A 561,434-nucleotide genomic window follows, 5' to 3' on the forward strand; every position below is an offset into this window, starting at 1 on the left:
GCCCTCCTGGTTTCCACTGCGGCTGCCGTAATTCCAGACATCACATGAATGGCTTTTCGACTCCAGCTCCCAAATACCTCTCCCGAAACTGCAATGGTCCTAGTCCACATTGTCGCCATCTTGCTCCCAGACAATTGTAGGAGTTTCCCGTAGTCCCCAGCTGCGGAAACCCAGATATTACTGTCATTTTCACATTAAACATTTCAAGTGTCCTTATTACCCTCGAAAGAAAATCCAAACTCTTTAACTTGGTTTACAAGGCCCTTCAGGATCCGGCCCAACCTACCCGCTACTTTCATCGCTCCGTATCTCAGCTTCCCAGGTGGCTCAGTGGCAAAGAATCCATCTGCCAATGCAGGAGACACAGGAGATACAGGTTCGATCCTTGGGTCTGGAAGATCCCTTGGAGCAGGAAATGGCAACCCTTTCCAGTATTCTTGTCTGGAAAACTCTATGGACAGAGGAGCCTGGCAAGTTACAGTCCATGGGGTCACAAAGAGTCAGACATGACTGAGCACACACACACAGGTTAATACTCCAGCCAAACCAAATGCTATAGGGTAAATGGTTGTATCCCCCCACCTCAAACTCTTATGTTTAAACCTGATCCCCAGTGTGATGGTATTTGGAGATGGGACCTTGCTGCTGCTGTTGCTGCTAAGTCGCTTCAGTCGTGTCCGACTCTGTGCGACCACATAGACGGCAGCCCACCAGGCTCCCCCGTCCCTGGGATTCTCCAGGCGGGAACACTGGAGTGGGTTGCCATTTCCTTCTCCAACATGAAAGTGAAAAGTGCAAGTGAAGTCGCTCAGTCGTGTCTGACCCTTAGCGACCCCATGGACTGTAGCCTACCAGGCTCCTCCGTCCATGGGATTTTCTAGGCAAGAGTTCTGGAGTGGGGTGCCATCGCCTTCTCCGATGGGACCTTAGGGAGGTGATTTGTTATGAAGGTGAAGCCCTCAGGAATGGGATTAGCACCCTTATAGAAGAGGCCCCAGAGAGCTCCCAGTCCCTTCTCGTGAGGACACAATGAGAAGATGGCCAACTGAGAACCAAGAAGAGGGGCCTCACCACATATCAAGTATGCTAGCAACTTGGCCTTGAACACCCAGCAACCAGATCTGTGAGAGATAGTTGTCAGTGGTGTGTAAGCTCCCTAATCTAGGATACTCTGTTATAGTAGCCCCTACAGACCAAGACCGAGGATGAGCTGGCTGGATGGCATCACTGACTCGATGGACACGAGTCTGAGTGAACTCCGGGAGTTGGTGATGGACAGGGAGGCCTGGCGTGCTGCGATTCACGGGGTCGCAAAGAGTCGGACTCGACTGAGCGACTGAACTGGACTGAACTGAACAGACCAAGACACCAAACCCATCTGTGCTCTACAGCTCCTGGTCCTTGCTTATGCTTATTCCTCACCTAAAATATTCTTTCCTGTTCATCTAACACTTAACATTTCCCAGTAATTCATTCAACAAATATCTGCTGAGTGCCTACTCTGCACCATGAACTAGCCTAGGCACTAAGGATAAGGATACTGTAGGGAACAAAAGAAAGCATCTAAATTTATGACCTTATATTTTGGTTGAGGGAGACAGACACAAAGCATAAACAAGTAGCCATGTAGCGTGTGTCAGATGGTAATAAGAGCATTAAAGGAAAATAAAGCTAGAGAGGGGGACAGGGTATACAAGAGGCTGGCCTAACTTTTTAAGTAATGTGGGTTTGACAGTCCTCACCCAGAAGATGACATTCAAGCTCAGCTGGGATATTCCTTCTTCCTAGAAGCCTTCTTGAAATTTTCCAAGTCCAGGTTAAGTGCCATATTTATGAACTTCCACATGATCTCTATTTCCCCATTATAATACTTCACAGGTCATGGAGTATTTTTCTGTTTATTTGTGAGTGTCAATTGTAAACTTGGGGGCACAGGGAATTGTAGATGTTCATGCTGTTAGCTGAACCAACAAATGAAGTGACCACCTACATCATTTATAAGATAATTTATATAACGTTTATGGTAGTAGTGCTCTGTTAGGCACTCCTGCACACTTGGCCTCATGTGAGACAGGCAGGTGGCATTGTCCCCTTTTAACAGACTCTCCGAAAAGTTACATTTCTTGCCCAGGGTGTCACAATGAGAGGAAATTCGAGCTCAATCCCACCCCTCACATCTCCAGAACCAATGTGCTTTCCAGAAAAATCCCACTGCCTTCCTGAAGCATGTTCTGTAAAAACACCAGCCACTGACCCAAGCACACTTGGCCTGCTCAGCCAGCGTCTATCTATTCACTTTTTATCACGAAAAGACCTTGGCTCTTTCCCGGGGTTCCCATATTCCCACCTCCTAGGAAGCTTTCACCAAATGCTAAAGCCATTGTGTAAACCCAGAGGTAAATCTTCAGGAATTCCTTGATGGAGCCGCTGCACGGTCTGCCTGCCTTTCCACACTATTTTCCCAAATGTTTACTGTAAGCATACTCCTCCGAGCACACTTCTAGCAGATCCAATTCAGACAACCACAGAGTGCGGATCCACTGAAATACTCTCATTGCTGGCACTTTTGAGCTGATGTTGCCTCTGCGATGTGTTAATTAAAACATGTGGGGTTCATAAAAGCTGCAGGCAGAATCGCAGACGGGAGTCATTTAGCAATAATGAACACCCTCCCACCCCAGCCTCCCCACCCGGCTTGCTGACAAAGTGTCACTCCGTTTGGACAAGAGGAACTGAGAAGGGGGCTGACTGGGCAAAAAAGTCAGTGTTTGGCAAAATCTCTGCTCCTTAGAGCTGTCCCTTGTCAAAGAAGCACAGGGGAGGGAAGTGAACCCAAGCTCCCCTCACTTCAGAGAAGTGATTTAAGCGGCAGGCGGGGTTGAACAGTTCTTGGTAGTTTTCCACTTGCTGCTCACAAGTCCTGACCCTCTTTGGTTCTTTGTCACTTGGCCCCATAAAAACACCCACTTCAGGGAACTTGAACACTTGCTCACACCACCCACCGCCCCACTGGCATGTGGGGAGAGGGTTAGAAGTTCACATACTCTCATGCCTTTGTTTTCTTGTGTGGTTCTCTGCACAAGCACCTCTAAACAAGCCAAGTGGTTGTCATTGTTGCCACATGATTTTGTACCGGTGGCTTCCTTTCATCCTCCCATCCTCCAGGCAGGTGGACAGCAGGAGAGTTAACTATTTAATGAACAGTTTATAAAATGAGTGGGCACAGACAACAAAGCGAGCCTGGATGCTCTGAAATGGGCCACTTGGTAATCAGAGGGCTTCTTTCCACCTGCAAGACTGCTTTGCAGTTGAATAGACATGGCACAGAATAAGCACTCTTATCTTTCTTGGGGAAATAACTGTGTTTTCTCAGGGAGCTGGAAAATTCTCCCGTAAGTATAAACATTTAGAGGGAGAAAAAAGAGATAAACTCCCTAATTCTAGTAACTAGGGGTAACCTATTGGATCATATGTTCTTGCCTCCATCACTGTTTATGTCTAAGGTCTGTGCAGCCCGAATTCTGCCCACATTAGCTTTCAAGAAGGAAGAAGCAATCCTTCCATTCCTTTCCCTGCTTCCGACTCAGAGCGTTCAAACAGCTGGACGCCTTTGAAAAAAATGACTGTAATCATGACAGAAACATACTACTTGCCACACAGAACTGAGAAAGAAAGACATTTCCTACGATCGCTTTTCCTTTGCATTTCTGAAAAGTGAGGGAAATTATCATTTTAAAAAAAAGGCCATAAAACTGTCTCAGCATCCCCTCCACATAGATGAGAGAAGACAGCCAGGAAGAGAAATTACAGAATGAGAAAACAGCACTGTTCTGATCTTTCACGGCTTCTTTTCAGAAGTGGATCTTTCCAGAAACATCTAATAAAAAGCCAAATGTTTTTAAGCTATGAGTGACTTTTCAGAAAGGTGCCCCATGGCCTCAATTATATGACCAACAAAAATGAATAAGATAAATCCAAATGGAAGCAAGAACTTGATCCAAATGAATCAGTTTCTTTCTCAGCTAGAGATTCGTCTAAAGGATTGTGTTGAACCATTGCTCTTGATGATTGTGGACTGACGTTTCTGGAAATAAAAGTGTCCTGACCATATGGGAGACAGACAGTGTGGTCAGAAGAGTTCCTTGGAGTTTGTACTCAGTTCAAATACAGAGTCGTTTCCTAACTGTGTCCTCTTGAGCAAATCTCTTGGCTCCTCTAACCTGAGTTTCCTCATCTACAAAACGGAAGTAAAAATAAATACAGCCCCATCCATCATAGGTTCTCAAAAAGATGAAAAGATAAGACAAAGAGCTTCAAGATACTGACTTCTTAAGATGGCACCTGGTATCTCTTACGCAGTTGTTAAAAGAAAACCTCCATTATTATTACCATCTGGAAGAGTCGCAAAGATGATTAACTGCTGCTGGTACAGCTGGCTTCGCCTCCTGGGCACAAGAACTTGAAGCTAAAGCAAATCGATGGAGGTTTTCCCGTATAGAAGGACGTTTAATGTAGACTCAAAACCAGACTGAATCATATTCGCAAAATCAGCCAACAAACGTCCATCGTGTCCGGTCCCATGGGGAGGTTCTCAGGGATGAGAAGAGGACTAAATTTTGTCCTCCCAAAACTCATATGTTGGATACTGAGTGAAGTAAGTCAGAGAAAGAGAACTATCATATGATATCCCTTATATGTGAAAGTTTCTCAGTCGTGTGTGACTCTTTGTGACCCCATGGACTGTGAAATTCTCCAGGCCAGAGTACTGAAGTGGGTAGCTGTTCCCTTCTCCAGGGGATCTTCCCAGCCCAGGGATCAAACCCAGGTCTCCTGTATTGCAGACTGATTCTTTGCCAGCTGAGCCACAGGGGAAGCCCAGATTCCCTTATAGGCAGAGTCTAAAAAGAAATTATACAAATGAACATATTTACAAAGCAGAAACAGACTCACAGCCTTAGAGAACAAATTTATGGTTACCAGAGGGGAAGGTTGGTGGGAAGGGATAGTTAGGGAGTTTGGGATCAATATATACACATTGCTGTATTTAAAATGGATAACCAACAAGGACCTACTGTATAGCACAGGAAACTCTGCTCAATGTTATGTGTCAGCCTGGATAGGAGGGTAGTTTGAGAGAGAATGGATACACGTATATGTATAGCTGAGTCCCTCTGCTGTCCACTTGAAATTCACAACATTGTTAATTGGCTATACTCCAATGCAAAATAAAAATATTTTTAATTTACATTTTAAAAAATTCATATGTTGGATGTCCAAACCCCCAAGTGATTGTTTTAGGAGCTAAGTAAACGTTACATGAGTTCACAAAGGTGGGGTCCTAGTCAAATAGGATTAGTGGCCTTCTCAGAAGAAGGTGCCCCAAATGGTGCCCCAAATGCAGCCAGCAAAGAAAAGCCATGCAAGGACAGAGCAAGAGGGTGGCCATGCGCAAGTGATGAAGACAGCTCTTTCCAGGATCTGAACCAGCCGGCAAGTTAATCTTGGACTTCCCAGCCTCCAGAACTGATAATGAATGTTGTTGTTCAAACCACCCAGTCTGCAGTACTCTATGTTTTTTATGGGAACTAGAAATAACTAAGAGAGAAAGATGTCATTTCTTCTTTCCCCACCAGCAATAAATTGAAAATGTGCCTTAATGAATACAGAATGCCTCCTTTCTCAAATAGTTCTGTCCTACTCTTGAAGGATGGCCAGTGTGCATAAAATTTATAATGGTTTTATCTAATTTTAGAAGATAAATACATCAAATCCCATACTTTAGGTGAAGTAACTTTCACATGGGGAAGAATATTCACCTCCCACTGGAGAGCTATGATGTACACAATCGTCAACTGGAGAATATACTTTGTTGCACGATTTAAAACTCTTGGCATGGCTGAGCAAGAAAGCCGCTCCCGACGACTTTTGTAAGAAACCTCCTTCAAGCTTGGAGGCTTAGTTCTCTGCTGACACACATTTCTGCAACCGATTCACATGTCTGAAAACAGATGTTATCATCAGTTATGGAAATTATAGTTTCCCCAAGGGAGCGGGCAGTGTACCAAGAGATGAAAATATAGATAGAGGATGAGTAAATTCTAAAATGTTCTAGTAATTTCTGCAGAAACAAGTTAGGTGGCCTCCAGCTTTACTCTGAGCAAAATGTTGCACAGTCCTTTGAACCCTCAATGGGTGGCTGGTGCCAGATAGTGGCAAAGGTTCTGGGCTGGGAGCCAGGAAATTCCAGTTCAAATCCACTAGTTCGAAGACTATTCATTGAGGACCTAGTACACATTATGGTAGAGTGGAAGGGAACAGAGACAAAACAAAACTACCAGGTCAAGTGCTGGCCCTGCCCTTGACCTTGGGGGAGGTGGTCGCTCTTCCTGTGCCTTCGTTTCCCACAGTTGATGGGATAAACTAAGAACAGTACCTGCATATCTCCAGAGGCCCCGTGTGTGTTTGCTGCCATCATCACTGCCATTTGGGCCGGGGTCCATCCCAGGTTCTGGCCTTGGCACCCCCTTTCCAATACTTCACAGCTCTGTGTGACTTTTCATGAAACGTTTCGTCGGCCAGTGCTTCAGTTTCCTCATTCTTAGATTGGAGAAGGCAGTGCAGAGGAAGTGAAATAAACTATGCAAAATGCATGGTATAAAATGATTGTAAGGTTAATACTGGAAGGAAATCCAAAAAGAGGAGATGTACATGCACATAGAGCCAATTCACTTTGCTGTACAGCAGAAAGTAACACAACATTGTTTTAAGTATACTCCAATGAGGGCTTCCCAGGCGGCACTAGGGGGTAAAGAATCCACCTGCCAATGCAGGATATGCAAGAGACGCAGCTTTGATCCCTAGGTTGGGAAGATCCCTTGGAGTAGGAAATGGCACCCAACTCTAGTATTCTGGCCTGGAAAGTTCCATGGACAGAGGAACCTGGCAGCCTACAGTCCATGAGGCAGAAAAGAGTCAGACACGACTGGACACTAATACTGCAATAAAAATTAATTAATAAAAATAAGGTTAATATTCTTTTTCCATTCCCTTCCATCTCCCCGACTCTCCCATCACCACTGAATTATTCACCGCAGAGAGTCCTTCTCAGACCCAGGCTACAGACACACCCTGTTGATGCCCGTGGGTGAGAGAGGGCATTGTGATTTCTTTTGTGAGCTTTGTCTCTTTGATCATCTATATCAGGGTCTTACACACACAGCACACGGTTGAATAGAAATAATTGTCTAAATCAGGGGTCTGCAAACTTTTTCTGTAAAGGGCCAGACAGTAAATATCTTTGGCTTTGTGGGACACGTGGTCTCTGTCACAACTATTCAACTTGTGGAACGTGTGAAAGCAGGCTTAGACAATCTATAAACAAATGAACACAGTTGTGTTCTAATAAAACTTTATTTACCAAAGCAGGCAGTGGGCCAGATTTGGCCTGTGAGCTGTACTTTGCTACCCCTGATCTGGACTCATCCATTCAACAGATACTCTGTGCCTCATACATGAAAGATACTGTCCCAGGTGCTGGGGATACTGCTGAAAATGAAATAATGTCCTTGCCCTGGTCATATAAAGGTGTTTATTCTTGTCCATTTCTCACACTGAGGAGACCAAGTGAAGACACTTTTCCCAAAAAGGAATAATCGTCTGTGTGAGAGGCTACTAGAAGTGTGAATGACCTGAGGACTGAGCAGTGATCATCTGATTCAACAGGAAGAAGCCATCGGGTGACGAGAGCTTGTTCCTGGAACAGTGGAGACGGAAGCCTGGTGAGTGAAATCCAAAGGGACAGGAGGCGAGGAAGTGAGGACAGGGCAGAAGTGGGCTGTACACGGAAGCACAGGAGCGGGCTGGAGGGCACCGGGGACGCGGGCTCAGGGAGGATGTTCTCTTTCTGGTTTGTGCTGGGTCTTCATCGCAGCATCTAGGCTTCTCATTGCGATGCCTGCTCTAGCCGCAGTACCCAGGTTTAGCTGCTCTGGGGCATGCGGGATCTTAGTTCCCAGACCAGGGAACAAACCTACATCCCTTGCATTGGAAGGCAGATTCTCAACTACTGGACCACAGGGAAGTCATATGTTGTTTCAAGACAAGAAACTTTGGGCACGTTTGCACAGAGCAAGATGCAAAAGTCATGTCTGACTCTTTGTGACCCCACAGACTGTAGCCCGCCAGGCTCCTCTGTCCATGGGGATTCTCCAGACAAGAATACTGCAAGACGTTGCCATGCCCTCCTCCAGGGGATCTTCCCAACCCAGGGATCACACCCGTGTCTCTTGGCATTGGCATGTGGATTCTTTACCATTCGACCACCAGGAAAGCCCTGAGGGAGATAAAAACATTCAAGACAGCCATCTCAGAGGGTAGGAGAGTGTATGGATCAGTGACAAGGAACCAGCTTGCCAGGCAGCACTGAGGTCTCTCCAGAAGAGTGGCCAGCCAGCAGAACTATTGACCCTCGTGGGAAGAATCGTCCCACTAGGACCCTTGCCAGACCACTGGTCGGCCTGCAGAGCGTACCCCTTCAGGGTGGATGTCTACTTCTGGTGCCAGGAATCGCAGGCTGCTCCCTCTGCTTGACTGTCCATGACTGTCCTGTGTTGAGTGGGGGTTATTTCCCAGAGGGATCTGTAGGCATCAAGCCCTAGAAGTAGGTAAGAGTGGATAACAGTCTGGGGTAAGGTCTGGGAATATCCACTTTGCATCATGTGAATTTGATTTCGCCCAGGACAATGAAATCCAGAAGTTGTGCAATACTCAGAGTGTCCAAGACAACACTCAAATCCTGCTCTATTTTTTTTTAATTCTTGCATATCTGAGGTGGCAGGCAACTCCAGTCTTGTACTACCATCTATTCTGCCCTTCATAGTCCTTAATATGCACCAGACATTGTGCTAATAGTCATTAAGATATGTTCTTCCAAGTCATCCTTAAAACAATACTGTGGTCAGAAGTGCTACTGAGTCCATTTCACAGATGAAGTATGCAAAGTTGAATATACTCAAAGGCACATGGCAGAACACGTAACCAGGTCAGGCAGACCTCAAAGTCTGTGCTCTCAACCACAAGCATCAACTGAAAATACCTCCATTCAGTTAGATGTGGGATTTGACTGCAAGTAGCAGAAACTCCCAAAATATCAACTTAAACAAATTAGGGTTATTTTTTTCCCCTCACGTAAAAATTAAAATTCAGTGGTAAATAGTGCAGGACTGGTGTGGAAGCAGTACAACACCCCCTAAGAGTGACACTTCTCCTATCTTGCTGTGTGCCTATCCTCGGGTTGTGGACTTTGCACTCATGGTCACCTCATGGCTACAGGGTGGCAACTCCCCTTTCAGCACTGCATCAGCATTCCAAGCAGAAGAAAGAGACGGATGGAGGACCGAAGGTGTATGTCCATTTATTCCCTCCCACTTTACCTTTTTTTCTGTCTTCCTTTATAGAGTTTACCTGGAAGCCCCACCCCACAACATCTGCCTACCTCACGCTGGCTGCAACTGTCCCCAGCCGTCTCTGGCTGAAAGTGTAGACTCTTAGCTGAGCCCAACCCTAAAGAAAGATGGGGCTCTGCTGCCACTTCCATTGTTTCTCCAGCAAACCCCCTTTGCCAGCATTGGTGAGGCACTATGCATTTTTTAAGATTAAAAAAGCCACGTAGTATCACTGGAATGTTTCTACAAGTGTGCAGGGTGGTTATGTCACAGAGAAGCTCTTACTTACCACCTGAAGGAAATACTGAACTTCTTCAGAATGACTAATTGGCCCCCATGAGGAACAAGGTACCAAGAACAGCCCGACTGTCAAAATTCATCCACTGATTTCCCAAAGCATGCCCCAAGGGTCTGGATCTTCACAAAGGGGACAGGCACAATTCTTCCAGGCTCACTGCACCAACCCCTTAAGAGCTAGAAGAATTTCCTTCTCTTTCTTCTTGGAAAGAAGACTCCTCCCCTTTGAAAAAGAGACTAAGAGGAATTTATGCTTCCAAGGAAACAAGATGCTCTTAAATCAGTTCCATGTGTATCTGGAGGGTTGATGCTAATGTGTTTAAGGCTTGATGATAGCATCTTGCAATTTGTGTGGTCCCTTTATTACAATTGATGAGCCAATGTTGGTACATCATTATTAACTGAATTTCATAGTTTACATGAGGGCTCATTCTTTATCTGTACTTTCTATGTGTTTGGACAAATGTATAATGATATGTATTCACCATTGTAGTACCATACAAAGTAATCTTTTCACTGCCCTAAAAATCCTCTTGTGAGCCACCTTTTTATCCCACACTTCCCCCAGCCCTTGAATTGACTTATTTACTGTCTCCATAGTCTTCCCTTCTCCTGAATGTCATACCATTGGAATCAAATAGAATGTAGCTTTTTCAAATTGGCTTCTTTTACTTAGTGATACGCATTTAGGGTTCCTCTATGTCTTGTCATGGTTTGATAGCTCTTTTCCTCTAACTGTGGAATAATATTCTATTGTCTGGATATACCACACTATTTATCCATTCATCTACTGAAGGACTTCTTGGTTGATTCCACGTTGGGGCGATTAATGAATAAAGCTGCTATAAACCTACCTGTGCAGGTTATTTGTGTTGACATAAGTTTCTAATTCCTTGGAGTAAGTATGAAAAAGTGGTACTGTTGGATTGTATGTTAAGAGCATGTTTAATTTTGTAAGAAACTGTCAAACTGACTGCCCAAGTGGCTGTACCATTTCACATTCCCATCAGCAAGCAATGAGTGTTCATTTTGCTCCAAATCCTCCCCAGCACTTGCTGTTGTCAGTGTCTTGAATTTTAACCACTTCAGTATTTTTAAATTCATTCATTCAATAAATACTTAATGTGCACCTACTGAGTGTCATACATTAGAGAGAGTCCTTTCTTCAGATGCTCAGAGCTCAAAACACCTTTAGCTTTAAGGCTGAAAGTTTGGGAAAGTCCTGCATCTTTTTGACCAATGGTTTCTAAGCTTTATCTGGCATCTGAATCACTTAGAGGGCTTGTTAAAACATAGACTGTAATGGGCAGGGACAGGAGGCAAGGCATACATCCAGGGTGTCTGATTCAGTAGGTCTTGGATGGGACCCAAGAATTTATGCTTCTAACAAGTTCCTAGAGGCTGCTGATGCTATTGGTCCAGAAGCCACACCTTGAGATCACTAATCTAGATGCTTCTTGAGTTAAAGAAAAACATCACGTGAGACAACCACAACCTCCATAGTAAACTCTATTTTAAGACTTTGAGGACACACCTGGTCCCAGTGAAAGTTCATGACATCTATGCTTCACCTGCCCGTGAAAGTTCTCAAGATTCTCTGAAGCACCTTAGTTTAAATACTGTTTTCCTTCCAGAACAGGAAACATTTGATAGGCTCATCATCACTGTCAGGGGAAGCAGCTCTGTGCTGGAAAACCCTAGCATGAAGATTCCTTCTGGAACATCAAGCATACATTGACATCGGAGGCTATGTTAATGCATTCTGATAAGCATAAATCACAGAGATGGAGGTGAGAGAAAGTGGCAACAGCTGTCTCGTCCCCCTGGTGCTGTTTTGTGCTGAGCCCCCATATGCCAGGTGACCCCAAGACCTCTGTCATTGATGGTTCACATCTCAAAAACGTGTCATCTGCAGGACAGACCTGACTGGGACCCCAGAAGTCAGCCCATTCTGCAGCCACTTCTTGGGCTCTGCCTTTACAGCCTGTTTTACTCACAGCCTCATCTGCATCTCTGTCCTAAGAATCAGCGTCACACTCAAGGTGATGCTGCCTCCAGAGGGAATCCAGTTTCCATTGTCATTCTGCTTGCCAGCATTTGTTGTTCCTGACTGTGCCAGACACTGTGCCAGGCACTCCACATGCCTTCTGCTGAATCTTCCCAAAGGCCTCCAAATGTGGGTCCTATTGGCATCACCATCCCCAGTTTACAGACGAAGAAACCAAGGTGCAGTACCGTGAAGACACAGGCTCCAGGCCACATAGCTAATAAGTGACAGAACCAGAATTTAAACTCAGCTCAGGCTGATATAACAGACTATAATGGAGAATGGCAGATATGAGCCAAGCTATTAAGATATGGACCTAGAAGATAGGACGTAAAGTCTAGAATCAAGAACAGAGACGTCTGTGAAACGGATATCCAACTGGAAATCACCTTTCACCTTCCAGTTGCTGTGGAGCTCTATGCATACCCATGGACAGCACTTCTCTTGGGCCATGCAGTAATAGAATTATTTGCACATCATTCGTCTCTTCTGCTCTGGAGTCTTGTCCAAAGACGGCACTGGGAAAGGTATATGCTTAAGAAATGGGTGGATGGATGAAGAGTGGTCAAACTGAGCACATCTAGCACTCAGACCTTGGTTTCTAAAGCTGTTCTCCAATATAAGGCTCCAGGGCTCCTTAGAGAAACGGCTGACTGCAGGACGGGAGCAGGGAATGTACAAGAGGAGCCTAACCTGGGGTGCAGTACCAGAAAGCAAGTCTGAGCAAACAAGGGGGGGGAGTCCCTGAAAAAAGAGAAACGGGAATAATGGATTTCTTGACAGAAGAGAAGCCATTTTTGCCTTAAGCCATTTTGTGATCTAAGCTGGCCTTGAAGTGCTTGCCCTTGAAGAGGTCTCAGTAGTTACTAATTGTAGAGGAACAAAAGAATATAGAAAGAAAACTACTGGCTTCAGGCAAGAGAAGTAACCACAGCAAAGATAAAGTATCAGTTGTAAAGACTCTCCAGCTTCCCAAGGGGCCCAGTGGTAAAGAATCCGCCTGCCAGTGCAGGAGACGGGATGCAATCCCCGTGTCAGGAAGATCCATGGAGGAGGAAATGGCTACCCACTGAAGTATTCTTGAAAGTCCCATGAACAAACGAGCCTGGCGGGCTATAGTCCATGGGGTTGCAAAAATGGTCGAACTTGACTCAGCAACTAAATAACAACAAAAACTCCCAGTTCTGTTTCAATGCTAAATATTAGCCTGAAGGCTCAACCACCAGATCAGCTGGAATTTAAGGGATGATGGTGTTGGCCTTTTCTGACCCTCACGACTTCAACCCACTAAAGCTTGAACTCTGTCAACAACCCAAGCCTGTTCATGAATATGCATATACCCTTAGCTTAAATGGAGAAGGGAATGGCTACCCACTCCAGTTTTCTTGCCTGGGGAATCCCATGGACAGAGAAGCCTGGAGGGTTACAGTCCATGGGGTTGCAAAGAGTCGGACTCAACTGAGCGACTAACACTTAGCTTAAAACCTTCCCAGTTTTCTGTTCAGGGAGACACTGCTTTGGGAAAGATCTTCAGTGTTTTCCTTACTTACTGCAAGTAATAATAAACCCTTCTTTCTCCTGATCTTTGGCTTGGTTGTGTTTTTTGGCTGAACAACCACCAAGAGGCGAACTCAGTTTTGGGGTAACAGGGCGGGGAGGGGATCAGTACAGAAAAAGGAAAGCATTTAAAGTTCACAACATGAATATTTTCCCATAAAGGATTCATGTTATAGATGGATTGTTGCTCTATTAATTGCTATATTTTCCTGACCATATTACTTCAGTATAGCTAAATAGTATAAATCAGTACAACTATCCAAAGGCATGCACCTTTCCTTGGAAAGAACCAGTATGGCTTAATAAAGAACCTCCATCCCAGATTCACAATCCCTGAGCAGAGGAGGATCTCTGAAAGTTGTGGTCCTTTGCTTAGAGGCCCTAGTTACATTTTTAACCTCTATCAGAACCACCACATTGCCCCAGGCAGCCACAACAGGTAGATGATGCCAAGCACCATGGTTATTCTGTGCAGTGGGTAAAGGTCTGCACTTGCTTTGTCTGTACTGATGATCATGGTATATCACATTCAAGCAAATAAATGATTCAGAAGGAAAGTTGCCCTACTGTGGTTGGTCAGGATGCTGGTCAGAGTTCCAACAATTCAGTGAATTCCATGTTTGACAGCAAGGAGTCAGTCCTGCCTTATTCCCAGCAGAGTGATGTGTCCATCCACTCCTCCTTCCCCTGTATGGATCACATGGAAACGAACCTCTGTCGATTGGGTTTTCCAGGCTTCCTGGCTGAAGAACAGCATTGGAAAGAGACTGAGGAGAAGAGGAAGGGAGAACCCAGGGGGCCACCCTCTTTCTCTCTTTGCTTCGCGGGCTGTCTCAGCAGCAGCTGCATCTCCAGCTCGGCTCCAGCTCCCACCAGACACGCCCACCATGGGTACTGGGTGACTCAGCTCCTAACTCTGCTAACAGCCCTCCTTCCTCTGAGTCCCCAGCCTAGGGGACTGGGGGCCTCCTGCTCTTGCTGATTTTTGGATTCCTTCACTTCCTTTTGCTTGGCTTCTCGGAACTTTCATCATCTGTGCAACCAATTTCCTGTATTAAATATCCTCTATTTTAAATAGTTAGAGTGGGACTTCACTGTTTGTGCAGTGGTTAAGAATCTGCCTGCTAATGCAAGGGGACACGGGTTCGATCCTGGTCCGGGAGGATCCCATATGCCGCAGGGCAGCTAAGCCTGTGTCCCACAACTACTGAGCCCATACCCTAGAGCCTGCTAAGCCTCAACTGCTGAGCCCACGTGCTGCAACCACTGAAGCCCGAGCACCCCAGAGCCTGTGCTGTGCAACAAGAGCAGCCACTGCCATGGAAAGGCCGTGAACCCTAACTAGAGAGTAGCTATAGCTCGTAGCAGCCAGAGAAAGTCCACACGCAGCAACAAAGACCCAGCACGGCCATAAATAAGTTAAACTTTTAATAAATAAATTTTTAAAAGACTCAGAGTAGATTCTGATTTCCTGATTAAACTTTGCAATGTCTAAGACCTGATATTTTTCATTTTAATCCAGATCAAGTAAAGGAAACACATATATTTTGAGATCACTTTTCATCAGCCCTGGACACTTCATATCATTTATTTCATAAGTGTTTATTCGAACAAGGTGGATCCCCATCACTGTGATGGAGTAATAAGAGGACCTGAGAGAAGGGTCCAGAGAAGCATGGCTGGACTTTATAGAACCTCCTGGCCCAACAACTTCAGCAAAATCAATGTATCTCCTCTAAAACTAATAAATTTGTGGGCTATACACTTTCAAGGGCTTCTCTGGAGGCTCGGACAGTAAAAAATCCGCCTGCAATGCAGGAGACCCAGGTTCAATCCCTGGGTCAGGAAGATGCCCTGGAGGAGGGCATGGCAACCCACTCCAGTATTCTTGCCTGGAGAATCCCCATGGACAGCAGAGCCTGGCGGGCTCCTGAGCAGCTAAGCACGGCACAGCACACACTTTCAGGACTCTCCAAAGTCACACAGTGAAGAAAGCAACATTCTTCTTTGCTTGCAAGGTTGTCCAGGACACCACCTTGGTATTTCTAGGTTAACTAGACAAACTACAAAGAGTTTCTTTGATGGCTAAAAGATTCCTCCGTTCATAAGAAGAAAGATGTAGTTTGGGCCTAATGTTGATGTTTTCATTTTGTCTCATTGACTCCATGTGGCTGGTCCCTAGATGCCGTGGTCTAGGGTCTGTTAGAGAACTAGAGTGGTTTTGCAGTAATTAAGGACTATTTGTTTGAAGAGCCACTTGTTACTTTGTAGGTTGTCATTTGTTTCCATTGCTGTCTAACGCAATAGGCCTTGCCTAAGGTAACCAGACTTTGCCAAAGCCTTTGATGGTGGATCACAATAAACTGTGGAATATTCTGAGAGAGATGGGAATACCAGACCATGTGGCCTGCCTCTTGAGAAATCTATATGCAGGTCAGGAAGCAACAGTTAGAACTGGACATGGAATAACAGACTGGTTCCAAATAGGAAAAGGAGTATGTCAAGGCTGTATATTGTCATCCTGCTTATTTAACTTATATGCAGAGTACATCATGAGAAACGCTGGGCTGGAAGAAGCATAAGGTGGAATCAAGATTGCTGGGAGAAATACTAATAAACTCAGATATGCCGATGACACCACCCTTATGGCAGAAAGTGAAGAGGAACTAAAAAGCCTCTTGATGAAAGTGAAAGAAAGAGAGTGAAAAAGTTGGCTTAAAGTTCAACATTCAGAAAACAAAGATCATGGCATCTGGTCCCATCACTTCATGGGAAATAGATGGGGAAACAGTGGAAACAGTGTCAGACTTTATTTTGGGGGGCTCCAAAATCACTGCAGATGGTGATTGCAGCCATGACATTAAAAGACACTTACTCCTTGAAAGGAAAGTTATGACCAACCTAGATAGCACATTCAAAAGCAGAGACATTACTTTGCCAACAAAGGTCCGTCTAGTCAAGTCTATGGTTTTTCCAGTGGTCATGTATGTATGTGAGAGTTGGACTGTGAAGAAAGCTGAGCATCGAAGAATTGATGCTTTTGAACTGTGGTGTTGGAGAAGACTCTTGAGGGTCCCTTGGACTGCAAGGAGATCCAACCAGTCCATTCTAAAGGAGATCAGTCCTGACTGTTCATTGGAAGGACTGATGCTAAAACTGAAACTCCAGTACTTTGGCCACCTGCTGTGAAGAGTTGACTCATTGGAAAAGACTCTGATACTGGGAGGGATTGGGGGCAGGAGGAGAAGGGGACGACCGAGGATGAGATGGCTGGATGACATCACCGACTCGATGGACATGAGTTTGAGTAAACTCCGGGCGTTGGTGATGGACAGGGAGGCCTGGCGTGCTGCGATTCATGGGGTCGCAGAGTTGGACACAACTGAGCGACTGAACTGAACTGAACTGAAAGGTAACCACATAGCTTAAAACTAAATTTTTCCTAACATAAGCAGTGCAGATAGGGCTTCCCCGTGGCACAGTGGTAAAGAATGCCTGCCAATGTAAGAGGCACAAGAGATGCTGGTTCAACCCCTGGGTAAGGAAGATCCTCTGGAGGAGGAAATGGCAACCCACTCCAGTATTCTTGCCTAGGAAATCCTATGGATAGAAGAACCTGGCAGATTACAATCCATGAAGTCACAGAGAGTTGGACACAACTGAGCAACTAAGCACAACACACACACACACAAGCAATTCAGATCATTCAAACTTTATCAAAAAATGTTCGACTCCCTGCTGTATTGATCTAACATGAGCATCCTTTCAGCAACCAAACGTCATTCTAGATTCAGGTATAGTGCAAATTCCAAAAAGCATGCTTTCTGAGGAGCAAGCAGCTCAGACTCTTGGATGATTATACGTGCAAGGATCTGCATATGAATACACAGGCCTGTATCCCTCCTATCGTTAAGCTCCTGAACAGTAAGTTTCACTAAATTGCTTTTTTATCACTTGAAAACTGCTTGCTTCAGAAAAATGAGAAACTCAACAAGACAGTTTTATTGTTTTTCTCTTGCTTTTATCAACATGTTGCAATCACATATACTGAAGGACAAATTCTTTCCTGAAGACACACAGAAACAACTTCTTAGAAACACTGTATCTGGGCAGATGGTGACCCATAACCGAGAAAGGACAAGATACACCTGTTAGTCAGCAAACACAAGACTCAGAAGGATCCCTGTCTTTCGTGGTTCAAAATTTCCCGTCAACAGACACACAAGTTCAAAATGAAACCAATCTCGTTCTCTTTACATCCCCAGCTCACAAACTTCGGGGTATATCAGGATTGCCTGTGGGTTGGCACAGTGCAAATTTTTGGCTCCAGTTCTCACATACTCGGTAGTTAGGAGCCCTCAAATCTAACTGAAACAGATCCCCAGGTTCTGATGCAGGAGGATCTCAATAACATGCTTTGAGAAATGCTGAATGAGGTACCACTCGGAAGACACAGCCCCAAAGCCTGAACATAATGCATTTTTACCTTAAAGTCAATTTCAATTTTAATTGACAGGTGCCGCCAGCTATTCATGCATTCTCAGTCACTAAGTCAGGTCCCACTCTTTGCAATCCCACGGATGGTAGCCCACCAGGCTCTTCTGTCCATGGGATTTCCCAGGCAAGAATACTGGAGTGGGTTGCCATTTCCTTCTCTGGGGATCCCCCTGACCAGGGATCCAACCCATGTCTCCTACATTGGCAGGCGGATTCTTTACCACTGTGCCACCTGGGAAGCCCCTGCCACCAGCTATGCTGTAGTTGAATTAGCTGATGAGGACAGGTATGCTAGGAATCGGACAAAACCTTCTTCACTTGGTTCAAACACAGGATCCTTTCTCTTGTCTTAAACTCTTGTGGGGACACCAGAGGTACACCGTGTACTTTCACCCCATGTGCTCTCTCCCAGGGGGGAGAGGTCATTTGAAGAGCAAACCACTTACCCTCCTCAACCGGATTTCCGTGGGAGACTCAGCAAGTATTTTTTTAGAGCACGGCTCTCTGCCCAGACCTGGAGGTCCTCTCCTAATCAGTGCCTGGACAAGGTCTGACAGCCTGGGCCAAATTTGGAACAGGTTTCTGAAAGCCAATATTGGAGTGTCTGTGATTGAGACCTGCCAAATCGTGTGTCAGGAATGTCTAGTTCCTTCCCCGTGAAGAGTGACAGTATTTAATGAAGAAACACAGTTCTGAAAATTGAGACATTCCCTGCATTATCCATATTCATTAAAACTGGAACAAAGCCCCAGGAGACACAGACATCTCCTGTCATTGACACCTCACATTTTCCAGTGGTTATTTAATATAAATGCCACGGAAGCTATTCTACAAGGACATACCACATGGCAGCATCTGCCAGGCTGCTGTTCCCTTTCTTCTTGTCCAACCTGATACTGGCAGGTGTCAGGAAGGGGGGGGGGGTGCAAATTAAATGAAAACTTTAAGAGCAAGATTCTGGCTGGGACATCTATAGCACGGATTACCCAGGGGATAGGCATTTTATTTTGCTAAATGAAACAGCTAGTTTATGTCTTCCCTGGATCATTTTCTAACCTAACTGCAGTAAAAACATTCTCAGAAAGAAAGACTTACTTGTCTGCTTGCCCTTTATATCGCCACTGGTCATCCCACTCGTGGAACTTGGGCAGCTGGGTCTGCTCGTGGCCCAGGCCAGCGAACTCCTCCAGAAGGTGACTGACACCAGCATTTCACTGTATCACAGTCAACCCAGAAGCCCTCAGCAGTGCCATACGTAAGGGTAGATGGCGTTCCAAGCCCATCTTTCATGGAAGGACATGGCTTATTTCTGCGGCTCCTCTAGACAAGGAATCACAGCTAACCCAAGATGGGCAAATTCTACAGACTGGGTTTTTTGCTTGCTGGTTTGAGGCTTTATTTTTGCTGTTAGGCATCTAGCAGTTTTCCTCTGAAAGAATCCATGAAAAGATGTTTTCTCTATATAGCACAGAGAACTATACTCAGTATCCTATGATAAAGAACACTTTGAAAAGAATGTATATATATGTATAACTGAATCACTGTACTGTACAGCAGACGTTAACACAACATTGTAAATCAACTATGAAAGTGAAAGTGTGAGTTGCTCAGCCATTTCCCACCCTTTGCGACCCCATGGACTGTAGCCCACCAGGCCCCTCTGTCCGTGGAATTCTCCAGACAAGAATACTGGAGTGGGTTGCCATGCCCTTCTCCAGGGGGCCTTCCCGACCCAGGCATTGAACCCGGGTCTCCAGCATTGCAGGCAGATTCTTAACCGTCTGCACCACCAACTATATTTCATTAAGAAATAAACAAAAAGAAACAAAAGCAAACAACAAAACAAAATGAACAAAAAATAAAGGTGGTGCTCCAAGAACCACAGGGCGTCCCCTGCATCTGGTTTGCGGTGGGAACACTCAGGCGTCCTTCTCAGGATAGAAGCAAGGGAGCGGGCATGGCCAGTGTCTGCCTCTGCCTGAGCCCTTCTACTTTCCTGCTTCTTCCTCTGACAGCAGCTGAGTGGCAAAAAGAGACAAACCCTAGAAAGCGCTTGCATCCCAGCCCTTCAACCCACGTGACTGTTGGCCAGTTTCTGAGCTGTTCGGAGCCACGGGGCCTCAACTGATAAGATCAGTGCAGGTAATCCTTCAAAGGATTGGGGAATGAATACAGTGAGCTAGGGAATTTAAAAAAGGGACTGAAAGGCTGGGTCTTTCTGTTTGATCTTTTTTCCATGAGAAGGGGGAAAGAATCGAGGGTGGGAGGAAACCGTGGTTGTTCATGGGGTCCTTGGAAAATCTCCTCCTTGCTGACACATTGGGGTGTCTCCATTCCAAGCACACAGCTGTAGTGATGCTTCAGTCGTGTCTCTGCCGAGGCCTGCCCGTCTAGCTCCAAGGGCACTGCACACAGTGTCCAGGGGGGCTTTCCATACAGCCTCTTTGATGACGATGATGAAGAAACCCTTTCCTGCCTGGAGGAACACGGTAATGCTTCTCACTAAAGGTGATCTAACATTCACAGGAACATTCTTCATGTGTATGTTGAGTGTAAATGGAAAACAACCTTTAAAACAGTCATTTTAGAGTTACATAGCTGAGGCTTTAAGGAGTCTTCATGTCTGAAATTATACAAATGTTTATGTGTACTCTGAATAGAATGAAATTTCCAAAGAGAAATCCTACAGCTGTACTTCCAATGAAAATATCATGTGAGCCTTGTGTGTGTAGGTGTGTGTTAGTTGCCCAATCTTTGCGACCCCATGGACTATAGCCCACCAGGCTTCTCTGTCCATCAGATTCTCCAGGCAAGAAAACTGGAATGGGTAGCCATGCCTTCCTCCAGGGGAACTTCCCAACCCAGGGATCAAACTCAGGTCTCCTGCACCGCAGGCTGACTCCTTACCATCTGAGCCACGAGGGTAACCTAACGTGAGCCAAACAGGTAGTTTAAAATTTTCTAGTAACCATGTTAAATAAGTAATTCAATCAATTATATTTCCTTTAACCCAATAATCCAATGTATTATCATTTGAACATGTCACCAATACAAAAAAAAATTGTTAGTGAGATGTTACTTATTTCTCTCTTTTTTTCTTTTTACAACAGTTCACATCCTCATGTGCATCTATCTCAGTTCAGACTAGGTCTATTTCAGGTGCTCTGCAGTCAGATGTGGCTCTCATACTGGACAGGGCATCTCTGTACCTTTTTTCAGCTTTTCCCATCCCATTGCTAACAGGGAGCATCACAACACAGCAGTCAACAGCAAAAGATTATCACTGAAAACTCCAAAACTGAATTCTTGGTGGTCCCAGTAACAATTTACATTTCTCCTTATGAGCTCAAAAGGGCTTTCAGATAAATGATCTCATCAGATCCTCATAACATGAGCCTCATAACATGAGCCTCATAACATGAACCAGAAAGATGTCATTTCCTCATATTACAGCTGAGAAAACTAAAGCCTTAAAAATATTAAATAATTGGCCCAAACTCAAACTGCTAGAGGTTGGTGAGTTAGGAACTTGGACTGACTCTTGGGATTTGAAATCCCTAGGTCTGGCTGGGAAGGAGGCAGCTACCTCCCTCTGTCATCACACTTCTGTGGAAGGGGCATCTGTTTGCATCCCCGACCTAAACATAAGGTCCAAGAAGGCAGGAACTGATAGAGTCTGTCCACAGAGCCTGGCATGAAGCAGGCACACAGATAATATACCTGAATTAAATCCAACTGAACCAAAAGACTCATCCACACCAGACCCCTCATAGACATCACCCAAATCACCCCATCTCTGGGAATTTTGGTGGAGCCCCAACCACAGAAACCACCTACATGCTAAGGTCCTGAATTGTCTTTGTTCACCCTTTGATGCCCCTGTATTTCCCAACACACAAAACATGGGGATTTTTTGTTTTTCTGGGCTTCATGTGGCTCTGTTTTAATTCTCACTTTGTACTTTTAAATGGGAATTTACATCTCTAGTGGAAAACACACCTTGAAAGTAGATTCAAAGTTCCTTAAAAAACTAAAAATAGAAAAAACTACCATATGACTCAGCAATCCTACCCTGGGTATATCCCCAGAGAAAACTATTCCTCGAAAAGATACATGCACCCAACGTTCACTGCAGCACTATTAACAGCAGCCAAGACGTGGGAGCAATCCGCACGTCCACTGACAGAGGAATGGATAAAGACGGGGCCCATATATGCGATGGAATATTACTCAGCCGTAAAAAGAAATGAAGTAATGCCACTTGCGGCAACATGGATGGATCTAACGACTCCCACACTAAATGACATAAGTTTGGAAAAGACATATCATATGATGCCATTTATGTGTGGAATCTAAAAAATTATACCAATGAACTGACTTACAAAACAGAAACAGATTCACAGATTTTGAAAACAAATTTAGGATTACCAAAGAGGAAAGGCTGGAGGGAGGGATGAATTAGAAGGCTGGATTACCATATACACACTACTAATATAAAATAGATAACCAACAGGAGCCTATTGTATAGCACAGGGAACTCTATTCAATTCCCTGTAACAACATATATGGGAAAAGAATCTGAAAACGAATTGATATATGTATACATATAACTGAACCACTTTGCTATACACCCGAAACTACCACAAAATTGTGAATCCACTTCAATAGAATTTTTTTTAATTTTAAGAAAGGAGATTAAGTCTGACTTATGATTTGGATGCCAATCTCTACCCACCCAAGACCACCTGGAGGAGCCCAGGGACCACCCATGAGCCTAGTAAGGCACAGCACAAGGGAAACACCTCATTGCCCCTCACAGTGCCAGCTGAGCTGGGCTGAATCACGCACATTCAGGAGAGTGGTAAAACCCCTGACAAGCACTGTCAGAGGATAGCTTGAAACCTTGGTGGAGACATGAGTCTGTTCCCAGCAGCCTCTGGCACAATCTCCGGCTGGCCCCTGGCTCACTTCTCTGCCTCTGTCAGCACCAGCCCCCTTCAGTGAAGGTCCCTTGCCTGACTGTGCTGCAGCCTGGCATTTTGGGTGACTGTGCCAGGGTTTCACGGAGACCCTGGGCCAGGTGCTGAGAGCTGCTATCTTCCCCGAGGTGTTAGGATGTCAGAAGGCGGCAGAGATCCAGAACTGACCCTGTCTGCTCTACGCCTTCATCAGCTGCTTCTTGCCAGCTTGCCACTGGGCATGAGAGAGGAACTTAGAGGAGGAGGGTACAAGCAAAAGCTTATTCTGAACTTTGTGTGTGCTCCTTAAGTCAGACAGGCTAGCATTCCATAGCTCAGGACCTCACATGCGCCCCTACAAATGCAAACTGGGATCCAACTGAATCCCATACTATTTCTGTCAAATGAGTCTTATTTTCGTAACGCTTCTCCATGAACTAGTTTCTCTGGAAAACACCCAAAATCATGTTCACATTTTGGTTGAAATAATAATTTTCAAAAGCTTTGTTAAATGAGCAAACCAAGCGAAGTACACTGAAAGAGTGTGATTAATTCCATCAATATCTGAGTACCTGTTTTACCTGAATGTCAAAAGTTGCAGACACTAGAGAGACTGAGGTGATTAAACCACAGAGTCTCTTGTGAAGGTTATAACCTAGTGGGGGAGGGCAGACAAAAAATAAGAAAACAAATCAATAAGATCACTGTTATAATCACTGTTATAATGGTTATACAGGCAATGAAGAGCACAAAACAGGGTAATGGGGCATAGGACCACGCTGGGATGGGGAAGACCACTTAGAACAGTGGTCTGATAAAGGTTTTCAGAGAAGGTGACACTCCAGCCGTGGAATGAACGACTAGGAACAGACAGCCACATGAAGGTCTGGGGAGGAGTGTGTTGCACAGAAGGAATAGCCAGAGCAGGAGTGAGCTTGGAGCCCTGGGGGAGGCCAGCGTGGCCAGAGTGGGGTGAGCAATGGAGAAAATGGTGAAGAATGGTGTTGGGGGCTCACTGGGGGCCCCATGATGACAAGTACAGATTCTACTATGAGCAGCAAGCAAAGTCATTGGAAGGCACCACAGGGGAGCAATGCAAGCACAATCAGGCTTCCTGAGACCCGCCCCAGCTGCCACTGGGGATGGATGGTGGAAGGGGCCAGAAGGAGAACAGAGAGTGGGGGGCCAAGCCCGAGATGGCAGGGAGAACACAGCAGGAGTTGGCCCTCCTACTGATGTGAATGTCATGTTTCTGCATGACATTAGTCTGCTATCAAATAATCATTCTCATTCTCTCCATCCCTACAGAGGGCACAATTAGTGTCTTCTAGAGCCTGATGGAAACAGTGACAGACTTTATTTTCTTGGGCTCCAAAATCACTGTGGATGGTGACCGGAGCCATGAAATTAAAAGACGCTTGCTCCTTGGAAGAAAAGCAATAGCAAACCTAGATGGCATATTAAAAAGCAGACACATTACTTTGCTGATAAAGGCCCATATAGTCAAAGCTATGGTTTTTCCAGTAGTCATATATGAATGTGAGAGTTAGACTATAAGGAAAGCTGAGCACCAAAGAATTGATGCCTTTGAATTGTGGTGCTGGAGAAGACTCTTGACAGTCCCTTGGACAGCAAAAAGATCAAGCCAGTCAATCCTAAAGGAAATCAACCCTGAATATTCATCAAAAGGACTGAAGCTGAAGCCAAAAACTCCAGTACTTTGCCCACCTGATGGGAAGAGCTGACTTATTGGAAAAGACCCTGATGTTGTGAAAGATTGAAAGCAGGAGGAGAAGGGGACGACAGAGGATGAGATGGTTGGATGGGATCACCAACTTGATGCACATGAATTTCAGCAAAGTCCAGGAGTTGGTGAAGGACAGGGAAGCCTGGTGTGCTGCAGTCCATGAGGTCTCAAAGAGTCAACACAACTGAGCGACTGAACAAGGACAACAATGGTTACCCTGGTCTGATACCCTGAGCTGATACCCTCATCATGGGGTAGAGAGTCAGTCTTTCCATAGGAACAGTACAGTTGCTTCCATGTGAGTAAGAGCAACAGAAAGACATCTTTGTCTTTCTTTGATGTGGGGAATTCATAAGATGCTGGAAGCCACAAAGGGCCTTATTTCCTGATTAGATACTAAGACACATCCTGGGTGGAGTTCAGTTTGGTGAGACTGTGAAGCCCTCACTCTCTGCAGGAATCAGACTGTGACACTTGCTCTCCACGGTCCCCTGGATTTTCAGCTTACCAATCAATTCACTCTGAAGATTCTGCACTTCCCAGCCTTCATAATCACATGAGCCAAGTCTTTATAATGAGTCTTTTAAAAGTTCCTTACAATAAATATAAATATATACACATACAAATCATAAAAGATTTAGATAAATCTTATACTACATAAGATATATACACGTATCCTATAAAATAGTATGTTAGTCGCTCAGTCATGTCTCACTCTTTGTGACCCCCATGGACTGTAGCCTGCCAGGCTCCTCTATTCATTGCGATTTCCCAGGCAATAATGCTGGAGTGGCATGTTTATACTTGATCTTAACTTGTATAAATCTTATACTTTCTTAATATGTATATGATGTACATATATATGTATATAATGATAATGTATATAATTAAATATATAATAGGATAGGGCATATATCCTTTCTCTGGCCTGACAAATAGAACATGGTTGAAGAGTATCCTCCTGAGGTTCCCATTCCTGCCATAATGGAGAAGTCATACAAACCATTACCTGTCTCATTCAGAGTCAACTGAATGGAGATAGGAAACCTCAAATCTAGGAAACAAAAGAAAAACCAGGGACAGCAGCCAGTGTCATTCTAGGAGGATAAAGTAGGAAAAACAGTTTGAGTTCTGCTCTTTCCTACAATCGCCTTGGAGCAATCAATAGCTGCTCTCCCCCTTCAGAAATTAATAGCAATAGCCCAGATTGCTGGTCTAGGAGCAAAATTGGAGGAAAAAAAAAAAAAACCAGCTCAAAAGTCCTGTTCCTGTGAAGCATTTCTGAACACAAGTGAAAGCTGAGTAGACTGTGCATTCCCTGCTCTCCCAACCCAGGACTGGGATGATCATCTCTGAGTTCTTTTCAGGGCTGCCTCTACCTCAGAATCTGAAGGGGAAGACTGGGGCTCAAGAATTGCTTCGTGGATTATACCAAATATGAGTGTCCTATCTGGGGCTTTCTTTTGGACTCCCCCCTTTTCTTTTCCTGTTCATGAGAACAAAGTGATAAAAAACAAAAATAGGGGGAAATATAAGGTATGAATGGAGAAAGCAATGGCACCCCACTCCAGTACTCCTGCCTGGGAAATCCCATGGGCAGAGGAGCCTGGGAGGCTGCAATCTATGGGGTCACGAAGAGTCGGACACGACTGAGCAACTTCACTTTCACTTTTTACTTTTCATGCATTGAAGAAAGAAATGGCAACCCACTCCTGTGTTCTTGCCTAGAGAATCCCAGGGATGGGGGAGCCTGATGGGCTACTGTCTATGGGGTCGCACAGAGTCGAACACGACTGAAGTGACTTAGCAGCAGCAGCATAAGGTATGAAAATTAAATAACGGGAATAAATAACACAGTAAGTCTTCTACGTGGTTAAATGGATACACTGGAGAATGAATTAGTGAGTTGGAATATCAGATGAGATGTCTCCAGAAAAAAAAATAGGGGAAGATTCAGAAATAGAAAGTATAAAAGAATAATTAAGAAATTTGTAGAAGCACCAGTATCCAGAAAATAGGAGTCATGGAATAGAAGAAAAAAAACAATAGAAATGGAGAGAAGAAAATATTTGAGGAATCAGAATTAAAGAAGATAAATGACTTCAAACTGAAAGGGTAAATAGAATTCCAAAAGGAGAGAGAAGGAAAATCCAACACTTACACACGCTAGAATGAAATTTAAGAAAATCACACTTGAAGAAAAAATTCTGAAAAAGAGCACTCTCCAAAAGAGCACGTCAACTGCAAATGAAAAAGAATAAAATGGACATCACATTTTTTAAACACAACGTTAAATGAGAAAAGATAATAGAGTATCAGTTTTAAAGCATTGGGAAAGATACTTTGAACTAGAATTCCATTCCTGTCAAGGTTGTCATTCAAATATAAGAATGTAATAAAAATATTATCCAACATACAGGCTTGAGGAAATCTGCCATGCTAAGAGTCACATTAAAACTTTTTGAAGATGTTATACCCAGGAAAAACACATCCAGAAGAAACTGCGAGAACTATGTGAAAGAAAAGGGATCACAAACCTTGGGATTTTTGTTGTTGTGGATATTAACATGGGGAAAATGTTCAAAGGATATGAAAGCATGTTTAAGCTATATAAAAGATACAGATATGAAAATGTCTAAATAACAGAAGCAGAAATCTACTTTTAATCTTTTTACTGAACTTAAAATGAAGAAGACAGATACATCAAATAAATAAATATAAATAGTCTAAATTTTCCAATTAAAAAACATAAATTTTTAGATAAGATTTTAAAAACAAAATTCACATATGTACTATTTGTGAGATATACCTAAAGCATTAAAACATGCAAAAGTTAAAAATTAAGGAATTTTTAAACGGTAGCAGACATATACTAGATAAAACATACTTCAAGAGAAAAGGCATAATTAGGACTTGAGGATCACCTCAGGTAGTGATGAAAGAGTTCTCCAAGAACAAGAAGACACAGCAATTCAAAATATGATTGCATCTAATTAGCTTCAAAATATAAAGAGAAAGAATAGAAATTCAAGGGAAAATGGGCAAATCCACTTCATCAGAGAGGGAGATTTCAACTATAGACAGGTCTCAATTATTTAAAGTTGGGCAGACTAAAATCAACAACACAATTAACAAGCTTGACCTAATAACCACAAACAGAATTCTGTACCCAATAATTAGAAAATGTACAGCCTTCTCACACATGCATGAAACATTTTTTTTTCATCTTCCAGTAATCAATGAAGGATTCAGTTGAGTTCACAGAAACTCAGGGAAAAACTACATTTCCTAGCTTCACTACATATGGTCACGTGACTAACAGCAAGTGGGATATGATGGAAGTGAGCTGTGCGACTTCCCCACGAGGCCTTTAAATGGCATCCTACTGCCTGGCTGAAGAACCAACCAAGAGGTGTCTTAGATCAGGCAAAGGGAGCAAAGCAATAAGACAGAAGGATCCTGGGTTCCCAGACACTGAGGGCTGCTAGGCTGCTTATACTCGGGATACTTCGTGAGAAAGAAAATTCGATCAAGTTGAAATCTCCTCTTGCCATGGGACGAGGTCCTTCCAGTTTAGTCTCCCTCGGGACCTCTAGCACAGAGTATGTGTTGGAGCTGGCACATCTAAAGCAAAGCACACCAAACTCACTCCAGAAAGAGAAGACATTGATACGCACGGTAGACAGGAAACCGGTCTTTGTCTTGCAGCAAAAACTTTAGATGCTGGTGGAGATTTTGAAGGGGGATCTCCACATGAGATCAGAATCTTTCACCAGTCAGTTCTGGGACACCATCAGATAAGCAGGGCCCGGCGAGAGGAGTCCTGCCCACCCTCATTCCCACAGAGAGGAAGGGCAGAGAAACAAAGAGGAACCAAGGGGGAAAACACGTGAAGGAAGTGACAGCGACTGGTACGGGAGGGCAGCCGTTACAAGGCAGGCTCGTTATGCCAAAACCATATTTGTTTTGAGGTTGGATTGGAGGAAGGAGTGCTCCTTTGTAAAATAATAATAATAGTTTCTGAATGCAACAGGAAAACTGGGAGGCGGGTGGTAAGCGTAGGCCACGGTGAAAAAATAAACCCCTTCATCACAAATCGCTGAAGACGGGTGAACACAGGACTAAAGAGAACTGAAGATGGCGAACGACTCTGAGGAGAAAAACTCTCTGTGGTGACGTTGACAGACTTGGAGTCACGTGATAGGGGGCAGCTCAAGCTTAAAGTCCCGGCAGAGAGCCCCAGGCCTCTCCGCGGTCACGGGGGCGGTCGTACCAGGAACTCTAGAAGCACAGGTCAACTCGTGAGGTTGAAAAGTAGCCATCTTTGATGGTTGTGCTGTCTTTTCTTTCCAAGGATTTCCTTAGCTGGCTAACATGTTGCACCCACCACTGGAAAGGGGCGAGGCTGGACATAAGCCTGCCCCCAGATTCAGGGGCAGGGTGTGTGCAGCAAAATCCCAGCAGCTGGAGGCATCGTAAGTGCCTTCTCCTCTCCATTCTGGAAGCCCTTCCTACCACCTAGACCTTCTCTACCTTGTCCTCTTCTTCCTCACCCGAATTCACCCAGCCCCTTCCAGAACACTCTTTCAGAGCCCTCTTCTGAACCCCCATGCTCCACACCATAAAGCCACTGAAATCCTACTGTGGCTGGGAAGGCAGCCATGGAAAGTCCAGAGCCGCACTACCTCCCCAGGGCTATTTGCAAGTTAAAATAGAACCCTATAGAACACCTCTTGAGAGTCCCTTGGACAACAAGGAGATCCAACCTGTCCATCCTAAAGGAAATTCATTGGAAGGACTGATGCTGAAGCTGAAACTCCAATCCTTTGGCCACCTGATGCAAAGAACTGACTCATTGGGAAAGACCCTGATGCTGGGAAAGATTGAAGACGGGAGGAGAAGGGAGCAACAGAGAATGAGATGGTTGGATAGCATCATCAACTTAATGGACATGAGTTTGGGTAAATTCCGGAAGTTGGTAATGGACAGGGAAGCCTGGCCTGCTGCAGTTCATAGGGTCACAAAGAGTTGGACACTTAGAGTCACTAAGTCAGACTTAGTAACTGAACTGATCTGATGGAACACCCGTGGGTGTGCATACCAGCCAAGTCACTTCACTCGTGTCAGACTCTGTGTGACCCTATGGACTGTAGCCCACCAGGCTCCTCTGTCCATGAGATGCTCCAGGCCAGAATACTGGAGCAGGTTGCCATTTCCTCCTCAGGGGGATGTTCCCTAACCAGGGGTCCAACCCAAGTCTCTTGCATTGGCAGGCGGGTTCTTTTACCACTAGCACCACCTGAGAAGTCCCATAGAACACCCATGAGCCTCCAAGTTGGTACCTCAACCCTGGTGAGGTAGCTGAATCCAGGTGAGGTATCTGAATCCCTGTGGAGCTTTACAAAATATAGATTTTGGATGGCCACTCTCATCTGGGTAAACAGAATATCCAGAAAAGGCGGTGGAGTGGGAATGTGCAGTTTTCAGTCATTTACCTAAGGGACTCTGATGTCTGCCAAGGCTGAGAGCCAGGGCTGGAGGCGGCATCAGACAGACTTTGATACTGTGTAGCTCCAGCTTCACTGACTCAGATCTAGAAGGTTAAAGAGATGGAAGATGTACCTACAGAGAGATTTCCAACTGTTGTTCTTGCCTATGAAGGGCCTCAATTGGCTTGCTAATAGACATTCTCTGTTTAAGGATATGATCCTGAACACAGACGTTATCAACTCCAAATGTCATTTTCGTTGAGTTACTTGCTGAACTCGACTGTTACCCCCATCATGTCTTCAATTAAATTAAAACCAGATTTCCCACGAAGGCTCTCCACATGGCCCTCTCCTGCTTAAAAACCTTCTTCTTGTGTCCCTGTCCCCTAACAGAGTTCTTCCATTCCCTCTTCCGGAATCTCTCCTCACTGTCCTACCACAAGCTCCCCTTCATCCTTTAGGATGGACACCTACACCTCCATCTTCCCTCTCTAGGAAGCCTTCTATGTCTTTTCCAGCAAGGTTTGCATCTTCTTCCTCCAAGCCTGCCTCTACCAGACTCAGATATATTGTCCTGGGATATCTACACCTCCATCCTCCCAAACTTTGAACTCTACAAGTGCTGGAAATGGGGCTTGATCATCACTGTGTCCCCAGTGTCTTGCACAAAGCCTGTGTGTAGTAAATGGTCAATAATAAATGCTGGAGGAATTAAATGAAAGTACAAATGAAAAGTTGACTCGTTGGAAAAGACTCTGATACTGGGAGGGATTGGGGGCAGGAGGAGAAGGGGACGACCCAGGATGAGATGGCTGGATGGCATCACAGACTAGATGGACATGAGTCTGAGTGAACTCCGGGAGTTGGTGATGGACAGGGAGGCCTGGCGTGCTGCGATTCATGGGGTCGCAAAGAGTCGGACACGACTGAGCAACTGAACTGAACTGAACCGAACAAATGAAAAAAGCCCACTTGAAGCTCACATACACAGTGCTGGCTCTCTCTTCCATCTTCCTCAAAATTTCATTCTTTTGGCGTGGAATAACCTGAAAACCACACTCCTACCATGAGGGCAATGATGGTGTCTCCTCTATTCTCCCCTGTATCCTCGGTGCCTAGGACCAGGCTTGGCATATTGTAGATGCTCAAGAGCTCTCTGTTAACTAGGAGTCAGTCCTTCAAACCTATTGCTCTAAATCCACCTCCTCTACCCAACTCACGGCACCCCCTCCCAGCACTGTCCCCAACAGTACCTGCCTCTTATTGCCACATCTTCATGGTGTGAGAGTCAAACAAACCCATGCCTGAGTAAACTGAACATTTCAGAAGCTTCCTGACCCAAAGTAGATATGATCTGATGATCCACTCACCACTCAAGCAAAGACAAAAGTAAGTGTCAGAATGAAAAGCCACCTTTTGTAAACCTCCATCCATTCTACCATTCTGTCTCCATCTAAAATTATGGTACAAATATACTGATTTGGAGCTCGGGTAAAATTTTTTCCAAGGTGATGCAATCCAGAAATAATTGATTATGTACTCATTTTCCCCTAGGTACAAAAGAGAAAAAAAGAGTCTGTTGTGCAGACTTTATAAGTAACTATTAGTTATTATTAATAGTCAGGTAACTATTTGAGTAGGTAGAAGAACAGAGTATTCTGCTCCATTAAACATGGTGGTGGATTGAAAATTGCTGTTTACACCATTCATTCCCTAAGTTTCCAAGAGTTAGAACATAATGAAATACACTTCCCAGTAAAAACCTATTGAACGTGAGCTGATCTTTCTTCTTTGGCTTCTGGACCTATGTGATCCCAGGATCACTGAGTGGCCTTATCTTTTTACAAAAGGTACAGAAGTCCTGTGGTTAAAGGACCCATTTGAAAGGGTGCTGTGTGCGTTGGCTGGGCACTCGCTGCCCCTTCCACATGCACTGGGTCTGTCTGTGCCTTGGCACTCACCTGGTAACAGCTTCACGTCAAAAAACTCCAGTGACTCCTTGTACTGGCCTGTTTGCTAATGAAATCAGCCACTGACCTCCCGCTCTGGCTCTTGAACTCCCAGGCTACATCTTCTTGCATATTCTAAGGGGAAGCTCAGTTGTTTTACCTTATACTACTTTTTCGGTTTTCTCCTCCTGACATTTATATTTCTTAAGGTTAGTGCTACAAAGGACTTTGGGTACACCCAACAAGCCATAGCTTTTATGAAACAGTGCTAGAAGGCCACATACCACAGGATAAAACAGCAAGAAAAACCTTATGCTTTGAGTTTAGCGTAATCCCTTTTATTAAAACACCTGCATTTTGATGGCTGTCACTGTGAGGTGAGAAAGATGAGTTGACCACCTGCGTCAGAGACACTGGTGAAAAATCTGGAAGACAGATCTAACGAGACCTTGTTGTTAAGCCTGGAGTCCGTAACAGATGAGTCATTGCATGGCTTTCCTGATATTTCTAATAATAACATCAATAATGGTAATAATAACGGCTACCATGTTATGAGGTAGGTGTTATTATTCCCCTTTTACAGGTGAGAAAACTGAGGCTTACACTGTAAAAAGCCAGGATCGAGAGCTCATAAGTAAGGTTGCTGAGACTCTGACCCGTCTGCGTGATGCTAAAGCTCATTCTCTTCGCTACTGTGTAACGAGAGGTCAATGCCATCCCCGTCTTGTGCGTGTGTGCGTGCACACACACGTCCCATCGTTAGAGAGAGTCTGTGATTATTTTGATTACCCGGCGTCCCTGCATTTGGGGGATCCTTCATCCTGTGGATGCATCTGGGGGGAGGCAAGGTCAAGAATGTCCTTGTACAGAAGCTGAACACATGAACTACTCTCATTCCTGCTAAAGTTGCCGTTAGGACTCAAGCACGCGGCCCAGGCTCAGCCCATCTGGGATCTGACTCAGGAGTGATGGTGGGGAGAAGCAGGGACCACAGGAAGCCATCCCAGTGAAGCCACAGAGGGCTCCATGCCAAGGGCCAAGGGCCAGTGCTCAGGGTGTCCGTGTGGGGACCTGGCTACGGTCTCAACTTCCTTCTGTCCTGTCCGCCGTCTTCTGTTTTGCTTTATGAGCTTGGTTTGCAATCAGAGTGGGTACACAAACAAAGACCAAGCATCTCACCACTGAGGGTATCAGTGCCAACCAAGTATTTCATGAGGATGCCTGGAGGTGGAGAGAGGCTGAACAGGCAGCGAGCCCCTCCAGCCTCCACCCCACGACTCCTTAACTCCACACATGGCCAAAAGTGGGAATAGAGCTAGACAGCCTTTCCAAGCAGGACAGCCCCCTTAATAGTCTGCTCTAGCTGCCATAGACTAGACAGGTTTAACAACAGACCTTTACTGTCTCACAGCTCTGGAGGCTGGAAGTCCAAGATCAAGGTGCTGGGAGGGTTGGTTTGTGGATGTGTTCCACATTTTCTGGCTGTGTTCTCATACGGTCATTCCTCTGTGCCTTTTTGTGTCTTATCTCCTCTTTTCATAGGACACAAGTCTGATTGGATTAGGGCCCCGCCCTTTATGGCCTTATTTTAACTTAATCACCTTTTGAAAGTCCTCCATCTCCAAATATAGTTACATTCTGAGCTACTGGGCCTCCTTAGGGACTCCACATAAAGATTTGGACAGGGAACATGATTCAGTCCATTGCAGTGTCAAATAATTTCGTTTGTCATCATTACACTTTTGTGTTTGTGTGTTAGTCGCTCAGAGGTGTCCGACTCTTTGTGACCCCACAGACAATAGCCCAGTCTTTGCAGGTGGTGCTAGTGGTAAAGAATCCACCTACCAATGCAGGAGACGTAAGTTCAATCCCTGGGTTGGGAAGATCTCCTGGAGGAGGGCATGGCAACCCACTCCAGTATTCTTGCCTGGAGAATCCCATGGAGAGAAGAGCCTGGAGGGCTATAGTTCATGGCGTCACAAAGACTCGGGCACGACTGAAGCGACTTAGCACACAGACTGTAACCCACCAGGCTCCCCTGTTCAGTTGTGTCTGACTCTTTGCAACACCATGGACTGTAGCCCACCAGGCTCCTCCATCCATGGGATTCTCCAGGCAAGAGTACTGGAGTGGGTTGCCATTTCCTTCTCCAGGGGATCTTCCCCACCCACAGATCAAACCCGCGTCTCTTAAGTGTGTGTGGTGTGATGTGTGTGTAGGGGTGTGTGTGGAGTGATGTGTGTGTGTGTAGGGGTATGTGTGTGGTGTGATATGTGTTTAGAGGGTGTGTGTGTGGTGTGATGTGTGTGTAGGGTGTGTGTGTGTGGTGTGATGTGTGTGTAGGGGTGTGTGTGGTGTGGTGTGTGTGTAGGGGTGTGTGTGGTGTGATGCGGGTGTGTGGTATGGTGTGTGTGTAGGGGTGTGTGTGGTGTGATGTGTGTGTAGGGGTGTGTGTGGTGTGATGCGGGTGTGTGGTGTGGTGTGTGTGTAGGGGTGTGTGTGGTATGGTGTGTGTGTAGGGGTGTGTGTGGTGTGGTGTGTGTGTAGGGGTGTGTGTGGTGTGATGCGGGTGTGTGGTATGGTGTGTGTGTAGGGGTGTGTGTGGTGTGATGTGTGTGTAGGGGTGTGTGTGGTGTGATGCGGGTGTGTGGTGTGGTGTGTGTGTAGGGGTGTGTGTGGTATGGTGTGTGTGTAGGGGTGTGTGTGGTGTGATGCGGGTGTGTGGTATGGTGTGTGTGTAGGGGTGGGTGTGGTGTGATGTGTGTGTAGGGGTGTGTGTGGTGTGATGCGGGTGTGTGGTGTGGTGTGTGTGTAGGGGTGTGTGTGGTGTGGTGTGTGTGTAGGGGTGTGTGTGGTGTGATGCGGGTATGTGGTATGGTGTGTGTATAGGGTGTGTGTGTAGGGTGTGTTCTGGGGGAGCAGGAGCAGGGAGGCGCCCTGGGAGCAGGACACACTTGGAGGAACCACAGGCTCCCCTCCAGCCCCTCCTCCCACGCACCCCTTCCCCCGGGCCCAAGGCTCCTTCTCTTCCCCTTCCCGTCAGCCCAGCTCAGGGAAGGGAAGAGGGAGCAGGAAGACACACCAGTCCGTCCAAGATGCCCCTCCATTTCTTCCTCCTCTCCTCCTGCCCCAGAGACCCTGTGCCCAGCCTCAGCCTGGAGAACAGAGGTGAGTGGACACTTTCTTAGCAAGCAGTTCAGTTCTGGGCCCTGCAGCACAAAATAGACCTCTGTTTTCTTCTTTGGCTGGGAAAAAATGTTGGCAGGACAAAAGCACACACACACACACACACACAGTAAAAGCAGAAGATGCCACTGACCCTTCCGCTGTTGATGTCCCTTGCCTCCCCAGATGAGTTATCTCCAGATATAAAGTACTGTGCGCACCAGGCCTCCGGCACAGCCTGGGAGACGGGAACAGACTCACGGGGACAAGAAGCGCATACACTGGGGGGCCGTGAGTGACACCGGCGACGTGTCCGCTGCCTTTGGAAGCCTGAGTGCCACACAGACACCCCCTACACCCTCCAGAGGTGAGACCAAGGCCAAAAGCCAGGCCCGGAGGCTGAGTCCTGAACACACAGCCGGACTCTCACCAGAGCCGCGGAGTAGGGGCCCACGGAAATTATGCGGCCTCATGTGCCCAGCGGGGCGGCTCATGCGCCTGCATATTTTGGACCTTTCCCGGGCAGGTGTGGATGGTTTGCGCAGAGTGACTGGGGTGCGGCAGGGCCAGGGGCAACTTTGTTTTTTGCAAATATCATTTCCGTAATAGCTTGGGAAGAACTGAAAACCAAAGTGGAATGCATCCAGGCACCAGAAACACTCTCCTGCTGCATTCCCTGGGCTGAGACCATTCTCTCCTCCGACATACTGCCTCCTCAAACTTCCTCCTGCAGCTGCTTCCAGCCAGGCCTCCCTTCACTTCCAGAATGTCCTTTCAAAGGACATCCCAGCAGGAACATACAGCAGGCTGTTTCGTCATCCAAGACAAAAAAGGCACGGTCAGAGATGGCTCCAAGGACTTCACTGGTGGTCCAGTGGTTCAGACTCCATGCTTCCAATGCAGGGGGCACAGGTTGGATCCCTGGTCCAGGAACTAAGACCCTACAAGGCCATTTTGTGCAGCCAAAAAGAGTAAAAGACATGGCTCCAATCCATCCAGGAAATGTAAAGTCTGCCCTGTGAGAGGATTCTTTCCATCGACTCCCTCATGGTGCCCTCACGTAAGAGGAGAAGTGGAGAGGTGATAGGTTCACACTGTCAGGCCAAGGGATCCTTTGACCCCACATTCTTTGCACCCCTCTAGAACACTGAGCATAAATAATACATTTACCTACATAACTCAACCCATTTGGTTGTATATCAATGTTATTGTGAGTTCCATGTGAGTTATTAGGAGTTCATGGTGTGTGTCTGAATCTAAACTGAGATGCCTTGGGAGGGAGGTGGGAGTGGGGTTCAGGATGGGGAACACATGTACACCCATGGCTGATTCATGTCAATGTATGGCGAAAATCACTACACTATTGTAAAGTAATTAACCTCTAATTAAATAAATAAAAATTTTTAAATTTAATAAAGTAAAAAATAAATAAACTGAAATGCCTTTTCTGTTTCCCTAAGAGACAGTAGAATGTTCTTTGAGGATCAAAGAGCTGTAAGAGCCAGCCCACGGTGCACTGGAAGAATAAGGGGCTGGAGAATAAGGGCAGGAGAAGAAAGGGTTCAGGACCAGAGGTAGCCTGAAGGGGCCAGCAGACCCATTACAGCAGAGTAAGGAGTTGTCGGAGATTGGAACTGGGAGTGAACAGATCCCCTAAGCTTGACTCTTCAGCCAGCAGGGCCAAGCAGCCAGGAAGAGGGACTTGATTAAGATCAAGTCCAAGACCAGGGGACTACCCCATGCTGACAGGCCTGTCCTCTGCCCCCATGAGTACTGCAGAGGCTCTAGTCGGCTGCACCCATATCCCCACTCGAGAGTCAGCTCTCTGGTCCTGGAAGAGCTGCATGAATGATAGCCATGAGTGACCTACCAGGAGAGGTCCCCGAGGAGACCAGAGTGGGGGTACCACTGGCTACCCCCAGGGCCTCCAATCACAGCAGGAAAGGCAGAGAACAACAAGCAGCTGGCTTGTCCAGGAGTCATTATTGTATTTAACAAACCAGGTGTTCAGACATTATCCAGGAGAAACTGAAATCCTGATACACGCTGATGGAAGTGCAAGATGGTGCAGCCACTGTGAAGAACAGGCTGGCAGTTCCACCACAAATTAAACATATATATATGCCAGCTGCTCGGTCCTGTCCAACTCTTCGTGGCCCCAAGGACTGCAGCTTGCCTGCCTCTATCCATGGGATTTTCCAGGCAAGAACATTGGAGTGGTTGCCATTTCCTCTTCCAGGGGGTTTTCCCAACCCAGGGATCGAACCCGTGTCTCTTGTGTCTCCTGCATTTGCAGGCAGGTTCTTTACCACTAGCGCTACCTGGGAGGCCCCAAAGGAAGGATGCCTACCAACATTGTTTCTGCCCTTATGAGAAGCCCATGTGACCCACTCCTAGGTGTGGACCCAAAAGAACTTGAAAGCAAGTGTTCCAACAAAAATGTACACAGGAATGCTTGTAGGAGCAGTACTCATAAGAGCCAAACGGTAGAACAATCCAAAGGTCCAACAGCGAATGAACGGATAAGCAAAATGAGGCATATTTACAGTATTATTCAGCCATACAAAACGAAACACACACGCTGCAGCGTGAGTGAGTCTTGGAACCATTATGCGACGTAAAAAAGCCAGACACAAAAGGTCACATGTTGGGCCCATCCATTTAAAGGAAATGTCCAGAATAGGTAAATCCATAGATACAGAAAGCAGATTTCTGATTGCCAGGGGCAGGGGGTGCGGCTGAGCAGAAATGGAGAGTTACTGCTTGGCAGAAACAAGGCTTCTGTTCGGGATGACGAAATATTCTGGAACTAGAATGTACTTAATGCCACTACATTGTACACTTTGAAATGGTTAAAAAGGTAAAGTTTCTGTTATCTCTATTTTACTACAACTGGAGAGAAAAAGGGAGGCTGGAGAAAAAACAAGTTATCTGGCAATTTTTCGAGTTTGCAAAATTTGATTTATTGGAAAGAAACTTGATCCACGACAGATGAGATGCTAAGTGTCAGGCTTTCAGTCACGCTACGATGGCAGGTTTGCTTCATCTGGAAACAACACTTTGCGGAGTGCGTGCTGAGTCCAGGGCTCAGATTTCCGCTCATCCTCGTGGTGACACCGAGAGAGAGATGGGCCCGTGGTCATTTCCTCCCTGCAAGAGGAGCTGAGATCCAAGGGCAGCAGAAACAGTGACTTGCTGAAGGTCACACAGCCTCGGGGGGACAGCCCCTAGTCTCTGGGTCCAGGGCTCCTTCCCCCCCAGTCTCCTCGCTGCCTTTTCCTGTGGCATCTCAGGCCTGAGACTTGAAATTCCTGGCAGAGAACCTCTACTTGAAACTCAAGAAGCTCTACAGTGGGTTGCCTGAGCTCACTATGACATCAGAGACGTTTGTGTTCTTCTCCTGCCCAAATTCTGCCCAGGGGGAGGCAGCCACTCCATCCAAAGGCATGAAGGTCATAAAACCAATAAAGGACTTTTTTTTTTCTTTTTTCTTCCCCAAGATCATCAGTATCCTGGCTGTGTCCTTTTTTTTTTTTCGCTTTTGATTTTTGGCTGCGCTGGGTCTTCATTGCTGTGCATGGGCTTTCTTTAATTGCGGGGAAATTTTTCTAGTTTCTGGGAGTGGGCTTCTCCTTGAGGAGGCTTGTCTTGTTGCAGAGAATGGGCTGTAGGGCTTGCTGGCTTCAGGAGCTGTGGTGCATGGTCTTAGATGCCCCGCAGCACGTGGGATCTTCCTGGACCAGGGATAGAACCAGGGTCATCTGTACTGGCAGGTGGATTCTTAACCACTGGACCACCAGGGAAGTGCTGGCTGTGTCCTTTTAAAAAACATCTCAAGAACTCAGGCATGCTTCCATTAACCCACGTGACCTCTGTGTGTGCAAGTGTTGTAGGTAGAACGGTGCGTCCCAAAAGGTGAGTTGAAGTTCTCACCCCGGTGCCTGCAAGTGTGGCCTTGTTTGGTAATCAGGTCTTTGAAGATGTGATCAAGTTGGAGGTCACGCTGGATAAGAAGGGGCCTAATCCAATGACTTGTGTCCTTCTAAGAACATGGTGACACCGAGACACAGGGAAGAAGGTGTGTGAGAACAGAACCAGAGACTGGAGCGAGGCAATTATAAGCCAAAGGATGCTTAAGATGGGGTGTCAGAAGCCACAGAGAAGCAAGCTGGATCCTCCTGCAGACCTGCCGACGCCTCCATTTCAGACTTACATGTTCCGAAATGATGAGAGGACAGATATTAAAGTTATGCTGTTTGTGGTCATTTGTTACAGCAGCCTACAGAGGAAAACAAGGCTAGATGTCAGCCATTTCACGTGACAGTGTTAAGTCACTCAGTCATGTCTGGCTCTTTGTGACCCCATGGATGGTAGTCCATTAAGCTCCTCTGTCCATGGGATTTTCCAGGCAAGAATACTACAGTGGGTAGCCATGCCCTTCTCCAGGAGTTCTTCCTGACCCAGGGATCGAACCTGGGTCTCCTGCACTGCAGGCGGACTCTTTACCATCTGAGTGCCTCTCGTGGACACTCTGGCCTCAGCCATCCAGGAAATGCTAAGTAGGCCTGAATGCAGGAGGTGAGCACCCCTGGCTTGCTGGTCCCCTGGACTCGCAGGGGCAGTGGCTGACCCTTGACCATGTTCTTAGAAGGACACAAGTCATTGGATTAGGCCACTTCTTGTCCAGTGTGACCTCCAACTTGATCACATCTTCAAAGACCTGATTTCCAAACAAGGCCACACTTGCAGGCACTGGGGTGAGAACTTCAACACACCTTTTGGGACACACCGTTCTACCCATGACACTAGCACACACAGAGGTCACGTGGGTTGATCGAAGCATGCCTGAGTTTTTGAGATGTTTTTTAAAAGGACACAGCCCCTGCCCCTCTTCTCTGTCTTCCCTCTCTCACTCACTCCCTAGGCCAACAAAGTAGCCTCAGATGATACATCAATCAATGGGCACAGCCGGGTACCTAGAAAACTTTATTGGTGAAAACTGTCATTTGAATTTCATACAATTTTCCTGTGTCAAACAGTTGATTCTTTTCAACATTTTTTTTTCTAACATTCAAAAATGTAAAAACTGCTCTTAGCTAGCCCTTGGTACAAAAAGAGGCAGCAGGCTGGATCTGGCTCATGGGTGGTAGTTTGCTGACCCCTGACCTAGACAACCTCATTGGGTCCCATGTGATTTGGGAGATTGCACATGCCTCAGGGCAACTAAGCCCGTGTACCACAACTACTGAGCCGGCAAGCTCTGAAGCGGAACAAGAGTAGCCACTGCAAAGGAGAAGCTAAATATGTATCAGTTCAGTTCAGTTCAGTCGCTCAGTCATGCCCGACTCTTTGTGACCCCATGGACCTCAGCACGCCAGGCCTCCCTGTCCATTACCAACTCCCGGAATTTACTCAAATTCATGTCCATTGAGTTGGTGATGCCATCCAGCCATCTCATCCTCTGTCGTCCCCTTCTCCTCCTGCCTTCAATCTTTGCCAGCATCAGGGTCTTTTCCAATGAGTCAGCCCTTTGCATCAGGTGGCCAGAGTATTGGAGTTTCAGCTTCAACATCAGTGCTTCCAATGAACAACGTACAAATCGAATCCCTATCTTTTACCCAGCCTTCTCTCTGAGGTTTAAAGGCCTCAATCCATGCCCTCGTGAATGTCTACTATGCAGCAGACTTCCCAAATGTAACATTCTAGATGCAACTTTTTATTTCCCTCCCCACTTTAAATTTATCTCATCCCTCTGTCCCCATCTCAGTTAATGGGGTTACCACTGCCTATCAGGCCAAAACTCTGTAGTCATCTTTGACTCCTTTCTTTTTCTCAAACTCCATGTTCAATCCATCTGCAAAAACTGTCAACTCTGTACTGCCTTCACAGTATACCCGTATCTGACAACTTCTCCCCACCTTCTCTGTTCTCATCCTTATCCAAGCTATCAGCACCTCGCAATTCACCTCTGGAGTCTCCTAACATCTGTTTGCCACACGGCAGCCAATGAGATCCTTTTGAACTTGAGCATCCTGTTCACCTACCCTGAATCCTGCCTCTCATCCTCCCAATGCTCCCTGCCGCCCTTAGAATAAAATCCAACACCTGAAGATCAAAGCCACAATGAGATACCACCTCATACTACTTAGGAGGGCGAAAGATCATCTACACGTTTTTCTAGATTCCAAGTATGTGCATTAATATATGATATTTGTTTTTCTCTCTCTGACTTACTTCCCTCTGTGTGACAGTTTCTAGGTCCATCCACATCTCTACAAATGACTCAATTTTGTTCCTTTTTATAGCTGAGTAATATTCCATTGTCTATACTACCACATCTTCTTAATCAGTTCCCCTGTTGATGGACATTTAGGTTGCTTCCATGCTCTGGCTACCACAAATGTTTGCAAAACAAAACTAGAGACACAGACATAGAGAACAAACATATTGACACCAAAGGGGGCAAGGGGAGGTGGGATGAACTGGGAGGCTGGGATTGACATATATACTCTGCTGACACTATGCGTGAAATAGGTAAGTAATGAGAACCTACTGTATAGCTCAGGGAACCTTACTCAGTGCTCCTTTTTCATGCTTTCATCAGTTGGCAATGCAGTAACAGTAGGGAAAAAAAAAAAAAAAACAATTCTCCCCAAGAGTAAAACCACAATGACTCATGCCTTGTTAAACCTAGATGTCATGGGGGAGGGGAGGAAATGCAGAGGAAAAGGGAAATTTACTGATTCTTGGAAAAGAAGTTTCAACTCAAAACTGCCTTGTTCACAGTAACATCACTCATCATGACAAGCTGCTGTGTTTTTCATGAGGGCGGAAGATGTGATTCTTCAGGCGAATCAGATGGTATGAGGATGGTGGAATCCCCTCTCCTCAATGAAAATAGAATAAACTCTATTTTCAGGGCGGCCAGGAGTGGGTCTCAAGGGAGGGATACAGAGGGTGAGGCTGTTCTGGGAGCAGTGCCTGGGACGGGACATAGAGTGTCCCCACCTAGGAGGGTGGGGGACTCCTGGGGCTGGAGCCTTTGCCACGAGCGCCCAGCCGACTCTGTCCATTGAGGTGAAACAGGAAGTGGGCGGGCAGACCAGGCACTCGGCTTGGTTTGGGAGGAGGGCAGCGGGGACTTCCACAGCAAGGCTGTAGGAAATTTACCAAGTGGAACCTGGGGAGGGAAAGAGTGCATGAGCTTTCCCCAAGAAAAGCCCGGAGGCACTTAGGCCAAAAATAGGTGAGCGTGTGTGTGTGTGTGTGTGTGTGTACATGTGTTAGTGTGTGTGATTGTGTGTGTGTGTGCATGTGTCAGAGTGTATATGTGTGCGTGTATGTGCGTGTGAGTGTGAATGTGTGTGCATGTGTGAGAGTGTGTGTGCGTGCATGTGTGAGAGTGTGTGTGCGTGCATGTGTGAGTATGTGTGTGCATGTGAGTGTGTGTGTGCATGTGAGACTGTGTGTGCGTGTGAGAGGGTATGTGTATATGCATCTGAGTGTGTGTGCATGTGTGAGTGTGTGTATGCATGTGAGTGTGTACAAGAGTGTGTGTGCGTGCATGTGTGTGTGGGCACATGTGTGAGAATGTGTGTGCGTGTGTGTGTGTGAGTTGGGGGGGGCCCGTGTATGTCAAGTTCTGGTCATTTACGAAGCAGGCTCTGTGGCTCTCGCCTCCTTAATCCTCCCACGCCTAGCCCTACCCCCGGCCCCCCACCTCCGCCTCTTGGATGTTCCACATGTCTGAGCATGCCTGGCAGCGTGTGAGGTGACATTCCACACGCCCACCTGCCGCACCCCCACCTGCCGCACCCCCTCCCAGAAGCTAATCTGCGTGTACCAAGCTGTCGAAGTGTCAACCTGAAAGGAACGGAAAGTTAGGCTGACAAGCTGGGCTGAAGGCTGAAAACAACAACCGTCATCAGCGGGCGGGAGGGGCTGTTGTGTTTACAGTCTACTCTGATCCCTGCCACCGGAATGTATCCCCATGGGAGGTAGCCAGAGGAAGACAAGTGAACATCACAGGAGTTGTTTTACCCCAAATATTAAAAAGCCAACTCAAGCAACTGAGGGGCCCACCACTGGCACCCCACCCCCAGCACTGTTGCACGGAGAGCCCAGCCCCGCAGTTTCCTGAGAACCGCAGCGGATGCAGAGTTGCTCTGGCCCTCCGAGCAAAATAAGCAAGAGAGGCATTGGTTGTGTGGGGAAGTGGCAATGATCTGTGGGAGGCAACTTCCACTGAAGGCAAAAATGAGGTGATTCACCCAGCTCTTAGCAGGAGAGGAAGACCACACAGAACACTGCTGAAAGGTGGACGGGTTACTTTCATGAACCCTTGCTGTGGTCCTTCTGGGCACACCCAGGAGAAAACTGGAACTGGTTATATTCAAAGGCAACCAGCCATACAAGAAAACGTGACACCATGAGTGAAAGCCAACCGACAAGAGAAACACGAAGATTTCAGATACTTGAACTACTAGACACAGACTCAGTCAATTCTGTCTAAGAAATAATCAACAATTTTAGCAAAAAAACTGAAAACAATAAAAAACGATCCTTCTCCAGGGGATCTTCCTAACCCAGGGACTGAACCCAGGTCTCCTGCATGCCGGGGAGATTCTTTGCCATCTAAGCCACCAGGGAAGCCCAAAAAGAATCACAATTGATATTAAAAAGAACTTCTAGTAGTGAAAAATACATTAGTTAGAATTAAAGATTAGAGGATGATTTTTTATGATTTTTGTAATGATTACTCACCTGAGGATATTAATGGGCACATTTTTTAGCTTTTATTTTTTGGCCACACCAAGCAGCATGCAGAATCTTAGTTCCCTGACCAGGGATTGAACCCAAGTCCCTTGCAGAGGACCAGAGAGTCTTAACCACTGGACCAGCCAGGAAGTCCCCTAGTGGATGATTTTAACGACACTTTTAGACACAACTGCAGAGAGAATTTGTTTCCCAAAACTAAAGCAGAAAAAGCTATCAAAATTATGTTCTGGAAAGACATAATGATTAAAAAGTTCAGGTCAGTTCAGTTGCTCTGTCATGTCCAACCCTTTGCAATCCCATGGACTGCAGCACACTAGGCCTCCCTGTCCATCACCAACTCCCGGAGCTTACTCAAGCTCATGCCCATTGAGTCAGTGATGCCATCCAACCATCTCATCCTCTGTCGTCCCCTTCTTCTCCAGCCTTCAATCTTTCCCAGCATCATGGTCTTTTCCAATGAGTCAGCTCTTCGTCTCAGGTGCCCAAAGTATTGGAGTTTCAGCTTCAGCATCAGTCCTTCCAATGAATATTCAGGACTGATCTCCTTTAGGATGGACTGATTGGATCTCTTTGCAGTCCAAGGGACTCTCAAGAGTCTTCTCCAACACCACAGTTCAAAAGCATCAATTCTTTGCTGCTCAGCTTTCTCTATGGTCCAACTCTCACATCCATACGTGACTACTGGAAAAACCATAGCTTTGACTAGATAGACCTTCGTTGGCAAAGTAATGTTTCTGCTTTTTAATATGCTGTCTAGATTGGTCATAACTTTTCTTCCAAAGAGTAAGTATCTTTTAATTTCATGGCTGCAATCACCATCTGCAGTGATTTTGGAGCCAAAAAAAAATAAGTCAGTCACTGTTTCCACTGTCAGGTATTCCCACCTCTTGAAGAATTTCCCACAGTTTGTTGTGATCCACACAGTCAAAGGCTTTGGCATAGTCAATAAAGCAGAAATAGATGTTTTATGGAACTTTATTGCTTTTTTGATGATCCAGTGGATGTTGGCAATTTGATCTCTGGTTCCTCTGCCTTTTCTAAAACCAGCTTGAACATCTGAAAGTTCATACTGTTGAAGCCTGGTTTGCAGAATTACTTTACTAGCATGTGAGATGAGTGCAATTGTGCAGTAGTTTGAGAATTCTTTGGCATTGCCTTTCTTTGGGATTGGAATGAAAACTGATCTTTTCCAGTCCTGTGGCCACTGCTGAGTTTTCCAAATTTGTTGGCACATTGAGTGCAACACTTTCACAGCATCATCTTTGAGCATTTGAAATACCTCAAATGGAATTCCATCACATCCACTAGCTTTGTTCGTAGTGATGTTTCCAAAGGTCCACTTGACTTTGCATTCCAGGATGTCTGGCTCTAGGTGAGTGATCATACCACTATGATTATCTGGGTCATGAACATCTTTTTTGTATAGTTCTTCTGTGTATTCTGAGGTTACTGCTAAGTTCTCCAAATTTGTTGCCATGTTGTCTCAAGGCGAGAATGCTGAAGTGGTTTGCCATTCCTTCTCCAGTGGACCACGTTTTGTCAGAACTCTCCACCATGAACCATCTGTCTTGGATGACCCTACACAGCATGGTTCACCATTTCATTGAGTTAGACAAGGCTAACTGGGAGAAATATCAATAACCTCAGATATGCAAATGATACTACCTTTATGGCAGAAAGTGAAGAAGAACTAAAGAGCCTCTTGATGAAAGTGAAAGAGGAGAGTGAAGAGTTGGCTTAAAGCTCAACATTCAGAAAACTAAGATCATGACATCTGGTCCCATCACTTCATGGCAAATAGATGGAGAAATAGTGGGAACAGTGGCAGACTTTATTCTTTTAGCCTTCAAAATCACTGCAGATGGTGACTGCAGCCATGAAATTAAAAGATGCTTACTCCTGGGAAGAAAAGTTATGACCAGCCTAGACAGCATATTAAAAAGCGGAGACATTACTTTGCCAACAAAGGTCTGTCTAGTCAAAGCTATGGTTATCCCTGTAGTCACGTATGGATGTGAGAGTTGGACTGTAAAGAAAGCTGAGCACCGAAGAATTGATGCTTCTGAACTGTGGTGTTGGAGAAGACTCTTAAGAGTCTGTTGAACTGCAAGGAGATCCAACCAGTCCATCCTAAAGGAAATCTGTCCTGAATATTCATTGGAAGGACTGATGCTGAAGCTGAAACTCCAATACTTTGACCACCTAATGCGAAGAACTGACTCATTGGAAAAGACCCTGATGGTGGCGAAGATTGAAGGCAGGAGGAGAAGGGGACAACAAATGATGAGATGGTTGGATGGCATCACCAACTCAATGGACATGAGTTTGAGCAAGCTCCAGAAGTTGGTGATAGACAGGGAAGCCTGGCGTGCTGCAGTCCATGGGGACACAGAGTCTGACACGACTGAGCAACTGAACTGAACTGAACTCTGTGTATTCTTGCCACCTTTTCTTAATATCTTCTGCTTCTGTTAGGTCCATATCATTTCTGTTTTATTGTGCCCATCTTTGCATGAAATATTCCCTTGGTAAATCTCATTTTCTTGAAGAGATCTCTAGTCTTTCACTGTGAGTAGATTTAATAAACATCAGTTGGAGTAAAAAGAGAGAAAGACACAGAAAGAAATATTTAAATATAGGCTGATAGATGATTATCCCAAATTGATGACACTCACCCACAGAATCAAGGCCAACGAACTCCCATCAGGACAATAAAAAAGATACCCTTATATGCGGAAAAGAGAAAAAGAGAGGGGAAAAGAATATCTTAAAGCAGCCTGAGATAAAAGGAGCTTGCCTTTAAAGAAGTCATCCATAATTCCATAATTGCACTACTGTAACACAACCACTGCCAGCAGTTAAATGTATTCCCCTCCACTAACCTAAGGAAGAGAAAAACCATTAAAAGAAGCACATGTAAAAGTGTTCATTGCTTAGTCGTGACCCCACTCTTTATGACTCATGGACTGTTAGCCTACCAGGCTCCTCTGTCCATGGGATTCTCCAGGCAAGAATACTGGTGTGGGTAGCCATTCCCTTCTCCAGGGCATCTCCCCAGTCCAGGGATTGAAGCTGGGTCTCCTGCATTGCAGGCAGATTCTTTACCATCTGAGCCATCAGGATAAACATTCAACTGACTCCTCAAAACACAATGAAAGCTAGAACTATGCAACGACGCAACGATGCAACGATGTCTTTGATTTACCAAGAGAAAAACCTAAATCCTCTACCTGTGGGAAATATCCCTCAAGATTTAAAGTGAAATTCAGACATTTGGGGATAAGAAAAAAATGCAAAAAAGCATTCACCGTCTGAAGGGAAAAGGAAAATAACTCCACATGGAAGGTTTAACGTGCAAGAAAAAATGAGAATTAAAGAATGATGAATACTTTCACATGAAAAAGTGACTGGACTGTCATCAAATCAGAAGTGTACTCGCAACAACCTAAGCTTGGGTTCCATAGCATGAGAGTCATTGACTTCGAGGAGCCTTGCGAGCCTGTGTGCATGTTTAGTTGCTTCATTCTTGCTCCACTCTTTGCAGCCTCACAGACTGTAGTCCGGCAGGCTCCTCTGTCCATGTGATTTTCCTCGCAAGAGCACTGGAGTGGGTTACCATGCCCTCCTCCAGGGCATCTTCCTGACTCAGGGATCGAACCCGCATCTGCCGCATCTCCGGCATTGCAGGTGGATTATTTTTCAGTGAGCCACCAGGGAAACCCCAAGGAGCCTCGGGCAGACCTCAAAGATCAGGCCAGCAGCCATCCTCAGCTGAAGGTGAGCCAGCAGGACCCATCTGGCAACTTGATCAGGAGAGGCATGTCATGTCCAGCAAGATTCAGAGAAAGTAAAGTGGGTGAGCCAGAAATGGAAAGTCACAGGGACCTTTGCCATGGTAGGTGCTGGTTTGCAGCAACACTGATTCTCTCATGACACTCTTCAGTGCGCCCCAGGGTGAGAAACTTCAAGGGTCTGTTTATTCAGGCCTGGTTAATGATCACCCAGTCTCCCCAGTAATCAATGAAAAAAACTACACCCAGCATAAGAGGAAAAATCTGTATGGCCATGTAAGTTGGAGGGGACTTCCCCACTGCGTGTGATGCAGGAGACGCCAGTTTGATCCCTGGGTCAGGAGGATCCCCTGGAGGAGGGCACGGCAGCCCCCTCCAGTGTTCTTGTCTGGAGAATCCCATGGACAGAGGGGCCTGGCGGGCCGCAGTCCATGGGGCCACAAAGAGTCGGACGCGACTGAGCAGGCACACGAGCTGGAGATGACACTGGCTCGGAGTGGAGCTGTGGCCACACAGGAGGAATATGAAACGCGTTTTGGAGGCATAGGAGATCTGGGGCGGGGACCAAGGACCACTCAAAAAACTTAAGAGACTGGGGGGTGCCTTTGACTGAGACAAGAAAGACATAGTAAAGTGCACTTTGTAGAATTTCGGGACAAGAGTCAGGAGAAAGCAGGTTCAAATTTTCCATTTTAGACTTTTACACTGATAACACCTGTGAGACCTCCAAGTGGAAGACATCACTTTTGTGACTGGAGCCCAGAGGAGGGGTGCAGGCTACAGATATAAACCTTGGAATTATTAGCACATTATAGATGGTATTTCAGGCCAGGGGTATGGAGAAAATTCATCTAACAAAAATGTGTACAAATTTAAAATACACATAATTTTTAGAAAGAAAATAAAAATCATCCCTCATCCATGAACAGATATCATCTATTAATGATCTAACCACCTAATTATAAATTTATAGAATTTTGTATTGTCCACATATAAGTATATGTATCACCAGGAAGATAATGTTATTGATATTTAATTGGCCTTGGCCACAGTTTCCTTATACCCGTGGCCACCTCTTCTTTCCTAAAACCTTTATGAGGAGCAGTCAAGCCATCTGATGCCCATTGTCTCAGCAAAGGGATGTGATAATAGACTGTCTTCTAGTTTTTAAGTTTCCAAGGGCATCCCTGGCGGCTCAGATGGTAAAGAATCTGCCTGCAGTGCAGGAGACCCGGGTTCAGTCCCTAAGTCAGAAAGATCCCCTGGAGAAGGCAATGGCTACCCACTCCAGGATTCTTGCCTGGAGAACTCCATGGACAGAGGAGCCTGGTGGGCTGTGGTCCATGGGTTTGTAAAGAGTTGGATACAGCTAAGCAACTCACACAAGGGACATGGAAAGGACCAAGATCACTGTTGGGTGACAGGTTGCAGAGTGCCCAGAGAACACGTGTCCAGCTTCAGTGAAGTTCCCCTGGAGTGAGAGGAGAGGGAGGGCCACTGGGAAGCAATGGGCCTCAAGGGCTGGTGGGTCCAAATGAGAAGGACCCTCTATCCCCACCCCAGGGCAAGTGCTGGCCTGACCTCCATGTGGATCTGATAGCAGGGGAGTCCTGTGCCTCTTTGCTCAGGTAGCACCCAGCGGGCAGGGTCTAGACCCCAAAGAGAGAAAAGCTGCCAGGTGAAGGGGCTTGGCCCCACCGTAAGGGAGAAGCAGGGGCAGGTTACTGTGCAGCCAAGTGTGGATGGGAACGCAGAGCTTATGGACCTCACAGAGCTTCTGGCAGGGGAGGGGTCCTTGGCAACCTGCGTGGACCAGTGACCAAGGACAACTCCATGGACTTTCAGCAAGGACTGAAGGGACCCCCAGTCGTGTCTTGGCACATCAAAGCCCCTTGGGACATATATAACCCCAGGGAAAACCTGGAACCCTAAGATGACGTGGAATCATGGGGGTTCAAGACAGGAGTTAAATTCTGCTAGGGAAGAATTTCTAAAAGTCGTACTTCCTGTGCTACATCAGTAACCTACTGGAGGTGGGCTCTGCAGAGAGGTTGGAGGTTCTGTAAGAGCAGGTAAAAGTGGAAGAAACCCCGTCCATTCCTGTTCATGGTATAGCATCATATCCCCAGGGTGATGGGGTTTGGGAAGGGCGGCAGGGAGGAAGGGAAGGACAGAAGGAGGGAGGGAGGCAAGAGAGTGGAGGGAGTGCGAGGAGAGAGCTAAGACAGAGGGCGAGCCCTCTCAGTACCTGCGACACAGATGGTGAGCCTGGGGACAACGCCAATTACGCCCGCTTCACCCATCACTGGCACAGCACCTCACTCAGTATTCAGTTCAGTTCAGTCACTCAGTCATGTCCGACTCTTTGCGACCCCATGGACTGCAGCACACCAGGCCTCCCTGTCCCTCACCAACTCCTGGAGTTTACTCAAACTCATGTCCATCGTGTTGATGATACCATCCAGCCATCTCATACTCTGCTGTCCCCTTCTCCTCCCGCCTTCAATCTTTCCCAGCATTAGGGTCTTTTTCAATGAGCCAGTTCTTTGCATCAGATGCCCAAAGTATTGGAGTTTCAGCTTCAGCATCAGTCCTTCCAATGAATATTCAGGACTGATTTCCTTTAGGATGGACTAAGCCTCTAATAAACGTTTGTGGAATGACTGAATGGTAGGAACACAATAAATATTTGTCAAATAAACACACATATTGTATATGTGAGATACAGAATTTGTTGAAGCAACTTGTTCATGAGATTGTTGGGGAATAAAAATAGAAGAAAAAAATTGATCTCATCTAAATCCACCATCCCCCAAAATCAAGACATTAAATCTTTCAGTACTCCCTCCTGCTGTGTTCTGGATCAAGGTGAAGTCAGAACATCAAGCCGTGATTGTTTTTCTGAAAAAGTTTTCCTTCTCTTGCAATGAGCATTTGTAGTTGTAGCCATTAGCCTCCTAGAGGCAGGAGTCTCATGCCCAGGTCCCTGCTGTCAGCATGAAGGGCTGGATCCCATGCACTTTGTCGACACCTGTGCCTTGGGCCTGCAGCCTCCCAGCCCAGTGGTCCTTATGGCAGAGGCTGACCCAACCCCAGCCACAGGTGGACCCCATTGTGGTCCTCACACTGGCACTGCCATCCCTCCATCAGCAGTCCCGGCTTCTCTTTCTCATCTGAGTGGTTGATCTTAGAGATGGCTTTCAGCTTAAATGTTTGGTGATTCTCAGCTTCTTTGGTTAAAGCAGCTGATTGTTATTGGGGATTGATTCCAAACCTGTGTGTCAGCACTGAAGCCGTCATATGAAGAAGCCTGGACCTCCCCAGGATGGGAATCCCAGGTGTGAAGAATGTTCTCCTGTCTGGCCAACGAGCCAGGCCTAAGAGAGACCTGGAGTAACAGAGAAGTTTGGCTTTAGAGTAGAAAATGACGTAAGGCAAAGGCTAACAGGGTTTTGCCAAGAGAAAGCACTGGTCACAGCAAACACCCTCTTCCAAGAACACAAGAGAGGACTCTATGCATGGCCATCACCAGATGGCCAACACCAAAATCAGATTGATTATATTCTTTGCAGCCAAAGATCTAGAAGCTGTATATAGTCAGCAAAAAACAAGACCAGGAGCTGACTGTGGCTCAGATCATGAACTCCTTATTGTCAAATTCAGACTTAAATAGAAGAAAGTAGGGGGAAACACTAGACCATTCAGATGTGACCTAGATCAAATCCCTTGTGATTATACAGTGGAAGTGACAAATAGATTCAAGGGATTAGATCTGATAGGCAGAGTGCCTAAAGAGCTATGGATGGAGGTTCATGACACTGTACAGGAGACGGTAATCAGAATCATCCCCAAGAAAAAGAAATGCAAAAAGGCAAAATAGTTGTCTGAAGAGGCCTTTCAAATAGCTGAGAAGAGAAGCTAAAGGCAAAGGAGAAAAGGAAAGAGATATCCATCTGAATTCAGAGTTCCAGAGAATAGCAAGGAGAGATAAGAAAGCCTTCTTAAGTGAACAATGCAAAGAAATAGAGGAAAACAATAGAATGGGAAAGACTAGAGATCTCTTCAAGAAAATTGGAGATACCAGGGGAACATTTCATGCAAAGATGGACTTAACAGAGGACAGAAATGGTATGGACCTAACAGGAGCAGAAGAGATCAAGAAGAGGTGGCAAGAATACATAGAAGAACTGTACAAAAAAGTCTTAACGATGGTGTGATCACTCACATAGAGCCAGACATCCTGGAGTATGAAGTCAAATGGGCCTGAGGAAGCATTACTACTAACAAAGCTAGTGGGGGTGATGGAATTCCAGCTGAGTTATTTCAAATCCTAAAAGATGATGCTGTTAAAGTGCTACACTCATTATACCTTCAACTTTGCAAAACTCAGCAATGGCCACAGGACTGGAAAAGGTCAGTTTTCATCCCAGTCCCAAAGAAAGGCAATGCCAAAGAATGTTCAAGCTACCATACAGTTGCACTCATTTCGCATGCTAGCAAAATAATGCTCAAAATCCTTCAAGCTAGACTTCAACAGTATGTGAACTGAGAACTTCCAGATATTCAAGCTGGATTTAGAAAAGGCAGAGATCAAATTGCCAATATACATTGAATCATAAAAAAAAGCAAGAGAATTCCAGAAAAACATCGACTTCTGCTTTATTGACTATGCTAAAGCCTTTAACTGTATGGATCACAATAAACTGTGGAAAATTCTTCAAGAGATGGGAATACCAGACCACCTTACCTGCCTCCTGAGAAGCCTGTATGTGGGTCAAGAAGCAACAGTTAGAACTGGACATGGAATAACAGACTGGTTCCAAATTCAGAAAGGAGTATGTCAAGGCTGTATATTTAACTTATATTTAAGTTATTTCATATGTTGTTATATTAAATAATATATTATTTATATAATATATTAAACTGCTTATTTAACTTATATGCAGAGTACATCATGAGAGATGCCTGGCTGGACGAAGCTCAAGCTGGAATCAAGATTGCCAGAAGAAATATCAATAACCTCAGATATGCAGATGATACCACCCTAGTGGCAGAAAGTGAAGAGGAACTAAAGAGCCTCTTTATGAAAGTGAAAGAGAAGAATGAAAAAGTTGGCTTAAAACTCAACATTCAAAAAAAGAAGAGCATGGCATCCAGTCCCATCATTCCATGGCTCATAGATGGGGAAACAATGGAAACAGTGACAGACTTTCTTTTCTTGGGCTCCAAAATCACTGCAGGTGGTGACTGTAGCCATGAAATTAAAAGACGCTTGCTCCTTCGAAGAAAAGCTATGACAAACCTAGACAGCGTGTTAAAAAGCAGAGACATCACTTTGCTGACAAAGGTCGATGTAGTCAAAGCTCTGGTTTTTTCAGCAGTCATGTATGGATGTGAGAAATGGACCATCAAGAAGGCTGAGCATCAAAAAATTGACGCTTTTCAACTCTGGTGCTGGAGGAGACTCTTGAAAGTCCCTTGGACAGCAAAGAGATCAAACCAGTCAATCCTCAAGGAAATCAACTCTGAATATTCATTGGAAGGACTGATACTGAAGCTGAATCTTCAATACTTTGGCCACCTGATGCAAAGAGCCAACTCACTGGAAAAGACCCTGATGCTGGGAAAGATTGAGGGCAGGAGGAGAAGGGAGCAACAGAGGATGAGATGGTTGGATGGCATCACCAACTCAATGGCCATGAGTTTGAGCAAACTCAGGGAGATAGTGTAGGATAGGGAAGCCTAGTGTGCTGCAGTCCATGGAGTCGCAAAGAGTTGGACATGACTTAGCAACTGAACGACAATGAAAAACCAATACAAAATAAAAAATGTTGCAGAAAGAAAAATGTCACATCTGATTATTATCACGTTGAGCTTAGAAGCAGAAAAAAATTGCATTTGTGGGTTAAAAAAAAAAAAGAATTCGCCTAAAGCCGAAATGCAATGAGAAGTTTATAAATGTAGGTTTTAAACAGGTGATGGATAAGATGTGATTTATACTCTAAGACCAGGTACTCCTGAGGAGAGGAAGCATCCGAGGCAAGTTAGAGCAGAGGTGAGTTCTGTGTTTTTCCCTGTGGTGCTGGTAACAAAGAAGGAAAGGATTGGGTCAAGCTGGCAGGCATTTCAGAGCTGTCATGGACCAGACCTGCTGCTGGTTGAGAGGTGGCTCCTGAGTGATCAGGGAGCCGCCCAGGTGCCCTCTCCACTCGGCCTCTCGGGCTCAGCATTTCCGGTTCCGGCCAGCCTGTCTTCTTTCCTCATCCTCATTCCTCCAGGCTTGGACCTGGCCACTCCCCGCCTTCTGACACCTGACTTTGAACAATCCTTTTCCTGTATTTGTCTCTTTTCCCTCGTCACGCCAACACCCAGTTCTGCTAGAAGCGTTGGTGTGTGTCTCATCTCCAGGTGGGCCGAAGTTCTCAGAGGGTCCTTCCCCTTGTGTTCTACGTCACCTCTGACGATGCCCACGTGGGCATCTCCCGCTTGGACCCCACCCCCTGACTCTAAAATTCATATCTCCAGCTGCCCCTTCACTGCCTCTGTTGGAGCAGCAAAGGGGCATCTCAGACAAAGCTTGTTCAAGACTGAGCTCCTCAGATGCCCCCAAACCGCTCTTCCCCACTCACTTCTCCTCTTGGTGGATGGCGTCTTTCTTCTCATTATTCAGGCCAAGGAGCTTGAAGTCAGCTTTGTTCCCTTCCGATGCTTCTCCTTTCGGGCTCTGCTCTCCAAAGGCATCCTCAGCCTGATCGCTTCCCACCATCTCCCCGTCCCTCCCTGCTTCAAGCTACCTGCATCTGCCACGTGGATAATGGCCGTGGCCTCCGATGGAATCCTTCTGAGTCTTCTCTCTGATGTCACCTGGTGCTGCCCCGCTGCCTCCTCTCCCGCCATATGCTCTTCCTTTGCCACAGGGAGCTTGCTCCCCCAATCAGAGCCTCTGTTTGCTGTTCCCTTTGCCTGGAAGTCTTTCCCTTATGTATCTGCTTGGAGCATCTTTTGTCTCCTTACACAAATCCCCCTTCTTGGTGAGATCTTTCCTGATCATCCTAATGAAAATAGAAAATAACCTCCTTCCCTGATCCCTGACTTCCCCCTACCCGACTTTCCTGACCTATGTCCCCCATAGCACAGATGACCTTCTACTATGCTATATGTTTTTATTTAGGGGAAACTTACTAGTTTCATTTTGCTATCTTTTTTATGTATTGTCTCCCTCTTCTTGCTGGAATGTAACTCCACAAGGGCAGGAGTGTTTGTTTATGTTGTCACCCTTGTGTCCCCGGCTCCTGAAACACTTCCAGCAGAGCCAGCTTGTGTGCAGCCATGTTGGCCTTGTGCTCAGAGGGCCCTGCACTTGGTTTAATGCTCTGCTGTTCCTATCTTGAAATCCTTAATACATTCTGAATAAACCCTCCCCCCTATTTTTATTTCACGTGAAAATTATACTGCCAGGCATACAGTAGGCACTCCATAGACAATTCATCCTTCGGCCAGGTGGAGTCCCTTTTTAACTCATCTCTGAAGACTGAGAGGCAGTGCTCCACCAAGAAGGACTTTATTTATAAACAATAAGAATGTGTTTGTTTATTCCTGACCTCACCACACGGCACGTGAGATCTTAGTTCCCTGACCAGAGATTGAATCCGTGTTCCCCATAGTGGATGTGTGGAGTCTTAGCCACTGGACCCACAGGGAAGTCCCCACCAAGAAGAACTTTTAAACCTCAGGAAGCAAGTGGTGAGGCCCTGGGATAGGTAGGGACCCCGAAGCCCTGAAGTTACCCCCGAATGTGTCCACACACATGAGGACTGGCCCCAGAGCAAAGAGATGGAAAAATAGTCTTACTTGGGGCCAGAGTCTAGAAAGCTGTGAAAAGCTAGAGAAATCCATTTTGAGTAACACCTTTAAAGAAGAAGAGAAAATGAAAGTGGTTAATCATAGGATGAGCTTTGTTAGACAAAAATGGCAATTCAGGTAGAAAGACACATTTACAGACTCTGAAGTATGCACAGCTGACATCTCATGGGGGCGGGGGTCTGGTGATTAAGTCAGAAGCTACCATCTGCATCCTTGGGAACTTACAAGCTAAAAATGGGGACTAGACTTTATTTATGAAATATACAGAAAACCATTCTACAGGAGCCAGATGAAAAGATGGCAGTTCCAAATAGTTCATGCTGGTATTTGTCTTTGTGGTTTCATCTGAAAACGGAGTAAGCCTGAAATTCTCAGAATTTATAAAATTTATGAAATACACAATAATATGATATAGACTGTAAGTGTGAAAATAATCAATGAATATATAAACATATCCTCTGCTGCTGCTGCTAAGTCACTACAGTCGTGTCCGACTCTGTGCGACCCCATGGACTGTAGCCCACCAGGCCTCTCTGTCCATGTGATTTCCCAGATAAGAATACTGGAGTGGGTTGCCGTTTCCTTCTCCAGGGGGTCTTCCTGACCCAGGGACTGAACCCATGTCTCCTGCATTGGCAGCATATCAGCATATCAGGGAAGCCCTTATAACTACAATAAATAGTAATAAGTACCATATATAATATTATGTAAGAATAAAGATTGAGAAATACATATAAAGATATAAGTATTAAAATTGTGCTCTTGCTTTTTGCACTCAGACCCACTTCCCTATGGTATTAGGAGGCTTTAATTGGCAAATAAGAGAAAGCAAACCCCATCCAGCTTAGGACAAAGGGGGATTTTACTTATTAATGTAGTATTTCTGCTCAGGGAAGAGCAGGGTTGGGAGTTTGTCTACCACCCCTTGGCCCCCGACGGAGAAGGCAATGGCACCCCACTCCAGTACTCTTGCCTGGAAAATCCCATGGACAGAGGAGCCTGGAAGGCTGCAGTCCATGGGGTCGCTGAGGGGCGGACATGACTGAGCGACTTCACTTTCACTTTTCACTTTCACGCCTGGTGAAGGAAATGGCAACCCACTCCAGTGTTCTCGCCTGGAGAATCCCAGGGATGGGGGAGCCTGGTGGGCTGCCGTCTATGGAGTTGCACAGAGTCGGACACAACTGACACGACTTACCAGCAGCAGCAGCCTTGGCCCCAGAAGCTTGGCCCTCCCAGACATCATTCTTTCCAGCTCTGGCTGCAGATCCTGGGTCTTCGGCCAGAGAAACATGATGCCTCCCTCCCAGGTCTTCATGGCCTGAGGCCCAGAGGGGCAAAGGAAGCATCTCTCTCTCCCAGCAGGGACATGTGAATTGTGGAAGAGCTGGACGGCTCTTCTTGGCCACATGTCCTTCCCTTGCCCTTCTAGGTTGGCAGGAGCCGGGGAAGCCCCTGATTGGCCCAAACTGCATCATTGTCGCCACCTCCTTGGGGGCACTGAGGCTCAGAACCACACCAGCTTGGGGAGCAACAGCTTCTCAAAGGAACAGGGAAGGCGGGCAGCAATCATAATCTCAGCCCTTTTCTCACCATGCTAACAAGAGACATTTTCTCTCCATAAATGATGCAAAGCACCGCTTTTTAAAGAACATTTATGAAACCTTTTCTCCTGGATATTTCCATAAACCAGGTGTTTTGCATTCCAGTCAAAGACTTGGATGAAAAATTCCCCAACCTAAAGATCAGCTTATTTCTTATTTTGGAAGCAGTTAATAAAATGTGGGCTCTGACAGTAAACTGAAAAACTTCTGCACAGCAAAGGAAACCATCAAAATAAGAAGACAACCTACTGAATAGGAGAAGATATTTGCAAATCTTATATCTGATCAGGGCCTAATATCTGAAATATATAAGGAACTCATACAGATCGATAGCAAGCAATCTGATTTTAGAAATGGGCAGAGGATATGAATAGACATTTTTTTCACAGACAATATACAGATGACTGAGACAGAGAAGAAAAGATGCTCAATATCAGTAATCATCAGGGAAATGCAAATCAAAACCACAATGAGTGGTCATCTCACACCTGTTAGAATGGTTATTATAGTATTTTAAAAAGACAAGAAACAACAAATGTTGTCCAGGGTATGGAGAAAGGGGACACTCTCGCACTGTTGGCGGAAGTATAGATCGGTGCAGACACTAGGGAAGATAATACAGAGGTTCCATATTGTCTTAAAATTAAAATTTAAAATTAAAATAAAAAATAGAACTACCATATGATCCAGCAATTCCACTCCTGGGTATTTACCTGAAGAGAATGAAAACACTAATATGAAAAGCTATATGCACGCCCATGTTCACTGCAGCATTATTTACAATAGCCAAGACATGCAAACAAACTAAGTATCCACCAACAGATGAGTGCATATAGAAAACACTCACATATATACAATCCCATATTTTCTCTATATGTACATAATTAATTATCCGGTTCAGTTCACTTCAGTCTCTCAGTCGTGTCCAACTCTTTGCGACCCCATGAATCGCAGCACGCTAGGCCTCCCTGTCCATCACCATCTCCCGGAGTTCACTCAGACTCACGTCCATCGAGTCCGTGATGCCATCCAGCCACCTCATCCTCTGTCGTCCCCTTCTCCTCCTGCCCCCAATCCCTCCAAGCATCAAAGTCTTTTCCAATGAGTTAACACTTCGCATGAGGTGGCCAAAGTATTGGAGTTTCAGCTTTAGCATCATTCCTTCCAAAGAAATCCCAGGGCTGATCTCCTTATTACTCAGCCATAAAAAAGAGTGAATATTGCCATTGAGGGCATTATGGTGAATGAAATAAGTCAGACAGAGAAAGGCAGATATCCCATGATCTCACTTATATGTGGAATCTAAAAAAAACAACGGAACTCATATATACAAAGAGAAGATTGGTAGTTGCCAGAGGCAGGGAGGGGAGGTCATTGGGTGAAATGGCTGAAGGGGATCAAAAGGTACAAAGTTCCAGTTTTAAAATAAGTCATGGTGATGGACATAATGTGCAGCATGGTGACTATAGTCAACAACCTTGTATTACATAGTTGAAAGATGTTAAGACAGTAGATCTTAGAAGTTTTCATCACAAGGAAAAAGGTTTCTAACTATAGATGGTGATAGATGTTAACTAGACTTATTAAGGTGGTCATTCTGCGATATATAAAAATATTGAATCATTATGTTGTACACCTGAAACAAGTATAATGTTACATGTTAAACAGATCTCAATTAAAAATGGAACAACACAAACAACAAAACATGGGCTCTGAAGTCAGACAAACCTAGATTTAAGTCTTGTTTCTGCTGTGGAGTGTAGCGACTTAGGAACATTACTTAGGTTGTGTTGGCCTCACTTTCCTTGTCTGTAAAGTGGGGTAAATTCACACCCCTCTTCTTGCCTGGAGAATCCCAGGGACGGAGGAGCCTGGTGGGCTGCCGTCTATGGGGTCGAACAGAGTCGGACACGACTGAAGCAACTTAGCAGCAGCAGCAGCAGTTTTATGATAAAGATTAGATAAGATTACATGTGTTAGGAAATATCACAGGGTCTCAGTAGATGTTCTTTTATCTTCCCCTTCAAGTATTAAATGGGCAGTTCTTTACCCCCTTGGGAAGTCTGAAAAAAAGTTGATTTCTTTCCCATGTAACAGTCAGCAGTTCAGGGCTGTTTGGTCAGCTTACTTCCTCGATGGCAACTGGACCATATCTGTGTTCTACGGAGCCTGCTCCAATGCCTGTCATCTCCTTCTAGCAAAGGAAAGGTAGAAAGGACTGGGAATGGAGAGGGGATCATCCTTCCAATTCTTTCAGGGCCAGGTCAAGAAATGACTCCCCTCACTTCTGCCAACATTTCCCTAGTCACATGACCAAGCCCCACTGCAAAGGAGCCTGGGAAACACAGTCTTTAGCCAGACGGCCATGTTGCCAGGTACAATGTTACAGCGTGAAAGGATAGAAGAACCGAAATTGAGGGACCATCAGCTGCCTACCAGAGCCTCTCAGGACCTCATTAAAAAGGCAGGCGTGATCGTTACCTTTGAGAGGGCTTTTGCTGGATTCCCGCAGCTGCAGGGCATGACACAAAGCCAAACTCCCCACGAACCAGGAGGGAATTTAGGAAATGATTCAAGCTCCCTGGGTGACTCATATATTGAACATCCTGGAGAGAAAAGTAGCCATACACCCATTTGAGGCTTGGGGTTTAGTTTATAATAATAATAATGACTTTGGCACAGAAAACTTCCTGAGGGTTAATGAATGACTGGCTTCGATTAATAGCCCAAATCGCTGCCTGAAGTCTATCAACTCCTTCCAGCTTCATTTAATCTACAGGAAATTCTTTGTACACCCAGCTATTACTGCTTAAATCTCACAAAATAAAAATGAATGGATGCTTCATTGGAACTTGGGGGAGGGGGGAAAACTTGGTCCCCATTGTGTGTGGCCTCCAGGCTATTATTACTTTTTTTCAGGCAAATTTCCTGCATTTTTTTTTTCATTCTCTTTCTGGCTTCCATTTGCTTCAGTGGCAGCAACAGCAGCAGCAGCTGGCCCTCTAGATTAGCTTTAATCCCCTTGCTATTTATAGAACACTCTGTAAACCTCATCATACTTGTGATTCCCTATTTAAATGTGTCTTCCTCACTAGACTGGGAGCTCCATGAGGTCAGAGGTAAAAAGTAGACTCTGGACTCAGCACGGCCTGGCCACAGCCCGGCTCAGTGACCACCTGTTGAATTTAACTAAACAGAGTAGTTACTGAATTTTGAACAACTTGCCACCAGTCCCAGTGCATGCCTCCAAGCCAACCTGGGAATCTCTGCCTTTAGCTGGATTTAAGATAGCGCACTTACAGCCCATCAAAATTTAATCAGAGTTTCCCAAAATAACAACTTGAAACAAGCAAGTTTGTAGAATCGCTGTAGAAAATGATGTCTAATGCCATCAAGCTGTCAACTGTGAAGAGAAACCAGGGCCATGCTCACGTAACTGGTGGTCCTTTCTGCCTGTAGGGACGCCCACTTCCCTGGCCTCCAATTCGCTTCCATTAGATGTCATTGACAAAATAAGTGTGTTTCCCGCGGCAAAGTCCTCTGGTTCAGGGAATTAGAGTTAGGGGTGCTGCTAGATTTCCTCTACCATGGTATTTAAACTCCTACCTTCCTTTTTAAAAAAAAAAAAAAAAAGGTTTATTTATTCATGGCTGTGCTGGGTCCTTGTTGCTGTGCATGGGATTTCTCTAGCTGTGGAGAGCAGGAGCTACTGTTTAGTCCCAGCGCTTAGGCCTCTCGTTGCAGTGGCTTCTCTTGCGGAGCACAGACTCTGGGTTCATCGGCTTCAGTAGCCGCAGGTCTCGGGCTCTGGAGCTGTGGTGCACAGGCTTAGCTGCTCAAGTGGGATCTTCCCAGACCAGGGATTGAACCTGTGTCCGTTGCATTGACGGGTAGATTCTCAACCACTGGACCACCAGGAAAGCCCCCAAACTCCTACAGTATTGTCTGGCACACAGTTGGCATCCATAAGGACCTGCTAAGTGAGAGAAGAAGGCCCCAAGCAAAGCTCTCCCCAGCACATCTTGCCATTGCCGCTTGGTGAGCCAAGCAAATGCAGTGGTATGGGCAGGACCTCGTCTCAGCGGAGGATGGCCCCCCAGGTCATCCATAAGCTACCTTGATTCCACACTGGTCCCTCAGAGTGAGCTTCAGATAGCTCTCCACCTCAATCTTCTAATTAAAATAAGTCGGGACTTCCCTAGTGGTTCAGTGGTTAAAACCCCTCAGTCACAATGCAGGGGGCCCAAGTTGGATCCCTGTTCAGGGAACTAGAGCCCACATGCTCTAGGACCTGGCACAACCGAGCTCAACAACAACAGCAAAGCCAAGCGAGCCCCAGCTGCGGAAAAGCCCTGGCAACAGAGGGGGTGTTGGTGGCTTTAAAAGCAGCAGTGGAGACTGAGCCAAAGAAACAGGAAGCCTGGCACAGCCAGCGGGGGAGGTTAGGTGGGAATAGGATTAAGGTTTAGAAAATGCCTGTTTCCTTCTGTTGTCCTCTCAAGAGCTGATAAGGGGATTTCAGAGTTTTTGAGGTGGAGGGAGCCTTGGAAAAGAATGAGGGTGCTTAATCAACTAAAGAGACTTTCCCAACTCACCTTTCTCAGTGTTTGTTACACGGTATGTTTCCCCAAGGTAAAGGTGCCAAAAATAGAAATCAAAGCCCATCACATTATGCTTTGACACACTGTCATCTTCTGGCTAGGGGTCTTTGACTTTTGTTTTTCTCTTCAATCCAGGACACAAAGTGTGCTGTGATCTCTCAGATAATACCATGATATTGTGTCCAAATAATACGCATCCTAGACAGAGAAACCTGGAGTGGTATAGTCCACGGGTTACAAAGAGTTGGACACAACTGAGCGACTGAACAACAACAACATGCATCCAAATAGACATTATTTGTACATAAACATGTAGATTATTAAAGCTAAGTGAGGTCAAAATTGCTGTATCAAAGAGAGTAGCAGGTTGTGACGTTTTCACTTGTAAAGATCATTGATAGCTCAGCAAGACTTTCCTGATAAATTGCTTTCTCAGAAGATGAACCAAGGACAGATAGTTGCAATTCTTCCTTGGAGAGCTTTCAGAAAGAAAGAGACACTTTCCCTATTCCTTCTAGTAAGTAATGGAGACATTCCTTTACCTCTCTGGGCCTCAGAGTCCTTGTTAAGTGAAATGAGATAACTTTCTCAGTCTACCCTTCCTGGGTTTTCAGAAGAGCTAAAAATGAAAGAGAAAATTCGACAAGGTCAGGTGAACAGGCGTCAAGGCTGGACTCTGGCACAAAGGTGGCCAGCATCTGTTCATGGATGTGCTTGCCTTCTCACCTCCTTCAGGAAAGGCAAATGTTGAAATTCGGGGCCTCCCGTATTGCAGCCCTGGCTGCAGTTCCATACTACTCACATTGTTATTTAGCAGGACTCTCAAGGATCTTTGCTTTCTTGCAAACCTTACTTTAAGTCCACTGCTGGAGGTAAGCAGATGGGATTGAGAAGGCCATCACTTTATATCACAATACGAGGACTGCAATGTGGGCAGAGAAAAACACAGCCCAAACCTGAGCTTAAGGACACTTTTTAAAAGCTGCTGGTCCTAGTCACATTTTTATTTGGTGCCTCTCAATTTCCTATTGGCTATAGTTTGAGGAAAGAATGCAATTCGACGATATGCTCTCTTTCCGATGCTTCCCTCTCCTCCTGCTAGTGGTCTGTGTGCATGCACACACACACACACACACACACACACACACACACGCTCAGTTGCTCAGTCATGTCCAACTCTTTGCAAGTCCATGGACTGTAGCCCGCCAGGCTCCTCTGTCCATGGGAATTCTCCAGGCAAGAATACTGGAGTGGGTTGCCATTTCCTCCTCCAGGGGAACTTCCCAATCCAGGGATCGAACCTGTGTTTCCTGCATTGCAGGCAGATTCCTTACGGCTGGGCCACCGGGGGAGCCACACACACACACTTGCATGCTTACTTAATTTATCTGGTTTCCAATTATTGCACCTGAACTGCTGCAGTCTCAGAAGCAGCATGAAATAGCAGAAAGAATGTGAGGCTTAGAATCAAAAGGCCAGAGTGTGAATTCCAGCTCCACTTACCTGCTGGGTGGCTCAAAGTGACTCACAGTAAAGCTCCCTGTTTACTCATTTTGTTAGTTTCCTACTGCTGTACATCACCACAAATGTGGGCTTGAAATAAGATTCATTTGTCCTCTTAGAATTCTGGAGATCCGAAGTTCTGCAATTGACTTCACTGGGCTGAAGTGCTCTGTTGGCAGGCCCACGGTCCTTCCGGGGGCTCCAGCGGGGAGTCAGTTTCTTTGCTTCCTCCGGCTTCGAATGCCATATTTCCTGCATTTCGTGGTTTTGGGCTCCCTCCTCCATCTTCAAAGCCAGCAGCTTAACATCTTGCTTCAGTGGTCACATTTCTTTCTTTCCTGTCGAATCTCCCCCTTACCTACCTTTTTCTTCTTTCTTTCTGGCCATGCCCTGCGGTATGCGGGATCTTAGATCCCTGACCAGTGATCAAACCCGTGCCCCCTGCAGTGGAAGCCTGGAGTCTTAACAACTGGATCACCAGTGAAGTCCTTCCCTCCACCTTCCTTTCATAAGAAGATGTGTGATGGTATTTAGTGCCCATCTGGATAATCCAGGATGATAGCTTCAAGACCTTTAACTTGATCACATCTGCAACAGCTCTTTCTCCACATAAGGTGATGGTCACAGAGCCCAGGAATGAGGGCATGGACATCTTCAGGGGGCACTTCAGCCTTCTGTACTCATTTATTAAGACAGTAACGCCTACCCTAAAGGACACAGGAGTTTGTTTTTATTTAGTTTCCACTTTCAGCTGTGCTGGCTCTTGCTTGTGGCACTCAGGCTCTGGCCTGTGGTGTGTAGGCTTTCTCTAGATGTGGCGTGCAGGTTTCAGTTCCTCTGCACCATGTGGGGTCTTAGATCCCCATCCAGGAATTGAACCCGCATCCCCTGCATTGGAAGGTGGATTCTTAGCCACTGGACTAGGGAAGTGGGAAGTCCCGCTAGGGAAGTCCCAGGACACAAAACTTTAAAAAGGCAAACGCACCTAGTAGAGTTCAATAAATGCCATTTAGTCTGGAAGAGGGAGAGATTGCCTTCCCATTGGTCAGTCTCTACTGATGGACCCAATCAAGAATGACAGCGCCGCGAGGAGATCCACCAGTCCATCCTAAAGGAAATCAACCCTGAATATTCACTGGGAGGACTGACGCTGAAACTGAAGCTCCAATACTTTGGTGAGCTGATGCGAAGAGCCGACTCATTAGAAAAGACCCTGATGCTGGGAAAGATTGAAGGCGGAGGAAAAGGGGGCAACAGAAGATGAGATCGTTGGATGGCACTACTGACTCAACGGATCTGAGTTTCAGCAAACTCAGGGAGACAGCGAAAGACAGGGAAGCCTCGCATGCTGCAGTCCAGGGGGTCACAAAGAGTTGGATACAACTCAGTGACTGAACAACAACAATGTTAAAGGGAGCAAACGCATGAGGAAAAAAATATATTTTTCTAGGACAAGTATGTAAAGATATTAAAAAAAGAAAAGTTATTTTCACAAGCCCAGTTTATTTTCTAAACATTCAATGCTATTCTACTTACCATGGCAGTTACTATGACACTATTTTTAATGCCTCTCATCCCTATTTACTGACGTTTTGGTCTTTGTTATGGGTTTTTTTTTTTTTTTGGTTGTTTGCTTTGTTTCATTTGTTTGTAATTTGATTAACAGAAATATATTTAAATCTACAAAAAAAAAAAAAAAAAGGATCACAGAGCCAGGGCTGATGTGGACTAGGGAGTGATTAAGGGCTGAGTTGGCTGTAGATGCCAGTGATCTTGGCCACAGAATGACTCCAGGAGCAAAGTTCAGAGGAAGGCAGAGGACGCTTCAGGAAAGAGACCCAGGGGTTTCCCTAGTAGTCCAATGGTTAGGACTCGGGGCTCTCACTGCTGTCAGGTTGGGTTCAATCCATGGTCGGGGACCTAAGATCCCATCAGATCCCACAAGCCATCCCCCCTGGCAAAAGACACCTAGATGCTCATAATCATAGACATCAAGGCTTTCTGACCTTGTTTGACCTTGATGTGGATTCATTTCTCCCAAGTGGGAAGATTATTATTTTTACCGACTAGAGATCTAATAGTGTTTTCCTGGTGGCCCAGTGGTAAAGAATCCACCTGCAAAAGCAGGAGACACAGGAGACATGGGAAGATCCCCTGGAGAGGGAATGGGAACCCACTCCAATATTCTTGCCTGGAAAATCCTGTGGACAGAGGAGGCTGGCGGGCTACAGTCCGTGGGGGGCTCACCAAAGAGCTGGACACGACTGGGCACACACACTTGTAGCACCTAGTTACCCTATGATGCTGGGAGGTGTCAGGCTGAAAACCACCATCAAGAAGAGTCTTCATGCATTTGGGGCTCCAGCTCCAGCCACATCAGCAAACGTCTTCCTTTTCCTTGAGCTGGATGTTCACCAGGCAGTTATGATGTTATTATACAGGAAGAGAAGACACACAAACATCTTTTGTTCTGCAGAAGGCAGTGTGGTCATGTGCCCAGTGGGCTATTAATCCTTACTTAATCCTTCCCAAGAAAGCTTTATTATCCTGGGGAATGCAAGTACTGTTCAGCATCCGTAGGGCAGGGGGCAGGGCCAGTGGGTGCGGCCACTTCCCTGGAATTCTGTCACCCTCCTTCTGGCCTCTGGGGCAAAACTGCCAGTGCTCAGAGATGGAGATATGTTGGGAATTCCATGGGAACAGCCAGGAAGATGGGATCACAGCCTACTGTCAGGAAAGGGGGCAAGGCCTGGTGAGGAGCTCCCCTAGGGAACACGTGGGTCCTCCAGGTTCAGTCATGAGACGAGGAGTTGCCACTGGGCTCCCGCCTGCTGCACCTGTGAATTCTAATCACAAGAGCTTGATGTATTTATCGTTTGATGAATTGCCTGAGCCTGACTGATACTGTTTCAGTCTCTGTAAGGGAGAAGGGCTTCCCAGGTGTTATAAGTGGTAAAAAACCCACCTGCCAATGCAGGAGACCTTCAGAGACACAGGTTCAATCCCTGGGTCAGGAAGATCCCCTGGAGAAGGGAATGGTAACCCACACCAGTATTCTTGCCTGGAGAATCCCATGGACAGAGGAGCCTGGCAGGTTGCAGTCCATGGGGTCGCAAAGTCAACTGAAGCGACTTAGCAGGCACACACTTGAAGGAGTGAAATGAGGCCCCCATGTGGCTCTTATTCCCTTTCCAGGTGCTTCTCCAGATGTCCCTCTGTGGACCCTTCTAGTAACTCGGCAGGCAACTGAGATGCACCATCAGAGGTCTCATTCTTTGTTCTTCACCCCACAGGAATCAGACCCAGAGAGCTTGAGTAGTTTCTCAGAGTCACACAGACTCAGACTCAGACCCAGAGATGACTGTGACTTAGATCATGAACCCCTTATTGCCAGATTCAGACTTACATTGAAGAAAATAGGGAAAACCACTAGACCATTTAGGTATGACCTAAATCAAATCCCTGATGATTATACAGTGGAAGTGACAAATAAATCCAAGGGATTAGATTTGATAGACAGAGTGCCTGAAGAACTATGGACCTGTTGTACAGGAGGCAAGGATCAAAACCATCCCCAAGAAAAAGAAATGCAAAAAGGCAAAATGGTTATCTTAGGAGGCCTTACAAATAGCTGAGAAAAGAAGAGAAGCAAAAGGCACAGGAGAAAAGGAAAGCTATACCCATCTGAATGTAGAGTTCCAAAGAACAGCAAGGGGAGATAAGAAAGCCTTCCTCAATGATCAATGCAAAGAAATAAAGGAAAACAATAGAATGGGAAAGACTAGAGATCTCTTCAAGAAAATGAGAGATACCAAAGGAACATTTCATGCAAAGACAGGCACAATAAAGGACAGAAATGGTATGGACCTAACAGAAGCAGAAGATATTAAGAGGTGGCAAGAATATACAGAAGAACTGTATGAAAAAGATCTAATGACAAAGATAACCATGATGGTGTGATGACTCACCTAGAGCCAGACATCCTGGCATGTGAAGTCAAGTGGGCCTTAGGAAGCATCACTACAAACAAAGCTAGTGGACGTGATAGATTCCAGTTGAGCTATTTCAAATCCTGAAAGACGATGCTGTGAAAGTGCTGCACTCAATATGCCAGAAAGTTTGGAAAACTCAGCAGTGGCCACAGGACTGGAAAAGGTCAGTTTTCATTCCAATCCCAAAGAAAAGCAATGCCAAAGAATGCTCAAACTACCACACAATTGCACTCACCTCACATACTAGCAAAGTAATGCTCAAAATTCTCCAAGCCAAGCTTCAACAGTACATGAACCATGAACTTCCAGATGTTCAGGCTGGTTTTAGAAAAGGCAGAGGAACCAGAGATCAAATTGCCAACATCTGTTGAATCATAGAAAAAGCAAGAGAGTTCCAGAAAAACATCTACTTCTGCTTTATTGACTATGCCAAAGCCTTTGACTGTGTGGATCACAATAAAGTGTGGAAAATTCTTCAAGATATGGGAATACCAGACCACCTTACCTGCCTTCTGAGAAATCTGTATGCAGGTCAAGAAGCAACAGTTAGAACTGGACATGGAACAACAGACTGTTTCCAAATTGGGAAAGGAGTACATTGAGTCTGTATATTGTCACCCTGCTTACTTAACTTATATGCAGAGTACATCATGCAAAGTGCTGGGCTGGGTGAAGCACAAGCTGGAATCAAGAGTACCAGGAGAAATATCAATAACATCAGATACGCAGATGACACCACCCTTATGGCAGAAAGTGAAGAGGAACTAAAGAAGCTCTTGATGAAAATGAAAAACAGAATGAAAAACCTTGCTTGGAACCCAACATTAAAGAAACTAAGATCACAGCATCAGGTCCCACACTTCATGGCAAATAGATGGGGAAACAAAGGAAACAGTGACAGATTTTATTTTCTTGGGCTCCAAAATCACTGCAGATGGTTACTGCAGCCATGAAATTAAAGACACTTACTCCTTGGAAGAAAAGCTATGACCAACCTAGACGGCAAATTAAAAAACAGAGATATCACTTTGCTGACAAAAGTCTGTCTAGTCAAAGCTATGGTTTTTCCAGTAGTCAAGTATGGATGTGAAAGTTGGACCATAAAGAAGGTTGAGTGCCGAAGAACTGATTCTTTCGAACCGTGGTGTTAGAGAAGACTCTTGAGAGTCCCTGGGACTGCAAGGAGATCAACCTAGTCAATCCTAAAGGAAATCAACTCTGAATATTCATTGGAAGGACTGATGCTGAAGCTGGAACTCCAATACTTTGACCGCCTGATAAGCCGACTCATTGGAAAAGACCCTGATGCTGGGAAAGATTGAAGGCAGGAGGAGAAGGGGACGACAAAGGATGAGATGGTTGGATGGCATCACTGACTTGGACGTGAGTTTGAGCAAGCTCCAGGAGTTGGTGATGGACAGGGAGGCCTGGCGTGCTGCAATCCATGGGGTCGCAGAGTCAAAGAGAACTGAGTGACTGAACTGAACAGAACTGATCATTCCTAAAGGATATTTTCTCTAGATATAGAATTCTGGGCTAGCAATTCTTTAACCAGTTTACTATTCTACTGTTTCTGGCCTCTGTGGTTTCTGGTGACAAATCCTCAGTCATAGTTCCCCTGTATATATATACATGCAGGAGACATAAGAAATGTGGGTCGATCCCTGGGTCAGGAAGATCCCCTGGGGGCAGGACATGGCAACCCACTTAAGTAGTCTTGCCTGGGCAATCCCATGGACAGAGAAGACCATAGCATCACAAAGAGTCAGAGTCGATTGAAGCAACTTAGCACGCATGTACACAAGGGAGTGAAATGAGGCAACCATCACACTCGCTCCTTGTATGTATATATATTTATTCATGTATATATATATATTCACAACTCCTTACCAACGAGCCCCCGGGGAAACCCCATGCATGATATGCTACTTATTTCTGGATGCTTGCAAGAGTTTTCCATCATATTTTATTTTCAACTGTTTGATTACGATGTGTTTAGGCGTAATTCCCATTTTATCTTGTTTGAGGTCTATTGAGCTTCTTGCATCTACAAATATATATTTTCACCAAATTTAGGATATTTCAGTAATGAATTCTTCACCTATTTTGTTTCTACTTTAGTGTCCTTCCTCCCTTCTTCTGGTGCTCCAACAAGAACGTTAGAAATATTTATCATTGTTCCACAGGCTGCTGAGATTGTAAAATTTCTTTTTAATAATTTTTGTCTTCATCCTTCAGATTTAATATGTGTTTAATTTATCTTCGAGTTGACTGACTTTGCCATCTCCACTCTGCTACTGAATCCATTCAATGACTATTTTAATTTCAGATATTACTATTTTTGTCTCTAAAGTTTCTCTTGCACTCTTTTTAAGTGGTTTCTGTTATCTGCTGACCACTTCTACTTTCCATTTGAGGATGTTTACCTTATGGGCCTGGTTCTTAATAACTATTTACGATATATACTTAAAGTATTTGTCTGATGATTGGAACATCTGGGCCATCTCAGGATGAGCATCATTAATTGCCTTTTCCTTGGAGAAATGGTGTCATTTTCCTGGTTCTTTGTGTGTCAAGTAAGTTTGCACTGTATCCTGTACACTTTGAATGTTATGCTGTAAAACTCTCATCCTGTTTAAAACAAGCCAAACACTTGCACAGAACGCTGGCTTTTGTTCTGTTGTGTTTATTCTGTTTATCCAGGCAGCCAACCCATTTGGGTTCAGACCACAAGTGCTGTCTTGCCTTCTGTTTCCGGGGTCCCTTTGTCAGGTCAGTGGTCAAAACCTTTGCAGCACCGGACACTCTGCCAGTGTCTGCCCTGGACATTCACAACTCTGGGCCAAGCTCAAGGTTTGCATGGGTTCACACAAAGAATTATCCAGCTCACTCATCCTACTTCATAGCTCTCTCCCTTTTCTTGTCTTCTGGCCGGAAGATAAGATTTTTATCAGAATTTATGATCACAACTAGACTGCCTTCTGATCAAAGTTGGGACATGAAAGGAAGAAAAATGAGAAATTTACACCTGAATGAGTCATTCTTCAAGTTTTGTCTTCCCTCCCCAACCTAATTGCTGTTACCTGAGAGTCCTCTAGTAGTGACTCATTTTGTCTGGCGTTTCGGCTGTGATCAGTGGGAGAGATAGATTTAAGAGGGTACACTCCAGGAGGCGAATCTGCACCAGGAAAGGAAGCTGATGTTTCTTGCATTGAAGTTATTTTTAAAAGCACTTCAGATACTTTTGGGTATACCTAATATATCCTTCTCTCATCCCCTTTTCCTCCTTTCATGTCCAGAAAAACACCAGCCTGAACTTGGACTTCATTGCTCCCATGTGGTTCATGCTTTTAATATGTATAATGCAAAGATTGTGTAGTATAGTCTTACAACTTTTTAAACATTATGTAAAATGGCCTCATAACATAAATGCCTAGTATACAGTCAACTTCTATAAATGTTCCATAGCTGCTTGCTGCTGCTGCTGCTAATTCACTTCAGTCGTGTCTGACTCTGTGCGACCCCATAGATGGCAGCCCGCCAGGCTCCACTGTCCCTGGGATTCTCCAGGAAGGAACACTGGAGCGGGTTGCCATTTCCTTCTCCAATGCAGGAAAGTGAAAAGTGAAACTGAAGTCGCTCAGTCGTGTCCAACTCTTAGCAACCCCATGGACTGCAGCCTACCAGGCTCCTCCGTCCATGGGGTTTTCCAGGCAAGAGTACTGGAGTGGGTTGCCATTGCCTTCTCCCCGTAGTTGCTTAGAAAGAAGATAATATGCTCTATTGTTGAGTGTAGAATTACATGTATGATTATTGCTCAAGCTTGTTCATTGTATGGACTTTCAGGTGGTGCACCACCTGCCAGTGCAGGAGATTAAGAGACCCAGGTTTGATCCCTACGTAGGGAAGATCCCCTGGAGAAGGGAATGACTACCTGCTCCAGTATTCTTGCCTGGAGAATTTCATAGACAAAGGAGCCTAGTGGGCTACAGTCCATATGGTAAAGAGTCAGACAAGCCTGAAGTGACTTGGCACACACACAGGCTTTCATCGCATTGTTCAAATCTCCTAAAATCTTACTAATTTTCTGTCTTCCTGCTTTATCAATTACTATGGAAGATATGTTAAAATCTCCCACCATGACTATGAATTTGCCAATATTTCCTTGTAATTATGTAAGTTTCTGCAATATATATTTTAAGGTGACCTTGTTAGGTGCGATCCAGGGGGATATATCTTGTGTGTGTGTGTGTTAGTTGCTCAGTCGTGTCTGACTCTTTGAAACCCCCTGAACCCACCAGGCTCCTCTGTCCATGGGATTCTCCAGGCAAGAACACTGGAGAGGGTAGCCATGCTTTTCTTTAAATTTATTTCTTTATTATGTGTTTTCAGCAGCACTGGGTCTTTGTTGCTGCATGTACACCCGCTTTCTCTAGTTGCCGTACTCAGGGGTTACTCTCCAGCTGTGGTGCTCAGCTTCTCACTGCCTGTGGCTTCTCGTGTTGCAGAGCGTAAGCTCCAGGGCACATGGGCTCAGCGCTGTGGTGCACAGGCTCAGCCACTCTGCGACATGTGGAATCTTCCCAGATCAGGGATCGAACCCATGTCCCCTACATTGGCAGGTAGATTCTTTACCACTGAGCCACCAGGGAAGTCCCAGGGGGATTGATCTTAACCAATTGTTTCTTTTATCATGTGTAGTGAGTATTTTTCTCCCCAATAGTGCTTTTATACGTAAAGACTATTTTGTCTCATATTATTGTAGCTACACTAGCTTTCTCTTGATTTGTATTCTGTTGATATGTGTTTTCTCAGTATTTTATTTACTCTTGAATAATGTATTCTAAATGGGGAAACAGTGGAAACAGTGTCAGACTTTAATTTGGGGGGCTCCAAAATCACTGCAGATGGTGATTGCAGCCATGAAATTAAAAGACGCTTACTCCTTGGAAAAAAAGTTATGACCAACCTAGATAGTATATTCAAAAGCAGAGACATTACTTTGCCGACTAAGGTCCGTCTAGTCAAGGCTATGGTTTTTCCTGTGGTCATGTATGGATGTGAGAGTTGGACTGTGAAGAAGGCTGAGCGCCGAAGAATTGATGCTTTTGAACTGTGGTGTTGGAGAAGACTCTTGAGAGTCCCTGGGACTGCAAGGAGATCCAACCAGTCCATTCTGAAGGAGATCAGCCCTGGGATTTCTTTGGAAGGAATGATGCTAAAGCTGAAACTCCAGTACTTTGGCCACCTCATGCAAAGAGTTGACTCATTGGAAAAGACTCTGATGCTGGGAGGGATTTAGGGCAGGAGGAGAAGGGGACAACCAAGGATGAGATGGCTGGATGGCATCACGGACTCGATGGACATGAATCTGAGTGAACTCCGGGAGTTGGTGATGGACAGGGAGGCCTGGCGTGCTGCGATTCATGGGGTCGCAAAGAGTTGGACACGACTGAGCGACTGAACTGACTGAACTGAACTGAATGTATTCTACATATAATACTTACAATGATTACTCACATATTTAGGCTTATTACTATTGCTTTGTTTTGTACTTTTCCCCTTACCCTACCTTTTCTTTTTCTTTTCCCTTTTTCTCCTTCTATTGGGTTGTTGTTGCTGCTGCTGCTGCTAAGTCGCTCAGTCGTGTCCAACTTTGTGCGACCCCATACTCGGCAGCCCACCAGGCTCCCCCGTCCCTGGGATTCTCCAGGCAAGAACACTGGAGTGAGTTGCAATTTGCTTCTCCAATGCAGGAAAGTGAAAAGTGAAAGTGAAGTTGTTCAGTCGTATCCAGCTCTTTGCGACCCATGGACTGTAGCCTCAGGCCCCTCCGTCCTTGGGATTTTCCAGGCAAGAGTACTGGAAAATTTCCTTCTCCGTTGGGTTGTTGAGTTTTCTTGATTTTTCTTTCCATTTATGCTACAGACATATATTTTTAAAATTCTGCTCAGAACTTATTGGGCTTCTTGATCTCTTAGGATTCAAGTCTTTAATAAATTCTAAGAATTTTTTAGCCGTTATCACTTTGAGAATTGCTTCTTCTTCATGATCTATATTCTTTTTGAAAATCCCATTATACATGTATTGAAAATCTCTTCCTATCCTACTTGTCTCTTCAGCTCAGCTCAGCTCAGTCACTCAGTCGTGTCTGACTCTTTGCGACCCCATGAACAGCAGCATGCCAGGCCTCCCTGTCCATCAACAACTCCCAGAGTTTACTCAAATTCATGTCCATTGAGTTGACAATGCCATCCAATCATATCATCCTCTGTCGTCCCCTTCTCCAGCCCTCAATCTTTCCCAGCATCAGGGTCTTTTCCAAATGAGTCAGTTCTTCACATCAGGTGGCCAAAGTAGTGGAGCTTCAGTTTCAGCATCGTCCTTCTAATGAATATTCACGACTGATCTCCTTTAGGATAGACTGATCTTAACCTTTCATATTTCCCATCTCTTAGTCTCTCTGAGCTGCTTTCTGTGAGATATCCTCTACTCTACCTTCCAGCTTCCGAATTCTTCTTCAGGTTTGTGTGACTTGCCCACTGACTCTTTAATGACTATATACTTTTCATTTTTTGTTAGTCCTATTAGATTCCTTTTTCAGAACTGCTTCATGCTTTTTAATAATGTCTAATTCTCTTTATATATGTTTAATACCTTCTGTTAAGTCCTTACTCATTTTCAGTTCAGTTCAGTTCAGTTGCTTAGTCGTGTCCGACTCTTTGTGACCCCATGAATCGCAGCACGCCAGGCCTCCCTGTTCATCACCATCTCCCAGAGTTCACTCAGACTCACATCCATCGAGTCTGTGATGCCATCCGGCCATCTCATCCTCGGTCATCCCCTTCTCCTCCTGCCCTCAATCCCTCCCAGCATCAGGGCCTTTTCCAATGAGTCAACTCTTCTCATGAGGTGGCCAAAGTACTGGAGTTTCAGCTTTAGCATCATTCCTTCCAAAGAATTTATTTTATAATTTATTTGATGGTCCTATTAGCTTAAGTTGTTAGGATCTAATCTCACAGTGGTTATCTGCTGGCCCCAGTTCATGCTGGATTGCAGTCTTAGTCTGTGAAATCATATTTAGTATGCTTCTATTTTAGCAATCTAGAGCTCCCTTGATTGAGGGCATATTCTCTGAGGAGGTTTTTTATTTGCTTCTCACAGGCATTTCATGGATATCAGTACTGCTTGGGAACAGTTTTATATTAATTTCTCAGCTTGGGAATTCGCAGACCAAATGTACAGTGTACATTTAAACCCTGAACCTACATGAGGAATTTCCAGTAATATCAATAAAATATTCAACACCTAGGCATTAATGTAATGAAAGTTGTACAAGAGCTTTTCCATGTTCATACATTGGAAGATTCGAAATTATAAAGACATAAACACTCCACAATTTGATATAGTTAGAGTTTTCAAAGTAGTCATAATTTTTTTAAAATCCCAGAAGGTTTAGTGACTATTCATGGAAATCAAAAAGTTGATTCTAAACTGTACATGTCAATGCAAAGGATCAAGAAGAACCAAGACAAGCTTGAAGAAAAAGACTCTCTCTACCTGATATCAAGACTCATTATAAAGCTAGGTAACAATATACAATGTGATATTGTCACAAGGGTAAATAAACTGACTAGCGGAAGAGAATTCAGAAACTGACCTATATGTATATGGTCACTTGATTTATGGCAAAGATGACAATGCAGTCCAAGGGAGGAAAGAATACAATTTTTAATTAAATGTTGGACTCAACTGGGTAACTAGATGGGGAAAAGTAATATCAACCTATGTATACACAAAAAAATCTATACAAAAAATGAATTCCAGATGGATTGTAGATGTAAACATGAAAGAAAATAAAGCTTCTAAAAGAAAACATAGGAAATATCTTTGTTACTTTGGAGAAAAATAAGCACTTCTTAAATAGGTCATATAAAGCAAGTGCTATGAAGAAAAGTCTGATAATTGGACTTTATTATTAAAAAGCAGAGACATTACTTTACCAACAAAGGTCCATCTAGTCAAGGTTATGGTTTTCCCAGTAGTCATGTATGGATGTGAGGGATGGACTATAAAGAAAGCTGAGTGCTAAAGAATTGATGCTTTTGAGCTATGGTGTTGGAGAAGACTCTTGAGAGTCCCTTGGACTGCAAGGAGATGCAACAAGTCCGTCCTAAAGGAGAGCAGTCCTGGGTGTTCATTGGAAGGACTGACGCTGAAGTTGAAACTCCAGTACTTTGGCCACCTGATGTGAAGAGCTGACCCATTTGAAAAGACCCTGATGCTGGGAAAGATTGAGGGTGGGAGGAGAAGGGGATGACAGAGGATGAGATGGTTGGATGGCATCACCAACTTGATGGACATGGGTTTGGGTGAACTCTGGGAGTTGGTGATGGACAGGGAGGCCTGGCGCCTTGCAGTTCATGGGGTTGCAAAGAGTCAGACATAACTGAGCAACTGAACTGAACTAAAACTCAGGGACATCTGTTCATCAAAAAACATCACTAGGAGAGTGAAAAAGCAAGTCATGAGAAATGATACTTGCAATATATATACCTGACAAAGATCTATATTTGAAGTAGATAAAGAACAATAAATCAAGTAAGAAAGAACAGAAAAATTAACAAAATACTTGAACAGGCATTTCATAAAAGCATATACAAAACTGCCAAAATACTTATGAAAAAGTGTTCATTCTCATTAGTCATCATAGAATCACAAGTTTAACCAGAATGGCTCAAATGAGGCAGAGAGGAAAAGACAATATCAACTGTTGAGGAAAATACGGAGCAACTGGTATGCTCACGCACTGGTAATTTAAAATGGTCAACCACTTCGAAAAACTGTATAGAAGTGTCCTCCAAATGTGAGTTTATGAATGCCTAAGGTCCAATCATTTTTGTCTTTGTCCAGCAGAAATATCTTATGTTCTGTCAAAATTAATGTACTAGAATATTCAAAGTAGCAGTATTCGCAATATCCGCAAACTGGAAGCTAACACAAATGTCATGGATGAACCTTCAAACCCGAGTGCCAGATTACCAAAACCAGTGTCCCACCCCCGGGCTATCCCTGCTTCTGTCATGTGCTTGATGCTGTCGTTTGCTATTCCCTCTTCATTTGGCCACTGGGGGTTTCCTTTACTTCCTTATGAGCTCAGATCTTCACTTAAAAGGCTGTACCTGACAGCTCATCCAGAGCATTGGTGGATTTCCAACAGAAATGTCACCAGGCCACATAGATCATAACATGCCCTTTCCATGTCCCTACCAAGATACAAAGGCTTCCTGACACTGTTTTCACAGTCTACATGTGATGTTTGATTGTAAAGGAAGAGGAGAGGGAGAAAGCAAGAGAGAACATACTTTCACTTAACACAAAAGAGACTGGAGAGCTTAGTGGGGGAAGCACCTCTTCCTGCATGTCTTCTGCTAAGAGGCCCAGATGTAATACATTCTACATCCTTGCTGCCCTACCTCGCCAGACACCAACTGCTTGACAGCTCTCAGGACCCATCTCTGGTCCCATGAGGTTGGCAGCTATTAGTGGAGCCTCCCTCACTCAGATGAGCAACTATTCACCCCATCAGACCCCAGGGTCCTGTGGCCCAGGCTGGAATTGAGGCTGTCAAGCCCTGCAAAGAGGGTGGGCATGAGAACAGTCATGCCCCCCTTCTGCTCCACCTCCACGGTCGTGAAATCCCATTCAAGGTCACACTCTTGTGATGGAAGAACAGATTTAATAGCTGGGTGCAGCTTTCACTTCTTGTATCCTAAGTTTCAAGAGCCCATGAGGCCCTGGTGCTATGTCCCCAGGCCATCCAAAGGAAGAAAACTGTTGGCCAGTTGGGGAAAGAGTAGCTCCTCCCAGGGAGCTAGACTGGGTCCCAGAGGCCATGATTGTGAGCTTTCTGCAAACCACTTCTCTGTGGTTGAGTGGAAGTTGTTCAGTTGCTCAGTCATGTCCGACTCTTTGCGACCCATGAACTGCAGCGCTCGAGGCCTCCCTGTCCATCACCAACTCCCGGAGTCCACCCAAACCCATGTCCATTGAGTCAGTGATGCCATCTAACCATCTCATCCTCTGTTGTCCCCTTCTTCTCCTGCCTTTAATCTTTCCCAGCATCAGGGTCTTTTCTAATGAGTCGGCCCTTCACATCATGTGGCCAAATTATTGGAGCTTCAGCATCAAAGGCTTTCACACTTTGAGGTAGAATTGGGGCTTCTTACAATCCACTGTCACTTCTAACACATAGCAAAAGAAATCGTGTGGGTAAACAGCTTCTTTTCCAGAGAGATGCTTAGGCCAAAACAACAACAAATAAGGGTTACAAGTTCTGGAGTATTTTGTGTGCCAAGCACTGTCCCAGGCACTTTAAATGGATTACCTCATTTGTCTCAAAATAATCCAAAAGGTATGCATTATTATCTCCCACTTGTCCTGATGAGGAAACTGAGGCTCCAAGGGGTTAAATAAATAACTTGCTGGAAGTGACACAGTCAAGCAACAAAGCCCAGCGGGAAAGCGAGGAAGTCTGGCTCATGTTCCTTGACCAGACTTCTAGATGTAAATGCTTCATCATTGATCCTGGCCTCTATGTCACCTCTACTGCACAGAGTGTCCTGCCTTTGGAGGAACCTTTTCTACCTCTTCATGGTTTGGGGCTCCAAAACACCCTTGGGTGGGGATGGGAGGAGCAGAGACCCTCTCTGGTAGGACTCCCAAGAGCCCTTCCTCACCCATTTCCTCTGCCTGGCCACCAGGGCAGCCCTCCTCCGCATCCTCATAACCAGAGTCTCCCAGATGCACTGGCCTACCTGTCTCTTTTGAATTTACTTTGCTCATCAGTCTTCTCCCTCAACTCAGACCTGCTGTAAACCTAGATGGATCCCTTGTTCCTCTTCCCAGGCTCCAAAAAAGGACTGGCTGCCCCACGAACCATGGGACATGGCTCCCACAAGCTAGTGCTGGGGGTGGTCTGTTTGGCTCTTCCTTGGCTGGAAACACCAGATCAGGAAGGCCCAGCTTTCCTTCAAGGGGAGTAGTTTCTCTAAGTGAAGGGTTCGGATTCTCGAGGGTGAGAGGTGGAGTCTTTAAATGTAAAAAAAATGTAGAATTTTTGGTAATAACTGAGGAGGACTTGCTGGCACTAACCATCTTCAGTGGTTGTGGTTTAAAAGCTAAAATTAGAAAGTCACCTTCAGATAAGGCATCCCACATATTTCCTGTTTAAGAGATCAACCTCAGTGGGGCATTAGACATAGCTTTAGTGGCTTCAGAGCAGAGGGAACATAAAGTTTGCCAGAGCTGTTGGAGGAAAACCCAGCAAAGTCATCCTCCTAGGTTCCCAGGGAACACCCTTCAGTTTTATTAGACCTCTATCAAATTCTAGGTCTTGACCACCACCAAAATCTCGCAGTCAACCAAAGGTTCCTGCCAGCCAACATTATTTGGTTTTATAAGGAAGAACATTGGTCCAATGTAAGGTCCCCAAAACCAAGAGATAACTTTAAGGAAGGTGATAGACATCATAGTCAACCCAATCACCAAGAATCAACCTAGGCAATCGAGCTGGATCCTGTCCTGATTATCCACTGAAACAAGTAGGCAAAATAGAATTCTTTGTTGGGCTAAACCAGATGACACCTTAAATTCCTTTTTGACTGAGAATCATCTGTGATTCACTCAATCCTTGTAATTGTTGTGTTGTTCAGTCACCAAATCATGTCCTACTCTTTGCAAGCCCATGGACTGCAACACACTGGGCTCCTCTGTCCTCCACTATCTCCTGGAGTTTGCTCAAATTCATGTCCATTGAGTCGGTGATGCTATCCAGCCATCTCATCCTCTGTCGTCCCCTTCTCCTCCCGCCTTCAATCCTTCCCAGCATCAGGGTCTTTTCCAATGAATCAACTCTTCACATCAGGTGGTCGAAGTATTGGTGCTTTAGCTTCAGTATCAGTCCTTCCAATGAATATTCAGGGTTGATTTCCTTTAGGATTGACTAGTTTGATCTCGTTGCAGTTCAAAGGACTCTCAGTCCTTGTAATATCTGCCCCTTAATAAGCCCTGGGGGGCCAGGAATATTAATGCATTGACACACTCAACCCTCCCCAAAACCCAGTGAAGTGGTTTTTATTAACATCTTTTTCAGAAACGGGGAAAGAAACTTGCGGCTGCCAGAACTGGTTGGAGAAAAGAAAGGATTTCAATGTAGGTTTGTCTCACCCCAAAGCTGATACTCTTCCTGTCCATCCCTCTGCCTCTGGCATTTAATCATTTATTCAGCCTGCTGCCTCTCAAAAGGAAGTAAAGGATACAGATAGCTGGGGCCCAGGTGGAGACTCCACCCGGAAAAATGGGCACTTCCGGAGCAAAGCTGCCACTCGACGGGCTTTGTAATCGGTAGCCCCCAACGGTTAACCACAGGGCTGTCTCCCATGTCGAAAGAGGCTCCCTTTGTCCACACAGCTCTACAGGCAAACAGTAGCTTTATCACCCAGGAGATCACAGAACAGAGGGAGGTAGATATGGACAGAACAGGGTATAAATAAGATGCTGTATGGGCAGAGAGAGAAAAAAGAATGATTTAAAGACAGAACACACCAGGATATTTGACATGCAGGCTTTTAAATTATGCCTACACTCTCTCTGTGTAGAGCACACACAAATGAGCCTGTATTTTCAACTACGTCACATGCCTTGCTTTGCAACCAAAAACAATATTTGCGCTTCATGTACTGCATGGTGGTGTTTTATCCACAAAATCACCTGGCACAGGTCCTGTACTCTAGATGCAAATTAATGCTTTTGTGGGGGAGGGGTGGGAGGGACGGGGGTGGGGGTGGGGGCGTGTTCTGGAAGCCACACTGGCTAGCTGACATTGCTGGGCATGATGGATGCTGCCAGCACTGTTGCTTAGCAACCCAGTACCCTTCAAGAAAATCCAGCGGTCTCGCTGGCTCGAAGAAGCAAGCAGGGTTGGTTCAGCATAGCACTGGACATGGAAAGATAATAATGGCTCTGTTCCAGTTATTAATAATCATTGTTTCTGATTTCCTGTGTAGGTCAACATGCCTGAGGACACCCAGAGGCCTGCACTAGACTGGAGCTGAAAGAAGCCCAGGGGTTTTCAATGACTTCCAAGTCGGCTTCAGAGAGTAGTGGAATTTTACTGGCTGGTCCCATGCTGCTCCCTCAGTCCTGGTCTTTTCCACAACGTAAAGGCAGATCTCCACGCCGTGACTCACCAGCATACCTCCAGATAGTTGTTTGTCAGCCCTGTCATGAGTCATGCTTTCTTCAGCTTTCTTTTTTTCTCAAAACTGAAATGCTTGACATTTTAGAAGGGGCTGGGGGAAGGCTTCGGTATTTTTTTCCCTATAAGGCAGTCTGTGGCTTTGTGTGCAAGTGTGGGGGGTGTGGGGGGCAAGGTGAGTAATGGCTGCGAGAACAGGTAAACAGGAGTGAGGTTCTCCACAGCACCTGGAGAGCCAGCGAGAGAAGGATGCTGTCATCTGGAACGCCCCTGGGCTGTGTTCTAGCAGGAATGGTACCCTGGGCAGCAGCCTGCCCTCCACCCGTTCCTTTCCAGGAGCAGACTGCTCCCTGAATCCCAGACAAAGAGAACGGCTTCACTTAGTGCAGTGTAGATGACGGCATCACTCTAAGGCTGTTAGAAAAATCCTGCCCGAGTTCTAAGGAACATAGGAAATTGAGATTTTTCCGATGCAAAAGGCGAAGCTCAACTGCCACCTAGAAATTGTGCTGGACAGAACAGACAGCAAAATTCCAGGGTTCTGTTTCTGACATTCACTGGGAATGGGATGAACTTCCATTTATTTTGCATGGTCCAGCACAAGTCTCTTCTCCTCTGTGAAGCCCTCAACCTTGTAGATTTATTCACTTAGCACATCCCCCAGAGTGTGAGCACCTCAAGGTCAGGCAGTATTTTGTATGTATCGTGTCAGTCCAGCCCCACACCAAGATGTATACACAGTGTTCAGTGCATGCTTCTTGTCTGGAGGATAGATAACAAAAGAATTAATTAGCCAGTCCAATAACTAAATCCAGTTAACCTCTGGCAACCTTTATTTGTTCCCATGCTTAACAATACATGGTCTACTCACAGAAAAGAAATAACAGTCTAGGAGTAGCAAATGGAAGTATTTTGAACATTACATAACACCATGTTTATCATAATGCATCATTAGAAAAAAAATGATGATCAAAAGTGTCTCCACAGGTAGGAATCAGGTTCAATTCTACACCTGATCGATAAAGTAGGGAAGGAGAACATTCAAGTTAATACAAATACTTCTCCTATCAGGTTGGGGTAATGCCTGATATTGCTAAAGTATTTCCTTCTTTGGGTTAAGACATTGCAGATCCTTGTTTAAAATGTAAATGCTGGACTTTCCTAGCAGTCCAGTGGTTAAGGTCCACTGCAGGGGGCACAGGTTCGATCCCTGGTCAGGGAACTAAGATTCCACATGCCATGTGGCCAAAAAAAAGAGTAAATTCTCTCTTACAGCAATCACACATTAATCCATTATTAGCCTCAAGCGCTGTAGTGATACGTATTAAATCCACTTGCAGAGAGTAAAGGACATGAGACAGGAAGTTAGATTTTACTCTTCATTATGAAAATATTCAAACACACAAAACTAGAGGCAACAGTATAATAAGTCCTTTTGTGTTCATCAGCCAACTTGAACAACTGTCATCCTAAAACTGATCTTGGTTCATTCAGCTACTGCCCAAACTGAATTATTTAGAAAATCCAAAACCTCCTAGTCGTTCATTTACACATATTTCAGTATAGAGCTCTAAACACAACCTCCTTTCAACATAACCACAAAATCACTATTATACCCAAGGTAATAAAAATAATAATTCCTTGTGTGTGTACGTGTGTACTCAGCTGTGTCCAACTCTTTTGCAACCCCGTGGACTGTAGCCCACCAGGCTCTTCTGTCCATGGGATTATCCTGGCATGAATACTGGAGTGGGCTGCCATTCCCTCCTCCGGGGGATCTTCCTGATGCAAGGACTGAACTCATGTCTCCTGTGTCTCCTTCAGGCAGATTCTTTACCACTGAGCCACCTGGTAAGCCCTAATAATTCCCTAATATCATCAAATATCTGGTGAGTGATAAGTGCCCAGAAGTTTCCCTAATAGAACAGTTCGGTAAAAGTGACGCTACCTCAGAACATGGCAGGGACTGAACCTAGGGCTGGTCTTACCCGTGGGGAGGAGACACGAATTTCATTAGTTTCACTGTGTTGTTTTGTTTTTTAGTTTCACAATTGCCGAGAGCAATCCACACATGAGGAAAGACATGAATATGTAAACCAAAATATGAATTACTCTCCCTACTGGCCAATGGCATTCACCAGCTGTTATAAAAATGACAGAGTTAAGTTTCCCTAACCTGGCAGTAGTAGCATTTGATTACTTAATCCTCTTGTCAGCTTCACCTGATCATAGGTAAGTCAGAGGTACTTCTTGAGCCTCAGTTTCCTTGTACAATGGAGGTAATAATAGGACCTACCCCAGAGGACGCTTAAGAGCATTAAAGAACATAATGTATGTAAAGCACTTAGAAAAGCTCTTGGCACAGTAAACCTGTAATGAACATGAACCATTGTGTTGTTATTTCCCAGTCTCCTTGGAAACCAAAGCTTGGGCAAGCTGATGCTTGATGAGGAATAGCCTAATGGCCTTCTCCTGGCGGCCTTGTCTGCTTGACAAAATACTGCACCTGAAATATTTTAAGCTAGTGTTCCTCAAAGTGTGCTTTTTCAGACCACCTGCATCTAAATCACTCTGAACAAGTATTTAAAATGTGGATCACTATGCCCAGAGGTGGAGAAGGCAATGGCACCCCACTCCAGTACTCTTGCCTGGAAAACCCCATGGATGGGGGAGCCTGGTGGGCTGTAGTCCATGGGGTCGCTAAGAGTCGGACATGACTGAGCGAATTCCCTCTCACTTTTCACTTTCATGCATTGGAGAAGGAAATGGCAACCCACTCCAGTGTTCTTGCCTGGAGCATCCCAGGGATGGGGTAGCCTGGTGGGCTTCCGTCTATGGGGTCGCACAGAGTTGGACACGACTGAAGCGACTTAGCAGCAGCATGCCCAGAGGATGAGATGGTTGGATGGCATCACCAATTCAGTGGACATAAGTTTGAGCAAACTCTGGGAGATAGTAAAGGACAAGGGCACCTGGCGCGCTGCAGTCCTTGAGGTCGCAAAGAGTTGGACATGACTTAGTGACTGAACAACAAGACCCTAGGCAATTCTTAAAAGCACTAAAGTCTGAGAGGGTCTGCTTTCAATTTTTGGCTTCCCAGGTGGCGCTCGCTTGAGTCTGTGTAGAATGACTTTCCTAACCAGAGAGGAAATGCGGTGTCTGAAAGAACACGGGGGTAGCAGAAGGGACCTGAGACCAATAACTTGCCATATCTCCCTAATGGAGCCACAGAGGAACCCAAATGGGACCTGGAGAATGGGAAAATATTTTCCATTAGCCAACTGATGTATGATGTTGCTCACTTGTATTTTTATCCCAATTCCAAGAATCTAAATATAGACTTCCCATTTGGTGCTTCCAAAAGAAGACCACATGGTCTAATGATGTTTGTGACAAAGGACATCATTCATGAGAGTCTCATCCATTCATTCATTAACAAATATTTGTTAAGTGTCAATTATTTGCCAGGGACTGCGCTGGCATAAATCAGTAAAAAAAAAAAAAAAAAAAAAAAAAGGCAGTAACATCTCTTGCCTTCTTGAGCACATAGAGGGCTCCAAAGTAACCAAGGACAAAGAAGGGACAAGGAGAAACTTGAAGCTCACAGGAGCCTGGAGCTAGGAAAGGACCTTAATGGACTCAGTTCCTTCACTAAACTGGTGAGAAGACAAAGACTCGAAAAGATGGAAGAGCCCCGTGTCACCAAGTGAGGGGGGAGCTCCAAAGGCATTTGTTTCTTAGTTCGTAGAACTCTTTCTACCCTGTCTGTTTCACGCCTTCCTGCACCAAGAAAAGCAAAGGAGCAAAACAAATATTGAGTTGCCTTTTCCCCATGTCATTAGAGTGAGTCATTTGAATTGAAGGCGACAAAATGCTTCCCACTTAATGCAACACTTTTAAATGTCCATTTTTCATTCAATTTTAAAACAGCTTACAACACAGCATGCAGAGTGGGATCTCGTTCTTGTAAACAGTCTATCTGTGGTGCATATGTGTGCAGAGAAAAATGGCTGTACAAATCAATAGATACTCCTCAGGGGCTAGAATTAGGAACGCTTTTATATTTTCTCCTTTATATTCCTAGAACTTTCTCAGCATTTTCTAAATCTTCCACAATGAACACAAATTACTTCTGTAACGAATAAAAATGTTATTTCAACAATAATATTTGGTTCTGTTTTTAAGTCACAAGGTTTGCCTTTTGGGGACTAAACCGATTCTCATGAAAGGTTTCCAGAACCTTTTTGTCCAGAAAACAACTAAAAATTAAACTCAGTGTTGGTATCCCAACAGAAGAGACCAGGCATATATTGGTCACCTATTGACAGAACTCCTCTGGGCTATTCCTTGGATGTGTCTGGGCAAAGATTCAGTGTATGTAGTCTTGAATGCAATCAACTCTTCCACAAGTATTTCCTGAGCCCTCCCAAGTTCAAAGAACTGCACTGCGCCTTGTGCATAAAATGCATAATACGTGATTTCCGTCTTCAAGAAACTCAGGGTTTAGCTGAGGAATGAAGGCGTAACTGTGTACAAACTTTAGTAACAAAACATGAACAACAAAGCGATATTGGAAAGTACACTGTGTGTGTGTTGTTTTCTAACACACTTCTTTGTGAGTGTTTTTTTTTTAAATTTATCTATTTTTGGCCGTGCTGGGTCTCTGTTGCTGCGTGGTCTTTTCTACAGCTGTGTTTTTTCTCTAGAGCAGGGGCTGCTCCCTAGTTTCAGAGCAAGGACTTCTCATTGTGGTGGCTTCTCTTGTTGTGGAGCCAGACTCTAGGGCAGACGCTCAACAGCTGAGGCGCGTGGGCTCAGTCACTCTGCAGCATGTGGGATCTCCCCAGATCAGGGATCGAACCCACGTCTCCCGCATTGGCAGGAGGATTCTTTCCCACTGAGCCACCAGGGACTACCCTGTGTGTTGAACCAAGAGGGCAGTTTCTTTCAGAAGCCAGGTGTCAGAGAGAAGAAGGACAATGGGAGGCCGTGGTGGATTTTTAGCAGGGAAGTGGCATAAGATTTGTGTTTTGGGAATACTAAGGTCTGTGCAAGGCACAACCATTTTTGAACAGGGAGACTCAGGAGCGGGAAGAAAACAAAAGCAAAAGTGGTCAAGTGAAAAGAAGGCTGGGTTTGGGGTTTCAGCCTCTAACAAGGCAACCTTGAACGTGTCACGTTACTAGCTTCCTCACCTGCCAAGCGAGACAGCAGGACTAAACTCTCCAAGGTCCTTTGCAGCTGTCAACATTCTTTAGTTCCACCACCCAGGCAAGAATGATAAAGGCCCGAATGAGGGTGTTTCCGTGGTGAGGGCATGAACAGTTTTACTCCAGCAAATGCCTCACAAAGGGAGTGGCTAGTTCATCTTCAGCACAGACACCAGAGGACAAAAAAAAAAAAAACCAGATCAGATTTTTTACCCCCTTACCCTTGTTTTTAACCCCTTGGGAGGTTTGGCAACAAATTTTCTCTTTCTTCTTTTTTTAAAAAAAACTGAGATATAATTTATATACCAGGAAATTCACCATTTATTTTAAAGGATACAATGTAGTGGGCTTTAGTATATTCACAAAGTTGTGTGCAACTATTACCACTACCTAATTTCCAGGACATTTTTATCACCTGCAAAGAAGAAATCCGGAGACTTCCCTGGTGGTCCAGTGGTTAAGAATCCGCCTTGCCATGCAGGGGGCGTGGGTTCGATCCCTGATCAGGGAACTAAGAGCCCACATGCGGCGGGGCAGCTAAGCCCGCGACTACTGAACCAGCATGCTCTGGAGCCTGAGAGTCACAACAGGAAAGCCAGTTGCAAGCTGCAATGAAAGATCCCGCATGACACAGCTAAACTCCAAGGGCCGCAACTAAGACCCAACACAGCCAAAGAAAGAAAGAAAGAAGCCCTTCCCTGGAGGTCCAGTGGCTACGACTCTGCACTCCCATTGCACGGGGGTGGGTTCGATCCCTCGTCGGGGAACTGAGATCTGCACAGCACGCCTAAAAGGAAAGAAAGAAATCCCACATTCATCGGCAGCTACTCCCCATTTCCTCTCCCCCAGACCCTAAGAACCACCAATCTGCCTTCTGTCTCTGCAAATTTGCCTCTTCGTGGACATTTCACATAAATGGAATCATACCATCTGTGGCCTTACGTGTCTGGCTTCTTTCACTCAGCACGCTGTTCCCAAGGACTACCCATGTGGTCGTACATGTCAGTACGTCATTACCTTTTTAAAGCTGAACACTATTTTGTTGTCCGGAGATGCTACATTTTATCTATCTGTTCATTCACCAGCAGACATCTGGGTTGTTTCCACTTTTCAGCAGTGCACTGAATCATATATACCCTTGTTTATCAGAGGTAAAGTGGTTACATAGCTTCCACTATTTGAATTTTAAAAGAAGTGGAAATTTTGGGTGGAGGGAGCAGCGTCAATTCTGGATGGAGGCAAAACCCACTTAATCTGCGGTAACCTTTGCAGACACCTCTCTGACAAGCTTTTCCATAGATACTGCAGGGGTAAACAACATATTTGTATCTCCAAAGAGGGTGTGACTTCAAGCGAAAATTTTTGAGCAGCAAAGCCCATTCCATGGATTTAAAAATGCCACAGGATTAGGGGATAATCTTTAGCTTTCATGCTCTGCCAATGAGAAGGCATTGAGTTTGGACCTCTCCAGGCATGACAGAAGCCGAGTCTCAGCCTAGGTGCAACCTGCCCTTTGCTCTGTAAATAGCCAATCCAGACCCTTGCCTATCAGAGTTTCAACATAACTTTCCCTTTCCCAGAGTCCAAGCTTCCTCACTCTATCTTTATGAGCCGGAAAAACATGAACTGTCATTGAACCGTCAATGTTCATGTCACATCATAAGACCCAAGATATCTTTGTCTTTTCCTAGATCAAATTGAAATTTTAAAAGTCCAACAAAACATCTATCGGGTTGGCATGAGACCTCTGAGTTCAGGCCTTCATGAATGGGGTGGGGAGGGGGTTGGGGGGTGGGGGAGCAGCTGCACATTTTCTTCCTCTGGTCATTTAATATAATTCTTAAATTATCACATGGACCCCCTCCCCTCCCAAAAAATGGAGAGTCTTAAGGTTAACAGCTTTATCCTCAAGGGGAAAAAACAAAACAAAACAAAACATTTACTGAGCACCTACTTTGTGCCAGGAAGAGTGGTAAGTTCCACAGTCTCTTGTAATCCAGTTGAAAAGAGAAAACCATTAAAAAATGACCATAATTTGCCAGAGGCTGATGGGGACAGAGAATGGGGAGGTATTGCTGATGGGGATGGAGTTTCTTTTCTGACTGAGTGAAGATGTTCCTAGATCAGATACAGCAGTGATAGACGCGCAGAGGCAAAGCAGCCGCCCGCACTGCAAGAGACTCAGGAGACGCAGGTTCCATCTCTGCGTCTTCCTGAACACCCTGGAGAAGGAAATGGCAACCCACCCCAGTATTCTTGCCTAGGAAATCCCATGGACAGAGGAGCCTGGTGGGCTACAATCCACGGGGGCGCGAAAAGTCGGACACAACCGAACACGCGTCTGATCTGCGAATATACTAAAAATCACTCGGGTGTACATTTTAAAAGGGTACGTGAATTTTATGGTATTTAAACTATATCTCAATAAAATTTAAAACGGAGATAATAATAATGCCGCACCATTGCGTTACAAACAAGACTGAAAAAACCACGCCTAGGGGTAGCATAGAACATAGGTTTTTTTCTAAATGTGAGTTTCGCTACCAAGCAAAAACTAGTAAATTTCCCTGCATCCTTGTCAACTGCCCAAATTTCCCAAAGCCCTCCTCTAGCTGTTCCCAGTCCCCAGCTTTCCGTGGTTCAGTGGACACCCCCTGTCCACAGACTTTGGTAGAAGTTCTCTTAACTGCATTGCACCCGAGAATGTCTCGAGAGAACACTGCCTGACTTACAAAGTGATTTGGAAATATGCTGCTGGCTGTGCTTTACGCATTGAATCAAGTGTTTCTAACTTTGTCCTGGCTGGGACCATGAAGGGCACAGTTTTCAAAGGTTGAAGTTAATAATTTCACACCAGAAAATGATCAGCAGCCTGCCTGAGTCGCGATATTCCTGAGCCCCGGAGGCAGCCTCGCCTCTAGAGATGACACAGTGGCCACTGGTCGGCATTGAGGCTGGTTGATGTAGTAGTCAGAGTTGAGCCCAGGGTTTCTTGGAGACAAGCCGACTGACTGGCCACGTAATCACAGGTATGTTAATTCAGCTCTCTAAAACCTCAGTTTCCTCATCTGTAAAAGGGGATAGATAACCTATGGGTTTTTGAAAAGACTCAATAAAATGCCCCAGTTGGCGCTAGTGGTAAAGAACTCGCTTGCCAATGCAGGAGACAGATGAGACACTGGTTCGCTCCCTGGGTCGGGAAGATCCTCTGGAGGAGGGAATGGCAACCCACTCCAGTATTCTTGCCTGGAGAATCCAATGGACAGAGGAGTCTGGTCACAAAGACTTGGACACGACTGAAGTGACATAACACACACACATACACACACACACACAATAAAATGCTTAGACAAGTGCCTGCTGGGCATTCACCACTGATGAAGTGGTGACTGCTATCAGAGAGCTATTGCTTTTCGACTGATGTTCACCTCATCTGAGGACCCTCGAGGAGGCTGGCAAACTGGCTGGATATATTCTGACTGTCTTCCCTCTTAAACATGTCACATTCTAAAACAAGGCAGCTAAGGAGCATGGGTCCGTGGATACCCTGGGGGAACTCGGTCAACATTCCACAATGGAACCAACAAACCAGGTTTCCACATCCGCCATTTGGGCTTCGCTAATAGCTCAGTCAGTAAAGAATCTGCCTGCAACGCAGGAGACCCAGGTTCAATTCCTGGGTTGGGAAGATCCCCTGGAGAAGGGATAGGCTACCCACTCCGGTATTCTTGGGCTTCCCTTGTGGCTCAGCTGGTAAAGAATCCACCCAGGAGACCTGGGTTTGATTCCTGGGTTGGGAAGATCCCCTGAAGAAGGGAAAAGCTACCTACTCCAGGATACTCCAGTATTCTGGCCTGGAGAATCCCATGGACTAGTCCATGGGGTTGCAAAGAGTCAGACACGACTGAGCAACTTTCCCTCATTTCACTTAGACTTGAAGCTATTTAAGCTCAAGGGCCCACTCCTCCCAGGTTCTCAAAGGGTGGTACCAGAGAGTCTGTCAGAACCACACAGAGCATTTGTTTAACAAAGGCCGTTCCCAGGCTCTCCTTTCACCGGCGCCTCCCGGAAGGGAACCGGCCTGACAACAGCTCCTCGCAGCCTGTTCTGCATGCTGGATTTGAGAATGCTGAACTTCTGTTGTCCAAGTGCCTACAACTGTCAATTTAGCACACAGAAGGTGCTTAAGACATTCTTTCTTAATAAATAGAAAGTGAAAGAGTTAGTTGCTCAGTTGTGTCTGACTCTTTGTGACCCCCATGGACTGTAGCCCACTAGGCTCCTCTGTCCACAAATTCTCCAGGCAAGAATACTGGAGCGGGTTGCCATTCCCTTCTCCAGGGGATCTTCCCCACCCAGGGATCAAACCCGGGTCTCTAGCACTGCAGGCAGATTCTTTACCATCTGAGCCACCAGGGACACAATAACATTAAATAATATTAACAGAAAAAAGTTAAACGCTAAGCAGAAATCATGAATGAGTGAATGAGCGAGGCAGTCATGTGTAGCTAGCTTCTTCTCTTCTCACTACATCGTCCCTAATGGGGAACCAAGCAACGTTTACTGAAGGAATTTCCCCCCGGTTCAAAAGCAGTATATGATTGATGCTTAAAACTTAGAAAATAAGAAAAGCACCAAAGAAAAGACGAACAGTGATGACCATCTTAGGTATATTTGTGTGAGGCCTTCTGGCTTTTTAAAAAATAATTTTATGTAGTTAGTTATCTTTGGCTCTACTGGGTCTTCATTGGCGTGTGCAGGCTTTCTCCAGTTGCGATGCTCAGGCTTCTCGTTATGGTGGCTTCTCACCTTGGAGACCACAGGCTCTAGGCAGCTGTGGCCTGAGCATAGTTGCCACACCGCATGTGGGGTCTTCCTGGACCATGGATCACACTGGTGTCCCTTGCACTGCAAGGCAGGCTCTTAACCGCTGGACCACCAGGGAAGTCCCTTTATGGCTTTTTGTATGATGCATATCAGTGTGTGTTTACCAAAAATATCATCATGTTGTACACTGAATACTCTTTTCAGCCTGCTTTTTTTAACTTAGCAATGCATTATGAATATGTTCTCAGCTCAGGGATTCTTCCTCACCATAATTTTAAACGGCAGCAAGGTATTCTTTCAAACTGTGGTGCTGGAGAAGATGCTTGAGAGTCCCTTGAACTGCAAGGGGATCAAACCAGTCAGTACTAAAGGAGGTCAACCCTGAATATTAATTGGAAGGACTGATGCTGAAGCTGAAGCTCCAGTACTTTGGCCACCTGATGAGAAGAGCTGACTCATTGGAAAAGACCCTGATGTTGGGAAAGATTGAAGACAAGAGGAGAAGGGGACGACAGAGGATGAGATGGTTGGATGGCATCACTGACTTGATGAACATGAGTTTGAGCAAACTCCGGAAGATAGTGAAGGACAGGGAAGCCTGGCATGCTGCAGTCCATGGGGTGCAAAGAGTCGGACATGATTTAGCAACTGAACAATAAAATAATTTTAAATGGCAGCAAGGTATTCTATCTAGGCATACTACAGTTTATGTAATCCCTATGTAGTCATTGAACATTCCAGCTCAATAATTAATTTAAAATAAAATGTACATAAATACTCCAATCCACGTCTTCAGTGGACATCTGTACTTTTCTAAATTTCACAGCTGATTTCAATCAGCAGCCAAGACTGATGGCTACCACCATGAAAGGCTATTTCTAAGATGTTCTCTCAGGAAACCTCTGGAGTTGGAACACAAATAAGGAAAATTTCCATGCCTCAAGAATGTCAGCAAACCTGGCTTACAAGAACTTTGTTAATTCCAGGAGGCATAGCTCTGTCACAGATCATGAGAAGAAAGAACCTTTGTCTTCTTGTCATCATCAAAAGTGGACCAGTTTGACCCAGTGCCACTAAGAGGGTATCAGATTTATTTCTGGTAAACAACCACTTTGAGAACTATACAGTGATACTCTGCCAACTGGAATGATTTATTTTTATCATTTCTTTCCCTTTCGTTGCTTCGATTAGTTGCCAAGATGTGAAAGGAGGAGCTTGCTGCCTCTTAGGAGCTCAGATATAGAAGGGATTCCCGCAGATGTAAAGATCTAAAGATTAAAGAAAGCCCAGAGTTTATAAAAAATCATGTTGCAATTTACTTAATTTTATTTTTAGCCCAATACCCATACCAATGTCTTCTCCAATATGTATAACAAAAGTGAAAGTGAAGTCGCTCAGTAGTGTCCAACTCTTTGCGACCCCATGGACTGTAGCCTACCATGCTCCCCCGTCCATGGGATTTTTCCAGGCAAGAGTACTGGAGTGGGGTGCCATTGCCTTCTCCAGGGGATCTTCCCGACCCTGGGATCAAACCCCAGTCTCCCGCATTGCAGGCAGATAGATGCTTTATCTTCTGAGCCCCTGGGGAAGCCCCATGTATAACAAAGGGAAGGTCATTATTTAAAACGTTAAAACCTGGGAGTTCCTGGGTGGTCTAGTGGTTAGGATTCAGAGTTTTCACTGCTGTGGCCTGAGTTCAGTTCCTGGAAACAGATCCAGCAAGCCGCACAGCATGGCCAAAACTCTTTTAGAAATAAAAAGTGAAAAACTGATTCAAAGGGAACTGGCAAGCTTCTTGAAGGCAGAGTCGCTCTTGATTGCTTCATTCCCTGCAGCACCTATTCATATCTTGATCTCTAACATGCAGCTAATGTTTGTTAAATAAGTTAATGCCCGAAAGAATGAATGAGGGCGTGGCCCTCTCCAAGCCACACAGTATAAATGATCGGAACTATTCAGTGTTCCTGCAGATTGGCCTTAATCTCCAAAGACCACCCAGCAATAACTCCCCCATGGCTGATAACTCAAAAAATGTAGTGTTTTTATTTGCCTCACAATTCAAAGGACAGAATCAAAACCCCACACAAATACGTCACCAGTCTCCCCCCAGGAGGTACTGTCAATTGATATAATAATAATAATGCAAGATGCTGCAAATAAGAGTTTATTTGCAGCCTTATGAACTGCAATTCAGGGGGCTACCCCAGCAGCTTAATAGTAAAGAATCTACCTGTCAGTACAGGAGACATGGGTTCGAACCCTGATCCAGGAAGATCCCACGTGTCTCAGAGCAACTAACCCCATGCACCATAACTACTGGAGTCTGTGCTCTAGAGCCCGGGAGCCACCACTACTGAGCCCACGTGCTACAGTTCCTAAAGCCTGCTCACCCCAGAGCCCGCGCTGCCCGATAAGAGAAACCACTGCAAGAAGAAGCCCGTGCACCACAGCTGGAGACTGGCCCCCACCCTCTGCAAGTAGAGAAAGCCCAGGCAGCAACAAGGAGGACCCAGTACAGCCAAAAACAAAGAAAGAAATGCTTTTCTTTAAAAAATTACTGCAATTGAGGAGTCAGGGATTCAGGCTACTAAGAAAGTGTTTTGGGGAAAAGATAAAAGTTGCCTGGAGAGAATTACGATTGACTCTGATACAAATCAGGAAACATCTGTCCTTAAGGAATCACAGTCTGTTCTAGGTGGCTCAGATGGTAAAGAACCTGCCTGCAGTACAGGAGACCTGGGTTCGATCACTGGGTGGGGAAGATCCCCTGGAGGAGGGCATGGAAACCCACTCCAGTTCTTGCCTGGAGAATCCCCATGTAGCCTCCATGGGGTCGCAGAGAGTCAGACACGACTGAGTGACTAAGCTCAGCACAGGGGTCTGTAAGTAGACAGGCTGCCAGGAGCTTCGGGTAGATGTTCTGGATGACTCGATTAAGTCAAAGGTCAGATTCCATCCAGGGTGAGACGTCCACAGGCCACCCTCTTTGGTGGCCTCCCGTTCCATTTCAAAGATCTCTCTTAGCAATACCAACTCCATTTTGATCTTCCTTTCCCGGTACCCAATTAGCCAAATGAAAAGTCTCGGTATTCCTTATCACTTTTGGGGCACAAGGGCCATCTGCAAGGTCACACTAATTCATTTGCCACAGAGACAGTGGCAGCTGGGGAAAAAGCCTCCTTTAGTCTCAAGTCGCATCGTCCATGCCGTTCCCAGGCGCTCAGCTCCATGAGGCTGGCTGCAACCTCTGGGCTGACCACTGTTCTCCATTTTCCTTCACTAAAATGCATTGTCCCAAGCAGAGCTGCAGCCCAACTTACCAGGAGCCTCAAGGCAAGCATTCCTCCCTGTGTGCTTCTTTATTGATAAAAACAACAGAGTGGCTATTCTGCCACTAGGGCTCATCACCACTTTCTTGGGAGGTGCATCCCACTGTGGGATCTGGGATAATCCCATCTCTCCTACTGGGCATTCTGGAATCTGACTACATCACATACTGACCCGTGTTCTGGGAGGGCTTCTCCTCCTGTCTGTATACATTTCATTCCCTGATTTTATTTTTCCTTTTCCTATGTTTATTTTTCCTTTTACGATCATTGTGTTAATTGCTCAGTTGTGTCCAACTCTTTGCGACCCCATGGACTGCAGCCTGCCAGGTTCCTCTGTCCGTGGAATTCTCCAGGCAAGAATACTGGAGTGGGTTGCCATTTCCTTCTCCAGGGGATCTTCCTGACCCAGGAATCAAACCTGGGTCTCCTGCATTGCAGGCAGATTCTTTACCATCTGAGCTACAAGTAATTGTGGAGAAAAAAAATATATATACATACATATATAATCTTTTTCTTTATCATATAATTTCTTTTTCACACCAAACTCCTACAAAGCCTTCACTGTTCTCACATTTTTACTTGCACCAAATATACATACTGCTTTTTTCCTAAAAGGAAGCAGTACTCATTTCTTTCTTGTTTACCAGTGTATCCTGAGAGTTGACTTTTAAAACCATAAATCTGGCTTCTCTGTGACCTTCCAGATGAGGAGATAGGTTGAGACACACCAGCTGTGGCCCCTCCCTCTGCAGGCCAGCTCCTTTGAAAAGGGCCTGGTTTTGACAAGAACCATTTCCCAGCTTTCAGAAGCCATGATGAAGCTCTGCTCCGCTATTCTGGGCCAACACTCAAGAAGGAGATGAAAATAAGAATTAAAATTCCATAACGAAGAATGACCCAGCTTGGGACTTCCTGGAGGTCGTGTGTTGAGAATCTGCCTTCCAATGCAGGGGCTGCAGGTTCAATCCCTGGTCAGGGAACTAAGATTCCACATCCTTTGGGGACAACCAAGCCTGAATACCACACTGGAGAAGCCACAGCGAAGACTCAGTACAGCAACAAAAACACAAACAAACAAACAAAAAAGAATGACTCAGGTTTGTGCTCCTCCTGCCTCTGTAGAAAGACTATATAGAGAAACGATCTAGAGAAAGAGAGGAACCGCTCAAGTTCATGGCGCACTGCCTTGATGCTAACTTGGTCAAACCCGCCTCAGGCATTCAGTCACATGACCTGTATGATTCCTGCCCCCATTCTCCAGGTGAGGAAACTGAGGCACTGAGCTGGTGAGTGGCCAGGCAGTGGAGCTGCAGAGCCCGGCACCACCATCGCAGCCCCAGCAGATAACGACCAAACCACAGGGATCCAAGGGACCCCAGGGATACCTCCCCGCTCACCTCTATCCCCCATCCCCAGCTCCCCGTCCTCACCCACCACCACCCTAGTCCCCAGAGCCTCCCCCCACAGGATCACCAAACAGAAGCAAGCAGGGAGCTGCAGATCACTTCCTTACATCCGAAAGGCCCCCAACATACATTGTTTACTGTGGTCACTGGTCTCAATTTACAGGTGGCATTTTTATCTAATCAACAAAGAGAAGAATGTTTTGCATTGATCATTTGCTCATTCCTGTCGTCATTACCATCTCCCAGAACAGGGCACCCACTGAATGGTATAATCTGTCTCTGAACCGACCCAGACCCAGAAAGAAAAAGGGACTTTGATAAGAAGAGACTTAGGTGGGGCCGTCTTTGGTGGTCCCGTGGTTAGCACTCCACACTTCCCAGTGCAGGGGAAATGAGTTTGAGCCCTGGTCGGGGAACTAAGATCTCACATGCCACCCAGCACGGCCCAAAATATTAAATAAATAAATAATCTATTTATTTATTAAAAAAAAAAAAAAAGACAAAGATCCACTCTAGCCCAGAGGCGAAGTTCTCCTGGGTCTGCGATGGCAAATGCCAAACCTGCCTGGGGAACCATCCGGGCTGAGAAGGAACTAGGGCCAGCTGCAGAGAGCACTGGGGGATGGGGGGTCCCCAGAGGATCCTGAGACTGGCTCCCCCGCCAGGCTCTGAGACAAGAACAAGAAACTGTACCTGTCTAAGCCCCGAAACACAAGGAGCCCGGATTAACGCATCACTCAAAAGTCAGTTCATGAGTCAATCTCATAATACTCTGATTCATGCTTGCTTGTGTGAGCGGTGACACGGAGGTTTGAATGGCGAAAGCTCTAGAAAAAAAAGTGATGCCAAGGCCAGAGACGGAATTGACAACATGAGGAGATGGCGCCCCCCAGTGTCAAGATGATGCCTCGGAAACCTAGATCAGGCCGAGCAACACCCGTGACCTTGAGGTGATGCTTCAAGACAGGCGCAACCACCCGCTGGGCCCGGAGAGGCCCCGGGAAGATGCCTGTGGCCAGGGAGGGGGACCGCTTCCCACAGTACCTGGTTCTCCTCAGTCACCGTCCGGATCCCCGTTGTGTGCTGCGGACCCAAAGCAACCTTCTCCAAAGACTCGAAAATACCACCAGGCCATATTTACGATTGTTGGTTTGTTTTTATGGTTTTGCCATGCATTCACATGAGTCAGCAGTGGGTGCGCATGTGTTCCCCATCCTGACCCTCCCTCCCACCTCATTTCCTCTGTAATAGATGCATCGGATCCCAAGGATAAAAAGTTTAAAATCGTATGGCTGCAGCACCTGGGGTCTCATTGTCCACTTTCTGCAACACTTTTTCTTGCCCAAAGCCAAGTCAATTCCAGCCCAGGAGCCTCTGCCAATGGACAGGACTCCTCTCAGACCCCTGTTAACGCCATAGACATGCGTTGAGAGCTGCCAGAGGCACGTTCCCATTCTCAAGGTTTAAGTGGAAAAACAAGCTACATATGGAGTTCTAAATCGGGGCTGCCAACCTGGGCCCTCGAGACAGCAAGTGGCTCTGGTCTGCTGTAAAGGATCCATGTACAGTTCTCAAAATAAACTCGGAGGGGAAAAGAACTAAAAGAAAGAGAAAACTGATGCGAAGTTCAGTCCAAGATAAACATCCGAACGATGCAGACATTTCCTAGGTTCTTTCAGTGTAACAAATGCATGGGCACAATCTTAACACCCTTTGCTCCGAAGATACCATCCTTAGATACATTGTGTAAAACTGAAGAACATGCTCCCTGGGCCAGGGGAGGCTAGTTGAAGTTAACCTGGGGAAGAAAACGTAGAAATCCTTTGGTCTAACTTTGGAGCCGGGTCCTTCCTGGAACTCATCAACTTGAACTTCACCCTACAGGTCAGAAGCGGAGCATTGTCAGAAGCTAGAGTGGACGGGTCTCTCCTTCATGGGGCAAATCGTTAAGGGACAGGATCATGGCATCCCCCCTCTTTTTCCCTTCGGATTATGATAGCAACACATGCTCATTATAGAAAAACCAGAGAATGTAGTCTGGAATTTTTCCCTCGGTGTCATAAATGTTTCTATGCCACTAAACACTTTTTAAAAATCTCATGGTAATGGTTTTACAGTGTTCCATTTTAAAAACCATTCTCTTATGCTCAGACATTTGTTTCCAATTTTTTGTCATTTTAAACTGAGCGCAGTGAATGTGTTGCCTGTTAACCTTCATCCAGATTTCTGAGTTCTAGAAGGTTCTTTCTTGGGTCAAGGGGAAAAATCACTTCATTTTTTTTTACACATGTGCAATTGAGGGTCTCGGGACACCATGCTATTGTCTTTCATGCCAGCATACAGTGCCTTTGCAGAGAAAATAAAATGGTGAGAAATGTTTGTTTTGAATTGAAAGTCAGCATGAAACAAAAAAGCTGAGATTTGATGTCTAGGTTTCACTACCCCCTAGAGCCCCGGACTGTGACCTTGGGCAAGTCCCTTTAACTCCATCAGCCTCAGCTGTTAAAATAACGATCTTAAATTTAAGTTTGTACAGGAGGAAAGAGCCTAAAAGTAAAGCGCTAAGTCGTTTCCCTTCTTCTACGGGACAAAATTCTATTGTTCTTTCAAATTCTCTACTCTTGCACAGAAGAAGGTTTGACAGTGCCACAGCTGGGAAATTGCTGTCAGATGGTACCTGGTGGGGGCTTCCCGGGTGGCGCCAGTGGTAAAGAACCTGCCTGCCATTGCAGGAGATGGAAGAGACTCGAGTTTGATCCCTGGGTTAGGAAGATGCCCTAGAGGAGGGCATGGCAACCCACTCCAGTGTTCTTGCCCGGAGAATCCCATGGAGAGAGGAGCCTGGAGGGCTACAGTCCATAGGGTCGCAAAGCATCAGACACGACTGAAGTGACTTAGCACCCATGGTACCTGGTGAGAATTTGCTTCTGAGGCCCTAGTCGGTCACTGCTGGGCTTTGCCTGCTGTGAGAATTCAGCGGACAGCCAGGAATCTAAGAGCAGTGTAGGGCAGTTTGGCTGCAGAGGCATCATGTTCAGAGCTCTTTCTGTGTTTCTCCACTTGTCCTCATCACCAAGATGGAAGCGCACACACTGGCATCAACATCCCATGCCGAGGTTGGGACTTCCCTGGCAGTCCAGTGGTTGGGACTTCGAGCTTCCAATGCAGGGAGCGTGGGTTCAATCCCTGGTTGGGGAACTAAGATCCCACATGCTTCACATGGCAAAAAAAAAAAAAAAAATCCGATGCCCAGAAGTACATCCTGAGAGCCAGAGCTGCCATTTCCTAGATGAGCTGCCTAAATAGGATCCAGAGAGTTTCAGCACATATAAAGTAGGGGAGGGGTACCAGACTCCCTTATTCTTAGAGTTATCCTGAACCTCAAAATAAAAATGAAACTATACACGTGCAGCCACTTGATAAACCCTTACATTCAAATGACCACAAACTACTATTTTAGCAACATGCAAAGGGCTGAAGTGAGACGGGGTAAATGCAAAGGAGACAGAGGGAACCTCCCTGTTGCTATGCAACCTTATAGCTTGCTTATAATGAATTACCAATGCCATAACTTAGCGTTTTCCAAATATAGTTAGTCCCAGAACTTTTGACTTGAAGTACATCTAATAAGATCCACGTTAGAAAACACGGGCTTGGGGCTTGGTTCCAGGTAGAACATAAGACCTGCGAAGGCAAGCACCTTGTCCTGTACCCTGTTGTACCTCCAGGCATAGAAGAGCTGCCTGCACTTAATGCTGTTGCTGTTGTTGAGTCCCTCAGTCATATTCGACTCTTTGTGACCACATGGACTGTAGCCCACCGGGCTCCACTGTCCATGGGATTCTTCAGCAAGAATCCTGGAGTGGATTGCCATTTCCTTCTGAAGGGGATTTTCCTGACCTGGGAATCGAACTTGTGTCTCCTGCATGGGCAGGCAGATTCTTTACCACTGAGTCATAGGTGCTCAATAAAACGTTCTGCATAATGAATACACCTTCCCTTAGACTTATTTGAAAACAGCCTCCCAGAAGAATTTGCAGAGGGAAGTAAAACAAGGGTTTTTATGCACTACTGGTGAAAGTGCAAAGTGGTTAAAAGTTTTGAAAAGAGCATGCCCTCATTCATCAAAGACTTTTAAAATTACTTACTTCCTTATTCGGATGCATCAGGTCTTAGTTGCAGCATGCAGGATCTTTGGCCTGGGGGACTAGTTGAGGCATTCGAACTCTTAGCTGCTGCACATGGGATCTAATACCTTGATCAAATCCAGGACCTTTGCATCAAGAGTGCAGGGTCCTAGCCATTGGACCACGAGGAAATTCCCTCATCAACGACTTTTAAAGTGTTCATACCCTCTCACCAAGTTGTGCCATCTCTGGAAATCTACTTGGAAGTTATCCTAAGTATGAAGAAAAAAAAAAGTTTGTGTCTAAAGATGCTCAGGAGATGAAGTACTGTTTTAAAAGGGCGGGGGTGGGGGGGAAGGCAATCATCTGAATTATGTTCAAAAGTTATTGAATCACAGAATATCCGCTTGATGGGTGACTCTGCACATTAAAATTATGTTTATGAAAATCTTATAAGAAATACGATTATATCTTGCTGGAAGCATGTATTTATGAATCATATATAACTTAGTACACTTTTTTCTTGTATTAAGGAAAAAGGCAAGATACTAAATTATACAGATTGTGAGTCCGTATATGTGATAAAAACAAAAGCAAAAGAAAGAGCATTATTGAGTGCTAGTCGGTCAGAAAATTGTTCTATATCTTGTTCATTTTTCCTAACAGCCTGTAAGGTAGATTAGTAATACTCACAGATAACAACACTGAAACACAGAGAAATTATATAATTGAGTCAAGATCAGTGAAAGGACTGGGATTCTAGCCTGGGCAGTTCAGGCTACTCTCTGAAAAAATAATGGGAGACAACACACTAAAATATTGACAATGGCTGCCCTCAGGTGGTCCAAAAGAGGGCAATCACATGCCTTCTACTTTTCTGCATTTTAACAAGTTTTTTCTAATGATGAGAAAACTGCACTCATCATTAAAATTAAGGACTTTTAATGTAAATTAATGACAATAATTATATAATTATAATAACTATAATAGCTATATAATTCATATTTAATAATATATAACATAGTATATATTATATAATAGATATATAATTATAATAAGTATAATAAACCTGAGCAGAAAAACACCTTAATTGACCATAGGGCCCCATTACTGCAACCCGGAAACTCCAACCATGCTCCGACTGCAAACTCTCTTCCTTACAGAAAAGAAAAATGACCAGTCCAAGTTGGAGAGACCTGGGTTCGATCCCTGGGTCTGGAAGATCCCCTGGAGAAGGAAATGGCAACCCACTCCAGTACTCTTGCCTGGAGAATCCCATGGAGGGAGGAGCCGGGTGGGCTACAGTCCATGGGGTCGCAGAGTTGGACACGACTGAGCGACTTCACTTCACTTCAAGTTCGATGCATGAAACAGGGCACTCGAAGCCAGTGCGCCGGGACAATCCAGAGGGATGGGATGGGGAGGGAGGCGGGAGGGGGCGATCGGGATGGGGGACACGCGTACACCTACGGCTGACTCATGTCAATGTAGGGCAAAACCACCACAATATTTTAAAGTAATTAGCCTCCAAATAAAATAATTAATTTTAAAAATAGTGTTCTATTTATGGGGGAAATGGGTTGAAAATAGGTTGTTTTTATGAATGCAGAGAAACTAGCCAAAGCTAGTGTTGGGTTCTCAGTTTCAATGTCACACTTTACTCAAACACCAGTTCTACTTTTAGGTCTGCTGCTGCTGCTGCTGCTGAGTCTCTTCAGTCGTGTCCGACTCTGTGCGACCCCAGAGATGGCAGCCCACCAGGCTCCTCCGTCCCTGGGATTCTCCAGGCAAGAACACTGGAGTGGGTTGCCATTTCCTTCTCCAATGCATGAAAGTGAAATATGAAAGTGAAGTCGTTCAGTCGTGTCTGACTCCTAGCGACCCCACGGACTGCAGCCTCAGCTAATTACTCTGCCCTACCCAGAAGGAAGTATTTAATCACCAGAACCTCAGGCGTCCGCACAAACCAAGGGGGTCAATGTTGTACTCAGGAAGATGGGGTGGACTGGGGATCGCTGTCAGCAGGAGCAGTCACGGCCCAAGTATTAGGCGTGTAGGGTCCGCTGCCTGAGCCGCAAAGCTGCGTATACAGCATATAGAGAGTGCAAGGACCTGCACTTGATACACACTTTGGCCTGGTAGGAAGAAAGAGTAAACATGCTAATTATGCTAGTGATGAATGTGAAACAGAACAAATGCCACCCTACTTAACCAAATGGAAAGTTAAAACTAGGGGCAATAACTCTATTCTACACTAGGGGCCACGAGGTAACTCAACAATCTCCTTTCCAGGTGCTATCCGAGCCCTCTAGCCCCCACCCCCACCCGCTCTGAGGACCACTCGCTTCTGAGGACTACAACTCCCAGCCTGAGGGAGATCCCCGCGCATGCGGCCTGACGACCTACGCCTACATTTCCCAGCAGGCTGAGCGGCTACGCTGACGCACGCGTGCGCTCTCGGTCTCTCTCGCCGACTCGGGTTTGACCTACAGCCGCCAGGAGAAGATGGCCGCGCTAGCAGCGTCCGGGCTGTCTCAGCAGGTGAGAGGACGGAGGTCCTGAAAGCCAGCGGGAAGAGCCCTCCTGGAGTGACCAGCACTGGAGCCCCTAGTCCCACAGTTCCAGGCCACACCTGGGGAGCGTAGCGGCCATTCAAGGTCGTGCGGCCGGGAGAGTGGGGGCGACGCTGGGCGGCCCTGTTTCCCCCCGACCCCTCCTTTCCACCGGATGCGTGCGGGACACAGTGGACGCTGGACGCTCGTTTCTAACCTTGCCGTCCTCCGAGCACTGCCCCGGGAAGGAGCTGGTTGAGAGACCCAGGAGAAGGGGGATCTATCTTTGTCGTTGTGATTAAACAACTACTAGTATTACTGGGTCAACAGTAATAGTAAAGGATATTTGTAAAACATGTTTTACGTTTTTAATGAAGAAAATGAGGTTGGAAAGTTTAAATGACTCGTTTTTGACTGAGTAAGGGGTAGAACTGAGATTCGAACCCACAGAGTCACAGACAAACTTGTGCTCTTCATATTTCACGATGCTTTATGTATATATATCATGACACCTTGCACCTTCCGTAAGTTTTCCCTAGGTGTTATATAAAGTCCTTTAACCCGCTCAGCTGTATAGTACACTCTGGAATTATTTGAAGGTGACCTATACCCTTGCGGGTGCGTTTTAAACTCTAGATTCCAACTGTTGATAGACAAGATACCATTTTAACAGTGTCAAGGTTAGTATCTTAGTAGGCAAGATATTGGGGCCTGTTCTCACATAAAACTGCTGGAGTAGCCAGAGAATTCATCTTCAGATACCTTTTGGAGTCTTAAGGTATCTCTCTCGCAGATAATGCCTGGAATCGTCCCACTTGTTACTGAAATCATGCTCCGCGGTGGTAACATAAATGCTGAAAAATCTTGTCAGTTTTTGTTTTGTTTCGTTTTTAAGACTTACTTCCTGAAACTTGGGCTTCCCTGGTAGCTCAGTGGTAAAGAACCCGCCTGCCAATGCAGGAGACATGGGTTCCATCCCTGGGTGGGGAAGATCCCCTGGAAAAGGGAATGCCTACCCACTCCAATATTCTCACAGGGGGGAAATCCCAGGGACAGAGGAGCCTGGTGGGCTACAGTCCATGGGGTCACAGAAGAGTCACACACAACTGAGCAACTAAACATTTTCTCAAATTTAGTGTTTCCTCTCCCATACTCATGTGCCAGCCTCATAGTGGGAAGGCAGTTTTCCCACTCGGCCTGGAATGACTCTTCAGTGGGGAAATTTACTCCTGGGTGATGAAGAGCAGCTCAGCCTCATATAATCTGTGTGATGATATAAGGAAACGTAAGAAGTGAACCATTTACTTTTTTTTACTATCAGTAATCTCATTCAGTCTTTCTCTGTGTTCAAGGTGCGATGCTTCAGTACATCTGTGGTCAGGCCGTTTGCCAAGCTTGTGAGGGTATGTCAGCTTATTTTTCTGTAATTGTAAAGCAAATAAATGTATGTGGTTTCAGACAACCGTAGATTTAGGTGTGGATTTTGTACAGTTAACACATCTTTTTGCATGATTTGTGGTCCCCAGATATGCTGGGAAGTGGGGGAGCTAGGGAACAGAAGAGTGTTGAATGCCTGCCATGGAAAAGGCCCATGAAAAAACCTTTTAAGTTGGAGAATTTCTTACAGTAACAGTGAGGGGGTAGCCAGTCTTCCCATTTTACAAAAGAGGAGGGGTTATTCAGCTTAGTCTTTGAGACAGAAACTAAATCTTGCTAATTAAAAACCTAAGCTTTTCCAGTACAATCACACAGTACCACTAAGCATATGTAGTCATACATTGATGATAATGTAAAAAGCCTGTGATTCACTGTAAAAAATAATTCAAGCATCAGGCACTTAGTAAATTGCTAAAGGGCTCCATTAAACTGAACATTTATGTAAGGGAAATTTGCAGTATTGCTATGAAATGTATAAAATCGTGCTTGTATGTGTCTCATAAACACCTGTTTTCCAGCTCTAACGTGTTCAAAACTGCCTTCTATCCGTGTTTAACACCACCTAAACTTGGAACTAAGTAGTTACTGAATTCAAAGGAATCCTGTTTATCTCAAAATTAGCACGGTTGAATTTTCCGTAGAATGGAAAGGGACTTTAGACACCATGTTTTCTAAGCCCCTCATTTTAAGAAGAGGAACTGAAAGCTCATAGATGGAGTGACAAGGCCAAGGAAACATCCCTTATTGGTTTGAGAATTGTCATTCAGGGTAGCATTTTATAATAATTTTAAAATTATAAATATTTCTGCTTTTGATACCATGATATTGTCTTAACTGATTTTCCTTTTCTCTTTTTCCCTTACTCCACCATTGTTTTTTTTTTAAGCCACCTGTTCAGATATATGGCATCGAAGGTCGCTATGCCACAGCTCTTTATTCTGCTGCATCTAAACAGAATAAACTGGAGCAAGTAGAAAAGGAATTGTTGCGAGTAGGAGTAAGTAGCTTTCCTGTTCATCACTTATTAAGTTCTCATTGTATAGTTTTCCTTAGATCTTTGACTGTGCATCCTTAATGAAGTATATCCTAAGAGGAAAAGAATTGCAAACAAAGGAAAAGAAGACATTTCCCGTAATCATGTTGATAGTTATAATACTGGGTAAAATTGTTCTGAACCTATTTATAATAGGTACATGTAAGAATGTTAATGATAGGAACCGAGATTTGGGGCTCAAGAGAAGAAATAGAAAATCAGTGAAAATAGAAAATTTAAGAAACAACTGCCATTTCAAAGGAGGGTTAAAAATTACCTTGAGAATTTATGCTTGTATTACTTGGTATTTCCAAAATAGGCTTCAGGATATATTATGATCTTGTTTTACTGGGAATTTATTTTCCTTTTGAAGTCTTTTCCTCAGTATCAGTTGTTATTTTATTCCCAAGATGTGAGGGAAAGTGAGCAGAGCCCACTGGACAGCACATTAGCAAAGGTGCCCGAGGTGCAGGACGATAGCAGAACTGACGGAGGAAGCCCAGGAGACTGCAGGGGAAGCTGATTTTTATTTATTTTTGTAAACATGAAGAGTACATGAACTAACAGAAGCCTGCAGTGTGGCTTAAATAGGAGAATCACCACTGCAGGTTCCCTGGGTCGTCTAATAGTTAACAAGTTGCTCCGGGTTTTGTCGCTTCCCCTTCTTTTACTTTCTAGTCGCCACCCCGAGTTTGTTTTTGTTTGTTGTGCGTTTTTAGTCTTAGAAGGGGGAAAGCCCTCACAGACCAGCTGTATGGAGCAATATACTTGGGCGTTTTGTGCATTGTTTCATTTTGAGCTTTTGTGGGAGCTTCTGTCCTAATGCTCAGTAACTCTAGCTCTGAATCCCTCCCTCTGTCCAGTTATCCAGTGCGCTCGGTCTTCGTTGGTACCTGTTAGGATCCTCACAGACCCAGCAGCCTGACTTGGAGATACTTCTGGGCTGGGGTAGCTGGAGTCTTCAGGGTCGCCCAGGCTTTTGGGGAGATGATGGTTCCTGCCCTCTGCTGTCGCACACACCCCTCCTAAACCTGTGGTGTTCATAAGCGAGACAGTGCCAGGCTTGTGGGCCTTAGAATGGGGTTTAATTAAAACTGAAGTCCGTTAAGCTGTGGAGACATACAAAGGAGCCAACCTTAAGACTCTTTATGAAACAAAATCAGCCATTTTTCTGCACCAAGAGGAAAAGGTGATGCTGCCAAGGTGTCGCTAACGGTCCGTGGATGACGCAGCAGAAGCGGTTAGAGACCTGAAACCCGGATAGCTCCGACTTCAGAAAGCCTGTCATTTGTATAAGCCAGCAGTTTGTATGTGAAAACCTTGTTTGGGGGGGGTCACTCGAGTTGAAGTTATAACATTAGATGGCAGTGTAGGCACATAGCTAGGATCAGAGGCAGAAATTGTCCAGGAGCCCAGGAGAAGGGTTGATTGGAAGGTTAGTGGAGGTGTGTGCCCAAGAGATACCCACGTGGAAACAGCGGTTGGTTTGCTGGAGCTCTGGCTTGACGCTGAGGGGAGCAGACTGCTGGAAGCTGCCCGTGGTCCCGGGCCTGACGTTTGTGATGTAGTGTGACGGCGACAGTCGTCTCTCTCGTGGTTGTGGCACTCTGATTTGTTTGGCCGTTGTTCCTCCCTGGAAGCACCATAGTTCCCACCCAGCGCTGGGTTGATTTTCACGAGCTCTGGGCAGCTGGCCGGAATCCGGAACAGCCTTAGAGGGAGAGGCCCCTGAGGGAAAAGCCAAGGGGCCGCCTGCACTCCGTGCATCTTGTTAGGTCTGCGTTGTGTGTGGGCATCACTGGCATCCTCTTAGCAGGGGAAAAACCAGAGTAATACCCACAGTGGATAATTACAATATGCCGCAGATCCAGTCTCGTGGCTGCTTAGTTTTTTAAAAATTATCTCTCCTGAAAAGCAAAAATGAACTTCATTAGAATGGTCTTAAATATTTTCACAAAATACTGTATCCTGTGTAAAATTATCTGTGGTGCATTCCTAAAGGCAAAAATTTATTTGACTAAACTTTCCTAATTTTATTCATGAAATACATGATTCATCAGAAAGTGTGTGTACAGCAGCTGGGATCATTTATGTTCTAAAGAGTCTAAGAAATTATTTTTGGTCCTTTTAGCAAATCTTGAAGGAACCCAAAATGGCTGCTTCTCTTATGAATCCCTATGTAAAGCGTTCAGTTAAAGTGAAAAGCCTAAATGACATGACAGCAAAGGAGAAATTCTCTCCTCTCACGTCCAACCTGATCAGTAAGTATTAGTTCTTTCATTGAAGTCTCTAAAAATTCTGCTCCTGAAACTGTGATCCCTAGACAAGGAACACCACCAGCCTTTGGAAGTGTAGAATCTCATTGCCCCAACCTGCTAAATCAGAATCTGCATCTTAACTGGCTCCCCGAGTGAGTTGCTTGCACGGATAGTTGGGGGAGTACTGTCTGAAGGGTATTAAGATACAGGAATGTCTCAGTGCAGTTTCACCCCTTGGAGGAGGCCAGTGGGATTCCTACCAAGAAAGTGGTTTATAGCCAGTGGCTGTGTCTCTGTCCTTAAAGACATTTGCATTCTTTGGTACATTTTAATTGTTTTTCAAATCCCTTGATCACTCAGAATCCAAAGAAAATGTGTAGTGAATATAAGTATGTTAATTTGGGGATTCGTGGCATAAACCTGAAAATCAGATTTCAAGCTCTGATGAAGAAATCTATTGCAGATTCATTTAAGACACACACCCCTTTACAAATTTAAGTCCTTGTTGGTGCAGTCTTTTTTTTAAAAAAAAAATTGAATATTCTTTTTACATAACAGGTTGCAGCAGCTTCTCCAGCCACATCCTTAACTGACATTGAATATAGTATTTTAAGGCCACATCAGTTTGCGTTTGAGGTGCATATACTGCTTGTTGACTATGACTTAAGTGAAAAACGTTCACTTTCCCAGATTTGCTTGCTGAAAACGGTCGCTTGAATAATACCCCTGCGGTGATTTCTGCATTTTCTACCATGATGAGTGTCCACCGTGGAGAAGTACCATGCACAGTTACCACTGCGTCTGTAAGTAATGAGTTGTTGCCACTGCATTTGTCTTGACTTTCCATTTTGTAGAACAAAAAGAAAAAGGCTAAAATCAAGAAATCGGGGAGCCTGGCATGCTGCAGTCCATGGGGTTGCAGAGAGTCAGACACAACTGAGCAACTGAACTGAACTGACTTGTCAGTTGGGAGGTCTCTTCATTTATACCAGCTTCTGTGAACATGGCACCCCGCTCCAGTACTCTGGCCTGGAAAATCCCATGGACAGAGGAGCCTAATAGGCTACAGTCCATGGGGGTCACAAAGAGTTGGACACGACTGAGCAACTTCACTTCACTTCTGTGAACCTCTGCTTTGCAAGGCCCGGCAGGTGTCTCCCTGGTGCTTCCCTAACCAGCAGTTATTCATAAAGACTGTAGGTTGGGTTAAAATGTGTCAGGAAATACTGGTTTATATTCCAGTACAGGTTTGAAGTATTTTTTAAACATGATGCTAAGTAGTTTACTGAAATGTAATCTGTTAATCTTTTGTGGTGATGAAGCAGAGAGTGTAAGGCGAATGGGTCCCATTGGTCTTATGGACTTGCTGAAGTAGAGTATAATAATAGTCACCATTTATTGAAACACAATGTGCTGGGCACTTTATAAATTTTTTTCTTAATGTCAATGGTCTGCGTGAAGCAGAAGTGTTGTTACCCTTGTTTTACTAATGAGGAAACCGAGGCCCAGGGAAAGTAAGCTGCTTGCTGGAGGTCACAGAAGGTGGAGCTGGGATTTGAACCACAGTCCTGTCTCCTAGTAGTCCATGTTCCTTAAGTGGCACTACCTCCCTGGAATTAGTTTCATTGTTGTCCAGTGTACAGTGAAATACATTGTATTTCCATTGTATTCTCTTTGCATTGTAGTTCATTGTAGGAGAACAGTCTGTTGGGCTTAGTTACCTACCAAGCATGGTTGAGTTACTTGGGGTATGCAGCACCTGATCTTACCTAGATGAGTGTTTCTAGTGCTTAAGAGATTTTAACTCTCCAGAAGAGCATAACCGATGGTGCTCTTGTGAGGCAGGCTTTCACATGCCCGAGACCAGCACTGATGAGTGACTCTTGGGGTGTGACTCCAGAATGGGTCCCCAGATACCGAACACAGGAATTCACACGGCCTGTCTTGGTGAAATGTTCTCAGAGGGATATTTTTCTCTCCTCCTACTTTATCTGAATTTAAGGATGTTTGGTCCTTTTCTAGCCTTTAGATGAAGCCACTCTGACTGAATTGAAAACAGTCCTGAAGAGCTTCCTGAGTAAAGGCCAGGTTTTGAAATTGGAAGTTAAGGTAGGTTTTTAATTGTGTACAGTACGTTTCCTCGGGTTTGGCACTTAAAATGGAGTGGAAAGGGAGAGCAGATTGTGTAAAACTTTGCCTATAGTAGAACCTTTCTGTTTATTTTCAATATAGATGATTACTGAGTCCATTCACAATTTGGCTTCTTTTTCCAGATGTAATTATTACATGTTACAATTCCATAGCACATAGACTTTTCAGAGCACTTTTTTTATCTTGCTTTTTCATTAGTGAAATAGAGTATTTTCACATTTCCAACCTATTTTCTTTCCTAGATTGATCCATCAATCATGGGTGGAATGATCGTCCGTATTGGAGAGAAATACGTTGATATGTCTGCAAAAACCAAGATTCAGAAGCTGAGCAGAGCAATGCGGGAGATTCTGTAAAAGTGTTGATTTTCTGAAAGTGAGAATTCTTAAACTTGGAGCGACAATAAAATGCTTCCTGAACAGGATGTACTATGTTTATTGTCTTTTAAAGGGGAAATACAGGGAGCCTTATTTTTTATTTCTTTCTCTCAGGATCCCCTTAAAGGTTAAAATGCCCTTTGAAATTTAGTTTTTGTCAATTATTCTTAGAAATTGGAAGCTTATATATCCCTTAGGAAAAAACAGCCTTCATAGCAGGCACTATTAAGTGCTTCACTATCTCACCTCACCCCTCTGTCTCTGAGTCCAGAGCCTGGGCAGGGGCTGAGCCTGCAGGTGAAGTTAAGGTTGTCATCTCTTGAGTTTTTCGCTGTTGGTTTCATCTCAAGTCAGAGCTGGAAGTGGCCTCAGCCCATGCTGGTCAAACACCAGCCACTGCTCCTGCTCTGCCACTTCGTGCTGCTTACAGCCTCTGCAGCATGTGGGCTGTGCCCCCAAGGCCACGTGCCCGCCACGTGCCCAGGCTGCTTAGCCCTCCAAACAGGGCCGGTTTGTGCTCACCCGAGTATTATAACAGGTCCGTATGTCCAGCCTGTGCGTTCTGACTCGAGCCGAAAGTGATCCATCCTGCTCTCCACTCTCCATGTAATTCTAAGTTTAGAGGCGGTAATGTCTACAAAAGCTTCCAGAGAGATTCTGGCCAAAAACACATCTCTTCTGGAATCGAGAGAATCATTACTATCACTGCTATCACTGGGGCAGAGGTCCAGATGAGAGCCGTGCACTCAGCAGGCAGCAGGTTTCTCAGCTTGCTGGGCGCCACAGCCCCTGGAGTGTCCTCTGAGCCAAGGGTGGCCAGGAATGTCAGCCCAGGATAGAGTCAGGAGTTTTCCCCTCTTGGGAGCACCAGTTCCAGTACATTGATGGTTAGAAGTCACTGCTCTTGGGTCGAGTTTCTGCCCGTTGTGTGTGTGTGAGTCGCTCAATCATGTCCGACTGGTTGTGACCCCATGGACTAGCCCACCAGGCTCCTCAGTCCATGCAGTTTTCTAGGCAAGAATCCCGGAGTGGGTTGCCATTTCCTCCTCCAGGGCATCTTCCCCACCCAGGGATTGAACCCAGGTCTCTGGCATTGCAGGCGGATTCTTGACCATCTGATTGGCTCTGCCAGTTAAGGCCTTCCCAGCCAGATTGGGGGAGTCAAGCACACAGCAAACTTTCCTGCTTCTCTGGGGGTTAAGTCACCCTGAAATTGCCAGAAGTTAACATATCTAGAGACCAGCTGATACACGCTCAGTCACTCCATGTCAGGTCATAGGACATCCTGACGGGACTAGAAAGCGTTTCTCCCAGACTGAAGGTGGCCTCGCCAGGAGTAACAAGCACCCTGTAGAACCGTTCAGCAGGAGGTTCCATAAGGGGACATGATGCGCACCCGCAGTGTGCCCCCTGACTAGACTGTTCCACTCTCTGCAGCAGTAGGCATGAGGGTTCAGGACGCGTCTTAGAGCCATCTGGGGGTGCACCTGCGGGCCTCTGCTGTTCAACCCCTGAAGCCGCCTGCTTTTGCGGGTCAGCTTCCACCCCCATACGTGGAAGAAGCTGTAACGTCCCCTTGGTGAGGAGCTGCTGCAAGAATGAAGTGAGGTCATGACGAGCTCAGTACTGGGTCTCCCAGATGTAAAGATGTCGCTGAAGGGTGTTTGTTGGTCACTGGCCTGACAGCCTCTGACTTCTTTGGGCCATCTGACCCCAGGGATTGGCTGACTGGCTTCACACAGCACCTGACACGAAGTAGGCACTTGACCAAGTTCATCTAGAATCGCCTGCCAAAAATCTCCCATCTTCAAGGACCTGTTCAGAAATCCCGGTTTCTAATAGGGTGACTGACTCTATCAGTCCCCTAGGAAAAGCTCCCCAGTAAAATGCCCTTAATTTGGACCTAATGCCCCCAAACTGAAGGCTGCTCTGCAGTTTCCAAGGCTGCTCCATGTTATAGCTTATTTAAGCTTCAGATGGCTCAGACAGGAAAGAATCTGTATGCAAGGTAGGAGATGCGAGCTTGATTCCTGGGTTGGGAAGATCCCTTGGAGAAGAAAATGGCAATCCACTCCAATATTCTTGCCTGGAGAATCCCACGGACAGGAGCCTGGTGGGCTACAGTCCATGGAGATCGCCAAGAGTCAGACACAACTGAGTGACTTAACAGGCGTGTGGTCCAAACGAGACAGACCTCACTCTGCAAGTGAGGGAAGAGAGGGAGACTTGCTCAGGGTCCCCGCCCCCAGCCTCCCCTGTTTTGTGTTTGTTCTTGTTCCCGCTTGCCCCCGGCCACGCCCTGGCCCGTGGTGTCCCCGCACTGGAGCCAACAGGCAACGCCAACCTCAGGTGAATCTCTGGGCCCCTCGCACTTTGTCCCTTAGATACTCTCAATTCACCCTTTAAGCCAGGCCAGCTCTTCCCTGCGCTTGCCCTCCTACTGGCCTCAGAGGGAAGAGCGCTGTCCGGACAGCAGCCACCTCAGGTGCCCATTCCTCGGTCACCTCAAAGTGTTCGGACAGCGAACAGATTCCCTTTCCAGAGCCACCCGTAATGGGCAGAGGCAGGGCTGTGCCATCTAGGAAGTCCTCCAGGATACTGAGGGGCCCAGGGCCACCCCTGCACCTTGGGCGGGGACCAGTGTGCCCTCCACCTGGCTGTCGCAGTGCTGAAACGAACTTCCTCCTGCAAAGCAGCTCCATCGTCAGCGCGTGCAATGGACAGAGACACCACTGCGGGCCTCTCGGTCCTCTCCCAGGAGCCAGGAGGGCTAGGCTGGCCTGCAGCCCCAGGATCCAGTCACCTAGCTGTGGACATTTGCCACCTTCCCTGGCAATTCCTGATGCTGGAGCTACTAAGTTCCCGCAGATGAAAAGAGAGAAGTGTCCCTTCCCAACTGGCCTCACAAGGACCGGGCTCGCAGTTCCCTTTCCCTCTCGCTAGATGCAGACACAGTGGAAAGTGCAGCTTTTACCTCCCTACTTCAAGGTAAAAGTCAAATGATTGCAAGGCCCTGCCAGGCCAGACCTCGGACTTCTGGGCTGTTAACAAGAGGGAGAAGAAACCTCCCACTGATGCCACGGGAGGGTGGTCTCTAAAGGCTCAGCAGCTGCGCCTGTAACTCAGTCAACACTCCTGGTTCCCCAAGACCATCTGCCTTTCTTCCGGCTTGCCTCCTGACGGGCGTCGCACAAGGTTTGAAGACGTGTAACAAACCACAAGCTTTGAAGACGGGTAACAGCTGATGAAATATCTCTGCCAGTAATACTGCCCAATCCAGAATCCAACTCAACAAAATCCTTGTTGATTAAGTACATAGAAACGGGGGGAGGGAAGTGATGAAATGCTTCAAACACTGCCTTGTGTGGTCGTCAGAGATGAACCCAGAGATCTGTGTACAGTGATAGTCTTCATGGCACTTTTTTAAAATCTAGATAAAAATCTTAAAGCAGCCTCAACACACAATCATAAAAAAAAAAAAAACACACACACAATCATTCAGGATTCTTTTTAAAACTTAGTGTAAACTGGAATATATTCAAGCAATGGGATACTTAATGCAGCCCTTAAAAATCAAGATGTTCAAAAACAGATAGATGACAGATACAGCTGTATAGTGGAGAAGGAAATGGCAACCCACTCCATTCTTGCCTGGAGAATCCCATGGACAAAGGAGCCTGGCGGGCCACAGTCCATGGGGTCACAAAGAGTTGGACATGACTTAACAACTAAACAACAAAACAGTCTGCTCAGAAAGGAAGTGGGGCAGAAAGAACCCAAAGCAATCCATTGTAACAAGGTTGGTTTTTCTCCTTTTATTCATGAACTATGTGAATTTAAACCGTACAGGTCAAAATGACCAAAGAATTGTTTGGAAGAGATTGTTCTTTTTAGATTCCAGATACACAGAAATATCCATCTGTATTGATGTTGCTACTGGTTTAAAGAAAACAACACTCAGTTACCATAATCTTGATCAGTCAAATTTAACATTTCTTACATAATAAGGTGCCAAAGGATTGCTCAGAGAGCAAACCTAACCTCAGCTTCTTTTAAACAGAAAAGAAACCTAATGTCTTGGCCCTGCTTCATCAAACAAATACAGAATTCTACAATTTATAATAGTGTCTAGTAATTTTTGGAACTCCATTGACATTACACACCAAACAATATAGTCTCCCTTTGATGGGAAATTAAACAGTACCATTATTTGGCAACAGAAGTATATTACAGTCAACAGGGTGTCCGTCAAGGAGGTGGAGCGGCTCATCCCACGCTCCGAGCAGGGCTGTGAGGGGAGCGACATGCCCCCAGCACTGTGACCCACCCGCTGCTGGAGACACAAGGGGCTCGTCTCAGGACAGATACGTTCTTTTCTAAAAGGTGAAGGCTAACTGGAATGGTCACTGCTGAGCAGGACCCCACGTTCTCTGGCTTTTCTTGACCCCAGACTTTTTTGGAACAAGCAGGACCCAAGGAGTGATTGACTGGCTGACTCATCTCCACGTACAGCCCTCTTGCCACACCAGCCACGAAGACTTGGTACCAAGGAAGGAGGTCAGGACTTACTCTGTGTGGGTTGGTGGGAGCTTACCCACTTCTGCTGGCTAGCTTTAGATGGCCTTCCCAGGCTACCTTGAACAAAGAGGTCCCTAAACAGTTCCATGTTTGGAAATGAAGTCACTCACATCCACCCAGACAGTTCCTCAAGGTGATTTTCAGATCACTCCTATGATAACAGATTCCACGAAGCTCCTAGAAATCACAGCTCCCTGTGCCCCCTGAATCCTGATTTCCAGGAGGTCACTTACAGGCCAGCATTTGCCAATTTCAGGTGTATCAAAAAAGGACTTGGACTGTTGGTTGACAGCACTGGGAAGCATACAGCTCATTGAAAGAAATGTTGAAAACCTAAGGCACACATTCCCTATACGTCCTTTCGAACCAGGGCCCTCAGCGACCGACACACAGCGATCTGTATGCAACACCAGGGACTCGGCCGTTTTCACCGCTCCATCGTTCCCAGCCTGACGAGGGAGGCTGACCTCACAGGATTGTCTCCTCCTGAAAGAACCACTAAATGCACCTCTTGGGGGTTTGCATCTTGAGTTTCACAGGATTTTGCGTTGTATTCATCCTTAGGTAGCCTGTGGGGACATTTCTGATGGCAAAGGATACGAAGTCTGTGCCCGAGAAGCAGCCTGGACTTCTGACCCTTTTCTGGGACAGGGAAAAAGAAGAAGGCCTCTTGCCTTGAGGTCTCCATCATGGATACAAGCAGCTAGAAGGCTGCTTTGTGCTGCCTGTCTTGTGTGCTGGGATACAGCTTAACCCAGAAAGCCCCAAACTTCATCCTTCACCCCACACAGGAGAGCCACAGTGGGGATAGTGAGGATGCCTCCAGGAAAGGAAAATGCAAACACCAAAGGGATGCGTTGAATCTGTTCAGAAAGAGAACTGCAAAGGGTGACCCAGAAGTCAGGACATTCGGAACTTTCTAGAAGAATGGCTGGCTCCACCCAAGATTCCTGGCCCATCCTCCATAACCCGTGGAAGCTTCCAGAGCACATCACTCATATCTGATGGGAACCAGACTCTCAAGCCTCCTATCCTTCCTGACACAGCACCTTCCCAAACAAGTTACCTGTTTAATGAAATACAGGGGTCTCACCCAAGGTCCTGGCTGGAGGACACTCGTCATCTTATCGTAACACCACCCGTTGCATTCAACTTCACATTTTCTTTGCCCCTCCAGAATGACGTCTTTGAATGTCTGACATATGCAACTCTGGTTTTCTTTTTAATATATGAAATTTAGTTGGGTTGAACCCAAGTAATCTGATTAAGCACTCTCTACTCTCGGAATAGGTTTTTAAACTTTTTTCTATAGTTTTATGCACTTAAATTAGATTCCTAAAATACTCTCATATACATACAGAAAAATAATCTCTCAATGACAAATCACATTTTACAATAACAAGTTAATTATTTATAACTACAGAATCTGTGTTAGTTTATGCAACACTTAACAGCATAACCTCTTACACACCATATGTACATTGAGTCATAGACATTCCCATAAACTTACAGCAGAGATTTCTGGACAAACCACTGAAAGAGCGTAACTTCTTCACTTTACGTAGTGGAATTCTGCATTTTTCTTAGCTGCAAACTATACAAAATGCAGAAAACCAGGAGCTGAGGACTGCTTATCATACACGGGACATTCTGTTGCAGACTCTCATCTGTATACATGTATTTACACATATGCTGCCCACCTATAGATGTGAAGGTATACGCTGACGTAGCTAAGGCAACAGGACATGAATTATGAGATCGCCAACTTCTCTATCTAGGTAGGACTATGAAAGGGTAGAAGAAAGGGCCCAAAGGTACAGATCTCAGCCTTCTTGGGCTTCAGCAAAGATCTGAAGTTAGTTTTATAGTTTAAAGACACTTGGGCTATTGGCAATGTACGTTTTAAATGCATGTGTTAAAATAAATATCTTGCTAGAATATCTACTGTCCGATAGTGAATATTTACCAGAAAACATTTTAAGGATGTTGATTTGTAAAATGTACAACAAAATGTTCACTCGTGAAAACTAACACTGACACGATATTAATTAAATGCCTCTAGAAAACACTTTCTGAACTTTCAGTAGTCCGGACGATTGCAATACAAGTAGAAACAGCTATAATTTGTTATTTCATTCAAAATGACACAACCAAACCCATGCAAGATGAATTTGATATCTCTATTCAACTTTCTGTCAGTATTTTTACTTAGCAAACTTTATAATCCCAGACAGAATTGGGAAACATAGACAGGATTATTGCTCTGTGTAGGTAGACGTGAAACTGATTAGCAAAGGTCAAGCAAAGGTTTTGGAGTGTCCTGCTGAGCGCTAGAAAGTGCTAGTGAAAGAAAGTAAGAACCAGCATACTGCGGGAGGGGCGACTCCCGTGTCAGCTGCCTCCCTGGCAGCTGGTCTTCTAGAACCCGAGGCTACTCACACAGTGGGGTCTCTCCTCCCGTGAGCCCACTCATAGGCGGGATCCTATGGCAGACAGCCTAACTGGGAAGTCGCTGCGTCTCAGCAGCAGGTGCCTCCAGACACCTGTGTACCCAGCGCCCAGCCTGGGCAGGCTTCATTTTCTCTAGGAAGAGGAGATGGAGGAGCAGCGTCCAGCCCCAGGGAAGGGGCACCGGGCACCACCCACCCCCGCCAGCTCCCTGCTTCTTGTTGCCATCACTCAAATGGTCACTTGGAAGGCAGAGGCCAGAGGAGCCTGTCTGACCCACCAGCAAAGAGGAGAAAAGCCCCCGGTGGATGACTAACGACTAAAAGGAAGGGTTTTATTTCCAATCAGTGGGTTAAATGATAAAGACTTGGAGGCCTCTCAGCACCCGTGGCCCGCCCTGGACTGGGAGCCCAAAGACCAGGTTCATCTGTCAACTTGGGGCTTGAGTCCTACACCCTCTGACTGATCCAGATCATTTGTGCTTTTATAAGCAGACATTTTGAAAAGTGTTACCAGCCCAGTTCTCCACAACCTGCCAGGGAGACTTCGCAAAGTAAGAAGCAGAAGGTGAAGCCCCACCTGCTTCAGAAACCAACTGAAAAGACAGTGTGACCAGGGCTGGCTTCGTGGGCGGCTGATCTGTGCAGTCACAGGGGACCCTGTGCTTAGGAGGGCCCGCTCCTGGTTTCATTCTCTGCTGTCACCACCTTGAAGTTCTTCACAATCCTGAACAAGGGGCCTCACCATTTCATTTTGCACTCAGCCCACGAATTATGCACCAGGTCCTGACCTTGACTGCAGCAAAAGTCAGACCCCCCTGTTCACATATCCACTCACTCCCCCTGGCGCACGCGCAAGCGCACACACGCACACGCGCACACACGCACAGGCCATACAATGATCTGCATTGCCCCCCTCAGCTCCTTGACATCTGAAATCCCAAAAGTTATCGTTTCCACCTAGAAACTCTGCGATCCAGTCTAAGCAGAGGGGACCTGACTTCTCCAGCCCCTTCTTGGGGACGAGGTGCCTTCTCCCCATGGACCCGCCCCGGGTCGGCCCAGCAGTAGGGGGAACACCTCCAAACTTAACACCTGAGGCCCCTGCAGGGCTGAATCTCAAAGGGGCCTTCACCAAAGCAGATGCAGAAAAAGCATAAGGGCTGAGGACCCCTTATGACCCCAGCCCCGACAACACAGAAAGGCAAGGTGTCACTAGGTACCGCAGGAGTGCTGGCTTCGAATCCCAGGCTCGCCGCTAAGCTGCCTCCCCCACCACCATGCTCAGACCCAGCAAGTTCCTTGCGATTTGCACAAGAGCAATGCCCGGGGGGCTGCAGTAGGTGGAGCCAACGACCTGAGATCCGCCAGTGGGACCGGCTAGTTTCCAACGCGGGGGAGCGTGCCCCCTAGCGGTGACAGTGGGTAGAACGGCAGGGCTGGCTCTTCAACCAGACGCGGCAAAGCCGCCATCCCCCTGCCTCTGGTTCCTGCATCACCCTCTCTGCCCCAGGCCCCCATTCTGTTTAGACCGAGAAACAGGAGGAAATCAGGGCTTTGAGTATGAGAGGGAAAATGCAAAGGAACATAGCTTTAGAAACAGCCGCACAGGAATGTTATTCTTTTTCAGTGAAAAAAGTACAAAACCAGAGTTCCTAGAAGAAAAATACGCATTCTTTCCACTGCATAAAAAGAAACCCTGGTTACTGGGTAAGTTCTCAGTAAATATCAGAGAAAGAAGTGCTCAATTATTTTCAAAGCTGACCACATACGCCCACTTCTGAACAGGTTTATTTGGTGGGCTTTGAATCCTAAAATATTCACACATTTCTAATGATTTTAACAATATAGGCTGGTATAGAAAGTAGAACAAAATCCTTTTAAAAAATGACTCACAAAACACCCTGGCATATACTAGGGGCAAATTTACCCTGAAATCTGACAACCACACATAGTGTTGGAAAAAAATTATTATGTGGGTGTTATCTGGTTCCCCGAGGCCAGATTAAAGAGGGTTCCTTTCAGTGCAGGAACTAATTGAAACTGCATGTCACTGAAATAAATTTTGGAGGTGGAGGTGAGTTTTCACAAGCCCTGGGTGTTATTCAAATGACTTAAAATTAGATCTACCATGAGGCTGTGAAAGCCACAAAGGCAGACCCCCTCCTCACCACCTCCCAGCCCCTTGGATGGTGGTCAGACCCAGGAAAGGGGGCTCCCTGAATGAACAATGTATTATTAACATCATTGACTACCAAGAGGTCACAACCCAGGGGTAAGACTTACCAGCTGTTGGCATCTGGGTTTTAATACTCCCAAGATAGAGTGCTGTTAGAGGTTTTCTATCTTTCATGCAGAATGAATTTTCCAGGCTTATTAGGAATAGATTTTGGCTCCCAAAGGTAGCAGATTATGTACCTTAGTTGAGCCTGGAGACCTGCAAAGATATTCCTGGATCTGACACGATGCAAGGGGAGGAAGTGAAAGTTCTAGAATGCCACTTTCCTCTAGCTCAAAGAGATGGCTGCTTTCCAAGTGCAATAAACATCCCGACCACACTGACACAATGCTAAGCGGCCTCCATAAAACATGGCTCTGGTCACTGCCAGCTGAGTCTTGGCAGATGACCTGAGCCATTCCCTGCAGCCAGGAGAAGCCCCTGGGTGCAAAAAGAGGACAGTTTTAGTTTAACCAAATACCCTTCAGGGTGACTCAGACCACAGCGTCTGAGGGCTTCACCATGTCCCCAGTTCACCAATCACGCTTCTGCTGGGTAAGAATTAAGGTCCTAATCCTAAAAGGCAATCAAGAATATCCAGCCTCCTGTTGTCATTGCCTCACTTTCCCGTGCAGGAGGCTCTGAGCGTGTAGTGAGCGCACCTGGAGCAGCCAGAGCCCTCGCTAAGCTCACACTAACCTCGAGTCTGAAGTGACCCTGCCACCTGAGAGCACACAGGTGCCCATTTCCACATGCTAGTGTCCACTGTACAGCTCATCTCCAGCCCCAAAGAGAAGGGAAAATACAATGGATTGACAGAGAATGAAAATCTGCTTGCTGTTCCCAACGGAAATTCTTAAAACTGTTACATGCACGAAACAAACATTCTTTCTGTGAACCAAGAAAGCCCAACCAGCTAGGGAAAAAAACATCTGGAGTAGAGAGAGTATTTTTCTGCTCATCAAAGTACAGGCAGGTGGTGCTAGCGGTAAAGAATCTGCTGCAGTGCAGGAGACCCAGGCTCGATCCCTGGGTCAGGAAGATCCCCTGGAGAAGGGAATGGCAGCCCACTCCAGGATTCTTGCCTGGGAAATCCCCTGGACAGAGGAGCCTGGCGGGCTACAGTCCATGGGGTCACAAAGAGTCGGACACGACTGAGCGACTTTCACAGTATTGGCAAAACTCTAAAATAGACTCCCAGGTCTCCTTCCAGATAAAACCAGAAGCATCTCACTCACTCGCTTTGCTTTGCTGTCCAGCCCCACTGGATTCTAGAACACCCCTGCTCTGCTGGAGTCAGTGGCTTTATGCTGGCACCAGTCTACTCCTGGAGAGACAGGAGTTTGGGGTACCAGGTCACCAAGACAATGCAAGTGGTAGTTTACTCATTTTCAGATGGATTTTTTTCCCGTTAAATTCAATAGTACTAACCAGCTGAAATGAATTACTTTCCTAGACTTAGGCCATGCTTAAATTGTTCCAAACACAAAGAGCAGAAATAATTCCCCTTTTAACGTGAACATTCCTTGGAAGCATCGCTCTCTCCTCTGCCATCAGAGGTCAGGGACATGTAGGATGCCTGGCCCCAGTCTCTCAAGTACATCTGGAGACCCCAGCCTAGAAAGATCTGTGTGTGTGCATGTGTGAGTGTGTGTGCCTGAGGCCAGCCCTGGATCTGAATGAACCGCATCCTCAGGCTCTGGGGGGGTCACAACTGCTCTGGTTCCGGGAGACATGTTGCCCACCTCCCTGACAGAAAGACCCTGCCCCAGAGGGACTGGGAGAGCTGGCTGCCCAAGGGCTCCTGTCCTCAGGGCACGGCTCCGTTAGCAGTTCCCTTGCTGGGCTTAGACGAGGTCAGGGTGGCTCAGAGAAGGAGGAAACTCGGCATGTCTGGAGGGCTGGAGTCAATGCCAGGAGGCAGTGGCCAGGGGAAACCCTGTATGTGGAAAGCAAAGAGCTAGGACACGGAAGGTTGTTGGCAAGGGATGTTTCATCTCTATGAAACACAGCCCCGGCTGCCCAAAAAGGTAGATGCGAGGGACCAGTCTCAAAGAACTGGAGACTCCGTGCGTCATTCACATTCCTGAGTCACAGCTGGATCTGACAGCCAGCCTATCTCTTCCGTAAGGAGGATCAGTCACCTTACAAATCACCCTGGTGAATACAAGGGCACTCATCCAGAATCGCTGCCCTGGAGGAGCATCACAAGGGTGCTCAGTACAGTCACCTGGGAGAAAAGACTCACATATTGCTTCTTCATGCGACATTAATTCCGATAATGGGACTCTGCATGGGTGGGTGAGCTGGTGGACCTAAAAAGGCGAGATGTTTGTCACTGAGCGCATCACACCCACCCTACATGAACGGCGACGCCCAACATTCACACACAAAGAAAGCCAACGAAGAAAAGGAAGGAGGAAAGGATTGCAGTGGTGACCCGATATGACTCCATGTACACAGATACCCTTCTTTCTCTACCACAGTCACGCATCCTCTATAAAGACACTGAACAAACTGTATTGGGTACAGACATAGGAAAGTGTGACTGGCAGGTCTATTCATAGGTGTCATTTAAAACGGCTTCCTAACAGCATCGAAACATACATATACACTTAAAGTATCTGAACCATGCTTGCTGCTAGAAAGTGGTAAATGAATGCACGCTTGAAGTTTAACTTGGCCTCTAAGGTCTTCAGCTGAGAGTTACTAACTAAAGAGTAGATCTTCCGGTTTCAAAAAATACTATGTCTGTTGTTCTTGATACAAAAGTCTACACTATCTTTAATAAATAAATAATAAGGTGTATCTGAAAAGTATGAAATGTAAACTTTGTTGCCCTTTCTGACACATACATTTTAAAAATTGCTTGAATGATGACAGAGCTCTTATGGGAAAGAGTGACATGACATATTCAGTTCCCAGCAAAGTGGGTAGTTCACTATCTTTTTTTTTTTTTTTCTCCTCTTTTTTGGCCACACCACGTGGCATGCAGGGTCTGTTTCCCAACCAGGGCTGGAACCTGGACCCCCAGCAGTGGAAGGGCAGTCTTAACCACTGGAACCAGCAGGGAAGTGCCAATGCTATCTTCAGAACGCATTTCTACAATCCTAATTAAATTCTAAGGGCCTGCAATCAAGAACACCGTCTTACCCAGGAAAGCTAGATTCCAGGACTGAGAGAACATGCAATGAACATTTCATGAAAAAACGACAAACTGGGATTGTGGGAGCATTAACACGCAAACAAAGTACGATCCACGCTTGTCATGAGCAAATCAAGTTCTTATCTAGTCATCCAGCCTATCTCCTGGCATTTAAGGAGAAAAACTGAAAGAACTCAAACTGGCATTACTCAGCCACAAAAAGGAATGAAACTGTGGCTGTTTGCAGAGATGTGGATGGACCTAGAGACTGTCAGATAGAGTGAAGTCAGAGAGAGAAAAACAAGTATCACATATTAGCGTATGTATGTGGCATCTAGAAAGGTGGTATTGATGGTCTTATGTGATAAGGACACAGAGAACAGATGGGTGGATGCCGAGGGAGAAGGAGGCGGCGAGTGGGGCGTGGATTGGGAGACTGGGACTGCCATATATTTATACACTACCATGGATAAAATGGGTAACTAGTGAGAGCCTACTGTACACGAGGAGCTCCACTCAGAGCTCTGCAGCGACCTGAATGGGAAGGAAACCCAGAGAAGAGGGGACATACGAATATGCATGGACGACTGACTGCTATACAGCAGAGACGACACCACAGTGTAAACCAACTATACTCCACTAACAATTTAAAAAACAAAAAAGAACTCAAACCAAACTTGGCACGTGGTCATACGCTCCTGATTCTGACAACACGCCGTGTGTCCTTCCGTTACTGAGAGGTTGGCTGTGTACGGCGGGCTTTGGGAAGGAGTCTCAGGTCTCCTTCCCTGGAACCGAGGGGCTTGCCTGCTCCTAACGTCTCTCCCCCACCACAGTAATAGTTTTCCTCCACGGATTGTCAGTTTTCCTTTGCACACCTTGGGGACACATTTGGGAGGAACGTATCAAAGCCACGTGTGGAAATCGCCCATGACAAGCAGGCAGGAAGAGGCTCAGAGCTGGTCCCCAGCACCCACTCTTGTCCTGAAACACAGGACCTCCAAGCGGAAAGGGAATGTCCAGCAAGGCTGGAGATGGGGACCCAATAACATCGTCAACAGCCTTTCAGGTGAGCTACAGCGACCTAGTCCCGCAGAGTATAACTAGGTAGACAACCTCCCTTAACCCCCTTCCAGGGGTGCGGGAAACCAGGATCAGGCCACCTGGCAATAGCCAGGGATAGTTTCCATTGACAGCTACCAGTAAAAAAAACCTGGAGGAGGCTGGAGAAACCCTAACAACACGCCTGCCAGAATCTTCCATGGATTAGACCAGCATCTGATCAGAAGACCATCTCCCCAAGTGATCAGACCCAGGGCAGCATTTCTAATGAGGTCGCAGTGGGGAAATGAGATTCTGAAGCAATGACATGATCAGCGGGATCATTTCTAAACACACCAAGGACTAGGCATCCTGGAGGGCCTGCTTGGAGGCTGGTGGAGGTAAGAAGCAGGAGGGTCCCATGAGTTCTCCAAAAATACAGACATTGCATTTATGAACCTATTTTACAGTAACCAGACTCAAGCCTCAGGCCCAGGGACAGGCCAGACACCCCACCAAACGTCGTTGGGGGCGATGGGACTTCAAAGACCCTAGAAGCCATGATGAGCCCCGCAGTGAGGACAAAGGAAAACACAGTCCTGTTTCCTAACATGGGAAATGATTTAGTGGGGAGGATTGTCGAGAAGTAGTCCCAGAAACTTGGAGGGGCCTGTCTTCTCTGCCCTGTTGCCCTGTGGCTGAACACCAAACGCCGGTCCTCGAAAAGCCATGCTGTTTCCAGACAGGCAGCATCTGCTGCCTCGGGCTGGAGTTCTGCCAAGCACGCCCTGGGTGGGCTCCCTATGGCTCATCGAACAACTGCAAGTCTAAGCGGACCACGATCTCTCCCGTGGGAACTTCGTGCAGCAGGAGACACTTCGTAACTGGACCCTTGGAGCCCTGGTCCTTCTTGATGTCGGCCACGCGGATCTCCGTCCGGCCCAAAAAATCTGAAAGGACAGACACACAGACCCTCCTCAGAGAGGATTCTTTCTCATCAAGGCAGGTACCTGGCATATTGGGAGTGTCCCAAAGAGGTGTTACCCTCTCTCTTCTTCAAAAGGGAGTTAGTTTCTTGGAATCCAGGGACTACAGTGACAGCATCATTTTTAAATGGAGTGAAAACAAAAAGGTACTGGGCTGGGGATGAAGAAGAGTCTAGAAGAAACTCAAAATACAGATTTTTTTCCTTGCACCCAGTGGGCCCCTAAAGGGCCGGGAGCTTCCTGGGAGGCAATGCAAAACCAGATATCATATCCACTGCGCAATTTGCAATGTATATGAAATTTAAAGAAATCTCTCAGGAGAAAGTCAGCTGTTTCTTTCTTATCTCTTCACTTATTTATCTGGTGGGGAGGAGGTGATAGCACAGGAGCCGCAGGCTCCCAGCTGTGCTCCCAGGACAATTTAAACACCACCATTTTTGGGGGTGGGGCTACACCATGCAGCATGTGGGATCTTTGTTCTCCAACCAGGGATCAAATCTGAAGCCCAGAGTCTTAACCACTGGACCTCCAGGGAAGTCCTTCAACACCACTTTTCATCAAATACTGAGTGTCAGGGACTTCCTGGGTGGTTCTGTGGTTAGGGTGCAGAGCTTCCACTGTAGAAGGCACAGGTTGATCTTTTGTCTGAGAACTAAGATCCTGCATGCCACATGGCAGGATCAAAAAAAAAATTTTTTTTTATTTTTATTTTTGCTTTATTTTACTTTACAATACTGTATTGGTTTTGCCATGCATTGACATGAATCCACCACGGGTGTACATGCGTTCCCAAACATGAACCCCCCTCCCACCTCCCTCCCTATAACATCTCTCTGGGTCATCCCCGTGCACCAGCCCCAAGCATGCTGTATCCTGCATCGGACATAGACTGGCAATTCGATTCTTACATGATAGTATACATGTTAGAATGCCATTCTCCCAAATCATCCCACCCTCTCCCTCGCCCTCTGAGTCCAAAAGTCCGTTATACACATCTGTGTCTTTTTTGCTGTCTTGCATACAGGGTCGTCATTGCCATCTTTCTAAATTCCATATATATGTGTTAGTATACTGTATTGGTGTTTTTCTTTCTGGCTTACTTCACTCTGTATAATCGGCTCCAGTTTCATCCATCTCCTCAGAACTGATTCAAACGTATAAAAAATTATATATATATATATAGAGAGAGAGAGTCAGTAATGGACATGCGAATGTTTGAAATTTTTTTAATGCTATGCATTAAAATGATGGTACCAAATGGGCTTCCAGACAATTCCTTCCTTTTTTTCATTCAGCAAATCAACAATTGATAATATACTATGATCCAGGCACTCTTGTACAGGAAATAGCTTTTCTTTCAAGGTTTAAAACCTGGGAACTTTTTCTGGTAGATGATACCAGTGCATGTCGCCCCTTGTGCATTTCAGGAATAACCTCTGAAACAAGAGGTACACTAGGGTTTGCAACTGAAACTCTCGTGGCACTGCCATTGTGTCATGATATTTCAGTATTTAATAAAAAAAAATCCAACCTCGTCTTTATTCATCAGAATAAAAATTGTCAGTGAAGCACCATGGTTAAGAGTCCAGACTTGAGTCACACTGTTCTTAGTCAGTTCAGTTCAGTTGTTCAGTCACGTCTGACTCTTTGCGACACCGTGGACCACGGCATGCCAGGCCTCCCTGTCCATCACCAACTCCCAGAGTATAGTCAAACTCATGTCCATAGAGTCGGTGATGCCATCCAACCATCTCATCCTCTGTCTTTCCCTTCTCCTCCTGCCTTCAATCTTTCCCAGCATCAGGGTCTTTTCCAATGAGTCAGTTCTTCCCGTCAGGTGGCCAGAGTATTGGAGCTTCAGCTTCAACATCAGTCCTTCTAATGAACACCCAAGACTGATCTCCTTTAGGATGGACTGGTTGGATCTCCTTGCAGTCCAAGGGACTCTCAAGAGTCTTCTCCAACACCACAGTTCAAAAGCACCAGTTCTTCAACACTCAGTGTTCTTTATAGTCCAACTCTCACATCCATACATGACTACTGGAAAAACTATAGCTTTGACTAGACAGATATTTGTGGGCAAAGTAATGTCTCTGCTTTTTAATATGCTATTTAGGTTGGTCATAACTTTTCTTCTAAGGAGCAAGTGTCTTTTAATTTCATCCCTTCAGTGACCATCTGCAGCGATTTTGGAGCCCAAGAAAATAAAGTCTGCCACTGTTTGCATTGTTTCCCCATCTATTTGCCATGAAGTGATGGGACCAAAAGCCATGATCTTAGTTTTCTGAATGTTGAGTTTTAAGCCAACTTTTCACTCTCCTCTTTCACTTTCATCAAGAAGCTCTTTAGTTCTTCTTCACTTTCTGCCCTAAGGGTCATGTCATCTGCATATCTGAGGTTATTGACATTTCTCCCAATAATCTTGATTCTAGCTTGTGCTTCATCCAGACTGGAATTTTTTTCATAATGTACTCTGCATATAAGTTAAATAAGCAGGGTGGCAATATACAGCCTTGATGTACTCCTTTCCCTATTTGGAACCAGTCTGTTGTTCCTTGTCCAGTTCTAACTGTTGCTTCCTGACCTGTATACAGATTTCTCAGGAGGCAGGTCACATGGTCTAGTATTCCCATCTCTTGAAGAATTTCCCACAGTTTGTTGTGATCTACAAAGTCAAAGGCTTTGGCACAATCAATAAAGTAGAAATAGATGTTTTTCTGGAACTCTCTTGCCTTTTTGATGATCCAATGGATGTTGGCAATTTGATCCAACTGCCTTTTGTTCCTCTGCCTTTTCTAAATCCAGTTTGAACATCTGGAAATTCATGGTTCACATACTGTTGAAGCCTGGCTTCGAGAATTTTAGCATTACTTTGCTAGTGTGTGAGATGAGTGCAATTGTGCGGTAGTTTGAGCATTCTTTGGCATTGCCTTTCTTTGGGATTGGAATGAAAACTGACCTTTTCCAGTCCTGTGGCCACTGCTGAGTTTTCCAAATTTGCTGGCATAGTAAGTGCAGCACTTTCACAGCATCATCTTTTAGGATTTGAAATAGCTCACCTGGAATTCCATCACCTCCACTAGCTTTGTTTGTAGTGATGTTTCCCAAGGCCCACTTGACTTCGCATTCCAGGATGTCTGGCTCTAGGTTAGTGATCACACCATTGTGATTATCTGGGTCATGAAGATCTTTTTGTATAGCTCTTCTGTGTGTTCTTGCCACCTCTTCTTAATATCTTCTGCCTCTGTTAGGTCCAGACCATTTCTGTCCTTTATTGAGCCCATCTTTGCATGAAATCTTCCCTTGGTAGAGTGTTCTGGTCATGCTCTATCATTTAGCCAGCTATGTGACCATCTCTGGGCCATAATTATTAGTAACTAACTCACAATGAACTAATTCATATGAAAGTACTATAAAAGACAAAAGCCCCATGGAGCAATCTAAGCCTTGCACGGATCACGTCTGCACTGGACCCTCACTCCTAGCCCTCAGTTATCCTCCCTTGAATATAATCAAGGTGAGGCCATAATCTTTAAACTTACTCTCTTATTTTTATTGGATTGAGGAAGATAGAGGCAGGTGTCTTGGAATCGTTGGCCAGACCCCCCTTTTTTTTTCCAGCTTCAAGTAGAAACAGGAAGTTGATTGAAGCAATGATGGACCCAACATAATTTCATTCCTTTGATTAAGCTGAAATGTCACCCGAAGGGCATTGATTAATTCTGCCACATTGTTTGTGCACTAATACGCTTCTTGCTCAACTGGATAGTTTTATCCATTTTCACCAAAGCTTTTAGCCAAGGACTAAAGAATTAGGCTGAGGCTTTGAGGGTACAGCCCTCTCTCTCTGCAGTTATCTGCTTTAGGGAAGCATGGGACCATGTTCTTTGTCCTAGGGAAGCTGGACCACTCTAGACCAAGCACACTTTGTCCACCTCCTCTGAGATGATCTGGCATCAGTGAAGGCCTTTTCCCAGGGGAGGCCAACCTCATCTCTCCAGCAGGAAGCCCAGGAAATTCTGCACAGCAAGTTCTCAGGGAGAAAACACCTATCCATGAAAGCCAAGGGGCAGGGAAAGGGCAGAGTGCCCAGGGCCGCTGTCTACTCACCATCTGGCGAGAACTGGTCCCTCTCAAACACGGTGATGCACAGCACCTCCTGCTCCAGGTCTCTGATGAAGAACTGGCAGTTGGAATTCCACTTGGGATTCAGAGTGTCCTGGATCGTCTTGGTAATGTGACACTGGGACCCCATGGTCACCTCGCAGTACGGGTTACTCTTCCCTGGAGGGGACAGGGCCCGGCTCTTCTGGGTGCCTGTGGCAGGGTCACAGCCCTGGGGCACCTCTTCCCTCTACACCCCTCATTCCAACCCCCCCCCCCACCAAAGCCATGGTTAAGAGGCAGCATAAGACAGAGAATCCAGAGGAAAACACATAATCCAGCATCTTAGACTATATTAACACTTAAATATTCATCATACTTTATCACATAAGTGGGCTTCAAAACTAAATCTTCCCTGTCTCCTCACTTTAGCTTCAGTTCAGTTCAGTTCAGTCACTCAGTCGTGTCCGACTCTTTGCGACCCCATGAATCGCAGCACTCCAGGCCTTCCTGTCCATCGCCGTAGCTTAGATTGCGCCAAATCTGCAATCACCCCTTAGTATCTACAGGGATTGGGTCCTCAACCCCACAGATACAAAAATCCTTGGAGGCTCAAGTCCCTTATATAAAATGGTCTAGCATAAACCTGCCCATATCCTCCATTTACCTGAAATCATCCCCAGGTTATATATAATGCCTAATACAGTGTAGGGCTGTGCTAAGTCGCTCAGTCGTGTCCGACTCTGTGTGACACCATGGACTGTAGCCCACCAGGTCCCTCAATCCATGGGATTGTCCAGGAAGAAGACTGGAGTGGCCTGCCATGCTTAGTCTCCAGGAGATCTCCCTGAGCCAGGGTGCGAACCCATGTCTCTCAGTCTCCTGCACTGGCAGGCAGGTTCTTTACCAGCAGCACCACCTGGGAAGCCCATGGACAGCGGAGCCTGGAGGGCTACAGTCCCTGGGGTTGCAGAGAGTTGGACGTGATTGAGCAACTGAGCACACACACAGATAATTGCTTTACAATGTTATGTTAGTTTCTGCTGTACAGCAAAGTGAATCAGTTATTTGTATACATTTATCCCCTCTTTGGATTTCCTTCCCACTTAGCTTACCACAGAGCGTTGAGTCCTCCTGGCTTTAAAACAAATTGGCCCCTAATCCTAAATTTCCTTCCACACTGGGTTATTCCCATCCACTGTTTTGCCTTCCAGAGAGATCTGAGTGGCTGCCCTCTGACAACACAGTCAACCCCTCTATCTGTAGATTCCATACCTGCAGATTCAACCAATTGCAGAGCGAAAACTTTAGAAAAATGGAAATACAGTGAAATCACTATGTAAATAGTTGCTGGTGTGTGGCAAATTCAAGTTTTGCTGTTTTGGAATTTCAAAAATGTTTCCAAATATTTTTGTTCTGCAGTTAGTTGAATCTGCAGGTGTGGAATCTACAGATACAAGGGGGCTGACAGTGTTGTGAAAAGGCAGCCACTCAGATCTCTCTGGAAGGCAAAACAGTGGATGGGAATAACCAAGTCTGGAAGGAAATTTAGGATTAAGGACCAATTTGTTTTAAAGCCAGGTGGACTCAACCCTCTGTGGTAACCTAAATGGGAAGGAAAGCCAAAGGAGAGGGGATAAATACATTCATATAATCGATTCACTTTGCTGTACAGTAGAAACTAACATAACATTGTAAAGCAATTATCTGTGTGTGTGCTCAATCACGTCCAAGTCTTTGCAACCCCGTGGACTGTAGCCCTCCAGGCTCCTCTGTCCGTGGGATTTCCCAGGCAAGAATATTGGGTTACCATTTCCTTCTCCAGAGGATCTTCCTCACCCAGGGATCGAGCCCAAATTTCCTGTGTCTCCTGAATTAGCTGGTGGATTCTTTACCACTGAGCCACCTGGAAAGCCCCTAAAGCCACTATCCTCCAGTAAAAATTAATTTTAGAAAATAAAGTAAAGCCAAGTGGAGGAGATGCAGCAAAGGCTTCCGCCACTCAAACATGCTAGAGGGGGTTTCTAGGGCCCTTACCATGTGAGCGACAGGGTTTCAGCTCAATGCCTTCAACCACATTCACCATCAACCTTCCGATGCCTGTGGCTCTTTGGGAGCGGACTGTGATGGGAGGAAAAACAACACAAAATGCTCCTGTTTAGCGTTTGCAGTATTTCCGGTTTGCCTCGTGATTTATTTTATGCCCTTCTTCAAGAACAAGCCTCCCCTTCCTCCCTTAAACTCTTGCTTCCTCGATCCTGGAATCCGCCCTCCACCCCTTGCCCTATGCCCTGCCCTCCCTCTTCCACCTGCCCCCACCCTCAGGCTCTCCTCAACCCCCAGGTCTGCCTTCCAGCTCTAAGGGTTCTGGGCCTGACCGGATGGCTCTCTGCCCCCCAACTCTGCGGGATTCCCAGGGCCCCGCTGCCCAGCTATGTGTTACCCAGGTACGCCTTCTCCCGCTTCTTCTTCTCTGTCTCTATGTAGAGTTCAGAAGCTGCTTTGATTTTCTGCACCCAGGCAGTCCTTGGAAAGAAAGAGACAGAACTCAGGTGTCAGGTCGGTACCCATTCAGTTTCCAGGACTCTGCTTTGTTCGTTTGATTTTTACAACAAAGGCTCAGCATAGTCTGGTTTTCTGTCACATGGCCCTAAGGATGATTTCTACCATTGATAACAAAGGCATGAGTGATGTTTTTATTGATTTGCTCCAAATCTGGGTTTGTGTCCCCATGGAAGGAAATCTACAACGATAAACGCTGTTGCTGTCTTGCTCACAACAGCTCCTCTTCTTTCCTTACTGAAAAACATCACAAATTTGCCTAATCCGAGAAGGCTAGAAGGACCTCTCTCACTAAACCATCCAAAGAAAGAAACCATTTCCCAGATAAGCAGCCGCTTTCTGTGAAGGAGCAAACGTACACTGGGAAAGCATTCTGGCGCGATTTTTTTCTTTCCCATTTCTCTGAGAACCATATGCATGATAACTTTAGCCAATTCCTTGCTTGGCACAGATGCTCTTGGAATGTTGTTGGTCTTGTGTCAAGTTCACCCTTCAGAAAAACAATCTGTTTCATTGGGCTCCAGGGCGGAGCCCTGATTAAGGCAAACATGCCCTCAGCTTCTAGGATCCAGGATGCCTGTCCAAGGGAGCCAGACAACAAGGGGGTCAGGATTGGGAGGTCCTCTAACCCCAAATCATTTTCCTATTAGTTTCTGCCACCTGGGAAACTTTGGGAAAAGGGAGAGCCTCCATTATCTCAAAGAATACTGAAAATTGCTGTTCAAAAAATTCTCAAGCCAGATGCATTTCAATGTATTTCCTTCTGAAAAGTTAACTTTTGAAAGACGCTGGAAAAATGAACTAAGGCCACCTCACTGCATGCCCCACCCCCACCTCCAGCCAGAGGGGATGGCGCTGCAAGTGAGGGGATGTTGGCACCCGCTGATTAATTAACTGTCCCACATGCATCCTACACCTGGTGGAACCCACCCAGGTGCCCAGGGCCAGGGAGGAGGCAGGTCTTACCTCTCGTTTATGCTCTCTGCTCGGAGGGTGTAGACTCGGTCGATGTGGGAAATGTGGAAGATGGGTTCATCCCCAGAAGGGTCAGTGGGCAACTTCACTAGAACCTCATTTAGGAAAATAGGCTGAAAAATAATGCATGGGCATTACAAGACCAGGCTGGGGGTCTGTGAGGACGTGTGTGTGCTCAGGTGCACATGAAGGCGAGGGGTGTGTCTGTTTGTGTCTGGGGGGTGGCGGTGGTTTCAGCAAACCATACTGAAATAACAATTTTATTAGGAATGATAAGGGACTCATTGGAAAAGACCCTGATGCTGGGAAAGATTAAGGGCAGGAAGAGAAGGGGATGACAGAGGATGAGATGGCTGGATGGCATCACCGACTCAATGGGCATGAGTTTGGGTAAACTCCGGGAGTTGGTGATGGACAGGGAAGCCTGGCGTGCTGCAGTCCATGGGGTCTCAAAGAGTCAGACACGACTGAGCGACTGAACTGAACTGAATAAGTGTTAATATCAATTTTCAGATAAATGGAAATTGTAAATATGGATTCCCACCCGCCCCCTCCACTTTGCAGGTACTTTTTATCCCTCATCTGGCTAAGGTATTATTTCCCAGGTTTCTACTTGTGAATTTTCATTTTCACTTCCCCACTTTTCATACTGAAGTCTTTAGAAGGAAGTCGCTATGGGCAGCAGCCCACACTTAAGGAGTGCTCTGCTACAAACATCGACATAGCAGGGTTTTATGCAAAGATAAGTTTTCAAATGAGCTGGAGAAGTACTAGAGTGATAAGTAGGCTGGATGGTATTGCAGGTATTTCTAAAGTCCTCCAGAGTAAGAACTGATACGTTTGTTTTTTCCATGGTATATACTAGTCAGCAAACAATCTCCATCAACTTTAGATGTATTATGTATTTAGAAAGTGTCAGTTGCTCAGTCATATCTGACTCTTTGCGACCCCATGGACTGCAGCACGCCAGGCTTCCCTGTCCATCACCAACTCCCAGAGCCTACTCAGACTCATGTCCATTGAGTCAGTGATGCCATCCAGCCATCTCATCCTCTGTCATCCCCACAGCCTGCCAGGCTCCTCTGTCCATCTAATTCTCCAGGCAAGAATATGGAAGTGGGTAGCCACTCCCTTCTCCAGAGGCTCTTCCTGAACCAGGAATCGAATCCAGGTCTCCTGCATTGCAGGTGGATTCTTTACCATCTGAGCCACCAGGGAAACCCCCACCAACTCTACCTCCAAACAACTCCCTTCAAGTTATTCATACAAAGCTGCTAATGACAATCTACATGAGTACATTGTTCTTTTTCCCAAAAGAAAGCTAACTGCTGCTTCAGAGAAAATTCTTCTGTGAAAACACCCCCACAGAGATAAATTTAGAAAAACAATACCCTATGACACGAAAACACACAAACACAGCCCTACACAGAGAAATGGACCAAATAAACAGCTCACGGAAGCTGTCTACACATGGATTATTTATATTGGCTTTTGTTGGGAAAGATGAGGGGCACAGATGTTCCACGCCATCTTGAGAAGTTTGGAGGGCGTCTGGGAATGTTTGGGACGTGGACGCTGAAGTTCTAGCCCAGAGTTTTCCCACGCCTGCCTCGTGGGTACGGTGGGCTGTGAGCCCCGTCAGGACAGGGCCTGCCTCAGTCCCGCCCGAGGGGGCCGCGAGCCCCGTCAGGACGGGGCCTGCCTCAGGCACGCCCGAGGGGCCCACAGCAGCCACTTGGCAGCTAGTGGATGTTTGTCAGTTGAGCTGAACATTGTTCTTTTCCTGATGGGTTCCCACGGTGGCTCAGTGGTAAAGAGTCCATCTGCCAAGCAGGAGACACGGGTTCCATCCCTGGGCCTGGAGAAGGAAATGGCAACCCAATCCAGTATTCTTTTCTGGGACATCCCATGGACAGAGGAGCCTGGCGGGCTATAGTTCATTAGATCTCAAAGAGTCGGACACAACTGACCAACTCATCATGCAGGCATGTTTTTGATAACTGCTGGACCCGGGCTTGTGGTCCCCCTAAATCCTGCCTCACCTCCTCTGTGCCACAGACCCCAAAGCCTGCTCAAACACTGACTCCCTTTAGACATGTTCTCCTCCCCTCAACATCAAACCTGATGTTGCAGTCTAGAGGTGGACTTACTGTTTTGTACATTTTATACTGCAGGTTTGATTTGGGGCTGAAGACTTTGTCGGTGCCCGAGGAGCCCAGGGGCTTGATGATTTGGGTCAGCAGCAGGAAGTCGTTGAAGAGGAAGCCGTACAGCTCCTTATTGCTCTTGGCCTTGTAGAGCTTCCCACTGTGCAGGAACTTGCGCGGCCCCAAGCAGTTGGTCACGGAATTGAACACAAGTTGCTGAGGAAGGGAAACAAAACCCAAAGAAGACACGATGGAGTGAGGTCGTTTTTATGTTGTGGTTGTTTTCTTGTTCGTTTGTTTCTTCGCATCTGAAAGCTGTGGGCTCCATCAGAATCTGAGGCCCGTATCTTAGGCTCAGATTGAGGATGGCTTTGAAGACTTCAGGCAGGGGCTTTGGGAGCCAAGAAGTTAAAGGTGTGGTTCGGGAGAGTGCGTGTGTCAGGATGAACCCTGGGTGTGATTCCTAGTGCCCTTCCTTGAGGTCTAGTGTCTCAGAGTGACTTTTCTCCCTTTTATTTATTAGGCGAACGGGGCAGCAGGAAGAAAGCCCTCTGTCCTTGATGAGCACGCTCTGTGTGCAGGCTGGTCCACCGGAGGCGGCATGAACCGTCCCAACCACGGCCCACACAGGCTCAAAGGGTCGTGCCTGCTGCTGGAGACAGAGCCCTCTCTCTGCACAGTTCCACAGGACAAACGCCACTGTCCAGAGCACAGCGTGAGTGCAGGCCCCTACCGCGCGGGTGCACTGCCAAACACCATGGTGCGGCCCGAGGCCTCAGAGCCAAGCAAAGCAGAAACCGCGCTGGTGCGCGATAGATCTCGCCCAGCTCACTGCTCCTGAGGACGGGAGGGACGGCTCTCTTCCTGCCACCTCCCAAACCTGGGAGACACCTCTAAGGGCTGAAATGCAGCCCTACTGTCCACCCCTGGGCTCTGTCATCTCACACTCCGTCAGCCCCCTGGGCGCTACCATCTCATATTCTGCCATCACACACACACACACACACACACACACACACACACACACACCTGGCTCTACCATCTCACGTTCTGCCATCCCTCTGGGCTCTGTCATCTCACGTTCTTTCACACACACACACACACACACACACACACACACACACCTGGCTCTACCATCTCATGCTCTATCATCCCCCCTGGGTTCTGTCATTTCCTGTGAGCAGGTTCTAAAGGGGCAGAAGGAAACGGGAGAAGATATGACCTCACTAAGGACCCCCTTTGGCTACTAGAGGAGAGACTGAGGGAGGGAAAGGCCACAGCTGTGCCTCAGAAGCAGTATGATTGAGGCAGGAGTCAGACCTTCAGGGTTTCCACCTGCTCACACTCGGGCCCCAAGAGTACACTCCATCCAGCAACCTTCAAGGCTGAGGCTCTCCACAGCTGTGAACCCTACACATCTCCTGAAGAGTATTAATGAAGAGTTCACAACACACGTCCCCCAAGAAATGTTGCTGGCTGTCTCTAGTGGGGAAAGCTGGCTGCCTCTAGTCGGGAAGGCTGGCTACCTGTAGTGTGGAAGGCTGGCTGCCTCTAGTCAGGAAGGCTGGCTGCCTCTAGTGTGGAAGAGAAGCAACAGCGTCTCTGTGACCAGAGGCCTACAGGCCTCCAAGGAGAGTGGCCACTCCAGCCCACTCTAAGGCGCAAGGAGGAATGAGTGCCAACAACCTCCCACCAGGGATCTGAGGGAGCCCAAACAACTGAAGATGGCACCCCAAAGGGAGCCTTCCAAGAGTGGTCCTCTGAGCAAGAGCCTGGAGGTCAATCCAGCCCTCTTTATTTGCCACTTGGGGCAATGAATCCAGTGAGTCACTTGGATGACGTAGAGGTGGTGTGGTTTATTCTTACTCAAAAGTCAGAGCCTCCAATTATTCAGGCTGACACCGAACGTATGTGAATTGGAAACCGTCTTTATAGTTCTTGATCTTAAGACAAGAATGCCAAAGACAGCATTTATGTGAAACTTAATCACTGGTGTATGCTTAGATCTGGGCCAGAAAATGAAAGCCAACATGCCTCGTTCCCATGACCACGAATCCTGACCATACAGACAAAACAGGCCATACAGAAAAAGCTGGTGCACAATAGTCAGGAAGGGCTGGCCACTTAAGAAGGACAACAGTCTATTTCAAAGAGGGTACATACATCACAGAAAGCAAATGACAAGAGTTTATTTTATTCTTAAGGTTTTGTGGGGGGCGTTGGCTGTGCCTCAAAGCAGGTGGGGTCTTAGTCCCCCTAAACTGGTGTCCCCTCCAGTGGAATTATGGATTCCTAACCACTGGCCTTCCAGGGAAGTTCCTATTCTTAATGTTTTATAATGAAGACTCAGGCCTCACTGAGTCCTGTGACTGCAGCCATGAGACTCAGGGAAGGGCCCCTTTAAAAGTACACAGTGCGGGGAATTCCCTAGCAGCCCAGTGGCTAGGACTTTGCACTTTCACTGCTGGGGTGGAGTTGACTCCCTGGTTGGGAACTAAGAGCCTACGTTCCACATGGTGCAGCCAAAAAAAAAAAAAAAAAGAGAGAGAGAGAGAGAGAGAAAGAAAAAGATAAGAGAACATTTTTTAAAAAAGAAAAAGTGCACAGTGGCCCTTCAGCTAGCAGATCCAGGAGCAGTTCAAGTCCACCGTCCTCAGGATCCCCTTAGTGCTCCTCGGAATGACACACAATCCTTCTTCCTTGCCCTGCCTTCAACTTGTCTTAAAGCCTATCATCTGTGACCTTACATTCCTCACCCACGCCCGGCTCAGGCTGAGGCCTCCACTAAAATGCCCTCCCCTGGATTCTTTCCTGGGGAGATAGCTTCATCCTTGAACATGCAGCCAAGTCTCACCCTCTCCCACCTGTCCCTGAATCCTCCGTGACTGTTCCTTCCTCCTCGTCGAGAGTCCAACAGCACTCGGCACCTGGATCTGCCTCATCAGTTCTCATGTTGCATTGTAAATGTTGGACCTCTAAGTGATCCAGGACTGCAGGTTTCTTGAGATGGGGTAGGTCACATCTCACTGATTTTCATGTCCTCAGTGGTTAGTACTGAGCAGTGTTTAGTACCAAGCAAGGCTCATGGGCCAGGTGCTCAGTAAATGCTCACTGAATAAATGAATGAATAACAGCCAACCAACCAGTGACTACCCCTGGACTGCATGTCAACACAGTTCCAAAATGGGGACCCACATCCATCACCTTGGTTTCCACATGGCTGCTTCCATAACTTTGCTTATCCCACACCTGCGCTAAAGGGGGACAGGAGGCAGGGCAGGGAGGCAACAGTGGGGTAACTTCCTCAGGTAGGGAATGTCTTTGATGCTTGTAAGAAGAAAAGAGTCACAGGGAGTGTGGGTAAGGGAGACGGTCTGCCTAGGCATTTTGGTAAATCCTAGTGAATTGTGTAAGTACATGAATGTGTGTGTGTGGGGGGGGGGGTTGGGTGTGGGTGTGTGTGTGTGCATGTACAAAGAGAGAACAGCAGAGTGGGTGAGACTAAGGGAAAGATTAGGCTCAAGAAGAGAATCAAATACCATAAGAGGGTATTTCTGGCAGTATCGTGGACTAAAGATTCTGACTCAACCTAAATGTTAAATGAAAAATGTTAAAAAATATAGAACTGTACTTTTTAAACACAAGCAAGCTGGTAAAAATAAAAATAAAAGCAAAAACAATTTGCAGAAGCAGAAAATGGCATGGAAATGTGAACCCTGGAAGATACACAAGCACCAAAGCTGGCTTTAGCTTTGAGAGTCTTTCTTAAATCTGGTGACCCTGAGCTTCCATTTTAAAGGCTACTGAGGGGGGAGAAGGAGAAAAGCGATCTATCTAGTGTCTGCATGGGGTGAGGGACATAACAGTAGATCCCAGAAAGCTGTATCACAGAGGAAGAATGACAAGTAAACTCAGTACAGATGGGAATAGCAAGAAAATTTGCTTGTTTTTTAACGTGGCGTAACCAACCAACCACAAGGTTGGTTGTGATTACTGAGAATTTGTAACCACAATGCAGCTCTCACACAAATTTAAAAATGGCCGTTTGTGAAAGGAACAAGACAAGAAAAACCAGTAGGTTAGAGAAATAACTAGAACTGCTGGAAAGGTAAAAGAAAATAATTGAGAACAAAAAATAAAGAAAAGAACTGAAATTAAAAACTTGGTAGATGGCTTAAACAACAGATTAGATGCAGCTGGAGAGAGATTAGCAAACTGGAGGTCGCAGAAGAGGATGACTCATGATTTCTCTCTCCCTCCTTCCGGCTGGCTGCTGAGACTCAGGGGGCGGCCCAGGTCCCACCTAAGGTGTTACCTCGGACAGGCCTTCACACTGCACGTGGGCCTGGATCCACTCCAGTCGGTCCGAGTTCTCCTTTTCCCGCACCCCTTCGTTCACCTGGGAGCACAGCTCCTCTGCCTTTTCCAGGGCATGCTTCAGGTGGCTGTGGTCTGGGTGGTTTTCGGGAGTGTTTTCCAGGATCTACATCAGAGAACAGAAGACAGTAGCCTTAGGCAGTGAGTGGGGTGGGGGTTCACTGTTTTGGAAGGCTCGCCCCAGCAGAGACAGGGCTCTGCACAGACCTTTCTTAGACAGTGCCCACGTGTTTACAGCTGCAGCTCTGAGCACCCGCCTTGGCAACAACATGGAGAGAGATGGCCACTCTTTGTTGGCATGGGACCCCTATGGGGGCTCCTGCTGCTGCTGCTAAGTCGCTTCAGTCATATCCGACTCTGTGCGACCCCATCCCTGGGATTCTCTAGGCAAGAATACTGGAGTGGGTTGCCATTTCCTTCTCCAATGCATGAAAGTGAAAAGTCAAAGAGAATTCGCTCAGTCGTGTCCGACTCTTCACGACCCCATGGACTGCAGCCTACCAGGCTCCTCCACCCACTGGATTTTCCAGGCAAGAGTACTGGAGTGGGGTGCCATTGGCTTCTCCACCTATGGGGGCAGGGGCTGCCAGATTATCTATACTTGGGGTATGAGGAGGGCAGCAGCTGCAGCAAGGGTAGTATCACACCCCATATGGATTCCTCCAGGGAGAATCGTTTTTCCCTGAGTCCGCGCACAGCTGCAGGCATCTGTGTACCTATGGAACTTCATGCTAATGGGTGCATGGGAGCAAAGGTGCATTTTTCTGAATGAATCATTCCAGACCAGCAACTAAGAGTTCAGTTCTAGAGCAAGAGCTTCTGGATTAAAATCCCTGCTCTGCCACTGACCAGCCATGATATGAGTCAGTCACATACATGTTCTGAGTCTCATTTTCTTCATATGAAAAATAGGGCTATTAATACCACCTCCTTTGGGCTTCCCTGTAGCTCAGCTGGTAAAGAATCTGCCTGCAATGCAGGAGACGCTGGTTCAGTTCCTGAGTCAGGAAGATCCACTGGAGAAGGGATAATCTACCCACTCCAGTATTCTCGGGCTTCCCTGGTGGCTCAGACGGTCAAGAATCTGCCTACAATGTGGGAGACCTGAGTTCGACCCTTGGGTTAGGAAGATCCCCTAGAGGAGGGCATGGCAATCCACTCCAGTATTCTTGTCTGGAGAATCCCATGGACAGAGGAGCCTGGCAGGCTACAGTCCATGGGGTCACAAAGAGTCAGACACTACTGAGCAACTAAACACAGCACACAGAACCTCCTTTATAAGGTTGTTGGGAGGACTACATGGCTTGATACAAGTAAAGCACTTTGCAGAATGCCTGGCCCTTTGATGGTGCTCCCATCATATTCTCAAAGGAGTCTGAGGACGCTGAAAACAGTTCTCGTGGGGAAAGACGCTAAGGCTGAAGAAGCATCCTAAGTCACTTTGCAATGTACTAGGGGTATGTACAAAAAAGATCTTCACGACCCAGATAATCATGATGATGTGATCACTAATCTAGAGCCAGACATCTTGGAATGTGAAGTCAAGTGGGCCTTAGAAAGCATCACTACGAACAAAGCTAGTGGAGGTCATGGAATTCCAGTTGAGCTGAAAGATGATGCTGTGAAAGTGCTGCACTCAATATGCCAGCAAATTTGGAAAACTCAGCAGTGGCCACAGGACTGGAAAAGGTGAGTTTTCATTCCAATTCCAAAGAAAGGCAATGCCAAAGAATGCTCAACCTATCACACAATTGCACTCATCTCACATGCTAGTAAAGTAATGCTCAAAATTCTCCAAGCCAGGCTTCAGCAGTACGTAAACTGTGAACTCCCTGATGTTCAAGCTGGTTTTCGAAAAGGCAGAGGAACCAGAGATCAAATTGCCAACATCTGCTGGATCATAGAAAAAGCAAGAGAGTTCCAGAAAAACATCTATTTCTGCTTTATTGACTATGCCAAAGCCTTTGACTGTGTGGATCACAATAAACTGTGGAAAATTCTGAGAGAGATGGGAATACCAGACCACCTGACCTGCCCCTTGAGAAATCTGTATGCAGGTCAGGAACAGTTAGAACTGGACATGGAACAACAGACTGGTTCCAAATAGGAAAAGGAGTACGTCAAGGCTGTATATTGTCACCCTGCTTGTTTAACTTCTATGCAGAGTATATCATGAGAAACGCTGGACTGGAAGAAACACAAGCTGGAATCAAGATTGCCGGGAGAAATATCAATCACCTCAGATATGCAGATGACACCAGCCTTATGGCAGAAAGTGAAGAGGAGCTAAAAAGCCTCTTGATGAAAGTGAAAGAGGAGAGTGAAAAAGTTGGCTTAAAGCTCAACATTCAGAAAACTAAGATCATGGCATCTGGTCCCATCACTTCATGGGAAATAGATAGGGAAACAGTAGAAACAGTGTCAGACTTTATTTTTGGGGGCTCCAAAATCACTGCAGATGGTGACTGCAGCCATGAAATTAAAAGACACTTACTCCTTGGAAGAAAAGTTATGACCAACCTAGATAGTATATTCAAAAGCAGAGACATTACTTGCCGACTAAGGTCCGTCTAGTCAAGGCTGTGGTTTTTCCTGTGGTCATGTATGGATGTGAGAGTTGGACTGTGAAGAAGGCTGAGCACTGAAGAATTGATGCTATTGAGCTGTGGTGTTGGAGAAGACTCTTGAGAGTCCCTTGGACTGCAAGGCGATCCAACCAGTCCATTCTGAAGGAGATCAGCCCTGGGATTTCTTTGGAAGGAATGATGCTAAGGCTGAAGCTCCAGTACTTTGGCCACCTGATGCGAGGAGTTGACTCATTGGAAAAGACTCTGATGCTGGGAGGGATTGGGGGCAGGAGGAGAAGGGGACGACCAAGGATGAGATGGCTGGATGGCATCACTGACTCGATGGACGTGAATCTGAGTGAACTCCGGGAGATGGTGATGGGCAGGGAGGCCTGGCATGCTGCGATTCACGGGGTCGCAAAGAGTCGGACACGACTGAGCGACTGAACTGAACTGAGGGGTATGTTGAGTGTACACTTGCTCATGCCTTACCCACATACAGGCTTCCCCGATAGTTCAGAAGATAAAGAATCTGCCTGCAAGGCAGGAGACATAAGAAATGCAGGTTTGATCCCTGGGTTGGGAAGATCACCTGAGGGGGAAATGGCAGCCCACTCCAGTATTCTTGCCTGGAGAATCCCCATGGACAGAGGAGCCTGGCGGGCTACAGTCCGTGAGGTCACAGAGTCAGACATGACTGAGTGGTTAACACTGTCCACATATAAATAATTCAAGTGGGTTTTACCCTGAATAATATCTCATCCCCAAGGTACACTTTGGTTTAAGGTCCTAAATAGGCACTCAATTTGGGAAAAACGCTCAATCTAGGTAGTGAGTTCCCCAACTTCCCTTGTGGCTCAGCTGGTAAAGAATCCACCTATAATGCGGGAGACCTGCGTTCCAACCCTGGGTTGGGAAGATCCCCTGGAGAAGGGAATGGCTACCCACTCCAGTATTCTGGCCTAGAGAATTCCATGGACTGTATAGACCATGGAGTTGCAAAGAGTCACACACGACTCAGCGACTTTCACAATCATTTCCAAACCACAGCTCCAGCTCTGGGTGGATCCTGGCTATACATTCAAATCCCTTTGAAAAGTCCTGACCTCAACTCTGACCATATCAGAATCCCCAGGGGTAGGAATCAGGCTTTGGAATTTTCTAGAGCTTCCCAGGTAGTTCTAATGTACAACCGAGTCTGAGGACCACTGCTCTAGACGGGAATCCCACGTAGCAGATTGTGTGAATTCATTTTTTTTTTCAAAAATGAAAATAGATATATTGCTTTTTCTCATTGTACAAGTACTATTGTATAATGTATGAAATTTAGAAAATTTAGAAAGTTATAAAGAACCTAGAAAAACACTTTTAATTGTGCCATTGGATAATCTGTCTTTCCTATTCACTGACTTTCCAGGCGGCGCTAGTGCTAATGAATCCTCCTGCCAGTGCAGGAGACACAGAAACACATGTTCAGTCCCTGGGTTGGGAAGATCCCCTGACGATGGGAATGGCAACCTGCTCCAGTATTCTTGCCTGGAGAATCCCATGATGAGAGGAGCCTAGCAGGCTCTAGTCCATGAGGATAGAGAAATCTGGACGTGACTGAGTGGCTAAGCACACATACACATTCTGCTTGTTAATACATTCTGCCTAGATATAAATACATATAACTTTTTAAGAATAAAAATTGGATCACACTGCCATACTATACTACCATTTTGTACTTGCTTTTCCCCCACTTCATCGCAGTTATAGCATGTTATTTAATATATATGAATTATAGATCATCATATGATGATCACTTTACATGAATCTAAATCATAATTTAAAAAATTTTATTGAAGTATATTTATCATTTTTAAGGATTCTATAATATGTCATTGTAAAGATGAGCCACAATGCACAAAACTTCATATTTTTCAGTATTTCTCTGGTTAATTCTTTAGAATAAATTCCTAGAGATGGAAATGCTGAGCCAAAGAGAACATGGAGTCTGATGTATATATCACCCTCCAAAGGCTGACCCAGCCTACCCTCCATGAGCAAACCTGCCAACACTGTGGATTCACAATCATTTCAATAAATGCCTACCTGGCAAGCCAGAAGCAATATATTTTCTTGTTTAGTTATGCATTTCTTTCATTATCAGAATTTGAATTTTGTGTACATTTAGTGCGTAAGTACATTAAATGAGAAAGCTAACATCTATGTACTGCTTAGGATGAGACAGACAGACATATATGCATTCACTCACTTAACTTCTTGGAATACCATGCAGCAGGTACTGTTAATGTCTATTTTACAGGTAGAGGAACTGAGAACCAGAGAGGTAAACTAGTCTCCCAAGGACACACAGCAGTGGTACGGGAGCTTCGAAGCCAAGCAGCCTGGTTCCTAACAACACACGCTTTACCACTATTCCACACTCCTCTCAGAAACGTCTAGTTAAAGATTTTACCTAGTTTTCTTTTTAATCTTTTTTTAAAACCTATTTTTCTATTAGGGTATTTGTCTTTTTCTTTTTGAGCTGTTAGAGTGCTTTAGATACGAACATATCCACACAATCTCTATATTTTTCAGTATCTACGTGTATACGGTTAAAGTGTTTTTTCCGTTTATATGTGTCATTTGTCTTTTAATGTTTGTTATATTTTGTTACATGGAATTTTTTAAGAAAATGTTTATGCAAATAATAATGTCCTTGATATGCAAGATTCAAACAATACAGACTATTGAGAACAACCGTGCTGTCTCCCTTTTGCTTTCCTGCCTCAGAGGGATGCCCAGAGCAAAGGGCATCCCTTTAGTTCCCTTTAGACGCTCCACAGACATTTAACACCCACCCAGAGCTTTTCCAAAATAGACCCTGCTGTAGGATGGGTTCTCAGGGGTTTTGTCTGTCCGTTTGTTTTACTTAATAGCATTTTCTAGATATCATTCCAACTAATACATAAAAGTCTGTTTCATAGTACAGATTCCGCACTTTAAGTACGCTCCTTAATGAACATCTAGTTGTTCCCAGAAGAAAGCATTTTTTTTCAAGTTGCTGAAGCTCTAAATCCTTTAAAGCTCTGTCTTTGGCACCATGCTGAGAATTTCTCCCTCTTGCTGTTATAAAGAATGTTTCGTCTTGGTGCTTTTGCAGCTTTCCATCTGTATCTTATAACTGCCACCTTTTAAAATTCTGTTCTTAGTTTTGCTAGTTTTCCGTTCATTCTTTTGGGTTCTCAAGGGGGTAGAAATCATGTTTCTGCAAAGAATGATAATTTGTTTTTTTTCCTTTTTAATATATATGCCTCTCAGTTCTTCTCTTGTTTTTGGTTTTCTTCCCATTGACTAGATTTAGAACGCCTATTTTAAAAACTTGTTTCCAACATCAATTTGCAATTAAATATTGTGGAAAGTAAACAAAGTTTTGAGTTAGTTTAATAGTAACCATATGTTGGAGAAAAGGAAACAGTAGATTGAAAGCATCTTTTAAAACTAATTATTTAACTCAGCCAATGTGACTGCAGTGTATTCTGTGGGGTGGAACTGGGGTTGGACTGAGGAGATGCTTACATGACAGAGGAACTTGTGACATATAAGGGGATTCAGCAAGTAAGTAAATATACTGAGGATAATGAGAGCAAGGCTTCTCATGGAGAAGGGAGTTATATACATAGAAAGGGGGAAGGCTAGAATAAATTCTATGATCAGATTAGAACGGGAACTATTGGTGCAAACTCATGGCTTCTAACATATGCATATATGATCTTAAATATATGTTTGTACACTTACGTGTACGTAACTGTGTGTTTGGATGGATACACATATATATGTTTCCCAGCTCTGCCACTGAGAGACTCAAGAGGCAACAACACCTCGGAAGCAGTGAGCACACCAGTGTACAGATGTGGGTTTCTAAATTCTTCATTGAAAGGAACCAGATCTAAAACCTCTCTCCACAGGCCATCCTCCCTGTGCTTACAGAATCACAGGCTCAGAGGACGTCTAAGTCTGTTCACTCACTTTAAGGAAGGGCACACTGAAACCCTGATTTTTTCTTTTCTTTTGGCATTGGCTTTCTTGAAATGACAGGAGAACAACAATCATCTAACATCAACATAGAGTATCTCACAGTGGCTTTCTGAGGACAGGTGGTGGACACTGTATTCCTTTCTTTCTTAGAGCTTCCCTGGTGGCTCAGATGGTAAAGCATCTGCCTGCATTGCGGGAGACCTGGGTTTGATCCCCAGGTGGGGAAGATCCTCTGGAGAAGGAAATGGCCACCCACTCCAGTATTTTTGCCTGGAAAATTCCATGGATGGAGGAGCCTGATAGGCTACAGTCTGTGGGGTCCCAAAGAGTAGGACATGACTGAGCGACTTCACTTTCTTTTCACTGTTCTCTCTTATTAGGAAAAACCAAAGCATCAAGCCCCTGCCTGTATTAGGAAAAGAACTGACTTACAAGGTGGAAGCCACGTGTTTATTTGCACAGCTGATGTGTGTATTATTAGCTCTGTTCACAATATATCTTTCTGGGGCTTCCCTGCTGGCTCAGACTGTAAAGACTCTGCCTGGAATGCAGGAGACCCAGGTTGGGAAGATCCCCTGAGAAGGGACTGGCTATGCGCTCCAGTATTCTTGCCTGGAGAATCCCACGGACAGAGGATCCCGGTGGGCCACAGTCCATGGGGGTCGCAAAGAGTCAGACACAACTGAGCGACTAACACTTTCACAGTAATTCAGCTTTTCTTTTGGAGTTACCACGCAGATACCTACTACAGCCTGTTGGTATACGGTTTCTACACAACAGATACCAGGTATGTTGGCTGGGGAACCTGCCCATGACCCCAGATTCCAGACCTGCTGAGACAGCATTCCTCTGCTTGAAATTTCAGGCAAGGCAGTTACTTACATTCTTAATGATCAGTGGGTATCTCGTTACTCGTTGCATAGGCTTCAGTATAAAACTAGACAGGGGCATTCCCTTACAGCGTGGGTCCATGGCCAATCTCTGAAAAAAAGGAGAGTTTTTTTTAATGTACTTAAGAAATCTGCAAAATCCGGTTAGTGACATCACACCGATGTTATTCATGACTCCCCACCCATTGCATTGTCTCATTTATCTGGACGACAACTGAGGAGCCTGGAGCTGGAAGGACGGGGCTGGCTGCCCTGGGCCAGGGGAGGCGTGTTCCAGATGGAGGGTGGGAGCTGATGGCGGGTGTGACTCAGCAGCAGGGTTAACCCCTGCTCCCCGGTCCCACAGAGCTTTCAGGCTCCTAACTTCCAGGGATGAGATTCTAGCTTTACAGAGAATATCCCCTCTGGATACCTGCCAGAACTCTACAGCATTCTTAGGAGCAAGAAGAGTCGCAAAACTCTAGGGTCAGAAAAAGAATGCCCTTGAGTGCCAGAGATACTGCAAGTCCCAAGTCTCACTGCACCCACCAGTGGGAGCCCCAGGCAGGGTGGGGAAGGCGAAGCTGAGATGCGATGCTCAGGCCCTTGGGACTCCGGTTGTTTCCACTCTGGACTCCCTCGCCTCTTTCTTTCCACTTTTGTCAACTGGACTGGAGGACACGAGTCCTTCTGCACCAAAAAGGTGACTCTCTGTTCTACAAGTCACAGGGGTTATATGGTGACAGCTCTCCGGTCAGGCTTAGCGCCTTAGTAATGGGTTTAACGCCCTGACCTGGGCCCCAAGCCCTAGGGCCTGTCAGCGCCTGGACCCACTCCAGCCATGGACACCCTTATTCCAGGAACTCTTTGCAGCTGGCAACGGCAGGACAAAGTCCCGGAGGGATGAGGCTGGGATAGGTGATGAGGCGAGGCACGAGCAGGGGAGGAGGATTAAGGCCCCTCCCTGGGCTGAGGTCAGCATTTTCCTGAAGTTCAAGTGCGTGCAGTGATGGACTCATTCTGTCTGCACCCAGGGGAGACCCTTGGCCCTTGGGGGGACCCCCAGGTGGCCCATGGTACCCACCAGCCCAGCACTACCTCCAGTCTCCAGCCCACTCTAGGCCTACTTCTTGGCCATGTTTCTCCTTTAGAATGACTTTAGACGTTCCATTCATTGGATAGCAAATCCAAGCATTCAATATTAGAAACAAGGAGAGAAAGAAAGAACGAGAACATGTGATGCTGTGGCCCAGAAGAGACGGCACATTCACCTCTCGGCGATGATGCCACAAACACGGTTACAGGGAAGGTGGGAAAGGCCTCCCCGCACCCCAAATCCAGGAGGCACAAAGATAAGCTTGTCATTAGTACGATGACTCTGCTGCCCACTCATCAAAATGTGCCCACTTAGCAAAAGTCGTTTTAGTCTCCTCTCTCCCCTCTGGGAGTGGTGGGGGCTGATGGGGCGGGCTGGCCCAGCCAGCAAGGACCATCCCCGCCAAGGTGGGGTCCCAGGGCAGCAGGCCCAAAGCCCAAGGCCTCCAGCAGCTCAGGGTCCCCTCCCCACAATGTCCCCTGGTCACACACGACTCTCCAGACCCTGGTTATCCTACAAAGCAGAGGTCCTGTCATCTCACACTCACCCCCGCTGACTTCCTAGGGCTTGAGCTCATTGAAAAGAACCAACTAGGGTGGGGAAATTAAAGGGTCCATTGAGATTCCCTTTGTCAGCAAAGGGCAGAGAGCAGCAGAGCGATGAGGATACTCAGATTAAACAGAATAGCGGACCTGAGACCTGCCAGTCCTCCGAGGCCTGAAAATGAGACGAAGGTTTTTAAATCGGTATTGCAAGAACACCACTTGCATCTGGACTGCAGACTGGAGTTTCCAGGTCAGCGCTGGTCCCTCGCCAAGCCCACCCCCATGGCCCCAGCCACACCCACTGGTGAGGGCCAGCCCCCCCTCCTGTGCAGCTGAGACCTCGCCCCTGTTGGCCTTCGGTGCACGTGCGTTCGCACACTAGTTGCCTGCAGATGGCCCCTTGTGGGGCAGGGGCTTGGCTGAGCCGGGGCTCCTCACTTTGACAAACTCCTTGAAGTCTGGGGCCTCGTCAGTCTTCTGCTGGATCAAGGCGGCCCCGTTGAGCTGGCAGCTGCAGAAGCGGATGTAGGGCTGCATGTGCGGCAGCTGGGCTGTCAGGATGTCTCCGATCATCTTCACAGGCATCTTCTCCCCAGACATCTTCTTGCGGACCCTCAGCGCTCTGCACAGAAACGCAGCAAGTGAGCACCCCACCTTCGTGCTCTCTGATGGGAACATGGCACACTTCTAGGTGGCACAGAAATGGGATGTGTGTGAGAGGCACAAACCCAGGGCCACTAAACATCTATGTGGGAGACAAGGGACAGAAAAAGAAATGAGTCTAGTGCTACAGAGAGGTGCCCCTGGGGCATTTTTCTTTTTTCTTTTTTTTTTTTTTTGGCATGATGGTTATTGGCTGGCTCTTAGAGAGAAAGACTAAAAAAAAAAATTTTTTTTCCAAACAAGTCAGTATAAAAAACAATATTTTTGTGTGGAAATATATAGAATCTTTCTTAAAAAAAAAAAAAAATTCGGACATGATCCCTGGGTGGATGTCTCGCTTGATGCATGGTCCATCCAGGCTGGTCTGACCCCAGCCCTGAATCCATTTCCAAGACCAGTGCTACCACCCAAGGGAAGCTGTTGTGGCCAAGGGCCACCGAGGCTCAATTTCAGATCAAACGAAACACAGTGAAGATGGCAAATCAACTGCCACAGGAAAATAATCCCATCATGTTCATGAAGTGAAGTGAAAGTCGCTCAGTCATGTCTGACTCTTTGCGACCCCATGGACCATAGAGTCCATGGAATTCTCCAGGCCAGAACACTGGAGTGGGTAGCCTTTCCCTTCTCCAGGGGATCTCCACAACCCAGGGATTGAGCCCAGGTTTCCCACATTGCAGACGGATTCTTTAGCAGCTGAGCCACCAGGGAAGCCCAGGGAAGCCCAGTGTTCATGAAAGCCAGGTTTAAATGATGGTCTGAACTATCTGTGCTTCACTGCTTCACTCCTGTGGCTAACTTGAAGTTGACTGGATTAAGAGAGTTCTGAGGAGAGAAGGCTATTGATATGCTAATGGAGCAATGGACCTGGAAGTCGGGAGGGGACCAGAGGGACTGGAAGCTGTTTGTTCAGGAGTTCACTGTAGTCTGAGTGCTCAGGACCATGGGAGCCAGGACGGTGCCTCTCACCCTCCTAACTGGCATGGCAACTCCTAACCAACAACAGTAAGAAGCCTCTCACCCTCCGAACTGGCATGGCAACTCCTAACCAACAACAGTAAGAAGCCTCTCACCCTCCTAACTGGCATGGCAACTCCTAACCAACAACAGTAAGAAGCCTCTCACCCTCCGAACTGGTATGGCAACTCCTAACCAACAACAGTAAGAAGGGCACGGTACTGAGCTTCTGCACAACAAGGACAGCAACATACCCGGAGGCGAGGCCACAACCCGGGAGGCCATGGGCGAGTTCTGCTTACCCTAGAGACTATGGATGATCAATGGATGGATGGATAGAACAGAATGGTGTAACACATGATTTCAACATAGGCGTGGGAGGATGTTACTATGAATTCCTCTGGTTGCCTTCATGGTTGTGAGTAGGGCTATGTGATTCCCAAAAGGTGCTGCAGTCTTAGTATCAAAAACTTCAGATCACTTTCTTTCTCCCACATCTTTGTTTAAAGAAAAAAATTTAAACATCTTTGGACTGGGCAAGCAAGCTAAGGAAAGAAACTTTAGGGACAGTGCCTTATATGGTCTAAACAATGAGCGATTCCCCTCTTAAGCAGATGCCATTGTGGGAAGAGGTGCTGGCCATTGCTGGTTGGCTGGGGCATGAGGAGCGGCACCTTGGTATCCCCAGGATGGCCAGGTGGCGACTGCCCATTGGGTGGCTGGTATGGAATATCTCCCAACATGTAGAAATTGGCTCAAGGGCGACATCGCCACCAATTCTGGGGGATGAGCACAGTGAGTAACCAGGTTAATACAAACTTGGAAAGATGGAAACAGGAAGAAATTCCATCATTCCATGATTTTCCAATGAGGAGTAACACAGTCTTTTTGCAAGGGAATAAAAGTGTTTTTACCTGCCTCCCTCTTTTTTCTTTTTTTCTAAATGATGAGGAGACAAGAAAAAGGAAAAAGATGACACGCAGATCATCACTGTGTCGAGGACGTTAAGCTGGGTCCCAGATTCTGGAGGCCCACCCTTGTAGACTTGAGTTGATCTTGCGGAGGGGGGCAGACCTGAAATCAGGCCCCTGCAATGGACCAGGCACCTGTTAGGTTTAGCTGCGGGCCTCCTTCTGGGATGTTCTGCTGCACAGGACTGGGCTTGAGTGGGTTGAACAGGGGCTGTCACCAGGCTCAGGGACCGCGTGAGTGCTGCAGCCACAGCGCCGCTCCCTGGGGAACTGATCTGTAATCTCACAGAAAGCTCAGTGCATGCAAGGTCTTGAACTGTGACAGAAATCAAATCAGTCAGTGAACGCACTGGAATGCTCGCTGTTTGCTGAGCAAATGAGTAACCCTCTGAAGTTTGCGGATCAAGGGAACGGGCAAGAGAGTTGGCTTTCATGAATGTGTCCTAGGCATCAAACACTTCTTTTTTTTTTTTTTTAAAACATATATGACTTATTGGGTTGACCAAAAATTTCGTTCTGGTTTCTCCATAAGATGGTATGAAAAATCCATTATGAACCTTTCGGCCAACCCAACAGTATCCCTCTTGACTGGTGGGGAAACGGAGGCACATGGAAATCGAGTGACTTGACCAGAGTCACACAGCTCACGGGTGACAGGAGACCCTGGAACTCGGGGTGGGGATGGGATCTGACTCCAGAGCCCATAGAGTGTAAGCACCAAGAGCAGCCTCACCTCCACTCAAATGCCCTGGGCTCCCGGCCCGCCTCGCTCCAGATGCAGCTCCTGCCATCCGGCCAAGAGGGCCTTCCCCAGCCCCTCTGCTCTGCCCTCCCTGCCAGCCTTCCTCTCCCCTCCTCCAAGGCACTCCCACCTCCCCTTTCACCCTGTCCACACCCAGCCAAAGTCCTTCCTTCCTTCTTCGCATCCTGTCTTTACCCACCAAGGTATCTTTCTTTTGGCGTATACCTTGGAGAAGGAAATGGCAACCCACTCCAGTACTCTTGCCTGGAGAATCCCATGGACGGAGGAGCTTGGTGGGCTACAGTCCATGGGTCGCAAAGAGTCGGACACGACTGAGCGGCTTCACTTTCACTTGGAGTATAGTATACCCTGGGCTTCCCTGGTGACTCAGACGGTAAAGCGTCTGCCTGCTATGCGGGGGACCTGGGTTCAATCCCTGGGTCGGGAAGATCCCCTGGAGAAGGAAATGGCAACCCACTCCACTACTGTTGCCTGGAAAATCCCACGGATGGATGAGCCTGGTAGTCTACAGTCCATGGGGTTGCAAAGTGCCAGACACAGCCGAGCAACTTCTCTCTCTTTGGAGTATAGTTGCTTTACAATGTCGTGTTAATTTTTGCTGTACAGCGACGTGAATCAGCTAAAAGTATACATACATCCCTTCCCTCTTGAGCCTCCATCCCCACCACCATCCCTCTAGGTCATCATGAAGCATGGAGCTGAACTCCCTGAGCCATATAGCAGGTTCCCAGTAGCTATCTATTCAAGGTATGTTTTCTACTTCTAATTCATTTTTCTTTGTTTTTCTGCCTTAAAGAGAACTGTCTTCTTCTTAAATTATTCTTGTTATCTTCTTCTTATCATACTTAAGTTGAAAATGAATACTTAATATTTAAGAAAAACTTTTTTTGGAGAAGCTCTTTCATTTATTTTTATTTCTTCAAGCAAGGAAACAGGAAAAGATCTCAATAAAAACAGTTGCCAGCTCTTGGTTCCACACACCCTGTCTCACTTCTGCATCCCTTCTCTTATCTCTTCTAATAGCCAGTTCTAAGGGTCTGCATCTACCTCCTAATTGTAAAATGTTCTAGATTCTTCTGTCCTACTCTGCTTTTGAAGGCAAATTTCTCAGCTCTCTGCTCACAGGTAAGAGAGCCCAGAAGCAGCATTAGTAAGAAGTCTGAGCGCCCCAGGTAGCTCCCTTTTATGTTCATTATGTTTGTTTCTTATTTATCTGTTTAATAAACCCTATGTCCCCTTTTAAGTACAAGCTGTCGCTGGCCCTTGGATCAGGAGTGGCGCATAAGTGACTGTCCACTGCAGCCCTCCAGGGAGTGAAAGTGAAAGTGTTAGTTGCTCAGTCATGTCCAACTCTTTTTGACCCCATGGACTGTAGCCCACCAGCCTCCTCTGTCCCTGGAATTCTCCAGGTAAGAATACTGTAGTGGGTATCCATCCCCTCCTGATGGCTCAGATGGTAAAGAATCTGCCTGCAATGCAGGAAACCCGGGTTCAATCCCTGGATCGGGAAGATCCTCTGAAGAAGGAAATGGCAACCCACTTCAGTATTCTTGCCTGGAGAATCTCCATGGACAGAGGAGCCTGGTGGGCTACAGCCCATGGGGGTCACAAAGAGTCGGGACATGAGCAACTTCAGTTTCTCCAGGGGATCTTCCCAACTCAGGGATCGAAACTGGGTCTACCGCTTAGAAGGTAGGTTCTTTACTATCTGAGCCACTGCCTTAAATTCTCTTCATCCTCAAATGCCTCCCTCTTCCATCTTGCCAGAAACCCTAAATCTTCCCATTGCTGGAATTAGTCCTTTGCACAAGGAAATTAAGTCTAAGCAGCGAAATTGTATAATCTACAATATGGGCGCTCATCATACAATTCTTTCCATTTTTCCTGGTATGTTCGAAAATTTTTCATAATAAGATGCTGAAAAGGGAAAAAAGAAGAAGAGAAAGAAAGAAATCAGGTCCCCAGAAAGCTCTTGCTAAATACAAGTATTAATATTTTATCTGGAAGATGAAAAGCTTAGTCAAACTAACCAATCAGGTCATCAGAGATGATAGAAGGTGGTGCCCAGCGGGGGCATGATTGGCAGGGTACCAGCTGTACACCTGATCTACTTGCCCTGGAATAACCCTGCATGCTAGACTGGGCAGGGGCTCTGACTTCAATCCTACAGCTTCTGAAACAAGGGGTTGGGTAGTTATCTGCCTGAGATAACTGCCCAAAATGAGCTAGAAGGCGCTGGAGCCCAGATGAAAAATTGACATGTCCTCCTCATGGTTTCACCTGCTTTCCATCGAGGGCAGAACCGGGTGGAACCCCTAGTAAGGCCAAGTGTAATTCACAGAGCAGCCCGGGGCCCTGATCACCTTCTGTGTGACCTTGGACAAGTCACTCAACCTCTCTGAGCCTTGTTTCCACAGCAGCAAGAGTGCTCTTGATTCCTACCTCTGGGGCTGTGGAGCGCATCGGTGCTGATAGGAGGAGGGAGCACATGGGCCTGGCCTTGACAGAGCCCAAGAAAGGGGCTTCCAGTTCCCTGTCGAGCAGGAGGGAGGGTTAAAGTGCAAAGACAACAGAAAAGCAAGGGGGACACTGAGGTGGGGGTGAGGGGCTCTCCAGAACATCAGACATGTCTCCCCTCTCCCCACCCCCTCACACACCCACCCAAGGAAAGCGGTGTTAATGTGTAGGTGTGTTTTCAACAGAAGGTCTTTGTGTGTGTTTCAAAAGAACTTGTCTCCGGCCCTTTAGGTTTAGTACTTGTAGATTCAAGGATTAATGAGCCCACCTGCTCCCAAGTGACAAGGCAGCCTAATTCTGAAGGCAAGAGTGGGTACTCAGCTCATCCCAAGGCCCAAGCCCAGCACTTACTATGGACCAGGCACTTGGTGTCTCAGTGCTCCTTAATGAGAACCCTAGGTGGTGGTTACTACCCCACTTTACAGATGAGGACACTGCAGCTCAGGGAGCACAGGTGACGATCAGAGCAGGTAGGCAACGGCAGGGGTGAGAGCCCAAGAATCCGACTCAGATCTATGCTAGAAGACTCTGCAGCATCTTTCTCAAGGGAGATTAATGGAAATACCTCCTCTAAACCATCCTCATTCTGTCAGCTTTGATTATTTGTCTTCTAGAATGTACAGAGAGAGGATATTATGCTTTTGCTTCACGTCCACCTCGCCGCACTGCTCTGTCCATCCCTTCATCCACCCCCAAACACACTCACAGTGGAGGCCTGAAATCACTTTAGCAAATCCCAGGGACCACACCCAGGAAAGAGCTGCTTCCTGTTTACACGAACCTGGAGAACCAGTTCCCAGGGCCAGTGTGCTGCCTCTGGGATCCCAAGAACACCGTGGACCTAATCTGTGTTCTAGCAAGCGTTATACAGAGGCCTGGCAGACACAGATTTGGAGGGTTTATGTTTTTTTAGGGATTGGATGATACAATCCAATCCCTTCCTTTTACAGGTGGAGAAACTGAGGAAGGGCGGTGAGTTGGGCTCCAAGCCCAGGTCTCTAGACTCCTGGCCCAGTGTTTCTCCCTGGCCCCACAGCTGCAACTGGGAACTGAAATATGAATAAAATACCCACTGCTTCAGGCCAGCATCTCAGAGGGACATCCTGGGAACAGCCGTGGACCGTGGCCATGGACGGTCCCACTGATTCCTGTCTTCAGGAGGCAAGAAAGTCCCAAGAGACCAACGTGTCCCCCTGTGGATCCTGGGTCTGAGGGGAGGCATGAGGGCTGCTCCCCACCCTGGATGGGGCCGGTCAGGGATCAAGACCCAGGATCAGCCCTTCTCTGTTCATTCTAGAACCACGGTAAAAGCAGGAACTGGGAGACCTGAGCAATCCACCCTCCCCAGGGAGAAACTGGGACTGTGATTCTAGAAGGCATCAAGGCGAGAAAGAGTGATGGTGCCTGTGAGCGGAAATGAGGAAGAGAGGTAGGAAGACACGCAGGGGAGCATGCACGGAGAGGACACACGCGTGAAGCCACGCGGGGGTGCTAGTGTGTGAGCGCGAAGCCAGGCCGGGGGTTAGAGAGGAGAGGCTTACTTCAGTAGTTTGATATTACACATAATCAGCTCCTTCCAGTTAACAAAAATCATAGCACCCTCTTTTTCTGTCAGCAGCTCAGACTCCATCAGGGGTTTCTGAAAGATCTACAGATGCAGAAAACGAAGCAGTTCAGAAAGCAAACAGTTAGCTTGAAATTCAAACACACGCAACGCACCGATCTGTTCGGAGCAACGGGAAGGCCCGAGGCGTCTGCAGCCCTGCTCGGAGGCTCAGAAGCCGACGAGTTTCTGAAGCAGGTGGTCCTCACTCTGCTTGGGGGGAGGGGTGCGTGGGAGCAGGGTTCCCCATTGGGTCCACGCGTGGGCTTACAAGGAGGCCCGCTACACTCTGGAGGACGGGCCTGAACTCAACCAGCACTCACCGGAGGGTCTGGATACAGGCACTCCTGCTCTCACCAGCTGGCCATGGCCAGACGTAGGGGCTGAGAGATGCCCTGGGGTCGGCGGGGGGCGGTTCCCGCATTCCTGGCCCAGCATCAGCGGCCCAGACAAGCCTCCAGGGAGCAGGGCCTCCACCCAGTGGCCTCGGGGACGGGATGGACCCCATGGCCCTGCCCACAGCGGGGCTGGACCTCGGGCAGAGCCAAGGGGTGCAGGCCTAGCCCCGAGGGGGCACAGCTCCTCTCTTGGGCTCCAGGAAATACAGATGCCTGCCTGAGCCCCGAAGTGATGGGCCACTCGCAGTACATCACTGATCTCAGCTGAGGCCCCCATGGTGAGCCCACTGCCTAGAGAGAGGTGGTTGCTACCCCTGGAGGCAGGCCACTCACTGGAAGGTTCCTTAGGGACCTAGTTTATTATAGACCTTAGTTTATTTAAGTCTGTCTGTGAAATAAACTTGGTTGGGCTGAGGCTGATTCCCGGGAGCCCCTACTTTTCACAGGTCCTCAAGCTGATGTTGATCCGGGCCTCCACCAGGCCACACACAACATACCACATTTAAGGGCATGACACTCACATCCTCGATATGCGAGACTCTTAGTGACAGTCCTGTGTCTTGAGAAAGGGGTGCTTTTTCATCCCAGTGCTTCCTAAGCACTCATGATGGCCTTGGGGGCCATCAACCCACCCTGCGTCCGGGACTGCTCAACACTGGGGCAGCGAGCCTTGTCTTCCCAGGTCACTTAGGAGGAGATGATCAGAGGAGACGGTTTCATGACTGGTGGGGGTGGGGGTGGGGTTCCCACACTCTCACAGTACTTTGCAGACTATGGGGGACCCAGACACACAGCTCAGCAAGCACCTGACCACTAACACACCAATGTCCCACATGTCTGGACCAAAAGCTTCCCGACAAGCAGGGGGTTCCCAACTCTGCATCTTCTCATCCGCCTGGACCAGGCGGCCAAGGCCCGTCAAGAGCTCCCTGGGAGGAAAGCCAAAATGAGGCATCGTCCCGGACGGGGGTCGGGGGTGTGTGCGCGGGGCCGCGGGGAGGAAACATCTTCATTCCCTTTAACAGACGTTTCTCGGGAGTGATGGGCAGCATGAGGAATAACGCAAGCCATCAGCCCCGATGGTCACCGTTTTGAAACGCTTCTGCCAAGGGCCTGGAGGTGGAGCTCCGTGGCGGCGGGTAGCTGGTGGCAAGTTCTCTGAGTGGAGTCCCGACGCCCACCTCGCCGCCGTGCGTCCCAATCCAGGCCTCCTCACAGGCTTGTCTGTCCCTGGCTCGAGGGACTTCTGCCCTCTCTATGGGACAGGACTCCCGGTTGGCCACGGATGAGGAACCCTCTTCTCTCGGGAAAGCATCTCCTGCGTGACGTCCTGTCCAGAGGCTCCCACACACCTGAGAGCTTCTCATCCTGGGAAGCAGGACCCGCCTCCTCGACAGGGACCCCAGCCCCCGCCCGGCACCCCCAGCCGCCCTCACCTCTGTGACCAGCTGCAGGTCATTCACGTAGTTCTCCTCCGTGACGATGAGCTCGTGGATGTACCCCTGTCGCTTTCTCTCAGTTGGGGTCAGCATATCCAAGAGGTGTAAGTCTGAACACCCTGCAAAACACAACCATGGGGACCGTTTAGGCCAGGCCTGGGGAGCTTTATGAGGAAGGTTCCCAGGGCCCTGCAGTCTTGCGCCAGTGGGACCGTCATTGTCCCCTAAACAGATCGGTCCAAGTCCTACCCTAGCACTTTGTGAAAGTGAGCTTATTGGGAAATAGGGCCTCCAGATGCAATCAAATTAAGACGGAGTCACACGCGGGACGCCACAGGGCAGGCCAGTGGCTAAGACTCTGTACTTCCATTGCAGGGGGCCCAGGTTCAGTCCCTGGCTTGGGAACTAAGATCAGTGCATGCCATGTGACGTGACCAAAAAATACCATTAAAAAAAAAAAAAAGGATGAAGTCATATTCAGTTGGGGCAGGACCTAAGTCAATATGACTGTTGTTCTCATGTGCACAGAGACAGACAAGGAGCACCGCGTGACAGCAGACGCAGAGACCAAAGTGATGTGTCTACAGCCAAGCCAGGGACTGCTGGCGGCACCGGAAGCCCAGGGAGAAGCGTGAAACAAACCCTCCTCTGCTTCCAAGCCGCCGAAGGAGCATGGCCCTGCCCAAGCCTTGATTTTGGACATCTCACCTCCAGAACTAGCAGAAAAGTAATTTCTGTTGTTTTAAGCCCGCCCCGTTTGTGGGCATCTCTTTGCGTTTTCATACTGTTCACGAGGTTGGAAAAGACCCTGATGCTGGGAAAGATTGAGGGCAGGAGGGGAAGGGGGCGACAGAGGATGAGATGGTTGGATGGCATCTCCAGGGACATGAATCTGAGCAAACTCCGGGAGACAGTGAAGAACAGGGAAGCCTGGCGTGCTGCAGTCCACGGGGTCGCAAAGAGTCAGATATGACTGAGCGAGTGAACAGTAAGTTTGTGGTCATCTGTTACAGCAGCTGCAGGAGACTAACACAGACGGTGCACGCCTGCTTCAGCAGGCCCGCTGAGAGTGTTGAGAGTGAGAAGCTGTAGTGACAGCTGGCTGACGTTCCCCGAGGGCTCACACCATGCCAGGTGCTGTCCTAGGAGCTGAATCCTGACAGCTGTTTAATGCTCCCTTAGATCCTACAAATATCTCCATTTTACAGATGGGGAAACTGAGGCTTCGAGAGGTTGCCTCACCCAAACTCTGTCAGCAGGGTGATGATGGTGAAGCCGAGACGGGACCCTGACACTGTGATCAGAGCCTGGGCTCCTACCTCAGATCACTGCTGCTGGGTCCCAGCTACATTAGTGGGGCAGATGGGTGTCTCAAGTTTGGTTTTTGGAGGATGAGGTAGCTATACTGAGACTCTGAAGAGGCCTGGGGACAGGGCCGATGTGGGCACATCCAGACACGACTGGGCAAACTCTCCTGGACCAGGCTGTGGCCCTGCACCCACGGGACCTGGGCGGCTAGCATGCAGACAGACTGGAAACCCCGCCGGGTGCAGCTGGACACAACTGTGGCTGCAGCGCCCCCGGGAGTGGGTTCTGTAGCCCTGCGGGGGGTGGGAGTGGGCATGTACAGCAGGTGATGCCTGCCCTGGCTTCTACTCACTTAGCTGGTTATTGGGGTTTGTCTGCTCCTAATGTTCTCAGGTTATAGTCAGAGGCTGCCCCCTGGCTTGGGCACACTGGAATGCAGGGTGGGGAAGCTCGATTCTCAGGGGTACCCCCATGCAGGTCTGGACTCACTTCTTCCAGGTCAAGGTTCCCCCACCCCTCTTCTTTTTATCAAGGGTTTCTTTTCTCAATCATGGAAACCAGATCTGTAAAGAAGACTGGGAGGTGTCTTGGATGTAGGTGGGGGTCAGGGCACGGAGTCCCATTCATTCGCTGTTCTCATTCCTCCTTCTCCTACAAGGGGGCACCGTGGAGCACAGTGTGAACCCCCGCCACCGAGAATCTATGATTTCATTCGCCCCAGAAGAATCATTCTTTTTGCAGAAGCTTCCAGCATCTGGACTAAATCAGTCTCAAAGTGGGGTCCCCAGGCCAGCAGCATCAGTAGCACCTAGGTGCTGACTAGAAATGCAGATTCTCAGGCTTCCGCTGAATTGACTGTGGGATCAGGGCCCAGGAGTCTGATTTAACAAGCTCTCTGGGTGACATTTTAGGGACACTAAAGTTTGAGAGGGCTTCCCTGGCGGCTCAGACTGTGAAGACTCTGCCTGCGATGTGGGAGACTCAGGTTCGATCCCCAGGTTAGGAAGATCCCTTGGAGAAGGTAGCAGCAACCCACTTCCATATTCTTGCCAGGAGAATCCCATGGACAGAGGACGCTGGTGAGCTACAGTCCATGGGGCCGCAAAGAGTCAGACACAACTGAATAACTAACACACATGGTTTGAGAAGCCTGCTCTGAAATCTGGTTCCTCAGCTTCCATCTTCCCCTGAGGGAGTTTCTAGGTTCATGACTGATCTAGTGCAGATGCTGGAAGCTTCTGCAAGAAGAATGATTCTTCTGGGGCGAATGACATCATAGACTTCTTGGTGAACACTTCACTGTGCCCAACCTTCAGTTTTGTCCCCTCCCCTGGCCAACTTCCCTCTCTAGAATTCTAGAGCATCTCTTCCTAGGATAGGACAATCCCAGGATGGGCAGATTGATGGTGGGAAAGCCTCGGGGACGAGCCATCATCATGCTAACACTTGCCACGCCCTTCCATCTGAGACCTCATTCAAAGCCAACACAGTGCAGCCAAACTACAGTTGCACAGGGCCATGGGCCGAGTATGAACCTTTGCTTAGGTCTGCAGATGCTTCTGGACCTTGAGCCCTCTGCTCAGCCACCAGCTCAGCCCAGCTGTCCTTCTTGCCTCAGCACAAAGTGTTTTATCTAAACAATTGCATCGACAGTGAATACTCAGGAAGGAAGCAAGTCATGATTGCTCCCTTGCTGGCCTCAGCCGCTCTCTGCTGAGCTGCTGCACGAGCCCCAGCTTATAGGACGCTGAGTGATATCACCAATTTCTTTGTCTTTCATGAAGAAAGCCACCCAAAAAACACTCCTGAGATTGGGAGGAAAATACCTCCCTCCTGTCCTCTTCTGACCAAACTTTCCTGTCAGGGAGTCCAAGTGCCCAGCTTCAAGGTCGTTTCTTGTTAAAGGGTAGAATACCGGCCTTGCACTGCAGAGATGTGTATGAACTTGGGGGAGCAGTCTCCCCTGCAATTCTCAGGACATTTCTTTCTGCAAGGGTATCAAGATAATGGTAGAGACCAGTAGGTCTAAAGCTCAGCTCACACCCACTGTGCAATGCCATTTGTAGGGATACAAACATCAGCCTAGTAGCGGACACTGGTTAGACCAGTCACCCCAACATCCGTGTAGATCACAATTTCCCCTGGAGAATCTGGTGGATGCTAGAATCCTTGTGCCCCCAGAAAACATATGGATACAATGCACACAAGATACAGACCCATTCTGCACACAGTTTTACAGGATTCACAGACCTTCATGAAGCTTGTTCATGGATTTCATCCCTTCATTCATTTGACAAATATTTACTGATATCTTAACACAAGTCTGGCACTAACTGTGCCAGGCACTGGGAATTCAGGATGGAAGAGGAGAAATGCCTGACCCTCAGAACATACAGCTATGAACTCAGGGTCTTCAGCTAGGGGTAGTGCCCTCCCCAGGCTGAAGAGAGTACTCTCCCCCACAGGCTGAAGATGGTACTGCCCCCCACCAGGCTGAAGGTGGTACTGCCCCCAACAGGCTGAAGATGGTACTGCCCCACCAGGCTGAAGGTGGTACTGCCCCACCTGCCCCCAACAGGCTGAAGATGGTACTGCCCCCAACAGGCTGAAGGTAGTATTGCTCCCCACCAGGTTGAGGGTTGCACTGCACCCACTCCCCAACTCCAAATTCTTGGTTGTCATGACGACTGGACTGAACCAGGGCAGATGACTGGTAATATATGGGACAGAGAAGGGCTCACCTCAAAAGTCAATAGCACCCCACTGAGAAATGATGACATTCCTAAAAACTGACAACTCTGCAGCAAGAATGGGGCACGTGACCTGAGATAAACAGAATGAGGAACCAGACATAAGAACTAGTGAGGAAAGATGACAGGAACTGGCTTGCTTTGGATTTCAGCAATTCATTCTTCTGAATCTTCAAGTTTTACACAGTGTGGTTTGGAAGAAGCTCAGAGCCAGGAAACAGCAGGAAGTCCAGGGTGGATTTGGGCCATTGGTCCAAGAATCCCAGCTGCTGGGGCCAGTTCAGGGTGGACTGACCATCTCCTACTCATGGGGTCAGAGGGCATGAAAAGGCTATATGGCCTCCTACTCCAGGCAGCTCCAAGCCTTCAGTCAATCTACCCAATAGGCAAGGAAGTTTGGGAGATCAGTGCTGTGTGAGTCTGGTTTATTGGCCTCAACAAATCCCACCTTTCACTGCCCTCCCTACTAGCCTGTCCGGAGAGAGAGGGATGGTCCAGATGACCTCTCCAGGACCCAGAACCCAATGAAAAGTAAAGATTTGGGGGTGAGGTGGAGATTCATCTCAGCATTATGTGCCAACAGTGCTGGCTTGGAACAGTCTTTTCAGCTACTGAACCAACTCATAGGATACTGTTTTAAAAATTCTTGCTGGTGAATGCCAGACCAAGAAAACCATTTAAGACTTGAAACAGGCACTTTGAACTCAAAAATATCCTTCCTTTGAAATTTTAATATTTAGAAAAACAAGAGAGCTTAAAAAGCAAGCCATTATTCAGAGTAGGGTAAAGTGGAAAGGACATTTCAAATGAGAGGGTTTTCTTTAGGGGTGGAGGGACGTGGCCCTTCTCTCTTTTGGGAACCAGAATAAACATTCTGTGCTGACTTCCTTTCCCAGTGAAAAGTGAGAGGGTAAAACACAGCAAATAAATTCCATGGACATCTTAGTGTGATGGAGGGACTCTTATAACTGACTAGAATCCACTCACAGCTGAAATAATATTGCAAATGACTTCAGGCAGTTAGAAATGATCCCCAATTACAACCCACATAAAATTCCTAATCTATGTGCTGTCCCTTATAGCTTCATGCAGTTGCACACATTTGCAGAACAGAGAGAACCACAATGCCCCTCCCCGCCCCCCAGAAAGGGTTTAAGTCTGGAATACTAGAGAAAAGTATCTTACCCCCAAAGATTGTCTTGTCCCTTCAATGGGACATTGTTCACAGGGACAGCATAATCTAAACAAACTGCTTTATTACAAAAGTAATGCATGAACATATGCTTTTCGTAAACAGTTCAAATGACACCGAAGGGTAAAAGCGAGAGTTGCTCTCTCCAGAACCCCAATTACTCTACTTCCTTTTCCAACAGGGACCAGAATTTTTAAAGCCAAACCAGGCCCCACAGCAAGCTGGCCACAGAGCAAAGCAAACAAACAGGCCTCATTCCTGTTATGAATGGGCCAAAATATACTATGAGATGGTCAATAAATATGCATTAAATTCCCCTTGAAGTCCAAGAGACACAGAAATAAGCAAGGCAATGTCCTTGTCCTCAAGGAAACTCACAGTTCTGGGGAAAACTTGATGTGAAAATTAAATATAAAATAGCAAGCAATAAAGAATGGCCTGTGGCCTGTGCTGATGGTGGAGGCTGCAGGAACTCAGAAAAGTAGATGTTCTCTGTCCTGTTGGAGGAAGGTTCTACGAGGACCTGATCATACTTGTGCCAGATTTCCATATAGCCGGGGAGGAGGGGGGCGTTATGCTGGGGCATGGGGCCAGAGTGCCAGGTAGATGCAGGGATGCTGCAGAAGATAAGCCGGGGGGCGCGGGGAGGGTAAGAAGTAGAGGAAGTGGGAAGTGGATTAAAGAGGTCGTAATGCCAGAGGGATCAAGAAAAGAGCAATATGGAAGCTTGGGCCCTGGATTTTCATCTTTAAGGGAAAGGATCTACCCATCTCTGAGGACCTTCAGCCCAAACGCTCTAGCTAAATGGCCCCAGGAAATTGCCGGGTGGTCCAGTTGTTAAGACTTTGCACTTCCAGGGCAGGGTGTGTGGGTTTGATGCCTGGTCAGGGAAATAAGATCCCACATGCCACATGACAAAGCCAAAAACCTTTTAATAATAATAATGATAAATAAAGTGCTATTTGTGACCCCATGGACTGTAGCCGGCCAGGCTCCTCTGTCCACGGAATTCTCCAGGCAAGAATGCCAGAGTGGGTAGCTCTTCCCTTCTCCAGGGGATCTTCCAGATCCAGGGCTCAGACCCAGGTCTCCCACACTGCAGGCGGGTTCTTTACCATCTGAGCTATCAGGGAAGCCTACCCCTCCCTACTTAAAAAAATTAATTAAAAAAGAAATAAATGGCCCCAAGGTTGAGGGCCAGTCAACCCAGTTTCTGGAGCTGTCATCTACACAGAAGGCTTCTCCAGGGTTGGCCTGAGTAGAGGAAGTGGAAACGCCGCAGCCCTGGTGTCTCCTGCCAGGTGTGAGCTTACTCCGCTCCAGGCTACCTGGATCCTCCTGGGAAAATGAATCTAATCTAATGTCCTCCACCTCCAGGCACAGTGGCATGTGTGAGGCAGCCCATCAGGTAGGGAAGGCAGATGAAGCCCACAGCGGATGGGTCGAAAAGAAGACTCTGTGGTCAAAGCCGTTTCTCCTCACCCCCAGCTGATGTCTGAGCCCTCCTCTCTGACCTGTGCATGTGGTCAGCCACTAAGTCACGTTCAACAATTTGTGACCCCACGGACTGCAGCAGTCCAGGCTTCCCTGTCTTTCACTATCTCTCAGAGTTTGCTCAAATTTATGTCCATTGAGTGAGTGATGCCATCCAACCATCTCATCCTCTGTCATCCCCTTCTCCTCCTGCCTTCCATCTTTCCTAGCATCAAGGTCTTTTCCAATGAGTCAGCTCTTGGAATCAGGTAGCCAAAGTATTGGAGCTTCAGCATCAGTCCGTCCAATGAATATTGAGGACTGATTTCCTTTAGGACGGGCTGGTTGGAACTCCTTGCAATCCAAGGAACTCTCAAGAGTCTTCTCCAGCACAACAGTTCAAAAGCATCAATTCTTTGGCACTCATCCTTTATGGTCCAACTCTCACATTTCCATATATGACTATTGGAAAAACCATAGCTTTGACTACATTTATGCATTCATGGCATGACCGTAACTGTGCTTGATGCTGGGATTCGGTGATGATGGAAGTAAGACAGGTGTTCATCCTGCAGGAGCCTTGGTCCACCAGCAGCTGGGCCATCTCATTCACACTCTGATCTTTGCCGACGTGCAGTCGTCTCATAGAGGGCACCATGCACCTTGTCATCCATGCCTAAGACCTCAGAGTTGCAAATATCCCTAAGATTGGATTTTTATGTGGGGGTCTAGAGATGCCAGGTGGGCATGGAGGCCTGTAGCGAGAGCTGGGGAAAATTCCACCCAATGACACCAAAGCTCCCCCTGGTATACGTCTAGCTGATATCAGGCACCCCTCTCCAGCCTGGGTATCCCCCACAGCCTTCAACTCAGCTGCACTCAGTCCCAATCCAATCTTAAAAGTCGCAACATTGTTTCCAGATTAGCTTAATTCTCTCCCAAGAAGGAGAATCCAGCTCCATGGGCTGCTAGGCAGTTTCATGACTGTTGAGAAGCAGCGAAAATCAAATTACTCTCAGGGATAAGTCTTCTCTTTATTTTGCATCAAGAAGAACTTTAGTAATGTTTTTTTTAATCAAAGGCATATCAGTCATGACTTTATAACTAACGCTGGAATTCCTAGCACGCTGTCAAGCGCCCCACGGTCTGCACTTGTTAGTTCATTCCTGGCCCCTTTAATGTCATCCACCATCCTTATTTTCCTTTCTTTCTGAGTTCCTGCTTTCAATGTGCGCCATCACGCAGTATTTTAGGTGTCCTTGGTGTTGTCGTTGTTTAGTTGTTAACCATGGATGATAGCCAGCCAGGCTCCTCCGTCCCTGGGATTTTCCAGGCAAGAATACTGGAGTAGGTTGCAGTTTCCTCCTCCAGGCATCTTCCTGACCCTGGGATCGAACCCACGTCTCCTGCCTCTCCTGCGTTGGCAGGTGGATTCTTTACCACTGAGCCACCTGGGAAGCCCTTAGGGGTCCTTACTAGCCACCTTAAATAAATCCTTTGGGTACACAAGGCAGATTAAGGTATTGGAAGTACAAACACACTTTTATTGCAGTATGATGAAGAAGGCTGTGGTTTTGCTTAGAGGGATCTAGGAATATTTTTCAGAGGAGGAGGAATTCAAGTTGGGCTTCATTGGGCAAAAGGGTGGGTGGGTAGGAGTGAAGGAACACAGAGAGGGAGCTGTTAGTGAAAACGGGTAAGAGTGGGGTGGTGGGGCCAGGAGGCAGGAGAGGAAGAGGGAAGCAGAGGCTGGGGTGCCAAGAGGGAAGGAAAGTTAGCATGGATGCTACTCTGAGCCACACGGTTCCAAGCACAATTCATGGACTCACGGAATCCTCCCCAATAATCCTATGTGGTAGCTACGGCTGGTATACCCCCTTGAACAGACAGGGAAATGGAGGCACAGAGACATTAAGGAACTTGGCAGAGCCTCTGTTGATAAAAGGCAGAGGGAATCTGACCCCCATGTTCTCGGTCTTGATCACTCTGCCTCTCGCCTTGGTGGAAGGGTGATGCGTCAGTCGGCCGGACTGCTGGAACAAAGACAGGGTGGCTTAGACAACAGCCGTGTGTTGTCCCACAAGTCTGGAGGCTGGAATTCCAAGATCAAGATGTGGTCAAGTCTTGGCCGGCCATCTTCTCCCTGTGTCCTCACGTGGACTTTCCTCTGTGTGCCCACATCCCTGGAGACTCTTGATGCCCCAAAGTCTTCTTCTTATTAAGGACACCAGTCAGATTGGATGAGGGCCCATGTTGATGGCTGCATCTTAATCACCCTTTAAAGGCCCCATCTCCACATACAGTCATATTCTGAGGCATGAAGAATAAGGGTACGAGCTTCAACATGTGCATTTTGGAGACATGTTTCAGCCCCTAGGAAGCAGGGAAGTGTGGTCCAGGAGGCTCTAAGTGAAAGAGTGAGGCCCCTGCATTTTGTCAGCAGGGGGTTGCTGTGCGGGTCCGGGCTTCCGTGCAGGCTCTCTGGAGCTGCGGGAGCTTTCTCTTCACTGTAATGCACATGCCTCTCGTTGCGGTGGCTCCTCTTGTTGCGGAGCACGGGCTCTAGTGTTCGAAGGCTCAGTAGTTGTGGCACACGGGCTCAGCTTCTCCATGGCGAGTGGAATCATCCTGGATAATTAACCCATGTCCCCTGCATTGGCAGGTCGATTCTGAACCACCAGACCACCAGGGAAGCCCAGGACCTGCATTTTCGTCTTTGGTTGGGGAGCTCAGGGAGGTCTGGCTGTGCTTTGGGAGGGTCACTGCAGCAGCTGCACGGAGGATGGAGGGGGGTCGTGGCTCCTGAGTTTAGCTGCACGTCAGAATCACTGGAGAAGTGAAAGTGAAAGTTGCTCAGTTGTGTCCGACTCCTTTCGACCCCATAGACTGTAGCCCGCCAGGCTCCTCTGTCCATGGGATTCTCCAGGTGAGAATACCGGAATGGGTTGCCATTTCCTTCTCCAGGGGATCTTCCCACCCAGGGATCGAACCCAGGTCTCCTGCATTGCAGGTGCATTCTTTACCAGCTGAGCCACCAGGGAAGCTCAGAACCACCTAAGGAGACTTTAAAAAGCCCAGTGTCCCTGCTGTACTCCAGATCCACCAAATCCTACTGGATGGGGTGCGACCTCGGTGTCCATAACTTGCGAAGCTTTCAAGTGGTTCTGATGTGCAGCCAAGAGTGAGGACCGTGCCACGAAAGGGAAGCTTGCCTGGAAACAAGGTGCCTGATCTGGAAAGGGAGCGAGATTCAGAAACTAGATCTGTCCAGGCACATGCCAGATGAGGGTGGCCACACCCACTGAACCGAATGCAGCCCAAGGCAGGTCACTCAGGGCACTTGTCCAAGGAGATGTGATGGCTGTGACTGCAGAATGCCATCCTCTGAGGCCATCCACACCCCAGAGTCCAGAGAACCTCCTATGCTTTGTTCCCGGAGACCACACTGCCACCACCTGACTCCAGCGCCGGGGCCAGAGCTTGAAAGGTCACTCTGCTTGATGCCCTCATTTTATGGATGGGACAGTGGAGTCCAGAGACGGATGAAGATCAGGAATAACTTTTATGCCGTCAGGAATAACTTTTTGCTCTTGCTGTCTTGGGAAATGCAGACTCACCAGGAAATCGTGAGCTTCTAAAAGAGGGGGTCTGATAGTGGTCCATACCCACGGCTCTCCCAGTCCATTCCCAGATAGCCCAGTTGAGAGGAGACTCCCGTCCTTGGAACCGGAGACTGCTGGGAGCTGGTGGCAACCAGGCTGGGTCAAGGCAGCTGGTCCCAGGTTGACCAGTCCCAGGGAAACTCCAGCCCAGAGGCGGCTCTGGACACCAGATCAGATCAGGGTGGTCCATGGACAGGTGGGGACTTCTCACTGTGACGGAACTTTCTTCCCAAGGGTCTAAGAACAGCCTGGTCCCCTGCAGTCTCTCCTAACTTGGCCAACTGACCCCGCCAGAACACAAGAGACCACATGAGCCCGTGACATCTCTTGCTCATTTGTCAGTAACGGCAGAGAGGCACCCTGGTCCCTGCTTTCATGGAGCTTCCATTCTAGCGGAAGGGAGACAGAAAACCAAACACAGAATCAATACATAGTATTCAGGATGGTATAAGACTGATGAGGAATAAGTCTCACGATTAAGAAGCTCATTGCCTGGTCTAAGGTCTTCTCCTGTGGATTTATCCTTTCAACAGTGGCTTCCCCAGACACAGCTGGTACACTGTTCTAAGCCACATGCAGCGGGGAGACTGGACACCAGGGAGGGGGCTTTCCTTTCTCTCCAGCCTTGCTGGGCAGGAAGGAGTGAGCCTGCGGAACAACAGGGTAGAAACAGGACTGTTCACCCTGGACACTTCCTAAGCACCTGGGTGATACCCAGGTGGAGAGGCAGGTTCCACCTCCCGTCTCGAAGCTGACAGGGAGGACTTGGTGTCACACAATACTAAATACAAAGGCAGCTACCACTGCTATTGATTCATGTTTGTAGGTCTTCATGGGACAGGACCTGGCTCCCGAGAAGCTCACAGTCTAAGGAGGGAGTGTCTGTCTGTGTGTCAGTTTCCATCCACTGTTTATGTACAAGTGACTGGGACTCAGCAAAGCACTCAGACATGGCAGGTGAGTGGAGCTGGCCAAGGCAGCAGAGAAAGAAGGGGTGGAGGTGGGCAAAAAGCTGGGGAAGATGGGGTGAGGGCACTCAAGCAGAGGCCCACCAGTGGCGTCAGCTTCATGCAAGAATCTTGGAGAGCATGGTGATAGACGGTCTGGTTAGGTGAGACTCAATAGGCAAAACGAAGGGCGGGATGATGGGAATCCATCGACTGAAGCCTGAGCACCTCCTCCCACTGGACGTGCAGGCACACAGCACCCTGGGAGGAAGACGAAGCTCGGGGAGGTTGACTTGTGCCATCGCCAAAGCAGAGGAAGCCTCCGTGTCCATGCCATCTCCCAGCCAGGATGACACAGTGGGGACCGCTGATGAAAGCAGACCTCTCCATCACGCAATTCGGAAGTCAGATGAGACGGTTTTCCAGAGAGTGAGTTGGAAACCCAGTGGGGCATCAGAAGCCTGGACTTCTGTTTAGGGTTAATGTGGTGATCCCAAAGGTGGCTGAAAGAGCTAGAAAGAACATTAGACCATGAGGCGGCAGATCAGCCTGGGACTTCACCTGTTTAAGCACCAGTGTCTCCTCCCAGAAGCCAGAGTGGCTGCAGCCCCTGCCCCTGAAACCCGTTTTGATGTCAGAAACCTGGAAGGGTTTTAGGTTAACAGCAGTCACCTAATGATGGTCCTGTCAGCAGATCAGAAAGGAAGGCCCTGGTTGGGGAAGGCTGAGCACAAATGGGCAAATAGGTGGGACTAGGAGATCCAACCAGTCCATCCTGAAGGAGATCAGTCTTGAGTGTTCATTGGCAGGACTGATGTTGAAGCTGAAACTCCAATACTTTGGCCACCTCATGCAAAGAGCTGATTCATTTGAAAAGACCCTGATGCTGGGAAAGATTGAGGGCGGGAGGAGAAGGGGACGACAGAGGATGAGATGGTTGGATGGCATCACCGACTCAATGGACATGAGTTTGGGTAGACTCTGGGAGTTGGTGATGGACAGGGAGGCCTGGCGTGCTGCGGTCCATGGGGTCACAAAGAGCCGGCCTCGACTGAGCGACTGAACTGAAATGAGAGAACTGGGCCAGATGAGGGCTTCACATGGGCGGGAGAAGGAAGCAGGATCAAGCAGGGCCTCACAGATCAAATGCAAGATTTAGGACATCATCCCAGGAGTACTGGGACACCCCTGGACAATTTTAAGCAAAAATAGTTGCATGCATATGTGTTCTAACATTTACTTATTTCTTTGGCTGCCTCTGGTCCTCACTGCCTCATGCAGGAGTTTTCACTGCTGGGTCTGGACTCTAGTTGCAGTGCCTGGCCCCAGAGTGCACTAGCTCAGTAGTTGCAACATGTGGGCTTAGTTGCTCCGAAGCATGTGAGATCTCAGTTCCTCAAGGGATCGAACCCATATCCCCTACATTTCGAGGTGGATACTTAACTACTGCACTGGGGCAGTCCCAAGTTGTTGGGTTCTCAAAGTAACTCTCTGCCTGTGGTATGCAGAAGAGGCTGGAAGACGGCAAGCAGGGAGCAGGTACCAGGTAGAAGACTTGCATGTCTTTATGGAAGGAGCAGGAGAAATCCATCAGCCCTCAGGGCCTTTGCACATGCCATTCCTTGGGCTTAGATTGCGCTCGCCCTAAAGGCTTGCATGCTGACCCTCCATGCCCTCTGATCTTCCACCGCCTGTTGACTCTTCAGAGAAGCCACGTGCTCCAATCCTGGCCCCTCCGGCACACCCAGCCCGTTTCAGCTGGCTGCAATGATTCTGAAACGAGTCTGCTCCTCCTCCCGCTCCTGCAAGCTTCAGGAGCACGGGTGCCTCATCTGCTGAGGTTCTGCTGAGCCCAGTCTCGTCACCTGGATCTGTATTCCTCAGGCAGTATTCCCCAGGAAGGAGCAGCAGGAGAGGAGCTGTCTGCTAGAAATCGCAGGCAGGCTGGTCTCACGGGTGGTGTCCTGAGCCTTTGATACAGCGGTCGGGAGGGGGGTGGAGAGGGAGAGGACAGACAGATGTCCTTCTGCCCCTTGAGGATGGGGCGCGGGTCGGGGGGAAGGTTCCTGCTAGAGATCACACCAGCGGAGGATTCAGACTGTGAGGTCCTTCCCATTGGGGCCTCAGGACTCCAAGGTAACACCCCAGAGAGGAGGCGGAGGGGGTCTCCTGGCGGCGCCTCTGCTGCTGGGGCTGGAGGGTCAGTGAGCAGGGCAGAGGTTCCCAGGCCCAAAGATCCGGATCCTGAGAAGCACAGGGAGGCAGGAGGGAATTAACCTCCTGTCTTCAAGCGTGCTGGGGGCGGCTGCTCGGGAGACAGTACCGTGGGGAAGCAGCCCCTAGGGACACACATTCCTTAGCCAAGCCGCATGGTTGCTTTAAAAAAACACCGAGCTTCTGGCACGTTTGGGGGCCGAACATTCCAGTCTCTGTGGCAAGAGAACACAAGGCCCCAGAACGCAGGGATGAGAAATAAAGGACCCAGTGACTCAACGCCTGTGTGACAGGTTTATTGTGGCGCGCCGCCTGGGCCTGGCAACCAAGTCCACAGATGTGACATTTGAAAGCCTCATGCATTCCATTGGCTCTGTTGGCCTCCCTGCTGCCAACCAGCCGTGTGAAATCCGGGGCAGCTTCTCCCCCTCTGCTAGGAGGGCTGCTGAGGCTGGGGCCCGGGTGTCCCTGCACGTTTCGAGAGCACGGGAAGGTGTCAGGAAAAAAAAAAGCTGCTGGCTTTGACACGGGTGGGCCTCCCGCTGACACAGAGGGGGCCCCCCGCTCTGCACACACGTGAATGAGGCAGTCTGACAGTTTTCGGCAAAGCTGTCCAAGCTCTTCTCTCTGAAATCCCCATTTGCAAAAGCATGTCTTCTGAAAAGTCTTAAAATGCACACAATCTGTGAGCTGCCTGAGTTGAATGCAAGAAAGCAGGAAGTCAGTTAAATGCATTCCGTGATTCTCACCAACCAGGCACAAATGCCTCTTCTCCCAGCAATGGTGACAACAAGGCTAATATCTACCGGGAGCTTAATATCTACTAGGTGCTATTGTGATCTTTCCATCTGGACATGAGGAAACTGAAGCACAAAGAAGGTTAAGTAATCTGCCCGTGACCACACAACCCGTAAGAGGCAGAGCTGGGATTCAAACACTTGTGCTGATCTGCCATGTTGTACTGCTTCCTAGCCTCTAAAAGGGCCCAGGATACAGTTATGTGGCTCCCTCATGCTCCCCTATACTATCTCCCCAGAGGAAAATAAAACGTTCCAGGGAATTCCCTGATGGTACAGTGGTTAGGGTGGCTCAATGGTAGAGAACCCACCTGCCAATGCAGGAGATTCGTGTTCGATCCCTGGGTCGGGAAGATTCTCTCGAGAAGGAAATGGCAACCCACACCAGTATTCTAGTCTGGGAAATCCCATGGACAGAGGAGCCTCGTGGGCTATAGTCCATGGGGTCGCAAAAGAGTCGGACATGATTTAGTGACTAAACAATTACAGCCAGTGGTTAGGACTCAGTGCTTTCATTGCCGTGGACTATTTCAATCCTTTTGGGGAACTAAGATCCCCTAAGCTGCACAGCGCAGCCAAGAGAAAAGAAAAGGCAAGTTTTCCAAAATTTTAAAAGAAATGGAGCCAAATATTACACTAATATTGTAGATAAGTTGTGTTATTATATATGGCAGCCAAGGAATGAAAATTGAGAAGCGAGGCTGGGCACAGAGCAAGGAGGGCAAGGCTGTCTTTGGAAAATCCGCCTACAGTTGGGGTGAGAAGGACTAAAGGCTGAGGAGGCCAGTGGCGTCTCGAGCCTGTGTGTTGAAGGGGTTCGAATCCTTCCCTCCCATGGAGCCTCAGCCAGGGGAGGACCACACGAAGGGAAGGGAAACTGGTTCTCCACCTTTCCACAGCTGTAGCCCCTGATGAAGAGAAGGCAGGTGGCTCTGAGGCCCTGGCAGAGATGGGGCTGCTTTCTCAAAAGCACCAAGTGAGAGAGGAGCAGACGGCGAATCTGGGAGCTGCCTTAGAGAATGTCACTGCAGCTCCCGGACCCTCAGCGCCCTCAGCTACAAACTGCAGGCTGGATGCCCAGTGCTCTCCAAGATTCCAGCCTCACCGACTAATCTACCTGCCACCCCCCTGGCCCTTTCCTGTGAGGGGAGCCTGGACTGCAACAGAGTGGACTGGTGTGCATGAAAGCATGGGGCAGGGCCCAAGGGGGCAAAGGACAGCTTGGGCCTTGTAAGGGGAGTCACATTACGCGATGCTGAGTGGCACAGCATTCTCCATGAACAATGGCAGCTCCTCCTCCTGGGTCTGTTGGGAGAAGCTACATCTAGAAGGTGCTCTCATTTTTAAAGCACTGAGCGGGTGACAGGCAGGGAGGCCGGGGGCCCCAGGGGGCAGGCGGTAATAATCTGCACGTGGTAGATGGTTTTTTCTCCCTTCTCTACACAAGATGAAAAGAGGCTTCTTTTAATTCTGTGTTAAGGATATCTGCCTTGAGCTAACCAATGTATTTTTCTTATGGAAATGTTTTTCTTAAGCTATATTAATGAAACTATGTATTTGCTTTGCAACTTGCCTTTCTTCAAAATGGTTCTGCCTAAGCCTAACTTTTTTTTCTTTTCTCAAACCTTGGGCTGCTAATGGCTCAACAAACCAGTATTCCTGTCAATTGTTTTATGGCCAGGGTGGGGATGACACATTTCGTGCCATCCTATCTCAAAATTGCCTGTTGTGGAGGGGCCTGGTGAAACTCCCTCAGCCTTGAGGTGTCTCTCTTATCTGATTAATGGCTTTCTAACAGACATAAAACACCTTGCTAAAAACTAGCAAGGGGGCACTCCTTCTGTCCCCTTCTGACATCTGTCAGAAGCTTTCCCTATCTCTATTATACTTTAACAAAACTTTGCCACACAAAAAGCTCCAAGTAGTCAAGCCTTGTCTCTGACCCCAGATCAAAATCCTCTCCTCCAGAGGTCATGAATCCTGGCTCAACACATGGCTCGCAGCAGCAACCTTTCAACATGATGGGCTGAGTCAAAAGGAAGGGACACTTTCTCTGAGGCTCTGAAACTATATGCCAAGCAGATGTGGGAACAGCAGCCATCAGCCTCTGCCAGAATCTTTGATAAAGTTATACTTGTCTGCTTGCTGGTGGTACTGTGACCAAGCTACTGATGTGGGCATTTAACTTATTTGTAAATCACGATCTCTCTGTGTCTGTCACACACACACACACACACACACACACACACACACAACATTGCTGCCGCCGCTGCTGCTGCTAAGGCACTTCAGTCGTCTCCGACTCTGTGCGACCCCATCCCTGGGATTCTCCAGGTAAGAACACTGGAGTGGGTTGCTATTTCCTTCTCCAATGCAGGAAAGTGAAAAGTGAAAGTGAAGCCGCTCAGTTGTGTCCGACTCTTAGTGACCCCATGGACTGCAGCCCACCAGGATCCTCCGTCCATGGGATTCTCCAGGCAAGAGTACTGGAGTGTAGCATGCTTAATAGGAAGTTGTACTGACACAACAATTTCATGGCTGATTCTCATCTTCTATAAACAACATAAATTTTTGTGACTCAAGTTATACTATCTTTAAAAAAATGCTTGAGTTTTCAATTTAACGAACAGAACCTTCTTAAGAGGCAATGGAAACTTCTGAAATGGAATTGCCACACACCCAGGAAAACATTCTGGAAGTCTGCTTTTTATGTGTGGCGTTTTCTTAAAGAAAGGCCCAACAGAAGCCTGGCTGCAATGAAATATTCACATGGAGCTATCGTGATCCTTGACTTTATTATGTTTCTCTATCTTACCAGATCCAAAATATCAGACATTTCTAAGAAAGGGCTATTTTTCTGGACAGTTTTGGAACCGCTGGCATTCCATGCAGTTTCCATAAAAAATGCTCCTGGGTATTTTGGGAATGAAAAAGAATGAATAGGATTAGCTTATCACTTTGCTAGAAGGGAAAATGAACATTCACTGTCCTTCAGAAGTGATTTTCACTCTGCCAGGAAGCAGGACTGACTGCGTTATCAGGCCCGTTCCCCAGCTGAGACCAGGGCTGGCACGGAGACATGGCAATGCCCCAGCATCTCTGGTCCTCAGCCTCCTTCACTGACGACTGATGGAGCGGCTTTAGGAACAGCCCCTGCCAAGGAGACTTGCTCTGGGGAAGCTCACGCCTAAAAGCAGGGAAGGTAGACACAGCATGGTCTCCTCTCCAGCAGGGATGGATTGTGTGAGGAGAACCTGAACTCAGTGCTTTCCTGTTTCACTAATCCCCAGACCCACCCATTCAACAGGCATTCTTGAGCACCTATCCTACAGCATGCCCGGTTGTTTGAGTGTACTAGGTTGAATCACATGCAATTGCTGTTTTATAGGTAAGAATATTGGCAAATGTTTCATATGGATAAACCACTTTGATGGGCTTCCTAAACAAGGGTTAGCAGGTTTTTCTTCTGGTGGCACTCGAGAAGGTGGTGGTGGTTGTTGTTCAGGCATTAAGTCATGTCTGACTCTGTGACCCCATGGACTAAAGCATGCCAGGCTTCCCTGTCCTTCACGATCTCCTGGAGTTTGCTCAGACTCATGTCCATTGAGTTGATGAGGTTGTCTAACCATCTTATCCTCTCAACCAGAGAAGAACTCACCAAGCATTTGTCTGTTCACCCACTAACAGGGAACGTGAGCTGGGTCTAGACCGCTGTGAGACAGGTTAGTTTTACCCTACCGATGATGTGCTGTTGCCATAGTAATCCCGCTTAGTTTGAGAGGAACTACAGATGACCAGTTACCACTTGTTAGGGGATCTGGGCCTGCCCATTTTTCTCCCAGAACAGGGTGGACATGCAATGACATAAAGCTCTGTAACTTTACAAGGGAATGAATCCTTCCTTTAGACTGGCTTCTCCCAGACATCATTTTAAGCAGAGGCAGCTGGGAGCATGGGCCACGTGACTGCCTTCAGCCCTGTGGGTTCTGCTCTGCACAGCAGAGGCAGCCAGACACAGAAAGGCAAGTCAGAACTGCAAAACGAAGGCCCTCTCATGTGTCCATGTGCCTCTGGGGCAAAACTGTACTGAGTTCAGTCATAAAAATATTCACCCAGAGCAACCAGGGGAATATTGCCCACAGTAGCCAGAGGGACGAGAGAGACCAGGCTTTCTCAACCCTGGTACCTGTGACATGGGACCATGTTCACTGTGGGGGGCGTCCTGTGCATTGCATGATCTTCAGCAGCAACCCCAGCCTCTACCCACCAGAGGCTGTAATCTTCCTTCCCTCTGGTTGAGAAGCCCAGGGTCAGAAGGACACTATGATCAAATGTAAACTGCATGATCTGTGAGGGGGAAGGAGCAAGATTCCTAGGGACAAACCTGTGTCAACACAGCCTAAGAGGGTTGGTCTACAGACAGGGGGATGGAGAGAAAGAGTTGTGGAGAGGATTATCGAGGATTACCCACCTTGACAATTGCATCTCTGCCAGCCAAAACTTAAAAGCTGGAAACACTGACTTATACGGGTGAAGGGGGCAGGGTGGGGGGAAGGGCAAGAGACAGGGCTTTGCTGACCAAGGGGGTGGGCTGGGAGGCAGTGATGGGGATCTCTCCCTGTACCTTGGGGCCCCGGTATGACACTTCTGCCTCAAACAGCCCCTTCTCTTCCCAGCTTCATCCGGCTCCTTCTCATCCTTAGGTCTCCCTTCTTTCTGGAAGGGTTCCCTGATCTCTCCCTGCAGCTGCCCTTCCCAAACGTTGGCTTTGGATGTCCTCCTCAGGGTCACCTGGCATGCGTTAGCTCTCCTGGCACAGAATGCATCAGCTTCTCTCTCTCTCACACACACACCCCTCATATATTTATGTACATATATGTGTGCAGCAGTTTGGTTTTCTGTTTGTTCCTCCCATTAGAAAGTGAACTCCACGAGGACAGGGACCCCAGTCTTCAGTGATGGAGCAGCACTCTCTGCCCCAGAACCCAGAGCAGCATCCACACCTGGTAAGTCTCTCCCCACAACTATTTGCTGAACTGATGAAGGAACTCACTCTTCCACTGAATGGCAGGGGAGGACCAATAAGCGAGGTTCCTGAACGGAATCAAGCCCATGGTCCGTCATAGCCAACAGTTTCATCAGGGTGTACACCGGTCTGTTTCTGCAAATTCAACTGGAGCTTGCAAGGCAGACAGAGATGGCAAACAATAGCATGGAAGATGTGAAAGTTTCAGTATTTACTTACATCTGTCAGCTCAACAGACCCTTTTGTGATACACCTTTCAGGCAAATGTGTGGTTCTCTGAGTCACATTGCTCACCTGTCAATGTATCAATAGCACATACTGAAAGCCTGATGAGAGTTAAGCACAAAGTTGAATTGCCATCTTTATTTTTCCCTATTTTTGGCTGCACCATGCAGTGTGCAGGATCTTAGTTCCTTGACCAGGGATCGAACCCCTGCCCCTTGCAGTGGCAGTGTGATGTCTTAACCACTGGACCACCAGGAAAGTCCCGGGAGTTCTATTCTTCAAAATCAGTATTAGGAAGGGTACCTGTCTGCATGTTGATCAGGGAGGGGCGGGTAGCAGGGTAAGAGCGAGGGTCCCCATGGCATCTGTATCATAATGGACACGTGGGCAGCAGGCCACCTGCTTAGGTCTAGTCTGGCTGGTTCCCCGTCACCACTGCCACCTTCCAACATCAAGAACACAGAGACATTTCCATCTAACTTTTATATGAAGAATTTAATTATCTATACACATAACTAATTCAAAAGGTTGTATTACAGTTGTTAAAGCCGCAGGTTTATATATTTATATATTTTACATTCATATTCATGAAAATACTGACGCGCCAGCGAACAAGGCGGTGTCCGCGTTCTCGGCACCATGTGAGTGGAGAAGGACCGCTACACAATGGCCAGCACAGAGTCCCCCAGGGGACAGACGTAAAACAGAAGATCGCTACTGTTAAAAAGTCATTAGTAGAACCGCTAGGTTGTGCTTGAGGCTCCCTGCCCCCCCGCCCCGTTTTCTGTGCTGTCAGCAACGGCGTTTTTATTGAGAGCTTCCAACTAGTTTAAAAGACACACATGGCTTCAGCTACAACATCCAACACATCAACGGACCATGAGCTCCATTTCATATTAACCTGTAGAAATTCCACAGTCTAGTTAAAAAATGTAAACATTGGAAATTAATTGCAGGGAGACTCCTATACATTCTTTCTTGTCAAGAAAATTATTTGAAATAGTCATTCCATGAAGTCACTGGAATAAAACTTGGTGTAACAGAGACTAAGGCGAGATTGTAGATACTGTCGACCGTGACAACCTCAAAGGTATAGTCTACGGATTTATGGTATGAACATATGCAAAATTAAAAACCCCAAACAGAAAACACCAACTCAACCAGATAAATCTGAGACCGAACAAAAACACACATGCTTTCTCATGGGGCTACAAGGTCACTGTGCAAAATAAAATTAATGCAATATGATTAGAGCATCATACAAGGTAATAGCTTTTGCCATGGAAAGAACTAATTTCATATGTACAGGATGTATTATTACATGCTCAGCAAGGTACATCTGATACACACAAACAAGCACAAAACACCTTCTGTTTAATTGGCCTCATTCTACACGTCTTTAAAACAGATACACTGAACTTCTCTGTACTTCTACAGTAGGGGGCAACAACCCAAACTACACAATTTAGTTGATAACACTGGACAAAATGAAAAACAAAAAATACATCAAGTCTCAGATTTATGGACATTTGGAACATTTTTTTAATAGCACATGCAGCATTCCTTGATAGTGGGTCTTTTTGCAAAACCAAAATAGCAAAGAAGTCATTCATTTTTTTTTTATTAAAAGGCTAAAAGATTTATTGAAAAATAATTTGAAAACTATTGAAAGCACCTGTGCAAAGGTGGGGGGAAGTCAATTTGAGTCACTAGGAAAGCCACAAAAGGACCCACTACCCTGTGTATTTTTGTAATTTTTTGCTTCTCTCTCTGCAAGTAATAACTCAACATTGTCATCACATGCGACTAAGGTAAAATGAGGTAAACTGCTCTGCAGTGAGTTCTTCTACTCAGAAGGCAGTAGGTGATCATGCTGGAAGTCACATGATCAAGGCTGCATCTCCCATCATCCCTCGGGGCAGTGATATGGGATAGTGGGTCTCTTTGAGGACTTTCAAGCCTGAGGGGGGGGTGGACAACATATGATTCCTAGAAAAAGGAGGAAAACAACACATAAGCAAAACAAAACAATGAGCAAAATTCAAGCTAGGAAAATGAGTCAGGCATGTAAAACAGCATGGTGCCAAAATGATTAAAAAGGAAAAAAAAAAAAACAAAGAAAAAGGGGGGGAGGGGAGGGAGGGGACATGCTACAGAAGGAATGTTCTTAAAAAACCAAAAACCAAAAACAAAAAAACCAACAAAGCGAAAACCCCACGAGATAAAAGTCTTGCATTACGAGGAAGGTCTTCAAAGAGACTGTTGCGAATGCAGCAATGGTCTAGCTAAGTTCTGCAAACAGAGCTCAGCAGAATCAGAGCAACGCTGCACGTCTCACCGTGAGACGCCACTGAGGAGAGGCGGCCGGGCGCCGGGGCACTTACATTGCTGGCTGGGGTCCGTGTCCGGGGTCAGCTTCACGTAGTTGGACGGGAAGAGCCCCACCTGCCCGTGGACTTCGCCCTTCCACCAGTCGGGGTCCTCCTTGCTGAGGACATTGATGACCTGGCCCTTGCTGAAGGCCAGCTCGTCGTCGTTCTGCGCGGTGTAGTCGTACATCCCGATCACCTGGCACACTGCGGGAGACAGGCCCGGTGAGCGGGAGGGGGCGCGGGCTGCCTGAGGGTCTCCAGGCCTCCCGTGTCCCGACCGTGTCCTTGCCCGAAGAGGGCGGAGCTACCTGGAGGGCTCTGAGGGCTTTGTCTAAGTGTGGGCAGTGGAGGAAGCTGGAGGACTGGGGACCAAGACAACAGCAGAAACGGCAGGCCTCGCCTTTAGTTCCCAACCCATCTTCCTCTTTCAGGTGTTCCTCTGTCAGCAGAAAACGGGCAGGGACAAGGGAGAGCTACCAGGGAATCGCTTCTGTCTGAGGGCAGCGACGCTCCTTCAGGGTGCTGCCTCGGGATGGTGGCCCATCTGCACACGCAGCTGCGGGCCATGGGGACTCAAACCCAGCTCTTTTTTTACTTTCCTGATTTTTTTTGTTGGATTGTTTTTTGCTGTCTGTTTGTTTTTTTAAGGTGGAAGGTGATTACCAGCTGACCTCCAAAAAGTTCAACTCTTGTACTCAGCTGTGTCCGACTCTTTGCGACCCCATGGACTGTGGCCTGCCAGACTCCTCTGTGGGATTTTACAGGCCAGAACGCTGGAGTGGGTTGCCATTTCCTTCTCCATGGGATCTTCCCGACCCTAGGATCGAACCCACGTCTCCTGTCTCTTGCCGTCTCCTGCATTGGCAGGCAGATTCTTTACCACCAGCACTACCTGGGAAGCTCTTAGTGAAAAGGAAAACCAGTGCCTTATTCTGCTGTACTTTTGCGTCTCAAAATCTTATCTCCAAGAAGCAATTTCCACATTCAAGGACAATTCTCCTTTTCTCATTTTCCCTCAAACCTATAGGAGGTTATACTGTTTTTATTCCCTGGCATTTTTACACTTCAGAGAAGTCTGCCTAGTTAGCTGTTACCCCTGTTCATCTTTCCTGACCAACCTGTATACAGGCTCAGGCTTTAATGATGTTCCAGCTAATCCCATCCCCTCGGCAAACAATTTCTGTGGGTTTTAACCAACCTGATGAAGGGCACGCCACTAGGCCTCCCCAAGGGAGAGGAGACCCAGCGGGCACCACACCCCTCTGCCCACAGGAGGCCAGGGCTCAAGCACAGGGGCCCAGCTGGGGTCAGGAATCAGTCACAAAGTTGGCCAATCCTTTCATTTCTTGCAAAGGCTGCCAAGTTTTGATCTGATTTCACTGGGGATGTACAACACAGACATTTAGCCACAAGGTACTGGAAGGAAAAGCCTGTGTTTTCCACAAATACCACCCAAGATTCCATTAATGGCTTAAAGACCCAAAGCAGAAGTCGGCTTCCCTAACCTCACCCTCTCACACATTACCAAAACATCTAATTTGGTCTCTTCAATCAGAAGATAGCCAACCATCTCAGCTGCGGGGCCCTCTGTTCCCTCTTGGTCCCTTTAGGAGAGCGTGTATAACATCCTGCCCATTAAACGAAGCCCCTCTGTTCATAGGAAATGTCACAGGGGAGCTATTTCGGTCTTTACTGAGCAGCACATGACAACCAACAGACCCCTGTGGCCTCTCGGCTCAATCTCCTGACCTATTTAGACCCTGGCCATTTATTTTTAGGAGGCTCTTTTTGTCTCCCCCCAACCCCCCACTGCCACCCCAGCTCAAATCCCAATTTAAATAGTTGGAAGGAAATCAAGAGAAAAATCTGGCTTCAATAGCACAGCATTCAGGGCCCCTTTAGGAAGCTGGTTCCAACAAGGGCTCTGTTGTACCCAGCACAGCAAAGCTACTTAGATATTTGGTCCTTTTGAAAAACATATTCCATATCACATTTGTGGGGTATCAGCCCCCCCAAATACAAGAGGTGGTTACAGCCGATGTGAAAGACAACCTCCACCACTCCACAAGAGAACTGAGTGGGAGGGCTACCAGGAAGCACAGACCATTTTCCGAGCAGAGTATAAACCACTCACCTGTTGGGAATGCCGTTGGCTTCAGTGGGTCTGTTGGAGTGATTTTGCTCGTCCCAGGGCTTAAAAGTTTGACGTAATTAGCAGGAAACCAGCCTATCTGGCGCTTTTTCCCACGTGCCTAATAATAAAAAAAAATTACATTAAAATGTTTCAAAGGTTCATCCTCTTTCATGGTGTAGTTTGCTTCCGAACATGGTGCACTTATGCCAAGCTTACGCATAACTAAAACAGAATAACATCAATAGAATCTATGGATTACTACAGTACAAAACGAAAATAGCATAGCTGAAATTCAAATTGTGGCAGCCGTTGGTCGGCAAAGCCCGGAATGTTTTCCCATGAGCTCGATGGAGTCAGAGGACAGTGTAGCACTTACCGGACAGAAAACCCTGCTCGCTGAACAGCTCTCAGATGTCAGTATCAGGCTGGGCAGAGATTATGGTTTATGCCAATGTTATATAAGGATTTTAGGAATAATAATAATAATAATGGCAGCAACATGTATTGGGAGCTTCTTATGAGCTAGGCTTGTGTTAAACATCTAGTATATATGGACCTACACAACAATTCCAGAAGAATACTACTACTACAATGACCATTTCCCATTTCCCACTTTCACTATTCCCAGTTCTCAGACAATAAGAGTAGGGCTCAGAAAAGTTACGTGATAATCTCACTGTTACAGGCTAGTTAATGGCGAGCCAAGGTTCACACTCGCCTCTACGATCTTATGGATATTAACTGTACATATACAAGATGACGGACATGCAATACATGCAGGACACAAGGGGGCTGAGCTTGACCCTGACTTCAAAAGCCATCAAGCCTGTGTGATAGATGAGTCACGTTTCCCACTGTCAGTCCTTTCTCCTTCACTTTAATCTAATTCAACACAAAATCCATTCACTGAGAACTTACATGCTGGGAGTTGCTGGAAATGGACAGTATATGACTTGAAGGAACTTATAATAAAGTTGGTGAACCAAGACTTGTAATCCTGACATAATTCTAAGAGACAAAGACTCTAATTAGGGATGACAAGTGTCATAACTACCCTTCTGCACAACACCAGGAGCAGAGAATTCAAAACAATTTGCAGGGCACACATGCATGCCTACCCTCTAACCTATTCCCAAAATAAGAAAATAAAATTCAAAGAAAAGGAAGCTTTCCATGCCTCACCCTTACCCTCTTATCTGATTCAATTTGTCCTGAAGGATACTTCTGGGTTACTTTTAGAACATAGATCAGATTTCACTTTCTTTGTGGTCTGATAGACTTCATGCTCTTGGCTCAAGGACTAAAGCTTTTATCTTCACACTGAACCCACCCATGGTTGAAGCCACTTCTTTAAAAGTTCCCCCATGTTAATCTATCTGGTATACACTGCCGTGGGGCTCACAGTGATGCCACCATTTCCTGCATCTGTGCAGTTTCCCAAGGGCAGAACACAGAACTCACTGGAAACTTCTATTTTTCTTTTAAAATAATTTCTGTTATTTTTTGGCAGTGCCTCATAGCATGCAGGATCTTAAGTCCTTGACCAGGGATTGAACCCATGTCAGCTACAGGGGAGGTGTGGAGTCAACCGCTGGACCACCAGATGACGTTCCTGATGTCTTCACCCGTGTAGTCGCAGAAGACAAAGTCCGGTGAGAGCACCAGAAGCCCTCCTGGGCAGGCTACTGAGGGCTGAAGAACCCTCCCAAGACTCTTTCGCGTAAGGTACTAGGAGTGAGAGGACGAAGATATGGCTTCTGCCCTCAAAGAGTTGATAACCTACATGAAGAAGAAACATGCATGGGAAGCTAAGTAATAGTATTGGCATCAATACTAAACGTCAGGAGATGCTCAGGCATAGGGGCCACCATGGTTCACGGGAAGATGTCGCCTCGGGTAGGACGGTCATAGAAAGCTTCTGGAAGAAGTGGGATCTGGCCAGCTCTTGAGAAAGGGGCCGGTGGGGGGTGGGGAAGAGGCGGGAAGGACCATGTAGGGAGATGCTCTGGGCAAAGGCAGGAAGAAATCGGGGTCTGAGGCTGCTGTTTGTCTTCAGGAGAGTAGATCACCGACCGAGGCCGGAGCAGAGATGTCACTGTGAGAGCCAGACTGGCAAGATGCATGGAAGGGCAACAGGGCGCACCTGTGAGCAGGCTGAGGAGGGCCATGGGGACCCCCTTAAGTCTCAGAACAGGGGAGTCACCTATGGACGGGAAGGCCACTAGGCGACAACTCTCTACAGGAAACGAGACCACAAATCTGCGGAAGGCCTCCCCTACCCAATGAAGGAAGAGACATATTAAAAAGGGAAGGGAGGGAAGCCCTGGCAGTCCAGTGGTTAGGACACAGTGCTTTCACTGCCACAGCCCTGGTTCAATCCCTGGTTGGGGAACTAAGATCCCACAAATTGTGTGGCACAGCCAAAAAATATCAGTAAATTTAAAAAACAAAAAAATTTTTTTAAAGGATGAGGGGAGTGGATTCCAGGACCCCAATGGAACACTGAACCAATAAACTGTATCTTGTCTACCCTGCTGGATGGGGTTTTTAATGGCTGCCCAGCAGTGGGCTCCCAGGGGAAGTTCTGCCTTTGGCTACTCCAGGCTGTACCTTCTATTCCAGCCAAGATACCTTTCTTTAGTCCACCAGCTCACTCTTCACTCTCTGGCACTTTAGTTCCTAATTTTAATCTGCCTCATATACACAGAAAGTGCTGTATTTCTTTATTTCACCACAATGTAGATCTTTGCCTTCCTGATCAAGGTTTACCTCAACAGACTGATGAACTGAGGACAGACACACACACACACACACACACACACACACACACACACGCACACACACACACACACGAACTAAAACTGCTGTGCCACACAGATGTGGCTTTGACTACAGGCCACTGTGGCCTCACACCTTTCAGCACCGTGGAGGAGGAGCTCTGCTCCGGGATTGCTGTGACAGTAAAGGATGAAACACTCCATCGTGAGCTCTCTCCTTCCCACCACTCACCGTCTCAACTCAAGAACCCAGCAGATACACATACATCTTCAAAAGAATTCTCAGCTCTCACATTTCTGTTCCTGGCTGCCCAAGGCTTAGGAACAAACTGGGTTTACAGAACGTGGCATCTCTTGTTACACAAATGCAGGATTCAGACAGTGTGCGGGTATCTGTGCTTTCCCATGAAACAGGATCCCTTTGGTCAAGGCTATGGTTTTTCCAGTGGTCATGTATGGATGTGAGAGTTGGACTGTGAAGAAGGCTGAGTGCCGAAGAATTGATGCTTTTGAACTGTGGTGTTGGAGAAGACTCTTGAGAGTCCCTTGGACTGCAAGGAGATCCAGCCAGTCCATTCTGAAGGAGATCAGCCCTGGGATTTCTTTGGAAGGAATGATGCTGAAGTTGAAACTCCAGTACTTTGGACACCTCATGCGAAGAGTTGACTCATTGGAAAAGACTCTGATGCTGGGAGAGATTGGGGGCAGGAGGAGAAGGGGACGACCCAGGATGAGATGGCTGGATGGTATCACTGACTCGATGGATGCAAGTCTGAGTGAATTGCAGGAGTTGGTGATGGACAGGGAGGCCTGGTGTGCTGCGATTCATGGGGTCGCAAATAGTCGGACACGACTGAGCGACTGAACTGAACTGAGGATCCCTTTGAAATATTGCATACTGAAATCTGGGCAGGGGATTTTAAACAAATGGAAAAGACACTAACCTGTAGCTCTCCTTCCCACCATCCACCTGGGTTCTTTTTCCGGATCAGGATCAGCTGACCGGGGGCCAGGGTAAGCTGTTCAGGCCCCGTAGCTGTGTAGGAGGCAATGACCTGTGCGATTTCTGGAAAACAAGACCAAACATGGTATAGTGCATCGTTAAGAGTCAGGAGAAGGACAGCCAAGACACAGCCACCTCCCAGGCTCACAGGTAAACGTCCTCAAAGCCAGTGCACAGGGCTGGTTTTCTACTCAACGAAGAAGGCCCAGTGGGCCCCCATTCTCCGCAAGGCAAGTGCAGTGCTCCAGGACTGGACTCGCCTTCTGGTTCTGCCTAGTGTGCCCGAGGACCCCTCATCTCTTGGAGCCCACCAGCTTGCCCCCACAAACTCCCCACCCCTCCCCCTCCCCCTCAGGATGCCAACAGCTGGGCCTCATTCATCCCCACTGCCTTCAGCCCCCCACACAGGGCTTATTATTATCACATGGTCCACGGAAGGATGGTTGAGTGAATCAAGGAAGTCAAGTGAAGCCATTCCCCCTGCCAGGAACAGCAGAAAGACAAACTTTGTGTTCTTGAGAAGCCACCAGGGGCAGGCACTGGCTTGACTTCTACACTGTGATTTTCCTCAGCCTCTCTCTTCCGTCCTCAAGACCATTTCCCCTGTGGCTGACGCCTTAAGGGAGATCCCTGAATACCAGCTAGGGATCACATCAACAGCAGTTTACTTCTTTTTATTGCAAGTTAAAGGAGGATCCTAGAGTCAAGAGGGGGTTTTAAGCAAAACAGCAATTCCACACAGAAAAAAAAAATGAAAACAGTTCTGTACTTTTCCTGACTGAACAGCTTCATGGGAAAAAGTCCAGCAGTACCACAGACCAGGCTCTGAAAAAGTACACTTCTCCTGGCACAGGATGTCGACTACGAAAGGACAAAACCCTTCTCTGACTGAATTCTGGCGCATCGCAGGGACTGCCTTGTGAACTTCTAGACGCAAGACGGAACAGACTGTTCTATTCCTCTACGCTCTCTCCCCGTCGTAACTGTTCTCAGAAGACAGAGATAAAGACACAAGGAATGAAGTAAAGACAGACAGAAGGAGAGAAGTAGAAGGCCCATCTCTGACAGCATTCCCTGCGTTAAGGAACATAACCCAGCCCCTCCGACCCACCCGACCCTGTTCTGTAGCCAGCGGCCAGCACACTAGGAGCACTGGGACGTCCTGGTGCAGGCTGGCCCTGTCAGACGTGTCCCAGAACTCAGGGAAGCAAGAGAAAGCCCAGCTCACACATGTCTGGGGCTCCCCTGAGAGCCCAAGATGGGAAATCTGTGCTGGCTATGAGAACTCTCCCCTACCCCACCAAGGATTAGCTCTAGACTCCAAAGAGTTTTCAATTCGGAAAACATCCAAATTATTACCCTATTTGGCCCCCAGTGTTCCTACTGCTCAAAGGACCTGGCCTGTGTAGCTGGTAACCTGCCTCAATACTCTTTTCCTTTTTTTTGAACAGCTCGCTGGTTTCAGTGTGATGTTAAGCCCCTCTGGACCCTTTGGAATGACCATTCAAAATGTATAGGGTTGGCCAAAAAGTTCATCCAGGTTAGCCTGTAAGATGCGATGGAAAAACCCAAACAAACTTTTTGGCCAACCCCATAGCATACTCAGGGTTAAAACAAAGATTTGACTGGGGTGCTCTGATATCTTGAGTCAGTCTGAAGTCCTACAACTACCGAAAACCCCACTTTTCCTTGTCAGGTGAGCCCGTCTGGAGACCGAGCGCCAGGCACAGATACATAAGCCCCTCTCTTGGCGCTGTGGTGACTCTCAACCTGCAATTTCTTAAGGCGGAGATTGCAAAAGGGCTGAAGTGACCTAGATGAGGAAGACAGGCCATACCAACCGTATGACTTCCCAGCTGCTTCCTTCTTCTTTCATTCATGTTTCTATTAATAGAACATGCAATTTTTGTTTAAATAAACTGAAACACTTTTGAGTTCAGGGGGATGACTATAATTTTGCACCTTCACTGTATACCTGAGGAAAACTACTCAAAAGCTTCTAAATTCATAAGCCCCACTGTCTGACAATACGTGCGGCTCCTCTAATCTCCTCCACTATTTACATCCTGGGACTGAATATGCTTTCAGGAAAGGAAAAAGTACTGAACCCAATGAGAGAAGGATTAAGCAGCAGCCGACCACAAATCCTACAGTTTCAAGCGTGACAATGTCCTACCATCTTGCCTGAATTATTTCTTCACAGCCCAAGAGAACATTCTGTCTGGTAATGTCCCTAATACCCAATGTGTGAAGCAACAGCCTTTATTTCATAATGATGGATACACATTATTAATGGATTCCAAGGAAAGGGTCTATTCTAACCACTCTTAGGACAGATTCTTTAGTCTTTACTTTTCTTTCTTTTTTTTTTTCAAAAAGGTTTCTAGCCCTAATAAAAGATGGGGAGCAACTATCAATTACATTAAAAACATTGAAAAAATAATCATCAGGGTTTGTCACTTACCAGGTTTTTTTCCTAAACTCCCTGTTTTCCCAGCAGTTCCAGAGCCCTTGAAACAGAGCAGAAGGTCTCATTTGCATACTGAAGAGTTTTGGTCAAGCAACTTAAAAAACGATGAATGATGTCACGAACCCGCTTGAGACCCTAAATTCCTTTTTTTCATTCTGGAGAAACACAGCAGCATTTTACCTCCTGACATTACAATGTGTATCAAGGAAAACATGGGGCAAAGTAAGTACTGAAAAGCACACAGCCTTTACTCTCTTCTTGAGAGAAAAATAAGCAGAGTGGCACTGTACAGATCCCCCAAGGCTCGGGTACTGACTATGTGTAACACGAGTGTGGCCTGTCCCTGTGTCAAATCAAACAGGGGCTGCCCCACCAGGAAGACTGTCAGTCTACATCCTAAACACTAAGCTCATGTTTGATGTCGAAATGGTTAATTATTAAACATTTCACAGACAAAGAAAGTACAGAGGTTACAGTAGACTTCCATGAGCTCAACACCCCGATTTAGTACGTGAATATATTACCATTTTGGTACATCTGCTTTAGGGCTTTCTTTTTTTTTTTTAAGAAAGAAAACACGACAGTGGCGATTCAAACACCCCTGCCCCCCATTCTATTATCCAGAGGTGGTCACTCTCTCCTGTGAGCCCTTTCTACCCAAACTTAACACCGTTTAAACGCTAAATCTCTTAATGCTGGACACACAGTGCATAGAAGCAGACCATTTTTTCCCCAACTACTAAGTGTTCCAAAAGTGCTCTAGGGTTGAATTCCTTCATGAATACTCATGGAATTTTAAACTAGCTGAGCAAGCCAAGCCGGCAGAGACTTGGCTGGGACAGGGGCCAGGCCGTAATCTGTCGTTACAAAGTGCTTTATTCCAAATTAATTTTCACTCGTGTGTCACTATCTTCCAATAAATTAAGTATTCCAATTAAAATAGAACAAAACGACTGGCTTAATTAACTAAATGAGAGTAACTAAAATAAAAATATGTAATTTATCTAACAGGAACACAACTTCTCATTGTCCCTTTATTTATACTGAAATTCAATAACCATCTAGCAGGGAAAGTTCAAATTAAAATGTTTACTCTCATTATGCTTTCTGTATTAACAAAGATATATATATAATACCCATCTCCCTCAGAATTTTCATAGGCTACATATCAACATGAAGGCATGCTAATGCTACAATATTCCAAAAGGCCAGTTAATTTCCCATTGTAGGCTTATAATATACTTTCTCTATTCTATAAAAAGAACAAAGCGATTGGCAACCCAGTGATGGAGTTCCAGCCACTTTAATGTGCTCCCTTTTAAACACCGCAGCCAGCACTTAAGCTGAGACAGACTCAGATGGCCATGTTTGGCTCTGGCACTTCTCAAGAATGCCGCAGAAAAGCTGATCCAGGCAATGTGCCCCAGCCCCGCTCGCGCAGAGAAGGGAAGTAGGCTTAGGACAAACTCCTCCCTGCATCCACAGGTCAATTCTGGTATCTGAGGCTCGGTCTGGTTTTTAACTTTGGCAGGATATTGCCTTATGCACTGAATTCTATGTCCAAGTAGGATGAAAGATTTTTTAAGATTTTTTCATTATTATGAAATAATGTAGCTAAATGTTTGCCCAAAAATCATTAGCACTGCTAGTTCTTCGGTGGCTCATAATTTAAGACGACAGTTAAGAAAGCATTACAATTCAACTTACCTTTAGAAAACATCACAGTGCATTTTTTCTAAACTTACTGACTTGGGATGGTTTGAGTAGAAAACTTAAGTTTGTTAAAGGATAATACAAGTAATGGCTTTGGTGTTTAATTGATCTCAAAGGTAAAGCCACTTTAAGAGTTTCTGTGCATGGGAGCAGAAATTGAGTTTAGTTTGTAATGTTTTCCCTCTGCTCTTCTAAAATATCATCTCCACGGTTCTTACTGGATCTAACTAACTGGTCTGGAGAAGAGTTGAATTTTCCCTCTCCTGGTCTTCAGAGAACAATATAATGACTGTCTTACAGAAAAGAAGTATTTTCATTCCAGCTTCGGCCAAATTCTCCAAGGGGAAGCAGACTTATGCAAACCCCTCCAGGGGAATTTCAGCAAGCTGCTCTCAAGACCAAAGCAAGGGAAAACAAAAAATAACCCAAACAACAATAATACTCCCTAAAAAAAGAATAAAAAAGCCAAAACAAAAACAAAAAAGCAAATACAACCACTCCAGGGAACTGTAGGGAAGCAGAGAAGGCAGACTGAAGGTGGAATCACCAGTTTATCACCAGGCCCAGCCTTGCGCCCCAAGCAGCTATGGGTCTGGTAAATGGCTACATTTATGACCTGAAATTCCCACTAACTTGAAATGACCACTAGGAGATGGGCTCCCATATGCCAGGAGGCCCGTGCCACTATTGCATTAATTCGGTATCATCTCAGGACCACATTTTACGCAACTGAATTTTTAGGGCCCCCTTAACAACATGTGAAGAGTTGACTCATTGGAAAAGACTCTGATGCTGGGAGGGATTGGGGGCAGGAGGAGAAGGAGACAACAGAGGATGAGATGGCTGGATGGCATCACTGACTTGATGGACATGAGTCTGAGTGAACTCCGGGAGTTGGTGATGGACAGGGAGGCCTGGCGTGCTGTGATTCATGGGGTTGCAAAGAGTCAGATATGACTGAGTGACTGAGCTGAACTGAACAACAGTTGGGAGCCACTTCCAATTTGTAAGCATTGAAAATAAACTGAGTCTCTGCTCAATCTCTGATCAGGAGATACCAAGGCCTGGCCAAAGGCCTTAGTAAAATCTCGTGTCTTGCTATTGTGTAGGTAAAAATAAAAATTCTAGTGGTAAACATGATTTATATAAAAATTATAAATTTATCCAACTAACTTTTTGAAATAATTCCAATGAATTAGAGCTGCTAGGAACAAGAATATCCAAAATTTATAGTTCTGAGTCCAACCTGTAATAGATTTCCCCCTATTATATAGATGGGTGGCTTCTTGGTAAAGAATCTGCCTGCAATGCAGAAGATCCCATTTCTATTCCTGGGTCCGAAAGATCCCCTGGAGAATGGAAAGGCTACCCACTCCAGTATTCTGGCCTGGAGAATTCCATGGACTGTATAGTCCAGGAGGTCGCAAAGAGCTGGACATGACTGAGTGACTTTCACTTTCGCTTTTCATATAGATGGGACTTCATCAGTCTTGCATTTATGTGGGTATATTGCCTAAAACTCTACAAATGTTATTAATACATTTTTAACCTTTGGTAATATGATATTATAAAATAGTTGCTTTTCTTCTGGTACTGTTCAGCTCAGTCATCTTCATATATGCTTAATCCTCATAATCACTTGTGTTTTTTCATTTTCTTCTGTCCTCCCTTCCCCTGAATATATCAATGTGTTTGTTACAGATTTCTAAGAACTCATTTATGACTAAGGATGTTAACCACCTGTTATGCAATGCAAATGAGATACCATATTTTATTGCTTTCATTTCACTATGGTGGTTTATATTTTGGCTGTGTATTCAAGTATAACCATGTTGTGTTTCATGAAAGATAAAACTCTCTACTACCCAATATTCTGGGGCTAGTATCACCAAAATACATTTCTTTACATGGGGGAAATACTGCTGTGTATCTTTTTTGGGGTATCCCAGATCAGTGACCATGGAGACTTAATCAAGAACATTTACTCTAAATCCTAAGTCAGTTACATCCAGGAACAGGGAGGAATCCTGAGCGTTATCCCAGCTGACGCAGACCAGCCTCATTCAGGGCAGCCTCCACCAAGCCCTGGGGGGGTTCTTTTGCTGTTGGGAAGCCAAGGCTGACCCTGCAGCTCCACTAGGCAAGTTCACACCGTGCCACGTCACACTGTGTTTGCAGTCACGTTCCAGACCTTAGCAAAACCCAACAACGATGTTCCACCGGCAAACCTCATGACTCCCTGAAAAGAGAATCACTGCACAGAAGGGGAGAGGAAACAGTTAATGTGGGTTTACCTCTGAATCTTTAAGCCTCACATAGTTAGAAGGGAAGACGCCGGACTTGTCGCCCACTGTTCCTGTCCACCAGTCACCATCTTTCTTGGTAACCAAAATCACATCCCCTTGCTGAAAGGTTAAATCGCCTTGCTCAGAGCTCTCGTAAGTGTACATGGCAATAAATTCTGGTGGGGAGAAATATTGAGATACGAAGAGAGCTTGATTGTTTACAGAAATCCCAGACAACTTTGCAAAAGCAAGTTTATGAATAAGGACATTAGGATAAGGTCCAGTCAAGAGAAAGCCTAGTCACAGATAAAACACAGAGTTGCAGAATCTCCTGGGCTCCAAATTGACCAACCTGCACATAAAATTCAGCAATTGCAGCCAGGGAGACAATTCCTGTGAAGACCCAGCCCCAGCAACAACAACAACAACAAAAACCCTGCATGTCCACCAATAACAGTACAGAGAGTGATCTCCGACTTAATGCCATGTTTTCTTTTTACTTGGCATTTTTATATTTACTTTTTTTTTCTTCAAAATTAAAAAAAAATAAAGTGCAATTGATTTACAATGTTAATTCCTACTGTACAACAAAGTGATTTGGTTATACATATATACACCTTTTTTTCAAATGTTTACTTTGAATTAACATTTACTGAGTGCCTAGGTTATGCCAGAGTTAGAGGCACTGACATGCAGGCTCTCGGTAAGCTCATCAAATATCTGTAATTCACTTTTTGAAGGTACCAAGTCACCATTTTAGAAAACTTTAAGATATGGTATATCCTTTATGTAAATTAAATAAGACGCTTTTCAAAGTGCCTCGGTGAAAACCTAAGTCCTTTTGGGCCATGTTACACAGATGGCAGAAGCTGTTAGAACACACAATTTTAAATATATATTATTTAGCTAAAAATGGACATCTACTTGTCATTCAAATAGGAACAGGTAGAATGGGCTGCTGATAAAAATAGTATCTACCCAATCCCAGAAAATAATCATGCCTTTCTGAACAAGATGAAAAGACAAATCACAGTTTCTTACATGTTATTATTCATGTAATTTAGTCTTAAAGGTCCAGAATTAAAGTTTACTGTCTTGAAGGTGAAGGCTATGCATTCCAGAGGAAATTTTTCTTCTAAAACCCCTGATTTTACTAAGGTTTAGAAACCAAGTCATAATCTCAGAAAGATCACTTGACACAAAATTCTAGACACTATACTAGGTACAGAATAAAAGATTTCTAGAAAGATGAACATACCTTTCCTGTTTCTACTTTTTCTCCATTTTATCCCAGGCGTTTTTAAAAAAGCAATTAAAAAAACAACTAAGTTTACCCAAAATGTTTGTTTTATGATAGATGGTTTCTAAATTTCTTATGATAGTCCTTAAATGCAGAGCTTAATGTCAATTAATAGGCAGAGATTTAGTCTGGAGGACTCCACTGGCTAATTTTAAGAGCCTTTGCAGGAGGCACTAATGGAAACTAAAATAAACACTAGCAAACACAAACTATCCTGATGCTTATGCTAATGTGGGCAGCTCTCCAAGGGGCCACTTCAGCCTCAGCTGAGGCCAGCAGACCCCCAACATACAAGGTCATCCAAACGCGCTAGGGAGAACAGAAGCCTCTCTGTCTTTAGCCCTCCATCACCGGTGACACACACCTCCACCGTTAAAACTGGCAAAAGGATTTCCTGCACAAGGAAATCAAAGTTGGGCAGCTTGAATAAGGACATTGCTTTTTCATTAATATATCCCTTTTTCTGATTTCTTAGTATTTCAAACCTTCCCTTTTTATTTTGTTCTGTTACTTGTTCCTTAGCTCTTGTTTGGCCATTTAAGATTGGATCCTGGGCCATCAGTCCTTTCCCCAGTGATTCCTGCACTTAAAAGTCACTTTCTTAAGAACGGATCCAAATTTTGAAGTCACTTTTGAAATGCTTAAGGAACTTCAGAAGCATGAACTCTGGCTGAACTTCCCACTGCAGTAGACGATACCAAGGAGACTGGGAAGACTGTGGCTTTACAAGCCCTGCGTGTACCCGGGCATCTGTGAAGACCTTCAGGATCCAATGAAAATGGGGAGACAGGAGGACAGATATGGGGGGCTCCTCACCACTCAGACCCTCCTCATCAGACATGTAACACAGAGTACTGGCCATTCCCAAGCTCATATTTTAAAAGGTACCCAAACTGACCATCTATTTAATTTGGTTTCTGGTGTCTCAGCTGATAAAGAATCCACCTGCAATGCGGAAGACCTGGGTTCGATCCCTAGGTTGGGAAGATGCCCTGGAGAAGGGAAAGACTACCCACTCCAGGATTCTGGCCTGAAGAATTCCATGGACTGTATAGTCTAAGGGGTTGCAAAGATTTGGACATGACTAGTTGCCTGAATCACTGGTTACTTTCAATCTGATTACATTAATACAGTATTTATAAACACATCCTTAATATATCTAAACACATCCCATACCCTTCCAGAAGCCAGAAATCTTTCCTAATATTTCTAATACTGAAATCACTGTAAAATGGATGTAATAAATGAGATTAGACATATAACTCTCTGCTGTTGCCCAAGTTAAGGATGTGGGTGGTTCATCTGTGACCTACTTATTGAGGCCTCAAGCATGGATGCCTCTACATGTTTCAAAACAAAGCGACATTCATCAACACTGTTGTCAGATGAGAAAGCTCACTGCTCTAAGTGGCTCCATCAATAATCTAGGAACTGAAGCAAAAAGGAAATACAAGTACCAGACACTTAGTGACCTTTATTCTAAAAGCTTACACTATTGTCTCATGACTCCCATAATAATTTGCTACCTTAAGTGGTGATTATTATGTTCCTTTTACAGATGAGAAAGTTGAGGCATGACTAAAATTATACGGTCACTAAGTGTGAGAGCCAGGATGCAAACTCTGGCACACCACTGAGACTTAGTGGGTGTAACCCACAGGATCTGGCCAGCAGGGGAAGGGAGTATTGCTTGACACACAATACTGACTATATGAGCTATGCTTAAAAGACCTTTTGCCTTGTTCTCCTAACAGTGGCTATAAAAAGTCATTAGGATGACAAAAATGTATGAAGAGAACTATACTAATGATTGTTTTGGTGGTAATGGCAAAAACTGGATACAATAAAAATACCGGATTTATTTAGTGATGATGAAGCTTTTTATAGCTATACCTATAAATTAAAAAAAAATTTTACTTCTGAAATTCCTCTTGAAAAAGTAACTTTGTCACTATTTGAAACATCATTAAACCTTAACCCTTGCTTTAATAATTCTAGTTTTCATAAAGCAAAGTTTCTAAAGAACAGAAGTCTCATAATGGCAAACAAACTAAAGATTCTGCAAGTATTCAAGGAAACAATGAAATACTACTACAAAACAGGTTAGACATCTGTTCTCAACAAACACTGATCCTCCCTCCGACACGCCTGTCTGACTTGGGTCATGCTCATTCTTCAATTAGTGCTCTGATAATGGCTAGACCAGATGAAGGAAAGACCTGAGATTTTTACCACTAGAGCCTGAATTACGTAGGTTTTGTTCATTGTTAAACTTATGCCATATACTGGCATATATTGGGTGGGCCAAAACGCTCATTCAGATTTTTCCATATGCTCTTATAAAAACCCAAACAAACTTTTTGGCCGACCCAATATAATCCAAAAGATGGTGTCACGAAGTAAAGATGGGGGAAACAAAGCAATTAATTACTTGTGTAAGAAACACTTCAAATTTTTAGGCCTAAATAATCTGTTATGGCTATTTCCATGGAACACAGAAATGACACTTCTGTTTCATTTGTGTACAAATGGCACTGATACTACTGTGACAGCTTTACCGAACAGCCCAGTTACGGCCTTAAACCAAAATACTTATCTGTAAGTCAGAAAAATAGCAAGCATCACAAATAGGCTACAGAGATGCTCAGAGACCTTGATCCTTAGTGACTTTGATGGGCCTCTTTCAAGAGTCCAAAGGGCTTTTAATTGAACATCATCAGAAGATTTGGTTTTTATGAGCAATATATCTGATTGTATTTTGAAAAGTCCCTGTAAAGTACCATGACTTTGTAAGGAGCTAAACCTCATTTTACCCTCAGGTTTAATATAATGAACACAAATTAAGGCAGACTCTTTAAACATGAAATGCAACCTTGTTTTCAATGTTCACTGTTTGTATTACATAATTGCCTCCACCGTCTAAAGATCTTAATTTCACTCAAGTTCTCACCTTCTCCCGACACGGCTGGCTTGGCTGCTGGGGAAGCTACTCTCTTCAGACTTGCAGGACTTTCTGAGGAACCAGAATCCATACTACAAGAGGGAGGGGAAAGTATTTGAATTTTACTTTTCATCCTCAAAGAAAACAGTACAAATAACAATGATATTTTCTTTTTAAAACTGCTTAACATTTATAATTATTTTTTTTAAAGTAGTTATTTGTTCAGGTCTTGGTTGTAGCATGTGGGATCTAGTTCCCTGACTAGGGATTGAACCTGGGCCCCCTGCATTGGGAGTCTGGAGTCTTGGCCAATGAACCATCAAGGAAGTCCCCACTTCACATTTAAAACATTGATAATCTACAGTTGAAATAGATACACTTTGCTAAGTCAAAACACATCACAAAGGGCCATGGTGGCCCGACTCTAAGCTCACATCCTTGTCTGTCAGCACTTCGCTTTGCTGATACATAGTCAATGCACTGGTCTCCTTCAAAGTATGACGGACATACTCATTCGGTATTTCTGAAGAGCTTCTCTTCTTGAAACTCTTAATTCATTTTGACCATCTATTTGGTTAGAACAATGAACAATAACCTTCAGAGTAAAGTTCCACACCATAAGGTTCTTAACAAAAGAGATAATTCACTCGTCTAACAATTTCCCCCAATTCTTCGGGCTTCTAAATATTTGTGGATATCTGGCACAGTACTGAAAGTGAAAGTCACTCAGTTGTGTCCAACTCTTTGCGACCCCATGGACTAGGCAGTCCATGGCATTCTCTAGGCCAGAATACTGGAGTGGGTGGCCTTTCCCTTCTCCAGGGGATCTTCCCAACCCAGGGATCAAACCCAGGTCTCCCACATTGCAGGGGGATTCTTTACCAGCTGAGCCACAGGGAAGCCCAGGAATACTGGAGTGGGTAGCCTATCCCTTCTCCAGCGGATCTTCCTGACCCAGGAACCGAACTGGGGTCTCCTGCATTGTAAGCGGATTCTTTATCAACTGAGCTATACTAAGCATGAAGAGGAACAGAATCTCCAACAAACCCACGAGACTGTCCCAGGTCTCAGAGTAGAATTCCCTCTTGCACAAGTCAATGAAAAACAAGATGCACAGGCTTCTGAGTGAGGAACAAAGGACCATCATTTGCAAGAGGCTCTCTTCTATTGATACATGCCCTAACTTCTGTAGTGAGAAGACCCAGAAGACAAAATGATCCAGCAACTCCTATCTATGAATCCTAACTAGTGCAAACAACAGTTTCATGCTGAACACGGCATTCATCCAGTGGAAGCAGATGAATACAAGCATACCTTGTCGATTTCCTTATGGGCCCTGAAATGAGTTTCACGTAGGACTTGGGGAACCAACCCTTCTGGCCTTGAACTTCTCCAAACCACCACATGTCTTGCTGCTCCAGTACGGTGATGACATCATTTTTGTTAAAATTTAAATGGTTGTCTTTCTTGGCTCTCCACGGATACAGGGCTTGCGCCTGTAGCCCCTCCACCTTTTCACCCTTGTGTGGAAGAACATAAAGGACCTCTCGTCACTTTGCGATCTGTTATCAGTCCAGGTGATGCAAACACCGTCACCTCCCCTCCGATGGGTACATGTGTGTGCATGTGCAGCCACAGAAGACACCCCCCGCCTCCTCCCCCTCCTCCTCCCCTCTGCAGTGCAGCATGACTGCCACGTGCCCCCTGGTTCTCAGTAGCTGTTTCCTTCCCAAAGCAGAGATGAAAACCTGCCAGCCTGTTCACAGAGCCATGGCCAGCCCATCTAGAAGCCTCTGTTTAAACCAGCTAGGAGATCATATTTATTCTGTTGCACCTGGCCGAGAGCCTTTTCTATTTTGGTTCTATTTTTAACTCTCAAGTTGCCCAGGGCAATCCCATTTGTGCCAGTTTCCAACTGGATTTGGATGTTTAGTGAAGGATTAATACCAGAGCAGAAACCTTCTGAAAGCTCAAAAGGTAAGCAACTCATATCTTAGTTTAGGTGAACACAGGGAAACAGGTCTTGGGTTGGGTTGGGCTTGTCCTGGTTCCTTTTTAGACAAACAGGGGTTGGGCAAGCATAAATTCTCTGTAATCCCACGTACTATAGAGCTATATGAAGATGAACAGAACGCCATCTATGCCTCCCTAAAATAATCCAGGTTAAAATACTTTATTAAGCAGAAAGCACAATAAAAATGGGCAGTAGGACATGGCCAAGGAACCCATGATTAATGAAGAAAGAGATACAAACAACCATGTCTACTACCAGGCAGAAAGAAATATGCTAAAAAGAGGTTGCAACCATTCAAGGTGGGAACAGAGAGAAAAGAGGGATAAAAGTTGCCTGCAGGCAACAGGGCGAGTTTCACAGAGGTGGCAGTGTTTGAGCCGGGTCTTGAAGGACAAGAAGGATTTTGATAGCTAGGGCTTCGGGGGGAGTGAACTCCAGGTGGAAGGCACGACCGTGAGATGCTTTCCTGCCAAGGTTCGAGGAGGAGGAGCAGGATCCGGGGGTGCATGTGGCCTAGTCTCATGGAGGGGTGCAATAGGAGATGCGGCTGGAAAAGGCAGGGGGAGGCATTTATTATCTCTTAAAAGACTACCACATAAAACTATCACAGTGTCTTAAGACAATACTATTATAAAAAAAATACGCCAACATTCAATTATACATGTATTCATAAAAGGACAAGAACAAGGGATAAAGCCCAAGGACAGCTCATTCAGAACCAACCTGGACTTGCCTTCAGAAGATACTTATTTTCATAACGACATTTAACTATGATTATGCTTGATAAGCAGAGAATTTATGATAGATCGAAGAGTTTCGGCTTTCATGCTGGCAACTTCCAAATCCTGGTCTCCGTGGGTTTTCGTCTTCTCAGACTCATGACATCCCCATTTCCTTCCATCTCAACTGTCCACTCGCTCCAGTCTTCAGAACAGAGGAGGGTTCTCCGGATTGCAAACACCCTGAGGACCACTGCGTTTCCACCTCCCGTTTCTCCAGTCGTGCTCACGGGGTGCCTCCCACCTGGGGCGCAGAGCTCATCGCTTCTGGGTCCCCTAATCCTCTCTGGCATTTCCATCTCGTCTCTGCCATTTCACCTGGGCCCTCGCTGGTAACCTCTCACCCTGAGACATCTTTGCTGCACCTGCCCTGTCTCCACCTTCCCACATGGAGAGCCTGGAATCAGGCAGAACACAGACTCCGGGTTCAGACCCCAAGTCCGTGTCTTACTAACTGTGTGACCTGAAACAACTGCTCGGTCTCTCAGTTCAGGCCTCTCAACTGTTCACTCTCTCAGCTGAGGCCTGCTTCCACATCTCTCAAACACAGACACTTTCTTTAAGAAAATTTAATAAGCTCTATCTGCAAAGTTGCTATGAGAGTAATCATTGTAACAGGAATAGCTTCTATTACTATCAGTTCTTCCAAACTATACAGTATTGCTGGAGAAAGCCAAGACAACGTGTGATGACAAGTCACAGACTCAGGTTACATTCAGCCAAGTCACGCTTCATCCTTCTCTGCTCAATTCCTATTCTGCCTGCCCTGCAGGCCCTGGGGGCCCCTCCCGAGAAAGCTGCCTGGAAGCACAACCTCAACTTCCTTCCCTCTTTCTCCAACCTCTCTTCACCCTTTCTCTCCCAGAAAAAAAAAAAAAAAAAGCAGCCTGTGTTTTCTCTGCTTGTAGTGCTGTTTCCCCTTAGATGCTCGACTCTCAGTCTCTTTTTCCCCACAGCTGCTCCTTGTCCTTCTTCTACTCGGCTCCCTGTCTATCCTTTCACCAACCCTTCCCACTTTCCCACCTATCCTTTTCTCTGTATCCCTTTGCAATCTAGAGTATCCTCCTCTTTCCCAGATCGCAAATTCGTGCTGCCTGCCTCTTTGCCTGGACCACCGGCTTTAATAATACAAGAACCACCACCATCCACCGTTCTGGTCCTGCGCTCTTCTCCTCCACCTGAGTCACCACGCTGAGCATGACATGTGTGCTACCTGCCGAGCGGGACATATGCAAAGGCAAAGAGCACAGCTCCTGTCCAGAGCCGCCCTTCTTTCCAGGTCAGAGAAGACACACGCTGCGTGCAGTTTCCCTCCTCCCCCTGCACTCTCGCTCCTCTGAAGCACTCACTTCATTTCCTTAGATCTGACTGTGTTCCCATTTCCCAGACAGGAAGGCCTGACTGTATCTCTCTCACCTGGTAATCAACATGTTGAAAATCCAACTCCCTCCTTTCACGAAGTCAATTTCTCTTTCTGCCTGACTTGTTGCCCCTTAAGGTCAAATCTCTCCTCAGTCTTCTCCTTTCCTATTCCCACAGGCGTTGGGATCCCGCCTCTTTAACTGTTGTCACGCCCCCCATGTCCCCTGTCGAATCTTTCTGCACACCTCCACATGAGCCTTCCTATAGGCTGTGTTCAAGCTGCTTGCTCCTGGAGCAGAAACTGTCCTTGACCCCCAAACGCCTGCCAGATGGGCAATTCCTCTAATTACTTATAGAAATGTCATTTCTTTTATCACGTTAAGTAGAAGTATTATCCTTTCAGCAATTACTTTCTTAATGAGGCATTTGAGAGCTTCCCATTTAATCTGCAGTCAGTCTATCTTCTCTGATAAACACTCAGTGGTCTGGCCACATGGATGGACCCCATGTCTTTCCTGAATCACACTCTGACCTCCTAAAGTAAGCCTCTCTCCTCAGGGCAGTTTCTGTCTGCATGCCAGCCCTCTCTACTTTCTAATCAGCTCTTACCCACTGTTCAAGATGGAGTTCAAATACCACGTCATCAATGAAGCTTCCCTGAACAATCCAGGAGGATAATCCAGTTTACCCTGCTCTGAACAGTCATGACTCCCTCCACTGGGAAAACGTGAACTGGATCCTTGCCTGCCAGCCAAGCCAGATGCATATAATGAGGCTTACATTTTTTTTTTGGGGGGGGGGGCCACATTACATGGCTTGTGGGATCTTTGTTCCCAGACTGGGCATCGAATACAAACCCTCTGCAGTGAAAATGAAGAGTCCTAACCACTGGACTGCCAGGGAATTCCCAAGGCTTACTCCCAAATGACAATGACGACAAGCATTAGCTGAATCTTTCCTCCTCATACAGCACGCGGGGGCCTCCCGCTCCCAGCCCATGCTGTTACCTGGCCTAAAACAGGAGACGGAGATGAGCCCGTGGCCGTGGCTGGAGTGAAGGCCGATCTCTGCCTCAGCTGCCCGGCACTTGGCACGGTGAGGGAGGGCTGGGTTGCCCACGCATCCCAACTGTCGGTCTCTGGCTTCTCATTCGTGCTGGCGGGCCACCTGGAGGGGAAGCACAACGCCGTGAGCGGCAAGGACTTCCCAACGCGTCAGTGCTCGTCCCACAGCAGACACACCGGGACGTGTGTGGGGCTAGTTCAAGAGCAAGGGGCGGGGAAGAACACTGGACTTGGGTTTGGGTCAGAGCATCACATACTGGCGATGGGCCTCAGGCAAATGACAGTAGTTTCTTTGAATCCTGATTTCCCGGTTGATCAAACGGGAACAGTACTGTGTCACTCTGGTCAGCTGTCAGGGTGACATGAAATCCTATGAGGGAAATACTCTAACCTGAAGGCACCAGAGAAACACCCTCATGTGATCATTATCTTCATTTGCAACAACAATGCTAAATCAGCAACAAAGAAGTTTCGCGTCATATAGGAAGTCCTGCCAGGCTGGCAGCTGGTGCCTCATAATACCATCTCTCTGTCCCAGCACCACACAGCAGGCACTGGGCCATGAGCCTGGACACCATGGTAACCCTACAGGTGGTATCCTTAGAGCAACCTGTTGGGCGCAGCTCAGGAACAGTTAATTTTGTGATTTTATAACTGTAAATAAACACATCTGTGTGAGTTGCCAATTGAAATGCAATGGACTTTTGAAAATCTTTATGAGAGATAAACAATTTTGCAAATCAAAGTATTTCCTTTGATAGACGGCAGGCACATCCTGATTCCAGGTCTGGAAATAAGATGCCCAGGAGGATAGCCAGAGAGCCGCAGACCACACATTTATTGAGCAAGAGAGTCACGCTGACTAGACCCACAGCAAAACGAAATCCTGAAAAGAGTATTTGTCTTTTATTTTAGTGTCAGCTTTAATTTAAAAAGTCAGAGCATTTTAAGGTAATATAAACTAGTATACATAAAATAGATCTAAGTGACATGATTTACTGTGGAGCATAGGGAACTATATTCAACATCTTGTAATAACATGTAACAGAAAAGAATCTGAAAATATACATATATACATACATATATGTATGTGAATCACTTTGCTGTACACCTGAAACTGATATAACAATATAAATCAACTATATTTCAATTTTAAAAAAAGATCAGGAGAGAAGAATTTCAGTTTGGTTTCAGTCACACCAATGGAACACTACTTTTTAGCAGAGATGAGACAGGGAGGACCTTCTTTAGCACTTTCAACTTTTTTACGTGAAAATACAAGTATGAAAGCTGTTGCTGTTCATTATATCCTTCCCTCTACTTTCTCCTGCTCCTGGTCATTACACACCTTCTTTGCTCTATTCGATCCACTTTCTCCAGCATTATGCCTCAACTCCTTCCTTCTATTTGTTTTTGCTGAAAGATGGTTAAACTTTAAAACAAATTTAAAACATTTCTTACATCACTTTTACTTCAAGGGCAGTATAAAATATTTTTAGACCAACGGCACAGCTGGACCAATCCTATAAGTGGCAGCATGGCAGCCCTCCATCTGTCCTTTCAAACCTCTGCTTACACACTCTTTTTAATGCCATTTCCTGATGACCAAGGGCATGGCACCAGTAGCTGCCAAGCGCACACATCTCTTTGCCCCGCTGTCCGCTTATTCAGGACTGATGAAAGAGGAAAGCCTCAGAGGAAACAGCCTTCTATCTTACTCAAAACCACATGACAAAATTCAATTTCTGTTTCTGCCCAGCAAAAAAACAAAACAAAACAAAACAAAACAGTGCTATCTCCATGCAGGAAATGACTCTAAATACTTGCTGACATGGGTATCAAGCAGATTATTAGGAAATTGTGTTTCTCCATTTCTTCCACAATAATGAAAGATACAGACAAATGAGTGAATGAAACAAGGGTAATAGGCTTTACTTTATCCTAGGGAAAAGTCATTGTTGAGCCATGATATAATTAAATCCAGTTCAGGGAACACAATCCACAAATCGCCAAAAGACCAGTCAGAGAAAGAGGCCATGAACATTACTCAAGAGGTACAACCCAAGGACTGAAACTGCACTTAAAAGATCACTAACGTGGGATTTCAAAAATCATCAGAAAAGGCATCCAACACGTACGTGGAGCTGAAGTCGGCCCAGTTGTTGGGGGTCTCAGAGGGCTCTGCAGGGGTTGCAGTTGAAGGGGCGGGGGTCTCACGCACAGCCACTTTGGGTGTAGGGGTTGAGGCCACCTCAGTCACTGGTTTGACTGGGGCAGGAACCTCGTTTTCTGGGATTTTCTCTGCGTAGTTTGCAGGGAACCATCCCGTCTTTCCTTTTAATTCTCCTCCAAGCCATCCCGGTTCTCCAGTTTGGCTTTCGTCCACCTGCAGGAAAGTCATAAAGTTTAATTTAAGTGGAACTAAATCAACCCCTAAGACACTGAACACTCTCAACAGAACAAAGCCCCCACTTCTGACCCGGTCAGACTAACACACAGCACAGACCTTTCTCCGCCTTTTCCTTAGTCTGAGAGTCTGGAAAAATGGTCTCTAAACATTAACTCTAAAGAAACAGTAGGTGCTATAATTCAAGTTCTTACTCTTTTGTGCCTGTTTATCTTTTTCTTTTTCTCCTAATACTAGCAGCTAGGAAAAAGTGCCTGGAGTCGTAAGAAGTCCCATAATTTAAATATTTTGAGCTACTCTGAATTATAAAGCGATGTGACAGACATCATCACTCAGGAACTCAAGTAATTATTAAGAGGTAATTTGACTTAGGTTTATTATTTAAAATGGAAAGCAAAGGGTGCAATCGATATAAATGTAGCCCTCTAGAAGTCTCTAATAACTAAGCAGTCCTTATTCAGCACACAGACGAGAGAGACACAAAACACAGTCTTAGATGTTTCTACAGGCAACACAACTGGCTGCTGTGTGGAGTCTTTTGAAAGCTCCACAGACACACGAAGAGAAAATTAAGGAAATGATTATTTAGAGCAACAATTAATTTTATTAAAGTCCTATTACTTTTTTTGCATAAATTTTACTGTAACATTCACACATGTGCACAGGAGAATACAGGATTCTGCTGTTTAAAAATTTCAGAGGAGATTTATTACAATTGGGCTTTTAATGTTTGCATTTTATCTTAATTCTGACTCAAAAGGATTAGTCAGAATCACCAGAATGACTCTAATACTTATCTTTCCAAGTTACCCTCACTATTTTTGAGCAACAGGAGATCAATTTGAAGATAATTACATTCCCTAGTAGAAAATTATTTTCATTACAATAAGTCAAAGTTCTGTCAGAGATCTTATCTTATTTTATCCCATAAAATACTGCCTCAGGAAGTAATGCACTGAACACTTCATTGGACCTGAATATTGCTCTTTTGAAATCACAGAAATGAGTGCTAAGGTTTCAACAATGACTTTGGGAAAAAGTGGCAAAACACCCAGCTTTCTAACCCATTCAAATATTCAGTAAAACAAAACAGAGGGAAGGGACATTTGTATACCTATGGCTAATTCATGTTGATGTTTGGCAGAAAGCAAAGCAATATTGTAAAGCAACTATCCTTCAATTAAAAATAAATAAATTTAAAAAAACACACAAAACAAGTAACTATGGAACCACATATTTATTTGTATTCTGTGTAGAGTAATATGGCATGTTTATTAGCTTATTTAAATTAAAAAAAGAAAAAGAGCTTGGGATAGGCATGGAGAAAGTAGAATTCGGGGCTTACTGAATTATTTCTACATGTTGGTTATAAAATAATCTATAGGAGAGCTTCCTTGCTGCTCTACCTTAGGGAAGCCTTACTGTCAAAGGTAAAAGCAACTTTTAAAGCTGAGAATTCTCCAAAAGAGAGTTACCTGCAGATAAAGTGCAACACTGCTTCCAAAAGTTCTATTTTTGGCTTTAGAGTTCCTGTACGAACACCCCCACATTGTCTTCTTTCTTCCTCTTCTGGGCAGCCCCACGTGGTTCATGAGATGAGGATTCAATGTGACATTTTCGCCACTTGGATCTTATTTTCTGCTAAACTCAAATGGCTAGACGCCCTTCCTCGCTAGTTGATATTTACCAGTGACACTATGACGCATTGTAACTTGCTAGCTGCTTTGTGCTGGAAACATAGCTGTTTGTAGGCCAGGCTCTGCCAGGGCCCCCCCAACTTCTCATCAGGTTCAACAGACAAGCTCCTGCCCTTTCTGAGTGTCCCAGGACCAAGGGGAGGACGGTCAGCAGCGAGTGAGGAGCTGGAGCTAGACACACAAGCACTTTGCCTCAAGACCGCAAAGTATCCTGATCAAGGGTAGGGCTCTGCCATCCGACTGCCTTGGTTTCAGTGTTTCAGCTGGATCCTTGCTGCTGTGAGGCCTTCTCTAGGTGCAGCCAGTGGAGGCTACTCTTTGCGGGGGTGGGGGTGCACAGGCTTTTCACTGTGGCGCACAGGCTTAGTTGCCCTGTGGCATGTGGAATCCTCCCGGAACAGGGTTTGAACCTGTGTCTCCTGCATTGGTGGGTGGACTCTTCACCACGGAGCCCCTTGTTGTTGTTCAGTTGCTCAGTCATATCTTGACTCTTTGCAACCCTACGGACTGCAGTGCGCCAGGCTTCTCTGTCCTTTACTATCTCCCAGAGTTTGCCCAGACTCATGACCATCAAGTCAGTGATGCCATCCAACCAGCTCATCTTCTGCTGCCCCCTTCTCCTCCTGCAGCCCCTGCTTCAGTTTTAGTACCACTTCTAAAATTAGCTGGCTGACTTTGGGCAAGTTTAATGTCTTGGTGCCTCGGTTTCCTTATCTATAAAATGGAGGACAATAACAGTACCTGTTTTATTACAGTTGTTAAAAGAAGTATCCAGAACACTGCCTGGCATCTGAGATGTGCTTGATGACAGATTCTCTTCTTTTTTAAAGATCTGTCTTGATATAGACTATTTTTAAAGTCTTTATTGAACTTCTTACAATATTGCTTCTGTTTTATATTTTGGTGTTTTGGCCACAAGGAATGTGGGATCGTAGCTCCCTGAGACCCTGCACTCAGACCCACACCTCCCGCACTGGAGGGTGAAGCTGTAACCACAGGGCTGCCCGGGCAGTCCGACAGACTTTCTAAAGCCACCTCTCCTGTTATCCAGCTCTGACTCTACTGTAGTTCTCTTTTGTCCTGTAAAAGCCTGGGCTCTGTCTGACCCTGGTCACTTTAGGTAACCAGAGATTTGGGTTCTCTATGTGGAGGTCCCTGCTCTAGAAACCTGTCTGGTACCCCAGGCCCTCTGGGCTGGCCTTCCTGTAGGGGCTGGAATGTGATCCCAGATCCCAGCCTATCGGAAACCCCTTACTGGTCTGTCCTAGTTAGACCTCCTTGAGTACCAGCTGCTTTACTTAATGATGTCCTATGACTCACTGTCATTCCCTTGAGACACAGGTCTTACTTGGTTAACCAGATTTTTGACACCTGGAACTGGATCTGAAGCCCTGAGGGAATGTTCCACCCCATGGGCAGGTCGAGCTCACATCCTAGTTAATTACACCCAGCCCTGCCCCAAAGATGACAGAAAATGAGCACCACCATTGAGATGTGCCTGTGTGTACTTAGGAAGAGGAGAGGGTGCCATGCCAGCCCCTTATCCTTGCAGACAAGAGCTTCTGCTACCCTTCAAGTCAATAATGAAACCAGCTTGTCATTTGTCACCAAGGAAATCCATCATTTTAACCTAGGAAACTGTTTGCTAACTGAACAAACAACAGTCTCAATGAGTTTAATTTATTCTTATAGAAATCCACTAATTTGAATGACCAATTAAATTTTGAGGTTCAGAGGATAAAATAAAAACTCACATTTAACATTAAATTAAATTAACCACTTGGAAAAAGTATAAAGGGTCTTGTACGAAAATGAGAAACATTTCCTCCTGGAGTTGAAAAAGCTTTACTCAAAATGCCAACCAATTGTGAAAAAATGTTATCTATAATTAGGATAGAATAAGCATAGGCAAACACATAGACTTCTTTGTATACGTCTATGGCTGGCTATAACGTGAACTTGTATGTACATGGGGCAGATTCATCTATCTGTGGCTTACATCGACCCCTTATAAGTGAGGGGATTTTTGTGCTAATGATATTGGTCTTAATACAATTTCGCTTAGCCAGCCCACTGTAACACCTCAAAGCATCTGGGGTTGTTCTAGTGAAATGTCAAAGTGGGAAGCACAAACCCCAAACATTGCTTAAAGGTCTGGGAATGGGCACCGAGGCGGCAGTCAGATGAAGGCAGCATCATCAGGTTCAAGGACCAAACCCCAACACCCAGTAGTGTCAGACCTCTTTTCTCAGTGTCTATGGCTTCGTGACCGCCATCTCTGTTAGGTGACACTACGATTCCCACCGCCTCTGACCTTGTCACAAAGAAGGGAGGCAGACGTTCTCTCTCTCCTCACAAGCAGCACAAAGACTGTGGACAGCAAACACGTGTAAACTGCGTACTGACTTAGACCTGCTGCTGCCGCTGCAAGGGATATGCTGGGGAGTGTGGAGATTAAGCACGTGCTTCATGCGTTTGCCAGTTTGGAAATAACAGGGTTACCCCTAAACTCCTGGATGAGGATACTAAAGCTGTTTTCTAGAGACGCAGCCCTAGAGAATGGACTTGTGAACACAGTGGGGGAAGAAGGTGGGCCGAACTGAGAGAGCGGCGTGGAAACATATACATTATCTGGTGTGTAAATCAGTTAGCCAGTGGGCATTTGCTGTCTGATGCAGGGAGCCCAACCAGGTGCTCTGTGACAACCCAGGGGCAGGGGAAGGTGGGTGGTGGGAGGGAGGTTCAAGAGGGAGAAGACATGTGTACACCTATGGCTGATTCATGTTGATGTATGGCAGGAACCAACACAGTATTGTAAACAATTATTCTCCACTAAAAAATAAATAAAATCTTAAAACATTAAAACAACAACAACAAAAATGCCTGTTTTCTAAAGTGCTAATCTAGAGGTCAGCCAAAAACCATTTTTTTTACATATTTATTTGACCATGTCTGGTCTGAGTTGGGGCATGCAGGATCTCCAGCTGAGGCACGTGAACTCTTAGTTGCAGCATGTGGAATCCAGTTATGGAACCAGGGGTTGAACCCGGGCCCCCTGCACTGAGAGCTTGGAGTCTTAGCCACTGGACCACGAGGGAAGTCCCCTTAATGTTCACAAGAACTCAGCCCTGCAACTGAAGCACAAAGGCAGCTGTAGGCAATATGGAAATGAACATGCCTGAATGCGTGCCAGTAAAACTTTATTACAAAACAGGCATGGGCTGGGTTAGGCTCACTCCTGGAATCAGTGTACACTGGTCCCTCAAAACAGCAACGGTTCAGATGTTAAGGTTACAGAAATCTAAGAAAGGCAGGAAAGAAACAGTATTGACTACATTTAAAAAAAAAGTTCTCTATCAAAAGATGAGAAAAAATGAGTTTAAACTGTTATAAGAGTAACACTAAATTAAAGGATAAATAATTTTCTGAATGAATGGCTGGTTGATGCCTAAGAACCCCTGAAGAAGTTTCTTTTTTTTTTTTTTTTTTGATGGTTCTAGGAAAATGATATTTTTCAGAATGACTTGGAATTAGTTCTGACAGAAAAGGGATTAGGCGAGATCAGTGGTACCCAAAACTCCCTGACAGAACCACCAGAGAAGATTTTGAATTCCTGTTGTTCAATCACTCAGTCGTGTCCAACTCTCTGCGACCTCATGGACTGCAGCACACCAGGCTTCCCTTTCCATCACCAGCTCCCAGAGTTTGCTCAAACTCATGTCCATCAAGTCGGTGATGCCATCCAACCATCTCATCCTCTGTTGTCCCTTTCTCCTCCCGCCTTCAGTCTTTCCCAGCATCAGGGTCTTCTCCAATGAGTTGGCTCTTCACATCAGGTGGCCAAAGTATTGGAGCTTCAGTTTCAGCATCAGTCCTTCCAATGAGTATTCAAGTTTGATCTCTTTAGGATGGACTGGTTTGGTCCCCGTACTGTTTAAGGGACTCTCAAGAGTCTTCTCCAGCACCACAATTTGAAAGCATCAATTCTTTGGTACTCAGCCTTCTTTTTGAATCATAAATATGGATTAAAAGTTCCCAGAGTCTCCGGGAGAGAGTCCTGAATTGGTTTTTTTGTGTGTGTGGCTCAGACGGTAAAGCATCTGTCTGCAACGAAGGAGACCCGGGTTCGATCCCTGGGTTGGGAAGATCCCTTGGAAAAGGAAATGGCAACCCACTCCAGTATTCTTGCCTGGAGAATCCCATGGACCGTGGAACCTGGTGGGCTACAGTCCATGGGGTTGCAAAGAGTCAGACAAGACTGAGCAATTTCACTTTCACTTTAAGATCCCTGAGCAGGACTGATGCATTCAGCCTTGCACCATTTAAAGCCAGCTGAGTTAGGTGATCAGCCTGTGTTCTTAAGGTAAACTTAAACAAAATGGCAGTGAGCAACATTGTTCTAATTTCTCATGCTATTATTCCAATACATTGTGGATGTCAAATTGGGCTTGTTCACCCTCCAGGTAATGGGACCTCCAGATCAGAAGACAGGCCATAGAGTTTCAAAGTATCTAAGCCTGAGCTGTCAAGGTCAACTCAGCTAAGATGCCTCCACTCAGAAGTCTTCCCAGAGCACATCCGTTCACTCTGATTGCTTTTTTCCTTTATATTCCTAGCAGCAGTGGTGAGCATCCCTGGGAACTTCCTCACACACTGGCTTTCTCATGTGTTTCTCCCTATTTTTCTAAAAAGATTTGAAACATCTGAATGGTAGATGTTACCTTATATTTCTTTGTATTACCAACAACAGTTAGAAGAGGACTATATATGAAATACCACCTAATTTTTGTTAATCACGAAAAACAACTTTTGGAGAAAACTGAGCTGATAATCAAGATTTTAAAAGGCAAAATATTTTTTTAAAGCCTCTTGCAAGACTGCCTGCATTAACACAGGAAACAAGTTGCTAGACCTCTAAAATCTAACAGCTATAGTTGGCTATTTTGCAAAGTTTGAGAAATATGAGAATTTGATGATGACTATGCCTGCAAAAATAAGTGAACTCCTGATTACTCAACCAAGAGAGATTGCTAAGGATGTTCTATTGTGTATTTTTCACAACTGTGTTTCTTAACTACAAAATTCATGACATAAAAAAAGATGTTACTCTTACAAGTCAACTTCCACTTTGGGTGTCCATTGTTAGCCTCACAAAGATAACACAGCTGAATGCCACTTGGGGTGTCTTGTTGCGTTCTGTGATATAAAATGAAGACACCACTCCAGTCCCTTCAACAAGAGGATACAGGATGCTTCACGACAAAGTCCCTTCATCACACATTTGGGATGCTGGAGATAAAGTAAACAGTAACCCAGGCCTGGGTAGACATTCTGTTATATTTGTCAAAGTCAGATTTATCTTTAGTGCTTAATTAAAAATTACAAACATTGATAAAACTGTAAATATGAATATGGTGTGGTGGTTTAGTCATTAAGTTGCGTCTGACTCATTGCAACCCCATGGACAATAGCCCGCCAGGGATCCCAGTCCATGGGATCTCCCAGGCAAGAATACTGGAATGGGTTGCCATTTCCATCTCCAGGGGATCTTCCTGACCCACGGATTGAACCGGGGTCTCTTGCATGCAGGTGGTATAGAAATAGATAAAATTAAAAACAACCACCCCTACTACTGCCAAGTAGTAACCACTATTAACAGTTTGATGCCTACACTGCGGGACTGTAAACTATATACATATAAACATTTACATACACAACACGTACACCTGGTTTTTTATTTACCCAAATACAATTATACTCTATATATTGTTTCTGTTTTTTTACTGGAGAGTTTATTCGTATCAGGTTGGCCAAATCGTACAGGAAAACACAAACAAACTTTGGGACCAATCCAATATATGTAGATCTGTGTAATTTTTGAAAACATCTTTATTGTTTAGCTGTATTGTAATTTATTTAAACCATCTCCCCACTGAGGGATACAGGGCTGTTCCTTTTTAGCTTTTACCAGCAGTGCTGCAGTGAATATCCGTGGACACATTTATTTGTGCACTTGCCAAAAACAGCCTAGAGAAGGGAGAATAACAGAGTTCCTGGGTCAAGGGGAATGAGAAATTTAAGTCTGAATAAGCGCTGCCAAATTGCCTTTCAACTGCCTTCGCCAATTCAGATGACAATGCTCAGGATGTGTCATACTCACTTTCCTACACTGTTGACAAAGCTGGATATTATCAAACTCGTAAACTCGCTCAGCTGAGAGATGAAAAGTGTTATCTCATCTTTAACATTTCCATTTTCCTGATCACCAAAGGAACATTTTTTTGTATATTTTAAAAATGTGCATGTATTTCCTTAAAGCTGTAGGTTTCCTTCATATTAACTTCTCAGTCTTTATGTATCATGGATGGCGACTCTTTATCTCCCATATACTTTGCAATCTACAGGATTTAATTTTGTAATATTGTCAGATCTGTCCATGTTGGTCACTGATGGCCTCCAGTTTTAACCCAGAAAGTTTTTTTTTTTAATAACTTTAAAAAAAGAATTTTATCTTTTAAGTTTAACCTACTTGGAACTTATTTTTGCCCATGATCTGAGAGACTTGACCTGATAATTTGCCAATACGGAGCCTTCAAGTTAGTCCTTACATGGAAGCTAGCAAACAGAAATCTGGTACGTAAACTTTTACACCTTTCTTTTCTTCTTTTTCTATTTTAAGCACAGCCTACTACACAAACTCAAAACATCTTTTTACTGCCACGACAACACCCAAAGATATGTGTATTTACACAGAATTAAAGTGATTTAAAAGAACAAAACATTTAATAAGATACAGACTTCCTGACAGTGAGAAGGCACTCACCCATTCCCCTTTAACCTCCACCAGGAAAGCACAGGTTCGAAAGCAAGGTAAAAAACATGTTTAATGAGATGTTCATTCTTACGGTATATCTACTTTGTTCTTTCAGAGGGGCTGGGGCTTAACTAGTCAATTTAAGGAAAAAGGACTCAATATCACTGTAACAAGACTATGTTTCCTTCAAAAATAGCAATATTTACACATTAAAATATAGATCTATAACATTTCCTTATCAAAACACTTGGTTAACACTTCCTTATCTCAAGAAGAGAATATTACTTTTTCTGCACTTTGTGCTGCAACAAAATCCAGTTTCAAAAATGTTAGGCTTTTTTTTTTCTTTTGAAAGCAGTGTAAAAAAAAAAAATCAACCTTGTAATACGGTCCTATCTGCTACAGCATTGTACCTTCATACTGTTTAGATTCCTGCTATCAATTGGTATTTAAATAAATTACAATTCATCTGCTTTAAAAGGCAGCCTGAGGCCATCAGGACCGAGAAGATGGGGAAGAAGCTGAAAAACACTGTCTGCCTCGGGTCACCATTTGTGTGTAGGGTGTTCTGTGAAGAATAAGAGAGGCTGGCGCCCAGGCACCCAAAGCTCAGGTTCCATTACTGTGAAGGAAATGTTGATTTTGAAAGATTCTGGACCCTTAGATGTAACCTCCTTATTTCCAGACCAAAAGAACTAGAGAAAAAGCTATCAGAAAATAAGGGGAAAGGGGACCAGCTTCTCTGAGAAACAAACACACTGTTCCTTCTAAATATTTTGACCCATGAAACATCACATACTCTAAATACAGATATGATGCGTAAATGCAAAATGAATGTATGAGTAATTACTGTGGCTACATGACATCCTTTATACTTCAATGATATAGGGTCGCAGTATGGGAAGTGTGTTTGTCTCAATTATTAATTTTCACAGTTCTTTGAAAATTCTGAACCATTTCCATCTTAAAAAAAAAGCCAACAGTAATGCAAAGTTTGACCACTTCTAAGACATACATTAACTGGATTGAGGAACTACTGATTTCCTTTAGGAAAGAATTCAGGTCAACCACATTCCTTTATTCTTTCTCAAACTGGTTACTATAGCTTTAGTTACAACCACAAGATTATATTTAATTATTGTATTTAAAGAAACAAGCTATGACAAGCAAAATTCTAAACTCTTTCATCTGTTCATTTACAGAGTAGGAAAGCAAATTAACTGTATTTAGTTTATTACTCTTCATTCAATTCAAAGTTTACATGAGTAAAGGGAAAAAAACATGCTTTGACCCAAAGATAGAAAAGTTATCACTGGCAACTGTGATCCAATATTTTGCATTTAAAACTATTTCTGAAAGACTACTCATAGTATCTCAGTAGGAATCTAAACTCTGAAATTACCAGAGCTTTACAGATTTGAAAATATACAAGGCTATGTCAGGAACCCATTTTTCTTTAACAATTCTATTTTAAGGTGATACATTTTTAAATGCTGTCTCTCATTCAAATAGAAAAGGAAGACTGAGTCAATACTTCAGAAACTCAAATGCTAGATTACTGGATTTCACACTCGCCCACAATTTTACAACTGTCAAATAAAGTACAAGAAGAGGACAGATGCTAAGCATCAACAGAAACCACACTTTTGCTGGAGGCTTTCTTACCATGACTATATCTCCCGGCTGGATCGTGATTTCATCGTGACTCCTGGACTCAAAGGGATAGAGTGCTCGGTAATACACCACTTTTACATTCTCCTGTGCAGAAATCGTTAGTGGGCCTTTTTCTGTTTAGAAGGAAAGGAGGGGAAAGGGACAAAAATGAAATGCTCCATGGAACAGAAATGCATGACACAAGCCAAATTACTGACATCTATCTCCTCTGGTGTCTATCTTAACATTTGAACCATTTCCATCTACTCAAGGCATTTCTGGAAGACATTCAGTGAGGATGTGTCTGGTTCTGAAACCAAAGGAGAGCCAAATCTGATGTCAGCAGCTCCATCCTACCTGAGAGGTCATTAGTGGACGCGAAACAAAGGTTACTGCAGTGCTAACGCCCCTGTTCTCTGCCTCCTGGCTTAGACGCCAGCAGCGCACATCTGTAAGGTATCAAGATATCTCTCCCCCGACGCCCCTGACGCCCCCGACGCAGTGTCTCTAGCAGGATGTAGTAGATCGAATGTGACGTAAATCTCAAACCAGTCAACTCATATGGGAGGGCCAAGAAGCACAACTTCAACTTCCCCTATTAAGCGATATGGAAATGTTAAGGCTGCAGGCCCCAGACGTGGTCATATAAAAGGTAAGTTAGGAGGCCATGTGTGTTCAAAGGGCAAAAAAACATTCAAAAGGTAAGACCACAGCTGGATGCAGTGCAGACCAAGGACAGTGAATGCCGCGTGAGTACAGGCCAGAAGAAATGCCACTTCCTGCTGCTGAGACAGCGCTGAAATTCCCAGAGAAAATAACACACTGGAGAAGCAGCAGGTTCCTCTTTGGCAGGAAGGGTTATGATCTCCATGTGGAATACAGCTGTATGAATGGCACTTGGCAATGAAACTTCATGCCACTGCTGTCTGCAAATGACTTCTGGATGCCGGCATAACGGGGCCAAGGGTTGCCATGGTGTGGGCCTCTAAAAGAGACCTCTAAAATGATGCTAGAGAGTGCACATCTGCACTGTCCAAAAAATGACTGACCTTCTCATGGCTATGAACGCAGCCAAGACAGAGCCTGATCAGATACGGCTGCTTCCCAGAAGGACCTGGGAGGAGACTTGCTAGCCTAATTCTGGTCTCTCATACCTGCAGTGGACCAGGGAGCTTGGACAGCGGGCTTAGCTGGTTCTTGCTGCTGGTGGAAAAGCCGACTCAGCTTGTCTTGCATTTCCGGTTTGCCCTTCTCCTCACTGTCCTTCTTTTTGACGCTCTCTTCCCTTTTGAGCTTCTCCTCCTCGTGGGGTTTTCGTGGCCGCTGCTGCTCATCCTCCTGGTGCATGCGCTCCAGCCACTGCTGGTCCCTTTCCTGAGCTCGTCTGTCAACAAAATGCCTGGTTACAGCATGGAAGCAACTCCACGTTAACACTGCCGGGATGTCTCTTTTCACAAAGAGCTCTGTCTAGTCAATGGGATGCTAAGCACCAAGGGATACTGTTTGTTCTTCAGGTGGAAGATCTGAATCAATGAAACAGGGGCTCTCAGGGCTCCCCTTCTGTGTAAGACGAGATCACATGATTTAGAAAGACACAGAAAGAAAATTCCTGATGTCGCTTATAAAGGGATTAGAGAACTCAGGAAAATACTCCTCCATTTAAAAACTGGTATATAACTGCAAAGAAAAATAAAAGACATAAAACACACAGGAATATAACTTCCATGGACAGAAAGTATACCCAACACTGCAAGTGAAAGATTGCTTAGAGAAGTCCATGAACAGTTAGATCATGGAGGGCACATGCCCGTTTATATAGCACACAAGTAGCTCTCCAGAACTGAAACAGAAACCAAGAGGTTATTCTGAACACTGGAGGTAGTAACCATCCCTGACTAAGCAACAGTTTCTATCTTTTACTTAATTTGACTACTTTGTTCTTCAAAGTAGCCGACACAAAGAGATAAAGTGCAATTAAACCTAGGCCTTGAAAAGTATGATGACCTCAGTATGAAATCCATAGAAAAAGACTAGGAATGATAGTTGTTTTTTTTTTACCAAGAATGATTTTTCTTGCATTCCACAACATTTTACAAAATCAGAAAATTCCTTAAATAATCACAATTTATTTATTTTTGTTTGCGCTGTGTGGCTTGTGGGATCTCAGTTCCCAAACCAGGGACTGAATGCAGGCCACTGCAGTAAAAGCACTGAATCCTAGCCACCAGACAACCAGGGGACTCCCGAATGATCATGCTTCACTTTTCTGGGGGGGCACACTGCATGGCATGTCATAGTTCCCTGACCAGGCATTGAATGTGCAGCTCCTGCACTGGAAGTGTGGAGTCTTAACCACAGGACCACCAGGGAAGTCCCAATGACCACACTTTGAATGAAACTAGTGGGCAATAATAAATGATACCATGTTAATGATAATTAGTCTTCCACATTAAAAAAAAATATTTATTTTTATTTATTTGGCTGTACCAGGTCTTCCCTGGTGGGTCAGATGGTTAAGAATATGCCTGCAATGCAGGAGACCTGGTTTTGATCTCTGGGTCGGAAAGATCCCATGGAGAAGAGAATGACTACCCACTCCACTATTCTTGGGCTTCCCTGGTGGCTCAGAGGGCAAAGAATCCACCTGCAATGCAGGACATCTGGGTTCGATCCCTGGGTTGGGAAGATCCCCTGGAGAAGGGAATGGCAACTCATTGCAGTATTCTTACTTGGAGAATCCCACAGACAGATGAGTTTGGAAGGCTCCAGTCCATGGGGTCACAAAGAGTCGGATATGACTGAGCGACTAACACTTTCACTTTCACTTCACCACGTCCTGGTTTCAGGATACAGGACCTGGCTCCTTGACTGGGTAACAAACCTGGGCCCCCTGGATTGGGAGCCTGGAGTCTTAGCCACTGGACCACCAGGGAAGTTTCCACATTTGTTAGCTGCTTTAACTCTCCCACCTGCTGCTCCATCACTCAGTCTGTCCAGCTCTTGGGGACCCTGTGGACTATGGCCTGTCAAGCTTCCCTGTTCATGGGGTTTTCAGGCAAGAATACTGCAGTGGGTGGCCATGTCCTCCTCCAGGAGTTCTCTCTGACCCAGGGACTGAACCCGGGTCTCCTGCCTTAGAAGGTGGGTTCTTTACCACTGAGCCACCTGGGCAGCCCACCAGGTAGGCAGGTCCTAATCATCCACATCTTACAGAAGAGGAAAATGAGGCAGAGGGAGTGAAGGACTTGGCCAAGGTCACACAGCCATACAGGCCTCAGGACTGACCCAGCCTGCGTGGTTCTGTTCACAACCTGAATCACTAGCCTGTGACACAGCCAAGGCACAAAGGTCATTTTGTGGAATCAGGAAACAGCCAAGGGAACATAACATAAACAAAGAGGACTTTCATTCTCCATTTAAAAATATTATATTCATTTCTACTCGAATAATCATGAAGATTCAGTGCAGCAGAATTCTTGTTAGTTTAAATCTTAAGCATTTCACTTACAATTTTCAAAACATCTTTTAAGAAAGCTATAGAAAACATTTTTTTGGATGGGTAAGAATGTTAATCGTTATTCATAACACAACAAAAAAACCACAATAAAATTTGCTTCACATATTTCACTAACAAAGGGAACCATGTGGACACAGTGACGGAGGCAAAGGGTGGGAGGAATTGAGAGAGTATCACGGAAACATACATATTACCATATGTAAAACAGATATTACCATATGTAAAACAGGGAGAATTTGCTATATGACACACAGAAATCAACCCAGTGCCCTGTGACAACCTAGAGGGGTGGATGGTGTGGGAGATGCCGGGGGTGTGGGGGGGGGGGGCCCTCAGGAGGGAGGGGACATGTGTATACCTGTGACTGATTCATGTTGATATATGGCAGAAACCAACACAATATTGTAAAACAAATACCTTCTAATAAAAAACTAAAAATAAAATAAAGTATATAATCATGTAATTTCTGAAGTTAAATTCTGGGTACTATTTATCATATAATTGTACACAGAAAATTTAAACTTTCCATATGATGACACTGTATCTTTATTTCTGCTCTGTAGGGATATAAAATTTTGGTGCAACATATTATAAATAATCAACTTTATAGATAAAAGAATGGAGCTAATCAACACATCCAAGGGAATAGGTCTAGGGGCATAATCCTAGACCGAGAACCAAGAAAACCATAAAATAGTCCTCTAAATTGGTTTGAGACCCTACCTACTTACCCACTGGCATGTAAAAACAAAACCAAAAACACCAAGTGCAAAATATTACTATTTCACTAGTAATTTACCAGATGCAAAATATTACTAGCAGATAGAAACAAAAGACTACAGACACAAATATTCCAACAGAAACTAACAAAAATGTGTCTGGATCTTAAGCAGCAGCAACAGCAAATTTTCTCCTTTTGACCTCAAATTTCATTTGCTATTGAAAAAAGGAAGATGGTGGTATGCACTATTCGCCCCACTGGAGAAACCCTGTGCGGCCAGTGAGATCAGGGACTTTGATTTCAAACCCATGACTCTGATGGCCATTGTTATTAAAAGGCTGTGAACTGGAAACATATCTTGGTCACTGGCATGCAAACAGGCATATCGATTGGCCCAAATCCTTGTGTAATTCCATTTATCTGCATAATCATAGCCTGAGAGAGCTCTGAGCACCAACTGAAAACTTTAGAGGTTACTTACATATGCAAAGATTTATATGTATATATGCTTTTGCTTGTTTTGTGTTTAGTCATTAAGTTGTGTCTGATGCTTTTGCAACCCCATGGACTACAGCCCACCAGGCTCCACTGTCCATGGGATTTCCCAGGCAAGAATACTGGACTGAGTTGCCACTTTCCTCTCCAGGGTATCTTCCCGACCCAGGGATCGAACCTGTTTCCTGCACTGGCAGGTGGATTCTTTACCAGTGAGCCACACACATTAAAAACTGAGGGCTCTTTCTGGTGCAGTAAGAACTTGGAGAAGTTCAGCGAAGAGTAGTGAGTACCTAAAGTTCCTTCCAGATGGGTTCACAATCCACTGAAAAGGCTCACCTTTGGGCTTCTTCTTTTTGTTTTTCTAATTCCAGTATCTTTCGCTCTTGTTCCTTCTGTTTCAGGCGTTCAGCCTCTATGGACTTCTGTTTCTGGAGTTGCTGCTTATTATGCATTTCTCTAAGTTCCTATAAATAATTAAGAAACAGTTCATGTAGCAACATGTGTTGGGAGACATTTCTACTGTTTATCAGCATGCAACATTTCATAATGGGGAAGCCTGAACACGTAGGAGACAATGCTTCAGATTTCAAAGACATTAACCGGGAAAACTAAAGTCACCCTACACTGACATGACTGATCTCCAGAAGCTGTTCGAGGTCGTATTTTAGGAGCCATAATACCCTGCACCACGTCCATGAGGTGTTTTAGAAGGAGCTTACAAGGGATGCACATTAGAGAAACTATATTGCTCAAGACACAGCAACAATAATAGAACACAACCAACTTTAAGACATGGTGATCATTATGAATGGAACCTTAAGATTCTTTTGATGATAATCAACACCAACCTTCATCGGCTTTGAAGATACACACATTTCTTCACACATTCCCTCCATCAAACCATGACAACCTCAGCTCCTTGTTATGATACACTGCTTTAAAACAAAGGGACATTCTTCTCCCCTACAACCTTGAGTCTTCCCCCGGGGTCTATTTCGCTTCAAATCAGACATATTCCAGAGCATCTTTTACTAAAACCATGTGTGAAGTTGTCAGCTGCCCCAAACTAAACCAGTAGTCAGATGGAAGATAAAAACCTATAATTTGACCATTCCTTTAGATCTGATTTCCTCATGTGACATTAACACGGGAATAACAGTAATTTCTTCAGAAGGCTAGTGAAAATAAAGTGTATGTTACAATATAGAAAGTATTCAAGTCAGAAGCTGAAATACTCAAAAATATGAAGAACAAAGAAATGCCTGTTGGTGAGGGAAAATCCTCTCATTCTATAGGAATCAAATGGTCACTAACAGATTCGGTCACCAAATCTCTTCTTACTTGTGTCAATAAAAAATCAGACACGCCCAAGTATCCAGCAGAACCAAGAGTAAAGTTCTAGTTGACCTCCTGGTCTGGTCAATGAGGGGGGGTGGGCCTGGGCTCTATTTGGTGAGATTTAAGAACGAAGGCCTGCACTGTCTTCTCTTGCTTTGCTCATAGGTTAGTCCATATGAGGAGGTTTATTCTGGCCTTATTTCTACCTTTAGAGTTCATTCACAGCTCAGGCATCAAAGGTAGAAAAACTCTCTGGAGAAGATCAGTGTTAAAATGCATTTACTCCTAGAGAAAAACCCTAGAGTGAGGGTAACCTTTTCCCACTGGCTAAGCTGTTCTTAAAAAAAAGTTAAACTGTATGTACAAGCATTCAGTATACCATAAGTGAGAAGGAGAAGTCCTAAAAGGGATCCATGGGATATGGAAAAAAAGTTTAACTGGTGATCAGGAGGTTAGGGGGAGTATGTACTAGGGGAGGAGTGAGGGATGGAGAGGAAGAGGCTCTCCAGAGAAGGGGAAGGATGGAAAGAAGGAAGGGGCATCATTGGAGAGCCCAGCGGATGAGCCAAGAAATAGCCCGGCAGGACAAGCAGGAAGATGCAACTCTGTAAGGTCAATCAATATTCCTGAGGGCAACAGCCATGGGCATGTGACTCCCAAATTATGATGGCTATCTGGGATAGGGGGCTTCCCCAGTGGCTCAGTGGTAAAGAGTCCACCTGCAATGCAGGAGACACAAGTTTGGTCCCAGAAAGATCCCCTGTAGAAAGAGATGGCAACCCACCATGGACAAAGGAGCCTGGCAAGCTACAGCCCATGGGGTCACAAAAGGGAGACATGACTTAGCGACTAAAGGACAACAGCAGCAACTTGGGTCAGGAGTTCAGCTATTGAGGGACCATGGAGGCCAAGAGTGGAGACTAGAAAGTGATGATTAAGTCCTTCTCTGTGTACAGTTCTGAGAGAAGAAAATCAGCATCAGAAAAAAAGAATTCCATTTTTCACCTTCTTTCTCACAGCTGTATTATGGGATATAAAACTGATCTTGAATCATGCATAAATAGTAATCTCTAAAAATATGAATGAAAAATCTGGTTAATATTTGGGATTTGATATTTCAGAGACAAGTGGAAAACAAGGATCAATTCCTGTTAAGAGTTATTTGCACTCTCGGTTCAAGTTAATATCTCTACCTGAAAAGGAAAAACTGCAGTGGAGTGCTATGAATTGAAACTCTATATGTCCTAAGAGAGGAATCCAAAAGTCAGCACACAGAAGCAGAAGATATTAAGAAGAGGTGGCATGAATACATAGAACTATGCAAAAAAGGTCTTAATGACCCAGATAACCATGATGGTGTGTCATCACTCACCTAGAACCAGATATCCTAGAATGTGAAGTCAAGTGGGCCTTAAGAAGCATCACTATGAACAAAGCTAGTGGAGGTGATGGAATTCCAGGTGAGCTATTTCAAATCCTAAAAGATGATGCTGTGAAAGTGCTACACTCGATAGGCCAGCAAATTTGGAAAAGTCAGCAGTGGCCACAGGACTGGAAAAGGTCAATTTTCATTCTGATCCCAAAGAAAGACAATGCCAAAGAATGCTCAAACTACCGCACAATTGCACTCATCTCACACGCTAGCAAAATAAAGCTAAAAATTCTCCAAGCTAGGCTTCAACTGTATGTGAACAGAGAACTTCCAGATGTTCAGGCTGGAGTTAGAAAAGGCAGAGGAACCAGAGATTAAATTGTCAACAACTGCTGGATCACAGAAAATACAAGAGACTTGCAGAAAAACATCTATTTCTGCTTTATTGACTATGCCAGAGCCTTTGACTGTGTGGATCACAACAAACTGTGTAGAATTCTTCAAGAGATAGGAATACCAGAGACCTTACCTGCCTCCTAAGAAATCTGTATGCAGGTCAAGAAGCAATAGTTAGAACCAGACATGGAACCACGGACTCGTTCCATACTGGGAAAGGAGTATGACGAAGCTGAATATCGTCACCCTGCTTATTTAATTTATATGCAGAGTACATCATGTGAAATGCTGGGCTGCATGAAGCACAGCTGGAATCAATTGCCAGGAGAAATATCAATAACCTCAGATATGCAGATGACACCACCCTTATGGCAGAAAGGAAAGAGGAACTAAAGAGCTTCTTGATGAAAGTGAAAGAGGAGAGTGAAAAAGCTGGCTTAAAACCCAACATCCAAGGACTGAGGGTTTACCAGAGGGCTTCCCTGGAGTGCAGTCAGCATCTGGAAAATTAAAGTTTGAAAGAAGGGTCCCCAAAGGCTCAACTCCAGCCCACGTGGTAGGGCCCCTACCCTGTACTACTTTCTACCCCACAGCAGTCAAGGTACCAGGACAGAACGAGTCAAGCCATGGAAGAAACCAGAAGAGGACACTCAGTACACCTGTGAGCCCCTGGGAGATCTCAGATATCTATTCAGGACTACAGACGAGTGCCATTCTAATGAACAGCCCCAAAATTAAGTTTCTGGGGATAAGATTTCTCAGGCTAGCTCTAACGAGCCAACACAGCTTGGCAGGGGTTATACTCCAAATCAGACAGGAGATAGACCTCCTGAACCCTAAACAAGGAGGGACTTGAGCCATCTTGAATGAGAAATGTTGTTTCTGGGTAAATACCTCCAGCCAAGTTGAATGAAGTCTCACAGTCCTCAAGAAAAATATTCAGAACCTACGGGATCTCAGAGAACAAACTGGAGAGTTCTCGGGGTGGCTACAATCTCTTTTTAGGGGATCCTTCTCCTGGGGAGGGGGGATCTGGAGTTGACCAGTGCCCCTACTAATCCCTGTCATCACCATATCGATGCTGCTTGTGATTGCTGCATGTATTATCAGTTGTCTAACCCGTTTCGTCTCTGCCCTGGTCAACTAGCTACAACATGCAGTGCCAGTTCAACAAAGATATATAAAACTACACCCGACCATGGAAGATATCACTCACGCTTAGATGGACACCGCTAAAAGGACTCTGAGGCTTGAGGCTAATAGGGGGAGGCCCAATGCCCCTTGTGTCCCAGATCAGCAGGGAGTAGCCAGAGAGATCTCAACGCCCCTATTGCAAAGAATTGGGCCTCCCATATCTTGACGGGGGAATGTTAGGTAGTTAGAATAGGAAAAAGGAGTCCAAAATGGTGTGGCTAAAAGACAAAGAGAAAAGCCCACAGAAGTGGAAAAAAAGAAGATCCACAGACCAGAGTGAGAACTTCAGGTGAAACAAACACGCCCCCTTCTTGGCCAGCCTAATTTGCACAGGGCAAACTCAAGGGGGTCGGGGGAGGAGACAAATGTATAAAAGGAGGAAGCCAAGCTGGATTGAGGTTGGTGTGCCATCGCGCCTCGAGGGTATACTATCCTTTGTTTGCAGGATAAAACTCTGGGCTGTAACCATGCTGCTAAAAAAAACCAACTCAACATTCAAAAAACAAAGATCATGGCATCTAGTCCCATCACTTCATGGCAAATAGATGGGGAAACAATAACAAACTTTATTTTCTTGGGCTCCAAAATCACTGCACACGGTGACTGCAGCCATGAAATTAAAAGATGCTTGCTCCTTGGAAGAAAAGCTATGACCAACATAGACAGCATATTAAAAAGCAGAGACATTACTTTGCTGACAAAGGTCCATCTAGTTAAAGCTCTGCTTTTTCCAGTAGTCATGTATGAATGTGGGAGTTGGACCATAAGGAAAGCTGAGCGCCAAAGAATTGATGCTTTTGAACTGTGGTGTTGGAGAAGACTCTTGAGAGTCCCTTGGACTGTAAGGAGACCCAACCAGTCCATCCTAAAGGAAATCAGTACTGAATAGTCTTTGGAAGGACTGATGCTGAAGCTGAAGCTCCAATACTTTGGGCTACCTGATGTGAAGAACTGATTCATTGGAAAAGACCCTTATGCTGGGAAAGATTGAAGGTGGGAGGAGAAGGGGACAGCAGAGGATGAGACGGTTGGATGGCATCACTGACTCAATGGACATGAGTTTGGGCAAACTCCGGGAGTTGGTGGTGATGGACAGGGAGGCCTGGCATGCTGCAGTCCATGGGGTTGCAAAGAGTCGGAGACACAACTGAGTGACTGAACTGAACTGAACTGACCTGAACACAGACAGGGATGGCCTGCCATCTCACTGGCCCATTGGCTGAGACCCTTTAAAAGGAAGTGTAAAAGATGATGAAAAATAGAATTTTACCCTATTTTCAAAGTTCATTTTCAATTGCACAAAATTCTCAAAAAGGTTCAGAAAAAATAATTTATGGTGTGCATGCTTAGTAGCTAAGTCATCTCCAATTCTTTGCAACCCCATGAACTGTAGCCTGCCAGGCTCCTCTGTCCATGGGATTTTCCAGGCAAAAGTACTGGAGTGGGTTGCCATTTACTTCTCCAGAGGATCAAACCTGTGTCTCCTGCATTGCCAGGCAGATTCTTTACTGCTGAGCCACCAGGGAAGCCTGGGAACGAAGATACTAGGATTTTATTCTCAGGTCTCTGATGTGGGCCAGCAGCTAAGGCAGAGTGATGATCTTTAGCGTTCTTTTTTGTTTGTTTTGTAGTTTTAAGATCTATTAAATTCTTTGATACTATTCATCACCATAAAAATTTATTCTTAATTTATCTCAATGTCTCTTTTATTTATGATTTTATTTTTATGGCATAAGCTAAAAATGTATAACTAGTAAGCAAAATAATTCTGAGCTGAAATTAAACACAAAAAAGTAAAAAATGACAGAGCTTTGATGTTTAGGGACCTGACTGTATATTAAAACAGAAAAGTTCTTATTTCATTCAGGAAAAGTGTATTTTAGGCATAGTGGTATTCAGAATATTTAATAACATGTAAACACTGCATAAGCAACAGCCAATTAGGATGGACTCCAGCCATGACATACCAATGCACAGGGCAGACCACAGGCTCAAATGAAGATTTTTCATTTTACTAAAGAATTCTACTGCCCATTTCTATATGGGGCTCTAGTAGTAGGAGATCACTATAAAATGAAAAGCAATCAGAAATAAATTTAAAGAATCAAGGAGAAAAATCACTCTGAGACAGTTTTAAAATAATTTTTAAATGTATCAAATACTCAAAGGAAGATATTTTTAAAAATTTTAAAGCACATTTATTTCTGAGTATAAGAGAATTAGAGGATAAGCTGAACCTATCTTTGGAACTGTCTAAATAAGTTGCAACTTCAAGCACCAATGGAGCTCGCAGGAACCATAAAATAACAGATGTCAAATTAGGTAACAGAAGGCTCTGACATCTCATGATCCAGATTTGAAGACTGCAAAGATTTTCTGTCATTTCCTTCACCTGAATCAAATACTGCTGATATATACCATCAAATATAAGAAAATCAAGATGCTATAAATAGGAAGCCATTCTAGATCTCTTTTTCTTAGACTTAGGAGTTTAAGGAGGCATGAACCAAAATAAGCAGAAAATGTATGATTCCTAAGCTGATTACATTCTTAAAAGTTGAACTTCTGAGAAGGCAACCTATAGAATGAAGAAATATGAACTAAAAACTAACAACGACTCGCCTTTCCAGGCATGACAAGGAGCAATGGGTCCCTTCACATGGGAGCAGAGGGCTGCCCTGATGATTCATTCTTTCTCAATACTGTTTCAGAAACTCAAGTATAAGTACTATTACTTTACAAGTTGCCTTTTAATTCTTTCTGGGAAAACATTTTCCAGGTGGCAGATCTCATGTCATTACATTCTTGCTTTATTTAGGAAATGAGAAAACTACTGGGGAAAGTAGCTAAGAAAAACAACCCCACGCAAATCATAGCAGCTATTGGGCAATTTTCCTGGTGTAAGTGACCTTGTAAATTCTATCAAATCTTGTCAGAGTTATTTCTCTATTATAACTAAGATAAATAGAACAAATCAGAAATTACAATGAATCAACATTTATATCTCACTTGTAGCTCTTCCTCAAATTAACCTACTTTCTACCAGTTTTTTCTATAATCACATATTTATTTATTGGCTGGATATTTATCTAGCATATCATTGTATGTGTACAACTTAGTTGATCTTTCTTCTGTATTCTATTCAAAGGTGTATGTTTAACACTAGATAAGATGAACAATAGCCTAATATTAACTCCTAATAAAGTAGGGAGATTTAATTAATAAACAAGAAATGATTAGCCATTCAATAAGTTCCAACTGTGAACAAATATATGGGAAAAAGAAAACTCCAATAAAATGTGTAGCATATGTAAATTAAGATTTTTTTTTTCACCAGTAATATCTCCAGAATCCTGAGAGAGAAGAGTTTCTTATCCGGTGTCTATAAATGAGCTTTAGATCTGTGAACACTGTAAGACTGCATGCAAACTGAGGTACATGGGCATCTTTCTTGCTGAGAAGGCACACAGCTGCTTTTATTTGATTCTCAAAGAGGTGTTGGATCAAGCACAGATATAAACCACAATAAGCAAATGATTGGCAAATAAAGATTGTCTTGTGTTAGTTAAAAGAAATGAAAATCAGGTTGCCTCTTTCTTCTTTCAACTAAGGGGGAAAAGTCACTTATTTCCCCTAAGGAATGAAGATATGTGCACCAAAAAAAAAACATCTTTGGACATCCTGTGGCAGACAGCCAAAGTATTTCAAAAGCAATATGCTTCACAAATTGAATACTCAAGAAGATCCAATTTTTTGCCCAGAGAAATATGGCTCAATTTCAAGTTCACTATAGACAGTTGTCCTATTGATATGCAAGTGGCACAGAATCACTGGATTAAAAAACTGTGACTGTTTCTCCTTCATTTAGTCTTAGAGACTCTCAAAAATAAATGTATTTTATGACCTGACATTACATGAAATAGAGAGTAGTATCTACCTGCACAATATGAATGGCATTTCTTTTTATAAACATGACTGCATAAAAGTTTGTGAATAGAGGGGGGGAAATGAAGTAGCAATATGGAGCCTATGAAAGACTAGCTGTTTATGGAAATACATTGCTATTTGGTCATCTAACTCTTGAAGTATTAGCCTGCTTCTGTTTTGTTTATTTTTTTCTCAGACTATCTCTTGGAACAGAAAGACAAAAGCAACTGATTAATTAGGAGATATTCATGGGCTTCCCTGGTGGCTAAGATGGTAAAGAATCTGCTTGCAATGCAGAAGACCTGGGTTTAATCCCTGGGTTGGGACGATCCCCTGGAGGAGAGCATGGCAACCCACTCTAGCATTCTTGCAAGGAGAATTCTACGAACAGAGGAGCCTGGCGGGATACTTGCATGCAGTCTTGAAGAATGGGATACAACCAAGGAACTAACACTTTCACCTTCATGAACTGAACACCACAAATCAACATAAATTGTGGACATTTCTTACAACAATCTTGGTACTGTCAACAATGTATTGACCACAGACGTAGTCACACATCTTTTATTACCTGAACATCACTGACCACAAATGTTTCAAATATCCACTTACATCAGGCATTAGTCTCTGCAAAAATCACCAGATCATTTATGTGTTAATATTAAATGAACCACATAAGAAATTGATCTAGGTACCAGCATCAGAGATTGCAGGTGTTTGTTTTGTCTAGACCTAATACCTACAGAAAGCTAGAAGTGCTTTTTATTTTTTTTTTCTCCACACTCTACCCAAAAAACTCAGCTTGAGTCTTTCCTGGCTTCCACAGAAAACTTCAGAGCATGCCAGAAACCTCAAAGCCTCCAAACCTTCCCTGTCCTTGGGAAGCAGAGACTATAATTGGCAGGTCCTTCTCTAGGCCTTACCTACAGCAAAGGGAAGGTGCTACAAAGAGCAAACAAATGAACCCACGCTGGAAAAAATGCCTTGTAAATTGTCCTGTTTCTATACAAATGTTGGGGGGTGATTTACAGATTTCACAGGTAGGCGTGCTTTTGTATAAATAAACACCACTTTATTTCTCACCTAAGGACACTCTGTAGCAGACAAAATCAGAATTTTCGAAAGGATCTGGGGTCTTAAAATATGGTAACTTATCCCAATTAAGTGGTTGTAAAACACATGGAAAATCAGTAAAGAAAGCCAACCAACAAACCTCATGAAGACTGAGGAACTCCTACAAGTGTGGAAAAATCAGAAATATCACTATTTCAAAACAGAAGTTTTACTCAAATCAAGATAAACTGATATTCCATTTCCTGCAAAATTATAAAACGTATTCATTCTTGATGCACAAAAAGCAGTAGAAATATAAAAAAACACATTGATTGGAAGTATATACATAAAGAGAGATAAATAGACTGGTTATTTGAATTCTGAGAATATGCTTAAAGATTATTTATAAGTCTGTGGTCAATATTCAACCAAATAGAAAGTCCAGCTCACCATGGAGTAAGGTGGCAGTCAGTGTATCATAGTGCCAAGGGAGAGTCAAAGAAGGATGAATGGGTGTGTGTGTACGCGTGTGTGTGCACATGTGTGTGTGTTTGTAAAGGGATGAGAGGACAGATGAACAAAAAAGGAGAGAAGAGCTATTAATAGAAAACCCTTTCTTTTCTACTGTAGATACAGCTAACTAACAACCTTCTCCCACGTCTCCCAAGAGTCTTTGCTAAGTATCCCTATGCTCCCAGAAAGAGAAAACTGACTCTATTTTGTCCTGAAAATCTGAGTTTTCCCCAAATGTCTTAGCTTTATCTATAAAGCAATACCCCTTTATTTTAAAATGCATGTCACTGTGAAGGATCTAACTGTCAAGGAGTTGGCTAAAGAAGAGAATAAGAAAACATTTTTTCAGTTGGTTTTTTTTTTTTCCCTCCCCAGTCAGGAAGCAACAGTTAGAACTGGACATGGAACAACAGACTGGTTCCAAATAGGAAAAGGAGTATGTCAAGGCTGTATATTGTCACCCTGCTTATTTAATTTCTATGCAGAGTACATCATGAGAAACTCTGGGCTGGAAGAAGCACAAGCTGGAATCAAGATTGCCGGGAGAAATATCGATAACCTCAGATATCCAGATGACACCATCGTTATGGCAGAAAGTGAAAAAGAACTAAAAAGCCTTTTGATGAAAGTGAAAGAGGAGAGTTAAAAAGTTGGCTTCAAGCTCAACATTCAGAAAACGAAGATCATGTTATCTGGTCCCATCACTTCATGGCAAATAAGATGGGGAAACAGTGTCACACTTTATTTTGGGGGGGCTCCAAAATCACTGCAGATGGTGACTATAGCCATGAAATTAAAAGACGCTTATTCCTTGGAAGGAAAGTTATAACCAAACTAGATAGCATATTAAAAAGCAGAGATATTACTTTGCCATCTAGTCAAGGATATGGTTTTCCAGTGGTCATGTATGGATGTGAGAGTTGGATTGTGAAGAAAGCTGAGCGCAGAAGAATTGATGCTTTTGAACTGTGGTGTTGGAGAAGACTCTTGAGAGTCCTTTGGACTGCAAGGAGATCCAACAGGTCCATCCCAAAGGAGACCAGTCCTGGGTGTTCACTGGAAGGACTGATGCTGAGGCTGAAACTACAATACTTTGGCCACCTCATGCGAAGAGTTGACTCATTGGAAAAGACCCTGATGCTGGGAGGGATTGGGGGCAGGAGGAGAAGGGGACGACAGAAGATGAGATGGCTGGATGGCATCACTGACTCGATGCACATGAGTTTGGCTGAACTCCGGGAGTTGGTGATGGACAGGGAGGCCTGGCGTGCTGTGGTTCATGGGGTTGCAAAGAGTCGGACATGACTGAGCGATTGAACTGAACTGAACTGAACTCCTTTTGTCAAGTACTTTTTTAAAACCTCAAAAGAAAAACCCCCACTGTTACTAAAAACCTCAACCAACCAAGCAACAAGCCTACTGGTATGGCACAGAATCTAACACACAATGTTTGTTAATTATTTAGAGTCTTGGTAGTGTTTAATTACTTTTCTACATTGAAGGAATCTGTCTGAAGTTTCCAAAATCACAAGTACATTCAATGAGAGTTACAGTTTTTTATTCTGTGCAAAGAAAGTCTTTTCAAAAGGATCATACAGGTAAAAATAAAATTTGATCTTGAACAAGCCATGAAACAGCCAAACGTTACTCTACTAATATGGGAAAACAACATGGTTATTTGAATTCACACTGAGTTCTCTTGCTGTCTCTGGATCTCCTCTTTCTGGATCTTTTCCTTTCCATCCTTGTTTCCCTGCACATGCTTTTTTTCTTGACATTTCATTCTGTTCTGCAGTTCCTTCTCCAGCTCTTTTCTTTTCTTGCCTGGTTGCTAAACATTTTGCCTTTCACTGCCTTCATAATGAATGAGCCTGCCATTGAAAGCAAGTGTCTGAAACCAAGAGCATAAAAGCCTCAGTAAAGCGAAGAACCTTATTTACTATAACTGGCATTCTCATTTCAACAACAATTCAGTTCCTAGGAGCAATTTTTAGAACTGGTAGCATTAGAAGCAGAGTTTATATTTCTAATAGCATCTTGTACCTAATTTACAAAGCCTGGATTTCCCAAGTATATTAAGGATGTAATTCTTAACTCTGAATCAGTCCTAAATACTCACATTTTTCTGAGAAATAAAAGATTATCCATTTTTGGAATAGTATACTGACTATAATATCTGCTGATGAAAATATGCATATTGACCCAAATAACGACCAAGTATGGTCTTTCAAATTTTTGCAGCCACATGGCAAATTCAGTGATCCAAAATAGGCTTGGTATAAAGACTACAGTATATAGTACCTTATCCATCTCGTAGTTCAGAGCTTCCATCACACACCCACACCAACAGATACACAATTTTTCAAGAGGAAAGATTCACTCATAAACTCCATGATTTATAATAATTAATCATGATAAACTTTTACAAAAAAGGCTTATTAGCACTTCATGGTAAATGCTGTTTTAGACACTGAGCACTCATCTGCATGGGGGAAACTGAAGCACAGAGCTGGAGATGGTTCACCATTCTTAGTTTGAGAAAGATGTGCATTGCCTGAGCAGGGCAGGGAAACCCTTAGAAAGAAGTTTAAGTGGATGACGCAGCACAGGAGGACTGCCAGGCACTGAAACACTGCCTCCTCCATCGCCACTGACTGGAAAGAAACGCTCTAATATAAACGCCAGCTAGAATTCGGCCAGCACACAGCGCCTAGCGGGGACCAACAAGGACTCGACTTTTCAGCACAAAACAACATCTAGATGCTTTGTGTGGATTGTTTTAGCTTACAATAGAGTCCTGAAAACTGTTAAGCTGCACTTTATGTTGCTGTTCTGTATCATAGTGAGGATATTAAAATATGGAACATTAACCTATAAGGGCCAAAGAAAACTATGCCAGTAACCACTAACATTGCCAAAGGCAACGTGAGGTCAAGTGCTGTTAAAAAAGCTCCTATTCGTAATGGTATTTGACACTTGCTAGAACCATAATTTTACACCTACAGCTAAGCACTGTAGGTAAGAAAAATAATGATCAGAATCGTTCTATGTGCCCTTAAGGCAAATAGAGCCCCCCTCAATTGCTTTGATTTTCCTGCAAAATGAGATAAAAAGAGAAAAGTCAAAGCAATTGAATTTTGAATTGAGGTTTCTAGAACATGAATATGAGGTTACTGATTCCTAAGCACGATGCTTTTGAACTGCGGTGCTGGAGAAGACTCCTGAGAGTCCCTTGGACTGCAAGGAGATCCAACAGGTCCATCCCAAAGGAGACCAGTCCTGGGTGTTCACTGGAAGGACTGATGCTGAGGCTGAAACTACAGTACTTTGGCCACCTCATGCGAAGAGTCGACTCATTGGAAAAGACCCTGATGCTGGGAGGGATTGGGGGCAGGAGGAGAGTAGGATGACAGAAGATGAGATGGCTGGATGGCATCACTGACTCGATGCACATGAGTTTGGCTGAACTCTGGGAGTTGGTGATGGACAGGGAGGCCTGGCATGCTGCAATTCATGGGGTCGCAAAGAGTCAGACACGACTGAACTGAAAAGCATGATAAAATAGTTCCTGCATATAGAACATTTTAAAAGCAGAAAATGTGATAGATAAATTTGGTCCACTGAAATTTACTGTTCACACAAAAGCTGGTAAAAATAAAAGGCTATCAGTTGGAATTCGAGCACCAAAGCTTTAATATCAGAGTGTTATCGTTTCCTCCCTTTTTGATAGACCTACAAAAGCCAAGTTTATTCATTCTTTTTCCTTTTTAAAGCAATTCTTGGTTTTGGGTGATAAATTAGAAAGACATTTCTGTTTTGGCATCATTTCTGAAAAACATAAATATCATATCTATAAGGTAGCTGTCTACTACAAAAGGATGCAAAAATGTACGCTCAGTTGCTCAGTTATGCCTGACGCTGTGGCCCTGTGGACTGCAGCCCTCCAGGCTCCTCTGTTCATGGGATTCTCCGAGCAAGCATACTGGAGTGGGTTTCCATTTCCTTCTCCAGGGAATCTTCCTGACCCAAGGATCCAACTAGTGTCTCCTGCATTGGCAGGCAGATTCTTTACCACTAACATTACCTGGGAATCCCACATGGAAAAGTAGTCTTTTCTAAAAGGTAAAAAATAAGTCTTCAATTTCCATTAGGTAAAATAGAAATGGAAAGGTCCAAGATTCCAGAGGCCATATGATCCATAGCTCTGACCAGTTCTTGACCAGAACTGTAAGTATGGTTTATATTTTTAGTAAATTGCTACCAATCTGAAATAAATATCTGTTAATCTAACTGTAAAAGTAATCGATTTTCTCTTTAATTAATGACTTGAGCACTTCCATCATTGGTTATCAGAAACTGAGTAAGGAGGCATAAATGTAATTCTTGCTTAACTGAAGAAAAAAAAGAGCAGTTCTCAAAAGGATAAATCTGAACTAGACAGCTGGCAGACAGGACTAAACCAGTCTACCTATTACAAAGAAAGAAAGAAAAAGGAAACAGCATACCTACCCTTTAAACCCTTTCTCATTCAAGAAACTAAATACAATTACACTTCCTGAACACAGTCTTATGCTTGAGAATCTGAGCTAAAACAAGGTACTACTGTTCCTGTGCCATGTGCTGTGCTCAGTCAGGTGCTGTAGCCCACCAGGCTTCTCTGTCCATGCGTTTTCCAGGCAAGGGTACTGGAGTGGGTTGCTGCTTGCTTCTCCAGGGGATTTCTTCCCGACCCACCGATTGAAACTGTACCTTCTGCATTGGCAGGCAAGAATCTTTACCTCTATGTTATTGTTCCCTGCATGCCCTTATCGCCAAGGAACTGGACATGACCATGAGTGTGTGTCAAAAGAAGTGAATGGCTTATTGCAAGTAATTTTGTACCAAAGAATCTATGAGAGTTGGATTTTGCTAAATGGAACAACTCATTTATGGGGCTAGAAACTGAATACAGGTTCTAATGTTCTGATCAACGATTTCTTTTTTTGGCCATGCCCCACACCACATGGCATCCTTGTTCCCGGACCGTGGATCTAACCCAAGTCCCCTGCATTGGAATCTCAGTCTTAACCACTGGATGACCAGGGAAGTCCCCTTTGATGAACTACTTTAAAAAGTCTACGCTCTATAGGTATTTCTCCAGTGTCACCATACTAGTTGATAATGGGTGAACTAAACTTTCTTTCTCTAGATGAACAGTTTATAGGAATATAAAACAAAACTAAGTCCTAATTTCTTTTCTCTACTCTCTAGGCTGGTTTCCTCTGGGGAGAGGAAGGTTTAGGATGAACCAAATTCATACCATCAAACATGATGTGTGGCATTACTGGACAGTTGAAATGTTTCAGTAAGGTAGAGGTAATTTTTGCCAACATTATCGAGGATGCTGTGGAGGTACTACTGTACCAAGGGACACACAGAAGAAATCCCAAAGAGTCTGAATGCTGGCTCGCCTCATTCATCTCATGTTAGGAGAAATTATAACTGCTCAGTTGAGTTCAGTTCAGTTCACTTGCTCAGTCATGTCTGACTCTGCAACCCCATGAAACGCAGCATGCCAGGCCTCCCTGTCCATCACCATCTCCTGGAGTTCACTCAAACTCACGACCATTGAGTTGGTGATGCCACCCAGCCATCTCATCCTCTGTCGTCCCCTTTTCCTCTTGCCCCTAATTCCTCCCAGCATCAGAGTCTTTTCCAGTGAGTCAACTCTTCGCATGAGGTGGCCAAAGTACTGGAGTTTCAGCTTTAGCATCATTCCTTCCAAAGAAATCCCAGGGCTAATCTCCTTTAGAATGGACTGGTTGGATCTCCTTGCAGTCCAAAGGACTCTCAAGAGTCTTCTCCAACATCACAGTTCAAAAGCATCAATTCTTCTGTGCTCAGCTTTCTTCACAGTCCAACTTTCACATCCATACATGACCACTGGAAAAACGATAGCCTTGACTAGACGGACCTTTGTTGGCAGAGTAATATCTCTGCTTTTCAATATGGTATCTAGGTTGGTCATAACTTTTCGTCCAAGAGTAAGCATCTTTTAATTTCATGGCTGCAATCACCATCTGCAGTGATTTTGGAGCCCCCCAAAATAAAGTTTGACCCTGTTTCCACTGTTTCCCCATCTATTTCCCATGAAGTGACGGGACCAGATGCCATGATCTTCGTTTTCTGAACCAACTTTTTCACTCTCCTCTTTCACTTTCATCAAGAGACTTTTTAGTTCCTCTTCACTTTTCTGCCATAAGGGTGGTGTCATCTGCAGATCTGAGGTGATTGACATTTATCCCGGCAATCTTGATTCCAGCTTGTGCTTCTTCCAGCCCAGCATTTCTCATGATGTACTCTGCATATAAGTTAAATAAGCAGGGTAACAATATACAGCCTTGACATACACTGTTTCCTATTTGGAACCAGTCTGTTGTTCCATGTCCAGTTCTAACTGTTGCTTCCTGACCTGCATATAGGTTTCTCAAGAGGCAGGCCAGGTGGTCTGGTATTATAACTGCTCGTGGTAACGAATTTGCCTGCCAGTGCAAGAGACACAGATCTGATCCCTGAGTTGGGAAATTCTCCTGGAGAAAACCGCAACCCACTCCAATATTCTTGCCTAGGAAATCCCATGGACAAAGCAGCCTAGCAATGACAGTGCATGGGATCACAAAAGAGTCATATACTTTTGTGACTAAACACCAACAACAAAGTGAATAAGCTCTAAAGTAAAAAGAAAAAGAAAAAAGCTTCACATTCGCCAATGTGATTATAACAAAGAAAACAGACGGGAGATACTCAAGAGGCTAAAGTCTTAAATCTGCCTCTGAGCTGTCTCAATCAAATTATACATTTTTCTTTTTTTTTTTCAAAAGAAGGAAAGAGTGGCTTTATTTCTTTGCCAGGGAAAGGGCTACAGCCTCAAGAATTGTTCCCCTCAAATTATAAATCTTTTGATCTTCAGTGTACCTGTTTCTGTTTTGATCTCACCAGGCTGGAGAGGAATACTAGAAATAACAACTGTCAGAAACATAATATGGTCACTAAGTCCTCCAAACTTTTGTTTTAAATAATAAAACAATGTAAGCTACATACTGGCTTGTGATGGTTTTTTTTACTCTCCACACTGACTTAAATTTAAAGTAATAATGGAAAACTAAAAGAAAAGTTACAACAGAAAGAAATATTTAAAAACAAGCATATTTGGGTTTCCCTGGTGGCTTAACTGGTAAGAATCTGCCTGCAAAGCAGGAGACCCAGGTTCGATCCCTGGGTTGGAAAGATCCCTTGGAGAAGGAAATGGTGACTCACTGCAGTATTCTTGCTTGGAGAAGTCCATGGATAGAGAAGCCTGGTGGGCTACAGTCCGTAGGGTCACAAAGAGTCAGTCACAACTGAGCGATAAACACACATATTTGGAAAAAGGGCCAGTAGAATAAAGGTCTAAAAACTCTCTTACTACTGAAGTCAGCATTAGTCAACTAAACAGTGAGAGTGACTCACATCACATTAGCAGGGTGTTCTCTTTAGCAATGACAACAGTACAACAGCAAAAATAATCTGTAAGTTATCTAGGCATTATCAAAACCACTGACCAGAGCCCATCTTCTGACATGTGAACCTTGCTTTGGGCCAAACTTAAGAGTAAGGCATAAATCTGGAGTACTGCCTGGGTCAGAAGACACCTGAATACTTAAGTTTATATTCCAAGAGACTCTTAAAAAGGACTACAAGGGTGCCATAGTGCCATATTCTTTTTGCTTGAAACAGGGACAAGTAATAATGAGAGGTAATGTCAGTGTTTCTATTTATTCTAGAGAAGGAGAACTGACAGCTGTAATTCCAATACTTACATGACATAAATCATATATGTACACATACAGAAAATATATAGAGTGCACATACATACATACACAAACATATATCCAGTGTAAGCATGAAAGCAATATTTTTAAAAAACTCACAAAGGTAAGTTGGCTCAAATAATAACTCCCCTAAGATCATCTTTCTGGAATTGTATAATTGTGAAAACCTCATTACTTATTACCCTGAAAACACAATACAAATACCTCAAACTCAGATGTCTAGACAAGCTGGCCTAGAATCAAAATTCTAAAGTCAACTAAAAATCTCAAATATACTTTCAAATTTGTTTTTGGATTTCTAATAATGAAGAACAGAATAATGAAGAAAAGTATTTAAACTTTTCCTAAGTATCAGAAGCTAAACTGGCCAGAAGCAAGTATAAAGGATTTTAGGTTGGAAACAGAAAATACTTGAGGGAAAAAAAAAATGTGTAAAATCCAACTTTTTAAAAGAACATAACTGATTGAAAACTTCAATATCTACTTAAACCTAAAGTATGTGATTGCTGTTAATAGGAAATTAGCTGCTTGCATTTCAAGATATTTTACTACAGGATAATAATCATTTTTAAGACGATAAAGCTGTCACGTTAAACAAAAAGCACCAAATCAGAAAAAGACTGTGATTTCACCACCTGTATCTTCCCTGGGAGCTTTGGTATTTTCCTGAGTTACACTGTGAAAATATAACAAATTCATGCACCACTTCCACCACAGAGACAAAGGTAATTACTCCACTAAATCATAATATTTTTAAGTGTGAGGTCACAAAACAAAGATCTATCTATATTCAAGGACAATCCTGAAGGTAAGAATTGGCAAAAAATATTCTTAGCTTTCAAAGAGAAAACAGTTCCTTTTCAATCTTCTTCAAAGAACATAAGAAAGAGGCAGCTTTGGGAGCCCAGCTTTTGGCAATTCAACTTGATGGAGTTCTCAACAGACACAAGGATGAAGATGTGCAAAAAATGTATTCATGTGAAAGACAGATGTCAAGTTGGAACCATTTACACAGCCCTTTATTTAAAGAGGCCAGATTCATTTTTATTTTTTAGAGGACAAAAATTCAACTTAGATTGTTTAATGTTCATCTATAAATGTGAGGGGCTTCTTATGAAGGCTGACAAACCAGCAGAATACATTTTCCTGCCTGGAGCTCAAATATCAACTAACCATCTTGGTCACTTAGAAAGATTAACAAAGTAAGACATACATGTAGGTACACACAGAATAGGTACCTTCAGCTGATTGTTGAAAATATCAATCTCCTGCAATTTTGACCTAGTTTCTTTCTCCACTTCATCCAGTTGGTCTCGTAGCTGCTGCCGAGCCAGTTCTTTTGCTTCTAAGGCTCTTTTGAGTGTGAGAAGTGAATCCCCTGTTTTAGAAAAACATGGCAAGATAAGAAAAACAAACTAGCAGTGAGGAAAAGTGGCTTTTCAGGTTCTCATTTCTTGCCTGTGAAGAAGGAAAATGTCAACTTTAAAAAGAAAACACCTACTGTGCAAACTGTTTTGCTGAACCTGTTTCAATTGGTCATTGAGTATCTGTTTTTCTGGAATAAGTCTTCCAAGCATTTGCTGGGACTCCTAGGAGAGAAAGAGAACACAGCAATGAATGGTGGAGAAAACTACCATGTTTAGATCCAAAGTCCTGGCAGGCTGAGGTAAATTTTCTGCTCGCTCAAAGATTCTCCTAACCTCATCCCAAATAGTCTACAGGAAAACTGCATTTAATCACTAGTCAGGGTTGTTGTTGTTTTCTTGCCAAGAAATTGTTTCCCACATGCTTTTCACTGAAATAAAGTTTAAATAAGACAGTTATAGCTCCCTTGATATTTCTTACATTTTTATTGACTTACTGCTTATTTATAAGCTTTTAAAAGTGAACCACAAGTACAACTCAGCAGAAAAAATGGAAAGGAATGATCTCTCAAATTGCACTAGGATCAAATACAAATGCAGTGACCCTGATATTTGTAAACTGACTCAGTAGTTTAAACAGGAACTGTTCTGTCATGAACTTAATAGGGTTGAACTGAGGGTGACCATATACCTGAAGCTAGAAACAGAATTCAAACCAGCACTTTAATAATTAGAATCTTAGTTACCATATGTGGTTCCACCACTGAGGATAAAGCCACAGTTTTAAACAGCTGCACAGAAATCTTGAAACGAATATTTTTTAACCAACATAGATAAAAGCTAAACCACACTGTACAGGACTGTGAGGCATTTTCATGTGTGACTTGAGAATCAACTGTATTTGCCTAAGTTCAGTTTATACTATTCAATGTAGTTTCTACATATATTAGGGAAAAAAAGACAGCTTTTGTAGCCTTTATTAAGGAATATTTGACTTTTGGGGCTTCCTCAGTGGCTCAGTGGTAAAGAATTTTTCTGCAACGCAAACCCAGGTTCGATCCCTAGGTTGGGAAGATCCCCTGGAGGAGGGTATGGCAGCTACTCAAGTATTCTTGCCTGGAGAATCCCATGGACAGAGGAGTCTGGAGGGCAACAGTCCATGAGGTCATGAAGAGTCAGATAAGACTGAAGTGACTTAGCATACAGGCACATGTGCATTTGACTTTCATTTTTACTCTGACTTAAGAAAAATAAATCTCTATGTATTAACTTTTCGTTTGAAAGAGTAAAAATGTCTTCATGAAAAATTTTCACCTGAGGCCAGTCCTTTCTGGAACAGCCACCTTTAGATACCGACTGGCTTGTATGTAAGAAATCTTTGTGTACTATACATCCCAACTGTAGGGTGATACAGCTCAGTGGAGAACATTTGGAAGCATCTTCTCACATGAATAATTCACACAAACAAAAGTACTCTCCCCAACCCCACCAAATTTAGACAAAACAGAATACACAAATCTGAACATTTTCCCAAAAAAGCATAGTCAACTGGGCTCCTCCTCTTATTTGCCTCACTAAACCAAGGCCACATCTCTAACCAATCCCAAATTTTCTTTCCTGAACCAGGGCAAACAAAGAAGTATGAAGATGAAGCCTGGCTCAAAATCACTGAGACAAGAAATCTTACCCAGTGGACCACTGGGGAATCCCAACATTACTTCTAAATGTACAATCTAACTTTCTAAAATAGATCAAATCAGTATGAAGGGGTACTTGACTCATTTGCATAGCAAGAATCTGCTAATACTTATAAAGAAAGAAAACCGATATATCATTGCCTACTATGTACCTGACTTTCTTCAAACCATGCATTATTTTTAACTTCACTGCTTTTCCAGGAACCTTGATTTGTATTTTATTTTCAATAACTAAACACACTAAGCCTCAATCGTAAACATATATATGGATACACAGCATTCAGTGAGATAATAAATAATCCTATGGTTTTCAGTCCTAAATTTTCTAAGGGCAAACTTCTCATAAATAGTTAGTGAAAGATGCAGAGAGTTAACATAGAAAAGATCGTACTTGTGCATGCATTTTAAAATATTTTCAAATAATTTCTAGCAGTGAACTTCTGATACTATTTACATTATATGTCATATCCTAATATTTCAAATGTCAAATTGATTAGGATTTCCGTGATAATCAGGAAGGACACTGAAGATATGAACAACACTAAGAACCAACTTGATCAACTTACATTTGGGGGACATCCTACTCAGCTTCAACAGAGTACATGGAACATTCACTAAGACAGATCGCATGCTGAACCGTAACATAAGTCTCAGTAAACTTAAAAGGATTAAAATCACACAGACTGTGCTCACAGATCATACCACAGATAAACCAGAAATCAATTAGACAGATCAAAAAACAGAAATCCAAGTATTTGGAAACTAAATTGCATAATTCTAAATAACCCTTCAAAGAAATGACAAAGGAAATAAAAAACAGGTTCTGAACGGAATGAATATAAAAATACAACATGTTAAAATTTGTGTAATATGGCTACGATGATGCTTGGAAGGAAATTTACAACTTAACATGTTTATACATTATCAGAAATCAAGAAAGGTCCAAATTCAATAATCTAAGCTTCTTCTTAATAGGCTAGATAGAAGCAAATTAAATCCAAAATAAGTAAATGGAAGGAAATAATAAGGAGCCTAAGTAAATGAAATAGAAAACAGAGATACCATAGAGAAAAAAATAAATAAATAAAATAAAACATTTATTTAAAAAAAAAAAATCAATAAAGCCAATTAGTTCCCAGCTAGACTGTTGGAGAAAAGAGGGAGGTGGAAGAGAAGGGAGAGAACAAAGAGAAGGAGAGAAGGAGTTGGAAGGGGAGGTAAATGACACAAATTCTCAACATTAGGATGTAACATCGCTACAGACGCTACAGACTTGCAAAGAATAATAAGAGAATATAGTAAACAATTTTATACAAATAAATTTGTTAACTTAGATGAAACAGACACATTCACTGAAGATACAAATTATCAAAAGAGAATACAGCACAAATAGAAAACTGCAATAGCCCTGTATCTACCAAACAAATTTTGCAATTATAAGTCCTACCACAATGAAATGTCCAGGTCCATAAGGCTTCACTAGTGAATGCCACCAAAAATTTAAGCAAGAAACAGTAACCCCTCGGTATCCATGAAGTACTGGTTACAGGATCTCCACAATAAAAAAACCCAAGGACATTCAAGTCCCTTACATAAAATAGCTAAGTATGATTGGCACTCTGAATCCTAGGGTTGGTTGAATCTGCACAGGTGGACCAATTGCACTGAGACTGGAGTCTGATAACTATGAAAGGTGGCGAGAGAAAGTTTTTAAGAAATATATAGGGTTTTAATCTTCCCTGGTCAGATGGTAAAGAATCTGCTTGCAATGCAGGAGACTCGGGTCCAATCCCTGGGTCAGGAAGATCGCCTGGAGAAGGGAATGGCTACCCACTCCGTTATTCTTGCCCAGAGAATCCCATGGAAAGAGGAGCGCAGTGGGCTCCAGTCCATGGGGTCACCAAGAGTTAGATGCAACTGAGCAACTAACACTTTCCTACAGGATTTTAAGAGAGAAGCTGAAAGGGCTAGCTAGGGAGGCAGAGTGGTGTTGAGTTAAGAAGGAAAGCTTTGAAGTAACATAAACTGGGTAATTTGGATTCTTGTTGCCCAGCTAGAAACTGATTCCAAAACAGAATATTCCCTTCTAGAATCTTCACTTTCCCACTTATGAGAGTAATGATACTGCCCTTACTAGGGTATTGTGGAATTCTATTTAATATTCACATGACGGTGTTCACATGCCAGGCCTTCAATAAACAATAGCTAACACCACAGTCAGTCTAACATCCAGTTCATCTGGGCTCAGCAAGTCTAGGATTCAAATTTCAATCCAAATATGCAGACACAAAGGGACTATCATACTATCCATCTTACATAAAGAACTTGAGCATCCATGGATTTTGGTATCCTCAGTTAGCTTGGAACCAGGGCCCCAAGTATATCAAGAGAGGACTACCATTTCATATAATTCTTAGAAAATAAAAAAGAATGTACCTTATTTACTTCCTTATTACCCTGATACCAAAGCTAGATGAGGATATTATGAGAAATGAAACTAATATCCCCCATGAATTTAAATAAAAAGACTCATAATAATAATAAGTTGATCTAAACAATAATTTTTTAAAACATTAATACACTATGACTAAGGGCAGTTTCACTGAGTTAGACAGGCTGTGGTCCATGTGATTAGATTGGTTAGTTTTCTGTGATTGTGGTTTTCAGTCTGTCTGCCCTCTGATGGAGAAGGATAAGAGGCTTATGGAAGCTTCCTGATGGGAGAGACTGACTGAGGGGGAAACTTTATTTTTCTGGGCTCCAAAATCACTGCAGATGGTGACTGCAGCCATGAATTTAAAAGACATTTACTCCTTGGAAGAAAAGTTATGACCAACCTAGAAGTATATTGAAAAACAGAGCCATTACTTTGTCAACAAAGGTCTGTCTAGTCAAGGCTATGGTTTTTCCAGTAGTCATGCATGGATGTGAGAGTTGGACTATAAAGAAAGCTGAGCACAGAAGAATTGATGCTTTTGAACTGTGGTGTTGCAAAATACTCTTGAGAGTCCCTTGGACTGCAAGGAGACATAACCAGTTAATCCTAAAGGAAATCAGTCCTGAGTGTTCATTGGAAGGACTGATGCTGAAGCTGAAACTCCAATACTTTGGCTATCTGATGTGAAGAACTGACTCATTGGAAAAGACCCTGATGCTGGGAAAGACTGAAGGCGGGAGAAGGGGATGACAGAGGATGAGATGGTCAGATGGCATCACCAACTCAATGGACATGAATTTGAGTAAACTCTGGGAGTTGGAGATGGACAGGGAGACCTGGTGTGCTGCAGTCCATAGGGTCGCAAAGAGTCGGACACGACTAAGTGACTGGACTGAACTGAACTGAACTGAACTGAAGGGCAGTTTACCCCAAGAACGGAAAGTTGGTTTAACATTCAAATTTAAATCAATGTAAAGTACCATATTAATAAAATAAAGGAGGAAAAAACACTTTAAAATCTCCATAGTTGCAAGTCAACAGAGGGAAATACTGGTAAAAGGATGAGTCTAGGAAAGATTTTTACAAATGTGGTCAGCTGATTATCAACAAGCTACTAAGGTTTTTAATAAACATTGATAGAATAAACTGGGTGTGAGTATGGAAAAAAGTGACTCTCACTACCTTACCTTGCACTTAACATAAAAATCAATCAAAACTGGATCATAGAACTAAATATATTAGATAAAAGTGTAAAACTTCTGGAAGAAAACATAAGGGAAAACATCTGCAACCTTGGGATAGTTAAAGCTTTCTTAGATAGAACATAAAAAACTGTAAGAGAAAAAATAAACTGAACTTTAAAAGTTAAAACATCTGCCCTTTAAGAAACACCATTACAAAAATGAAAAGGCAAGCCAGAGACTAGGTGAAAATATTTGCAAAACACCTATCTGACAAAGGACTTCTTATAAGACTATATAAAGAACTGTGATAATCAGATAAGCAACCCAGTAAAGGATGAGTTAAAGATTTGTTCACAAAACACATATGGAAGATGCACGTTAATACACATAAGAACCAACAGCCAACAGCGTTCAGCCTTCAGGAAGATGCAGATTAAAGTTACATGAGACATTGTTGCCCACCCACCAGAGACGCTAAAAACAATGACAAAAGGGAGTGTTGGCGAGAGTGAGGGGCAGCTGAAGGGCTGGTGCACTGCTGGTGAGAATGTGAAATGACACAACCACTGTAGAAACAGTTTGGTAGACTCTGACATGGCTAAGCACATACTTATATGACAGTAATTCCCCTCCTAAACTTTAACCAAGAGAAATAAAATATAATTCCACATAAAGAAATATAAGCAAATACTCATTGCAGCTTTAGTCATAACATCCAAATCTGGAAAAAACCTAAATGTCCCTCAGCAGGTGATGGGATAAACAAGGAAATACTACTCAGTGATGAAGAGGAAGAAAAGCTATGACCAACCTAGACAGCATATTAAAAAGGAGAGACATTACTTTGCCAACAAAGTAATGCCAAATTTTCCATCTAGTCAAAGCTCTGCTTTTTCCAGTAGTCATGTATGAATGTGAGAGATGGAGTATAAAGAAAGCTGAATGCCGAAGAATTGATGCTTTTGAACTGTGGTGTTGGAGAAGACTCTTGAGGGTCCCTTGGACTGCAAGGAGATTAAACCAGTCAATCCTAAAGGAAATCAGTCCTGAATATTCATTGGAAGGACCGATGTTGAAGCTGAAGCGTCAATACTTTGGCCACCTGATGCCAAGAGCTGACTCACTGGTAAAGGAGGAGAAGGGAACAACAAAGCATGAGATGGTTGGATGGTGTCACCAACTTGATGGACATGAATCTGAGCAAGCTCTGGGAGTTGGTGATGGACAGGGAGACCTGGCAAGCCACAGTCCATGGGGTCACAAAAAGAGCTGGACACAACTGAGTGACTGAACTGACTGAACTGATGAAAAAGAACAGAGGACTGATTCAATCAAAAATATGGATAAATCTCAAAACTGTCAGGCTGAGAAAAACAAGCTGAAATTAAAGTCACGGTGTCCAAAACTGATCACCTTTTAGGATGGTATGCAGAACAGTATCTACATGAATTGGATACCCCCTCTAACTCAACACTTGAAACCAAACCAGATGAAATTTTAACAACTTGGTGGTGAAGGCTGAATAGGTAATAAAATGAAAGCAGAACTGCTTAGAGTACTCCACTGTGTCTCCAACTATTCTCTATACACGTATCTCTGGAACTCCCCCGATATACTTAATTGTACTTCTTTATTGTGGTTATCATGGTAAAGCCAAAGTCCCAGCAGTAGACTACAGGTCCTGCACGATCCAGCCCCCAACTGCTCCAACCATAGCTGTCTCCTTGCTGTAACTGGCATCCCAGAGACCAGCTTGTAGCCTTAGTTCTTCTGCACAACTGCTGCCCGACCTAGAACTTGTTCTGCTAGATGTCCATCTGGCTCAGCCATTCACCTCTTTCAAGTCTTTGCCCCAGCATCATACTCACAGAGTTGCCTGACCTGACCACATTACTTAAAATCACAGGCCTCTCTACTGGAGACTCTCTTCCCTACTCGCTCTCCAGAGCAACTTTCCCTCTTCTAATAGAGAACATGCTTGTCTTATTTCCTGAGTCCTTATCTACCCTGCAAGCAGAAGGTAAGCTCCATGAGGGCAGGGTTTCTATCTCTGCTATCCACTGCTGGATCCTCAGTGCTTACCGGCGCTTGCACTGAGTTGGCATGCAGCAGTCCCAGCAAGTGTGCTGAATTACCAGACAGCCTACTTTCAGAGGATGAGCTGATTGGATGGCATCACCAACTCAATGGACACGAGTCTGAGCAAATTCCGGGAGACAGTGAAGGACAGCGAAGCCTGGGGTGCTGCAGTCCACGGGGTCACAGAGTCGGACACGACTTAGCAACTGAGCAATAGCTACGTTCAGGCAAGTTCCCTGTCTGCTTCATCTTGGCCTGCTAGATGCTTGCTGCTTGCTGAGTGAATAAGTGAATGAAATGAATCAAAGAAAGGCATGGAAGCCAAAAGGCTTTTAAGGGACATATTTTCTCACCTGTAGTTGCTGTTGTAGGTGGGTGATTTCTGCAATTCTCAACTCTCTAGATTTGTTTGTGCTCTCAATTTCTTGCCTTTGGGTTGTCAATCGACATCTGATATCCTGAAGTTTTCCTTCTAATTGATGTTTTTTATCATTCTTTAACAAGTGAAAAATAATAAGAATCATTAGCATTTAACAATTCAATGCAAGTGGGTTCCTAAAGCACAATCAAACTACTCACTAGAGCTTCTAATTCAAATTCCAAAGTCTTTTTCTTTGCTTTCAGTACAACTATGTCTTCTTGTTCTTTGTTTCTTTGATTTAATAGTTCTTGTCTTCGATTCCGTTCCCATTCAAGCTGTCTTTGCCTTTCAAGCTCCCGCTTCGCAGCCTGTGACATACACAAACAGACAATTTACTAACTGTTCAGTTCTTACATTCTTCAATGCCTCTTAATAAACGTTACATCTAGTAAGTCTTTTCTTTTAGGGATGAAATGGTATTAAACATGACAAGTGACTTTCATTATAAGACAGCACAAAATTTCATGCAAATATCTTATTACTTCAATGGGAAAAAAGAGAATATTCAGAAAGGCTATCACAGTCACATGGGTTGAGAACAGAAAGGACTACTGGATCACTGACATTCAGTTCCTTAGGCCTTTAAGGATGCTTCGTGTAGTAAGTAAACCTGCTCTTCCTTATTTACTGACTCATAAAAGAAAACAAGGAAACTTATGGGAGTTGCCTGGTGGCTAGGACTCCGAGATCCCAAAGCAGGATGCCTGGGTTCAATCCCTGGTCAAGGAACTAGATACCACATGCTTCAACTAAAGATCCCGCACGCTGCAACTAAGACCTAGAACAGCCAAATAAATACAACAAAATTATCGTTTCAAAAAAGGCAAATTAACCTAGGAAACACCCCAGAACAAAAGCACAAAACAAAACAAAAACTTTCTTCCATCAAACAAGTAATTATTATTTCTTCTGTCACAGGAGAAATTATTATTTATCTCAAGCTTTAAAAGTCCATGGAGAAGGCAATGGCAACCCACTCCAGTACTCTTGCCTGGAAAACCCCATGGGCAGAGGAGCCTGGTAGGCTGCAGTCCATGGGGTCGCTACGAGTCGGACACAGCTAAGCGATTTCACTTTCACTTTTCACTTTCATGCACTGGAGAAGGAAATAGCAACCCACTCCAGTACTCTTGCCTGGAAAACCCCATGGGCAGAGGCCTGGTGGGCTGCAGTCCATGGGGTCGTGAAGAGTCGGACACGACTGAGTGACTTCACTTTCACTTTCACTTTAAAAGTCCATGACTCCTACATCCCTAATCATTTGTTTCCTTGTTAGCACAGAAGGTTCTGTAATTTTTCCAGCAACATCAGCTCTCTTCAACCCTGACTCTGATGGCTGCTAGGCAGAGGATATGTCAGGGCACCTGGCATTCTTCATTGTATCATAACTGCTTCTTACATATTTGTGCTCCAGCTACACTGTAAGGGCCTGGAGGACAGGTGGGTACCTAGTCACCACAACATCTCCAGGAACTTAATCAATGCCTGGCACATCATAAATGTCAATTATATAGTTCTGAACAAACACTCTGAAATGCTTTAAAAAAAAATTGAAGAAGGAAAGGTGGTCTATCTTTTGGCTGTCATTCTGGAAAGGAAAATCTTGTTATTATCTGTGTGTGAGTGACTGAATGAAAAGGCAGCTTACAGCTAGAAGTTTTCAAAAGCAATCATCAGGAGATGAAACCAAAGTATTATTTTTTTATAAAGAAAAAAATCCTTCACCGTTAAAATACATTTCATCCACACAAGAGGAGCATGGCATTGCTTCTGTCACAACATACTAAAACTGGAAAGACAGACAAGAGATTGGCTTGGCCCATATCCAGGTATGGCACCAAATTTAGGAAGCCTTCCATAAAACACAGTAAAGATTACTAGACTTGTTTTCTAAAGTGGAAAAAGAAAAAGATGCCAAACACTTTAATTATTTAGTGTGTTACCAACACAGTGGTTTAAAAAAACCATTTCAGTAAACCCTCAGCTTCTCCACCATATGAACCTTTCTATATGAATGCAGAAAAAAGGCTAAAAAATACATAATTGATAGCAATAGTTTGTCATAAGACTCAGTTATCAAAAACTTGTATATGAATGTTCACAGCAACATTATTCAAAATACCCAAAAGGTAGGAAAAAAAACCCCAAATGTCCATCAGATTGATGAGTAGATAAATAAAATGTTGTCTATCCAGGTAATGGAATAATACTCAGTTATAAAAAGGAGTAAGTGTTTATTCAATCTACATACTGGATGAACCTTGAAAGTGAAAGCCAGACACAAAAAGCCACATATTCTATGATTCCGTTTATCCAAAATGTCCAGAATAGGCAAAAGTGTAGAGACAGAGAGTAAATTAAGGGCAAGGCCAAATAGGAAAGGGGAGTAGTAACTCCTTAATGGTTAAGGAATTTCTTTTCAGGGTGATGAATCAGTGGTGATGGTCACACAACTCTGTGAATAACTAAAACTACTGAATTGTAAAAAGAAAGAAACAAGACTGGGTTAATACATTATTGCTGTGTTGTGCTCAGGCACTCATTCGTCCCTGACTCTTTGTGACACCAAGGAGTGTGGCCCGCCAGGCTCTTCAGTCCATGGGATTTTCCAGACAAGAATATTGGACTGGATGCCATTTCCTTCTCCAGGGGATTTTCCCATTCCAGGGATCAAACCAGCATCTTCTGCACTGGCAGGCAGATTCTTTACCACTGAGCCATCAGGGAAGGCCATATTTTTATGCTTTCTTAAAATTTAGTTTCTTCAAACTTAGACGGTATAAAGAATCTGCCTGCCATGTGGGAGACCTAGGTTCGGATCTTTGGGTTGGAAGGTCCCCTGGAGGAGTGCATAGCAACCCACTCCAGTATTCTTGCCTGGAGAATCCCACGGACAGAGGAGCCTGGCGGGCCTGCAGTCCATGGGGTCGCAGAGAGTTGGACATGACTGAGCCACTGAGCACATAGCATGTGGGAATCTCAGTTCCCCAGACCAGGGATTGGATTTGTGTCTCCTGCCATCTCTCTTTACCTGCTGAGCCGTCAGGGAGGCCCCGATATACTACTGACACTTAAACGATTCTAGAAGAGCGCCTGTGTTAATGGCAGGACTGTTTCCGGCCGCTCACCTCCCGCCTCTCGATTTCCTTCCTTCGCTCCTCCTCCCTCTGCCGCTCCAGCTCCCGCTGCTTCTCTAGCTGCTTTTCCAGCTCCAGCTGTCTTTTGCGCTCCTGCTCCTGGCGCTCCCGCTCCTTCCTCTCTTGCTCTGCCCGCTCCAGCTGGGCCAGGCGCTCCTGCTCTTTACGCTGCTGCTCCAAGAGAGCTTGTCTCCGCTTCTCCAGCTCCAGGTTGCCCCGTTCAAAGTTCTCCCGCTTCTTATCTTCAAAGGTTACTTTCAGACAAGAGACAGGACGATTATGAAAAGCCATAAGATGTTCAACAGACATTTTCAAAGGAAAAACTCCACGGCACATCGTCAGTGAGTAAGGGACCTGCAGATACCAACTCCCTAAGCTTCCCGCCTGCTTCTGCCCTCATGGATAAGCACCAGGTACAGGCCCTTTCACTTAGCGTCTCGTTTACATACGCTGCAGATGAACTGCACCACAGCATTCAAAACGCCCACAACTTGGTTTCTGGAATAATCTTTCGACAGAACTTCTTCATCATCACTCATTCTCCATACCTTCCCTGTTACTCTATCCTTTCTTTTTTCTACGACCTTGGTTTAGCAACTGACCCTCTCTCTCCTCTATACCACAAACTTCTCCCTTTCTACCTCTTTTTCTTTGACCACCAGGCGTGAGGTATCTTAATTCCCCAACCAGGGATTGGACACTAGCTCCCTGCATTGGGAGCCCAGAGTCTTAACCATTGGACCACCAGGAAAGTCCTTCCCTTTCTACCTCTTTTTCCTTTGCATAAAACTGTGCCATTCTGTTTTCAATTTTAACAAACAGAACGGTTTCTGAAAATAGAGGTAAGATGATACGCCTCCTCCTGGGTTTCACACTGAAGAGTAGGTTGTGCCCTAATCACTATGCAGAGGACACTCAGTAAACTAGTTTTTCCAACCTATTATTCAGTTTCCTTCTTTTAAGAACACCAAGGTTTTAGACTATCCTCAGGTCAACAATTTTTTTTCTCTGATCCTTGCTAACACTGTTTGCACCCATTTTATTTTACTTAAAAAAAACAAAAACAAAAACGTTCCATGCTCCATGTCCCTTCTGTGTTTTCAGCAGTGTCAACTCAGTTTTGTGTTTGCTTCACATGCTTCTCCTGGGAGCCCACCCCAGACACTGGAAGCTCTCACTGCCAGCCTGTGCAGCACGCCATTCCCATTGTTCTCAATCTATTTCAAGAACTGTCACTTCACACTTTGTCTTGAGATATGTAGCTGTGAGCATCCTTTTGGCTTCTTCCCACGTTCCTGCCTGGCCTCTACTGAAGACACTTTCCTTAAACATGGCGGTTAGATGAGAGATCAGAGATGGTAAGCAAGTTTTGTTTTCTTGTTCTTTTTGCTCCTTTAGTGGTTTCAGAAGAGGCAACATCCATTTCACTCTGCCACTTTAAAACTGCAAGTCCTCTCAGCCAGAGAAAGGAATGCAAACCTAGACAGTGTATTAAAAAGCAGAGACATCACTTCACCAGCAAAGGTCTGTATAGTCAAAGCTATGTTTCTCCAGTAGTTGGTGTTGCTTTATGTCTGGCTTCTTTCACTTAGCATGGTATTTTTGAGATTTTATCCACAATAGATTTACCCCCTCTGAATATTTCATAGAAATAGTGTTATGCAGTTAGTGTTGTTTTGTCTGGCTTCTTTCACTTAGCATAGCATTTGAGATTTTATCCACAGTGTTGTTCAGTTGCTCAGCTGTGTCCTACTCTTTGCAACCCCATGGACTGCAGCATGCCAGGCTTCCCTGTCTTTCACCATCTGCTGGAGTTTGCTCAAACTCATGTCCATCGAGTCGGTATGAGAGCTGGATGTGAGAAAAACGAAAGTGGAAACCATTCAGTCATGCCCGGCTCTTTGCAACCCCATAGACTATAAAGTCCATGGAATTCTGGAGGCCAGGATACTGGAGTGGGTAATCCCCTTCTCCAGGGGATCTTGGACCACAAAAAAGGCTGAAAACCAAAGAACTGATGCTTTTGAACTGTGGTGTTGGAGAAGACTCTTGAAAGTCCCTTGGACTGCAAGGCTATCAAACCAGTCAATCCTAAAGGAAATCAATCCTGAATATTCACTGGAAGGACTGATGCTGAAGCTGAAGCTCCAATACTTTGGAAACCTGATGCAAAGAGCTGACTCATTGGAAAAGACCCTGATGCTGGGAAAGATTGAAGGCAGGAGGAGAAGGGGATGACAGAGGATGAGATGGTTGGATGGCATCACTGACTCGATGGGCATGAGTTTGAGCAAACTCTAGGAGATGGTGAAAGACACGGAAGCCTGGCATGCTGCAGTCCATGGGGTTGCAAAGAGTAGGACACAGCTGAGCAACTGAACAACACTGTGGATAAAATCTCAAATGCTATGCTAAGTGAAAGAAGCCAGACAAAACAACACTAACTGCATAACACTATTTCTATGAAATATTCAGAGGGGGTAAATCAAAAGACACAGCAGGCTGATGATTACTAGGGACTAGGGAAAAGGGAAAATGTTGAGTAACTAGCTACAGCCATTGTTTTGGACTGAGTGTTTTCTACCCTATCAATTCAGATGTGGGAGCAGTAACCCCCAGTGGGCTGGTATTTGGAGATGGGACCTTTATAACTTGGGTTAAGATAAAGTCATGACTATGGGACCTTCATTATGAATTAGTGGCCTTATAAGAAAAGGGAGAGCCATCTTTCTCTTTTCATGTGCACACACCCAGAAAAGGCCAAGTGAGGATCTGATGAGAGTGCAGCCATCTGCAAGTCAGGAAAAGCGCCCCACCAGGAACAGAACTGGATGGCATCCTGATCATGGGCTTTTCTATCCTCCAGAACTGTGAGAAATGAATTTCTGCTGTTTAAGGCACCCAGACTAGCTGACTTTGAATGACCAATATTATGTTAAGCAAATTTTACCTCAATTAAAAAAAAAAACAAACTTAAAGTCCCTGTATACCTTTTTAATTCCAAAATCTGGCCCCATTTCTGATACACAGAGGCACATAATAAACAGCTGTTGAAAGAAAGAATGCATTAACCAAAACCTCTAGTAATGTCACATCTTGTTCAAAACTTGAAATGTTGGACTTCCCTGGTGGCACAGTAGACAGGAATCCACCTGCCAATGCAGGGGACATGGGTTCGATCCCTGGTCCAGGAAGAGACTCCACACACTTACTGGGACAACTAAGCCTGAGAGCTCCAGTTACTGAAGCCAGCTCGTCCAGAGCCTTTCTTTGCTCAGCAACAGAGAGAAGCCACTGCAATGAGAAGCCCGCACACCATAATTCAGAGTTGACCCAGCTTGCCTCAACTATAGAAAGCCCTTGCTTAGCAATGAAGACCCAGTGCAGCCAAAAAAAATAATTAAATATCTTCCACCAACAGAAAAAGAAAATTGCAAATTGTAAGGATTCCTGTATTTATTTGCTTGAAGACTTTATTCCCATGATTATTAACCTGAGATGTTCCTCCTTCCCAGCCCTGTAAGGACCCTATTAATCTTCAAATCTCAACTCCACTGTTACCTCTTCCATGGAGATTTAACTGCCAGTGTATTTGCCAGTTTGTGTTAATCAACCACAAGTAAGCTCTGCTGTGTATCTATAATTCTGCCTTCACAAATTTATCACTGTTATGCATTGCTTTGATGGTTTTTTATATGGATGTCTTAAATCTTCAGTTGTATCATAACCTTCTAGAGGGCATGGACCATGTATTATTAACATTTAGATTCTTCACTCTACTCAACACACTTCCACAAAGAACATTTTCAGGAAGCAGCTTCAGTGAACAAAAAGTAATTTAGTTGAAGAGGTGAGCGGGAGAGCTAGTAGTGTCCTCAGCAAGTCGATTATTCCCTGAGCACTTGAAATGCAGCAAAATGACACTGACAGAGTATTTTCCATGAAGAGACTCCATAATAAATTTCATTAGGGTGTCTTAGTATCAATTATCATTTCATATTAATAATTCATAACCACCAGAGAATATTTTAATAGTATGATGAATTTCTCATTGTAAATGAGGGTAATTTATATTAGGTTCCTATTAAATTTAAAATAGCTTCTTGCTATCACGGAGCTTTCGATTCTATAACATGAGAAAACAACAGTAGGCAACTTTACATTCTATTTCTGTACTGGTGGTATTAAGCCATTACCTTAAAAACTTATCAATTTTCAGTGCTTTATAGATTACATTTATAAAATTTCCGGTAAGTGTTAAATAGATTTCAATTTAAGAGCTAGAACAAAGGTGCATCAGTACATTCTATACATATATTAAAGTCCAAAAAGCATATGCAAAGTGTCTCCTTTCTGACTAAAGTCAGTTAAAGAAACATAGCAATAATGTCATTAGCTAAATATATTTTACCTCCATCTTTGCCTTAGAGACAGAAAATCTCTAACAGGCTAAAAAATTCAAATATGAAGACTGTCTTACCAGGTAGTTTCTTTTCTAGTTGTTGCTGTTCATCTTCCAAAACTGGTTCTTCTGGCAACCTCTGATCCACTGAAGTTGAGCTTATGACAGATATACCACTACCAGATCGAACTCTTCTGCAATTGTGGAAGAAAGAAAATGGTTTAATGTCTAGTTGCCAAGATAGAATTGAGCAAACCATGAAAAACTACCTTTTAAAGATTATGCCATAGAAAATGGAGCAGATGTCATTTTTGGTGAGGAAATGGTAAAGATGTGCTCTTCTCCATTTATATAAAGAGTCTTTAAAAAATGAATGTCTGAATGTCATCAGACTCTGAATGCCAAGGTCATTTAAATATTTAGAACCATCACAAAATTAGGACAATTTCAAAGGATTAAATCAGTTAACAATCATCAACTGGTTACAGTGGTGCCTGAGACACAGTTTCCCTCCTGTGGAATATTAAATTCTTCCAAGGGAAGACTAGCAACTCTGCTAATTGTCAGCATCTCCTTTCCCTTTCCACAATCTCTACATTTGCTCTCTTAATAAACACATGAAATGACTACACTTAATAGTCCTTAAAAACAAATCACATAGTTTACTAGCTAGTTTCACCTTCCCCCATTATCTTGCTCTTTTAAACCAGTCTACCTATCTTCCTTCTACGCTTTTTTTATGTTGGCTTCCACCCTGCAGCTCAGATGGTAAAGAGTCTGCCAATCCCTGGGTTGGGAAGATCCCCTGGAGGAGGGCATGGTAATCCACTTCGTTCTTCTTGCCTGGAGAATCCCCATGGACAAAAAAGCCTGGAAACGGACACAACTGAGCAACACACACACACACACACACACACAAACACACAAACATAGCCACCAGTGTTAAGTGTCTCTTGTGATTCTTGCAGCTGTGAGATTTTATGAACAAACTGTCCAGCTACTGTTCTTCCTACACAGTGTTCTCAGCTTCCCTGTACTTCATATGTGCTGATCGCAATGGTTCCATGTCTCATTCTTTTATGGAGACTTTGCCCCTAATCTTTCCCAACATTGGAGGAATCAGGACAGAAATTCTTATCTGGGCTTCTTTTGTTCTTCTGTGCACTTGTAAGAGCTCAAATTTGTCTTTTGAGTTAAAGCTTTGAGAGGCAGTTGTCTGAGAGGGCTATGCGTACACGGCTGTGTGTGGGTGGGGGATACCAGTCCTCCCAACTGGACTCTGAACTACCCTCTCGACCTCTCCACTGAGACTGTATTTCAGACCAGGATAATTTTCTTTCATTATTTTGCTGATTATAATTTCTACATTGCCAACATTTTGTTACCTCTGGAATGTGTAGAATTCACAGGCAGAATCTCCATGATTTATTTTCTATGTGCAGGCTGATGTTGTTTCACTTTAACTGCTAAAGTTATTTGGTAAGTTTTGACTACATGGATTGTCTCAAAAGCACCAACTTTATGATGTTATATTTGATTGTTTTACTAACAGTCTATTGGTACTTTAAAGAACGGAACAGGCAAAGATTAACACAAAAGCTGCCTAAGAAGATTCAGTTCAATATGTGGAGATTTCATTCAATTGCCAAGAAGAAAAAATGACCAAAAGATATACAGCCAACAAAGCCAAGTCTGAAATGAACATACTTAGCACACAATTTCTTATGAGAACCAAATATTCCTTACCTAAAGGAAGGTGGAATGTATTCTGGGGGCAGGACAGGTGGCAGTGGTTGACCAGACATAGCTACATCAATGAGGTGCATAGCCAGGATAAATTCTTCCGCTGTGAGTTTTCCATCTTGATCAATGTCAGAAAGATTCCTATTCAACAGAAAGTTCATTGTAATCTAGTTTCATGAAAATGCATGCTCGTTACTATTCACAAGTGATTTCAATGATCTGTTTTCTCATTCTGACTCTATGCCAGTTGAGTCCCTCTATACCTCCGTTTATAAAAATCGTACCGACTTCATACCACTGTTACAAAGACAAAATGAGACAACCCATCTAGCTGGGATGGTGTTCAGCATTTGATGTTAACTGTGATTATAATTACATGCTTCTCAGTTCTTGCACCCATTTAAAATATCTTATACTCACATTCCATGTGTGTTTAAACACCACGCTCCACAGACTATCTGGTCAGATACTAAATGTTTAAGCTCTGCAGAACACACAATCGCTATCACACTGAATTCTGCTGCTCCAGCAGGAAACTAGCCACAGACAGTATACAAAGAAATGAATGGGCACAGTTGTCTTTACAACAAAACTTCACCTACAATATCAGCCCCAGGCCGCATTTAGCTAACTGGATCAACCCCTGATCCAGGACTCCAAGGGTGGGTCTTCACAGCCTCCAACCAGAGGCAAGGCGTTTTCTGTTCCTTAACTTCACAATTTAATCACCACTGTTCTTTATAATCTTAATCAATTTAGGATTAGCTAATTAAACAGACCTTCCCCAGCAAGTCCAAGAATGTGACTTTTTAAAAAAACAACTGGACACCAAAAGGAGAATGCAAGACAAGAAAGCTGTTCACTAAGATATCAACAGGTCAGACGCTACACTGAGCAACTAACTGGGCTTTGCTGTGCCATAAATCAAGAAACTCCTCCAAACTCTGAAATTTCCTCAGGTGACATAAACCCCCCCTTTTTTTTAAAGGCACAATTTCCATAATATCCACCCCTTTTATACAGTATGGTTCTGTGAGTTTTGACAAACACAATCAGTTGTATGGCTACTACAATATACAGAACAGTTTCATCACTGCCCAAATTCCTCTGTCTCTTTACAGTCACCCCGTTCCTTGCCTCCAGACGCTGGTAAAGACATTTCATTATGTGCTAGTGTCATGAAAACAACCAACCTCCATAAATGTGAGGTCTTTAGCTTTTATTTCAGAGGGTCCTAGGATACTGATACACATCTAGACTTCAAGAGGTCTGGATGTGTCACAGAGATAAGATGTTTCCTAACTGGTCTATTATTACTCTAATGCAAAAGGTAGGCTCTTTAATACAAAACAGAAAGGGCCAGGCTGGGCTTGACCTAGAGCTTGACCACTTATGAAACAACCAAACCAAAGTGCCTACAGCAAAATCAGGAACCTAGCAGGTAAGCAGTACAGACCGGGTTTATCTTCCTGGCAGAATCAATGAATAATGCATAACTGAGAGAGAAACACTTCCTGCAGAAACCATTCTAGTTAATATTTAACTGTAAAGAATCCTACAGGATTTAGGCAATGCTCATCAATAGCTACTAAAAATCATTACAGAGAACCCCCTGGTGATCCAGTGGATAGGACTCTGCTTTTCCGTTGCAGAGGGTACAGGTTTGATCCCTTGTTGGAGAGCTAAGCTCTCGTAAGCCATGCGGTGCAGCCGAAAAAACAAAAAATTAATGACAAAATAGAGAAACAATTGTGTGCCTCATGATAAAAGTACTCAGTATCATCTCTGATGCACTTTGCAAAAAAAAAAAAAAAATCAAATTTGAATCTGACAAGTGGTTCTCCTCAGATCTGAATCAGCAGTTCTCAAACACGGATTGATTTGGTACTGCAAAGAACATCTGTCAGTGTCTGGAGACATTTGTGATTGTCACATGTAGGGGGTGGGGATCATACTACTGGAGTTGGAAGAGGCCAGAGACACTACTTAACCAGCAAAGAGTTATCATGCCAAAAATGTCAACAGCACTGAGGTGGAGAAACTCTACCTTAGATCTAATTTCCAATCTACAGGAGATACAAGAATAAATTAACACCACAAGGGTGTAATCAGCTAAAGGTGGGCTGCAAGAAAGCATAGGACAAATGATCTGGGGTTTTTTTTGGTGGGGGTGGGTAAGGGAAAGGGGAGAATAAGACCAGGGGAAATTTATAGGTTAAAGGAGACTTAAAAGGTGTATCAATCATCTGTTACAAAATATAGATTTATTTTAGTCCTGACTTGAACAAATCAACTATAAAAAATTGTGAGACAATCTAAGGATTTAAACACCATCTGATTAACTTAATGATAAGAATTCCTATTAACGGTTTTAAGTGGACTTTCAGTATTATGGTCATGTAGAAAAAAAATTCCTATGTCTTCTGAAGATACAGGCTGAAATATTTGCAGATGGAAATGATATAATGACTGAGATTAGGCTTAAAATAAGTGAAAGGGGGAGGGGACAGGCAGGACTAGCCATGAGGGGCATTTATTTAGGATGTGTTATGAGTTCTTGAGAATTCACTATAGTAATCTCTCTGCTTCTGTATTTTTAAAAACCAAAAGGGGGAAGTAAAAGGGACAACTTTAAATCATTTTAGCTACTGAATCACTGTGAGTTAAAACTCACTGAAAAATTAAGCATACTCCATATATCACCTCTTATAAATAACGGTGTCAATCTAAAGACTCATGAGGCCCTATCTATTTAAGAAATAAAATTTCCACTTTATATAAACCAAGGAACTTTTTATTCCTTACCATATTGAAGCCAGCTGAGCTTGTGGTAAACTTGATTGCATAAGAATAGTTCTTGCTTGGGGACCTAAATGAAAGCCAGGGTAAAAAATAAAGATGAATCAGCAAATCTTCACTGTCTAGGAAGATCAGTGTTCTGCACACAGGTACTATCCAATCTCATACAATCACAGTGCTTTAAACAATATTTGCTATTACCCAATGGGCTTTTCAATAAGGAAATTAAGTCCCAGTGAAAAAAGGAAAAAACGCAAAGCATAGCACCTGGCACACAGCCAATAAATTTTTGTTAAATAGATGTTTAATGAGGAATGAGTATGTAAAAAATTAGAGTTTCAATATATAACCTGCCCTTTGGCCCAGGTGACCATCTCTATCTGTATCAGGTTTTTATTCACAAAGCTGAAATGTGTCCTCTCTAAATGCAATATCATCTGCCACCCCCTGCCACCTCCATCATGATGACTCTCATATTTAGACAAGAGTCAGAGAATCTCAAAAGAGGAAGGGACCTTAGAGAAAACTCTTCTACCATTTCATTATGCAGACTTAAAAAAAAATTTGCTCATGGTTGCATAAATGGCCAATATCACAGCCATTTCCTAGGTTTGTGATAAAGAAGAATTCCTGGAATTTCAACTTTCCTCTCAAAATTAGCTGTCATTTCTTAAAATACTTGTGTATATATCTTCATTTCTGGCAAGAAACTAGCTTTAGATACCAGGAAGCCTACAATGGAAGATTTTGAATCTTTAAATAAACTAGTGTTAAGAAGAGAGCAACAAATGTCTCATGTCCTTCAATGATTTCCAAGGGATGGGCCCAGGATGACAGGTAATAGATCAAGGAATGCAAAGTGGTAGCAATTATGCTGGGAAGATTACCATGTGTAACATTTTGCTTGGTCTTTGGTATACTGGAATGAGCAAAGTTCACCGATCATTTTATTTAGTCTCTAACACTGTATTTAGAGGGCTTCCCTGGTCCCTGGGTCGGGAAGATCCCCTGGAGAAGGAAATGGTAACCCACTCCAGTATTCTTGCCTAGAGAATCCCATGGACAGAGAAGCCTGGTAGGCTGCAGTCCACGGGGTCGCAAAGAGTCGGACATGACTGAGCGACTTCACTTTCTTTCACTTTCTGGTGGCTGAAATGGTGCCTGCAATGCAGGAGACTGGGGTTCGATTCCTGAGTCGGGAAAATCCCCTGGAGAAGCGAATGGCTACCTACTCCATTATTCTTGCTTGCAGAATTCCATGGATAGAGGAGCCTGACAGGTTACAGTCCATGGGGTTGCAAAGAGTCAGATATGACTAAGGGACTAACTCTCTTTCACTGCATTTAGAATACTGGCAATATTAAAGTAGAATCAGTATAAGTTTAGTGAAAGCTTTCATTCATACTTGTAACAACATTGTGCCCACTATAGAATTATATAAAAGAAAGTTCATATTTCATTTACTTAATAAAAAAGGTAACAATAAATTTTAAAAACTAGCCCTGGACCTGGATATCAGGAGATATGGATTCCACTCTTGACTCTTCCACTCTCTAATGACATGTGACATTAACAAAATCACTTTCCCTCTCTAAGAGGAAGTTCTTTCGTCTCTGAAATGAGGGAAATGATCTAGAAAAGGGGTTGGCAAACCACAGTCCATAGGTGTTCTCCAGTCCTCCAGCTGTCTTTGTAAATAAAGTTTCACTGAAACATAGCCATGCCCATTCACTTAACATATTATGGCTGCTTTCATACTGAGATGGCAAAGCTGAATAGTTACAACAGTGTATGACTGAGAGCCTAAAATATTTAGTATTTTGATCTTTACAGAGAAAGTCTGTGGATCCCTATTGTCTTTTGCAATTCTAACATGGGACTCTGTTAAGTCTTAAGGCCAGATTAAGATACATTAAACTAGATCAGCAACAGTGAAAACAGTATCTTAGCATAACAGAGCAACCTCCTGCGGAAGCCTGCATTCATGAAAAGAGTACTGGCTTAGAAGAAAATGTTAAGGATATAAACAAAATCTCAAGTTCACAAAGCCTATAATGGGTATCCATGATTGGGCAGGGAAGCAGGAATGTGAAGGACAGAGATAATTCAATGAAGTCAAAAGTTTAGTTCAAACAATGACTAAGACTTTTCCGCTTCTGAGATTATCATATGAATAACCAAATAACACAGTCACTGTTTCAGAATGCAAGGAGATAATAAAATACCTCTTTAAGAAAAGGACTAGCAAGAATAGCAGTTCCAGAATTCTGTGTGTGTATGTTAGTCACTCAGTCGTGTCCAGCTCTATGCAAACCCATGGACTGTAGCCCACCAGGCTTCTCTGTTCATGGGACTCTCCAGGCAAGAAACCTGGAGTGGATTGCCATGCAATCCTCAAGGGGATCTTCCCAACCCAAGGATCAAACTCAGGTCTCCTGCATTGCAGGCAGACTCTTTAACATCTGAAACACAAGGGAAACCTAAAATTGTAGAGCTACTTATATCACTTTGATTAAAGAAGAACTCTTTTTTAATAAGAGTGTCTCTTTTAAGAACATGCAATAGTATATACATCAAGTTGGGGAGGAACAGGGGGATACCCACTGAATGAGGTTAATCAGATAAATCAACTCAGGGAATCTTCACCGACTCAATGGACATGAGTTTGAGTAAGCTCCAGGAGTTGGTGATGGACAGGGAAGCCTGATGTGCTGTAGTCCATGGGGTCACAAAGAGCTGGACACGACTGAGCAACTGAACTGAACTGAATCAATGGGGTGAACTGTGCTACTGCTAAATATTTCACTTGTGCCTCTTTCCATTCTGAGAACTCTTCTCAACTTTCTTGATAGTTTTACTCTTACTCAATTCTTAAGCTGAACTGAGTAACTGCTTTGGGGGGGTGATACTATCATGACAATAATCATTGTATGTCATCCATCTCAACAAAGCCGCTCTGCTTCAAAGCACAGTCTTATTTAAAGCTTAAAACACACTCTACATTTGACTTCTCACAAAGGGAAAACAATTTCTTTGACTTACTCCTATTTAAAAATTTACTGTAACAAATTATTTTTCATGACTATACAAAGATCTGGTTTGAAAATGAAATTCCCACCTCAAATGCTTTCCAGGACAAAATAATAGTAAGTAGTCCATGGGATTGTAAAGAGTTGGGCACATCTGAGCAATTAATGCCTTTAGTTTTTCACTTTCATACAGATAAACAGTAGCAAAAATCTGCTCATCCCAGTATATTTCAATTTTACTTTCTCTCTCAGATATTAAAAATTCTAAATATTGAAGTGCCTCTGTCATACACCTTTTACCTGATACGACACTTCCATCATAAAATACACATCCTACCAAGAAAAGATAACTTGGGCATCAATGTTGCATCTGAATACTATTTTAAGTAACTCCCAGGAAACGCCAACAATGCTGTGAAGAAATGTTTTCAAATTCACAGACTACGCAGGTCTGGGTCTGTATGACACACTGGGGTGAAATCTGGTTAAACAGTACTTAAAATGATATCGTTGAATACTGGGCATTGAAGAAATCTGTACTATGAGAGCTGCTATTTTAGCAGAGTGAGTGAGGCAGAGACTTTGTGTATACTTATAATTCGCCGTTTCAGATATAAATAAACGCTTATTTGAAATGACCGCTGAGATTTTTTCACTGAGACAGAGTTCACGATTAGACCAGAATTCTTCAAAGTCTCACCCAATCCTGACATTTTTTAAACAAGGATGAATTTTTCTTTTGGAAGTAAAAATTGCAATTTTAAGTAATAGCAAAAAAAAAAGTTAAAATAAGAAACTTAAAATGTCTTGATGGTAAATATGAGTGCTTCTCCACCCCAGAAAAATGAACCCATAATCCCCCTCCTTTCATATTTGTTAAAGAGCAGTTACATTTTTCCCCTTTTTATATTTAATGTTTGTATTAGAGGTCTCTATTTTCCTTTATACAAAGTATGCATTTCTTTATAACTCCCTAATCGACTTAATGTGTTTAACTCATTATTATTGTCACCCTGCTTATCTAACTTATATGCAGAGTACATCATGCAAAATGCTAAGATAGATGAAACACAAGCTGGAATCAAGATTGTGCGGAGAACTATCAATAACCTCAGATATGCAGATGACTGTTCATGGGGTTCTCAAGGCAAGACTACATCATGAGAAACGCTGGGCTGGAGGAAGCACAAGCTGGAATCAAGACTGCTGGGAGAAATATCAATAACCTCAGATATGCAGATGACACCACCCTTATGGCAGAAAGCGAAGAACTAAAGAGCCACTTGATGAAACTGAAAGAGGAGAGAAAGTTCGCTTAAGGTGCAACGTTCAGAAAAGTAAGATCACGGCATCCAGTCCTATCACTTCATGGGAAATAGATGGGGAACAGTGGCAGACTTTATTTTGGGGGCTCCAAAATCACTACAGATGGTGACTGCAGACATGAAATTAAAAGACACTCCTTGGAAGGAAAGTTATGACCAACCTAGATAGCATATTAAAAAGCAGAGACGTTACTTTGTCAACAAAGGTCTGGCTAGTTGAGGCTATGGTTTTTCCGGTAGTCATGTATGGATGTGAGAGTTGGACTATAAAGAAAGCTGAGTACCAAAGAATTGATGCTTTTGAACTGTGGTGTTGGAGAAGACTCCTGAGAGTTCCTTGGACTACAAGGAGATCCAACCAGTTCATGCTAAAGGAGATCAGTCCTGAGTGTTCGTTGGAAAGACTGATGCTGAAGCTGAAACTGCAATACTTTGGCCACCTGATGCAAACAGCTGACTCATTGGAAAAGACCCCGATGCCGAGAAAGATTGAAGGTGGAAGGAGAAGGAGATAACAGAGGATGAGATGGTTGGATGGCATCACTGACTCAATGGACATAAGTTTGGGTAAATTCTGGGAGTTGGTGATGGACAGGGAGGCCTGGCGTGGGCACTCCATGGGGTCGCAAAGAGTCAGACATGACTGAGCACTGAACTGACTGATGCAGATGACACCACCCATAGGGCAGAAAGTGAAGAGAAACTAAAGAGTCTCTCGATGAAGGTCAAAGAGGAGAGAGAAAAAGCTGGCTTAAAACTCAACAGTGAAAAAACTCAGATCATAGCATCTGGTCCCATCACTTCAAAGCAAATAGGTGAGGAAATAATGGCTACAGTGACAGATTTTATTTTCTTGGGTTCCAAAATCACTGTGGACAGTAACTGCAGTCATGAAATTAAAAGACGCTTGCTCCTTGGAAGAAAAACTATGACAAACCTAGACTGTGTATTAAAAAGCAGAAACATCACTTTGTCGACAAAGGTTCATATAGTCCAAGCTGTGGTTTCTCCAGTAGTCATGTATAGATGTGAGAGTTGGACCATGAAGAAGGCCTACTGCCGAAGAATTGATGCTTTCAAATTGTGGTGCTGGAGAAGACTCTTGAGAGTTCACTGGACAGCAAGGAGATAAAACCAGACAATTCTAAAAGAAACCAACCCGAATATTCACTGGAAGTACTGATGCTGAAGTTGAAGCTCCAATACTTTGGCCACCTGATGCAAAGAGCTGACTCACTGGAAAAGACCCTGATGCTTGGATAGACTGTGGGCAGAAAAAGGAGGCGACAGAGGATGAGATGATTGGATGGAATCACCGACTCATGAAGATCAGTCTGAGCAGACTCCAAGAGAGAGGAAAGGACAGGGAAGCCTGGAGCACTGCAGACCATGGGGTCACAAAGAGCTGGACATGACTGAGCTACTAAACAACAACAACCCCTTATTAGAAAGATTTCTGGATAGCATCATAAAATCCTTTGAGTCTTTCTGATGTAGACAACAGAACCTTTTTTTAAATTCACAGAGAGCATGTAACTTAACTCTGACCTTTTATACATGAAGAAATAAGATCCAAGTAGGTAAACTGACCTCCAGCTGGTAAGTGGCAAGGCCAGGTTCCAAACTCCCCATTCATTCCCCTTTCACCCTGCCCCTGCAGGCATCACTGATTCTTTGAGAAGGCAGTTTCAAGTTGACCTCCAAAGCGGGACTTCAGAAGGTGAACCAGGTTTTGTTCACAGCAGTGTTCCTTTGCTAGTGCTTTGATTTGCACACTAGTGGCATTTGGGGTGCTGGAGATCCTTGGTCTAGGTTCTATTTACCAAGAAGCAAAAGCCTGAGGCAGTGGAGAATGAAGTAACTATGGCCTTATCAGTTGATGAGAACTTATCAATCAGTCGATGAGATAAAAGGAACAATGAAAACACTGTTTAGAAAGAAGTACAGGTAAATAGAGCAAAGTCTGGAAAATCTTTGGCCCAATATCTAGAAACAATTTATATTTAGAACAGAGACCATATTTCACTAAATTAATTCTTATGTGTAAATACCTGTTAGGTGTCCACTCATGGTTTTGTCATGACTATTGAAGAGCTGTCTGTATTTCAGCCTGGATGACTGAGGAACAGCCCACTCAGCTGCAGGAGGGACACTGTGGGAGGAAAGATAGGAAACGAGGGTGAACAGCAAGGACCTGCACATTCCAGTTCTTTAAAAAGCAAGAACTTCCTAGAAAACTAGCTTTAACATTTTATTCCCTTTCTAATCACTATTTCAGAATTTTCCATCATGATTTTTTTCATTTCTTAAGGTTACAACCCTTTCTCTGCATACAGATAAGCTCATTATTTTCAGCTTCCTATTACTTTGAGTAAACAGGACAGATCAAGTGGCTGGTTCAAGTTATACATACAATTAAACTAATTTAAAGGTTCTACAAAAGGATGGAAAATCTCCTCGGAACTGAGGTGATCACAGTAACATCCAGTCTTCTTTTGGTTTAAAAAGCCATGTGGACAGCAAACAAAAGCAATTGCCTTTAAAGGTATTAATTTTTTAAAAATGTTTAACAGTCTTACATCAAAATACATGATGGATTTCTTAATGAAGGGAAGTTATTTCATTCTAAGAATTTACATGCCCACACGTGGAGTTTCCGAGACAGAAGAGAACACTTCTAGGCAGCGCAGAAAGGAAGGGAAGGAGTTCTGCTTCTGATTGCGACCCAGGGCTGGTCTTTCCTGCCAATGTGTAGCGCCCCTGACCTCAGGAAACCCCTTACCAGCAGCCAGCTCGGGTGTAGATCTCCCTGGTGATCAGTTCCTTAGTATCACACTGGTTGTACCCACAGTTTGTTAAGAGCCCGCTGTTTATATAGGGCAATTTAAACATGATGATTGAGCTGACAGTAAAAAAAAATGGCATTCCACTTCCAGGACAGATTACAACTAATGCCCCATGCATTAGTGCAATGTCCTTTCATTTCAACAAAAATATCTATTTCTCACATGTTAAAGTGAATTTTTAATCCTCATTTATGTACTTTATCTGTGTCCCTATTCTTACTACGTACACTGCTTAAAGCACAGAAACTGCTCCCAAACACTTGAAAAGTACTTATAAAAATTTACCGTTTCAAGTTTTACATATTTCTCCATAAAATCATTTACCGAGGTCTATTCTGCTGTGCCTATTTCTGCAACAAATCTCTCATTTTAACCTAATATTTTGCAGATTCAACTCTTCCCGATTTGTCAAGAAGCCAATTATCTCTCCCCGCCACCCCAGGGATGTAGGATATAAAACACAAAGTGCCCAAGACTACACTTATCAAATCATAGTTTTCTGCCAAATTTCTGAGAATGTAAACAGGCCTAAAAAGGCATTATCCAAAAAGTTAGATCCCACATCACACAAACTTTCTAGAAACTTAAGATACTGAAGGAAACTATTAAAAAAAAAAAAAAAAAAAAACACCTCAAACAGAGCATTTATAACCAAGCAGGATGCTGTAGGGTCTTCCTCAGACAGACCTCTCCCCTCATGTTCTCTGCCTCTCTCTTTTTACCCTCTGCCTGTCTCTTGTTTGTAGAAAAGCTGTGGTCTACCAGGCCTCACTTGAGTCATAGAAGTCTGGCTCAAGAACTAATGATTGAAAGGATGTGAACATGTAGTTACAAAAGTCGCAGTTGGGCCAGGAGAACTGGTAACAATTTAAGCAGCCGATGTGCCATATGGCAGTCATAGAATCCTTAGTTCCTCCCTGACCAAGTGAAGTCGCTCAGTCGTATCCAACTCTTTGTGACCCTATGGACTGTGGCCTACCACGCTCCTCCATCCATGGGATTTTCCAGGCAAGAGTACTGGAGTGGATTGCCATTTCCTTCTCCAGAGGACCTTCCCGACCCAGGGATCGAACCCAGGTGTTCTGCGTTGTGGGCAGACGCTTTACCGTCAGGGTCTGAGGCACATTCCTGAATTGTTTCATAGATGCTAAAACTCCACCAAAGGGAAGCTGGAAGCTAAGGATTGATAACATCACCCCCTGTTGCTGTTGCTGCTGTTCAGTTGCTAAGTGGTGTCTGACTCTGCGACTCCATGGACTGCAGCACATCAAGCTCCCTTGTCCTTCACTAGCTCCCCAGGTTTGCTCAGATTCATGTCTGTTGAGTCAGTGATGCTATCCAACAACCTCATCCTCTGCCACTCCTTTCTCCTTTTGCCCTCAATCTTTCCCAGCATCAGGGTCTTTTCCAATGTGTGGCTCTTCGCATCAGGTGGCCAAAATATCTGAGCTTCAGCTTTGGCATCAACCCCTGCGGCATTGCCCTGGTACCTCACCATCAATTAGAGAGGTGTGCAGAAGCTGATCAAACACTCTGTGACTCCCTTCCTTCACCTAGCCTTTAAAAATGCTCCCTTGTTAGGAGTTTGGGGTTTCTGAGCATTAGCTTCCCCAGACTCCTTAGCTGACGCCTTACAATCTATATTTGACAATTAACCAAAGTTACTAGGGCAAATTTTAAGAACATTTGCCTTAAAGTCAGAAAGACCTCAGTTTAGCTGTTGGCCCTATAACTTATGAGTTACCTTGAGCAAGTCACTTACTCTCTGAGCCTCCTCATTCATAACACAGAGAAAATCATAGTCATCTTCTGGAGAAGATGGTGAGCATTAAAAGGGTTACTGTGCATAAAGCATTTGACAGTGCTTTGCAGCTTATGGATTTTCTATATATTAATTTTTTAAAGGTAATGAATTTGAGTTATATTCAACACACTCCTCTCTTTAAAGATGAAACATGACTTGATTCACTTAGGAAAGATTCATAAAGAGGACTGAAACAAGAAAAGACGCAATCATGTTCCTCTACATCTTCTCATTTGAAAAGTTTTGAGACAGCTTATCAAGAGACTTAACTTTTCATTTTAGCGCAGCATTATGCAAGGGGAAAATATCGGTAAAATAAAAATATAAAAGATAATGGGAACCAAGACTGGCCAAAATACAAGGCAGCAGGTCACATAAGCTTTACCAAAATCGAGCCACATATCCAGTTAATAAGAGCTCTTCACTAACTTGAGTAACTCACTTCATAAAAACCGGTCTTCTACTAACAATCCACACAGGCTTCATAAGACTATCTGAGATAAAATTAGAGCCAGTTTTGACTCTAAGTTTCATATCAAATATTTTATACATAAACTTTTTTATTTTGCAGCGTGAGGCGCTTCAGTGGCTGTGGCATACGGGCTTAGGTGACCCGAGGCCTGTGGGATTGAACCACTGTCCCTTTCACTGGCAGGGGATTCCTTAACCACTGAACCACCAAGCGAGCCCCGACACAGAAACTTCCAAATGACTGACACGAAATAGCTAACCACAGACTACTACATATTTATCATCCTCATGAAAAAAAAAAACAAACTAAATTTTTTAAGGAAAAGTAGTGTTTCTGATTCTGTCATTGCTACAACAAACAAATAATAAAATCTATAACATTATCCAGAATTAAGACAAATATTAGCATGCTACAAAATAAAAGAAGATAAGTAAAGAACACGTAGCTGATTCATTTTCAAATTTATGAGTCAATTGGACAACAGTTTCAACCAAACCACCCATTTGAAAACAAGCAAACTTACCTGGCCACATCAAATGATTGTGCCTTCTGTAATTTTGTGTTTAACTGCGATCCTGGGCCAGATCTACTAAAGGAAGAACTCTTTGGCAATGTGGCAGCTGTAAAAATAAATAAATGTTGAATAATTTTAATTCTACAAAAATAAGAAGTTTCCCTTTTACAAAAATTAAAATGCACAGTCATCAAAATTTTGAGTCATCAAATAATTTCTAAGGCAGAAATTATTTCTCCCTTCTGACCATTCTAGACTCAAAAGCAGTCATTCCCTCCTTGCTTCCTGCCCTCTAGCCAAAAATGTTTTATTTCTTCCTTCATAAAACCACCTTACTAGGGAGTAATGTTTACATCCACAAAGTTGGGCTCTTCATTAAACATTCAGTATCACATTTTATAGTATCTGCTCCTACAGCTGAAGAAGCAATAGCTTAAAGAGATAGCTGGCATATTTGTAACTGTACTGAGACAGCTGAAGCATCAGTTCCAGAATCAGAGCTCAGAAGTCACAGACCTGTCTCAGCCAGAGGACACAGGATGCCAGGGAAGGCCAGCTTCTGTGTCTGAGTCTCATTCAGGCTATGTGTCAGGAGAAAAACTCCTTAACCAGCATTTCTCCCAACCTGGCCTACAGCCTTGCAACAATCGCCATTTGACACAAAAGAAAACAAGACACGGGGCGTGGATTCACTGCTACCGCTGGAAAAATAATCGCAAGCACTTTTTCAGCTGCCATCTCACCTACAGTCACGGGCACCTATGAAAGACAAGCTGCCTGTGACAAGAACATCTTAAAAACAAAAGGTCCGTTTAGATTCTAGGACTATAACACAGAGACAAGCCCTGACAGATGTAATAAATCCAGGGGTGTAGGCAGACTCACATATTAGGCTCAAACCCACAATGTCCATCATGACTGAATGTACTCAGACTTATCTAAGTCCCTAAAAAATAAAACAAGAAAAAAATTTCCATATTGATATGAACCCACTCAGATTTGTTAGACTAAGGCTATCTACATCTACACTTATGCTTTTCTCTGTTGTCACTGTTTAGTTGCTAAGTCATGTCCAACTCTCTTGCGAGTCCATGACGTTTAGATCACCAAGCTCCTCTGTCTGTGGGATTTTCCAGGCAAGAACACTGGAGTGGGTTGCCATTTCCTCCTCCAGAGAATCTTCCTGACCCAGGGGTCACACTTGAGTCTCCTATGGGCAGGTGGACTCTTTACCACTAAGCCACCTTTTCTTTAAAGGGAAGAAAGACTTTGAATAAAGTCTCAAAATGAAATTAGCTAAGCCAGACACTTTGTAATCCTTTGTTCAGTTAAGCAAGCATTGAATACTATAACCTTAATATAGTCATTCATCAGATTTCCTTCCCCTCTATGCCTGATTCATTATACCTCTTCAAAAAAAAAGCAAATGTTCTTTTTTATCTCCCACATAATTCTACTCCTAAGGGATTGGCTTGTTTATTAGCAGTTTATGGCAGCCAAAGGAAAGTAGTAAGTGATACATGGAACTAAAAAGTGCTCAAATGCTGTTCAAACTTGAGCTGCTCTCATTAAGCCCTTGAAAGGGAATTATGCTCTTGGTTTTAGCTGTTGACTTCACCTTTGTGCACAATGGCAGCCAAGAGTACATAATTTCATGCCCTCTCTCTAGACTAGCTCTTCCCTAAAATGAGACATTAAATGAAAAAAAAAAAAAAAAGATGATTTCTTCTGGAATAAAATACTATGTAAATATAACCCAAGTGTGAAAACAGAAGACTTAATAAGAATGACGAGTAAAATACATATAGAACTTCAGCCTGTGGCTTTAGCAGGTCACATACCAGGATGAGCAAATGCAGGCAGAGGCTGTATGACTGGGGGCGCCCCGTTAGCCAGGGGGGGCACCCCTGCTGCAGGAACAGATGATACTAGCGGGGGAGACATCCCGACCACGGGAATGGAACCCATTGGCACAGGAGCAACAGCGGTCAGCGGTGGCATGCTGGCAATACCTCCCATACCTATGAAGGGAAAATCCCAACAAAATTCACACAGAACCACATTTCAACATTCAACAATAATTAACCCAGGAATGCATGGAGAGGAAAACCCGTTTCCAGTCATAATATACTCCCATTTAAAATCTGAATTTAGATTAATCCTTTTGAAAAGTATTAAACATTGTCAATGATCAGACGGAAAGAGCTCAAGACCTCGGCTTAAAGAGAGATCTACTGGCCAACGTTCACCAATAATAACCACAGTGGCCTGAAAGCCACCAAAGAGAAATCAACTCATAAATTCACAATGAAGTACTTTTTGTAAAAAATCCTAATTGGTCACCACAGGAAATCAAAAGGCAGAAAATAAACACTTAACCCACCTTCCCTTTACATACTGAACCTCAGAGGAATCAAACATTTGATGAGAAAGTTTCTGTTTATAAAAGTATTCTAACAACAAAAATGATAGAACTAAAACTAAATGTCTCTTTTTCTTTTTTCTATCCTAACTTGTGATATTGTGACATTATAAGAAATATAGATCTGATCTTTGGCCCCAGGTCCTTATTCTTGACAGAGCTCTGACGTGCATGTGTAGTTGCTCAGTTGTTCGACTCTGTGACCCCATGGACTGTAGCCCACCAGGCTCCTCTGTCCATGGGATTCTCCAGGAAAGAATACTGGAGTGGGTTGCCATTTTCTTCTCCAGGGGATCTTCCCAACCCAGGAGTCAAACTGGCATCTCCTACACTGCAGGCGAATTCTTTACCGCTGAGCCATCAGGGAGGCCAGAAGAACTCCTAAACTCCTTTTAATATCCTGACTGATAGGAACATCTTGTGCCAAAATATCTGGTCTTAGTCTCTGGTTCATGACACAAGAGCTTTTAAGATCCTTGGAATCTCTGGAGTGGGAAGACTGTCATCTTGTGTTTGATGGGGAGAATAGACGGGGGAAAGTGAGCTAATCAAAGGCTGATGATTTCATCAATGAAGCCTCTGTTATGAAATTCCCATAACAACTCCTACACGATGGACCTCATTTCTGTACTGTAGTGGTTATCACATTCGCCTCACAACTCCTACACAACAAGGTCTGGAGAACTTCCAGGCTGGTGGACACTTCCAGGTCCTGGACAACAGAAGCTCCTGCACTCAGCGCCCTTTGGGACCTCGCCCTACACACCTCTCCATCCTCCTGTTCATCTGCACCCTTTACAATATCCTTTATAGAAAACCAGCAAATGCAAATACAAGCTTCCCAAAGTTTTGGGAGCTATTCTAGCAAATTAAAAAAGCGGGAGAAGGGTTTGCAGGAGCCTCTGATTCGAGTCCATCCTAAAGGAAATCAGTCCTGAATAGTCATTGGAAGGACTGATGCTGACGCTGGAGCTCCAATACTTTGGCCACCTGATGTGAAGAGCTGACTCACTGGAAAAGATCCTGATGCTGGGAAAGACTGAGGGCAAGAGGAGAAGGGGGTGACAGAGGAAGAGATGGCTGGATGGCATCATTGACTCAATGGACATGAGTTTGAGCAAACTCTGGGAGATGGTGAAGGACAAGGAAGCCTGGCGTGCTGCTATCCAAGGGGTCACAAAGAGCCGGACATGAGTTGGCGACCAAACAACAACTCTGTAGTCTTGACTCTGTAGCCAAGTCAGACAGTACTGGGGCCCAGTACTTGTGACTCAGATCTACGTGAGGTCAGTCTTGTGGGACTGAACCCTTAAGCCTGTGGAATCTGACACTAACGACCAGAGTGAGCGTCAGAATTGAATTTAATTATAAGATATAAAGTCAGTGTCCGCAGAGTTAGAAAGTTGGTTGGTGTGGTTTTTCTGGATACAAAATTCTCGGCCGATTCCTTCCTTGAGAATCTTAAATATGTCACTCCATTTCCTTCTGGCAGGATGAAAAGTCAGAAGATGTTCTAATTCTCTTTCTTGTTAGCCGTGTACTTTCTTTTTGCTTGTGCCCAAGTGATTTTTTGTTTTACCAGAATGGATCTTAGTTTTGATCCTCTCCAGGACAATATTCCTAGGCACGTGCTGTATTTGTTCAAATTTAGTTTCAAACCCGCCATGTCAGGAAAGCTGTCTTGAACTAGCTTTTCTCATTTCCCTTCCCTTGCTCTGGTTTTCTTCTTCAGAGGCCCCAACTAAGCAGCTAGTCAGTTCTCTTCGCCTTTGTCATTTGGCACTTGTTCTCAAATTCTTTTTGTCTCTTTTTGTCTCCTTTTAATGCCTGAAACTGTCCTCTTTTTTGCTTTCTGTTTCTCTTCAGTCTCTCTCGTGCTGCCTCTAGTTCACTCTTCATTTCTGAAACAACTTTTTCTTTTACGTCTCATTCTTTCCAGAGTGGTCACCTGATTTCTGGAGTTTTAAAAAATTCCGATCGATGCCAGTCGTTCATGACTCGCACCATTTTCTTAGCTTCTCTCGGCTTGTTCTGAGATAGTCGGTCACTGGTGTGCAGTCACTGTCCACGAGGGTGCTGCACGTCTCTCCGTCCTCTCCTCTCTAATAATAACTGTGTGTGGGATCTGACCCCGCCTGATGCTGCCTGTTGCTCCTTTTGATGTGTGAGCCTGGCTTCCTGGGAAGGTTCAGTCTCCTCCCCCACGTAGGTCTGGACCTTCTCATCCTCCTGTCTCTGCAACCCTGCCCTGTTTAATCTTGATTCCACTCCCAGTCATTCCTCCTTGGTATGGGATCCAGTCATCAAAGGCAGCCTTGTGGGTCAGTTTGAAGACTCCATAGGGACCAGATCTTGCAAGTCTTCTAATCCAGGTACACCCTCATCATCATTGTCTTAACAACATGATTTGTCCATTTCAGTTACCTACTCAGCTTTTAAATTGCCCCTCTTACCAAGTGACGGCCTCTTCTGAATGAATGGCATTTTCTGGATACCTCTAAACAAACACATCCCCCAGAGGCAAGGTTTTAGATGCCATCTCTCTTGACGGTGCTAAGTTTCAATTCATGAAATTTTCCACACTCTCCTCAACCACTGAGTTTTCCCCTTGACTCTAAAATCATGGTAGCCTTTCCAACCATCAACACGCTATCCTTTAGCTGACAGGCTCCACCTCACGGTTAAACTTTCTGCCCTCCCAGGCCTCCAGCAGGCTCCTGTCCCTACCACTCCAAGGAAACTGCCCATCAAAGTGAAAGTGAAAGCGTAAGTTGCTCAGTAGTGCCCGATTCTTTGCAACCCCATGGACTATAGCCGGTCAGGCTCCTCTGTCCATGGGATTCTCCAGGCAAGAATACCAGAGTGGGTTGCCATTCCTTTCTCCAGGGGATCTTCCTGACCCAGGGGTTGAACCCAGGTCTCCAGCATTGCAGGGAGATTCTTTACTGTCTGAGCCACTAGGGATGCCCAAGATCAGGCCCAAACCCATCTTATCAAATGTCAAATCCAATCACTCTCACGTCCTATTCTTACTCAGTCCCTCAGAAGCAACTCTTCCCTGGTAGCTCAGCTGGTAAAGAATCCACTTGCAATACAGGGGACCCTGGTTAGATTACTGGGTTAGGAAGATCCCCTGGAGAAGGGATAGGCTACCCACTCCAGTATTCTTGGGCTTCCCTGGTGGTTCAGATGGTAAAGAATCTGCCTGCAATGTGAAAGAGCTGGGTTCAGTTCCTGGGTTGGGGAGATCCCCTGGAGGAGGGCATGGCAACCCACTCCAGTATTCTTGCCTGGAGAATCCCCATTGACAAAGGAGCCTGGCAGGCTACAGTCCGTGGGGTCACAAAGAGTCAGACACGACTGAGTGACTAAGCATAGCACAGAAACAACTCAAACATGGAGCACTGCCTCCTTGAAACAAGGTGTGATCTTAAGTGTTCTGCCTACTCTAGCTACACTCTGTCAACCTAAATAAAGAGGGACACTGAATCACCAGAAGTTGAGCTTATGCAGGAATAGCAGAAGAATTGCAATTCTGATGTCTTTCTTTGTTTTCTCTCTCTTGATGGGAGGCATGTGGGATCTTAGTTCCCCAACCACGGATCAAACCTGTGCCCCCTGCACTGGAAGTGCTGAGTCTTAACCACTGGACCAGGAGGGAAGTCCCAAGGATTGCAATTCTAGACATACCAACTGTAGTAAGCTACAAGTGAGTCCTTTGAGGGTCTGGGGTGGGTTGGATTTATGGGTAAGGATCATAAAGACGGGGGAATTCAGTTAGAATCCAAGCAGCAGGCTCACTGGCTTGAGGAAGAGGAGAGCCTCTTGGTGGAGGTCCATCAGTCTCAGTTTCAGTTTTCTCTAAATGCCTGATCCGTAGCACCTCTGTTCTTAAGTTTCATTTTCCTGTGGATTCATGCATGAGATTCTCCACTGCATATATCCTCTGGTTCCATTTAAGATTGATATCCTCTCACAACTTTCTCTCTAGGATCCTGTATCCAGTCCCAGGGCTTTCAATGCCATCCCAACTAAAACTCACCAGAGCTGAGAATCCCTCCTGCGTTGCAGACACACAGATTTACCTGGCTCCCTAGTATCTCGACTTCGAAATCATCAAGGCCCTTCAAACCTAATATGGTCAAAATCTGATTTACTTTTCCTCCACAATACAGGATATGATGAAACTAATTCTAAGCTATTTTCCACATTATCACTGGCCAGATCTAAATTACCATAATCTCTTGCCTATGGAAAAAGCCTCCTTACTGATGTCCCCGATTTTACGCTTGTCCCCTGTAATCCAGTCTTCAGATAACACAAATGACAAAACAACAACAGAAAACCCACCCAAAACACCAAAACCATCTTCAGATGACATAGATTATATTTTTCTAAATGTCTATCAGCCATTTACACCCTGTTCAAAAGCTTTCAACTGAACTTACTTAGAAAAAAATGCTAGCTCTTTAGTGGTTTCAGAGGTAAAGAATCTGCCTGCAATGTGGGAGCCCTGGGTTCGATCCCTGTGTCAGGAAGATTCCCTGGAGGAGGAAATGGCAACCGACTCCAGTATTCTTGCCTGGAGAACCCCATGGACAGAGAAGCCTGGCACGCTGCAGTCCATGGGCCTGCAAAGAACTGGACATGACTAAGCGACTTTCAGTTCACTTAATAGTTTTATTAGGTCCCAAACCACCTGGCTCCTACTTTATCTCCCCGACCTGAAGCCCTAAGGACATCAGGTGCAAGTCTCTCATTATTGTTCCTCTGACACACCAAGCTTTGCCTTAGGACCCGTTGTTTTTGCCAGGAGAGTTCTCTCCAAGCTATGACTAACCTAGACGACATACTAAAAACCAGAGACATTACTATGCCTACAAAGGTCCATCTAGTCAAAGCTATGGTTTTTCCAGTAGTCACGTATGGATGTGAGAGTTGGACTATAAAAAAGGCTGAGTGCCAAAGAACTGAGCCTTCGAACTGTGGTGCTGGAGAAGACTCTCGAGAATCCCTTGGACTGCAAGGAGATCAAACCTGAGTATTCACTAGAAGGACTGATGCTGAGGCTGAAGCTCTAATACTTTGGCCACCTGATGCAAACAGCCAACTCACTGGAAAAGACTGATGTTGGGAAAGATTGAAGGCATGAGGAGAAAGAGATGACAGAGGATAAGATGGTTGGAGGGCGTCACTGACTCAATGGACATGAGTTTGAGCAGGCTCCGGGAGATGCTGCAGTCCACGGAGTCACGAAGAGTCAGATACAACTGAGCGCCTGAGCGACAGCCACCTGGTCCTCTCTGCGCCTCTCATGAGTGCGTGAGCGCCGAGTCTCCACTCTTTCCAACCCTGTGGACTGTAGCCTGCCAGGCTCCTTGTTCATGGGATGCTCCAGGCAGGAATACTGAAATGGGTTGCCATGCCCTCCCCCAGGGGATCCCGACCCAGGGATGGAACGCAGGCGAGTTCTTTACCACTACTGCCACTTGGGAAGCCCTGGGTCTCTGTCTTTCACAGAACTATTTGTCTACTTGCTTCTTCCCCTAACTTGCCAACAAGTTCCACAGTAACTGGAGTCATGATGTCTTACTCACCACCCCCTTCCCAGCAACTAGGACACACAGTCAGGGCTTAAAGATATGGATTGGTTTGACCCAATTAAACTGTGGACTCTGGCAAAAAAAACAGAAACAATCACAACAACCTCTCCCTGAAATAGTTGAGTCCAGAGTCAAAGAAGAATGATGGTGTGTGCAAATACACTGAAGGGAGAAGGTGCGAGGCATACTCACCGCAGAACGTCCTGGAATACGCTGGGCACCCTTAAGCAAATCACAGTATCACTGCACCCCATTTTCCTCTTCTTAACAAAAGGACTATTCAACCTCTAGCCAGCCTAAATTCCATGGTGCATTAACATTTACATTAACCTTGGGAGAGTGATGAAGCCCCATGTCACTCTGATGATGTGGTGATAATGAAGGTGGGAAGAGAGAAGGAAAAGAGGAAACCAAAGGCTTTGAGGAAAACTGAGTTTAAAGAGGCTCTGCCTCCCTTTCAGAAACATGAAAGAAAGCGTTACTCGTGAGTCGGGTGTGACTCTTTGCAACCCCTGGACTGTAACCCTCCAGGCTCCATGGGATTCTCCAAGCAAGAATACTGGAGTGGGTAGCCATTCCCTTCTCCAGAGAATCTTCCCAACCCAGGGACTGAACCTGGGTCTCCCACCCTGCAGGCAGACTCTTTATCGTCTGAGTCACCAGGGAGCCCCTTTGGAACGTGCTTAGGTGTTCAACTTCTTGGCCTCTCGGTTCTCTCCTTTGTGTAAGAGGATCAACAATCCATTGCACACTTTCAGTGTTACTGTTGTGACCAAAAAAGATGCTACATGTGAGGACAGACCACAGGGCTAGAATACCCATGGTCAGACAAAGTCTCATACTAATTAGAAAATACCGATAATAGTAATAAGTTATGTTTTCAAGTAGCCAGAAGAATCATAAGAAAAAAATTACTTTGGCCAAGGCAAGATTTTTGAGTAAACTTGGGCAAAAGTGGGGATTGGGACCGTGTACTTTTAACTTCTCTTTATCATCTGTTATTCCCTCACGATTAATCCTCTGGAAAAGACTTTACTGAGAAGGTCGATGTGACGAGAATGATGGGAGGAAAGGCAGTGGAGAAGCCAAGGGGAAGAGCTAAGGTCTGAATGGCAGGAGGGCAGTTAAGAAATCCCAGTTTCCCAGGGACCTCCCTTGGGGTTCAGTGGCTAATTAGACTCCAGCGTTTCCACTGCAAGGGGCATGGGTTTGATCCCTGGTCCGGGAACTAAGACTCTATATACTATGAGGCATTTAAAATATATTAAGTTAAAAAAAAATCCTGCATATGTATACCTGTGGCTGATTCATGTTGATGTTTGGCAGAAACCAACAATATTCTGTAAAGCAATTATCCTTTCAATTAAAAAAAAAAATCCTGGCTTCCCTTAGAGGCTGGGCAGGTTACTTAAGTGACTGTAAAACCCTTTGTACAATGATGGCACTGCTCCTGAAAATAAATCAGCAATATCCCTAGAGCTGAAATTCCTACAGCAGAATGGAATAAGAGAAGACATATTATATGTCAGAGGAAGAATTACTGACACCTGGGTTTGAGGGAAAAAGAGGAAATGGGATGCCTGTGGTTATCTGACCCTTTCTCCACACCAAGGTTTCTTCTTGCAGCCTCAGAAGGGAGGCCAAAAGCAAACCAAACACCTTGTAGTTGTTTTAGCTACAAGCACCGTCAGGCATTCGGAGCAACCGCCCCTTTGGAATGAGCCGGTTAACCGAGGGCTCAGAACTGGGAATACATGGTGGAAGATAGCCAGGGAGAGCGCTGGCCCCTTGGAGCAGCCCCCAGCACTGCTCGCCTCTGCCCTTCCACCCCTGGCTCTCATGTGACTTTGAGTTGCTCCTCCTCCTCCTGGATCACTGTCCTATTTGCCTAACCTAAAACCTGGACCTTTCCCCTTAACCTACCCAGGCTTGTGGCACAAACTCACCAAAAGAAAGGCGATGCATAGTGTGCTTTTAATAGTGACCCTCTTAAGTACACCATTTATTTATCTCAGCTTATCATTAATTGTGGGCTTCCCAGGTGGCTCAGTGGTGAAGAACCCGCCTGCAGATACAGAGACACAGGAGATGTGGGTTCGATCCTTGGGTTGGGAAGATCCCTTGGAAGAGGAGATTGCAAACCACTCCAGTATTCTTGCATGCAAAATCCCATGGACAGAGGAGCCTTGTGGATTACAGTCCACGGGGTTGCAAAGAGTCAGACACAACTGAGAGTCTGAGCCCACACACCCATGGTGAACTGTATCGGGGACAACCTGAATAACTATGACTGCCCCTCCCTAACCTCCTTCCCTTTACCACCTGTCATTAGGTATATTAGGATGAAGGGAGAGAGGGTAACTCTATCCACCATGTTTCTGTTTTGTTTAAACTGTCTAAGAACTTTCCTAAGAATCACATGTTGGATCTTATTACCATAATCTTTAAATCAACCTAAATAATTAAAGCCTAAGGTGAGAACAGAGAAGAAATCAGAACTGTTGGGGACTTCCCTCATGATATAGCAGTTAAGACTCTGCTAGCTTCCACTTCCTTGGTGGCTCAACTGGTAAAGAATCTCCCTACAATGCGGGAAATCTGGGTTTGATCCCTGGGTTGGGAAGATTCCCTGGAGCAAGGCATAGCAACCCAGGCCAGAATTCTTGCTTAGAGAATCCCCATGGACAGAGGAGCCTGGCAGTCCATGGGGTCAAAAGGCCGAAGTGACTAAGCACAGCACAGTACAGCTTCCACTTCAGGGGGCACAGGTTCGATCCCTGGTCAGGGAACTCAGATCCGACATGCCACACAATAAGGTTCAAAAAAAGGAAAAAGAAAAAGAAAGCAGAATTGACTGTGATCTTAGTCAACTAATTATCATTTAATTGCCTTTTTTTTCTTTTTTTCTTTTTTTTGGCCATATCATAGGGCATGTGGTATCTACTTCCCTGACCAAGAATCAAACCCATGCTTTCTGCATTGGAAGCTTGAAGTCTTAACCACTGGACTGCCAGGAACATGCCTACCAATTAATGTTTAAGAAAAAGTCTGACTAAAAGACAGCATTTTATGGAATTATGTTTTAAATCGGGATAATAACTTCCCCCCACCCCCAGCTGTGGCATTTTCTGCTAAGAAGTAACACAATGTAACCAAGTGCCTCAACTATTATTAAAAAAATACGTTTCTCTTGATACTGTAAACAAAAGGACCACAAGGAAACAAAATGATGCTCTAGAAAACAAAAACCCAAAGGGAAGTATGTGAAGATGTGAAGCAGGGTCAAGCATCCAACAGGGGCAGGAAAAAGATGGAAGATGCAACAGACACTGCAAGTTTATTCCTTTTTCCGTGACAATCTGCACCTTTGCTTTCATTTATTTCTTTTTTTTTTTCGCTTTCTCCCCTTCCAGCATTATCTTTGTGCACAGGGCCATCATTTTTCAGACTGAATGTCTCCTAGAATTTCAGTGCTACAAACTGAGACGGCAGGGAGAGGGAAATATTTATTTTAAAAACATACGATGAAATAGAGAAACTGATTCCTTTTAGACTCACCAAACGCTGGTGCACTAGAAATAGCAACTGGTTGCTGTTTCATGACAGGGGGAAGTGCAGAGGGGAGCTGATATCCTTGGAGCTTCAGCTTGATGAGTTTCATAGCAATGGAAAACTCCACTTGATCCATCCTTCCATCATTATTCATATCAGCGAGCGCCCTGCAGAACAACAGCATGGGCTCAGAATGACTGTGACCTTAAAAGAACCTTTCCCAAACCAACAGTCCCACCCACACAAAAACTAAAGAGTCAGCTCCCTTGGTCCCAGAGAAAACAAAACAAAACTTGTTTACCAAGCTGCAGGGAAAAACTGAATAGGTTTTACATAACTACGAATTATGTTTTACTGTGTCAGTCTTTACTTATATGCATGTATTATTTATATGATACACAAGGTAATTTTCAGTCTGAATGTCAGGACATATACTATGGACACCAAATGGAGCCTGTTTTTGGAGCGATGAAAATGTTCTCAATTGGATAGTGGTGATAGTTACACAACTCTGAACAGACTAAAAAACCACTGAACCATACATTTTAAAACTGTGAATTTTGTTATATAAATTATGTGACAATAAAGCTATTATGGGGGAAACAAAGGTATTGGGAAACAAGAGTTTATTTCTAGATCCTTGATTAGGTTGCATCAACTCATCTGTGGGGTTCTACAAACCTCACCATGGGGATGAGACATGCTATGCTCTACTATAATGTAATACTGGCTTACTTTTAAAGCTGTGAAAATTAATTAAATGAGCTTACAAACACACTTACTATCTGAAAGCGGTGTTCAAACATAAATGGTCGAGCACAACTTTCAATAAGCTGTTTATAAAGTTTCTCAACGAAGAGTAACCAAACAGAAGAACAGAGTTTGGACTTGCAACCGGAAACTACATTTTGGCAAACTGAAACTACATGCGACTTAACCTCTTCTGCACAAAAAACGGTCCTTCGGATTTCATTTGTTGAAGTCTAGATATCAAAGGCCTAAAGATTTATTTTTTTAAACCTGTCTTAACAAAATTTTTATTTGAAACTTCAAATGTTAAGACCTGTTACTCCAGTTAAAATGCTTAATCCTTAGCCGTCTTTTAAATGAGCCACAGACTGTGTCCACAAAAGAAAACTACGTTACGTAGAAAATAATCCTACAAGGCTGGAGTTAATGCAAAGTAGTAAAACATGAGGCACAGAAAAAAGTGTCATAAAAAGATTACAAACCTTTAAAAATGTTAAAAATTCTAAAAATCAACACTGTCTCTCGGCAAAATTTCTAAAGGAAACACTATGGCCACAGGAACCATCCTTCTGCCTCAGATAGTAGCTCCCCTGCCAGCAATGAGCCCTCCAGCAAACCACACCATGGAACCTGAATTTCTCTCACTGCTAGCGGGCTTCAGCATTGCTCGCCATGTTTCTTGAGCACTTGGACTCACGCTTCTATGAATTGCTCATTCACATCCTTTGCCAAGTTTTCTGATGGACTGCACGTCTTTTCCCTGTCAGTTTAAAAGAGCCCATTGTGCATTACATATCAACTGTTTATCTGTCAGTTGCTGAAAGAATTTTTTAAACTTTGTCCATTTTGTGTAGTTCTTCAGCATACAGAAATTCTACATTTTTATACATGCAAAATATTTCTTTGATCACATAGCTTTCTTTTCTGAGACTGTATTACTTTATTACATTTCAACCTTTAAACTGACAGTAATTGCATATATGTGTGGTATGTTACCTCAGGGTTCAGTCAGATTTCCATCAAATAGATGGATACTTAACTTTCCCAGCAATATTTAGGAACCAATCCATTCTTTTCTTGCTGAAGCAGAAAAATATTTTTGTGGTTTATTAAATGTTTATATGAAATTAGATCTATTTCTGGATTATCTACTCTGAATAATTTCCAGGTCAACGTGACAATAATCTGATTGCACTGACTCCAGTATCTGGCAAAGCTTATTTAAAAAAAACACTTGTTGTGTTGATGTTTGGCAGAAACCAACACAAACCTTTCAATTAAAAAAATAAATTAATTTAAAAAAAAAACTTGTTGGATGAACCTAGAGACTGTCATACTGAGTGAAGTAAGTCAGAAAGACGAATATCACATGACATTATTTCTATGTGGAATCTTAAAAAAAGAAAAAAGAGTAAAATGAACTTATTTACAAAACAGAAACAGAGTTACAGATGTAGAAACAAACTTATGGTTACCAGGGGGTAAGGCGGGGAGACATAAACTGGAAGACTGGGGCTGACACACACACACTACTGCATATAAAGCAGATAACGAATAAGCACCTACAGCAGAGCACAGGGAGCTCTGCACAATACCTTGTAACGGCCTACATGGGAAAAGAATCCAAAACAGAGCAGATACATGTGCATGAATAACTGATTCACTGCACTATATAGCAGGAACCAACACAACATCGTAAATCCCAAGAAAAATGTTTTTAAAAACTTGCTTGGCTACTCAGACATTTCTTTTTCCCTATGAACTTTAAGATAGTTTACCTGTTCTACAAACAACTCTCTTGAAATCCAAGATGAAACTGCATTAGATATATTAATTTTTATAGAACTGACATATTTATGATAGTTTGTCTAAAGAAAACAGTACATTCAGTTCTCTTAATGTTAAAAAGATTACATCACTTTCTCCATATAAGTAATTACTATTCTCGTTAAATGGGGGTCTTAGGAATTTTATCATTTCTGTCACTCAAATGGAACATGTTCCTTATTTCCATATTTAGATGCTTATTTCAAGCACAGAGAACAATTTTGCTTTTAATAATCATTTCTGCTGGCTGATCAATCTTACCAAACTTCTGTGAAACTTACACAATCACCTAACCAGCCAAAGAGTTAGCTTTCCTTTCCTAGTTATACCATTCCTCTCTCTCACTGTTCTTACTCTCTCCATCACATTACTGAGTGAGCATTCCAGCTTAGTTATGAGTTTAAGTTAAATGGCTGTAGTGTTTCACTGTTTAGTATAATATTTGGTACTGATTTTTAGAAAGTAATCTGACATATTTAAGCGGTTCCCTTTTCTACAAGAAATGCTTGCTATACATTTTATCAAATGTCTAATCAGCATCTGATGACCTGATCACACACATCTTCTTTTTCCTTTTATCTGCTGATATAATATGGGTTTCCCTGGTGGTTTAGACGATAAAGAATCAGACTGCAATTCAGGAGACCTGGGTTCAATCCTTGGGTCTGGAAGATCTCCTGGAGAAGGGAATGGCTACCCACTTCAGTATTCTTGCCTGGAGAATTCCATGGACAGAGGAACCTGGCAGGGTACAGTCCATGGGATCAAAAAGAGCTGGACATGACTGAGCGAAATAATGTTGAGGGAATTCCTTGACCTTAAACTAATCCTGGCATAAACTAAAGTTGGTCATAGTTTTTGTACATCATAAAATTCCATTTGCTAAGATTTTGTTTTCATTTTTCTGTGTCTATGATCATAATTGAGATTAGTCTCTGGTTGCTTTATTTTTAGTCCGTTTTTCAGGTTTCATAAAGTAAGTTAAATGAATAAAATGAAATGGTGTGCTTTCTTTTACCAATTTTTCTTTTTTGGGGGACACTGTGCAGCATTTGGGATCACAGTTCCCTGACCAGGGATCGAACCTGTTGCCCCACCCCACAGTACAAGCATGGAGTCTTAACCCCTAGACAGCCACAGAAGTCCCTTGAATATTTTTAAAAAGGTATTCAGGTATTTCAAATGGTTTTCACGGATATAATAAAGGTTCCAAACGATCAATACTGACGTGCATACTTTCCAAAAAAAAAAAAAAAAGAAACCCGGCACATAGATTCCTACTTTCTATTCCCCACACTACTGCTCCCAAAACACATTTTCTAGAGAGAAACAAAAATATCTAGTGTGGGATAATGAGTGGGTTAGGGGAAAAAGACTTTCTAGTAATGACATAATTAGCAAAAGCCTCGATGGGAGAGGAGAGGAAACAAGTAATGCTCAGGTTCTAAACATTCATTAAAATCCCAAAACATTTCTAACAATTTTGTGTGAATTTTTTTTAAAACTTCTTCTGCTCAACTAACATAACATAGCTGTTGGGATTCCTTGGTAGTAAAAATTCAAAGGTCTTTTTAGAATTATAGCAGTTACTTCTACAAAGCTCAACTCTCTCCAATCCCTCCTAAGACACTGGAAAAGAGTCAGAATTCTATTTCTCAAATTTTCTCTGCAAAAAATTATTTCAGCTCTGCTATCCACTTCATCTCGTGTGTGTGTGTGTGTGTATGCTCGATCACTTAGTCTGACTCTTTGTGACCCCATGGACTGTAGCCTGCCAGACTCCTCTCTCTCTCTGTCCATGGAATTCTCTGGGCAAGAATGCTGGAGTGGGTTGCCATGCCCTCCTCCAGGGGACCTTCCTGTACCAGGGATCAAACCCATATCTCCTGCACTGGCAGGTGGATTCTTTACCACTGAGCCACCTGGGAAGCCTACTTTATGTATTTATAGTTATTTCTCAGTTTACTCAGTTCTAATAATCACCCCAGAAGACTAACTCAAAGTCTGAGAATCCTGAAATTAAATTCACACAACTTCCAAAGTTAAAAAAACTATGATAAAAATATTTTTAATAAAAAGTAAGTGAAACAATATTTATGACTCTTGAATACATTCTGATCTTAAACATGATGTTTAGTCTGATATTAAAATCTATATATAACAACAGGCATGGTGGAGATGAGAAAAGGTTCACAAGTATACTTAATACTAAGGGTAAGTTTTTTGTTCAATTTGTACAAATAAACCAAACATTGCTCTTATATCCTATGGGAAAAAGTGCTTCAACTCCAAGCGTAGGAAAATCTGGCAACACCTGCAGAACTACATATGGATTTACTCTTTGATGCAGCAACTCACTCCTATGAATATACCCTAAAGGGACACCTCCAACAACACAAAAACATGCTTTAGCTCATTCTTCACTGTATTATTTGTAACTGTAAAATATTAGAAATAACCCAAATGCAGAAAACATAGGAAACTGGTTGAATAAACTATGGTATACCATTCACAATAAGTATTACATAACTGTAAAAAGAAAATAAAGATTTCTATGCAATGATATGAGTGATTTCTAGGATATGCTGTTAAGTGAGAAAAGGAAAGAACAAAAGAACATTTATAGGAGGTTACTTTCAAAGTAAAAGGAAGAGGAAATAATTTAAATTCACATACATATTAGGGACACGTTTTTTCCCCACAGAAATAAACAACAAAATGATAAGAAGCTTTTGGAACCTTGTTAATGTGTTACATATTCAAAACATAAAATTAAGTCTGCAAAGATGAGAGCAGATCCCTGAACTGGATAAAAACTAAACCAAATAAAACTGGGGTCGGCCAGGGGTGGATAAACAAGGAGATTGGGACTGACATATACATACTACCATATATAAAACAGATAACTAATACAGAAATGGTATGGACCTAACAGAAGCAGAAGATATTAAGAAGAGGTGGCAAGAATACACAGAAGAACTGTACAAAAAGAGATCTTCACGACCCAGATAATCACGATGGTGTGATCACTAACCTAGAGCCAGACATCCTGGAATGTGAAGTCAAGTGGGCCTTAGAAAGCATCACTACGAACCAAGCTAGTGGAGGTGATGGAATTCCAGTTGAGCTATTTCAAATTCTGAAAGATGATGCTGTGAAAGTGCTGCACTCAATATGCCAGCAAATTTGGAAAACTCAGCAGTGGCCACAGGACTGGAAAAGGTCAGTTTTCATTCCAATTCCAAAGAAAGGCAATGCCAAAGAATGCTCAAACTACCGCACAATTGCACTCATCTCACATGCTAGTAAAGTAATGCTCAAAATTCTCCAAGCCAGGCTTCAGCAATACATGAACTGTGAATTTCCAGATGTTCAGGCTGGAGTTAGAAAAGGCAGAGGAACCAAAGATCAAATTGCCAACATCCACTGGATCATGGAAAAAGCAAGAGAGTTCCAGAAAAATATCTATTTCTGCTTTAATGACTATGCCAAAGCCTTTGACGGTGTGGATCACAATAAACTGTGGAAAATTCTGAAAGAGATGGGAATACCAGACCACCTGAGTATGCAGGTCAGGAAGCAACAGTTAGAACAGGACATGGAACAACAGACAGGTTCCAAATAGGAAAAGGAGTACATCAAGGCTGTATATTGTCACCCTGCTTATTTAACTTCTATGCAGAGTACATCATGAGAAACGCTGGACTGGAAGAAACACAAGCTGGAATCAAGATTGCCAGGAGAAATATCAATCACCTCAGATATGCAGATGACACCATCCTTATGGCAGAAAGTGAAGAGGAACTAAAAAGCCTCTTGATGAAAGTGAAAGTGGAGAGTGAAAAAGTTGGCTTAAAGCTCAACATTCAGAAAATGAAGATCATGGCATCTGGTCCCATCACTTCATGGCAAATAGATGGGGAAACAGTGGAAACAGTGTCAGACTTTATTTTTGGGGGCTCCAAAATCACTGCAGATGGTGACTGCAGCCATGAAATTAAAAGACGCTTACTCCTTGGAAGAAAAGTTATGACAAACCTAGATAGTATATTCAAAAGCAGAGACATTACTTTGCCGACTAAGGTCTGTCTAGTCAAGGCTATGGTTTTTCCAGTGGTCATGTATGGATGTGAGAGTTGGACTGTGAAGAAGGCTGAGCACTGAAGAATTGATGCTTTTGAACTGTGGTGTTGGAGAAGACTCTTGAGTCCCTTGGACTGCAAGGAGATCCAACCAGTCCATTCTGAAGGAGATCAGCCCTGGGATTTCTTTGGAAGGAATGATGCTAAACCTGAAACTCCAGTACTTTGGCCACCTCATGGGAAGAGTTGACTCATTGGAAAAGACTCTGATGCTGGGAGGGATCGGGGACAGGAGGAGAAGGGGACGACAGAGGATGAGATGGCTGGATGGCATCACGGACTCGATGGATGTGAGTCTGAGTGAACTCCGGGAGTTGGTGATGGACAGGGAGGCCTGGTGTGCTGCGATCCATGGGGTCGCAGAGAGTCAGACACGACTGAGCGACTGAACTGAACTGAACAAGGACCTGCTGAGTAGCACAGAGAACTCTACTCCATACTCTCTAATGACCTATATGGGAATTGAATCTTAAAAAAAGAGTGGATGTATGTTTATATATTAACTGATTCACTTTGCTGTATAGCAGAAACTAATACAACACTGTAAATCAACTATATTTCAATAAAAATTAATTAAAAACAAAATGACAACAATAACAAAGAAAAACACAAATAAACCTAGTAGTATTTTGAATGAGTAAATGTCCACATAGGAAAAAAACTTATTCAAGTAACTTTTGAACACAGCACTTCATATATCCTCAGTCTGTAAACAAAAGAACTATGAGGTAACCTTGAATGCCACTGAATAGGTTGGGGTTTGCGGTGGACCCGCGTGTAGCCCTTCTGAAACTTACCTTGTCTGTATCACACGATTCAGGGGAAAGAAGGACCTGTCTCCGCTCCATCTCATTCACTGCATCAGACAGCTCCTTTAGGAGGCCACCTCACCCACAAAGGCTCATCGCAGGCTGCTCACCTCCCCCGTCCAGATTAATCTGGTCCAGTCACTCACAATCTCTTTGTTTATTCACCCAACAACAACAAAATTTTTTGGCTTTGCAGCACAGCTTGTGAGATCTTAGTTCCCCAACTAGGGATTGAACTCAGGTCACCTCAGTGAAAGTGCGGAGCCCTAACCACTAGACCGCCAGGGAATTTCCCAACAAATATCTTTTTAAAAGATCACTTACTAAGGTCTCTATTCAGGAACGAGGCTTACAACAAAGTTCCTGCCCTTATTTCAGTGTAAGCAGACACTTCTTAAGAAAACCAGTCAAATTACACAACATATTGATAAGTGCTATTAAGAAATAAGGGGACTTCGCTGGTGATCCAGCGGTTAGGACTTTGCCTTTCAAGACAGTGGGTGTGGGTTCGATACCTGGTTGGGGACCTAAGATTCTACATACCTCGTGGCCAAAACAAGCCACCAAAACATAAAACTGAAGCAATATTATAACAAATTCAATAAAGACTGGTTCACATCAAAAAATCTTTAAAAAAAAAAAAAAGAAATAAAGCAAAGTAATGGGAAAGAGAAGATGTTGGCAGGAGCAGGTGGGGAGAGGGAAAATTTTATTTTTTTTGCCTTTAAAACTTTTTATTTTGTATCGGAGTATAGCTGATTAAGAAACAATGCTGTGATAGTTTCAGGTGACCAGCCAAGGAACTCAGCCATGCATATACATCTATCCATTCTTCCCCAAACTCTCCTCCCATTCAGGCTGACACACCACATTGAGCAGGATTCTCTGTGCTATACAGTAGGTTCTTGCTGGTTATCCATTTTAAACGCAGCCCTGTGTACATGTCCATCCAAAACTGAGAGGGAAGTACTTTAGGCAAGTGCTCAGGAAGCCCTTCTCAGGGAAGGTGACCCATGAATTGAAACCTGATGGGTCATCAGCCAGATACGTAAGGATCTAGAAGAGCTGCAAGACAGAGAGAGGAAATGCCAAGTGCAATGACCCTGAGGCATTTAAAGAACAGAAAGAAGGTCAGTGAAACCGGAGTGCAAAAAATTAAGCAGGAAATGGTACAAAATAAAAGGGAAACAGCCAAGAGCCCAGTTCACATGGCCCTATGGCCTTGGTAACGACTTTGGGTTTTCTTGTCAGTGAAGAGTTTTAAATGGATTTACCTTTTGGCAGGCGGGGGGTGGGGGGCGGGGGGCGGGGGGGCGGGGGAGTGGCAGTTCGGGGATTTACCTTTTTGAAAGATTGTTGGGTTGTTGCTTGGAGAGTGGAATCTAAAGGGACAAGTGTGAAAGAGAGACTCCAGTCAGGATGGTCAGATCGTGGGCACAGTTATTCGGCCCACTGTGACAAATCAGGATGGTAGCAGAGGAGACAGAAAGTCAGGGGCCAGATTGGGGATACAGTCTGTAACAGAGTCAAAAGTATACGCTGTGCAGGGTAACAAACGGAGAGCAATCAGGCATGGCTCCCACCAGCTGGAGAGATGCTCACGAACATGAACTGAGATGGTGAAGACTCAGGAATGTCCTGGATGACTTCTGGGGTGGGGCCAGGGACTTTAGCAAACTGATCTTCCTGGGGGCTGAAGGCCCTCCTGACATATGCTCAGAGGTTCCTAAGATGGTATCCTAAGGAGTGACTGCCCTGATGCCTGCCCCTAATTTCTGCCTCTGGCTTCCTCCTCCTCTCTCGGGGCCATTTCCAAGCAGGGCTCCCTCTCTTCCCCTCACTTCTCTCCTTAAGAGCTTCTATCTCCACTTTCCACAGCCCCTACTGCCTCTGATTCCAAAGCCCTCATTCAACCACTTTGTCTTCCTTCTACCTTTCTTCTATTCAAGGCTCTTGTCCATTGCCCTCTGCCTTGTTCTTTGCTGTCTCCACACCAGCCTAAGGTTGGAACCATGTTAAGCATTTAAGTCGCCAAAAGATAAGAAGATATTGGTGGGTTTCCTTTCAGCTCCTTGGTAGTAAGACAATTTCTAGGCAGATCAATCATCTTTGGTTACTGTTATAATTTGGCTTTAAACACACTGACTTGACTCCATCCTCTGAGGGAGAATTCAGGATTTCCTGTATTCTTAATTAGAAACTGGACTGGACAGATACGTATCTCCAAAGTTAGTAGGTTACAGTTCCAAAGCTCATAAATAACTGGAGTACAGTTTCTACATGAATTCTAAGAGATATTCCCCAGCAGTCCCCATCACTTCTACATTTCAACTGTGGTCTAGAGCAAAGAAAGAAAGGCGCAAAGAGAAAGAGAAACTAGAAAAAGTTCCTAATTCACAATACAAAAATTTTCTTCTTTTCCATAGGAGTGGCACAGGGACTGCCTAAAACTCTATAGACACAAACCCGCTCCTCTACCAAAAGGGGCAGGGGCTTCCCTTTGACCCCAACAGAAAAACCACATGAGAACACAAGATTAGTATCAAAGACAGGGAGGAAACCTACTTCATCAGGTCAGCTGTCATTTATAAACTTAAAAACCAAAATATGAAGAGGTGAAGTACTGCTCAGGCTTACAAAGGGAATAGGCAACTGTACTGTGTGTGCTCAGCCGCTCAGTTGTGTCTGGCTCTTTGCTACCCCAAGGACTGTAGCCTGCCAGGCTCCTCTGTCCATGGGATTCTCCAGGCAAGAATACTGGAGTGGGTTGCCATTTCCTCCTCCAGGGGATCTTCCCGACCCAGCGATCAAGCCTGCGCCTCAGGAGTCTCCTGACTTGGCAGGTGGATTCTTTACCCACTGAGCCACCTGGGAAGCCCTGAAGAAGCCGGTGCTAAAAGACAGATCTTCCTCACACACTGCATCACACCATTCCAGCAGCTTAGCAGGACATCTGTGCCTCATAAAATTTACAATGAGCTTTCAAAGCTATTTCTCAGGGGAAAAGATGCTTAGAGGTGTGTTTTTTTGATTTGGGGGTTTTTCTTTGGCTAGGAGGGGTCTTAGTTGTAGCATGTGGGCTCCAGTTCCCCAGCCAGGGGTCAGACCCCAGCCCCCTGCATTGACAATGTGGAAGCTTAGCCGCTGGACCACATGGAAGTCCCAACAAGGGTGTAAGTGTTTTTTTTTGTCTCTTCCCCCTAGTAGTAATTCTTGATGAAACTAAAATAAGCCATCACAAATTTAAAAAAATGTCAGAAAAGAAAGATAAAAAACATTTTGGATTTAACCTAAGTCTGCCAACTCATTATCTTCATGTTAATACAATTTTTCACAATGAAAAGAAAAAGTTGGCAAAAATTACTTTAGTGCACTCTGGTAAACAAAATAGAAACAAACAAACAAAAAAAAACAGTTTTGTTTTGTTCTTTTTTAATTTTTGGCTTGTGGCATCTTAGTTTCCTGACCAGGAATCAAACCCAGGCCCCCAGCAGTGGAAGTGCAGAGATGTAAGCTCTGGACTGCCAGGGAATTCCCCTATGCCCCACCTCAATTCCTCCACCAAAGAAAAAAAAAGTCTGGAAAATTAGCTGTCTTAATTGAAAGAAGTGAAATTTATTAAACAATACTTTGTTTTTCTCCATTACACTTATTAACATGTGACATTTTTTATGCTGTTATTGACCACCTCCTTCCACTGGATTACAATCTCTATGAAAGCACCATTTGTGTCCCTTTTGTTCATAGCTATGTCCCCAGCACCTACATACAACAGTCATTGGTCCATAGTAGACGTCTGACAGATAGTTTTCCACTGCTGAGTGAACAAATGTTAAGTGAGATCTCCTTGCAGTAATTCATCACAAGACTGCTTCTTGAATGAACCTTCACAGATTATAAATACAGTATAGGAGCAGAATTCAGTGAAAGAAATTAAATCTGGAAAAAGAAGAGTCTAGTGAGTGACCTTGGCTGATTGTATGAGACACAATCACAAGAACACAAAGCAGAAGTTTAACGCAGATGCCACAAGTCTTTCCCATCTAGACTTAGGCACTTACCAGGGCTGCCAGTGCAGTCTCCTGCCTGCAGTGCAGATTTAAGAGACGCAGCTTCAGTCCCTGGGTGGGGAAGCTCCCCTGGAGCGGGGCATGACAATCTACCCCAGTATTCCTGCCTGGAGCATCCCATGGACAGAGGAGCCTGGCGGGCTACAGTCCACAGGGTCGCAAAGAGTCAGACACGCCTGAAGTGACTGAGCACACTTAACTGACATGTCAGTGACCCTGTGCTCACAGACACACGAGTGTTCTGTCTGTCTGTCTACCTCTCTTTGTGTGTTTTCCTCTCTACTTGTTACTTGATTTCAAAAACCTTGTTTGAATTTTCTGCTTCAAATAGATCAGAACTTAGTACAAGAAGGGTATAATAGTTAAAAGGGACAGTCTGGCAGCCAATATGCTGACAACCAGGAGAAAGAAAACAAAGCAGACGCCAAAAAAGCACAGGAATCTGGGTATCATTTAGTTTCAATTCAAATATATCCACTCACAAATAATACATAAATTCCTATGGAAGTTTTGTTATGTTAGAGCACAGTAAATCATTTACATCCTGATGACACTTATAATCAGGCTTATGTATTATAGACTCCACTTAAAGGCAATAAGGAACTATGTCAACTTTATTAATTTCCATAAAATTAAAAATATTTTAAAGTTAATGAACTAAGGGGACAAGCAATTAGTTGGATAATTCAGTCAAGGTGGAACCCCCAGTCCCTGATGATGACAGCAGGCACCTTCCTGAAGTTTTGTTTTGAGGACCTGTAATGTGCCAGGGCCCACACTAAGGTCTTTGTATACAGTTTCTCTGCTAAACCACTCAATACTCCTATAAATAAATATGCATCTTCCCATTTTCTAGATTTGAAAACTGAGGCTGACAGGGAGAGAATAAATACATGCTCCAAACCATAAAGATAGATAGTTGTACAGATGATGCAAACTACATATCATGTGTTCTTTTCACTACAGCAAGCTGTCTCCACAACACTAAGAGACCCAGGGAAATGAAGAATCAACTGTAAGAACCATCCATTGCAGGAAAACATGGCCTCTTGGCCAAAGAATTCACCATAGTTTCCCAAAGTCATAGACCTAGTACCCAAAACTATACTGGCCACTCTTTTTCATTCACTCTCTTTCCAACGGTTTCAAAAGACTGAGTACTTATTTGTGCCAGTTAATCAAGGGATTCACCAATATTTATTATGTGCTCACCTTATATAACATTGTAATAAATACTGTTTTTTTTCACTCTTTCATTGGTTATTTCCCTATTCAGCCTCAAATATTTTCTTTGCCTTTTATTCAATGAAAGATGCAATACCATCACATTATAAACCAAGAAATGTGGGACACTCAGTTGAGTATAGGTGATGTGAATGAAGCCAAAACAATTCGTGAGAAAATATCAAAACGCAGATTTCTCAACTGGGAAGTCAAATTTACAACAGTGTTATCTTGGAAATGTCACCACTTTTTCTTTTTTAAGTTCTATATCAGAAAGATAATTTCCAGAAGTATTTCTCTGGTGGAAGCATATTTCAGACTAGAGATACATGTTTTCCTTCTATAATTTAAGAAATTAAGATTAGATATTACTGAACTATTTTTTTTACAACCTTCTATATATATGAAGCTCCAACTTACCATATCTGTGCTAAAACAGGCTGAGGTAACCCAGATTGAAAAAAAAAGTTTCTAGCTTGATCACCTGTAAATTAAATGGATAAAGTTTTAGAAGAAAATAGTGGATGACAAAAAACTCCTATGTCAAAATTACAAAAATGAAAGAGCCTAATAATCTAGTAAATACCAAACTTAATACATTTTAAAAGCCAAATGATAAGTTTATAAGTAACAATAAAATGAATACATCAGCATTGACTTTAGAATGTAACACTTAAAAAAAATGTCTACCATTATGTCAGGGTAGACTGTCTATGTTAATAAATCTGCTAGTAATTAAAATGGTAACAGCTACATATTATGACAAAGTGTACCTACAGGAATCCCCAAGAAACTGATGACCCATACTTCTACTTTACAAGAGTTCTTTGTTATCCCCATTTACCTATACTTCAAATTATTGGTACTGCTAACATATTTATGGAGAATGAGTAACAATGATCAAAAGAGTGACATCAATGACTAAGAATTAATAAGTTAGAGAGAACTGAGAAAAACATACACAAAAACAAGTCTCCAAGAAATCTAGATTCCATTTTCTCTAAAGCTAATTTCTGAAAAGTAATCAAACAGGAAAGAAACTAGAAAAGGCAAAGTATAAACGAATCTTTAAGGACACAGTAATAAACAAAATGTTTTTAAATGTTCATCTCTCTTAATTTACTCAAGTTTCTCAAGCCAAGTTCAAGGTCAGAACTAAGGAAGTGTTTTTACTCAAGGACCACAGTCCAATGCTACAATTACTTAAAGAATGTGATCCATTAATTTAACCAATTCCCACCAGTGATATGCCTAAAACAGTGACTTGGCATCCATTAAAAACTGCAGAAAGGCTTGAGTGCATTGGAGGAAAAGTAACTGTGAAAATACAGAATCCAGGCTAAGTCAAAGTAAGTAAAGTATATCTTTGGTCATAGGTGCCCACCTTCACTCTGCATAATAGATTTTCCACAGATATATGCACTATGGTAAGTAAAAATGTCAAAATACTGACTCCAATTACCAGTAATAAATCCAGATATTGGCTTTAAACTATGGAACTGTTGATCATGCTTTGCTCTTTCCTCTACAGTTATGGCCCAAATATCCAGGCTGCCTACAAGCCAAAGAAAAGACAAAGGAATTATTCAACAAAAAAAGAAAAACAACGTGCTCACACAGTTTCCACAGCACTTATATGGTCAGTATATTATAAACCATTTAATAAATTACCATCTGTTTGTCCTTGGAAGTTGTGAATATAAAGTTAGAAAACTAAGAGTAGCCACACACACAGTACTATGTATATAATAGATAATAATAAGAACTATACAGCATTGGAAACTACTCAATACTCTCCAATGTCCTAAATGGGGAAAGAATCTAAAAAAATAGTAGATGTAAGTCTATGTGCAACTGATTCACTTTGCTGTACAGCAGCAAGTAACACAACACTGTAAATCAACTATATTGCAATAAAATAACTTCTTAAAGGAAAAAAAAGAGAAAAATAAGAGTAAAGCAAGCAAAAAAAAAAGACATTAACATACATTCTTTGTGAAAGTTACGGAAAAATTGAGCTTCACTAAATTAGTATTCTAGTTGATTCCACTAAAATCTTTTTGGAATGATAAAAATACTCAAATACTAGACTGCAGTAACTTTTATAGAATGTAGATTATAATTCACTGAAACTGATTTTAAAAATGGGAAATAAGTATCCTGGAAAAAAAAAAAAAAACAATGACAAACCAGAGAAAACAGGATTAAGTTCTTCAGTTTCAACTCCTGGACTGACCAGATATCCCCTCATTTCTGAGACTGTCCTCACTTTAGGGCTCCACCAGGCTCCTCTGTCCATGGGATTCTCCAGGCAAGAATACTGGAGTGGGTAGTCATTCCCTTCCCCAGGGGATCTGCCTGACCGAGGGATCAAACCCGTGTCTCCTGCATTGGAGGCAGATTCTTTACCATCTGAGCCACGAGGGGAGCCCCCTTTAGTACGAGGTCTCCTCACATGAATTCACCAAAATAACTCTTGATTACATAGGAAAAAGGCTTTCAGAAGTTCAGATGTCTTCCCAAATGGTGGGAACAGACAATACATGAAGGGGCAGGTCTGATATGACAGTGATAGTCAGAGCAGCAATTCATTCCGTCACTGGAACTGTACTTGCTGAAAGCTTTGTATGTGCCAGGCACTGAGACAGACATCAGGGATAAGAGGGCGAGCCAGGCAGATCAGATCCCTCACAGGTCCTACAGTCCTCAGCATCTGCGGCCCTGTCAAAATTCGCCGAGTAAAAGCAAACCCCAACAAACAAACAAACAAAACAAAAATGTGCTCAGTGATTAAGAAGGGGGACAAAGACAAAACACAAAATAAAATAATAACATGAATGGTTTTGAAAAGATTGCAGATTTCTGCACTAAGAATCCCACAGACTTTTCCTGATGTGATCACAGGAATGAGGCTTTGGGCTGCCTTACTCTCTTCATGGGGACCAGGTGCGACAGTTGCCAAGAGATACTTTGGCAACTGTATCTCTTTAAAACAAAACAAAACATGGTCAGTAAGGGAAACCAACATTTAACACTTTCCTAATAATCTTAGGGAAGATTACCTGAAAAGAAAATTTTGTGCAGGTTGATGTTTCAAATAGATAAACTAAAGCAAAACAAAAATTCCATGCTTCAAATCCAGTCTTCCAAAGTACAGAATATAAATGACCCAGTCACCTAAACAAATAAATTGAAGAAAACAACAAAACAAAACAGAGATGGGGGGAGGGGGGTGGTTCACTAACAAAGCAACTAAAGAGACACATGAACTAATTTCACTGTGTCTTGTTCAGATCCTGAGTTGAACCAAACTGTAACAAAAAAAATAATAATACCTAAGGAATATCAGGGAAATTTTTAACAGTGACTCGATAGTTGAGGACATTAAGGAATTACTATAAATTTCATTGGAGTAGTAACAGTATCATAGTTATATCTTTAAAAGTGTTACCTTTTAGAAATGTCCACTAAAATATTTGTGGATGAAATGATCTGATATATATGCGAGGTGCTCAAAAGAATCCAGGTGAATCAATATTGACCATAAGTTGATTGATAATCACTGAAACTAAGTGATGGGTTGATTATACTATTCCCTCTACTTATGTGAATATTGAAATCTGCCGTAATACTAAGTTTTTAAAACTACAGTTCCAAAGTAGATTTTAAAAAAAAGACAAAATCTTTGAAAACTTACCACCAAAAGGTGTGGGAAACTGAGCCATGGTTCTGTTACTTTCACCTTGCTAACCGACGCCTGTAATTGAAATGCAGCATTTAAGTTCATGAAAACTTCACTTCTAGGTACTTATAAACACACTAACAGGCCGTCTTTAATGACCTGAAGACTGACACTAGAGCTAGGAGATAACACTGCAAATGAAGGTTACAACGAAGGGCTCATTCACTCATTCCTTCTCTGCACAGTTTCTTAGTCCCGGGTGCAGGGATGGGCACTAAGGAACGTGGATGAAAGCCTCTAGGGCAACAAGAAACTCTCAGTCTGGTGAGCGATCCTATACTATTATCCCACTCATTGCATTGTTGAATGTGTTATTTTTTAAATCTGTCTTTTTCCTAACCATCACATATACTAGTCCATCTGCTTGATGGCTACAACAACTGCTCTTTTTCATTAACACCAGTACATGCAGTGCACTGTCTTCTTTTTTGGTGACTCTTTGCGACCTCATGAACTGTTATCATCAGCAACAAATGCTGGCAGTCATTTTTCCTGAAACAGCAGACCCACTTCATTTTTCGGAACACACACACACAGGATGTTCTCAGTCCTGTCTGACTCTTTGCGACCTCATGGATTTTAGCCCACCAGGCTCGTCTGTGGAATATTCCAGTCAAGAATACAGGAGTGGGTTGCCATTTCCTCCTCCAGGGGATATTCCCGACTCAGGGATTAAACCCATATCTCCTGCGTCTCCTATGCTGGCAGGCAGATTCTTTACCACTGAGTTACCTGGGAAGCCCAAGTACATGCTATGAGGCATGGGGAAAAAAACTAAAATAAAAAAAATCTGAATACAAACTATTACAGAATTTCCATTTGGGGGACTTCCCTGATGGACAGTGGATAGGAACCCACCTGCCAATGCAGGGGACACTGGTTAGATCTTGGACTGGGAAGATTCCACATGCCTTGAAGCAAGTGAGCCCAGGCCCAACTCCTGAGCCGGTGCCTAGAGCCTGCACTCTGAAACAAGAGAAGCCACTGCGAGGAGAGGCCTGTGTGCCACAGTGAACGGCAGCCCCGCTCACCTCAACGAGAGAGCAGCCCTGCTCATCACAACTAGAGGAAAGCCCGTGCAGCAACGGAGACCCAGCAGAGTCATAAATAAATACATTAAGAGAACTTGGTGGAACATCTGTGAAGTGGTTAGCCTGGAAAACTAACCAGAGTGAAGCTGGGGGGTGGGGTGTACTGTCCCAAACAATAAAAGCACTGGTAGACAAAAAGACCACAGAAGGGAGACCAGCCGTTCTGTTTTAAAGTGTTAAGGCAGACCACAAGGAAACTGAATGTGGGAAATAAGTAATAGAATTTTGCCAGATAAGTCCAAAAAGCTTTTATTTTTGTACAAAAAAGTCAAGTGTAAGCATTTATCAAATGGAAGTTGAAAGTCTTATATTAAAAAAAAAAAATCTAACAGTGTGGTTTAAAATCACAGAACAGGAGTGAGTGAAGGCAGAAATTCAACACATACAATGGGATTTCAACCCATACGACCAGTTCAGCTGAGGTGAGCTATCTGTAACAGGGGATATAGAGCTATCAATAATATAACCCCCCCAGCCAAAGACCAGCACAGTGACTAGTGGGCAAGCAAGCAAAGCTTCATCTGTATTTACAGCCGCTCCCCTTCACTCACATTACCGCTTGAGATAGCAAATAACCGTGGCCTTAGAGGTATGTATGAGACAACTTGAACTCACCATATGTTTAGGATTGAAGTGAAGGCAGAATATCCTGAGATTGCCATTAAAGCACCGAAAAGCCTGCTTCCGTTCCTGCAAAGATAGGATACTATCTTTGCGAAACAGGAGATTACGGAGTAAACTGGACATAAGCAAGCACACTTTGGATGTCACTGTCTCCCATCACCCCCAGATGGGACCATCTAGTCGCAGGAAAACAAGCTCAGGGCTCCCACTGAGTCTGCATTACGGTGAGTGGGATATTTCATTATATATCACAATGTAATAATAAAAGAAGTAAGAATTATCCTGAATAAAAGAAGTAAGAATTATTCCCTCTGCGGAAAAACTGTCTTCCATAAAACTGGTCCCTGGTGCCAAAAAGGTTGGGGACTGCCAATCTACAATGAAAATACACAGGAACGTAGGCATCTACATAAAGGAAACTGGAGATGAGTGTTCTTCTCCCTGAAGAATCAGGGATGCAGGGCCGTTGCCTCAGAACAAGTGCAGAAAGCTCACCAGCTGATGCAATACTTCTGGGAAGATCTGTTGTTCATCAGAGAAGGGAGCACCATGCAACAAGTCTGTCCACCCAACTTTATTAACACTCAGCATTTCTATTTCCTGTAGCCTTTTCTCCATAAATATATAATTGTTTCCTTCTTCTGCACACTTTACATTATAATACATACTTTCCCCAAGTTGGGCTTCCTTGGTAGCTCAGCTGGTAAAGAATCCCCCTGCAATGCAGGAGACCCGCGTTCGATCTGTGGCTTGGGAAGATTCCCTGGAGAAGGGAATGGCTACCCACTCCAGTATTCTGGCCTGGAGAATTTCATTGCAAAGAGTCGGACATGACTGAGCGACTTTCACTTCCCCAAGTTATAAAAAATCTTTTATAAACACATTGCTGGACTTACTTATATCTTTTTAGAGTGAGGCAAACATTCCTATATTTACACATAAAAAATAGAAAAACACTCGGACTAAATATTGAACAATCAAAAAACAGTAAATAGTAGTTTGAAAAGTTTGGCTAAATGTTAGGATTTTTAAGCCAAAAGCTAAAACATGTTTGAGGAAAGTCTTTAACCTTTCTTCATTTCAGCTTCAGAAAGGGGAGCTAATCACAGAAAGTTACAAAATAAATATGATTCTGAATTTCAATATTTACATTAAAATTCAAATTTTAATGTATTTAAAGTAGAAGACACCTCTGTAAATGTATATTTATAAAAGTTATAGGTCATCCTTAAAACAGTATTAAAATGTCACTTTGCATAAAAACTGTGTTAAAATACATGTTATTTGATTCAGTATTTTGCTATCATAAAGGGAGATTAATTACTCAAAAAATATTAAATGATTTTAAAAAATAAAATACAAAATATGTATAATTGGTCTCTAGCACAGTAAAATACAAAAAAAGGCAAAAATTAATTATGAGGAATAAAATTTCTAAACTCAATTATTGGCACAGTTTAAAACCTTTAACTTTATATTAAATAAACTTTGTAAAATGTCTTTAAAAATAGGTATGTCATATAATTCTTCCTAACTTCTTGGAGGTTTGAAAATTTTCTAACACATTATAAAATTAAAGGGGGGGAATAGGTAAATATAAAAATGAGTGTTGGGATGAGTTAATTCAAACATGTACTCATTCACAGAAAAAGAAATCCTCACAATTACATAATTCCAGTAATTAGCAGAATTCTAACAACCAAAGCAGGACTTAGTTAAGGATTAGTGATCAAAAGACCAAAACGAGATCATGAACATAGAGTACCTATTTTTATACTTAATTAATGCCCATACTCTCACAAAATCTTGGAATCATCTTATATAAAGAAGCAAAATGGGTGAGAGGACTTGGGAGACTGGGGCTGTACCTATACACCACTGAACTCGGCACACAATAGGTAACTGATGAGAACATACTGTATAGCACACGGACTCAACTTACTGCGCTGTGTGCACTGAGTGGAAATGAAGGCCAAACGGGAGGGGATATATGTGTGTGTGTGGCTGAGTCATTCTGCTGTACAGAAGGAACTAACGGGAGCTTCCGTCGTAGCTCAGCTAGTAAAGAATCCACCTGCAATGCAGGAGACCTAGGTTCAATCCCTGGGTTGGTAAGATCCCCTGGAGAAGGAAATGGCAACCCACTCCACTATTCTTGCCTGGAGAATCCCATGAACAGAGGAGCCTGGTCCACGGGGTCGCAAAGAGTCAGACATGACGAAGCATAGCGCAGCAAAGAAACTGACAGAACATTGTAAAACAACTACCCTCCAATAAAAATTATACTTTTCTTAAAGCAAGAAGGAAAAGTCCCAACAACTAGACAAGCAAAGCCTACAGAAGAGGCAGAGACTTGAACTAATGCTGTGAACACACCATTGACCTATGTTGGTTGCTAGATTCCTAACCAGAGAATACTTGGTCTCAATATTTAAAGATATAATCTTAGTAGAGAAGGTATTTTATGTACAATGGAACATTTATAAGCAAATTAGGCTTATATTCTCCCCACTATTCTTCTTCTTCTTGTTTTTGTTGTTTAGCCACTAAGTGCAGTCCAAATTCTTTGAGACTCCATGGACTGTAGCCCACCAGGTTCCTCTCTCCATGAAATTTTCCAGGCAAGAATACTGGAGTGGGTTGTCATTACCTCTTCCAAGGTACCTTCCCAAGTCAGGGATCACACTCTCATCTCCTGCACTGGCAAGAGGATTCTTTACCAAACACTAAGTCTTATCAAATCACTGAGCTTTATTGAACACTGAGCCAAAGAGTGATTCTTTACCAAACCAGGGGAGCCTTAAATTTACAGTATTCCAACAGTTCTAGGTTGCAGGCAACTACTTATACTGCCAGAGAAAGGCGAGCTGGCTAGAAGGTATCAGAAGGCAGAGAGGTAAGGAAACAAGAGACCTATTCTTCCTCATATTTAAAATAACTTTATCACTGGCCTGCATTTTCACAGATCTATTGTCTACATGCAGTTCACAGTGTCCTTTTCTAATATTCAGGCTAATTTATTTGAAATAGATTCTCGTGGTACTAAGGCAATAATGATGACTGCAGCCATGAAATTAAAAGACGCTTACTCCTTGGAAGAAAAGTTATGACCAACCTAGATAGCATATTCAAAAGCAGAGACATTACTTTGCCGACTAAGGTCCATCTAGTCAAGGCTATGGTTTTTCCTGTGATCATGTATGGATGTGACAGTTGGACTGAGAAGAAGGCTGAGCACCAAAGAATTAATGCTTTTGAACTGTGGTGTTGGAGAAGACTCTTGAGTCCCTTGGACTGCAAGGAGATCCAACCAATCCATTCTGAAGGAGATCAGCCCTGGGATTTCTTTGGAAGGAATGATGCTAAAGCTTTAACTTCAGTACTTTGGCCACCTCATGCGAAGAGTTGACTCATTGGAAAAGACTCTGATGCTGGGAGGGATTGGGGGCAGGAGGAGAAGGGGACGACAGAGGATGAGATGGCTGGATGGCATCTCGGACTCGATGGACGTGAGTCTGAGTGAACTCCGGTAGTTGGTGATGGACAGGGAGGCCTGGCGTGCTGCAATTCATGGGGTCGCGAAGAGTCGGACACAACTGAGCGACTGAACTGAACTGAAGGCAATAAACTTTAAATTCATTTCTTACAAAAATCTATTTTTAAAATTTTGAAGTAAAGTTGCTCAAAAGATTTAGTTTTATGTTAAAGGACCTACAGGATAGCAACGTACAGAAGAAAAAATTTTAATTTCTGGAAATTTGGCATCAATAAAACATTGAGAAAGAAAGGAAAAGAAAACTGTCAAAATGTGAGACAAAAATGAAAGTATAAGCAACAATAAAATACCTTGTAAGGTACAAAAATATTTTCAGGAATACACAAAAGTACATAATATATCATGATATTATCTGGTATTTGAGAGTTGTGATAGTCTGGTTTCAGGCACTGTTCTACTCATATCAACCACTACCACCACCACCACCACCACTATCCCACCCCATCCCACTCCCTCATTCTAGAATAAAAATGGAAAGGAATCACAAAAATTAAAATTTAAAAAAAAACTACTCCCCCCATATCTCTTACTTTTGGAGGCCATTACATCTCTAAGAATTCAAAATTAGAAAACCTTAAAAAAATGAAATCTCTATTTAAAAAAAAAATAAAAGTCTGCAATGAATGGAAAACAACTAGAAGAGTCTACACCCCTGCGTTTTAAGCAAGCCTTACACCAAATTCCAGGCCTGTGAAAAAAACGAGCAGGAGAACAAAAGGCAGGATGTACACAAAGGTCTTTTGAAATACAGAGAAAAGGTACCGAAAGCCACACAATACATGGACAAAGGGACTGACAAATCCCAAACACGCAGCCAGCCTGATCAATGTCGAACTGTCATGTCTGAAGTCATGGGCCTCAAATGCAGCTTCTCAATGTGCCACTGTTTGAAGTTGAACAAGATGGCCTGTAAGGGATGTGCAGCTTGCTCATGAGTAAGATTTTAAAACTGCGTGAAGGGTGAAGAACCCAATAAAAGAGAGAACTAAGTTCAAAGAGACAATGTCAATGTTCTATCTGAAAAGCTGGAGTAAATATCAAGCTGTCCTCTCAAAAGAGAACAGGCATGCCTCCCGGGTTTCCGTTGTTGAGGAAAGGCGTGGTGGCAGGGGAATGAGGTGAGGAGGGGACGGGTCAGGAGCGGCCAACGGCCAGCAAGCACTGTCAGGCCCAGCTGTCAGCACGTCTCTGGGCAACACACACTGGCATTTCAGACGACGTGTCCACTCACCCCTGCTTACGTTCCACAAAGAGAAATGCCATGGAATCTTGCCTATGGAGCTCCTAAATCACCCTTATTTTAATATTTGCAATAGGAGAGAATTCAGCAGGGAGCAATAAAACCAAAGCATAGCTACAAAGTTGAAAAATGAGGGACAGAAAACAAAAAGACAGAATAAAGGCATTCGTGCTTTAAGACAGAAATGGAAATTAACCAGCCCCTCTCTGAAGCTTATTGGCACCTCCAGACCACCAACCAGTTGCCGAGTCACATCTGAGAAGTAAGTCATTAACTTACAGCTTGTCTAACGCTTCTAAGATACCAGATTCTTGAACACTAAGCTGCAGATAGGACAACCATTCATAAAGCTTCAATAAGTGAGGGACTTTATTTCTTCCAGAAGGTCCCATTTTCAAGAGGGTTATTAAGAATAAAACAGTTATCACTGGGGTGGGGGGGGAACAGTATCACTGAGAGGCACTAAAAGCTAAAAAAGTAATTCCTGGAAGAAAGCAGATTACCCCAAATCAAACATCAATAATTTTAAGAATCCATGAGTGGATATGTATATATACAGCTGATTCACAGTATTGCACAGCAGATACTGACAAAACACTGCAAAGCAATTATACGCCAATTAAAAAAATAATTTAAAACAACATAAAATTAAAAACTATACTAAGATACCATCAAAAAAAAATCAATGAGTGGGAGAGGGGCATTTCAGACTAAATTTTATTTTAAATATAAATCTTTCGGAACCTCAAGATTATCTGGCAATTAATGAGATTATATAAATTTAACGTATTATCAATCCACTTTCCAGTTTCTTCCTAAATAAAAATAAGTGACAAAAAATTGAAAATTTCACAGGTAACTAAACACTTATCACATGGTGGGGGGGGGGGGAGTAATGAATTTGGTAATGGGAGAAAAAACTGTTGTCCTCTGTGTCATGTGGATAAATCCAGTCACTAAAAGGAGACGATCTAAAACTTTTCTTCCAAATAAAAACTGAATTCTCAACACACTGCAAGGCACAAGCATATTTAAAAGAAAATATTTAATACTAAAATAACCTTCCATGTTATATCACCAGAAATGATATCACCCTGTCTTAAATCAACACACTGTACTAGTTGGCTACTCTCACCTTTATTGCTAAGGTAAATAAGCTATAAACCTCTAAATACAAGCAGCAACCAAGCAGGGTCTTATCAGTTCTGCTTCGGGAACAGTGATGAAAGCTAGGTAGAGAAAAGTTAGAGGAAGTCTCAGTTTTGGAAAAGAAGTCAAGAAACTACCCAGAAAGCACCAACTGTGCAAAACAGTGCTGTAACATTGAAAAGAGCAAGAAAGCAGAAAGGCCTCCTGCCAGATTTTTAAGCCTCATTCCACAAAAATTGTGCAACAGCTGCAATCAGATAAATTAAATATGAGTTTATGGAGCACAGTAAAAGAAGAAATGAAAATACACATGTTGTACAAAAAACAACCATGTGCTAGTACTGATAAACTGCTCTACATTTGAATATACTCATCAAAATGAAATTTGCCTGCACGGAAGCCTCGATAGGGCTTTCTTGGTGGCTCAGTGGTAAAGAACCTACCTGTCAACGCAGCAGACTCGGGTTCAATCTCTGGGGTCGAGAAGATCCCTTGGAGGAGGAAATGGCAACCCACTCCAGTATTCTTGCCTAGGAAACCCCACAGACAGAGGAGCCTGGTGGGCTGCAGTCCACGGGGTCGCAGGGTTAGACACGACTGAGGAACTGAGCACGAGCACAAAGCTTTAATAATGAGCACACAACTGGGAAGCCAGAGAGCATGTCCATCTTCAACATCTTCACAGATGCAGTGCGCGACAGTTAGACCAACTAACGGTCCTGATGCCAGCAAGTGGAAACCTCAAAGGAGCTTTGTTTCAATCTCTTATTAGAGTCTGTGCTAAAGACTGGTAAGTGTTCACCCAATCAAGAGATAAAGGAAATCTATAGGGCTACCTATTAATAATCTCATCCATGCACAGATGCTGGCTGGCTCCTGCTACAGCTGAACATTTATTTACCAACAGGTGAAGAACAGCCATGAAATTAAAAGATGCTTGCTCCTTGGAAGAAAAGCTATGACCAACCTAGACAGCATATTAAAAAGCAGAGACATTACTTTGCTGACAAAGTTCCATCTAGTCAAAGCTATGGTTTTGTATGAATCTCCCTCTAGTCAAAGCTAGTCATGTATGGATGTGAGACTTGGACCATAAGAAAAGCTGAGCACCGAAGAATTGATGCTTTTGAACTGTGGTGTTAGAGAAGACTCTTGGGAGTCCCTTGGACTGCAAGGAGATCCAACCAGTCCATCCTAAAGGAAATCAGTCCTGAATATTCATTGGAAGAACTGATGCTGAAGCTCCAGTACTTTGGCCATCTGATGCGAAGAACTGACTCCTTTGAAAAGACCCTGATGCTGGGAAAGACTGAAGGCAAAAGGAGAAGGGGACGACAAAGGATGAGATGGTTGGATGGCATCACCGACTCGATGGACATGAGTTTGAGCAAGTTCCAGGAATTGGTGATGGACAAGGAAGCCTGGTGTGCTGCAGTCCATGGGGTCACAAACAGTTGGACACAACTGAGCGACTGAACTGACCTGAAAGAACAAGCGATGTCCAAAGAAAAAAAGCCTTACTGTAACATCAATGAAAAGTGACTGAGTGCCATGAATGAAAGTAAAGGACAATACAGTCATTAACAAAAGCCAACTGTGCCCTGGTAGGTGACCTAAAGGATGTCTATGCAGGACAAGATTTATGACACAAGGAACTTTTAGGGCTAAAAAACTATTCAGTGACATTAGCATCACTAAACACTCAGCAGACTGCAGCCAACAGAAAACCAGAGTGTTTCAGGAGACAACAGATACATGATTCAAATCTTTAATTTCACTTCACTTGACTGAATTACACTGAAATATATTTAAGCCTGAGAAAAAAAGACAAAAGCTGAAAAGAATCCTGGTCATCATTTACTAAGGATTTCACTCAATTTAAGTGGAAGTGGCTAGCTGTACCATTAAAGTACAGAAAAGAAACTTAGAAGTTTCTGTTAAAAATCACAAATACACTGTGCTCTGGAATAAAATTGAAAAAGAAAATTCCAAGTTTTCTCAATTTCATACTTTCTTTAAAAAGGTTCAATTTCTTATAATATGAAAAACCTTAGAGAAGCCACTTTTATTCTTAAAATGTGAATTCTAGTTCAGTTTATCCAGAATTACAATTTAAGCATGTTTCCACATGTAAAGTTGACTGCATTTGATTTAAATGTTGTGGAATCCAGTAGAGCTATTTATAATTCCAAATAACATTCAAAAGATTTTGAAAAGATAACTATTGTTACTGAAGGGAAGAAAAGTTAATTTATTCAATATGCAGTTCACTGATTAACACTCATCTGTGTGGACATTATTAAACTAACCCTTTTATTTCCTCTCTGACAAAGCTTTTCTTATTTTCTTTACACCCCAACCTTTAAAATGGACCTTACAAAGTTTTTGTCAAATGGAAATTTTAATTGAGAATTTGAACCAACTTAATTAAGGTCAATCCAGCGTGGAAAGTTCACCACAAAAGAATGAAGTAAAACCTCAAAATAAGTAAGTTTATAATTGCAGATTTCCAGTATTAATAACTGTAACAACTAGAGCCCCCTCTCCCGCTGCTGGTGGGAGGACGAACTGTTTTATATCTCCTTTGGAAAGCAATGTGACAATAATGTTCCAAGGGTGAAAAAATGTTCTTTACCCAAGTAACCAATAATTCAACTCCTGGGAATGTGCCCTAAGAAAATAGTTAAAATGTCCAAAGCTGTTTACTGTGACCCCTTGTGGTCCAGTGGTTAAGAATCTGCCTGCCAGTGCATGGGTTTGATCCCTGGTCTGGGAAGATCCCTCCCACCATGGAGCAACTAAGTCCCAGGTGTCACAGCTACTGGGCCCATGCTCTGCAGCAAGAGCAGCCAACACAGCCAGGAGAGAGCAGTTCCCGCTCGCTGCAACTAGAGAGAGCCCACAGGCAGCAACTAAGAGCCAGGGCAGCCAGACACAGGGAGAGACAATCCTCGATAAACTGAACAATTATCTTTTATCTTCAGAACATCTGAACATTAATATTTTCTCCCTTCTGTGGTTTTATTTCAATAGGTGAGATCCAGGAATTTGACTGAAAAATGTTACTCTGCTGTGTATAGAAAAATAGAACTGTATACAGAGAGATAAATGGTCACACCATCTATCTGGAATTCTAGTAAAGCTGCTAACGTTTAAATCTCCCTCCTTCCTGCCATCTGAGCATGTTGCTGCGGTGGCATTCATGGCCCTTACAACAGCGCTGGCAGCAGCAAGGCCAGGAGCAACTCTCAAAGACAGGCAGACTTCACTTGACTGTGAGAGTAGGTCAGCAAGAGTTAACTGAGCGTCACAGGCACAGTCCAGTTCAGAAAAGGATCACCAGCTTCAGGCTGGCCGTGGATCTTGTGGAAGTTATTTAAACTATTTCTAAACTTTAGAGGCTTTATCTATAAAATACAGATAACAGTACCTAGTTTATTGACCAAAAAACAAAAAAACAAAAAACAAAACTCATCATGCCAAAGACTCTCTCCTTGATCAAACTTTAACCAGGCTCCTCTGAGCCCCCTTCTGGATGAGGGCTCAGCCTTGGCCCTGCCCTGTCCTTTCTCCCTAGCCCAGTTTAGCAAGAATCCTCTAGTCCGTTTAACAGAGCATCCCTACCCGTGATTACATCTGATAACTGATCAAGTCCCTCAACTCCAACTTTTGATGTACCAGTCCTGGGCTTGCCTTTTGCAACATTCCTGTTAGGTCAATATAGCAACAATATCCTCCCATGAATGGATGCCTCCTTTTAATAAATTTCCATCCACTGACCACCCGCCTCCCCATACCCACCCGCCGCCCTTCATCCTGCCCCTTGGCTATAGATCCCCACTAATCTTTGCTGTACTCAGAGTTGAGTTGCAACTGTCTCCTCTGTTGCAATAGTCTTCAATAAAGTCTTCCTTACAATTTTAACAAGTGTCAGAATAAGCTTTTGTTTAACAAGGGGAAATCAGTGTGAATGTAAATAAAATGCTTGGAACACTAACTTACACACTTTTGTTCAGTCATGATTATCACCCAGTAAATATTAAAGACTAACAATGTTTAAACGCTAAACTGTTCAGCTTAAATCAAGTAATGGCTACTTATTACACAACGGTTTTTACTTTTTTTGGCTGTGCTGTGTGGCATAAGGGATCTTAGTTCTCCAACCAGGAATTGAACCCATGCCCCCTGCAATGGAAGTGCAAGGTCTTAACCACTGGGCCTCCAGAGAAGTCCCACAAAACTGTTACTGTGATAAACATAACGATCCACCGAGAGCAACATCTAGGTGCTGCCTCAGAGAGCTCAAATTTAGAACAGGAACAGAGAATCACCCTGGGCATGCTTCATACAACAGTGCACGGCGGGTCAGGGTACAAACTCAGCAGAGAAGAGAAACTGATGAACTGAGTGTAGTGGAAGGGTCACCAGAGAGGCTCTGAAGGAGGAAGACAAGTTGCAGAATCACTGTCAAGGTGGAAGGTGAACACTCAGGAGGAAGGAAACCACCCCAAGGGCAAAGGCGTGAAGGTGGAGCTGAGACTGGACTGTGCCCCACTGGCAACACCTGGGCAAGGGAGCTAATGAAAGATTTAGCAGGAGCGGGCCAGGATCAGATTTACCTTTTCCAATTTACTTTTTCCGGTTTGTGCCCCTCTGGCAACTAAGAAGCGGGATTGGGGAAATGGCCGTTAGAATTCAAATAAATGCATACTATGGAATTGGCAAGAAAACGTAGACACTGCCCATTAACAAGAAAAAAACTGACAAGGGAAAAAAAAAAGAAAACTGAGCACAGACACAGTTTGTAGAAATATACCAAAGGAAAAAAAGACACAAAATTAATATGTCATCATTAGGCAACCTTAAGGATTTTATTTATGGTACAGCTATTACAAATGGGTAACTATTAACTACTGAACTATTCCTACAAAAGAACTAAATTTATCCCCTGCAGAACTCTACCCACACTCCCCCCCCTCTGTCTTCCCTTCTTGACCTGGCTAGTTCTTCTTGCTATTCTAAACTCAGGCCACATGTCCTGTTTGAAAGTCAGAATGGTTTAAGTGGACTTCCTCTACTGTTCTTCTTGCATGCTCTAAGCTTAGGTCTAAATCCACTGTCAACTGTTTGTTCAGTGTGTGTTCCTTAGACAAGACTTCGGTCCCTTGAAAATTAGAACCTGTTTCTGCATTTCTAGCCCTGTTACATGGTTCTAGCCATGTAATGACATGAATGACACGCAATGTATACTGAATGAATGGGTCTTAGAACAAATGAATGTAGGCTGAAAACTCCATGAGGTCACTCTTCCACCTTCAGTGGTCACCTGAATAAATTGAGAACTAAACAAGGAGTCTTTCCACAGTCAGATTCCTGATACACTGTATAATCCTGCAACTCTTAGGAATCAAACTAACTTCAATTCTCCAAAGTGCATAAAGAAGACTGAGTACCGAAGAATTGATGCTTTTGAACTGTGGTGTTGGAGAAGACTCTTGAGAGTCCCCTGGACTGCAAGGAGATCAAACCAGTCCATCCTAAAGGAAATCAGCCCTGAATATTCATTTGAAGGACTGATGCTGGAGCTGAAGCTCCAATACTTTGGCCACCTGATGCGAAGAACTGACTCATTGGAAAAGACCCTGATGCTGGGAAAGATTCAAGGCGAGAGGAGAAGGGGACAACAGAGGATGAGATGGTTGGATGGCATCACCAGCTTAATGGATATGAGTTTGGGCAAACTCCAGGAGAGAGTGAAGGCCAAGGAAAGCCTGGTGTGCTCCAGCCCATAGGGTCACCAAGAGTCGAACACAACTTAGTGACTGAACAACAACAAAGCAAAAGCCAAATATCGATTTCAAAAGTTCCAAGGCATACAAAACATTCCAAGAAAGACAACAGAAGTGAGCTTGCTCCCTAAACGTCACAGTACGACATTAGTCACTCCAATTTTCACATCAATTATCTGGAGTTAAGACAGAAATTCCTAAAACATATTCCAACTAATGAAGCTGATGCTTAAACATACACCTTTTCAAGAAAAAAATAAAGCTTCATAGTTTTATTGAAAACACTGGTGACTTTTTACTTTTTTTCTTAATTTAATGTTTTAAGAGAGGTGAAGCAGCTTCTTCTTTATTGAATAAAACAGGCAACCGTGCTCTAGAAACTTGTTTTTTTGGAAGCAACAATCAAACCCTCCCAAGGTTTCTCTTTATCTGCTCAAAGCACAAGTTTCTCTTAAAAAGTCTTCATTGATTCAGCCCTAAAATCAAATAAATTCAGCTTAACATCAGAGGCTTCCTCTGCTTATTTTATTTACTCAGTACCAAAGTACATTGTCACTGCCTTTTAAGGACCTTTCAAAGCCAGGCAGTTGTCACAGGATGCAGACAATTCAAGTTGTAGGACACAATGAGGGCCACTGACAACTGCCCTGTCTATACACTTCTCCTGAGCAACTCCTCTCACTTGTTCTCAAAAGTTAATTCATTTCCAAGTGAAATTAAAAGACGCTTGCTCCTTGGAAGAAAAGTTATGACCAACCTAGACAGCATATTAAAAAGCAGAGAAATTACTTTGCCAACAAAGGTCCATCTATCTAGTCAAGGCTATCGTTTTTCCAGTAGTCATGTATGAATGTGAGTTGGACTATAAAGAAAACTGAGGGCGGAAGAATTGATGCTTTTGAACTGTGGTGTTGGAGAAGACTCTTGAGAGTCCCTTGGACTGCAAGGAGATCAAATCAGTCAATCCTAAAGGAAATCAGCCCTGAATATTCATTGGAAGGACTGATGCTGAAGCTGAAGCTCCAATACTTTGGCCACCTGATGCGAAGAACTGACTTATTGGAAAAGACCCTGATGCTGGGAAAGATTCAAGGCGAGAGAAGGGAACAACAGAGGATGAGATGGTTGGATGGCATCACTGACTCAAGGGACATGAGCTTGAGTAAACTCCAGGAGTTGGTGATGGACAAGGAGGCCTGGTGTGCTCCAGTCCATGGGGTCACTAACAGTCAGACAGGACTGAGGGACTGAACTGAACTGAAGTGTAACAGAAACTAACCCTTTGAGTAGGTCAACATAACAATGTAACAAAGGGGACCACCCTGTGGGAAAGAGAAACCTCTGGGTTCCCTGAAAAACCACTACCCCAAATCCTCAGACCCTTAAGTTCTGTAAACTAGAAACATCAAAATCTAAATATACCATGGCTCATCTCCTTATGGGAAAAGCTCACGCCTACAGAAGCACTGAGGTGAGGCTGAAGAATCCTTTAAGTATTACCAAAGTTTGAATTCTTCAACCCTAACTATGTACAAGGTTGGAGAACCATTATTGGGACTCAAAGCAAATGAATCTTCTGTGAAATGCACAGGACAGTGGAAAGTGAAAGTTGCTCAGTGTGTCCCATTCTTCGTGACCCCAGGGACTATACAGTCCATGGAATTCTCCAGGCCAGAATACTGGAGTGGGTAGCCTTTCCCTTCTCCAGGGGATCTTCGTGACCCAGGAATTGAACCAGGGTCTCCTGCGTTGCAGGCGGATTCTTTACCAACTCAGCTATCAGGAAAGCACGTGGTCCAGACTTTTCTCAAGAATACAATCCAAACCAGAGACAGAGAATGATTTCATCTGTAAGCACACAGTAAGTCCAGAAAAATGGAGGAGTCTAGTGACACGGCCCTTGTCACAGATCTGCTTGGTTAATGCTTGCCACCTAATGCAAAGGACTCATTCTGACTTTCTGAGACAGCACAAAGCTTCCCTGAAGTGGATCACCAGTATATCACCCACCCTGAAGCGCAAGACATAAAAGATAAGGTGGGGGGAAGGGAGAAGACAAACATCGCATTCAAGACAGCCAGGCAGCAGGCACACTGACTGAGACCCCCTGTCCCAGACAATGCGACTGGCACTGCAAACAGTAACTCTACCCTGAAAGGGGAGAGGCCCGAGGACGCAGAGGTGAGCACTTAGTGCGGTTCAACTGCCTGGCCTTTAAGCAAGCCATCTACCCACACTCACCACTGTGCACTAAAAACAGGACACAAGAGGGCTTTTATAGCATCCCCAGTTACTAAAAATGTTAAGAAAACCAATTTCAAAACACGCAGCAGAACCTGTATAACCGGGAAAAGAGAAAAAGCAATATGTGCATCCAGCGCCAAAAACACAAATCCAGAAAAATGGGATGTTCATAATAACACCTCACTTTTATATAGCTCTGATCTGTGAAGCAGTGCAAATATTTTTGCAAATTAAAGGAAAAAATCTAATTATAGGACTTATAACAACAACCCTGTGAAATAGGTGGAATGCAAATATAATTACTTCTGTTTAGCTACTGAAGACAAGTAGACACATATTTAATCACACGCAAGTCACAGTCCTGATGGAACTCAGTCCAGGACTTTCCTTCATCATCCCATACAGCCAAGTTACCAGTAACCTGAGTGATCTTAATAAAGTAAAACATAAAAGTGAACCCCACGGTTTTCTATGCTCAAGAACTAAATTCTAAGCATTAACAATTAAGTCAAAATTGGTTTTAGTTTTAGAAGGAAAACAGTTCCAGAATTCTATTTAACCTGTTGAATCTACTTTTTAAAACTTTCTTTGAATCTACTTTTTCAGGAATCAAGAAACCATTATGATAATGATTATTAAAGCCACTTAAATTTAGCAATCATAGAGAAAAGTGAAAACTCGGTTTCTCACACTCACCAATATAAACATAACAGTTTTACGCCTCCTTCAAAGGACAAAAGGAATTCAGTTTAAAGTGCAAGGTCAAAGTATACAAAAAGACACGCTAGCCTGGGAAACCAATAGGTTTAACAACAAAAGATGAGTCAACCAATACTTGCAGATCTCAGGGTATTTGAAAGAATATTTTATTTTGACCCAGGAAAGGAATTAAATAAATTATCCCACTGATGGCTAGGAAAAGAGATCACCTTTAAGTGCTTCATTTGCGCTTTTTAAAAAGCTATTATTATGAGGTGCTTTTAAAAGCTAGTATATTATTACAGCATTAAGGGGCACTTCCTAAATATATCCAATATAGCTAACTCCTCTCCAAGCCAACTCCTGATGAAATAATTCTTTCTTCCCTTCAATGCCGTTTAGATAAGGCACAGACAAGGCAGTACAGGACAGCTAAACCTGAGCTTGCTACAGGAATTTCCAAGCAGATAAGAACGTAAGAACTCTGCAAATACCTGGCATTTGAAAGACAAGAGAAACTGGAAGAAACTATCCAGAGAAAATATGAGCTCCTTTCTCACAAGGTAAGCTCTTGAATTAGAGTCTGCCTCCTTATAAATTCTGTTCAGCCCTGAGAGACTATGCCAGTGCCAAGAAGGAAAATGGCTCCCACTGCCACTATCAAAAGCAACTAACTCGAATGAAGCGATAGGATGTCTACAATCTGTTTCAAAATAATCTAGAGTCGGGCTGGCGGGAAAGATGAAACAACACGGACCAAGAATTAACACTTACTGAAGCCTGATAATGGGGGTTAGTGGTTGGAATTTTTCATAATAAAAGGTCAAACAAAGAAACAGAAGCAAGCACATTTAGAAAGCAAATGCCTCTCAGCTAGCCTATTTGTGTAAAGCCAGCTTATAGAAATGCATAACTGAGAACTGAAAAGGAATGTATTATGTCAAAACTTATTTAAATTCTTTGTAGCTATAAAACAATTAGGATGACCTATGGTTTTTCTATTATTCACACAGGTGTGAAAGGATGAATTAAGAAATTACCTGTTTCTACACTGCTATGTTTTCTCCTTTATGTCACTGCAGTTAAGCCTGATTAAAAACAATGACCGATCTTTTTCTCTCTTCAGTCTGACAAAAGATACTCCAAAATGAAGGAAATTGAGATACCCTGGGGAAACTGTTTCTACCCCCAATCTAGACTAGCTAGATTAGCAAATTTTAAACTACCCTTTACATCAGTTTCTAAGAGTTAAGCTTCAATTAATTAAGCTGATTTTTAATATACTACTTTAATCTTGATAAATATTCTCATAAATTGTGTTAGCACATATTTGGAAATTTTCATTCTTTTAAATTCTGCTCAAAATTGCAACACAAAAGAGACCAAAGGCTTGATGTCTTTTATTCAACAGAATCAGTACTCTCCAATGAGTGCCATCAATTCCACTTTCGCCTCCAAAGTTGATTTCAGACACTTGACAACCAAGATTAATGTCTGACCTGTGAGCTGATCTTAATAATGGACACTTTATTTTTTTAAGGAGATAAATGTTAGATAAGTAATCACATGGAAACTCAAAGTTACCACTGAATCCCCTTTCTTTCAGAAGTTATCAGCACTCTTTTTATACCGAATTTACCAGGATACCTTAACAGAACTGGGAAAATTAAACTCCAGGATGAGAATCCAAGAATCACTTGCAGGGCCCACTTTCCTCTCCAGCAGGTGTCACATGGAGCTTCATTCTCCTGCTCTTCCCTCTTTGCTCCTTTGGATCTGGAAGCCTGACTTAGAGGCATCTGCTTCAACAGCAAACATTCAAATTATTTAAACTGCCCTCTCTACACATTCCTAACTTATCTGGTGGAGCAGGCATTTCAAAACTAAACAGCTATGAAAATTAAAACAGAAAAATTCACCAAAATTCAAAAACTGGTCACTGACCTCCCTGAGGCTACATTTGGTATTTCAAAATATTTGCAAATTACATCAAGCACAGGAAGTTTGGAATCATGTCATCTATACGGTAACTTTAACAGGCCTGATCAGATCCCTTTGTAAAACGGACACAAACAGTATCTTTCAGTTAACATATAAGGAATTCGGTCCACACATTTCAAGAGACAAACCAGTCCTCTGATCAATACTGAGACAGCAAATATTTCATGCATGTACCTCAGCAGGGTGGATCACCAACACTGTGAAGGGCTCGATGACTCAGGACTCAGCCATGTTTCCAAAGCTTAGAGGGAAGATGATTAATGATACTGAAGAACAAGGCATGGTGAACTTTTACAATGGGTTGCTTACAAAAGCTCAGTTGCTAACTAAGTGCTTTGACCTTAGATAAAGAGGGTACTCAACACAGAGGTTCAAGCAGGGGCTACATTCTGGAATGACTCACATTAAACTTATCTAGTATTTCACATGCTAGTAAAGTAATGCTCAAAATTCCCCAAGCCAGACTTCAGCAATACGTGAACTGTGAACTCCCTGATGTTCAAGCTGGTTTTAGAAAAGGCAGAGGAACCAGAGATCAAATTGTCAACATCCGCTGGATCATGGAAAAAGCAAGAGTTCCAGAAAAACATCTATTTCTGCTTTATTGACTATGCCAAAGCCTTTGACGGTGTGGATCACAATAAACTGTGGGAAATTCTGAAAGAGATGGGAGTACAAGACCACCTAACCTGCCTCTTGAGAAATCTGTATGCAGGTCAGGAAGCAACAGTTAGAACTGGACATGGAACAACAGACTGGTTCCAAATAGGACAAGGAGTACGTCAAGGCTGTATACTGTCACCCTGCTTATTTAACTTCTATGCAGAGTACATCATGAGAAACGCTGGACTGGAAGAAACACAAGCTGGAATCAAGATTGCCAGGAGAAATATCAATCACCTCAGATATGCAGATGACACCACCCTTATGGCAGAAAGTGAAGAGAAACTAAAAAGCCTCTTGATGAAAGTGAAAGAGGAGAGTGAAAAAGTTGGCTTAAAGATCAACATTCAGAAAACGAAGATCATGGCATCTGGTCCCATCACTTCATGGCAAATAGATGGGGAAACAGTGTCAGACTTTGTTTTTTGGGGCTCCAAAATCACTGCAGATGGTGACTGCAGCCATGAAATTAAAAGACGCTTACTCCCTGGAAGAAAAGGTATGACCAACCTAGATAGTATATTCAAAAGCAGAGACATTACTTTGCCGACTAAGGTCTGTCTAGTCAAGGCTATGGTTTTTCCTGTGGTCATGTATGGATGTGAGAGTTGGACTGTGAAGAAGACTGAGTGCCGAAAAATTGATGTGTTTGAACTGTGGTGTTGGAGAAGACTCTTGAGGGTCTCTTGGACTGCAAGGAGATCCAACCAGTCCATTCTGAAGATCAGCCCTGGGATTTCTTTGGAAGGAATGATGCTAAAGCTGAAACTCCAGTACTTTGGCCACCTCATGTGAAGAGTTGACTCATTGGAAAAGACTCTGATGCTGGGAGCGATTGGGGGCAGGAGGAGAAGGGGACGACCCAGGATTAGATGGCTGGATGGCATTGCAGACTCGATGGACGTGAGTCTGAGTGAACTCCGGGAGATGGTGATGGACAGGGAGGCCTGGCGTGCTGCGATTCATGGGGTCGCGAAGAGTCGGACACGACTGAGCGACTGAACTGAACTGAACTGAACTGAACAACACAAAGGTTCAAGCAGGGGCTCCATTCTGGAATGACTCACATTAAACTTATCTAGTATATTTCAAAAAGATAACAGGACTCAAATCAACGTATTAGCAAGTTTTGACTTTTCAAAAGATTGTGAAAACCCAGTGCTGTGAAAAAGTGATTTCATAGTAAACAAAGAAAAAGAAAAGATTAATAAAGGAAATAACCCTGATGCCCCAGGAACTAACAATCTGATCTTTGAACCACCTCCCACCAAATTTTTCAGGCCTCTGGTCTACTTTTCACCATTCTACTCATTTCCATGCTTGCCTCATGTGAGAGAGAAAAGGAACAAGATGTAACTTTATTGAATGAATAGTTCATATGGAGGAAAGCAGAAAAGGGAAAGCTAAAATTAATTTTATGACAGCTTTATTTCATCTGTGACCCTTCCTATTGTTAATTCATGACACTATGTGTTAAACAAGAGATACTGCAAGAAGTAGAATAAGCGATCACAATATGACCATAAATATGGACAATGTTCAAACACCACAAGGAGAAAGAAAGGAGGAAAAGGAAACACAGTCCAATATACAATAAACATTATCAGCCGTGGTCCTGAGCTACCACATAGAAAACACTCCTTTCCTCAGTTGTATTTAATATACATTTTGTATAATGGACATGTGAGTGATTATCCAGGGTCTGCTGAGATCTCCAAAATGGTAATTAAGATAGTCAATTCACACTATCAAGGTGTTTGAAAATACAGGTTGCAAACATTCCTGCCCCACCTCCAAATAAATACCCTTCAAAAAAAACCCTAGGAGACTTCCTTGTGAAGTGACTACATCAAAAAATACACTGCAACAGATAGAGTGATGATCAAAATATTTGCTGTCCTTCCCTTGCCAAATCCTTCCCTAGCTGCTCATCCTTGGAGAGCATTACACTTCTTCAACCCTGAGGCCATGTTTGACCACATGACTTGCTTTGGCCAATGAAGAATCAGTTCAGTTCAGTTCACTTCAGTCGCTCAGTCTTGCGGGACTCACTTTTTGTGACACCCTGTACTGCAGCACGCCAAGGGCATTAATATGAGAAATAAACTTTTGTTGTTGGAAACTCGGGATTGTTACTACAACATAATTTAGCGAAAGTTGACTCATTCATATATTCCTGACTAAACTCTGATACATTAAAGATATACCAATGGGCAGGAGAAAGAAATAAGTAACCTATAGTTTCCAACTTAATCTTGCAAGAAGTAGATAAAATTTGGCCCCCAACCAGCAATCACTACTTGTTTTGATTTGTTTCTTCCAAAAGTCTGGAAAGGCCAATCTGTTGTACTTCAAGCATTTGCAGGGACTGGCCTTGTGGTCCAGTGGTTGAGAGGTCACGCTTCCAATGCAGGAGGCAAGGGTTCAATCCCTGGTAAAGGAACAAGGATCCCAAATGCCACGTGATGTGGTCAAGGAAAAAAAGCATTTGCTTTTTGTTGTCCTCTCAAAATATGATACAATGAAATTATTCCACAGGACACAGAGAACAAGAAATGTCCAGAAGAATGAAATCTACCACTTTTCTTTGAAACCAATTAAATATAAGAATCATTGCTCTACACCTGGAACTAACATAATCTTATATATAGGTCAATCATATCTTGATTTAAAAAAACTTAACTCAAAACATGGTCCATTGGAGAAGACAATGGCAAACCACTTCAGTCATCTTTGAGAATCCCATGCACAGTATGGAAAGGCAAAACATCTGACACTGAAAGATGAACTCCCCAGGTCGGTAGATGCCCAATATGCTACCGGAGAATATTTAACTCCAGAAAGAATGAAGAGATGGAGCCAAAGCAAACAAAACACCCAGTTGTGGATGTGACTGGTAAGGGAAGTAAAGTATGATGCTATAAAGAACAATACTGCAGAGGAACCTGGAATGTTAAGTCCACGAATCAAGGTAAATTGGAGGCGGTCAAACAGGAGATGGTAAGAGTGAACATCAACACTTTAGGAATCACTGAAGTAAAATGGACTGGAATAAGCGAATTTAATTCAGATGACCATTACATCTACTACTGTGGGCAAGAATCCCATAGAAGAAATGGAGTAGCCATCATGGTCAACAAAAAAGTCAGAAATGCAATACTTGGGTGCAATTTCAAAAACAGAATGATCTTTGTTCATTTCCAAGGCCAACCATTCAATATCACAGTAATCCAAGTCTATGTCCCAACCACTAATGCTGAAGAAGCTGAAGTTGAACAGTTCTATGAAGACTTACAAGACCTTCTGGAACTAACACCCAAAAAATATGTCCTTTTCATTATAGGGGACTGGAATGCAAAAGTAGAAAGTCAGATACCTGGAGTACCAAGCAAATTTGGCCAGGAGTACAAAATGAAGCAGGGCAAAGGCTAACAGAGTTTTGCCAAGAGAATGCACTGGTCATAGCAAACACCCTCTTCCAACAACACAAGAGAAGACTCTACACATGGACATCACCATATGGTCAATACTGAAATCAGACTGACTATTATATTCTTTGCAACCAAAGATGGAGAAGCTCTATACAGTCAGTAAAACAAGACTGGGAGCTGACTGTGGCTCAGATCATGAACTCCTTATTGCCAAATTCAGACTTAAATTGAAGACAGTAGGGAAAACCACTAGACCATTCAGGTATGACCTAAATCAAATCCCTTACGATTTTACAGTATAAGTGAGAAATAGATTCAAGGGATTAGATATGATAGATAGAGTGCCTGAAGAACTATGGACTGAGGTTCATGACACTGTACAGGAGGCAGGGATCAAGACCATCCCCAAGATAAAGAAATGCAAAATGGTTGTCTGAGGAGGCCTTACAAATAGCTGTGAAAAGAAGAGAAGCTAAAGGCAAAGGAGAGAAGGAAAGATATACCCATTTGAATGCAGAGTTCCAAAGAATAGCCAGGAGAGATAAGAAAGACTTCCTTACTGATAAATGCAAACAAATAGAGGAAAACAATAGAATGGGGAAGACTAGACATCTCTTCAAGAAAATAAGAGATATAAAGAGAATATTTCATGGAAAGACAGGCAAAATAAGGCACAGAAATGGTATGGACCTAACAGAAGCAGAAGGTATTAAGAAGAGGCGGCAAGAATACACAGAAGAACTATGCAAAAAAGATCTTCATAACCCACATAACCATGATGATGTGATCACTCACCCAGAGCCAGACACCCTGGAATGCAAAGTCAAATGGACCTTAGGAAGCATTCTGCCATAAGGGTGGTATCATCTGCGTATCTGAGGTTGTTATTTCTCCTGGCAATCTTGATTCCAGCTTGTACTTGATCCAGTCTAGCATTTCTCATGATGTACTCTGCATTTAAGTCAAATAAGCAGGGTGACAATATACAGCCTTGACGTAATCCTTTTCCTATTTGGAACCAGTCTGTTGTTCCATGTCCAGTTCTAACTGTTGCTTCCTGACCTGCATACAGATTTCTCAAGAGGCAGGTCAGGTGGTCTTGTATTCCCATCTCTTTCAGAATTTTCCACAGTTTATTGTGATCCACACAGTCAAACGCTTTGGCATAGTCAATGAAGCAGAAATAGATGTCTTTCTGGAACTCTCTTGCTTTTTCCATGATCCAGTGGATGTTGGCAATTTGATCTCTGGTTCCTCTGCCTTTTCTGAAACCAGCTTGAACATCAGGGAGTTCACAGTTCACGTATTGCTGAAGCCTGGCTTGGAGAATTTTGAGCATTACTTTACTAGCATGTGAGATGAGTGCAATTGTGCGGTAGTTTGAGCATTCTTTGGCATTACCTTTCTTTGGGATTGGAATGAAAACTGACCTTTTCCAGTCCTGTGGCCACTGCTGAGTTTTCCAAGTTGGTTGGCATACTGAGTGCAGTACTTTCACAGCATCATCTTTTAGGATTTGAAATAGCTCAACTGGAATTCCATCTCCTCCACTAGCTTTGTTGTAGTGATGCTTCCTAAGCCCACTTGACTTCACATTCCAGGATGTCTGGCTCTAGGTGAGTGATCACACCATCATGATTATCCGGGTCGTGAAGATCTTTTTGGTACAGTTCTATGTATTCTTGCCACCTCTTCTTAACATCTGCTTCTGTTAGGTCCATAACATTTCTGTCCTTTATTGTGCCCATCTTGGCATGAAATGTTCCCTTGGTACCTCTTATTTTCTTGAAGAGATCTCTAGTTTTTTCCATTCTATTGTTTTCCTCTATTTCTTTGCATTGATCACTGAGGAAGTCTTTCTTATCTCATCTTGCAATTCTTTGGAAGTCTGCATTCAAACGGGTGTATCTTTCCTTTTCTCCTTGGCCTTTTGGTTCTCTTTTTTTTGACAGCTATTTGTAAGGCCTCCTCAGACAACTATTTTGCATTTTTTTCTTGGGGATGGCCTTGATCACTGCCTCCTGTACAATGTCATGAACCTCAGTCCATAGTTCTTCAGGCACTCTATCATATCTAATCCCTTTAAATCTGTTTGTCACTTCCACTGTATAATCATAAAGGATTTGATTTAGGTCATACTGAATGGTCTAGTGGTTTCCCCTACTGTCTTCAATTTAAGTCTGAATTTGGCAATAAGGAATTCATGATCTGAGCCACAGTCAGCTCCCAGTCTTGTTTCTCCTGACTGTATAGAGCTTCTCCATTCTTCACGAGAACCTAGGGGAAAGAAGCAGTGACTGATTGAGACCTACCTGCTAGTAGGTCTCCTACAGAGGTATAGTTTGGCAGTGGCTTGCTGCAGGACAGAGGCGCTGGCAGTAGCAGTGCTGGGACAAGACCCTTGTTGTGAGCCCTCTTGGAGGTCACCATTAGCCCTGCCATAGAGCCAGTAGATTCCATGGCTGGGTCACCTCAGCCAAACAACTAACAGGGAGGGAGCCGCAGCCAATCAGCAGACACTTGGATTAAAGTTTTATTGAGCCGTTCCCACCAGCACAATACCCAGTTTTTCCTAGCTAGCCCCTCCCATCAGGAAACTTGCACAAGCTTCCTAGCTTCATCCACCAGAGGACAGACAGAAGAAGCAAGAACTACAACCTTGCAGTCTCCAGTACAAAAACCACAATCACATAAAGTTAATTAAAATGAAAAGGCAGAGGATTGGATGAAGAAACAAGTTCGTTGTTTAATTGTTCAGTTGTGTCCAATTCTTTGTGACCCCATGGACTGTAGCCCACCAGGCTCCTCTGTCCATGGGATTCTCCAGGCAAAAATACTAGAGTGGGTTGTCATTTCCTTCTCCAAGGGATCTTCCCGACTCAGGGATCAAACTCATGTCTTTTATGTCTCCTGAATTGGCAGATGGGTTCTTTACCACTTGGGCTACCTGGAAAGCCCAAGGAACAAGATAAAAGCCCAGAAAAACAACTAAATGAAGTGGTGATACAGACTTACAAAAAAAAAAAAAAAGAATAATGATAATGAGGATGATCCAGGATCTCCGAAAAAGAATGAACATGCAAGAAATGTTTAACAAGACGCGGAATAACTAAACAACAACACAAAAAACAAAACCAACCAGAGGTGAACAATAGACTAGAAGGAATCAACAACAGAATAACAGAAGCAGAAGAATGGATAAGAGACCTGAAGGACAGAATGGCGGAAATAACTGCTGCAAAACAGAATATAGAAACAAAGAATGAAAAGAAATGAAGACAGCCTAAGAGATCTCTGGGACAACATTAAACACATCAACATCCACATTATAGGGGTTCCAGAAAGACAAGAGATAGAGAAAGGACCTGAGAAAATGTTTGAAGAGATGATAGCTGAAAACTTCCCAAACATGGGAAAGGAAATAGCCAATCAAGTCCAGGAAGGGCAGAGAGTCCAGGCAGGATAAATCGAAGGAGGAACACATCAAGACATACAGCAATCAAACTGACAAAAACTAAAGATAAGGATAAAACATTGAAAGCTACCAGGGGAAAACCACAAACAACACAAGGGAACTTCCATAAGGTTATCAACTGATTTCTCAAGCCAGAAGGGAACGGCACAATATATTTAAAGTGGTGAAAAAAGAAGAACCTACAACCAGGAATACTGTACCCAACAAGACTCTTAACCAGATTTGAAGGAGAAATCAACGCTTTGCAGACAATCCAAAGATATGAGAATTCAGTACTTCCAAACCAGTTTTACAGCAGATGCTAAAGAGATTTCTCTAGGCAAGAAACACAAGAGAAGGAAAAGACCTACAAAAAATAAACCCAAAACAATTAAGAAAATGGTAATAGGACCATACATATCAGTAATTACCTTTAAATGTAAATGGTTTAAGTGAACCAACAAAAAGACAGTCTGGCTGGGTGGATACAAAAACAAAACCTATATATATGCCATCTATGAGTGACCCACTTCAGACCTAGGGACACTTACGGACTGAAAGTAAGGGGATGGAAGAAGATACTCCATACAAATGGAAATCAAAAGAAAGCTGGAATAGCAATACACATACCAGACAAAATTTAAAAAGAGACAAAGAAGGACACTACATAATGACCAAGGATTCAATCCAAGAAGATAAAGATATAACAATTATGTATGCATTCAACATAGCACTTCAATATGTAAGGCAAATACTAATGTAACATAAAGGGAGAAATTGACAATAACACAATAATAGCGGGGGATTTTAACACTCCATTTCCATCAACGGACAGCTCATCAGACAGAAAATTAATAAAGAAACATAGTTTCTTTGTCATTAAATCCAGCTAAATGTCACTTTAGACCAACTGGACTTAATTGATATATAGAGAGCATCCCATCTAACAGCAGCAGACAACACATTCTTCTCAAGCGCACACAGAACATTCTTCAGGACTGACCAAATGCTGGGCCACAAGGTAAGCCTTGGTAGATTTAAGAAAGTCAATTTCATATCAAGCATCTTTTCTGATCACAACACTAAGAGATTACAGATAAATAAACTACAAGAAAAAAAGCTATTAAAAAACAAAAACATGTGGTGGCTAAACAATACACTACTAAACAACCAACGGATCACTGCAGAAATAAAACAATACCTACAGACAAAAATGAAAGCACAATGGTACAAAACCTATGGGAAGGAGCAAAAACAGTTCTAAGAGGGAAGTTTATAGCAATACAAGAACAGTGTGGCAGTTCCTTAAAAGACTAACAATGGAGCTACCCTGCTATCTTACTTTTGGGCATATATCCAGAGAAAAACATGATCCAAAATGATACATGTGCCCTAATGTTGACTGTAGCAGTTTATAATAGCCACAATATGGAATGCTGTCCATTGACAGAGGAATGGAGGAGCAATGGATAAAGCAGATACGGGACATATATACAATGGAATGAGCTTCTCTGGTGGCTCAGACAGTAAAGAATCCATCTGCCAGTGCAATAGACTTAAGAGACACAGCTTCGATCCCTGGGCCAGGAAGATTCCCTGGAGAAGGGAATGGCAACCCACTCCAGTATTCTTGATTAGAGAATTCCAGGGACAGAGGAACCTGGTGGGCTACAGTCTGTGGGGTCACAAAGAGTTGGACACAAATGAGCAACTAACATACACACACACACACACACACACACACACACACACACACACACAAATTACTAAGCCATTAAAAAGGATGAAATAATGCCCTTTGCAGCAACATGGATAAACTTAGAGATTGTCACTGAATGAAATAAGTCAGACAGAGAAAGAGAAATATTGTATGACATCTCTTGTTAGCAAAAGTGTTAATCACTCAGTCGTGTCTGACTCTTTGCAACCCTATGGGCTATAGTAGCCCACGAGGCTCCTCTGTGCATGAGATTTCCAGGGCAAGAACACTGGAGTGCGTTGCCATTCTCTTCTTCATGGGATCTTCCCGACCTATGGACTGAACCTAGGTCTCCTGCAGTGCACGCAGGTTCTTTACCACCTGAGCCACCAGGGAAGCCCCCTTATATTACATGTGGAATCAAAAATGAAATGATACAAATGAACTTACAAAACAGAAAGAGACTCAAAGACGTAGAGAACAAATTTATGGTTGCCGAGGGGAAGGTAGCTTGGGCAAGATGTGTACACACTGCTATATTTAAAATGAATAACAAACAATGACCTACTGTATACAGCACATGGGACTCTGCTCAGTGTTATGTGGCAGCCTGGATGGTATGGGGGTGGTGGTGGACACATGTATATGTACGGCTGAGTTCCTTCAGTGTTCACCTGAAACTATCACAACATTGTTAATTGGCTATACTTTAATACAAAATTTTAAAAAAAAAGAAAGGAAGAGTTACTGAATTTAATATAGTATCATTTAATATAGTATCACACATGATAAAAAAATAATTTTTTGTTTTCATAAAGTGTATAATCACCAATAAAAACAACAGCAATAAAACTTTACACCCCCAATGCTATAACATGAAAACACGTGAGGCAAAAACAAAAGGTGATCTCTTTGAAACGAAATTACTGGTTGAAAGGTGGCGAGCAGTAACATAAAACACAACTGATATGAGTTTGTAATTAACAAGAGTAGACAGAAACTAAAATACTGACATTGTCACAGGACAACTGTTACAAAATCAACTGATATTTAGGGAGTAGCCACCTGGTACAGAGTATACAGTGAGGAGTTAAACAGGAAGTCCAGAAGTCATAAACTATACAACCATACAGATATAGATCAAGGAGAAGATATGTTTATATGTATGAATAACACACCTAGAACATAAATATTTACACAGTAAAGCTGTACAAATGCTTTGGCTTGAGATTCAGGAAGCACTCTTTTAAAAGGGTAAATATAAGATTATATAATCTCATAATCATCTTAATTATAGGATTAAAAATAATCTATGCTAAATAAATTTTTTTTGAATCTATGGTATGCAATTCAGTATGTAAAGAAAAAGTACTCTCAAGCAGGAAATGATTAAAATCAAGCTGTACTCATACCTGGCCTTCAGCCCAAAATGTCAGGAACCTTATCACCAATATACTTAGGAAGTGAATGCAACACTGACAGAAATGTTCAATTAAAATCTCCTCTTTCTTCAGAGTGAAGTCCAATCTTCTACGGAAATCATCTTCAAACTTTTGTTAACCAAGAAAACTTTTTGTAAATGAAGCCTCACACCAGCTCGAGATTGAAAAGCTAGGCTGCTCTGATTCAAGTGTGAGTAAGTAAAGGCCACTAGACCATTCAGGTATAACCTAAATCAAATCCTTTGCGATTATACAGTGGAAGTGACAAATAGATTCAAGGGATTAGATCTGATAGTGATGAACTACGGACAGAGTCGTGACATTGTATAGTAAGTAGGGATCAAGATCATCCCTAAGAAAAAGAAATGCAAAAAGGCAAAATGGTTGTCTGAGGAGGCCTTACAAATAGCTGAGAAAAAAAGAAGCTAAAGGCAAAGGTGAGAAAGAAAGATACACCCATATGAATGCAGAGTTTCAAACAATAGTAAGGACAGATATGAAAACCTCCCTCAGTGATCAATACAAAGAAATAGGGGAAAATAACAGAATGGGAAAGACAAGAGATCTCTTCAAGAAAATTAGAGATACCAAGGGAACATGTCATGCAAAGATGGGCAGAATAAAGGACAGAAATGTTATGGACCTAACAGAAGCAGAAGATATTAAGAAGTGGCAAGAATACACAGAAGAACTATACAAAAAAGATCTTCATGATCCAGATAACCACAATGGTGTGATTACTCACGTAGAGCCAGACATCTTGGAATGGGAAGTCAAGTGGGCCTTAGGAAGCATCACTACAAACAAAGCTAGTTAGTGGAGGTGATGGAATTCCAGCTGAACTATTTCAAAACCTTAAAAATGATGCTGTGAAAGTGCTGCACTCAATATGTCAGCAAATTTGGAAAATTCAGCAGTGGCCACAGGACTGGAAAAGGTCAATTTTCCTTCCAATCCCAAAGAAAGGCAATGCCAAAGAATGCTCAAACTACCGTACAATTGCACTCATCTTACATGCTAGCAAAGTAATGTTCAAAATTCTCAAAGCTAGGCTTCAACAGTATGTGAACCATGAACTTCCAGATGTTCAAGCTGGATTTAGAAAAGGCAGAGGAACCAGAGATCAAATTGCCAATATCCATTGGATCATCAAAAAAGCAAGAGTTCCAAAAAAACATCTACTTCTGCTTTACTGACTATGTCAAAGCCTTTGTGTGGATCACAATAAAGTGTGGAAAATTCTGAAAGAGATGGGAATACCAGACCACCTGACCTGCCTCCTGAGAAATCTGTATGCAGGTCGAGAAGCAAAAGTTAGAACTGGACATGGAACAACAGACTGGTTCCAATTTGGAAAAGGAGTTCGTCAAGGCTGTATATTGTCACCCTGCTTATTTAACTTCTATGCAGAGTACATCATGAGAAACACTGGACTGGAAGAAGCACAAGCTGGAATCAAGATTGCTGGGAGAAATATCAATAACCTCACATATGCAAACGACACCACCCTTATGGCAGAAAGTGAAGAACAACTAAAGAGCCCCTTTATGGAAGTGAAAGAGGAAAATGAAAAAGTTGGCTTAAAACTCAACATTCAGAAAACAAAGATCATGGTATCCTATCCAGTCCCATCACTTCATGGCAAATAGATGGGGAAACAATGGAAACAGTGAGAGACTTTATTTTAGGGGGCTCCAAAATTTCACTGCAGCCATGAAATTAAAAGATGCTTGCTCCTTAGAAGAAAAGCTATAACCAACCTAAACAGCATATTAAAAAGCAGAGACGTTACTTTGCCAACAAAGGTCCATCTAGTTTTAAAGCTATGGTTTTTCCAGTGGTCATGTATGGATGTGAGAGTTGGACTACAAAGAAAGCTACATGCAGAAGAACTGATGCTTTTGAACTGTGGTGTTGGAGAAGACACTTGAGAGTCCCCTGGACTACAAGGAGAGCAAACCAGTCTGTTCTAAAGGAAATCAATCCTGAATATTCATTGGAAAGACTGATGCTGAAGCTGAAACTTCAATACTTTGGCCACCGGATGCGAAGAGCTAACTCATGTGAAAAGACCCTGATGCTGGGAAAGACTGAAGACAGGAAGAGAAGAGGATGACAAAGGATGAGACGGTTGGATGGCATCACTGACTTGATGGACATGAGTTTGAGCAAGCTGCGGGAGTTGGTGATGGACAAGGAAGCCTGGTGTGCTGCAGTCCACAGGGTCACAAAGAGTTGGACGCAACTGAGCAACTGAACTGACTGACTGAAGGAAAGACCACAGGCTGGGAATGGATTCACAAACAGCTACATCCCACAAGGAAGGAGCACCATTAGCCAGGCCCTAGGTGGGTTACAGTCCATGGGGTCACGAAGAGTCAGACAAGACTGAGCAACTTCACTTTCGCTTTTCACTTTCCTATACTAGAGAAGGAAATGGCAACCCACTCCAGTGTTCTTGCCTGGAGAATCCCAGGGACGGGAGAGCCTGGTGGGCTGCCGTCTATGGGGTCACACAGAGTCGGACACGACTGACGTGATTAGCAGCAGCAGCAGCAGGCCAAGCACAGGGCATTGGAAACAAAACAGAGTCTCTGACCCCAGGGAGCTTACACCGGAGAATGGGGAGTAAGCTAACAAGGAAAATAAAAAATATGACCATTTCACACATACAAAACCACTCCAAAGAAAATGAGGTAGGGGAACAAGGCAGATGATGCCTGGAGGTGGTATGTGGGATTTCTTTGTGTGCTTGGGTAGTCAAGGGGGACCTCTCTTAAAAGAACAGGGGTCGTTTCTGAGAAGGTTCAGTCAGTGCAAAGATCTGTGGAAGGAAAAGAACCTATCCAAGGAAGAGAAAGAGGCCAGTCCAGCTGGAGCAAAGGGAACCAAAGGAGTGTAGAAACAGAGGAAACTGGAAAGGCAACAGAGGCCAGAATACAAGCATCTCTTTAGGATTTAAGTGTAATGGGAAGGCTTTGAAAGGCTTTGAGCAAGGGAACAACTTGACCCGATTTACAGTGCAGAAGCTGCTGTGTGGAACAGATTCCATGCAGGCAGAATGGAATCAAGAAAACTAGGGAGGAGACCATGGCAGATATTCATCTGAGAGGCAGTGGTGGCCAGGAGTCACATTTTAACAGTGGAAACAAGAGGGATATATTTTAAACAGAAAGCCCACAGAAATTAACAATGGAATAGATATATACAGTACACAGAAGACAGAGGAATCAAGGAGAGCTTTGATGTTTCTGGGTGTATAACGGGGTGGATGAGGGCACCATTTACAAGACAGAAAGGTCTAGAGTGTACAGATTAGACTGGGGACAGCATCAGGAATTCTGTTTTTACAGATGGACAGTAGGCACATAAAAGATGCTCAACATTTCTATTTATTAAAGAAATGCAAATCAAAACCACAGTAAGGCACCACCTCACACCAATCAGAATGGCCATCATTTAAAAGTCTACAAATGACAAAAATGGAGAGGATATGGAGAAAAGGGAACCCTCCTACACTGTTGGTAAGAATGTAACTTGGTGCAGCTACTATGCCAAACAGTATGGAGGTTCCTTAAAAAACTAAAAATAGAGCTACCATATATCCAGCAATCCCACTCCTAGGCATTTATCTAGACAAAAAGATATTTGTACCCCAGTGCTCACAGCAACACTATGTACAATAGCCAAGACATGGAAACAACTCAAACATCCATCAGCAGAAGAATGAAAATGTGGTACCTTTATGCAGTGGACTATCACTCAGCCATAAGGAAGAATGAAATGCCGATTTGCAACAACATGGGTGCAACTAGAGATTACCACAGCAGGGAAGCCAGGAAGACAAATACCATATGATATTGTTTATACGTAGAATTTAGAATATGGCCCAAGAACTTATCTACAAAACAGAAGCAGACTCACAGACATACAGAACAGACTTGCGGTTGCCAGGGGATGGAGGGAGGCAAGGATAGACTGGGAGTTTGGGATCAGCAGACGCAAACTATCATATATATGAGTAATTCAATCACTGTGCTGCACACCCGAAACAGACACTACAGTATACACCAGCTATGTCTCAGCAAAATGAAGCAAACACAGAAAAGAACTGTTCTGATCACGCTAATTTTAAAGAGCCTGTAATTAGGTGCCCAAGAAGATCTGCCCAGTAGGTGAAATCTATATATTCTTGGGAGAAGTTGGAGCTGGAAATATCCACATACCTCTCATACCTCTATTCCCATGTCAAACCCTTCAAGTCTTCTCTGAAATCCCAATGCCCCACAGAGCAGTGTGAAAACTCAGTGCTTACCTCCAACTGGCTAAACTAAATTTGCCTAATTTTGCACAGTGTGGCCAAAAAATTAAATGAGGAAAACGTAAAATGCATTTACCCACACTAGAATTTGTTGACAACAAAACAAATTACAGATAGGTTAAAGATTCTAATGGAAAAAAAAAAAAGAAAGAAAGAAACCATGAAAGCATGCAAGAAGAAAATACAGGTTAATATTTACAAAATCTAAGTGAGAGAGGGCTTCCTTATTTGACCAAGGGCAGAAATTCTTAAAAGAAGAAAATAATGGTGGATTGAGGGGAGGGAGGTTTAAATACTTCTAGAAAAGAAAATATCACAAATCTTAAAAGCAAATGAAAAATTGGGAATAAGGAAATATCCTTACACATTTATATAAGGAGCTCACACAAATTAACAAAAAATGATTAACTCCAAAAGGAAAACATGACAAGGAAAAGAGAAAATTCAAAAGAGAAGAAATATAAGTGAACAATTAACACATGGAAAAAAAGTACTAAACTTATCAGTAGAAGGAATTAAAATAAGGAGACAGTATTTGTCACCTATCAAGCTTATAAATATTAAAATGGCAGTGAGTGTAGACTTGGAGTCTGACAGTAATTACTAAACTCTTTGTGAAGACAATTTGTTAATGTATCAAGTGAAGTGAAGTGAAGTCACTCAGTCATGTCTAACTGTTTGCAACCCCATGGACTGTAGCCTACCAGGCTCCTCTGTTCATGGAATTTTTCAGGCAAGAATACTGGAGTGGGTTGCCATTTCCTTCTCCAGGCGATCTTCCCAACCCAGGGATTGAACCTGGGTTTCCTGCATTGCAGGCAGATGCTTTACCATCTGAGTCACCAGGGACATCTTAGATTTCACATGCTCTTTGACCTACCAATTCCACTTCAGGGAATTCATCCAAAAGGCAGGGGTATTGGAGGGTTGATGGGAAAGATTTAGGCACAAATTATATTTATAAGATGCTTCAGAATCACATCTAATGACATGAAAAGACATTGCACCTTAAAATAAGGGTTTTAAAATCATAACAGAGAAGGCAATGGCACCCCACTCCAGTACTCTTGCCTGGAAAATCCCATGGGCGGAGGAGCCTGATAGGCTGCAGTCCATGGGGTCGCTAAGAGTCAGACACGACTGAGCGACTTTATTCACTTTTCATTTTCATGCATTGGAGGAGGAAATGGCAACCCACTCCAGTGCTCTTGCCTGGGCCGCCATCTATGGGGTCGCACAGAGTCGAACACGACTGAAGTGACTTAGCAGTAGCAGTAAATCCTATGGTCAGAATAATACAAAGCAATAAGAATATTCATATAAAGAGATTACTAACAATAAATTATAGGAAATTAACACTGGTTGTGTCTAGAAAAAAATAACTGCTCTTTACGATCTTTTTCTTTCATTACAACGAGCATACAGCATTTAAAAATAAAAACTTCGTTTGGAGGGAAAACAAAACTAAAAATCCTTTGCATAAAAGATAAATTGAATAAAAACTAGCAAAAAATTAATAGGAGATCATTTCAAGTGATAGAATTGGGGAAAATTTTCATCCCTTCTAGAATAGAAAATTCTCTATATTTACATACATTCCATTATAAACATGCACTACTCTTATTTTTTTTTAAAGGTAAAAGAAACTTACAGATGGTTTACCAATCTTTTGTTACCTGAAGGTGAATGACTGTTACAATGATCACACCGTATTTTAGCAGGTTTATGCCCTCTTCTTCATGGACCAAACCCAGTTTTTCTTTATAATTCCAACTAGCTTAGAGGGCACAAAGGGGTTCTCCTGAAATATGAAATACACTGCATCTCTTACCTCCTTCCCAGTTATAACCTTTAGTGGACTTTAACGCTTCAGCTCCATGGCTCCCAAAGTCTGGTCCTAGACCTGCAGCCCCAGCATAAACAGGGAGCTGGTAAATGCAGATTCGTAGGCCCCACATCAGACCCAGAGAACACGAAATAGGGTAGGGGCTTCCCTGGTGGCTCAGTGGTAAAGAACTGGAGGCATGGATCCAATCCCTGGGCCGGGAAGATCCCACATATCACGGAGCAACAAATCGCTGCGCCACATCTACTAAGCATGTGCTCTAGAGCCCACGTTCTGCGACTGCTGAAGCCCACACTCGAGAGCCCGTGAGCCGCAACCAGAGAAGCCACCACAATGAGAAGCCTGAGCTCAGCAATGAAGACACCGCACAGCCATAAAGACATACGCTAAATTAAAACCAAACAGGCTAGGGCTCAGCAGTGTGCTTTATCAAGACCCTCCAGCTGACTGATGTGTGCCTGAGTTGGAGAATCACCGTTTCAGCCCATATAGCTTGGGCCTTCAGCATGCAGGAACAGTCTTGTGTGTGTTGCTTGCTCAGTGGATCAGCTGTCTCAGACTCTTTGACCTCACAGGCTGTAGCCCACCAGGTTCCTCTATCCACGGAAGTGTCTATGCAAGAGTACTGGAGTGGGTTGCCATTTCCTCCTCCAGGAGATCTTCCCAACCCAGGGATTGAACCTGAGTGTTCTGCATTGGCAGGCTGATTCTTTACCACCTGGGAAGCCCTCCAGAAACTCTCCCAAACACAGTCAAATCATTTTTCAAATTTACATCTTTCAGAATCTTAATGGTAACACATTAAATCATTCAAGAGGACTGAGCCGCTAGATCTGGAATCTTAACAGCTGGAAACAATATTTAAGAAAAATAAAAAGATAGCAAGGAAAGAAAACCATACCTGTAGAGACGCCTTAAAGGGAGCAGTGAGTCCTAGAGACATCACTTCGAGCCTTCGACAGCCTTTGAGGTAAACACACTAGGCTTCCTCAAGGAACACACTAAATTCAAACTCATTTAATTACACGTGTCAGTCAGGGCCTCACAATCAACCAACCAACCAGACTCCTGCATAATAACAACACTGAAGCCATACCTAGACATAAATACAATAATCAGGTGTGCCACAGATATGTGAAACATTGTTACCTGAGTTGACGGATGAGCCCCCTGGAGCACGATCTCCTGGCTTGAAATGCACTACTATCAATAGAGCTGCTTACCTGTGATGGAGGCACAACCAGGATAGAAATGAGACAACGTCTGACCACAGCCCAAGGAAGGACCAAGCTTTCTGCCACATTCATCAGTTCAGGGAGCCAGGTACTGAGCCAGTGCCAGAGAGAAAATGGTGTTTAAAATACCCCTCCTGCCTTCCGGAGGCCTGCAGTCCACTTGGAGATTGGTAAACACCAGACTGCGGCCTCCACTCACCCTGGGACAGAAATGTCACATGCCTTATCTCTAATACTCGGCGTTAAGTCACTTGGTCAAGGCCACCCAACTCCCTGCAAGTCCACGCTCTATACAAGTCCACGTATAATGTCAGCACCAAAGGGATATGAGCATGTATGCACTATCGCATGCTACATGAGACTGTGCTAAGAACAGGCCTTTCCAGGTGGCGCTAGTGGTAAAGAACCCACCTGCCAATGCAGGAGACGCAAGAGACGGAAGCTGTAAGAGACAGGAGACATGGGTTCGATCCCTGAGTCGGGAAGATCCCCTGGAGGAGGGCATGGCAACCCACTCCAGTATTCTTGCCTGGAGAATCCCATGGACAGAGGAGCCAGGTGGGCTACAGTCCGCAGGGTCGCAAAGAGTTGGACACAACTGAAGTAACTTAGCATGCACATGCCAAGAATAAAGCCAAAAATAAAAATGATTTTGTTGCTACTAAAAAGAGACATCTGAGTTCAGTAAAATCAAGTAGTGTCAAGCCAAGTAAAACACTTCATAAATGGTACTATTTTTGAATGGGAAAAATTACCCATAGAAGAACAAGCAAGGGCAAGGCCAATATGGATCAAAATATCAACACTAATTATATTGAATGCAGAGATTATAGGCAATTATTGGCTCAATTTGAAATTCTTTCATAACACAAATTGTTTTTAAAAATGATCACCCAACATTAAAATAAAATGCTTTGGTATTTTTTTTAACCCAGCCAAGATTCCATTAATCAGCATTTCTCAATAAGTATGTTCCACTCCTCAGGAGACGTTCAGAAGGACGCGGGGGTATTTTTGGTTGTCACATTCACTGGGAGGCACCACTGACATTTAACAGGCTACTCAGAACAGTCTCATACAAGTAACCGTCCCAAGTGACTTGAATGTCTGTCTAGACATTCCTGTAGGAGGAGAAACCCATTTATAACTATCTGGGCCTAGAACCAAACTCCATTTTACGTATTAACACAAAAGACATTTTGCAAGTTTTTACTATGCATCCTAACCCTAGTAGGGTACTAGCAGTGTAAAATATTTTGATTTCTTCTTTAGAAAAAGTTGGGCAATACATTGAGAGATTTGAAAGTATGTATATGTTATTGATGAATTTAACTTGATGAAAAGAAACTTGTTGTTTAGGCACTAAGTCGTGTCCGACTCTTTGCGACCCCATGGACCCTTTCAGGCTCCTCTGTCCATGGGATTGCCCAGGCAAGAATACTGGAATGAGTTACTATTCCCCTCTCCAGGGGATATTCCTGACCCAGGGATCGAACTCCTGTCTCCTGCTTTGCAGGCAGATTCTTTAGCACTGAGTCACTTGGGGAGAATAAAGGAGGCATTACAAAAAGGGAACGCTGGGTCTGACAAGGTTCAGAGCTTGCTGTGATAACCCAGGGAATATGTACGCAGTGAGGAGAATCCAGCTGACTTCTATTAAACCAGACATAGAAGAGATCTCCAAAAAATGCAGAACAAGACCATCCTTCTCATTACAACTCTTTGTTGTGAGAAATAGGGTTATACTCATTAAAGAGTTATTTATGCTAACTTGGAATGATTTGAGTTTTAAATGAATAAAAGTGTTAGAAACAGGTAAATTTTCAGTTTCACTCTTAGTATCAATAAAGAGAACAACCATAAGCAAAAGCTCTTTGATAGCCTTCAGAACATTTTATGTGCATGCAGGGATTTAAGATGAAAATGTTTGAAAACTGTTGAGCTTATAGAAAAAGATAAGGAAGAAGGGCTTAGCTGGCTGGAGAGAGACCAGGTCACAGACCAGAGCAGTGGCTGGGTAGAGTGGGGAAACTTGGAGAACCAAACCAGATCAATAGGGCTGGATTACAAGTGTGTGAAAGGAGAAGGAGGGATTCCAGATGAGGCAGAAGCCTCGCTTCAGGCAGCTGAGAATACACTGCCAAGAGAGATTTTAACATCATAATCATAAACATTTTGTGTGTCATAAAAACAATTTTTCAGTAGAAAGTAAACCCACAAACATAAAAGTTTAAATAAAAAAAAATAAACAGCACAAAGAGCCCTTTTCCATGCATATGCAATAATAGTAGAAAATACCTTCTTTCCCTGCTTCTGATACATGTAAACAAACCAGAACGTTTGGACTCTAGTCATGAATCTGACTAAGCCCACCCCTGGGTATCAAGGGTGGACCTGGGCAGTGTCTGCCCCCCTCCCTCCCCTGGGCAGCATCTCCCCATCTCCACTCCTGCCAGATCTCCTTCAGTCCACCCACTATTTCTTTAAGGATTCAGTTTCAAAAGCCTTTTAAAGCAGAGATGTTCAAAGAAGCAGGAAGGAGGGACCACCTGCGGCCCCAAGGCAGGTTTCTGCAGGAACTCCTGGGCAGACTGGGCCTCTCACGGCCCCCCAAGGACTGTGCCGTCCCTCTGAGGGCACAGGACTGAGAACGGATATGGCCACGCAGCAAAGAAAGTCCCTTAAGGAAATGTCCAATCACGCCCAATTTTTAACACTCATGGAGCCTTCCCGTCACATGAATTGCCTGGAAGATCCTCAGCCCCACCCTACTTCCCACATCACCCCGGTGTGGACACTGGACCTAAAAAGGGATCTCGGACAACAGGACTGAGAGTAGGGAAGAGAAAATGGAAGGAGGTGGGAGGACACACCCTTGAGTCCCCCCGGAAATCTCTTGGCCACATTCCCCTCCTAGCCTGGGGCAGGAGGCCTGGATTATTCTGCCTCTCCCAGCCCCAGTGATGACAAGCCTGGAGGACTCCCAGCAAGGTAGGTGACATTCTCAGAAGCCAAGGGCTTTTATTTTATTTGAATCCCAAGGACCCCTACCACCACTCATAGCTATACTGCCTATTTCCAAGTTTCTTTTTCAAAGGTTTCCTAGGGATTCCCTAGTGGCTCAGACAGTAAAGCATCTGCCTGCAATGCAAGAGACCTGGGCTCAATCCCGGGGTTGGGAAGATCCCCTGGAGAAGGAAATGGCAATCCATTCCAGTACTCTTGCCTGGAAAATCCCATGGATGGAGGAGCCTGGTAGGCTACAGTCCATGTGGTCACAAAGAGTCGGATACGACTGAGCGACTTCACTTTCACTAAGGACCCCTACCACCACTAACAGCTATACCACCTATTTCCAAGTTTCTTTTTCAAAGGTTATCTTTAACACCCTCCCCCACCACAATCCTTTCTCTCATTTCTAGCTGGTAGTAAAAAGCCTCAGAATAATTCAAATGGGAGTAAATGCAGGATTCCATGACAGAGATTAGGAGAACACTGTGAAAAATCTTAAGTTATTCCAAAGAACTGCAGAAAAGGGGAGAGATGCCCCCAGAAGCCACAAGCGGAGGCAATCCCTAGGAAGGAAACATCCCGCTAGATAACTGGACCAGGCACGTTAAGGGGAGAAAGGATACATGCATACAGATGGCTGAGTCCCTTTGCTGTTCACCTGAAACTATCACAACACTGTCAATCAGTTATACCCCAATATCAAATAAAAAGTAAAAAAAAAAAAACAAACTGGACCAGAGGCATCCTGGGGCAAGGAGTCTGGCCCCCTACAGCTCCCCATCCTCCGATCCTTGCTCCCCACATCTCAGCAAACCACACCTTTGCTGGAGCCTCTGCCCAAGGCTTCCCCCCAACCCTACTACCGCCCTCATACAGTACTACTATAAGGGAGAAGCGTGGGCAGGCCTTCCAAGTGGGAACTGTCTATGTATATTTCCAGATAGCTATTATTATACAGTATGCACACACAGACGTAGTATACAGTGCCAACAGTGCAGATTCTGGAGTCAGACTGCATAGGTCCTAATACAAGATCAGCCACTTACCAGTTGTGGGATCATAGGTGAGTTACTTCACCATTATAACGACTTTCTCTGCAGAAAGCGGGGAGGATGAGACGAGTTTTCACATGGGGAAACACCTAGAACACTGCCAACACATAGCAGGCACTCAGTAAACATCAGCTGTGACGATGCTTCAAATACTTTATGTGTTCTAGAAGTTTGGGGGAACTGATTATAGCAATGTTAACCAACATATCCAGTATCATTCTGATGGTAAAATGCATTCAAATTTAAAAACCACAGACTTAACCAATAATCGAGAAGCTTTTCCTAAACTGTAGACTTGAAGTGTCCCAAAAAGAAAGCCCTAGTTCCAAATCTAATAACCTCCGAGCAATAAGGATGTAAAACAACCACTACCACCAAAAAAAAAAAAAAAATCATCTGGCTTACAACTGTTTTCCCTCTATTTTCAAAAATGTATAACACAGGCACTTTATACAATTTTTTTTTATTAGTAGTATGTAACATTTTTGCTAAGATACTGATTCACTCACGTTCTGGCCTCAGGGCTCTTTTTACTTTTCTTTTTTTTTTTTTTTTGAGATTTTTTTTGGTCACTCCACACAGCATGTGCCTGACCAGGGATCAAACCCATGCCCCTGCATTGGAAGGGCAGAGTATTAACCACTGGGCCACCACTTAAAAAACTGAGGAAACAAAGAGCTCACCTTAGAAAATCTAAGAAATAGACATATATAAGCATATAAACCATTAGCCATTAAAGGAACGACGTCATCAAGTGCATATAGCTACTGGAAAACTACACTGAACACGTGAAGAATGAGAGTAAAAAAGGGAAATCGAAACCTTAACTATCATTACAAAATTAATCTGAACTTGCAGACCCTCTGAAAGGGTCTCAAGGATCCCCAGAGCATCCAGACTCCACTTTGAGAAGCCCTACACTAAGGAAGGAATGAGTATCAGAAGTCTCATCGCTTTCATTTTCTACCTTTTTTTAGCTCTACAAGAGAATAATTATGGTACATTTCACTGAACTATATATGCAATGAAAATGATCACATCCTAAAATCACCAAAAAAATCATTCAATATTCTGACAAAATTGCCACTAGGTAAACTAAAATGCTATTTGTTTTCCTTTTTTAAAAACAGAAAACTTACCATTTAAATCATCTTAAAATGGACAATTCACTGACATGTAATACATTCACAATGTTGTGCACCAACACTTGGTTCTAGAACATTCATCATCTCCGAAAGGAACCCCATATCCAGCCCCTAGCAACAATCAACACAAACCTGCTTTCAGAAGATTTGCTGATTCTGAGAATTTCATACAAATGGATCTTGTGGTCCACGCATGGCCTTTTCTGTCTGGCTTCTTTCACTTGACATGTTTTCAAAGTTCATTCATTTGTGGCAGGCACCATTCACTCCGCTTTACAGCTGAATAATATTCCATTATATGAATATGCATTTTGTTTGTCCACTGACAGACAAAAGTTGATGGACGTATTTCCACCTTTTGACTGCTGTTAATAGTGCTGCTATAAAGTTTTCAGGTACGTTTTAGTGTAAACACCTGTTTTCAATTCCTTTGGGTCTTTTCATACCTAGGAATGGAATTGCTAGGCCATGTGACTGTGTATTTAGCTTACCAAGGAAGAGCAGTAGCACAATTTTACACACCTACTAGCAATTCCAATTTTTTCACATCCTTGACAAAGGTCTATTTTCTGTTACTGTTGCTTTTTAACAGCCATTCTAATGAGAGTGAAGTGGCATCTCATGCTTTAGATTCCCATTTCCTCTAAACACACTGAACATTTCCTCATGTGCTTGTTGGGCATCTTTGCAGAAATGCCTAGGCACATCTCTTGCCCATTTTTAAAATGAGGTTATTTCTTTTTTTTCTAGGATTTTAAGAGTTCTTATTTGTCAGTAGATGAAAGCACTTTAAACCTACCAGGTTTAAAAGGTCCTTTCCTCTCTACCAGGCTTAAGACAAATGCCAACCTTCCAGATGATGAAAGAGCAACTGAGAAGTTACAAGAGGTCACAGAATCAATTGTCAATAATACTATATAATGCCTTCATTTACGTCTTAAAATGTGAGTCCAGGATTGGATCACAGATGATGATAAAATAATAACAGTCATTTTTCAAAAAGTGCTTTTTAGTGAGACACCATCCCAAGTGCTTTAACACCCTCACAGCAACCCCACAAGGTAAGAACCGTGACCTACCTCATTTTATAAATGAGGAAATAAGTACAGAAAAGTTAAATAGCTGGCTTATGGTCATACAATCAGTAGCTGGGGCAGGCTGCCTTCAGAATTTGTGCTCTTAATCCCTTTGCTATACTGCCTCTCAACCATGAAATAACATGCCTTGCCTGAATGCCTAACTGAAGACTTTTTTAGAAGCTACTGCTGCTGCTGCTGCTGCTGAGTCGCTTCAGTCTTGTCCGACTCTGTGAGACCCCACAGACGGCAGCCCACCAGGCTCCCCCGAGCTACTAGTAGCTACATTTTTGATCTGTCACTTTCAAGTTCTAACCTCCACTGCCTGCAAAAATCTTAGCTCCAGAATTCTTTAATTGGGTTTAGGGAATGTCACAAAGAAGGAAGCCGAAAGCCAGAGGGGTCAATGTCATTTTATCATTCCAATTTAGATCTTTTCTAAGATTTTTTAATCTGACAAAGCCTATTCATAGGATAAATGTGCCAACAGACTATTTCCAAGAGCATCTGGCCAGCATCTTGACCACGATTATCAGAGGTTTCAGTTACTACAAAGCCAGGGCTGAAAGGTCCATCTAACTCAAACCCATAATTTGCAGTATAATTATATAGCAGTAAATGGGTTTGTAAACTGAATCTCGAACTTGAGAAGAAATCAAAAAGGTAATATGTTTCATAATAAAATCAATATGTATACAATGCCATAGTTAACAGATTTCATATTCTGAGCAATAATTACAGGCATCACTGACTGATACTTCCAGCATTGCTGCAACTGCCTGGATTTATGGGACCTCAGAATTTGAAGGAACTTTATGGCATATCTAAAATAATCCATCACGAACAATTCCTATTTCCTCTAGAATTAAAAGCTGGACTAAAGCCCTGAAGTGTGCCTATCTGATAAATGGTCCTATCATAATGTTACTCTCCTGTTTACGTCTGTGGTAACGCAAGAATTTTTTAAGTTTAGCTACCCGATATGCCATTTGTAAATATTTTCATGACTACAAAGGGTAGTAAATGTGAGGTTCTGTTTTCTCATCTGCAACATAGGTATTTACCGTCTATTTACCACTCAAAGATGGAGAAGCTCTATACAGTCAACAAAAGCAAGACCAGGAGCTGACTGTGGCTCAGATCATGAACTCCTTATTGCCAAATTCAGACTCAAATTGAAAGTAGGGAAAACCGCTAGACCATTCAGGTATGACCTAAATCAAATCCCTTATGATTATACAGTGGAAGTGAGAAATAGATTTAAGGGCCTAGATCTGATAGATAAGAGTGCCTGATGAACTATGGACTGAGGTTCGTGACATTGTACAGGAGACAGGGATCAAGACCATCCCCATGGAAAAGAAATGCAAAAAAGCAAAATGGCTGTCTGGGGAGGCCTTACAAATAGCTGTGAAAAGAAGAGAAGCGAAAAGCAAAGGAGAAAAGGAAAGATATAAGCATTTGATTACAGAGTTCCAAAGAGTAGCAAGAAGAGATAGGAAAGCCTTCCTCAGCGATCAATGCAAAGAAATAGAGGAAAACAACAGAATGGGAAAGACTAGAGCTCTCTTCAAGAAAATTAGAGATACCAAGGGAACATTTCATGCAAAGATAGGCTCGATTAAAGACAGAAATGGTATGGACCTAACAGAAGCAGACAAAATTAAGAAGAGGTGGCAAGAATACATGGAAGAACTGTACAAAAAAGATCTTCACTGGCAAAACCAATACAGTATTGTAAAGTAAAATAAAGTAAAAATAAAAGTTTAATTAAAAAAAAAAAGATCTTCATGACCCAGATAATCATGATGATGTGATCACTAATCTAGAGCCAGACATCTTGGAATGTGAAGCCTAGTGGGCCTTAGAAAGCATCGCTACGAATAAACCTAGTGGCGGTGATGGAATTCCAGTTGAGCTGTTTCAAATCCTGAAAGATGATGCTGTGAAAGTGCCGCACTCAGTATGCCAGCAATTTTGGAAAACTCAGCAGTGGCCACAGGACTGGAAAAGGTCAGTTTTCATTTGAATTCCAAAGAAAGGCAATGCCAAAGAATGCTCAAACTACCACACAATTGCACTCATCTCACATGCTAGTAAAGTAATGCTCAAAATTCTCCAAGCCAGGCTTCAGCAATACGTGAACCGTGAACTCCCTAATGTTCAAGCTGGTTTCAGAAAAGGCAGAGGAACCAGAGATCAAATTGCCAACATCCACTGGATCATGGAAAAAGCAAGAGAGTTCCAGAAAGACATCTATTTCTGCTTCATTGACTATGCCAAAGCGTTTGACTGTGTGGATCACAATAAACTGTGGAAAATTCTGAAAGAGATGGGAATGCAAGACCACCTGACCTGCCTCTTGAGAAATCTGTATGCAGGTCAGGAAGCAACAGTTAGAACTGGACATGGAACAACAGACTGGTTCCAAATAGGAAAAGGAGTACATCAAGGCTGTATATTGTCACCCTACTTATTTAACTTCTATGCAGAGTACATCATGAGAAACGCTGGACTGGAAGAAACACAAGCGGGAATCAAGATTGACGGGAAAAATATCAATAACCTCAGATATGCAGATGACACCACCCTTATGGCAGAAAGTGAAGAGGAACTAAAAAGCCTCTTGATGAAAGTGAAAGAGGAGAGTGAAAAAGTTGGCTTAAAGCTCAACATTCAGAAAACGAAGATCATGGCATCTGGTCCCATCACTTCATGGCAAATAGATGAGGAAACAGTGGAAACAGTGTCAGACTTTATTTTTGGGGGCTCCAAAATCACTGCAGATGGTGACTGCAGCCATGAAATTAAAAGACGCTTACTCCTTGGAAGAAAAGTTATGACCAACCTAGATAATATATTCAAAAGCAGAGACATTACTTTGTTGACTAAGGTCTGTCTAGTCAAGGCTATGGTTTTTCCTGTGGTCATGTATGGACGTGAGAGTTAGACTGTGAAGAAGGCTGAGAGCTGAAGAATTGATGTGTTTGAACTGTGGTGTTGGAGAAGACTCTTGAGAGTCCCTTGGACTGCAAGGAGATCCAACCAGTCCATCCTGAAGGAGATCAACCCTGGGATTTCTTTGGAAGGAATGATGCTAAAGCTGAAACTCCAGTCCTTTGGCCACCTCATGAGAAGATTTGACTCATTGGAAAAGACTCTGATGCTGGGAGGGATTGGGGGCAGGAGAAGAAGGGGACGACAGAGGATGAGATGGCATCCAGAGGATGCTGGATGGCATCACGGACTCAATGGACGTCTGAGTGAACTCCGGGAGTTGGTGATGGACAGGGAGGCCTGGCGTGCTGTGTGATTCATGGGGTCGCAAAGAGTCGGACACGACTGAGCGACTGAACTGAACTGAACCACTCATCTCACTGAAGGGCTTCCCCCCGTGGCTCAGCTGGTAAAGAATCCACCTGCAGTGTAGGAGACCTGGGTTTGATCTCTGGGTTGGGAAGATCCTCTGGAGAATGGAAAGGCTACCCACTCCAGTATTCTGGCCTGAAGAATTCCATGGACTGTATAGTCCATGTGGTTACAAAGAGTAGGACACGACCAAGTGACTTTCACTTCATTTTCACAGTATGGTGGGAAACAGATTTTAGATGGGATATGTGAAAGTGCCTAGGAAAATCCCAGAGCAGGAACAGGTGCTCAGTAAACATTCCTCTGTGTGTGTGTGTGTGTGTGTGTGTGTGAGCGCGTGCGCACATGGGCATACGGCGGGTGGGGGGGGGGGTGCAGTTGTTAATGGGTGTGTGCATCAGAGGTGGGGCGGGGATGGGTGTGGGTCAGATCACCAGAAGTCTTCCAAAGCAAACTAGCATACTTTACATAAGCTAAGCACAACTCAGATAACTTATCTAAAGATCACTTATCTGATGACTTAGCTGTGGTTCAGTTAGTTCAGTTCAGTCGCTAAGTTGTGTCCCCACGGACTGCAGCACGCCAGGCTTCCTGGTCCTTCACCATTTCCCTGAGCTTGCTCCAATTCATATCAACTGAGTTGGTGAGGCCATCCAACCATCTCATCCTCTGTTGTCCCCCTCTCCTCCTAAACTTAGCTGTATATAACCTGAAATCTAGATGATGGCAAAAGATCTTACCTTTTAACAATGAGGAAAATGGTGATCATTTGTGTAGTTATTAAAGGAAGTCAGATTATTCTTTGGGCAGGCCAGTCTATACCATTTCTGATAGAGCAGAAGACACTAAACAAGTATCTCACCACCTGGTTACTCAAATGTTTCTCTGAATTAGGGCTAAGAAGGTTCAACATGCAAAACAGCAAGCATGAACAAAGCTTAAATCACAGGAGGGATGTTTTCTTGTTACGATGGCATTGTGAAGAACTGTAAATCCAAGGCGCCCCTGGTGGCTCAGTGGTGAAGGATGCAGGGCACATGGGTTCGATTCCTGCTCCAGGAGGACCCCACATGCTGCTGGCAGCCCCGGGCCCACAGCTCCTGAGCCTGTGCTCTAGAGTGCGTGCTCCACAGGAGAAGCCACCGCCACGAGGAGTCGACACACAACTAGAGCAACCCCGAGCTGCAACTAGAGAAAGCCTACATGCAGCAACGCAGCACAGCCCCAGATAAAGTTTAAAAATAGCCTACACCAAAAAAAAAGTCTTAAAAAAATTGTAAATCGAGGGATCTAGGAAATAGATGGAAAGAGATAGTCGAAAGTTGGAAAGTGGGGTGGGAAGCGGAAGGAAGATGACTAATAGCTGGGGTAGGACCTTCTACTTCTGGGAGACCCAGCAAGCCCAGAAGGATATCAACCACACTGAGGGAGGCAGAGGGCAAAGGAACTTTCTGGGTTGGGGGAAATGAAGTGTCAAGGCAAATGCCTGTGACAAAAGGACCACTTTGTGAGATGCAGGTGGCCAGAGTCAGGGAAGGTGAGGTATAGCTGGAGAAAAGGAAAAAATCAGGAAAATCAGCAGGGACAGAGCACAGAGCGCTCTTTAGACCATGCATAAAGGTTCAGACTTCATCCTGTGAGGTAGCAATTGGTGTGGTCTGGAGTTTCCAAGCCCCTTTGAGGGATTCAGGTCGAGATCATCATAGCATTCAGACATCTCTTTCCCTTTTCACCATATTTACACTCCACTGATACCGATGACAGCACCTCAACAGAGGCACTGAACTGAACTAGCGGTCACTGTATTCTTTACCCCCATGCACTCACATTTAAATAAATTAATTTTCAAAAAAATTTAAAGAATTTCACGTCAGAATATCCCTGATGAGTTATTAAAAACATTATTATATTAAACGCTGGTCCTTGAGTACACATGTTTAATGCCAGTGCAAATAAAGGGCAGGTGTCAGGAAGCATTTCTTTTATTTCTGTACCTTGTGGAATGTTCAGCCTCCCGCCCAAGGACTGAACCACAGCCCCTGGCAGTGAAAGCAGAGTCCTAACCCTTGGATCTCCAGGGAATTCCCACGAAGCGCTTCTACAGCACACCAAGAAACACACTTGTGCAAATAAGTTACAAGCTGAACCGGCCACTGTTTTCTATGGAACACAATGTTTACTTAGCAGAATGACAACAGGAAAACTGCGGTTATTCACGCTTGAGTACTTGGCAGATAGTTTCTCAAAAATGAGAGCTTTGCGGATGACTCAGTGGTAGAGGATCCTTGTGCCAATGCAGGAGATACCGGTTTGATCCCTGGGTTGGGAAGATCCCCTGGAGAAGGAAATGGCAACCCGCCAGTATTCTTGCCTGGGAAATTCTACGGATAGCGGAGCCTGGAGGGCTCCAGTCCACAGGGCCGCAGAGTCGGGCAAGACTGAGCGCGTCCTGTGCGTGTGTGTTCTCAGAATGGAGTGCGCCTGCCGCTTCAAGAAAAATAACTGGCAGTATTCGATGCTGATGATGAAAGTTAAGCTGTGCATAAAAATTTAAAACTTGGAAAACAAGTATCTGCCATTGTGAGTTAGACTGCTTTCCCCAATTTAGAGAACTTTCTAATAAGATGGGCAGTAAACAAGTGGGTTTTCATTATATTGGTTAATGAAACATTGAAGATCCATATTACTCAGTGAAGCAATATTTTCCAAATGACCAACACATGATGGTACAAAATCACAGAGGAGGAAAATATCCATTCAAATTGCAAGATAGATCAACAGATTTTATTGTAACAAAATATGAAGAGTTTACTAACATAACTTCAGATTCCACACAACCACTAACCCTTTAAAAACCACCATTGCTAAATTTTGGTATAGTATCAAAGAATAACCACAGTTTTCTGGAAGTGACATTAAAAGACTCCTGCTTTCCCCAACTGTGTATCTATGTTAAGACCAGAGTTTTGTCAACTACCTCAATCAAAACATTTCGCAACATTCCACTACGGAGCAGATATGAGAAGCCAGCTGTCTTCTGAAACTTCTGTCTAAGTGAAACATTAAAGAGATTTTTTACGTTAAGTGTATAATGGATTTATGACAGATATTTTCAGTAAGTAAATTAGTATTTTTAACATTCTCAGTTTTAATCACTGACCTGACAAAGAAGGATAAAACTCATGTAAAGAAAAGCTCCTTAGGGTCTTCAGTAACTTTTAAGAGTATACAAGAGTATTTGTTGTTCAGTTGCTAAGTCATGTCTGACTCTTCGTGACCCCATGAACTGCAGCATGCCAGGCTTCCCTGTCCTTCACTATCTCCCAGAGTTTGCTCAAACTCATGTCCATTTAGTCAGTGATGCCATCCAACCATCTCATCCTGTCGCCCTTTTCTCCTGCCCTGAATCTTTGCCAGCATCAGGGTATATAAAAGTATACATCCCACTATACTACAGCACAAGTTTGAAACCCATCCCTGTAAGAGGTGAAAGCCCAGGGGAAGATTTCATCACGAAGCAGCACTGGACCACAACACACTTCTCCGGCAGCCTCGTGCAGGTGAGACCCAGTGGATAAGGGAAGCCAGACCAGTCAGAAAGCGGCAGGCAGTAAAAGCAAAGCAGAGCGGGGAAGAATGCTAACGGCCAGGACTGAGACAACAGCAGAAACATGAGAGAAAAGGGTAAGTTCAAAAGATACTGCAAAGGCAGAATCAACAAAATCTAGCAACTTCAGAAGCAGAGAGAGACGTGGCTGCTGCTTACATGGCTGGATTGTAACTGACTATCCACCTGTCTGGCTTAGGGATAGGTACTAACTCTACACCAAATACAGTCAACCCTCCGCATCCATGGGACCCTGGATTCAACCACCCTTAGATGGAAAATTTCCAGAGAATTCCAAGAAGCAAAATTCAAATTTGCTGAACACCAACTATTTGCGTAGCATTTATACTGTATTACATGCAGGCATGCCTCTGGCTAAGTCATGTCCAACTCTTTTGCAATCCCACGGACTGCAGCTCACCAGGTTCCCCTGTCCGTGGGATTCTCTGGGCAAGAATGCTGGAGTGGGTTGCCATGCCCTCCTCCAGAGGATCTTCCTGACCCAGGGATCGAACCTGTTTCTTTTACATCTCCTGCATCGGCAGGCAAACTCTTTACCACTGCACCATCTGGGAAGCCCTTGTATTAGGTATTAAAAGTAAACTGGAGATGATGTGAAGTATACAGGAGGTCGTGCATAGGTTATATGCAAACACTACGCATTTCATATGAAAGACTTGACTATCCAGGAATTCTGGTATCTGTGCAGGACCCTGAAACCAATTCCACCACCTGCAGATACTGAGGACAACTGTATAGATATCTACAGACACTGTAGCCTGGATATGTGTTCTAATGACACCTCTCTAACACCAGCTGGGTTTCATACAATTCAATTTAGGCAGACCCCGCAGATTCCCTAGAGGCTCAGGTGGTAGAGAATCTGCCTGCAATATGGGAGACCCAGGTGTGATCCATGGGTTGTGAAGATGCCCTGGAGAAGGAAATGGCAATCCACTCCAGTATTCTTGCCTGGAGAATCCCATGGACAGAGAACCTGGCGGGCTGCGGTCTGTGGAGTCACAAAGAGTGGGACACGACTGAGCAAGTAGCACTTCCCACAGATAAGGGCTCAGTCCCACCCCAGATGCCCAAGGCTTAAGGATCCCCAAGCTACCAGCATTTCCGCCAGGCAAGTTACAAGTTCACAGGGTCCCACAACCACACCCAGCCCTGTTTCCCCAGGTTCGGTAATTCACAACTCACACGACTGAGGAAATTGCCATACTGGTGATTACAGTTTCATTATAAAGGATATAACTCAGAAACAACCACTTGGGCTAAGAGGGCAGAGCGTGGGGGAAGGAAGGTGCAGAGACTCCACACCCTCTCCTCCTCCATGGAACACAGTGTCCATGTTCCCAGCTCAGTGTTCTCCAAACCAGAAGCTCCCTGAACCTCATCATTCTAAGAGATCTGGATGGGACTCCATCGCACAGGCATGACTGACTCAACAACTGGCCATGAGACGGAACTCAGTCTCCAGTTTGTCCCTTCCTCTTGCTCGGAGGTGGTGGTGGTAGTGGTGAGCTGAAAGGCACTTCATTAACACAAATTAGGGTTAAGGTCCAAAAAGTTTCTTTTTAAGATTTTTTTTTTTCTACATGGGCCATTTTTTCAAAAGTCTTCACTGAATTTGTTATACTATAGCTTCTGTTTTATGTTTTGGTTTTTTGGCAGCGAGGCATGTGGAATCTTGGCTCACCTACCCTGGATGGAACCTGCACCCTCCTCCACTGCATTGGAAGGTCAAGTCTTAACCATTGGACCTTCAAGGAAGGTGTTCAACTTTGAATAACAAAAGGCATTCCTATCAACTCAGGGAAGTCCAAACGTTTTAGGAGCTCTGGAACCAGGAACAAAAACTATGATATTTTTCTTTTTTTTTTTTATTATACCAGAGCATGATTGTTGATATACGGCAGGTACTCAATAAACAATTGCTAAAGAATGAACAATAGGGCAGATAACAGCATCATTCACCAGAATGGGAAATACAGGCAGAGAAAAAGGTTGTCACAAGAACGGTGGTGGTGAGCTCTGAGTCGGACCCACTGCACTGGAAGCGCCCAAAGATCACAGGCGGAACTCAGATCAAGGGTTAGACCTTAGACGGTCAGACCTCCAGGTGTGGACATGCAGAGAGGATGGGACCTAACCCTGGCAGCCAGAACAGTGGCGATACGACCATCCTAGAGAACAGACAGACAGTGGCGATATGACCATCCTAGACAACAGTTCAGTTCAACTGCTCAGCTGTGTCTAACTCTTTGTGACCACATGGACTGCAGCATGCCAGGCCTCCCTGTCCATTACCAACTCCCAGAGCTTGCTCAAACTCATGTCCATTGAGTCCGTGATGCCATCCAACCATCTCATCCTCTACAATCCCCTTCTCCTTCCTCCTTCAATCTTCCCCAGCATCAGGATCTTTTCAAATGAGTCAGCTCTTCGCATCAGGTAGCCAAAGCAGTGGAGTTTCAGCTTCAGCATCAGTCCTTCCAATGAACATTCAGGACTAATTTCCTTTAGAATGGACTGGTTGGATCTCCTTGCAGTCCAAGGGACTCTCAAGAGTCTTCTCCAACACCACAGTTCAAAAGCATCAATTCTTTTGGCGCTCAGCTTTCTTTATGGTCCAACTCTTACATCCATACATGACTCCTGGAAAAACCATAGCTTTGACTAGACAGACCTTTGGTGGCAAAGTAATATCTCTGTTTTTTAATATGCTGTCTAGGTTAGTCATAGCTTTTCTTCCAAGGAGCAAGCATCTTTTAATTTCATGGCTGCAGTCACCATATGCAGTGATTTTGGAGCCCAAGGAAATAAAATCTGTCACTGTTTCCATCGTTTCCCCATCTATTTGCCATGACGTGATGGGACCGGGTGCCATGATCTTTGTTTTCTGAATGTTGAGTTTTAAGTCAACTTTTTCACTCTCCTCTTTCACTTTCATCAAGAGGCTCTTTAGTTCCTCTTCACCTAGAGGACAGGGTAGGACCAAAAAGGGTAGAGAAAACAGCCTTGGGAGCAATAACGTTAAGGATAAGGAGCCCTCAGAGGACACTAAACAGTCCTGGATGTAAGAGAAGAGAACACACAGAGCAGAAGACAGAGAAAGGCACAGCAGAAAAGTGTTCCTACAGGACATGTTGGATGTCGTGGAAAGATCGAGAAACAAACTGACAGAAGATGGTGCACGGAAATGAGATAGAGGAGGCAGAGGCAGACTGCAAGACTGCAACACGCAACCAGGAGCAGGAGACACCCGGCACGGACCCCAGCTGCGAGAGAAGGCGGAGACGAGAGATGCCGACAGGCAGTGCTGAGGGGCCAAAGCTGAGCGGCCTCGAAGGAAGAAGCAGAGGGCAGGGGGGCACAGAGGCCCCAGAGGCAGAGAACAAGCAAGATTCAGATTGAGCTCCCAGATGGCCCTTCTGTAGAGGCCTGCAAGGTCCTGCATGGCCTGAGCTCACTGCCCTCTCCAGTATTCCCCCCTGCAACCACAGTGGCCTTTTACTCAAACATGCTGTGCCCCTTCATGCCACAGGCCCTGTCACAAGCTGGCCCCTCAACCCAACTTCTTTCCTTCCCTGATGACTTCCTAGACATCCTTCAGATGCCAAGTAAATGTCACATCTTCCCTAGACTGTAGGACTACATTAGGTCCTCTTGGACACTTTCGTCACAGCATTTCCAACGGGTGAGGAATCATTTCTTTCTGTGACTGTGGGGATGGGGGGTATGTCTGTCTGTCCTAATTAAAGAGTGAGGACAGCAACCTGTTGCCGCTGTCCCCTAGCTCCTACCACAGGATCTGCACACAGCGATCACACACGAAGGGGTTGCAGCACTAATGAGGGGCCTTCCGAGCACAGCGCAAGCCAGAGTCTCCAAAGAAACCGGGGAGGACAGCATCCAGAACCCGGGGAAGGGAAGGCAACATCCGCCTCTTCCTTCACTCTCCTCTCAAGAGGCAAAGTGTGGATCAGATAGATTTACAAGATCTGCCTGGGAAGCAGGAACCTGGACCGGACAGGAGGAAGAGCCGCTCTTGAGAGCGAAGCTTCTGAGACATCCAGGGAGGGCTGGGGAGGCCTGAGGAAAGGGGCAGGTCTGAACAGCGTCTATGCGGAAACGAAAGAAAGGTGAGGAAGAAATCTATCTGCAGGGGAGGAACAGAGCAGATGCAGGGAATGGGCTTGTGAACGTGGGGCAGGAAGGGGAGAATTGATGAACACACTCTATGGGGGCGGGGGCGGGGGGCTTCCCTGGTGACGCAGATGGTAACGACTCTGCCTGCAATACAGGAGACCTGGGTTCACAATCCCTGGATCGGGAAGATCCCTTGGAGAAGAGAATGACAACCACCTCCAGGATTCTTGCCTGGAGAATTCCATGGACAGAGGAACCTGGCAGAGAATCAGATATGACTAAGTGACTAACACGCACGTGTGTAAAATAGATAGCTAGTGGGAAGCTGCTGTATAACATAGGGAGCTCAGCTCGGTTCGGGTACCTGTATACATTCAGCTGGTTCACATTGTTGTATGGCAATAGTGTGAAACGAATACAACATTGCAAAACAACTTTATTCCAATAAAAAATAGTAAAACAGAATTTAAATATATATATAATATTGAGAGTGAAAAAGAAAAAGAGAATTCTTAGCAGAATACAAGCTGAGGAAGAATACAGCTAAATGGGTAAAGACAAAGTCTGCAAGTTTGTACAGTCTTCTTTGGCTGATTTTATTTAAGTTTTTTAAAATTAATTTATTTTGTATTGAAGGATAATTGCTTTACATGGCTGATTTTTACTATCACAAATACAGGAAACAGAACCCAGAGAGTTGAGCTGGTCGAGTGAAAGAGGTTGGCAGGTTAGAAGTGACAGAAGGACAATGGGGCAAGGAACTAGCTGGGGTGACCCACTCTGAGGTCCCAGCTGCAGGGGGTAGGAAATGAGATGAGGAGGAAACTGACAATCTGAGATTAAAGGAAGAAGGTCCAGGAACCAGTTTTGAGTGGAATTGTTGTAATCAGAATGTAGGAAACAAATTATACTGCAGATATATAATTTTAAAAACAAGTGCAACTTTTCTCAAGGTACCATAAGCTCTTACCACCTACTGTTATCAGTCTCATAGGACAAAACAAAACAATTCTCAAAAATAGGCCTGTGCCCTTCTGAAAAAGGTCAAGTTGCTATTTTCCTTGGAGTCTAATCTAAAAAAGCAGATACCTTAAGAAATAAAACCCCTACAAAGAATTAATCTCAAAAATATACAAGCAACTCCTGCAGCTCAATTCCAGAAAAATAAATAACTCAATCAAAAAATGGGCCAAAGAACTCAACAGACATTTCTCCAGACATACAGATGGCTAACAAACACATGAAAAGATGCTCAACATCACTCATTATCAGAGAAATGCAAATCAAGACCACAATGAGGTACCATTTCACACCAGTCAGAATGGCTACTGTCCAAAAGTCTACAAGCAATAAACGCTGGAGAGGGTGTGGAGAAAAAGGAACCCTCTTACACTGTTGGTGGGAATGCAAACTAGTACAGCCACTATGGAGAACAGTGTGGAGATTCCTTAAAAAAACTGGAAATAGAACTGTCATATGACCCAGCAATCCCACTGCTGGGCAAACACACCAAGGAAACCAGGATTGAAAGAGACACGTGTACCCCAGTGTTCATCACAGCACTGTTTACAATAGCCAGGACATGGAAGCAACCTAGATGTCCATCGGCAGACAAATGGATAAGAAAGCTGTGGTACATATACACAATGGAATATTACTCAGCCATTAAAAAGAATGCATTTGAATCAGTTCTAATGAGGTGGATGAAACTGGAGCCTATTATACAGAGTGAAGTAAGCCAGAAAGAAAAACACCAATACAGTATACTAACGCATATATATGAAATTTAGAAAGATGGTAATGATAACCCTGTATGTGAGACAGCAAAAGAGACACAGATGTATAGAACAGTCTTACGGACTCTGTAGGAGAGGGCAGGGTGGGATGATTTGAGAGAATGGCACTGAAACATGTATAATGTCATATGTGAAACGAATCGCCAGTCCAGGTTTGATGCATGATACAGGATGCTCAGGGCTGGTGCACTGGGATGACCCAGAGGGATGGTCTGGGGAGGGAGGTGGGAGGGGGGTTCAGGATGGGGAACATGTGTACACCCATGGCGGATTCATGTTGATGTATGGCAAAACCAATACAATATTGTAAAGTAATTAGCCTCCAATTAAAATAAATAAATTTATATTTAAAAAAAAAGAAAAATAAATAAAAAGGTTCATTCCTAAAAGAAAAAAATGAAATAATACCCCTTTCCAGCTCCAGCTTTTTCCTAGTATACATGTTTCCCCAGCAGTTCCAGACAAATCATAAGTTAGAAAGCCTCCAGATATGAGCCAAGAGAATGCTAACCTACCTTCAGGCATGGACAAAAAATCTGTCATTATAGTAGTAGTCAAACTGATAAAATAATGCCCACAGTTCTAAACCAAAAGTGATCTAGCTATATTATAGATAAGCAGCCCAAACTTCTTTCTTTTTTTTTTTTTTCCCCCAAACTTCTTTCTATCTAGAGCAATCACAGGACAGTAAAATATATTTCACTTTAAAATGAATGAACAATACAAATTCTTGGACAGCACAGTGAGCATTTAATTTTAAAAAGTAAACTTTATTGAGAAGAAAGTTCATGCATACATTGGGTTGCTTTGATGTCTTTGTATTATAGTTTTACTAAAGGCTATCATTCAAGGGGGAAGTTCCCCTGGAGGAGAGCCTGGCAACCCACTCTGGTATCCTTGCCTAGAGAATCCCGTAAACAGAGAAGCCTGGTGGGCTACAGTCTATAGTGTCACAAAGAGTCAGACAAGACTGAAGCTACTTAGCAGCACACCATTCAAAAGGGGAAAAAAAAGAAGGTCACCATCAGCCCCTTTCTGTCTGATCGCTGTGTATGATGAGTGTGTTGGGTATGCCTTTAGCCTGTCCAGCATTCTTTCATCTTGTAATTGATCCACTTTCCCTCCTTCTGCTAATTCCAGGAGTCTAGTTACTGACTTTACTAGCTACTTTACTTTACAACTGGTACAAAAGGTGGACCCAAAGCCCAGGACAGCCAATGAGTGTCTTGCATTCCCTTGGCCATGGTGACTGGTTGAGGCATGGCATCATGCCAGGACAATCAGAATCCTTGGACCTAACAGACAGACATGTAACTCAGTAGTTGTTGTTCAGTCGCTAAGTTGTGTCCGATTCTCTGGAACCCCATGGACTGCAGCTTGCCAGGCTTCCCTGTCCTTCACTATTTCCCGGAGTTTGCTCAAACTCATGTCCATTGAGTCGATGAGGCCATCTAATCATCTCATTCCCTGTTGTCCCCTTCTCCTCCTCCTGCCCTCCACTGGTCCCAGCATCAGGGGGTCAATACATTTCCCTTTTTTCCTTAAGGCAGTTTGGGCTTCTTCCACTTGCAAAGGAAAAAATTCAGACAAATACAATTATGAATACGGAGAATTACAGCACTGAGTTTTCTTCTACCACAATTCTTTCTTACTCTTCCTAGCATTCTTTTTTATACATATTTTACTTATTTATCTGGCTGCACTGGGTCTTAGCTGCGGCATGTGGGATCTAGTTCCCTGACAAGGGATCAAACCCAGAACCCCCGCACTGGGAATGTGGAATCTTAGGCCACTGGAACACCTGGGATGTCTCTATCACTCCTATTTTTTCCCCTTCCCCATCCAACTTCTTCATTATAGCAGACTACTTAAATTTAGCACTGAGTACTTACGACATGACTGAAACAAAAAGCTAATTTAAGAATAAGCCTAGCCCTAGGTAAATTCTTTACGATCTGAGCCACCAGGGAAGTGGTAGCTCAGACATTAAGAGTGTGCCATGCAGGAGACCTGGGTTTAATCGCTGGGTCAGGAAGATCCCCTGGAGAAGGGAAAGGCTACCCACTCCAGTATTGTTGCCTGGAGAATGCCATGGACAAAGGAGCCTGGCAGGCTACAGTCCATGGGGTCGCAAAGAATCAGACACAACTGAGGAACTAATATTACCACCCACCAGGTAAATTACACTGTGATTCAGTTTCTTGATATTTAGATAGTAAAGTTAAGAGTCTTCTTTCAGTTTCTGGAAGAGTACATGCTTAAACAGACGCAGTATCATTTCTTTCATGAGGTCAAAATGTTATATGTATATGAAGGGAAATTACTCCACTGAAATTCTAGGACATTTGGAAATAAATTCAAAATCTCTTCCTTTTTGTTTTTCTTCACAAGAGATCTGAACTGACTTAAGAAAGGTCACCTACTACATGTGCAAAATGGACTTTCTAATAAAATCATAATTGTGTGAATTAGCTTAAATTTGTGCACTTCTGCTTCTCTTGCTATCCTTAATTTTTTAATTTAATTTTTATGTTATATTGGAATATAGCTGATTTACAATACTGTGTTAAGTGTCAGGTGCACAGTAAAGTGATTCAGTTATACATATACATATACTCAATCTTCTTCAGAGTATTTTCCCATATAGGTTATTCCAGAATACTGAGTAGAGTTCCCTGTGCTATACAGCAGGTCCTTGTTGACTATCTATTTTACATATACTGCTGCTAAGTCGCTTCAGTCGTGTCCAACTCTGTGCGACCCCACAGACGGCAGCCCACCAGGCTCCTCCACCCATGGGATTTTCCAGGAAAGAGCACTGGAGTGGGGTGCCATCGCCTTCTCTGTTATATATACTAGTATATCCTTAATTTTTGATGTTGCTGTTATATGGAGAAACAATAAATTCACAACTTCCTCAGATGATAGTCAAGAAATACAAGAGATAAGGTAGGATTATAGAAAGAATACAGGGCTGAAAATGAAGGGAAGGCTTAGATTAAACAACCCAATCTCAGCTGGCTTCAGCTAAAAGATATATAGCAGGTGGGGTTGGGAGAGCGCTGTTAATCTTAAGAATACAGGACTTCACAGAACTTCACAGACTTCACAGAACAGGAAAACACGCAGCCCCAGAAAGGACTGGAGGAGGAGGTTTAAAGTAATCTCAGGGAATATTCTCTCTTCCTGCTTCTCTATACTTACTTTAATCTCTCTATCCATAAATTACCTTTCTCTGTCCCCAGACACAACAGCAGAACACAACAGCCTAGAACTCCCAAGTTTTTACGTTACGCCCTGAGAATGCATGAGGTCGAACCCTCACTTGGGCCCAAAGTTAAATTTCCAAGAAAAGGACACTGATTGGACTAGCTTGGGTCAGGACTGAACTAAACCTGATTCAATCCTCTGTGTATTCTGTGGGGAGGAAGAAGTATGCAGGGGAGTGGATGTCTAGGTTTGAGGACCGTTAAAGGATCTGTGTTGAGTTAGACAGACCCTCCAGAAGTTCCCATTACACAGTCCCAGCACTGTACCCTGGTTTTCTCATCATCACAGGAAAGGAACTGCTCACCAAAGTCCACTTGTGAGTTTTTGTAGCAGAGTTTAATAGAACTCAAGAGAATTAATGGAATTTAAGAAATTAGAGGCTGACTAGCACCCACCACTGGTTTGTTTTTTTCTGGGGGAGGTGGGTTCATGTCAATAAGAAATAAAAGCCAAAAAATTATAAATTCTGGAAATAAGAATTATCCTTTATAAATATGATGGTCAATACGATAAATGCAAGAGAAATTTTTTAAAAAATCACGAGGTCTTGGAGAGCTGAGACTGCTGTCACAGTTCAAGGCTGGACTGCCAGAGCACTGCCAGATACAGAGCACGTGCTCAAACAGTCCCACTGACCAAACGCAGAGCTTCTCAACCGCAGTTCTCTAACATGGGTTACACGTGTGCTCCAGGTACCAAGGCCCTCAGGTGTGGGGCATGACACCTGCCATGAGTACTATTTACTAGGACTAATGGGGTGCAAATATTATATAATATTACAAAAGTTGAGACACACTGAATAAATGACCAAAATACTACTGGAACTCAGAGTTCTAGCAAGGTGGCGAGTTACCAAGTAAATCTGAGTAAGGTCAATAAACGTTTAATCAGTGTTCAACTCATTTTTGCTGTGCGGTCGCTGAGTCGCGTCCGAGGTTATCAATATTTCTCCCGGCAATCTCTATTCCAGCTCTCTCAGTATATTGGAGTATACTCCCAAGCCCAAAGAGTATGCTGCCTCGGCAGTGTGTACCAATCTCCTGTTTCCTTACTAGCATTGGGGAAAGCCTTCTCAAAAAAAAAACAATCCTAGCCAGTTTTGTTTGTTTTAATTTGCATTTTTTGGGTACAGTTACTGAGTTGCTGGGATTCCCAGCAGCTTCCAGTGGCTCAGTGGTAAAGAATCTGCCTGCATTGCAGGAGACTCAGGTTCAGTCCCAGGGTCAGGAAGCTCCCCTGCAGGAGGAAATGGCCACACACTTCAGTATTCTTGCCTGGGAAATCCTATGGACAGAGGAAACCTGGTGGGCTACAGTCCATGGGGTCGCATAGAGTTGGACACTACTGAAGCGACTTAGAGGCAGCAGCAGCAGAGATGCAAATGACACCACCCTTATGGCAGAAAGCAAAGGGTAGCTAAAGAGCCTCTTGATGAAAGTGAAAGAGGAGAGTGAAAAAGTTGGCTTAAAGCTCAACATTCAAAAAACGAAGATCATGGCATCCAGTCCCATCACTTCATTGCAAATAGATGGGGAAACAAGGGAAACAGTGACAGACTTTATTTTCTTGGGCTCCAAAATCACTACAGATGGTGACTGCAGCCATGAAATTAAAAGACGCTTACTCCTTGGAAGACAAGCTATGATCAACCTAGACAGCATGTTAAAAAGCAGATATATTACTTTGCCACCAAAGGTCCGTCTAGTCAAAGCTATGGTTTTTCCAGCAGTCACGTATGGATGTAAGAGTTGGACCATAAAGAAGGCTGAGTGCCAAAGAACTGATGCTTTTAAACTGCAGTGTTGGAGAAGATTCATGAGAGTCCCTTGGACTGCAAGGAGATCCAACCAGTCCATCCTAAAGGAAATCAGTCCTGAATATTCATTGGAAGGACTGATGTTGAAGCTGAAACTCCAATACTTTGATGCAAAGAACTGATTCATTTGAAAATACCCTGATGCAGGGAAAGACTGAAGGTGGGAGAAGGGGACGACAGAGGATGAGATGGTTGGATGGCAGGCCTCACCGGCTTAATGGACATGAGTTTGAGCAAGCTCTGGGAGTTGGTGATGGACAGGCAGGCCTGGCGTGCTACAGTCCATGGGGTCACAAAGAGTCGGACACAACTGAACGACTGAACTGAACTGACACTGAGAGAGAAACACAGGCTACACAACTATACGTAGCTGAGGTTATAAGCTGGCAAGGCAACAAAGACTGAATGCAGCCCTCAGGTCTGCTCTGCTTGAATCCCAGTGGGTTATTAGTAGTTGTGTCTCACATAAAAATTGGGAGATTTCACATTAAATCCGTATTTCTAAATTTTCAACTTCTCTTAAAGACCTAGAAGGTGAAGAAGCACCAAGACACATACTCCCAGGGCCAAGAATGTGTGGGCTGACTGACCCTGCACTGTCCCACCTCCAGGTCCCAGAGTCCCAAAAAGGCCTGCGAGTCTCCAAGACTGAATGCAACTACGCTTCTAGGCGATTTGAGCAAAGCTGACCCTTCCCAGTGTATGGACAGGCATCATTTCTGGTCAGGGAGATTTGGGGTATGCTTTTTCACTCCCTTACCTGTATTTTTCAAAGCTGTCTTCAATAAACATGTACCGTTTTGGTAGTAAGAAAAAACATGTTATTTCTTTAATCTCCCAAATCACAACTGCAATATCACTTCATCTAATGAGATCACAACAACTAAAGATAACAGATAATGACTATGGTTTAAAACTAATTGAACTAGGGGAGTAACATAAGGTTACAATTACCACAGTATTTCCCTTTCTTTGATACTAATTAAAACACCAGATTGGACAGACAATATTAGCACTTTACAAACTGGATCTTCCTCCAAGTACATAGCTTCTATAGACACTCAATTCATAAAACCCTATTCTAAGGATTCGTTTCCGTATATTGTTTCTTTCACCAAAAAATGCAAACAGAAAAATCTCTCCTACCAGAAATCTACAGCCATAACCTCAATTAAGTTAATGGTTAAAAAGTTAAATTCCCGATCTTTATTTTACATGGTGTTGTTTTAATTGATCCATAAGAATAGTGATTTTATGGGGTTCTCTTCCTCAGAAAACTTCAAAAAGTTTATACAAATCGCCATTCATCTCACCCCATCAAAGAGTAAATCATACTACCCTCACAGTAAAGAAAAAGTACAACTTTCAGGTAACCGACAGCAAGGGGTGGGGTGGGGGCGGTCTGTTAATTCAACATCTCCCTCTCAGTTTCGTCCAGGCCATTCCCACATAACATCCACAGGGATCTAGTCAAACAAAAGGGTCTCGCCTGCTTAAAACTGACATCAGCATCCTGCCTCCTCTGACTAAGGAAAATCCAAGCCCAAGCCTGTCTGCTTTATCTCCCACCCGTCTCTCCAGGGCTCACCTCCCCCGGGTCCAGCATATGGCTGCTGAGTGTCCACCGTGCCCTGGACCCTGTTCCTGGGCGTGAGGACAAGCCTTCCTCTCTCGTGGAACCCACCCCCTACTCAACCGCCCTACCAAGTTCTCCTCCTCCTCAGTTTCTCTGATCATCTTTTTTTAAATTTCTTTTTTTTTGCTTTGAGAGCACTTACATTTGTTTGTAATTTGATTTATGTATCTATTTGCAGCCATGCTTGGTCTTAGTGGCTGAGAGGGCCCTTCGCTAGTTGCAAAGAGCAGGGGCTGCTCTCCTGCTGGAGCACAGGCTCCAGCACGTGGAGGCCTCAGCGGCTGTGGCTGCAGAGCGCAGGCCCAGAGTTGGCACACAGGCTCCGGGGCCGCACGGCGGGTGGGTCTTCCTACATCAGGGACCGAACACGTGTATCCTGCGCTGACGGGAGGATTCTTCGACGGGAGGATTCTTCAGAATACTCAAACAGCAAGTTTATTAACTATATCTCAAGGTATCTGAAAATAAGCAGTACTACCTATAACAGACTTATTTGTTATTGACTGGCTTTGTTAAACAATACTTTTTTGTAAGTGAAGAAGAGAGGAGGAGGGAATTTTAATCACTGAAGCCTGGTATACATACCAGGAATATACCACTAATTGTTTGGTCAACTTTTCAAGGTTTCTCTAATTACTAGCTATACAGCTTTTATATGTCAGTGATCAAAATGGGATACTCAAATTCTGTAAGAATGGAGCAGTTGACTTTCAAATGATTCCAGAAACTGAAAGGCTACTTGCTTCTAAAATCTATTATCTTTAGGATTACAGGAGAAATGAATTGATTTTTATAAAACAGTGGATGCACAACAAATACTCTTGTTATAGATAATGTACAGGAATGGGTACGTGTGTGTTTATTCAATGGTTTATAATACGATACATTATCCTTGTTATAGGGTTTCTCTGGTGGCTCAGTGGTAAAGAATCTGCCTGCAATGTGGGAGGGTTCAATCCCTGGGTCAGGAAGATCCCCTGGAGAGGGAATGGCAACCTACTCCAATATTCTTGCCTAGAGAATCCCATGGACAGAGGAGCCTGGCAGGCTGCAGTCCATGGGATTGCAAAAAGTCAGACACAACTGAGCAATTCATGCTTTTACTTTCACCCTTGTTAGAATAAAGCTGGTCAGAAAATTTGCCTCAGAGAGAGGTGATAGGCCTCTACACAAGCACAACAAATGGCTCCAACGGCATCTTGTCCCCCAGCTTTTATCACAAGAATCAGTGTCCTCCTTAACCAGGCCGGTGAAAACATGGCAGAAAAGGCAGCTGGCTTTGCCCATTTCCCGCACCAGAGGGACGTGCAGACACAATGCAGGGATGAACACAACCATCCCAGAGAGAGAAACCAGTCAAAAGCTCCCCAAGGCACAGAGGATCCAAAGCTGGCCCTCCTGCATGAGGGAGAGGATGTTTAATTTTAACCAAGAATAAAAAAAAAATTCTGACCAAAATGTGACCTTGTAATTTTCACATTCAAATTCAGGTGAGTCTGAAACTATCACATCCCTCGGTTCAGCTCCTGGCTCCGCCACTGGATGAGGACCGAAGGGGCCTTAGGACCACTCCCACCCGGCCCACACTGTGCTGAGAAGGGTTTTGGTGACCAGCCTACCACTGAGCTGGGGCGGTCCTGCCTCTCTCAACAGCACAAACTCAGGCCAGAGAGCTAAAGCCAAAACGATTTCACCAACCCTCTCTCTGGGAGATAAGCTGGCAAGGTAAGCTGCCAATCATTAATCCTACTAGAAAAAAAGATGAAGAGAGCGATGGTGAATTCAAACAGATTCAGTTCAGTCACTTAGTCGCGTCCGACTCTTTGTGACCCCTTGGACTGGGGCAAACCAGGTTTCCCTGTCCCTCACCCACTCCCGGAGTTTACTCAAACTCATGTCCATTGAGTCAGTGATGCCATCCAACCATCTCATCCTCTGTCGTCCCCTTCTCCTCCCGCCTTCAATCTTTCCCAGCATCAGGGTCTTTTCCAAGGAGTGAGTTCTTCACAACAGGTGGACAAAGTATCAAACAGATTAGCTTACTGGAAATTCACCTTGTTAGCAGGCTAGTCATTAGGAAGAAAACATCAATGATTTTCTACCATCACACTTTAGGTTTTTTAAAAAACAACAACAACAACAAAAAAACAATCTCCCAGTGGATGGGTGACATCTCTACAGTAAGGCCTTGCATTCCTGAACTGAACTTCCACCAGACACTTATTTCTCCAACAAGGCTGACGTGGAAATGTTTGTACAGGTTCCCGGCTGCCTCCCTAAGCTTACTTCTTTCCTAAGCCCACTTGTCTTGTGTTTCCAAGGCAGGTCCACACCAAGTAAACTGCCTTTTCCAACTGTGCTAGTCTCCTCTGTGACTCTGATCCTATTTTTCATATGAGGGTGTTTTAGGAAAACTACTACAGAATAAAGGGTAGCATACTGCTTTCAGAGGTGAATGCTAGACAGGACAGGAGGCTTATTTGTGAGCTAAGTTATGAGACTAACTCCTTACTGAGAGGGCTTTGAATCTGTGTGCCAGCTACTTTATAAATGAATACATGCCAGGAAACTGCTAGGTTAGTCTCAAACAGAAATCAGGAAAGCAAAAAGTACCCCAACACCCATACAACATTTGCAGGCAAGAGGCAGTCCAGCGCTGTGGAGTTTGGGCTCTAGAGTAACCATTCTGCAGAGTCACTTGCTGGCTCCTGTGACTTAACAGAGGGCATTTTGGTTTTCAAGTCACATTCATCTAAAAATCAAGAATTTGTAAAAATTAAGTGAGTTTATGCTTATAAAATGCTGTAAATGGACTTGATAAGTGTTAGCTATTATTCTTACAGGTGTATGAATTTCCAGCTTCCAGATCACATCACCAACATGGTCACAATAACAACCCATTCTTCTTTCTAAAGATAAAATAATTCCCTAGATTGGTCATTTATTAAGTCATTCCTCAAAAAAAGGAAGGGGGAGGGAAACGGAACTCTTATACAACATGCTGAGTGTAAATTGCTACAACCTTTCTAAATGACTAACTGAAAGGATATATCAAAAACCCTTAAACCATAATATGTACTTTGATCTTACAATCACACCTCTAGAAATGTATCCTAAAGGAAAAAAAAAAAATCTCAAAGATATATAGAGATGCACGGAGGACAGTTATTGCAGAGATAATGATAATAGCAGTGGGAGAAAAATAATGTTTAATAAAAACAAATCGGTTGGGGGCTTTCCCTGGTGGTCCAGAAGTAAAAAATCCACCTTCCAGTTCAGAGGATGTAGGTTCAGTCTCTGGTTAGGGAACCAAGATCCCACATGCCTTAGGCAACGGAGGCTGTATTCCACAACGAAGACCCGATGCAGCCAAATAAATAAATAAATCATAGATCCGCAAAATGGAATATTATTCAGTCAACATTACAACTGACTACATAGAGAAGAAAAGATTCATAATGAGATGTTAAGAAGCACAGGTTAGGGAACAACCAAATGTATACCAGGATCCCATATTTGCTACCCAAAATTATATATACTGACAAATAGCACAGAGAAAAAACAGTTTAGAGAGAAATGTATTCAGGTAGTGGACCTCTAAGTATTTTATGGTTTTTTACTCTTTACTTTCCTGTATTTCAATTGTTCTACCACAAACATGCAATTCTTCAAAATACAAGGGATCATCTAAATTGATGAATAGATTCTTTCTGAAATAGTACTATTACGCTGAGGATGACAGGCTTATCTTCATTTACAAAAAAATCTGCATAGAACCTGATGTTTTATTAGTTACTTTTAATGTTTAGTTATTACTGTAATTTTAAAATTATACATATTCAGTGCCAGGAAATTAGCAAGAGACTTTTTAAGCAATGGATTTCTACTTACTACCATAAAATACATTAGTACAAAAACTGAACAGACTAGCTAGAGTTTCGTACATTTTTATATATCTCAATATTTTAGCATCATCATAACTAACATATATTAAATGAATGTGTCTCAAGAACTTAAGTGAGAACTTAGAAGTATCAAATTAAAAAAAATTTTTTTTTAATTTAATTTTTAAAATTTTGGCTGTGCTGGGTCTTCCGTGCTGCTTTCTTAGTTGCGTCAGTAGGCGCAACCAGGGTGTCCCTGGTGGCCCCGATGGTAAAGGGTTAGGGTTAGGGTTAAAGCACTGCACTGCACAACTAGAGCTGCGGTCCTGGGCTTCTGTCTGCAGAGGCGTCTCTTCTCGCGGAGCACAGGCTCTAGGGCATGTGGGCTCAGCCGCTGCGTCACACTGGGCTTAGCTGTGCCGTGCATGGCGTGTGGAATCTTCCCGGACTAGGGATCGAACCCATGTCCACCGCACTGACACGTGGATTCTTAACCACTGGACCACCACGGAAGTCCTAGAAGTATTACATTTTACTACAACAATTCCCATTTTCAGCTGAGAAAACTGAGGGGCTGAGAGGTTAGGTGACTAAATCAAAGTCACAGACCGTGCTGTGCGGTGCTTGGTCGCTCAGTCATGTCTGACTCTTCATGACCCCATGGACTGTCACCTGCCAGGCTCCTCTGTCCATGGGGATTCTCCAGGCAAGAAGACTGGAGTGGGTTGCCATGCCCTCCTCCAGGGGATCTTCCCGACCCAGGGATCGAACCCAGGTCTCCTGAATTGCAGGCAGATTCTTTACCATCTGAGCCACCAGGGAAGCGCAAGAACATTGGAGTGGGTAGCCAATCCCCTTTCCAGGGGATCTTCCTCACCCAGGAACCCAACTGAGGTCTCCTGCATTGCAGGCGGATTCTTTACCAGCTGAGCTGGTATGGTCAAACCCAATATTCTCTAGAGGTTGCACTCTTAACTATCCATACCCTCAACTACACAGCAGAAGCTGTTATTTATGGGGCCTATGCTGGGCTCCGACAGAAAGGAGTGAAGGTCATATATTAGTAGAAAAATAAAATTGGAAAATTACTAATTTTCATTATTTTGGGAAAAAACCAATTTTATATTGCATTATGTTGGACTTATCATAGGTTATAAAATGGCATTCTGATATACTGATAGCAAATAATTTACCATTATGCTGTGACTTAAATTTACATTTTGAGTCTAAGCAAACATTTTGCTAGGAGCCTGCTTTTCAGCTTATCAGCTTGAGTTATGCTTGGGAAAGGTTCTCTCCTTTCAGAGCCAACCAAACTTACAGAAATGACTGGGGTGTGGTACTTATACCCAGTTTATAAAGTGACTATGAAATGATAAGATTAACTTTACAAGTAAAAGTTTAAAGGTGTGGCCTCACTGTGATGTAATTCACCCAAATATTTCATAGAGTTCCTCCAGGCACTACTCTAGGAGGTACAGTGACCTCTGCCCTTCTGAGATGTATTATTACAGGTGCCTCACATATCTAAGGTCATGGTGTTTTATTAGATGTCCAAGGTATGAAAGCTATTCTGTCACTTGAAAGACACGCCATCCTCTTCAGGACATGGTCTGGGGCCACTCAGTGAGAAGGAACCACGATGCCAGTGGTTCTCCAATGCTGCTGTGTAAGAAAACTTCCTGGAGAGCTTGTTGGAAATCAGATTCCAGGAGTCTGTATTTTTACCAAGAACTTCAGGTTATGGTGATGTAAGTGATCTGAGGTCTACACGTTGAGAAACCTGCCAGTAAGTGGAACTATTCAGAAGAGAAAGATCATTCACAAGAGAAGAGCCCTACGGCAGTGGAATGTGAACTGAGTAATATAAACCCGACCGACCTGTAATTAATTCCCTATAATTCACAAATCCACATTAAAAAGCTGAGTAAGAGTAGAGGGATTTAATCACACCTCCTCCTTAACCCTCTTTATGGAGATTTGAGTTTGCCTCAATCTAGTAATTTGGAGAAAACATGAATTTAAGCAGAGTTTTATTTCCAATAATAGGGATAAGCATTAAGAAAAAGGAAATTGCTAGTCAATTGCAAAAAAAAAAAAGCTAAGAGACACAAACATTTCAGGGAACTAACTTGCTACCACTTGTTTTATGCCCTATTTCACAATGCTTAGTATCTGAACAATCCACAGGGTTCCAAAGTACATCAAAAATGTGTTCATTTCCTCTCTTACTCAGGCAGAATAATAATAGACTTTTGTGAAGGTACCATGTGCCTCAGAAATTTCAATAGATACATTCTTAAATAAATAGCCTTCAAAAACAATTCTATCAGAAATTCACCCTACTGCAGCTACTTATAGAAGTCTTAAATAGCTTTTGGACCATCACTAAATTAGTGTCCTTCATTTCTGAATTTGGATTACCTAAAGTTTTGGGGTTCTTTACAACTGTCCTACAGAAAGAACTCAATACTGAAAAATGTTTTTCTTCTTTTGTTATAAGCAAACTCATAAAAATAACATGTTTCAGGTGAACTATTAAAAATTTAGAAACAAAACACAGTATTTTGTTCTCCATAATAAGTAGAAATCATAACTTTAGGGGGGTACTAAGCTTCTGCACCTTAAGTCATATAAAAAATAAGGGTATCCCAACAAATATACTCCTATTTCAGACAGTAAGAGTAGCACTACATAAACCAGCCGGCCTGCTGGCTCCATGGTCCCATTTCATACCCTCAGATCCTGTCCACTACATAAACTCTGAGCCTGGTCTTCATCCTTTCAAAGGGATTAGTAAAAACTGTTTCCCCGATGACAGAATTGAGATTTTCCAGACGCATTTTTGGCACGGTCCTTGTTTTTTATTATCTATACTTTTTATTGCACTTGTTTTTATTATTTGGACGTCCCGACCACGTAAACATTAAGAGCAGGATGCCAGCAGATAAAGCACAAAGAAACGCAACTATTCGGAGTCGCATCTGTTTAAATTTTCAGGCTGGTGCTGCCTCCAGAATAGCACCGAGGATGGCAAAGTTCTAAAGGAAACTTTCATTTTCAGAGGCTATCAAAAAATCTCCAGAGCCTTCAACTCAACACAGACGCCCCTAATGGTTTTCTTCAAAAACAAAGCCTTTAGTATGAATCACAACAAAAGATGCCCATAGGAAATGTAATCTACGAAGGTGCTTCCTAATCCAAAAGGCAAACAAGAAGAGGGAAAGGCGCAACCCCATTCCTCGTCGGTTACCTTTTCCTGGGGATTCTGACTGCATTTTCCTCGGTCAAGCCAGACAGAGCCTGGTAACTGTGCCTTCGGTCCACACTGTAAAACCGTGTCAGTGCGTAAAGAAGGGGAAAAGGAAGCGGCTGACACCGGGAACGCGCTCCCCCCTTGAAAGGATGAGCCGCTTTCTGTGAAATACCACCGGAGTCAAGTCAGTCCCAGCTGGAGGACGCGGGGCCAAAACGGCATTGACTGCCCTTCACTGACAGGGTAGGTTGTTTTTTGTTTTTTTTTTTTTTTTTTGCGGGCGGAGGAGAGAGAAGGGATGAGCCGGGGAGGAGAGGCCGGGCATTCCGGATCCCCGGCAGGCTGGCGGGGAGGCGAGGCTCGGCCGGCCCGCCCCACTCGGGCGACCGCGGGCAGCGAGGTCAGCCCTGCAAGGGACCCCACTGCCCCGCGTGCCCCTGGAGAAAGGACGGGACCTCCCCCCAGCTCGGCGGGCCACGGCGACCGATGCCCATTCAACCCCCAGAAGCCCGTCCCGCGGCCGCCGCCCACCCCCCAGCCTCGGTCCGCCGCGGAGCTCCGGCCTCCCGGCGCGTGCCAGCCGGCCGCCACCACCACCACCCACCCAGCCACCCCCGGCGGCTCGGGAGGATGGGAAGGACGAGTCACAGGGCGCCTCCCGGGCGTGCGGCTCAGGGTGAAGGGCGCCGGGAGGGACGCGCACACCGGCCCCGGGGTCGGGGCTGGGGGGTGGACTGGCGTCCCGGGCGGCCATCGCGCCCACCCTCGCCCCGGCCGCCTGCCGGGTGCAAGGCAGGCCGACGCGGTCCAGCCCTCTCCTCACCTCATCTCCAGGCGGGTCCACGCTGCCGCCTCAGGGGGACAAAAAAAAAAAATCAGTGCAGCTCAGTCGCCGCGGAAAGGGGACGCAGGAGCCGCAGCCCCGCACACCATCCCCGCCCGCCTCTCGGGGCGTCCGGGCGTCCGCCCGGGATTCTCCCTCGCGAGCCGCCGTACTACCGAGCAACCAAGCTGCGCGCCCTCCCGTCTCCACCTCAGCTCTCGGCCTCCCTTCGCTCCTCTCCCTCAGTCCCTCGCTCCCGCCTATCTCCTCATCTCCCCCGGGACCTGCCTCCCCCGCGCCCTCTCCGCCCCTCCGTCTCCGCCCACGGGGGGTGGGTGGGGACAGTGAAAAAACAACCAATCGAAAGAAAGGGCTCACACCTCCTCTCGCCCCCTCCCTCTAGCCCCGCCCACCGCGGGGGAAACGCAACTGAAAAAAAAAAAACTGGAAGAGGAGGGAGTGACAGCCGGATCGACAAATCAGCAAGCTCAGAGGGGGCGGGACCTGGCCACCCCCAACCCCCGCCCCCCGCCGTTCCGCCCCCTTTCCCGAAGCAGGCGTCTGGCGTAGGGTTTCCCGACGTACCTAGAGGCGTCTGGTGTGGGGCTTCGGGACGTTTTGTTCCATGGTCTCGGTGCCATTTGGCGATGCTGTGCTAGGCGAGGTACAAGTTAGGACGTCTTCAACTAACGGCAGGTGTCACAGGAGATAACAATGTGGCGGCACAAGGAGGGCGGGGCACAGTCCCGGGAAGGTGGTGGGGATGTGGTTGGAATTAGGAAGGGTGTGGTCTTGAACAAATTTACATAAAGCTGAACCCGTCGGCCTCTAGGACTTCGCGCCTTGATTGATAGCCCCAGGTGCGTCGCCTTGGAGTATGCCGGGAGATGTAGTTCCGCGTTCGGTTGCTATGCTGGTCTCGCATTAATTGGTAGCCCCAAGCGCGTCGCCTTAAAGCATGCCGGGAGATGTAGTTCTGCGTTTGGTTGCTATGGCGGTCTCTAGAGTCCGAGACTGACGAGCGGCCTGACCAATGGGAAGAGGCTCTAGTGCTTAGGGGGCGGGTCCTCTGCTGAGGGGCTTGAAGGTGGCGGAGGTGAAGCTGCAGGCCGTTAGAACCGCTCCGAGGCAGGTGAGCACCGAGAGACGCGCTACGTGTCTTGGGAAACCGGCCTTTGGGCGGAAGCTTGGGAGACGCCCCGCGAGACCGTCCAGCCCTGGGGTGCAGGGTGGTTTCCGTCGCACCCCAACCTTCTTAACACCTCTTGGGCTCAGGCCTAGCTGGCTTAGCTGAGGCCGCTGAGGGGCGGGAGAGACTTGAGTTGCCTGACGATTTCCTGGTTTTTACTGGTTTTGATGGTGGATGTTAGTTTGCATCTTCTTCCACTTTCATGGAAGCAAAAGTCTCCTTCCACCGAGACTCCCAGGTTGGAGTTTATCCACTCCCGCGTCTTTTTGTTTCTATACTTTGAGTTTCTTTTTCTTTCTGCCTTACTGGTTCCATAATACTGCTTTCTCCTCCGTCACTTTTTTTTTTTCCCCCGTTGAACAATTACGTAAAACAGGGGCGTTCGGGTTTATGTAACTCTGGGTCCAGATTTGCCCTCCAGATTTAAGCTAAACCGAGGAATACTCTGGAGAGTATTCCGTGAGAATCGCGTGAGAATCACCTCAGAACCGTTTTGAAGTGCAGACTATGATGCTGTGGGTGTGAGCGGGCTCTGAGAATCTCCATTTCTGACAAGCTCTCCGGTGCTGGTAGTCCAGGTTACGGGCAGCAAGGTTTTGCACATTTAACGGGAGCCACTTTTTTTAAAAAATGAAGAGAAATATGTGAAATTAATGCTAGAGTTGTATTTAATCCAGTATATCTAAAATATTATCATATCAGCACGTAATCAAATGTTTAAAAATCAAGATTTTGTACATTCTCTCATTTTCTTCACATTTGAAGAAACCTGATGGACCTCTTATGCTAACAGTACATCTCAGTTCTGACTAGGCACTGTTCAAGGGCTACTGCATGATACAACCCACTGCAGAAATTAAAAGGTATTAAATCTTAGCTTGCCCCTGACAAAACCCCTTACTGCTCTGTGAGATGGACTTTGGAAGTACTTTACCAGGTCTCAACTCAATTTACAGAAATAATAGCACAAATAGCCAGCATTTATTCAACACTTCCTTTGTGGCAGGTATTGTACTGAGTGCTTTGAGTGTATTATTTAAGCCTTTCTGTTACTATCCCTGTTTTATAGGTGTAGAATTTAAGGCCCAGATGGTTGAAATTATGTAGTGTATGTGGGTCATACACTGAATAAGTAGAAAAGCCAGGATTCAGAGTAGGGTCACTTAGGACTTCTAAATCCTATCCATCAATCACCGCAGCATATAATTATTACATTTTGTCACTAATTTCAATTAGTGATGCCTCTGCTCTAGTTTATGGCTAATCCTGAGACATTCAGATTTCAAACAGAGGGGGTTCACCATACAAGGCAAAGTTCCCTCAGTTGTAGTGAACTATTTTGGCAGTCTTACAACTCTCTGTGCTGTCCATTCAGTATCAAAGTTCTAAATTGAAGAAGAGCATTCCAAACCTCAAGGAGATACATAGGCCTTTCAATCAGTACTATACACTGGACAGTATCTTGATTCATCTGTGTACCTCCTTGAAGGAGGAAAGTGGGAAGTCTTGGGAATTCTTAAAATGTTTGACATTGCAATCACAATGTTTCGGGGGTTTGTTTTTGGTGAAATCTTTGATTCATTGATGAAAGTGAATCTTTTCTTGCTCGTGCGAACTTCACATGAAATAATTCAAATACATCTTTAGTATTTTTGCAAAATGATTTTCTTCTTGTACATTGTAAAGGTGACATCTCGTTAAATTATTTCCCTTTGATGGTGAATTTATTAGTAAACATTTAATCAAAAGTACAGTTCCTACTTTGCATCTCAAGTAATGATTAAAGAGCCTATAGTGATTTAGAGAATTAAATGTTGGCAGACTGCAGTAAGCTTGGTCTATGGAGAAGAGGATCCTTTGCGTTGGTGGAGAGAAGGGAGAGTGTAGTAACAGTAGGGAGTGCCCTCAGTTTACCTTCCGCATCCCGTGCCTTGTCCCAGTGCCACATGACTAAGCCAGCGGGAAGGAGACTTGCATTCATGGCGCCATGGGCTCCACTGTTCCCCAGGAGTACAGTATGGAAAAATGGAATGCCAACTCAGAAATATAAATGAAAGTTACATTTCTGTCATTCTGAATCTTACTGTACCAAATGGGCCCTACATCTAATACAAACTGGAGCAGTGACTTCTAATCTATGAATTAATGACCATCCCACTTTCCCAAACCACCCACTACCCACCTCCCAGCAGTACTGGCAAGGGGGTCCACTAGTAAGAATTCTTAAGTGAAAAGGTATTTTGTAAATCAGCAAATAACAAAAGTTAAGCTCTCTTGGAGGGAGGAGAATTAATCAAAAATTCTTTAGAGATTCAGAAGAGGTCATTGTTGGAAGCCTCTTGTTGCATGGATAGGCAACAGTTTGACATAGCTAATTAAATGCCTCATCTTGCTTCTACATAAAGCCTTTATCAAAAAATTATTTTCCTTTCCTAATTCTTCACCTATCTTTAGATCTCAGCTTATGTGAGATGTCAAGAGGATGCCACACTTGTATACAAATTCAATCAAGTATGTCTTGATAATGTCCATATAAATCTAGACTTTCATAATCAGAAGACTGATATGGTCGTCTCATCCCCATCCCCCTCAGCTGATGCTTGAATCTCCTTTGTGATGCTGCTGTAAATGTGTACCCAGCCTCTAGTTTAAATCCATCTAGTAATAGGGACCATGTCACTTCATGCATCTGCCTAAGTTTTGTATACCTAGAATGTGAAAGTGAAAAGTTCTTATGATATGTGCTGCTAGCTAGAAATGCTTTCCAGAGTTTAGCTGGGTGTGAGCCACCATTGCAGCGTCTCCCACGCCCATCTTGTAACAGGTGCAGGAGAGCAGTACAGTGTATAATGCCGGTGTGTTCATTGTTTATGTTGAGTGTCCTTCGAGTTTATAGATTTCTGGAGACTGTCTCCAGCACAATTAGAGACATCCCTCCCTCTTTAGGAAGCAGAGCTGGCCTGTCCAGTTAGGACTACCAGTCTCCATTACAGCCTGCAAAGTATGTGGTATTTGAACCAGCCCTCCAGCTAGTTACTGTTTTGCTGACCATAATAGGTTTTATGGGTACATGGTTTAACATTCCTCTTTATCTGATATGTGGATATATATGAAAAGTCCCACAGGTGGGTAAGAACATGGTTAAAACTTAAGCATCTCTTCAGTGTAACTGAAGATTTACTCAGCCTGGCAAGATGATGAGCATAATAGGGCCACATTTCAGAGCTGACTTCATCTGGTTGTTTTTTTAAAGTAACCTAGCTGCTTGACAGTTTGTCTGCTTTCCTTAAAGTAAAAATGAGGGTGGGTGAAGCATAATACTTCACTGTATTATGAAGTTTGTGCTGGGAATAATGAAAATTTGAACACATAAGAAGAGTCTGGACTTTGAAGTTGTCCACAGCTGTGTTGTCCAAAGGGAGAGAAAGAAGCCGTGCAGTGGCCTGTGGTGGTAGCCCAGGCCTCAGGCATCACAATTTTGGCCTATCATTGTGTTAACATCTAAGATGAGCACTTAAGCCAGGAGATTGTAAAGAAAAAGGAAGCCTAGAGGAGGGAATTGTGGGAGATTCTAAGATATCCTCGATGGCTGAAGTTGGCACAACAAAATCTCACTTGGGGGTGGGAAAAGTGAGTCTGGTTTTATGACTGTTGAATTTGAGGTTGAGCTGATACTCAAAACACTTTTGGTCTGAAAGTATAGATAAGGATTGCTCTATAGAGGTTTTACTTACAATCATTAATAGATGAGCTCCTTGGAGGAGTAAGTATAGCAGGGGAAGAGCAAGTGAGGCTCGTGTTGTTATAACTAAGAGGAAACCATTTGAAATGTCTTCCCATTGATTTTTTTTTTTAGAAATCCTTTAAAAGATTAGTACTTTCTAACTACTTTCTTGGTATTATTTATGGTAAGTGTTTAATTTATGCAAAGTCCTTATTCTGCTTTTATACCAAAAATTATTTTTGTTTCTCCAGATTTATAACAGGTTTAATATGTTGATATTAAAAAACTTAAAGTATTACGAACATAATCTTCAATTTGTGGACTTATGTCAAATATATTTAAAATTGGATGTACCTGAAGAATTACCAATAACCTCAGATATGCAGATAACACCACCCTTATGGCAGAAAGTGAAGAGGAACTAAAAAGCCTCTTGATGAAAGTGAAAGAGGAGAGTGAAAAAGTTGGCTTAAAGCTCAACATTCAGAAAACGAAGATCATGGCATCTGGTCCCATCACTTCATGGCAAATAGATGGGGAAACAGTGTCAGACTTTATTTTTTGAGGCTCCAGAAGCACTGCAGATGTGACTGTAGCCATGAAATAAAAAGACACTTATTCCTTGGAAGGAAAGTTATGACCAGTGTAGATAGCATATTAAAAAGCAGAGACATTACTTTGCCAAAAAAGGTCCGTCTGGTCAAGGCTATGGTTTTTCCAGTGGTCATGTATGGATATGAGAGTTGGACTGTGAAGAAAGCTGAGTGCTGAAGAATTGATGCTTTTGAACTGTGGTGTTGGAGAAGACTCTTGAGAGTCCCTTGGACTGCAAGGAGGTCCAACCAGTCCATTCTAAAGGAGATCAGTCCTGGGTGTTCTTTGGAAGGACTGATGCTAAAGCTGAAACCGCAGTACTTTGGCCACCTCATGCGAAGAGTTGACTCATTGGAAAAGACCCTGATGTTGGGAGGGGTGGGGGGCAGGAGGAGAAGGGGATAACAGAGGATGAGATGGCTGGATGGTATCACCAACTTGATGGACATGAGTTTGAGTAAACTCTGGGAGTTGATGATGGACCAGGAGGCCTGGCGTGCTGCAATTCATGAGGTCGCAAAGAGTCAGACACGACTGAGCGACTGAACTGAAGAATTTAAATTTTTTATGCTTTTTACAGGGCTTTTTAGGGCTTTTTACATCAACCTACATTTTTAAAACAGATTTATTTTCATTTAAAAGTTTTATGTAGCACTTTTCTGATAAAGGCAAGGTTATAGTAGAATATATAATTTTGAGGTTAATATCATTCATTTTTGGAAATAGCATGATAAATAGTATATATTTCATTTATATTTTTATTTTATGAGGTATTCAGTTATTTCCTGTGTGCAAATATCTTTATGTTCAATAAAAATTTTATTAAAATGATGGATTAAGTGTTCAATTTAATCTGTACCACTGCCTAAGAAATTAAGTGGGTTCTGAATACCATTCGTTGTACCATTTCTCTGTGGTAAGAACTCAGTTTTCCTTTTTGGGCTTGCAAAACAAATAATATTTCCTCAATTTTCTTCTGGTCACTTTTATAAAAATACTTCTTTTTTTACTTTGTAACTTTGAGGGGTGGTTTTTGTTCCCACATGGTTACTTATTGAACCAACAACTAAGCATTACTTTTTTATACCAGCCAGGCTGATTGTAACCTAATTTGGAGGAACTATTTAGATGATCTGACCAAAAATATGGGCATTATTATGTATATAATAGTAATCTTAAGGGACACCACGGGTACATACAAACAGCTTCCAGGGTCTTTGAAGTTGGGATACATACAGTATGAGACTCGTGTGACTGCTGATCTGAGAGAGATGCCATATGCTTTCAGATGCAGTGGGCAGAGAAGACAATGGCTTCCAGAGTCACAAAGGGAGATGTTTTGAAATCAAGGTATTGATGTGTAATTATTTCATTTCTCAAAAAGGCAATTCTAGTAGCTCCAGATTGAGTAGAAGCAGAGTTTTATGTATTCAATAATAATGGATATTGATTCTTCAAAGCTGGGAGAACCCACTAGTTGAGTGAATAAAGCGAGGTTTTGTCAGTATGTAATGAAATCTGAAAGCATGGAACAGATGGAGTAGACTGCGTGTCACTGGGAGGTGATTTCAGAGAGGGAGTAGGACTTGAGCTTTGTTTACTTTGCAGAATCTGTAGAGTAAGTACGGCACAGTCTCAGAGAGCAAGCAGGCCTTGGAGCCTGGAGACAGCGGTGGCCATATGGTATGAAGTTACACTTGGCTTCCCAGGTGGCACAGTGGTAAAGAATCTGCCTGCCAATGCAGGAGACGCAGTCCCTGGGTCGGGAAGATCCCCTGGAGAAGGAAGTGGCAACCCACTCGCATACTCTTGCCTAGAAAATCCCATGGACGGAGGAGCCTGGCAGACTACAGTCATGGGGTCACAAAGAGTCAGACACAACTGAGCACACACACGCACACTGCCTAGACCAGATGGGATGTGTTGGAAGAATGGAGGAGGAAGGTAAACTAGGGATGGTGGGTATGCATCTTAGATGGCTCAACAGCCAGGAAGAAGTTAGATTTCTGTCATGGGTAATTAGGATCTTCCCCTCTCCCTTAAAACCCTGACAAATTTATTGTTGTGTGTACACACACAGATCTTCCTTAACCGGAAGGCTAGAGACATGTAAATTCTCTATGTCTGGAATGTGTACTCGTTTCTGTTAGTTCCAGCATTTGATGACCACCTCTGGAAAGCAGCAACCATTACTGAACTGCTTAGTAAAAACCCTCTATAAAGATCCTTTAGATCCATTACAATTCAGCTTGCAGGGCCAGCTTCATAATAGCAGTACCTCTGCAGTCACACTGGACTCACAGTTAGAAGGCCCTCATGCTTGGTTTGATGCTTGGCTGTTACCATCTTGAAATTTTAGTTTCTGAACAAGGTTCCCCACATTTTCATTTTGCAGTGAACCCTGCAAGTTATGTAGCTAGTTCTGTCAACAAGTACTTACTGATTATGAATCCTGAACTAAAGGAGATGGGGTTCTAGTTTTATATCTAATGTTAGCTCAATAGAAACCATTAAGTATAATGGTAAAGGTAAATGACTTTGGAGTTGGTAGCATCTGATTTGTCTCAGCTCTGGCCCAGCTGGAGCTATTTGACCCTAGGAATGTGCCTCTGTAAGTCTCAGTTTCATCGTTCATAAAATAAATTCAATAATACTGTAGTACTTTCATCAAAAAATATGTATAAGAATGTTCTTAGCAGGATAATTTGTAAACGTGTTAAACTGGAAACCATCAGATGTCTATCTTTAGTGCAGTGGACATTTAGTAATTCATACAGTGGAATACTATGTAACTGAATGAAATAAATACAACTGCAGGCAACAGCATGAGTGAAACTCATAATACTGAGAGAAGAAGGAGAACAATTCATTTATGTAAAGCCAAAAACAGACAAAGCTAATCTCCGCTTGAATGTCAGGATATTGATTATCCTTGGAAGGGGGATAGTGACTAGAAGGGAAACCAGGGAGCTTCTGGAGTTCTAGTGACATGTTTCCTGCTATGGCATGGCCATGTTCACCTTGTGAAGTTCACCAAGCTATATACTTAGGATCTGTGAACTTTTCTCTGATTTTATATGGTACCTCTATAAAATTTACATTAAAAAATAGCTTTGTCATACAATTACTATGGAAATTAAAGAAACAATTGTGGAATCCTTAGAGATGCTTCAGGATGTCCACAGAATGCAGGTTTAATTGAAGGCAGGAGGAGAAGGGGATGACAAGGATGAGATGGTTGGATGGCAACACCGACTCGATGGGCGTGAGCTTGAGCAAACTCAGGGAGGTGGTAAAGGATGGGGAAGCCTGGCGTGCTCTAGCCCATGGGGTTGCAAAGAGTTGGGCACAACTGAGCAACTGAACACCAACAAATGTCTTATAAACGGATACAGAGGAATTAGGGACACAGTTTCAACGACTGTCTTGATTGTCCACTTTCTCATTTCCAGTGGACTTTTTTAAGACTTCGAAAGCCCTTTAAATGACTCTTTCAGTTATTAAAATTGAGCCCTCTGGCCTACACAGTTTTTTTTTCTAGTACATCTCATAATTTTTGTTGAATAGTGAAATGAACTTAAACCTTGGTGTGAAAGGCTGAATTATAAACCCATTCTCAAATGCGTACCTGAGGTTATTGCATATTCTCTTGTTTGATTGCTTTCAAGAACTATTACCTAAATTCATTATCTAAATGACGGTTAAACTGTCATTTTATCCTTTAGGACTATTTTTCATTTTACGCTTTCACTTTATCTGGCATATGTTTTGTTGGTTAGTATATTTCATGTATATTTTTTCTTTTATCGTTTTTAGGTGACTATGAAAGGCTTATATTTTCAACAGAGTTCTACAAATGAAGAAATAACATTTGTGTTCCAAGAAAGGGTAAGAAAAATGATTTAATCTTTAGATGGAACAAGATAGTGTATTTAACAAATGTCACAGACCTAGTTTTTTTTTAATTTTTATTTATTTATTTTTTTTTTTAATTTTAAAATCTTTAATTCTTACATGCGTTCCCAAACATGAACCCCCCCTCCCACCTCCCTCCCCATAACATCTCTCTGGGTCATCCCCATGCACCAGCCCCAAGCATGCTGTATCCTGCGTCAGACACAGACCTAGTTTTAAATACCCTGTTACAAATTATTTTTGAGTGGCACCCTATAAATTACTTTAATCTTATGTGGAAACAGTGGTTGATATTATGGTATAACTATATTTTTAAAAGAGTTGCTGCAAAAGAGTTTTTAGTTCCTCAGTGTGCTAGTATAAAAGATAATGAGAAACTGAACAACTTGAGTAGTCTTATGTATTGTACAATTAACCCAATTTATTCTGAATACCATAATAAAACGAGTTTTTAGATTGCAGCCGTATTTCAGAAAATACTTTCATATTGTGAAATTAAAGAGGTGGAAAAGCATTGTTTTTCACACTAACTTCTGAGCATTGCAAAGTTACTTCGGGCACTAAGCTTTAAAGGTTTCCAGTTTTTTTTTTTTTTTTACTACTTTAAGGATAGAGAGTAGAATTTTTATTATAGTGATTGTTTGAAAGTTTTGAGGCAGGCCAAAGTCATTCCACTATTAGTTTAGGGACAAAAGCTAAGTGCTGTATGTATTTCATGTTGTATGTGTGTTTCATAGTAGTGATAAGAATCTCTGCATAACGAACACAATTCAGTTTTTCTTTTTCATCTTTCAACAACTCCAAAATCATTTAGATTAGGAGTCTAATCAGTTTGGTTCCTACCATTGGGTCAGGATGGAGGTCCAAGAGGTTTGATTGGCTCTTGGAAATAATTATCACCAGGTTCACACAATCATGAGTATAACATTATCGATACTGCTGAATATCTTCATATAATTACCAAATATTATCAAATCTGAGTTTTAAAAAGGGAAATCCCAGAGTACTGTGTTCATGTCAAATACAGTGATCACTTTGATAGAACACAAGAGGCACTGTGCAGGTAGCTGTTCTAGCCAGCAGGCCAACACTTGATCTAATTTTGGGGCATATCAAGGACTGAAGAAAGCATTTTAATTACTGGTGTCATTGGTGGATGACAATAAATACCTCAGTTTGAAATATCTTTGCCTTTGAAGTTATATCTAGCTATGGAATATGAGGGGTAAATTAAGTTCCATTAAGTTTGTATTTCGACCCCAGAGTCCCATGGGGCATGCTAAAATGTCCAGGACAGATGTTAATTGAGGTCAGTCAGTTCAGTTCAGTCGCTCAGTCGTGTCTGACTCTTTGCAACCCCGTGAATTGCAGCACGCCAGGCCTCCCTGTCTGTCACCACCTCCCGGAGTTCACTCAGACTCGCGTCCATCGAGTCAGTGATGCCATCCAGCCATCTCATCCTCTGTCGCCCCCTTCTCCTCCTGCCCCCGATCCCTCCCAGCATCAGAGTCTTCTACAGTGAGTCAACTCTTCCCATGAGGTGGCCAAAGTACTGGAGTTTCAGCTTCAGCATCATTCCCTCCAAAGAAATCCCAGGGTTGATCTCCTTCAGAATGGGCTGGTTGGATCTCCTGGCAGTCCAAGGGACTCTCAAGAGTCTTCTCCAACACCACAGTTCAAAAGCATCAATTCTTTAGCGCTCAGCCTTCTTCACAGTCCAACTCTCACATCCATATATGACCACAGGAAAAACCATAGCCTTGACTAGACGGACCTTAGTCGGCAAAGTAATGTCTCTGCTTTTGAATATGCTATCTAGGTTTGTCATGACTTTTCTTCCAAGGAGTCTTTTAATTTCATGGCTGCAATCACCATCTACAGTGATTTTAGAGCCCAAAAAATAAAGTCTGACACTGTTTCCACTGTTTCCCCATCTATTTCCCATGAAGTGATGGGACCGGATGCCATGATCTTCGTTTTCTGAATGTTGAGCTTTAGGCCAACTTTTTCACTCTCCACTTTCACTTTCCTCAGAGGCTTTTTAGTTCCTCTTCACTTTCTGCCATAAGGGTGGTGTCATCTGCATATCTGAGGTTATTGATATTTCTCCTGGCAATCTTGATTCCAGCTTGTGTTTCTTCCAGTCCAGCGTTTCTCATGATGTACTCTGCATAGAAGTTAAATAAGCAGGGGGACAATATACAGCTTTGACATACTCCTTTTCCTATTTGGAACCAGTCTGTTGTTCCATGTCCAGTTCTAACTGCTGCTTCCTGACCTGCATACAGATTTCTCAAGAGGCAGATCAGGTGGTCTGGTATTCCCATCTCTTTCAGAATTTTCCACAGTTTATTGTGATCCACACAGTCAAATGCTTTGGCATAGTCAGGAAAGCAGAAATCGATGTTTTTCTGGAAGTCTCTTGCTTTTTCGATGATCCAGCGGATGTTGGCAATTTGATCTCTGGTTCCTCTGCCTTTTCTAAAACCAGCTTGAACATCAGGGAGTTCACGGTTCACGTATTGCTGAAGCCTGGCTTGGAGAATTTTGAGCATTACTTTTCTAGCATGTGAGATGAGTGCAGTTGTGCGGTAGTTTGAGTATTCTTTGGCATTGCCTTTCTTTGGAATTCAAATGAAAACTGACCTTTTCCAGTCCTGTGGCCACTGCTGAGTTTTCCAAATTTGCTGGCATACTGAGTGCGGCACTTTCACAGCATCATCTTTCAGGATTTGAAACAGCTCAACTGGAATTCCATCACCTCCACTAGGTTTGTTCGTAGCGATGTTTTCCAAGGCCCACTTGACTTCACATTCCAGGATGTCTGGCTCTAGATTAGTGATCACACCATCATGAGGTGACACTAAAGAACTTTCTAGATAGCATTAAGAAAATTCCATGACCAGTACAGTGTATCTATTATGTATATGTGTGTTTAAGGACATCCCCACATGAAGGTTTGTTGCTTTGAGGTTATTTAAATTGAACTGAAGGACAGTATTTATTGCTCTACTTTGTTATCCTGTGTTCATTGCCTGCACATATATTCTTATCCATAGCTTGGAAGTACATTTTCAGATTAGTACCCTAAGACTTTTGAAATTTTTTACCCCAAATTCCCTCTATTCTTTCATATTATATATTATAAAGTAATTGTTTGTAGCTTTTTCAGTTAACTTAGGTGTAAGATTTTGAGTCTTTTTTATTTTGTTCAGTTATATATGAAAATTTTTGCAACATGAAGGCAGTATTCTCAAAGGAATGTGCAATTATTTTATCATTTGACTCTAGGAAAATCTTCCTGTTACAGAAGATAACTATGTGAAACTTCAAGTTAAAGCTTGTGCTCTGAGCCAGATAAATACAAAGGTATGAATACTAAGATATTGGTGCTTTGATTTGGCCAAAAGTCAAATATATGTGGTAAAAAAATTAGAATAATAATAACTGAGTACCAAGAAATTATTCGTAGAAGAATAGAACAGCTGGGAAAAAAACTTACTGTGTATTTCTATATTAATCAGTATATTATTTACATATTTATATATAGATATTAATTCTATATTTATATGCTAATATAACTTCTATATTAATCAGTAAATTCAGTCTAATTGAACTCATATACTTTATAATATCCTATGAAAATATTTTATATAGTATTGTGTTAGATGGTAAGTTTACAGATAGAAATCTCTCTGTGGATTTTCTAAGATAATGGAGATTAAATGGTAGCTAATTGATTTGCTGACAGATTAAAATTATACATATCAACGAATCCCTTAGCAAGGCTGGTTTCCTGCTCCACAGAGGAACCTACTTTGTGAAGATACTTGCTTTTTGTCTTGATGCCAAAAATGGAGTCATATTTGCTTTTCCTGTGGTTTGATTTTTGCTCCTGCTTTTCTCTTGTATGAATAGAGGTTAGAATTTATTCTTGACAATAAGTTCAAGCCTTTGTTGTTATTTAGCTTCTGGCAGAAATGAAGATGGAAAAGGAATTCTTTCCTGTTGGGAGAGAAGTTGCTGGAATTGTGTTAGATGGTAAGTGTACAGATAGAAGTATCTGTATTTATTTTCTAAAATAATGGAAATTAAATGGTAGCTAATTGTTTTACTGATACATTAAAATTACACACACTTCTTCAATACAAAGAAACTATACAGAAGTGTTTTTCATTTTTTAATTAAAAAAAAAATAGAACTTAATGGTATTTTGTAATTGAAGAGCTTATTACAGTTTAGTAAATAAATATTTAGAGATTATGTATTTAAATCCACAAGTAATCATTTTGAATTGCACGACCAGCATTGTCCTTTTTATGATGTTTACAAACCAGCATAAATTACTTGTATAACTTGGCTTTAGGTCAAAATTTACATAATGGTCAGTAGCTTCATTCACATTAAATTTTTAAGGTGTACCTAAAATTGAGTATTTAAAAGGTAAATAGGGACTTACTTCCCTGCCAGTCCAAGTGGTTTAAGACTCCAGGCTTCCACTGCTGGGGGCACAGGTTTGATCCCTGATGGTGAAACTGAGACCCCACCTGAAGTTCTGGGCAAGAGTCATACAGGCAGGATACTTAAAGAAAAAAAAGTTTGTCAAGAAAATTCCCCTTCAAAAATTGCAGGATAAAAGATACCTAACAAAATCTTTTAGTGATGATATGAACACTGACTCTTTCCCCCGCCCACCAAAAAATGAGGCGGGAGGGTAGGCAAGGGCCAGATCACATTGAATCTCATCTCTCAGGCTGGGTTGTAGAGAACGTATTAGGGTGGCCACATGAAGAGTGGATTTGAGGCAGACCGGACTATAGGCAAGAGCACTGTTTGAGCCGTAGACCCAACAGGCAAGAAATGACAAAGTCCATAACCTAGACAGATATGGCAAAGGTAGTATGGATACATTCAAGAAATCCTGGGAAAGTCAAGTCAACAGAACTTAATAATTGACTGAAACAGGAGAATTCAAAACACGTAAAGGCAGGAAATGATTTACAAGATTCTGGTTATATCTGAAAGTTGTCAGCTTCTCGGTTGTGTTTGAAATCATAGAATGGTGATGAGCTCATGCAGGGAGAGGGAGAAAATGAAGGAGACACACAGATTGCATGGACCCCTTGGCAGTGCCACTGTCTGAAGGACAGTCCTTAATAAAAGGAGTGTGAAGGACACCATGAAAAAAGGATCAGGATGATTTCAGGAAGACAAGAATCCACAGCAGGAAGGAAATCGAAAAGCACAGAAAGCAAGAATATCAGGGGACAGAGGCACAGGCAGGATCCAGAGACGCAGCAGATTGGGACCCTTCCACAGACAGAGCCAGCCAGAAGTGCCACTCCCGGATCACAAGCTTCTGCCTTACTTGTCTGCCACACCTCAGTTCCCTCGTCTGTTAAACAGGCCTAACAATACCTACTTAATCGGTGTGCCATGAAGATTAAATGGGAACACACACTAAAATGCTAGGCACATTCAATGTAGACATTCAATGAGGTTTGGGTTTTCTCCTCCTGTTTCCTCTTGTAACTATTGGAAGAAAAATACTCTACAGAATTGACTGATGGTGGAGGCCTTTTCTCTACGTACACAGGGGAAATGTAACTTATCACTTCTGTATAGTCCTCAAATTTCTTGGCCCCATTCTGAATTTATTTCCATAATCCCAAATCAAAGTAATTGCATATGTAACTCTAACCAGAATTCCCATTGCTTGTCTGCAGTTCTGCTGCTAAAATCATGACAGATTGGACTAGCCACAGGAGGAGGGGAGCCCAGTGTACCCAGTGTAATCATCATAAGAGCTGTGAAATGGATTATTTTTTTCTTTATGCCTTCATCCTTAGCTAAACAGAGAGAGATCCCACTCCATGGTGTCAACAACCGCACAGCCCAGATTTTGCAGAGAATCCACATTTGAAGTGTTACATCCTAGGTCCCTTGCAGACTGTCAACATGTCCTAAAAGTTCTTGACCTTTTCTCTGAGTCAGTGACTTTTATCAATCTATGGCTTTTGAATTTTAGATATTAGGTTATATTTAATCTTGTAATAATGACTATTAATTTTCTCCACATTTTAGTTGGAAGCAAGGTATCATTCTTTCAACCAGATGATGAAGTAGTGGGTAAGTTATAGGTCATAGCCTTATTTCAAGTCGTCTGTCTTACTGTTGTCTTTTTTTGTACAATTGCTATTGTTTACTGTGACCTTGCTTCATATACAAGTACTTACCTAAGTTTTGGAATTTACTCTCAAGTATCCATTGATGAAGAGAATTGGGAGTTTGATCTCAATAGCAGAACATTTAAAACTTTTCAGTATTTGACTGTAGATAGGATAGAAAGAGACTTCCCTGGTGGCTCAGACGGTAAAGAATCCGCCTGCAGTGCAGGAGACCTGGGTTTGATCCCTAGGTTGGGACGATCCCCTGGAGGAGGGCATGGCTACCCACTCCAGTATTCTTACCTGACGAATCCCATGGACAGAGGAGCCTGGTGGGCTACAGTCCATGGGACTGCAAAGAATCGGATACAGCTGAGCAGCTAAGCTCACACAGGATAGAAAGATGGCCACAGTTGTTGCTGTCCTTGGTGCAGCCCTTCCTGGACAGGAACTCAGTCTATAATTAGACCGACGACTCCAGAGAAAGGAAAAGTTACAGTCCATCGATGTGAAGACTGCTGACTGACTCAGCTATGCAGATGCTCTTCTGTCCACATTCGAATAAACTATATGCAGCTGCTCCCTTACTGCCTTCGTAAAACCAAAAATTTGCTGAAGACATTTATTCCGTTTTTTTTCAGTCTATGGTTAATACCATTTTGCAAATACATTTCTTTATACTGTGTCCTAGACATTCATACAAACAACTATGAAGTAGTTAAGAAGTAGTTTTTGAAGTTGCCATTTCTCTGTAGAAAGTATTCATACGAGGCAGTTGCATAAACTCAGAAAATATATGGCTTTACAGCATGCTTGAAACTGTTAAGAATAAATGTATAGGAAAGTTTTCATCAGCTTTTAACAGAATTGCCTTTGATTTGGGTATTTTCTTTGAGAATTTATTATTTCTATCTTTATTATCTGCCCAGGAAGTCGGGTAAGGGGATTCCCTGGGGGTCCCATGGATAAGAGTGCACCTTGCAATGCAGGGGACAGCAGTTTGATCCCTGGTCTGGGAAGATCCCACATGCCAAGGGGCAGCTGGGCCCGACTGCTGCGACTACTGAACCCTCACTCTAGAGCCCGCAAGCCACAACTCCAAAGGTCCATGCACCAAAACGAAGAGTAGCTCCTACTCACCGCAACTAGAGCAAGCCTGCGCACAGCAGTGAAGACCAGTGCAGCCATAGACAAATAAAATTTTAAAAAGAAAAAAGAAGTCAGATGACATTGTGTTATTCAAGATTCTGTTTCTAAGAGACCAAAAATAAAATCCAGCTGGCTCTGGAGAAAATGGGATTTTATTGGAAGTGTACTGATGAATCCTGTAAAACCAAAATCTGGGAAGGTTAGCTGTATGTCAGGGGTCAGTTTAATGAGGAGCCCAGATGCCCCCCAGTCTCTGAGTTGGCTCTGTATGTCAGCCATCATCTCTGTCATCACTCAGGTGAAAGAGGAAGAAAAAAGAAAGAGGTAGTGTAGGTATTATAGTGCTTATATCAGAAAATAAACTATCTAGTCTGCTTCTGTATTTTGAAACCTCTCCTTACTAGTACTGGAAGCTTCCTCAAAATTCCACTGAGGAAAATTTAGACTAATGCTTACTGGCCTCTCATTAGGAGTGAGTTCACTTTTAGATAGTTGCCCTTAACGTTTCTCATTTTAATTTTCAGGAATTCTGCCCCTGGATTCTGAAGACCCTGGACTTTGTGAAGCTGTTCGAGTCCATGAGCATTACTTGGGTATGTGGTTGTGCAGTGTTTTCGAGCTCATAAGTCTTACTTCCCAGGTGTGTGTGGTTTTTATTAACAACACGATTGCTTTGCATCTGCCATGAGTGTGCCTAGAAAATAGCTATTGGGTGGTCATCATTTGACTACTTCTAGCTTAAATTTTATATCTCTAAACTTTATTTTGAAACTGAACAGTGTTCCTACCTCTACATTTCCCTTATACTGTTCATGGTAAGAGGTTTGAAAAGCAGTTTCTCCCTTGGCTCTGAAATTATATCACTAATCAGAATTTTTTACTCCTTTTTCTTGGTTATTAAAATTTTCAAATGTATAAAATCTAGACAATACCTGTAGAGTCTGAGTCAGGAAAGACTCAAAACACTTATTTTTGGTTTCTGTTGCTAATATCCTTTGGCCAATACTCAATTTAACTCAAGTACTAATTTTAAAATTTTCTTATCAGGTGGCCAAAGTATTGGAGTTTCAACTTCAGCATCAGTCCTCATTGGAAGGAGGACTCCTCACTGGAAGGACTGATGCTGAAGCTGAAACTCCAATACTTTGGCCACCTGATGCGAAGAAATGACTCATTGGCAAAGACCCTGATGCTGGGAAAGATTGAAGGTGGGAGGAGAAGGGGATGACAGAGGATGAGATGGTTGGATGGCATCACCAACTCGATGGTCATGAGTTTGAACAAGCATTGAAAGTTGGTGAAGGACAGGGAGGCCTGGCGCACTGCAGTCCATGGGGTCAAAAAAAGTTGGACACAACTGAGCGACTGAACTGAATTTACTTCTTAAATATTTAAAATAAAGTGAATAAATTATATAGACACACAAAACATGCTCTATCTCCTTAAGAATCAGAGGAAAGCACATTAAAACCACTGCTATGCATCCTTGAGCCTGACAAAGTCATAAAGTTTGACCATCCCAAGTGCTGGCAAGGATGAGGAGCTACAGAATCTTTTGAGCATTGGGCGTATAAATTACTAGAAATGCTTTAGAAAAATAACTTGGCCTGATCTAATAGGTGATGATGTATTAACAGCTCAAAGCTGGTAACTCTGCTGGTACTTTCATGCCCCAGAGAGGCCTGATGTGCACCAGTAGACATGCACAAGAGTCCATATAGCAGCATGGTTTGTCACTGTGGAATAAAAAGAGAAAAAGCGTCAATGTTCATCACCAGGAAAATGGATAACCAAAGATATTTCTAATTAACTCATCAGTAAAAGTGTATAAATAACAGTCAAACATATCAAGATGGATGAACCGCACAAACTGTGCTAAGTGAGAAAGGCAAGTTGCAGAAGTATATGACAGTGTGATACCATTTTATTTCTATAAAGTTGAAAACTACAAAATTCAATGAGGTATATATCATTTAAGGATATAAGGACCATGTAGGGGAAAAGTCATGTGGAAGTTACCTTTTTGGGCGAGGAACAAGGATGTGAACACAGCATATCCATGGGCCTCCAATGGGGCTGCCAGTCTTTTTCTTATGCTAGGATTCATGGTTTCTTCATAACTTACCTATAAGTCATCATACATTCTTTCGTATTCTTGAACTATTTCATTAAATTTTTTCCTAAGTTCTTTCTTGAATAATATAACTGGTAATCAGACTATGTGGGGCCAATTTTGGACTCTTAAATTTGGATTTGGGGCTATTAAAGGTAGTAAATTTATATACCTCCTAGCAAGTCTGTTCTTCCACCAAATCAAAAAACTAGGTTCCAAACAACTCCCTGAAGATGTCTTATTAATCTTGTTGTAGAATATTAAGGATAGAGGTAAAAAGTTGAATAAATTCTTGCAGCTCTTTTGTGCTTTCAATTCTCAAGCCATTCTATCAAACATAAAAATTTTATTTGTTATACAAACATTTCATGCAGCTCAATATAACAACAACAACAAAAGCCCAATCAAAAGATGGGCAGAAGATTTAAATATACATTTCTCCAGTGAAGACATAGAGATAGCCAAAAAGCACATGAAACGATGCTCAACATTGCTGATTGTTAGAGAAATGCAGATCAAAACTACAGTGAGGTATCACCTCACACCAGTTTGCATGGCCATCATTAAAAAGTCTACAAAACAATAAATGCTGGTGACAGTGTAGAGAAAGGGAACCCTCCTACATTGTTGGTGGGAATATAAGTTAGTAAAACTACTCTGGAGAACAATATGGAGGCTCCTTAAAAAACTAAAAATAGAACTACTCTATGATCCAGCAATCCCACTCCTGGGCATATATCCAGTGAAAACCGTAATTCAAAAAGATGCATGCACCCAGTGTACTTTGCAGCACTCTTTACAAAAGCCAGGACATGGAAGCAACCTACATGTCCACCAGCAGAGTAATGGATAAAGAAGGCATGGCACATATATATGATGGAATATTACTCGGCCATTAAAAAGGCATGAAATAATGCCATTTGTAGCTACGTAGACAGACCTAGAGATTATCATACTAAGTGAAGTAAGTCACACAAAGGAAGACAGATATTATATCACCTATATGTGGAATCTGAAAAAACAGACTCAGACTTAGGAAAAAGCTTATGGTTACCAAAGGGGAAAGAAAGGTAGGTGGATGAAATACATTAGGAGTTTGGGATTAACATATGCACGCTGGTGGTCATGGTTTAGTCTCTACGTCATGTCTGACTCTTGTGACCCCACAGCCTGTAGCCCGCCATGCTCCTCTGTCCATGGGATTCTCCAGGCAAGAAGAGTGGTTGCCATTCCCTTCTCCAGGGGATCTTCCTGACCCAGGAATCAAATCCGGGTCTCCTGCATTGCAGGCAACCAACTGAGCTTTTACCTTTTACCAACTGAGCTGAGTGAGGGAAGTCCATCATATATGCACACTACTACATATAAAACAGATTATCAAGAGAGACCTACTGTATAGTAAAGGGAACTTTGTTCTGTATTCTCTGGTCACCTACCTGGGGGAAGAATCTGAACAAGAACGGGTATGTATATGTCTATAATTGAATCCTTTACTGTTCATCTGAAACTAGCACAATATTGGAGTCAAATATACTCCAGTATAAACTAAAAATTAAACTTTAAAAAATTGGCACACATTTTCAGCATTATTCCCTTGGACTTGTGGTGGAAAGAATTGAAATGATGATTACAAAGAACTGCAATACTGTTGTTATTGATCCATATATGGCTCTCTCTTATTAATTTTCTTAGTTTTTATAACATGATAAGTACTTGTGGATCACCTAATACAAAAGCAAGGATCTCAACATTAAACCACATCTAACCATGTAATTTTGGGAAATAGATGGGGAAACAGTGGAAACAGTGTCAGACTTTATTTTCTTGGGCTCCAAAATCACTGCAGATGGTGACTGCAGCCATGAAATTAAAATACACTTACTCCTTGGAAGGAAAGTTATGACCAACCTAGATAGCATATTCAAAAGCAGAGACATTACTTTGCCGACTAAGGTCCGTCTAGTCAAGGCTATGGTTTTTCCTGTGGTCATGTATGGATGTGAGAGTTGGACTGTGAAGAAGGCTGAATGCCGAAGAATTGATGCTTTTGAACTGTGGTGTTGGAGAAGACTCTTGAGTCCCTTGGACTGCAAGGAGATCCAACCAGTCCATTCTGAAGGAGATCAACCCTGGGATTTCTTTGGAGGGAATGATGCTGAAGCTGAAACTCCAGTACTTTGGCCACCTCATGGGAAGAGTTGACTCACTGGATAAGACTCTGATGCTGGGAGGGATTGGGGGCAGGAGGAGAAGGGGACGACAGAGGATGAGATGGCTGGATGGCATCACTGACTCAATGGATGCGAGTCTGGGTGAACTCCAGGAGTTGGTGATGGACAGGGAGGCCTGGCGTGCTGCAATTCATGGGGACGCAAAGAGTCGGACACAACTGAGCAACCGAACTGAACTGAACTGAACCATGTAATTTTAAAGCCTCTGCCATTTTAAATGTAGTTTTATTCATTAGCATTATTTTTATCTGATAAAACTTTTAAAGTTTATTTTTAATTGGAGGATAATTGCTTTACAGTGTTGTGCTGGTCTCTGTATACCTGTGAATCAGCCACAGGTATACGTGTCCCCTCCCTCTTGAACCTCTCAGCCCACCCATCCAGGTTGTCACAGAGTGCTGGGCTGAGCTCCCTGTGACACAGTATCTTCCCTTCAGTTGCCTGCCTTACACACAGTGGCGTGCATGTCAGCGCTACTCTGTACATTTGCCCCACCCTTTCCCTCCCACTCTGTCCACAAGTCTGTTCTCTGTGTCTGCATCTGTGTCCCTGCCCTGCCATTTTTTAAGCACTAAACTTTTTATTTATTAATGAAAGTATAGGTAGTACCAATTCTTATGATGGAAGATAATCTCAAAAATAAAAGCAAGTTGTACATATACTGAACATGCACTGTTAGAGTAGATGGGCTTTAGAGTCAGACTTTCAAACTTGGGCTTCCCTGGTGGCTCAGACAGTAAAGCGTCTGCCTACAATGCGGGAGATCCGGGTTCTACCCCCTGGGTCGGGAAGATCTCCTGGAGAAGGAAATGGCAATCCACTCCAGTGTTCTTGCCTGGAGAATCCCATGGACGGAGGAGCCTGGTAGGCTACAGTCCATGGGGTTGCAAAGAGTCTGACATGACTGAGCGACTTCCCTTTCTTTCTTTCTTTCTTTCTTTCTTTCAAACTTGTGGCATCAGACAAATTATTACCCTGAACGCCATTTTATAATTAGGAAAATTGCTGTCTCAAATTTATAAGGATTAAAGTACTGTGTGTGATATCCCCTGGTGCTTAGTATGTTTTACAGTTTTAATGCCTTGCTTGTCTGTCTCAACATTTTCATCGTGTGCTTGGATGCTTTACGTCCCCACTAGATGGCACTGGTTGGCCAATTTAATTCTAACTGTCCAACCTATCTGAATCTTTTGCCTTAAGAGGGAAAATACTTAGGGTAAAGACTATTGAAAGTGTTATACACTTGATTTCAGGTAAAATTAGAAAGGATTGCCTATACTGTGAAAAAAATCACATTCAGTATACACATTCATAAAAGCAAAATATTAAATAATTATATTAAGGAACAGCTTTGTTGCTAAGTCACTTCATTTGTGTCCAACTCTGTGTGACCCCATAGACGGCAGCCCACCAGGCTCCCCCATCCCTGGGATCCTCCAGGCAAGAACACTCCAGTGGGTTGCCGTTTCCTTCTCCAATGCATGAAAACAAAAAGTGAAAGTGAAGTCGCTCAGTCGTGTTCGACTTAGCGACCCCATGGACTGCAGCCTACCAGGCTCCTCCATCCATGGGATTTTTCAAAATGGTCAGAAAATATAGAGCTAATATGGCCTAAACTATATTAGTAGTTTACGTTTTGTTTCAAGTACAGTAGAAAACCATTGATGAATTTTAAGCAAAGAAGTGTGAGGATGTTATTTATGTTTTTAAAAGATCATTCTGACACTGCTGCATTTCAAAGACACCACTAAAGATATTGAAAAGAGATGCCATAAAGTTGAAAATAATATTTATAACACATGAGCAAGCAAATGACTTATCTAAAATATACTACAAATTCCTGCAAATAAATAAGAAAAAAGACAACAATAGAAAAATTGGTAAAACACCTGAACAGTCACCTCACAAAAGGAATTCTAGGGCTTCCCCAGTGGATCCGTGCTAAAGAATTCACCTGCCTGTTCAGGGGACACGGATTCGATCCTTGGTCCAGGAAGATCTCACATGCCAAGGAGCAGCTAAGCCCAGGTGCAAAAACTAGTGAGCCTGTGCTCTAGGGCGCAGGAGCCGCAACTGCTGAGCCCGTGTGCTGCAACTGCTGAGGCCCGAGTGCCCTAGAGCCCGTGCCCAGCCACAGGAGAGGCCACCGCAGTGAGGAGCCCCACTGGCCGCAACCAGAGGGAGCCCGAAGGCCCAGCACAACCAAGAATAAATAACAAATTCTGTATGGCCCGCAAACATGGAGAGGTGCTCAACTTCATTAGTAGGTGGGGGAAAGCAAATTAAAATCACATTAAGAAACCATGACACACCCATATGATGGGCAAAAATGTGTAATACCAGGGTTGACAAGGATGTTCAAAGCAGCAGCTTTGTGAGAGTCAGTTCATAAGCCACTGTGGAAGTGTTCAGTGATGTCAAAGGCAGAATTCCATTCCTCAGTAAATACCCTGTAGAACACCTGTGTACAAGAGTACTTTTATACATGAGCATTCTTAGTTAAGAATGCTTAACTCCCGAAAAGTTAAGAATACCTAACTACCAAAAAATGGGGGAAAAACCAGAAATGGCCCTTGACTCAAGAGTGGATAACCCATTCATTTTATTAAATTAGATGTTGCCATAAGATATCAAAAATGAAAAGCACTATAGCCTAGTAGGGTTTCCCCAGCTCAGTGGTAAAGAATTTGCCTGCAGTACAGGAGATGCAGGTTCTATCCTTGGGTCAGGAAGATCCCCTGAAGAAGGAAATGGCAACCCACTCCAGTATTCTTGCCTGGAAAATCCCATGAACAGAGGAGCCTGGCTGGCTAGTCCATAGGGTCCCAAAGAGTTGGACACAACCGAAGCAACTTAGCATGCATAGCCACAAGTACCAAAAAAAGATGTCTTTGAAAATGATAAGCAAAAAAATAAGAAAAAAAATGTGTATAGTACAGTTCCATTTAGATAAAGTTCAGAAACAGGCAACACAAAATTTTGTTTAGGAATGTATATGCCGAATTGATGGCTTTTGATCAATTGATCAATAAAGAATTAATGCTTTTGAACTGTGGTGTTGGACTACAAGGAGATCAAACCAGCCAATCCTAAAAGAAATCAACCCTGAATATTCATTGGAAGGGCTGCTGCTGAAGCTGAAACTCCTATACTTTGACCACCTGAAGCAAAGAGCCAACTCATTGGAAAAGACCCTGCCTGATGCTGGAAAAGATTGAGGGCAAAAGAAGGGAGCAACAGAAGATGAGATGGTTGGATGGCATCACTGACTCAATGGACATGAGTCTGCATAAGCTCTGGGAGTTGGTGATGGACAGGGAAGCCTGATGTGCTGCAGTCCATGGGGTTACAAAGAGTCAGACACAACTTGGCAGTTGAACAACTTGCGTTTGTTAAACTAGAATGGTTGTGAACTCTGATATCAGTTATATCTCAGTTTTTTAAAAATGCCTTTGGTGGGAGAGGCGAGGCTGTCAACATGAGGGCTGTGTTCTCTTTTTCTTTTTTTTTCTGGGTATAGGGTACTTTTATTGAGGGTACACGACAAGGCAGGGCTCCCTGAGCCCCTCCCCTTCCTCAGGGCCTTGGAGATGGAAACATGTGGAGGTAGGGAGATTCTCAGTGTGGTGGAGGAGCGAGGTGGGGCAGGACTCCCCAGCAGCTGAGGAACTCCCTTCCTCTCGTATGTGTTCTCTTTTTCATCTAGGATGGTAGTTACTCACGTACCTGCTTTATATTTATTCATCCAGCTATACTTTCATGTTCTTTTCTGCATGTTTTACTTCAGCCATAAAACATTTTAAAACATGTACACTGACTCCTGCGTTCACAGTGGCGTGTGCACGGGCAAAAATGGCAGCAGAGAAAGCATAATGGAGGTGAAAGGTACTGGCAGTAGAGGCTTGGACCAGGGCCATGGTGGCAGCAGAGATGGATGCAGACAGATCCAGGAGGCAGGTCTAATGGGCTTTGTTAACAGATTGTTTCCTCTTGTTCTTTGTGATAGTTCACAAACCAGAAAAAGTCACGTGGACAGAAGCTGCTGGAACCATCCGGGATGGATTACGAGCCTATACAGCCCTGCATTACCTTTCTCATCTCTCGCCTGGAAAATCCGTGCTGATAATGGATGGAGCAAGTGTAGGTGCTAATAGTTTTGTTAAAAAACAGACCATCATGTCAATGTATGGCAAAAACCACTACAATACTGTAATTAGCCTCCAATTAAATAAATTAAATTTTTTTAAAAGACCAAAATAGGATAAACTTAGGAAATTGAGAAATGGGCCATCCACTTACTAATACAATGTATTGCCAGTTAACTTATTCACTGATTTCCTATACCAAACTCCTGTTTTCTAAAATAAGCAGCTTTTATCAATAGATAGTGTTTAGTTTCTTACTGCTTTGAATCTGCTAGTACTTTAAAAAAGCAGATAAGCCATTTTTATTCATGCCTGTTACACAAAACTTGAAATAGCTCCTAATCTTTGAAGCTAGACCCAGGTCTCCCTATTTTGTATCATATCCCTCATAATTACACTTATGTGATTAAGGTGTTTCATTTATAAATATCACACAAGATCAAAACTGTACTAATTTAAACATGTTACATATATGTAGTGATGTATAAACACCATGTTTATACATGATATATAAACATCAAAATATGAAGACACTAAAAGATTACATAAAAATCTAAAAATGTTAGATTTTGTATCTGACTGTTGATGAAAGTGATTTTTCTTTGAAAAAAAAAGGCACAGTCTTCATTGGCTTCAGCCCTGTGCCCAACATCAAGATAGTAGTTATTTCCCTGAACTTACCCACAGATCAGCAAAAGGATGGAACTTTTGAAGTGCTTTGATTTTCAAAGAGAGGTTGCTGGACTTGTATATGTACCATATAATTAGCTTAGTACATTATGCTGACCAGGCCCTTAATGGCCCATTTTTCTCTTTCCAAGGCCGTGTTCTGAATTCAGCCTGCCTGTCCTTGAGGTTATGTGCTACAGTCAGACTGGCTGGGAGTGTGTAGCACACACAGCTTTTCCTTGAGGCAGAGTCTATCAGTGTTTCCCTTTCTAATAAGCTTGTCCTATTTTTTTCTTTGTATCAGACAAGATTTTTAAATATACTGAAGTAGAAGTAAACTGTTACTCTTTATTGAAAAACAACCTAGCAGATGAATTAGACACAGCCTCCGCCCTCTCTCTGTAACCCCATTGTGTATTTCCCCCACACAGACACTTGGTACAATAGCCATTCAGTTAGCACACCACAGAGGAGCCAAAGTGATCTCAACAGCCTGCAGCCTTGAAGACAAGCAGTTTCTTGAAAGATTTAGGCCTCCTATAGGTGAGTAACAGTAGTCAACAGACTTTAATACATAAAATTTTGAAGAGATACCATATCACCTTGAAAACTCCACTTGTAAAACAAACTGCAAAATGCCAAATGCATGTCATTTTTAAAATGCACTTATGACCCAGAAAGATGTTATGGGGAGGGAGGTGGGAGGGGGGTTCATGTTTGGGAATGCATGTAAGAATTAAAGATTTTAAAATTTAAAAAATAAAAAACTAAAAAAAAAAAAAATGCACTTAGTTCCTGTGCTAAGTCCAAGGTTACATAAGTTTACATGGTAATTATTTGGGTTTTTCTGTTGTTGTTTTCTTTTGGCCACTCAGTGTGGCACGTGGATCTTAGTTCCCCAGGGAGAGGACCCACGCCCCTCTGCTGTGCGAGCACTAGACCCCTAGGGAAGTCCCAGTTATTTTTCAGAGTTTTTTCTTTGCCCCGTTGTTATCAACTAACTTAGTCAAGTTTGAATTAGGTGAACTTTGACACAGTTCAGAAACACCTGATACCTCTTTATTTTTTTAGTCAATAAGTCAAATTTTTGTATCACTTTTTGTTTCTCAACCTCTTTTACCCGGTGATATGTACCTAAAGGGGCCCACAGAGAATGAGATGGTTGGATGGCATCACCAATTCAATGGACATGAGTTTGAGGAAACTCCAGGAGATGGTAAAGGATAGGGAAGCCTGGCGTGCTGCAGTTCGTGGGGTTGCAAAGAGTTGGATACAACTTAGTGACTGAACAACAGATGTCCCTAAAGTTGCCTGTTTCCTGTGATTTGCTGGGATGGGAGATGAGCCAGTTAAACAGAAACCCAGGTCACATATAGTTTAGGATAAACAGGATATGTCATCAGCTGGGGAGCTCTTGAAAGGACTGAACCTATCCCAAAAGCAATGAACATGGGAAAGAGAAAGAAAATAGAGATTGACAGAATAGAGATGGGAATGGAATTTAGTAGACTGGAGTTAACAGAATTAACGTTGGAGATTAACAGATGAAGAGAAGAGCAGAGTGTAAGGGCCCGCAGGAAGGAAAGTAAGATTCACTGGGTGTTAATATGAATGATAGTTCCTTAAATCCTCAACAACCCTGTGTCAGAATTTAGTTTGTCCAAGGATGTGCCAGGGTGTGTACCACTAGGCCTGGAATGGGATTTGAACCCAGGCCTGTCTAACAGTAAAGCCTGGGTTATTTCTATGGTTGGGTTATTTCCATGGTTATGTTATGCTTTTGGCAGATAACCAAGAAATGGAAAGAAGGTTGAAACAGGCATTGAGAAAGGAGGGAGATAAGAAAAAAGGAAAAAAAGAAGAGATTGAAAATGGAGGGGAGGAGCATAAATAGTACTGTGGACAAGGAGCAGTTTCCTCTTGGTTAACCCTGCCCTTCCCTTCGGTCTCCCCACACCCATCCCCAAGACTTCAGTCAGTACTGGACTGACTACACCTCGAATCTGAGCAGCTCTGAGCAGAATTCTCTGAAATGAGGTGTTCAAAGATACAAAAATGAAATAGATGTATCTTCATTTTCCAACAAATTCTGAGGTTTTAAAAAAAATATTTATTTGGTTGCATCAGCTCTTAGTTGTAGCATGTGGGATCTAAGTAGATCCCTGACCAGGGATTGAACCTGGTCTCCCTGCTTTGGGAGCAGTGGTCTAGCCGCTGGACCACCAGGGAAGTCCCCAAATTCTGAGATCTTTTCGTTCTCATTGGCTTGTTCTCTTAATATAGTACTTTAAAACAACCAGTTACAGTTAGTTTTATTTTCACTAACTCTGCTTAGAATAATCCTGTTTTGTTTTTTCACCTTCAGGAATTTTTGTTTTGTTTTGGAGGGCAAGTCAGGGGATGCCGGTACAGGTTGCGATTTCTGTGACTGAGAAAGGATAAAACTGCCTCTAGTAGAGAAGTACCAAATCCAGAATAGATCTTTGTACTTTTGAGCTCTGAACTCTATTAAATCTGAACATTCTTAAGAAATTGTTTAATCTTTCAGTTCATATCTATATAGGTACATTTGTGGTTTAGAGAGTCTCAGTTCTGGCAAAACACCCTTTAGCTATAAAACAGTCCTCTGTGTCAACAGATCAACCTTGGAATATCTTATCTATAGAATGCTCATATTTTAATTTATTGACTATACCAGTTTCTTCATTTAAATTCACCCTTACCAACACTGGGGTAGATGAGTGAAAAACAGGATAATTCAGATTCAATAACTGCTTCAACCATTTAATTCACTTCAGAGATGAGAAATTTATTTGCTTTTCTTGCTCTTCCTCTGGGAGCTGTGTTGATCACATAGAGAACAGTACAATCGCCTGACTTCCTGTCCTTTGCAGCTCGAGTGATCGATGTGTCTAACGGGAAAGCCCATGTGGCTGAAAGCTGTTTAGAAGAAACAGGTGGTCTCGGAGTGGACATTGTCCTAGATGCTGGAGGTGGGCACTTTACTAAATCAGGAGTCTCTGTCATTTTTTGATTGTGATGGATAAATTTCTGGGAAAAAAACAGAACCAGGAAGTAATTACTTACATATTTATTAAGTTGAGGTCGAGAGTTTTTTTTTTATTTAACTTTTTGAATTGGAGCCTCTTCATTTTATTCCCATTTTAAGCACTGTCAGAAGAGAGAACATGATTACCTTTTAAAAAAGTATGCATGCGTGCTTAGTTGCTTCAGTCATGTCCGACTCTGCAACCCTATGGGCTATGGCCCACCAAGCTCCTCTGTCCAGGCAGAAATACTGGAATGAGTTCCTATGCCCTCCTCCCCAGGATCTTCCCAACTCGGGGACTGAACCCTTGTCTCACGTCTCCTGCATTAGCAGGCCAGTTCTTTACTGCTGGGGGCTTTCCTGGTGGTTCAGTTGGTGAAGAACCCACCTGCAATGCGGGAGATTTGGGTTCAGTCCCTGGGTTGGGAAGATCCTCTGGAGAAGGGAGCAGCTGCCCACTCCAGTATGCTGGCCTGGAGAATTCCATGGACTGTGTAGTCCATGGGGTCTCAAAGAGACTGAGTGACTTTCACTTTTACTTCTTTACCGAAGGTACCACCTGGGAAGCCCTTTGAAGTCTAGGCATGGGCATTTAAGCATCTCTACAAGAAACCTGGGGCCTCCCTGGTTGTGCTTGTGGTGGTTGTGCTCAGTCACTCAGTCACGTCTGACTCCTTGTGAGCAGCAGCCTGCCATGCTCTTCTGTCCATGGTATTTTCCAGGCAAAAATACTGGAGTGGATTGCGACCTGCCACAGGGCTTTTCCTGACCCAGGGATCGAACCTGTGTCTCCTGCATTGGCAGGCGGATTCTTCACGGGTTCAGAGGTTCTTGGACTAGTTCAGGTCTCAGTCAGTCACTTGTTTCTGCTATGGATGGCTCCTCTCTGTAGGATGGTGAGCCTCTACAGTCCCTTTTTGGAAAATAGAGAATTTTTTTGCATTTTACCATCCTTGAACTTTTGTAGTTTAACCAATAGCTATTTAACACCAAATCTCTACACACTTAGGTAGTGCCACTGCACCTTAAGAATAGGTTTCACAAGCCTGCCAGGGGATTCTATTTATATTTTGTTAGAATTTATCTTCTAAGATCATAACAAATGGAGCTATGGCCATAGCTGTTTCTTTAGCCAGCATTTTCAATATTTGAAATTAACTCAGAAAAATTTTTCAGTGGAAGTGAATGTATAGTTCATTAACTTTTCAAATGGACATTTCAATAAGTAGGAGATCATTACGTCAAAGTAGGACATTCTTGAATCTATGAGTTCCTTACTTAGGACTCAGCTTTCCCCAGAGTATTAAGCTATCAATGGTATGACTGAAATGGTCAGACTTAGTGGTGTGTGTTGTTATCTTGTCTGATTTTCAGATTGAAAGAGACGTTTTATCTTTAGTTATCTCACTTATAATTAAATCTAAAGTAAATTATATGAACAGTTTTAATGCAAAAGTGTATTTTAAGGTGTCTGAATACATGTTACCTTGTTCTAAGAAAAATGCTTCCTTGTTACATTAAAAGTAAACAACTAGTTTGAAGAATAAATTTTTATCAGATTACTATAAAATATATGTTCTCTCCCTCTTTCTTTTTCAACAATTCTTCTGTAAGTGAGGTTATATAATAAAGATGACGAACCAGCTGAAAAATTACAACTACTACCACATAAACATGATATCATCACCCTTCTTGGTGTTGGAGGCCATTGGGTAACAACAGAAGAAAACCTGCAGGTATTATCAGAAACAATAAAGCATTACTATTCCACCAATAGGATATAATTAACAAAGAATAATGCCACGTCTTTTAGCACGGTGTGGCTAAATTTGTATAAATTTTTAATTATTTCCTATTTTTAAAGAAATATAGCTTTTATTTTTTTTAACTTTAGCTGTTGGCCAAGATGTTGAAATATAGTTGAAATATAGCAGAGTTCACTTAACTTTTATTTAGTGGTTTGGAAATAATGACTTCTAAATTTTTTAATAGTATTTCAAATAAGATTTTTTTCCCTAGTAACAAACATCATGTTGACATATACTTAGCAAAATATTACTATATAAAATGACAATTTCTTAATTATTCAAATTAGAATTTACTCTATGTGTGTGTGTGTGTGTGCATGTGTGTGTAGTCTTCCATTTTTACATTTCTTCCAGTTTTACATTTCTCAGCAAAATTCAGGGATTTTTATTATGGTGATATTCACACACCAGAATTCTTACGTTCCAGTCTTCGATGATTTTCTAACATCCTCTTGAAAACGACTGGTGAGTAGCAGCTAGAAATCTCACACACACCACACACACTCACACACTGGTGAGTGGCAGCTAGAAATCTCACACACACACACACACACACACACTGGTGAGTAGCAGCTAGAAATCACACATAAACACACACACACAGATGAGTAGCAGCTAGAAATCTCACACACACACACACACACACACACACTGGTGACTAGCAGCTAGAAATCTCTCTCACACACACACACATACACACTGGTGAGTAGCAGCTAGAAATCACACACGCACACAGGTGAGTAGCAGCTAGATCACACATACATACACACACACACACTGGTGAGTAGCAGCTAGAAATCACACATACACACATGTACATGAGTAGCAGCTAGAAATCTCTCACACACACACACAGGTGAGTAGCAGCTAGAAATCACATACACAAACACTGGTGAGTAGCAGCTAGAAATCACATACACACACACACTGGTGAGTAGCAGCTAGAAATCACACACACACACACTGGTGAGTAGCAGCTAGAAATCACACATGCGCACACACACGTGAGTAGCAGCTAGATATCTCACACACACACGAGTAGCAGCTAGAAATCTCTCTCTCTCACACACACACACACACACACACAGAGGTGAGTAGCAGCTAGAAATCTCACACACACACACAGACACCCTAATACCACTTTATCACCTCTGGATTGGCCTTGCATTTTGACCTTGCTGTTTCATAATTTTGGACAATGAATTAGAAAAGAAAACATTACAGTGTACATACTGTTACTAAAGTCTGTGTGCCAATTACTTGCGATTTGGGTATTACTTACTTTGTGTAAAAATTTTTCTGACCTAAGATACCAATCATTCTCCTGCTATTAAACTCACAGTAACTGAGCGTTCTTTGTGCATTTTATCCAAGCTGGATCCTCCAGATAGTCATTGCCTTTTCCTCAAGGGAGCAGCAGTGGCTTTCCTTAATGATGAAGTTTGGAATCTGTCAAATGTACAACAGGGAAAGTATCTTTATATCCTTTTTCCTACGGATTTGAATTTCTGGCTTGAAATGTACCTTGTATTCTCATCATTAAATTCTTTAATAATGGTAATAGCTAGTTCCAAGTGTGTTATAGGTACTTATTTAAATATGAAAACAACCGTGTGAAATTTAAGTACTATTATTATCCCTCTGTCATGAGTAAAGCAGCAGAAGGATAAAAGGTTAATACACGCCCAAGGATGCAGCTGGCAAGTGCCAGGACAGGAACCACCCAAGCTGTCTTGCTCATTTCTGAAGGAGAAATCAAACTATAGGAGACATGGAAAAATTTACTTCACTTTAATCTGGCCTCAAGAAAATCAGAGGTCACCTTAAGAGACTACATCTGTACTCCTATGGTGGCACCACTGCGCAAAACATTTCAGAATATTCATCTACATTAAAGAGTTGGGGGGGCTGTTTTTAAGAATATCAGTGCTAGGAAATCTTTATCAAAGAAAGATGGATTGATTATTTTTAATGGAAGTGATTCAGTAACAAATCAAGTGTAAAACTGAATCATTCCATTTTAGTAAAAGTAATCAAGTTTTCTTGAGACTCTGAAAGCAGTTCTGAAAGAAAAGTCCAAACCTCTTTAGAGCGGGGTCAATTTAAGAATAAACATTTTGTTTCTGAGATGCCTGTCTTAAAGGCAGCTGTACCTGGTAAAATTTTTATTATTAATATATTGGATAAATATTAATACATTCTCATTACTTAATAGAGTATAATTGTGCATGAAGAGACTAACGTCTCACTGAATATCATTATTTTTATCAAACGCGCGTTGTTGCATATGCGTGCTATGTACAAGGCCAGCCTCCTCTAAAATCTATGGCAAGCTTATTTCAGAGCCTTCAAATAATAGTATGTAATTAGTATATTGCATATTTTGAGTTTTAAAGAGTTCATTTCAAAACCAGAACATCCCCTTAATGTAGTGAATGTGTGTGTTTAAAGTATTCTTGATTAAATATTTTCCTATTAAATTTGGAATAAACTTAATTTTTAACTCTCTAAAAGAATTATTTAAACTTCAGCTTTAAATAATGAAATGTCCAATAACATTGTAATTCTCAAGAATACCATGGGATGTTAATTATAGAGACACTGTATTAAAAGTAACACAAGTTAGCATGTTTTGAATCTTACGTATCTGAAGGCAGGCTGGCTGCCTCTGCCTGCATTACTTAATTCTCTCAACTGCTCTCCTTTCCCCCACACCGTAAGATTTTAACCTATCTGACAAACCCATGGACCAAGGTAAAATATGACATGTTTATAAGAAATGTTAAATTTTCAAAAATCAGAAATACATATTTATACACACACACAAACACACACACACTCTCTTACACATACCATTGGCAATTTCATTAACAGAAGAAAGTGAATTTGCAGTTACAAACAGTGAATCAGTATTCTTTAGGTCCTTTTAAAAATATCTTTAAAGCAGCTTATGTTTCTGTTTTCTCCCTTAAATTTCCTAAAGTCCTGAGTCAAACTTTAGCCCTCATTTGTGCAACCCCACCTCAACTGCATCACACGTGAGCCAGTGGATGCTTATGATTTAGATAGAGATAGCCTTCCAATTGTGTGATTATACATCATAAATAATTCTCCTGTACTATCAGTTAGGCGATGACACCCTACTCCAGTACTCTTGCCTGGAAAATCCCATGGATGGAGAAGCCTGGTAGGCTGCAGTCCATGGGGTCCCTAGGAGTCGGACACGACTGAGCGACTTCCCTTTCACTTTTCACTTTCATGCATTGGAGAAGGAACTGACAACCCACTCCAGTGTTCTTGCCTGGACAATCCCAGGGACCGGGGAGCCTGGTGGGCTGCCGTATATGGGGTCGCACAGAGTCAGACACGACTGAAGCGACTTAGCAGCAGCAGCAGCAATTATATAGACTCTCAATTCTAATATTATTTCAATTAAATGACTATAGAGTTTTAAATTTTATACTGTCTATTATTTGCATATATTAGATGCAGAGATTATTAATTTTCTTGCATACATATATCAACTAGCTTAATAAATGTGCACCTAAAGTAAGAAATATAAGTGCTAAAATTTTTAACTAAAAATTCTAATACCGTCCACTTGGGATAACACTAGTCATTACTTAAGGAGAAACATTAGGCTTCTTTCATCACTTGTCCTTTGAAGTTTTATGCTCTACTATGTCACTCTCTCTCAAATCACTTCCCCCATTTTCCTGGTTTAGAGGTAGACTTGGACAGCTTACATAATTTGTTACAAAAATAGGTGGCCTGCCTAGCATCCTCTGCTTATCAGATAGTTTTATTTATTCTTTTGCATTGTCACCTTAACAGTCTTTTCCAGCTACGTATCTTAAAAGATGTGATGGAGAAGTTATCAACTGGTGTTTTTAGGTATGCTAAACAACCAAATCATTGTTCTTGTTTATTTTTCTATTCTCCAAGAGATAAAATGGGCATTCCCTTTTTTGTTTCAGCTTTCTCAGTATACTTGTTGCCACCAAATGTTACATTTTGCTTAGATAAACAGCTGCTGTGTATCCTGTGATACACCATTAAGTAATTACTCCCTAAGATATAAGTGGTTCATGAGTTTTCTTTACTGCATTCCATACTGTATCAGCCCCTTCACTTATCCGCATCACCCCTCCCAAAGCAATTTGAAATAACCCATAGGTAGACAGGAGGAAAAAGTACAATTTTTTTCAGCTGAATCTGTTTATCAAAAAAGAGGAATTAAAAAAGGGAATGGAGAGAATGGGTATTTTCCCCTTTCAAAATCTAACCACTTTTAATAGTGGAAATATTAATGGACAAATTTTATTTAAAGTAATAGAGTTGAACTACAGCAACTGTCAACTACCCTGCTGTGCACTCTCCTCATCCTTAACTAGACATTTCTAATAATTTCATTTTTCCTCAGACCTCAGTTGGATGAACCCATTCCACTATACGAGGCAAAAGTTACCATGGAAGTTGTTCAGAAAAACCAAGGAAGAAAGAAGCAAGTTGTTCATTTTTAATATTCTCTCTCAGACCTCAGCTGGATGAACCAGTTCCAGTGTTTGAAGCCAGGGCTTCCTTGGAGATTGTTCATAAAAGTCAAGGAACCTAAAAGCAAGTTTTGTGTTTTTAAACATATTTTCCTGCTGAAAAAAGATGCTCATTTATTTGAAGTATTTGAAAAAAATTATCGTACAGACGGTCGAGACAGTTGTAAAATTTAACATCTAAAGGGAATATTCTGAAAGCCTTTTAAAGTATTGTCTCTATATATTTGCCTCTTATAAATTCTTTACATGAAGAAAAACTGTCATCGGAATCCACACTATGTCGACCAAGCTGTTGGGAGTCTTGCTATGTCAAAATACTTTTCTGATCAGCTCTTTTCTCAATACTTACCCTCTTTAAACATCCTTTGCTGTCGTAATTTAATACTTGGAATATATTTTCAAGTATCAAAGGATCTAGCCAAGAGAAAGCTAAATTTTTTTTTTTACTTCAAGTATTCATTCACTCCAGGGTTTCCTCAGGATGGAACCAGAGCAACACTAACGCGCCTGTGACCTCTACAGTGTTTGCGTGAATGGCTGCAGCGGCGATGCCGGCTGGGGCCGCTTTGGGGGTCGGGAGGGGAGGCCCAAGCCCCTCTGCAGCCCTGGACGTCGCCACTGAGCTCCGGAAGCTTACCGAAGCGGCAGCCCAAGTGTGACGTCTCCTTTCTTCCTGGCGCCTCGCTGCGGATTTAAATAGCACTCGGCTCTCCCGGCGCGCTTCCCAAACACCTAGCCCTGGGATGTCAGGCTGGCGCGCCCGGAGAACGTCCTGGGACACGCGACAGCAGCGCTTCTCGCGCCACGGGAGGAACATGGCTGGGGCGGGCCCGGGCGAACGTCAGAGGCTCTGGGCTGGGGGGCCGCGCGAGGGCCCCATCGCGCACGCGCCGTGAGCGGCTCGGGGGCGGGGTCACGGCGGAGGCGGAGCCCGGGCGCGCGGGAAGCGCCTGCCGGGCCGGCCCCCTCGGCCTCCGCCGCGCGTCATGGCCGTGTCTGTGCCCGGCTATTCGCCCAGTTTCAAAAGGCCTCCCGAGACACTGCGGCTGCGACGGAAAAGGGGTCGGAGGCTCGGCGCCGCCTCGTCGCCCGCGGAGCGGCCCGAGCCGGCGACCCGCCGCGCCGCCCGAGCGGCCGGGCTGCCCCTCCGCCCGTTCCCGGCGGCGGGTAGAGGCGGCGGCGGCCCGGCAGGGGCCCGAAGGAACCCCTTCGCCCGCCTGGACAACCGGCCACAGGCCGCCTCCGAGCCTCCCGAGGGCCCTCCCCGCGGCCAGCCGGAGGCGCCGAGCCCGGTGAGTGTCCTCGCGCCTGGGAGCCGAGGGGGCTCTTGTAACAGTCCGGGGGTCGATTCGGCCTGAAGTAGAGCTGGCGGGCTCTCGCGTCCCGGGAGGGAAATGGTCACCGAGTTGAAGTCGTCCGCTGCCTCAGGGTGCCCGGGGGTGGGGGGTGGGGGGCGGCGTGAAGTGCGCTCCGCGAGCGGCCGCGGGGCGTGCGGGGCTGGCCGGTCCCGCGGAGCGGACCCTGCATCTCCCGCGCTCCCGTCCGGTGCCCGGCCTGCGGAGCCTAGGCGGCCGCCGTGGGGTGGGAAGGGTGAAAGGTCAGTGGGCGGGTGGCTCCGAGTCGTCCTGGAGCCACCCGGGGAAGGCCCCCGTTTGAGGGGAAGAATACAGGACCCTCTTTCCTGCGGCATTCAGTGCGTCTCTTCTGTCGCCTTCCAAATTATTCTGGATTTGGAGGAATGGTGAGGATTGATCAAGGGGTCAGAATTTACCCCATGAATGATTTGTCTTACTCCAAAACCTTTTGGATCTTTTGAGTTGAGATTATTGATCATTGAGTTATCAGTTGTGCAGACCACCTGCCTTCTTCCCCGTGCGTTTTGTGACACTCAGATTTGGGCTCCTGTGAATTCCTGGGTTTATTAAGAAACTTGTATGCCAGGTGAAGTTCTGCAGGTTTAAAGCGAACTCCAGCATCATTTAGAATTTAAAAGGACCATTTTTTTCACCTCAGTTTTTAGATTCTAATCAAGAAAATGATTTGCTTTGGGAAGAGAAGGTTCCTGAAAGAAGAGCCATTACAGAATTACACCAGGTAATACTTTTGAAATGTCATTAGAGTGTATGTTTTTATAAATTCAGACTGCTGAGAAGCATTGTACTTGGAAAATCGTTTACCAGAGAGCCTTGTGTGATCATTTCTACTAGACTTGAAAGGACCGCCAGCATCAGCCTTGATAAAGGACTTTGTATGTAGTAGTAACAGTTTATCATGGCACCAGTGCTAAAGCAGATTTAGAGGTGAGGTTTCTTTTTCATAGGTAGTGACAAGTCCAACGCATCACTCAGAACTAGTGCCTCCAGGCTTATCCCACCCTGAATCTTCAAACCAAGTCCCCAGATGAGTTCCACAGCTGGTGGCATATCACTAAACCTCCGTCCTACCCCCTCAACACCACATGCTGCTCTCGACCCCATTCCTCAGCTACTTCCTTGGTGATGGTTTGTCCAGAGGGGAGCAGGCTAGAAGAGTTCCCCCAAGACCCAGTCTCCCTTCCTTGCAAGTAAATGGCCTTCAGGTCGGTTGGAAATGGTTCCCCCTTCCCTATTATTTTTAAATAGCATCACTTAAAAGAGTCATTTTAATGTGGAGAACAGTGACTGGACAGCAGACAGTTTGGGGGAAATGTTTGAGGCAGCGGACACTTCTTCAACCAGCCTGAGAGGCTGATCAGAGGCCAGATTCCCTGCAAGGAGCAGCTTAACCCTGGCTCCAGAGTTTGGGAAGCTAAAAATGCTTGGAAGATATATGTTTTGACAGCAGTATCAATAGCAGATTTTTAAAAATTATGATCATGAAAATAGTATTTCTTTTGCGACTAAACTATGTATAACTATAATAAAAGGTGAAAACTGCCTTTCCAACACTACCACCACCCCCAACAACAACAAATTCCCACTTTCCAGAGGCAACGTCACTGTTAATGGTTTAGTATAGCTCTTTCTGGACGCTTTCACAGTGTGTAATTAGTTTCCAGTGTTATTTATTGTACAGTTCCTAACATTTTGAGATTTCAGTAATCATGAGCATGTTTCGTGGATGACTCCTGTAGATGGAAGGGTTTTTTCCTTAGTACTCTACTAATTTTTGTGTTCTTTGTTTTCTAAAAGACTCCTCATGTATCATTCTCCGAATCTGATATTCCACCCTCAGAAAGTACTGAGTTACCTGTGGACTGGAGCATTAAAACACGACTCCTTTTCACCTCTTCTCAACCCTTTACCTGGGCAGATCATTTGAAAGCCCAGGAAGAGGCTCAAGGTATCATCCAGCATTGCAGGGCAACAGAAGTTACTTTGCCTCAAAGTATACAGGTAATCCTGTGAGAAAATAGCTAATGCTTTAAAGTAACAAATGAAGTATAAAAAGTACTTCTCTGCAAACTGTCAGCGACATTTCCTTCCATTAAGTTTTTCTTTGGACATTTAAGACACAGAGAAGTGGGAAATTATTTTATTTTCCAAATGCCACACTCATATACTTTTTAAAATCATACTGAGTAACTGTCTTAAATTTATAGACCTGTCCTGAGAATTACTCGTTGTTGCAGGCAAGAATTGTTTGAACTAAACTATTCATTTTAAGGCCTTTTGCGAGAAAAAAAAAAAATAGAAGGAAATGAAAAGCAATTGAGGAGTAGGATTGCAAAGAGATTTTACTGGTTTTCTCATATACTGTATACTGTGTTTTTTAAATGCGCTCTTACCCGCTTGGGCAACAGTCTGTTGTAAATTTAGTAGAGTTAATGAGTTCTAGAAAGGTTTTCGAAAATGTAATTACCATTACTTTCAAGCAGCTCAACTCAAACTAGGTTAAAAGAGATTACCTTGGTTACCTCTTTTTTAATCAGTAGATCCTGGTGATTTGTGATTGGGACTATCTGTTTTTACTGGCTACTTTTGAAAGCGTTTTGAGGCAAAGGAGTTTAATATAGTGTTACCTACACACACGCACCTCTGCCCTGGTGGTAAAAAATGATCATCATTGTTCTCAAGGATGGTGGAGACAGGCAAATGTTCCTCTCTATGTCTAGGTGTCCTTCTGATATGTGGGTTAACAGACTGCAATTGCTGGCAAGGAACGTTTTCCCGAACAATAATAAACTACACTTTAGCTTCTCTAACTGTTGTTAACACATTGTTACAGAAGAATAAATGTTTGGTATATTCAATGTCTTTTTAATTAAATTCTGTGTTTCTAATGGGGCAAAAACTGTCCAATACCATCTTTGGATTTTAGGATCCCAAACTCTCCACGGAGCTCCGCTGTGCTTTCCAGCAGAGCCTCATCTATTGGCTCCACCCTGCCTTGTCTTGGCTGCCATTGTTCCCTCGTATCGGAGCTGACAGAAAAATGGCTGGAAAGACAACTCCATGGTCAAATGATGACACCTTGCAACACGTGTTAATGAGTGACTGGTAAGATGAATAAAAATTTGTGAATCTCATAGTGAATTTTCATTTTAGCAGTATTCTTTCCTTATTTATGATGTGTAATTGGACATTAGTTGATGGATTTTTCTGTCCTTCTGAATTATTTTATTAAAATGTTAATAATTAACTGCTGGAGAAGACTCTTGAGAGTCTGTTGAACAGCACGGAGATCCAGCCAGTCCATCCTAAAGGAAATCAACCCTGAATATTCATTGGAAGGACTGATGTTGAAGCTCCAATATTTCGGCCACCTGATGCTAAGAGCCAGCTCATTGGCAAAGACCCTGATGCTGGGAAAGATTGAAGGCATAAGAAGGGAGCAGCAGAGGATGCATTGGTTCCATAGCATCACTGACTCAATGAATGTGAATTTGAGTAAACTCCCGAAGATAGTGAAGGACAGGGCAACCTGGCATGCATAGTCCACGGGGTCACAAAGAGTCGGACATGACTTAGCGAAAAACAACAGCCATGACTACCAATTTAAACTGATTTAAATTGTTTACTTTTGGGGAATTCCCTGGCAGTCCACTGGTTAGGGCTCGTAGCCCAAGTTCAGTCCTGGTTAGGGAACTGAGATCCTGCATTTTGCGTGGTGCAGGCCACTCCCTGCCAGAGTTTTTTTTTCTCAAATTGTTTACTTGTTTAGCTCTTATTCACTCCTTTTTCCCCCCTTTGGCTGCATTGCAAAGCTTGTGGGATCTTAGGTCCCCAACCAGGGTTAGAACCCATGCAACCCTGCAGTGGAAGCCAGGAGTACTAACCACTAGGCTGACAGGAAATTTCCAGCTCTTATTCTCTTTATGTAGTTACAGAATGTATATAAGTGTTTGATGACTATATAGAGACATAATTCTTTAATATTACTTCTTGTTAGTGGCTGTGTTTCTTCTCATCAGTAGAAGCTGCTTATTAAAAGTCAGCAACCTGATATCAACTGCTTTGTCTAAAGAAAAAATGGCAAGCATTTAAATGTTAAATGCTACTTGTTAAAGTATTTAGAATTCATCAGTGAGTCCCGTGACCAATTTCAGTCCTTTAAAAAGCCAAGTTCTATGTCATGGGAAAAATTCAGACCATTACCTGTAATAATTGTGTTTAAAATCAGGTGAGGATCAAGTGATATAAAAATTTTCAACATTGAATTGACATTTTAATAATTCCTAAAGAAAAATATTTTTCTTCATAGGTCTGTGAGCTTTACTTCTCTATATAACCTGCTGAAGACAAAACTTTGCCCTTATTTCTACGTTTGTACCTATCAGTTTACTATCCTGTTCCGTGCAGCAGGATTAGCAGGAGATGATGTCATCACAGCTCTCATATCTCCTACAACTAGAGGTATAAGAGAAGCTATGAAAAACGAAGGTAAAACTATACCTTTAAAGTGAGAATACCAAACTGTAAACACCTTAAAAGTTAAAATTTGAACTGTCTTCTAACAGTTGAATTATCTTCTACAACTTTTATCTTGTTACTTTAAAAATTACTTCATTTCTTCACTTTGTTTTTTTTTAGCATTTAATTAAGTTATCTGTTGTACATAGCTTTAAGTTATATTCCCTTTCTTGTCTCTAAACATATATCAAGCTGAAAAGTCCCAATCTGAATATACTCCTGTAGAATTTCTTTTATAGTACAGATTATCTACACTCTTCTAATAACTTGATTAATAAACTTTGTCAACACATTAGTAGATCATGAAGTCTGTTCAGTGGACTTATTCAGTACTTTTTTAAAAAAGGAAATAGAGTAATATATACTCGATGAAAGATTACCAAGTATAGTGAGAATGTATATTGTCCACAACCATTTGTTTCAAGGAGATACTTGGGTATTGTGAGCTGCTGTCAAGAAAGCATGGAAAACACTGCCTTAATGATCAAGTGTAGAAACTCATTTTCAAATATTCTCTACAAGTCAATAAGACTGTTAATTCTTTCAGAGTATATTAAATATAACACAGTTACACTTTTCTTTTCTCATGTAGATATTGAGTTTTCTCTGCCTTTAATAAAAGAAAATGGCCCTGAGAAGAGGAAAGCGTCTGGAACAGGCTTGCAACATGGGGAGTATGTGATTAAGATAACCTTTTACATCATCCATGTGCCATAAGGATTCGATGTTGAGGAAACAGCGTTATGAAATGTGAACCCTAACTAACTGTAGCAATGTCCTAGGGAGCAAGCCGTCAGTGATGAGGATGAAGAAGAAGGTTTTTCCTGGCTGGAAGAGATGGGTGTGCAAGATAAAATTAAAAAACCAGACGTACTTTCTATCAAGCTGTATCCTTTCAGTTACTGTTAACTCAGATTGAGTTTCACTGAATTCAGTTAGTGAGCAATGTAACTTTTTTTGTTTTTTTTTGATGAGGATGTAGGATCTTAGTTCCCTGACCAGGGATCGAATCTATGCCCCCTGTAGTGGAAGGTCAGAGTCCTAACCACTGGACCACTAGGGAATTCTCTTGAGCAATGTAATATTGACTGGAAGTTTTCTTTTACTGTTATCTTAAAGTATCCTTAAGATCATATTCAAACTTAACTTCCCCACATGACATTAAAAAGCAAACCCGTAAGAGCAGTAAAACAAGAAAAATCGAAGTTTTTTTAAGTAAAAATATTCCGTTTTGGGGAGGGGAATGGAATGGATTTTTGACTAAAGAAGAAATTCATTTTTCTCAGGAATATCAATTTCTAGCAGATTCAGATGGTCATAAAGAAATGATTTTGATTATTAGGATGCCTTATAATTGCAAGGGCTTCCCTGGCAGCTCAGATGGTAAAGAATCTGCCTGCAGTCAGGAGACTTGGGTTCAATCTCTGGGTCGAGAAGATTCCCCTGGAGAAGGAAATGGCAACCCACTTCAATACTCGTGCCTGGAGAATCCCATGAACAGCGTAGCTGGCAGGCTACAGTCCATGGGGTCGCAAAGAGTCGGACCTGACTGAGCGACTAACACTTTCACTTCACTTTCATGATTGCAGTGAAGAGAATTAGCAAGAGCATTTCATTTGGAGTAGGGAAAAGGGTTGCTGGTGAGTCAAGATTAAGATAACTGCTGTTACTGTTGGTATGGGATTTGTATTTATAATTTCCTTGATTGTCATGTTCAGGCGTAAAGAGATACATGAAGTACAAATGGATCACAGACCAGAGTCTGTTGTGTTGGTGAAGGGAATGAATACCTTTACACTGCTAAATTTTTTGATCAACTGTAAGAGTTTAATTGCTACCTCAGGTCCACAGGCAGGACTTCCACCAACCCTCTTATCCCCAGTAGCTTTCCGAGGTGCCACAATGCAAATGCTTAAGGTAATAAAAAGGAAAGAAATTCTGTACTAATTGTCATCACCTAACTTCCAAAGACATATTTCCCCCTTTTTTGATAGGATGAATTCTTGGTTTTTTTAATAGCTCAACTTCTTTATAGGGGCTTTCCTGGTAGCTAAGTGGTAAAGAATCTGCCTGCAATGCAAGAGACATGGATTTCAACTCCTGGGTCAGGAAGATCCCCTGGAGGAGGAAATGGCAACCCCCACCAGTATTCTTATCTGAAGAATCCCATGGACAGAGGATCCTGGAAGGCTACAGTTCATGGGGTCATAGAGTCGTAAAGAGTCAGACACAACTGAGTGACTAAACCACAACTTTTTTACATGGTGCACATTTTCTTTGCTGTGAGTAAAAAAAATTCCTTGATATAAAGTTGTTTCAAAGGAATTATATGAACTATATTAATTATTTGAAATGTTGTATTTGAATTATTGCCATAGGAAAAGTTGCTTAATTTCATTTCATCTTTCTGAACCACTGAAAGAGCCAACCAGGAATATTATGTTAAATTACATTATTGTTTAGTCACTAACTCGTGTCCAGCTCTTTGTGACCCCATGGACTGTAGCCTCACCAAGCTCCTCTGCCCATGGGATTTTTCCAGGCAAGTATACTGTGAGTTGGTTGCCATTTCCTTCTCCACGGGATCTTCCCGACCCAGGGATCAAACCCGCATCTCCTCCCTTGGCAGGTGGATTCTTTACCACTGAGCCACGGGGGAAGCCCCATGTTCAAATTATGGGAGGTCTCAAAAACTGGATCATGGTTAAGTGAAAAGAATCCCTCTCCATATTGTTGAAGAAATACACATGCAGTTTTGATGTGAATTACATGGTGAATAACAGCAACAGAATCTTTTTATTTTCCTAATATTATGCATTGAATGTGCATTAAAAAACCACGAAGGATACCATTACTAGAAGTTATTTTCTTTAGAACTAGTACTGGAAGCTGAGAATTTCTGAACAGGTTTACTCAACGAAACTTTCTTGTGGTGGACCTTATGAACTACTTTTGTTCCCTAACTGTTAAAGAGAAGAATACCCAAATGAGAAGTTATTGATCACATTTTTAGCTGGGGACAAAAGCTTGAGAGATGGTACCATAACTTTCTTTAAAATTTTATTGAAGGCTCGAAGTGTGAATGTGAAGACACAAGGTCTTTCTGGCTACAGAAATCAGTTTAGTTTGGAGATTACAGGCCCCATTATGCCTCACGCTCTACACTCTGTGACGATGCTACTCCAGTCTTCACAGAATGGGTCGTTTTCTGCAGGACTGTATACACATGAGCCAACTGCTGTATTTAATATCTGCCCACCAAAGGATAAAGTAGTGGATAAGGTAAGTAGACAGTGGGTAAACAAATCTAGTTGAAGTCTTCTCAAACTACATAAAAGTGAAAGTCGCTCCGTCCTGTCTAACTCTTTGTGACCCCATGGACCATACAGTCCATGGAATTCTCTAGGCCAGAATACTGGAGTGGGTAGTCTTTCCCTTCTCCAGGGGATCTTCCCAACCCAGGGATCGAACCCAGGTCTCCTGCATTCTGGCAGATTCTTTACCAACAGAGCTGTCAGAGAAGCTCTCAAATTACATGGATGGAGGAAATCAGTCATTTGTGATGAGCCAAACTGATGTTCTAAGTTATTAAACTGTACTAAGTATTAATTAGCAAGGGGAAGGGAAAAATGACTTTTTTTGAGGAGATAAATTCTGTGAATTCACACTGTTGTAGGAAACATTTACTGAAGAACTTCCCTAACAAAAGGCGTTATTTTCGTTGTCCTTTCAGATGCAGAACTGCCTGATTCCTTTTATAAATTATTATTGGAAGATTAATAATTATGGATGTTATTTAACCCCCGTGCCTTTTTTCTATGTTAAGTTTTTCTTAGATGCTGGGGGGAGGTGGGGGAGAGTGCTACTTGGTAAGTTTCACGATACAAAAGTTTCTAGATACGTATCACACACTTTAAAAACTGAAGTATCAGTTCAGTCGCTCAGTCGTGTCCGACTCTTTGCAACCCCGTGAATCGCAGCACGCCAGGCCTCCCTGTTCATCACCAACTCCCGGAGTTCACTCAGACTCACGTCCATCGAGTCCGTGATGCCATCCAGCCATCTCATCCTCGGTCGTCCCCTTTTCCTCCTGCCCCCAATCCCTCCCAGCATCTGAGTCTTTTCCAGTGAGTCAACTCTTCGCATGAGGTGGCCAGAGTACTGGAGTTTCAGCTTTAGCATCATTCCTTCCAAAGAAATCCCAGGGCTGATCTCCTTGCAGTCCAAGGGACTCTCAAGAGTCTTCTCCAACACCACAGTTCAAAAGCATCAATTCTTGGGCGCTCAGCTTTCTTCACAGTCCAACTCCCACATCCATACATGACGACCGGAAAAACCATAGCCTTGACTAGATGGACCTTTGTTGGCAAAGTAGTATCTTTGCTTTTCAGTATGTTATCTAGGTTGGTCATAACTTTTCTTCCAAGGAGTAAGCGTCTTTTAATTTCATGGCTGCAGTCACCATCTGCAGAGATTTTGGAGCACAAAGATGAAAGTCTGTTTCCCCATCTATTTGCCATGAAGTGATGGGACCAGATGCCATGATCTTCGTTTTCTGAATGTTGAGCTTTATGCCAACTTTCACTTTCAAGAGGCTTTTTAGCTACTCTTTGCTTTCTGCATTTGCCTTTAATTTTAAACGTAGATTTTTATTTATAAGGCCTTTTAAACTTAGCAGTTTGCCAGACTTGTAAAAATAACCAAAATTAGAATTTGGGGATGCTGTCATTGTGTAGAAATTCTCAGGGTGAGCTTCTACTGATCATGATAAATTTGCCTTTGTAATAATCAATGAGAAATCTGTCAAAGATCCCATGTTAATTTTTAAAACTCAGTGTTCAGACTCATGCTTTTTACTGACTTCCTTACAAATTTTCACAGGAGGCTGTTCATGAGGAGCTTGCCAACTGTGGATTGCACCCTAAAACTTTGGACCACCTTTGTCAAACACCAATCCTGGGAAAACTGTCCTTACGGCATGTGGAAATGAGTGACTACATTTATAACTGGAGATCCTGAACACCAAAGTAAGCCTAAAAGGAATCTGTGAGGAAAAAACCCTTCTAGCACGGAAATTCAAGATTCTTATACCTTTGGCTTTAAAGTTCACTTTGGAAGTTACCCAAATGTTTACAAATATTATTCTTTCACAGTAACTTTTTATTACATGCACTAAGCTTAAGAGTAGGATTAAGGTTTTGAAAATCATTTTTACTCTTTTGATGAAGATAAAACTTTTTTAAAACTTGAATGAAAATTCTAGGTCCATTAATTATAAATGGTAGAAAAATAAGTGTTTCATTGCAAATGGAAATTGAGGCTTAGGATCAATTATCTTGAGAGATTGTGAGTAACAGCATCGGGGCAAAATGAACAGTTGGCTTAGGAGACAGTCAGCTTATCTACTGGGCTGATTGATGGTGCTTCCACCTTAGCTGGTTTCCTGCCTGTTTATGATTCCTCTGTTCTCAAATACTTGTTTTAATGCGTGTTCATTCTGATTAGGGTATTTTGTATTCCGTATAGAACAGGGTCAAGAGTTGTAAAGTTCGCTCAGCTGTCATAACAAAGCAGTATTTAATATGTTCTTGTAGGTTATTTGTGTGTGTATATATATACATATATCATTCAAATTTTCTTAAATAAAAGTGCTTAGAAATCAAAAGCATTGGGTAAAGAAGTAACAGTAGTGAAGAAGTATGTGTTCACTTTGTAATCCAGAAAATAAAACACCACATTTATTCCAGAGAAGTTTATATTTGGGCCTTAAGCTTTTGAAAATAAAGTTTAGAGACATAGCATATGAATACCACTGTAATACACATGAAATATTCTATCAGACCCTAAAAATTAACATAAACTTAAACTTTCTCATAGTCAACAAAATAGTGGCTGGGTGCCGATTTTATTAGATAAGTTGGTTACAGCATTTTAATTATCATTTTACGTCTATCTAGGTGTAGCTGAAATTCAAAATGCACATCAAAGTAAAACTATATCACAACTCAATGCCATACTAAATGTACTTGGCCTCTGCAGTAAAATTCTAGTCAGACTTCATTTTGACTCCCTTCTCATTCATGGCCCAAGTGGCTCTGACAGAAACGCAGGACTTTGTGCTGATCATCACACAACATACCACTGTCTTTTTTTATAACCTCTACAAAATTTGAAAGGGGAGGTGGTGGCATTAACCCTGTGGAACAGATCTTGCTTGATTAACTCAGTAACACTGGCCCAGTATCTGTCCAGCAGAACCCATTGTGAACTAGTACAAGGTGCACAGCCCTTCACTGATTACAGGCAAGTGTTACAGCAGCCGAGCCATAAGGAAGGGGAGTTACATCATAGTACAAAATACAGTATAAAAGCGTTATTTTTAACATTCCACACTGAAGATTACGGATGCCTTCAAACAATCGTTTGGATGTTAGCCACTTAAACAAATACATCACTAAGGTAAACAATATAAACATACCAAAACCCTGTATGGTTAAATACAATTTCCATGGTACAAAAATCAAAGCCTGGAGATGTTTGTACAGATTGCTTTTTTACACAATGTCTTAAATTGCCAAATATTTACAACATTAAAGAGGAAATACATTTTGATGCAGAGTAAAATTATCTGAAATGATTAATATAAAACCTCAATCTATCTACGTGAGGCACTCCTGAAGCAAGTGGCATTAGCCATGAGGTCCTTTGGTACAAGGCCCATTGCTTGAAGAACCACAGTAGCTGCTGTGGCTTTAGCATGCTTCTTATTAGGGCTGGCAAAGCTGGGCTGGTAAGCGCTTCCATTTATCAATACCTATTCAAGAAAAACATACAATTGGGCTGGTAAGGGCTTCCATTTCTCAATACCTATTCAAGAAAAACATACAATAAGAACAGCATCAAACTTTAATATCTATTAGCTTTGTATTTTTTTTTCACTAAATCCTAGAAAAATAACTTACAAAGATATAAAACCTATACTATGTGAGTCAAATTAATCTCAACCCCAAAAGAAGCACATCATTTGGGAAAAGGGACTGCAAATTTAAGAGCAGGTCTCCAAATTGAAGGGAAAGAAAAAACCTGATTAAAAACCACTTAATTCCCCATGTTCCACTAGAAAAGGTCAACAAAATTGTTCACCAGATTGTGCCCACATCTTTCCCTCCAATACTGAAAAAACAGGGAAGCATACTTAATGTTTAAAACTTCTACCGCTCTACCCACACATATTCACACTCCCAGCCCACAAACATTAACCCTGTGATCACAGAATGCTGATCCCTCACCCTCTAACATTAAGTTATCAAATTAACGCAAAAATTCATATTTACCCTAAAGAGAAAATGTTTGCGATGATCAGGGCCACTATCATGGACCAAGAGAAATTCAGGTGGTTGCCACCTTCTCTTATTACAGATTTCCATCAAGGCAGACACAGGATGCTTGCCTGCAGAGAGAAAAATAATTAATTATCTCCACGCCTGTGGCAACAAATTATGAATTCAAGGGGAGGGTGGGACAAGAAGAAATTCAAAATCATACTCTCACCTGATAGATCTTTCATTGCAGCAGAGAAGTTTCCGGACCTCTTTTGTGCTCTTTCTCCTACTGCAACAAGACCTTTAAAAAAAAAGAAAAAAAAAATCAATGATCACTGAATACATTTCAAGATTTAAAATTATAATATGGCAAAACAACTACTCCCTCTGTAGGAATCTTAATCCATGCCCTCAAATAAAATATTCAACAGACACTCACTACTCTTGATTTCTATATAAACCTGTTTTGACATTTCTATACATATATCCAAACTTCATTTATCTTGTTGGAAACTGTATAAAAATATTCAGAAAAACAATATGTGAACACATATATAAATTGCCATAATTAACAACCACTCTGCTGCTAAGTCACTTCAGTCGTGTCTGACTCTGTGCACCCCCACAGACAGCAGCCCACCAGGCTCCCCCGTCTTTGAAAAGTAGTGGCCAAAAAAAAAAAAAAAAACGTGGCTATTTGCAAATGATTTCTAAAGGTTCCTCATCCGTTAAAAAATGCTCAGTTTAAGTATGCTCCCCCAAATTCAAGGATTTTAGGCCAAAACGAAATGGGAAAAGTGAAAACAGCTCTCTCCCATTTCTTCTTTCTGACTTCAAATGTGAGATGTCGGCCTCCCTTTCCAAAAGGGGCTTAGCTATATTACTATCTAAAATCAATGCTCTCCATTTAAGCTAGGGAGAATTCTTCACAAATTCTGCCACTATGCTTTCCCAAAACTAGGCCATGCTGCACAATTCTGAAGGACTATTCCCTAGAATTATGCAATGTACCCACAGATGCTTTCTACCAATAAACTACCCTCTGTGAACAAAGAATCTATTCAACTTGTATAAAAGCAGTACAATGTCAGTGTGACATTCAATTTCTCTAATGTTTGCACTAGTACTACATTACAGAATTGTGTTATGTCTAGCCTATTTTTGAGTAACAATATAATAAATTCACTCCAATATGGAACAAAATGGCACCATAGTTATCATCTGGATGACAATGTAGAGATTCTGATACAAAACATTTTTATTTCTATTTTCTTTTTCACAAAACACTTTTTAAAATATATAATTTGTTAGAGCTAGTTGTTTCATTAGCATGACAATTTAACTGCATTAAATAACCTCAACTTAAACTATCTGATCACAAAGATAAGAAAAGTAAATTTCAGTTTTAAACTTTCCCGAATTTTAAAAAATCCTGTTTAAACTAAATCTCATTTAGCTGGCAGCCCTGTATGATTCTACAGTGGACATTATTATTTCAAGTATAAAAACGCAGTGTTAAAGAGGTAGCACTTGTCAGCAATTGGTCTATTCTCCAGCCTCAACACTCAATTACTGAGTTTGATAAAAAGGGACATGCAAAAGGGTTTACAAAGTGAAGACTAAACAGAACTCTTAACAGGAAATGAGAATATGCAGAATAAAAATCTTAGAAATAATAAATTCTAGAAACAGAATAAATCCTTGAAGCATATGTTCCCTGTCAAAAGGGAAAAATATGGAAATCCTACTTTCTAAATATGAAATCTAATTAAAAACCTAATCATGGTATTACACGTAACAAAGGCTGCCTTTTACCCTCAAATTAAGTGTCTCCACCTGTTACGTGTACAAAGCTTTCAAAATGGGTTAAACATTTTATTCCTAACTCTGTACTATACGAAGTGCCCCCAGTTCAGGATCACTAACATCAGAAGAATTTATGAATTTATAATAGTAATGAAACCCTAAATGTTTAAAGAGGTATAATAAACATTCTACAAAAAAAAAAAAATCTTACCTTTTCGATCTGTCTTAAAATCAACTAGGATAGGTTCCTTATTTCCTTCTTTGTTTTTTCCTAATCCTTCTCCTTCTTTCCAGCCCATTTTTCTCATCAAAACGGCTCCCATCCCTCCAGTTACTGGGGCTGCTCTTAAGAACTGATCCTATCCAAAGAGAGAAAGGTAAAAGATCCCCAGTTTATAGTTAGAATCTGACTACAGACTCAGTGTAACTTTGTAAAGAAAGCAAGCTTACTTTACTTCTAGATCTGTTATAGCAATGAAATGCTTCTATACTTATAGACATACTGTAGTGTGTATGTTCTAATTATTTTCACATAAACATAACAGTATTTTAAAAGTCAAATAAGTCAATGACAGTTTTAAAACAGTGGCCCTTGTGCCCCCCTCCAAAAAAAAAAAAATAGAACACTCCTGTTTTCGTCCACTATTTAGGTTCACTGGTATCTCTTCTTAGCTTGCAAAATAAAAAGAAGGCAATGTTAAAACAGTCAATAATATTAATTGTCCCAGGTGTACCTAGTTAATGAATAAAGCCCAGCAATCATTTAGAAATAGTTTGAACACTGAAGAAGCATACTGTTATCATCCAAAGCTTTTTTCCCCCATTCTACCATAAGTATAAATATTACACTTAGAAAATCCCTATGAAGCAAAAAGATAGCACATACAATACCCTGTAATTAAACCAAACTGAATTTGAACTCTTTTAAAAACCTAGCTTGATGTTAAAAGACTTTTAAAAAACTCCTTAAATGTTTACATACCTAGGCCTCGGTAGCAGCAGTGTTGTGAATAGTAGGGCTGGCACTGACCGGGGCAAGAAGACAGCTACAAGGATTTGGCCCTGAAACAAGTTTCCATACAGAGGGGTGAAAGTTCACAGGTTATTCTGTGAACAATCATCTCTCTTGTATCCAACCCACTGAACCATAATTTCCATCAAAGCAGCAAACCACTTAATGTCATAAGATGCACAACACTATATACATTAGCATGGTCAACAGTCAATTGTTTCCACACATTAAGAAATAAGTGATGCCTCTTTTTAAAGGGCATCCATGTATTATGTAACAAATGACTGAATTCTACTATGGATCTTTATGGTCATGTTTTAAACATTTAAAATATAATCTCCAAATCATGTCTTGTTTCCCCTTGTTATTAAGTATTTTACATTTACATTCTCTAGCAAATGTAAGCAAAAGTCATTTAACTTATCAACAGAGGGAGTCAAAAATTTTGGTAGCTCTGGACACAGTGTAATCACTTCCTCCACTGGTAAGTTACTACTCAATTTTTAATTTTGGTTTTACACAGTAGTAAACTATATCCTTTCTCCCCACCCCCCCAGCTATTTAATTATAAGCTGGGGAGAAAACATGCCAATGGTATGACATGCCAATGGTATGTGACTAGACATTAAGTTCAACAAGGTGCTCTGATGGAAGGAGGCAGCTGTGGAGGTAAAAACATAGCCCTGGTTCAGTTCCTTATGTGGTGCAGGCCATGCAGTGTTGATGTAGAGAGAGAAAAGTTAGCTGATGCTTGGGTACCAACTGCCTTGTTTCTACACACCTAGAATGACTTTTACTTACTTTCAGGTTCATCCGCCCCTCTTTTCCAGGAAACACTCCTAAAAAAAAGGGCAACTGTGCAGAGTATAACACAACTCCCCAAATAACGTAGGTTTCCAATTTTTTTTCCGTCCTCTATTATCTTCAAATGTTTCTTTACACCAGGGTGTATATACAGTTCAACAAAAAGCTAATTAATCTAATAAGACTACAATAGTAAACAATATTCATCAGGTCATGTCCAAATCATTTCAGAAAATAAAGGTTCTTTCAAATCAATAACCATTCGAATTTTTTCTTACTACTAATAAAACTCGTTCCTTTTCATCTAAGAGTATACGGCAGCAAATGAAAAAATATGGAGAATGCTGGCATTCCCTGTAGTCCTTAACATTAAGAGGGTGTTGCCCTACAGCAAGGCAATGAACACCGTATGAATCAACATTTGAAAAAGTTTTCTAAATGAAACAAGGAGTTTGTGATATTTGACCACGAAGATGAATATTATAGTTGCCTAATGACCTTTGTCCATGTTTTTGCTCATTTTTCTGAGTAAAATGTTCCTGCCTTAATTGATATTAGCAGCATGTATCTTTCAGCAACAAATTGGAAGTTTCCTGAAAGCACTTTCTGTAATTATTCAAAAATATGGTGTGATAAATGAACACATCTTTATCTTGGTAACTTATCAAATATGATCTACATCTACATCATTTAAAATCTGCCAACTGTCTACAAGGACTAGCAATCAAAAAGAAAAAGGAAAGTTTATAAGGAATCCAATTTAATCATTTTTAAAAGTTAAGTGATGTTTACAAGTCTTTAACAATACATATGTATCAGAACTTCCATGTACAAATGAAGACTAGCACTTTGCAATGGAATCACATTCTTAAGTTTCTACCTAGTAATGTACATGACTATTTAATTATTATGTGCCTAAACACCCATAAAAGCCTCAAGTCTAACTTTCTGAAATATGGAGTATTCAGCTTCACCATTAGATAGTATTAAATTAAAATAAATTTATGTACATTTATAATTATTCCCAATGAGATGAAAGCCATTTTTCAAGCACTACACGAATCACTTTCATATTTTAAATACTGTAATTAATCCAAAATTTTTCTAATTTTCATCTTTTTTTCCAACACCAACCCCTAGTAAACTACATTCACTTTTTAACCAATCTTGACTATGTAATCACAGTATATCATACTTATTAGTGCAACTATTCTGCTGCTCCAAAAACGGGGGCAGGCAAAGTAAGGGTATGCTTTATATTAATTTGTTAATAAGATCACCAGAGATAATGCTATCAAAATTGAAAAAAGAAATGTTATGAGATTAAAAGGTCCAAAGCAACCAAAAATCTGATTTTTCAGAAAAAATCAGCTCATTCACTGGCACTCAGCAGTTTTCTATTACCCATGACATTACATCGATCACCACCCCGCGAGGCAGTTAAGAAGGCACTTGGAAACTGAAATTCCAAGTAATTACTTGCCACGATCACAACAGGAGTCAGGAGTACAGCGCCATTAAGAAACCTTCCCAATCCGTTAGACCAGGCAGCCTCCCTGTTTCAGCACTGCTATGCTGCCAGTACTCCTGAAACAAAGTTCCCCATCACCCATCCAACCAAGCCACATCCCTTCGCCAGAACCCGTTTCTTCAGAAAGCCCTTGGTAACCACCTAAGACTCCCCCAACAATGAGGCAGCCGTAGGTGGAGTTCACATGTCTCACTGCAGGAATCTGAAACCAGGAGCACCTACATCTTCACAGCACGAGGCGTCCGTCCTCTCCCTTGCATTTACGTCTTACATATCCTGTTTTTTCACGGAATCAGTAGTTCTCAAACTGAACCTGTGGATCACCAGAGGCCACCAGGGCCTAAATGGTGGTCCACAGATAAGTCTTCTCCACCCCCATCCCAGCCAATCTCGCCACCCTTCAGCACCGCCCTCCCCACACTTCAGCCATCCTCCCCCATCCTTCTAGTCCCCTGGCAAGACCACCACATGCAGTGCTGACGGGGGGGGGGAGGGGCTCCCAACCACTTGTAACCAAAAGCTGATAACCACATGGACCTGGGGCTGGAGGTCACAACAGGAGTGAGGACTAGGGGCCAAGGGCGCTTACAGGAGGGACGGGCACTAAGGAAGGGGGAAAGAAGGGCAAAGGAATAAAGGAACGGAAAACCAACTGGCAGAAGGTTCTTGGGGGCAGTGATTCACCAAAAATGAACCTGTAATAAAGTATCCCATGATGAGAAAAAAATCTGAGAACCACTGCTTTGAAATCATAAGATCAGTTGTCCAACAGGAACTGTAGAATATTCTGAACAGCCGCTGAGATACACTGTTAGCATTCAAAACACAGTTTAAAAACCACCCTGACAAAACCCAGGAGCAGGATATAAACTGAGTGGCTCTTGAGCCGAATTTATACATTAGCCATTGTCTCAGGGATCAATCCATCTTCATTGTCCATCCTGGAGTATATACACATAGCACATTTACTCATGAACTTTAGTTAAATTCACTGGCTTCTTTGTACATTTCTAATAAAACATTTTCTTAAAATTTTTAACTTTGTACATGGACACTTTTGTATGTGCATATGTTGTGTACCTTTTTAATCCAGGCTTGGGCACCAGTATTGGCCAACTGTTCTTGTGTCAAAACCTGTACTCCTGTACTTCCTGTGAACTGGCCAGGAATAGAGTTCAGCTGAGCCCAGGCATCAATCTGAAGAAAAAAGGCCTCAATTAAGTAAAATTACTTCTCTAGTTAAAATGCCACTGGTATTAATTCTCTAAATGAAATGGTTTATTTGGTTCCCACAAAGACTAAATAACAAACTTAAATATTTAACTTTAAAAAATATATATACTGAATTTACTGTATCTTTAAAACTGTTTTCTTAAACATTCCAAAGCAGTTCAGTAACCATTCAGTGGATCCCATTAATAACAACAAATTTAAAATATATATCTATCAACTGAAAAGCATGGCTGTGATACTTATTCTTCAAAATATCACACAGATACATGAAAATATACAGAAAATTGTTCACATGGTAAAGGATCCTTACCCTCCGTACATATCTCATAAATGCATGATAATAAACGTTGATAGTCTCAATTTTTAATTACTTTCTCTGAAGTGTTATAAATCAAGAATCAATTCAAGATACATGCTTAAAACATAAAATAGGAAACTGGTCACTCAAAGACTGTGATGGTTAAAGAATTAGTTGTCGTTCATTCAAAGCATATTTACTAAACACCTGGAACTGTCAGGCAGTGTTTTCTATTTGTCTGAACATGTACTTACTGTCCCCATATATTTGCCATAGAAAGAGAATGTATGGAGCAGCTGTCCACTATTAAAAACACAGACTGGATTCAGACTGTCTAGTTCAGATCCCAGTTCCCCTACTAATGTTGTGGCCTTGGGCCTCACTTAGCCACTCTTTCTAAATGCAAATGCAAATGTCTCACAAGACTATTATGGGCACTTAGCTACTATTTTTATATATTTGATTACAAACTCTATGAGGGCAGGTAATTTTTTCTATTTCTATTCTCTCAAATAATTCCTGCCCCATAGTACACGACATTTACTGAATAATCAAGCCCCAGATCACTTTCACTTAAAGAAAGCTTGCTAGAAAAAAGATTTTCAAAGACCTACATGTCAACAGCATGCCACAGAGTTTACTTATATCACAACCCTCTAGTTAGTGAAATATCATTTAGACATTAAAACCACTACATACCCGTTCCTGAGCACGATTTAACATGCTCATAGCTTCAAGGTCAAATGCATTCTCGCTGAGTCTTTTCTGAGCAAGTGCCCGTTCACTCATTGCTGTAGAGATGTCCACAGGCTAAGAAAGAAAACATAGATAATTATCTCAAATAACCAAAGACTCCCTAAATTATGAAAAATGCTCACATCTTTAGTTGCTTCATGTCAAAAACCAAAGTTTTATATAAAATTCTGTATATACAAATATATAAAAATGTGTATATATATATATATATATATATATAATTTTGTAAAGCAGGGAGAAGACTCTAAAAGGTAAAATAACCTTGGAAGATAGATGCGGATTGTTTAAGGTAAGTTACAAAGTATCAGGCAGATGAACTCAATCCAACTGCTTTCTTATTTTCTACTACATCAAACTACAATCATAGAAAGTTTCATGAAGAACTTAAAAATCTCTCACCTTCCCTAGCGAAATAATCATTGGAGTTTTCATTTTATCCTGCTTCTCAGCATAGCCCTCAGAGGCAATAAGCAAGGTTCTTAAATAAGCAAGGAGAAAACCACTGCCATGTCAAAGACCATTCCTTTACTGATGGCTGCACCTTTTCACCTACTTGTGGTGATTTGTTAAGTCTGATACAAAGAACTCAGCTTCTTCAAAGAATATATTCATTATGTATGATTTTCCATTCATTAGTATGTGCACTGATGATAGGAGTTAGACTGTCTGTGGGGTGCACAAGTGTCAGACTGGAGCACTTAAAGTATCTCTGAAATGCCTTAGGTCTGCCTCTTCAGTGCTCAGGTTCTACCTGTAAAAGCTGATGCTAAGCAGATGCGACTTAACTTTTTAAGAAGTTTCATAATATCCAGGAAAACTTCAAAGATTATCTTTAGACCAAATATCCTATTTACCAAATTTGTGAAAGGCTCAACCATAGAGGAAAAAAAAATCAAGTATTTGATGCTTTTTAGTTCTAACACTAAGAGCTCAAGATGATTTGTGTCAACTCACCAATTCTTAATACTTTTCTTCTAACACTACTAAACCCAGTAATATTTTCTAGTATCTCATCCAAGAAATTCATTTTTAGAGAATAGTTATCTGACATGGGAGGATTTTCCTGAATTCATATAAAAAGAATAACCAGTAGCAGCTGCATAGATGTGACAGATATAAGAAAGTCAGTTAAAGCAAGTTAACAGATAAGTTGTTTTAAAAAAGCCAAACTACGGCAACCTCTAATTTGACTGTGTAATTATGAAATACTTCTTTTAAAAATAAGACCTATATAATTAAGAGTAAGTGACTATTAGAGAATAATTCTATCTCATGCATAAGGATTGCCAATTTTCCTTTTTCCTATCTTCATTATTCTTAGTTACCTTGCTGAGTCACCTAGTATCATTCCTTTAGCAAAATTAAAATTTTCTTCCACAAGGTACCAAGAAGTACAGGTTTCTATATATCTGCCGTCCTTAAATGAAAGCAGAATTAAACTGAATTCATTCTGTAATCAGACTGCTCACAGATCTCATTAATAGAAGATCCTAACTTCTTTGTTAACTTAGTAAATTATCCACACTAACTGAAACGTTTCTGGGCATATATAGGTAAAGGCAGACTGAAACACTAAAACCACAGCATGTCCACTTTTCACTTCTATTACAACCGTGATTACCTGCTGTGACTTTTTAAGTGGGAATCCAGATTATTTTAGATCAGAATCACATTCTTTTTTGGCCTTAAATATTTCATAAACCTGTCAGGTAAGATAATGAAGTGATTTTTAGAGGCCCATTAAATATGTGTGAAATACTAGTCTTTAACTTTGCCAGAATTACTGTGGGTTTCATACTCGTCTACAAATCTAAGCATTAGGGTGTTTAGGTATAAATAATAGGTTTTTATTCTAAAAAGTTGAAATCCAGAGGAGATAATAGGGAAAATGTACCTACCCACCACCAAGCCAAGCTCTGATCCCCCAATTTCTAACTGTAAATTAGCCATAAAAATGTAGTTAGGATGGCTCTGAAAATTCCAACTTTTCTAAAATAAAATTACTTCTTCCCAACTGGAAAGCAAATTAACATACCTATCTGTGACTTCATCCTTCTGAAGACACTTTATATCTTCATACTTTTTTCTTTTAACCTTGATTAAGCAAGCAGGTAACCTAAATACCTCATCATTTATCCTCAGGATGAAACTTCATTCAAATCTCAGTATTTTATGTTAAATTCACATCTCACTCTGAAAGGAACTTTTATTTATTTAATATATCAACATTGAGATTTAATATAAATTTAGATAAAATTACAACTAGTTTTTTTCCTAAGGTAAATACAACTTCATGTATTCTTCAACAGCCTTACCAAGTGAGCTGTAAGTTCATGTCAAAACTTTATTAACAAATAGGAATTTGACTATTGACTTCATATTTGTACTTTTTAATGTAAAGAAACATACCCAAAATAGGATCAATCAGGATCATCTTAATCTCTTAAGAATCCTCAAAGAGTTTATATCAAAAAGCATATATCCAAGTTGCCAGGATAACTCAGGATATGGAATAAAAAACCAACTATAATTCTCAAAACATTAATATTCAAAGATTAGACCAAGGTTCTGAATCAGTATTAAAAAACTCATAAAACATCACAGCTACCCTTTAGAACAGCACTGTCCAACAGAACTTTTACAGTGAAAGCTAATGAGCACTCGAAATGTGCCTAGTGCAATTAAAGAACTGATTTCTCAGTGGCTCAATGACTACTGTATTGGACTGCATAGGATTTGTGTTTATATAAAGCATATAACTACTGGAGAAGGAAAATGGCAACCCATTGCTGTCTTCTTGCCTGCGAAGTTCCATGGACAGAGGAGCCTGGCAATGTGCAGTCGACTGGGTCGTTAAGAGTAATACACAACTATACCACCACTACCAGACTATAATACATAGCAGAATGAGTCTTAACTTAATGTTGCTCAAAAACAGTCAAGTGGTCAAGTGTGAAAGGTACCAAAATGATGCTAAAAGTTTTAGAATGCTAAAAAGTCAGGGACAGGGGGCAGGAATTATCTTAAACCCTGCAGAACACTATTATCAAGCTATCATCAACAAAGCAAATTTATTTTCACTAATACACAGCAGACCTTCTATGTAATGTGTAGTAATATTCTAGGCGTCATGATGGGGGGAAATGTTTTATTTCCTTCTCTCTAGGGCTTGTTCTAAAAGGTGAAATCCACATAAAAAGAGTATCCTGAATTATTATTCCAGTTCACACATCAATAAAAACCTGTTCAAGTTATTTCACTCCTCTACTTCAGCAACATTTCTGTAACCTAAAATGTTGTCAGGACTAATAGAACACTAATGTAACTGACACTGCAGTATGCATTTCACAACCTAAGTTATTAACTGTGCATCTTCATCTTCCTTATTTTAAAAATCCTTCTAAGTCAATTTTCCTTCCCCCCTGTGTTAACCCAACTGTTTACAAAAATAAAACAATTATCTTAAATAATTCTTAAAAAGTCAGTAAAAGGCTATAAAAGAACTAATGAGAATTATTAAAAGGTGGTCATTCAGGTAAGGAAAAAATACTACCTGTAAAAGGCAAATTACTTTCTACACAAGAAATTGCTGCTGCTGCTGCTGCTGCTGCAGGTATCTCCAATTAAATGATGATATAAAAGGAAACTTTTAAGACAGTTAAAGAAAAAGCACCTAGCCTGCATCAAAACATGATTTAAAATATTTAGCAAAAATTAATAAAATACAAAGTAAATGACAACTATATAAACAAAAGCCACACTAAATACAGAATGCCTCAGGAGTTATATGGCTTGGTTTTAAAACCTGATTTATGAGTCTTTTTATTATTTCACATAAAATTCTCTAGTGCAGTTTTTAGTTTATTACATTTAAATGAATTACAATAATTGGAGGATTAGGTAAACCATTAAATGGTAAAGAAATTCCATGTTAATAACCTGGGAGAATCTAAAGAGAGAAGAATGAATAAAAAAGCTGTATATAATATTCTAGCACTGCCAAGACCTGTGTGTTTCATTTTCACTTAAAATTTTCATTTTACCACAAGAACTCAGTTTTCTTAAACCTCAAAATACAGAGTTCCTAACCATAAGGGAATTTTAGCTCCAATGGGACATGAAGTAAGGAAACTTTACGCCAGAGACTACACTTATATCCTCTACCCAGTAAGGCTTTGCTATCTTTATTACCGAGAATTAATGCCCCCAAAGGACAAGTTTTAAAATGTTTTCCAACACTTTTGGTTTCATTGTTTATAAATAAAAATCCACACAAATATGATCAAGGTTCTGCAGTCACTCTTTACTGAGGATGATGCTGGTTGGCTTCTGGGTAGGAAGACGATGCTATGGCAGCACAGCCCACAGTGTGATGAGTTGGTATTTCCATAGGATATGGATTTATGTTGATCCATGCACGTCTATCCACTCTTACTTATTTCAAAGAGCACTCATGTGCACAACTGGTAGGATTAAGGATCATATAGCAAAGCTGAGATCAAATCTGTAATCTTTGCCTGATTATGTTTTATGCTCAAAACTAAAGAATCACAAATTCCAATTATATTTATTAAAATGAAAAAATAACAGGTAGAAAAATTCAAAGCACTATTCAATTAAAATATTGACCATTTAAAAAGAACTTTCCTTTTCTATATAAAATCTTTATTTCAACCCCTGACAGGGAATCAAGACTCAATGCTCCCATAAAATGTCACCAATAGTATTCTACAAACATCAGAATATAGAACATTAATCTTACTAATATATTTGTAAGATACAGCTAAATAACTAGAACTGAACATTTCATACAGTGAACACTTCCTTTAGATGTTCAATATTTCTTCTAGGTAAAAGTACACAGACCTAAAAACAAAAGCAAATTTCTGTCCCTTCCTACAATTTTGGGATTGTTTTACTTGAAATTAAAGTTAACACATATTTTTTAGTCTAATTGTCTAAGAAACTAGCTTAGAGTTCTGACAGTAATAGTTGTATATAATCTCCCCCACAGGAGAAACTTGCTTCATGAATAGACCTTTTTTTGTCTCCTGCTTTAATAAAAGGCTCCTTTACTTATTATAAAATCTTAATACCCACCTACTCCCCTCTCCCAGATGTCTTTGGAGTTAATTTCCCCAACTTTTCATTCAAATGACAACCACTATTGATGACAGACAATGTAAGGCACTAGTTTCAGTGTTAAGACTGAAAATGGCTAAATACTGTAATATATATATACACACACACATTTATATATAAACTCTTAATCAATAAGAACTGTAATCACCAGGATTCACTAAGCATCCTCCACATGTTCCACTGAAGTTAAATAGTTATAGTCACTTATCTTCCCAGGAAAATCTTTTGGAATTATGCAGTATTTATAGGGCTTTACCACACTGGAAAATTTTTTTCACATAAATGTCTCATGTTTTTTTCTAACTCTGTTAAATGCTTAATGTTGATGAAATTACTAAATTACTATGTGTATTAGAATTTCTAAGTCAGTCAGTTCAGCCCTCTTACCATGGTTTATACTCAGCTATTACTAGATTCAAGTCAGTTATAAATGTCAGTTAACCTTTCCCTCTTGAGATGTGCAGTAAGTAGCCTGATTTGCAAATCAGCAACTGAACTACTCAACTGGCTTCACTAAAAATTGTCCAAATAAGCTTATCTGTCTCTCCTTCACTGGTAATGGCATACCCTGCTTCAGTTGTTGAACCTCATGTAAGTATCAGTGACTGTAAGTTGCACTGGCTAGTTATGTCCAGTGTCACTGCATAGAACGTGCTCTCTTTTCCAAATGCCACAGGTCAAAAACAAAACAAAACAAAAAAAAAACCAATGTCTCCTGTGAATAGCTCAGGGGAAAAAGATACTACCAAAGTTTCTGATTTGGGTTCTGTTCACTTTTAACTTTATAAACAGAATTTGTTTATTTGTATTATCAGAGGTGTTTATTGGATGATGATGATATAGGGGAACCTGTAGGTGAAGAGTACAGGTCTCTCTGGATCCACATATCCCAAAATAGCAAGGATAGGAACTGGGGAAGAATCCCTACACTGTACGGGCATCAGATATCTAGTCCAGTCCTTGGACAAATGTCTGGTTTTTGGAAACCAAGGGCAAGAGGTAATGACTAGTCTACTGTATCATTTAAAACTCCCACCCCCCTAGTAAGTCTCCACCCTCCCAGATCCCCCAAGCGTGATTTTGCACAACAAGTTAAATAAAAGTAAACTGTTTATTAAAAGATACAGCAAAGGTACAGATACAGAGATACATACAAAGATACAGATATATATATATATATTTACATATATATACAGTCTCGCTGTTTTCATGTGCACTATATTTAGCAGCACATTATTTAATCAGGCGGCATTTTAATGGGGCTGTTTTGACACTTGGCATTATTACTGCGTCATTTTGACAAGATACAACTATAGCCTCCTGGAAATTTCAAGGTGTGAATTCCACTTCTCCAACTTTTAATAGTAGCAAAAAGGGGAAGGAGAAGGGAAATGGAGTACCAAGGCTGAGCATTAGGTTAAACACAAGAATTCAAAAGGGCCAAGGTAGCACACAGAAGGGGAAAATGATTAAAATTAAAGGCTATCTGACAAACAACCCAGAGAAATATAGTAAGAAACCATTATTTAAAGGGCAACAGGCTATGTATCCGAGATGCTCACATCAGCCTACAGGGACCTTTTTTCCAAACCAGTTCTTGTGTTGAACCTGAGGATCTGCCTCTCTCTGCTCAAATCCCTCCACCCAATAAATTTGCTACCACCAAAATCTAGAGCTATAGAGCCTTGAAGCAAAACGGGAAGCTAAATAGTTGTACCTTGGGCTACCTTCCCACAAGTGCAAGGAGGGCCCAATGTTGGGTAGGGATGTGATAACACTGTTCTCTGCAATTCGATGCTTTTCACTTTGTGGCTTGGTTCCACAAAGTGAATTGCATCGAGTTACTGTCAAATGAGAAGCTGCGGGTTGTTTCATCTGTCGTCTAACCCGGCCCTGCCGTTTAACCCGGCCCTAAGAAGAGTGAAACAGAATCCAAATCAGATATAAAATAACAATAAAATGCAGATTCAGGTATATAAAAAGAAAAATACATAATAGTCCTCTTACTTACCTCAGAGGGCAAATTGCTGCTGAAAACATTATCATCATCTTTGTTTTCTTCACCGTTTTTCTCTACAGGGACCCACTCTCCATAAACACTATCTGCTTCTTTTTTCCGATGTTGAGATCCAGATGATACAGGGAATTCCTTTGTTAATGTTACCTGGCTTTTTGGTGGAGTTGGCTTTGCTGCAGCAATCTAAAAACACAATGTTTTTCTTAATTCAAGAATGTTTTTCTTAATTCAAAACTCAATAGATTTTCAACATAATCAGAAAATGACTATTTCTCACAGTATTTCACCTAAATTAAAAACTAAATATTATTTCAGTTTTACTTAAATAGTTCTACAAGCTGTGCTGTTTCACCAGTTCAAAAACATTAATACTCACGTTCAGATTGAAAAAAATGGGTTTGGGTTCACTGAGTTTAAAGGGATGATGATAAAAAGGAGGTTCTTCTTCCTCTTCATCCGAAACATGCGGCTTATTCACTATTACATCATCATCTTCTTTACTCTGTGCAATCTGTTTGCATTTCTTAAAAAGTAAAAACAAACAAAAGATAAATCTTACACTTTATGTAGAATAAAATGGAATTTCTTAAATTCAAAACCACATAAAATCAACTTTCAAAAGTAAAACAAGATTAATGATAGATTACAGCTGGGTAACTTAGCTCACTACTTATTTAAACACACTCTAGCTGGTCAGTCAGTTAACAACATTTATTGAGCACCTACTATGTGCAGAGCACTGTACTGGGCACTGTCCAGGGAATACAAAAAAATAAAGTAAAAGACATGGTCCCTGCTCTCAAGGAGCTTACAATCTAGTTCAAAAGACGGAATACATACACATGAGATAATTGAGGAACGCTTTTACAGAGCAACACAGTTTAACAAGTGCAAACTGATATAATACAAACTGAGTACATAAGTGCTCAAAGAACAAAAGCTTAAGAGAACAGAATCAGGCAGAATCTGATAATCAAGGAATATTCCTTGAAAGTTCTAAGCCAGATTTTCATAGTTAAGAAAAAGGATTAGCAGGGAAAGGAAAAGAAAGTCACTCTATAGTCAGGTAGTGGTAAAGAGGTGAGAGAAAACTTATTAAAAGGGATAAGAGGGCTGAAGATGAGGCTTATATAGGGAAATCACTAAGTGTTCATAAGGTTTTGGATAAGGAGCTTGGATTTGATAAGCAAGCAATAGAAGCCTTCACTAGGTCCTTAAGCATAAAAAAAAGTCGTAGTTCATATTGTAGTAAATCTAAGTAAAGAGATTAAGAAACTATGCAATCCCCAAACGTATGGCTAAATAAAATTTGAAACACTTGCAACTGGGCTAGATAATAGCATGTCTTTCCATAAATGTTTTACAGGTTGAGTATCTAAAGGAAAAGAACTCAAGGACGGAATATAAGGCATGATGGAGAGGGTGCAATGAGGTCTGACACATAAAGCAAAGTCAATTCCTCCTTGAGAAGCAAAGGAACAGACTCCCATGACCTGGCTTTATAAAAAGGTCAGAGTAAATTTGGGTGGACTTGTTTCTATACAAGCAGTAGAATTTATCATATCCCTTATCAATTGAAAATATTTTAACAGGATAAAAAGCTCATTTAGCCAAAAACACAGAGTATACCAAGCTTATAACCAAGGGGAACAGAATATATTGACAGTGGCAGGCTGGCATAAGGCTAGCCAATAACAAGTTTCAATATCTGAAACAGTGTGGTATTTCTGGATCCTAGCAGCAATGTTCAGCGTCCTCCAAAAAAAAAAAAAAACCAAACAAATTTTAATAAAACAAAGCCAGAAGACAAAAAAAAAAAAGCCTCAATTGAAAAGATCAAATTCTTAAAAACAAAAATAATTGTGTTTAAAATACATGTTACTGCCAAAACCCGAACCGCAGGAAGAACTGATAATGGCCGGCCATTATCACCAATGGCTGGTACCAAACAGCCAAAACCCGAAATGTTGATGCGAAAGAAGTTCCTTTCAGGCAATGGCCAGCTATTCTCATTAATTTCCAAGCTCCGGTGGCAAAAGATCATTTCTGAAGATTGTCTGTGTCTTTGCGTATATGCAGTACACTCGTGGCGATCAGTGAACACGTCGTGAATGGAAACGAAACTGTAGGCGAGCTTCTGCGTGTTGCTCACTCAACACCTCCTCCATTCAAACGAACCGTCCCACTCCTCAGTCAGTTTGGCTTCTAAAACTGGAAAGCAAAAGTAATGGGAAGTAACTTAGCTAGCGGAGCTTAGCCATCCCGGATAATGGCCTGCTAAACAGAGCTTCTGCCGCTGCCACGTCTGTATTTCGGGTTTTGGCCACTCGGTGCCAGCCATTATCAGTTCAGCCCACAATTCAGGTTTTTGGCACGCTCCAGAGTCAACATCACTGGAGTAATCCATTTAAGAATGAAAACAAATTCTGTCTAGCTTACCTCAGTTAGTTCTTCTATAGTAGCTCCTCCTGACTTTTTAGCAACTTTCTCTTCTATTGTAGGTGGAGGTGCAGGCTTTAGGTTTGGTGGTAAAGGAACACCAGCCTTAGCACACATGGCAGCTGCATTAGCTTTGGCTATTTCAAGTAACTGAGCCTTATCTGCAAGAGGAAAAATACAAAAAGCAGTTTTCCTGAAAGGCTATATATTTTATATTAGCTAATGCTTTACACGCTAAAATTAAAGGCATCAATTTTCTGCCCAAACTTACAGCTGTGATGAAATCATTCTTTGGCTCAAAGATTTAAAGAAATAAAGAAAATGCCCCATATTTAAAAATGAATTAAGTCCGTATTTAGCTTCCCACTCAAACACTATACAAAACAGCTAAACTACACAACTATAATAATCACCCTGCTATACACGCTAAGTCACACACCTGCCAAAGCCTACTTTATATTCCAAAACTATGGTGCCCCTTAAATTACTCTCCTTCTAAATCTCTTAATAACATTTTAAATCACTCTTTGAGCCCAATTTCAAAACTGCCACCATTTCAAAGTAACAAGTCGTAAGTCAGAATTTAACATTCCTCTCCATCGTGCTTCCAAAGTACCTAATCTGTACCAATAACTACAGCAACCATCACATTCTGCTCTTAAGCAGTTTCACTACTTGGTAAAACATACATGCATTTTATCTGTGTCTCGTGTACTAGCTCGTAATCTTTGTTTTTTAATAAAAAAGAACTAAAAACCCATGTTAGACTGAATTATTCTTCCCTAGGGTTCTGTCTAGGGCTTTTTCTTTTGACTACTCTGACCTGGAAATGTCCAATCTACTGGGATAATGACAAATTATTCATTATTATTAACAGTAGTCACACATTATCCATCAAATTTTAGTCACCTCTACACACTTAAAAAACCAGGAGATATTAGAACACTACATTTTGTAAAAGACAGACTGAAATCACTAACTCCCCACATGCAAAACTCCCTACTCACTTACATTACCCATTATACCAATCAGAAATATCTTCACAAACATTTAACAGTTCTATATGCCATTTAAGACATGGAACTATTTAAAAAAGAAATGTCTGACTGCAGGCTTATTTGCAAAAACCTATGTTGGAATAATTACACTGCTACTGCTGCTGCTGCTGCTGCTGCTAGGTCACTTCAGTCGTGTCTGACTCTGTGTGACTCCATAGACGGGAGCCCACCAGGCTCCCCCGTCCCTGGGATTCTCCAGGCAAGAACACTGGTGTGGGTTGCCATTTCCTTCTCCAGTGCATGAAAGTGAAAAGTGAAAGGGAAGTCACTCAGTCGTGTCTGACTCTTCACAATCTCATGGACTGCAGCCTACCAGGCTCCTCTGTCCATGGGATTTTCCAGGCAAGAGTACTGGAGTGGGGTGCCATTCTCTTCAACAATTAATTGAACTTCTACTTGCCATTTTTAGTTACGGTACATGGTTCAAGCAGAAAGAAAACATTAAAGCATGGAAATACTTTGGTTCTAATATACTCCAAAGCAAATCTTTTAAAGCTAATTATAAATGTACTTATTCCCACATTTTCTAAACAGAAGCTAATTACAAAAACTTATAGAAATATTTATCCTAAACCAATAATCCCCAATATTTCAATAAACTCACAGAAAAAAAATCAGATTCAAATCATTCTTTAATACCATTAAATTTTAAAATGACTCACTCAAATCTGTGAGACGTTTAGGTGATCTGCCTCTTTCTGAAGACCTGGATCGTTTGCGACGGATTGGAGACCTGCTAAACCTTCTTCTCAAGGGTGTTCGTGATCGCCGTAATCTGACTGGTGATATACTGAAGCTTCGTCTTCTTACCACAGATCTTGATCTTCTCCGACGGCTCGGGGTACGGCTCCGTCGACTCGGGGTACGGCTCCGTCGACTTGGGGTACGGCTCCGTCGACTTGGGGTCCGACTCCGTCTGCTAGGGGTGCGGCTCCTTCGGCTTGGGGTGCGGCTCCGTCGGCTCGGGGAAATGCTAAAGCTCCTTCTCCCCCCAGATCTGGATCTCCTCCTGCGACTCGGAGTATGACTCCGGCTCCGACGACTTGGGGTGCGACTTCGAGCTCTACCTGTTTTCCGGTTATCCCTGGAGCTTGATCTTTTTCTTTTTCTTTCCCTGGACTTGGATCTGTGCTTTGGAGATCTTTTGCGCTTCTCTTTTGATACAGATCGCCTTCCTCTAGACTTGGATCTTGACCTGCTGCTCCTCCTCCTGCGTCTTGATCGTGACCGCGAACGTGTCTGAGAACGATGAGACTTGGACTTAGATGATCTCTTCCTTGCCCTAGAACGAGATTCACTGGTGCGCTTTCGCGATTTGTGTTCAGAAGACTTGGAACGTTTACTTCTCGACCTTAATGAAGAGTCTCTTTTCTTCTCTTTCTCACCTTTGTCACGGTTCTTGTTTTTCTTGCTTTTTTCATGTGTGTCCTTAACTTTTACAAAAATTTCATAATCATCTTTTTCCTCTGAAGACGACTCTGAAGCTCTTTCTGGTATACTAATTACAACTGGACTGGCAGCAGATTTATCCCGTTCCACCTCACTCGAAAGTAAAGGTCCTTCAATACCAGCTCTAAGGTTTGTAAGACGTTCCATGTCCTTAGGAAGTAATGGTCTCACTAAATCAGCTTCATTAATATCATCAATGCTGGCAGGAAATCCTGGATCAGACAGTATCTCTTTAGTAGTGAGACAAACTTCTTTATCTTCTCCACTGCTTTCTTTAGGACTGACAGCAGCTGCTAACGTCTGGTCACTCTCCTGTACAGGTAATGATCCTTCTGCATCCTTATTGATAAAATTATTAGATAAATCAGGATGAATGTCTTTAGCAGGCAAAGGTCCCTCTATGTCAGCCTCACTGCCACCACTGGGGCTGGTGGAAATTACCATGTCATGTTCAGTATCTTGAGTAGTTAAAGATACTTCACCATCATATTTACTAACTGAACTGAGAGCAGATGTTGTGCCAAATTCAAGATCCTTACCAGTTCCCACTGCTTCAGATTCAAGGACAAGGGGACCAACAGAAGACAGAGTTCCTCCTAGCTCAGTTTCACCAACACTAGGACAGGTATCCAATACTGTGCATTGTTTAGTCTCACCGGTAGGCAAAATTGTCTCTTCACCAATTTCACCAACAGCGCCAGTGCTGGCAGCAGACACTGTGCTACGTTCCACTTCTTGAGCAATTAAGTGATTATTTATGTTAAGGTCTGTATTTATACAATTTTCAGTTTCATTAGAGCCACTCTTCAGGAGTCCTTCAGCACGTGGCTCTTCATCTGAATGCATGGCTATGTCCTGCAGGCCAATCTCTGAAGCAATATTTTGATCATCAGATAGTAAATTCATTCCTTTTATAGTACTAGACTCTAATATTACTGGTGTAGACTCTACAACTGTCTCAGTTGGTATTACTTGAGTCTGCTCTGAGACAGTGACAGGAGGCTCTGAAATTGTCACAGTGGACTCTTGGACACAACCAGATGGTTCTGAAACAATCACATTAGGTTGAAGGATGGACACCACTGGTTCCAGAATAGGCACAGTAGGCTCCAGGGTAGAAGCAACAGCAACAGTAACATGCTCTGGCTCAGACAAGGCCAGGGGCTCTGGGACAGCCTCAGCTAGTCGGTCCAGGACAGCCACAGCTGGAGGGTCCTGGAGAGCCTCAGCCTGTGGCTCTGGGACAGCCACGGTTGATGTCTCTGAAACATTCCCAGCTGGATGCTCTGGAACAGCCACAGATGGCAGCTCTGTAACAGCCATGGCTGGCAGATCTACAGTGCTCTGTGATGGCTCTCCAACAGGTACTGCTGCCTCCAGCAGACACACAGATACCTCTGGGGCAGTCTGTCCTGAAGCCCTCATGGAATCGTAAGTTTCTGCTATGTCTGACATAACAGAAGGCTCTGATGTTAACACAGTTGGTTCAGCTGATGTTGTGGGAGTTTCAGACACCATGTAAGTCACTGGTCTCTCTGCAACAATTTCATGCTCTTCCGCTCCAGCAGCAGACTCTACAGGTGCTGACATAACTGAAGACTCTGGCTCTAGTGGTGGTTCTGGAACAGTCACGTCAGCCTCTGATGCCAACACTGACGGCTCTGATGCTGACACTGAATAATTAGCAGTTACTGCCAAAGGCTCCGCAATCTCACTTTGACTCACAGGAGGTTCAGGCAGTGATACAGACTCTTCAGGAGGTAATGCTGGCACCTCAGCAGACCATGTATTTTCAGCTGTTAATGCTGACTGCTCAGTGGCTAACACTGGACCCTCTGGTGGTTCCTCAGGAGGCAATGGTGGTGTCATTGGTGGCTCTTCAGGTGGCAATGGTGGCATTGTTGGAGGCTCTTCAGGAGGCAAAGGTGGCACCATATATGCCTCCGTGTATGTATCAGTGTAAGAATCGGTGTAAGAATCAGCTGCCATAGACATCATTGAACGATCAGCAGTATAAGATGACATCATAGATCGGTCAGCTGCAGAGTACGATGACATCATAGACCGGTCAGCAGCAGAGTATGACGACATCATAGACCGGTCAGCACCCATGGACATCATAGATCGGTCAGCCATTGGGGACATCATGGAGCGCTCGTAGGCTGACATCATAGAGCGTTCATAAGCTGACATCATAGAGCGCTCAGCCATAGGGGACATCATAGAGCGCTCATAGGCTGACATCATAGAGCGCTCGTAAGCTGACATCATAGAACGCTCAGCCATAGGGGACATCATAGACCGCTCATAAGACATCATAGAGCGTTCATAAGATGACATCATGGAACGTTCTGCAGCATAGGACATCATCATAGAACGTCTAGATGCTAACATCAGGGGTCTAGGTGCTAACCTATATGGCCTGGGAGCTATTCTATAGGACCTGGGTGCTATCCTATAGGGTCTAGGTGACATCCTATAGGGATCAGGAGTTAGTCTGTAGGGATCATGGCCTAATCTATAGGGGTCCTGCCCTAACCTGTAGGCATCATGACCTAGCCTGTAAGGGTCATGACCTAACCTATACGGATCCTGAGCTAACCTGTAAGGATCCTGAGCTAACCTGTAGGGATCAGGAGATTTTGAACCCAACATAGCAGAATCTTGGGTACTAGATGCTAACATCTGGGCATCCATGGTACCAGACGCTAACATCTGAGCATCCATGGAGCCAGAAGCTAACATCTGAGAGTCCATAGTGCCAGAAGCTAACATCTGGGAGTCCATAGAGCTAGTGGCTAACATCTGGGAGTCCATGGTGCTGGTTGCTAACATCTGCGAGTCCATGGAGCTGGTGGCTAACATCTGGGAGTCCATGGAGCTGGTGGCTAACATCTGGGAGTCCATGGAGCTGGTGGCTAACATCTGGGAGTCCATGGAGCTGGTTGCTAACATCTGAGAGTCCATGGAGCTGGTTGCTAACATCTGAGAGTCCATGGAGCTGGTTGCTAACATCTGGGAGTCCATGGAGCTGGTTGCTAACATCTGGGAGTCCATGGAGCTGGTTGCTAACATCTGGGAATCCATGGTGCTAGAGGCTAACATCTGGGAGTCCATGGTGTTGGATGCTAGCATTTGAGAGTCCATGGTGTTGGACGCTAGCATTTGGGAGTCCATGGTGTTGGATGCTAACATATGGGTCTCCATGGTGTTAGAAGCTAACATATGGGATTCTTGGGCCATCAAGGGATCCACTCCTACTGTTACAGAAGTCTCCCCCACTAATGTAGTAGGCAGCTCCTGTGCTACCGTATTATAGGATTCCAGCGCTGTCGTCGAGGGCACCTCCAGGGACTGCGACACGGTCATCGTTGACAGCTCCGTTGTCACCACAGACTGAACAGAGATCTCCAGCGCCACAGTTGCCACAGGCTGCCCAGGCAACTCTGGCGCCCCAGGTTGCCCTGGCAACTCCAGCACCCCTGTTGCCAAAGGCTGCCCCAGAAGCTCCAGTGCTCCAGCTGCCCCAGACTGCCCCGAGAACTCCAGAGCCCCAGCTGCCATGAGCTGCCCAGGCAACTCCAGTGCCCCAGTTGCCACAGGTTGCCCTGACAACTCCAGCGCCCTAGTTGCCGAAGGCAGCCCTGGCAACTCTGGCACCCCAGTCACCGAAGGCTGCCCTGACAACTCCAGCGCTGTTGTTGCCACCGGCTGTCCTGGCAACTCCAGCACCATTGCTGCCTCAGGCTGCCCCAGCAACCCTGTTGCCGTTGTCACCTCTGGCTGCCCAGGATGTTCCACCGCTGTCATTCCCACAGGCTGCTCCAATTCTGTCGTCGTCACAGGTTGTTCGGTCAACTCCATTGCTACTGTTACCACAGGCTGCCCTGGCAACTCTACTGCTGTTGTCACTGCAGGCAGCCCTGGCAACTCCTGTGCCATCACAGGTGGCTCTGGTACCTCCTGTGGTGGCTCCAACCCCATGGATGGTGCTGGAAGCCCTGACAATTCCTGTGACAACTGTGGCACTGATGTCACAGAGGGCCCCGCCAACTCAGGCACTGCTGTCGCAGGGGGCCCTAGCAACTCAGGCACTGGGGTAGAAAGGGGCCCTGGCAACTCTGGCGCCGGGGTAGCAGAGGGCCCAGGTAACTCCAGCACTGGAGTCACAGGGGGCCCCTGCAACTCCGGCATGGAGGTCGCAGGTGGCCCCGGCAACTCCATCACTGAGGCCACCGACGACTCCTGCAGCTCCAACGCTGTGGTCTTGGGCAGCTCCAGCATCTCCTGCGGTCGTGTCATGGATGAATCTGCAATCTCTGATGGTCCTTCTACAGGCTGCTCTGGCAATCTTAGCACTTCAGTTGCTGACGACTCTGGAAAATCCATTGTTGTTGATGTGCTTGGCTCAGGGTGCACCTCTGTAGGTGTCTCTGATGACACAAGAGTTTCTGATAGCTCTAGCACTTTTGCTACTGGAGGCTCTAGCAACATGATCTTTGATGGCTCTGGAGGTGTGCTCTCCAAAGATTTCTGCACAGATTTCATCTGACACTCCACTGACACTGTTACCACTGGCTCAGATGACTTTAGCACTACTGTTGTTGTAGGCACTGGTGCTGTTGCAAAGGAATCCAGAATCTTTGTTGTGGATGGTTCCAGCATTACTGCCACAGACTGCTCTGACTGCACTGAGACTACTGATGTAGATGCAACTGACAGTTCTGTATGTTTTGTAGCTGGCGGCAGAGTTTCTAAGATGTGTGGCTCTGAGACCTCCATCGAAACTACAGGAGGTTCAAGCACAACTGCGGGAGATTCACTGGTGTCATATAGGCCAAATGCTCTTACAGAATGCTCCAGTGCCATCTCTGAAGGTTCAGAATCAAACTTCAAAAAGGAATCCGATTCTATGTTCCCATCGTGATGTGATTTCGGCTGTGACTCGGATTCTTCTGACTGTCTTTTATACTTTTTCTCCTTTTCTTTCTTCTTTTTCTTCTTTTTATTTTTGTGCTTTTTATGCTTCTTCGACTTTTTGGTAGGAATTTCATCAGTAGGATCTGTTTGGACAGACACACATCTACTTTTTCTGGATGCCTCCTTCAAGTCTGAAATTAAGGAAAATTAATTATGTCAAATATTCCCCAAAATAGATTTAGATAAATCATAGAAACAATACCTTACATTCCATGTTAAGATACTATAAGACATCTCCTGTTAAATAATTTTCCATAAACCAGCTATCTGAAGACTGGCACCTTTGCAATACTTCTTCTACAACTAAAGCCAGGGTTAAAAATAAGTTCTTAATTTATTACAAAAGTTCTTAGAATTACATTAAAATATATTTTTCCTAAGTTCATCTAAAACAATTATTTTCTTCAGCTCTCAATATACAAGTTACTTAAACTATACTTACAGATGAACATCTTTCATATTGTTAACTATCAGAATTCCTAAAAATACATATACTGAATAATTTTTGTGACTATTTCATAACCCTTATTTACTCATACAAGAAGCAATGTGGCACTGGCTTTAGAACAGACTGTCTGCTTTTGCATACTGAATCAATGCACCACTCAATTGCTGACACTGTCTTTCAGCGGCAGAGGACAAACCGAGTTAAAACATGCCAAGTACACTGAATAACGCCTGCCATCAAGTAAACCCTCAGCAAATGCTAGGGAATGCTTTTATAAAGAATGCAAAGGTCTGAGCAACAAACGCAAAACATGGAACCTCAATTCTCACTCATGCTGTATTCTCAGAAAAGTAACACCTCTTCATTACTCTTCTAAAGTTACTAAGAAGTTAACTTACAACCCTTAAGAAATTAAGAACATTTCAATCTGCATATCTAAACCAAAAAATGGCTTATACTTTATTACTAGATGAGATTTACTCTAATGCCAGTACAAAATCTGATAAACCTTAGTGATCTCAGAAAAAGATCATCAGAAATCCAGGTCATCAAGATTATGGAAAAAGTGAATCAACACATGACAAGATCTGTTTCAAAGCAAAACCAATCATTTTCTACTAATTGTTTACATTATATACCAAATCTACATTATACTTCAACAAAAGTTGCTTAAGTCATGAATCTAAGCATGGTGAGTCTATATACTATTTTTTTAAGCCATACTCTGTACTAAAAAAAAAAACCTTTTTTTTAATCCATAAAATGTCTCCATTTCCAAAACTAAAAGATGGTTGATAAGTCATTTCTAAGCACCAATTATTTAATCAGTTCCCCAAATGCTCAATATCCAGCAATGCTTCCTCCCCATTTATTGCACCTTTAAAAGTAGATGCAAAAACAAGGTACTCTCTAAGTTAGAGCTTTAAAATAAAACTTTCCAGGGTTCTGAAATCATTACAATTTGGTCCAGACTCCTGTACCTTCCAAAACTTGACATTTACACAATTTTTCAATGAAAATCCATATTCAAAATCCTGGCACCGAGGCAGCACAAGACTGAATCAAATACAGTTATATTCCACTAGTAAAGCAAACAAGTGCAACTGTATTTTCAAAATATGGACATAAAACAAGTCTTCAATAAATCAGTTAAATTAAAAATTCAACTTACTGACATTTTAGATCTAATGAGCATCTTAAATACCCTACAATCAGAAATACTATTATTTAACTATTAACTATTTTTAAAAATTTAGCTTTCAAGACAGATAATTATCTTCAACTTACCTGGCTTATATCGTAATTCTGTATCTAAGACCCCAGAAAGTACTTCCTCTATCTTCTGAACTATGTCTTCATTTGGTAGGCTCCTGGCAGAGGCAGCTGCATCACCTGCCTGGTTTCCTTCAATAGGTGTGTTTGTTTCACCATTGAGCTGTCCTTCACTCCTTCCACTTGACAAGAAAAGTTATCAAAATTCATTAATAATTCTACCATGACATACAAATATTTGTAACAACTTATTAAAAAAACCTCGTATTATTCATACATTTCACCATTTGTATTTAATTTTGGATGATATTCCCCTTTTCCCCATCAACGGTGCTTCCTTAACACTTACAGTTGGCACATTTTTGTTTTCATACAATTTCTTAAAGTTTTCAGAAGTGTTAAAGTTAAGAAAATATTTAAAACAGGTTCCCAAGCTCTTTTAAAAAAAAAATTAAATACTCCCCAACCAGAATATTTCAGGGGAAAATTACTAAGATCACAATCACCAAACCAAAGAAAAACACATTACCCTAACATTATGGTATATGCTATAGTGACAATAAAGCTACACCTATAGATGGATCACAATCACCATCAGCAATATGAAGGAACAAAAATTCAGCCACAGACATTTAGTCAAAAGTATAACTGGTAGCTTCAGATCAGGTTGAAACTCTTCAGTTACTGAAATGCCACAATATTGAAAAAATACACATACAGCTTTCACCCAGTTACCAAAAACCATGTAAACCAATTCATTTATAGTAAGTCAATGAATGAATCACTTAACATTTTCAATTTACAGGAACAGAAGAATCTTGACAGAAGATACATTTTTATATATCATTTATTTTTATCATTTGTCACTTGTACTATTTTGTACAAATTTACAAAATTGTTTCGAAAAATGCTTTCACAACAGTATGTGTGACTTACTGTAATTTAAGCTTTAACAAAAAAATTCAGTAGCTTTTCATGTTATTAAAGAATATTTGGTTTTCTAATACAATGAATCATACAATAAATATTATTTAACATTTATTAACTATTAATTAAGGTCACATGGTTCTACATTTCTAAACTCATTTATCCCCACAAACTCTGAAATCAGCACTATTGTTCTGATTTTTCAATGAGGAAAATGAGGCCCAAAGAAAACAAAACAAAACAAACCTAGCTGAAGATTACACATTTATTAAGCAGTAAAGCTGGCATTCAAAACCAGAGCTCTTACTCCTAACCATCTATAAATAAAAACTTTAAGCTATTAAAGTTATCAGTCTCCTCACTCAAACCAATATACATAAAAAAATAAATGACAAACACACAAAAGAACTACAGCTCACTAAAACAGCAAATAATCTTGACACTGATAATGTATAACGTTACTTGAAAAGAAGCTGAATATTCCTCCAGTAATACACTGCTTTATCTAATTTTCTTTTTAGAGTTTCTTCCTGGACTTTCTTTACATTTTTCCTAAGCACTTACACTGTGCTGACCTTACTAAAAAATCCACGGATTTAAAAATCCAAAAAGTAGGAATAAAAAAAAAAAACAACCAGGCAATCTATAAGAAAGTAATCATCTTAAAGCTCTCCAGATGTTCATTCAACTACTGAAAAAGGGTGGAAATTTCAAGGCACCTAAATATCAATACAATCCTACAATAAACAGAATTCTATGGAGCCTGGAAAAATGTTCCAAACCATGATAAAAGTTCACAATATACAGGTTAAAAAAAAAAAAACACGCAAAACAAGATGACCACATTTCACAAAACACGTGCATCTGTATGCAAAGGAAAAACAGTGAAAGAAGATAAAGATCAATAACCATGCGTTTTAAAATTCGTTTCTCTATTTTTTCTAAACCTAATACAACAATAAAACTTCTAATACAAAACCTAATTTTTAAAAGGTATAGAAATAAGACATTACAATTATCAAACACTACTGATTGCATGCAACTATTAAAAAGTTTCCAGGAAAATTCTATTCCCTTAGCTCAGGTCGTTTCTCACTATCCTAAAAATAACTAGCATATTACAAAATTTCAAAAAGCAACTAAATCAATGAACAGATATAGTTCCCACTTGAAAAACAATGTATACGCAAAGAATTCCAGCAAATCTATATCATTACCCCATAACCTTATGTTAATTGGAGCATTCAGTTTACAACTGAGTTTCCGGCTATTTTTCAAATTCACCTCACGTTTGATTCTAGCTCTCAACTTTTTAAAACACAACTAACAATGCATTTCAACTCGGAACAAATGTTTACGTTATGCAAAATAAAAATACAAAAAGACAACCACTAAATAACATGACCCACGCGATTTTCCTTTCCGAGTAAGCAACTATTTCTTTGAAAGTCTCTTCCCATTCAAATTGTGTGGAACCAAGGGTAAACTAGTAGCGATGACAAAAACAGCGTGTTGGTCAAATAGGTCAATCGGGGCAGAGGGAGCAAGAATATTTAGACCAATACACGAACTCCACTTTTCGCTTGCTAAATTTAGTAATTACTAGTAATTCAAAGTCTCCTTCCATCCTCGCCTCGAATATTCTGTCAAAATAACTAACGTTAACTTTAACTGTTTTAATTTAAATTTCTAATCTACCAGACTATTTAAAATGCTACCTGGTGGAAGCCACAGGACATTAGGACCCAAATAATCTTCTCAAAGGATCCCGACCCCCAAGTGGTCCGAAGCTTGCAGTAATAAAGCGTATTTAAGATTACTCAAGAAACGGCCGTTAGACCCCTTTCCGGTCAAAGACACCGGCCGGCGAAATCCGCGGAGGCGGAGAGGGGGAGGGGAAGCGCGGCGGCAGAGCTGAGGAAGGAACTAGGCCCATCCCCGGTGGACAAGCAGGCCTACAGTAGCTAGACGGTAGGGGATACCCAAACAGGACAGAAGGCTGAGCATCTTAACTCGGTTCTAGAAGAGACAGCCTGGGATTATCTCGGAAAGGGCGAAGTTCCTCGCCGGGAAGGGAGGGAGCGGATGGGGGTGGGGGGGCCGGAAAATGGATCCCAGGCCCAGGCGGGGCTGTAGCCGGGCCTGAGACGAGCAACGACAGCGTCTCCGAAGAAAGATTCCATGGAAGGCCCCGTGGGGCCCCAGCGGTCCTTTGGGAGCAGAAGAGTCTGAGGAGAGCTTACCTTGAAAGCTCCTGTTGAATTTCCCGGAATTTACTGACCACGAAAGACCTAAAAATCTGCTCGATGTTGGTCGCCATGGCGTCCGCTCCGTTCTCTCAACTCCTCCTCACCAGTCCTCCAGGCTCCCAGCATGCCTCGGGAGGAGGCGCAGCGGCCAATTCCGTCTCTCGCCGTCCTGATTGGCTCCTGTGGGAGAGCCAGACCGGTACGCTCCGCCTCCGAACCTATCAGCGAGCACGGCCCCGCTCTCCTCCGCTGTTTCTGAGCGTTTGGGGTAGAGCTGCTGACGTTTGCGCCGCGCACGACTGTGTCCGCCATGTTAGTGACTGACGCAGGCGCCATTACAGGAGAAGTCTCTCTCTCGAGGTGGCTGTGTCGGCTTCAGTTGTCAGTCTTCAATAGCGTTTGGGGGAGGGGGGGCCGTTTAAGAGGCTTATTTTAGCCACTAACTACCCGAGATTAAATTCCGTGAGGAAAGGGAGCGGGGAGGGCAACAGGGTGCTCCAACATGTCTCCGCGTTTCGGCAGGGGAGATCCATTCGGGAAAGCACATTATCAGCGCCTGCCCACCGTACGAAGAATAACGTTTTCATCCCCCCATCTCTCTCCCATGGCATCCTATAATCAGCTTTTTTTCCCCCCATTTTAGCATTGGGTCAGAGGTCACGAGCCAGCTGAGCTCAAACCCTGGTGCATTCTAATCTCGTCAGGAGCCAGGCGCATCACGAGACTTTTGCACAGTAGCCGGTCAGTTCTGATTCCTAAGCAACACACAAGTAGCTGAACATGGGTTTAGCATTTTGGCGCTCCCCACCGTCAGAGCTCAGGAGGTTCTGGAGGGGAGAGTAGATTTTACGTGGCACCTGGTACCACAGAATTAAACAATGTAAACGAGTAGGGTTTAAGAGATTAGCTCCGGAGGGGAGGTTCAGGCCGCGCCCGAGAGCGGGAGGGCATCGTTCTTGATTATCTCGGGGTGGGGACCACGGGCCCCGCCAGCCAATAGGGAGGCGAACCCTCGAGGGCGGAGTGGGAGGGCCGAGCGCGCCGGATTCCGCGCGCCCAACTTCCGGCGCGCGTGGAGTACATTCAGATCCAGAGCGCTAGGCGAAGGTCTACGTGCGGACCCCGAGGTCACCCAGTATCGCCGGGTGAGTTTCCTCCGCCTCTCAGTAAAGTTGCTTTAAGGTTTGGCTTGGCGGATTTACTCTCAGGCGTGAGATGAAACTGTGTGAACCGGTTTGGCTGCAGGAATTTTCATCTTATTCCCACGTGCCATGGGTGAAGGTTGGCCATATGCTTTTTCAGTTTTAACTGAGGTTTACAATGGCTCTGTCATTTCTCTGCTTTAAGTGTAAGGGCCCTTTTTGTACCTTTATGCTTTTTTTTTAATGCCATGCACCAGAATTGCATATTTTCTTGTTAATTCCGTCCTTTGTCTCTAGCAGGTTACTTAATCCCATTTTGTAGTTGGTTTCTGTGTTATGTTATTCACCACGTCTTTTGAAATGGCTTTTCTTGGCTCTCTAATTCTCTGTTATGTTATCCATTTAGACGACTGAGGCCCAAGAAGGTTAAGTCCCTCCAGGTTTCCCAGCTAGTAAGTCTTAACCCTATCCCAGGTCCTCTGACTGAAGGGCTCCTAGCCACTCCTGGATGTACATTCCCTCAGTCTGAGTCCTAAAACTATTTCAGAGATCTACGATAATCCCTTCACTGCTCCTGTAATTCACACTAATGTCTACTCTAGATTTAAAGTATATTTATTTCAAATATTTCAATAAACATGGCAAGTCTGTGTTTTCCATTGACCATTTTCCTTTCTGAGATAACTTAGTAAATTTTTTTCTTCTTCATATTTTCAATTGTATCTGAAGCAAAATTGCTTCTGTTGGAATCTCACCCTCTGATCTATGTGACCTGCAGCAAGTTACTTAACCTAACTGAACCTCAAGTATGTTTATCAGCAAAGTGGGCATAGTAATCCTATCTACCTCATAGAATTTTAAAATTAAAAGCATTTAGAGTAGCATCTGGCAAGAAGTGCTCAAGAAGTGTTTTATATTATCAACTTAGATTTTTCTTAAATATGTATTCCTAGTATTTCATAAGTAACTGATTTCAGTTTTTCCTGTTATAAATTTGCATTCTACGTAATTAGATGTCTTCTGAAAACTAGTAAATGAATATGACAAATATGACAGATTATTCACTCTTTTGGCTTTCTAGAATTTCTATCCCTGAAGCATCAGTTTAGACAAAAGTAATCAAATGTAGCATGTTAGCATTCTTTTACTACTGAGTGTATGCAGTTGTACTAATTACTTATAAATAAATGCCATTTCAATTCTTACTATGCCTCATAAGGCACATTCTTAATTCCACCTTGTAAGATAGATGCATAGAAATCGAATTGCAGACACTAAGAGCTTAACCAAGGTCACATGCTCACTTGAGCAGAGAGAGAGTTACCCATCCTGCTCAGGATCAGATGCCAGAACTGAGTGAGATGTGTTTACATTTGATTTTTGCCTTCTGCACCAGTTTCCTCTGGGAGGAGGGGCTGCTGCATCCCATGGGCTTAGCTGCCCTTTGGTACATGGGATCTTCATTCCCCAACCAGGAATGGAACACGCATCCCCTGCATTGGAAGGCAGATTCTTAACCACTGGACCACCAGGGAAGTCCCTTTGCCAGCATATTGCATTTTAAAAAAAAGATCTATTTACTTATTTGTATTTTTGGCTGCACTGGATCTTTTTTGCTTTGCTTTTGCTTTCTCTAGTTGCAGAGAGCAGGGTCTACTCTTTGCTGTAGTGCATGGGCCTCTCATCGTGGTGGCTTCTCTTGTTTTGGAACAGGGGCTCTAGAGCGAGGGAGCCCAGCAGTGCTCCCAGGCTCCAGAAGGCTAGTTCAGTAGTTGTGACACACATGCAACTAATGCTTCAAGGCATGTGGGATCTTCCCATACCAGGGATCGAACCTGTGTCCCCTGCGTTGGCAGGTAGATTCTTCACCGCTACACCACCAGGGAAGCCGTGCACCAGCTTCTTAAATGGGGATCAGCAGACTGTAGCTCTTGGTGCCAGTCCTTCCTACTACCTGTTTTTGTACAGCTCACTAAATAAGAATAATTTTTATGTTGTTAAATGGTTAGGGGGAAAAAAGGAAAAGTGATGTTTCTGTGACAGTTATGCAAAATTCAAATTGCTATGTCTATAAATAAAGTTTCATTGAAACATAGCCACGCTTAATTCTTTATAAACCTCTTACAGCTTCTTGTTGCTTAGAACAAAAATAGGCAAACTATGACCTACAGCCCATGCCTGTTTTGTGTTAGTTTTTGCTGCGCATAGCCAGGCCACGTTTGTCTCTTGTCCAAGACTGCTCTTTGTGCTACAATGGCAGAGTTCAGTAATTGCAACGGAGGCTATATGGCCATCAGAATTTATTTATTTATTTGGTTGCATCGGGTCTTCTTTGTGGCACACAGGCTTCTCTCTAGCTGTGGCGCTCAAGCTGCAGCACAGTAGTATATTGTGCACGCTTAGGTCCCTGGCCAGGGATAAAACCCATGTCGCCTGCGTTGGAAGATGGATTCTTAACCACTGGGACAACATTAAGACTCATTTTTAATTGAGGTTTGATGATTATTAAATCTTCTAAAAGTGAAGCTCTAGAAAGGGTGATTGGAGTTTTTGTTGTTTGTTTTTTTTTTTTAATCAAGCTCTCTAGACCATTCATGGGGTCACAAAGAGTCGGACACGACTGAGCAACTGAACTGAACTGAACTGAGGCCAGTCTGCCTTATTTCTTTTTTTTTTTTTTTACTATTTATTTATTTTTGGCAATGTCTTCAGTACATGGGATCTTTCATTGTGGCGCACAGCTTCTCTCTATTTCTGGTGCATGGGCTCCACAGATGCCCCAGGGCATGTGGGAATCTTACTTCCCTGACCAGGGATCAAACTCACATCCCTTGCATTGGAAGGCAGATTCTTAACCACTGGACCACCAGGGAAATCCCTGCCTTATTTCTAAAGTACCACGCTAATCCTTAAGATTACAGTCATATTTCTTAAATTATGAGTCCCAGTTTAAAACGGTCAACTGTGGTTTTCTTTCTGCAGCTTTCATCTTCCTGCTGAATTCCTGCTTTGCAGATAGCGCAATGGCAGCCCGAGTACTTGTCATTGGCAATGGAGGACGGGAACACACGCTGGCCTGGAAACTTGCACAGTCTACCCATGTCAAACAAGTGTTGGTTACCCCAGGAAATGCAGGCACTGCCTGCTCTGAGAAGATTTCAAATACTGGTAATCACGTTTTTAAGTAAAAGTGAACAGTTGTAAACGATAAACTGTCAACCGCATCTGTTCTTTGTAATAGTCAACTGCTGTTCAGATTTGAATGCTTTGCTTAACCCAAAAATGTATGTAGTAATTTGAATAGTTGCCATATGTTATAAATTTAAGGTATCCTGTTGTTCAGAGTATAGCACTTCCTTACCTTAAATTAGTTTAAACCTTTAAAACATGTCTAATAAGAAAGTCACAAAGAAGTACCTAATACAGATTCAAGGTGTTTGAGTATATATTTTGGGGAATTAAAAATTGAGCAGGCTATTAAATGTAAGTTCTGCTAATTCTTATTCCATAATAGATCTCAGCCTTTATCTCTTCCACCAGTAAATATAAGAAGGTATCAATTCTTAATTAAGTCTCTCAGTCTTGTCCAACTCTTTGCAACCTCGTGGACTGTAGCCCACCAGGCTCCACTGTCCATGGGATTCTCCAGGCAAGAATACTGGAGTGGGTTGCCATTTCCTTCTCCAGGGGATCTTCCCCACCCAGGGATCAAACTCAGGTCTCCCACATTGCAGGTAGATGCTTTAACCTCTTAGCCACCAGGAAAGCTTAATCAGTACTTTTGCTGCATTAAACTCTCCAATAACTTCTCATAGTAGTTAGCATAAAACTCAAACTCCTTACTGTTGCTTACAAAACCTGTTGTGATCTGGCCTCTCTGCCTTTCCAGCCTGATCTTTTGTATTCTTTTTCTTTTCATGGTGCTCTATCCATGTAATCCTGGCAGTTTCCCAAACAGAGCTGCCTTGCACTTTGTTCTCACCCCCAGCATGACTGGCTCATCATTCAGGTTTCAACTTACGTTACCTCCTCAAAGAGGACTTTCCTAAAGTGAACTGTTACCTGTGTCTTCTTTTACTTTTCTCTTGTCTGTCTCTTATCTTCACTTCCCTCCTAAAACAGAAGCTCTAAAACGTAAACTGCATGAGGGCAAGGAACTCGCCTGTCTGATTCTGCACTGTGTGTACTGTGCCTAGTACTCTGCATGGCATATAGTATCTACAGGGAGAACATAGATCCAGTGAGCCACAAACTGGGAGAAGATGATTGTGTACACAGGACCACAGATAAGAGATAAATAAGAAAATATCTGCTTCCCTGGGATCTTAGCTCTGGGAGTGAGGGGTTTTGTTTTTGTTTTTGTTTTTTTTAAGTATTGGCACATTTTATCTAGCTGTAATTGCTGTTACACGGACCAGCCCATGAAAATCTCCCAAGATTGTTATGAGACTTCCATCACTTGTATCGACAGGTTAGGTGTGTCATCTTCCTTTGCTGTACTGAGGTAGTTGGCTCTGCTCGGCCCAGTTGTGTTTGCACCTACTAACCCAGAGTTCATGGTACTCCATCCTTACCCATTCAGGCAGTTTCTGTACACTGAGAACTCTACCTTTTCTGCACTTACTCCCTATACATCACAAACACCACATATGTGCAGAGTAATTCGAAACTTCAGCCAGATTAGGAATGGTGGCCCAGATACAGTGAAGTGGAAGAGTGCCTATAAAACAGACTCATGCTCAGTATATGGTTGATCCCATGGCTACTTAGAACTTCATTGAGAAAGAAGATTTACCTTGTTGGTAGGTTGAGAAAGTGAGAAAGGTCATAAAATCACCATTCTATTCTTAGCGTAAACGTCTTTGCACAAAGAGCCCCTGCCTGGCTTAGTCAGAAATAGCCTCCCAATTTACTTCACAGCAGATTTGCCTAACTTTATTAGTTTGCTCGGATAGTCATAACCCAGTGTTCCCATAGTGAAATATAAGCATCCTAAGTGTAGGGACCTTGTTTGTGTATATGTCTTAACTCAGTGACTAGGACAGTTACCTAGCATATAGTAATTTTTAGTAAATCTTGAATGAAAGACGTTCAAAAGGCCAGTTTCTAAGTATATTCTCTGATACACTGTTCTGTTTATAATCAACACTAGTGACATGAACGCTACAGTCAGGAGAGTACAGCTCTTGGGAAACTCACTCAGTTCTCTGTCACTGTAGTAATAACAGAGAACCCAGCTTTCTTGGTTAGCCTAATGTGCTCTGCTCTGATTTCTCATGGTGAAACTCTCCTGCAACACCAAAAGAAAATCAACAACTGATAGGCATACCAGAGTATAGTACTTAGACTTCAGGAAGACACTTACTTATTATACCTTAAACAAAGTACGTTTAAACAAGATAGGTTTGTTTCTTTTCTCTTTTCACAGACATCTCAGTCAGTGATCATACTGCCCTTGCGCAGTTCTGCAAAGATGAGAAAATTGAATTTGTAGTTGTTGGACCAGAGGCACCTCTAGCTGCTGGTAAAGTTCACTTCTGTTTATTGTTATGATTTCTACTGTGCCAATAGGAGCTTGGAGATCATCCAATCTCATACATTTTATAGATGAGGTTTCCTAATAACAAAATTACCTTGGAAAAAGTTTTCACTCTCTAGAAATTAATAAATTCTAGGATTTTTTTTCTCCCAAGCATTATTTTTGTGGATAATACAAATAATAATATGAGTAAATTTGAATGAGAGATCAAATTTGCAGCCATGAGAAATATTTTTTTATTCTGCTCTATCCATATATTTGAATATCACATAAATTTTTGTTGTACTTGAATCATGGGCAAGTAGCATTTTGTTGTATCCTGTAGAAAACGTGAAAACTGTTCATGTTTCCTACTCTCTTCCATCTGCCTTATCTCAGTGTAGATTTAGTCTACTCTGAATTCTTTAGAATGAAAAGGCCCTGCACAGACCTGACTAAGGCTCCTTATTTCCATCACTAGGAATTGTTGGGAACCTGAACTCTGTGGGAGTTCGGTGCTTTGGCCCTACAGCAGAAGCAGCTCAGTTAGAGTCCAGCAAGAGATTTGCCAAAGAGTTTATGGACCGACATGGAATCTCAACAGCAAGATGGAAAGCTTTCACTAAACCTGAAAAAGCCTGTGACTTCATTATGAGGTAGATAGAAGACAGCCTGTGAAGGGCAGTTGTCTTGTTATCTTGTTACGATATTGGAATGTAAGAGTCACTGTTATGAGTTTATAGTAAGGTAATTCTAGGGAAAACTTGTAGAATATAGATTGCCTTTTTCCAACATCAAAATAAAATGAGATTCACTCTTGTGGCCTTGCAGAAGGATAAGCTTTTTAACAATTCTGCTGAATAGTTTCTACGGGGAAAGGATACATTTAGTTCTGTAGTCATGCACTGTTAGCCAGATTGACACAATGGCATCTTACAACATTGGAGAAGGCAGTGGCAACCCACTCCAGTACTCTTGCCTGGAAAATCCCATGGACGGAGGAGCCTAGTAGGCTGCAGTCCATGGGGTCGCTAGGAGTTGGACACGACTGAGTGACTTCCCTTTGACTTTTCACTTCCATGCATTGGAGAAGGAAATGGCAACCCACTCCAGTGCTCTTGCCTGGAGAATCCCAGGGATGGGGGAGACTGGTGGGCTGCCATCTGCGGGGTCGCACAGAGTCGGACACAACTGAAGCGACTCAGCACCAGCAGCATCTTACAACACAAAGGGTATGGATTTTTTTTTTTCATAAATAATTAACTAGAGAGAAGAATCATCACTTGGCCTTCTGCAATACTGTTCAATCCTAAATCTTGAAATTAAACACCCTGTTCTTTATTCTATGGAAAACATTGATCAATGAATGAATGTTGGAAAATACATGCCTTTGCCTTTTTTTGTTGTTGACATATCTAAGCTACTTGGTACGTTTTTGTGTTCAGTTGCTCAGTCATGTCCAATTCTTTGCGACCCCGTGAACTGCAGCACACCAGGCCTCCCTGTCCATCATCAACTCCCAGAGTTTACTCAAACTCATGTTCGTTGAGTTGGTGATGCCATCCAACCATCTCATCTTCATGTTGACCCCTTCTCCTCCCGCCTTCATTTTCCCAGCATCAGGATCTTTTCAAATGAGTCAGTTCTTTGCATCAAGTGGCCAAAGTATTGGAGTTTCAGCTTCAACATCATTTCTTCCAGTGAATATTCAGGATTCATTTCCCTTAGGATGGACTGGTTGGATTTCCCTGCAGTCCAAGGGACTCTCAAGAGTCTTCTCCAACACCACAGTTCAAAAGCATCAATTCTTCAGCGCTCAGCTTTCTTTGCAGTCCAACTCTCACATCCATGACCACTGGAAAAACCATAGCTCTAACTAGATGGACCTTTGTTGGCAAAGTAATGTCTCTGCTTTTTAATATGCTGTCTAGGTTGATCATAACTTTTCTTCCAAGGAGCCAGTGTCTTTTAATTTCATGGCTGCGGTCACCATCTGCAGTGATTTTGGAGCCCAAGAAAATAAAGTCTGTCCCTTTTTCCAGTGTTTACCATCTATTTGCCATGAAGTGATGGGACCAAATGCCATGATCTTAGTTTTCTGAATGCTGAGTTTTAAGCCAACTTTTTCACTCTCTTTCACTTTCATCAAGAGGCTCTTCAGTTCTTCTTTGCTTTCTGCCATAAGGGTGGTATCATCTCCTTGTCTGAGGTTCTTGATATTTCTTCCAGCAATCTTGATTCCACCTTGTGCTTCATCCAGACCAGTGTTTCTCATGATGTACTCTGCATATAAGTTAAATAAACAGGGTGACAATATACAGCCTTGACGTACTCTTTTCCCAATTTGTTGTTCCATATCCACTTACAATTGTTGCTTCCTGATCTGCACAGAAGTTTCTCAAGAGGCAAGTCAGGTGGTCTGGTATTCCCATCTCTTTCAGAGTTTTCCACAATTTGTTGTAATCGACACAGTCAAAGGCTTTGGCGTAGTGAATAAAGCAGACGTTTTTCTGGAACTCTCTTTTTCAATGATCCAGCAAATGTTGGCAATTTGATCTCTAGTTCCTCTGCCTTTTCTAAATCCAGCTTGAACGTCTGGAAGTTCACAGTTCACCTACTGTTGAAGCCTGGCTTGGAGAATTTGGAGCATTACTTTGCTAGCATGTGAGATGAGTGCAATTGTGTGGTAGTTTGAGCATTCTTTGGCATTGCCTTTCTTTGGGATTTGCATGGAAACTGACCTTTTCCAGTTCTGTGGCCACTACGGAATTTTCCAAATTTGCTGGCATATTGAGTGTAGCACTTTCACAGCATCATCTTTCAAGATTTGGAATAGCTCAACTGGAATTTCATCACCTCTACTAGTTTTGTTCATAATGATGCTTCCTAAGACCGACATGACTTTGCATTCCAGGATGTCTGGCTCTAGGTGAGTGATCACACCATCATGATTATCTGGGTCTTGAAGATCTTTTTTGTATAGGTCTTTTGCGTATACTTGCCACCTCTTCTTACTATCTTCTACTTCTGTTAGGTCCATACCATTTCTGTCCTTTATTGTACCCATCTTTACATGAAATGTTCCCTTGGTATCTCTTAATTTTCTTGAAGAGATCTCTAGTCTTTCCCATTCTATTGTTTTCCTCTATTTCTTTGCATTGATCAGTGAGGAAGGCTTATGTCTCCTTGCTATTCTTTGGAACTCTGCATTCAAATGGGTTTATCTTTCCTTTTCTCCTTTGCCTTTAGCTTCTCTTTTCAGGCCTCCTCAGACAACCATTTTGCCTTTTTGCATTTCTTTTTCTTGGGGATGATCTTGATCCTTGCCTCCTGTACAATGTCATGAACCTCCAATCCATAGTTTTCATTTTGCTGCTGCTGCTGCTAAGTCGCTTCAGTCGTGTCTGACTCTGTGCGACCCCATAGACGGAAGCCCACCAGGCTCCCCCGTCCCTGGGATTCTCCAGGCAAGAACACTGGAGTGGGTTGCCATTTCCTTCCCCAATGCATGAAAGTGAAAAGTGAAAGGGAAGTCGCTCAGTCGTGTCCAACTCTTAGCGACCCCGTGGACTGCAGCCTACCAGGCTCCTCCATCAGTGGGATTTTCCAGGCAAGAGTACTGGAATGGGGTGCCATTGCCTCCTCCGAGTTTTCATTTTAGTTATTCTTATTTATTCTTTATTCTACATTGAAGTTTATTGTTTTCTATTAACCAGATTCCTTGGACGTAACAACTTAGTTACTTTGGGTAAGTCTCCTGGATCTCCAGGTCTACTCAACAGAAAAAACTACCAACAACAGTTTTTTATGTGTACTTGGAGAAATTATGTGTCTTTGCTTATATTGGTCCATGATTCACTATTGTATCTTAAAGATCATTCCTTATCCATCCTATATTGCTGCTATTTCTTCTCCCAAAGATTTGTTGATATGCTGTCAGGGTAGGTGAGAAAAGCAAAATCGTATGTACCATATGATCACAGGCAACTACAGAGGAATACAGAAGAAAAGAATCCTGGCAGGAAGTACATCAAAATGGTGTTGGCTGTTTTTTTTTTTCTTTCTGCTTTTTAGTTGTTGCTATAGCATATCATCACAAAATCTGCAAGTGTTTTAAACTTTTGAATTATTAGGATTTACTGAATACTGAAACTTCCTCTGTCTTCACAGTGCAGACTTCCCCGCTTTGGTTGTGAAGGCCAGTGGTCTTGCAGCTGGGAAAGGGGTAATTATTGCCAAGAGCAAAGAGGAGGCCTGTGACGCTGTCAGAGAGATTATGCAGGTAAGTTGATCCTTCTCAAAAATGTTCATTGTTTCCTAGTCACACTGGATAACTACTCCCAATTTTGCAAATACTTAAAAATTCTTATCCTCAAGATGAGGAAAATGCATAGTAGTTACTATTTATAATACTATGTATTATAATCCATCTCTGTAAAAACAAGTATCTGTTTTTGGTGTCTCCAGTCTAAGAAAAGTGAAACAATATATATTGCTTTTTATTTTAATATATTTTGCTTTTTTTTTTTAAGGAAAAAAAATATTTTTGGCTGCACTGGGTTTTCACTGCCACACACAGGCTTTGACAGCAGGCAGGCTGACGGGTGGCCACTCCTCACTGTGGGGCCCCGGCTTCTCGCTGCGGTGGCCTCTCCTGCTGCGGAGCACAGACTCCAGGCGCATGGGCTTCAGCAGTTGCAGCACACAGGCTCAGTAGTTACGCACATGGGGCTTAGCTACTCTGCGTCGTGCAGAACTCTCCCAGACTAGGTATTGAACCCTGGACCCCCACACTGGCAAGCGGATTCCCAATCACTGGACCACCAAGGAAGCCCCTAATGCTTTGCCTGTAGGATCCATCTTGGTTGTTTTGGGTTTCTCCATCTTTTGGAAATCTGCTTTCACAGACACTACGGTATAATAACCAAACGTAAGTGTAATCAGAAGTAAGAGTGAAGTAGTGATGATGACAACGTCTGTTTCCTGTCGCCTTATTGAACCTGGAAAGGAGGCTACCCAGGAGGGTTCCAATGATGTAGTCATTTCTTCTGTGCCAGTGCTAACTCTACATCGTTGCCACTTTTAAAAATAGGAGACATTCATGTGTTCCTATGCGGCTTTCAGAAAGGGAAAGAGAAATTATAAACTAGTGCATTGGTTCATTATACAAATGGTGCAAAATGACAGCAGCTGATTAAATAAGTAATGAAAGCTTATAATTTATCTTCGTTTTTTTTTTTCCACAGGTTTAATGGGTTTAATAAGTTTACCCCTTCAGTTCCTATATCTTTGTTTTTTATCTCCAATAAGGGTAAAGCATTCGGAGAAGCAGGAGAAACAGTTGTCATTGAAGAACTTCTTGAAGGAGAAGAGGTGTCTGTACGTATATCCATCTTTTGAACTTGTATAGAGTATACACTGTGTTATCTGATCTGTGATCCCCCAAAAAGGCTTGATTTGTTCTGGTTGCTTCAACCAAGAGCATAAACTGAGCAATACAAAGGAATTTGTATGTGTTTACTATTTTGGATACAAATGAAAAAGTAATTTATCTTCTTTTAATCATTCCTAGTGAATCAGTAGGGGAACTGGACTTATATCACAAATTATTTAAAGAGGGGGAAGGTTGAACTACTTTACTTTAGGGAGTAGCTTGACCTGCCACTTGACCAACCTAGCTCAAAAATTACAGATCCTTCAGAATTGAATACACAAAATCTTCTGATACTTGATCTAGGAAAGTTATTTATGTTTTAAATCATTTAAAAAAAAAACTCTAATGGAGTTAAGGTATGTATAGTTCTGCTTATGAAATTTTTTTTTCACCTTTTTGGCATTGAAGTTTAAGTGGACTGTTTGTTTTTTCTGTAGTGTCTGTGCTTCACTGATGGACGGACTGTGGCGCCCATGCCCCCAGCACAGGACCATAAGCGATTGCTGGAGGGCGATCAGGGCCCCAACACGGGGGGAATGGGAGCCTACTGTCCAGCCCCTCAGGTAGTCATCATTTGGTCTTTGCAAAGAACTCTTAGACACTTTTCCTTTTTCCGGTTTGTTTTTGCTTTTTTTTCCTGTAAATGACATTACTAATCAGCAAATTGGTTTTCCTGATAAATGAAAAATATCTTTTATGGCCTCACTCTGAAACTAACCTTTCCTAAAAGCCTTTATGAAACTAACTTTGTGGATTAAACAGATCCTTCCAGCCCCTCCTTTCTATACCCTGTTTTTACCCCTTGAGCCAATTATAATCTAGAATTATGCATCTTTGGATATGCAGGGGCCAACAATCAGTGCTTAGTAAGAGTGGGTGTGGTGCATCAAAAAGCAAATCAGACTATCATTTGTTCTGTTTCTGCTGTAATGGATAAAGTATGTTTCCACACAATTCCTAGACAGTTTTAGGAAAAATCTGCATTGAGTATATTATAAATAGCACTTAGAAACTCACATTTCCTTTCACTGATGATAGTTAAAATTGTTTGTGCTAATAACCGGAGAAGGCAGTGGCACCCCACTCCAGTACTCTTGCCTGGAAAATCCCATGAATGGAGGAGCCTGGTAGGCTGCAGCCCATGGGGTCGCTAAGAGTCGGACACGACTGAGTGACTTCACTTTGACTTTTCACTTTCATGCATTGGGGAAGGAAATGGCAACCCATTCCAGTGTTCTTGCCTGGAGAATCCCGGGGACAGCGGAGCCTGGTGGGCTGCCGTCTGTGGGGTCGCACAGAGTCGGACACGACTGAAGTGACTTAGCAGTAGTGCTAATAACATGGTGCCTTTTTGATATTTTTCTTAACTAAAAGATTAAAAAACAAACATGGTTTACTTTAGACTTTATGTATTAAAACTACCATTTGGTGAAAATGATAAAGAACTAACTCTAACTCTGATTTCTGTAATTAATTTTATAACCCCTTAGATTTTCAACTTACAGGCTTGCAAGGTATGCACACTATATTGGAAGTATACAAAGGAGCCTCAATGTGGGAGAGGACTTTTTTAGTTTAATACCAATTACATTTAAATATTTCTCTGTATTCCCCAGGTTTCTAAGGATTTGTTGCTAAAAATTAAAAATACCATTCTTCAGAGGACAGTGGATGGCATGCAGGAGGAGGGTATGCCATACACAGGTAAGCACATGGATGTCATTGTGGACATAATTCATGGCGGAAGTTTACAGCATTTTCTCTGTTTTTAAAACCATCTTTTTATTGACCATTGTTGTAACGTTGGTTATGGTCATTCCAAAACCTTGAGTCTGTATTCTAAATTTCATAGAATACAGTGTCTACGTTAAAGTTTCTTTTTCTTTCTTAATGAAGGTGTCCTCTATGCTGGTATAATGCTGACCAAGAACGGCCCCAAAGTTCTGGAATTTAATTGCCGTTTCGGTGATCCAGAGTGCCAAGTGAGTAAAAAAGATTTGTGCTATTTTAATCTTAGGATTTTTCAGCTTTGAAATAATTACCTTTGAGAAATATAATGCAAATTTTGGTATTTCAGTGAATAAAATGTCCCAGGAGAATTGAAATTTCTCTCAGTTGTCATATTGATTGTGTTTTTTCCAGGTAATCCTCCCACTTCTTAAAAGTGATCTTTATGAAGTGATTCAGTCTACCTTAGATGGCTTGCTCTGCACATCTCTGCCTGTTTGGCTGGACAATTGTGCTGCCGTAACTGTGGTCATGGCAAGTAAAGGTTACCCAGGAGACTACACCAAGGGTGTAGAGATAACAGGTGAACATCAGAGAACGCAAGGTTGGGAGACAATGTGAACAGTACCAGAGTAGGCCTTTCTCCCATGGAAAGCTCCCTGTAAGGGTGTGAGGCCATCAGTAACTTTTCAGGGGTTCTTAACATAACTCTGTTGCTTGTTGCTTGGATATGGGTGTCCAGATAGCTAAAACTGCTGTATTTAGGAACTGCTATCCATTTCCCTTTCTGCACAATGAAGATTTAAGTAGGCCTAGCCAAGTTTACGGGGAATCACCCAGGCCCGCCTTTCTCGTCCATCCTGAGAGCCAGTAAGATAATAGAAATATATGAGTCAGAGGAACATAAGTATAAACTACATAGGTTCAGTTCAGTTCAGTCACTCAGTGTTGTCCAACTCTTTGTGACCCCTTGAACCGCAGCATGCCAGACCTCCCTGTCCATCACCAACTCCCAGAGTTTACCCAAACTCATGTCCATTGAGTCAGTGATGCCATCCAACCATCTTATCCTCTGTCATCCCCTTCTCCTCCTGCCTTCAATCTTTCCCAGCATCGGGGTCTTTTCAAATGAGTCAGCTCTTCGCATGAGGTGGCCAAAGTACTGGAGTTTCAGCTTCAACATCAGTCTTTCCAATGAATATTCAGGACTGATTTCCATTAGGATGGACTGGCTGGATTTCCTTGCAGTCCAAAGAACTCTCAATAGTCTTCTCCAACACCACAGTTCAAAAACATTAATTGTTCAGTGCTCAGCTTTCTTTATAGTTCAACTCTCACATCCATACGTGACTACTAGAAAAACCATAGCCTTGACTAGACAGACCTTTGTTGACAAATTAATGTCTCTGCTTTTTAATATGCTGTATCAAGGATGTTGTAAATTTGAAATGTAGATTTCATGGTGTGATCTCTGATCAGAGATTAACCCCTCCTCCAGTTTGCAGTATACCCCATAGTCACTTTGATGGCAGAATTAAAGCAGTTTCAGAACTATAGCCTCTTCTTCTGTTTCTTTTTATAGGAGGTGAGGCATCTATCAATAGTTAAATGATTGTAACCAATTTATATATAACTCAGTGTTTTACAATGGTAAATAAGTTCCAGACACCCTATTTAACTGTCTTACCCAGACAGGAAGTCCATTGCTCTGTAAATACCACACATGGTAACTGGGCAGTTAAGAATTGATTGCCTTTTAAAACAAACAAAGGGAAGGGATAGAATCAAGATCTTTGTATCAGTGAAATTTCCCTAAAGTTACAGTGACAAGTGTAATAGTTTCTGATGTCCCAATATTGGATGTTACTGATACCACCAGGACTATGCCAAAGCCTTTGATGGTGTGGATCACAATAAACTGTGGAAAATTCTGAAAGAGATGGGAATACCAGACCACCTGATCTGCCTCTTGAGAAACCTATATGCAGGTCAGGAAGCAACAGTTAGAACTGGACATGGAACAACAGACTGGTTCCAAATAGGAAAAGGAGTACATCAAGGCTGTATATTGTCACCCTGCTTATTTAAATTCTGTGCAGAGTACATCATGAGAAACGCTGGGCTGGAAGAAGCACAAGCTGGAATCCAGATTGCCGGGAGAAATATCAATAACCTCAGATATGCAGATGACACCACCCTTTTGGCAGAAAGTGAAGAGGAACTAAAGAGCCTCTTGATGAAAGTGAAAGAGGAGGGTGAAAAAGTTGGCTTAAAACTCAGCATTCAGAAAACGAAGATCATGGCATCTGGTCCCATCACTTCATGGAAAATAGATGGGGAAACAGTGGAAACAGTGTCAGACTTTATTTTGGGGGGCTCCAAAATCACTGCAGATGGTGATTGTAGCCATGAAATTAAAAGACGAGTACTCTTTGGAAGGGAAAGTTATGACCAACCTAGAGAGCATATTAAAAAGCAGAGACATTACTTTGCCAGCAAAGATCCGTCTAGTCAAGGCTTACAGATGTGACAGTTGGACAGTGAAGAAAGCTGAGTGCTGAAGAATTGATGCTTTTGAACTGTGGTGTTGGAAAAGACTTTTGAGAGTCCCTTGGACTGCAAGGAGATCCAACCAGTCCATCCTAAAGGAGATCAGTCCTGGGTGTTCATTGGAAGGACTGATGCTAAAGCTGAAACTCCAGTACTTTGGAGTTGTGCAAAGAGTTGACTCATTGCTGGGAAGGATTAGGGGCAGGAGGAGAAGGGGACAACAGAGGATGAGATGGCTGGATGGCATCACCAAGTCAATGGACATGGGTTTGGGTAAACTCCGGGAGTTGGTGATAGACAGGGAGGCCTGGCATGCTGTGGTTCTTGGGGTCACAGAGTGGGACACACCTGAGCGACTGAACTGAACTGATACCACCAGATATTTGGCTGTCTATGACTAAATGCCCCTATCTTATAGAAACACCAAGAGAAGACACAATATTATAAACCACTGTGCTTTAATTTAAAAAAAAACTTTTTTTTAAATTGATACAGAAAAAATTTAACATTACCAAATACAGTGCTAAAAGAGAAAAGAAAAAGGACAAACTAAGGATATAAAAAATTTTTTTAATTAAGAGGTTTTCTTTGTATGAATTGTCCACTGCATAATTCAGAAAATATAGTTTAATAATATTTTAAAAGGAAAAGCAGCCTTATCTAGTTGGCTGTGGTAAAGCAAAAAAGTTATTTTCAGTAAAAAGTGATCAGGATTTATTCACTGATGTTTAAGTTTTTTACTTTTCAAGAGAAAATAACTCCACTTCTAGTACCAAACTTTTCAGAGCTTGCCTTTTTTTTTTTCCCCTTCATTGAAATAATCATTCTTACATGAGATCTATAACACAGAGCTTTAGTGTATACAGTTGTCACCCTAGAGCAGAACAGGCTGTTCTTAGGAGGAATGGTCAATTTATTGTTATATCACATAATTCCTTTCTGTTAGGATTCTTGTGAAGATTCGTTTAAGTGAAATAAAGATAATTTTAAAAAACACTCTTGTAATGAATAAGCTATAGTGTATAATATTATTATTATAATTAATGTATCAAATATGCTCTCTCTTACAGGGTTTCCTGAGGCTCGGGCTTTAGGACTGGAGGTGTTCCAAGCAGGCACTGCCCTAAAAGATGGCAAGGTGGTGACTAACGGGGGTAGGATCCTTACTGTCACGGCCATCAGGGAAAATCTCATCTCAGCCCTTGAACAAGCCAGGAAAGGACTTGCTGCTATAAAGTTTGAGGGAGCTGTTTATAGAAAAGACATCGGCTTTCGAGCCATAGCTTTCCTCCAGCAGACCAGGTAAACTTGTGACCCAGGTGATCACAGCACAGCTTTAGAACTGGCAGAGATGGTGATGTAGAAAACTCCACTGAACCTGAACTAAGGCATTCTGTATTTTGAACTGTGAAACTGGTCCAGTTTTGATTTGCATTTAGTTTGAATCAAAAGTATTAGTTATATTCAAATGAAATGGAAAAAACTTCATGGTAGCTCATATTTGAAATGTGCTGTTAAAAGGTTTATTTCACATTCTACATTTTAGGTGTATGCAATAAGCTGTCAATTCATCAAGAAAAATAGGGGAAGGGATTTTTATTCCTTGAGTTATCATATATTTACATATTACTGTTATATATATATCTAAGTTACCCTAATTCTGTCAAAAGAATTTGAGATGTAAATATTGGTTGTCTTAACTTTACAGCTTTGATTATACTATAAATTTTACCATTTCATTTGGTCACTGCATTTATATTACTGAAATGTATTTTATAACTTCACTTATTGTCATATACAGCTATTCCTTTGTAAAATATCAATGAACTATTAACTGCAGATGTCGGTGTCTTGATCTGATCACAGTATGTTCATTGAGTTCATGTATGAGAAATACTTGTTTTAAGACAAAATGAGAGTGACATGCTAAAATTTTATTTTTTTAACTTTTAAAATGAGTAGATTCTGGGCCTTCCCTGGTGGTCCAGTGGTTGAGACTTCACCTTCCAGTGCAGGAGGGTGTACAGGGTTGATCCCTGATCAGGAAGCTAAGACCCCACATGCCTTGTGGCCAAAAAACAAAAACATAAAACAGAAGCAGTATTGTAACAAATTCAATAATGACTTTAAAAATAGTCCACATTTTTAAAAAAGAAATTAGATCCTATTGAAATTTCTAATCAGTAGAACTTCATTTCCTATCCTAATGTGACCCTAGACTGCCACCTTTTTTGTAGTTAGCCGCCAAAAGTCTCAAATCTGTTTGTTCCCTGGCATCTTGTTTCTAATAAAACTGGAGGTATTTCTTCCTATATCCCTGAATCCCACTAGGTCATTGTTGTTTTTGTAAGGCTAGACCACCAAAGTCACAGTGCCATTTAACATGACTGGGCTTCCCTGGTGGCTCAGTGGGTAAAAAATCTGCCTACAATGCAGGAGACATAGAAGACACTTTCAGTCCCTGGGTCAGGAAGATCCTCTGGAGAAGAAAGTGGCAACCCACTGTAGTGTTTTTGCCTAGAGAATTCCATGGACAGAGGAGCCTGGTGGGCTACAGTCCATGGTGTTGCAATGAGTCAGACAGGACTGAGCAAATGAGCACTAAATGGAATGCTCCAGCTTGTTGGCACTGTTATAAAGATGGAAATGATACATTGAATATCATTACCTGGTTTCAGTGGGGTTTTGGTGTGGGGGGTGGGGGTTGGGGGGTTTTTTGAGTTTTTAAAATCATTTCTTATAGTCTTTATAAGAAAACTGATCCAGTTCTCTATTACTGCAGTAAGAGCTCAGTTTCATTATTAAGTGATTTCTTTCTAGAGTTCTTATCATCCTAATTTTCACTTTTTGGACTCAGTTTTGGTACTCTTTCCTTTGCATACCAAAATCGAACAGAGAAAGGTTGTAGCCAAATGTTGATATATTTACCTGCCTCTGACAGGTACTTCTGGAAGAAATAGTTAAGTTAGAGAAGTAGTTCCAAATAGTGATTATCACCTGGGGAGGTTGTTTAAACACATTCCAATTCCTAGGACCTGCCCTAGAGCAGCCAAATTAAAATCTCTGGATGGGGCCAAGCACATTAGGGGATCTGAAAAATGCCTAGTGAATATCTTTTGCTTTAAATAATATTTTAAGGTTAAAATAATTTTTCCCTGGTGATGTCTTAGTTTATTTTTTGAACTTTTTAGGGGCCTGACTTACAAGGAATCTGGGGTAGACATTGCAGCTGGTAATATGCTGGTCCAGAAAATTAAACCTTTAGCGAAGGCCACCTCCAGACCAGGTAAGTCAGATCTTGTCCTTTGCTAGTTCATCAACCATGACAAACATTGTGTATTGATTTGGGGCTTTGTAGTTAACTGAAGAACATGTTCCAGACTAATGCCAAGCTGCTATAAGTCTTGTCCTCTTTAAGCCAGACTCAGAGTCATCTGCTTTCTTACCTCTAATAGTAGGGAAAGCATTTCTTATCCATGATCTTAAACTCTAAAGGATGTGTCTGCCCCTTCAATATCTGCTTTCTTGATCAGTCCTTTGCTGTTGAAATGCAGCAAGAAATAAATTTTCTCTCCAACAGGCTGTGATGTTGATCTTGGAGGTTTTGCTGGTCTTTTTGATTTGAAAGCAGCTGGTTTCACTGATCCTCTTCTGGCCTGTGGAACAGATGGTGTTGGGACAAAACTGAAGGTAATCAGACACTTATGTGAGTAAAGGCCTTTTGTGAAAGATATGTATGTATCAAATATCTTTCTCCTCTTGACATATATGCACTAAAGAGAAGCATACCAAATATTGTTTTGCTACAATGGCTACATGCTTCTAGTAACTCAGTGTCTTTGAGAGTATATCTGGGACAAAAGAATAACTTTGGACCAAGTAGCTTATCAAAATTTAGTGTTCTTTTGTCTTTAGGTGTTCACAGCACTAGCCAAAAGTCATTATTTGTTAGCCTTCTCTGATAATTGACAAGATACAGTTTGGAACTTACTCTCTAATGTGGATGTTTATACCCTCCGATAGATTGCCCAGCAGTGCGGTAAACATGAGACCATTGGTCAGGATTTGGTTGCGATGTGTGTAAATGACATTCTGGCCCAAGGAGCAGAGCCCCTCTTTTTCCTTGATTACTTTTCCTGTGGAAAACTTGACCTCCATACGACTGAAGCTGTTATCGCTGGGATCGCCCAAGCTTGTAGAAAGGCTGGATGTGCTCTCCTCGGTATGCGCTTCCATTTTAATCACGCACCCTCGCTGTGTTTCAGCCCTGCATATAAGCCTGATGGTGACCAGTATAGCCAGCAAGACAAACTGTGCCACACAATGAGGCAAACACAATATAGACAGTACCAGCTAAGGAAAACTTGCACCTCGGTGTCCCCAAACCCTCCCCTCGAGCGTCAGACTCACACTTCACCTTCACCCAAGGCTTGTCTTCCCCCTGATCCTTGGCCTCTGTTTGACTCCCATGTCTCTCAGTGGCCTCCCAGACAGACAGAGTAAGGGCTTGTTTCCTCTTTACGGCCCTGCAACAGAGGCAGGTCAGTTCCTGGCATTCTGACTCTTTAAGCCTTAATTTCCCACAGAAATGACACTAAGGATAAAATGTACCCAAGGTTTATAGAACTGTTACTGGAGAACATACATGAGGGTTTTAACAAGATAAATTTGTAGGTTGACCAGAGAAACTAAAACTACCTTTTTTACCTCCCCATTTCTGTGGACAGGCCTACCCCAAAAGCCAAAATTGCCTTTCAACCATCTTTTAGAACTGTTCGTGATTTAAATCTGCCAGCCTAGACCCTGTCTTTATATGATATGGTGGTAATGTGAACTTAATGTATTTATTAGGCCAGGGCATTTAGAGTTAGGCAGGAGAAGGAAATGGCAACCCACTCCAGTATTCTTGCCTGGAGAATCCCAGGGACGAGGGAGCCTGGTGGGCTGCCGTCTATGGGGTTGCACAGAGTTGGACACGACTGAAGTGACTTAGCAGCAGCAGCAGCCCTGATTAAATCACTCTTCTAAGCCTGTACCATTATTGGAACATGGGGTGACTGTAAAGATCAAATATAGGTGAAAGCATTTCTGAAACTAAACTGCTAGAGAAATGGCCTTACGTCCAACTGAGCATTCATTCTGTAAAAATAACGACGTTTGGAGGCTATATTCACCCTTTGTGGAAATTAGTGCTGTTTCCCCTGAAATCATGCTTGGTTGAGAGTTCTGTTAGATGGCCCTTAGAGAGCATTTTCCTGAATGTTTGCAGAATACAGCCTGTGTTTAATTGTCCATATGAAGAGTAGCTGGTGTCAGTCACTACTTCCTAGACAGACGTATAAACATTCAATGATTTCTTTGTTCTTGTTTTCTCTTTCTGCCAGGAGGTGAAACGGCAGAGATGCCTGACATGTACCCTCCTGGAGAGTATGATCTAGCTGGTTTTGCCGTTGGCGCCATGGAGCGGGATCAGAAACTTCCTCACCTGGAAAGAATCACGGAAGGGGACGCTGTTATTGGAATCGCTTCATCTGGTCTTCACAGCAACGGATTCAGCCTTGTGAGGAAAATAGTAGCAAATTCTTCCCTCCAGTACTCTTCTCCAGCACCTGTTGGTTGTGGTGACCAGACCTTAGGTACACATACTCACGTTTAAACTCTCCTACTTGGAAATGTCTGAGCAGCCAGTCACTAGGGTTAGGCTGCTTTCATTACTTAAAGTTAGAATGGAACAAATTATTACTACTTAGGCTTTGGTTTGGCTGCTTAGATGTTATAGAACAGGTGTATCTGGCAGGGTCACAGTCCTTCTCTGTTTCAGAATTATTTTTTATGTATGCTTTGGTTTCATTTCATAGACTTAAGTTTTTATCTTATCTTCCCAATATACAGGTGACTTACTTCTAACCCCAACCAGAATCTACAGCCACTCACTGTTACCTGTCCTGCGTTCAGGACATGTTAAGGCTGTTGCACATATTACTGGTGGAGGATTACTGGAAAACATCCCCAGAGTCCTCCCTCAGAAATTGGGGGTGAATTTAGGTAAGATCACTAAAAAGAAATTTTGCTCAGAAAACTATTAGGAGAAAAAATACATTATGGAAGGAAACTCTTTGGGTAGTTTAAATACACATAGGATTATACCCAGAAATTATTCATCATTTGGACTTCTTGTGGGAAAAATAGGACTGACCCTTTACCATATCTTTTCACGTTATTGGCCATGTTTATAATGCATAGACCAAGTGAAGTCGCTCAGTCGTGTCTAACTCCTTGTGACTGCATGGACTGTAGCCTACCACGCTCCTCCATCCATGGGATTTTCTAGTCAAGAGTACTGGAATGAGTTGCCATTTTCTTCTCCAGGGGATCTTCCCCACCCAGGGATCGAACCCGGGTCTCCTGCATTGTAGGCAGACGCTTTACCATCTGAGCTACAAGGGAAGTCCTACATATAAGGCATACAGCCCTGTAATTATATCAGATGAAATTTTCTAAGCAGATTCTCTAGGGGGTTGGTAAGCTTAAGCTCTGTCAAGATAGAATCAGGAACTTGCCGGGAGGGAAAGGGAAATGGTAGTTATTAAATAGTCCATGTGCGGGATAGAGAGGACCCAAACCAAGGCATTGGGAAGAGAGAAGAATCATTGTGTGCTTAGCATGAAAAAAGAAGTCCCAGGTTTCTGGTTTAGTGGGTACATAGGTGGGAGTGTGCCTAGGACAGGAGAAGAGTAGATTTGAATAGAGAATGAGAATATAGTGTTTTAAGTCTTTGACGTGTTCATTGCAATATTTCTGTGAGAAGTTAAAACAGTCTGAATCAGGGAGTAAACCATGTGAAAGTATCAACTCCAAGCAAGGTTTTCAACATGACACTGGTTAGCAGTGTCAAAAAGCAACTTGAGAGGGTAGATTCCACCCCCTAGATTATTGGCACAAGGGATGATAGCAGAGATACAGAGACAGTAAGTGAAGATTGCTGTTTCAGGAAACTTATTGGTTGGGAATTCCCTGGTGAGCCAGTGGTTATGAGTCAGCACTTCACTGTGGTGGCCTCATTTCAGTCCCTGGTCCAGGAACTAAGATCCTGCAAGCCATGCAGTGGGGCCAAAAAAAAAAAACGAACAAAAACAGTTTTTAAACAGACCTAAGTCTAGCTTGTTAGTTGTTTTTGTTTTATTTTTTGGCCCCACTGTGCAGTTTGCAAGATCTTAATTCCTTATTAGGAAGTGAACCTGGCACGTCCTAACCACTGGACTGACAGGGGTTTCCCTAAATTTTAAAATAAATGCAGAGGGGCAGAGTATTGCTCTTAAACTTTTCTATGTAGCTTAAGTTTTCTACAGTGGTAGCTGTATTTCCTCTAAGTCTGTATATAAGCCACTAGTTTTGTATCAAACTTAGGGTGCGTTTTGGTCATCGCTAAGACCCAACTGGACATTCTCAGAAGGGTACTATGTCAGCCTTTACTGGAATTTAGCCCCATTAGAGCATCTGTTTCATCAGGGAATTTCTAAGGATCTAGATAGTTAATGCAGCACAAAACTAATTGAGCAAAAATTTGCTCAATTGTGAATATTGGCCAAGTGTGACACAAAAGTATTCTTAATGCCTTAGTACAGATGGATCCCCAGAAAGCTTCTGAAAGGCCAGTTAGTAGTTTCTCCTTATATAAAATAGCCGTCCTGGTTTTAATTTCCATAGCTTTGTAAATGTGCATGCTTTTATACTTTGGGTCAACAGTAGGTTAAGGAACAACTCTTGCCTGTTTTCAGATGCCCAGACCTGGAGGGTCCCCAGAATCTTCTCATGGTTACAGCAGGAAGGCCACCTCTCTGAAGAGGAGATGGCCAGAACATTTAATTGTGGGATTGGGGCTGCCCTCGTGGTGTCAGAGGACCTGGTGAAGCAGACTCTGCAGGATATTGAGCAGCACCAGCAAGAAGCCTGGGTGATTGGCAGAGTGGTTGCGTGTCCCGAAGGTAACATGTTCCTTCAGGGGCTCTTAGATCTATAACCTTCAGTATAACTGTGCCCTGCCTTAGGAGCTCTGCCCACCCATTGCTATGGCAACTATCTTTACACAGCTGTCACATGGAAACATCCCAGCCAGTAATACCACACCACGCATCTCTTCATTTCTGCCTCAGGGTCTGACCCCTGTGTGTAGCAGTCACTCGAACAACCACACCCTGCAGGAAGCAGCCCTTGATCAGTAGGGTGAGAGGTAATGAGTCAGCACCCACTTGAGAAACAGAAGGCGGGAGCAGTTCTAGGCACAGTCTGTCTACATGGCTCCTCTGAGGGTCCCAGTGGGACCAAGCCCAAGTTGCCCACAGCGGTGACCAGCTGAGTAACACACTCAGTGTAAGAGTCTTCCCCATCATCATTCCCTGTCACTTCCCAAAGTAATCTCTCACGCGAGGACTTAAGTCAGGCTCTGCTTTGTGACACAGCTCAATTCGAGGAGCAGTGAGCAAGCACCCTGACAGCACTGTATTACCCGGAACTCTGTTAGAAGCACTAGAAATTGGCAGAACGGCAAAAAACACACTCAGATTCTCTAACAGAGATGTCAAGACTCGTTAATTTTGCCTTTCATTCCTTTACTGTGTAGGTTTCATTTTCAGGCAGGCTCTCCAAATACCTGTAAGATGTCTTGAGCCCACATCCTTCAACTCACATTGCACTGGGAGAGGCCCTCTCTTTCTCATCGTCCTATATCAAACCTTTGAATGGTCTTGCTTGGTCACATGGCTACCCTTGAAGCTGAGAGGTCATAACACTAGTGTGGTTGGAAGATCTACAGGAAATGGGAGAGAACACTGGCAGGCACTAACATATCCACTTTACTTACAGTGCTGTAGCTTTTAGTTGAAGTGGGCAGTGTCTGCCTTCAGGAAATTTCTGTGAGTGAGTAATGATAAGTAAAACAAACTTACTATTTGTTTTAATCCTGCATATCTTATTTTCAGAATAAAATGATAGTGTTCTAAAGTGTTTATAAAACACTTCTCTTTCCATATTACTGTTAATTCACAGTTGTTCTTGACTTATTTGTTGGGTATGTTTGCACCAAAGGTTCTCCTCGTGTGAAAGTCGAGCATCTGATTGAAACCATGCAAATAAATGGATCAGTACTGGAGAATGGAACCCTGAGAAATCATATCTCTGTTCAACCGAAAAAGGCAAGAGTAGCTGTCTTAATATCTGGGACAGGTGAGACGTGGCTCCCTCTTTACTACAGAACTGTAGACATGTGCTTCCTTTTCTCCCATTCTTCCCCCTAAAAAAACCTCCAACTGTAAGAACAGTGTTAGAGTGGGGCTGGGTATTATTAAGGAATGTTAGCTATTCTGCATTCTCAGTCCTTCCACTTTTCTCAGGCATCTTAGACAGCTTCTAAAGGAAAATTAGAGGGTGTTGGGAACATGGTTGAAGAGAGAGAAGCTTTTCTAGACTGCAAATTGCAACTTTTCGATTGTAGCTTTATAGTTGAAAGTCTTAAGACAGTTGAGGCTTTTTTAAATTTTCAACAGTAATTTAGTACAAAATTTTCATTTGCCTCTTGTGGGCAGAGGGGTAAAGTAATAAGAGCCTTGTTTTCTCTCATATGGATGGATACAGCACGATTTTTGGCTTATGGGGTTGAACCCAGGCCTTTGGCAGTAAGTGGACAGAGTCCTGACCGCTGGATCACCCAGCAGTTCCCACCGCTGTTTTAAGTGACTGCTATGAACATTCTTGTAAATATACAATAGGTTCATAAGTACATATCAGATTCTTTCTTGACATTCTCAGAAATATAAATGCTTTACAAGTCTATTTTAAGGTTTCGGTATACTTTAGACCCAAGTTGACGGTAAAGCAAAGAAATGATTGTAAGAGGTCAGTCGTAGTGGTTTCTTCTTGAAAGTGTTCGGGTTTTTTGTTTAATTAAGCAGCTTGTTCCTCCTCCTTCAGTTTTAACATGTGTTAAACTGTTTCTACTGCTATGCTAATTCATATTTTGTGCGTATGTTTTCATGAGATACTAATATATTATTCCGAGAGGAAGGAAATGTAAAAGCCTCACATATTTTGCCAATCTTTTCCAAGACATTTTTATTCAAAAATCTTGACTATTCCCTATTTGAAGTATATAAACCTTTTAAAGAAGTATGCCTTCACCTCTGTTTTTCTGCCTTTTTTCAGGATCGAACCTCCAAGCTCTCATAGACAGCACTAGGGAGCCAGGTAGCTTGGCACACATTGTCGTTGTGATCTCCAACAAAGCTGCAGTGGCTGGCTTAGATAAAGCAGAAAAAGCTGGGATTCCCACCAGAGTAAGTTACTTTGAAAAGCACCTTAACAGATTATTCAAGCTCATAATCTGCCCCTAAGTGTTCTTAAGACATCTGGATTTGGGGTGGCTACTAGGCTTACCTTTCCATTCCAGTTCATTCCTTCATTCTTGATATCACATGTCTTCAGATGGTCAGTGTGGTCTATTTATAGGTTGGATTTTAAATAATTTTTGGTTAATTTGTTGGAGACAGATGGTACTTACCTGTTTCTCTTCTAGGTAATTAACCATAAATTATATAAAAATCGTGCAGCATTTGACAATGCAGTTGACGAAGTCCTTGAAGAGTTCTCCACAGACATAGTCTGTCTTGCAGGATTCATGAGAATCTTGTCTGGCCCCTTTGTCAGAAAATGGAATGGTAAGCAAAAAACTGTTTGATACGACATTGAGAAATCAACTGAAAATGACTCTAGGGTGGTTAATTTACCAAACCATTCCAGTCATGAGAGAGCTACTATGACATTTTATTTTGACACACATAATAATTGAATTTCCTTTGCCTTTAGCCCAGAATATGACCCAGTGATGACTTATTATCCTTCTTCATCAGTTTTCTTTGGTGTGCTATAATTATGTTTTCTAAGATAGCTTAGGTTGCTTTCACATTAATACAAATATATTTCATCTTCTGGATAAATACTGGGAGGAGACTTTTTTCCTTGTTTAGAAGTGTGAACCATTGCCAGAAAATGGCAAAGAAGGCATTATTGTCAGATTGCACAGGATCCGCTGTTAATGTCAAGAGCCCTATAAGCCAGAGTAGACCCCTTCCCCTCCAGCTTTGAATCACTGCCGGCACCTGTTCAGAGTCCCTCATTGTGTCTTCATTTGTGCAAGGCAGAAACCTGCTGCTCCCAGGGCCTCCTTGGATGAGAACGTGTATTTCACTTTTCCTCATTTCTGTCTTTGACAATGAAAACACCCAACCTAGAGAAAGCTTGCTCCTGTTGACTCCTGATTCTAGACAGGAAAGTGTACATTCCCTATTCTGACCACATTTTAATTAATTTCCAGGGAAAATGCTCAATATCCACCCATCCTTGCTCCCTTCGTTTAAGGGTTCAAATGCCCATGAACAAGTCCTGGACGCTGGGGTCACAATCACCGGGTGCACCGTGCACTTTGTAGCTGTGAGTATGGCTCGTGATTAGTATTTAAATGTCAGTTGCAGTTGCCAGAGGTAACATTCAGAACTTCTGCTTTCTTTTCCAGGAAGATGTAGATGCTGGTCAAATTATCTTACAGGAAGCTGTTCCAGTGAAGAGGGGTGACACTGTTGAAACTCTATCTGAGAGAGTAAAATTAGCAGAACATAAAATATTTCCCTCAGCCCTCCAGCTGGTGGCCAGTGGAGCTGTATGTCTTGGAGAAAATGGCAGAATCTGTTGGGTCACAGAGGACTGAAGCATCATCACCCGGGAATGGAGACAGTTTTGAGAGCATTGTAGGTGCTGCAGGGTGACTTTTTATCCTGGACTCTACCTAAAAGATGTGTGAGACATCTGTGTGTTACCTACAGTGGCCTTTCAGGTTTTACCTGTTCGGGGCCTTCTTGTTCATAATCAAACTAGGCCTTCAGAATTCCTTTTACTCTCAGCCAAGTATGATACCAAAACTTAGTCGTTTCTTTTTCAAAGAGCTAACAAGTCTAATAAGTTAGTATCTTGTCCCCATATTGTATATCTGTACTAATTTGAGACTTCTCGAATTATTCTGATCATAAGTTGGTATCATAAAATTTCTGGGTAGCTCCCATTGAGGGATAGTGTTCTCTGTGCTTTGAAGTATCATTACACATTCCTGTAATAATTGACAGTTTCTATAATACCCAGATTTCAGCTTCACAGTTTGGAGGATGGAAGGCAATCTACTCAGACTAGTAAAGCATTTAAAGGGACCACATGGTTTCCCTCCCTGGCCAGTTCTTTCCAGTCTGGATATGCAGTTCTGGAACTGGGAGGTCTAGGTTCACACACCGGGCATATGCTCATGACCCTACAAACAGGACCACATTTCTGTCACAGCTGAGCAAACAGTGAATGGCCACCAGGCCCACAGGCAACTAGCCAGCCAGCCTTAAACTTCTGAGCCACTTTCAAAGGGGCTTAAAGGTTCTGCCTGCCCAGCAATGGGCACCTTACTGGAAGGTACCTGGAAGCCCTATACAAGTCCTCCCTTGGAGTTTAAACTCAAAACCTCCAGTACAGGACCCTTACAGTAGTTACACATAGAAGATAGTAAGCTCTCGCCTTAGAATGGGAAAGAGTAGAGGATGAAGAGAAACAAAGTCAGATGAAAAGACAGAGACCTTGTAGAGAGACCCTCTTCACTGCCTCTGGTCCAAGCTGGCTTCCCCAGGCAGCTGGGCAACACTACCCTACCTCTCATTGACTAGTCAGCAACTGCCATCAAATGCTGTTCCAGGTACATCAGTTCATACAGGTACCTTTGCTGCAGAAACAGTTGATTCATTTTTGTCTAGGGAGTTCACTCAACATAATTATGTGCCTATTATGTACATAATTAAGTGCCAACACTATCCTATGAAGTTTTTAGAAAGTTGGAAGATAGAAAGCAAAATGTTATTTAGTTGATAAAATCACATCCTATAATAAAAGTAGAAGCTGATACCAAGATGTAAATTAGAAAAACCAATCTAATTTAGACACTAATCCCCACAAAAAGGAACCTGGACTCCATGGAAGGCAGCTGATCCAATATCTTCAGATAGGAAGAATCAAAATGTGTCAGAAATACCTGGTTGACAGAACCAAAAAAAAAAAAGCAGGCAGGACTCTTGCATACTGAAAGGACAAAGGAGTCACATAGGGTGTTCTGCTGTCTAGTTTGTGATAAACAGTATTTGGACATGTTGAGTGTATGTGCAGCCATTGGTTTAAAATGATACTTGAGAAAAGGTCATTTAACATAAGAGGAAATGCATGGAAGGGTGACAACAGATGTTAAATTCTTTTGTTAATGAAATACGGATGTTTGTCTTTAATGTCTCTGTTTCTATTTGTGTAAGCAGGATTAAACAAGCCCCTACATTGTGTTCAGGTATAAAGATATGAGATAGGGGAAAAGGGGTTTGACTTTAATCAGTTGTGCAGGTTACACACAACAGTCAGAGCATTCAAGTGTCGGTTTCAAAGTGATGGGTAAGCCAGATATTCTAGAGAGGAATGTTACAATAATTTTTTAAGAGGTTTTAGCCTCTAAATGTACCTTCTTAAATGTTTTACCATTTTTTAACTGCTATACAAACTTTTAAAAATAACTCAAGTACAAGGAATCCCCTGGCAGTCCAGTGGTTAGGACTCATCACTTTTCACTGCCAAGGTCCTAGGTTCAGTCTTGGTTGGGGAACTGAGATCCCCCGAGTTGTGCTAAGTAAAGTTAAGTAATGTGCCAAGTTAAGTAACTGCAGTACAATATGGCATTTAGTAACTGGTGTAGCTAGTCCCTCATAACCCTTTTTCACCAGAGTTTTCTTGGCTCTTTGCTCCCATGCTGAGCAGTCGGAACCACAGCCAAAGTCGAGCCCAGGGGAAGACGGGCAAGGACGTGGGTGCCGTGGCCAAGTCAGGCTCCCCCGGCCTCACTTCAGTGAGCAGTCTGTCGCCGCTTCCACGACTGACGTGCACCCTGACTTCCTCAGTCTCTGGGTCACTTGCCCAAGTAGGATCATCTGACTGGTCAAGTCTAGGTCACTCACCCTACTCTAACGGCCTGGGGTAAAGAGACTAGGACACTGCCTTTGGGTTGCCTCACATGATGGTGGATGCCACATGACAAGGATTCCCATGCTCAGAGGCCCCAATTTGACAAAGGCCCAGCTCCAAAGGTCAGGTGACATGCAGCTGCAAGAGGTTTTGGGAGACTAATAATATTACAGTTATTTTTTGAAGTTCACATTATGCTGACAGTTCCTCTTTTTTATCTGAACTGGTAAAAAGCCTGAATTGCTTTTTACCAATTACCTAATACGCAATTTTTACCTCCTCCATCCCTACGCTCTTTTAGACAGTCTTCTTAGCCATTCTTTCTCAAGCCATGTAAACCTTACATTAACCACAAGGCTGTAACCAGAAATAATCTAAATGTCCATTAGATAATGAAGTTAAGTAAATGTAAACTATCCCTGCAATGAAATATTACTCTGCCATAAAAAGGAAATAAGTACTGGTTGCAACATGGATCAACCTTGTAGCATTATACTAAGTGAAAGAAGCCAGTCACGTGACTGCACATTTAAGATTCCATTTATGTGGAATGTCTGGAACAAGCAAATCCTTATAGACAGGAGATTAACAGTCTCCCAGAGCTATGGAAATAGAGGTCTTTGGAGGCAATGACCTTATAATGCCAAAAATTCTGCCTCTTTGCACCTGTGCCAAATCAAATCTCAGTTTGGGTAAAATAGAAAAGGAGAACCTTACTGCTTTGCCAGGTAAAGATGGGCACAGAAGGCTCCTGGCTTGAAAAAGTATGTGTCCTAACCTGGAAGGATTTGTTGAGTTTTATAAAAACACTTCAAGGGTGGGGTTGCTGACAAGGTTGGGGTATGTGTGGGGTCACAGGTTGTGGGTCTCCTGACCTTGATGAGTTCTCTGGTCCCTTTAATCTTGCCTCAGCTGGTTTCTTGGCTGCTCCTCACTTTGATTAGCAACTGTTCAAATCCGCTCTTTGGAACTCAGGGAAGGTCATGGAGGCTGGAGTCTTGCCTACAAAAAAAATGGGAGATAAAAGGTTTCCATGCCCAGGAGCCCACAGGATGCCTCTGGTTTCAAAACATACTAATCCACCTGAACAGCAATCCTAGTCCTAAAATTGTCTGTTAACCTGGTAGGTTCCTGGCTAAGCTTCTTAAAAGTGCTAACTCCTGAGCCCCACCTGTACTGTGAGCACTGCAGTAAAGCATTGCATGGATGATACTACAGATGTGCTCAGTCACTCAGTCATGTCTGACTGTGCAAGCCCATGGGCTGTATCCTGCCAGGCTCCTCTGCCCATGGAATTTCTCAGGCAAGAATACCAGAATCGGTTGCCATTTCCTACTCCAGGGGATCTTCCCAAGCCAGGGATCAAACCAGTGTCATTTGCACCTCCTGCTTTGGCAAGGCGGATTCTTTACCCTAGCACCACCTGGGAAGCCTAATATTACAAATACATTTATTTTTTAAAAGGTTCATGAGATACCTGTGGACACTGAAGTCAAACTGCATTTTAAATCTTTCTGCACCACAAACCTCCAAAAATTAATATGAAGTTTTCTGGAGCATTATCACTCAATTCCTTGACTGTTTCTGTTATAAACAAAACCAAAACAAGGTCTTATCATTAAAAATCATTTTTAATATTCAGCTGAGGGACTTCCCTGGCAGTCCAGTGGTTAAGACTCGGTGCTCCCAATGTAGGTGTCACAAGTCTGATCCACAAAAGGGGAACTAAAATCCATATGGAGAAAAAGATCAGCTGACAAATCTACTAGATTGTGTTGAAAGCAAAGTATTGGAAACCCTCCAATTTTGTCAAGAATTTATTTCCTATTCTCCACCTCCACAGCAAATCAGCCTTTTCAACCATGCCGCCTTTTGGTGCCCTGAGGGTGTTCACAGCACCCTGTAAGATTTAAGGTGTCAGGTGTGCCTTTTGCAAAATAAGAGAAAAATAAAAGTTCAAAGGGCTTCCTTGGTGGCTCAGCAGTAAAGAATCCACCTGCCAATGCAGGAGACACAGGTTCAATCCCTGGGTCAAGAACATCCTCTGGTGGCAGGGGAGAAAGGGAAACATACCCAACTGCATGCAGACTTAGGTGAAATCTCAAAAACAACAGAATGATCTTGGTTTGTTTCCAAGACCATTTAACACTATAATCCAAGTCTATCCCCAACCACTGATGCCAAAGAAGCTCAAGTTGAATGCTTCTGTGATGACCTTCAAGACCTTGTAGAACTAACACCAAAAAAAAGATGTCTTTTTCATTATAGGGGATTGGAACAAAAAGTAGGAAGTCAAGAGATACCTGGAGTAACAGGCAAGTTTGGCTTTGGAGTACAGAATGAAGCAGGGCAAAGGGTAACAGAGTTTTGCCAAGAGAACGCACTGCAAACACCCTCTTTCAGCGACACAAGAGAAGACTACATATGGACATCACCAGTCAATACCAAAATCAGATTGGTGATATTCTTTGCAGCTGAAGATGGAGCAGCTCTATACAGTCAGCAAAAACAAGACCAGGAGTTGACTGTGGCTCAGATCATCAGCTCCTTAATGCAAAATTCAAACTTAAATTGAAGAAAGTAGTGCCCATTCAGGTATGACCTACCTCAAATCCCTTATGATTATACAGTGGAGGTGATGAACAGATTCAAGGTATTAGATGTGGTAGACAGAGTGCCTGAAGAACTAAGGACAGAGGTCTATAATACTGTACAGAAGGCAGTGACCAAAACCATCCCAAAGAAAAAAACCCAAGAAGGAAACGTGGTTCTCTGAGGAGGCCTTACAAACAGCTGAGAAAAGAGGAGAAGCAAAAGGCAAAGGAGAAATGGAAAGACATGTCCAACTGAATACAGGGTTTCAGATAATAGCAATGAGAGATAAGCATCTTTTAATGTTTTAGTGGTTATTTGTACATCTTCTTTGGTGAAATGGGCTTCCATGGTGGCTCAGATGGTAAAGAATCTCCCTGCAACGCAGGAGACTTGGGTTCAAGCCCTGGATAGGGAAAATCTCCTGGAGAAGGGAATGGCTACCCACTCCTGTATTCTTGCCTGGAGAATTCCACAGACAGGGGAGCCTGGAGGGCTACAGTCCATGGGGTCACAAAGAGTTGGACATGACTGAGTGACTAACACTTTCACTTGGTTGAAATGTGGTATTCAAATCTTTGCTCATTTTTAAACTTAAATTTCTTTTTATTAATGAATTTTAAGAGCTCTTTATATATTCTGGATATCAGACTCTTAACAGATATGTGATCTGAAAATTCTCATATTACGTGGCATGCGTTTGCAGTTTCTTAATGATGTTCTTTGAAGCACAGATATTCTTAATTTTGATGAAGCCCAATTTTCTATTTTTTGTTACTTGTGCTTTTGGTATCGTATCTAAGAAACCATTGCCAAATGCAAGATTACAAAGCTTTACATCTGTTTCCTTCTAAGAGTTTTATATGTTTGTGTGCTAAGTTGCTTCACTCATGTCCGACTCTCTGCAACCCTATGGACTGCAGCCCTCCAGGCTCCTCCATCCATGAGATTCTCCAGGCAAGGATACTGGAGTGGGTTGCCATGTCCTCCAGAGCACCTTCCTGACCTGGGGATCAAACGTGTGTCACTTATGTCTCCTGCATTGACGGACAGGTTCTTTACCACTAGCGCCACCTGGGAAGCCCTTTGATCCATCTTGAGTTCATTTTTTAGTATGTGAAGCAAGGGTTCAACTTTACTCATTTGCAAGTGAATATACAGTTGTCCCAGCACCACATACTAAAAAGCCTATTTTACCCATTTGTCTTGGCACACTTGTCAAAAATCAATTGACCAAAAATGCATGAGTTCATTTCTTGACTTTCAATTGCATTTCATTGATATCCTACATTCATTGTCTATCCTATGCCAGTACCACAAAGTCTTGATTACAGTAGCTTTGTAGTGAGTTTTGAAATAAGGAAGTGTGACTCCTCACTTTCGTTCTTCTTGTTCAAGACTGTTTTTTTATATTGTGTTCCATTTTATATATATATCAGGTCTTGGTTGTGGCACGTGCAATCCCTGACCAGGGATCAAACCCAGGCCTCCTGCACTGGGAGTGTGGCGTCTAAGCTACTGGACCACCGGGGAAGTCCCTATTCTGTGTACCTGGACTTGCCATGTAAATTCAGGATCACCTTGTCACCTTTTTTAAAAAGGGTGAGATTTTGAAAGGAATTTAACTTGTAGATTAATATGGAGAGTATTGCCATCTGAATATTGTCTTCCAATCGATGAATATAGGATGTCTTTCCTTTTACTTGGGTCTTCTTTCATTTCTTCCAGCAATATTTTATAAATTTTAGTGTCTCCTACCTCACTGGTAACATGTATTCCTAATTGGGTTTTTTATTTTAATGCTATTTAATTTTTTAAAAACTGAGTGATTGCTTTTTTGTCACCCTGTTAACTATATGCATCATGTGAAAGGCCAGGCTAGATGAAGCACAAGCTGGAATCAAGACTGCCAGGAGAATTTTCAATAACCTGTTACAGAGATGATACCACCCTTATGGCAGAAAGTGAAGAGGAACTAAAGAGCCTCTTGATCAAAGTGAAAGAGGAGGATGAAAAAGCTGGCCTAAAACTCAACATTCACATAACTAAGATCATGGCATCCAGTCCCATCACTTCATGGCAAATAGATGGGGGAACAGTGACAGACTATTTTCTTGGGCTCCAAAATCACTGCACATAGTGACTGCAGCCACAAAATTAAGACACTTGCTCCTTGGAAGAAAAGCTATGACCAACCTAGACAGCATATTCAAAAGCAGACACATTACTTTGCCAACAAAGGTCTGTCTAGTCAAGGCTATGATTTTTCCAGTAGTCATGATGTGAGGGTTGGACTATAAAGAAAGCTGACTGCTGAAGAATTGATGCTTTTGAACTGTGTTAGAGAAGACACTTGAGAGTCCCTTGGACTGCAAGGAGATCCAACCACTCAATTCTGAAGGAAATCAGTCCTGAATATTCATTGGAAGGACTGGTGCTGAAGCTGAAACTCCAATTCTTTGTGAAGAACTGACTGAATGGAAAAGACCCTGATGCTGAGAGAGACTGAGGGCAGGAGGAGAAGGGGATGACAGAGGATGAGATGGTTGGATGGCATCACCAACTCCATGGACATGAGGTTTGAGCAAGCTCTGGGAGTTGGTGATGGACAGGGAGGCCTGATGTGCTGCAGTCCATGAAGATGCAGAAAGTCGGACACTACTGAGCTGAACTGAACTGACTGCCCTGAGTCTTTGTTGCTATAAGCAGGCTTTCTCTTGTAGTGATTGAGGGCTCCCCTCTCGCTTCTCATTGCTGTGGCTTCTCTTGTTGCAGAGCATGGATTCTAGACGTGGGCTTGAGCAGTTTTCGGAATATGGGCTCAGTAACTGTAGCACACAGACTTAACTGCTCCACAGCATGTGGGATCTTCCTGGACCAGGGGTCAAACCTGTGTCTCCTGCATGGGTGGGCAGATTCTTTACCATTGACCTACCAGGGAAGCCCCACATAGGATTTTAATTGCTGCTGAACAAACTCAATGCATAGGAGAAAAAGAAGATAATAGATCTTAACTCCAGATAAAGTCTTTTTTTTCCTGGCCGGCTGCAGTGGAAGTGCAGAGTCCTAACCACTGAAACACCAGGGAATTCCCTTATTAAAATTCTTTACCTATAAATGAAGTCCTAAGTTTCCCAAGGATTGATGAAGGCTGTCCATCCTGCAGTTGGAATCTCAAAAGAAGAAAAGGAAAGATAACAGTAACTATGTGAGGTGATGATATGTTAATTTGTTAATCAGTGTGATTGTGATGATTATTTCACACTTGTTCAGTTCAGTCGCTCAGTCGTGTCCGACTCTTTGCGACCCCATGAATCGCAGCACGCCAGGCCTCCCTGTTCATCACCATCTCCCGGAGTTCACTCAGACTCACATCCATCGAGTCCGTGATGCCATCCAGCCATCTCATCCTCAGTCGTCCCCTTCTCCTCCTGCCCCCAATCCCTCCCAGCATCAGAGTCTTTTCCAATGAGTCAACTCTTCGCATGAGATGGCCAAAGTACTGGAGTTTCAGCTTTAGCATCATTCCTTCCAAAGAACACCCAGGACTGATCTCCTTCAGAATGGACTGGCTGGATCTCCTTGCAGTCCAAAGGATTATCAAGAGTCTTCTCCAACACCACAGTTCAAAAACATAAATTCTTCGACACTCAGCCTTCTTCAGAGTCCAACTCTCACATCCATACATGACCACAGAAAAACCATAGCCTTGACTAGACGGACCTTAGTCAGCAAAGTAATGTCTCTGCTTTTGAATATACTATCTAGGTTGGTCATAACTTTTCTTCCAAGGAGTAAGCGTCTTTTAATTTCATGGCTGCAATCGCCATCTGCACTGATTTTGGAGCCCCAAAAACTAAAGTCTGACACTATTTCCACTGTTTCCCTATCTATTTCCCATGAAGTGATGGGACCGGATGCCATGATCTTCGTTTTCTAAATGTTGAGCTTTAAGCCAACTTTTTCGCTCTCCTCTCTTTCATCAAGAGGCTTTTTAGCTCCTCTTCACTTTCTGCCATAAGGGTGGTGTCATCTGCATATCTGAGGTTATTGATATTTCTCCCAGCAATCTTGATTCCAGCTTGTGCTTCTTCCAGCCCAGCGTTTCTCATGATGTACTCTGCATAGAAGTTAAATAAGCAGGGTGACAATATACAGCCTTGACGTACTCCTTTTCCTATTTGGAACCAGTCTGTTGTTCCATGTCCAGTTCTAACTGTTGCTTCTTGACCTGCATACAGATTTCTCAAGAGGCAGGTTACGTGGTCTGGTATTCCCATCTCTTTCAGAATTTTCCACAGTTTATTGTGATCCACACAGTCAAAACATATACCAAAATTACCAAGTTGCACACTGTAAAGGTATAAAATTTTTGTCAAGTACAGCTCAATAAAACTGGAAACAAATTTCGAAGGGTGACTATAAAGGTATACATTGTTTGTCAATTACAGCTCAATATAACTGGAAACAAATTTTGAAGGGTGAGAAAAAACAAGAATGGGGACTTCCACCGTGTTCCAGGGGCTAAGACTGTTCTCAGTGCAGGGGTCCTGGGTTCGATCCTCAGTCAGGGAACCAGATCCCACCAGTTTTAACTAAAAGATCCCTCATGCAGCTGGGTCTTAGTTAAGACCCAGCACAGCCAAAGACAGAGATAATTTTTTTCTTTAAAAAAAGAAAGCAAACAGAGTAGTTGTGCTGTAAAGCAGTGATTTTGATAAACATGTTGGGTAAATGTTACATGGGCTGAAAACAATTCAAATCTTGATTCTCAGGCTACTGATGTGCAGTTGTTTTCCCCACTATTAGCCTGCAATTGGAGGTATATACATTATTCATTGTTTCAAGGAACAGAAAGCATTCACTTCAGCTCAGTCACTCAGTCATGTCCAACTAACTCTTTGTGACCCCATGGACTGCAGCACGCTCATGTCCATCAAGTCAGTGATGCTATCCAACCATCTCATCCTCTGTTGTCCCTTTCTCTTCCCACCTTCAGTCATTCCCAGCATCAGGGTCTTTTCAAATGAGTCAGTTCTTCATATCAGGTGGCCAAAGAATTGGAGTTTCAGCTTCAGCATCAGTCCTTCCAATGAACATACAGGATTGATTTCCTTTAAGATGGACTGGTTGGATGTCCTTGCAGTCCAAGGGACTCTGAAGAGTCTCCTCCAATACCACAGTTCAAAAGCATCAATTCTTTGGCGCTCAGCTTTCTTCATGGTCCAACTCTCACATCGATACATGACTACCGGAAAAACCATAGCTTTGACTACACGGACCTTTGTTGGCAAAGTAATGTCTCTGCTTTTTAATATGCTGTCTAGGTTGGTCATAAATTTTCTTCCAAGGAGCAAGCATCTTCAAATGCAGGCTCAAATGACAATAAATCCTTATGTTGATTCAAGGCCAAAAATTAAAACTGGCATCCTGGGTTGGGGAGGGTAGTTTTTCATTAGCAAACTTCCACAAATCCTGTGTGTGGCCCTTACTGACCACCTTAGGGTGTTAGATAACTGGTTAATCCACTAAGGAAGATGAAGAATGGAAAAATATTCAAGTAAGTGTGAATCTCCTCTTTTCCAGGTTACCTCTTCCCAACTCTTGTAGATTTTCAGTCTTATTATGCTAATTAAGTTCATTTACCTCTTCCTTTCTTTTAAAGCTGACACTGTCTACAACACTTCCTTGATCAGAGTAAAAAAGGAACTGATATAACCAAACTAACAATACTGTTCCTCAGTTCTGTTTCAATAAAATAAACCAAAAACAATGAATTGAGATGGCACCCAGAGGAAAGCAGATTCATGGTGTTTCTGGAAATTGTAGTTTCAGAAGATATAATTTGCAAACATCATTGAACAAAATGTGACTTTAGAGTTCAGATGGAACCATCCATCAATCTGCAGGGGGGTGTGATTTTGGTTTCTATGGTACCACAACTTACTGGAAATAAATCAACTTCTTTGCAGTCACCACAGAACCAGCAAATGAAACGAAGGAAATGAAGGAAGGAAGGAAGAGGGGCTTCTCTGGTGGTCTAGCAGTTAAGAACCCATGTGCCAATGCAAGGAACACAGGCTCAATCCCTGGTCCAGGAAGATCCCCATGCCAAGGGGCAACTAAGCCAGTGCACCACAACTACTGTGCTCACAGGCCCAAACTACTGAAGCTTGAGTGCTTTGGACTCAAATGCAGTGGACCGCACAGATGAGAGTCTGTCTGCCACAACGATGACTGGCCCCTGCTCCCCTGCAACTAGAGAACTAAATAAAGCCCATGCACAGCAAAAAGACACAACATGGCCCAAAATAAACAAATGAATCTTTTTTTTAAAAAAGAAGAAACAGATGGAATTAAAACACAGCCCTCACATGCTTTAGTCAAAGCCTGAAACTATATCCAAGAACCAAAAAAAAAATGTTACTTTTGCAGTGCCAAGCTTCTTCCAGTAGCTAAGTAATGTAACTATAAAATAGGGGAAAAAAATTTAATAACTTTTTTAAAAGTATCACATCTATTTTCCACCCACTCAGAAACATAGTTAATGACTAAGTTTAATGCTAATGGAATTCCTGCCAACTCTCTACCCTCCCTGGTTTATGGGGAAATTTGTTTCAAAACGCTCAACTCTATTGTAAGAGTACAGAATTACGAAAAAGATGTTTCAAGTTAGGACATGTTACACACGTGAAATCCAATAGACTAAAACCAGCCCTTTTGTACAAGATTATACTGCATTCCAGCTGAGAAACTTGAAGTGATTAATTAAGACTTTGTGGAAAAAACAGACTAAGGTTCAAGCATGTTGATTTGAATTATGACATAACCTTAAAGTGGTTAACAATTTAAACTGAAAATGAATAGGTTTAAAAGTCCATGGAGTTTAAATAAGCAAGGTAGCCGATCACATAAAAATTGATAGTTAACCAGGTGTCCGTGGTGGCCCAGTGGTTACGATTTGGCGCTTTCACCGCCACGGGCCAGGATCAGTCCCTCGTCTTGAGCACTGTTCACAAGTGGTGTGATCAAAAAAAAAAAAAGCTAGTCAACCTATGTTTGGTTCTGACTTTAAATTTGATCCTCTGACCACATCTTATAATCACTAGGACTGCTGACTGCAGAGTATGCAGCCACCTTTTAAAAGGAAAAGAACTACAGTTTTCTTTTTTAATATTTATTTACTTGGCTGCACTGGGTCTTACATGAGGCATGCAAGCCCTTGGTTGCAGCATGTGACATCTAGCTCCCTGATCATGGATCAAACCCAGGCTCTCTGCATTAGGAGTGTAGAGTTTTAGCCACTGGACTACCAGGAATGTCCCTGTATTTTTCCTCTTTAAATGGGAACTATATTTTCAATGGTGAACTCTTTCTGCCCATAACTAAACTGGGCAATACTGCTTTGGTTTATCACTCATTTGACCTGCTGATTCAAATCTATGGGTTGCTCTCACAGACATCATCAGGACAACTGTTGAAACTGGAATACAAAACTGTACATTAAACAATATTTTGTCTAAGTTAAATCTGTTGAATTTGTTAAGAGAGCTATGATAATGTAAGAGAATGCCCTTGCTTTGATGAAACAATACTTCGGAGTAAAGTATTTTGCTTTACAAAAACAAGTGCTTTGGAGTAAAGGAATACAATACATGCAATTATTTTTAAATGATTCAGAATACACACACACACACACACACACACACACATATATAGACAGAGAGGATGATAAAGCACCTCTTGTTAGCTGAACTAATGCCAGAAACTACCTACCTTCCGGTTTCATATACATAAGAAAAATAATCTCCTGGGTCAGTTAGGTAATTTATACTTTGTGGTTGAAAGTGTGCTTTACTGATTACTCGGCTGACTTCAATTCACTTTCTACTTGTAAAGAATCATACCACAAGACTGACATTCTGAAAACAGCAATGGACTTAAGAGTCCCAGTAACTTACAAAGTCTAGTCACTTATCCAAATCACTTAACTACTTGGACTAAAGTATAGTTAGTTATAAGATGTAAACATCAAAATGACATTTGTGACTAGTGCATTGTACTGAATAAAATACAAAGTGCTACATAAGTATGGGTAGTTTCTAAAACTGTGTGCTTTCCCCACTTTTACAGCTGTGTTTAAAATATTGGCTAGAAGAATTCAAACTTGTAGGAACACTTTCTCTCACACTGGAGTTCTTTTATGTTCATTGTTTGCTTATAAGGAAATCCCTCTGAATCAAAATTTAAACCATTTTCTGCATACCTAGTAGAAGGTAGCAAATTATAGTCAAAGCTATGTTTTTCCAGTAGCCACATACCAACGTGAGAGTTGGACCATAAAGGCTGAACACCGAAGAACTGATGCTTTATCAGTGCTTTCGAACTGTGATGCCAGAGAAGACTCTTGAGAGTCCCTTGGACTGCAAGCAGATCAAACCAATCAATCCGGATTGGAAGAACTGATGCTGAAACTGAAGCTCTGACACTGGCCACCCGACGAGAAGAGCCAACTCACAGGAAAAGACCCTAACGCAGGGAGAGACTGAAGGCAGAAGGGGGCGACAGAGGATGAAATGGTTGGATGGCATCACCGACTCAATGGACTTAAGTCTGAGCAAACTCCGGGAGATGGTGAACGACAGGGAAGCCTGGCGTACTGCAGTCCATGGAGTCACAAAGAGTTGGACACGACTGAGCAACGACTGAACAATTACTCAGAAGCCTTTCTAGGTTAGTACCTATTTCTGGCTTGTTCCAGGAGACATCGTCATAACAACAAAAAAGTTTAACGTGCCAGGCAGACACAATGCAAAGAGGTTTACATACATTGTGTAATTTTCACAAAAAGGTACTGCGTTTGATGCAATTATTATTTCATCATAAGTAAAATGGGGAAAACAATAGCGCTTACCTCAGACGGCTGTTGTAAGGATTTTAAAAGACTGTACATAGCGCATTTAGTACAGTGCCTGACAAAAGGAAAGGGTTAACACACGTTTACCATGTGCCGGTACAATCATTTGCCAGATAAAAGCAGAAACGCAAGTGTAAGCAAAAAGGATTTTCAACTCAGGTCTGACTCCCCAAGGTTCTGCCTCTTTGAAAAAAAAGAAAAAAAAAAAAAAAAACCTTATCTCCCTGTACAGGAGGGAGAAATAGTAAATCCCCAGGACAGTGGCTGAACTTAAAGCCAGGAAACACACCTAATTTAATTTTGTCCTCGACTGTTCTCACCCACTACCGACGCCTGGCTAAATGAGCTGCTCGCTAGGTTCTTGAACTAACAAAAGACCAGCTTTCTAACCTTGGTTAACTAGATCTTTCTGAGGTAGAATTTCCTGAGAAATTTCAGAGAGTGTGTCCCCAGCTGCACACCCGAAGAGGCTGTCCAGGTCCTGTTGGAGGAAACGGACTCGTCTCCCCCTTCTCAAACCAATTTTCCGAGAGGCGTCGCCCTCCAAACCATTTGGACTTCAATGGTTCCCACCTACACCGGCCATAAGCTACGAGAGGCCCCACACATCTAAGCAGGGTCGCCGCATCACCTCTCCCCGCCTCCCTCCTCCCGGAAGTAGTCCTACGTGCGCCGCACTTCCGAGAGAACTACATCTCCCAGAATCCCGCTCGATTGAGCCATCTTCCGCTCCAGATGGGGGCAGAGGCGGAGCTGGTGCCCGGGACGGGGCGGGGCCTCTCGAAAAGTCCTCCTCTTGTCCTCTTGAAAAAACTAGGGCCTAAAGGAGATTCTGGGGTTCTCTGGTAAGGTAGGACATCTATCCCTATTAGGTATAATACTGCCCGCCGCACCCCGAGGATTCCCTCTGTGTAAAACGCAGATGGTCTAGCCCAACGGCGGAGCTTGCTGAGTCTCCCGCGGGGACGCCCGTGGAGCGAAGGGCAGATGGCGCACGCACGCGCAGAGGCTCAGCTTGGAGGCGGGAGCCGCTGAGCCGCTGGGCCGCTGAGCCGCGTCTGAGGTGAGTAGGGGGCGGGGCGGGGCGTGTCCAGCGTCGGGACTGACCGCCCCTTCGGGACGGCCACCGTGGGCACCATCACCGAAGTCCCAGTTAAACGTGAAAGTCCTCGATCCCAACTGTCCAGAAATTGGAGTCCCCGGGAACTCAGTTTTAGCATGTATACATCAAAGTCCTATTTTCAGTGAAACCACTTCCAGCATTTCATTGCCATTACCTTCGTATAAGACTGCCTTCCTCTCCTGTACCGTGCGTTTTAAAAATAATAGTTAATGTGTTGAGGGGGCTCACCCTTTCATCTTGGTTTTTCGACTTGAGGCGAATAGCTCCTTCCTAACAAGCTGCAGAGCTTAAAATCTTTTTTGGACATTTGATTCTATTCAATTTAGTGTCAGACTAGGTACATACTTCGGCGTGTGCTCTGAATATTTCACGTCTCCTCGTGAGAAGACTCCTTGGGACGGTAAAGACAATGACACTTTTTACTAAAGAAGTAATGGTGCCGATGAAGTTCATGATCTGCTGGGGATACAGACAGTTAAACAAGAGGCTTATTGTGCCCTAACCCTAACCATTTTGCTTCCACCTTGTTATTGGATTTGGTTATGTTGCTTAACCTTCTGGGTCTACATGTTCTCATAAAACGAAAAGATTGGATTAGATGATCTCTGAGAACTTACCAGCTCTAACATCCTGGGGTCAGTTAGTGAGGAGTAGAATCTAGATCATATCGCAATGTTAATGTAAGACATCATCAACTTCCATTTCTCTGCTAACATAAATGAATCGTAGCTCTGAGAATTTTAGCAGCAGCATCAGAAAGAAGTGCCCTTATTGTATGAATAATTTCATCCATATTGCTGAAAATATGAGTTTAGCTGATAATACAACTTTCTTCACCCTATATTTGTTGTTTTATAGATCATTGCTAGGGAAGAACTCTGGGTACCATAAGGAACACAACGTATGTGATGATGGCTCAGATCTTAAGACCTCATCTGAGAAGTGCTTCAGTGATTCCTAATCGAATGAAAATGGGTCCATGTCTTGGTGTCATAAGAACTAGAATGATGTCAACTCATAAATCCAAAAGGAATATGAGAGAATATTATGAGCTGCTGAATCTGGATGAAGGCTGTTCTGCAGATGATGTCAGGGAATCTTTTCGTAAGCTTGCCAAGCAATACCATCCAGATGGTGGCTCTAGTACTGCTGATTCTGCAACGTTTATAAGGATCGAAGAAGCTTACAGGAAGGTACTTTCCCACTTGATAGGACAGACAAATGCCAGACAGAGTAAAGTTGAAGACACAGAAGAAGAAGAAGAAAAATTCAAATATAAAACACCCCAACACCGGCATTACTTAAGTTTTGAGGGTATTGGTTTTGGGACTCCGAGTCAGCGAGAGAAGCAGTACAGGCAGTTTAGAGCAGACCGTGCAACTGAACAAGTGATGGAATACCAAAAGCAGAAACTGCAAAGCCAGTATTTCACTGATAGTGTCACTGTTAAAGATGTAAGACACAGTAAGGAACGAAAGATAACTCAGGCAATAGAGCGTTTGGTGGAGGATCTCATTCAGGAATCAATGGCTAAAGGAGACTTTGACAATCTCAGCGGGAAAGGAAAACCTCTGAAAAAATTTTCTGGCTGTTCATATATTGATCCTATGACTCACAACCTGAACAGAATATTGATAGATAATGGATACCAACCAGAATGGATCCTAATGCAAAAGGAAATAAAGGATACCATTGATCAACTCAGAGAGGCAATTTTAGTGTCGAGGAAAAAACTTGGGAATCCAATGACATCAGCTGAACAGAAACAGTGGAACCAAGTTTGTGAGCAGTTTCAAGAAAACATCAAAAAGCTAAATAAGCGAATTAATGATTTTAATTTAATTGTTCCCCTCCTGACTAGGCAGAAGGTCCATTTTGATGCACAGAAAGAAATTGCCAGAACCCAGGAAATATACACAACCCTTATAAAAACAAAAGAAATCACAGATAAAAACCCAAATAACACTGATCCGGGAGAAGGAGAGAAAACACCTGGAGTTAAGACAGGTTTCTTTAACTGGATGAATGTGTGGAAATTTATTAAAATATGATCATCTCAATGTTCACAGTACTGCCCCAGATAATTTTCAGTAGTATTAACACCACACATAGAGGCTGAGGTTTCTTTCTATAACACAAGAGTCTGAGAACTGTGCACCTCTGTACTTTTCACAAAACAACCCACATCTCCAGTGATGTGTAAGTGAGTGAGAGAACTGTAAGAAACTGAGTCTGAAAAATATTCAACCAGCTTTGTTCTGAGGACATAGCAAGACAAGAGGAAACAATTTAATATTGACACTTGAGTTTATTAAAGCACAAAACTAGTCTAAGACTTTTGGGACATTCTCTATATGGTTGGAAACGTTACGACAGGAAATTAGTGTAATGGAGTTCTGGCACTCTTTCCTTTTTTTTTTTTTTTTTATAAAGGCCTTCTCTGTGGGTACTGAATAAAGAAACCACCAAACATCTAGGTTGTACTTTGCACTGTCTAACTTCATGAGCCATTGGCAGCAAAGATCCATCATCCAAGCTAACTGATTTAGCTATTCAAGAAATAGACTTCAATGTCCACTTTGAAGAGTTTATTTTCTGACCTCTCAGAGGTGGGTTCAATGGAAACAAAGTTTCACTTATGGCTTCATCTCTAATCAGAGTCAAAATGTTGGTTTTACATAAACCTATCTGAAGCCTCTCTCTCATATATCACACTTCTCAGAGGCTTTTTCAATGAGAGGAATATTTCAGTTTACAGTCTTAGGGATCCAATTTCCTGTCTTAGGAACCCTTTAATAATCAACTACAAGATGTCAGAATTTTGTGCTCACTTGCACCTTTGGCAAATGAGAAGAGATTGACATCCATGAGACTGTCCCATCCACTCTCAGAATGATCTGACTTTTTAAGGTCTGTGTAATTGCCTTATTCACAGAATTGGGCAAGTAGAAGGATATGGAGACTTGTCAAAAGGAGCTGGTCTGTTTCCTTATTTAGTTCAGAGTGCTGTACTATGGAAGTGCCCTCAGAAGCATGTCACTTCTGATTTTGGAAGAATGTTACTTTGTAAAGTGTGTGATAGATAAGTAAAATTACATCTTCAGAAGGAAATTTCAGACCTTTCTGCTTAGATGATGGGGCATTAATGGGTATAATATGTGATTATTTTGTTGAATGAGTTATCACTAGCTTCTGCAATGATCTGTTACCCTATATACAATTGTGACCAGCGTGAAATAAGAGCTTTATAATAAAAACTGTTGCTCCAAAACATTTTATAAGGTGATGCTTCTGTGAATCTTGTTAAATATTAGATACATGGCACCTAATTACAACACATGATATCTTCCCTGATAGCTCAGTTGGTAAAGAATCCGCCTGCAATGCAGGAGACCCTGGTTTGATTCCTGGGTTGGGAAGATGTCCTGGAGAAGGGACAGGCTACCCACTCCAGTATTCTGGCCTGTAGAATTCCATGGACTGTATAGACCATGGGGTCACAAAGAGTTGGACACGAGTGAGTGACTTTCACTTTCACTTACCTAATCACATTACAACAACATATATAAAGGAAACCGTTTTTATGTTTGGTTGTGCTGGGTCTTCATTGCTGCTCGCAGGCTTTCTCTGCTTGCGGTGGGCAGGGGCTGCTCTTCACTGTGGGGCTCCGGCTTCTCCTTGTGGTGACTTCCCGTTGCAGAGCACAGGCTCTGGGATGCGTGGACTTCAGTAGTTGTGGTGTGTGGGTTCAGTAGTTGCAGCTCATGGAGTCTAGAGCACATGCTCAGTAGCCGTGGTGCATGGGCTTAGTTGCTCCATGGCATGTGGAATCTTCTGGACCAGGAAACGAACCTATGTCCCCTGCATTGGCAGGTGGATTCTTATCCACTGAACCACCAGGGAAATCATTTTTCATATTAGCTAATGAGAAGGTAAGGTTATCAGAAAACTCTAGTAATTCCTAGTTTCAGGAGAGCACTTTATGTTTGTAAATGTCTATATTAATATAATCAATAAACTTAATTTTAATGATTATTCAATGGTCCAGTGTTCTCTAAACAACTAACAGTAGTGATAAACATGTTTTTGTCTGACCATCTAAATGTTTTTTTATCTTCTCGCTTGATGATGTCAAAACTGACAGACATGGACTCTTTTTGCTAAGAAAGCAAGTTCACTATACAAACAAGGTCACTTACTGAAGTAACTTCCAGGCCAGAAAAAAAATTTGGGCCAGTTCATTGGCATTTGTGGAATCAGAATCTGACACTTAGTCTCTGTTTTGATGGAGCATTGACCTTTTTTCTTTTGGTTTTTCATCATGTAACTGTCAGATTTTGAGATGTAGTAATAATTTATTGATATCTCTGAACTCATTAATAGGCACATATCAGACTTTTGTCTGATTCCCAGCCTTTTCGTGGCTCCTTTCTTCAAACTGTAGGACGAGGACCCTGGCCCAGCACCGTGAGTGGATCACAAGTGCCTTTTGTCTCCGTGTCCTTGTTATGTGTGCCCGGGTTTGGCCTCGGTCAGTAGTCTGGTCCCTCAGGACTACAGTTTTAAGTTCCTTGACAGAATGATTGCATTTTTTTTTTTCATTTTGAGTAACTCTGGCCCTTTAATTTGTTAATTTAGTGATAGGCCAGTTACAGTTGGTTCTTTGAAGAATTGAGGTTAATCAAATTTCTCAGTGTAATGTAAACTGAGCTACAAATGTACAAAATCTAACACTCCCATGTAGGGTGATAAAGCCTTTGTTGGGTTTGTTTGTTTATTTAATTGAAGTATAGTTGATTTATAAGGTTGTGTAATTTCTGCTGCACAGCAAAGTGATTCAGTTAAACATATATACACATGCTTTTTAATATTCTTTTCCATTGTGACTTATCCCACGATACTGAATGTAGTTCTCTGTGCTATACAGTAGGACCTTGTTGTCCATACAACTGCACTGTCATTCATTTTCTTCACTGTGCTCCCAGGCTGTAGCCCTACTCTTGGGAGTACCCCTCCCAGAGATGGGAGTCCCCTGTAGCCTTGTCTGTATGACTGGGGCCATACTTCCCTGTTATACTACCTGCCTGGATACCCATCCCTGGGCCTCAGCCACCTTCCAGGAAATTTCCAATACCTCTCAGGCACAACTCCTGCTTATTTGCCTGTTCCCAGAAGTACTGCCTTTCCTGTTTTCAACAAAGTTATATTAATTCAGCTACAGTTACTGAAGTCATACAAGGCAATCCACCATCCCACCATCTGGATTCTCAGAAATCCCAGTGACTGGAGCAAGGTGCTACAAAAGGACCCCTTACCCCCAAAGGTGGATCCCACTGAGCTAACATCAAAGTGCAAGCAGGGTTTCACTCCTCGCGCGGTTCTAGGGAAGAATCCGGCTCCTTGCCTTCTCCAGCTTCTAGAGGCTGCCTGTATCCCTGGCTTGTAGCCCCTTCTTCTTCTTCAAAGCCATCAACAACAGGTGGAGGCCTACTCATGTCTCGTCACTCTGACTCTTCCTCTTCTGCTTTTCGGGACCTTTGTGGTGACCCTGGGCTTCCTAGGTGGCTCCAGCGGCAAAGAACCTGCCTGCCAGTACAGGAGGATGTAAGAGACATGGGTTCAATTCCTGGGTGGGGAAGATCCCCTGGAGGAGGGCATGGCAACCCCCTCCAATATTGTTGCCTGAAGAATCTCATGGACAGAGGAGCCTGGCGGGCTACAGTCCATGGGATCGCACAGAGTCGGACACGACTGAAGGGACTTGGCAGGCACGCATATGGTGACCCTGGGTCCATCCAGTTCACTAGCATAATCTCCCCATTTTAAAGTCAGTTTAATATATACACACTAGTGAAAGAATCCAACCGTGTGGATCACAATAAACTGTGGAAAATTCTGAAAGAGATGGGAATACCAGACCACCTGACCTGCCTCTTGAGAAACCTATATGCAGGTCAGGAAGCAACAGTTAGAACTGGACATGGAACAACAGACTGGTTCCAAATAGGAAAAGGAGTACATCAAGGCTGTATATTGTCACCCTGCTTATTTAACTTCTATGCAGAGTACATCATGAGAAACACTGGGCTGGAAGAAGCACAAGCTGGAATCCAGATTGCTGGGAGAAATATCAATAACCTCAGATATGCAGATGACACCACCCTTATGGCAGAAAGTGAAGAGGAACTAAAAAGCCTCTTGATGAAAGTGAAAGAGGAGAGTGAAAAAGTTGGCTTAAAGCTAACTAAGATATTTGCCTGTTCCCAGAAGTACTTCAGAAAACTAAGATCATGGCATCTGATCCCATCACTTCATGGGAAATAGATGGGGTAACAGTGTCAGACTTTATTTTGGGGGGCTCCAAAATCAGTGCAGATGGTGATTGCAGCCATGAAATTAAAAGACACTCCTTGGACGGAAAGTTATGACCAACCTAGGTAGCATATTCAAAAGCAGAGACAATACTTTGCCAACAAAGGTCCTTCTAGTCAAGGCTGTGGTTTTTCCTGTGGTCATGTATGGATGTGAGAGTTGGACTGTGAAGAAAGCTGAGCACCAAAGAATTGATGCTTTTTCACTGTGGTGTTGGAGAAGACTCTTGAGAGTCCCTTGGACTGCAAGGAGATCCAACCAGTCCATTCTGAAGGAGATCAGCCCTGGGTGTTCTTTGGAAGGACTGATGCTAAAGCTGAAACTCCAATACTTTGGCCACCTCATGCGAAGAGTTGACTCATTGGAAAAGACTCTGATGCTGGGAGGGATTAGGGGCAGGAGGAGAAGGGGATGACAGAGGATGAGATGGCTGGATAGCATCACTGACTCAATGGACATGAGTTTGAGTGAACTCCGGGAGTTGGTGACGGACGGGGAGGCCTGGCATGCTGCAATTCATGGGGTCACAAAGAGTCAGACACGACTGAGCGACTGAACTGAACTGAACTGAGTGAAAGTGTCAGTCACTCAGTCGTGTCCAACTCTTTGCAATCCCATGGACAGTCACCCACCAGTCTTCTCTGTCCATGGAGTTCTCCAGGCAAGAATACTGCAGTGGGTAGCCATTCCCTTCTCCAGAGGATCTTCCCAACCTAGGTATCGAACCCAGGCCTCCCCCATAGCAGGCAGATTCTTTGTCTGAGCCACCAGGGAAGCCCATACACACTGCTGCTGCTGCTGCTAAGTCGCTTCAGTCGTGTCCGACTCTGTGCGACCCCACAGACTGCAGCCCACCAGGCTCCCCCGTCCCTGGGATTCTCTAGGCAAGAACACTGGAGTGGGTTGCCATTTCCTTCTCCAACGCATGAAAGTGAAAAGTGAAAGTGAAGTCGCCCAGTCGTGTCCAACCCTCAGCGACCCCATGAACTACAGCCTTCCAGGCTCCTCCGTCCATGGGGTTTTCCAGGCAAGAGTCCTGGAGTGGGGTGCCATTGCCTTCTCCGCCATACACACTACTACATATAAAATAATCAACAAGGACCTTCTGTATAGCACAGGGAATTCTACTCAATGTTAGGTAATAACCTATATGGGAAAAGAATCTGAAAATAATGGATATTCATATCTGTGTAACTGAATCATGTTATATACACCTGAAAGTAACAGCATTATGAAACAACTATACTCCAATATAAAAATTAAAAAGAAAAAAAGTCAGTCAATAGCAACCTAATTCCACTTGCAAATTTAGTTTTCCTTTGTTGTGTAACAACATATTCATAGATTCTGGGGATTAGGACATATTTGGAGGTGGGGAGTGTTACCTTGCCACCACAATTGTTGAGTCGCTAAGTTGTGTCTGACTCTTTGTGGCACCATGGACTGCAGCACACCAGGCTTCCCTCTCCTTCACTATCTCCCAGAGTTTGCTCAAACTCATGTCTATTGAGTCAGTGATGCTATCTATCCTTTCAAAAATTCATTTTTAAATTTTTGTCTGTGCTGGGTCTTTGTTGTGCCATGCAGGCCTAGTTGCTACGGTGGTGTGTGACACGTTAGTTCCCCAACCTGCGTCCTCTGCATTGGAAGGCGAATTCTTAACCACTGGCCCAGCACGGAAGTCCACTTTGAAAAAATTATCTGTACATAGTTGACCCTTAAACGACACAGGTTTGAACTGTGCAGGTTCACGTATTTTTTCTAAATTTTGTTTATTTATCTACCTTGGTTGCACTGGGTCTTTGCGGCTGTGTACAGACTTTATCTAGCTGTGGCCAGGCAGGGACTATTCTCTGGTTGCAGTGTGAGGGCTTCTCACTGCAGTGGCTTCTCTCGTGAAGTGCAGGCTTGAGTTTCACAGGCTTCAGTAGTTGCAGCACGGGGGCTCAGTAGTTGTGGCTCACAGGCTTAGTTGCCCTCTGGCACGTGGGACGTTCCTGGATCAGGGTTTGAAACCGAGTTTCCTGCATTGGCAGGTGGATTGTTTACCACTGAGCCAGCAGAGAAACCCTGCGTAGGTTCACTTCTATCTGTTTTTGTTTTTTTTTCCCCCAATAAGTGTGTACTACAGTACTGCATACGGTGACTGCAGCCATGAAATTAAAAGACACTTACTCCTTGGAAGGAAAGTTATGACCAACCTAGGTAGCATATTCAAAAGCAGAGACAATACTTTGCCAACAAAGGTCTGTCTAGTCAAGGCTATGGTTTTTCCAGTGGTCATGTATGGATGTGAGAGTTGGACTGTGAAGAAAGCTGAGCACCAAAGAATTGATGCTTTTTCACTGTGGTGTTGGAGAAGACTCTTGAAAGTCCCTTGGACTGCAAGGAGATCCAACCAGTCCATTCTGAAGGAGATCAGTCCTGGGTGTTCTTTGGAAGGAATGATGCTGAAACTGAAACTCCAATACTTTGGCCACCTCATGCGAAGAGTTGACTCATTGGAAAAGACTCTGATGCTGGGAGGGATTAGGGGTAGGAGGAGAAGGGGATGACAGAGGATGAGATGGCTGGATGGCATCACCGACTCGATGGACGTGAGTCTGAGTGAACTCCAGGAGTTGGTGATGGACAGGGAGGCCTGGCGTGCTGCGATTCATGGCGTTGCAAAGAGTCGGACACAGCTGAGCGACTGAACTGAACTGAACACAGCTGCACTAGCCAAGTTGGTTGAGACTGGGATGTGGAACCAGGATATGGAGGGCCAGCTATAAAGGTATGCTTGGATTTTTGACTGCACAGTGAGTCAGCACTCCAACCCCCGAGTTATTGAAGGGTCAGCTGTATATGATTTAAAGACACACACTGTATCTCCATTGCTTTCTCAAAAATACACAGATGTGAGCACATTATACATGTTCTTATCTTCGTCTTCACCTGCCTTTTAATGTATCTTCAACATTTTTCCAAATCAACACGTATAGTTCTATCTCATCTCTATCTCATCTGTTAAGCCATCATTAATTGCTGCATGTGCTCATGGAAATTAGAACTAATCAATACTGAGCAGAGGAAATAAAAAGACCACAAGGCATTGAGAGGGCAAATGCAAGCTGAAGTTACCATAAAGCAGGCATGAGATATAGTATAACAATGAGTCATAAGCTATGAGCGACAGAGACGGCAACAGAAGCTCATGCTTGTTGAACACCTTCCTTGCGTTAACTCAAACTTAACAACAGTCCTACAACATAGGTACTATTATTAACTTTCTTGAGAGATGGAGAAACTAAGGCACAGATTAAATAACCTGGCACACAGCCAGAAAGTGGCAGAGATGGGGATTTGAATCCAGACTAACTAGAGTTGATGTGATTCCAGACCCCTGTGCTTACCCACACACTGAGCTCTGGGGTTGGCGGGGAGGAGATGGAGCAGATCACATTACTGAGTGAAGGTTCTAACATTTAGTCATTTAGGTTGTACCGGGTCTTAGTAACAACATGTGGGAATCTAGTTCCCTGACCAGGGATTGAACTCAGGCCCTCTGCATTGGGAGCATGGAGTCTTAGCCACTGACCACCAGGGAAGTCCCTGAGAGAAGATTCTAGAACTCCATACACTGAGGTTCCCAAGAGCCTTTAAGACTAATCATGTTAACCTTGGGTTAAATAAATTCCTTTCTTGATTGTAACTCACTACACCCTCATCCTATAGGAATGTAACTTTATTTGGAGGGTGGTGCCTGGTTTAAGAAAAAACACCCTTGGAAGAAATAAGTTTTTTGGTTATCAGAAAGAAAGGATCATAAAATTCCTAAGACCTTTTTATGTGAAGCACCTGATTTTGATAAAGGTCAGGACTGCTGACCCCCGCGTGACTCTGTATTCATCCCTATGTGTAACAAAAGGTATATAAGCAAACCCAAAAATAAAGAAATCGGATCAGTTTCCGGAAAGACTGATTCCCCCATGTTGCTTCTTTCTTGCTCCCGTTTTTCTGGCTGAATTCCAATCTGGAGCATGGATGCTATTCCACGTAACCCAAGTTATTCAACCTCTTTTTCTCCACTAATCTTCCTACTACACTATCCATTTCTAATCTCTCTTTATATCTGTAATTAAATATGTATTTTTCCAAAGACGCCGACGCCGTCCCCCCACCTTCGAATCACCCTGGATCCACCAGGGCTGGACCCCGGCATCCAACTCTTTGTGACCCCATGGACTGTAGCCTGCCAGGCTCCTCTGTACATGGGATTCTCCAGGCAAGGGTACTGGAGTGAGTTGCCATTTCTTTCTCCATATAGGTCAATACTATATGTATTGAGTAGAGTTCCCTGGCTATGCAGTAGGTAGGATTCAGTGTGCTTTATAGCTGGATTATTATTCTTGTCCTTTATTTTTCTTGAGGTCCCTGTCTCCCTGACTGCCTGTAATACCAGTGAGCAAGAGGAAATGTGATGTAGGGGAGACGAAATGAATGAGCTTCAGAGTTTGAGAGACTTGAATTCAGATCCAGGATTTTCCACTCGCTAGCTATGAGACCTTCCTAGGCATCTGTCTTCTCTTAACAAATGAATATCATTAGACTCAACTTGCAGGATAGCTGTAAACCTTTGAGATGATGAACATGAAACGCTGGATGTTAGAGGGGGACGGGCATGTGAGCGTGCCTACGTGCTCAGTTGTGTCTGATTCTTTGAGACCCCATGGGCTGTAGCCCCCCAGGCTCCTTTGCCCATGGCGTTTCCCAGGCAAGAATACTGGAGTGGTTTGCCATTTCCTTCTCCAGGGGATCTTCTCCACAGGTATTCGACCCTGTTTCTTGCAAGGAGTAAATCAGTGGTTCTCCGCAGATTTCAGTTCAGTTCAGTTCAGTCACTCAGTCGTGTCTGACTCTTTGCGACCCCATGAATCACAGGACGCCAGGCCTCCCTGTCCATCACCAACTCCAGGAGTTCACTCAGACTCACGTCCATTGAGTCAGTGATGCCATCCAGCCATCTCATCCTCTATTAACTCAGCTGTAAATCAGTGGTTCTCCGCAGAGGCATTACTGCCCCCCACAGGACATTATGGAAAATTAGGGGAGAATCTTCAGTCGACAAGATGCAAGGCACTACTTGGACAACAAGGAGATCCAACCAGTCCATCCTAAAGGACGTCTATCTTGAATATACATTGGAAGGACTGATGCTGAAGCTGAAGCTCAAAGACTTTGTCCACCTGATTTGAAGAACTGACTCATTGGAAAAGACCCTGATGCTGGGAAAGATTGAAGGTAGGAGAAGGGCATGACATAGGATGAAATGGTTGGATGGCATCACCGACTCAATGGACATGAGTTTGAATAAACTCTGGAAGATGGTGATGGACAGGGAGGCCTGGCGTGCTGCAGTTCATGGGGTTGCAAAGAGTCGGACAGGACTGAGTGACTGAATGGAACAGGCAGCCCATTTGGACCAGTCTGTCACGCTATGTGTATTTATGTGTGCGTGCTCTGTTGCTAAGTCATGTCTGACTCTGAGATGCCATGCACTGTGGCCTGCCAAGCTCCTGTGTCCATGGGATTCTTCAGGCAGGAATACTGGAATGGGTTGCCATTTTCTTCTCCAGGGGATCTTCCTCTCACCCAGGGATCAAACCTGAATCTCCTGCATTGGCAGGTAGATTCTTTACGTGACTCAGCTGGTAAAGAATCCGCGTGCGATGCAGGAGATCTGGGTTTGATTCCCTGGGTTGGGAAGATCCCCTGGAGAAGGTAATGGCTACCCACTCCAGTATTCCGGTCTGGAGAATTCCATGGAGTATGCAGTCCATGGGGTTGCAGAGTCGGACATGACTGAGCGACTTTCGCTTTCACCTGGGAAGCCCAGTTTGTCATGCTGGCTGGCTGGATTGGTAAATCCATGCAACCCTAGTTGGTAAGTATTTTAAACATCATCCCTGACCACAGGCACTTCAGAGATGCAGCCAGGAACATCGGGTGTTTCACAGTGTACAAGCTACTTGACCAAAATGAGGAATTGTTTCTTGTCCCGCTCAGCATTCAAACATCCCACCAGACATTCATGTGGGTGAATACTCGCTTATAGTCATTGAAGCCTAAAAGGGATTATATTTTACATGGAAATATGCCAATTTTGCATGATTTTAAATACACTATCTTTTCCCCCCATAAAAGCAGCTACTGTGAAAATTGTATTTCATTTTCTTGGGAACTTACCGAGAATTGTACTTCATTGGAGAAAAATGTTACCGATGGCACCATGGCCTGTGGCATTTGACTTGCCAATACTATGTGTCTACTGGAGTTTGCATTTGTAGTGCTAAAGACAAATGTATACCAGAGATCAGACACCTCCCTGATTTTTGGTTTAAAAAATTATTATTATTATTATTTTATTTTTTGAGATCTCTTTTAATTTAGAAGTAAATGTTATTTTAGTAATAATTAATCTAAAATTTAATTAATGGAATCACAGCCAGCATCTAAGACTACCCCTAAAGAACCCCACTTTCTGATATTCACATTTTTTGATGTGTGTAGCATTCTCCCACAATCAGCTTCCCAAGTGGTGTTAGTGGTAAAAAAACCTGCCTGCCATCACAGGAAATGTAACAGATGTGGGTTCATCCCTTGAGTTGGGAAGATCAACTGGAGGAAGACATAGCAATGCACTCCAGTATTCTTGCCTGGAGAATCCCATGGATAGAGGAGCCTGGCGGGCTACAGTCGATGGGATCTCAAAGAATCAGACACAAATGAAACAACTTAGCCCACACGCACTCCCACAACAGAGCAAAGGTCATGGTATTTTCTGTGTGACCAACAGAATAGAGCAAACATGCTGGTATGTCTTTTCTGAGGCCAGAGGCTTCCTGCTCTCTCTCTCAGATCAGTCACTGTGGGGGAAGCCAGTTGCCATGTCTTGAGGCAGCCTTGTGGAGAGGGTGCCTGTATCCAGGCGCCCGTATCCAGGAATCAAGGCCACCAGCCACCAGCCATGTGAGTGAGCTTTATGGGAAGCAGAGCCTTAGGCGAGTATTCAGTATTTGCAGCCCCAGCTGACAGTTTGATTATAATCTCCTGAGGAATCCTGAGCCAGAAACAAGTCAGCTACACTTGTCTCAGATTCCTGAGTCTTAAAATTGTACAAGATAATAAATCAATAAATGTTTTAAGTTGTTAAGTTTTAAGATAATCTGGTATATAGCAGTAGATAACTAATAGAGAAGACATACATGAATTGTTTTAAAAACATTTCGTATGTGCTATCCTTCCAGTATAATTAAAGTCAATCTATATTACAAAAATTGGAGAAGGAAATGGTAACCCACTCCTATATTCTTGCCTGGAGAATCCCATGGACAGAGGAGCCTGGTAGGCTACATACAGTCCATGGTTTGCAAAGAGTCGGACATGACTGAGTGACTAAACAACAAATATTATAAAAATTACATGATTTATTAATTTTGACATCACTCTTGTCTTATACTGTCCCCAGAGATCTTCTATCTTTTTTTAAAAAAATATGTATTTACTTGGCTGCACTGGGTCTTAGTTGAGGCATGCTGAATCTAGTTCCCTGATCAGGGATTGAACTCTGGGCTCCCTGCATTGGGAGCATGGAGTCTTAGTCACTGGACCACATAAGAAGTCCCCTACCTAACTTCTTTATGGCTTCTTATAGTTTTATACTACTGTATGTTTTTCTGACTCATTCTTAGTTCCATTAAGCATTGAAGAATTTGTCTCCATATCAGTATTTTAAACACTGGTGTCTGAATATATCCCTGACATAGAGTACTTGTACTATTTCATCACCACCTTTTCCTGTATAGGTGATTATTTTAACATGGCTCATAAAAAAGCATGACTCATTTGTGAGAGTATCATACTTCTCATTATCTCCATTTTTTAAAAATCAGAGTATAATTGTTTTACAATGTTGTGTTAGTTTCTGCTGTACAACAACATGAATCATACGTGTATGTACACGTATATCCCTTCCTTTATGAGCCTCCTTCCCACCTCCCTGCCATATCTCTATTTAAACTGAGATCATATCCTCTTTTTTCTGTTCTAAAACTAGTTTTTTTTCTTTTTACTATTCTAAAAAGCCAGTTTGAGATTGTTTTTTTTTTTTTCTGTTATTTGTAACCGAAAGAAAACCAGCTGATAAATGTATCCAGTGTCACCAGAGTCTAGACTTGAGAAAGAAATGTTTCCTCTTCTGCCTGAATCAAATGATCGCCAAGTTTTGGTATCCTGTTTCCACTCTAAAAGACCATCTTTTCACCTGCAACAAAAACACCAGTTACCACCATGCTTCATGTTGGTACTGATCCTCTCCTTTTTGCAGGCAGTAAATGTTTTAGTTTTGTAGAAAACAAAAACCAAAAGGGCTATCTTTTACTCAGATGACTGACACTGCATATCCATCCTTTCAGAAGAGGGTCACTTGAGGTCCATAGGAATTTGATCCGAATTCTAAGTCCAAATACAACCGTTCTAACAGACTTACTAACATGAAGTCTTTCTGTTTCACAACCCAATAAGCTTATGGTGAAAGACAATATATATAGAGAGAGTTCTTGTTGTTCAGTTGCTCAGTCATGTCTGACTGTGTGAGCCCATGGACTGTAGCCTACCAGGCTCCTCTGTCCATGGGGATCGCCAGGCAAGAATACTGGAGTGGGTTGCCATTTCCTTCAGGGGATCTTCCTGACCCAGGCATGGAACCCGGGTGTCTTGTAAGTCTCTTGCATTGCAGGTGGATTCTTGACCGCTGGGCCGCTGGGTAAGCCCCGCTGTGTGTGTGTATATTTCGTATTTACTTATTTCCTGTGTCAAGTCTTAGTTGCGGCACGTGGGATGTTCTGTTAGGCACACAGACTCTAATTGCAGCTTGCAGGCTTAGTTGATCTGAGGCACATGAGAGCCTAGTTCCCCAACCACGGGTCAAACCTGGGCCCCCTGCATTGGGAGCTTGGAGTCTTAGGCAATGGACCACGAGGGAAGTCCCAGAAAGACAATAGTTTTAGAAGTCCACTATATTTCACACAACCTAGCTCCTGCAGTACTCTTTGGTGTATACTCCTGAAAGATGGGAAATGAACGCCATCCATTAGAGTAAATTCATGAAGCAACCTCAAGAAGTAAGAACAAACGAGAACCCATGGGACCTGGTGTGAAGAACAATCTAGATTGCTTCTTTCTCTTAGTAGGCTTGAACCAACTGGACTAGACCTGTTTAAGTTTAGGTGAAGTAGGCCTTTTAGAACTCGTCCTAGCCCAAACTTGAAAATGGTTCTGAAGTCACAAAGACTCCAGAATCTGGGAAGGTAATAGGAGTTTAAGAAAACATATGCTTAGGTAGTTACAGAATTGAATACCACCTGATCAGGGCATGTATGGAGATTTTTTTTTAAGCTGATTTGCAACTTTTTGTTTTTTAGTCCTTCAGTGGTGTCTGACTCTGTGACCCCAGGCGCTGCAGCAAGCCAGCCTTCCCTGTCCTTCACTATCTCCTGGAGTTTGCTCAAACTCATGCAACTTTACTAAAGATTTAAATCAGTACATTTGAAATGCAACTCTGAAATGCTGACATTAGTAACTTAACCCCAGTAGCTTTCAAATGTCTATATTTATAAAAGCTCTATATGTGTTTGACTCTCTGTGAAGTAAAAGCTTACAGGATGCTAGAGAAACAAGCTGCATTAGCGTGAGTCCCCTCTCATGTCGGGGAAGGCAGCTCAAAGCATGTGCATCTTAATGGTAGGTCAACAGTAACATCTTCATAGATACGTGTTTTGTTTATAGATATTCCTCTTTAATAAAGTTTAAAAATCTCGGGGAATCTTTTTTTTTTTTTTTAACATTTATTTATTTGGCTGCTCCGGGTCTTAGTTGCAGCATGGAGGATCTTTAGTGGTGGCATGTGGGATCCAGTTCCCCAACTAGAGATCAAATTTGTGCTCCCTGCATTGGAAGCACAGAGTCTTAGCCAATGGACCACTAGGTAAGTCCCTCAGGGAATCTCAAAATACTTAGTACGTTCAACAGCGATGAGATTTGAGACCATGCTAGAAGCTTTTACTTGTCCCCCAATATCTCTTCATCCTTTTTCCTCAGTACTGAAACTGCATGTTCCAGCTTCCCCTGTAGTTTAGTATAGCTAGGTGACTAAGTTTTTGCCAGCAGGATGAAAGCAGAAATGGTATATATAAACTTTGGGAAAGTTTCTTAAAGAGAATATATGGTCCCTTTGTCCTCTCATCTGCTGGTAGGAATGTAAGCATAATGGCTAGAGCTCCAGCAGCTCTCTTAGACCATGAGGTGACATTGGGAATGGAGGCTGGTATCTTTCAAATGCCCATGTACTTGATAGCATAAATAAATACATGGGTGACTTTCTTGGCCGGAATAAGGAGGCTCCATCTGTCCCTGTGAAGTACCAGAGCAGCTGTAGACTAACTTTGGACTTCTTAAACATGAGAGGGAAATACCAATTTTTGTTTAAGCTAGTGTTGTTTTGTGGTTGTTTTCCCCTGCTTCTTGCAGCCAAATCTGATCCTAATACAATAATCAAAAAAGAAGCAAGACTTAAAAACATTATTATTATTATTTGCCCAGACTGTACAATTTGTGGGATCTTAGGTTCCCCAGCTAGGGGTGGAACTCAGGCTGGCAATGAAAGCACTAAACCCTAGCCACGGGACTGCCTGGGAATTCCCTACAAACTTGTTTTTAAAAGTCTACTTTCATAGATCAGCAATTCAACTAGTTTAAGGTTGCACATATTGTATATTCTGTAGGAAATTTAGAGGCACAGAGCTTGCAAAGTCTGTTGAAAGTACACTGAAAATTCAAGATGTAGTCTTTAAAGGAGACAGTAGGAAGAGACCTGACTGTAAGAAAAAAAAATCTGGATGGCCGGTTAAAGCATCAGGATAGAATCAGAAGACTAGTCAGTTGTTTTGGTAACCATGGTAACAGTACTCCTTGGTAGCCTCGGACAAGTAACTTCACCTTTCTAGGTTTCCATTTCTGAGTGGGTGGTGGTGTTCAGTGGCTAAGTCATGTCTGACTCTTTGCAACCCCATGGACTGCATGCATGTACTTCCCTGTCCTTCACTATCTCCCGGAGTTTGCTCAAACTCATGTCCATTGAGTCAGTGATGCCATCCAACCATCTCATCCTCTGTCGTCCCCATCTCCTCCTGCCTTCAATCCTTCCCAGCATCAGGGTCTTTTCCAATGAATGGACTCTTCGCATCAGGCGGCCAAAATATTGGAGTTTCACCTTCAGCAACAGTCCTTCCAAAGAAAATTCAGGGTTGATTTTCTTTAGGATGGACTGGTTGGCTCTCCTTGCAGTCCAAGGGACTCTCAAGAATCTTCTCCAACACCACGGTTCAAAAGCATCATTTCTGAGTGGTGGGGATTAGAAAAGGACATCTCTACAGGCCCGCAGTTTCCAGAGACTCCTTCAGGACCACGTGCCCTACACTGGACACCTGCGGCCAACGCCGAAGGGCCTATAGGCAAAGAGAGCCCCTGCCCCCGGGTCCCGGGATCCCCTCTGCACGCGATCTCACTGATGCTACACTTTGAAGTTCCTGAGCAGAGACGCAGCGGGGCTGTCACCCAGAAGCAGACCTCGGGACCGGTCTGGTCTACGCATCCGCGAATCAGAGGACTCGAAGCCGGGCGGGTGGCGCCCTAGCCCCGCCCACTAGCATCCGGACCCGCCCCAGAGCCCCGCCCGCGAGCCCCGCCCCGCCCCGGCCGGCCACTTGCTGCGCGCGGATTGGCTGCCGCGGTGCGCACGGCGCCGCGCCCCGCCCTGCCGGCGCCCTCAACCTAGCGCCGGTGGAGCGCTCCCCTCCCGGGGCTGAGGTGGCGTGGAGGACGCCGGCTCGGCCGCGGCGTGGCCGCCTCCGCCTCTGCGTGTGCGCCCAGGGGGTCGGCGTGGGCGTCGGGGAAGCCGAGTGAGTGCTGGCGGCCCGTTTCGGGGGCGCGCGAGGGGACCAGCGCCCGCCTCCGAGGCGCAGGGAGGCACCCTCGGCCCGCCCGTGGCCTCCTCGGTGCGCGGCGCCGCCGCCGGGCGGATCGGGGTCCGGGCGGCGCCGCCCCGCCTCCTCACCAACCTGCCCCGGTGACCGTGGCCGGTGCTCGGGGGTTGGGGTGGGGGAGCGCCGCGGTCTCTCGTCGTCGGGTTGTTTGCCCTGAAAGGTTTCCATCTCGGAACTGTCGGCTTCGCGGCGCTGCTGGGAAGAGGAGAGAGGTGCGCCGGCGCGGGGCCCCAGGGCGACGGGCCCCTCAGGGGCTTCGTCGCCTCTGTTCGCGTTGGCTCTGAACCCTTCCTTGCTGGGAATGTGGTCCGTGTTGAGTGGACTTTTCCGACTCTGTACAGAGGTATGGCGTGGAGATGGAGGAGGATGGACATTCTTTGGAGGATTGATCGTACAGGGTTGGGTGTCCTTTGAGATACAGAGCAGCTCGTGTCGCAAAGGTAGTTGCCCTGGGGACGGCCGTTCTCGTTTTTAAGCAATAAATTGACTCTCGAGTTAATCACGGGAAGGTGCTTAACTTGAAAGGTAAGTACGTGACCTTCTAATGCCAAAGCGCTGATGATGAGAGCCACTGTGCTCGCTCCCGCCCCGCTGCTGACGCTGTGTGCGCGTTGGAGAAGGATTCAAGCCTAATGTGTGTGTGGGGGGGGGGTGGAGGGGGGGGTAGCGCGGGGGGGGGGGGAGGAACGATTCAAGCCTCGTGTGTGTGTTTGTGTGTGTTGGGCAAGGATTCAAGCCTCCGATTGGAGTGAATGTGTCGTCAGCCTTGTGCGTCTCAAAGACCTTGATTTCTCTTCGCAGTGTGCCACCTCTTCTCTCAAACTCCTCACCTACCCACGCTATAACACCCCTTAGCTTAACAATTCCCAAGCCTCTGATTCTCAGGCTTGTCACACTTCTTTTCCATCATCTTCAGACACTTGTCATCTGTTTTTGCAAGCATAGTTTTCAGACGTAGAACAAACATTAGACTTTTTTTTTTTAAGCCGATAATACTGTTGCAAGCCTCTTTGTCCTTAAAAAGAAAACCCGAAGTTATCTTGAGTATCGATGCGGCAGGAAAGGCTGGTGTAATGAGAGCAGGGGGAGGGCGCAGTGTTCCTTTTCCGGAGACACGCCTTCCCCACCTCCATCCTCCTCCGCCCACTAGGATTAGGGCAGCCTTAACTGGCTGGTCATTTCTGAATTCACTTCTTGACTCCAGGGTAAAGAATTTATCTTATTTTATCATTATCGACTCCTTTAAATGATTACCGTAATACATTCAGGTTGTGAACTTTTTGTTTTTAATGTTACAGATGAACTTTCACTCTTCACTTTCATGCATTGGAGAAGGAAATGGCAACCCACTCCAGTGTTATTGCCTGGAGAATCCCAGGGATGGGGGAGCCTGGTGGGCTGCCGTCTATGGAGTTGCACAGAGTCGGACACGACTGAAGTGACTTAGCACTTAGCATAGAAGAACATCAAGTGAAAAATGGAAACCAGGGAATTTCCTGGCAGTCCAGTGGTTAGAACTCTGCACTTCCCCTGCAGGGAGCAGGGATTCTCTTCCTGGTCTAAGAACTAAGATCCCAAGTGCCAAAAAAAGAAACAGCACAGAAGTGTATCAAGTAAAAGGTTAGAATGTTAGAACTCCTTGTTTCTTTACTTTGCACACTCAATTCCAGTCCCTAGGAGGGGATGTGCTGTGTTAAGTCAGCTCAGTTCAGTTCAGTCACTCAGTCGTGTCTGACTCTTTGTGACCCCATGAATTGCAGCACGCCAGGCTTCCCTGTCCGTCACCAACTCCCGGAGTTCACTCAAACTCATGTCCATCGAGTCAGTGATGCCATCCAGCCATCTCATCCTCGGTCGTCCCCTTCTCTCCTGCCCCCAATCCCTCCCAGCATCAGAGTCTTTTCCAATGAGTCAACTCTTCGCATGAGGTGGCCAAAGTACTGGAGTTTCAGTTTCAGCATCATTCCTTCCAAAGAAATCCCAGGGCTGATCTCCTTCAGAATGGACTGGTTGGCTCTCCTTGCAGTCCAGGGGACTCTCAAGAGTCTTCTCCAACACCACAGTGAAAAAGCATCAATTCTTTGGTGCTCAGCCTTCTTCACAGTCCAACTCTCACATCCATACATAACTACCTCAGTCTTGTCCAACTCTTTGTGAGCCAATGGACCACAGCCCACCAGGCTCCTCTGTCCCTGGGATTCTCCAGGAAAGAGTACTGGAGTGGGTTGCTGTGCCCTCCTCCAGGGGATCGTCCCAACCCAGGGATTGAACCTGCAACTCTTACATCTTGTGCATTGGCCAGCAGGTTCTCTGCCAGTGGTGCTACCTGGGAAGCCCCAGGAGGGGATAGTACCATGATACTGTTGGGCAACCTATTTAATAAAAGGACATAATCATATCAGTGTGGACCTACCTCATTTTAAAAATGCTGTGAAGCATGCCACTGTTTAGAAGTACTTTAATATATTTTATTGGCCCCTTATTGGTGAATGTTTTGGTGGTTTCTGAGTTTTAGCCATTAAAAGATTTACTATGTAAATATCTTTGAAAATTGTAGGAGAAGTCTCAGATAGTTTAAACGGACTATTGTATTTTAGAGTATAATTTTCATGCTCTTTTCACGTGGAATCTTTTTGTAATTTGAAGAACTTTCAATTTAAGGACAGTAGCTAATTTGTTTGATTTAAATGCATTTCTTAGTATCTGTGTGTCTTAATATTTAGAAACTGGATCAAAAAATTTGTTGAGTACCAGGTTAGATAATGGTGAATTTTTTAACCTTGTTATCACTTAGGGGTGTTGACTTTAAGGTTATATTGACTCACTTGATGGGCTTAGTAAGAATGAGTAGAGGGCCCTCAGGAAGAGAAAATGTGAACATGCGTGTTGTATAATACCCTCTTGTGGTAATCCCCCCGGAATATACAACAGTAACTGGAATTCTTGTTCTCTTTTGAAATAACTTCAAATACCTTTTGTTGTAAAAGGTATCTCAGGTATGGAGATGGTTGTGGGGAATAAATACTGTTGCAGTGATCACCACTGTATCTACAGCCACATTAAGAAAGGAAACATTTACATCTTTCTTCCAGAGGGAGCCTCTATCGTGATAGAAGTTAATCTTTCTCTTGCTTTATCAAATAAGCATTACACACGAATGCATAAATACACACATATACGTATATGTACACACATGTAAATATTTACACGTCTTAAACAGTATATTTAGTCTTGAGTGAATAGTGTTAAAACATATTACATACAAATAGCACGTTTCAAAGTTTTATTTTACTGTTACTGAGAGTGCTGCCAAGAATAGGTTTTTTAAGAGCACTTCACTTTTGACTTTCATCCGTTGGAGAAGGAAATGGCAACCCACTCCAGTGTTTTTGCCTGGAGAATCCCAGGGACGGGGGAGCCTGGTGGCCTGCTGTCTATGGGGTCACACAGAGTCGGACACGACTGAAGTGACTTAGCAGCAGCCGCAGCAACAAACAGATATCTAGGTAGTCCCTAGAGAAAGGACTGTCTCAATAAAAGTGCTGAGTTAGATATAATTGGTTAATGTTCCAGAGGGCAACAAAATCATAATACCTTTGTGATGAATCATTTCTACAAGGCTATAATGATCATACCTTACTAATTTTTGCAGTTAAGCACAAACCTTATAGGACGATAAACTGTGTCTTTATTAACAGTGGATTATTCATTAAATAAACTGAGATAAGGAAATTATTTCCCCCAGAGCCCAGATGAGGTCCAAACAGGCTTATTAAAAAAAATGCTAGTGCTTTCTCCCTTTGAGATTAAAATTTTCTTTCCTAATTGCGAGCACAATGCTGACCATGTAAGGAAAGGACAGGATTTATTGTCACTTTGAGATGAAAGCTTCCAGGAAAAATGAGGGAGACAGAACATCTTCAGCTTCCTTGACTTTTCCCAACAGGAGCCCTTTCTGAAGGGGTCAATGGGCAGTGTTCTGGGTGAGTCTTGGGAGACGTTTACTACCGTCTCAGGGGACCTGGGAGCCTTTAGTGTGAAGCGAACACTGGAAGGACAGCAGAGATACGGTCAGAGGGCGTGGCCGGCTCTCCGTGGCCTCCCTGCAGTTACCAGGGTAGGTCAAAGCAGAACCTTCTGTCAGGGAAGTGAGTGTCCTTTGCTGATGCTGGCTGCAGGACTCCGAAAGAGAACAGTGACTGCCTCAGTGTATGATCAGGATCCAGCCAAGCCCAGCTGAGGACGGGTTAGAAGGAGTCTGGGCCAGGTTCACGGCATTCAGTCCTCAAGTGAAAAAGCTGGCAGAGCAGTGGGACCCCGCTTCGTTCCAGCCGGTTGTCCGCATCTGGGGGCCCAGAGGGGCTCATCAGCTCTCCTGTGTGGGGATCTTTCCTGTCTTGTCTTTTGTTGCTTTTCGCTTGCTCTGACGGCGCTCAGACAGCAGCAGTTTCCTGACCAGGAGAATTGTGATTCCTGATCCTTTGTATGTGAACCTTTTGTTTGTTTTTTAATTTCTGCAGACTGTTTTCTGCTTTGACTTCAGTGATTTGGGGGCTTACCCAATGGCTCAGTGGGTGAAGAATCTGCCTGCAATGCAGGAGATGCAGGTTCGATCCCTGTGTCAGGAAGATCCCCTGGAGAAGGAAGTGGCAACCCCCCTAGTACTCTTGCTTGGAAAACTCCATGGACAGAGGAGCCTGGAGGTCTACAGTCCATGGGATCTCAAAGAGTCAGACATAACTGAGCACACACACACACACACACACATTTTCTGCTTTACTTCAATGATTTGAAATTTAAAATGGTCTGTCTTAGTGTGGTTCTATTTTCATCCATTATTTTGAGTATTTGATGGGCCCTTTAAATCAGAAACTACAGTTCTTCCTATTCTGGAGAAATTTTCCTGAATATTTTGTTATTTTTCTCCCTCATATTTTCTCTGTAGTTCCTCCTGAAACCTGTTTTGGATGTGAGCCTTGTAAAGGTCTTCTCATTTTCTTACCTTCTGTTTTCCATCTACTTATGGCTAGATTTTCTTAACTTTTACTTCCCAAACCTTATATTTGGATTTAAGAAAACCCCACGGTTATACTTTTAATATTCAAAGGCTATTTTTTAGTCTCTGAGTGTTTCTTACGATAACATGCTGTTCTTGCTTTAAGATGCAATATGTTCTCTTGTTTCTGAGGTTGTAATGACTTTAAGTTTCCCTTCTCTGCGTAGCTTTCCAGACTCCTGTCTGGAAGGGATCCGGCTTCAGTCTCCTGCACCAGAACAGAGGAATGGCAAACTTCTGTCCAGTTTTCAGGATGATGCCTGAGTCTACCATTGTGCACGGTATCCCTCAGTCCAGAAAGCCAGACATAGGGGAAAACCTCAGGCTTCTGTCTGGATATGGATGAGGCAGCTGCCAGTCCATGGAGGGCATGGCAACCCACTCCAGCGTTCTTGCCTGGAGAATCCCCACAGACAGAAGAGCCTGGCGGGCTTCAGTCTGTAGGATCGAAAAGAGCCGGACGTGACTGAAAGACCGAGCAAAGAGAAAAGGGACAGGGCCCTAACTTGTTTTCCTGTGCTGATTCTCAGCTTTCCCTGCTACTGGCTTGGACGTCCAGCCTTCTTGGGCATGCTCAGTCAGTGACCATGGTCCATCTGCTTTGCAGCTTTCAGAATTTTACTGCTCTTGTCTCCTCTTCTGTTCTCATCATTGTGTCCACGACTCCTTTTACTGATTGCAGTTTTTAGTGACGTTTCAGGAGGGAGCAAAATGAGATGCTTAGGTACACCTTCACCCAAAGGTAGTAATAGTTGATTTTGACCAAGTGGTAGCTGAGACTCCAATACTTTGGCCACCTGACGTGAAGAGCTGACTCATTTGAAAAGACCCTGATGCTGGGAAAGATTGAAGGCAGAAGGAGAAGGGGATGACAGAGGATGGGATGGTTGGATGGCATCACTGACTCGATGGACATGGGTGTGGGTGGACTCCAGGAGTTGGTGATGGACAGGGAGGCCTGGTGTGCTGCGGTTCATGGGGTCACAAAGATTTGGACACGACTGAGCGACTGAACTGAATGGCAGTACTGCCATAAACAGAAGGCTGTCTTCAAAGCGGTCCTATGTTTGTGATGTTTGCGAACCCTCTTGGTGGGTAGTGGTTGATAGCATCGAGTGAGCCCATGTTCTGAACACTGCCTGTCTTCTTAATTCTCACTTATTGAGGGACGTGTTATCATATCCCCAGTTTACACATCAGAAGACCAAAGCCTAGGGATATTTAAAGCTTGAACAATTGTGGACTCAGCAGGGGAAGGAGGGGGTGGGGCAAACGGACAGAGAGCAGCATTGGCATATATGCGCCACCATGTTTAAGATAGACAGCTGGTGGGAACCGCTGTGTAGCGCAGGGAGCTCAGCTTGGTGCTGCATGATGACCCAGAGGGTGGGCTGGGGAGTGGGAGCTTCAGGAGGAGGGGGTGTATGTATGCTTACAGCTGATTGCCATTGCTCGCTCTACAGCAGAAATCAACACAACATGGTAAAATGATTATCCTCCAATTAAAAAAAAAAGCCTGAACAGTGCCAGTCACATAGCAACTATTCCATTAAAAATGGAATTAAATGAGCCTGGCCAGGAAGGCACAGGTGGTAAGAGGCTGATGTAGGCGAGGGCCCAGGCTGGTGCTCACTCCGTGGACTGTACTTTCAGCTGCCTGGGTGGTGGCTGTCGCTGGAGGAGGGTAATTGGTGTCTAGGCGTATACTTCCTTTGTGCCCTTTGGGAACGTTCTTACTCAGGTCTTTACCTGCTCATTACTGTTTGCCAGGTGGGTTCCCTTTCACCTACTTGGGTTCAGAGCTGTGACCTGCGGCTAGCTTCCCTGAACAGGGGAGGAGAGCATTTTCTGAGCAATCCCAGAGGACGCAAAGATTCCCAGGCAGGGCTCCTGCGGGGAAACCTGGGTAAAGGTGGCTTCCGAGAGTGAGTGATGTTTTCCTATGGTTAGATCAGCTCTGGGGTTGTGTAGCAGTCATCTTATTTAGGTAGCAACTCATGATAATCTGCCACTCTATTTTTTTCCAGCTTTTTATTATAAAAAATTTTTAAACATACAGAAAAATTGAACAATAGATTTAACATTTTGCCATATTGGCCTCATTTTTTTCTTTTTCTTTGCTGAACCATTTGCTCATATGTTGCTGACACTGATATCTCACCCCCAAATAGTAAGCAAGCATCTCCTAACAAGGTCATTCTCTTTACATAACCACAATTCTGTAATGTTCTCTGACCTGTATTCTGATTTCCCTAGCTGGCCCAGACTGCCTTAAAAGTTTTTTTTTTGAAACGAGGACCAGTAATGGCTTACACATTTCACTTGGTTGGTTAATTGTATATTTTGTCATAGATGAGTTTAATGGTGAAATCTTTTGAACCTTCTAGTTCGTATTGCTTTTGGAAACTACTTCATGACTGGAAAGATGATGGTTCTCAGAATCTTCGAAATGGAAGGGACCCTTGATGTCATCTGGTCCAGTTATTTCCGAACTTGGCTGATGTGTGTCTGCTGGGGTCCAGCCCCAGTGGATCCAGGGTGATTCGAAGGTGGGAGGACGGCTTCGGCGTCTTTGGAAAAATACATATTTAATTACAGATACAGAGAGAGATTAGAAACGGATAGTGTAATAGGAAGATTAGTGGAGAAAAGGAGGCTGAATAACTTGGATTACGTGGAATAGCATCCATGCTCCAGATGGGAATTCAGCCAGAAAAACGGGAGCAAGAAAGAAGCGACATGGGGGTATCAGTCTTTCCGGAAACTGATCCAATTTCTTTACTTTTGGGTTTGCTTATATACCTTTTGTTACACATAGGGATGAATACAGAGTCACGCGGGGGTCAGCAGTCCTGACCCTTATCAAAATCAGGTGCTTCACATAAATGTATAAAAAAAGGTATTAGGGATATTACATCATCTTCTGGCCATGAGTGAGACCTGCTGACATTTTATGATCTTTTCTTTCTGATAACCAAAAAACTTATTTTTTCCAAGGGTGTTTTTTCCTTAAACCAGGCACCACCCTCCAAATAAAGTTACATTCCTATAGGATGAGGGTGTAGTGAGTTACAATCAAGAAAGGAATTTATTTAACCCAAGGTTAACATGATTAATCTTAAAGGTTAATACTTGTTTCTCCTATATGCTTAAAGATTAATGCTTATTTCTCCTATATGCTAGTTATATTCATTATAAGGGCAGGGAATATGGAGATTTCGCAGCAAACATCAGCCCAACAAATGAAAATCCTTTCACCAGTGTTCCCCTTAAGATCTATTTAGTCTTAAGATAGTGATAAAGTTACATTTTTACATAGCAAGGACACAGTGATTTATAATAAAGTACAGTGATCTATTACAAAAGAGAAAATTCATTAACTCAAAAAGCCTAGTATTGCTAACATCAAAAACTACCTTATTTCCTTTTCTATATTCCAAATACATTGATTAATATATTCCCAGGTGCCTAAGGATATGGCTGCCTGGCGGCAATCATTGACTCAACAAGAAGAAAAAGCCCTATGCTAATTAAGACTCTCAAAATACTCCAAAACTCTCTGTGCTGTTTATGGTTGAGAGGTAGTAAACAATGTGTGTAGTGGCAGGAGTATGGATAATCCTGTCACACAAGCTAGTCTGTCAGCAGAGAGGTTTGACCTGAGACATCCTTGTCCCACCCAGAGCAGGGAATTAACAGCAATTGACACAACAAATGAAAAACCCTTCACCAATATAATTCCTAACCAACCCACTGTACTAATAATTTCCAACTCCCCAAAAGAATTTGCCTTTAGTAAGTCTAAAATATCTATGCCTCTCAGATTGGGAGGCTGGAAACAATCACATGAGGTGAGCTAGATAACCTTCAGAGGAGTCCATAAGCTGAAACACTCTTGTCACGTCCAAGAATTTTTATTGCCTTGGAGCTTCACGTTTATTCCTTCTCCTAGAGAAATGGTTATGGGGGAGAGCTCCCTGTAAAGTCAGAGGCGTAGGTGAGAGCATAAAACAGACTCTGGTTTCGGGGTTAGATGCTCGGGAACAGGGGGTTTCCTGAGGCTTGATCACGCCTTTGTGTATGCCAAGCCTCCTTCCTCATGACCCTTGCCATGGGCGGAGTTCCTCACACTGGCCCCTGGCATGTGTCCTAAAAGTTGAATTGGGAGTTTGTCTGTAGACAAGGAGATGAAGATCCATTCCAAGGACATAGATATATAGAAATAGATACAGAAATGTGTAAGTGAATATATTGAAAATATTTAACAGTTTGCCTAATAGTAGGTGTTTGGTAAGTATTGGCTGTCTTCTCCCTTTTATGTCTCTGTGACTGGAGTGAAGAGTGCCTCAGGCTAGTAGGAGATAAGGAAGCTATATTAGGGGGAGACTGTTAGAATAAAAGGCATGATCCCACCTGAATTTGTTTTTAAACTACTTTTTTTTTTTTCTTGACTGTGCCACGCAGCTTATTGGATCTTAATTCCCCAGCGAGGGAGCAAACCCATGCCCAAGTGGAAGCAAGGAGTCTTAACCACTAGGCTTCCAGGGAAGTCCCCCAATCTGAGTTTTAGAAAGTTCTGGCAGAATATGGAATTGAGAAAGCACAGAGGATGGTTTTAAGAAATAATATGCTTAAATATATTGTCATGGCAAGATTTTATTTCCTTCACTGAAATAACACTTTTTATTATCAGTGTTTACAAATTGTCAATTTAAATAAACCTAGATATAAAGTTGACTCTTCTTTTTTTGGTGACAGGATAATGAGACATGCATTGCATTTCAGAGTTTGAAAGACAGAATAGTTAGATTCAGTCATTCAGCAAGTATTGGAGCGCCTTCTTTATGCCATGTACTGTGCTAAGCTCTGGGAGAACCACAGTGAGCAAAAACGGACGTGGGTGTCCTTTGTGGAGCTTACTTTCTTCAGAGGGAGGTAGGTATTGATCACATAAAAGATTAATACTGAAATCCTAGGGGAATTAGGTCTGGCCGTGGAGTCAGGAGAGCATGGAAGCATCGTCCACTTGGATTATTTCAACAACCTTTTAACTGGTTTCGCTCCTTCCACTCTTCCCCCGGCAGTCTGTTCTCCCCACAACAGCCTAAGGGACGCTTTTAAATAAATGTAAGGCAGACTTCTCAGACTCCCTTGCTGCTGCTAAGTCGCATCAGTCGTGTCCCACTCTGTGCAACCCCATAGACGGCAGCCCACGAGGCTCCCCCGTCCCTGGGATTCTCTAGGCAAGAACACTGGAGTGGGTTGCCATTTCCTTCTCCAATGCCTGAAAGGGAAGTCGCTCAGTCGTGTCTGACTCTTCGCAACCCCATGGACTGCAGCGCACCAGGCTCCTCCGTCCACAGGATTCGCCAGGCAGGAGTGCTGGAGCGGGCTGCCATCGCCTTCTCCATTAGGGCTCCCAATTTTAATCAGTAAAGGTGAAAGTCCTCACAGTAGCCTGTGAGGCTACCCTATTGCCTCTCTGGTCTACTTTCCGAGCTCACTGACTCCACTGCAACCTCGCCTGCTTCCAAGTTGCTCCTTGAATAGCCAGTCCTGCCCTGGGGCCTTCGCCTTGCTGTTGTTCTGCTGATGCCCACGTGGCTAACTGCATGCCTCAGGTGTCATCTCTTCAAGGGGGCCTGGCTCGTCCACCAGTTTGGCCTTTCAGCTGGCCCATCGCCCACACTCCCAGGGCCCCTAGTCTGCTTTCCTGTCCCCCTCAGGGCATTTATCATTTTCCAACATGGTCTATAATTTACTATTTAAATTACGTTTATTGTGTCGTTCCCATCTCCCTTCTTTCCCACTGCCAAAGCTCCACATGGCCAGTGCTTTTTATCTGCTCATTGTTGTAAGTGTCCACAGCAGGGCCTGGCATGTAGCCAGCACTCCGTAAATAAACCTTGAATGAATGAAAGGAAAGCTGATGTTTGAGTGGAGAAGTCATAACTAAGGGGACATCTGGCATCACGAGTAGGAGTTAACCAGGTGAGCTGGGGATGGAAAGGTAGGTATCACGCGGAGGGGGCGTGGTTTGTATGGGGTGATTCATCAAGTGTAAGGCACTACAAGAGAAACGGGGATCACTCGGGGAGAGAGGAGAAAATATTTCAAGAGCAGCTTGAGGAAAATAAGTGCTGGACCGTGCTACAGCGTCTTTGTCTTTAGCAATGGAAAGATGGTAAAAGGTTTTAAGCAGGAAGGAGATGCCAGCTTTGTGCCTTTTAAAAGCAGTAACAACACTCTAGCTGTGGTATGGGGAACATATTGATGAGGGCACATATTGATGAGAGGATGAGGCTGGATCAGTTGGGAACCTGTTGTCATGGGACAGGTGGGAAAGGGACCTCTCTCCATCACTCAGGTGATGGTGCTGGAAGGGAGACGTGGAGAAGTTAGCCTTGAGAGAGTTAAGTGAAAGTTGCTCAGTCATGTCCAACACATTGCAACGCCATGGACTATACAGTCCATGGAATTCTCTAGGCCGGAATACTGGAGTGGTTAGCCTTTCCCTTCTCCAGGGGATCTTCCCAACCCAGGGATCAGTCCGCATCACAGGCGGATTCTTTACCAGCTGAGCCACAGGAAAGCCCTGAGAGAGTTAAAGGAGGCATAATCAGGTGAGGGATGTGAGAGGTAAGAAAGAAGTAAAGAGGAAGACACTTGCATTTCTGGCTTATGTAATCGAATGACTGGTGATTCATTAATTGTAGAGAATCCTGGAATAGGATCAGATTTGGAGGAGGGGGCCATGCATTTGAATTTGTGTTTGGACCTGCTGATTTTGAAGTGACTTTGAGACAGCCAGAGGGTGTCAGGCAAGTAGTTGGATGTATGGAAAAGTAAATCTGCGAATCAGCTGCATAGGGAGGCAGTATAGGGAAGGGTTCACCATTTTGAATAATTCATGTTTTGAATAATTCAAAGTTGTTAAGGATATTATTGGGGCAAATTGTATAGCTACACGATCAGAGTCTCCTTAAAAACCTAAGCTCCCTGTCCTTTACTTTGGCTTTTAGTTTTAAATCTTTTACCAAAATTGATGCTACTTCCTAAATTTTATTTCTGTTAATAGATGATTTATAGGTGAGAAGGCAAAGAAGCATCCTGAGATTAAGTATGTTAAATGTCTTTTCCAAAAGTATTTTAGCTTTCTGAATAATTCATACTGTTGGATCTTAAGGCCTATAAAATATTCATACTGTGAGTGCCCAGAAACCAGGTTTGTAGCAACCCAGGAAGAAAGCTCGTATTCTCCAGGCTCGCTTGGCAAGATTCGAAGCGGCAGTAATCACACTGTCCTTGTGGATTTCATCGGACAGTTTTCTTCTATCTCTGGGTGGTCACAGGGTTCCTGTAAATTGGGGCCGTTTCTCTTCATCTTGTTTTTCTTGCTCTCTTCACCACAGGCAGTAGGATAGTAACTTTCTGCCCAAGAAACCAGAAATGAGAGAAATGCTGTGAATCTCTCTGGCATAGGTACAGTGTAATGGTCGCGAGACGGGTTTTGGAATCAGATGTGAGCTTCAGTGGAATCCTGGCTTTCCTTCTTGCTAGCACTGACCTTGGGCCAGTTCTTCTCTAAACTTTTTTTTTAGTAATACCAGAGAATCTTAGTAATTGCCTTAGAGTATTTGTGAGGAGTCAGTGGAATAGTCTGTGCAAAGAGTTCCTCTGAGGATGGAGTGGAGTTGTCTGTAATCTATAAGCACCTGTAACTAATAGCCAGTAGTAGTAGTAGAGGTAGGGAAGATATATATTTTACTCTGTATGGCTCTTACATGTTTCGTTTGACTGCCTCGTGAAGCTTGTGGGACTTTAGCTCCCCAGCCAGGGGTTGAGCCTGGGCCCTCGACATTTGAAAGCACAGAGCCCTAACTGCTGGACCACCAGCGAATTCCCATAGATTTTATTTCTGTCTCTTTTGAGTCAGCTGTCTGATTATGTAGACCTACTATCTTGAACAGTATTTAAATTTTGTAAATTTCCTGATTTGGGGTTGGGGGGGTATCGGTTTTGTTGTTGTTGTTGTTTTTTAACAAATTGTAACTTGATTTAAAAAACATCTCAGTTGATTTCTCTGCCGGTTTGTTCACCTCCTGATGATGGGTGCCAAGTTTTATTCATTTTTGTTTTTCCCACAGTACCTTGCTTGTAAGACATGTTCTGTAAGTACTCCATACATGTTCTAGAGGAGTTTTGTGCTGGTTAAGTTCCACTGTGTGTTGTCCGCTGTGATGCCTGGCACACAGTGATGCAAGGAAGGAAGGAAGGGAGTCGGAGATGAGCAGAGTCAGTCCTCCGCCCTCTTCTGCGTTTCTTCCTCAAGATACCCTAGCTGCGCCCATGACTTCAGCTGCCACTTAATCACTGCAAACCTCCAGCCTCTTTTTTTGTCTTAAACCAACTGTTCCATCTGTGCATCTGTCTTTGGCACCTCTCCACCTGCAGGCCCTTCATCATTTCAAGCCCATTATGCTCAAACTCTCCCTTTCTCCCTTCCCTGGTTTGGTTAGTGGTGTCTTGCCAGGCATTGAGCACCCAAACGTAGTCATTCTTAGCTCTTCCTTGCTTGTGGATAATACCATGCTAATATTTCTCAAACAAAACCCTTTTCTTTAGCCTTACTCATCTGGCCTCAGCTTATATCGTTATTCTCTTTCTATCTAGAAGGTGCTTTTAACATTTTCCTTCAGTCCCTTCTCCATACTCCTCTGCCCAGAATTATCTTTCTAAATCACAGCACTGATCTTGTCTTCCCTCCTCACAAGCCTCTGGCAGTTCCCTAGTTCTCAAAGCAGGGACCTACAGACTGAGCTGTGGGCGAAGTCTGGTCTGCTGCCTGCTTTGTAAATTAAGTATTATTGGAATACAGGCATGTACTCATTTGTCCACATAGTGTCTATGCTGTTATAACAGCAGAGATGAATAGTCCTGACGGAGATCGTTTGGTCTGCAAAGCCAAAAATGTACACTGTCTGGTTCTTTACAGAAGAAGTTGGCTAATCCCTGGCTTAGAGGGTAGAGGTCAGATTTGCATAGGCTGAAAAATTCTTCTTGATCTTGTCCCAAACAGGTTAATCACCACCACCACTCTTTGAAATACTGTAAACGCTACCCTGTTTTCTTGTGTGCCTACATGATTTCACATATTTTATTCCTTCTTTTTCATCTATCACATTCCTATTGTTGCTTCAAAACTCAGCCAAGTTTATTTTTCCTTTATCAAACTTCCCTCAACTCTTCCTGGCAACTCTTCTGTAACACTGTTTTTATATTTCTATTGTAGCACTTTTATGTTATAGCCCATAGTTTATGTATATTTATAGCACATTTATTGTTCTGACAATGTCCCCTAAATTCTTTACGTTGATTGTGGTAATCATTTTTGTATACACAGCACCTAACATCATTTGGCAACTAGTGCAGTTCAGTTCAGTTCAGTCGCTCAGTCGTGTCTGACTCTTTGCGGCCCCGTGAATCGCAGCACGCCAGGCCTCCCTGTTCATCACCAACTCCCGGAGTTCACTCAGACTCACGTCCATCGAATCAGTGATGCCATCCAGCCATCTCATCCTCGGTCGTCCCCTTCTCCTCCTGCCCCTAATCCCTCCCAGCATCAGAGTCTTTTCCAATGAGTCAACTCTTCGCATGAGGTGGCCAAAGTACTGGAGTTTCAGCTTTAGCATCATTCCTTCCAAAGAAATCCCAGGGCTGATCTCCTTCAGAATGGACTGGTTGGATCTCCTTGCAGTCCAAGAGACTCTCAAGAGTCTTCTCCAACATCACAGTTCAAACGCATCAGTTCTTCGGCTCTCAGCCTTCTTCACAGTCCAACTCTCACATCCATACATGACCGCAGGAAAAACCATAGCCTTGACTAGATGGACCTTAGTCGGCAAAGTAACGTCTCTGCTTTTGAATGTACTATCTAGGTTGGTCATAACTTTTCTTCCAAGGAGTAAGCGTCTTTTAATTTCATGGCTGCAGTCACCATCTGCACTGATTTTGGAGCCCCAAAAAATGAAGTCTGACACTGTTTCCCCATCTATTTCCCATGAAGTGATGGGACCGGATGCCATGATGTTCGTTTTCTGAATGTTGAGCTTTAAGCCAACTTTTTCACTCTCCTCTCTCACTTTCATCAAGAGGCTTTTTAGCTGCTCCTGACTTTCTGCCATAAGGGTGGGGTCATCTGCATATCTGAGGTTATTGATATTTTTCCCGGCAGTCTTGATTCCAGCTTGTGCTTCTTCCAGCCCAGCGTTTCTCATGATGTACTCTGCATAGAAGTTAAATAAGCAGGGTGACAATATACAGCCTTGACATACTCCTTTTCCTGTTTGGAACCAGTCTGTTGTTCCATGTCCATTTTTAACTGTTGCTTCCTGACCTGCATACAGATTTCTCAAGAGGCAAGTCAGGTGGTTTGGTGTTCCCATCTCTTTCAGAATTTTCCACAGTTTATTGTGATCCACACAGTCAAAGGCTTTGGCATAGTCAAGAAAGCAGAAATAGATATTTTTCTGGAACTCTTTTGCTTTTTCCATGATCCAGCGGATGTTGGCAATTTGATCTCTGGTTCCTCTGCCTTTTCTAAAACCAGCTTGAACATCAGGGAGTTCACGGTTCACGTATTGCTGAAGTCTGGCTTGGAGAATTTTGAGCGTTACTTTACTATCATGTGAGATGAGTGCAATTGTGCGGTAGTTTGAGCATTCTTTGGCATTGCCTTTCTTTGGAATTGGAATGAAAACTGACCTTTTCCAGTCCTGTGGCCACTGCTGAGTTTTCCAAATTTGCTGGCATATTGAGTGCAGCACTTTCACAGCATCATCTTTCAGGATTTAAAACAGTTCAACTGAAATTCCATTACCTTCACTAGCAAAGAAAGATGAACAAACAGATGGTAGTATGAAAGTTTGGTCAAAGGAAAGAATTTTGAATTTTGGGACTTGGGTGTCTATAGAAATTGCTCAGACCATGTTTATATATTATTCAGGTGTTTGTTGTTTTCTCCTCTTGCTTTTTGCAGCTGTCCTTTGGTTTCCTAAACTAACTGTTTAGAAATTTTCACAATAGAATCATTTAAAATGCCCTCTAAAAAAGCATTCCCTGGTGGTTCAGTGATTAGGATTCCGAGCTTCCACTTAAGGGGGCATAGGTTTGATCCCTGGTTGGGGAACTAAGATCCTGTATGCTGCATGGCACAGGCAAAAAAAAAAAAAAAAAAGGACTCATTTCTCTTTATAAAGAGTTACCTCTTTTAGGAGTGGCAATAATGACTGTAATGTCTAGTCAAGGCTATGGTTTTTCCAGTGGTCATGTATGGATGTGAGAGTTGGACTGTGAAGAAAGCTGAGGGCCGAAGAATTGATGCTTTTGAACTGTGGTGTTGGAGAAGACTCTTGGGAATCCCTTGGACTGCAAGGAGATCCAACCAGTCCATCCTAAAGGAGATCAGTCCTGGGTGTTCATTGGAAAGACTGATGCTAAAACTGAATGGCATCACCGAGTCGATGGACATGAGTCTGAGTGAACTCCGGGAGTTGGTGTTGGACAGGGAGGCCTGGAGTGCTGCGATTCATGGGGTCACAAAGAGTCGGACATGATTGAGCGGCTGAACCGAACTGAACTGAACTGAATGTATTAGGAAACTTCCATTAGTTCAGTTTAATAATCTTGTTTTTTAAAAATTGCTACCAGGGTCAGTTTTATGGGAGAACATACCAGTAATTTCCTTGACCTCAAAAAAGTTTGTTTATTAAACATAGTTATAGACATAGTACATCATATAAAACGTTTTTCAACAGGCAAGAAGAATCAACAATTCATAGTTTTAATTACTGTGTTAATGTTAAAAGTCACTTTGCATTAAAAAAATGTAATTCATGCTCAGTGCAGCAGACTTTGAAAATAGACTAAAAAACACACCATCTTATTATCATCCATATGTATAATGATTTTATGGAAGTACTGGTGTTTGTCCTTCTAGCATTTTTACACACGTATGTGTTTATATATACTGCTGATTCTTTTTTCTAAAAAGGAAATAATGCAATAGTTTTAATAACCTACTTTTTTCGCTTAGTCATTACCATTTACTCATGCCATTCAGTGTTTCTCAGAAATAAATATAAAACAAGTTCTTTTCACATGGCATGTGGGATATCAGCTCCCCAGCTAGAGATCACACCTGCACCCCCTGCATTGGAAGCATCGGGTCTTAACCCCTGGGCCACCGGGGAAGTCCCTCAGAAATACTTTTTAAATGTCTGCATTCACGCCAAAGCCTTTGACTGTGGGGATCACAACAAACTGGAAAATTCTGAAAGAGAAGGGAATACCAGACCACCTGACCTGCCTCCTTAGAAACCTGTATGCAGGTCAGGAAGCAACACTTAGAACTGGACATGAACAACAGACTGGTTCCAAATTGGGAAAGCAGTACATCAAGGCTGTATATTGTTACCCTGTTTGTTTAACTTCTATGCAGAGTACATCATGTGATATGCTGGGCTGGATAAAGCAAAAGCTGGAATCAACATTTCCAGGAAAAATATCAATAACCTCAGATATGCAGATGATGCCTCCCTTAGGGCAGAAAGCGAAGAAGAACTAAAGAGCCTCTTGATGAAAGTGAAAGCAGAGAGTGAAAAAGTTGGCTTAAAACTCAACATTCAGAAAATAAAGGTCATGGCATCTGGTCCCATCACTTCATGGCAAATAGATGGGGAAACAATGGAAATAGAGATTTTATTTTCTTGGGCTCCAAGATCACTGCATATGGTGACTGCAGCCATGAAATTAAAAGATGCTTGCTCCTTGGAAGGAAAGTTATGACCAACCTAGACAGCATATTAAAAAGCAGAGACATTACTTTGCCAACAAAGGTCCATCTAGTCATAGCTATCATTTTTCCAGTGGTCATGTATGGGTGTGAGAGTGGACTATGAAGAAAGCTGAGCGCCGAAGAATTGATGCTTTTGAACTGTGGTGTTGGAGAAGACTCTGAGAGTCCCTTGGACTGCAAGGAGATCCAGCAGGAGATCCATCTCCATCCTAAGGGAGATGATCAGTCCTGGGTGTTCATTGGAAGGACTGATGTTGAAGCTGAAACTCCAATACTTTGGCCACCTGATGCGAAGAGCTGACTCATTTGAAAAGACCCTGATGCTGGGAAAGATCGAAGGCAGGAGGAGAAAGGGACAACAGAGGATGAGATGGTTGGATGGCATCACTGACTCAATGGACATGAATTTGGGTAAAGTCCGGGAGTTGGTGATGGACAGGGAAGCCTGGCGTGCTGCAGTTCAGGCGGTTGCAAAGAGTTGGATAGGAACTGAGCTACTGAACTGAACTGAACTGAACTGAACTGATGCCATTTTATACAAGGGACTTCATTGTCCACAGATTTTAATATCCAAAGGGAGTCCTAGAACCAAACCCCCTGTATATACTGAGGGGTGACTGTATGTTTTCTGAAATGAATTTTAAGAAAACTAGTTGTTTGGCTGTGTCAGGTCTTAGTTGCAGTATGCGGGACCTTTCCGGATCTTTCACTGTGGCGTGCTCCTTTGCTAGCTGTGGTTCCACAGGCTCTGGGACGAATGGGCTCAGTAGTTGCGGCCTGCAGACCTAGTTGCTCTGAGGCATGTGGGATTTTACTTCCCCGACCAGGGATCAAACCCACATCTGCATTGAAAGGTGGATTCTTAACCCTTGGACCACTGGGTAAGTCCTGGGAAATGAATTTTACAATAGGAAGTACGACTTCTGTTTTAACCTTCAGACATTGTCTTAAATTCATGGTGACCTTCCCCTAAACTTGCTTTTTAACTAGTTAATATTTAGTCTTTGATAACATTTCATCGACATGTCTGTAGACTATCTTGATGAAACATACCCATAATGCATACAGAGTAAGTCTTTAGTGCGGCTAAAGTGTATCTAAATGATAAAATTAAAAAAAAACTTTTTGTGGGTGAAATTTACATGCTGCAAAATACACAGCTCTTAAGTGTACACTTCAGTAACTTTTGATAAATACATGTACCTGCATAATCAGTATCTCAACCAAGATACAGGCCATTTCTATCACTCCCCCCGCCCCCCACCCTGCAAAAAAAGTTCCCTTGTAGTCAGTTCTCAGTCCCTATAGGCAATCATGTTTTGATTTCTGGGAACATTGGTTAGTTTCACCTCTTAAGCTTCATTTAAATAGCATCATACGTATATACTCATTTGTGTCTGCCTTTTTTCACATAAATCTGGTTTCTGAGGTTTTTTTTCCTGTGTGATTATATATATTCATCCTTTTTTGTCCCTGAATAATATTCCATTCTGTGGATTGATCATAAATTGTTTATCCGTTTGTTCTTCTGTTAAGCATTTAGGTTGTTTCAGTTTGGAACTAATATGAATAAACCTGCTCTAAACTTCCTTGTAAAAGTCTTTTTGTGTATGTGGACATATGTTTTTACTTCCCTTGGTAAATATTTAGAAATGGAATTGCTAGATTATAGGAAGTTTTATTTTTAACTTTGTAAGAAATTGCAACCAGAAATGTGTAAGATTTCCAATTGTTCTACCACCAACAGTCAATCTTTTTAAAAAGTCTTAGCTCTTCTAGTGGACGTGATATTTCTTTAATTTGCATTTCCCTGATAACTAATGATATTCAATGCTTTTTAAGATGCTTTTGTTCATTGTATTTTAATTTAATTAATTTATTGTTGGCTGCAGTGGGTCATTGTTGCTGTGTGAGGACTTTCTCTAGTTGCGGTGAGGGGTTATTCAGGTATTTAAGAGAGTTTATATTGCAGTGTTTGAGGCTAGCTATTGGCTGGGCTAGCCTGGAACTGTAGACCAGAACACCTATATGTGGTTTCCTCACAGTACTGTGGTCTTGGATTTTTCATGAAGGAACCAGGACTCTGGTTTTAGTGTTCCTTACCTTGTATGATATAGTCTAAGAAGTTACATGACATCACTTTCTCTACTTTGTTGGTCAGCCCACCTTTGCTGTGCTGTGCTTAGTCGCTCAGTCATGTCTGACTCTTTGCAACCCCCTGGACTGTAGCCCACCAGGCTTCTCTGCCCATGGGGATTTTCCAGGCAAGAAAACTAGAGTGGGTTGCTGTGCCCTCCTCCAGGGGATCTTCCCAACCCTGAGATCGAACCCAGGTCTCTCACATTGCAGGCAGATTCTTTACCATATGAGCTACAGGGGAAGCCCAAGAATACTGGAGTGGGTAGCCTATTCCTTCTCCAGGGGATCTTCCCGACCCAGGAATCGAACCAGGGTCTCCTGCATTGCAGGTGGATTCTTTACCAGTTGAGCTACCAGGGAAGCCCTCAACCCACCTTTATTGTTGGCCTCAATTCAAAGGAAGGTACATAGATCCACCTCACAACTGGAGAAGTGTCAGAGACTTTGCTCATTTAACAGATACTGTTAGTAAGCGCCCTCTTGTGTCCTAGCAGTCTTAGGTACATCTCAATAGATGTAGTACTGAATTTTTCTGAATAGATGTAGTGTAGTACTGAATTTTTCTTCTTACCTATAGGAGATAAAGACCTGAAGTAAGTTGGTCTTTAAAGCTTTAAGAAAGTAGTAGAATATTTCACTTTTTAAAAATATTTCCTTACATGGATTTTTTTTCTTTTTTTTTTAGAATATAGTATTTAATGAAAAATACATGCTTAAGTGGTGAAAATGGCGGGCTTCCTAGACAATTTCCGTTGGCCGGAATGTGAGTGCATTGACTGGAGTGAGAGAAGAAATGCGGTGGCCTCTGTGGTTGCAGGTATATTGGTAAGTGGAAAGGCGTGGTTGGCGACATTCATGCCTCACCTTTCCCCCTCGAAATTTATCTTGATTCCTTTGCACTGTGAATAACCAAGATAGTACAGTTTTTGTAGGCAGTAGCTTTTTTTCCTGCCTTTTTGTTTTACTGTTTATTTCTTTATCTTGGGCCGTGCTGGGCTTTCGTCGCTGTGTGCAGGTCTGCTCTGGTTGCAGCGCCCGTGCTTCTCATTGCAGTGCCGCCTCTCCTGGAGGAGCATAGGCTGTAGGGCGCATGGGCTTCTGTAGTTGCTGCTTGGGGGCTCCAGGGCCCGGGCTCAGTAGCTGTGCTGCATGGGCTTAGTTGCCCCTCTGCATGTGGGATCCTCACGGGCCAGGGATTGAACCCGTGGACCTTGCATCAGCAGGCAGATTCTTAACTGCTAGATCACCAGGGAAGTCCTTTTTTTTTTTTTTTTTAATGCTTTTTACTAAAAATATCAAACATACAGACAAAAATAGAATGGTATAAAGAGTCCCTTCTCACCCTCTGTACTTAATCTTTGAGCTTCAAAAAAAATTAAATCATGGACTTCTCTGATGGGCCAGTGGTTAAGACTCCAGGATTCCACTGCAGGGGGCATGAGCTGGATCCCTCCTCAGGGAACTAAGATCCCACATGCCGCAATGAAAGTGAAAGTGAAGTTGCTCAGTCGTGTCCAACTCTTTGGGAACCCATGGACTGTAGCCTGCCAGGCTCCCCTGTCCATGGGACTCTCCAGGCAAGAATACTAGAATGGGTTGCCATTTCCTTCTCCAGGAGATCTTCCCAACCTAGGGATCGAACCTCGGTCTCCTGCATTGCAGGCGGATTCTTTACCCTCTGAGCCACTAGGGAAGCCACAGGGCACAGCGCCCCCTCCCCCAGCCCCGCAAAATCAGATCATGGCCAATCTTGTGGTGGAAATCAAGCATTCCCTGCCCTCACTGAATAAGATGCTTGCGATATTTTAAATGTCATTCAAGAGCTTCTTTACGATACTGGCATATTCCATCATGAAGTTTTGCATTAATTTTCTTGGTCTGAAGACTCTTGTTATAAAACTTTTCATTTTGAAGCTAAATGTATTCTGGTGCCTCCAAGGCCTGAAACGGGTTACGTTCCCTTTCAGGGAGCTCATCGTTGAAACCACAACCACCTTGAGCTGGGACCAGAAAGATCCTTTTAGACTTAATGTAAATTTCTCTTTTTCAGTGTATAGTTCTACACCTGAAGTCCAATAGAAAAAAAAAAAGTAGGACAAGAACTCAAGATAACTGTGCAGCAGTATTCATGCAGAAGTCTTTTAGGTGTTTCTAAGTTTTTCTTGCTCTCTAGGGTCATCTCGCCTGCACTTAATTTGCCTATGAAATTCCTTAGTAACTTTTTTACTTTGTCTATTCAGCCTAGTTTACATAGAAACTTTACATTTTGCAAACTCATATTTAATCAGTTTTATAGTATTTAATCAAATTGCCTATTAATTAAAATCATAGCAAGCTTAGACGTTTTCTTGGAGACGTGGCAACTCATTTGTGGAAATGAAAGTGCTTGGTCACATTAAAAAGGAATGTCCGAGTGCTTTTTAATATGAACAAGAGAGTGAAACTAGGTAATCAGGGAACTGGTTAGTTAAGAGAGCTTTGGTTGTATATAATTTAATGGTGCATTTATGGTGTATTTTATGGTTGTATATAAATTTATGGTGAAAGAAGCAGATAATTCATTCCTAGATAATAAATTTTTCATCTTGCACTGAGAGCAGAACATCAGAATCTTATACTGATTTAATTAGTTGGGTTTACCTCATATACTATAAAGAAGTAAACAAGGGATTCTTATTTTTTATATTTCAGCATCTAAAACTCAAAGTAGACATATTTCATTGCATGTTTCAATTATATGGTCCATAGAGAACGTGAAATGTTAAGGAGCATGTAAGCCGAGTGTTAGTGTTAGTGCTGTTTTACCGACGTGGGCCCTCTCTCCTTCTCAAGTTTTTTACCGGTTGGTGGATAATGATCGACGCAGCTGTAGTGTATCCGAAGCCAGAGCAGCTGAACCATGCCTTTCACACATGTGGTGTGTTTTCCACATTGGCTTTCTTCATGTAAGTATGAGGTAACTCTCAACTCAAGATTATTTTCCTGAAAACTTTTTTTTCTCAAAAGTTTAATGTTATCTGAAATAACTTCGATTGATTCTTTAACATGATATATATATATGTGCTTATATCTATATTCCCATTTTATTAAAATTTTTTAAAATCAAGAAAGACTTGAATTTAGTCAGATAATCTTTTTATCCTCTATAATGATTCAGCATGTGATTTTCGATCTTATATTTGTTAAACTGACAAATTACTATGTTTTATAGATCTTAAGACTATTTTTTGTATTTTAACATCTCTGAATATCAGCATGTTTCTCATAGTCATTGGTATCTTATAATCCATAATTTTTTCCCTTGGCAGCATGAAAAATAATGGTGCATCTTAAAAATCATTGGCATTTTAGATTTAATCAAGTTTGTACATTTGTAGATTTTTTAGGAGGGGAGTAATCCATGGAGTATTATTTAAATGTATTACTTGACTGTATTTGCCAGTATTGGGGGGAGGACAGGATTAACCTTAAATTAAGAGATTGATCTATGGCTTTTCTTTTTTATTAAATCATTTTCAGGTTTAGCCATTCTGTTACTTCCTAAGAGTTTAGAAGCTTTTCATGGATGTCTTTAATAATTTAAAAAACATGTTGAATATTAAGATTATATAATTTTATTATAGTCAGAAGCTTTAAAAACATTTAAATTTGTAGAAGATGGATCTACTTATATTCATTTAGGAAACTAAGTAAAGACAGTTCCTACTACAAATGAACCTGCTCTGACAAAAGTGGAAAGAGAAGCTGGATTATACATAAACCACATGTTCTCTGAATTTGAGAAATGGATGAGAGAAAGTCACTTGACTTTTAACACAAAGAGAAACTTTTGAGCTCTTGGTTATAGTGAGAGCCTTAAAATGGGGTAACACACAGTGGGCCACTCATGTAAAATAGGCAAGGAAATCAGAAAACAGGAGTCTCTTTCATAATCTCTGGAGGCAAGTGATAGTAATCCCTGAAAATTAAATCTTGTCTGGGTGTATTTTAGTAAAGTAAGACTACTGTAATATTTCTATCCATTAGGACATTTAAGTTAAAAGATACATTCAGTTACTCAGATGTTGACTTTAGTTAGAAAATGTTTCTCTTCTAAATGACTTGTGAAGAAGTCATTCCCTTCTAAATATCTGTGACTCTTTTAGCAGCCTGAAAGCTTATTGGATGATTTTGTCTTGTTCTAGGATAAACGCTGTGTCCAACGCTCAGGTGAGAGGTGACAGTTACGAGAGCGGCTGTTTAGGAAGAACAGGTAAGGCCCTTTTGAGTGGTTACTGTATGCTAGTGAAAGAGAGATTTATCAGTAGAAAAAACAAAGCCTCTTGTGAGTCTTTATTTAGGGATGGTAATGATTATGTAGAATTGTTAAAGTTTTGCTTTTAAAAAAGTTTTTGTTATTTAAAACTTTAAGAAAGTTGAAGTTACTGGTTTTTGTCATCTTATATTGTCTATAGTATATAGATAAAATATACCATTCAGAATCAGTGGATCTTGACTCCAGGTTATTCTTCTGTACTAATGATGGGTTTATTCTTATCCCAAATGTTGACCAATAATGTTACTTACAATATGGCTGATTGTGATTATTTAACAGCAAAGTACGAACACATTAAGAAATCAAACCTAGGGCTACAGTGTTTTTCACATTTAGTTCTGATCACCTGAATAACGAACCCATAGACTACAACGAAAGTGTCTAGAAGAATCATACTGTCTACATACACAATTTTTTGTTTGAAATCTTTTGATTTGTCATCCAATAGTATTTTTTTTATTCTGACCATGACACATTCTATTAGAATCCAGGGGTGTGTTTCCAGTGGAATTTTCTTGCTGTATATGAGAAGTACAGGACTAGACATCCTGTTTCCAGCCTTTAAGGATGAGAGAGGTTAACTTGTAATTATATTCAGAAATTGGGAATACGTGGGAAAGGAATTTTGAAGGATGATTAGGAATAATAGCAAGCACTTGTAGAATTCAGTTCAGTTCAGTTGCTCGGTCATGTCCATCTCTTTGCGACTCCATGGACTGTAGCACACCAGGCTTCCCTGCCCAAAACGAACTCCAGGAGCTTGCTCAAAACTCATGTCTGTCGAGTCAGTGATGCCATCCAACCATCTCATCCTCATCCTCCCATCTTTAATCTTTCTTAGCATCAGGATCTTTTCCAAGGAGTCAGTTCTTTGCATCAGGTGGCCAAAGTATTGGAGTTTCAGCTTCAGCATCAGTCCTTTCAGTAAATATTCAGGACCCATTTCCTTTAGGATAGACTGGTTGGATCTCCTTGCAGTCCAAGGGACTCTCAAGAATCTTCTCCAATACCACAGTTCAAAAGAATCAAATCTTCAGCGCTCAACTTTCTTTATAGTCCAACTGTCACACCCATACATGACCACTGGAAAAACGATAGCTTTGACTAGATGGACCTTTGTGGGCAAAATAATGTCTCTGCTTTTTAATATGCTGTCTAGGTTGGTCATAACTTTCCTTTCAAGCAGTAAGTGTCTTTTAATTTCGTGGCTGCAGTCACCATCTGCAGTGATTTTGGAGCCCAAGAAGATAAAGTCTGTCACTGTTTTCACTGTTTCCCTATCTATTTGCCATGAAGGGATGGGACCAGATGCCATGACCGTTGTTTTCTGAATGTTGAGCTTTAAGCCAACTTTTTCACTCCTCTTTCACTTTCATCAGGAGTCTGTTTAGTTCTTCTTTGCTTTCTGCCATAAGGGTTCTGTCATATGCATATCAGAGGTTGTTGATATTTTTCCTGGCAGTCTTGATTCCCGCTTTTGCTTCATCTAGCTGGCATTTCACTTGATGTACTCTTCATATAAGTTAAACAAGCAGGGTGAGAGTATATAGCCTTGACATACTCCTTTCTCGATTTGGGCCCAGTCTGTTGTTCCATGTCCAGTTCTAACTGTTGCTTCCTGACCTGCATACAGATTTCTCAAGAGGCAGGTCAGGTGGTCTGGTATTCCCATCTCTTGAAGAATTTACCACAGTTTGTTGTGATCCATACAGTCAAAGGCTTTTGGTGTAGTCAGTAAAGCAGAAATAGATGTTTTTCTGGAACTCTTGCTTTCTTGATGATCCAGTGGATGTTGGCAATTTGATCTCTGGTTCCTCTGCCTTTTCTAAAGCCAGTTTGACATCTGGAAGTTCATGGTTCACATACTGTTGAAGCCTGGTTTGGAGAATTTTGACCATTACTTTGCTAGCATGTGAGATGAATACAATTGTGCAGTAGTTTAAACATTCTCTGGCATTGCATTTCTTTGGGATTGGAATGAACACTGACCTTTCTCAGTCCTGTGGCCACTATGGAGTTTTCAAATTTGCTGGCATATTGAGTGCAGCACTTTCACAGCATCATCTTTTAGGATTTGAAATAGCTCCACTGGAATTCCTTCACCTCCGCTAGCTTTGTTCATAGTGATGTTTCCTAAGGCCCACTTGACTTTGTGTTCTAGGATGTCTGGCTCTGGGTGAGTGATCACACCATCATGGTTATCTCGGTCATGAGGTCATGAAGATATTTTTTGTACGGTTCTTCCATGTATTCTTGCCTCCTCTTCTTAATATCTTCTGCTTCTGTTAGGTCCATACCATTTCTGTCCTTTATCGAGCCTATCTTTGCATGAAATATTCCCTTGGTATCTCTAATTTTCTTGAAGAGAGCTCTAGTCTTTTCCATTCTGTTGTTTTCTTCTATTTGCATTGATCACTGAGGAAGGCTTTCTTATCTCTCCTTGCTCATCTTTGAAACTCTGCATTCAAATGGGTATATCTTTTCTTTTCTCCTTTGCCTTTAGTGTCTCTTCTTTTCTCAGCTATTTGTAAGGCCTCCTCAGACAACCATTTTGCCTTTTTGCATTTCTTTTTCTTGGGAATGATCTTGATCCCTGCCTCCTATACAATGACATGAACCTCCATCTATAGTTCTTCAGGCACTCTGTCTATCAAATCTAACCCCTTGAATCTATTTGTCACTTCCACTGTATAATCATAAGGGATTTGATTTAGGTCATTCCTAAACGGTCTAGTTGTTTTCCTCACTTTCTTCAATTTAAGCCTGAATTTGGCAATAAGGAGTTCATGATCTGAGCCACAGTCAGCTCTGGTCTTGTTTGCTGACTGCATAGAGCTTCTCCATCTTTGGTTGCAAAGAATATAGTCAGTCTGATTTCTGTATTGACCATCTGGTGATGTCCGTGTGTAGAGTCTTCTCTTGTGTTGTTGGAAGAGGGTGTTTGCTATAACCAGTGCGTTCTCTTGGCCAAATTCTGTTAGCCTTTGCCCTGCTTCATTTTGTACTTCAAGGCCAAATTTGCTTGTTACTCCAGGTGTTTCTTGACTTCCTACTTTTGCATTCCAGTCCCCTATAATGAAAAGGACATCTTTTTTGGGTGTTAGTTCTAGAAGGTCTTGTAGGTCTTCATAGAACCATTCAACTTCAGCTTCTTCAGCATTAGTGGTTGGGGCATAGACTTGGATCACTGTGATATTGAATGGTTTGCCTTGAAAATGAACAGAGATCATTCTGTCATTTTTGAGATTGCATCCAAGTACTGCGTTTCTGACTCTTGTTGACTATTAGGGCTACTCCATTTCTTCTTGCCCACAGTAGTAGATATAAATTTGCCCACTGCAGTCCATTTTAGTTCACTGATTCCTAAAATGTCAGTGTTCACTCTTGCCATCTCCTGTTTGGCCACTTCCAATTTACGTTGGTTCATGGCAGTGGCACCCCACTCCAGTCCTCTTGCCTGGAGAATCCCAGGGACAGGGGAGCCTGGTGAGCTGCCATCTCTGGGGTCGCGCAGAGTCAGACACGACTGAAGTGACTTAGCAGCATGGACCTAACATTCCATGTTCCTATGCAATATTGCTCTTTACAGCATTGGACTTTACTTCCATCGCCAGTCCCATCTACAACTGGGTGTTGTTTTTGCTTTGGCTCCATCTCTTCATTCTTTCTGGAGTTATTTCTCCATTGATCTCCAGTAGCATTTTGGGTACCTACTGACCTAGGGAGTTCATCTTTCAGGGTTATATCTTTTTACCTTTTCATACTGTTAATGGGGTTCTAAAGGCAAAAATACTGAAGTGGTTTGCCATTCCCTTCTTGTAGAATACTTAGTGTATAACAAAGACTACCCTGAATTCTCTACATATATTAACTCAGTTAATTTTGCCATAGTCCTTGGAGATAAGTGATCTTGTCCTCAATTTTAGATGAAGGAACTAAGGCACAGAGAGCTCAAGTAACTTGTCCAGAGTCAGAAAGCAAGTGTGGTGGGGCCAGGATTTACACACTGACAGGCTGATTTCAGAGCCTACGCTTTTAGCCACTGTGTCATGCTTGTATCCAGTGGAGAACCGTTTAGTCTCCTTGTCTGTTACCATTTACTCAGTGTAATTGAGGATAATTTTATATGAAATATAAAGTTCAGTTTAAGGTGTACAATTTGAATTTTGACAGATGTACACAGTGTGTAACTACACCTACAGTCATAGTGTAGAATATTTCTGTTACCCCAGAAAGTTTAATCCCCTTTCCCCTACCTGGCCCCCGCTAATCTGCCTCCTGTCACTGTAGTTTTGCCCTTGTACTCACTGAATGACTCCCACTTTCCCTCTTCAGCCCCTGGCAACCACTACTGTACTCTCTGTCTCTGTGAGCTTGACTGTCTTAGACACCTCACATAAAGGGCATGGGCCTGGAAGAAGGAAATCCTGCCGTATGTGACAGTAGGGATGAACCTGGAGGACGTGAGGCTAAGTGAACTCAGCCAGTTACAGGGGGACAAGTCAGCTTTCTTTTGCACCTGATGCTTTAAATGCTGATGCAGATTTTATAATTTCACTTCCATTGTGATCCTTGAAGAATTGGAGAGGCTGGAGATAGTGGCAAATGGCAGACAAACCTAAGTTAAAAGTGCATTGTGGGGCTTCCCTGGCTGCTCCGTGGTAAAGAATTCACTGCCAGTGCAGGGGACACAGGTTCGATCCCTGACTCGGGAGGATCCCACATGCCGTGGAGCAGCTAAGCCCACAAGCTACAGCTATTGAGCCGGCGCTCTAGAGCCAGGAGCTGCAGCTCCGGAAGCCCACGCACCCCAGAGCCCCTGCTCCGCAACAGGAGCAGCCCCCACACTGCATCCAGAGAGCAGCCCCCGTTCGCTGCAACTGGGAAAAAGCCCACAGAGCAACAAAGACCCAGCACAACCGAAAATAAAAATAAATAAAAATTATTTTAAAAGTGCATTGTGTGTGTTTGTGTGCACATGTTCACTTGCATGTCTTGTGCCCTAGCTTCAGCAAGTAGTGTCAGGAATGAGTGAGAATGAAGAATAAAAGAGCATGTATTAGCAAGTGGAAATGTTGTGCGTAGAGCACACATTTATGTATTTGATCATTAAAAATATATTCCACAGACATTGCTGTGTATTATGTTACTATTATCTATTTGGCATAGAAAACTGTGCTGTAACTTACCCAAAGCTTTTTAGCTTAAAGGTAGAACTTGTGTTTGTCTTGGGTCTGTCTGGTTCCAAAGCCCGTACTTTTTACTCTTAGTGACTTACATTTTATTCCGTGATTATTCTCTACTCCATTAAAGTGCATAGTACAGTTTATGCACAGTGCCTTTAGTGCAAGTTCTGTCTAGTACTTCAGAAAATAAGGGCAGACTGTCTTATAGGCATGTTCAGTTACTGCCACACTTTCATACTACTTTAACGGTTTATTTGTAATTTATTCCTATTTAATTCCCAGAATAATTTGCAGGAAGAGTGTTATCAAAGTAATAAATATGCAACAAATGGGAATGTTAAATAAGAAGGAATAGGAACCGCAGGTAGAAAGGAGATCTTGTACTTAGAATCTAGGACAAGATGGATACTCTTATTAATTGTTTATTAACCTGACTCTGAGTTTCCCTGTAGTCAAAGCAAAAAAGGGAAAATATTAGTTTTTTATTTTTTGTTAAACAAAAGCATACTCATTTTTAACGCAAGTTTGTTTTTTTTTTTCTTGTTCTATCAGAAGAGTTTTGAGTAGTCACATATAAAGGACATGAAGGAAAATAATTACAAGCAGTTTTGGTAGTTCCTTTTCATTTACTTTAGAAAAAAGCTGAGATTGAATTTGGAAGATGTCTTTCTCCAAGGAGCTAAACATTACTGTATATTTCTGGAGATCTGCTTAGTATTATGATAAAATTGAGATAATCTGGAGACCTGTTTTTTTCGAACATCAGCTGTTCCAGACATGCTGAGCTTTGAGCTTGCTGCTTATCTGGTGTCCAAAATATATGAATTTCTGTTCACTTAGTAACAGGATATCTGCAATAAAGGCAAGTTTAGCTATTACAGAAATCGTCGTGGGTTTTATTTTCACTCCAGGGGAGCTTTATTCAAACCCTTCCACAGGGTAACAGGCTCTCAATATACCTGTGATCAGGGTCTGGCACAAATGCTAACTTGCTTTCCTAAAAGTGTGTTGAATCTACTCAAGTGTCCTGATGATCACTGAATTGAGATTCTGTGTTGTATAAAATAAAAAATTCTACATAGTGAGGGGTTGAAGACGTGCTTTTGTCCTTGAACTTTTTAAGGATACGTGGCACAAGTTGCCGCCTCAGCCGTAAGAGAGACTGATATATGGCTGCTGTTAGTACCATATTGAGTAGTAGCATGATTTTAATACTGATGAAGAGGGGACATATGGTCTTTATTCATTTATTCATTCTTTATTCATTTGCAATCTCTCATTCCTCTTTGGTAATGGCTGTCTGAAATACATTTGTTACTTCTAATAGAACAGTTACTTTGATAATGTATAACAGGATAACTTTTCAGTTCAGTTCAGTTCAGTCCCTCTTTGCGACCCCATGAATCACGGCGCGCCAGGCCTCCCTGTCCATCACCAACTCCCGGAGTTCACTCAGACTCACGTCCATCAAGTCAGTGATGCCAGCCAGCCATCTCATCCTGGCCGTCCCCTTCTCCTCCTGCCCCCAATCCCTCCCAGCATCAGAGTCTTTTCCAATGAGTCAACTCTTCGCATGAGGTGGCCAAAGTACTGGAGTTTCAGCTTTAGCATCATTCCTTCCAAAGAAATCCCAGGGTTGATCTCCTTCAGAATGGACTGGTTGGATCTCCTTGCAGTCCAAGGGACTCTCAAGAGTCTTCTCCAACACCACAGTTCAAAAGCATCAATTCTTTAGCACTCAGCTTTCTTCACAGTCCAACTCTCGCATCCATACATGACCACAGAAAAAACCATAGCCTTGACTAGACGGACCTTAGTCGGCAAAGTAATGTCTCTGCTTTTGAATATGCTATCTAGGTTGGTCATAACTTTTCTTCCAAGGAGTAAGCATCTTTTAATTTCATGGCTGAAGTCACCATCTGCAGTGATTTTGGAGCCCCAAAAAATGAAGTCTGACACTGTTTCAACTGTTTCCCCATTTCCCATGAAGTGATGGGATCAGATGCCATGATCTTCGTTTTCTGAATGTTGAGCTTTAAGCCAACTTTTTCACTCTCCTCTTTCACTTTCATCAAGAGGCTTTTTAGTTCCTCTTCACTTTCTGCCATAAGGGTGGTGTCATCTGCATATCTGAGGTTATTGATATTTTTCCCGGCAATCTTGATTCCAGCTTGTGCTTCTTCCAGCCCAGGGTTTCTCATGATGTACTCTGCATAGAAGTTAAATAAGCAGGGGGACAATATACAGCCTTGACGTACTCCTTTTCCTATTTGGAACCAGTCTGTTGTTCCATGTCCAGTTCTAACTGTTGCTTCCTGACCTGCATATAGGTTTCTCAAGGGGCAGGTCAGGTGGTCTGGTAATCCCATCTCTTTCAGAATTTTCCACAGTTTATTGTGATCCACACAGTCAAAGGCTTTGGCATAGTCAAGAAAGCAGAAATAGATGTTTTTCTGGAACTCTCTTGCTTTTTCAATGATCCAGCGGACGTTGGCAATTTGATCTCTGGTTCCTCTGCCTTTTCTAAAACCAGCTTGCACATCTGGAAGTTCATGGTTCACATATTGCTGAAGCCTGGCTTGGAGAATCCTGAGCATTACTTTACTAGCGTGTGAGATGAGTGCAATTGTGCGGTACTTTGAGCATTCTTTGGCATTGCCTTTCTTAGGAATTGGAATGAAAACTGACCTTTTCCAGTCCTGTGGCCACTGCTGAGTTTTCCAAATTTGCTGGCATATTGAGTGCAGCACTTTCACAGCATCATCTTTCAGGATTTGAAATAGCTCAACTGGAATTCCATTACCTCCACTAGCTTTGTTCGTAGTGATGCTTCCTAAGGCCCACTTGACTTCACATTCCAGGATGTCTGGCTCTAGGTGAGTGATCACACCGTCGTGATTATCTTGGTCGTGAGGATCTTTTTTGTACAGTTCTTCTGTGTATTCTTGCCACCTCTTCTTAATATCTTCTGCTTCTGTGAGGTCCATACCATTTCTGTCCTTTATCGAGCCCATCTTTGCGTGAAATGTTCCCTTGGTATCTCTAATTTTCTTGAAGAGATCTCTAATCTTTCCCATTCAGTTGTTTTCCTCTATTTCTTTGCATTGATCCCTGAGGAAGGCTTTCTTATCTCTTCTTGCTATTCTTTGGAACTCTGCATTCAGATGCTTGTATCTTTCCTTTTTGCCTTTGCTTTTCGCCTCTCTTCTTTTCACAGCTATTTGTAAGGCCTCCTCAGGCAGCCATTTTTCTTTTTTGCATTTCTTTTCCATGGGGATGGTCTTGATCCCTGTCTCCTGTACAATGTCACGAACCTCCAGCCATAGCTCTTCAGGCACTCTGTGTAACCTTAACTTGACTTTTCAGTTAGGGTTCAATTAATCAGTTGGATCAAGTAGGCAGACTTACGAAGCCTGCCTACTGTAATTTACTGAGCTGTTAGTGTTTTTAGCCAGTAGAATGGCAACTTACCCTTTTTCCCTTTCCAAGTATTGCTTTACCCTTTTCAGTTCTATTTTTTAAAATCTTCATTCAGTTAATTGTTAAAGCAGGTGTATATAAATATGTGACTGTCTTTGGTGGGCATAGTGTGTATTAAGTTATGTGTTCTGGTGCTATGTATTCCTGAGACATAGAGCTGCAGGAATGAGCAAAATCATAAAGCCTGTTTTTCACACAGGTGCTCGAGTTTGGCTCTTCATTGGTTTCATGTTGATGTTTGGGTCACTGATTGCTTCCATGTGGATTCTCTTTGGTGCCTATGTTACCCAGAGTAAGTATTTATTCCTCTTTTCTTTCTTAGGAGAGATTCAGATATGTCTTTTCTATGTGGCTTAGTTGGCATCTCCCCATGGAGTAAAATTTAGTGTAATTACTCAGCTTCAAGCTAAGACTCTGTGTAAAAATAAAAGTTGTTTAATATAACTTTCTGGTGGGGTCATTGAGTGCAGTAGGGTAGGCTCGCTGGGAAATCCAGGCCACTGACAAGACCAGGTAACTCTCAGCCATCTCTCGAGGTTCTCATTCCTTTCTTATCCTAGGCAGCCAGGCTCTACACTAGAGGCCTTTTACTGAGGGTCACGGTCTTAAAAGTGGGAACCCTGCACAGGGCTACAGCCCCTTATACACAACTCAGAAACCCACGAAGTGCTGAAGGTCAAGAATTTCATAATCAGTTTGGCAGCAAAACCTGACCTAAATTGACCTGGTGCTCATTATTATCTTTATTTGTTTTAGTAAGCATTCGAATGTTTTATTATGGGAATATGGTTGTATTTGATTGTGGGATACTAGTCCAAACCCAGTTGCAGGTGCTATGTAATATTATGCCCTGTGTTATCGTTCTTAAATCTGAAAAATTCTGAGTTCTAAAACATGTCTGGCCCCAAGGATTTCAAGATAAGGTGTTATGGACGCCAGTATCTTTCTGTCCACTGATACATCTCCTCTCCAACCCCAGTGTCTAATTTTTTATTCATAGGTACAGAGGGAGTCTTTTAAGTGCAAGATTGAAGATGTGTGTAGCCTTCATGTAGAAACTGTTGATACAATGGAGTGAGCTTTTAGTACACCATTCTGAGTCTTGGGACTGTTTCAGTCACCACAGTTTTTCATCAGGAAGGCGGTGAGAGGTTTTGAAAAACAGGAGCCAGTTGTACCCTGTACTCCTGGAAGCATCCGAAGAAGCTTTCACTGGTTCTCCCCCTTCACTGCAAAGATAGGATCAGTTTCAGATAACACTTTATTCATCATCTGATGCTTCTGTCTTTGGAATCTCTTTGTCACTCTGCTTAACTGTCACATCTCCTTGTCCCGACCCCCAGCTGACCTTTTAATGTAGTGATATCATAGGTTGATCAGTATTAGATTTTGGAATACCTTCATCTTTCATTTTGTGCAAAATAAATAGGTATAAGAGGTCAGTGGTTGACTAATGTTTAAATAATACCACTCACCAAATATATCTAAAATGTGTTGTTTTAGTTAATTAAAAATACTATGGAGCTTGCAGTTGTTGGGCTGTTCCATGTAGCGTATGTTGGGCTGTTCCATGTAGCATGTGCGATCTTCCTTCCCCCACGAGTCGAAGTGCAGAACCCTAACCACTGGACCGCCAGGGAATTCCCTTTAGTGGTTGTATCTTAACCTTTAAAGATCCAGTACATATTGAGAAATTTCTTGATTATGGATCTCATTTTCATATTCCTACAGCACTGCTTATTACATATACTTAAAGTGTTTTGGCCAAACCACACAGCCTGTAGGATCTTAGTTCCCTGACCAGGGATTGAACCCACCTTCCCTGCAGTGGAAGCTTGGAGTCTTAACCACTGGACCACCAAGGAATTCCCTATGTCTACATCTTAGTTTGCAAACTGAACATGCATTTACTTCAGAGAGCATTTCTAGCACATAGTTCAAATCTTTTAGTGTACAGATTTCCTGGAACTGTTAATGATAGTAGCAGCTAACAGTTACACAGTACTTCACGTGCAAGCACTGTTGTGAGTGCTGTGCACAGTCTACCCTCTCACTCTCTGTGAGTAGGTGTGCTTACAATGTCCATTTTACAGATGAGGAAAGTAAGGGATAATGGGTTAAATAACTTGCCCATGATCATGCATTTAGTCAGTGGTAGAGTTGGGATTAAGATCCCGGGGTATGGCTCAAACTTGGAGCTTTTAACCATGTAGCTATCTTGTTTGCTGTGATTTCAAAGGCTACAAATTGAATATTTCTTCATCCCACCTAGTATTTTTAATCAACATTGATTGTTTTATAAAAGTTAATATCCACAAAAATTTGAATCATTTCCAATGTTTTCTTTTTCCTTCTTAGAAAGATAGTGACTCTTTTCTCCAGGAGAATATGATGATGAATTCTAATGATTCTTTTCCCATATGTGTCAGATTTATGAAATAAAACTCCTAAATTCATGAAGGAAAATAAGCTGAACAGACTGTTAGATCATCAAAAATGTAATTTGCATCTTTCTAACATTGTATATTCGTAACGTTGTGTATCTCTGTCACTGTGTACTTCTAGCATTGTGTATCTCTGTCACTGTGTACTTCTAGCATTGTGTATCTCTGTCACTGTGTACTTCTAGCATTGTGTATCTCTGACATTGTGTATTTATTGGCCATGGGACCTGATGGATGAGCTGCTGCTTCCTCAGCTGTTCAGATGTAGCGGAAACCATAGCAAATACTTAAGACGAAAAGAAAATCTAGTAGATTCTTTGTCTTTTATCCAGAATGAAAGTAACCCTTTGTTTTGAGAGAATAAGGTTGGCATTTTCTTATTTCGGTTTCGTTGTAGATTTCTTTTTTCTTTTCTTTTTCTGGCTGTACCATGTGACTTGTGGGATCTTAGTTCCATGAACTGACTGAACCCTGAGATTGAGCCCTGAGAGCGAAAGCGCAGAGTCCTCGCCACTGGACTGCCAGGGGATTCCCTCATTGTGGATTGCTTAGAGTTAATGAATAATAGTAGTATTTTATAATATACAGAGCATTATAAATGTCACAAATACTTTGTTGCTGACCTTTGCCTTTTGTAATCTTCTGATCTGTTTTACTTTGTATGTACAGATACTGATGTTTATCCAGGACTAGCTGTGTTTTTTCAAAATGCACTTATATTTTTTAGGTAAGTTGCCTAATTTTTAAACTATATGTGTATACCATTTACAAAAACATCATCTTTATTATAAGAGCAGCATATACAATGAAACATGTATAAATCTACAATATATAAAACGTGAAAGTTCTACTATTGCATAAAAGCATACATAAACCACTTAATTAGGGGCCCTGCTATATGCGGAGGCCTAAGGTGGATGCTTTATGTATGTTAACTTTTAAAATTCCCGTGTAATTGTCTTAAGTATGTGAACCAGATGGTGCTCCTATTTTATCAATGAGAAAATAAGACTCAGAGGCTTACTTAAGTTCACTTAATAAGCAAATGCAGAACAGGGATTTGGACCCACCAGACTGTTGTTTCCATAGGCTGTGTTTTGTTAAGAAGCCATATCATGTACCTTCAGTTAAAAAAAAAAAATAGAATTAATACATAATATGCATGTCATATACAAAACCTGATTGGGGAATTAAATTTTTTTTAAGTTTTTTAAGATAACTTTAAGTAAGATAATAAAATGATCAGAAGTGTTTTTTAGGGGTAATCCTCTATAAAGCTTCCAAAATGAAGCCTGTATCCTTTGCTTTTTGAGATGAAAATGTCTTTTAGTGTAAAGATAGGTAAGTACTTAAGGCATCATTTATAAAATTACAACCTTTACCCTACACCTCACTCACTGAAGCATTACGATCTAAGCGTTGAAGAAGTTTGTCTTCATCATTGGTTTTAAGGAGTTAGATTATGGAGGGCTGTGGTGTCGTTTTCTTCATATTCTGTTTGGGGTTCACTGAGTTTCTTGGATCTGTGGTTTTATAGTTTCCACCATACTTGGAATCTTTCAGACAGTGTTTCCTCAGATCTTTTTTTCTGTCCACCCTTCCCTCCTGGGTTCCAGCTATACACGTACTAGGCTGCTAGATGTCATTCCACAGCTCACTGGTGCCTCGTTCTTTGCGTGCTTTTTTCCTGCCTCTCCGCCCCTGCTCTTCTGCCCACCAAGTCTCCTCTTGTTTTCTCTCTGTGTTTCATTTGGGTTAGTTTCCACTGTTATATCTTTAAATTCACTGATGGCTGCTTCTATCACGTCTAATCTGCTGTTACTCCCATCCAGTGTGTTTTTCATCTCAGACATTGTATTTTTCATCTCTGTTAACTTGATTTGGGCTTTTATTTTTTTCACCGTTTCCACGTCTCTCCCTAACATGCTTATGCTCTTCCTCGGTCTTGAACATATGAAGTATGTTTATAACTATGTCAGTGTCCTTTTCTAATTGTGTCAATTCTCAGTCTGTTTCTATTGATTACTTCCATTTCCTTTTTTCATTCTGGGTTTCTTCCTCTGTTTGCCCTTTGCTGGGGGCTGGACTTTTGGGTGTTCCTTTAAATGTTTTTAAGCTTTGTTCTGAATGCAGCTCAGTCATTTGGAAATGAGTTGATCCTTTGGATCTTGCTTTTAAGCTTTGTTAAGCAGGCCCAAAGCAGCTTTAGTCTGGGATTAATAGGGCCCCCTTGCTAAGGCAGAGAGCACTTCTGAGTGTTCTTCCTGATGCCGCATGTGTCCTGAGGTGTCCACTCTGCTGTGAGATTATGAGGTATTCCCAGCCCTTTGGGAGCTCTGGGAACGGTTCTTTCCACTGTTTCCTTCCCTTTTCTTGGGCAGTTTCCGCACACGCATCTACTGTCAGTACTCGGCAGAAGCCCATGGGGCTGTACCGTCTAGCTCTCTGTCCTCCACCTTGCACACTCTGGCTGCTCGGCCTCCCTGAACTCTCAACACTTTCCTCACCTCAGGAGACCGCTGTGCCTGGGTTCCCTCTTATTGCACTGTGGCCGGGGCACTCTTGATTTTGAAAGATGTGTGACTGTTTCTGCGTCTTGTGATTGTATTTCTCGGCACATGACTGACACCCTTCTGGGAATACATTGAATTGGCACAAAGATGTCTTAGGCACTGTTTCGAGATCAAATTTAAATTCAGATTCAGCCCTTTGCAGGGGAAGACGAGCCTGTATAAATGACAGTTGGCTGAACAGAAACCGTATGTGTGTAAAGGCCTGTGCTCACATGGGCAGTGGCTGGTGCATCAGCTGTGCACTCCGCCCAGAGGCCAGCGAGTTACGCAGCCAGCCGCGCTTCCCGTGTGCCGGGCCTTTTCTGAGTGCGGAGGGCAGCTCCTCCTCCTCTGTGTGCAGTGCCCGCTGGTCCGCCACGCCCTGGCCACTCACTGTTGAAGTTTCATAAGGTTCTGTTCTAGGCCTCTTCTCGACTCGTTCCTTCTCTCGATGAGGTCCTCTTTGCTGGGGACTTCAGTTAGTACCTGTGTGCGAGGGAGCCACAGCTGTCTATCTCTGTGTCTAAACCATGTATTGGATTCTTCCTTATCCACTCCTGAGTGGCTGATGTTTCAAATCTAACACAGCCAGTGTACCCAGAGCTCAAACTCCTGGTCCCAGAGTGTCCCATCTTTCTGCCCTTTCCTTCTTCCCCTCATACCTTGCTGAGGTAATTTCTTCCTTCCTTCCCTCTCTCTCCTCCCTCCCTACCTGCCTGGGTCTTCAGGGCTGTGGGCAGGTTTTCTCTAGTTGTGGAGAGTGGGGGCTCCTCTTAATGGTGGTGTGTGGGCTTCTCACTGTGGTGGCCGCTTCTGTTGCGGAACATGAGCTCTAGGTGCATGGGCTCAGCAGTTGTGGTGCACAAGCTTAGATGCCCCGTGCCATATGGGATCTTCCCAAACTGGGGATTGAACCCATGTTGCTGCATTGGCAGGTGGATTCTTAACCACTGGACCCCCAGGGAAGTCCCACACTTCCTTTCTTTTAGATCTCAGTTCAGTCATCACTTCCTTAGGAAAACCATGACCTCAAACTAGGTCCGATCCTTGTCTCTCTTGGTACCATGTGTATCGCTGAGTTGGGATTTGGCTTTCTCCCACTGGTGAGCACATTTATCTAGTTTCGGCTCACAGTCACATTCCCAGTGCTTAGCCAGGTGCCTCGTGCCCGGCCCATACTCTGTACAGTAACTTTTTGTAAATGAATGCAGAATTGCGTCATGGTCTGCTTTAGGATGCTTCCATTTTGGTAGCTCAGATATTGTAGAACACTAGAGATGTGAGTGACTTTATTGCTGGCCACGATGAGAAATGTGCCCTTTCCTTACTGGTGTCCTATCCAGTAACTTCAGGCTTTAAGAAGATATTAAACTCAGCCATGAGGTCCACAGACTACTGCTTTATAAAACAAGCAAACTCAGACCAACAACACCACAGTCTTTAATTTTAGAAGCTGATAGAAAGGATCGGTGAGGTACCCATCAAAACATATTTAGAAAATGAATTCTCTATTGTGTTTCTATGTGATTTTACCTCACGATTTATTTTACTATCTTTCCAGCACTCTGATCTACAAATTTGGAAGAACTGAAGAGCTATGGACCTGAGATCACTTCTCAAATCACGTTTTCCTTTTGTTATATTCTATCTGTAGATAAGTTTTTATCTTAGTATAATTTACACATTGCCAAATGGAATAGATTGTACATTAAATGTTTTGTCTCTTTACACTTTTATGCCCTGAGTTTTTAAATAGTTTTATGAAGTTTCTGTCCTTTTTTTCCCCATTGAATTAGATTGTTAATATGTACATAGTATACGACTATATAGATGAGATGAGGAGTGTCAGTTTTTTTATTCTTGAAGACTTAAAGCTTAATCTGTTCCCTGAGCCAGGGTTGTATCATCACGGTCATTGTAGCGTTAACTACTTTGCCTGATTTTCAAAGATGTGCAAGAAATACAGCTCCACATATCTGAAATAAGCACTGAGCCATTAAAAGGGGTATTTTAGCAAGTTGTAATTTATTTTGGCTTAAAAATGAGATTTTTTTTTAAAGGAAAAATGTTTGTTCTTATGTATAAAAAAAGTGGACTTTTATATGAAGATTTTTAAAAATGCCCGAAGGACTAGTTTGAAAACCTCTTCTAAAAAACAATTCCTCTAATAAGACTTTATTTGAGAAAGGGTAATACATGATCGCATAAGCTCAGTTTTACATGGCTGATGTAAAAAGACTGTTAGGCAGCTCAGCAACATGCTTCTTAACAAAAGCAGCTTAAATAGTTGTCTTTTGACAGCCTGCTATTATCTATGTTACCAAATTCTATATCAAGCAAGTTTGAAGACAATTGCAGTTTAAAAGCATGAACCATATAACAAAAAGTGGAATAATTAGATTCAGGATAAAAGCACTTCTTCCCAAAGGGGATCATTATGACCTAGTGAAAAATTAGGCATTTCATCCACTCGATGACTTGACTGCAACTCTGTCTTTGCTCTAGCTCTCAAAACTTTAGGTGAACTCTCCCTGCAAAATACATCTTTAACCGGAAAGTTCTTACTCCAGTCGAAAGCTTCTTTTGCTGAGTATGAAATACTGTATTTGCACTGTGTGTATTCCCCTGAGAGATTTCAAAGGGAGAGCTGGGTCTTTATTTCTACTTTAGCTTTCCTTTGTTTTTTTGTTGTTGCCCTTTTTTTCAACAGGTTTTTTGTTGTTGCACTTTTTTCCTCCAGAGGGACTTTTCTAGAGCCTTTTGTTGTAAGACAGAATAATATTAGTGATATTATACGCAGCTTCTAACATAAGCCGTGTTTTGCTTAATGTCTCTCCTCTCTGAGGTTTTACCGCGCACAGAGTATGAAGCAGTTGTGGAATGCTGTGCCTTTGTCTGATATCATCTTGTTTAATCACTTTCTCTTTGTTGTTTTTTCCTTCAAAACTACCATCTTGCTTCCAATAAATTGTAAGACTTAATTACATGTTTCCACTCCCTTGTAACTTGTTGCAATAAATATTACTTCTCACACATTGTAATATTGTTAAATCTGTTGGAGAAAACAAACTCTAAAATTTGGTTTGCTGTTCAGTTTTCAGTCATTTCCAGTGGACCTGGTCAAAGAAGTGTTTCCCTTTACAAAAAAAAAAAAAAATATATATATATATATATATATGTATATATGTATATATATTTTTCCCCCTATTGGGGGCAGGGGACACAACTGCTCAACTTGTGAGATTCTAGTTCCCTGACCAAGGCTCAAACCTGGGCCCTCAGCAGTGAAAGTGGGGAGTCCCAACCACTGGACCGGCAGTGAATTCCCAGGAGAAATATGTTCTACTCAGATTTGTGAAGTGCTAGTGTGAAGGCTCGGAAAAGGTGATGGCACCCCACTCCAGTACTCTTGCCTGGAAAGTCCCATGGAGGGAGGAGCCTGGTAGGCTACAGTCCATGGGGTCGCGAAGAGTCGGACAAGACTGAGCATCTTCACTTTCACTTTTCACTTTCATGCATTGGAAAAGGAAATGGCAACCCACTCCAGTGTTCTTGCCTGGAGAATCCCAGGGACGGGGGAGCCTGGTGGGCTGCTGTCTATGGGGTCGCACAGAGTCGGGCACAACTGAAGCAACTTAGCAGCAGCAGCAGCAGTGTGAAGGCTAATGAAGGGAAGGCTGACTGAAATAGTGGCTGCTGTTTCTATTTTTGACTCTGTCATGAATTTGTTTTTTAATTGGGAGCAAATCACTTGATTTCCCTGTTTGTTTCCTCATTAAAAAAAAAAAAAGAATGTTAGTATCCACTCCTATCAGACACTGTCAGAATAGAGTCCTTTGTAAATCTTTAAAGGCGCATGTGATTCCCTTAAAATCTCCCTGTTAACACAGGTTCAGTGGCTGTTGAATCCAAGTGTCTTTCGGTGTTTTGTGTAGGACCAACATTACAGAGCATTATATATTATTAATTACACTGTTTGGGAGTCCTCGCTGTGTACTCTGTGTTGTTGTTGTAATGCTGCATCTTTCCATTATGTAAATTTTTGACGTGTATCAGCGTAATGAGGGAGCGCAGATTGCAGGCAGGAAGATCAGTGCCTGTATAGCACTTGCTGCTTGTGCAAGAAACCCCAGCGTGTTTGACATGTGTGTTAGTCACTCAGTCCTGTCTGACTCTTTGCAACCCTATGGTTGCAACCCGCCAGACTTCTCTATCTATAGGGTTCTCCAGGCAAGAATACGGGAGTGGGTAGCCATTCCCTTCTCCAGAGGATCTTCCCGACCCAGGGATTGAACCTTGGTCTCCTGCATTGCAGGCAGATTCTTTACCATTTGAGCTACAGGGAAGTCCTTTTTTTTTTTTTTTTTAGTGTTTGACATAGATGCATTGAACTCAGGTTTGCTGCAGTTTTCCATGATGGGAGGGTTTTCAAACATAATGTTAACTCTGACCCCCACCGCCCTGTTTTCTTTTTGCTATTGCTCCACTTTTTTTTTTAAAGCAATTTAATTGCTCTGTTTTATATTTAATTGGCTCATATCAATCATCAAATCTCTGGCAACCTTATAGATTTATCCCTTTTTTTTTTTCTGTGCTCTATCACCACACACTCATTTTGATTCTGTTTAAAGTTTATAAAAACGAGAGGCAACTTTTAGACAGTTTCATCTCAAATAACACCCCAATAAATCCTGAGGGAGAAACATCTGATGCTAATTTTATCCCTCTCTAACAGTCACATATGGCTTTAACAGCCTGTGCTCTTATTTCAGAGCACTCTCTTCACTGTATCATCTATTCAAACTGGGAGGATTGAAGTAGAAATTATTGTCTTAGTCCCTTTGTTGATTGTTTTTCTTACTTCTTTGAAAACAAAGGAGTAGCCTAACATGATGGATAGCTTGAATGCTTTTCTGAAAAATTACTGGAAAATCAGAACATGCTCATTTAATCCCAGAACAGTTCTTTTTTAAGGAAATTGTGACGCCATCTTTGTTTTCACAGTCCACCCCCATTTTCCTGAAAATAGCCTTCATTATGGTTGCATTTTATTTAAAATGAACTATATATCCATCCTGGTTCTCTCATACCTAACGACAGTGAACTTTTCTGTTCCTCCCCTGCCCTCGATTTCATTTGGACCAAACCCAGAATATTTCTTCACCTCTTCTTTTTCCTTCCCCCATGCTTTAAGCTTTCCAAATCCAGTCAATTCTCTTGCTTTGAAAATAATTGTTATGTGTGTACTTTCAGCTGTGCTGGGTCTTGGTTGCTGTGTGGGCTCTTTCTAGTCACAGCGAGCGAGGGCTCCTCTCTGGTTGCAGTGTGCGGGCTTCTCATTACAGAGCAGGGGCTCTAGGCACGTGGACTCAGTAGTTGTGGCTCCCGGGCTCTAGAGCGCGGGCTCAGTAGCTGTGGCACTGGAGCTTTGTGGCTCTGTGGCATGTGGGATCTTCCCCGATCGGGGATCAAACCCACGTCTCCTGCGCTGGCAGGCAGATTCTTTACCAGTGAGCCACCAGGGAAGCCCCAGTCAGTTCTCCTTTGCTGTAGGTGGAATCTGTAAAGCCTCCCCAAGACCAAATTAGTGAATTCTGAATCTTTGCTCCTGATGGAAATGCTGGGTTAGGTGAGCTTTTACATAACCTTGCTTCATGTGTGTTTCTACTTAAAAACATCTTGTTTAATGTAGTTGATTCATAGCCTTGAGCCCAAAGCAACACTATACCTTATGCCTGAAGGAAGCTTCTAACTCATGCATTGTTTTCCCGTCTAGCATGTGTGGAGAACCTTCTATGCCCTCTGTATGGTCTCATTTCACCCTCACAATTGGAGGTAGGAACTTTTATTGGAGAGGTGAAGGGACTTGCCCATGGATCAGAGTCACGGCTCAGGCCCTTTGTTCCTGAGTGCGAAGTCCTGCTCTCCTCAGCCAGCATTTCTGAACTGCCCTAGAACCTTGGCATTTCTTAAAGAAAAAATGTACAGTGGTCAAAGAAGCTTGGAAGACCTTTGGTTGACCTAAGTTAAAAAAATTTTTTTTTCCTGTAAAGTTCTTTTCTTGGAGCTTTTTATAAAATGTGTCCTGTATTTTTTAGGCATGAACTATCAATTCTGTGGGCTGCCCTGGTAGCTTAGTGGTAAAGAATCTGCCTGCCAATGCAGGAGACTCAGGTTTGATCCCTGGGTCAGGAAGATCCCCTGGAGAAGCAAATAGCAACCCACTCTGTATTCTTACTGGATAGTCGCATGGACAGAGTAGCCTGGCAGGCCACAGTCTCAGTTTAGTTCAGTTGCTCAGTGGCGTCCAGCTCTTTGCAACTCCATGGACTGTAGCACGCCAGGCCTCCCTGTCCATCACCAACTCCCAGAGTTTACTCAAACTCATGTCTGTTGAGTCAGTGATGCCATCCAACCATCTCATCCTCTGTCATCCCCTTCTCCTCCCACCTTCAATCTTTCCCAGCATCAGGGTCTTTTCAAATGAGTCAGTTCTTCCTATCAAGTAGCCAAAGTATTGGAGTTTCAGCATCAGCATCAGTCTATGGGGTCCCAAAGAGTTGGACACGACTGAGTGACTGAGTACGCACTTCCCCAGTAGCATGTTGGACACCTTCCGACCTGAGGAGCGGCTCATCTCCCAGTGTCAAATCTTTTTGCCTTTTCACACTGTCCATGGGGTTCTCTGGATAAGAATACTGGAGTGGTTTGGCATTCCACCCTCCAGTGGACCATGTTTTGTCATTACTCTTCACTATGACCCACCTGTCTTTTTTTTTTTTTTTTTTTAATGTTTATTAACACCAAAAACATTTTGCATTGGGGTATAGCCGATTAACAATGTTGTTATAGTTTCAGGTGAACAGTGAAGTACTCAGATGTACATACACATGTATCCCATGTCTTGGGTGGCCCTGCACGGTGTGGCTCTTCGCTTCACTGAGTTATGCAAGCCCCTTCGCCACAAGGCTGTGATTGATGGAAGGGGTTTAGATTGCTTTACTTTTCCCTAACTCTGCCACTGCCACTTACTAGCTGTGTGAGCCCCACGCCGTTTGTCCTTCTCTAAGTTTGAGAATTAACAGAAGGAAATGCCTCATGGTGCCTGGAAACAGTAAATGATCAATAAAGCTGGGTCCTTTCCCTGGTGGCTCTGCCTGAAGGCATTTTTCCTTTGTCATTTGATGGCTTTTTAGCCTTTGGTCACAAGGTGGCGTGCCATCTTAAAACAGCAAATGAGACACAGATGTAAAGAACAGACTGTTGGACTCTGGGAGAAGGCGAGGGTGGGTTGATTTGAGAGAATAGCACTGAGACATGTATATTACCATATGTGAACTAGATGACCAGTCCAGGTTCGAAGTATGAGACACGGTGCTCAGGGCTGGTGCACTGGGATGACCCCGAGGGATGGAATGGGGAGGGAGGTGGGAGGAGGGTTCAGGATGGGGGACACATGTACACCTGTGGCTGATTCATATTAATGTATGGCAAAAACCACTACAATATTGTAAAGTACCCTCCAATTAAAATTAAAAAATAAAAAATTTTAAAAGATATATAAAGTCAGAAAAAGAAAAGAATCTGGAGACGGAGTTTGTTTTTTTGAGCCTACCAATGTTTTTTTTTTTCCATTCTTTCGTAGCAGATTTCACACAGGTTAAGTCATTTTACATAGGGTTTTATATGATAGTTCAGTTCAGTTCAGTCGCTCAGTCGTATCCAACTCTTTGCGACCCCATGAATCGCAGCACGCCAGGCCTCCCTGTCCATCACCATCTCCTGGAGTTCACTCAGACTCACGTCCATCGAGTCCGTGATGCCATCCAGCCATCTCATCCTGGTCATCCCCTTCTCCTCCTGCCCCCAATCCCTCCCAGCATCAGAGTCTTTTCCAATGAGTCAACTCTTCGCATGAGGTGGCCAAAGTACTGGAGTTTCCGCTTTAGCATCATTCCTTCCAAAGAAATCTCAGGGTTATCTCCTTCAGAATGGACTGGTTGGATCTCCTTGCAGTCCAAGGGACTCTCAAGAGTCTTCTCCAACACCACAGTTCAAAAGCATCAATTTTTCGGCGCTCAGCCTTCTTTACAGTCCAACTTTCACATCCATACATGACCACAGGAAAAACCACAGCCTTGACTAGACGGACCTTAGTCGGCAAAGTGATGTCTCTGCTTTTGAATATACTATCTAGGTTGGTCATAACTTTTCTTCCAAGGAGTAAGCGTCTTTTAATTTCATGGCTGCAGTCACCATCTGCAGTGATTTTGGAGCCCCAAAACATAAAGTCTGATACTGTTTCCACTGTTTCCCCATCTATTTGCCATGAAGTGATGGGACCAGATGCCATCATCTTAGTTTTCTGAATGTTGAGCTTTAAGCCAACTTTTTCACTCTCCACTTTCACTTTCATCAAGAGGCTTTTTAGTTCTTCACTTTCTGCCATAAGGGTGGTGTCAAGAGGGCATCAGAGGGCAGACACACTGAAACCATAATCACAGAAAACTAGTCAATCTAATCACACTAAGACCACAGCCTTGTCTAGCTCAATGAAACTAAGCCATGCCCGTGGGGCCACCCAAGACAGGTGGGTCATGGTGGAGAGGTCTGACAGAATGTCATCCACTGGAGAAGGGAATGGCAGACCACTTCAGTATTCTTGCCTTGAGAACCCTTGCCTTCAGAATGGTATGAAAAGGCAAAATGGTAGGATAATGGAAGAAGAACTCCCCAGGTTGGTAGGTGCCCAATACGCTACTGGAGATATGTGGAGAAATAACTCCAGAAAGAATGAAGGGATGGAGCCAAAGCAAAAACAATACCCAGTTGTGGATGTGACTGGCAATAGAAGCAAGGTCCAATGCTGTAAAGAGCAATATTGCATAGGAACCTGGAATGTCAGGTCCATGAATCAAGGCAAATTGGAAGTGGTCAAACAGGAGATGGCAAGAGTGAATGTTGACATTCTAGGAATCAGTGAACTAAAATGGACTGGAATGGGTGAATTTAACTCATGACCATTATATCTACTACTGTGGACAGGAATCCCTCAGAAGAAATGGAGTAGCCATCATGGTCAACAAAAGAGTCCGAAATGCAGTACTTGGATGCAATCTCAAAAATGATAGAATGATCTCTGTTCGTCTCCAAGGCAAACCATTCAATATCACAGTAATCCAAATCTATGCCCCAACCAGTAACACTGAAGAAGCTGAAGTTAAACGGTTCTATGAAGACCTAAAGACCTTTTAGAACTAACACCCAAAAAAGATGTCCTTTTCATTATAGGGGACTGGAATGCAAAAGTAGGAAGTCAAGAAACACCTGGAGTAACAGGCAAATTTGGCCTTGGAGTACAAAACAAAGCAGGGCAAAGGCTAATAGAGGTTTGCCAAGAAAATGCACTGGTCATAGCAAACACCCTCCTCCAACAACACAAGAGAAGACTCTACACATGGACGTCACCAGATGGTCAACACCGAAATCAGACTGATTATATTCTTTGCAGCCAAAGATGGAGAAGCTCTATATAGTCAACAAAAACAAGACCAGGAGCTGACTGTGGCTCAGATCATGAACTCCTTATTACCAAATTCAGACTCAAATTGAAGAAAGTAAGGAAAACCACTAGACCATTCAGGTATGACCCAAATCAAATCCCTTATGATTATACCATGGAAATGAGAAATAGATTTAAGGGACTTGATCTGATAGATAGAGTGCCTTTTGAACTATGAACTGAGGTTCGTGACATTGTACAGGAGACAGGGATCAAGACCATCCCCATGGAAAAGAAATGCAAAAAAGAAAAATGGCTGCCTGAGGAGGCCTTACAAATAGCTGTGAAAAGAAGAGAGGCGAAAAGCAAAGGCAAAAAGGAAAGATACAAGCATCTGAATGCAGAGTTCCAAAGAATAGCAAGAAGAGATAAGAAAGCCTTCCTCAGGGATCAATGCAAAGAAATAGAGGAAAACAACTGAATGAGAAAGACTAGAGATCTCTTCAAGAAAATTAGAGATACCAAGGGAACATTTCACGCAAAGATAGGCTTGATAAAGGACAGAAATGGTATGGACCTCACAGAAGCAGAAGATATTAAGAAGAGGTGGCAAGAAAACACAGAAGAACTGTACAAAAAATATCCTCACGACCAAGATAATCATGATGGTGTGATCACTCACCTAGAGCCAGACATCCTGGAATGTGAAGTCAAGTGGGCCTTAGGAAGCATCACTATGAACAAAGCTAGTGGAGGTGATGGAATTCCAGTTGAGCTATTTCAAATCCTGAAAGATGATGCTGTGAAAGTGCTGCACTCAATATGCCAGCAAATTTGGAAAACTCAGCAGTGGCCACAGGACTGGAAAAGGTCAGTTTTCATTCCAATTCCTAAGAAAAGCAATGCCAAAGAATGCTCAAAGTACCGCACAATTGCACTCATCTCACACGCTAGTAAAGTAATGCTCAGGATTCTCCAAGCCAGGCTTCAGCAATATGTGAACCATGAACTTCCATATGTGCAAGCTAGTTTTAGAAAAGGCAGAGGAACCAGAGATCAAATTGCCAACATCTGCTGGATTATCGAGAAAGGAAGAGAGTTCCAGAAAAACATCTATTTCTGCTTTATTGACTATGCCAAAGCCTTTGACTGTGTAGATCACAATAAACCGTGGAAAATTCTGAAAGAGATGGGAATACCAGACCACCTGACTTGCCCCTTGAGAAACCTGTATGCAGGTCAGGAAGCAACAGTTAGAACTGGACATGGAACAACAGACTGGTTCCAAATAGGAAAAGGAGTACGTCAAGGCTGTATATTGTCCCCCTGCTTATTTAACTTCTATGCAGAGTACATCATGAGAAACCCTGGGCTGGAAGAAGCACAAGCTGGAATCAAGATTGCCGGGAGAAATATCAATAACCTCAGATATGCAGATGACACCACCCTTATGGCAGATGATGTAGTATATGCCTCTTCAATTATTATATATATATATATAGGCTGCACTGGGTCTTGGTTGCTGCCTGCAGAGAGCAGGAGCTACCATCTAATTGCTGTGAATGGGGTTTTCATTGTGGCTTTGCTGGTTGAGGAGCACAGGCTCTAGGTCCTGAGTAGTTCCTGCATGTGGGTTCAGCAGTTGCAGTTCCTGGGCTCTAGAGTGTGGGCTCAGTAGTTAGTTGCCCCATGGCACGTTGGATCCCTGGTCCAGGGATCGAAGCTGTATCTCCTGCATTGCAAGGCAGATTCTTAACCACTGTCCCACCATGGAAGCCCCCTCTTCAATTGTTTAAGCTGTGGAAAATAGGATATTTTAAATTTCTACAAGTAAGAGTAGCAAGGCAAGCCTTCTGGAACCCTGTGGATTATGCCAGTGCAGAGGTCAGCACATCTTTCACATGCAAGCACCTTATCCAGGTGACAAAGGGATTCAGTATGAGGCAAAGTATATTTACTTCCTGTTAGGAAAGTTAGGAGTGTAGAGATTGACTGGTTTATTTTGAAATAGCTTCAGTCTTACAGGAAAGCTACAAAAATAACTCAGAGAATTCTAGCTTCCTCAGATGGTAACATTTTACCACAATCACTTTAGTCTATTTTTTTCTGAGACATTTGACAGTATGCTGCAACAAGATGCCTCTTTACTGCTGAATGCTGCTGCTGCTAAGTCGCTTCAGTCCTGTCTGACTCTGTGCGAACCCATAGATGGCAGCCCACCAGGCTCCCCCGTCCCTGGGATTCTCCAGGCAAGAACATTGGAGTGGGTTGCCATTTCCTTCTCCAGTGCATGAAAGTGAAAAGTGAAAGTGACATCGCTCAGTCATATCCCACTCTTAGCGACCCCATGGACTGCAGCTCACCAGGCTCCTCCATCCATGGGATTTTCCAGGCAAGAGTACTGGAGAGGGATGCCATTGCCTTCTGCATTACTCCTGAATACTTCCGTGTATTTCTGCAAATCACAACTGTTCTACAATACCAAAATCAGGAAGTTAACATTGATATAGCACTAAGCACTTCATTTGAATTTTGTCAAGTGCCCTACTCGTATGCTTTATAGTAAAGAAAAATAAGGTTTTTTTCCTGTTCCAGAATCCAGGCTGTGATCACACATTGCATTTAGTTGTCATGGCCCTTTAGTGGCTCCTTTTTTTTTTTTTTTAGTGGCTCTTTTTAAAAAAATAATTTTATTTCTTTACTTTCGGCTGTGCTAGGTCTTCGTTGCTGCGAGGGTTTTCTGTGGTTGCGGAGAGCAGGGGCTACTCTCTAGTTGCGGTGCACCGGCTTCTCATTTCGGTGGCTTCTCATTGTGGAGCACGGACTCTGGAATACCGGCTCAGTAGTTGTGGTGCTTGGGCTTAGTTGTTCCACAGCAGGTAGGATCTTCCCAGATCAGGGATCGAATCTGTGTCTACCGCATATGCCGACGGATTCGTTACCATGAGCCACCAGGGAAGCCCCCTTTTGCTGTGCTGTGCTTAGTCACTCAGTCATGTCCGATTCTTTGTGACCCCATGGACTGGGGTCCCCATGGCGACCCCATAGCCCACCAGGCTCCTCTGTCCATGGGGATTCTCCAGGCAAGAATACTGGAGTGTGTCACCATTTCCTTTTCCAGGGGATCTTCCCAACCCAGGGATCAAACTCAGGTTTCCTGCATTGGTAAACAATCAGGTCAGATTCTTTACCAGCTGAGCCACAAGGGAAGCCCCCTTTAGTGGCTATTAACTTGGGACAACTTCAGCCTTTGTCATTCATGGCTAGGTTTTTGGTTTTTGTTTTTTGCAATGTCTAGGCCATGGAGATGAAATGGTGACTTCACCTCCATTTACAATGGCCCGGTATTATTTTATCCCATGTGTATAACAGCTCATATCACTGAAAGACTATAATGGCTATTATTTTGTAAAATTGTTTATTCACTGTTTTTGGCTGTGCTAGGTCTTTCTCTAGTTGCTGCAAGCAGGGGCTACTCTCTAGTTGCGGTGCCCGGACTTCTCATTGCTGTGGCTTCTCTTGTTGCGAAGCAAGGGCGTGCGGGCTCCAGTAGTTGTGGTACATCAGCTGAGTTGCCCCCAGGCATGAGGGATCTTCCCAGACCAGGGACTGAACCTGTGTTCCCTGCAGGATTCTTAACCACTGGACCACCAGGGAAGTCCATGACTAGGTATTCTTGAAGAATGCGCATCAACTGTTGTTCAGTTCAGTTCAGTTCAGTCACTCAGTCGTGTCCGACTCCTTGCGACCCCATGAATCGCAGCACGCCAGGCCTCCCTGTCCATCACCATCTCCCGGAGTTCACTCAGACTCATGTCCATCGAGTCCGTGATGCCATCCAGCCATCTCATCCTCGGTCGTCCCCTTCTCCTCCTGCCCCCAATCTCTCCCAGCATCAGAGTCTTTTCCAATGAGTCAACTCTTCGCATAAGGTGGCCAAAGTACTGGAGTTTCAGCTTTAGCATCATTCCTTCCAAAGAAATCCCAGGGTTGATCTCCTTCAGAATGGACTGGTTGGATCTCCTTGCAGTCCAAGGGACTCTCATCAGTCTTCTCCAACACCACAGTTCAAAAGCATCAATTCTTCGGCGCTCAGCCTTCCTCACAGTCCAACTCTCACATCCATGCATGACCACAGGAAAAACCATAGCCTTGACTAGACGGACCTTAGTCGGCAAAGTAATGTCTCTGCTCTTCAGTATGCTATCTAGGTTGGTCATAACTTTTCTTCCAAGGAGTAAGTGTCTTTTAATTTCATGGCTGCAATCACCATCTGCAGTGATTTTGAAGCCCCAAAAATAAAGTCTGACACTGTTTCCACTGCTTCCCCATCGGTTTCCCATGAAGTGATGAATGCCCCTCAATTTTGGTTTGTCTGATGTCCCATTGTGATTAAATTCAGGTTATGCAGTTTTGGCAGGAATAACATAGATGTTACATTTTCATAACATCAAAGTAAGCATACATCTGTCCCCATCCTGGTGGTTTTAACTTTGCTTGCCTGCTCAAGGTGGGGTCCACCAGGTCTCTCTACCATAAAGAAGCTATTTTTCTCCTGTATAATTTTAAAAGTACTTTGTGGGAGGAGCGACTGATTAAGTCAAATAGAACAAATTCATTGTACTTTTTACTAACAGCATTATGTAGACTTGAACTGAAGTGACCCTGTGATATGCGGAGGAGAGAAATAATTTGTGTCTAACAAGTTACAGTCTTTATAAGTGGTTCCTGTCTGCTTGAAGAAAAACCCAGGTGCAGCAAGGAGAGGGGATTCAACCTCACCCTGAAATCTGCCCGTTGCAGGCTCTACTGTCCCAGTGTCTCTTGCTCCGGAGCACTGAGCTTCCATTTTATAAAAAATTCCTGATATTATTTCATTATAAAAATGAATGTTCTCCAGAAAATGGCTGGAAAACATACAAGTTAAAAGAAGAAATTCACATTACTGTCTAAAGTCTACTAATGGCTTTTGGGTGTGTAATATGTTTTAAATTGGATTTTGCAAGTTAGCCTGGAAACTCACCATTAATTTTGACAGTTTTTCAAGAAGAAATTCTAAGTCTCAAAGGAACCAAATACTTTGTATTCTGTGTATGTACATGGCACCGCTGGGGTTGTGCAGTGCACAATCTATACAGATGTACACATGGCTGAGACTATTGGTGCTGTGTTCATCTTTCACTTATAGCATGGGGCTGGCCACTTGAGAAGGGTTTGGGTACCCAGAGTTACACACAGTCACACTGAGGTTCACAGCAACACTTCAGAAAGGAGTCAGTCAAGAAGCATGTCAATTTAATTGATGAATTAAATTTTATTCTGGGCCCCTTACTGGCCTGTTGGCAAGGACTCAGAGTCCGATCTGGGCTCATCAGCTCTTGGAGGTCCTAGGTCTTCTCTCTTGCTCTCAACTACAAACAGGACACTTATTATCCTTAGGGATATGAAATCAAATAGTTCTGTTCACCTGAATGCAAAAATGAAGTAAGTCTAATTCATGTGTGTGTGTGTGCTTGGTTGGTCAGTTGTGTCCAACCCTTTGTGACCCCAGGGACTGTAGCCCACCAGGCTCCTCTGTACACGGAGATTCTCCAGGCAAGAATCCTGGAGTGGGTTGCCATGCCGTACTCCAGGGGATCTTCCCAACCCAGGGACTGAACCCAGATCTCCAGCATTGCAGGCGGATTCTTTGTCATCTGAGCTGCCAGGGAAGCAGTCTAATTCATGTTCGTTATAAATTATTAATTCACAGCACTAATTAATTAAAGTGTAATATAATTACATTGATTATATTAATTTCACTAGTTAATATCTTTTGCACGTGATTATGTTTTATTTTTATTTATTTTTAACACCAAAAACATTTTGTATTGGGGTGTGGCTGATTGACAATGTTGTGAACAGTGAAGGGACTGCACCGTACATATACATGTATGCATTCTCCCCAGGACCACCCTCCCATCCAGGCTGGCACGTAAGATTGAGCAGAGTTCCATGTGCTATATAATAGGTCCTTGTTGGCTGTCCATTTTAAATATAGCAGTGTGTACATAACCTTCCCAAAGTCCTTAAGTATCCCTTATCCCCCCCGGTAACCATGAGTTCATTTTCCGTGAGTCTCTTCCTGTTTCTTAAGTAAGTTCATTTGTATCATTTCATTTTAGATTCCACATTTAAAGGATGTCATATTACATTTCTCTCAATATGAGACTCTAGATCAATCCATGTTGCTGCAAATGGCCTTATTTCATTCTTTTCAACAGCTGAGTAATATTCCACTGGGCAAGAATCCCTTAGAAGAAATGGAGTAGCCATCATAGTCAACAAAAGAGTCCAAAATGCAGTACTTGGATGCAGTCTTAAACTCGACAGAATGATCTCTGTTCGTTTTCAAGGCAAACCATTCAATATCAGAGTAATCCAAGTCTATGCCCCAACCAGTAAAGCTGAAGAAGCTGAAATTGAACGGTTCTATGAAGACCTACAAGACCTTCTAGAACTAACACCCAGAAAAGATGTCCTTTTCATCATAGGGGACTGGAATGCAAAAGTAGAAAGTCAAGAGATACCTGGAGTAACAGGCAAATTTGGCCTTGGAGTACAAAACGAAGCAGGACAAAGGCTAACAGTTTTGCCAAGAGAACACACTGGTCATAGCAAACACCATATTCCAACAACACAAGAAAAGACTCCACACATCGTCATCACCAGATGGTCAATACCAAAATCAGATCACATTCTTTGCAACCAAAGAAGGAGAAGCTTTATACAGTCAGCAAAAACAATACTGGGAGCTGACTGTGGCTCAGATCATGAACTCCTTATTGTCAAATTCAGACTTAAATTGAAGAAAGTAGGGAAAACCACTAGACCGTTAAGGTATGACCTAAATCAAATCCCTTATGATTATACAGTGGAAGTGACAAATAGATTCAGGGATTAGATCTGATCGACAGAGTGCCTGTATGGATGGAGGTTCATGACACTGTACAGGAGGTGGTGATCAAAATCATCCCCAAGAAAAAGAAATGCAAAAAGGCAAAATGGTGGTCTGAAGAGGCCTTACAAATAGCTGAGAAGTGAAAGGCAAAGGAGAAAAGGAAAGATCTATCCATAGGAATGCAGAGTTCCAGAGAATAGCAAGGAGACATAAGAAATTCTTCTTAAGTGAACAATGCAAAGAAATAGAGGAAAACAACAGAATGGGAAAGACTAGAGATCTTTTCAAGAAAATTAGAGATACCAAGAGAACATTTCATGCAAAGATGGGCTCGATAAAGGATAGAAATGGTATGGACCTCACAGAAGCAGAAGATATTAAGAAGAGGTGGCAAGAATACACAGAAGAACTGCACAAAAAAGGTCTTATTGATGGTGTGGTCATGCACATAGAGCCAGACATCCTGGAATATGAAGTCAAATGGGCCTTCGGAAGCATCACTACAAAGTTAGTGGAGGTGATGGATTTCCAGCGGAGCTGTTTCAAATCCTAAAGGATGATGCTGTGTAAGTGCTGCACTCAATATGCCAGCAAAGTTGGAAAACTCAGCAGTGGCCACAGGACTGGAAAAGGTCAGTTTTCATTGCAATCCCAAAGAAAGGCAATGCCAAAAATAATTCAAACTACTGCACAACTGCAATCATCTCACACACGAGCAAACTAATGCTCAAAATTCTCCAATTCTTCAACAGTACACGAACCATGAACTTCCAGATGTTCAAGCTGGCTTTAGAAAAGGCAGAGGAACCAGAGATCAAATTGCCAATATCCGCTGGATCATCAAAAAAGCAAGAGTTCCAGAAAAACATCTATTTCTGCTTTATTGACTACACCAAAAGCCTTTGACTGTGTGGGTCACAACAAACTGGAAAATTCTGAAGGAGATAGGAATACCAGACCACCTGAACTGCCTCTTGAGAAATCTGTATGCAGGTCAAGAAGCAACACTTAGAACTGGACATGGAAAAACAGACTGGTTCCAAACTGAGAAAATATGTCAAAGCTGCATATTGTTTAAACTGCTTGTTAAACAATGCTTTTTAAACTTATATTGAGTACATCATGTGAAATGCCAGCTGGATGAAGCAAAAGCTGGAATCAAGATTGCCAAGAAAAATATCAAGATATGCAGATGATACCACCCTTATGGCAGAAAGTGAAGAACTAAAGAGCCTCTTGATGAAAGTGAAAGAGGAGAGTGAAAAAGTTGGCTTAAAACTCAGCATTCAGAAAACTAAGATCATGGCATCCGGTCCCATCACTTCTTGGCAAATAGATGGGGAAAAAATGGGAACAGTGAGATATACTGTATTTTGGGGGACTCCAAAATCACTGCAGATGATGACTGCAGCCATGAAATTAAAAGACACTTGCTCCTTGGAAGAAAAGCTATGACCAACCTAGACAGCATATTAAAAAGCAGAAACATTACTTTGCCCACAAAAGTCCATCTAGTCAAAGCTATGGTTTTTCCAGTAGTCATGTATGGATATGAGAGTCGGACTATAAAGAAAGCTGAGCACCAAAGAATTGATGCTTTTGAACTGTGATGTTGGAGAAGACTCTTTAGAGTCCCTTGGACTGCAAGGAGATCCAAGCAGTCCATCCTAAAGGAAATCAGTCCTGAATATTCATTGGAAGGATTGATGCTGAAGCTGAAACTCCAATACTTTGGCCACCTGATGCGAAGAACTGACTGACTGGAAAAGATCCTGATGCTGGGAAAGATTGAAGGCAGGAGGAGAAGGGGACAATAGAGGATGAGATGGTTGGATGGCATCACCGACTCAATGGACATGAGTTTGAGTAAACTCCGGGAGTTGGTGATAGACAGGTAGGCCTGGCGTTGTTACAGTCCATGGGGTCTCAAAGAGTTGGATACGACTGAGCGACTGAACCGAACTGAATATTCCACTGTGTGTGTGTGTATATACGTACATACCACATCTTCTTAATCCATTCCTCTGTCAGTGGGCATTTAGGTTTCAGCTAGATATAGCTTTGTAAAGAAACCCTGGGGGTCTACCTCACCCCCTTTTTTAAATAAATGGGGGAGGGGGCCCAGAGAAGTCCCTCCTGCCTGCATTCTGTTAGCAGGATGAGATTTTAGGCAGCATCCTTCTCGGTCTTCCTAGAGCGCCTGTGAGCAGCGCCAACCAGCTCCCTCCACCAGTTGGGTGCTGCCCCAGGTACCCTCTCGGACCTGTGGGTTGGCGCCCTCCTGATGCAGCTGGCCATCCTCAGTCACCAGAGACTGGAAGCAAGGAGGGCGAGGTGACTTCCACCGTGTTCCCATCAGAGGGCTGTAGCTTCTTCGGAGGGCCTGCGAGCACACTGAGGAGCCGGAGGCCTGACTGCTCCACGGGAAGATGCCTGTGTGGATTCACACTGCCACCAAACAGTAGGGATGGTTTAGGAGGTTCTTGCCTAAAACACAGGCTTTCTGGGATAAACACCTTTATTCTGGAGAGCCCTGGAGCCCCCTAGGGATATACAGTTGTTTTCCGGTAGCCAAAGGCAGTGTAACTTAGTAGCTATGCAGACTTTTAAACATCCTATGAACTGAGATAAATGATGATGAATGAAATAGAAGTCAACAAAGGCAGATGCCCCGAGCACAGGCTAGGACCCAAGCTGTTCTCCACACTGGCAGTTT

The 561,434-nt window shown here is 43.1% G+C and overlaps 8 protein-coding genes, 2 long non-coding RNA genes and 2 other non-coding genes across 40 annotated transcripts in view; 6 read left to right on the top strand and 6 right to left on the bottom strand.

Annotated features, from left to right (window-relative positions):
- Positions 1–6,800, bottom strand: part of LOC138430190 (uncharacterized) — a 15,611-nt gene extending 8,811 nt beyond the window's left edge. Inside the window, exon 1 of one of the 3 annotated variants that reach the window (XR_011253043.1) lies at positions 6,434–6,800. This is a non-coding gene — a long non-coding RNA (uncharacterized lncRNA). Of the gene's footprint in view, positions 1–286; positions 452–5,816; positions 5,999–6,433 lie in introns of those variants that run through there. The other 2 variants (XR_011253049.1, XR_011253048.1) reach the window with 2 other exon arrangements.
- A 95,048-nt stretch (positions 6,801–101,848) lies between these two features.
- ATP5PO (ATP synthase peripheral stalk subunit OSCP) lies at positions 101,849–109,293 on the top strand. Its single transcript, XM_069548880.1, has 7 exons — positions 101,849–101,979; positions 103,343–103,393; positions 104,314–104,424; positions 106,592–106,721; positions 107,409–107,521; positions 108,741–108,827; positions 109,112–109,293. The coding sequence occupies exons 1-7, from the start codon at positions 101,944–101,946 to the stop codon at positions 109,223–109,225; spliced, it is 642 nt and encodes a 213-aa protein (XP_069404981.1). The 5' UTR covers positions 101,849–101,943; the 3' UTR covers positions 109,226–109,293.
- A 13,808-nt stretch (positions 109,294–123,101) lies between these two features.
- ITSN1 (intersectin 1) lies at positions 123,102–365,699 on the bottom strand. 6 transcript variants are annotated; one of them, XM_069548934.1, is made up of 39 exons: positions 364,774–365,093; positions 294,345–294,404; positions 292,110–292,202; positions 291,068–291,131; positions 277,832–277,992; positions 268,090–268,269; positions 266,258–266,354; positions 262,664–262,764; positions 256,265–256,328; positions 253,463–253,600; positions 251,795–251,910; positions 247,306–247,568; positions 244,336–244,485; positions 244,110–244,250; positions 236,497–236,584; positions 236,234–236,373; positions 217,689–217,816; positions 213,771–214,000; positions 212,629–212,750; positions 202,184–202,431; positions 199,989–200,148; positions 196,141–196,346; positions 194,836–194,918; positions 190,595–190,761; positions 186,582–186,627; positions 184,059–184,180; positions 180,338–180,455; positions 178,216–178,407; positions 156,235–156,356; positions 154,339–154,445; positions 147,365–147,548; positions 145,299–145,397; positions 137,765–137,932; positions 133,453–133,665; positions 131,294–131,415; positions 130,209–130,291; positions 129,803–129,886; positions 127,772–127,945; positions 123,102–123,625 (listed from the first exon to the last, which is right to left on the bottom strand). In XM_069548934.1, the coding sequence occupies exons 2-39, from the start codon at positions 294,370–294,372 to the stop codon at positions 123,477–123,479; spliced, it is 5,151 nt and encodes a 1,716-aa protein (XP_069405035.1). In that variant the 5' UTR covers positions 294,373–294,404; positions 364,774–365,093; the 3' UTR covers positions 123,102–123,476. The 6 variants fall into 6 exon arrangements, with proteins under 6 accessions (XP_069405035.1, XP_069405032.1, XP_069405030.1 ...); XM_069548931.1 differs by lacking the exons at positions 123,102–123,625; positions 127,772–127,945; positions 129,803–129,886; ... (7 more) ...; positions 156,235–156,356; positions 364,774–365,093 and adding exons at positions 176,308–177,820; positions 365,359–365,699; XM_069548929.1 differs by lacking the exons at positions 123,102–123,625; positions 127,772–127,945; positions 129,803–129,886; ... (6 more) ...; positions 154,339–154,445; positions 156,235–156,356 and adding an exon at positions 176,308–177,820.
- CRYZL1 (crystallin zeta like 1) lies at positions 363,603–400,336 on the top strand. 7 transcript variants are annotated; one of them, XR_011248434.1, is made up of 15 exons: positions 365,822–365,905; positions 371,569–371,630; positions 374,097–374,168; positions 377,487–377,564; positions 378,164–378,236; positions 380,280–380,324; positions 382,036–382,104; positions 389,862–389,995; positions 391,101–391,212; positions 393,564–393,662; positions 395,333–395,454; positions 395,881–395,991; positions 396,901–397,006; positions 399,375–399,420; positions 399,950–400,336. XR_011248434.1 is itself a non-coding variant. In XM_069549184.1 (14 exons), the coding sequence occupies exons 3-14, from the start codon at positions 374,103–374,105 to the stop codon at positions 400,047–400,049; spliced, it is 1,050 nt and encodes a 349-aa protein (XP_069405285.1). In that variant the 5' UTR covers positions 365,758–365,905; positions 371,569–371,630; positions 374,097–374,102; the 3' UTR covers positions 400,050–400,336. The 7 variants fall into 7 exon arrangements, 4 of the variants coding, with proteins under 4 accessions (XP_069405295.1, XP_069405278.1, XP_069405285.1 ...); XR_011248435.1 differs by lacking the exons at positions 365,822–365,905; positions 371,569–371,630 and adding an exon at positions 363,675–364,193; XM_069549184.1 differs by lacking the exon at positions 395,881–395,991 and having other exon boundaries at positions 365,758–365,905.
- Positions 393,453–400,973, bottom strand: LOC138418220 (uncharacterized). Of its 2 annotated transcripts, XR_011445939.1 has the most exons (4): positions 400,717–400,922; positions 396,867–396,975; positions 394,502–394,631; positions 393,453–393,840 (listed from the first exon to the last, which is right to left on the bottom strand). It is a non-coding gene; the product is annotated as an uncharacterized lncRNA (long non-coding RNA). The 2 variants fall into 2 exon arrangements; XR_011445938.1 differs by lacking the exon at positions 394,502–394,631 and having other exon boundaries at positions 393,453–393,720; positions 400,717–400,973.
- Positions 400,425–411,635, top strand: DONSON (DNA replication fork stabilization factor DONSON). 3 transcript variants are annotated; one of them, XR_011248413.1, is made up of 12 exons: positions 400,453–401,371; positions 402,093–402,173; positions 403,250–403,453; positions 404,379–404,557; positions 405,762–405,940; positions 406,563–406,644; positions 406,753–406,857; positions 407,689–407,887; positions 408,006–408,252; positions 408,349–408,512; positions 409,040–409,252; positions 410,852–411,635. XR_011248413.1 is itself a non-coding variant. In XM_069549008.1 (10 exons), the coding sequence occupies exons 1-10, from the start codon at positions 401,066–401,068 to the stop codon at positions 410,987–410,989; spliced, it is 1,686 nt and encodes a 561-aa protein (XP_069405109.1). In that variant the 5' UTR covers positions 400,425–401,065; the 3' UTR covers positions 410,990–411,635. The 3 variants fall into 3 exon arrangements, 1 of the variants encoding a protein (XP_069405109.1); XR_011248412.1 differs by lacking the exon at positions 408,349–408,512; XM_069549008.1 differs by lacking the exons at positions 408,006–408,252; positions 408,349–408,512 and having other exon boundaries at positions 400,425–401,371.
- Positions 411,636–411,707: 72 nt separating this feature from the next.
- Positions 411,708–443,715, bottom strand: SON (SON DNA and RNA binding protein). 7 transcript variants are annotated; one of them, XR_011248332.1, is made up of 13 exons: positions 442,708–443,715; positions 439,553–439,719; positions 432,051–437,948; positions 430,331–430,491; positions 428,268–428,414; positions 427,886–428,074; positions 420,676–420,786; positions 419,526–419,642; positions 416,081–416,160; positions 415,310–415,457; positions 413,522–413,593; positions 413,305–413,420; positions 411,708–412,784 (listed from the first exon to the last, which is right to left on the bottom strand). XR_011248332.1 is itself a non-coding variant. In XM_069548893.1 (12 exons), exons 1-12 carry the CDS (start codon positions 442,782–442,784, stop codon positions 412,626–412,628), a joined length of 7,362 nt encoding a protein of 2,453 aa, XP_069404994.1. In that variant the 5' UTR covers positions 442,785–443,715; the 3' UTR covers positions 411,708–412,625. The 7 variants fall into 7 exon arrangements, 4 of the variants coding, with proteins under 4 accessions (XP_069404994.1, XP_069405001.1, XP_069405015.1 ...); XR_011248331.1 differs by having other exon boundaries at positions 411,708–412,837; XM_069548893.1 differs by lacking the exon at positions 416,081–416,160.
- On the top strand, positions 442,775–472,440 carry GART (phosphoribosylglycinamide formyltransferase, phosphoribosylglycinamide synthetase, phosphoribosylaminoimidazole synthetase). Of its 6 annotated transcripts, none has more exons than XM_069548967.1 (23): positions 442,962–443,073; positions 443,357–443,454; positions 446,838–447,023; positions 449,284–449,379; positions 449,855–450,029; positions 453,544–453,655; positions 454,684–454,752; positions 455,245–455,370; positions 456,424–456,511; positions 456,704–456,789; positions 456,950–457,118; positions 460,156–460,387; positions 462,277–462,371; positions 462,666–462,775; positions 463,109–463,307; positions 464,470–464,721; positions 464,978–465,130; positions 466,864–467,070; positions 468,170–468,307; positions 469,283–469,413; positions 469,653–469,794; positions 470,451–470,566; positions 470,649–472,440. In XM_069548967.1, the coding sequence occupies exons 3-23, from the start codon at positions 446,879–446,881 to the stop codon at positions 470,838–470,840; spliced, it is 3,033 nt and encodes a 1,010-aa protein (XP_069405068.1). In that variant the 5' UTR covers positions 442,962–443,073; positions 443,357–443,454; positions 446,838–446,878; the 3' UTR covers positions 470,841–472,440. The 6 variants fall into 6 exon arrangements, with proteins under 6 accessions (XP_069405043.1, XP_069405085.1, XP_069405068.1 ...); XM_069548977.1 differs by having other exon boundaries at positions 446,871–447,023; XM_069548957.1 differs by having other exon boundaries at positions 442,984–443,073; positions 443,357–443,858.
- On the bottom strand, positions 465,461–465,532 carry TRNAC-ACA (transfer RNA cysteine (anticodon ACA)). The gene has a single exon. It is a non-coding gene; the product is annotated as a tRNA-Cys (tRNA).
- Positions 472,441–485,375: 12,935 nt separating the features above from the next.
- Positions 485,376–489,066, top strand: DNAJC28 (DnaJ heat shock protein family (Hsp40) member C28). Its single transcript, XM_069549125.1, has 2 exons — positions 485,376–485,733; positions 486,652–489,066. The coding sequence occupies exon 2, from the start codon at positions 486,702–486,704 to the stop codon at positions 487,842–487,844; it is 1,143 nt and encodes a 380-aa protein (XP_069405226.1). The 5' UTR covers positions 485,376–485,733; positions 486,652–486,701; the 3' UTR covers positions 487,845–489,066.
- A 14,883-nt stretch (positions 489,067–503,949) lies between these two features.
- TMEM50B (transmembrane protein 50B) lies at positions 503,950–545,309 on the top strand. Of its 2 annotated transcripts, none has more exons than XM_069549260.1 (7): positions 503,950–504,164; positions 524,985–525,124; positions 527,132–527,244; positions 528,484–528,551; positions 537,480–537,572; positions 540,394–540,451; positions 543,838–545,309. In XM_069549260.1, exons 2-7 carry the CDS (start codon positions 525,026–525,028, stop codon positions 543,881–543,883), a joined length of 477 nt encoding a protein of 158 aa, XP_069405361.1. In that variant the 5' UTR covers positions 503,950–504,164; positions 524,985–525,025; the 3' UTR covers positions 543,884–545,309. The 2 variants fall into 2 exon arrangements, with proteins under 2 accessions (XP_069405361.1, XP_069405370.1); XM_069549269.1 differs by having other exon boundaries at positions 503,998–504,591.
- A 9,757-nt stretch (positions 545,310–555,066) lies between these two features.
- Positions 555,067–555,191, bottom strand: LOC138431638 (small nucleolar RNA SNORA20). Its single transcript, XR_011253789.1, has one exon. It is a non-coding gene; the product is annotated as a small nucleolar RNA SNORA20 (small nucleolar RNA).
- Positions 555,192–561,434: the final 6,243 nt, after the last annotated feature.

Source organism: Ovis canadensis, chromosome 1 (assembly GCF_042477335.2).
Source record: "Ovis canadensis isolate MfBH-ARS-UI-01 breed Bighorn chromosome 1, ARS-UI_OviCan_v2, whole genome shotgun sequence".
In the NCBI taxonomy this organism is placed as follows: domain Eukaryota; kingdom Metazoa; phylum Chordata; class Mammalia; order Artiodactyla; family Bovidae; genus Ovis; species Ovis canadensis.

Bases quoted from the DNA above. Each gene is read 5' to 3' on its own strand.
- ATP5PO (XM_069548880.1), top strand. From the start codon at position 101,944: ATGGCCGCGCTAGCAGCGTCCGGGCTGTCTCAGCAG. The intron at 107,522-108,740 runs GTAAGTAATGAG...GTCCTTTTCTAG, and splicing joins GCACAGTTACCACTGCGTCT to CCTTTAGATGAAGCCACTCT. The intron at 108,828-109,111 runs GTAGGTTTTTAA...TTTCTTTCCTAG, and splicing joins TTTTGAAATTGGAAGTTAAG to ATTGATCCATCAATCATGGG.
- ITSN1 (XM_069548934.1), bottom strand. From the start codon at position 294,372: ATGGCTCAGTTTCCCACACCTTTTGGTG. The intron at 262,765-266,257 runs GTAAGTTTGCTT...TTCCTCCCACAG, and splicing joins CAATCATTTGATGTGGCCAG to TGTCCCTCCTGCAGCTGAGT. The intron at 236,374-236,496 runs GTAGGTGTTTTC...TTTCTAAAACAG, and splicing joins TCAGCAAAACAGTTTGCACA to GGGATTCACTTCTCACACTC.
- CRYZL1 (XM_069549194.1), top strand. From the start codon at position 374,103: ATGAAAGGCTTATATTTTCAACAGAGTTCTACAAATGAAGAAATAACA. The intron at 380,325-382,035 runs GTAAGTTATAGG...TTTAATTTTCAG, and splicing joins ACCAGATGATGAAGTAGTGG to GAATTCTGCCCCTGGATTCT. The intron at 393,663-395,332 runs GTGGGCACTTTA...TTCTTCTGTAAG, and splicing joins CATTGTCCTAGATGCTGGAG to TGAGGTTATATAATAAAGAT.
- DONSON (XM_069549008.1), top strand. From the start codon at position 401,066: ATGGCCGTGTCTGTGCCCGGCTATTCGCCCAGTTTCAAAAGGCCTCCC. The intron at 405,941-406,562 runs GTAAAACTATAC...TTTCTCATGTAG, and splicing joins AGAAGCTATGAAAAACGAAG to ATATTGAGTTTTCTCTGCCT. The intron at 406,858-407,688 runs GTATCCTTTCAG...TGTCATGTTCAG, and splicing joins GACGTACTTTCTATCAAGCT to GCGTAAAGAGATACATGAAG.
- GART (XM_069548942.1), top strand. From the start codon at position 442,783: ATGGCGTCCGCTCCGTTCTCTCAACTCCTCCTCACCAGTCCTCCAGGC. The intron at 454,753-455,244 runs GTACGTATATCC...TTTTTTCTGTAG, and splicing joins TTGAAGGAGAAGAGGTGTCT to TGTCTGTGCTTCACTGATGG. The intron at 464,722-464,977 runs GTACACATACTC...CCCAATATACAG, and splicing joins TTGTGGTGACCAGACCTTAG to GTGACTTACTTCTAACCCCA.
- SON (XM_069548893.1), bottom strand. From the start codon at position 442,784: ATGGCGACCAACATCGAGCAGATTTTTAGGTCTTTCGTGGTCAGTAAA. The intron at 420,787-427,885 runs GTAAGTAAGAGG...TTTCTTTCTTAG, and splicing joins GCAGCAATTTGCCCTCTGAG to CCTGTGGACATCTCTACAGC. The intron at 419,643-420,675 runs GTATGTAGTGGT...TTTTTTCTTCAG, and splicing joins TAAATCGTGCTCAGGAACGG to ATTGATGCCTGGGCTCAGCT.
- DNAJC28 (XM_069549125.1), top strand. From the start codon at position 486,702: ATGATGGCTCAGATCTTAAGACCTCATCTGAGAAGTGCTTCAGTGATT.
- TMEM50B (XM_069549260.1), top strand. From the start codon at position 525,026: ATGGCGGGCTTCCTAGACAATTTCCGTTGGCCGGAATGTGAGTGCATT. The intron at 528,552-537,479 runs GTAAGGCCCTTT...TTTTTCACACAG, and splicing joins CGGCTGTTTAGGAAGAACAG to GTGCTCGAGTTTGGCTCTTC. The intron at 537,573-540,393 runs GTAAGTATTTAT...TTGTATGTACAG, and splicing joins TGGTGCCTATGTTACCCAGA to ATACTGATGTTTATCCAGGA.